The 576,716-nt window shown below is 44.6% G+C and overlaps 1 protein-coding gene across 4 annotated transcripts; it reads right to left on the minus strand.

Moving 5' to 3' along the window:
- Window positions 1–32,696: 32,696 nt before the first annotated feature.
- Window positions 32,697–342,621, minus strand: FHOD3 (formin homology 2 domain containing 3). 4 transcript variants are annotated; one of them, XM_066626842.1, is made up of 27 exons: window positions 341,921–342,621; window positions 288,633–288,739; window positions 285,263–285,324; window positions 205,722–205,789; window positions 203,355–203,460; window positions 192,900–192,994; window positions 187,400–187,511; window positions 173,359–173,453; window positions 170,893–171,036; window positions 168,774–169,012; window positions 161,841–161,942; window positions 159,280–159,636; window positions 143,649–143,783; window positions 141,404–141,454; window positions 135,111–135,322; window positions 124,976–125,281; window positions 114,235–115,127; window positions 92,229–92,387; window positions 90,203–90,385; window positions 87,623–87,742; window positions 84,795–84,956; window positions 69,340–69,530; window positions 65,548–65,740; window positions 60,061–60,084; window positions 58,156–58,327; window positions 40,746–40,907; window positions 32,697–35,823 (listed from the first exon to the last, which is right to left on the minus strand). In XM_066626842.1, the coding sequence occupies exons 1-27, from the start codon at window positions 342,089–342,091 to the stop codon at window positions 35,741–35,743; spliced, it is 4,704 nt and encodes a 1,567-aa protein (XP_066482939.1). In that variant the 5' UTR covers window positions 342,092–342,621; the 3' UTR covers window positions 32,697–35,740. The 4 variants fall into 4 exon arrangements, with proteins under 4 accessions (XP_066482939.1, XP_066482938.1, XP_066482940.1 ...); XM_066626841.1 differs by having other exon boundaries at window positions 285,263–285,327; window positions 341,921–342,620; XM_066626843.1 differs by lacking the exon at window positions 124,976–125,281 and having other exon boundaries at window positions 285,263–285,327; window positions 341,921–342,620.
- Window positions 342,622–576,716: the final 234,095 nt, after the last annotated feature.

Below are 576,716 nucleotides of genomic sequence, written 5' to 3' on the forward strand. Positions count from 1 at the left end.
GCCCTATGGGCAACTGCGCTGAGGCTCCCCGGTGCAGTGGGCTCCTGCCTCCCTGCGCCACCAGCCATCCCAGACTCTCGCCTGCCCATGGGGGCCCAGGACCCCTCCACCCGCCTACCGCGTCCTCCCAGGTGGCTCTTGCCGTGGGTTAAGTCCCTTGGCAACACCTTCCCTATCAACTGGTGGCTCTAGCAAGCTTCTCCTCTCTTTGGGAGGCAGTATATGTGTTTCCTACTAGTAGAGAGACAGAAGATAGATTTTGAAAAAAACCCAGTGTCTGGCAGTGGCTGGTTGATAATAATGGAGGATATAATAAATATTATAAACTAATTACAAGCATGCGCCTGTGCTTCTCTGCCCCCCCTCCCCCCCAGAAACAGAGAGCTTGTCTTGGCTGGTGGAGAGTGACTGTGCATTAGCCTCACCCACAATCAGAGAGAGATAGAGAAACCACCCCAACTTGAGACCAGTTGAGACTTGAGACCAACTTGAGACTTGAGATCTAAGATTATCTCTGCCAACTCAGAGTGATTTTGGAGCAGCTAGTCCTGGATGGGTATCCAGAAAGTTCCACTGAGGCCCACAACTTTGATTCTTTTCCTTCGCCTTTTGAACTAAGACAGAAATGTAGAAAGTGCTGATCTGCATGCTGTCATCATAGTGATGTACAGCAGAGGTCACTATTAGCATTGTGTAAATTTAACCACAGATATCAACATGAGAAGCCATGAAACTATGAGATGAGTGATAAGTAACACAGATTAGTTGCTTCTTAGTGTTCTGAGTTTCTAGTTTGGAAAATTTGATGAGTTGTACAATGTTTATGATGTTGTACAATGTACAATGTTGTACAATGTTTATTAAATAACAGTTGTACAATGTTATTTAATATGTATTAAATAAAGTTGTACAATGTTTATTAAATAACAATAACAACTTAGCTTTTGATAGTACTTTAGAGTACAGGCACCTATCAACAGTGGCGTAGCTAGGTCATTTGATATCCAGGGCCCATAAATTTTTACCACCCCATACAACATAACTGATTGATTGATTGATTGATTGATTCATTCATTCATTCATTCATTCATTCATTCATTCATTCACATTTTTATACCACCCTTCCTCTAAGCAGCTCAGGGTGGGGTACATAGTTCCTCCCCTTATTTTGTCCTCACAACAACCCTGTGAGGTACGTGAGATAGTAATAGTCATGACATGAAATGAATAATAATAATGGCCAGAAAATAAATGCAGTGAATATATCCCCACAAGCAATGGATGAAATTAATAATAATAATAATAATAATAATAATAATAATAATAATAATAATAATAATAATAATAATAATCCCCTGGGGGCTGGGGATAAGAATAGGCCCTCAGTTTGGCTGTACTTGTCGTAAGAGGCGACTAAACAGCCAATGGGTAGATGGGACTCGTCAGCCTGGGAAGGCAGCTCATCTGAGAGAAGGAAAACTCTGATCCCAAACCTCCACTGCCTTGTGGCTACATCCAGTTATGGAAAAGGCTTCAGGAGTCAACCTCGAGGCAAAATCCGGAGCCGGAGTCCCTGAGGCAGTTCATGGCTGAACACAGTCACGTTCTGGCAACTCCTGCGACGCCGCTGGAACCAACCGTATTGGCCTCTGCCTTTCCATTGGACCATTTCAGCGACGTGTAGAGGGGGGATTTGCTGCATGGGAAACAGTCTATCCTCCATATCTACTTTACCCAGGCTTCACACAGTGGAGAGGGCACTCTGTTCCAGAACCATCATTCAGAGCGTGACACCGTAGTCTTCCAAGACTGAAGGATGCCAACAACAACAACAACAACAACAATAATAATAATACAGGTATTTATATACCACCTTTCTTGGTCTTTATTCAAGACTTTATTCAAGGCGGTTTACATAGGCAGGCTATTTAAATCCCCGTAGGGATTTTTACAGTTGAAAGAAGGTTCTATCTTTCAAGAACCACAACAGTCCAGATGTTTCTTTCTGATCTGGTCACACATTCTGGCCTCCATCCTCCCACGCTCAGAGCAGATGGAATAACTCGGCTCAGCTTGTCAGCTGCTTCAAGGTCGCACGGTGCCGGTGCCCTCGAACTGGCGACCTTGTGGATGTTATCTTCAGGCAAATGGAGGCTCTACCCTCTAGACCAGACCTCCTGCCCTCCTGAAATTCTGCATCAAATGACATATAACATGATGGTTGTATTCCTAAAAGCCATGATTTCCAGAATTTTGAACACTAGGGTGTCAACCCCCCCCCCCAAGTTTGTCTCATTGGCCTGTTTTGAGTTAAAGCAGTGGTACTCAAACTTTTCACACTGTGTTCCACTTTTTAGAATGACAATCTGTCCAGGATCCACCGGAAGTGATGTCATGTCTGGAAATGACATCATGAAGCAAAATAAAATAAATAACTATAAATAATTAAATTAAAGAAAAACAAATAAGTTAAATAAGGGGAAGCCAGCCCTGTTTCACCAAGTGAATTTTCTCTGTAGCCTACTTGCAAGAATACCCCCCCACCCCACAAAAATATCAGTGAGATTTTCAGCCCCCTCAGTGCCCAGTTCAGTGTAAATTCTTATATTTAAAGCATAGCACTGTCAGGACCCACCTGGCTTTGCAAGTCTAAAAACAAATAAAAATTGACCTCGCCAGCTGAAGCCTCTGTTGGGGGGGGGTGCTACTTTCTGGAGCATTTGTTGAGCTCCCCTTTCATCAGATTGGGACCATACAGCTAGCCTTGCATTCCCCTTTGACTGACTTGAGCCAAGGCAAGTTTGCTTACTCATGAGTAAATGTGATCGTGTGGCTTACTTTCGCTTTCCATAGGGCTCAATACATTTGTCTGCTTGGAGGAAGGGACCTCCTTTTTGGGTGTTTTTGGGGGGCTGCTTTCATTGGATAGGAAACATTCTGGTGTTGTTGGATTCCTCTCAGCCTGCCCTTTCTGAAGGACTAAGGCAAGTTTGCCTACTCGTGGGTAAATGCGCAATATGGCTCGGTTTCACTTTCCATAAGGCTCCATGCATGTTTTGGTTTCTGGTTTTTCAGCCATAACTTTTGATGGAAAGGAGATATTTCACTCTGGTTTTCTTCACTGCATTCTGCTGGAAAGTCCACATCCAACAATCTATAGCGTGATGGGGTTATTTGTAACTTCCATGATGTTAGCGATGTTGGGACATTTGTGGTGTCACCCCCCCACCCCTCGTTAGCTACGCCACTGCCTCTCAATTAACACAGCCCGGATTTACATTTTCTCAAAATAGTGCAATTTAGTGTAATTAATACTGGAAGTCTAATTTACACTGGCAATTTTTGAGACAATGCTGTCAATTAGCATTACTAATTGGTTGCTAATGAGAAATTCCATTAGACACTTGCAGTTTAACTGGGGAGGGGGAATTTCCTCTAAAGCCAGAAGATTAAAAAATAGAGAAAGAAAATGTGTTCATAAAGCTGCCATTTAGTTTCTTTACTGGCATCCTTATTTAAGCATCGCTTTTTTCAGCTGTTGACATCATTAGCCACTCCAATTCCCTCCCCTCTCAATTTCCTTCACAACTAATGAAAATTCATATCCTGACCATTCTGTGTTGTTCATTTTTTGTTCAACAGGGATGAAAGTAATTTGCTGATGACGGCCACAAGATTTCTTTAGTCAGCAGCAGATCCTTCAACCTGCTTGGATCTTTGGAAAGGGGGAAGCTAAGCAGTTTTAGATTGGAACTGGGAGTCAGAGTAGGGACCTAAGGTATGCAAAGGCTAGAAGCCAATACTGATCTTCAAATGCTGGCTGGGATGTTGGCCCGGATGCTGGCTTAAGGCATGAATTGTAAAGTCCATCCTAATGCTTTTCAGCCTGGGGTGAGCTGAGTAATTTGGCTGCTTTGACCCCCTTTTCAGGGTTTGATGGAGAAAATTGGAGGCTGGCAAGAGCCAATATCTGGTTGGAGCCACTCCAATCTCTAATCCAGTGATTTTCAACCCTTTTCATCTCACTGCACACTAAATGGTCAAGGCACACCATCAGTTTTTTTTTGACAATTGACAAGGCATGCTATGCTGCCAGTAGGGACTCACATTCCCGGATGACCTGCTGGACCTCCACAATCGATTCCAGTGTCTTTCAGATGCTACCACTTTGGAAGACCCCCATTGTGGACATCAACAGCTTGCAGAATCAGAAAGGGTGGTGGAATCTCGACCCGAGAGGAGGAGGAGGAGGAGGAAGATGTTGGTTGTTGGGGATTCCCAGCTAAGGGGTGTCAAAGCTGCTGTTTGCCAATCTGACCCACTTGTTTGTGAAGTGTGCTGTCTCCCTGGTGCCAGGATCTGGAATGTGACAGAGAATTTGCCAAGTCTGATCAAACCCACATATCACTATCCCTTTTTGCTAATCCACGTAGGTATGAATGATACTGCTCGGCACAGCTATGAACAGACAATTTCAGACTATGAGGCTCTGGGCAGGAGGGTGAAAGACCTTGGAGGAGGGGGAAAAATGTTTTCAGTCGAAGCATGACGAACCTGATCAGGAGGGCTTTAAACTGAATTAAGAGGGGGTTGGAGATGTCAGCCAGAAGCTTACCACACAATTAAGTGCTCCAGATGGGAATCCTTGGGACACCTTCGTAACTAGGAAATATTTGGTGAGGCCCAGCCTATCTAAAGAAGGGGAAAGGACATCGAGTCGCAACCTGCAGGGTTTATGCTGCATATATAGGAATGCATGGAGCATGGGAAATAAAGAAGATGAGCAAGTGAAGTGAATTTGACTTGATATGAATAACCAAAACCTGGTGGGATGACTCCCATGATTGGAATGCAGAAATGGAAAGCTATCAGTTGTTCAGGAAGAACAGATGTGGTAAAAGGGGCAGTGGAGTGGCATTATATGTCAAAAATATATACACCTGCTCGGAAGTCCAACAAAATAGTCCGAGTACCCCTGTGGAGAGCATCTGAGTGAATGTTAGCGGGAAAAGCAACAAGCACAACATTGTGGTGGGTGTCTATTATAGACCACCAGGCCAAGGGAAGGAAGTGGATGATGTTTTCTTGAAACAACTGGCAGGCATTGCAAGGAAACATGAGGTCGTTGTAATGGGGGACTTTAACTTTCCGGACACGTGTTGGGAGACTAATTCAGCCAAGCATGTCAGCTCCAATAAATTCCTTTTGTGCCTGGAGGATAACTTCATCTTCCAGAAAGTGGAGGAAGGAACGAGGGGAGGGGCCATCCTCGACCTGATCTTAACCAATAAGGAAGAATTGGTTCAAGAGGTCAAAGTAGTAGGACCCTTAGGAGAAAGCGATCACGAACTGCTGGCATTCTCACTCTTATGGGAAACAAAAGGAACATGCATGAAACCTGTGCAATGAATTTCAGGAAGGCTGATTTCAACAAGCTCAGAGAATTGATAGGTGGAATCCCATGCATTGATCAACTAATGGGAAAAGGAGCTAAAGATTGGTGGGAGTTCTTTAAGATGCAGCTTCTACAGGCTCAGTCAGAAACAATTCCTATGAAAAAGAAAAGGGGAAGACACCACACCTGGGTGAGGCCACACCCTGGAGTATTGCATCTCGTTCTGATCACCACATCTCTAAAAGGACATAGCGGAAATGGAAAAGGCGCAAAAGAGAGCAACTACAGGCACAATCCTAACCGGCACATAGGCCGGCATAAGTCCCCCAGGAGGGTCGCAAACGTGCCGTAAAACACGTTTGCACCTCTGTGAGAGGAAGCCGCATCGGCAGAAGCCTCTGCGGCGGCTTCCCCACCACTGCTTGTGTCAGCACACCCTTGCCGACATGATCGGCAACAGTAGGTGTGGGAGGGCATGGAGGAGGCGAGAGGGGGGCGTTTCTGGGAGGGGGGGCGATGGGCAGCCCCAGGGGCAGGCGCTCAGGGAGCCAGGGACAGGGCTGGGACCCAGCAGTTATGCCGGATCCCAACCCCCGTCCCTCCAGAGAACAGAGCGGCTTCAAGTCGCTCCACTCTCCTCGGACTTGCACCACCTCCAGAGGTGGAGCAGGTCCAAGGAGACCCATTGGGGTGAGCGGACCCGCCTCTCCCCCTCCCCTGGGAACGCCCCCGGGAACACCTCCCCCCTCCCCAGAACGCCTCCCCCACGCCCTCGGGAACACCCCCATTCCCCCTTCCACAGCCCGGCAGTCACAGAGACAACCGAGCTGTGGAACCCAGGCACCCGCTGAGCAGTGGCTGAGCCACCTCCGGCGGGAGCCTGGCGGTAAGCCCTGCAAACGTGCCTACAGAGGCGCTGTGTGGACCATAGGATTGGGCTCTCCGTCAGTAGACTGACTCTTCTGACTCAGTTTTCTGTTAGGTGGGATTTTAGTCAATGCAAAACAACAAAAAGCAAGTCCACTGCAATTTTTTTAAAAGTAATGTTATATATTGACTGATTTAAATTAAGGACACCCCAGGGCACTTGCGTACAAAGATGTAGGCTGAGGAGGCCATCGGCCCCAGGTGCCACCATCGGGGGGGGCAACATGCTGCCCCCCAGGTCCCCCTCCCCCAATATGGTGGCATGGTGGACACCTGCTGCAGCTGCATAGCTTCTGGGCAGCACAGCAGTACCTGTCCTCACTCCATACATTTTCAGGAACAGCAAAAAAAAAAAAAATTATCAGGGAAGACCTCCTTCCAACTCTATGATTCTGTGAAGGAAGCTTACTATGATCTCAACTGACTTCTAACCGCAAAGGAGTGGTTGAGGTTGAATGTGTCAGATGACCCTTTCTTGGGATGTTCTGTGTACAGAAAGACTACAGAGAATGTTTCCTAGATGTTCTGAGGAGAGAGAGAGAGAGAGAGAGAGAGAGAGAGAGAGAGAGAGAGAGGTTGTGCCTGACAACCCTTTTATTTCTCTTATTGAATGAATGACATATGACACATCTCAATACATGTGTGCATGGCAGGGGTGCCTGCCAGGGGCACACAACCCAAGCCAGTAACATAACTTTGGAGCTGGTGCTGGCAAGAGGCTGTTATAATAATTAAAACATGTTCCTTCTCCTTGTGCACGCATAGATTACCCACTGCTATCTTGATTTCTAGAACTAGACGATAGCTATTATTCACTGGATTTATTTCAGGATGAACTACTCTAGACATTAAAAACTTTCTTGAATGACTAGACCAGAAAATTAATTCCAGACCCTTTGCTGGTTTTTAAAATTTTACTTTGGAAAGTTAACAGGAATGAGAGTAGATCAGATCTTGTATTTACTTTGTGTCAAGATAACTGTGCATGATTTCATTGTCACTCATGAATCCAATGTGTACTTGAATTCTGATTGGATCACTGGTGGAAACTAATTACTTCCTTTCATACCTGAGGTACCAGAGAAAGAAGCAATTCCACTGGAGTGACTCCAGAGATAGTAGGAAGATATTTATTGCACCAGTGGGGGTAATATAGTGCATAAAAGATTGAATTACTATTGAAGGCTCATATTTAACTGAGTCTGAGACTCACTGGACTATGAAGTACACAGGGTGGCTTTGGCCCATTGTCTCTTAGGGCACAATCCTATCCAACTTTCCTGCACCGGTGCAGCCACAACACAGTCCCAAGATAAGCAAACAAACATTCCCATACCTTGAGGAGGCCTCTATGACTGCCTCCCTACCACAGGATGCATGCCCCATTGGCACAGCTGCACTGGCACTGGAAAATTGGATAGATTTGGCCCTTAACCTCTTATGCATTTCAGCAACTATTGTGATGAAAGATACAATATAAGAATTATAAATCACTCTGTTCACTGAAAAGTAAAAATGATATGATAAGCAGTTACTTAGGTCATTGCAGGTTTAAATATGGCACAGTCACAAAAGCTACATGTGTTGCTTGATACATTTTTCTTTCAGTTGTTGCTTGACATATTTATATGCATGTGTTTGTGGTGCAGGGTGCATACCAGGTAAACATGACAAAGACCATTTTCATGGCATTTTTTTGATTAGGTCAATGACAAGGAAGCATCAGGTCCCAACAGGCCTTAGAAAAAAGGTCAAACCACTTCTGGAGCAACCTATTCTTCCCCCCATTGTTAGTGAAACAGAAGAGGTACCTTCAACCTTGGTTTCCCTACCAACTTCATTTTAAATTCAATCAAGTTTATGATGATTAAGGCATAGCCCTCCTGTGCAATCAAGGAATCCTGTGCCAAACCCTTTGTAGGGTGTAGAACAATAGAGGCAGTATCTCAAACCAAGAATGTGCCATCAAAGATAATTAAGACACAAATAAAAGGTCCTCAATGAGTTCACCTCATAATAACCTCTCAGCCCAATTCTACTTAACTCCCCATATGGCAATGGAGCCCTGCAAATGGGGCACACTGCATCTGGTGGGGGGGGGGGTTGGTTGGTTCACAAAGGCCCTTTCTCGGTAAGCCCTCATTTCCTTATGGAATCTATTTGGGCCTGTGCCAGCTATCAGTGGTGTAGCTAAGAGGGGTACAGGGGGTAGCAGTTTTGCTGGGCAACAAGCTTTAGGAGGGCAACAAGCTGAACTTGACACTAGTGGCCAAAATTGTGAAAATCTTGGTATGTACGAATAATACCATCATGTTATATATCATTGGAAAGGTAATTTAATGCAGAATGCAATGAAACAAACCACATTAGAATATCTCTATTCTATCAAAACTAATGGCCAATTAACCAGAAAATGAAAACACAATTCCCTTAAGGAACAAAAAGTGGATCTCTTTAAATCAAAACTGACCTAAGAGACTGATTGTTCTGACAGCCAATGAGATGTTATTATGATACAGCATGGAACCAATAAGGTGTTAATAAGAGTCAGCTCTCATTTCCATGTATCATAATACAGCTTGTCCTGCCAACTGGTAAAGAGGCACTTTTTCAGGTGGTGCTTCTCTTGTATTTAGCAGGGAGAGAATAACAGTCCCTCCTCACCCCAACACAGTGTCTCTAACCAATAAGGGGCAAACTTTTGTTTGTTTATTTATTTACTTAATTAAATTTGATTTTGTTGTGGGGGAGCTACAAAATCTTTTTTGATCCCAGGTAGCAGATACCTTAGCTATGCCACTGGCTGGGGGGAGGTAGCAGATCAAGTGAGTGGTGAAATGCAGGGAGGAGGAGGCAGGTTCCCCCCCCCATTTGCACTTTTTAAAAAGACTGGGTGTGATGTCACTTCCAGTTGTGACATCACTTCCGAGGCATCATTTTGAGCTCTGCGCCTGGCTACACATTCATTAGCTACGCCACTGCCAGCTATATAGCTGGGGCAAGTCCAAATGGATTCAGGAATGTGAATTGAGGCTGGGAAAGGGAATAGGATACTAGTGGCACTGCCACAGATACTACCCCCTTCCTGGGCTTGATCCACCTTTCTTCCCACCCCACTCTCTGCCTTGTTTCTTCCCTTCCCTGCCCCATTCCATCTACTTCCTCCCTCCCACCCTGAGGAGGTATTGAAGGGTTTTAATGATTTTGGACCAAGTCCTATCCAACTTTCCAACACTGATGCAGCCGTGCCAATGGGGCATGCACTGCATCCTGCAGTGTGGGGGGCAGTCAAGGAGTTCTCCTCAAGATAAAGGAAAGTTTATTCCCTTATCTCAGGACTGCACTGATGCTGGAAAATTGGATAGGATTGGGCCCTTTGTGAGCTCAGTATATGAGAAAAAAATCTTACTACTGTGATTGGGATTGTGCTATAAAAGTGATCTAGGAAAGAATGAGCAGTATCACTGGATTAAAGTCCAGCTCTCTTGTGTACTAGAATTACTCATGAATAAAACAGATTCCTGACACCAGTATGCTGGATATTAACTCACAGCTGCATAACATTTGCTTTTAATCCCTTTTATTCAGAAAGTACCTCTGGCATCTTACCCACTTGTGCCCTCTTAAGGACAAAAATCAAGTTGCTGACAGAGTCTGTTTCAGCATCACTTCCCACCATATTTGTTCCAAATAGTTCGTGAAGGTCATTAGAGTATTTATGATGAGTATGAGGTGACGTCAGTAGAACCTGGCAGGATAATGAAGTATTGATTGCCAGAACTGCCTATATTGCTCTTTTAACAAGTGATGGGCTCCAGACGCCTTGGGCTGTTTCTGTTCTGCTAGTCTCACAGACATCTGTCTCAGTGCCAGCACCTTTCTTTCTTTTGATATCATCAAGAAACTTGTTTTGTTCCAAATTATTATCAGCATTTTCTTTCCATTACTGAAGGGCTTTGCCCTGAAGCTGACCTGAAGTTTCCCCCAGCAGCTGCCATTTCTAAAACCCTTGAGCAGTGGGAAAAACACACATATACAGTTGTTCTCCATTAGTCTGTTCCCTGGTTACACTGGATGGGTCCATATGGGGAATGTCCCTTTTATAACATCATAACAGATGCAGATGTCTGGTTAAGAAATGCCCTCCTACTAACAAGTCACTTAAATTCCCCCTCCACCATGATAACAAAGCTAACCCACCACCAGTCAGTTTTCTGGAGTTGCTATTGATATGCAGTTCTAAAAGGCAGTTGTCTTCTCACATTACTCTGTTATGCCAAATCTGCATGACAAGTGCAGCAATCACTAAGAGTGATCAACCACTCAGTGTATACAGTTAACACCACTCATCACTATTTGCTACTGCTTACTGCTCTAGTACTAAGAACATAAGAACAGCCCCATTGGATCAGGCCATAGGCCCATCTAGTCCAGCTTCCTGTATCTCACAGCGGCCCCACCAAATGCCCCAGGGAGCACACCTGATTTGTTATCAGGTGCACCTGCATCCTGGTGCCCTCCCTTGCATCTGACATAGCCCATTTCTAAAATCAGGAAGTTGCACATACACATCATGGCTTGTAACCCGTAATGGATTTTTCCTCCAAAAACTTGTCCAATCCCCTTTTAAAGGCATCCAGGCCAGATGCCATCACCACATCTTGTGGCAAGGAGTTCCACAGACCAACCACACGCTGAGTAAAGAAATATTTTCTTTTGTTTGTCCTAACTCTCCCAACACTTAATTTGAGTGGGTGTCCCCTGGTTCTGGTGTTATGTGAGAGTGTAAAGAGCATCTCTCTAGCCACTTTATCCTTCCCATGCATAATTTTGTATGTCTCAATCATGTCTCTCCCCAGGTGTCTCTTTTCTAGGCTGAAGAGGCCCAAACGCCGTAGCCTTTCCTCATACCCCAGCCCAGCAATCATCTTAGTCGCCCTCTTTTGTACCTTTTCCATTTCCACTATGTCTTTTTTGAGATGTGGCGACCAGAACTGGACACAATACTCCAGGTGTGTCCTTACCATCGATTTGTACAACAGCATTACAATATTAGCTGTTTTGTTCTCAATACCTTTTCTAATGATCCCAAGCATAGAATTGGCCTTTGTTACTGCCGCCACACAGTGGGTCGACACTTTCATCGACTTGTCCACCACCACCCCAAGATCTCTCTCCTGATCTGTCACAGACAGCTCAGAACCCATCAGCCTATATGTGAAATTTTGATTTTTTGCCCCAATGTGCATGATTTTACACTTACTGACATTGAAACGCATCTGCCATTTTGCTGCCATTCTGCCAGTTTGGCGAGATCCTTCTGGAGCGCCTCACAATCACTTCTGGTCTTCACCACTCAGAAAAGTTTGGTGTCATCTGCAAACTTGTTTGCCTCTTCAGTGATGTGTTTGCCTCTTTAGTGCAACTCGGGCAAATAGCCAAGATATCTGTTTTTGATCAATACCTCCCCAGGCCATATTCAATGGCCATTGAACCATATTCAATGATTAGATGCAATGTATTTCCGTCAAACATCCTCAAAGCTAGATATGAAGATCTGGGAAATGAGGCTAAATGCTGTGCATGTAATGCAAAGGACCCGGAGACTGTGCCCCATATACTTTTGTATTGCCCTGGTACAATGCTCTGTGACAACTCTGTGCTTATGCCAGCTTTCTACAAATTCAGATACAGCTATTATTTATGCCTTGTTAGCAGCCAAGGGTGAGGCATTTGTGCATTCGATAGCAAACTATTTACAATTAGTTATTCAAAGGCAGACTAATTTTTTTAAAAACGGAGAGTGAAGTGTTTAATTATTTCAAATTCTTTTTTCTCCTACAGTAGACATTGCAGAAAAAGGCAATAGAAATGTCTATTTTTAGACATTTTTGGTTCCCTATGGGAAGTAGGACTAGCTAAAAATACTGTACATAAATAAAAATGTATATTTATCATTTGTTTTTTTTTTCCTTTTCTCTTTCAATCACTTTTTTTTAAAGGTGCTGATGGAATAACAATGTGACTACCATGTCTATCCCCAAAAATCTTGTCAAAGAATAATAATGATGATAATAACAACTGTTACTATAGAATTTAAATATGCTATTATATTAAACATACCGGCAAACATTTCTTTCCAAACATACAATGCCATGTGCTATAGATTCTATCATTCATCTGATCCCAATACCTGTTTCTCATTATGCATAGAATTGCCGCCTTAAAGCCCAATCCAGAGTTGCCCGGTGCCCAGAGGAGCAGGCGGCATCAAAATGGCTGCTGCTACATCCTATGCATGCGAGGCAGCCACTGGCATCTCCTTAGGGGAAGGTTGCAGGCCCTGCAATGGGGCTACTCAAGTTTGCGCCAGCTATTTTGCCAGTGCAGAGTTGAGAGTCTCCGTGTCAGGTCAGAAGGCCCGACATGGCTTCAGGATACAGAGGAGCAGGCATGCATTATGGCACATTTGTGACACTCGGGGATTGGGCTCTTAGTTGCCTGATCTCAGCTTGCTGCAGTGGAGACTTCATTCCTCAGAGTTTCCCTTTCATTCACATTATAACCATCACCTCTGAGCCTCTGTTGGGATCTGTACTGGAATCTGGTGTGCAGATAGTCTGTCTTGAAGTTTGGTACGCCCAATATTCCTAGTGTAATGTTGCTAGGGGTTTCCTAGTGTAATGTTGTAATGGGTTTGGAAGGTGATTTATTGTAAGTCAAAGCAAACTGACCATCCCGTCCTGAGGATTTTCTTAGATATCTTGCATAAGCTTGCTTGGGCTAAATCGGGGGAGGGTTTACCCTACCCAGAGGTGTTAAACCCAGAGCCAATTATAATAATAATTATGGAAAACATTTTTATTGCTCAGCTTGCTTCCTTGCTCTTCACACTTTTTTATTATCACCACATGCACAATGCAATAATTTTTAAATAATGATGGCCAAATGGTTTGTGTATTAATTTGGTCACATTGTTTTTCATGAATTGTTCTAGACCCATGAAACTTATACCGCAAATGAAGACAAGCCATGTTACCAAGAAGTTGCAATGCAGCTTGGCATATTTTGAGAGAGATCTTTTTCTGTAAGGTTAGTAATTTTCCACAATTTTATGTGGGGAAAAATCAGCCATTGAAGAGCCATTTAGGTCCTTTGCATACAGATATACAGGGCCACTTGCCAAGATCACAAGAATTCTTTCTTTATACTTTTGCAGGAGGAATCAGCAAGGCCTAAGGGATCATGGAGGAGGCTTGTGTTCTTCACAAATGGACCATTCCAGAATTTTGTTCAAAACCAGATTTTTTCATTTGATATTCTTTGGCATGGTTTGTATATTAAGTTATCAAAGCTTCACTTTAAGATGGTCAGTTCAATATCTGAGGCTAGTTCATAAGGCAGTTGTGGAATAGATTCTTCAAGGACATGGGATAAATCACTTTGACCTCACAGCTTTTTTTTAATTAACCCCCTGCTCATAGGGCACTCAGGCTTAGGGCACTTAGGGCACTCAGGCTTGCCACAACTGTGGCAAGTCCTACCATTCCAAAATTATGTATTGTTTGCAAAAACTAGACAGAAAATAAAATGAATGTAGCAAGAGCAATGTTGAATAGAGAGGGTTGACCTAGTGCGGTGTTTGCATTCGGAAATGCTAGAAAGTAGAAATGAGCTCTGAGATAACAAAAGAAGCATCCTTAGCTTCAAATCTCTCCACAGCCTCACATTCCCTCCTTTATTGTTCTGCTGTCACATGCCCATTGTTTCCAACTTTATCAGTCTAAGGGTGCAATCCAGAACACACCCTCAGCTGACACAAGTCCCTTGCACCAGCTGAGGAATGTTGCAAAACTGCCATAAAGCACTCTTGTGCCACCTTTGGGGAAAGGAGGCCGGTGCATGGAAGTGTGCCGGCCTCAGATGCAGGCTTAAGCCCCTTTGGACTGGCAGATCTGGTAAGCCTGTGCCGGCCAAGTTAGGAGGTTGTCTGGAGGGTGTGGGGAGGGTGGGGAGTAGGCGTTTCGGGGGGGGGGAGGTGGGCACATGGGCAGGCAGCAGGTGAGTGGGAGGCAGGGTCCGAATCTGGCACTTGTGTTGGATCTTATCCCAGGTCCTGGGCAGCCTGGAGCAGCTCCAGGCTGCTCAACTCTGCACCACCTCTTGATGGTGTAGCCAAGTAGAGATCCAAGTAGCCTCATTGGGGCTGCTGCAGCTTCACCCAGGGTCAGGGGAAGCCATTTTCCTTGCCCTGAGCTGAGCCGCTTTTGGCCCCAACCCTGCTCTGGATGAGGGCTAGGTCTGCTGGACTGCCTACTCCATCGTAGGTTAGGATTGAGCTGTGCGTTACCTGAGGACCTCCTGCTCTCTTACAAGAGACAGGGTTTCGCAATAGGTTGGTGGGTAGAGAAGCTGAAACTCACAGCTGAGAAGGAAAATGCATGGAGCCCTATGGAAAGTGAAACTGAGCCACATCGTGCATTTACTTGTGAATAGGCAAACATACCCTAGTCCATTGCAAAGGGCAAGCTGTGAGGAAGTTCCGATATGATGAACACAACCCCCCAAAAACACTTGAGAAGGAAGTCCCTCCCTCCAAGCGGACAAATGTATTGAGCCCTAAGGAAAGTGAAACTAAGCTACATGTTAAGATTTACTAACATGTTTGTGTGGAGGTTGTGGAAAAACTAGAGAAGGGGGGATGCGTAAGAGGTGGAAGAGGAAGGCAAGATGGAGGGAGTGTGGAAAGGACAAGGAAGAAAAACACATGCATTCTGTCTCTCTCCTTCTCTGTCTCCCTCTCTCATATCTGGAAGGCGAATCCATAAATGATGCAGTTCTCCAGCCCACATGTCACTCACCAGGCACAGAGCAGAATCACTGGGGGGCACTCTCTATGGTAATTATCTGACAGCCCTGCCAGCCACATGCATCAGCACCTGCAGGCTGGGCCGAACCATGCAGGTAAAGAACATAAGAACAGCCCCACTGGATCAGGCCATAGGCCCATCTAGTCCAGCTTCCTGTATCTCACAGCGGCCCACCAAATGCCCCAGGGAGCACACCAGATAACAAGAGACCTCATCCTGGTGCCCTCCCTTGCATCTGGCATTCTGACATAGCCCATTTCTAAAATCAGGAGGTTGCACATACACATCATGGCTTGTAACCTGTAATGGATTTTTCCTCCAAAAACTTGTCCAATCCCCTTTTAAAGGCATCCAGGCTAGGCGCCATCACCACATCCTGTGGCAAGGAGTTCCACAGACCAACCACACACTGAGTAAAGAAATATTTTCTTTTGTTTGTCCTAACTCTCGCAACACTCAATTTTAGTGGATGTCCCCTGGTTCTGGTGTTATGTGAGAGTGTAAGGAGCATCTCCCTATCCACTCTGTCCATCCCCTGCATAATTTTGTATGTCTCAATCATGTCCCCCCTCAGGTGTCTCTTTTCTAGGCTGAAGAGGCTCAAACGCCATAGCCTTTCCTCATAAGGAAGGTGCCTCAGCCCAGCAATCATCTTAGTCTCTCTCTTTTGCACCTTTTCCATTTCCACTATGTCTTTTTTGAGATGTGGTGACCAGAACTGGACACAATACTCCAGGTGTGGCCTTACCATCGATTTGTACAACGGTATTATAATATTAGCTATTCTCAATACCTTTTCTAATGATCCGAAGCATAGAATTGGCCTTCTTTACTGCCGCCACACATTGAGTCGACACTTTCATCGACCTGTCCACCACCACCCCAAGATCTCTCTCCTGATCTGTCACAGACAGCTCAGAACCCATCAGCCTATATCTAAAGTTTTGATTTTTTGCCCCAATGTGCATGACCTTACACTTACTGACATTGAAGCGCATCTGCCATTTTGCTGCCCTTCTGGAGCTCCTCACAATCACTTCTGGTCTTCACCACTCGGAAAAGTTTGGTGTTGTCTGCAAACTTTGCCACCTCACTGCTCATCCCTGTCTCCAGGTCATTTATGAAGAGGTTGAAAAGCACCGGTCCCAGGACAGATCCTTGGGGCACACCGCTTTTCACTTCTCTCCATTGTGAAAATTGCCCATTGACACCCACTCTCTGTTTCCTGATCTTCAACCTGTTCTCAATCCATGAGAGGACCTGTCCTCTAATTCCCTGACTGAGGAGTTTTTTTAGTAGCCTTTGGTGAGGGACCGTGTCGAACGCCTTCTGAAAGTCCAGATATATAATGTCTACGGGTTCTCCTGGATCCACTTGCCTGTTGACCTTTTCAAAGAATTCTATAAGGTTTGTGAGGCAAGACTTACCTTTACAGAAGCCATGCTGTAGAAGTGGAGAGGGCATGATTTCTCCCCTCCCAAGTGCAGCCCACTGATTCTTTTGATCAAGCCAGCCAGTCAGCTGCAGAGGAGGTAGAAGGCGAATGCTACAAGAGACCATGCTTCCACAGGTTCTTGTGGCTCCCCTGATCAGCCAATAGCTCCAGATGTTGCCAGTGGCTGCAGCTAGCAGTCAGGAAACAATGACTGAAGCCGGGTTGCCTCCACTGCTGCCATATTGAGGGCAGCCTCTGTCACCCCTCTACAGCTTGGTACCCAGGACCCCCCTATTTGTATGACACTGGCCACCAGAATGGTCCTGATCTGATGAAAGTAGAGCTCAACATGAGAGCTCAAGATGAAAGTGGAGGCCCCCCCCCCCCACACACACACACAATAAAAAGGATAAAAATGGAGGCTTGAGCTGGTAAGGTGATTTTTTTTTCTTTTTTAGACATGTAAAGCTTGGTGGGTCCTGAAAGTGTGTCATTTTAAACAGTGGGTTCCAGTGCTAATAGGTTTGAGGACCACTGCTTTATTGGAAATGGTTGTTGGCTCCTTGTCACATCCATCCCCTGGGCAGGGCCAAGGGGTGGAGATTCTTACAGGTGGTGGCTGACTTACCAGAAGGAGGGGAAGAGACAGTGAAAAGGGTCTATGAAAATGGTTTGATCGGGTTATGGATTTTACATTCATTGGGGTCTTGTTGCTTTTCAAGACCCCAGGTATTAGTCCTGAGCCTGATTCTGGGTCCTGCCAACTCTGCCCATGTCAAGCGTGTGTTCAACCAAGGTGGCCTGGTGAAGAGGCCTCTCCGCAACAGGCTTGTCTTCCTGAAGTGTAATGAGCTAACTTTGTCTGCTGACCAGGTAGTCTTTGTTTTCTCTGAACGCTGTTCAGTTTTCTGTGCTGGCAATACTCATGTGTGGTAGTGGGTGACTTGTGGGAGGGGGAGTGCCCCAGGCCCACTGCCCCTCTCCTCCATTGAGCTTTGCTGTGGTGGACAAGCTGGTGCCAGCCGCCACCACCTTTGTTCTCTCTGCTTCCCTCCCTGACCAGCCTGCTGTACTCTCTGCACTGTTTTGCTGTACCCTCTTACTGGCCTCCGCCCAACCTTGCTGTCATTGTTCACCATGCCCAGGTCTGCATGATCCAAAAGTGTAATTGCAAACTGGGCCCCGTCCAACACCGAGGGCACTGCTGTCTTCTGGGAGTACCTGACACTCCTCCTGCTTTCCAGAAAGGACAACCTGTTGCCTGTTGGACCAAGCTGAGCCCACCACCATTGCCTTGGTTGAACCCCTCCTTGGAGTTCTCTTGCTGGCAGTCAGCATCGCACTTCCCTCTCCTCTTGCCAGGGGTTTGTTGTTTGCTGCCCCTTCAAAGGTGGTTTTGGAGCACACTGCACACCCCTCCTCCATGTATTCCAGAAGTGACAGGCCTTGGGCCCTTGTCTGTGCTGTGGCGTCACAGGTTCTATCCGCCTCCTCCAGGTAGTTTTGGTGCACACTGCAAACCCCTCCTGTATGTATTCCATAAACGACTGGCCTTGGGACCTTGTCGTGGTCTGCCCACCTCATCAACCTTTCCCTTCTTATCGTATCGTATCGAATCATAGCACACCCCTCCTGTATTCCAGAAATGACAGGAGGACCATGCTTGCTATTCCTTGAGAACCAGAATGTGTGCACTTGGCAGCCCCCTGGTAGTCCATATTGTGCAACCGTCTCTGACCACTTTGTGCTGGTGGCAGAAAGAGGCCCAAAGGCCTTGGGCCCTCCTCATCAGTGTCATTGTCCCTTCCTATCATATCTTATCATATTGAATCATAATGTATTGTATCATATCAAATCATATTGTGTGCAGTCTGTTGTTTCTGGAAGACTGGAGGCATGTCAGAGCCTTGCTACTGGGGCATTGCGTTTCCCCTGCCTCCAGTCCACACTACAGGTTGCCCATCACTTCTGGAAGAACACACACTGTGTGTCTCAGTGGCACCACAACTGCTATCAGGTAATGGTGACCCTCTGATACCTCTGGTCCACACTACAGGTTGCCCGTCCTTTCTGGAACATCAGAAAGCGACCCTCTGATGCCTCCAGTACATACCGTGTTTCCCCGATAATAAGACCTATCCCGAAAATAAGCCCTCCCCTTACTGTGTAAGATTCCTCTAAAATAAGCCCTCCCCCGAAAATAAGCCCTATTGAGATTGCTACTGTAGTGAAGGTGATCCCCTGCACTACACGCTACATTACGGTACCCTCTGTATGCACCGTCCCCCCCCCCGGGTGAAACGCACGCCGCGCTCCGAGCTGCATCCAATCAGAGCTGCAGCAGTGAGCGCGTCATCCTGTTCTTCCCCAGTGATTTGCTTGCTGGCGCCATTGAGAGCAGTGCCGCGGAGGAGAGCTGAGGCAGGACAACATAAAAACCCGGTATGTAAGCGGGAGCGAGGGGGCATGATGGAGGATAAAAGAAGAACTCAGGAGGCATGATGGAGGATAAAAGGGGCATGATGGAGGATAAAAGAAGAACTCAGGAGGCATGATGGAGGATAAAATAAGCACTCAGGGGGCATGATGGAGGATAAAAGAAGAACTCAGGGGGCATGATGGAGGATAAAAGAAGAACTCAGGGGTCATGATGGAGGATAAAATAAGCACTCAGGGGGCATGATGGAGGATAAAAGAACTCAGGGGGCATGATGGAGGATAAAATAAAGCACTCAGGGGGCATGATGGAGGATAAAAGAAGAACTCAGGGGGCATGATGGAGGATAAAATAAGCACTCAGGGGGCATGATGGAGGATAAAAGAAGAACTCAGGGGGCATGATTTGTTCACATTTACCTGTTTATTAAAATTGCTGTCAATGTTCATTAAAATAAGCCCTCCCCTGAAAATAAGCCTTCTGGTGTTTTTCTGTCCAAAAAAAATAATAAGACAGTGTCTTATTATCGGGGAAACACGGTACCAGTTTGAGAACCACTGTAATAAAGTGTTAGTAAAGTGACACCTGGTGGATGACATCAAAATCTCAAAATATTCTAACAGGAATAATACCATCATGTTAAATACCAGTCGCTGCGTAATTTACAGCAGAAAGTAATGAAAAAAATGTTGAACTATCTGTGTTCTGTCAAAAGATATAACCATAAAAACAGTGGCGCGGTGCAATGGTGCATCACCATGCCCACCACCCAGGGCATTGGCCTGCCCACTGCATGGGAGGAGGTCCATCATGGGGGTGACATGCTGGCATTCTGCACTGGGTGACACAAACCTCATGATACCACTGCTGCCCCCACAGGGTTCGTGCCCTTTCTTCCTGTAAAGGAAGGAGGACACTTTCTCCTTCCTTCCTGTGAACACTTCCTATCTCTTTCTTCCAGAAATACCTCTAAGTGTGGTGCTGCATTGTTGAGAAGGTCTGGGGCGCCTGCTTGTGGGCAGTCTGCCTCAATTTACGAGTGATACACATAGTTTGTTTGATCTGGTGCATTGATAGCTTTTTGAAAACCTCGCACTCCCATCTGAGAGAACAGAACATCCCTCCTTTTGTTCAGAAACACCAAGCTTCCTGTAACTGGCAGGCACCGTGTGTCTGAGCAGCACGTTGTCTTCCAGCCTGCCTCCCTGCCTGATAGGGTTCACGGAGCTTCTCCTGGTGTTGCAAGCCGACCACCATCGCCTGCCAGTAGCAGTGTCACCACCACTGCCCTCTGGGAGTCTGGCCACACTGGCACTGGTGGGCAAGCAAGTGCCCTCCCTGCTGCTGCTGATTGTGGGAGGTGGAGGAGAGGGCTGGGGTGAGTCAAGGAAATCCTCTGACACCTCTGGTCCACGCTACAGGTGTGTCTCTGAGTGGTACAACACATACTTGGTCAGGTATCTTAGTGAAGCAGGTTGCAGACCTGAGGTGTGTGCTGCTTGCTGCTTGCTTGACATGCAGAGGTTCTCCCATGCCCAGGCTGTTAGTTAGGTTGTTGTTATTGGATGCCTGGATAGTGGGTTCTTTGGCCCCCCAGAGCACCCCTTCTTTCTTCCATGCCTGAGACTGTCAGTGTCTGAACAGCATGACTCTCTCCAGCCTCCCTTGATTCAGTCTGCTTGTGCTGTGACTAAGCTCACAGGGGCTTACCTGTGGGCTTCCTCCCATCCCATGCCTTGCTGAGCTGGGATGCGTCCTCCCTCCCTGCTGTTCCCGTGATGTGAAGAAGGTGTGTTTCATCATGGCTGGGGTGAGATTGTACAGGGGAAGGGAACACACAGAGCCTGACAGCAGCCCTATTTTAATCCACAGAGCTGACTTTTTAAAGGGAATGACTTGAGATTCAAGTCTTTTCAAGTCGCAAAACCAATCTGGGCAACTCAGGAAGTCTGCCTGTTAGGACTCGTTTTCGAGTTAAGTTGCCTCTGGAAGAAGGCCAATATCATCAAGAACAAAATTCTCCTCTTCCTAACACTGACCCTACAAATTCTCCTATATGGATCAGAAAAATGGACTTTGCTCATATCAGACATGCATAAGCTCAAGGTCTTCCAAATGTGATGCTTGAGACAGATCCTGGGTGTCTCTCTTCATGGTTGCCACTGTAACAAAATAATTTGGATACAATGAGATCATCAACCATCAGTTGAAGAACAAATCAAAAAATGCAGGCTGCAATGGTTTGGCCATGTCTACAGAATAAACACCAGCAGTCGGCTGCCACACAAACTCCTCTGGCCTGAACAGCCTCCCTACTGGAGGGCAGCAAACATGAATCAAACACATTGAGGAAGACCTAAGGGACCAGCAATTGACCATTGATGAGGCTAGGAGTCATTGCTAACAGAGTGGAAGTTAATGAGTGGAAAGAGTGGAAGTGTGTCACAAATGATACACAGATCCCAGCCATACCTACAGCAGTGTATTGGGTGACAGAACAACCCACTCCCCAAGCACCAGCTAAGGAATAAAGAAGAAGACGACTGTCTTAGCAGAGGCTTGGGAAAATGCTATAATTGGATAGGGAATCTCAATATAATCTCATTTTCAAGATTCATAGTTACAGAGGGGCTGTATCCTGGGGGGTTGGGGATAAGAAGAGGCCCTCGGTTTGGCAACTAAACAGCCACGGGGTAGATGGGACTCGTTAGCCTGGGAAGGCATCTCATCTGAGAGAAGGAAAACTCTGATCCCAAACCTCCACTGCCGTGTGGCTACATCCAGTCATGGAAAAGGCTTCAGGAGTCAACCTCGAGGCAAAATTCGGAGCCGGAGTCCCTGAGGCAGCTGATGGCTGAACAAAGTCACGTTCTGGCAACTCCTGCGACGCCGCTGGAACCAACCGTATTGGCCTCTGCCTTTCCATTGGACCATTTCAGCGACGTGGAGAGCGGGGATTTGCTGCATGGGAAACAGTCTATCCTCCATATCTACTTACCCAGGCTTTGCGCACTGGAGAGGACACTCTGTTCCAGAACCACCATTCAGAGCCTTCCATACCATAGTCTTCCGAGACTGAAGGATGCCAACATTCATTCAGTTACAGAGAGATCATCAGTTCTTATACACTGTTGCATAGTGCATTAATTTGTAAGTATAATTATTCTCTGGCTGTAGGTTTCCCTGTGACAAAAAAAGAGCTACGGGTTTTAGAGTTAGAAAAATCTGTGTATGTTGTCTGTGCACATCTGGAATTTAGAACTGCTAACAGATGTACTGTGAAAGAAGAGGAGGGAGAAGTGTCTAGCCAACCAACTCGTATGTTAAAAACATTACCACATTGCTGGCAGTCAGCCCTTTATTCTTTTAGCCTTGCACCAGTACAATCAGCTAGGAGTTTGGTTGATACCCCACTAGATTTTCTGGATGCAGATAATTATTATTTTAATTAAACATCAAGCTACAGTTTTTGTTGGACAATAAACCTACGATAGTTTTACTGTATCTCCTCTATGGTTAATGATGATGCATCTTGGGAGAACTCAGTAAATTAGAGTTAAATAACTAGCAGCTCATTAACTTATGCCCCAACACTCTCCGCCACCACCATCTGCCACCAATTAATGCTGTGCAGCTGTAGCATGTGCTGCATGCTGTGTGGGGGGGGGGGACGGCAACAAAATGGCTGAGGGAGTAGGTTAAAATATTTTTGACCTCTCTCTCCATAGGCTGCTTGGCCACCAATAATGTTCTATTTAGCTGGCATAAGCCGGGTGGGGGGGAGGATGGGGAGATGGGGTCTTGGCATGTGCTAGTGTTGCTGAGATCCACCACCCCCTGCCTGTCCCCTGAACCGCTTATGATCTGCCCTGACCAAAGGTAAATTTGTTACTGTACATGCTTCAGCTCTGCATCTGGCAGTCACTGGTGTACAAGCAGAACCTCCACCCATTTGTACCAGTGGTCCTGCCGTGTATGACAGTGGTGTGCCTTTTGCAATGCTGTAGGAGGATCTTGTAAGATCTGCTGCCATAGGCCTTCAATAGGATTGGGACATAAATTTGTTACTTTGAACCACCCAGTTGGTTCTTCAAGAAGCAAAAGAGGGAAATGTTGGTTGTTGTATTGGTACTTGTCCGCCCCTACTCTGAGAAATGGTAGAGGGGCCTCCACCTCTCAAAGTGACCTTTCAAGCAAATATGTACTAACCAGGCCACTACACTTTTGAAAAGTTGCTACTTTGGAGGTAGACTTCCAGCAGTGTATGAAAGGTGTCCATTGTTTCCTTGCAACCTCTTTGACAGGGTTTAGCCCCAAGCCCCAAGTTTAGGTAGTGGGTAACTGTAGACATAGAGTAATCCGCCATATTCCATCCCATTCTTTTTTGTGGCTTGTTCCTGTTAGGTCTTCTCCCATTTTCCTATAGCCGTCCCCAATCATTCCATGATGGTGATAACCTTCCTTTCAAGAGGCCAAGAGCTCATTCCTAACATTTGAACTGAATTGCCCACAAGGGGCAAGATAGGCCAAAATAATCATTGTTCAGTCATCTCTAGAGATGAAATTGGTATGAATGTATACCTCTGGATAACTTTTTTTTTTTTTTGGAATGAACATTCATGCCTTCCAAGATTTGACAGCAAATCCAATGCAATAACAACAAGGAAAAAGTGCATTAAAAAGCTTTATTATAAGATGTCTTTTACATAATGTGGTGGAAGTGAATTTTGGACACAGGTCAGTGAACAATATTATAACTGTGCATGACACAATTTTTTTAAATCTAAAAGGAAATAGGAGATTAGGAAAAGATAATTAATGCTTTATAAAGGAAACTCGGTTGTACCAAAATTGCATGAAGATGGCTGCAAATTGTCTGTATAGTACAGAAAAAAATAATTCAAGTTCTTCATGAAATAAAACTGTGAGGACAAAAGAAGGTCCTGAACAATTAAATTCAACATTTAATTGAATTTGTCTACATTCAAAAAACCACAAGACAAACACTAGTATGTGGGTATGTTTCCTGCAAAATATATAATGGTTTGTTCTTAAATTACAATTCACAGAATAACACTGCTGAAAAAGCTTATTTTACACTATGCTACACACAAAACAAAAAGAGTAGTGACATATGCACATTTTTACAATAATTGTCCTGTCTAAAATTGTGTCCTTTTCTACTTTACAACTATTTCTTTTTACAATTCCCAACTCACAGAAAAGACACAAGAAGCCCAAAGACAGTCCTTAAAAAGAAAAACAGAACCAAACGATACAACTAGATGTCATCCTTCACAAGTCTTAGCTGTCACAGCTGTTACAACTGACTGGCAGCCCAACCCTATGCATGTCTACTCAGAAGTAAGTCCCATTTGAGTCAATGGGGCTTACTCCCAGGAAAGTGTGGATAGGATTGGGCTCTGAGCCATCTGTACCTGTACCTGTGTTTTAAGTAACGAAGCAGAACATGTGAAGCATTTCCAAATAAATGTAAAGAAAGGGGTCTTTTGACATGTATATAAATTATAAAACATTGAGGATTCTTGGAATCTTTTATATAAGTAATGTCCTATTTAAGCCTGGAAGGGGTTTAATGTGGCAGGGAAAGAACAGGAAGGAGATGGGTCAGGGGTGAGAGGATCAGGCCCAGGAGAGGGGCGGATTCACTGGCAGCACACATCAAATCCTAACCCCCTTCCAGGGCCCAGGGGAGAGCGGTATCAGCAGCATTGGCACACGCCTTATCCTGTTATCCTTCCCAAGCCTGATTAGCGGACACAGATCTAACTGGACTTGTGCTGGTGAATTAGCAGATGCAGGTCCAAGTAGATCTGTTGCAGCAGCTAAGGCTGGGCCAAAGGGATGAATGTCCTCTTCCTTTAAGACCTCCCAATTCCTCCACAGAATACAATGCAAGCCACACTGGGGCTTCCACATTGGCACAGGAGAATGTCAACAGAATTGGGCAATAAATTTTCCTTCATTGTCTGGATGGAACATATTTTAGTATTCAGATACTAGGAATCCCAAACTATTTAAAAGTTTAAAGAACAGGGCTGGAATTCATTGATAAGTTCTTCTACACAAGCATAATTGAAATGAATGGAATGAAGCATTTAGGGTCTAATCCTAACCCCTTATGCCGGTGCTTTCCATCACCGACATAAGGCCAGTGCAGCTCTGAGGTAAGGGAACAAACATTCCCTTACTTTGAGGAGGCCTCCGTGAGTGACATACAACTGCAGGATGAAGCACATATCCCATTGGCACTGCTATGCCAGTGCTGGAAAGTACTGACATACAGGGTTAGGATTACGCCCTTAATAATAGAACTTTCTGCTACTAATAAAAAAAGCAAATGCAGTGTTGGGCTGAATTAATGACGGCGTATAGCCCATATCAAGAGAAGTACGGTAATAGTTCCACTGTGCACTAGAGTCAGACTTCACTTGAAATATGTATCTGGTTGAGGACACCCTTCCCAGTTCAAACATTTTATGATTCTATTACTAGCACAGCATATGTTATTGAGAAAGCTGAAATTGATTCACGAAGTGTTTCTTATCATGTTCTTATGGTCTAATCTAATGCCATGGTCTTGTGATCCATCAATGATATTAAGGCTGTAATCCAGTGGTGCTCAAAGTGCCAACCACTGCACACTGGGAATGTGTTCCCCAGTGTGGCCGGCAATTTTGGTCCCAGAGCACAGCACAACTGCCAGTCCTGAGATCGGGATGATGCAATGCTTTGGCCTGTTGCATATATGGTGCAATGCCCCAGCAGGCACTGCACCCAGACTTCCACGATGATGAAATGGGCCATAGCATCATGTCGTCCCAATCTCAGGACTGGCAGTCGTGTGGTGCTCTGGAACCAAAAGTTCCAGTCCCAGGAGAGAAGGATTCAGCTGAACGCCAGATCCAGCCTTTGGGCTAGGGTTCACCTAGCCCTGCTGTAATCTAATACCAGCGGTGGATCCAATAGGGGGCATGGGTTTGTGGCCCCTCCCCCAACTGACACCAGAGGAGAACAGCGCCTACTCAACACAGGAAACAGCTCAAGCATGGCCAGGAGCCATTTTTCAACCAGAAACCCAGGCTTACCCAGCATGTAGATCTGGGCTCCTAATCCAGGCAGGAACCCAAGTCTACCCACCCAGTGAACCTTGGCCACAGAGGCCAGAGGTTCAATCGGGAGCCCAGGTCTACCCACCTAGGGAACCTCAGCCATAGAGGACATGAAGTTCAACCCAAAGCCCAGGTCTACTCGCCTGGTTGACCTGGGCTCTGAAGTTGGTAGTGCTAATGGCCCCCCCCCCAAACACTGAATCTACCCGTCTAATACAAACTTACCCTGGAAGGACGTCCCATTGAATTTAATAGGGCTGGCTATATAGACATGCATAGATTGAGTTGTTTAAAACAAAAACTCTTTTGTACTCCTGGCCAATAATTTACTAGTTTTCCTGGAACCTTTGAGGTAAAGTTGTGAAAGAGAAAGCAGGGTGGCAGAGGTGTCAAGACATAAGGCCTGCGGGCCAGATACAGCCCACGGAGGCTCTTTATCTGGCCTGCATGATATTTGGGCTCTTCCAGCACCACCACCAGCTGCTCTCAGTTGCTGAGCTGTGAAATGACGTATTGGCAGAAGCAGCACTGTCAGAGCCCAATAATCATGTGCGCCAACCTTTCAGCAAGTGTCACTTGCTGAAAGGGCAGCCCACATGAAAACTGGGCCCTCCCAGCACTGTCCTTTTAACCGTGCGACTTCTGCTGAGGTACTGGGAGTGAGAGATGAAAGACGGTGAGGAACAGTATGGGGGAAGAGGCAGACCAAGAGGGATGAGAAAGGATGTGGGTGAGCTGGGCACGCCCAGGCTTCCCCCTTCCGCAGTGCTGCTTCTGCTGAGGCCTTACTTTGCAGAGCACCTCTCAGCTGCTGGGAGCTGAGGTGCAAAGGGACACCTCGGGAGAAGCAGCACTGCTGAAAGGGCAGCCCGCATGATAATTACTCCCATAACTTGAAAATACGATCAAGATTTGTGTCTCTCCTGTCATTTTCCACTAGTGAGTTCCTGAGAAAAAAGTAGCTTTTTCTGTTCATACACTGATCATTTATGATCATCACTTCTGACCCTCAGCATGCTTCATTAATGGTATTTGATCTACTGTATGAAATGAGTTTGACACCCTAGCAGGGTGGAGTGGGACGCAATACTGGTAGTATCTCTCAGTGTTACATAGACAGCAAACATACAACCTAAAACAATTCACTGCTAGACTATACTTGCCATTATGAATCAAATGGGGGGGGGGAGAGAGAGAGAGAGAGAGCGAGAGAGAGAGTTCACTGATGCAATTAAAGACATTTCAGAACATTTTTCAAGGACTGTAGTCTTTGAACCCTTTATTTGAACCCTTTGAACCCATTGCACATTTGTGCAATGAGCTGATTGGATCTTGGTGGTCAAGCTGCTTAGTAGATAGTATTTGCATCCACAGTGCAGCTATCTATAAATGTTCCAATTGTTAAATATTCTTTATTTAAAAATATACAGTAGATTGTCAGAATAAGAAGGGAGACTGGGCCACATACTTAGAAAAAAAATCTTATTATGTGTTTAATGTTTGCTCATGCCCAGACTAAGTCCATATGTTTAAGATATTAAAGTGAGGAGGAGAAAAAATTTATTGAGGCTACAGTCCTAGATTTACATACTTGGAGTAAGCCCCATTGACTATAGTGAGACTTACTTCAGAGTTGCTTCATGCATAGTTACTTACTTCATGCATAGAGTTGCACAGTTAGTACTTCTAAAGAAAACTTAAATTGCATTATTTTACCTTTGACACGTCTTTTAAATTCCCTTTTGTTGTGAGGTAACCACCACTCTTTACATTACCACTAATCACAGAATGTCCTTTACATTTTCTGTTTGGGAGGGCTCACTGATGATTGGAGAACAATGACATGCAGGGTTCAGTGGACATAGAGATTCCCTTGTTACACAACATCTGGAATCTATTATGTGACTGTTGAAACTTACAACACAGTGTTGAGTGAAAAAGGTATGTCTCTTTGTGCAATTATATTTTAAAACATGCTTCTTTCTGCTGTATATCCTGGTAACCACTGTGTTCGCTATTGCCACTGACCATTATCCTTCAGTTTGGAGAACAGGATTAACTTGGATGTTGCTCACTTTGAAAGCCTGGAAACAATCATATTCTTTTTGAAGCACCACTGGGTCGCAACCCAATTTTTGGTGGCTCGGAAAACTGCAGATTAGGCTATGTGCATCCAGGGTTAAACAACGTGCTACTTGGGTGGAGCACTGCTATTCAATCATCATCATAGCCACAGTGGCTTGAACGGCTGGTTAAGTGAACCTTTTTTAAGGTGGGCCCCGATGCTAAAAAGCTTGGGAACTACTGATATCAAAGTCATTATCAAAGAAATCAGTCATGCTAGTGTCCAGTTTTTATCAAAGGAATACTATAACATTGGGCAGATGTATGAGTACTCCAGTTGCAGAGTCCTATCAAAATATGCAGCATAGCAGAATCGGAGTTTGCAAGAGCACCCACCACAGACCACAAAAGACAAGATGTTGTTTGGTATCCACTGGGCACTTTATTGATTATATAGTACAAACCAAATTCTGCAGGAGATACTGAATTAGGGAGCTGTTCCCCCCATTACTTCGGGTACCTACCCTGAGGGAGACACACAAGGAGACAGATATGCCCATTGGGCATTTAGCATGCTGGCTCCAACCAGAAATTGGCTCATGCCAACCTCTGGTTTCCCCATCAACCCCATCAGTGGGTCACTGGCAAGTTGTCAAGTCAGCCAAATTACTCAGCTCATCCCAAGCCTGAAACCATTTAGGATGGATTTTGCAATTCAGTTCTTAAGGGTTGCCAACCAATATCCCCAAGTCAGACAGTATCTGAAGATTGGTACTGGCTCCTCCCTCTGGCCCTTGCATACCTTTGGATGCATACCAAATCCCTACTCTAAGTCCCAGCCCCACACAAAGCTTGCTAGAAGTGACCAACTGACTGGACCACCACTGGGGAGATAGTCTGGGGAAGGTGGGGAAAAAAACCATCACCAATGGCCAATCAGGTGAGGGGCAAAAAAATTCACAGCTGGCCCCAAAGCTACCAACTGATCTCAGACTAGTCCAAGAATGGGCAAAGTGGGTGCGGCATCACCGAGCCCAGATTGGCGAAGGCAAGTAAAGCTGAGGAGAATAAGTGCTAAGGTAAGCGCTTCTCCTCAAATGAGTCATGTACACCGCTATTCACCTTTGCCTTGTGTGTGTGTGTGGGGGGGGGGCAGAGCCTTGTAAGGGGGTTACTGCTTGAGATGCAGTGTGGCCACAACACTTGTAGCCATAACAGTATGTTAAAAACTCAAACAACACCATTGCATGGGCTCCCTTGTATTGGGTATTGGGGGGTGTAGCTGCCCTTCCTGGGTATAGACAAGAAGAGTCGTTATATGAAGAGCACACGAGGCAGCCTGCCAATCCCAGAGGACAAGGACTGTACCTTCTGGGCAAAACTAATTTCTTGTAATAAACTGCCAAGTTCTGAAGAACCATAAAAATGATGGCACAATCCTAAGGTCACCTTGTGCTAGTGAACCGTGTGCTCTGCCGGTGCAGGCTGTCACAAAAGTGCTATAAAGCACTTTGTGACAGTGTAGGAATTAAAAGTGCTGGAAGGAAGATCTACACCGGCCTGGCCGACCTGTAAGGAACACCACACACCAGAGCAAACAAGGCCTGCACCAGATAGCAGAGGAGCAGGGGGAGGATGGCAATGGGGAGAATTATCCCAGGATGCACCCTTTCCCCCTTCACAGGTGAGATTTGCCAATATGGGTTCATTCGGACTTGTACCAGTGAACTAGCAGGTGCAGATCTGAGTAGACAAATGTCCCTTAACCCCGAGGTGACCTCCAGACTGCAGGTGTTCCCCAGAAAATACAGCAAAAGTCTTACTAGTGGTCCTGTATCAGCACAAAGAAATTTTGTTAGGGTGTGACTCTATAATCCTGGGGCAAGGAGATGTGTCCTTTCCTCTGATCCCTGAAGACGATCCCCCAATGGAATTCCCAGAGGGGGGGTAAAGTCCTAAGTTTCTAAGGTTCCTCAACGTGCCCTGTAAGCTGCCCCTTCCCCTCACTGGTGGAAACATACCAAGCATTGAGACAATGCAGAGGTCTCCATGTTGTTGCTTGGGATGGCTCTGATGATGAGAAGGAGGGGCAGCTTACAGGGTGCATTGAAGTGCCTTGTGAAACTTAGCACTTTGCCCCCTTCTGGGAATGCCAATGGACCCTCCCAAAAAAGATTGTGCTTTGGGGCGGGGTAAAATACTCAAAGAAAATAAAAACAACCAATTCACCTCACTATGTTAGTGCAAGCATCATGCATGAGCTGAAGTAGCTGTTTGGGTCCCAGCCATGACTGCAAACTAGAAAACAATTTGTGGAGCAATTGCATTGATTTTTATAAAGGTATTTGATTGATTGATTGATTTTTATAAAGGAACTTATAAAGTCATAAAGGTATTTTAATGTGTTTTACTTGCTACTGGTAACTGAAACAGAGGAAGCTGACAACTTTTTTGAAGGAAGGAATTAACTGTAAATTCTTTTGTTACCATGTATAAAAGAGGCTTTCTTGAGGTCTTTTCTATAGGTTTTCTACAGGTCTTGAATGCAACAAATGTAAGGCTACGTGAATGCTACATTCAACAAAAAAATGAGAAAATGTTGTACATGCATGAAGTATCTCAATGTATTCTACATGTTTTAGCATATTTTACAAATATTCCACATGAATGAAGTCTCCACTGTCAAGTCTCTCTCAATTGTTGATGAAAAATAAAGTTTGTTAGTATTCATACCTACTATTCTGAACTGTGACACACTGTTTTCCAATCCTAATACACATTACCCTAGCAAGTCAGTTCTTAGGTTAAGATTCTTATAGAAATTGCAAAACTGAAGTTGCAGATGGATAAATGTGTGCAAGAGTTTAATATGTAGTGTTTTTTTTAAATAACACTATTAGTGCTTTATAACCAATATATAATCTAGTTTTATAAAATATTACCATGCGTTTTTCTTCTGCAAAAAGAAGTGTACTAAATGTAAACATCTGATTGTGTGCCCTAGTAACCAGGCATCAATTATGTTTTGGGCCTTTTTCCACATAATTTTGGAAACTTGTGATAATTTTGTGCTCTGTGCACAGGAGAAGTGGGAAAATGATGGCTAGGATTTAGAAATTCTAATGCCATAGACTAATTTTATTCTCTTGAAATAAATAAAAGGTTGATGAAACTAATTTCATTCCCTTCACTTTTCTAACCCTTATTTTTCTCTCTAGCCACTAGCCTGATTGGATTTATTTAAAAAAATTACTTCTCATGTCATTGCAGAGGCACTAACAGCACAAGCCTAGGCATGCCTACTCAGAAACAAGGACCACTGACTTCTCAATGGGATTTACTCCCACCTCAATCTGTATAGGATTTCAGTGCAACAAAACAATAAATCAAAAAGAGGGAAAACACATTGCCCAGGAGCCCTACAGTAGCTGACAGACTCATATGAAAAACGAACACCTCCAAAGAGGCATAAGTCCAAGTTAACAGCAACTTACAGGACAAAAGCCAACCTTTGAGCAAGAGAACTGATGGAATTCCTCACACTACTTTCTTACTGTTGCATGGTTTACTATTTAGCTTCCTAAAGAACATTTGTGACTGCAATCCTCCACAATACTTGCAATATTTTTATGGAATGAAAGATCTCAAGCAAAGTGCCTGACTAGTTCCAGGCAACTGGCTGACACAAAGCTCAATCCATCAGTTTATCACTATACCTTCTATAGTACCAATAGCTTAGAGGAATGTTTTAGTATGAAAAAACTTCCTTTCATACTGGTCCCCATGAAATGCTGTTGTAGCTGCCTGCACTAAGCAGGGTATTGGAGTAGATGACTTTCAATGCTAACATCCTATTATTCCATTCCATTAAATGGGAGACACTGAATGAGCATGATTCTTCAAATTTTCCATGATGGTCATGTTTCTCATGAAAGTAAAACATCTTGATGTAAATCATGGATACGTTTTCTTAAGAAAGTTTTCTCAAATGCATTCTTTAAGCTGCAAACCCTTGACTTGAGAAAGGAAGACAATGGGTATTTAAATAACTCTCAGCCCAATCCTGCGCTTCTGGCGCCCAGGACTGCAGTGACACTGAAAATGGCTGCCACTGCATCCTGCGCACTCCGCAAGTAGTGCCGGTGGCTCCTCGGGAGAAGGGGACTTTCCCCTGGGTAAGCCAAGTAGCCCTGCAATGGGGCTACTCAATTCTATGTTGACCCAAAGGTTGGTGAGGATTTTGAGCCTCCGTGTCGGGCTGGTGGCCCAAAATGGAGGCTCAGGATCGAGTGAAGCAAAGCTCCACTGGTCCTGCTTCCCTCTTGACACGCTTCCTTTCCCCTGCACACTTCCTCCCCACCCTCTCCCCGCTCTCCACCCACCTCCCGCCACCCCAGAACGGGTCCTCCCCACTCCCCCCAAGCCCCAACCCCTCTCTCCGCTGCTTGGTGGTCCACGTGACCGCCAAGCAGCAGAACTCCGGCACTAGCCCAGCGCTGGCCAGTGCTGGTCTAGCACCGATGCTCCACAAGCTCTAGGGCCTGCAAATGTGCCTTACAGCACATTTGCAACAGTGTGGGCACTGTATAGGATTGGGTCCTCCATCATGTGGGGGATAGGGGATGGTTTCCATGTTGTGCACAGTTTCCATGTCATGGATAGCCATTTGTGACAGCGGAAGCAAGTTCCATTATCATAAAATGACCACTGCGGTTGTGCAGCAATTGTGTCTTCATAGTTTGTGATTGTGGGAACTGAAAAGGACTTTTTGAGGAAGTCCCAAGTAATTAAGAGCACAATCCTAACCAACTTTCCAGCACCAAGGTAAAGGAAATGTAGGTCTGAGGTAAGGGAACAAATATTTCCTTAACTTGAGAAGGGCTCTGTGACTGCCACCTAATTGCAGGATGCTGTGTCAATGCAGTAATGTTTGTTAGGATTTGGGCCTAAGTAAGAGTAAGGAGCACTTAAGTGCGGTTGATACTATTAAGCTCTGTCACATAGGATTAGGAAAACAGTCTAATGGGGCCATACATGTGCACAAAAGTTCTTGATTTTGGCAGCAAAACATCTTTTGTCTCTGGCTAATTGTCATACTACTAGTATTTATACATACATTCATCTCTAGAGGTGAGTGATAGGAGGTACTCTGTGCTATCTATATGCATGCATGGTATTACATAAAACGTACAGGTACATTTTGTGAGATGCCCCCAGTACCAAAACAGCCTAGTGAAATTTCACAGGAAATCAACAAATTTCTGTAAAAAGAACTTCCCTTCTTGCAGGACAGGATTAAAGTTGAAGGCACCTGTGCTCTGAAGGCATATATGTATATGTGTGTGTGGACACACTGAGACATACTGCAGATACTCGCTTGTAAGTCAATCTCACAGATAAGTTGAGGGCATGGTTTTTTTGAGCCAAAATCATGGAATTTTCTATGATCCTCGGACAAGTCGGGTGTTAAACTTAGGGGGGGTGTCTGACTATAATTTTGTCTGATTTTACCTGAGGCTAGATCCTGAAAAATAATCTACCAGTAATTGTTACCTAAGAACTGTACAGTCTCTAATTTATTAAAAATACAGTAAAAGATCATAAGATACATTTTTATTCTTTAACTTTTTAAACTCTGATCTTCACAACCTTTTTGTAAACACTATCAGAGTACGTGCACTGTAAACAACATACCAGTAGAACAGTGGTTCCCAACCTGGGGCAAGTGTACCCACAGGGGCAATCGACAGACCCTTTAGCGGTGTTTGAAAAAGAATTGAATAATTGCATCAAAAGGCAAGCAGTGCTCCAGAGTGCCTTGCTGGGCCTGCAAGGCAGGAAGGGAGGTAGCTACCTGGCTGTGAAAGCCCCACCAATAGCTAATTGTTGGTGATCAATTCATGTATAAATCAGTGATTGAAAACCAGCACAGTAAAAAAGCTGAAACATAATAAGGAAAGTGATCAATCACCAAGAATTTCTCAGGGCACTTCTGGTGCAAAACAGTGCAAAGGCAGAGTCTTCCGTTCTTCAGACAAAAAGAGAACATACTGTGATGAATACACAAATTTAGGTTTTCATATGGAGGAGATGAGGGCTTATATTAATGTTAATTACAAACATTTAGCTAATATGAGGGGTACAATTTATGGAAATGGGCTGCCAAGGGGTATGCAAGTGAAAAAGGTTGGGAACCACTGCAGGAGAACCATGAATCAAATCCTTCTTTAAGGTGCCTGGTGTGTTAAGCAAGAGGCTCAACATACAACTTATAACACGTAACTGGGAGTGTGCAATTCAATTCACAGCAGAGAGAAAAGCAACCAGGAATTACTGGAAATGCAGCTGCACATAGTTGCAACCTTATTTACTCAGAAGTAGACCCATTGCTTTCCATGGGTGTTATTCTTAAGTAATGGTGTACAGAACTTTGGGACTTTGTTTCAAATGGAAACAAGGATTACATCCTGGTGTGTAAAAAAACAGACCTCTGCAAAATGCAAGCATTTGCAAAATGGAATGAGGCTGTAGCAGGTTCTGCTAAACTTAGAGAAGGAGGCTTGCTTCATTACAATGGAAGTCTCAATAGAAGTCTCAGGAGCAGTGAAAAGGTTTAACTTTGGCTGGAGCTTTCCAGGGGTTGCCTTGGGAATTAATGGTCCTCTATCTTTGCATTGCTCTCTGGTGCAGCTTGAAAAGCAATGTTGCTTTGAAAAGCAACTTCTCTGAAGTTGAAAAGCTCTGCTCTCTGAGCAAGCTCAGAGGTAAGGCAAGGTGATTATCTAAGCTCGATTCACTGGCAGAAATTTCTTGTCCTGTAGGCGAGTATCTACAGTGCTCAGATAGTATGCACACACAAATGGACATACATTTTTACATTCTTTGGTGCAACAAGCAAAATAATGGTGCATTTTTGTTTAACAGTGTTGTCTTTAGTTGTCCTTAGAAAAGTTAAAGTAACATACCTTTGCCTGTTTAAAAAATTGTCCCTTGAACTGATGAAACATAGTATTTTACAATTACTACAACAGGCCACAAGGAAAATGAACATAAACACCTCTTACACATCCAAGGTAACCTAGGTAAACTTTCTCTAAGACCACATTGATGCAGCATGAAAGAACAAGCATGTAATTTCCAAATCAATCATTCACCTTGTTTTGGTAGTAATCAGTTACATATTTTTTTTGTTTTAATCTTTTACATTATCTATTTTTTTTACTAGCTTCAATAATCTCAAAAGGAATTTGAATGGTGAGCAGCAGATGAAACACACAGTAAAACAGGAGATGAATCAAGAAGAAAAATGCTAAACTGAATGGCTATCAGCAGTGTCTGCATTTGACTGTTTGCGTGCGTGTGTGTGTGTGTGTGTGTGTGTGTGTGTGAGAGAGAGAGAGAGAGAGAGAGAGAGAGAGAGAGAGAGAGAGAGAGAGAGAGAGAGAGAGGTTCTTCTTGTAACAGACTTGGATGCTATCATCACACTTGCATCTCTGAAGTGCCAATTAGACCCAGTGCTTTGGCTTCTTCTGGTGTCAATCCACTCTTTAGTGTCCTCCTTACTGTGTAGTCAGAAAACAGAAAGAAAAGGATGACAAATTTATTTATTTTATTTTTCACATTTTTATACCGCCCTTCCTCCAAAGAGCTCAGGGCAGTTTACACAGCTGCTCCCCTCCTTGTCCTCACAACAACCCTGTGAGATAGGTGAGGCTGAGACAAAGTGATTAGCCGAAGGTCACCCAGGAAGCTTTGTGACTGCGGGGGGATTTAAACCTGGATCATCCAGATCTAAGTCTGCCTCCCAAACCACTCTGGCTCTCCAATTAAATGAAAACTGAATCCATACATTAAACCAGTGGTTTCCAAACTTTTTAGCACTTTTTAAAAATGGCACTGTATTGGGACTCACCTAGGTTTTTAAAAAAGGAGATCTAGAAAGAAATAATGTATTTTTTATTTATTAATAATAGCAAGAAAAAAGATTCTCAACATTCATCTTCCTGTATTTACACATGCTTGCAAACTGCAAGAGCTGAGCTGTCTGAAATAATTAGCAGCTACAGTATCTGATTTTTATCTGATCTTTCCATCACCCTCTGGCGACCCACCAAAAATCAGGTAATGGCCCACCAGTGGGTCCCGACCCACAGTTTGGGAACCACTACATTAAATATAACCTACTACAGACTATAAGCACAACTACGACAAATGTATCGTATTTTGTTTCCAAGTAAATATACTTAGGATTGAAATAAAAGTAATGAGTCTCCCCCCAAATGTCAGATTTCTAATAACTGGTGTGACATGGAGTGGAGTTGGACACCAAAGCCAGATTCTGTGGAGTTCATTGCCCCCAAGGTGATGGCCTAGCTTGGATGACTTTATTAGAGAATTCAAAGATGACATGTTTCAATGGTTACTCATCATGGTGGCTATGCACTACCTCCAGGTTCAGAGGTACTATGTCACTGGATACCAGATGCAATGGTACATGGGAGAGAAGTATGCCTTTCATTCTTACTTCCCAGAGACAGCTGGTAAGCCACTGTGAGAAACAGAATATAGGATTAGACGAATTTTGAATCCAGCAACCCTTTCCTTGTTCTTCAGGGGTTGTTTTGTTTTGAGTCACGGAGGGCACAATCCTAACCCCTTATGTCAGTGCTTTCCATCACTGACCTAAGGGCAATGCAGCTCTGAGGTAAGGAAACAAACATTGCCTTACTTTGAGGAGGACTCCATGAGTGACACCCAACTGCAGGATGCAGCACAGGTCCCATTGGCACTGCTATGCCAGTGCTGGAAAGCACTGACATAAGGGGTTAGGATTGCGTGCTCAGTGGCTATGTTTAGCTTTATGCTCAAGTGGAGATATCCAGAAAAAGATATGCGGCTAGTTACACATACATGCCACTATATGTAAACCACATTCAAAGTACCGCTGGCAAGCCCCTCTGTTTTCATTAACTGCTTTCATTCTGCCTGAACTAAGCAGTAAGTTGGACTAAATGACCTCCAGGGTAATTTTCAACCCTAACTTTGAAGCACTTTCCCTATAAAACAAACTGAAGTGCTTGGGACTTTTGGGCTTAGGGAAAAAAGTTACTGACAGCACAAATTTGCTTAGAAATATGTCCCATCGACTTTAGCAGTATGTTGAGGACTGCAATTTAAGGGGAGAGAAATTACTAATGGACCAACCATATTTGGATGCCACAATGACAGTACAGCAATGCCAGCATGACATCCATCACATCCTAAGCCCATCCAGGCCATGCCCTCCCAGTAATGCTGGTGCAGCCTTTCCCAGTCCATGCAAATGTCAATGGGAACATCCAAAGGATGTCCACGACAATGTTCATGGGAAGTCCAACACAGCCCATTCTCCATAGAGGGGTATTCTGATTTTTATGCATTATTAGTCAATCACCATATCCACCCAATGCCAGTGGCCAGCTTGGATGGTCAGGTAGCGTTTCATTCCAAAGAAGTGTAGGGTGTCATGGGAATGCTACTGTACAAAGTCAGGTCATCATTGTCTATGTCAACATTGACACTTGTCATTGTGGGCATGTTATGAATAAACATAATTTAATTACTTTTGATCAGAATTAAAGAAAGTATACCCTGCCTTTTATTATTACATCAGGTTTTGGTGAGTTTTAAGTTATAAATCTAGTCTTTTAAAGTTAAAAATTTAGTTTTTTCATTACATTTGTTTTTGTTCCAGACAAGTTACTGCAATATCGTTTAATACTTGTGGGTTTTCAATATTAGGTAGGCAAGAAAAGAGTATGTATTTGTGGCATAATATAACAAGTTGGTGTGTCACCAGTAGCTGATCTGGCAATTCTGCAGATTTAGTGAAAACCATGCCTCAGTTATTTGCTATACATGCAGATGGCTTAAGTTTATTAATTTCATTTTTGACCATTTGTTATTGCTTTCCATATAAATTACATCACATATGTAAAAAAGATGCTTGCTTTTTTTTTTTTAAAGGCCTAGTTTAAAATGGAAAATGTCAAAGTAGGACAAAGCTTAGGGTTAGGGTTAGGGTTTTACTTAGGGTTCTTTGGTTTTACTTTCATTGCCGAACGTGATGGGACACAAAAGGTGCAGTGCTTCTTGTGTGGGAAGGTTCTTGCCAATAGAAGCATGAAGCCAACAAAGCTGAAGAAGCACTTTATGTCTGCTAATCTAGAAAACAGATCAGACAGTGTGGATCTTTTTCATGAGAAAAAGCCAATGTTTGAAAAGACTGGAACTTCATCAAAATCTGGATTTGCCCCAACACAAAACCCTTGTCTAAATACCAAGCAAAAGAAGCCACACGTGATTGGAGAGTTCTTTGTGAAGCCATGTGCCCTGGAAATGATCTCTAGCTGGTTAGTGGCTTGCAGCAGAGGAACAAAATTGAAGCAGTTCAGATAGTGTCATCCACTCCAGAATCTCTGACGTTTCTTCTAATATTCTGAAGCAGATCATGCTGCACCATTTCACTTCAATATGCAACTGGACAAAATTATTGATGTTTCTCAGAGCAGCCAGTTCCTTTTTTTTGTCCACTATGTGTATGGTTATGCCATCAAGAAGAATTTCTATTTTGTAAGCCGCTTTTGGAAACTACAAGGGCTGTCAACATCGTCAAAGTGGCTAAAATTTTCTTTGCCAAGCAAAACTTTGACTGAAAGAAAAATCTTGCTATTCTGTGTACAGATAAAGCACCTGTGATGCTTGACAACACATCTGGTTTTGCTGCTTTGGTGAGGAAAGAAGATCCAAACATCATTGTGACCCATTGTTTTCTACATGGGTATATATTGGCATCAAAGACTCTGCTACCAATCCTGAGAGAAGTTTCGTCTACTACCATGAAAGCCATCAGCTTCATCAGACCCAGAGCCTAGAATCACTGCTTTTCCAAGAGATTTTGTCAAGAAAAAGGATCAGAATATGAAGTTCTTTACTGCACAGACATTTGCTGGCTTTCCAGAAGCATTTGAAGCATTTGATTGAAACTTAGGCAGAAGTTTCACTTTTTTTGAGAGCAAAAGGAAGTCCACCCACAGAATCATAGAGTTGGAAAGGATCTATAAGATCATCAAGTCCAACTGCTGCCAATGCAGACTACCCACAACTACAGTATCCTCAATAGATGGCTATTCATCCTCTGCTTAAAGACCTCCATTGATGGAGAGTGTGCTACCTTCCAAGGCAGACTGTCCCATTGCTGAACAATTCAGTGCTACCTAACATGTAAACAAAATCTCAAAATTAAATCCAGTTGATATAATTACAACAAAATTACAAAATCTTGTAATTTAAACTAATTTGTCCTAGTCTTACCTTCCAGAGTCCTGAAGAACAAATCTGCTCCCTCTCCCACATGACAGCACCTCAGATATTTATAGATAGTTATGTCACAACCATCTCTTCACCAAAATGAACATGCCCAACTCCTCTAAGTTAGAAAGAGGCTCCGAGATATGTAGCATCCATCAGTTCTCAAAACAGTTTTCAAGAGTACTACTCATGGCTTGGTTTGTTCATTCACAGCTTGGCTTACTTGGTGGATATTTCTGGTCACATGAAAATCTTTCAATTCATGGCTCTGCAGTCACCATTATAGAGACTGCTGAGAAATGATAAGCTCTTTTGGCCAAGCTGCCAAAAGGCAGGCGTTTGCAGGTGGACAACTACGCAAGCTTTCCAATGCTAGAAGCACTGGAAGCACTTCTATACGCTGGAGTGGAGAGTGACAAAGCCTTTTCAATTTCTATGCAGGTAGAAATCTGGTGACACTTGGAAACACTGCAGAACTCTTTTGAAAATTACTTTTGCTTGGAAAAGCTTAAAATTGAAATGTGGATTTGTAATCCTGTCCTTGCTGTCATAGACAGCTTCAATGAAGCAGATCTTACCAAAGATGACCTTACTGATTTGAGACAAAAGAAATGATACAACATGAATAAGAGCCTTGGATAGTTCTGGTGTTTCTTGACTTTACTCCATCTGGTAAAGTGAGCTATGAAAGCTATGTCTATTTGCTGCTATATACCCTTGTGCGTCAAGGTTTTCAGAACATGAAACGTCAAATGAATGTCAAAATTTGTCCATATAACTTAGGGCACAATCCTAACCAACTTTCCAGCACTGGCATAGCTGTGCCAGTGGGGCAGGTGCTGCATCCTGCAGTTGGGGGGCAGTCGTGGAGGCCTCCTCAAGGTAAGGCAATGTTTGTTTCCTTACCTCGGAGTTGCATTGCCCTTATGTCAGTGCTGGAAAGTTGGTTAGGATTGCGGCCTTATTCTCACTCCAAAACCTCCATAGAATCAGCTACCAAATTTAGCAAACATCAAAAATGAAAACATGGTGCTTAAGACCAAACTTGAACGTGTTTCTGATCTTTTGAAAGGGAATTATAAAAATCTTAGACATTTTTACCAGGTTTTCTTACTGGTTCATCAATTGAACTTACATGATTTCCTGTTTGCTCTTGATCGCTTCCTTTCTCTAGGCACTGCTCGCTGACTTCGTCCTTGTGTGGCAGATTTGACAATGCGTTCCATTATCTCATCTGCTGCGTCATCAGTGGCATTAGGTGAATCATCATTGCCAGTGTTCCATGAACCAGTGTGGCCTGGAAAATGGAAAGCACAATATTTCATGATTTTATATTGTAAATTGTGCTATTATTTCTAACCTAATATACAAAACATAGAACAGCACATAGATTCTATGACATTATGAATATTTTAGCAATTTATATTCCACCTTTCCCACTGAATAATTGGAGTGCTCAATCATCAACACACATAGTATCACAACATACAGAATATATATCATAAATTATATCAAATCAAGTCAAAGATCTTTATTGCCCTGAACAGTAAAACCAGAGTATTAATCAAAAAAATATCCATATCATACATTAATTAGACTCGACATCTTGAGACAATTATTGTATAAATACAATAAAGGTACTTTGCTATATTGATTGATAAAGTCTCATTCCTGCCAGTTAATAACTGTCTAATCGTGACAATTTCAGATCCATTAAAAAAGGAGTATAAATAATAGCTCCGTAAATCAGAGTAACAATCACAATTTAGTAAATATGAGGAAGTGTCTCAAAAGAACCTGAAATATAATGACGTACTTTAGATTGTTGAGCACTGAACCTGGCTTTCATCTCATTTGAGGGGAAAGCAATGAATCTGGCTAGGGAAAACGCTCTACATTCCTGGGGTTTCGTTAGAAAGTTTAAATAATTACTACCAAAATCAGCTGCCCAAGGCAGTCCAAAATACAGCGGGGAACAGATTTTCCCCAGGATTGAAAGTAGACTGATTGGCCGATAACAATTTGGGGAATTTTTGTCACTGTTTTTAAAGATAGGAATTATTATTATTATTATTATTATTATTATTATTATTATTATTATTATTATTAACAATATTTATATACTGCTTTTCAACAAAAAGTTCACAAAGTGGTTTACAGAGAAAAATCAAACAACTAATGGCTCCCTGTCCCAAAAGGGCTCACAATCTAAAAAGATGCAAAAAGAACACCAGCAGACAGCCACTAGAAAAGACACTGCTGGGGTGAGGCGGCCCAGTTACTCTTCCCCTGCTAAAAAAGAGGAGCACCCACTTGAAAAAGTGCCTCTTACTCAGTTAGCAGAGGTTATAATCAATTATTATTGATTTCTTCTAGATGTCAGGTATTTTGCCAGTAGTGTCAACTGTAGTGAAAAGAGTTGGCAAGAGTGGGAGCCCACTGTTCTGGGTCTGCCCTAAAAAATTCAGGAAAAATTGAATCAGGGCCTGCCACCTTCTTGGGCTTAAGTTGGGCTATTAACTCTAGGATTTCACTAGAAGAGACTGGAGGCCAATCCTGCCCATTATTTGAGGTGTTCTGAATTCTATACTGCAAACGATGTTGCTCCTCAGTGACCTATAAAAATTAGCCCATGTTAAGGGTGAAATAGGAGAAATGCTTGGGGCAAACTGATGAAAAATCCCCAACCAAGTCCCAAAATTTTTTGTTGTTATGATCGTTAATAGCTCTGCACATAGCTTCCCACCTAGCTAAATTTAACTTCTGTTGTGCTTGAGCCACCACTATACACAACTGTCGTTGTAGCTCAAGATACCTGACTAGTATATCCTTGCTCCCTGTTTCCCTAAGTTTCTGGTAAACTTTAAGGACCACCGCTGTCAGAAGGTAGGTTGAGTTATCTGAAGAATTCTATCCAGCCCAGGTTGATTTGGTGTTCTTGGGTAACATTATGCTCCATAGAGAAGTTAGCAGCTCATCTATTAAGACTTCATAATTATAAACCAAATCATTTGTGGATGAGAAAAACTGTAGTTCTGATCTTTTAAAAAGAAAATATTCTGATCGGAGAAGGGACAACAATTTACCTATAATGCCTTCATAATGTGCTAATAAAGGTTGACGAACCTCAAGGGTCTGAACAGAGTCTGAGGACTGACTCTGCTGGCCAAAGGGTAAAGAAAGGAGATGGCAAGATAGGGGTAAGTGATCACAAACCCGGTTGACCAACAGGAAATTTTTCAACTAACGGTAATAGTGGCCTGGGGACTAAGATACAATCAATCACACTGCATCCTTGGGAAGAAATGAAAGTAAAATCCCCTGAGCCTCTAAATTCTGACAGTCCATTTAGCCACGTCAGACCCCAGCGCGTACAAAATTGGACCAAGAGGAGGCCAGGCTTATTACATAACATGTCCCTGAAGCACCTACTACTTAAATGGAAGCAGCGAAAGTCAGAGTCAATAACAAAATCAAAAGCACTTTGAAAGTCTTGTCCAATCCTTGTATACATGTCACCTGTCACCAAAAGCCAGGCACGAGAAGATTGAAAGGTTAAAATTTCAGTGACCTGATTCAAAAAACCCCATCGCTCTTCCCTTACACACTTGGATTGGGAAGGAGAGACATAAACATTAATGAGAATAACATCTTGTTCCATGAAGGATAACTTGACTGCTAGTACATTACAAGGGCTCTTTGCTAAAAATACCAGTTGGGCTTGAAAAGCAGATCGAATTAAATAACAAGACCACCAAGTGGTCTTCCTTTAGTATGAAGTTTAGATTTTGTATGAGGTTTAGCTGGAAGTTCAAAGACTGAATAGCCCTCTAATGTAATAAGGGAGGACATCCACGTCTCCTGCAAACAAATTATGTCATTCTCCTTGAGTGTTTTGAGGAAATCGCCATCCCTTAACTTGGTCGTCCACCTTGCTACATTCCAAGAAAGTAACTTAACTGGCCTGTTGGTACACATGTGATCAATTGTAATTTGGCATCAATTTGAGCCAGTATCTAAAAGAGAAGTTTCTACCTCTGAACGCAAAAAATCCTGAAGGTTGTCATGGGGTGGAGTATTCAAAAAAAATTGCTTTAGCATCAGCTAAGCATCAATAATTTTTTTCGTCCTTCCTGGGGTAAATCCTTAATGGTTTGTATGGCATTTCGATTAATGACGAGCCCGTCAGACTCCAGTTGGTCCAGTAATGTGTTGATGGGTAATTCTACATTTGTTGTTTTCTTATCAGTAGAATTATTACTTGACTCAGTGATGATTGCTTCAGCATCTCTTTCCAACATAACAACAGGCATAGAGTGCAAAAATTGGTGTTGTTCTGGAGCTTCCTTCAAAGTGTAATCTGATTGCAAGGGATTAATAAGGGCTATAAAATCCATCATAAATGTTCGGGCATTTGTTAGGGGATCTTGCAGACGAGATATTTCTTTGGACCATCCTTCCTCTTCCAACCTCATCTCGTCAATGTTCTTGAGTAATTCTTCTCTGACCTTCTCCAACACATTTTACAACACTCTGTTGTTTAGGGTAAGGAAGTCTTTTTGTGGCTATCACTATTCCGTTGATTATTTCCTCCTTTTTCGGGTCAAGGTTTAACAAAAAGGCTTCAATAGTGTCTCTAGGAGCTGATCCATTAAAACAATCAGAGGCTGGATCATGAGAGTTAATTCTATTGGCTGTCCTGTCACCTATCAGCCTCAATGGAGGGTTGTTTTGTAATGACTCACAGCTTGCCAGAATGTTTGAAGAATCAGTTGTAGTGTATTTCCTGATCTCCTTATTAATAAGCCTATGGGCCATCAGATCTATGGAATTAATCCAGTTGTCCAAATTGTTTCATAAATGGTGAGTCAAGATCATAAGTTTGCCCAGATCTCCATTATTTAAATCTCCACTTAGTTCACTGCACTGATGATTTGTTTGCTCACTACTACAGGAATCTTGTGGTGCGCACTGTTGCAAATGTGCCATAAAGCACGTTTGTGAGGCTTACCGCTGGGCGAGCACTGGTGGTAGCCCAGTGCCTCCTGGTGCTGGACTAGCGTGAGGCGGGCACCCAAGCTCCGCTGCTCAGCAGATGCACGGACCACTGAGCCACGGTAACGTAAGCAGAAGTGTGGGGGGAGGCGGGGAGGAGGTGTTCCAGGGAGAGGGCAGGTGTGCAGAGGCGGGGAGAGGGCGGGGAGGAGGCATGACGGGGAGACAAGAGGCAGGGAGAGGGTGGAGGGAGGAGTGCCAGGGGGAGGGAGTGGGGAGGGAGGGAGGGAGGCAGGACTGGTGGAGCAATGCTCTACTGGATCCTGAGCCATCGTATGGGGCTTGCCACCCGACACGAAGGCTCTTCCTTTGTGAATTGAGTAGCCCCATTGTGGGGCTACTTCTCTTACCCAGGGAAGGGGACAAAAATCCCCCTCTCCCGAGGTGCTGCCCGCAGCTGCCTGAGGTATGCAGGATGCGGTGGCGGCCGTTTTTGGTGCCGCTGCAGCCGCGCACCCTGGGAGCTCAGGATTGGACTCTGTTTCTCCTTTGCAAACACCCTCCTTGGGCTTATTCTTAAGGAAGTCAAGAATTTCCTCATCCTTAATAAAGTCAGAGGGATTGTAAGAGATGCAAATGTTAAATGCACCCTTTTCTTATGAGGTACATCAGTAAACCAATAGACCTTATCTTGATCTACTTTTGGGGGTTGCATCCGAATTAATTTGCTCAGGGAAGTAATTACTGCACGACAAATATTCCATCTGTTCCTGTTAACTAGAGAGTTTCCAATTTCCATAATAACTTGATTAGGTTGGAAACAACATGAGTTTGAAGTAAAACTGCTAACTCGAGTGGTCTTTGTTACTTTTTCCACTTACAGAATAGGATCCTAAAGAGTTATTCTTAGTCCCTGACTGAGTTTGTTTTGAGGAGCATGAAATTTTCATAAAACAATCTATTGTATTAAAATGATCCTGCAGCAAGTCACGCTGGTAGGAGATTTGACGAAGTTTTTGAAACACAGCATTAATTAATTAACAAGCCAGAAGCTATGCAGTGCTCAACCAGCAATGATAGGAAGGAAGAATTACTAAAGTCATCATTCATTCCAGAGAATGGGTGTCTGTAGGCTATCATTATTTCATTCGTTCTCTCCTTTGGTAGTCCTGTCTTTGGGGAATTTATATGAGGCACCTAAGAAACATTATTGTTTTCAGAAGCCTTATCTATTGAGGGCCCAATCCTATCCAATTTTCCAGCACTGGTGCGGCCGTGCCAATGGGGTGTGTACTGCATCCTGTGGTGGGGAGGCAGTCCCACAGGCCTCCTCAAGGTATGGGAACATTTGTTGCCTTACCTTGGGGCTGCATTGCGGCTGCACCGGGGCTGGAAAGTTGGATAGGGTTGGGCCCTGACCTGTTATCTCTAACTCCCTCAGTCACAGGCTCAGAGCCCAAACAAGCATATCTATTGACTTGTTCCCAGCTAATACCTCCTCCGGGCAAAGTTGTTTTGGTGCCTTGCTGGAAGAACTTGGGGAGTCACTTGTTATTCGCTGTCTTTTCTTTCTTTTAGACATATTCCTTCCAGTTAAGGCTGAGTAACTAATTCTCTAAAATGCGTTATTACAAAGCTTATCTGAAGGCTAGGCTAAAAATTACTAAGCTGCAAATGTAAATTAATGAGAGGAGCTCAGAAGATGAGCTGCTGACTCACTGCCATCTTACCCCTTCCCTATAAATTATATAAGACGATCACAGTTAGACAGCAATCATAATTTAATTTCATAATAAAGTAACATTCCAGTAACATTGTTCTTGTTGCATGTGTTGTTCATGAAATCAACAAAAGGGGGGCATTTTTGACCAAATGTTTCTGTCCTTTTTCTATCTGATGAATGGGAATTCTTCACCCTAATGCAGTGGTTTTCAAACTTATCGCTGCCATGGCACCCATTGTCCATGGCAGGGGTCTCTAAACTTTTCGGCCAAAGGGCCACATCAAATATCTGTCACACTGTCGAGGGCCGGGGAAAAATATTAAATATAAAATTTAAATACATACATTAGAGATGGAACTTAGATGAATGAATGGGTTCAAATGTCCAGGATTTCTCCAAGCACCAACACAGCCCAAGAAATAAAGCACACACTTAAATGGACCCCCATTCCTCCACCCCACAAGCATAGCTCTGGTTGTGTTTGGTCAACATGGAAGTCAACTGGGCCAGAGGCTCTCAGGGGATTAGAGGCTGGCTGGACAGAGGCTCTCTGTGGGCCACATCTGGCCCCCGGGCCAGAGTTTGGAGACCCCTGGTCCATGGCATCCTGTTTTGGGGACACTATGATGTAAGCTGGGAAGAAGCTTGGCTATGTGAGCTGGGAAGAAGAAGCCACGCAGCGCTCTATGAGTGTGCCATGGCTTGGGAACCACTGCCCTAATTGCCTCTAGTTGTTTATAACGTAGAGCTGGCTTTGCTTAGTAAGCTTGGACAGTCCTGCTATCATTACTTTTGTAACTTGCACATCCATTGGAAAGGCTTAACCTGGGACTGACAGTACCAGTGTGGCTGGCACTTATCCCTGGCAGAACAAGGGGCCAAGAACACCCTGCTGGATTTTGCTCACAGGTGTCCATTGGTCCATTGGTTTATTATTAAATAATTAAGGGTGCCATCCAAAGCATCCACTTGGCCGGTGCAAGTCCCTTGCACTGGCCGATGAGTGTCGCAAAAGTGCTGTAAAGCACTTTCGCACCCTCTCAGGAGAGAAACATGAACCCTGCACTGACGTGGGTCTCAGTGCAGAGTGAATTTGCACTGGCCAAACCTGGCCAGCGCAGGGATCTGGGAGGCATGGGGATGGTGGGGAGGAAGCATGAGGGAGGCATTTTGGGGCAGGGAGAGGGCGGGCAGCAAATGGCTCCATGGGCAGGTATGGAGTGGGAGGTGGGCTCAGCATCCAGCACTTATGCTGGATCCTAGCCCCGTTCCCAGGCAGTTTGGGCCAGCACTGGGCTGCTTGGATTTGCACCACTGATTTATTTTTTTGCTCTTGCCCTGGGCTGGCCTGCAGTCAGCCCCAAACCTCTACTGGATACAACACAGGCCCACTGACCTGCCTGTTCCAGCGCAAGGTAGAATTGTGCTGCCCTTTAATTACTTATTAGGATATAATGCATGGTCTGGTGGTTGAGCTGAAGGATGCCTGAAGAATGCTAAGCAGGAGTGGTCCTGGTTGAATTTGAGATGGGAGACTGAAAAAAGCTAACAAAGCTGTTGTGAGATGACAGAGCCAGGAAGAGTCACTGTTACTGTGATCTCACTGTGAGAGGGTGATGGACTCACAAGCGATGCTGCAGGAATGCGGAGGAGTATGAAGAGTCAGCTTCCAAGAAAAATGGAATTCCTATTCTTGGAAGAAGAAGGGGGCAGTCTTAACAGAGTGGGTATGCCTCTCCCACTGCAGGAGGCAGAGCCGGACTTGCTTGGTGTCTCCTCCTCTGGTGGGGGGGCATCCCAGCCCAGTCTGGAACTGAGAAGCTGTGGTTGAGATCCTTCCCCCATTGACTTGCCAAATGCAGGCCCCATGCTGCTACAGCCTGCTGCTGCAAAGAGATGGGTAGCTAGGCGGCTCTGAACAAGCAGACAAAAGAGAGAAAAATAGATAACAGAGTTGCCCTGAGTGGGGCGAGTTGAGTGAGAGGCAGAGAAGGGGATCCTGGCCTCAGGAGACAATGGCAGCCTAGCCAGTAATGCAGAAACCAACCCCCAAGAACTGTGGAGGGACTGCCGTGGCCCATAGTGGTGGGCAGAATGCCCCCTTCCTCTTCCAAGGATAGGACATTCCCAGGTTAGGAATTCCATTTTTCTCTGGAAGAGAGAAGGGGGGCATTCTTAACAGAGTGGGATATACCAGAGTGACGTATTAGCCAGGTAGGGCTGGGCGATGGTGGTCTTCACTGAGGCACCACCCTCTGCAGGACCCTCCTGCCAAAAGCCGCCTCCACTAAGTCTGCTACATCAATCTTTTAATGCCTTGTGAAGGAGTTGGAAGAGGCCCAAGTGGTTGCCTTGCAAATCTTGTTCTAGGAGGCCACCCCCCTGATACAGTGAACTGAAATTACCTGTGGAGGGTCCTTCTAGGAAGCCTTGTAGGCCTCCTGAACTGCCACTTTCAACCACTTAGAGAAAGAGAGGCCACTGGTGCCCTCTTGCCAGGATTTGACCACACGAAAGACACAAAAAAGGAGTCTGTCCTCTTGTGATCCTTAGTTCTCTTGGTATAATAGTACAGAGCCCTGCACAAATCCAGGGAATGCCAGGCCTTCTCCTTGGGGTGGACTGGAATAATGCAGAAAGAGGGCAGTACTAGATCCTGTGAGCAATGGAACAAGGTGTTTACCTCCAGCAAGAAGGATGGATCTGGCCAAGGACAACTTTATCCCTGTGGAAAACATGTAAGTTGGGGTCGACTGACAGAGACCCTAACTTGGATACCTGCATGGTGGAGGTGATAGCCACCAGAAAAAGAGTCTTTAGAGTTAGCTCCTTCAGGGATGACCTTGCCAGGGGTTGGGGATTCAAGAGAGCTACCCCCCTGAGAAAACCTTTCACATGGGGATTAGTGGAAATGTGTCAGCTTCTCCCCACCCCCAAAATACTATTGAGAGCAGCCGTCTGCCTCTTCAAGGTACTGGTGCTGAGGCCTTTTCCCAACCCACTCTAGAGAAACGCCAGGATGTGTTTGGTTTGGTGGCCGCCACCCCTCTCTCTGTGTACCAGTGACAAAAGGTTCTCAAAGTAGAGCCGTAAACCCTGCTTGTAGAAGTTTTTCTGGATGCCAAGAAGGTATCCAGGACCTTCTCCATATATCCCTGCTTCATAAGTTCTTCCCGCTCAAATGCCAGGTGGAACGTCTGGTCTGGGATGTAGAAGAGGTCCCTGACTTAGAAGGTCCAGCCTAGAGGGGTCCACTCTTGTCCTGACACTAACATCATGATCCCCGGGATCCAGGGCCACCGTGGCCAGTTTGGGGCTACTAGGACAATCTTCACCCAGAATTGTCTGATCCTCCAAAGAGGGAGTGGGAGCAGAGGAAGAGGAGGAAAGGCATAGAGAAACCTGGGTCACCACTGGGTCTGAATGGCATCCACTCCCTCTGCCTCCGGGGAGAGGAACCATATGAAGAATCTCTTGGTTTGGGCATTTTACCTGGTTGCAAAGAGGTCTAGGACCGGCATGCTGAATTGCTTGGATATCTTTGCAAAGACCTCTGGGTGCAGAAGCCATTCCGCTTTGTTGAGAGATTGACAACTGAGCCAATCTGCCGCCAAGTTGGATGCTCCCACCAGGTATTCCGCTTATAAGGAGGCCAGATGAGCTTCATGCACTGAAACAGCAGAGAAGCTTCCTGCATCAGGCTTCTTGATCAGGTGCCTCTCTGCTGGTTTACATAAGCCTTTGCGGTCATGTTGTCTGTCCGCACCAGGACGTGGGACCAGGACATGGGCTCTGAACTTTGTCAGAGTCAGCCAAATGGCCCTGAGCTTGAGCCAGTTTATGCTGTATTCCTCTTGGTTCCATAGCCCTTGGAGTCAGGTTGTTCCTGGCATGGCCTCCCCAACTGATGAGGCTTGCATCTGTGGTGACAATGATTTGAGAGGGAAGCTCTAGGCTGATTCCCTGGAAAAGCTCTCAATAAGATGGAGGAAGGGGCCCAGCAAGAACTTAAGCAGGCACAGGTGAAAGAAGGACCATGCTACCACATCATGGCACAAGACCATCAGGCCCAATAGGGAGGCCAGCTCCATCAGTGCTTGTTTTCAGAAGGAGTGACTCCAGAGCCCTCTGCTGGTCCTGAGAGAGACAGATGTGAAAAGCTTTTGTGTCTACAAAGAGGCCAAGATGTTCCAGCTATTGCGGAACCATGGAGCTCTTCTTCTTAATGATGACAAAACCATGCCGATGCAGAGCCTGGATGAAGTTTGAAGGTCTCTTGTTGCTTAGGCCCTTCATGTTGACTTTATCAGAACATCATCCAAGTACGAGAACAGGGCTACTCCCTGTTGCCTCAGGGATGCTATGAGGGCCACCAGGATCTTGGTGAAGACCTAGGAGCACTGCCGTGAGTCCAAAGGGGAGGGCCCTGTACTGGAAGTGACTTTGCTCTTAGCAGAAACGGAGGTACTTGCAATATTGTGGCAAGATAGGCACATGCAAGTAGACTTCCGATACGTCTATGGCTGTCAAGAAGTCTCCCAGCTCCAGAACTGCCATGATGAATCTCTAGGTCTCCATTTTGACCAGGTCTCCAGGTCTTCTTCTTGGCCAGGAAGTGGTTCAGCCATTTTAAGTCTAGAACAGTTCTCATATCCTTGTTCTTCTTTGGAACAAGAAAGAATACTGAATAAACCCCCTTACCCCTTTGTCCCCAGGTAACTGGCTCTATAGCCCAGATGCCCAGGGGTGCTGCATTGCCTGGAGCTTTTGTTGGTGTTCGAGGGGATTCCTGGAGACAGGAACATGCCAAAAACTGTTGCAGAGAGGTTTGACGAATTCTAAGGCATAACCTTTGATACTGCCCTGATCACCCAGATGTCAGAGGTGGTAGCCCGCCAGTAATCTGTGAAGCCAAGGAGGTGCCCCCAATATGGCAAGGGGCAGCTCCTGAACTGGCGTCATGCCCCTCTAGACTCCTTGGGGGACTTGGCGGGCACTGCCCCTCTGTTGTTGGAGTTCCTATTTCTGGGGAACAGATGGGTGCTGGTACATCTGAATCTCATCCTCTGCTGGGCTTGCTTGTGTCTGGGGGTGCTAGGTTTGAAGAAATGAAAATTAGTAGATTTTCCCTTAGTCTGCTCTTTCTTCCTCAAGAGGAGAACCTTACGTTTGTCCTTGCTTTCTCTAAGTAAAGGTTCTAAGGCTGATCCGAACAACTTAATGCCCCCCAAAAGAACCCCCACAAGTCTAGTCTGGGACCCAGAGTCCCCACCTTAATTACGGAGCCAAAGGTTGCACCTGGCAGCTACATTTGCCCCCATCACCCTGGCACTGAGTTGCAAAGCATCCAGGGAGGAATTCGCCATGAAAGCCGCTGACTTCTCTGACTTGGCTCCTGTTGCTGGCTAGTCTTCCCTGGCAGTTGCATGTGAGGCATGGCAAGCCTCCGCCACAATGGGGCCTGCCGACTTGGCCGCTCTGAGTCAGTCTGGTCACATGGCGTTGCAGACTCCTGGTCCCACTGCCTTCCTACTCGCTATGAGCAGGGTCATGGAGGGAAGGGGAGGCAATCAAGGAAGGTCAGGAGGAGAGATAGATGAGGAGAGAGAAGGGAGGAGAAAAAGTTTTTTCTAAATACTGAGCTCCATGGAGCTCTGCAAGACCCAACCTATCCTTATGGGAGGCAGGATCGAATTGGGCTGGGATACTGCCCCCCTATCGAAGAGACACCAAGCAAGTACGGCCCTGCCTCCTGCAGTGGGTGGGGCTTACCCACTCTGTTAAGAATGTTAACATTCTTCCAGAGAAAGAATGATTAACAGCTTGGCCTACCTGAAGCTGCTTCTGCTAAAAGCTTGGAAGGCATAACTAGATGCCAGATATGATGACCACACCATGAAGGGTTCCATCTGGAAGTGAAGGGTCTACGAGTGCTCACAGAACAATTATTGCAAAATCTCAATTGAAATAAAGTGAACCAGCTTGAGTCTTTAAGACTCTCACAGTGTGTTGTGAGAGCCAGTGAGATAGGTGACATGCAAATGCAATAGTAGTAGTAGTAGTAGTAGTAGTAGTAGTAGTAGTAGTAGTAGTAGTAGTAGTAGTAATATGGCACATGGGGGCTGCCTTGTAGTGGTGTGCTGGCTTGTGTGCCCCGATGATGCTTCTGACTATGCTGGCGGTACTGTATTCTACCAACAGGGTCACCCAAACCAGAATGGTTGAAGCTGAGGGGCCAGAGAAAACACCCACACCCCACCATCTTATGATGGGTACAAAAAAGAAGACTCCCATACCGAGTCAGTCACAGCCCAGGTCAACAACGACTGTGTCAGGTGTTGGGCCACTTCGACACCTGGTGACAAGTGGGCAACAGGGGACAGTGGAGCCAGCCACTGATGATCAACTGGCCAATAATAAACTAAAAGAGTGGGCAGCCAACTGAAACTGTGAAATTATATTTTGCTATTACAAGACCGACCCCTCTGAGAGGGGCTTTCAAAAACTTATGATGGAATTTTGAATCCAAAGGAACCCAGAGAGTCAAAACTTTGAGCAGTGCATCATGGACCAACAACACTTTATCCTAAGGACCAAAATTTTCACTGAACTGAAATTGCAAGAAATTAAAGAAATGGTTGAAAAGCCTGACCGAACCACATGTTAAATTGTTAAGAGGAATCATTTTCTGAAAATAATAACTTAAATGTGGACATAAAACTTGACCAATCAATTGTTGAAGAAGTAAATGACCAGGATTTAACTGAACATCAACAAATGTTGACAGACAGAATCATGGGACACATGAATGATGGAAAGGCAAAGATTGCCAGATATATGCTAAATTTGTAATAGAGATGTAATTAGTCTGCAACGTGATGTAAATGCTGCCATTTCGATGATTCCAATCACTACACTGGGAAAAAACTAGGCTAATATAGAGCACAGCCTTCATTGTGATCACTGAACTTGGGTACAAACTGCCCAAGAGACCTAAACCATCCAATTCTCTAAGGTGGAAAACTCAGCTTGAAAATAAAATAAAGAAACTGAGAGCAGATCTCAGTAACTTGAAATTTCTGAAAGAAGGAAAATTAAAGAATGAGAAAGTCCAAAATAGCCTCTACAAAAGGCATGACCTTGAATGATAAATAATTAATGTAGTCATCCAAGAGCTCAAACAGTGAGGTATAGTGACTGCCAAAAAGATTGAAAGATATGATGCATTGATACAACAGTTCCAACAAAATACCCAGTTCCAGAAGAATCAGCAATTGTTCTACAAATTGCTCAAAAAGGAAGTGTAGTGCAGAATAATGAGGGCCCAAATAATGAGGATACTTTAAAATTCTGGAAAGACATCTGGGAGAACCCAGTTGAACATAATAAAGATGCTTCCTGGATTAAGGATGTTAACGAGAAGAACAGTGAGAAACAAATGGTAAACATTATAATGATAGAGCAAATGGTAAAACAATATGCAAAGACTGAAAAGCTGGAGCGCGCCTGGGCCAGATGAAGTACATGGGTTCTGGCTGAAATTTTTGAGTAGTCTCCATCACCAAATCACAGTGCAATTCAGTCACATGCTCCAAAATGCAACCACCAAACACTGGATGACAAAAGGGCAAATGTTTTTGACCATGAAAGATGTGGAAAAAAGCAGTGTGCTTAGCAACTATTGTTCCGTTATGTGCCTTCCAACTACCTTCAAGCTTCTCACAAAAATCACTGCAACTTCGGTATACAACTACTTGATGCTACATTCTCTCTAGTTAACCAAACAAAAAGGCAACTTTAAGAAATCCAGAGGCACAAAAGAACAATTGTCAATTGATAAAATGATCCTACAAAACTAAACAATGACAAAGAACCACAATATGGCCTGCATTGATTATAAGAAGGCCTTTGACACCTTGCCTCACAGATGGATCCACACCTGCCTGGAAAAATATGGAATCTGTGAAAACATCTAAAAGTTCATAAAACAAAGTATGAAAAAGTGAACCTCTGTGTTATTGGCTAATGGAGAAGAAATAGGCCAAGTCAACATTAAGAGGGGAAATTTTCAGGGCAATTCACTGTTACCCTTCTGGTTTAACATTGCTCGTATTCCTCTGACAGATATTTTGAATAAAAATGGAATGGGCCATAACATATCAGTGCAGGTAGGTAAAATAAGTCACCTTCTGGACATGGATGACTTGAAATTGTACACCAAAAGCCTTCTTGAACTCCTTGTTGAATACGGTGTGAATCTTCAGTACGGACATACAGATGAATTTTGGACTTGATAAATGTGCAATAATGCCATTGCAGCATGGGAAAGTACAACAATTAGAAGGTATTGAACTTGCTAATGGTGACATAATATAAGTGCTTGTATGTGATAGCCAGTACAAATATCTTGGCATACTTGAATGTGACAATATACTGCACTCAAGAGTAAAAAATGTGACCCAGAGAGAATACTTAAGAAGAGTACAAAAAGTGCTTAAATCAAAATTGAACACTGGGAACATCATAAAGGTGATAAATATGTGGGCCATTCCAACTTAGGTATCCAACTGGCATTGTTGAATGGACCCAAAATGAACTTGAGACTCTTGATCGAAAAACTCGTAAACTGATGAACATTCACCACTTGCTGCATCCTAGAAGTGATGTTGACCAACTGTACTTACCAAGGAAGATTGGAGGCCAGGGGCTTTTGCAAGTACAACAAACAGTACAAAAGTGACGACTGAATTACTATATAATGAAAAGCTCAGAAAAGCAGTTAAGTCAGAAAACTTGATGAAAGTTACAGAAAGCAAAAAGGAGTACAAAAAGCAAGAATATGAAAGACAGGTCAATAGCTGAAGAGAAAAGTCATTAAATGGACGATTTGTTAAAGGTATCGAAGGCAAGAACAATAACAACTTGAGTTAGGCATGGTTAAGAACAGGTACCATCCAGAAGGAGACTGAAGGATTGATTCTAGCCGCACTAGATCAGGCTCTGCAAATGAATGTAATGAAGACAAAAGTACAAGGCACCAGCAATGATAGTAAATATCGTTTATGCAAAAAATGGGATGAAACAATCAATCATCTCATTTGTGTATGTCCCAAAATAGCCACACAGACTACAAAGAACAGCACAATAATGGGGCCAAATTACTCCACTGGGTCGTATGTAAAAAGTACAACATACCCGCGGCAGAGAAGCTATGGCAACACTAGGTGGAAAGAGTAGTAGAAAATGAAAAAGTCAAAATTATGTCGGACTTTCGGATACAGACTGATAGATGTGTGGAGGCCAATACTCTGAATATTACCATCATAGAAGCCAGGCACATGTTAATTGTAGATGTTGCCATTCCCGGCGACTCGCAAATTTTGGAGAAAGAACAGGAGATAATATTCAAATACTGCGACCTGTGCATAGAATTGACACGAATTTGGATGAAGAATGTAAAAGTGCTGCTGATAGTAATCAGCGCGCTAGGAACAATATCAACGCAATTTAACAAGTACTTTGCACAACTGGATGTCCCAGCAATAAAACCTGCCATCTTGTAAAAGATGGCCATAATTGGCCAGCGTCTATCCTTCATCGGTACTTCATCTACACCAAGCAGATGTCCGTGTGGATGAGATTTACCAGCTAATAAATGTTGTGGTTTTTATGTGTGCGTATATGATCGTTATCAGTTGTGTTGCCATTTTGATGTAATAATAATAATAATAATATATTTATAATATAATAATTTTATAATATAATAATATAAAAATTATTATTATTAGATGAGATGGACCATCTCAGTCAGGCGCTGCATGGTGCACCACCATTTCAGCTCTTGGTGCAGGTTGGCTGGGACTCATAAAGTCATGCAGGCAGGCATGACTATCACTGTCAGCCAGGGAAGAACGAAAACCAGGAGGTGCCAGGAATAAAAACGGTACCAATGCATAATGTCCTGGCATTATATCATCATGCCAAGAAGCTAAATCAATTAACTCCACTCTGTCCCTCTCTAGTAGGTCCTGCAGAATTTCCAGCAATTTGTCCTGCCTCTCCTGGGACAAGACTGTTTGTGTTGCAGTGTTCAGGAGGAAGCCTAGATGTTCGGGTTCCTGTGTCAGGGAGGGGCAGCTCTTCCCTGTGTTTATCATGAACCCATGTTCCTGTAAGCAGCTGATGCCCTGCTGTGATTTTATTCCCTCTCAGTGACTCCTGCCAGCAACTTCTCAGTTGTGACTCTGCTCCTAATAGCCTTCTGTCTGACTTCTCTGCCATGTCTCAAGCAAACAAGAACTGATAATCAGAATATTTATTACCAAAAGCTACAGTTTGCAATGAAATGCTTAGGGTCAAACAAATGTTCACCTTAAATGTGTAAGTAAACCTTCCTTTTCTTTGTTTTTGTTTTTGATCAAACAGCTTGCAGTGACAGGAGACCAAAGCCACAGTGAGGGATAGGGGACTTTAGTACTCCACCCCTACAATGGTTTAGATCAGGGGTGCTCATTATGTCAATCGCGAGCTACCAGTCGATCTCCAGGCGAAATGAGTCGATCGCAGGCTTCTCTCCCGTCCACGCATCCCTAGGAGTGAGCCCCTGGCAGGCTTGTGAGCCCAGGGAGCGAGCCCAGGGAGCCTAGGGAGTGAGCCTTGGGAAGGAGCCCAGGGAGTCCAGGGAGTAAGCACCTGGCAGGCTCCTCCCTGGGAGAGGAGCCGCTGGCAGGCTTTTCTCCTGTCCACGCATCCCTGGGAGTGAGCCCCATTGACTCTACTGGGGCTGACTTACCTTTCCCCTGTTTTTGCACTGGTATGTATGGAGATCTGCCCCCCCCCAACTTCCATCTGTTGGTTCTGTGTGCAAGGGGTTTTGCACTGGTCTTGCTGTGATGCCTATACATAGATCTTCCCTCCCCCACACCTTTCCCCTGCTTTTGCACTGGTATGTATGGAGATCTGTCCCCCCCCCCACTTCCATCTGTTGGTTCTGTGTGCAAGGGGTTTTGCACTGGTCTTGCTGTGATGTCTATACAGAGATCTTCCCTCCCTCACACCTTTCCCCTGTTTTTGTACTGGTCTGTATAGAGATCTGCTCCCCCCCCCAACTTGTATTGGAATCGAGGAAGATCTGGTGAGGAGGTAGTTGTGGTGTCAGCAGTGGCTCCTTTAAGGGTAAGGCCTGGGCATCCAGCAGACTGTGCTGCACAGCTGCAGCAACTTGAAGGCAGTAGGGCCCTCAGGGATATAAGAACACCTGAGGCAGGAAGGGCTCTACTTATTTATGTGAGTCAGCCTTTTCCTACATGAAGATCATTAAGTTCCACCATGACTGATGAACATTTGGAAGTGTGCTTGAGGCTGGCTGTCAGCCGCTACTGTCCGGACTATGCATCCTTGGCTGATTCACTTCAGTGCAAGTCATCAAAGTAAACTCAAGTAATTACAAAAAATGTTTATAGTTAATTGTGTTGTGCAATATTGGCTCATGCAGTTATGCAAGGTACACCAACATACATTGTACACATAAATGTTATATGTTATGATGGCGCAAACATTGTAAAAAAACTCTGGTAGATCTCCAGGCTTTGCTGGGTTTCAAAGTAGCTCTCCAGCCAAAAAAGTTTGAGCACCCCTGGTTTAGATCATAATTGTAACACACACAACAACACTATTTTGAATGACAAAAACTGTTTCACTGAAAGTCAGTTGTTTCTGTTTGAAGGACAGGACAGATAGCTCATATCAATAGATATATGCAAACAACAATTAAACAATGAAGAAAAGCCTGCACCATCATCACTCCAAGTAAAATCAGAGCACTCACCTCGACTACTTCTACTTCGAGTGCGCACTCCGAGCACAGTGGTGTTCTCCCCTCCTGAAGAGGATGTCTTTAGGACAGCCTTCATGTTTTCATGTTCTACCACATCTTCAGCATACTGCAATCCTTGTGGCTGGCTCTGAGTTGTAGGTGAGCTGCTGGAGAATTTCCCAGACTATAAGAGGACAGATTATGTTTTCAGTTTTAATTGGCAAATTTAGGTGAGTTCTAGAACATGACAATAGTATAGAAGTCTAGTCTTTGTACTAGAGGTGAGTTCAGAGGTGAGTTCACGGCATAAGTATGCATTCATTTGTATAGTACCAGTGTGCACACATCTATAATGTTTGATAAATTGATTATATCTTTCAGGATAGGACTGACTCTGGTGCTATAATCCTATGCACAATTACCTGAGAACAGGGTTCAATGAACACAACAGGACTCACTTCTGAGAAAACATATATAAGATTGCACTGTAAATATAGTAGACATTCATTTACAAACAGTGAAAAATAATAGCTACTAACAGCCCAATCCTGATCTGCCCAGGGCGCCCAGCATCGGCGGCACTGAGAACGGCTGCTGCCACATCCTGCGCACCCCGGGCTACCGTGGGCGGCACCTCAGGAGAAGGGGACTTTCGTCCCCTTCTCCCAGGTAAGGTAAGTAGCCCTGCAATGGGGCTACTCACTTTACTGCCAACTAAAAGGTTGGCAGTAAAGTAAAGGCGCTTGTGTAGGGTGCCGAGCCCTCCACGAACGCCTTGGATCCAGTGGAGCAAAGCTACATGGACCCGTCTCCCTCCCTCCCCCTGGCATGCCTCCTGCTAGCCCCTGTCCCTGCTCCCTGCCTCCCTGTCTCGCCTCCCCCTTGCCCTCTCTCTGCCCCTACCAGACTTCCCCCTCCCCGGAACGCCTCCTCCCTGCTCCCCTCCCCACCCCACTTACCATGCAGCGGTTCAGCGGTCCATGAAACCACCAAACTGCGGAGGCTGGGGACCCGCCCTGTGCTAGCCCAGCACCAGCTTGTGTTGGGCTAGCACAAGTGGTAGCCTGGCAGTGAGGCTCGCAAACGTGCCTTATGGCATGTTTGCAACAGTGCGCAGTGGCACTGAGCCATGGCACTGAGCCTAGGATTGGTTCTAAATTATTTTAAGAGAAAAATTGTCAGGCTGCATGCAGAGAAAATTCAGGCACCTGAGGTATCTTCAGAATGAAAATAGATTAGTGTAAATATTTAGTAGAAGAAAATCTTGTAAGTCTTACAAGAAGTGTAAGCTTACTAGTGAGCCATTCTTGCTAGTGTGACATGAACATCTTCAGAAACAAAATTTAAATTTGTTCAATTGTTTATAAAGGAACTTGAACAATCTTTGTGATAAACACCAACAATGACATATATTTTAAATTAAGATTATATACATTGCTGATTCAAAATTAGTAATTTATTATGTAACTAACAAAGCATGACACAATCATTAGTTAGAAAACGCATGTTAATGCAAAGCTAATTCTTAAAACATGCATACAATGACCATATAAACCATGTAAGTGTTTGGATGCATTCCATGGAGATAAAGCTGCCAATGGACATTTCAGGAATCAAAGCTCAACTTTCCCTAAAAGACTGCAGAGCCCTTGGTCTGGCTCTGTTTGGGGAAATGCGTAGCTTAATTGCTTTGCTTCTTTGCTTAATTAATTCTGTTAGACAGCAATTCTAATAGATTCTGTCTCTTTGAACCTTTTGATTAAAAACCATTATGTTATAGAGAGAAATAGTTAATATGTAGCTGTTTTAGATTGTAAAAGCTCTTTTGTACTGTCTCTATTGAGCAGTCCCTGTTATAAGTAAGTTTCACAACACACAGAAAAACTGAACAGAGCATGCTGTTTCACAGAACTATACCTCAATGTCATCTTCTTCATCAGTCTACCAGAAGGGACATAGGACAGGGCAGAAAAGGACAGAATACACAGCACTTAGGAAATACAATACTGTATTGTCAAAACATGTACCAGCAAGAGTACCTGTTCTAAAGTAATGCAAAGGTGAACATGCAGTATGAAGGTCAATCCTACGCAACTCCCTATGTGGCAATGCAGCTGCAACAACATGGTGTACACTGTATCCTGCAGGGGAGTTTTGGGCCATGGAGGCCTCCTCAGGTAAGGGAGCCTTTGCTCCCAGGGTAGGCCCACACCAGTCTGCTGGGTCTGTGTGGACCTGCACTGGCGATTTCATTGGCACAAATGTGCATGGACCAATGTCAAGGGATCAAAGCCAAGAGGAGGATGGCAGTTCCACTGCCACTGATACTGCCCCCTTCCTGGCCTCCTCCCATCCCCCATTTCAGTCTCATTTCTCCCCCTCCCTGCCCCGTTCTTCCCCACCTCCCTTGCATGCCCTGCACTGACATTGGTTTTGGCAGGCACCCTTGAGTCAGCCACTCGCTTCTTATGGTGGTAGCTAGGCTGTGCTGAATGGCGTTTCATGTTTTGTAACAGCCATAAAGGGCCTTACCCCACTGAATTGGACAGAAGGAATTGTTTCCTATTCTTAAAACATGCATACAATTACCATATATTTTGAACAAAGTTTAAAAAGCCAGGAAAATTAGTGGTCTTTTTTCTATTGCTGTTATGTAACAAAACAAAAATCTGACGCTTAATTATCTGAGGCTAAAAAGAGCATGGGGGTTTCTCCAGGGACAGAACCAGGGCCAGTGTCAAATCTGAGAGGACCCTTGACCAAGTACCATTATGGGCTCCCTGGTGCTGTAGCAGGGCAGCTGCACTGCTATGGCTCTCCATCTTAATTTTCCTATAATATCATGCACCAATCACTACTATTGATACCACAATGATTTATCTGATTTGAATGCATCCATAAAGTTCCATTTTTCAAGTGAAAGCAGACACTTTAGAATTAGCTTGCAATTTTTTTTTTACATTGTTCAATTTGCCCACCCCTGCAATAGACTATTCAGTCTCTAGGAGTGGGGTCTCTCTCTCTCTTTCCTTTGAAAAGACCATAGCTTGGCTCCACTGGATCCTGAACTCCATGTCAGGTCAGAAGGCCTGACACGTAGTCTCTCAAGTCTGCGCCTTCAAAATAGCTGGTGCAGATTTCGGAAGTCCCATTGCAGGGCTTGGGGCTTTCCTTGGGGGAAGGATACAAAAGTCCTCTGCCCCCTGAGGAGATCTCCAACAACCTCAGCTGTGCCGCTGGATGCAGCTGTAGCCATTTTGGCGCTGCTGCACCCAGCAGAGCCACCAGCTTTAGGATTGGGTTGTAAGACAGGTAGCCTCTGCCTCCTCACTGCCTCCTAGTGTCTTGCAAGTGGCATTGTATCTACTCTCCAACATGTTCAACATTACAATTATTTTGGTACTTTCTTAACTATTAACAGTTGTTGTTATAAACAATGTTTATATACCACTTTTCAATGAAAAGTTCAAAGTGGTTTGCAGAGAAAAATCAAATAGCTAATGTCCCAAAAGGGTTCACAATCTAAAAAGATGGAAAAGAACACCAGCAGACAGCCACTAGAAAAGACACTGCTGGGGTGAGGAGGGCCAGTTACTCTCCCCCTGCTAAATAAAAGAGGAGCACCCACTTGAAAAAGTGCCTGTTACCTAATTGCATTGTTTGCATTACTTAAATAGTTGTTATCCTTATGGAAATTTTAGCTGCTTTCTTTAAAAAATTAAAATTAGATTTGCAACATCCAGGAATATATTTTGTTAATTTATCATCACAAGAAATGTTCCTATTCTGTAAAATTGAAGAGCCCTCTCCAGTAGACATTTGTTTCAACTTGGGATATTGGTTCTTTGAAGAAAGTGGAGGTGGCAAAGGAGGAGGAAGCTTGCTGGATCAGGCGAAAACAGCCCCATACTATTGCTACAAGAAAGCTCCAAATGCCTCAAGGCTTCAGTAAAGTAAAAAGTGCAAAGGCAGGAGACACTGCATGTGTCTATTGGCCATTACATGTGCCTAGGTTGTGTGGAACTGAGCCCAACTATTCTAACAAACAGTTCAGTTTTTTCTGAAATTAAATCATTTTTGTTCCAGAAGTATTCACATGAACAATGAAGACCTCATTTGTATCATGGCATTTCCCATACACTCAACATAAAAAAAGACGAGCTGTGAGAGAGATGAACTACAGCATGCTAACATTGCTTTTTAAGGGTATGTTTTGTGCTATGAGGGAGCTGTTTATTTTGCTTTGAACTTAGCAACACTGAAAGACAGCCAGTGGAAAAGACAGCCTTCTGCAGTGGAATTCTCATAGGTTTGCTCCATTTACTTATTCACATTATGATGTCTTTTCATTGACAGGAAGGATGAAAGGAAGAAAGAAAAGTTTTGCAGAACAGCATTATCTATTCAATCCCTAGCATTATTGATAGTCAGAAAACAAAAAGCTCAATCAGACAGATAAAATATTTTTGTTTCTAATAATCTATAAATAGTGTAGACCAGCAGTTCCCAAACTGGTGGGCTGTGAACCTCCAGCCTGGGAAGCAGTGGCCTATGCCCCTTTAAGGGGCAGGGAAGGGGGGAAGGCAGCAACGTGATCACCAGGACCACATGGCTGCCAGGACAGAAGAGGGGGTTTTATGTACCAGCGGGTAGCCCTGGCCTCTAGGGGGTGTGGGGAGCCCTCTGTAGCACTCCCCAAACCTCCAATTCACTAAATTAAGTGATCAGAAACCACTTTAGTGAATTGGAGGCCTGGGGAGCCCTGTAAAGGGCTCTACAGGGCTCCCCCCCAAAGGCCTGTGCTATCTGCTGGCAAGTAAAACTCCCCCTTCCTGGGGATTGCATCACTGCTGCAGCCCAATCATCGCAAAGACTTAAGTGGGTTCCTCCTCTCAGATAGGACTTTGGGAACTACTGGTGTAGTTGAATAAAAATGTCTATGTATTTGAATACATACAATCCTGTGCCGCTGAGCACAGGATTGGGTTCTGAGTCATTTCAAGTCTCATTACTGTCAGTAGATGGACAGCCTAAACCTAACCTGCGCTGGCACAGCGAAGCCCCGCCATATCCTGTGTTGGTTAGGAGCAGGCTGGAGGTCTACTTGGAGTTTGTCCCCTTACTCCATTTTAAGCCACAGCCTGCCAAATGGGGCTTCTCGGGTCTGCAATGGCTAAATAGCTGGCACAAGGTCTACAAGTCCATGGTGGGGTGAAAATGCTCAGGTATGGGACATAGGATATGACATAAGCCTGCTTTGCTGATCCTGCTCCCCTCCTGGGCCTGATCTACCCTCTCCCCACTCAAAACACCCCTTTCCACCTCTGTTCCACCCTGCCCCACCCCTGCGTCTCTTGATGCAGACCTTATCTGCTCTGGCAGCTGCAAGTCTGGATCTGGGGCAAACATTTAAGATAAAACTGTTAGTATTTAGCGAGCCACCTGTAGCCCTCTGAACCTTCCGGTTGGATCCAGAGGCTTGGACCCCCTAAATCTGTGGATTTGAACATATTGAGGGCCACCCTGGATACTGAGAGACACCATGGATACTGAGGGCCACCCTGTGTATTGACACATTGACACATGTGTCAAAGACACACACACTAGTATGTGCACACACACTTTAGAATGTGACATATATAATTTTGAAAAAGTACAGAATGTAGGATTTAAATTTTTCTCCTTGATTTAAGGGAAGAAAAAAAAAATCTTGCACAATAACAATAAAACTTGAAATCTCTTCCAACATAAGCCAAAGAGACCATTGCCAGGAAAGATCTACAAATAATGGTGAGACAGTGATTTAAATTCATGTTTATTTGGGTCCATTTATATAGGTATGGGATATGTTGTTCTGATTCAGCTTCCTCGCACCATTGGCCATGCCAAAATCAGTGCAGAACGATCCATGTGATAGAGCGCAGAAAGTTGAGCTTCATTCCAATGAGGCATTCACATCTAATCGAGATGCCAGAGTTAGATTTTTAAGAAAAATGGAAATTTTTCTTTTTTAAATTAATTTTATTAAACTAATTTATAAACTAATCTAAATTTTAAAAAGATAAAATAGAGAAAAATAAAATAAATTTCATTAAATTTTCATTATATAAATTGATGTAAATTGTACAGTATTTGGACTAAATAAAAATACAGTGGGTCCTCACATACCCTACCATGCCTTTGGCCCCTCAAGAACATCTCCAATTGGGGAGCAATTTGTATGCTCCTGGAAGGACAGTAAACCTATGATACATACCCAAACAGAAGCACCACATCTCCTTTGTCCACCCAGAAATGTTTTTCTTTTGTTTGTGCAAAGTCCTATAACTATTCCTTCTCTGGAAGCAGAACTTTGTCCTCTCTTTCCCCAACAGAGATATCCATGTTGTGCTTTAAGGTTTCGAACCCAGTAGAAACCTCCTCCATTTTAGGTCATTTTCCATTCCTTAGACTACATGTTTGGAGGTCTCTCAAAACTACACACTACATGTTTGGAGGTTTCTTTCCCAGTAGAAAGAAATTTTAGGTCACTTTTCTTGGCAGTACTCTCCTGCAGACAGGAAGCCTTTAGCTCAGGGTTTCTCAACATTTGTCCTCTGCTATACCACTCTGCATGGTCCACCTATTGGCAGTACCACCGGAAGTAACTGGTAATGATGTCATTGCCAGTTACTTCTGGGTTGGGAGACTAGATGTGAAGTGACTAACACAAGTACGAAGCTAATGGTGGACGGGAGGGCTTTTTCGAGTGTGGAAAAACATGCTTTGGAATCTCTTATGTTGTTTGTTGTGACGCATTCTTGGTCTCACTGCTGGGTGGCAGGTGTCCAGGGCTTCTGCAAGTACCACCAGACACCACCTCAAGTACCTGGGTGGTACCTGTACAACTGGTTGAGAAATACTGCTTTAGCTCAAAGCAGCACCTTTTTGCTGCATTTTTCTCCCCTGGAACATATAATTGTTCAGTCCTGCCCTTGCTGCTTAGACAGACTGCACTCAAAACCTGCCCAGCAGAACAAGATTGGCAATATCTCTCCCCTTCTTTGATCCTCATGCCAGTTCCTTCTCTTGCTCCCCCCTTACAAGTATTTCTTTCACTTGCAACCATTTAAATCTCTGTGACTGATCTCCTAGGCAAAGTAACTGAAAGTAAATTTACCTTTTTCTTGTTTGCCTATATTCTTTAATAAACTCTATCTTCTTTTGAAAAGCTCAGTTTCATGGGTACTGGTTATCTGAATTTGTGTGTGTGTGTGTGTGTGTGTGAGAGAGAGAGGGGGTATCCCTTTTTAACCCACCCACCCCAAAGAAGCGTTAGCAATTGTAATAAATTATCTAGAATATGTCACTTGCTGGCCACAAAACAACATGCTTTCATCAAATAAGATTCACTTTGTCACTTACATCTGTGATCATTTTTCCTCTGGTTTTGTTTCTTTCTCTGTGGTTGGCTCGTTTCTGTTTTTGTTGTAAAACCCGTTCCCTGGTGGTACGATACTCCAGAGCAAATTCACTAATAATTTTGCAGAACTTATTGATGTTCACTTCACGGATTGCATAAGGAGGATAGCCCATAAATAACAAGAAGGAATGGAACCTAGAATAACAGAAGGTATTAACTGTTTTCCCCCAATAAATAACAGAAATTCCTCCCCAGCTCCTCTGAAACCTTTGCAGTTTTAGTGCTTCTAGAGAATATGATAAAATGTATGCAAGGGTCTTTGCTTATTGGATCAGCCCTGGATCACAAGTAACAAGCTTAACAAAATTTTTCAGCAGTAGAGACTCACAGTCCAATCCTGAGCTGCCTGGGGTGTGCAGCTTAGGCAGCACTGAAGATCCTGCATGCCCCTGGCTACCGCGGGTGGCACCTCGGGAGAAGGGGACTTTTGTCCCCAAGCGGTCAGCGGTAAAGTAAAAGCATTCATGTAGGGCGCTGAGCCCTACACAAACAGACAGGATCCAGTGGAGCAGAGCTCCAATGGACCCACCTCTCTGCCTCCCCGCCCCCTCCCCCGGCACACCTCCCGCCCGTCCTTTCTCTGCCTCCCTGTCACTCCTCCTCCCTGCCCTCTCTCTGCCCTCCGCCTGCCTCCTCCCTCCCTGGAACGACTCCTCCCCGCCCCCGCTTACTGTTCCGTGGCTTGGCGGTCTGTGAGACCAACAAGCAGCAGAGGATGGGCACTTGCCCGGCGGTAGCCCAGCACCGGCCAGCACTGGGCTAGCATGTGCACTGGCCCAGCAGTAAGCTTTGCAGACGTGCCTTTTGGCATGTTTGCAACAGTGCGCATTGGTGGGAAGCTGGCGCACCAAGTTCAATTGGGCTCTCACAGCACAATCTTATGCACCTGTATTCAGAAGTAAGTCCCACTTCTGTGTTCAAAGGTGCTTACTCTCAGGTAAGTGTGTATAGGTTTGCAGCATTGGTCAGACAAGCATACCCAGCACAATCTCTTTCTGAACTCAAAATATTTGCTTCTTCTGTCTTTCTTTCATGGATTCCTTTGGCATAATTTCCAGATCTTATAATTAAAAACATAATGATAATAAAATGATCGTCGATGGCAGTAGTTCCAAACTTATCAGCACCCATTTTTTAGGAACCACTTTTTAAAATCACAGTCTATCAGGACACAATTAACTTTACAAAACAAAAAAAAAGTTTCACTGTACCAGTTGCTCAAAACTCTAGTAGAGTTGCTCAAATTTTAACCTTTCTACTATGGTGGGGGGGTTGGTGTTTCTTGAGCTCCACATTCATTGGATCAGAACCATTTGGTGGCCTTGCATTCCCCTTTGTCTAGCCTTGGATATGAGCTCAGGCACACTTGCCTACTTGTGAGTAAATGTGCATGTGTAGCTAAGTTTCACTTTCCATAGAGCTCAATACATTTTCCTTGTCAGCTGTCACCTTGTCAGTTTCATGACCCACCAACAATCAGGTTGTGATCCACTGGTGGGTACCCACAGTTTGAGAAATACTGGTCTAAGGCTTCCCAAACTACTTTCATATGGTGGGGCATAAGGGATAAAATCTTTCATGGAATGCTGTTCATATCCCTGCATTAATTTACAATTGAATGAAAAATGTAACTGAAGAGGTCAAGTTCAACATGTTTAATATATTTAAATTCCGTTTGCATTAGCCCAGCTTCAAAGAGGCTGTTAGGAAGTATGGAAAAGTCTCGACAAAAGAGATTCATATGCTAACCACATTAAAGAAAACTATTTCTAGTTCACAGCGGAAGTTGAAAAATCCAGTTCTGTCAGCTTGGGATGTTCACATTTTTAATGGTGCCACTGTATTATTTGAAATGCCTTATTATTCCCTACTTTTCTGATGTTTCTATACTGATATAAATTCACCATGAACACTGTATGTAAATTTAGATGAACCTAGATTACTTGCATTAATAAGAACTGTTATAACAACTGAAAAAGGGACTTCCATATTAAGTATTTTAAGAGGATTTTGAAAGTTTCTGTGACTGAAACTTTAGGACAGGGCCAAGCAGGGCAGGCCTTGCCATGAAACAACCTGAAATGTTTGCATGGAACAGCACGCCTAGAGGGGTAATGAATGGATGAGTCCCCAGCCCATCTGCCTGCCGCTCCCTCCAGGCTGGTGCTACACTGGGGTTCCAATGATCTTCCAGCTTGCTGAGAGCAAGCCATTTGTGAATGGTGGCAGCTCCTATCTTCAATGCTGCTAGAGGGTAATGAAAAAATGTGGTGGCAGCTCCAAACTGCTTCTCCCTGCCCAACTGGTGCATATGAGGGGAAAAGAAATCTGGAGACTACCTCCTTCTTTTCCTGAACCTTTGTGTGTAGAATCCCTCCCTCCTAACACATCCCAGCATGCTCTGCTCCTGTTCATTTCAAACAGAAACTGCAGAGGAGAGGCTGTGCATGAAGCTCTGGTAAGTAAAGAGAACGGGGGTCAGGACACCTCCTTTCCCCTCCTCCCCAGCCATGGGGGGTGTCTGCCTACCCAGCTACTTACCGAAGAGACACGCACAACCTCTCTCTCTCCTCTGTGCTGTGCACTTAGAACAGTGTGGCTTATCACTTATTTGCTTCACCCTTGCCTTTCAAGATCTATTAGAACATATATAGCCTTCATATGTAGCAGCCTTATACTGGAATTTTCCACCTAGGTCAGTATTGTCTGTAACCAGTGGTTCCTAAACCTTTTCAACTCCCTTGACCTATTGGCCACACCTCCCCATTAGGTGTGGGGTATACAGTAGTATAGTATACAATACTATACACGGTATGGGGCTGCGGCTTTTTGGCAAGGATTCTGCTGCTCCCTTGGCTGGTTTCCGTGGCTACCCAGGGAACAGTTTGGGAACCACTGATCTATATTGATTGGCAGTAGCTTTCTGGGGTTTCATGCAGGAGTTTCTCTAGCAATATCAGGAGATGTTGCTAGGGATCCTTCTACATATAAAGCATGTGTTGTAATATGGAACTATACTCTTTTTAGATTTTGGAAGTTATTAAGGCAAGAAGGAGAGGTTCTGGCTACCTTGAAGAAAATGGTTGCATGGTTGTACAAATACCCTTTCTAGACCCTGAAGATTAACAAAGATCAGCGGCGGGCGGACAGCACCTCGGGAGAAGGGGACTTTTGTTCCCTTCCCCCAGGTAAAGGGAGTAGCCCCGCAATGGGGCTGCTAGATTCACCTAGATACTAGGTAAGAGCCTTCATGTCAGGCTCTGAGCCTGATGCAGGGGCTTAGGATCCAGTGGAGCATCACTCCAGTGGTCCTGCCTCCTTCCCTGCTCCCTCCCCCGGCATGCATCCCCCCACCCTCTCCCCACCTCCCGCCTTCCCGTCATGCTTCCTCCCTGCCCTCTGCCCGCCTCCTGCCTCTCCCCTCCCTGGAACACCTCCTCCCCACCTTCCCCCCACCCCTGCTTTCCTCTCTGCTGCTTTGCAGTCCAGTGCTGGGCTACCATGGGCGCTTGCCCAGCATTAGGGCCCGCAAACGTGCCTTATGGCACGTTTGCAACAGTGTGCGCTGGCAGTGAGCTCTGGATTGGGCTCTGAGGGAATAGTCCCATTACTAGTTAAAAGCAAATAATGTGAACAAATGATGATACATTCCAATGAATTTGCCCCGGATGACGTGGAAATTTTTAGAAGACATTTTAATGGCATATTAGTCATAGTATGCCTTAATGTTCTACCTGTTAATTATTCTTCTGTGGACAATCTTCAGAATTATTATTCTTTCTGCACAGTCTTTAAGAAACTCAGACATCTTCTGTTTTAAGATTGGTTTCATTTCATACTTTGCTATGGCCTTCAGGTGATCCCATGAGGCTTTACACCTTTTCTCCATCTGACTTAAGTTGTCCTGAAGTTGTTCAAAGTCAACCTGAAAAGAAGTAAACATTTAGTAAAAACAAGAAATACCTCCTCGTGAATTGTCTGCCAAGGGAGGTTTTGTTTCCCCATCGCATTCAAATTTCTCATCCCTTGACACCCTGTGTGAACTACGAAGCCAAACTAGACTAGGACAAACAATCCCCTGGATTTTTGCAAGGAATTTTTTTTTGCAAGACTTACAAAATCCTCATGGTTTTTGCAAATCTCACAGGGATGCTTACAATCAAAACAAAATACACACTTGCAAGGAAAAACAACAGCTTCACATTGTGACATGTCACATGATGGGATGATAGTTTCCTTCGCTGCAAACAACAGGCAGCATCACACAGCCTGAGAAAAACTTCCCCTGGCTGCACAATGCTTTTTTTTTTTTTTTTTTTTGGGTAGTCTGGGATGGTAGACTGTCCCTAGGAAAACATCTACTGAGGGAATCCCCCCCCCCGCACACAAAAGGCACCCTTCGGGCAAAAGGGTCCCTTCTCTAGATGTAGCCTGTCAAAGCAACTCCCATAAAGAGCACTGGCGACCTCTGGTTGCGCTCTATTGGTTGCGACACTTTTCCCATCTTTCGTAGCCGCTGGTGGACTCAGGTTTTAAGCAAAATCCAGGAAGTGTTGGGCTGTGTTTGCATAGTCAGGTGCCTAAGTCAAGCATAGTTCACCAGATTTGTCAGTTTCAATGACTTTCGATACCTCTCCTGATTTTGCTGCGGGGGGGGGGGATGCAAGTTATATACCAATATGTGCAGCTACTACTAAGTGCTTGAGAGTTAAAAGCCCTATCCAGACTTCCCTCTGTAAGGCTTGAGTTCCTGGACTGGAGTTTTCAGGCCATGTTTGTTTTAGTGCCTCAGTCTTGTGACTATTTGCTATTTGTGACAAGCTGGATCGGACTATCTAAAGAAATGTGTTAGAAAACCAAGGTGCCAGTATAGTGGGGACGCTGACTTTGGTGTCCAAACCTTTTCTGTTTATCTGACTGCCTTTGAGCCATCTGATATGTTTCCAAGCCTGTTTTATTTCTTGGAGTGCTGATCTGTTTCTGTCACATTATTTGCCTGATGACACAGAGGGCTGACTCAGATATCTCTAACTTAGAACCCAGCACCATGCGTTAATTAATGTGCAGACTCACACATGGGCATGTCCTGTAGCCTCTCTTCACTCCTCCTACTTTGCTCTTAAATCTAAGTGTGTGTGTGGGGGGGGGGGAGTGTCATCTGAACAGTTTTTGTGTAATTAAGAAGATAAACAAACAAAGGGAAGGGTCAGTTATGCACACACCATTCATTCATTCATTCATTCATTCATTCACATTTTTATACCATCCATTCTCTGAGGAGCTCAGTGTGGTATACATAATTTCTCCTTTTATTCTCACAATAACCATGTGAGGTGTGTTAGACTGAGAGATAGTGATTGGCCCAAAGTCACCCTGGAAGCTTCATGGCTGAGTGGGAATTTGAACTTGGATCTTCTAGGTCTGACTCTCAAATCACTACAACATCCTGACTCTTTGAGCATAGATGCCAATTAATGAGGACAGTTTGGTCTGCAAAGTATCATTTTAACCAGCTGTGATGTGGCTTGTTTGCCTAGAATTTCTGGGATGTCAACCTGGAAAGACTTCAGATTGCTTTGGATTGTGTTCTTGCAAATAGCTTTGGCCTATACCCCATAACCAAATCCTGCCAGCAGACCCCAATTATCTTCCCTGTCAATCTCTATGATGAGCACCAAAATGAGTGGTGGCTTAATTTCCTTCAACTTGATTTGGAACTGGGTCAGCAAATTGAGATATTTTCCACTCAGAAAATAGCCATTTTTTTTGCCAAGCCCGATTTAAAAATTCAAATCCTATAGCCCTGCCAATGATATAATCAAGAATATAGTGGGGTCCAAACACTGCCATCCCTGCAAGATAGTGGTGGTGATGGAGAGATCTTGAGGGAGGTCTCTTTGAAACATCTGCCTGCCTTGTACCTGTAATACTGCAATGGCAGTGGCATCCCAGGTGCAAGGACATGTCATTTGCAGGATGTCTGCCATCTACAGTATAATAAGATTTCAGTAGCTTTGAGAAAACTACATCATCCAAGGGTCCTGGAACCAGAAATAGTGCTGATCTTCAGATTACAATCTGAACTGAATACTTTTTGGGTGAAATGGTGCTCAGACCCTAATACATGAGAGTTACAAGCCAGATGTGTAGCACTCTGTATGTGTGAACTTCGGCAACATCACTGACCAAAGTATAATAGTTATTTTTCTGAAGAACTTTTATCAACTCAATTCAATTGTTTTAGGTGTTCTTTATGAAAAACTGTCATTATATTTGTGTGAAACAAGATACCTTTAGAACAAAAATTATTTTGTGAACATAGTTTATTTTGCTGCAAGCAAAACAATGTAGATGAAGCCAATACATTCCTTAACAAACAAGAAGTTTTCTTGTGTTCATTAATTAAAAAAGGTGTTTAAGTGGCTGTGCTCCACAGGCTCAGTTTAGTTTATGTTGCTGAAAACAGGAAGGACTGTGTAATCTGATTAGACAAAGGCACACACCAATTGAAAGTAGAAATATGATGAAACAGCTAGTGTCTTAATTTTATCATTAAACTTCTAAATCATAGAACACAGGTCTGAATCTCATTAAGGCCACCTTTTCTGAAAAACTTGCAAATGAGTAAATCCCAGCGTTTTTCGCCTTGTAGAAATGCAGCTCCCTCCTGATGAATAAAGCAAGTCCTCACTTAATGTAGGTAGGTTCTTGGAAATGACTTAAAACAAAACCAATTTTATTAGAGAAAATATGTGGGGAGAACTAATTTCTCAGTTCATCTCTGGGGATCCCCCCCCCCAATGAACAACAGGGGTAGCTCCCTCAGTTCTTATCTGGACTTCCCTGTTCACTCTCAATGCCCCCCCCCTAAGATCACACCTCCGAGGAAAGAGAGAAAGAACTGGAAAGGAAGAGGGTGCCTCTCTCTCTTTGCCCGTCCCACAGCATGCCACTTTGAGCAAACACTTTGCTCTGATGGACGGTGAGGGATCCGACACCTGTTCAGGTAATCAGGGCCCTTCGAGGGGTGGCAGAAGTTGGAAGTGGAGCTTGGGAGTGATGTTTGCTCCCGCATAGCTTGCTGCATCATCCAGGGAAGAAAATATAAGACCTCCCCCACCACCCGTTGTTATGGCCAACTTTACCAACTAGATTGCAGTGTGGTGTCATCTGTGTGTGCCAGCTGCTGTGGGCTTTTGGCTCTGCCAGCCTCATTGTGTTTGCTCCTGCTGGAGCTGAGAGGGGAGCTTGGGGTTGAGTTTGGTGGTCTGGGCATGTGTGTGTGTGTATGGGGGGGAATCTGTTTTGTTGGTGCCTTTTAAGTGCTCCTTAGCGTGGCTGCTTTTAGGCTGCATGTCATTTGCAATGACTGGAGGAGCTGCTTAGCCTCAGGATGCTCTGTGCTCTGTAGCAGGAGTCTTGGTAATTTTTCCTGCTGCTGCTTTGCTTGGTACTCATTGCTTATTATTGGGGGGTGATGGGAATTGTTCCTGTGGTTGCTGAGCACTTACAGGGGCTGCTTTTAGGGTGGCTTGAGATGTGGTTTATTCAGAATTCCTTGCTGTAGTCCTGCTGTGGCTGAGTATTTGGAAGCTGCTTGCTAGAGGGCTTGTGGCCGTTTTCAGAGTCCTTACTTTAGCGCAGGGGTGTCAAACATAAGGCCCTTGGGTTGAATGGGGCCCCTGGAAGCAATTTCTCTGGCCCCTGTTATAATTGGGCTCTCCCAGAAGAATAATTGGAATATCTGATATCTTGAAACTATGAACAAGATTTGCACATTTTCTCTTCTGTCATTTGCAGCTAATGAATTTCTATGTGAGAACAAAGTGTTTATTTCTGACCATCATCTGCTTAATGATGTCACTTCTGAACCTCAGCAAATGCCTTGAATGCTATTTGGCCCACTGTATGAAACAGCGCTATGGCGCATGTGACTCAGTGTTAGAGTGTTGCCTTGGTGGAGATTTCCCTCTTTACTGTTGTTCCTGTGCTGCTGAGTGGCTCAAGGGTTGCTTTGATTGTGGTTTTCACCTTGGTGTGGCTGAAGTACTGGCTTGAGTGGGGCACGCAACAGGCTCCTCTGGCTAGGTGGCGCAGCAATCCCACTGCACAGCAGAACATCTGTCCCCTATGCAGCAGGCAGTTCAGGATGACGGTCAGAGCTCTAGGTGTCCCTGTCCACAGGCCAACACACATTTTGCTTCCTTAAACGCTACACCATTTCCTGAGTATATTTGGGGTGTTGATTCCAAAAATGGCATCCGTTTTGCCCTATCACGTCTAGTTTTGGAGATATAGTATAGAACGTTCAAGCAGCTTCCTCATGAGGAAGCCTACACCATGGCTTCCTCATGAGGAAGGTGCTTGAACTGTTCACTAATGAGGGCTATACTATATCTCCAAAACTAGACGTGATAGGGCAAAACGGATGCCATTTTTGGAATCAGCACCCCAAATTCATATCAAAACCACCATAAAGTTTGGGAAAAACTTTTCTGACTCTCAATTTTGTAGGTCTGTGTAATTGGTCCACCTTTTCGTCCAAAGTCCTGAAAGCTCAATGGTTTTTCATGACAAGATTTAGCTAGAAAATGGAGTTAAGATCATGGTGCTCAAGAGGTTGATAAACTTATGTGATAAAAAAAGTACTGGTCAAGTGCGTTTTCTTAAATGTGTATCACTCATAGCCCAAATTACAGCTTCTCAAAAGCACACTGAGTAAGAATGAGGCATTTGGCAAAGTTATCACCAGGTTCATTTTTAAAAGCTTATTGTACTTGCCAGCCTGGTGATGGAATTTTTCCTATTTAACTTTAATGTACAATTCATTCCTTGGCCCAGAAGGGAATAATAAACAATGTGAAAATATGAAGTCCTTTCAAAATCCTGACTTGCCTAGAAATGAGGACACATTCACTCAATTGTGTATGCTCTTAACAACAACATCTAGGTCAAACCACTGGCACAGACACTTTTCAAGCAGCAGTTAATTAGTTATCAGAATTAAGAAGTCTCTGCAGAAACTCGGAGCCAAGACAGACATAAGAGAAGCACATGGTTTTGCTGGTTTTTCTTTTCTAACTCACAGACAGCCTTGGATGCTGTGACCAGGAGTGGAAGAACAGGGACCAAAGGGGTTAGTGGCCCAACAAACCTGTCCTTTTCATTCATTTTTCTGCTCAAAATCACAGACTTCCAAGTTTACTTTCCCATACAGGAGTATGGGGTGAGGGTACTCCTCTCCTGTGAGAAGAAAAGCAGCTCGGATGAATTTTGAGTAAGCAAATCATGGGAAAGGATTTTACAGTCTTCCTACCACAGTTCTGTCACTCAAATCAGCAGCTTCCTGTTTCTTTTAACTCTGGACAGGTCTTTGGAGACTGTTTGCACTATGTAACATATTGCGGGGTCATAGTCTACAATCAGATCTGGGTTGCAGTTATGCAAGAAATGGTTCAAATTCTGTACAAAATAAAACCATTTCTGGACTCAGAATAAAAACATGCTCCTAGTGTGATTGTTTACAGAATAAAAGAATATTAGAGTTGGAAAAGACCATGGGTGTCATCTAGTCCAACTCCCTTCTCAGTGCAGGCAACTGCTATGACAATCCTGCCAGGTGGCCATCCAGCCTCTGCTTGAAACCTTGCAAGGAGGTTTTCAAGGAGAAAATGGATATGCTTATTTTGTATAGTAGTGTTTCTCAAACTGTGGGTCATGAGCCAATTTCAGGTGGGTCCCCATTCATTTAAATATTTTATTTTTAATATATTAGACTTGATGCTGCTATGGTATGTGACTGCGTTTGGGGAAATGTTACAGATCTGTACTTTTAACAAGCTACTATGTATATGCTTTTAACAATGACAGTCAGTGGGACTTACTCCTGGGTTAGGATTGCAGCCTAGGATTGTGAAAAATTTTCCTTCTTGATGACATCACTTCTTGCGGGTCCTGACAGAGTCTCATTCTAAAAAGTGGGTTGTGGTGCTAAAAATTTGAGAACCACTATTGTGGTTCTCAGTTTAGTATTTGAGTTTTCCAAAATTCAAACTATTATGCCAGAATAGGGGTGTTACAGAACAAGATGGATGGACTGGAGTGTCTCAAACAGAAAAGGAAGAGGGAGCTACACAAAAGGACTGGAAGTCAAGGAAGTGGGTGCAAAGCCTCAGGATGATGCTCAGAACATTTATTTAGTGATGGAATATACCTAATGCATTTTGGGGTGTTGCCTTCTTTAGGGATAGGAATGTGGCTCAGAATGTAAACTGTAAACAGGCAGTAGGAACTCATAAGAAGGGCTAAATAACTGGGAAGTTCTGGCTTTGATTGGTTTGGATATCATTCACAGCTTGCATTCACATAATGCAAAAAGAGTTACATTAGCATCTACTGTCAAGAAAAAAGAAACCTTAGTACTGTCAATCTTCACCACAAAGCATTGATACAGAGTCTATTCTGGATAGAATCCTTCTCCACATAATCCCTTTAGATATAGAAATGAGTTGTGGGGCTAGTCCCATGACTTACAAACAAACTGGGGGAAAAGGTGAGCAGATATTGCCTATGTTCTGCTTTTTTCCCTCCTACAACAACAAAGGCATAAAATCATTATCATTTTTTTCCAGGAAGAAAGTGGATGTTCTTAGGAAGCTAGAATTGGCATACAAATATGAGGAATACAGTACACATCTCACATATGCAAATTAGGGCACAATCCAGACCTGTACTTGGGTCAGCACAAGTCCCTTGCTCTTGGACTTGGAACAGAGTGAGGCTGGCACATGGACATGCAGCGGCCTCCCTGCGCTGCCATAGGCCCCAGAAGACGTGTGTCAGCTGAGCTTGTCCAATGTAGGGTTGGGGGAGGGCAGGGAAGAGGCAGGAGGGAGGTGTTTCAGGGTGGGGGAGGGTGGTCAGCAGGCGTTCCTGGGGGCAGGCAGGGAGTGGGAGGTGGGGCCACAATCCGTCCCTTATGCCAGATCCTAACCCTGTTCCTGGGCAGCCCGGGGCAGTCCTGGGCTACTTGGATTTGTGCTACTTCTTGAGGTGGCGCAGATCTGAGTAGCCCCATTGGGGCTGCTGTGGCTTTACCGGGGTAAGGGGAAGCAACTCCCCTTCCCCTGGGCTGAGTCGCTTTCAGCTTCTATCTTGGATGCAGCACAGGTCCACTGGCCTGCTGCGGCTGGTTAGGACTGGGCTGTTAGTACCTCTAATGGTACAATTCTCAGTCTAGGCAAAACTGACTGAGGGCACAAACCTAAGCAGGTCTACTCAGATGTAAGTCCCATTGTGTTCAATGGGAATTACTTCCAGGAAAGTGAGGCTAGGATTGCAGCCTGAGATCTCTACCCATGATTTATGTCATACTAGTTCCAGGTCTCTCCTCAAAAAAGAGGGGGGAAAAGGAAGTTTTCGAGTGGTCATGACACGAGCAATGATTTAGTAACTTTTTACTGAAGTGAAACATGCTCAGTGCCTCTCTTCCAGCTGGCAGATAGCAAAGTGGCTGTTTAGCTTGTTTTCAGAGACAAACTATGGCTCACTGACTTCAGAAGAGTGCCAGTGCCAGGTTGCTGGGAGCCTTGGGTCACTGTCTTGCACTGCGGCATCCCCAACCCACTCCCAATAGCACATTACAGCTATTACAGAGGTTTGGAGATTGACCAGGCCAAATTGGCTCTCTGACAGGCTTGGTCCTTGCCCAGTGTCCAAACCAACTGTCCTCTGATAGAAGATGTTTATAAGATGATATCTGGAAGCATCCTTTTTCTTATGCTATACAAATTAAGGGACAAGCCATCAATTTGGGTTCTGCAAGAAAATGTTTTCTATGTGTGTTCTGTGGGCTCACTGTTGGACCAGCAACCTTCAATGAATCTAGGGATAGCCAGCATGGAGAAGGAAGCATCAGATGTTGGAAATGTTGATGGGCCCTCGCTATTACGCAGTCCCATAGATTTCAAGGTAAAATTCATGCTCATAAATTTCATACAGTGTATGGTGCTGCTATAGGAAGAATTTATTTATAGAATTTATTGTTTTATTACTGTTATACATTATTGTATACTGCATATTTTAATTGGGAATTGTAAGCTGCCTTGGGCATGTGCTCTGGCATGGGAAAGGTGGTGTATGCATGTATGAATGAATGAATGAATGAATGAGTATGATCTAGTAGGCATTCTGTTGGATTGATCCATGGCTGGTTAACAGACTGTACTCAGGAATGCTTGTTAACAGTCACTGGAGGGTAGTGATATGTTATGTGCCTCAGGACTCTGTCTTGGGCCCAGTGTTGTTCAACAACTTTATAAATGACTTGGATGAATACTCAAGTAGAGGGGATGCTCATCAAATCTGGAGACAACACCAATCTGGGAGGAGTAGCTAATACCTTAGAGCACTGGTGCTCAAAGTGATGGGTTGTGACCCACCATAGGAGCAAAACACAGGCCATTCCCCCTGAAGGGGAGTGACCCAGGAATGGGTGCCTTGGCAGCGCTGCAGGCACCCAGAGTCTTGTCTCCCTACCTAGGGGGAGGGGGTCAGCAAGCCTTGGAGAGGGTCCAGGAGGCCAGTCTGCAAGTCATCCCAAGCAATTTGTTGCTCCGATCTGCAGGTTGGAGCAACTTCCGGTTCACCAGGAAATGCTTGGGGTAAACTGGAAGTCGCTCCAACCTGCAGATCTGAGTCATAAATTGCTTAGGAGAGACCAGCAGAGAGGGCTGAGGGCCTCCCAGACCCTCTCCAAGGCTTGCTGACCCCCCAGGGAGACAAGCCTCTGGGTACCCACAGTGCTGCAATTGCTGTCATGCTGCCGGGGAACATCTCCCTTCCTGGTTCCTACCCCCACAAGAACATACAATCAGTTCTCAAACTCCCAGTGAATTTGAGAACCGCTTCCCTAGAGGGGAGGAACAGGATCCAAGGTGATCTTGGGTCTATACCTCGATCATATAGAGTTCAAACTGTAATATAATTCTCATTGTAATATACATGCTTTACTCATGCTAATTTTCCTTAATAATAATAATAATAATAATAATAATAATAATAATAATAATAATAATAATAATAATAATAATAATAAACAACTTTATTTATATCCCACCCTTCTCCCTAAAGGGACCCAGGGCGGCTAACAACATGTAAAAAAAAAACAGATTTTAAAAAACATTAAACACATAGCAGATAAAAACATTTAAAAACACATTACAGAGGCCATAAAAACAGTAGTCAGATAAGACAGAATAAAAGAGCAAATCACAGAGGAATCAAGCCTGTAAAACGCTAAAAGATGTATAAAAATGAATAATAATAATAAACTTTATATATATAAAGTTTATTTATATAAACTTTATTTATATATGTTTTCTCATACTTTTGGAGTCTGTACCATTAAACAGCTTGGATAGCTTTCAGACTCAAATTTTTATTTGCTGAAGCCATGAGTAACTGTCAATGGGCAATTTTCACAATGGAGAGAGGTGAAAAGCGGTGTGCCCCAAGGATCTGTCCTGGGACCGGTGCTTTTTAACCTCTTCATAAATGAACTGGACAGGGGTGAGCAGTGAGGTGGCTAAGTTTGCAGACGACACCAAACTTTTCAGACCAGAAGTGATTGTGAGGAGCTCCAGAAGGATCTCTCCAGACTGGCAGAATGGGCAGCAAAATGGCAGATGCGTTTCAATGTAAGTAAGTGTAAAGTCATGCACATTGGGGCAAAAAATCAAAACTTCACATATAGGCTAATGGGTTCTGAGCTGTCTGTGACAGATCAGGAGAGAGATCTTGGTGACAGGTCAATGAAAGTGTCAACCCAATGTGCAGCGGCAGTAAAGAAGGCCAATTCTATGCTTGGGATCATTAGAAAAGGTATTGAGAACAAAACAGCTAATATTAAAATGCTGTTGTACAAATCGATGATAAGGCCACACCTGGAGCATTATGTCCAGTTCTGGTCACCACATCTCAAAAAGGACATAGTAGAAATGGAAAAGGTGCAAAAGAGAGCGACTAAGATGATTGCTGGGCTGGGGCACCTTCCTTATGAGGAAAGGCTATGGCGTTTGGGCCTCTTCAGCCGAGAAATGAGGCGCCTGAGGGGGGACATGATTGAGACATACAAAATTATGCATGGGAAGGATAAAGTGGATAGAGAGATGCTCTTTACACTCTCACATAACACCAGAACCAGGGGACATCCACTAAAATTGAGTGTTGGGCGGGTTAGGACAGACAAAAGAAAATATTTCTTTACTCAGCATGTCGTTGGTCTGTGGAACTCCTTGCCGCAGGATGTGGTGACTGCATCTGGCCTGGATGCCTTTAAAACGGGATTGGACAAGTTTCTGGAGGAAAAATCTATTATGGGTTACAAGCCATGATGCGTAGCCCAGCACAACTCCCCCATAGGGCTCCTCTTCTCCCCCCCACCCCATCCTTTCCCAAGCAGGCTTCCTCCTGCACCAGGCAACTCTGGCTGACAAGTGCGAGGGCGCAGTGAGCCCCGTTGACTCTAATGGAACTTACTTCTGAGGAGACAGGCAGAGGAGGGGCTCTGAGGCAGCAGTCCTCTCCACACCTTCCTGGGAGGAAGCCCCACTGCCTCTAATGGGACTGACTTCTGAGTAGACAGGCACAGGATTGGGCCCTGAGGCTGCCATCCTATCCACAGTAAGCCCCATTCACTAAAGTGGACTTCTGAGTAGACATGCATAGGATTGGGTTCTTAGGCTGCAATCCTAGGCACTTTCCTGGGAGTAAGCTCCATTGACTAGAATGAGACTTACTTCAGAGTAGACATACCTAGGATTGGGCTCTTAATCCTGGCAGAGATATATATCTGCACCCGTTTTCACCTGCTAAGGGCAGGTGAAAAGGGATTCTACGTGTGTACAACATGCTGTCCAGCCTTGCCAGAGATCCTCCTCATCCTTCCCCCACAAGCATGCCCTCCACCAGCCAGCATTTGCAGCTCCTCTCCAGCAATGCACAGCAGCTGCTCAGGGCAGCAGAGAACATACAATTGCATGCCAAGCGCCTTCCCAAAGACACAGAGTATTCTGATACCTGAATTAAACCATATTTAATCGCTTGTTTGCAAACTTAGCTGTTTCTGTGTGCACCTAAGGACCCCCTCTCATGTAAGAATTCCTTTTTTGTTCTTACTCCCACAGTTGCTTAGAGTAATTTTACTACATGGAACTCATATAAGCCGTTTTCTGGAATCCATTCACTGCTTCCTCTCCTCGAAGTAGTGCCACACTACATACTACATCTGTACAGTATTTTTCCCCATGTGTAGAAAAAGTAGCTAGGGGGAAGGGGATGTGGAGATTGACAGCCCAATCCTACGCATGTCTACTCAGAAGTAAGTTCATCTTTAGGGGGGAAGCACATAAAAATATTTCTCCAATAAAAAATGGTTTATAAAATAAATAAATAAATAAATAAATAAATAAATAAATAAATAAAAGATTAGCAAGTTGTGATTTCCTGCATCTTCCCCCCCCCCCAAAAAAAAACACTGTAGGGAAGTGTTAGTGAGGCCTGCTGACTTGAGCTGTATGTCATATTCTGAAATTATTATTATTATTATATTATAATTTTTATATACCACTTTTCAACCAAAAGTAGTTTTCAAAGCGGAATAGCAGCAGAACACAGCAGAATAAATCCAGAAATGGTTCCCTGTCCCAAAGGGCTTACATTCTAGACAGAGATACAGAAGAGACACCAGCAACAGCCACTGGAAAAGATGCCAGGCTGGGGTGAAGAGGGACAGTTTCTATACACACACACACACACACACACACACACCCCAAACAGAAGAGGACACCTCCTTCCAAGGTGCCTCTTTGTCCCCAGCTATGGCCTCCCTCAGCCACAAGCCTCTAGATCAGTGTTTTCCAAACTTTTTTGACCACAACCCTCAATAAAGGGTTTTTCTCTCAGTCCAGTGATCCTTAGAGCTGGTACACGTTATTGATTATGATGATGATTCAATAATACACGGTTTTGCTCAAAGCCTCTTGCATACAATATACCCTCCTTTGTTATAGTTTAGAGTTTGCCTCTAAATTGATAGTAAATCCTTTTTTGAGTAAACTTAGAAACACTCAGGGCTCAATCCTAACCAATTTTCCAGTGCCAGTGCAGCTGTGTCAATGGGGCATGTGCTGCATCCTGTGGTGGGGAGGAAGTCACAGAGGTCTCTTCAAGGTAAGGAAACATTTGTTCCCTTACCCTGGGGCTGCATTGCAGCTGCACCAGTGCTGGAAAGTTGGACAGGAGTGGGACCTCAATAAATTACCTTTCATCTCAGGTAAGTATAGCACGTCTTTGGTTTCTACAGCTCTGCCACCTGCTAATATATTGCAATATAGCACTTCATGGCCTCTGCTATCTTGCGGTGGTTCTCAAATTTTTCTGTCTCTGGACCCTTTACACTCCTAAACAGAATCTCAGGGAGCCTCTTAGCCCTGGCACATGCAGAGTTGTACAGTGCTGAGCAGATGGCGGCCACTTATGGTGTGCTTATGGAGCTCCTGAAGGCTCCTAAGAGCACACTTTGAAAAATGCTGCTCTATCGGATTGTCATCAGCAACACAAATGTTTCCATTTTCATTTATGAACAGTGGCTTAAAAAAAATCTTTATTATTTGTCTTGTGAGTAGAGACTCCTGAATCCATGCACAATGTAATGTTAAAACTTGTTCCCATACATTAAAATTTCTGTGCTTAGTACTGGAACTAGCATTTGGATCATTCCTAGTTTCCTTTCTGTTGAATTTCCTTGAATGAATTCCTTGTTGGTTGATAAATCATGGACATGGTTTCTTAAAGTGCTTTTCCCTTAAATTGATACACATAGACTTGGGAGCTAATGTGCATTTTGGTTTGGTTGTCATGGTAAGTGATTTGCATTTGTTTAGGGACACAGACCTCTAACTTCTGACTCTGGTGAAATTTGATCCTTAGTCCTGTAAGCTCTTTGTGTGTTCCCTTCTTTCTGCTGCTGCTGCTGTAAGAGATGCCATGACTTGTTTGAAACTTAAATCTTGCTTTGCCTCGATTCCAATTTGGTCTGCCTCCCTCTACCACTTGAAAGCCTCATGGCCTCTGCTTATTGTGAGGAAAAAAGCCCCCTCAAATTCACATATGAGCAATGCCTGAGCAGGGCCTGAGCAGGGCCTAGGAGAGGGGGGGTAAAGGGGATAATTTGTAACAGGGTCAAAAAGGAGGCCCAGGAGCCAAAGGTGGGGGCCCAAGAATTTCCTGGAATCTTACATTTTCCTATCTACTTGTTGCCTGCATGGGATGCTGGAGACACAACCATGAGTGTACGGCTGCAGCTACTGGCAAGCCATATATGCTGGGCCAACATGACACTCCTTAATACAGTGTCAAATCTGGGAGGAAACCGGCCTGCTACAGTAGCTCTTTGGATTGTGGATCTGCTTACTATGAAGTGTATAGGAACTCAGGGACACAGCTGCGGGGCTACAGCTGCTGCAGAAGCAAGTTTTGGTACACAGGACATTTTCCATTCTAATGTGAGGTTAAATATGATGATGTTAATTTTTGTCACGATTTCCTATGTTTAAAAGATTTTAGAGAGCCTTTTCTGTATAACTGTATCTTGCTGCTGATGCCACATGGGTGGGTAGACCTGGGCTCCAAAGACTTATCCAGCTGTCTCCACCCTCCCCCCATTTTGCCCCTCCCTGCTTTCATTCTGCTTGCCTGTCATCCCCATTCCCCATTCTGCTTGCCTGTCATCACCCTTACCCATCTGTTTCAGCCCTCCCCCTTAGCAAAGGGACCCAGAAGAAACTTTGTACCCCCTGGTAAAATTCCTCTCAGAGGCCCTGCCTGACAGGAATCCTTCAGTGGCAGATAAATTGGAAAGAGTATCTGAGAAGCAGAGTTCTCTAAGGATTAGCATCTGTGAAAAAAAAATCTAGACTGACCGTTGTGATCTGGAAGCCATTTGCCCAAGTCATCCTGACAGAAGATGTGAGACAGTGCCTGCCTTGTCTCATTTTTATTTGTTACTCCAAACCAGAAATGCTTCAGGAACAATGAATAGACTGAAAAAAGATTTTTAACATTGGTCCTAGTTGTGAAAGGTGAAGAAAGTGAAGAAGTCCTCCCATATTTCCTGCCAGAGTTTGACAGTGGCAGGATTGACTGGGCCGTAGGGCACGCATGGCTTGGTTCTGGCCTCTCTTCATATATGAATGTGCGAAGTGTGCATGCACCATCCCTTGGCCTGTTCCTGTTTTTCCTGTCTGTGGTGTACCTGGGGTGGGGAGCAAGGGGGACAAATGTCCCAAGTGGCAGGCTTGGGGGGCAGCACCCCACTGCCATCCTCCACCGTAGTGCCGCCCCCCGTGACACTCAGTTGGCTGGTGTGCTGATCTGAGGGCATTTTCCCTAGAAGTGTTGTGAAGGCTGGGGAATTGGCACACGGCTTCCCCAAACCCTGAAGGCCTTGCAAAGCCCTTAGAGGGCTGAGGAAACCAGTAGTGATGTTTTTATGCCCTTCTTCTGAGGCCCTCGGAAGGCCTTCACTTCCTGTTTCCTTGGTGAAATAGGGAGTGATTTTTTCAGCCCTCCAAGGGCTTTACAAAGCCTTCAGAGGGTTGGGGAGGCTTATTTCATAGTTTTTGGGATGCCAAGTGAAGACATTGCACAATTTCATGGAAACCAAGGCTTGACTTGTTTTCCTCTGCAGTGGAGATGGCAGAAGGGTCCCTACCGATCTACAAAACAGAAGACTTACAGCAGCAAACATGCGCAAGCTGTTCCAATTTGATTCTGAGATGGCATATCTCTAATAATAGTCAATTCTATTAATTGCTTTAGAATTTCATTAAACTCTATAAAATATTTAGCTTCAGATTGAAGGAATAGGCTGCCTGTTGAAAGACCGTGATGAGAAAACCATTTGAGAGAAAAATGAACAAAAAGATGCCAGAAAGAAATTTCCTAGACTAGATCCTGAAAATTCCAAGTTTATGACATAAAAAGAAATCTAGATTTTTTTTAAACTCACAGTGTGTATAAGGAAGAATAGGGAAAAGTGGTGTGGAAGCCAAACTTGAACATTTCATTTAAACATTTTAGTTCTTTACAGAGGCTGATAAAGAAAAGTTTTCTTTACACTTGGACATACCTTGGCTGACCTAGTGATGGCCCCAATCTCGGAATAAAGGTCTGTGCTGTCTGGAAATTTTTCCACGACTATTGTGCAGACGTGATGCAGAAGAGACTGCTTATGCACTGTGTCCTTGACTTCTGGAACTTTCTCGAGGTAGCTCAGTTCAAAGGCTTTGGCCTGTGCAAATGGAAGAAAACACAAATAACATGAGGCATGCCCTTTTCCTTGCCAATCTTCTAAAAAATTATTATAATGGAACATATTTGAGGAGAAGAGATTGCTTACAAGAGGCGGTTGATGGTGAAAAAAACAAACTGGCTATCAGAGTGTATTATTAAAATAGCTGCAAAATCAGGAGATTTGTATGTGTTTATAGTTAGAATAGTATAAGTTAGGAATAATTCACCTGAAGCCATCAGTCACACTAGTGGTAGTGGAATTAGAAATGGTCAGAACTACTTCAGTGGTATTCTAAGTGGATTAAAATACATTTCAAATGAGAAACTATTCATCCAAGATATAGGTATCTATTACATTTACATTAAGACATATATAGCACAATAAATAAAATTCATTTATTCTGCCCATATTTATTATGAGCAAACAAAAATGAATTTTGAATAAATATATCCAACGCAAGATGACAGCTCTCTATATCTATCCAAGCATAAGTAAAAAATAACACTGGACATGTATATGGGTAGAGTTTCTATGGAACCTATTTCTATTCTAAGGAGCAGAATTTCTACAAGGTGGGGTATGTAGATGAAGGGGTGGAACTATGCAGATAGGCTTGGTTCTCAATAGCTTCCACTGACTTCTACAAGGTCTAGTAAAAAGCTGCAGTCTGAAACAAAACATATTGTTTATCTAAGGGCACAATCCTACCCTGTGCTGGAACAGGCAAGCCAAGAGGCTTACACTGTATCCAGCGCAGGATAGGAGTCCAAGGTGGCTCAGCCAGAGGCAAGGGGAAACTTTTCCCCTTATCTCCAGGTAAGGCGCCTTTGCCCCAATGGGTCTCCTTGGACTTGTGTCACCTCCCCGGGAACAAGGCTGGATCTCACCCCCACCTCCCACTCCCCCCACCCGCCCAGGTATGCCTCCCTCCTGCCTCCTCCCTGTCCTCCCCAGAGCCTTGTGTCAGCCCACCCGAGGAAGCCAGTGTGGAAGCTTGTGTCAGCCTCCGCAGGCTGATGCACCTTTGAGTGCTGGCCCAGCTTCCTCCAGAGGAGGCGCAAATGTGTCTTACGGCACATGTGCGACCCTTCTGGGCCAGCACAAGGGACTTGCTGATGACCCATGGGTGCCAAAGGATTGTGCCCATAGATGTTGAAGTCATCAGTAACAGACCTAGGGTCCAATCCTCTCCAGTTTTCCAGTGCCGGTGCAACCATGCCAATGAGACGTGCACTATATTCTGTAGTGGGGAGGCACTCACAGAGACCTCCTCAAGGTATGGGAACATTTGTTCACTTACCTCGGGGCTGCATTGTGGCTGCACCGGTGCTGGAAAGTTGGATAGGATTGGGCCCCTAATGCCCAGCAAAATGTTTTATTTGAAGATACCTTCTACTTTTTTCATATAAGTGGATGATTACTGTTCACTTCTAGAGAGAAAAATAGAGAGTTGCACTTGGGGAACTGTATTATGGTATTGTGGTGACAGCAAGGCTGACCCAGAGTTTGACAAAGTGGCAGCTTTGAGCAACAGGCTGGAAGGGGATGATGATCTGTAGTCTGGGTCTGTCTGCAACCCACTTCTGACCCACCACTCACCCACTTCAGTTGGCACTCCTATCCTTTTCTCATTCACTAAGAGTAAGTAAGAGAAGGATCAGGGCAGGCACAATCCATCTCACCCCCTGTGCCACTGCTATAAGAAATCTCAGCAGCCGTGCTGCCAAAATAAGTAGCAGGGTGATTCTGTTCTGATCATTCGCTTCCACTAGAAATCCAAACAGGGTTGATCTGTCTCTGCTGCTTCCTTGCCTGCCCATCTACCAAGGAAGCCAGGTGGGTAAGGAGGATAGTCCCCTCCTCCTCCTCCTCCTTTACATCTGTCCATCACCTCCTACTGCTTATTCCTGCCCAAATAACCATGTTCAAACAAGATTGACAGAGTATGCTGAGAGCAGAATCCTTTTGCACTCCCAGAATTCTCCACCTAGTCTGCCTGGCAGGGAAGGAACAAGCTGGAGAAGGTGGTGGATGGACTTAAGTAAGAAGGAGGAAGAGTAGGTGGGAGAACTCGGGGATTGTTTTAGTGTGTTCCCCTCACCTCTTCTCTCCTTGTCTGCCTAGCTGCTTTCTTAAACAGGCAAGGAGGAAGAGGAGGCAGTGGCAGCAGCAGCAGTGATGGCAGGGCACACATGCATGTTAAAAAAAAAATAGGAAAACGGGATGCATGCAGGGATCTGCGCCTTGGGTCTAATTGAATCACCTTGGGTGGCAACAAGAAGTGCCTTGACACACTAAGGGCACAATCCTAACCCATTCTACTCAGAAGTAAGTCCTATTTTGTTCAATGGGGCTTACTCTCAGGAAAGTGTGGTTAGGATTAGCCTAAGTGGCACAGATCACCACGGCTGTGAGAACAGGCACTAGTTCTCAACTGGTTTGGGTTGAGAAGAAAAGCAAGCTGACTGCTGTGGTTTTAGAGCCAAAGAAAACAGGAAGCAAGCTCACTCCCTGATTTAGCCCTGCATCCACTGCAAGATTAGAACCCAAGACAGAAGCAGGATGGCAAAAGGAGAGCAAACGTGCATGTTCTCGCTTATTCTAGTTATAACCATGGTATGAAAGCATTGTTATTAATATTAAGTACTGGAGGCACAGCTTACATTGGTTCCATTTAGAAAATTTCCAATGGCTAAGAGAGTAGAAAGGATAAATCCCAAGGTTTTATTGTTCTCCAGCTGGTCCATTCCTTCCTTCAAGTCCAAAAGTGGTTCAGCAACCTCCTGTCATTAACAGAAAATAGCAGAAAATGCTACATGGATTTTTCTGTATCCTTTCTATGTTTTTAATTACCACAAAGATTCCCAAACTCTGCTCCACCAAATGTGAAATTGCTGGTATTTGCTGTTTTTCTCTCTCTAGTTACTGAAAGTCCAAAAGATACTGCCCCTCCATCTTTAATAGTCAACTATAATCCTTTTAAACTCTAAGACATCCCTGTTCAATTACTTTTTAATTTGAGCAAGATGCATGATTTTGAGGAAGATGAAGGCCGCTATAGGCTATAATTGAGTAAGATTTAGTTAGCCTGAGGCCAGATCTCTCCACTGTTCTTCAATTCATAAGATATCACTTGGAATGTTGAAACAGTGCAGTGTGGATCTGCACTATGGATTTTACTAGACTTCCACAAATACATGCCAGCTGAGAATTAGGCACATGGAATTTCTCAGAAAAGAAAAATTCTGCTGGTAATTTTTGTCTTTGGTATTTGAAAAGGAGGAACAACAATTTCCTAGAATGGAAAAGTTTTAAAATTACTTCTGATTTATCAAGCATTAAAAGCCTTTACTGAACTTAGAGCTCTGTGGCAGTATAAGCACCCTACTTCCACCCCCACCCAGAGCAGTAGTGCTGCAGAGTCCTTCTTGCCAATAAACAGATAATCGGTAGGAAGGAAAATGGGGTGAAGCAAAACCACATTGAATTAAATCCCAGTACAGGAGAGAAGAAAGAAATACAGCAGATTTACAGCCTGTTGCTACATAAACAGGGTCAAATATATATGGTGATACATATAAAGTGTACTACATATACAGTGCTATGTAAGCTCAGAGCCAGAACGATGGAGAGGATCCCCCCCACCCACAGAGGTGACCTCTTCTGGAAATAGTTGGGGTTATTCCTGTATAGAAGACTCAACCCACAGGGAAATACCAGGGAAAACATAGAGAAATTAATAGTTTGACACCACTGGTCTTAAACATTCAAGCTCAGACAAAACATTATGTGGAATTTCATTATTCTCTCCTTCATACTTTTTCATTTTCTTAATTCCAGTTCAGTCTGAGTAGGCTACAAGCTGGAGCAGAGATAGGCTGCTGAGTCTTTTCCACTATGGCATATATCACACTTGGGATTAGGAAGATATGGGGAAGCTACAAGGCCCACGTATTTCCTTGGGAAGGATGACTATGAGCTAGAAAAGTGTTCTTCGTGTACCATTTCTCCACTACAGTTCATAACGTGTTGAGGTTGCATTGGGTTTTCAGCAGAACCACTGAACTCTCCATGACATGACATTTAATCCTTAACCCACCATTCATGCAGATCAAGGTATAAGCACAGAAGACACTCGCCCACAAGTCAATCTCACAGATAAGCCGAAGGCAGGGTTGAGCAAAATAAAAAATTAAAAAATAATAATAAATGGAATTTTCTGTGACCCTTGGATAAGTCGGGAGTTAAACTTAGGAGGGTGTCTGTCTGACTAATTTTGTCTGATTTTACCTGAGTCCAGATTCTGAAAAATAACCTATCAATAATTACCTAAGAACTGTACAGTCTCCAATTTATTAAAAACATACTAAATATTAAAAGCATAGTATACCTACATAGTACATATACATACATAGCACATATATATAGCATAGCAAAAATAGTATTAAAAATAGTCTTTAATTTATTAAAAATTATTATCTATATCAGGGGTGCCCAAACCTCAGCCTGGGGGCCACTTGTGGTCCTTGGGGACTCCCAATCTGGCCCATAGGGAGCCCTCAGTCTCCAATGAGCTCTGGCCCTCTGGAGACTTGCTGGAGTCCGTGCTTGTCCAACACAACTGCTCTCAGCATGAGGGCGACTGTTCAGTGTCTTACATGAGCTGTGGGACAAGGGCTCCCTCCACTGCTTGCTGTTTCACAACTGTGATGCAGCAGTGGCAGTGAAGGAAAGACTGGCCTTGCTTTGTGCAAGGCCTTTTAGAGGCCCTGAGCTACTACAAAACCTTTATTCATTCAACTCTAAATTTCATCTCTAATAAATTCACTTATGTAAATTTATTCAAATTTGAAATGTAAATTAATTCTTTTTTCCCCCTAATGACTTGAGTGATTAGACACTATAAAGAAGACTAGGGCTGCAGTCCTTTAACACTTTCCTGGGAGTAAGTCCTATTGAACATAGTGAGACTTTCTTCTGAGCAAACATGGATAAGATTGTATTGTAGGCAGACTGAGGCCCAAATCCTAACCAACTTTCCAGCACTGTCATAGCTGAGCCAATGAGACATGTGCTGCATCCTGCAGTTGGATGGCACTTACGGAGGCCTCCTCAAAGAAATGGTATGTTTGTTCCCTTACCTCAGAGGTGCATTGCCCTTATGTCAGTGCTGGAAAATGGGTTAGGATTGCGCCCTGAATTAAATTTTTAAAATGGCTCCTCAGCAATCAAGAAGTGATTACCTTTTCCACAAGTTCATAATCCATTTTGAATGCCCAGAGCTGAAGTCTAGCAGAAAGTTCTGTGACAGAAGACAGAGTCAAAAGGAATTGCTCAGCACTTCCCAAAGGGATGTCAGGGTTGGCTAGCTGAGCCTCTTGAATTTTCTGCTTCTCCTCTTCTGTGGGAATCATTGTGAGAATTTTCTAGAAAGACAAAAAGTGCCATAAATGGCCAACTACATATTCAAAGTTGAACAGTAAAAGGCAGCTCATCTAATGACACAACCCTCCGTATTTCCCATGATAAATATTACGGATTATCCATTTCAAATTTGCTTAAAACTACTATTGTTTCTTGTCTTGGCTAAATGTATCCCAATCAAGCAATTATGTCCTAGAAGAAATAAGCATGTTCCCATGCATCCATTTTTGACTGAGCAGTAAAATACACACATGGAACCTATGTCCTGAACTGCCCCTCCCCTTCATCACTGATCTAAGGATTACATCTGGTTAATGATATCACTTCCAATCCTCAGCAGGTGCCAGGAATGCTATTTAGCCTGCAGTATGAAATGAGTTTGACACCCCGGTATGGAGGATGATATTTGATATACAAGAATAGGTGGAAAGATACAGTTGGCAATATAAAACTTTTAAGTAATTTTATTTTTCTCTTGAGTTTTGGAACCAGTGAAATATAATCCTAAAGGACTCACAAGATAATGTTTTAAATCAGGAATGTCAAACACGTTCCATAAAGTGGGTCGAATAGCATTCATTGTGCCTGCAGAAGGCCAGAAGGTCAGATGCCAGATGCAGAAGGCCAGATGTCATTAAGCAGGTGATGACCAGAAATAAGCACTTTTCTCACTTAGGAACTCATTTGCTGCAAATGACAGAAGAGAAAATATGAACATCTTGATCATATTTTCAAGATATGAGATCAATTACCATGTGGGCTGCCCTTTCAGCAGCGTCACTTCTGCTGAGTTTTCACTTTGCAGCTCAGCTGCTGAGAGGTGCTCTACAAAGGAATGCCTTGGCAGAAGTGGCACTGCTGAAAAGGCAACCCGTGTGATACTTGGGTTCTCCCAGTGACTCAGCAGCACCCCCCTCCCTCACTCCTCTTAGTCTGTCCTTTCCCTTGTAGAATTCCTTGCCTGCTGAGGCCTCCTTCTGTCTCTCTCACCCAGAGCCTCAGCAGAAGCAGAGCTGCTGAAAGTTTCCTTTATTTTTAGTAGTTATATAGAAGAGCAAGTTGTGGCAACTGCAGCATGTCATGTAGAGGTGCCCAAACCCTGGCCTGGGGGCCACTTGTGGCCCTCAGGGACTCCCAATCCGGCCTGCAGGGAGCTCCCAATCTCCAATGAACCTCGGGCCCCCCCAGAGACTTGCTGGAGTCTGTGCTGGCCCAACGCAACTGCTCTCAGCATGGGTGTGACTGTTAGACCTCTTGCATGAGCTGTGGGATGAGGGCTCCCTCCACTGCTTGCTGTTTCACGTGTGTGATGCAGCAGCAAAGAAAGACTGGCCATGCTTTGTGCAAGGCCTTTTATAGGCCTTGAGCTATTGCAAGACTTTCATTCATTCATATAATTTCCATCTCTAATATATTCATTTATGTAAATTTATTCAAATTTGAAATGTAAATTAATTCTTTTTTTCCCCGGCCCCCAACACAGTGTCAGAGAGATAATGTGGCCCTCCTGCCAAAAAGTTTGGACACTCCTGATGTAGAAGATGAAAAAGCTGCATCTATTGAAACTGCCTCTTCTTCACTACTATAATAATTTGAATTGTTGTTCTTCGCAATTGGTTACACTTGAATGGGGTTGAAGATGGACAAACAGGGTCAAGATTTAAAAGTGGATCCCATATTGCAGGTTGGGTTAAAGCAGGCCCCATGTGTGAAAAGTCTGCATATTTTGCATAACATTATCCAGACAGTTTTTGTTTAGGTTCTCCCAAGAAGATTTTCAACCCCCAAGACCTAGCAATATGCTCTTAAATTAAACCTCAGGACATTCCACTGTTTTCTCTGTACCTCTATTCCTTCCTTGTTTAAGGCATATTCATCAAAGTTCAAAATGGCAGTCTTGATCGTCCTTGGAGGGGGCAATACCGTGAGCCCAATATTAATAGCATTGCTCCGCTTGGAATCCAACACAATGATTTCCTGTCTCTTGCCATCTGCAGCAGTTTTCTGAGAAAAAGTAGGGGAGGAGAAAGTAAAAGAGTAACTATTTTTAAGTTGGATGCAGTACATACTTCGATATGTATAATGTTGACTTCTACAATATGCAATACATGGCAGCCTTCATCATCCTTGGACGGGTAATACTGTCAAGCCCGGGTCATGTGGTCATTGTTATATCATCAACAAGGGGTGTTAATGACACCAGGAGATATGTGGCATGTGTCTTTTGTTCGTACTGGCAACAAGAGAAACATGTAGAACAGGGCCTCTGAGAGGAATTTTATCAGGGGGTACAAAGTTTTTTTTGGGCCCCAAAGGGGGAAAGGGGCAATGGGAGCAGGCAGAATGGGAGACAAAATAAGGCAATCAGTACACGCCAACGCAGCTTCCTCCCACGGAGGCGCAAACGTGCTTTATGGCACGTTTGCAACCTTCCCGGGGCACCTATGCCGTCATAAGTGCCAGTTAGGATTGTGCCCTCAGTAGCTTAACCCATTTCTGCCCAGCCCACAGTTGTACACATTTGGTCCCTGTTGCATATATGCAACATTGGACAGAAATGGTTACTAACCTTTGGGGTATAGCACTCTCCCAGGAGGGATTTCTTCCTAGACAATCCTCCTCTGCCTGGTCTCCATAGACTGGGATGGTGGCAGCAGATACAAACTAGCAAGGTTCTTTCAAATGCTGATCCAATAAAGAGAAATCATGACAAAGGGTGCCTAGCCGCTAGGCACTACCCTCCTTGGTCAGCCTGCCTTCTCCCAAAACTCAGGGCTGAATTCTAAGCAACTTTCCAGTACTGATGCAGCCACAATGCAGCCATGAGGAAAGGGGAAAACGTTTCCTTACCTCGAGGAGTCCTCTGTAACTGTCCCGTCCCGTCCCCCCAGTGCAGGATGCAGCGCATGCCCCATTGACACAGCTGCATCAGTGCTGGAAAGTTAGATAGGATCCCAGATAGAGTTTTATCCTTGAAGATCGTTAATTCATGATAATCATGATGCCTACTGACTGGAAACCGGGGCAAGTATTTTTCAGTACTTAATAACAGCAGTATGAGCTGTGCAAAATGGGATCCAGAGTTGTCTACTCAAATGACATTGGATCTAATTTCAGGTCACAGCTCTGTCATGCAGCCAAAATTCGGTCACTGATTCCTTGTGTACTTTTGTTCAAGGCTCTCTCGACCTCAATAGGCTTGGCCGGATGCTCTGTTCTAGGCAACCTAAAAACTGGTCTATAGTTGTTAAATAAACCATTCTAGAATGATTCTGTTGAATCAGGAGGGCATCTCTGGATAAAACTGCTTGTTAATTTATGAATTTCCTTATTTTCCCCATTTCTCTTTGTGTTATTCTCTCTTTCCAGTCTTCTTCAACTTGCATTTTCCAACTCTCATTTTTCAAATACTTCCAAAGTTATTTCCTCATCGGTTTGACTTCCTATTGGTTGAGGCCAAATTTTATTTCAGGGAGGGTATGATCAAAAGTGACTGTTCGCAAGTCAGATAATACCATTCATTGCTAGCAAGCAGACATTCAAATCAAAGTGGTAGAACAAGTGATAATTTATACATGATCAATTTCTAATAATCTAATTGACATAAAAAGAGGATAGAATGTCATCTTGCAATACTTCTTTTGAAGTATTCCAAACCAGTGGCATAGCTAATGATCGTGTAGCCTGGTGCCAAGCTCAAAATGTTGCCCTGGAAGTGATGTCACAACTGGAAGTGACGTCACGCCTGGGCTTTTTAAAAAGTGAAAATTGGGAGGAGACCACTTCCTCCCTCCAGCAGCTTGCCACCCACTTGCTCTTCTGCCTGCCCCCAGTCAGTGGCATAGCTAAGGCATCTATCTGCTACCTGAGGCCAAAGAAAATTTGTAGCCCCCCCCAGACAAAATCAAATTAAGTAAATAAATAAAAAGTGTGCCCCTGATTGGTTCAAGACACTGTGCTGGGGTGAAGAGGAATGGTTTTTCTCCCCGTGTTAATTTTAACAGGAGCATCACTTGAAACAGTGCCTTTTACGCAGTTAGCAGGGGTAACTGTATTATGATACATGGAAATGTGAGCTGACTTATATTAACACCTTGTTGGTTTCATGCTGTATCATGATAACATGACATTGCAACACGTCAATAACATAATAACATTTCATTGGCTCTCAGAACAATCAGTCTCATAGGTCAGTTTTGAGTTAAGAAAATCCACTTTTTGTTCCATAAGGCAGTTGTGTTTCATTTTCTCGTTAATTGGCTATAACGTTTGATAAAATACAGATATTCCAAAGCAGTTTGATTAATTGCATTCAGCATTAAATTACCTTTCCTGTGATATATAACATGATGGTGTTATTCATACATACCAAGATTTTCACAACTTTGTTCTCTAGTGTCAGGCTCAGCTTGTTGCCTCCCTAAAGCTTGATGCCCGGTGTAACTGCTACCCCCTGCACCCCCTTAGCTACGCCACTGTTCCAAACAAGTAAATGTACAAAACAGTACAAAACAGAAAAAAAGAGTTGGCTTGGATTTAGCTGAAGGAGCTAGAGACAACAAAGTTCCCAGGACTGGGTTGAGTTTCAGTCCAGTTCTATGTAACACCCTGCATGGCAGTGCTGCTGAGCCAACGGGGCATGCACAGTATCCCGTGAGGGATTTTTGAGTCCTGGAAGCCTCACAGGGGTAAGGGAACATCCTTCCACCCTGTTCCCTTACCCCAGGGTAGGCTTATGCTGGCCTGCTGGGTCCACTTGGTCCAAAGTTGGAGGATCAAGACCAGGAAGGGGGATAGGCTATCAGTAGAAGAGCTGCCACCAATACCAACCCCTTCCTAGCCTTGATCTGCCCTCCTCTCTGGCCATACTTCTGCCCTGTTCCTCCCCCTCCCCAACTCCCTTCCACCCCCTGCGCTGACTTACCAGTGATGGAGAGCACTGACTTACCAGTGCAGTAAATGTGTCTTAGGGAGCCTGGACCAGTGGGTACAGGATGTTGGCATCACCACTGCTGCCGATATCTGTTCCCAGTCTGCACTCACCATGCCCCTGCTTGTTCCAATCCCCGGCTAGATCCTCTCCTGGAACTTCCCTAGAACGTCCTGTCTGCCAACTGTCCTACACTGATGGGTACTCTGCAGGTAGCTGGCATGCCGCTGAGGCTGTCAGTCCTTGCTCATGCACCACTGCAGCAGCTGCCACTAGTGGTCCAAGCCGTAAACTGATGGAGCAGGATTTCTGTCAGCATAGGGCCCAGATAGGATCCTTCTAAAAGAAGGCATTCTGGGGCTTATTGCTGATTCTTCTACTGCTAGTTTCCAAAATCACCAAAACCTCACCACTATAGCAAGCTCCCTTTTGAAGTCAAGTTTATTTTGTTGCAATTTTTTTTAAAGGCTTGAGAACCAACATGGGGAAGTGACTGCCATAGCTTTATGTTGTGGAAATCATGATTAAGGTTTAGAAACAGGACTAAAATTGGTTGCAGCTGTATCAAAGAACACATGCAATGAGATGGAGTAAAAAAAAATTCCAAACCTCAAGCTTGCTCTTCTGTTCTCAACTGCAGTCTCTTTTGTCTATCCCAGTTTGGGTAGACATGTCTTTGCCAAGCACCTGCCAACAGTCACTGATCCAAGAACTGATATAATTTGTTCACTGCCTTAAGAGTATTTCAAGTCATTGCTCCCTGCTCTGTTACTTATTAGAGCAACTCAATGCACCGTTTGCAGTTCCCTGTTTCATGTTTAGGAACATACGCACGCCCTTCATATGTAGCTTGTGTAATGAAGGGAAAATAATTGGTGGAAATTAGTGTGGCAGAGTCAAAGTACATTGATCAAGACAGTAAGAACGTAAGATGATATAGGTTGTTCCCTTCCTTCTCAATCATCCTATGAAAGTCAGACCGGTTGTGATGGAACCGGTGAGAAGACAGATTTAAACCAGGAAATTACAGACCTGACAGTCTGACTTCTGTACAGGGAAAGATATTACAACAAATTATTAAAAAAAAAATACAGTCTGCACACCTCTAGATAACTCAGTGATTAACAGAAGCCAACATGGATTTATGAAAATTAAATGTAGTGAGACAAATCTCATCTTTTTTTGATTGGGTCATTAGCTTGCTGGACAGTGGGAATGCTGTGGATGTAATTTATCTCAACATCAGAAAAAACATTTGGCAATGTTTCCTATGGCAGTGTGCAGTGCAATCCTATCTTGCGCTGGAACAGGCGCAGGAGATCTGCGCTGTATCCAGCACAAGATAGGGCCCAGAAGTGGCTCAGCCAGAGGTAAGGGTTCCCCTTACCCCCAGGTAAGCCACTTTAGCCCCAATGGGTCTCCTTGGACTTGCACCACCTCCTGAGGTGACATAAGTCTGAGGAGAGCAGAGTGGCTTGAAGCTGCACCGCTCAAGAACGAAGTTGGGTCCCAGCCTCACCTCCTGCTACCCTCCCACCAGCCCAGAACACTCTCCCACCTCCTCCCTGCCCACCCCAGAGCCTCACAGATGCAAGGCTCTCCAGCAGAGTTGGTGCAGAGCCTTGGATTCAGCCTGTGCCAGCCCAGCCAACTCACGAGGAGGCACAAACGTGCTTTGCAGCATGTTTGCAACCTTCCTGGGCCAGCTTGCGCCAGTCCAAGGGCACCTCAGGATCGTGCCCCTAATCAGGAAGTTGGTAAAATATGGGCTAGATCAGGGGTGCTCACACTTTTTTGACTCAAGAGTTACTTTGAAACCCAGCAAGGCCCGGAGATCTACCAGAGTTTTTTTTTTACAATGTTCGCGTCATCATAACATATAACATTTATGTGTACAATGTATGTTGGTGTACCTTGAGCCCCACTGAGTATAACAGGACTTACTCCTGAGTAGACATGCCTAGGATTAGGCTGTGAGGCTGCAATCCTAGCCACACTTACCTGGGAGTAAGCCCCATTGAGTACAATGGGCCTTACTCCCGGCGTTTCCTCCCAGAGGCACCTGAAGGGGGAGTCAGCACTCCGCGATCTACTCATTTTGCCTCGTGATCTACCGGTAGATCGCGATCCACCTATTGAGCAACTTTTCCAGCAACTCACAACACCAGATGAAGCAATGCAGAGATAATTAGAAGGTTGTTAATCTCCAAGGAAACTCCTGCAGGGCAAAGCTGCAGCCAAAGTTAACCTTTTATTCTCCTCCTGAGAAAAAAAGCAAGGCTTCCACTGAAATCAAGCAAACCTCATTCTCATTAGCAGACTCTGCTGCAGCCTCCTTCCATATTTCAAATGCTTGGCAGAGGTCTGTTTTTTAAACACCAGGATATAATCCTCATTTCCATTTGAAACAGTTCAAGGCTACAATTCAGTGCACCATTACTTAAGAACAGGGGTGGGCAAACTTTCAGTCTTAGGGCTCCTGGACCTTTAACAATTGTATAAGAGGGAATTTTAGCAGGCGCAGCTTGTCTTCTCACAGGTGTCAAACTGCACCTGCTGAAATTCCCTCCAATACACAACTGTTAAAAGGTCAAGAATCCCTAAAGCTGAAAGTTTGCCCACCCCTGCTTAAGAATAACACCCATGGAAAGCAATGGGTCTACTTCTGAGAAAATAGGGTTGCAACTATGTGCAGCTGCACCTGCTCACAGTCATTCTTTGTTGCTTATCTTTCCACTAATGAATTGATTTGCAAACTCCCAGTTATGTGTTATAAATTGTATGTTATAAGTAGAGCCTCTGGCTTAACATACCAGGCACCATAAAGCATTTGATTCATGGTTCTCCTGCAGTGGTCCCCAACCTTTTTCCTTTTTCACTTGGATACCCCTTGGCACCTATTTCCATAAATTGTACCCATCATATTAGCCATTTGATTTTTCTCTGTAAACCGCTTTGTGAACTTTTAGTTGAAAAGTGGTATATAAATACTGTTAATAATAATAATAATAATAATAATAATAATAATAATATGTTGTAATTAATATTAATATGTCCTCATCTCCTCTATATGAAAGCCCAGACTTCATGTATTCATCACAGTATTTTCTCTTTTTGTCTGTTTGAAGAACAGAAGACTATGCCTTTGCACTATTTTGCACCAGAAGTGTCCTGAGAAATTCTTGGTGATTGATCACTTTCCATATTATGTTTCAGGTTTTTTTTTACTGCGCTGGTTTTCAATCACTGGTTCATAGATGAATTGATGACCAAAAACTGATGACCAAAAACATAGATGAATTGATGACCAAAAACTAGCTATTGGTGGGGCTTTCATAGCCAACTACCTCCCTCCCTTCTTGCTTTGCTGGCTCTGCAGGGCATTCTGGAGCACTATCTGCCTTTTTAAAAATCATTATTCAATTCTTTTTTAAGCACCTCTAAAGATCCTGTCAAGTGCTCTGGGGGTCTATGTACCCCAGGTTGGAAACCACTTTTCTACTGGTATGTTGTTTAAGGTGCTCGTACTCAGAAAGTATTTACATAAAGGTTATGAAGACCAGAATTTAAAAAGTTAAAGAATAAAAATGTATCTTATGATCTTTTACTATATTTTTTAATAAATTAGAGACTATAAAGTTCTTAAGTAACAATTACTGGTAGGCTATTTTTCAGGATCTGGCCTCGGGTAAAATCAGACAAAACTATAGTCAGATACCCTCCCCCCCAATTTATTCCCCCCAACTTCTCCAATGGTCATAGAAAATTTCATGATTTTTGACTCAAAACCTGCTTATCTGTCAACTTATCTGTGAGACTGACTTATAGGCAAGTGTCTGCGGTTATTTTGACCTGCATTAGTAAAACTGCAGCTTCCAAGTTGAGAGAAATAGTGGTTTCGCTTTGTTCTGTGTTGGTTAGATCTCATCTGGAGTACTGTGTCCAATTCTGGGCACCTCACTTTAGGAAAGAGGCAGCCAAACTGGAGTGGGTTCAAAGAAGAGTAGCAAGGATAATCAGAGGCCTGGAGAATAAGCTCTACAAGGGAAGGTTGAAGAAACTTGGTATATTTAGTATGGAGAAGAGAAGGCTTAGAGGAGATATGATAGCATTCTTCAAATACCAGAAAGGCTGTTACATGGAAGAAGAAACAAATTTGTTTTCAACTGCCCCTGAGAGCAGAACTAGATCCCATGGATACAATGGGTGCAAAGATCCAATGGGAGCAGGAAAAGAGATAACAGTTGGATATCAAGAAGAATTTCTTAACAGTCAGAGTGATTCGTTGTAGAATAGATTGCTGAGGAAGATGGAAGATGCTCCCTCACTAGTGACCTTCAAGCAGAGGCTTAACAGGGCACCTGCTGGAGATGCTCTAACACGGTGGTTCCCAAACAATGTATGCACTATTTAAATGACATTCAATCAGGACCCACCTAGGTTTATGTGACTTTAAAAAAAAGGGGGGGCAGATCTCAAAAGCGATTATTTATTTATTTACAGCAGTGTTTCTCAAACTGTGGGTTGGGACCCACTAAGTGAGTCACAAGCCAATTTCAGGTGGGTCCCCATTCATTTCAGTGGTATTTTATTAGATTTGATGCTATCATGGTATGTGACTGATTTGGGGAAATGTTACAGATCTGTACTTTTAACAGGCTACCATACATATGCTTTTAACAATGTCAGTGGGGTTTATTCTCAGGTAAGTGTGGAAAGGATTGCAGCCTTTGGGGTGTTTGGGGAAACTTTTTTTTTTTAACAGAACAGCAACTGCTTGGGAGGGTTAGAAGGGTTCTTCTTCATTGTAAATAACTTACACTTCCTTTTAATTTACTTAGTAGGCTGCAATCCTAACCACACTTTCCTGAGAGTAAGCCCCATTGAACAAAATAAGACCTACTTCAGAGTAGACCTGCTTAGGATTGTGCCCATAATTTAATTTAGTCATGTGGGGGGGGGGTGTTAAAAATTTTCCTGCTTGAAGTCAGTTCTGGCCATGACCAGTGGTTGACCTAGAGGGGGGCAAATGCCCTTTGCACCCCCCCCAGTGCCACCACCAGCCTCACCCTCTGCTACCCATTTAGCTTTTTTTGTTTTGTTTTTAAAAACAAAAACCCTCTTCCCAATGAAGGAGTGGGCAGCCCAGGATCGTGACTGAAGTAGTGAGGTGCTACCTCTCTAGTAGCAATTCAGCACCTAACTGGGCCAACCCCTCCATTTTTATAGGAGGACAGGAAATGGGAGGCCTAGAGCAACAGTACTCTAGGCTGCCGCCTCCTCTGGTCCAGAGGAAAGGGGAGGCCTAGAGAGTCAGTGTGCTGGGAGTTGCTCACAACTCCTAGTGTTTTGCCTCTCTACGCCACTCCTTTCCTCTCCCTCTATAAAGAAGGGGGGCAGTCCAGTCTGGCGCTGAATCGCTTCTGGAGAGACAGCACCTCGCTTTGGGGCTGCAATTCTGTGTTGCCCCCTCCTTCATGGGAAGACAGTTTTACTGGAAGGGCTGCCTCTCAAAACTGTCCCCTTCTCTCTACTGGTCTCAGCCAATCCCAGGATGTGCAGGGCAAATGTCATGCTGGGAAATTTAGTGACTAGGAGAGGGGGATGCATGTGTGAAGACAGGAGGGGAAGAAGCGCAGGGACAGGTATGTGGAAAAGCAGGAGCTGGTTGTGTGAAGTGGATGAGGGAGGTAGTCTGCTTAGAACAGCCCATTGTTTTGGGGGGGAACTGTTTGACTGACATTCAGCAGCCAACAAGCTGACCTCCTTCTGCAGCCTCACCCCCCATTAGCCAATTTTTTTTAAAAGCAGCAGCATTAATTTGCAAGACCTCCCCAGTACTGAGCATGTCTACTCAGTAGTAAGTCCCATTGTGTTCAATGGGTCTTACTCCCAGGCAAGTACATATAGAATTGCAACCTAAAAGTCAACTCTCTGCGTTCTGTGCTCACACACCTTATACATATTAGAACCAATTAAAAAGTTAAAGCATGAATAAACATTCAGTTTCAGTTGTTCATCATCACATTGGATGTTAAGTGCCAAAAAAGGGGTGCTGGGTGGGGAAAAGTTAAAGATGTTTCATGGTGAAACAGCGGGGGAGGAAGGAGGGCAACTTTTGATGTTCTTCTCTGTTGCTTTTGACATGATAAGAGAATCCCAGCCCCTCCAACCTTGAACTTAATTAGATCACCATAGCTCTTCCTTGGTGCAAAAAGAACAGCTGAATTCTTGCCTGTCCTAGAATGTAACTGTTAAACGCATAGGAGAGTAGCAGGGATGAAACTGAAAGCAGGCTTCAACAGAAGTGTGGTATGGGTTTGTTAAAGAAGCAGAAATCTGGCTAAATGATCCTGCCTCCCAGCCTAGGCTAGCCTTGGAGCTTCCAGCCAATTTCATGAGTTCTATAAACATGTTAGGGAGCATGGTCACTCTGCCAATCAAAACTGTTTGAAAGTGTTTGTAACTGATTAGCTGCAGCTTTGTTTTGAGTCTAATTTAAATATGATATCAGGACAGGATCATTTTCTGGGCATGTTTGCATAGAAGAGATCTATGTTGATGTTAAATGCAAAACTAGAAACCTAGGGAGCTATATCTCAGAAAAGAAGGTGGTGCTTGCAGGATTGGATGCACTGATTATAATCCCTGAAAAATATCCTGTACAAATGTGCCATTCTGAGCATTACAGATTTCATATCATAATGATGATAAAAGGTTTGTCTCACTCTATGGACCCAAACACCTTTACCTTGTAAGTAAATTTAATTGATTTCAGTGGTGCTTCCAAATAAATGTGTTCAGGATTGTGATTTATGGACAACTTCTTACATTGCATTTTACAGAGACAGGACACTTTATAATGCAGTTGGCTCTGAGAGAATGCTCATGATCAGATATTTTCAGAGTTCATAACGCAACTTAAGACAAAACTGTATATGTGGGAGATGTGCCAAAATTGTGTTAAATATTCAAGACCCTGTTACAACGAACAAAGTAATATGGCACAAGTATTTGTAAGTTGAAGTTATTTCATCTACCAATTTTACATAGTTATCTTCTATAATAAAATAATAATAATAAATGTAGGGAGCAAACCTAACCCACTTTCCAGCACCTACATAAGGGCAATGCAGCTTCGAGGTAAGGGAATGAGCATTCCCTCCCATTTGAGGAGGCCTCCGTGAGTGCCACCCAACTGCAGGATGCAGCACACATCTCTATCTCACATCTCTATGTGACATCACATCTCACATTTCTATGCCAGTGTTGGAAAGTTGGTTAGAATTTGGGCCTTAATTAATTAAATAGTGGGAGGTTGCCAAAATGTTATGTTGCGAACAATGGCCCAGGTACGCCACTGGCTATGACATCACCTCCAGGTTAATGACATCACTTTCAGTGGGTCCCGACAGTTTGTTATTCTAAAAAGTGGGTCCTAGTGCTAAACGTTTGAGAACCACTGTTTTACAAGCAATAATATTTTTATTTCTTTATTTACTATATATATATTGTATGGAGGGGAATTCTTTATTAGAGGGTATCAACTAAGACACATTTATCTCCTTATTTTAAACATGCTTGCAAACTGCAGGAGCTGAGCTCTTTGCAGGGCAATTGGCAGCTAGCTGATTTTTTAATACCCTCAGGCTTTGAGGCAATTAGTTATCTGATCTTTCCATCACCCTTGCTTTCATTGGAGGCTCTGCTTGGCACTATGCAACCCACCAAAAATTGGGTCATAATCCACCAGTGGGTCATGACCCACAGTTTGGGAACCACTGCTGTAGGAGAATTTCCTGCTAAAGGTAAGGGGGTTGGACTAGATCAGGGTTTCTCAAACATTGCGGGAGCTTTACTTCATCAGTAAGTTCTTGTGGGGGAGGGGCTAGGGCAGCTAAGGGGGGGCGAGGGGGAGCTTTGCACTTTTTAAATGTAGGGCTGAAGGAGGTGCGGCAAGCCCTGCGCAGTGCTCTCCGAGGCTTGGAATCTACAATAGAAGCGGGCGCAAAGCTCCTCCTGCAAAACAAAAGTGCTTTGCGCCTGCTTTGATTGCAGATTCCAAGCCCTGGGGAGTGCTGCAGAGAGCTGTGCAGGGCTCCCTGCACCTCCTGCAGCCCTACATTTAAAAAATAAGTGCAAAGCACCCCCCTTCGCCACCTCTTAAAGGGGGTCCCACCAGTTTGAGAACCACTGGACTAGATGATTCTGTGGGTACCTTCCAACTCTGTGATTCTATGTATTCTGCTGTTGCCATGGTCTCCTCAGAGACTGGCTCTTGGGTAGGTGTGTCTAAGATGGAGGCTCATGGGGCCTACTCATAACGAATGTGGAATACTCTGAGTTGGTCTTGCTGTGCTGTGCTTGCTTGTACCCTTGCTTCCTTGGGGTGATGGGTATGGGCCTGGAAGTTTGGCCTGGATTTACAAGCCAATGGACAGATCTTGGGGACTTCTGTGTGATGTTGCTGTGTTGCCAGGCAATTGTTGCACATGATACTTAGGGCCAATCCTGAGCATCCCTTCAACTGGCACAAGTCCGTTACGCCAGCCAGAGTGTGTCATGAAAGTGCCATAAAGCACTTTCGCACCACTTTTTGGGGAGATAGGCTATATGGGGAGATAGACTGGCACAAGCCCCGGGCTGGGTGAGTTTGTGTCAGGCAAGCTTGGCCAGCTCAGGGGTCTAAGGGGGTTTGGAGAGGGCAGGGAGGAGGGAAGTGTTTCGGGGTGGGGGGAGGGTGGGCAGGCGTTCCTGGGGAGGTGATGAGCAGCAGGCAGGGCTAGGATCCATCACTTACGCCAGCGCAGGCCCGCCTGCCTGTTCCTGGGCCATTATTACCACTAGTTAAAAAATTTGCTGTTAGTCAACTGGGTCTAAGTGATCACTCACCTCTATCTTGCCATCTCTTTTTGTTACCCCTTAGCCAGCAGTCCTCAAACTCCATTCAGACCCATGAGGTTCGACAACTTTTATTAGCTCGTAATGAAGGTGTTATAGGTAAATTGTTGTCCCTTCTCAGATTGGAGTATTAAAAGATCTGAATTACAGTTTTCCTTATACACAAATGACTTTGTTTATAATTACGAACTTTTAACAGATGAGCTGCTAACTTCTATATGGAGTGTAACGTTAACCAAGAACACCAAATCAACCTGGGCTGGACAGAATTCATCAGATGACTCAACCTACCTTCTGAAAGCGGAGGTCCACAAAGTTTACCAGAAATTTAGGGAAACGAGGGCAAGGATTTACTAGTTAAGTATTTTGAGCTATGACAGTTGCATTTAGAGGTCACTCAAGCACAACAGAAATGAAATTTAGCTAGGTGGGATGCTATGCACAGAGCTATTAACATTCATAACAACAAAAATTTTTGGGATTCGGTTGGGGGCTTTTTCCATCAGTTTGCCCCAAGCACTTCCCCTATTTCACCCTTAACATGGGCTAATTATTATAGGTCATTATACTTCAAAGACCAACAAGGTTTGCAGTATAGAATTCAGAATACCTCAAATAATGGACAGGCCTGGACTCTGGTCTTTCCTAATGAAATCCTAGAGTTTCTAGCCAAAATTAAGCCTGGAAAGGCAGCAGGCCCTGATTCCATTTTTCCTGAATTTTTTTAGGGTGGACCCAGATTGGTGGGCCCCTGCTCTTGCCAACCTTTTTGCTGCAGTTGACAGTACTGGCAAAATACCTGATGCCTGGAAGAAATCAATAATCATTCCTATCTTCAAAAATGGTAATAAAAATACCCCAAATTGGTATTGGCTGATCAGTTTACATTCAATCCCATGAAAAATGTACACCATGCATCTCCACCAGAAATTGATTTCTTGACTAACTGATAATGTCATATTGGGCCCTGAACAATCTGGTTTTAGAACTGGGTGATCTACTCTTGATAATTGCACTGTCCTTTCACATTTAATAGTGAAATACACAGCCCAACGTAATTCTGCGCTATATGCTATCTTCTTGGACTTAAAGAGGGCATTTGACTCAATCAGTAGAGATATTCTGTGGTTCAGATTGGGAGTCTTGGGAATGGATACAAGACTATTCTTTCTAATTAGGAGCCTTTACTCAGATACCTCTTGCCAAATTAGGCTATCACCTAGTGGTGATTTGACGGACATAGTGATAGTAAATAAAGGTGTTAAACAAGGCTGCGTGTTGGCCCCTACCCTTTTTAATCTGTTTTTAAATTATTTGGCCCCTTATTACATTCAGGGGACACTCACCCCCCTAAAATTGGTTCTGCCTCTATGTCAGGTGTGTCCAAACCTTTTGGTGGGAGGGCTGCATCTTCTCTTTCACAGTGTGTTGGGGGCCAGGAAAAAAAAAGAATTAATTTACATTTCAAATTTGAATAGATTTACATAAATGAATATATTAGAGATGGGACTTATATGAATGAATGAAGGTCTTGCAATAGCTCAAGGCCTATAAAAGGCCTTGCACAAAGCAAGGCTGGCCTTTCCTTCATTGCCGCTGCTGCATCACATGTTAACAGAAAGCAGGAACTGTCCTCAGTTTCTGCAGGCTGCTCGCCTGCATGTTGTGTTCCTGTATTAAGCAAGAAACTGTTCCTCTATTAAAGAAAGAAAATTTGTGCTTCCACTGCTCCTAAAGAAAAATGGAAGTAATGGGCATATGGGGGGAGCGGGCATGAAGTATTGTTATTTATATAGAGTTCCCCTGTATCGGTGGTTTCCGTATCTGTGGGGATGGGTGAGCCTGGAATGGGATGTCTGTACTTCCACACTGCATATGTGCTCATCCACAGGGTGTGCTACCTCATTCCTAACAGGTTGATACACTGTGTCAAATCAGAGGGTCATCTGACCAGGAGAACCTCTGTCTTGTCCAGATGTAATATCAGCTTTTAGCCCACATTCTTTTTTCCCTGTAGCAATTGCATGTATGCAGCCAAAAGGAACAGAATGGAAATCTGAGATTCTTGCTGACTTAGACACTAAATGTAAACTATCCACATTTCGACAATAATTTATGGAAAATGTTGAAGGATAGTCAGCTCAATTAAAAACAACAACTTGGCACTGCAAAGTATAACACATGCCCTTTGAATTCAAGTAGGAAATATGTCACAATTCTGCTTTCAGGTCATGGAATGATTTGTTTTATGGACCCTAGTCAATATTCTCAATCCCTCCGCTCCAATTAACCCTTTAAACAGGCCTATACTGAAGGAAGAAATTAGCAAATTAATAGCATTCTATCAGCAGGTCAGAAAAGTAACAGAAAAATGATAGAAGATGGGATTAAAACCACTTGCCACACACTGACTGGTAGCATATACTTTGAGCGCAAATATGTACGCTATTTCTTATATCTAGAGGTGGGTGAAAACAGTTTTGTTTTGGTTTTTTTGCAGATTTCAGTGTTTTCCAGTTAGAAGTGCAAAAGCAGCGTTGTGTTTTTAATCAAAATTTACATTGTAATTATAAATTATAATAACTTTAAAAGTGTACTAGGGAGGTATATAATTGTTATACAGGCATTCCATAGGCCCACTATGAATATGGAAGTGTGTGTATCTTCCTTTAACAGGGCAACTATAAGCATTTAAGCTTACAAACAATGCAGCTCTGAGCAGCATGAGGGCCCAATCCTATCCAACTTTCCAGCTCTGGTGCAACCACAACGCAGCCCCAAGGTAAGGGAACAAATGTTCCCATACCTTGAGGAGGCCTCTGTGATTGCATCCCCCCCCCCCCACAGTATGTAATGTGCACCCCACTGGCACAGCACTGGAAAATTGGATAGGATTGAGCACTGAATCCTGTGTTTAAACAAACTCCAATGCTAAATAGGAAGCAGCAGTTAATCCCTTCCTGTCCAGCTTCAGAGCGAGTTTAATCAAGGGATTCTCTCTGCTTGGAGTGGGATTGTATTGAATGGCAAGCTTAACTGCTTAATTGCAATGCAATCAGGCTCCCTGGAAGTGGGGGGCGTATCTGCCCTGGGGCAAGAAGTGGTGCTTGCCCTGGGCAAAGTTTGTAGAGAGGCACAAAAAGCATCCAGATAAGCACTGTGAGGTGCATGCACGTTTGTGCAGCCTTTGTGGAGGGCCTCAGAGTTCACGCGCCACTGACTGGGAGCAGAGGGGCCGTACCACCTGCATTCTTCTATAGCAGGGGTGCCCAAATCGTAGCCCAGGGGCCACTTGCAGCCCTCGGGGGCTCCCAATCTGGTCCATGGGGAGCCCCCAGTCTCCAATGAGCCTCTGGCCCTCCAGAGACTTGTTGGAGCCCATGCTGGCCCGACCCAACTGCTCTCAGCGTGAGGACGGCTGTTCGACCTTGCACCTGAGCTGTGTGACAAAAGCTCCCTCTACTACTTGCTGTTTCACAACTGTGATGCAGCAGTGGCAGCGAAGGAAAGGCTGGCCTTGCTTTGTGCAAGGCCTTTTAGAGGCCCTGAGCTGCTACAAGACCTTCATTCATTCATCTCTAAGTTTCATCTATAATAAATTCATTTATGTAAATTTATTCAAATTTGACATGTAAATTCTTTTTTTTCCTGGCCCCTGACACAGTGTCAGAGATGATGTTGCACTCCTGCCAAAATGTTGGGACACCCCTGCTCTATAGCCATAAGGTGAGCCCTGGCCTCCTCTGCCCTCCTTGTTTCAGCTGCATGCACCCCGCTGCCCCTCGCATCCAGCATGCTGCACGAGTGGCCCCAGAACACAACCAGCCTGGCCCACTTCCCTCACTGAGAGCTAGAAGACTGCAGGGTGCCTTGACATACTGAGGCTGTGAGTAACTTTGCTGTGATCAGTAAAAAGAAACATATGAGCCAGTTCCTTAATAGTTGTAGGCTGTGTACATTTCATTGGGAAGCCAGTGGTGAATTACTACAGTGTGTGATATTTAGAAAACAGGGCAGGGGCATGCACCCTCCTCCCCACCCCACACCGCCATTTGCCCTTCAGGGCATGCTTACTAGCTCTCCTAGGAATAGGATGGAAAGAACTGGTGATACTTTGCTGTCCCACACTGCACCTTTAAAATTGACATGGTTTAATTGTAAGAATGGTTGTGCTTGCTCAGGCCAAATGTCCTCATTTCCTTGATCATGTCACAATCACTCCTTAAAAGTATCAAAATTTTCCCGTGCCAAAGTTGAGCCCTCAAACTTGTAGGAATACAATAGTAAAAGGCACCTTCAAGCATGCATAGAGTGCCTTCTCATCAGGAGCAGCTCTGCAGGCAGGCAGTTTCTCCACTTTTCTTCAGGGAATGTCCACACATTTCTTCAACCACATGCTTTATCCTCACAACCCTCTGCGGGAGAACAGACTGAGGCTGCAACTAAATCCACATCTAGCTGGGAGTACGCCCTATTGACTATAATAGGACTATAATAGCAGCAATGTAATACTGGGGGCGTGCTATCGTCCTCCAGACCAGAAATCTGATGGGGACCTTGAAATGAGGAAACAGATCAGGGAGGTGACAAGGAAGGACAGGGTTGTAATCATGGGGGACTTCAATTATCCTCATATTGACTGGGTCAATTTGTGTTCTGGTCACGATAAGGAAACCGGATTTCTTGACGTGCTGAATGACTGTGGCTTAGATCAGCTAGTCAAGGAGCCCACCAGAGGACAGGTGACTCTGGATTTAATTTTGTGCGGTACGCAGGACCTGGTTAGAGATGTAAACGTTACTGAGCCATTGGGGAACAGTGATCATGCTGCGATCCGTTTTGACGTGCACGTTGGGGGAAGAATACCAGGCAAATCTCTAACAAAAACCCTTGACTTCCGACGGGCGGACTTCCCTCAAATGAGGAGGCTGGTTAGAAGGAGGTTGAAAGGGAGGGTAAAAAGAGTCCAGTCTCTCCAGAGTGCATGGAGGCTGCTTAAAACAACAGTAATAGAGGCCCAGCAGAGGTGTATACCGCAAAGAAAGAAGGGTTCCACTAAATCCAGGAGAGTGCCCGCATGGCTAACCAGCCAAGTTAGAGAGGCTGTGAAGGGCAAGGAAGCTTCCTTCCGTAAATGGAAGTCTTGCCCTAATGAAGAGAATAAAAAGGAACATAAACTGTGGCAAAAGAAATGTAAGAAGGTGATAGGGGAGGCCAAGCGAGACTATGAGGAACGCATGGCCAGCAACATTAAGGGGAATAATAAAAGCTTCTTCAAATATGTTAGAAGCAGGAAACCCGCCAGAGAAGCGGTTGGCCCTCTGGATGGTGAGGGAGGGAAAGGGGAGATAAAAGGAGACTTAGAGATGGCAGAGAAATTAAATGAGTTCTTTGCATCTGTCTTCACGGCAGAAGACCTCGGGCAGATACCGCTGCCCGAACGGCCCCTCCTAACCGAGGAGTTAAGTCAGATAGAGGTTAAAAGAGAAGATGTTTCAGACCTCATTGATAAATTAAAGATCAATAAGTCACCGGGCCCTGATGGCATACACCCAAGGGTTATTAAGGAATTGAAGAATGAAGTTGCAGATCTCTTGACTAAGGTATGCAACTTGTCCCTCAAAACAGCCACGGTACCAGAAGATTGGAGGATAGCAAATGTCACGCCTATTTTTAAAAAGGGAAAGAGGGGGGACCCGGGAAACTATAGGCCGGTCAGCCTAACATCCATACCGGGTAAGATGGTGGAATGCCTCATCAAAGATAGGATCTCAAAACACATAGATGAACAGGCCTTGCTGAGGGAGAGTCAGCATGGCTTCTGTAAGGGTAAGTCTTGCCTCACGAACCTTATAGAATTCTTTGAAAAGGTCAACAGGCATGTGGATGCGGGAGAACCCGTGGACATTATATATCTGGACTTTCAGAAGGCATTTGACACGGTCCCTCACCAAAGGCTACTGAAAAAACTCCACAGTCAGGGAATTAGAGGACAGGTCCTCTCGTGGATTGAGAACTGGTTGGAGGCCAGGAAGCAGAGAGTGGGTGTCAATGGGCAATTTTCACAATGGAGAGAGGTGAAAAGCAGTGTGCCCCAAGGATCTGTCCTGGGACCGGTGCTTTTCAACCTCTTCATAAATGACCTGGAGACAGGGTTGAGCAGTGAAGTGGCTAAGTTTGCAGACGACACCAAACTTTTCCGAGTGGTAAAGACCAGAAGTGATTGTGAGGAGCTCCAGAAGGATCTCTCCAGACTGGCAGAATGGGCAGCAAAATGGCAGATGCGCTTCAATGTCAGTAAGTGTAAAGTCATGCACATTGGGGCAAAAAATCAAAACTTTAGATATAGGCTGATGGGTTCTGAGCTGTCTGTGACAGATCAGGAGAGAGATCTTGGGGTGGTGGTGGACAGGTCGATGAAAGTGTCGACCCAATGTGCGGCGGCAGTGAAGAAGGCCAATTCTATGCTTGGGATCATTAGGAAGGGTATTGAGAACAAAACGGCTAATATTATAATGCCGTTGTACAAATCGATGGTAAGGCCACACCTGGAGTATTGTGTCCAGTTCTGGTCGCCGCATCTCAAAAAAGACATAGTGGAAATGGAAAAGGTGCAAAAGAGAGCGACTAAGCTGATTACGGGGCTGGGGCACCTTCCTTATGAGGAAAGGCTACGGCGTTTGGGCCTCTTCAGCCTAGAAAAGAGACGCTTGAGGGGGGACATGATTGAGACATACAAAATTATGCAGGGGATGGACAGAGTGGATAGGGAGATGCTCTTTACACTCTCACATAATACCAGAACCAGGGGACATCCACTAAAATTGAGTGTTGGGCGGGTTAGGACAGACAAAAGAAAATACTTCTTTACTCAGCGCGTGGTCGGTCTGTGGAACTCCTTGCCACAGGATGTGGTGCTGGCGTCTAGCCTAGATGCCTTTAAAAGGGGATTGGACGAGTTTCTGGAGGAAAAATCCATTATGGGGTACAAGCCATGATGTGTATGCGCAACCTCCTGATTTTAGGAATGGGTTAAGTCAGAATGCCAGATGTAGGGGAGAGCACCAGGACGAGGTCTCTTGTTATCTGGTGTGCTCCCTGGGGCATTTGGTGGGCCGCTGTGAGATACAGGAAGCTGGACTAGATGGGCCTATGGCCTGATCCAGTGGGGCTGTTCTTATGTTCTTATGTTCTTATGACTTATTTCTGAGAAGATATGCATCAGGTTGTGCTCTCTGTCCAGTTTGAAATGGTACACTCCAAGCCAGATATTCCCTGGCTTTATATTCCAGATTTATATTCCCCCAGATTATATTAGGCATTTCACGTAATGTGTAATCTGGGCCATTACAGACACCTCACTTGCTAACAATACTTACAATACTGTCTTTACAAACTTGCTCTCTTCAGAGCAAACTTGCTCCCTTCAGCAGGGCTTTAAATCATTGGGAAATCTTGTTTACAATATTGGTTTTAAATAAGTTCCTTTCGATCTAGAAACAGCTTTAAATTGAATAAAGTGTATTCAAAGCTAGAATTGATCTCTTAATATATCACACCTCATTGTCCAAAGAAATGTTTTACGTTGAAATGTAAACCCAAGAATTCTTAACATTAGAAATTAAATGGTTAAAGTCCATGACATTTTTAATTTTGGCCCATTTTGACCTAGGGCATTTCAAATGATAAAGAAAAAAAAACAGTATTTAATTATTTAACACCTAAAATATTCATGCTCCCAAAGCATTCAACACTAAGTTATTTCAGCTTTATAGACAGACCACTTTCTTGTAAGGTTATCAGAATGAAGTGAGAAAATGCATTCATGTCTATCTGTAAAGTCAAAACCAGTCTTGAAAATCTGTTAGATCACTCACCATGACCATGACAAATGAATAGATACCAGATTGGTAAGACAGAACACATCATTTGGGAAAAAATACACACCACTGTATTTTACCAATTTCCCACCCGTACCCTGCCTCAGTTTTATGATCTCAGCAAAAGAAGAAAAAAATGACCATCACCTCTGTCATTATTGGCTGGAACAGCTTTGGTTTCAGTGTATTTAAATGAGATTCCCTAGTCTAGTGGTTCCCAAACTGTTTGTCATTTTTGAAAGTGGGTCCTGGTGCTAGTCTATTAGGACCCACCTAGCTTTACAAGACTTTAAAAAAGGTGATCTAGAAAGAACTGTTTTATTTATTTACAAGTAATAATAACCTTCAAACATTTATCTCCCTATATTTACACATGCTTGAAAACTGCAGGAACAGTAACTTCTTACAGGGCAGTTTAGAGCCTATCTGATTTTTGAATAGCTTCAGGGTTTGAGGCAATTAGTTATCAGATCTTTCCATCACCCTTACATGACCCACCAAAAATCAGGTTGCAACCCACAGTTTGGGTTGCACTGCCCTTGTCATTGGCTCAGCTGCAGATTTAGTATGGATGTTTACAAATATTCAGAGTTCTCATGAGTTTCAAAAAGCTGCCAGCACAACAGTCTTAGGGAACAGATAAAGCTGTTAGTTGCAAGGGGTACAGACAATGGAGCACTACAACAAGAATTATCATCAAGAGTTTGTGGGAATTGTGCATATGAGAGAAAATGGTATGTAATTGAGGTGTTTCAACATAAGCTGGCTCAAACCCTTCTGAAACCTTGAGGCAAAACCCTGAGGCAACAAGCCAACATGCTGCATCAATTTGCTCCTCCTGCTATCTGGAGTGAAAAAAAGAGCAGGACACATGGAGGAGAGTAGTCAGCTAGGCCTACCCAACTACTCTGCTTTCCTCTATACTTCCTCATCTGCTGCTGCAGTTCACTACTCTCCTCAACTATTCTGCTCCATCTTTTTTTCTAATACAGGGAATGGAAAGGAGAAGGCAAGTGGTGGTGGGTGCCTCCCATCAATCTGCTGTCTGAAGTGACCACTTCAGTTGGCACCTTGGATGAACTGACCCTGAGCATGTAAACAGGATTGTGTACATGCATGCACATAAATTGACAATGGACACTGAAAGCATTACAAAAATACATCAGTGATTTTTTTAGGTCTCCTTTTGCATATGCAAAAATTTATGTTAACTATAAGTATTCCACCTACTTAGTTAAACCAAAACAAAAAAGATGTACAGGTGTGCATAACTTAATGATGAGGATATGTTCTCCAATCCCTGTTGTTATGAGATTATTGTTAAGTAAACATTCAGCCCAATCTAGTGTCTTTGATGTGTACACATACTGATTGCCTCTTCTTTGCATTAAGAGCCTCTTTGTTATATAAACAGACATGCTGCTACAGGCTATGGGAGACCTGACTGCCTCATTAAGAGCGTCTTTGTTGTATTTTGCTCACCATCATATATGTAGCCCATTGTTAAGTGGATGGTTGTTAAATGACACCCCATAGTTGATTTGTGTTCATGCAGCAGTATACACAACAAGCTCCTCTATCTAAAGAGGACTGCTCTCAATGTATCATTTGCAATTAGTTGTTCATATAGTAAGGTCTCTAAAACTATAGATTAGATTCACTTTTTCATTACTAGATATATTTTCCTTCAATTAGGCTACAATCCTATCCACCCTTTCCTTGGAGTAAGCCCCACTAACTATAATGGGGGTTGCTTCAGAGTAGACATGCATAGGATTGGGCTCTTATTAACTTCAAATGCAGAGGTACCCTGATCCACACAAGTCTGAAACTGTATATCCCAAATACCGTAATTGATAAATAGCAAAGAACATGGGAAAGTTTAAACTTTCTATCAGTTTAAATAGAAAATGACTGCCGATTACTTACCAGCATTACATATATTAGATTTCATTTGAGGATTTAAGAATTTTGGGGGTATTTGGTAATACCCTCCATGGTCTACAAGTTGTAAGATTGCCTTACTCTATTTGGAAATTTTGCAACAATATTCTTGAAATTAGTTTAATCACAAAGAGCTAGTTAATTTGGCTTGGGCATACAAAATACAATCAAAATTAATACATATCAAGAGAAATACCTTTGCAACAGGAAGCTCCTTGGATTTTGACTCAAAGAGGTGCTCTAGCTTCGAAGTATCCACTTTAATAGGTTCCAGTTTTGACCATAGGAATCCTTTGCCGCGTTTGTTGTTCTTACAGTGCCACTCAAACGGCCTCACCTCATTCCAAAACAGGCGGATGGTTTTTTTCTTTTTTATAAAGGTTGGCTGACCCCTGGAAAGTGGAGGTGAGCCTAAACCCTGAGGAGTATTGAATAGGGGAGGGGGAGCCAATAAGTTACCAGTAGGTGGGAGAGGAGGTGGACATCTATAGAGCAAGGGAGGGGGTGGAGGAGGCAAACCTAAAAAGGATGGTGGAAGTGGAGGAGGGGGAGCCAGGGAGTCAACAGGACCCATTTCCATGTCCAATACATCAATATCATCCTCATCCCTCAAGTCCGTAAAATCCATGTCTTTGATTTTAAGTTCCCTTGGATTGGCCATGAGCTGATCCCAAATATAGTCAGACTCCTTTTTAGCCTGTACTGGTGTTTTTTCTGAGACTTTTTCACTGAAATCACTTTCAGGAAAGTTCAAGTTCTTGGCCAACTCACCACTGTTGAATCTTTCTGCAAAGGCCTTCACACTGCCTTGGTTATCCAAATTCCCAATCTCAATTTTTTTAATGTTTTCATCTTTGGCCTGCTGGGTGGCTTGCAGGACTGAAATCCTGCTGGCCAGGCTGTTGACAGTGTCTTCATTGGCCTCCACCATTTCCTTTTCCTCCGTCTTCTCCTCCAGCTCTTTATCCTCATCATCCTTGGGCTTCTTGTTATGAGCATACAACATGTCCAGCATGAACCGCTTGTTGTTAAGAATGTTGCTGCACTGGTCATTCACACCAACATCTTGAATGGCCTGTACCCATGGATCTGAAACCACACACACCAAACAATGAATGGAAATAGTTCATGATGTTGAGAATCCATATATGCACAGTAATGTTTACATCTGGTTCTCTGGGAGAGTCAGAAATAAAACATAGTCATGGAGCCTAATTCTTCAGATAGCAGGTGTTTTTTTTAATCAGGTAAGGCTTGGAAGTTCATTGATGGAAGGAGTTTGATACACCACAGATTTGATACTTTATTTTAAAAAAATCTGTATTCATTTATAATTTCAGGAATTTTGAACCATATGATTTTGAATTCATGAGATGCTTAATAGCCAGTCCACTGTTCTAAACTACTAGTTACTGCTAGGCCAACTATTCTAGGCTAGCAGTCTCCAACTTTTTAAAAGATAGAACCCAACTCTCAAACTCCAACATGAACCAATGAACAATTTCAAGAACGAATGTACTCATTGGCAAAGCCCAGCAATCAAAGTCATACACCCATGGATAGAACCACCTGAGATTGGGTAGTGACCCACTTCTGGCTCCTGACCCACCTGCTGAAGACCTAGATAATAAACCCCAGCTAAACTGAAGACTCTAATGAAACAAAATGATATGTGTATGTGTAGAAAGTGTGCGTAGGTTGGATGACTGCAAAATCTACTCTAGGTAACACATGATAATTATGGCTTCATAATTTGAAAATACACAGTCTCCTACCTAAAGAGAAATTTAGAATACCGATGACATATCTGTTCTCTTGAGAATGAAAGTGGCCATTGTCTATTGTTGACAATTTAAGGAGTCAGATTACATGGATGGGGGAAATGCACCATAGTGGGACTTTGTCTTCCTGCAGAATATGGCATTCATGTGAGAGAGGTGCGAGTTTGATAGTGTAGAGCAGTGTTTCTCAACCAGTGGTACAGGTATCACCTGTACTTGAGGCAGTGTCTGGTGATATTCACTGGGCACCTGCCAGCTAGCACCAAGACCAGGACTGTTGTTGGCATCCTGCAGTCTCGAAAGACTATGGTGTCACGCTCTGAATGGTGGTTCTGGAACAGAGTGTCCTCTCCAGAGCGTGAAGCCTGGGTAAAGTAGGTATGGAGGATAGGCTGTTACCCATGCAGCAAATCCCCCCTCTCCACGTCGCTGAAATGGTCCAATGGAAAGGCAGAGGCCAATACCATTAGACCAGGACTGTAACACAACAAAAGTGGTGGAGGTTCAGCTCAGTGGGCAGAGCTCTAAAGCATGCTTCTCCATGCTCAGAAACGCCCTCCCACCACTCTGAGCCTCTTACTGGTGTTTGTTGCATCGCATCTGGCCTCCCAACCAGTCATCATCACCAGTTACTTCTGGTGATACTTTGAATAGTGGACCTGTGAAATATAGCGGAGGACAAACGTTGAGAAACACTGGTGTAGAGCTCCCCCCACCCACTGACTCAGCTAACCATGAGATTCCGTACATTCCTACATAATTGTGATAAATTAAGTGCTGGTATCAGTTGTGATTCCAGCACAGCAGTAGGCAGAATACTTTGAGTGTGTGTGTGACGAAAGTTCTCTCCATAGTTTTTTTTCCTCAATCATCAACTGAGGCAATCAGAAAATTATGATATTTTCAATTAGAGAGGAGAACAGTGTTAATTCCAAGTCTTTGTTGTTCTTAGTGAACATTTTAGAAGTTATTTAAACTGTTCTACAAGTTATCATTTAAGTTTATAACTTGACTTAAGACCTACTGACAGTCCCAGAACAGATAATTGGCAAAACAAGACACAAATACACAAAAGGCGGAAATTGTTAGCAATTCTTGATATTGCCAACAATTTCATTCAGTTATGCATTGGCATCAGGAGCTATGACAGCGGTTTTCAACCACTGTGCCGTGGCACACTAGTGTGCCGCAAGGCAGCCTCAGGTGTGCCGTGGGGCCAAGTAGTCAGGCAGCAGCAGTAGCAGCTGCATGCGTGGAAGAAGCAGCTGCTTGGAGCCTCACCAGGCAGTAGGAGAAAAGGGGGCAACCCGCAAAGGGATTCAAAGTGCTATTGCTGGTGCCTGCCCCGTTTGCTGATTGGGCAGCCAGAAAAGCTGCCGGCAGTGGGAGCATGGAGGGAGTGAGAGCAAGCAGTGAGCCAGAAGGTGGAAGCAGGTACGGAGCCAGAAGCAGCTGGCTCGAAAAGGATCCTGGAGAGACCCTTTTCCTTACCTGCAATGGCCCATAGTGACCCTCCCTGTGTTGCCTCCACTGGCAAGGCTTTGGCAGTAAGGGCACTGTGCCACAATCCTATCCACACTTAGGAGTAAGCCCCATTGACTGTGATGGGGCTTACCTCTGAGAAGATGTACAGAGGCTTGGGCTCTTGGTTGCACTCTTTCTTGAATACATGAGCAGGCTCTATGAGTAAGAATACATGGGTTCTTACTGCCCCTCCCTCCCTCTTCCCTACCTTTCAAAGTCCAGAATCAGTTGCCCCATTTTCTCTCTCTATCTCTTCCCCCCACCCTAGTGAATCCTGCACTTACTTCAGCCACATCTCCTCACCCCACATTTCTCCAGTATGTGCTCAGTCTCACCCCTCTTTGCCAACACTTCCTGGCATATCAATTGATAATAATGTGATCACCTACTTCAAAACATTGATCCTCCTTTCCAGAAACTGAATACTGTATACTTCTCAGAGAGAGAAGCTTCTTGTGAATTTCTTTCATTGTCATGTAATGATCTAAGGCTGCAATCCTAACCACACTTTCCTGAGAGTAAGCCCCATTCAACAAAATAGAACTTACTTCTGAGTAGACCTAGTTAGGACTGTGCCCTTAGTTATATTAAATTAATTGTACCATAATAATGTAATTAAAAAGTAGTAGTATGCCTTGACAGCTTTAGTGCCTTGTCAGTATGCCATGAGCTGAAAAAGGTTGAAAATGGCTGAGCTATGATCTTCAGGCTGATATATTACAAGGAAGCACTTGGATCTGTGGCCATTAATCTGCATGAGTGGAAGGGGCCAAGTGCTCTCAAAGAACAATGGCTACAAGTAAGCACAATCTTATTTTCTGTTTGCTACCATTTCTTTTTAGAAGGAGATGATTACAAACTTTGGATGTGTGCAGATTATCTCCTGAATGATTTGCTCTTTGTGTTCATGAAGGCCCTCTTCACTATCTCTAGTTGAGGGAAACTTCTGCCTATATTACAACAGTGTTAAAAATATAATGGAACAGACCAACTTTCTGTTCACCAATATTAAGAAAGACCTTTGTGAAGATTATGAAATCAATTCTCTTTATAATTGCAGTAATTTACTATAGTACATAATTCAAGCACTAAACTACAACAGATGGGGGAACTGATGAATCAAGTAATTGAACTCAAACTGTAAAACTGTCAAATCAACTGTCAAATCCTGGGAGAACTGACAACACATGTCCTGAGCTCAGACAAGGCCACTGGGCTCAGACACAGCAAAATCAACCCAGAACGGAAGGAATCTTTGCCCTTGGAAGTGGGTGGGGCAATTTATAGAGTCTGATTAGGCCAGCTAGACAGCCTTGGCCAGGGCTTTTCAAACTGGGGCATCATGACACCCCAGCCTGAGGGCCCTGGCCTCTGCCCCCTTAAGGGGCAAGGAGGAGGCAGTGATGTGATCCCCAGGATCACATTGCTCAGGGGGCTGCAGTGGCTTGGCTGGACTTATCAGAGCCTCCAGCAGCCTCCTAGCCAGGGTGCGGGGAGCCCTGTGTGAGCATCTGCAGGGCTCCCTAAAGCTTAAGAAGTGAAAGTGGAGCGATTGCACTCCACTTCTGGCATGAGCTCAGGGGCATGAGTTGGCTGCAAAGGAGACCGCCCCAGATGAAGCCTAGGCAAGGAGGGAGGGTTGTCTGAGGAGGCTTTTGAGCGACAGAGGTCCCTGACACAGTGGAAATGGACACTTGACTGCAGCCTTTTATGGCCGAAACCAAGACCTGTCACTCTCTGGTATGGAGACACAAGCTGCCATCCTATCTCCACTTACCTGGGAGTAAGTCCCATTGACTATAATGGGACTTTCTTCTGAGTAGACATGCATAGGGTTGGGTTCTCAGGCTACAATCCTAGCCACACTTTCCTGAGAGTAAGCCCACTGACTGTAATGGGACTTACTTCTGAGTAGATATGTATAAGATTGGGCTCTCAGACAGCCCTCTGTTCTGCCTTCCATTGGCAAGAATTGCAATTAGCCAGCTGAAGCTGTTAGGGGACACACTTAGGGCCAAATCCTATCCAACACCAGTAAAACCACAATGCAGCCCCGAGGTAAGGGAACAAATGTTCCCATACCTTGAGGAGGCCTCTGTGACTGCATCTCCAACACAGGAAGCAGTGCATACCCCATAGGCACAGCAGCATCAACACTAGAAAATTGGATAGGATTGGGTCCTTAAACATATTAGAACCAACTAAAAAGTCAAAGCATGAGCAAACATTTCTTTTCAGTTCACTAACACACTGGATGTTAAGCATCCCGCAAAAAGGGGGTGGGTGATGAAAAAATAAAGGATATTTCATGGTGAAACTGTGGAGGGGGGGAGGAGAAAGGAGGGCAGCTCTTGAAATTCTCCTCTGTTCCTTTTGACATGATGAGAGAATGCCAGTCTTTCCTACCTTGAAGTTAGGGTTCAATCCTATCCAATTTTCTAGTGCTGGTGCAATTGTATCAATGGGGAGTGTGCTGCATCCTGTAGTGGGGGGGCTGTCACTGAGGCTTCCTCAAAGTTTGGGAACATGTGTTCCTTTACATTGCAGCTGCATCAGTGCTGGAAAGTTGGATAGGTCAGGCCCTTAATCACCACAGACACCCACCTATAAGTCGATCTTATAGAGAAGTCAGGGACAGGCTTTTGAGTCATATCATGGAATTTTTATGACCCTCTGATAAATCGGGGGTTAAACTTAGGGGTGTGTCTGACTATAATTTTGTCTGATTTTACCTGAGGTCAGATTCTAAAAAATAACCTATCAGTAATGGTTACCTGAGACCTGTACAGTCTCTAATTTATTAAAAATATAGTAAAAGATCATAAGATACATTTTGAGTCTTTAACTTTTTAAAATTCTGGTCCTCACAACCTTTTTGTAAACACTATTAGAGTCAGTGCATTGTAAACAACATACTGGTAGAACAGTGGTTCCCAGTCTGGGGTGCACGTACCCTCAGGGGCACTCGACAGGACCTTTAGGAGTGCTTGAAAAAGAATTGAATAATGGCAGAAAAAAGGCAAGCAGTGCTCCAAAATGCCTTGCAGTACCAGGCAAGGTACTGTGACAGCCCCACCAATAGTTAATTTTTGGTGATCAATTCATGTATGAATCAGTGATTGAAAACCAGCACAGTAAAAAAACATAATATGGAAAGTGATCAATCACCAAAAATTGCTCAGGACAGTTCTGGTGCAAAACTGTGCAAAGGCATAGTCTTCTGTTCTTCAAACAGACAAAAAGAGAACATACTGTGATGAATAAATGAAGTATGAATTTTCATATGGAAGAGATGAGGGCTTATATTAATGTTAATTACAAACATTTAGCTAATATGAGGGATACAATTTATGGAAATGGGGTGCCAAGGGGTAAGCAAGTGAAAAAGGTTGGCAACCACTTCAGGAGAATCATGAATCAAATCCTTCTTTAAGGTGCCTGGTGAGCCAGAGACTCAACATATAACATACATAACACATAACTGGAAGTGTGCAATTCAATTCACAGCAGAGACAAGCAACCAGTAATTACTGTAAGTGCAGCTGCACATAGTTGTAACCCTATTTACTCAGAAGCAGACCCATATTGTTATCCATGGGTATTATTCTTAAGTAATTGTGCACTGAATTGTAGCCTGGGACATTTGTTTCAAATGGAAATGTTTAAAAAACAAGACCTCTGCAAAATGCAAGCATTTGCTCCATAAACTTAGAGAAGGAGGCTTGTTTCAATTCAATGAAAGTCTCACAAGCACTGAAAAGGTTAACTTTGGCTGGAGCTTTCCAGGGGTTGCCTTGGAGATTAACAATCTCTAATTATCTCTGCATTGCTTCTCTGGTGCTGCTTGAAAAGCAATGCTGCTTGAAAGGCAACTTCTCTGGAGTTGAAAAGTTCTGCCCCCTGAGCAACCTCAGAGATAAGTTCAGGTGATTATCTAAGCTTGAGTTATTGGCAAAAATTTCTGTAGGCGAGTGTCTATGATAAATTAGCTGGTCCTTGGTGCAAAAAGAACAGCTGCTGAATTGTCTGTTATACAATGTCCCTGGTTAAGGCATAGGAGACCTGTGGCTTTCCACATTAAGTTTCCAAAGCAGACTTTCCACATGAAGTGTGGTATGGGCTTTTTGAAACAGAAATCTGGTTAAATGATCCTGTTTGGAAGTGTTTGTAACTGATTAGCCACACTTTTGTTTTGAGTCTGATTTGAATATGATATGAGGGCATTTTCTGAGCAAATTCACAAAGGAGAGATCTGTGTTGATATCAAATGCAAAACTAGAAACAGAGAGCTAAACCCCAGAAAAGAAGGTGGTGTTTTATGATTGGCTTGCAGGATTGAATGCAATGATTATAGTCCCTGAAAAATATCCTATGCAAATGTGCCATTCTGAGCATTATGGGTTTCATATTATAATGATGATAAATGGTATGTCTAACTGTATGGACCCAAACATTTTCGACTTGTGAGTAAATTTAACGGCACCCGCTGGAATGGGGAGCAAAGTCTGGAGAAATGGGAGTGCCTACAGGGCAGGGCATCCAATGGAGCAGTCAGACTGGGAGCCCAGGTCTACCCACACATCAAATCTCAGCCACGGAGACCACAAGTTCAACTGGGAGCCCTAGTGTACCTGGCAGGTAAGATCAGGGCTCCGAGTCCAGGCAGGAGCCATGACCTGGGTTCTGGAATTAATCTAGTGCTTATGCCCACCCAGCACAAACATTGGATATGCCCCTGGTTTACATTGTTTTTTCCCCTCATCTTTTAATAAAACCTTTTTGTTTAAAACCTCTGCTGTGTTCTGGGATCAATGGATATGCCAGTCTCTCTGCTCTGCAGGTGTTACTGTCAGAATGCGAGCATTTTAACAATCCTAAATAGTATTCTTGGGAAGGAATTTTGCCCAAGGAGCCTCTCTGGGAACCAGATCTCTTGGGCTGGTGGTAGAGCACAAGACTAGTGAGTCTTGTCCCACTAAGCTGTATGTCTGAACTGATTGGAAGAATGGGGGGGGGGGAGTGAGTGAGTGAGTGCTTGGCACTAGGCATCACTGCTCTGGATCAGTGGGTCTCCCCCCTTTCATGACATTTTGTCCTATCCCCCCCCCCATATAAGGAATCCCTAGAAAAGCCAAGAATACCTTAAACTTTAGAAGATAAGCCTGTGCTTAGTTAACCAAATCCTCAAACAGCTTTCTCACCCACCCAGCTCAGTATGTATATATGCATGCAGGGCTGGCCTAGCCATGAGGCTGCCTGAAGCCCTTTGCCCTGGTGACAAGAAAAGCTAACTTTCAACTCAATCCTATTCCCCTCCCCCACTGGTGTAACTATTGTTGTGGATACAGAGGCTGACTTAACAGCAGTTGCAATGCAGCCTCTACCAATGCCCAATGTTGGCTGAAGTGAGTAATCCATCACAGGGGGTTGGAAGGAAGCAGGGAGGGTGATGAACATGGTGAGAATGGGTGGGTGGTGATGAGAATTAGGCTCAGATTAGGCCCAGGAGAGAATTATCTTACAGAAGCTTTTTAAAAAACCAACCAATTCTCTCTGCTTCCTCTTCCCTATGACTACCTTGCCCTATTTTTCCTCAAATTTAGTTTTCTAGTGTAGATTTGAATGAATTACTGCCCATTTTTCCTTATGTTTTTATTCAACTATCACATCCTGTTTTTTTGATTTTCTAAATAATATCCAGCTTCACAAAGTCTGCTGTCAATTCCTGCAGTTACCCTTTCAGACTGGTGCACCATTTCCTCAAAGTCTTGCATCCACAAAAATGCATACACTCCCAGCCTACCATAAAGTTCTCAAGATGTTTTTCCCCATGGGAAAAAAGAAAGACAGACTTCGGCCCAGTGCTAAGCACATGTTATGGTGGTAGAATGCGCTTTCTAGCTGTTGCAAATGTGAATGCCAGAGAGCATAGCCTACCAACTTCCAGAAGTGGTGAACAGATAGGTCCATGTAGCAATAGGCACTGGACTCCTGCTATGTCAGGTAAGACAGTGCTGGGGCTGGGAGGGAAGTGGGGAGAGGCGGACAGGGGTGGGCAGAACAGAGGCAAAGGAAGGGAGGAGAGCAGATTGGGGGCAGGAAGGGGGTGGGTTTAGCGACAGAGGTCATTGAATCCTAACACCCTTCCTGGGCCTTCATAAGTCCATGTGGACTTGTGCTAGCTGTGGAGCTGGTGCTGGTCTAAGTTGACCTTCTGGGCTGGCTGGGCCCTGCCCTAGGGCAAGAAAATAAATTTCCCCAATTTGGTTCAATTTGAGTTATTGTGCATACGTACATCACATATAGGAACATACATGTCTGTGTGAATGAGCAGTCTTAGCAACAACACTCTGTTCTGCCCAGTCCTACCTCCTGATCAACACAGTGACCTGACTTACCAGCAGGTACTAGGAGTCATTGATAGGCAATTGGTGGCAGCAGCCCAGCCATGCTGAACGGCATATCACCTTTTGCAACAGCCATAAAGCATGCTGAGCCAGCAGTGGCCGAATAGAATTGGGCTATTAAGGAATTAAATCAAAATTCTAGGCCAGGGTTACCTCAATTTGTACTATGCAGAAAGTATGCATATACAAGGGGGGCCCTGTATCAGCAGATCCTGTATCAATGGACTCACTTATTCACAGATCAGGTTTGTGAGGCCTCTCACACATGTCCTCTCCAAGGCAAGCTCTCCCTCACCTCTGGAGGGTCCTCTGAGCCAAGGAGAGGCTGCACACATCTGTCCACAGCCTTTGCCGGGCTCAGATCAAGCCTTACACTTAAAAACCAATTTCTGGGTTTTTTGTAAAACTGGAAGTGATGTTCTTAATATCTTATAAGGCATTAAAAATATCACTTCCAGTTTTACAAAAAAAAACCCACAGAAATCACTTTTTTTACTGTAAGGCTCAGTCTGAGCCCAGCAGAGACTGCAGATGGACTTGTGCAACCTCTCCTGGACTCAGAGGACTTTCCAGAGACGAGTGGATCTGCCCTCACCTCCAGGCGGTGGAGGGGCATTCCCTGGTAGCTGCATTTTCAGATTACCATAGGGGATTCCAGGCTGGAACCGCCGCGGATACGGGGCACGCCTATATAATTGATTATTTCTGCCATCCATGGGGCTCAGAACTCTGAAGCCCTAGTTCCTACCCTCTGGGAATTGTCATCAGATAGTACAGATGAACATGTTCAATGCTATGGAGCTGAAGGAGGTATAATGGAAACTGACTTTGGCCTGAGGTTCCAAACAAAAAGAAGAAACACTACTACTTGGATCTTTTGTTTTCAAGACTTTCTGAGACACCATCAAGAGGCATTGCCAGCACACTTTCAAACCTATCTTTGCCAAAAAGTTTAAAAACATCTTTTTAATAATAAAAGCTGAGAACATATTTAATTCTGTGCTGATTATCAAATCCCACATTCGCAAGGCATGACTGCAAAATTTGAGACTCTGCACAGAAAGCCTCCACTGAACTTGATGTTCAGAATATCTATGCACTAGGCTCATCATGAAGACATATCAATGACCAAATCAACTCAGTTTTTTTAAAGTGTTTAAATGAAACTGACATTTTAAAATTATTAAATATATTAAGCTGTGAAGGGGAAAAAGCTTCACTTTACCAGTTTCATTGTCACTGGTTAACTTTTCCTCCCTTTCCTCCCTTTCTAGAGTGCTGCTTGTTGAGGATATGCTGGAAGCAGAGCAGTTGTCTTTTTCATTCACTTCTTCATTCTGCCTCTCTTTTTCACTGAGAATTGCACCTTCTTCTGCCTCTTGCTCTGGGCTTTGCTCCACTTCACTTTCAGGCTCCAACTCTGCCACCTCTACTTCTTGGGAATTTTCTGTTCCCTGCTTGAACTCTGCCTCATCTTCCTGTTCTGTTTTTGTTTCTGCCTCTGGCTCAGATTCTGGTTCACTGGAATTCACTGGTGAAAACAATGGAAAAATTTTCACTTAACAACAGTGTCTTGTGCTTTGAACAGGAAAGTGAGCTTCATCAATCTTCATTTCTCCAATTGAGGGAGAGGAAAAAGGCATAGATCAGTGGTTCTAAAGAAACAATTGAGGCTGGGATTTGGAGTGCAGAATTGTGCATATTGTTGGAAGGTGACTGCTAATGAGGGACACTTTGGAAATATGCCATTCTACGCTTGAATCAAGAAGTCTGGACAAATGTTGAAGCTTATATTAATATGCTTTTAGATTCCAACAACAGAGGTATTAAATATCTAATCATCCCACTCACAGTGGCAGCTGAAAGTTTAAGAACAACCTCCAAGCAAGAAATGGTCAGTTAGAAAGGGAGTGGAGGAAAACGGAAGAAGAATAAAAGCTTTTGTCTACTATTTGTTTTGCTCTTGAAAACAAATACTACTATGTCATAGCAGTGATTGATTTTTCACCTGATACACAAAAAGAGATGTGTTTTTGTTATTAGTGTGGAAAACTAACTTGAAGAAGGCAGAAGCTAACATGCAGTTAGCTTAGAGAAAGCATCTATTGCCTCATATCTAGTTGCTTCAGGATAGTGACATCAAGCACTCGCTTATTTATTTATGGCACAGATTTAGTTTCCAGTTGCTTGGCATTTGGCATGAATTTGCCTCAGAACTGGTTGGCTGTTGATGGTACAGTCAACTTTCTCCTCCTCATTTTATCACTGACGCAATTAAATTCAGTCAGTCACCTTCATCATCATTTTCAGCTTAGCCAGCAGATTTTCACATGCATTTTATGCTGTGAAGGAACTGGAAGGCATCCACAGCTACAGTCAAGCAGTCCACAGCTCTCCAAACACAGAAATGGCCATGCAAAAGTAATGGAAATAGGAACATGCATGTTAATGTTGTGTATTCCTGAAGTCACCTACTGGCTAACCTATGATACCCTTCCAACTTTCTCCTTGTGGTCAGTGAAGCAATGTGTATATACTGTTGAAATGGACACAGCAGTGGAGCCCTGCAGTGACTTGTAGACTGTGACTGGTATTATTTGAAGATAACTCATATATGTCATAAAGAAAGAAAACAAAGGGAGTATAGCTTAAACACAGAATTTTATAGAGGAATAAGGGAAGTCCATTTGAGAAATGGAAAGTTTAAAATCAGATTCCACAAGATTACTTCAAGGCTGCCATGCTGCATCAGTAGACATTTAGGGTAAACAGACCATTGTTAATTCTTCTGTACAATTCCTATAGGAATGAATTGTGCAACAGCACTGTTTGTAATGGGATTTACTTAGGAGAACATCCTAGTTGATTGTGCTCTTAAATTCTAGAAGCATCTCATAACAAATTTCTATGTAAGCAACAATGATCCAATCCTATTTTCAGTTTTTTCCAAAACAAATCTTAATATCAACTAGAAGAGGCATTACTTTAGTACAATAAAATGTCTTTTGGATTTTGTGATTCATCGCATCTCTGTAATTATTTACCACCCCCAATAAAATACACTTCTATATTGGGTGTTTCTGTGTGTACTTCAAAATTGCACTGAAGTGGCACTGTAGCTTTAACATTAATCTGACATACAGGTGATCATTTCAGAATGATTTATGGGCATAGAATATGGACAGTTTCTGACACTAGACAAATTCAAGAAAGTAGTTACTCGCCTTAAGAGGTTAATGAAACTTCCATGTTCAGAGGCTGCAAAAGTTTAATTACTAGTAATGGGCACATTCATAATTATCCCAATTCAAAAAGCTTCACTCAATTCAAACTGAGTCTGCAGGAAGCAGAGTGTGGGCTCCTAGAAATCAGTGCCTCTTGCGACAAAGTGACAAGGTAAGACAGAGCGAGGTAAGCATCTATGTAAGTTCAGCAGCAGGGCAAGGAAGCCAGGGCCCCAAACACTGTCCTTCACTTCCCTTGAGAAGAGGGGCAGCAAATCAGTTTAAGCTTTCCTCAGAATCCGAAAACAAAAGAGAAAAGAAAAAACTATGCAGTCAGACAGGCAGCAGCAGGGTGGAGGCTATCCAGTGTTTTGCACTGAGTGTCACATGCACAACTATATGCCTCTGTGGAAGTCATGGGGATGTCCTCAGTGCAAGGAGCTCAGGGGCCTGCTCCCTTGAAGCCTTTGTTGCCGACAGGCAGAGAGGGACCACCGTGAGACTTCTGGGGACGTGCAGGCGTCATCCCATCCTCAAGTGGGCAGCTCCCCAGCTGCTGGGGTAGGAAGTCTCAAGGCTAGAGGACGTCATTATGGAGCAGAGGGAAACGATCCCCTGGGGGGACACCTTCAGGGGATGGACCCGTATCCAGTCGCACTAAGAATACTCCTAGGCAAGCAGGGGGTTGGGGACTTCTTGTAGTGGGTGATTCAATTGTCAGAAATACGGGGGGGGGGTCTGTGACGAATGTGAGGACTGCATGGTGACTAGCCTGCCTGGTGCAAAGGTTGTGGACATCACATCTCATTTAGAGAGGCTGGTAGAGAGTGCAGGGAAGGAGATAGCTGTTGTGGTGCATGTCCGCACCATGATTAATAGTTTAATTAAACAATAAACTGATTAATAGTTTAATTAAACAATATTTTTCCTCTAACCTTATCTAACTCATCATAAAAAGGCTTCAAATTTTTACTTATACAAACTTACCACTGACCTAATCTCTAAAATAAAATCTTTCTTATCTAATTCTTAATATCTAATATCGCATCTAAAAGGAATACCTTCAATTACAATGGTATTACACACTTCAATGTCTCTTATAACATGTTATATATCATTTTCCATATCATTTTCCATATCTGTCCAATCATAAAAAGGCATCAAAATTTTACTTATAAACTCTTCTTACCACTAAACTAACATCTAAAATAAAATCTCTTATCTGATTCTTAGTTTCTAAAATCACATCTAAAAAAAATATCTCCAATTACGATTCTTCATAACCTCTTCAACGTCTTCATAAATGACCTGGAGACAGAGTTGAGCAGTGAGGTGGCTAAGTTTGTAGACGACACCAAACTTTTCCAAGTGGTGATGACTAGAAGAGATTGTGAGAAGCTCCAGAAGAATTTCTCCAAACTGGGACAATGGGCAGCAAAATGGCAGGTGTATTTCAATATATATAAGTGTTAAGTAATGCACATTGAGGCAAAAAATCAAAACTTCACATATAGACTAATGGGTTCTGAACTATCTGACGGATCAGAAGATGGATCTTGGGGTGCTGGTGGACAGCTCAATGAAAGTGTTGACCCAATGTGCTGAGGCGGTGAAGACGGCTAATTCATGCTTGGGATTATTAGAAAAGGTACTGAGAATAAAACAGCTAATATACAAATTGTATATATTGTACAAATGGTACACAGATGGTAAGGCTACACCTGCAGTATTGCAGACAGTTCTGGTTGCCACATCTCAAAAAGGATATAGTGGAAATAGAAAAAGTGCAGAAGAGAATGATCAAAATTATTACTGGGCTGGGACATGTCCCTTACGAGGAAAGGTTACAGTGCTTGGGACTCTTCAGTCTAGAAAAAAGGCACCTGAGGAGAAACATGATTGAGACATACAAAATCATGCAGGGGATGAATAAGGTGGATAGGGAGGTGTTCTTTTCCCTCTTACACAACATGGGAACCAGGAGACATCCACTAAAATTGAGTGTTGGGAGAGTTAGGACAGACAAAAGAAAATATTTACTCATTGTGTTGTTGGTCTGTGGAACTTCTTGCCACAGGATGTGGTCAAGGCATCCATTCTGGATGACTTTAAAAGGGAATTGGACAAGTTTCTGGAGGAAAAGGCCATGACAGGTTACAAGCCATGATGAGTATGAGCAACGTCTTGATTTTTGAAGTAGGCTACCTCAGAATGCCAGATGCAAGGGATGGAACCAGGATGCAGATCTCTGTGTCTGGTGGGCCACTGTGAGATACACTGGTTTTTTTGCCTGATTCAGCAGGGCTCTTCTTATGAGTCAAACTGAATTAGACCAGAACCCAGTTTGAAATGGGGGAAGTTTTTCAAATTTGGGGGGAGGGCAAACTTGCACTGCTCCCCTCCTCCATGCATATGGGTTTTTTGCCTGACTCAGATTGATCTCACTTGTGCAGGCAGATATGTCTTTAAGGGGCCAGCAAGAAGGTGATGACGTTGTAGTGGATGCAAAGGTAAACAGATGTGAAAATAGCCAGAGTGCAAGCTGCAGCACGAATGGAACACTCCAGTGAACTTCAAGACAATGTGCAGGCCTGTGGAGACAGGGCAGGGTAGTTTTGGGGTGGCAGCAGGGCCCCAGTTGGCACCAGCCCCGTCTGCATGGTTTTCATTGATTTGGCTTCCCCTGGTGCCCTTGCCGTGCAATGTAATTAACTGCTTCCACAAAGTCACAGTCATGCCTCTTCTGAGTTTTTGATTGGTTTGCTTGGCTGCCACTTCTGCATTTCCTAACTTTGATAAGTGTACAGTATATTAAATAGCCCCACCTATCCCCTATTTGGATGCTAAGCAATCCAGAGATTTACTCAGGCTTGAAAATAACATAGCAAGTCAGAGAAGCTACATGGGTCAAACTTGTACATATTCAAAGGTCACAGAATATCCCACATTGAAGACAAATAATATTTAAGCTTCCGGCAAATAGAAGTGGCTCACACTAGTAATCTGTGTAAAAGGGGAGCCTGGTGGCTGGTAATGATAGGTGGATTTCAGTTAGGTGGGACCCCAAACTTCCATGGCACACTTGTGGACAATTTGTGGCACACTAGCATGCTGCAGAACAGTGGTTGAAAATTGCTGCTCTAAAGGGATCATTCAAGAAGGGACTGAGGTGAAAGGGTAATGAAGTGGGTTATTGCTACCCACACCATATAAACAAACAAAAACCACCATGCGGACAGTGGTGAGCCATTTATCTCACCACACTTCTTCCTCACATGGGCCCTTTATACTTAAAGGGACCATAAAAGGGAGGAGCAGGGAAGCAGCTACTTACTTGGCTCCTTCCATACCATCCCTTTAAATAAAAAAGTCTGGGACATACTGGGAGTTCCCAGCATCACCTTCACTTCTCGTTTTGTCAAATGGATCACAAGGAAGGAATGAGGCAACTAGTTGCATTTTTTGTCCTTGATTGGAGGTGGCAACAAGTGGTGGTATTAGGCAGTGGCTCTGGTTCAGCCATCCCTGTATGTCACCTTGGGAAACACACTGCAAGCTCTTGATTTATCCTTTTAATCATCAATAAAACAAGGAAGCGGAAATTGGAAACAAAGTCTTATAATTACGGACAATTTCCCTGCTGTGAGAAAGTGTTGAAGATAAATGACACACACTAAGCCAGTGGTTCTCATACTTTTAGCACCGGGACCCACTTTTTAGAATGAGAATCTGTCAGGACCCACCAGAAGTGATGTCATGACCAGAAGTGACATCAAGAAGCCAGGAAATTATTAACAATCCTACCTACACCTACCCAGGAGTAAGTCCCATTTACTGTAATTGTTAAAGGCATATACTGTAGATACTCGCCTACAGGGCAACAAATTTTTGCCAAGTAATTTGCCATCTCAATTTTCACCTTGCCTTATCTCCGAGGTCAATCAGAGGGCAGTTTTTCAACTCTGTCCTGAGTTTCATTTCAAGCAGTTACATTTCAAGCACAAGCTTGATCATTAGAAGCAATTCAGAGATCATTCAATGGCTGTTAATTTCTATGGTAACCTCACTGGGAAATTTCAGCCAAAGTTAACCTTTTATTCTCCTCCCTTCCATTTTGCAAATGCTGCTGTAGCCTTTTTGCAGCAAACGCTTTTGCAAATACTTGCATTTGGCAGAGGTCTGTTTTTTTCAACACCAGGATGTCATCCTCCTTTCCATGTGAAACAAAGTTCCAGACTACAATTCAGTGCACCATTACTGAAGAATAGCACCCATGGAAAGCAGTGGGTCTACTTCTGAGTAAAAAGGGTTGCAATTATATGCAGCTGCACTTGCTCATCTCTCTGCTGTGAACTGAACTGCACACTCCCAGTTATGTTATAAGTTGTATGTTATATGTAGAGCTTCTGGCTTAACACACCAGGCACCTAAAAGGTGGATTTGATTAATGGTTCTCCTGCAGTGGTTCCCAACCCTTTTCACTTGCATATCCCTTGGCAACCCATTTCCATAAATTGTACCCCTTGTATTAGCTAAACGTTTGTCATTAATATTAATATAAGCCCTCAACTCCTTTATATGAAAACCCATACTTCATGTATTCATAGTATTTTCTATTTTATCTGAACAGAAGACTATGCCTTTGCACTGATTTGCACCAGAAGTGTCCTGAAAAATTCTGGGTGATTGATCACTTTCCCTGTTATGTTTCAGCTTTTCTACTGTGCTGATTTATAATCACTGGTTCATACATGTATTGATTACCAAAAATGAGCTATTGGTGGGGCTTTCACAGCCAACTAGGTCCTGGCCTAGTCCCTTCCTGGCCCTGCAAGGCATTCTAGACCACTACCTGCCTTTTTCTGCCATTATTCCATTCTTTTTCAAGTACAGTGGTGCCTCGCAAGACAAAATTAATTCGTTCCACAAGTCGTTTCGTATTGCAAAAATTTCATCTTGCAAAGCGCGGTTTCCCATAGGAATGCATTGAAATTTAATTAATGCGTTCCTATGGGCAAAAAAAGTCAGAACAAAGTCAAATTTTGTTTACAAAGTGTTTATTAAGTGCTCTTTAAAGGCATACATATTGTACAGAGGATTTCAAAAATTTCAAGCACAAAACTTCAACTTTTTAATTTTAAAAATTTGTCTTGCGAAGTACGGCCATAGAAAAATTCGTCTTGCGAAGCACGGCCATAGAAAATTCGTCTTGCGAGTCACCAGAAAAAATCGCAAAAACGCTTTCGTCTTGTGAGTTTTTCGGTGTGCGAGGCACTCGTCTTGCGAGGCACCACTGTACCCCTAAAGGTCCTGTTGAGTGCCCCTGGGGGTACATGAACCCCAGGTTGGGAAGTACTGTTTTACTGGTATGTTTACAATGCACTTACTCTGATAGTGTTTACAAAAAGGTGAAGACCAGAATTTAAAAGGAATAAAAATGTATCTTATGATCTTTTACTATGTTTTTAATGAATTAGAGACTGTACAGTTCTTAGGTAACCACTACTGGTAGATTTTTTTTCAGGATCTGGCCTTGGGTAAAAGCAGACAAAACTACAGTCAGACACCCCGTCAAGCTTAAGCCCCGACTTATCCGAGGGTCATAGAAAATTCTCAAAACCTGCCCTCGACTTATCTGTGAGGTTGACATATTAGCAAGTGTCTGCATAGTAGGCTGTTCAAAGTACATATCTGTAACATTTTCCCTAATGCAGTCATATACCATAGTAGGATCAAGTCCAATATATTAAAAATAAAATACTGTAATGATTGGGGACCCACCTGAAATTGCCCCACCTGGTGGGTCCCAGCCCACAGTTTGCACTAAGCGTTTGTGAGCAAGTACATGTTATCTGAGACACAAGATGATTTTGTGAATAAGGGACAGGAGTTGCATAAGAAATCTTGTGGTTTCTAGATCTGCTATGGCTCTTCAAGACAATAGAAAACCAACTGCAATTCCATCTCTTTCAAATGGGACTAGTAATCTATTCTGGTTAGAAAATATTTCCAGGAAGAAGCTATGCTCATTCCAGTGAGTATGTGGCTCATATGCCAAGTCTACAAATCAAACTAAAATGTTTTCAGACACAAAAACCACCTCTCCTAAGCTCCAGTTCTGAACTCTGCAGCACCCTAGTTTTATCAGATCATTTGCATGAAGTTATCGTTACCAGAGAAAAGTCTCAAATTTGAACTATAGAGCTTCTTAGTCTTCTTCAATAAAGCTGATCTCTGCTGGGCTTGCTGACATTTTCTCTCAAAAGTAAGATCAATTAAGTAAGACCTCACAATTCTGCTTCAGACTGCAATGTGATCCAACATCACACAGGTGTAGTACAAGGGCAAGAGGGAGGGGTAAATCAGGCACTTGGGCAGCCTTTAGTATTCAGCAATGGCCTGCTGCACTATACTGCATGTGTGCCAGGAGGGCAGAGGACAGGATAAGAGACTTAAAATATATATGCTGTGCTCTCTACCAATTTCTCCACTAAGAAAAATGGGGATCTGTGAGGGGGTATATCTTTTCCTTAGCATGTACAGCATTTTACTATCTTTATGTCATCCACCCTCAAGGTATTTGTAAATGTAAACATAGTATACTTACAAAGTTCTACAAAGTTGTTAATTTTTGTCAGGTGTTCCTTTGGCAAAGCCTTAAACACCTGCTGTCTGTTGAAAGCAACTGCATGCTTTAACTGCTGAGAGTTAACTTATGCACCTGTTATAAATCTATTCTCAACACATACCAAAGTGCTCCATTTTATATTGTAATGTTTGGAATAATTCCCAGACACATATGCTAAAATAATAATAATAAAAGAGATAGTTGCTCTCTACACAGATTTGAAAAATTCTAGTGGTAGGGGAAAATGTGTTTTGTAATGCCCAGCACTGAGTTTGACTAACTGACATTCTGAATACTTTGGAATAAAAGTGATTTCACAGACACACAGTCTTTGCGGGGATTCTAATTCTCAGAAGGAAAAAAAGTAATGCAGAGAAGAAACCATGCAAACTCAAATTAACTATGAGAGCAGCACACACAAAGTCAGCATTCAATATCTATACTTTGTCCAGAAGGTAATTCTTTTAACAGCATGCTTCAAGCAAGAACAGCCAACAGAGCCAAGGAATTCAAGTCACAGAGGCATCAATTACGAAACATACAATAAGGGAGATGAAATCAAATCACAATACATGGTAATGAATACTGGCCCTTACGCACTAATCTCAGAAACCTTCATTCATCACAATGTATAAAATACTTTGGAGGATTTTCTTTCCCTTGTGGGTAACTATCTTACCCTCAAGACCATAAGCTACACATATGCACAGTCTATTTACCAGCAGAGTTTTCAAGGAAACACCAAAAGGTATTAATTATGGGTATAATCCAGCCAAAACTAAGCACTAAGTCCCACGGATCTCAGTAGGTAAGAATAATGCATGTGCTTAACTCACCAACAAAATCAAGTGGTAAACTTAGGCTGCATCATGCTCTATATTTCTTCTCCTATTAATTTTCCAAGCAATTGTACAAGATATGTTAAAAGCACAGTACTAGTTTTTTGTTACATATCTAAAACTGCCTTTATATCTGTCCACCTTGCAACTTTTTCATTTCTTCTATTTTTCCCATTCAGCATTGCCTTCGCTGAAAAAAAATGATCTTGAAAAGTAGTCTCAAATTGTAGAGAATCCTGATAAAGCAAAATTTAAACCCCCATTGTTCTTTCTATTATCACATTTGCTCCCACTTTTCTCTTTAAAAAGCCACAAGGTAGCTAATATTGAAAACTAATAAGAAGAACAAACAAATTTAGGCTTGTATGTGTGTACAGGGGTTTCTTCCACATTCCCTTTATTTTGAGTTTGTAAGCATTGATATACAAAGTTCATGATTTCACATGCAAATGTTATAAGTTCCTTTAATGGAATCAGAAGAAAAATGTACTGCATTTTATCATTACTTCATAAGGAGAGAGAGAGAGAGAGAGAGAGAGAGAGAGAGAGAGAGAGAGAGAGAGAATACTGTCCTTTTAATGCCCAATCTCCTTTAATGAAAAATACCCATGCATCAGGTTAAGTTGCAAGAATTAAAAACTGCTCATTTCCCAGTTAGTGAAAACTTACCTTCCAGTGCCAGAGATGTCTCACAAGATGTCACAGGGGTCTCTGGTTCCTCCTGAGAATCTGATGAAGCTGGTTTAACACACTTTGAAATGGGAGAAGTAGAAACTGAAGTACCCACATTAAAGGACACGTCATTCCTGCCTCTACATAAACTCCGACTTCTCAGTTCCTTCTCATACTCTTCAGCTGCCAACTTCTCCAAGTATTTGTATCTGAAAGTTAAATTCCAAAGGGATTCCGTAAAGAGGAAGAAAGCTCTTCTTGATGCTTGTTTATGGATCAAACACCTGCAGGGAAAGACCTGACTTCCTGACACATGAGACATGCAGTGCAACTGACTGATGGGTCAATTTTCTGAAGAAAAAACAGATGCATCAGAACCAGACACACAGACAACCCAGAGAAGATTATGTTGCTCACGTCAAACTAAAAAATAATGTCAAGAAGTCCTTGGATATTGTACTTTTGAAGAAAACTGTCACTTTCTTGTTGGAATTTTATTAGCTCTTCCTTGATTCCCTTTCCCTCATTAAAAAGCCTTTCAGATCTCCAAGTGATGGAGGACCCAGACCATGTCTTGTTGAAGAGGGAGGGGGAAAGTTCACCACCACACAGGATAACAGATTTTGCAGTAAATACCACTTTTAAATGTTTGTATTAAGAACTATCTGAATCTCTGAACCTGCTTCTATTTGCTCTAAGTGCTCTGCACTGAAATTCACTTTGTTCTCTCCAGTATCCACAATGGAAAGTTTTTGTTTTTTTTAAATTCTAAAAGATTTCTCAGCTGGACCAAAGACATCCAATAGCTTGGATATGACGTCACGTTTAGTTTATTCATCAAAGTCAGTTGAAAAGAACAAAGATACATCTGTTTTGCATTTTGGACAGGCAGGACTTACTAACTGTTTATTAAGACCAGTTACCAATCATATTCTCCATACAGTGCTTTATACATTCAGACCAAAATAACTTTGAAATATGTGCCTCTTCCAGATGTCTGCTAATTTTATCCACCAGTATTTGCTCATGGAATTTATTTATGAATACAGATGTAAAAGCAGTCTCCTGGCTCAGGTCGTCTTACTTAAAAGTGAACTGCTTAAAAAGGTTAATCAAGACTAGCCTTCTGCATCCCTGATCATGTGTTCTGCTTCCAAATCCCACTGCTTTAAAAAATTTTCTATAAACATTTCTTAGCAATATGCAGCAAGCAAGATAGAAATCTTTCCTTCCTGTGCAATAATTTCCCTGCATTCTGATAGTGAGACACATCCCCCCCATTAAAACTGGAGACATACTTCACTCTTACACTTGAAAAAAGTTTAGTTTTAGAATGTGCAAATATAAAAATTACCTGGCTCAGATAAGTTTCACCCTCATATATTTAACAGTATCAGTGATTTCAAAGAGGCAAGTTCAGACAAAGACAAAGAGACAATGGGAAGCCTCTCCCAGGAGTGGGTACCTTGCTATGTCTTGCATTGTGTTGCCTGACACTTACTTGAATGCATATAACAGACCTGATTACATGTGTATGTGGCAGTGGGTGCCTGCCAGGAGAGCACAGAAAAGCACAATCAAAGTCAGATTTTGGATTTGGACTGACAAGAGGTCTCAAATTTGACAGTTTCAACACCCTTTGCTCAGTTAGAGCAATCACTCAACTCCACCTCATCTTCACTGGTTGGCTAAGGAGAAGCCTTGCCTTACTTTGGTTGCTTGAAAAATTCCATAAATGGCCACATCTTGCTTTCTCAGCACATTTGAAGCCATGGACAGAAGCCACATCCTGGGAGCTTTCTGATTTGTTAGTGACACAAACGAAGGGTTAGCTATCCTATCTGCCCTCAGGAACTCCATGGTTAAATTAAATCAAGGACTCTGTGTTAACTGACTGGCCTCCAGAGCTTGTTACAAGTTTGTTGCTGCACCCTTGGTAGGGTTCAAGACAATAGAACCCATTTAAGGTTAGGGATGAACCTAACCTAACCTAATTAAGCATCATTAGGACATAGGATACTTTGATGACCTCCCCCCTCAAATATCCTATAGGCTTCTATGGAAAAAGAAAGTATAAAAAACTGTCACAGGACCCTCATCTACTTTGCTCATCTGCCTATCTTGCTGTCACATTTGTGCATTTGACCTGCTGCTGCTTAGTGAAGCATTCCTATTCCTCCACTATCCAAGAGCCTCTGTGCCAAGCGCACACTCAGGATTTGTAACTGACCGCTCTCTTCAGCAGCTTCTCCCCCCCCCCCCCACAATACTCTTCCTATCTGCAAACGGATAAACCTCAAGCCAGTGCCTGATGAGCAGGTATCCTTCCTGAACATAAAGCTGCTGTGTCAGCATGCCCCCCTTCCTCAGGAAAGCAACCTCAATTCCCTTGCCATGCTTCCCTCCTTGGAATCAGTTCTAGCAACTGCCTAGTCTGTGAATTTGTTTTTTAAGACTTTTTCCACCATTGTCTGAGCACCACTTTTAAACCAGGCAGTGGCATAGCTAGCGAGGGGCGGGGGGAGTGGTTCACCCCAGGTACCCAACATCGCAAACATCACAAAGGTTATGAGTAACCCTGTCATGCTATACCCCTTTGGATGCGGAATTTCTAGCTGAATGCAGTGCAAAAGACCGGAGGAAATTATCTCCTTTCCATCAAAAGTTATAGTAAAAAAACCAGAAACCAAAAAATGCATGGAGCCCTATGGAAAGTGAAACAGCCATATCGCGCGTTTACTCACACGTAGGCAAACATGCCTTAGTTCATGGGAAAGGGCAGACTGAGAAGAATCCAACACCACCAGAATGGTTCTTATCCAATGAAAGATGCTCCCAAAAAACACCCAAGAAGGAAGACCCTCCCTCAAAGCAGGCAAATATATTGAGCCCTATGGAAAATGAAAGTAAGCCACATGGTAGCGTTTACTCGCGAGTTAGCAAACGTGCCTTGGCTGGTGGTCAAGTCAGGCAAAGGGGAATGCAAGGCTGGATGTATGGTCCCAATCTGATGAAAGTGGAACTCAACAACTGCTCTAGAAGGCAACACCCCCCCCCCCCCAGAACAAAACAGAGCCTTGAACTGGTAAGGTGGGCACTGAGGAGGGCTGAAAATCTCACTGATTTTTTGTAGGGGGGGTGTTATTGCAGGCAGGCTACAGAGAAAATTCACTTGGTGAAAACAGGGTTAGCTTCCCCTTATTTAATTATCTGTTTTTCTTTAATTTTTTTATAATTATTTTATTTTGCTTGATGATGTCACTTCCAGCCATGACATCACTTCTGGTGGGTCCTGGACAGATTCTTAAAAGTGGGTCCCAGTGTTAAAAGTTTGAGAACCACTGCCTTAACTCAAAACAGGCCAATGAGACATCCTGGGAGGGGGAGTGACACCCTAGTGACCAAAATTCTGGAAAACATGGCTTTTAGAATAATATCATCAGGATATATACCATTTGATGCAGAATTTCATCCATTGCTTGTGGTGAAATATTCACTGCATTTATTTTCTGGCCATCATTATTATTATTATTAATTTAATGTCATGACTATTACTATCTCTCAGTCTCACCTACCTCACAGGGTTGTTGTGAGGACAAAATAAGGGGAGGAACCATGTATACCACCCAGAGCTGCTTAGAGGAAGGATGGTATAAAAATGTGAATTAATTAATTATTAATTATATTATTAATGTCGTATGAGGTGACAAAAATTTATGGGCCCCGGGTGTCAAATGACCTAGCTACGCCTCTGAAACCAGGGGCAGTGGTGGATCTCCCCTCGAGGCGCCCTGGGGCAAAGCGCCATGAAGACGCCCCCCCCCCACTCACCTGGATCACCATGGAGTTTCGCACGACTCCAGGAGCGACAGGAGAAGCTATATGAGGCTTCCCCACTGTCTTAAACTGTGCTTCCGGAAATCCGGAAATCCGGAAGCACACAGTTTCCAACCGCATCAGGAGCCTCATTAGAGCTTCCCGCAGGGTCTTGGAGGCATACAAGCTATGCGCTGGAGCTTTTGCCCCATTCTCCCTATGGGAGGTCCACTGCTGACCAGGGGATCACTTGATCTTGGCAACCTAGTCCCTCGATTCCTACAATATTCTACACCCAAGTCAGTACAAGTGGATAGGTAACTGGTCTTTGGCAAACCCTAGTTATTGACTCACAAAGCTCTCTTATCTTGCATGCTGTCAATATGGTAATACGCTCATTGCCTCTAACTTTCCCTATCTTGGTGTGAGTATGTTTATGAGACTTAAGCTTCAATGCTTTTCCCTGCCATCAGCATCGATGCAGCCATGCATTTTATTTACCTCCACATAAACTGGAGAATAAACTGAGGAATAATTTCAGACTTTGCCCGGGTACCACAATAGCTAGAAATGCCACTGCCCTGACCCTCCCCCTCTCCTCATGATCTGCCCCCACAGACTTACTGGCTCCAGAGGCTCCAGGAAGGCTGCTGCCATTTCTGGCAGCAGCCCAGCAGGGCACATTGGGAGAGACCAGGCTTCTCAGTAAAAGTGAATGAAATGATTTCATTGCCCTACTCCCTTTAGCAATGCCACTGGGTCAGAGCATCCATGGGAAGAACAGGGGTGGAGGGGTGGGAAAGAGGTGACAGGTTGATGATCTGGTGGAAATGGAACACACTGGATCCTTTTAAAAAAATCCACCACGGGACTCTTTCCTTGCTTGTAGCCTTTGGTGACCATACAGAGAACTGCAACTCAGCCACACTCTTTTACCATGGCCAGAACACTGCACTCTGTCTCTGACTTCTCTTCCTTTCTTCCCCAGTGCTTCTCCCTATCCTTCCCACTACTGCAAAAACCCCAGTTTTTCAGCCCTATGGAAAACAATGTCTGTCACATACAATAACAATGCATGCAGTTTCATGCAAGCAACTGTTATCCATACAAATGCAGTTTTCAAAGGCGTCACAAGTTATCTCATGTGGTTAAGTTACAAGGATGCATAAACTCATTTTTGGTAACTTCTTTGGAATTATGCTTAGAAACAGGGCTCTGTGGGAAGGGGGGAACTGCACAACTATACAGCAAACAACTAGAAAATTCTGGTGAATGCCTGAAAGCACTGCGTGAAAGGCATCCAACTGAAGTAAATCTAAAAGAGCTTCCAGAATTGCAATTTGAAGTTGCAATCCTGATTCCACTTACAGACGTTATTACCTGGAGAAAAGAGGTTATGGATTTCATCCAGCTGTTTTGTACTGTTTCAAGACTAAGAGGTGGCCCTAGGTGTGAATATATTATATGGAATAGTTCTATATTGTACATTGTATATAATATATCTGTACAGAACAATAGTTCAATAAATGTTTAGGCAAATATCATGCACTTCTTTTTGTTTCCTATTAATGTCACAGTTCCACAGACTTTTAAAATTTGGCCCCACTTCAACAGTTACTCTATCAGGATCCCTCCAACCCCAAAGCAGCAATCTGCTTGGCAGATAAATGCATTGGGGGTTCTTAAGTGCAGCACTATACATCCAGCAATTCTATGTTAGAATCTGAAGATTAGGGTGAACAGAGACTAACAATTTTACCATGTTCTTCTGGGTCAGCTATTTTCAACTAATGTACCAGAGCACATTGGTGTGCCATGAATGGTCTGTAGGTGTGCTGTGGGAGTGGGAGAGAAGGTCATTTATTAGTAGGAGCACTGAAAGATGTGAGCCTCCGGACTGCAGTGTGCCTTCTCAATTGTCAAGAAACTAATGGTTTGCCTTGACAATTTTAGCACCTTGTCAGTGTGCTATGAGATGAAAAGGTTGAAAAATCACTGTTCTAGGCCCTGTTACCCTCCCCCCCGTCTTTTCTGTCCATATAACTACTGTAGGGAATCACCTGAAGGACAAGAATGGAGCAGCTCCTTCCAGCTGTCTTGCAAAGTTCTCACTCAGTGTTTTTTGAGTGGGGAAGCTTGGGGTGGAATTGCTGCTTGCCTTGCAGCAGTGGATTGCTCTTACAGACCCCGTGCTTATGACCCTTTCTTGTGCTTCTGTCTCATGACATAGTCAGGGGTCTGGTCCACAATTTCAGAACCTATGATTTATATATCAAAGCAATCTAAGTAATGGTTGAATTCCAAAGCTTCAGAAATGAATAGCTGTCTATAAATTGCTATAGTGCAATTGCACTTCTATGTGCATTTGTGAATTAAGTCATTCTTTGCATGCCCAGTTAAAAGTGTGTTTACAAAATCAGACACTTAAAAAAGACACAAAAAATGGAAAGCCCAAAGCAGTGGTAAGTACAAACCTTTCTTCTCTTGCTTGTCTTAGTTCCTCTCTTTTGTCTAGATAATTACGACTATAAAACAGAGGTATATATTATTGTAGGCAAAATAAAAACCAGGAAAAAAAGGAACAGCAGAAGAACTAAAGCCGAATAGCTAAAATTAATAGATAATCTCTGACAAAGGGCACGTATGATCATGTGCACAATTTTTTAAAGTCATACACTGGGAAATACAATTCACTGAAACTTTGTAGAGAACATATCAATGTTTTCACAGGATAATAGGGCATGATCTACCCAGAACTAAGCACCTCTAAGGCCCATTGAATTAAATGGGTATATTTGATTGTAGACAGGAAATCCTCCTAAAATGACTGTTAGGGAAACAAAGATCATCTTTGTCTTTCCTCACAGTGGGGCTGTCACCACCTTCTTGGTTGGTCCAGATCCACTTTTTTTCCCATTGTGGAGTGATTTTTGCAATTCTTTCTGATGGAGATCCATTTTGTGAAAAGTACCAATGCTCAGGTACTAGGTACTCAGTACTCAGGTCTAGAGCCATACACATGAAAGCCATGAATAATTAAACTGGCACAAAAGCCAAATGCATCTGGGTTCCTTTCAGAATATCACAAAAATTATGGGAGAGGACCAGTCACATGAATCTGCTCTTAGACAGGTGCCTGATATCTTGTTCTCCCTAAAATGATTCTGAACTGTACCACTTTGGATTGCAGATTGAGGCTTGCAGGATTGAGTGTTCTGCTATTGAAAAGATTTCTGCCACACATAAAATTTGGCAGAGGAAGAGAAGTTCTAGCTTAGCCTTCTTCCTGGCTGTCTGGTTTCTATGTGTGGGGAATGTTGACTATGGAAGAGCCTTCAGCGTATCAGCCCCAATTACAGCCTGATGTGGATTTATTTATTTAGCGTATGGCATATAATACATGGATTTATATGTTAGACTAGATCAAATAATGTCCCGTTCATGCAGCCATTCAAGGACAGAGTTACCGTCATAGAAAAAGTCAGACCATGGGCCAGTATACGCCCTCAGTTTGCAGCCAGACACATTGTGGTACATGGTTTGGTGGGAGAACCGGCAATCACACTGAGGGATAGATAGTAGCCCCCATTTAAACACTGAGTCCTGACAAACACCATGTAGGGTACGGATACTATTCAAAGTTTTCCAGTGCTAACGAACTGGAAAACTTTGGGGTGTGATGCTAGTTCGCCTCTTCGTGGTGCACCCTGGATAGCATGAAAGTGTGAACTAAATGAACTAGCAATCAGCATGCAGCCAGACCACATCGTAGATTTCCTGGCTTTCTAAATAGCAATAGAAAGCCAGGAAATAGATTTCCTGGCTTTCTGGCAATAGAAAACCCTGATGTGGAAAAGCCCAGACACAGGTTTTACCACAGTGATAATTAAACCAAAGTCTGGGGGCACCTTCTTGGAAAAAAGGCATATCAGACAAATTTATAAGTAGATCTCATACCAAAAAGGTGGTATGTCTACAGCTTTCAACTTAAGCAAAAATTGTCACTGCAAAAATTATTCATGTAAGACAGAAACTGGCCTTTCTGGAACTTCTTAGTTCTTTTCTGTGTGGGCATTTTTGCATTTTTAGTTTTTTCTCCCCAAGGTCTTTAAAAAATCCTTTTTAAAAGGATTTACATACATATGTAATCCAGAAGAGCTTTTCTAGTAATCTACATAGTTCAACAGGTCTAGCAGTGGATTGTAAACTGTAGAAAGCCTTCCACAGACAGACAGACATATCTGAGAAGCTGTGAAAACAGGGTGACCAGATCCAATGGACTACAGGGTCCTTATACCTTTAACCATTGAATAGAAGAGGGAATTTGGGCAGGTGTAGCTAGACATGGAAGGGTTTTAGAAGCTGCACCTGCCCAAATTCCTTCTTCTATACAGTGGTTAAAGGTACATGCACTCTGTCCTTCATTGGATCTGGTCACCCTATGTGAAAAGGTTGAAACAGTTTACATATATCACAACCATAAAGAGAGGCCTACTATTAAAAAAAACTTATATTGTACACTGCATGGTTTGTAGGGCGTGAAACTGGCAAATTACAGTGTTGGATTTAACAGATGCTACAATTCCCAGTTACTTTTTAAGTTCAAATACAAGTCTATGTCATACTTAGGCAGATCAAGAAAACTTAGATATACTGAATACAGCATATAACTTATCTACTCTGTCACATCAAGGATCGTTGAACATTTTTTCCTCTTACTTGAATTTGTTTCTCTCTTCCCGCTCAATCCTTTGCAATCTTTCCTCTCTCTCCTGTCTCCGCCTCTCTCTTTCTGCTGCCAAGGACTCTTGATGCTGCCGATATGACGATGTAAGGAGACCTCCAAGAGATGGCCTGCAGATCAAAGAAGAAATAATGTTGCTCAGTACTGCATTTATTGTGCTGACAGACGCAGTTATTCACAGATTTGTAAGATATCGAACAATATACTGTAGTCATATATCCACTTAGATTTGCAGGAGCATTCAGGGGGAATTTATTTGCCAGAAATGACTATTGGTCTAATACAGTGGTTCTCAAATTTTTCTGGCCCGCAACCCACCTTCAGTATGGATCTCAGCAACCCAGAAGTGTTTGCTATGACATGATTACCCAGCCATTGCTTACAAGGTTGCTGAGCATTTGCATTTTTTTAATGCAAAAAGTCCACCTCTGGAGCATGTTGTTGATGAATGTACTTTCATCAGTGAGAAGATAACATAGCCAAAGACCACTGAGCAGAACCTTGGCACTCTGCTTGGTGGTCTTTGGCCTGCTCCAGCCCAAGCTGCATCGTGTTCTTGCTGATGAAAACATGCTCATCAGCAAGAACACACTCCAGAGGCAGGTTTTTTGCATTAAAAATAAGAAAGCTTGGTAACCTGGAAGAGCTGGTGGTTCCAGGTGGCATTGCATGATCCACCAGAAATGGGGTCACAAACCACTTGTGGGTTGCAACCCACAGTTTGAGAAACACTGATGATTTAGTTCATTTATTATTCTTCTGATTTATAAATACGCACTTTAAAAAGTGTAAGAAGCTGAGAAATGCTGCTCTAGTAGCTGGAGCTTGAAAAAGCAAGCAATCTTTGCATTTACTTTTTTCTTTGCTTTGTTTGGCTGTCTGAATTAACTGAAAAAAGAAAGACTGGGAAAGATGGATACTTACTCTAGAACAGGGGTGCTCACACTTTTTTGGCTCGAGAGCTACTTTGAAACCCAGCAAGGCCCGGAGATTTACCAGAGTTTTTTTTACAATGTTTGCGCCATCATAACATATAACATTTATGTGTACAATGTATGTTGGTGTACCTTGAGCCCCACTGAGTATAACAGGACTTACTCCTGAGTAGACATGCCTAGGATTAGGCTGTGAGGCTGCAATCCTAGCCACACTTACGTGGGAGTAAGCCCCATTGAGTACAATGGGACTTACTCCTGGCGTTTCCTCCCAGAGGCACCTGAAGGGGGGGTCGGCACTCCGCGATCTACTCATTTTGCCTCGCGATCTACTGGTAGATCGCGATCTACCTATTGAGCACCCCTGCTCTAGAACCCCCTATCTCAGACCATATAACCTAGCATAACACTATGAAGGATAGTTAAGTACTGCATGTTATAATATTGCAGAGAGTGTTTTTCTTAAGTCTTCATCTACTTGGTATAGGACCACTTGGTATGTGCTAGCTGTAAACCCACAGAGAGGTGGAAAGATGGCATAAAACAGAACAAAATCAATACAGTCCAATATACAGTGCACTTTTCCCTCTTTTGCTATAAGGATTTTTCACTTATCCATACTGTGCATATTAAGATAATCCCTCTTTATCCATACCAATATTTTCAATATAAGGTTCAGGAACAGTGAGTCTCTCAGGGAGACAAGGTCTACATCTCATTTTGCCCAGTAGGTAGACCTTCCCTTGCTTTCTGGTGACAGAAAAGGGGACAAATTTACCATGCATGCCCAGGAAGGAATTCCAGGAAGTCAAATCCATTTTTGAACTTCTCCCCCTGGTAGGGCAGAGATCCAGAGAAGGTGTGCATTCCTGAATAAATGCTTCCATAGTTTCAAGTACTCACAGAAAATAAAGCAAACAACTACGCTATTGGTTTTTCATAATTTGATACTATTTATTGGTTTTTCATAATTTGATACTATTTACAGCTGGATGCTGTATCTTGTTTGCAGGCAAATAACTAATCCTCTCAAAATGACAGAGACAAAACATGCTAATTGATATTTCTTCAGTACAAAAAGGAGTTATTAGGGCTGAATCACCACTGTTCACAAGCATTTTCAAAAATGTTGAAAATTGCCTCTGTTTCAATGATAATTTTTGTCCTGTCCCCAACAGCCCACAAAAAATGTTTGCTTAGTTATTTGAACTGGCCTTACAATGTTACATCACCACACAGCAAAATCTGATTGGCTGCATGCCATCATTATATCTTCTTTTTCACTACTTAATCCCTTATTGGGTAGGATTCCTCATGTAACTAATCCAGAAAGGTGAAGAAGGTCTGGGTGGGATAGGGAAATGGCTAGATAAATGTGAACTTAAAGGTGAATAGTCACAGTTCAAGGCTGCAATCCTATACACACTTTCCTGGGAGTAAGTCCCTCTGAACACAATAGAACTTACTTCTGAGTAGGCATGCATAGGATGGTGCTGTAGATTTGGGAAAAAATTCCTGCCATACTAAAATCACTAGTTTCAATGTGAAAAACTGAAGTAGAGACCATTTAGCACAATCCTAGTGATTATCCTGTAATTTATGTGGCTGTCTCCAGAGACAACACGGGAAACGAAAGATTCAGGACTGATCATGTGATCTGAACCTTGGTGCATACATCTGTTAAAATACAATCAAATGACCTAAAGCCACACTATACCCTCTTAGACATTGAGGTGGTCTCCTTTCCTTCCTTAACAATATTACTTAGCAACCACTACACTATGGAAAGAAATCAAGACAATCACTTCAGAAAGGCTTATCAAATTCTTGCTTTGCAGTCTGAAGATGGCTGCTACTGTAATTAGTGGATGCATTTTCAGATAACTCTAATCAAAAACAGATGTGGCTTCTCCAGCTTTTATTCATCTAGGCATTAATAGTAATTTGTTTTGGAATAAATAGATTAACTGGGAGAATAGAATAACATGCAGCACTTTAAAAATAAAGCTAAGTAAACTGTCATTAGAAATAGAAGACAGATCACCACTTAGAAACAGACTTTTTTGAATGTCAACTTTATTTATTTATTTGCATAAAAAACAACCAACACTCATAAAACATTACAATAAGTACTATAATACATGGAAAAAGTGTGAGCCAATCTGCAGCCATCATACTCTAAGATCTTATAGTGTACCAAAAGCTTTTCAGAATAAAAAATGTCTTTAGTACTCTCTAGAAGGGTAGTAATAATGAGAAGAAATGAAAGTTATACCCTTACTGATAGCAAGTCAACATAAGTATGATTTCAGTAATGTCTGTGAATTGAATCTGAAACAGTACTTTCCCACTCCAATAAACATTACCTAAGCAAGCATAAAACTTGATAGCCTGGCACTATACACATATTGCAAATGCAATATCAGGGCTAGATTGTAATTGTCAAAACTAGGCAGAGTTAGAAGTGGTGAGGGTGAGTTTTGTGAGCAAATGTAAAAAACAACCCCCTTATTTCAGTGATTTTTCACTAGGCACTGTGGGAAGTAGCAAAAATATTTGCCTAGAAATAGAAAGAGCCGTTGAGCAGTGAGATAGCTCCTGCAGTGTGACCCTTCCTCTTGTCATTTTGCATGACTCTTGCCAAAGGAGGCTATCCTTTTCCCTCTCTTGTTAAGGCACTCACAATAATATAGTGGGGTAAAATTGCCCTATGGATTCCTTCCTTTAAAAAGTAAAGCTCATGCAAATTGACATTTTAAAACAGTCGATCTTTCACCCTCTCTTGGCAAAAACAACAAAACAACCCTGCAGACAAACAGGATGGGGTGGCAGACAAAAATTAACAGGTCAAAAGCATGCACTTGCATGCTCATCTACACTTTGACCCTTCCACAAGAGGCAATCCTGATTGGTTTAGGACCACCCACTTGCTCCAGGAAAAAGAACACTAATTCTAATTTGAAGGTATTTAACGTCAACAATGTAACTGTATTCATCACGTGCTGTCTGACTATTTTACATTTCTTCTGGAAGGAAAGTTCAAAGAAAAAATATTGTGCAAAGGAGCAGCTTCCTGAGAAAACAACTCCAAACAGTGCAGAAAAAGGAAAAACAATGTATTTTCAGGAACAATTTTGTCCCCTTTGAAATGCTGAATGATTGAATTAATAGCGCAATCCTAACTTTCACCGGAACACACACGCCTGTGCTGTATCCAACACAACTTTGGGGCCAACAGTGGTTCAGTCAGGGGAAAAGGGAAACTTTTTCCCTTACACCAGGGAGAGCCAAAGCAGCCCCAATGGATCGACTAGGATCTGCACCACCACAGGAGGTGGCGCAGATCTGAGAGGCCTACAACTGCTCCACGCTGCCCAGGAAATGGTGCTAGGATCCTGCATAACTGCCGGGTCCTGGCCCACCCACCCCTGGAAACACCTGCTGCCCACCCTCTCCCCACCATGGAACGCCTTCCTCCCACCTCCTCCCCACGTCCCCTCCCAGATGCAATCTTACCATGCCGGGCCTGGATCCAGCGCAGGGAAGCTAATGCAACTCCATGCGCTGGCCTCCCTGACTCTTAAGTTGACATAAATGTGCCTTATAGCACACTTGTGATACCTCCAGGTCAGTGCAAGTGACTTGCACCAGCCTAACCCAGGTGTTAGGATTGTGCCCTAAATTAAATGCCTCTCTTGGTTTGATTAGCTCTTCTGGGACTTGGTAGCAGCATTTAGCATGGCAAATAAAGCAGGTGGAACAGCAGTTATAGAAACAGGGTACCAGAGAGATCTTAATAAATGAACAGCCCAATCCTAACTCAATTGCCCCCATCATTACCAAAGGAGCATCCTATACTCCTATACAAAAGAGTATACAAAGTATATATATACTCCTATACAAAGGAGCATCCTATACATACGGCATCCTATGGAGGGGGGAGACATGGCAGACTATCATTCCCTTATCTTGGGGCAAACCTTTGCTGCCCAGATTGGTCTTCTTGGTTCTATGCCTACAATATTCTTGGTAGACTCAGAGTGTATGCTACAATCTGGTGATAGGACCAAAAGTGGCTTCTTTCTGATATAGGGAGCATCCTGGACATGGAGTATCTTTTTTGATGACATTCCTGCATTGTCCTTAACATATCTTTACATATCCATCTCTAGAAGTTGAGGAAAGAATTTACCTAAACAAGAATATCACACAACACTCTGGTTCCAAGTAGAAAGAAGAAACTGGACAAAAGTCTGAAATTCTTTATAGTGAACAAAAACTGAGTATGATATTCCTGGTCATAAGCCATGTTTCACTACTGAAGCAGACTGAAGAATATGTGGGATGTAAGAGCATGTTACTTGTCAGGGGAATAAAGATGGCAAAAGCATGTTGGCTATGTAGGTAGCTTGTGAAGAAGAGGAAAGAGTGTTTCCTTTTCTTCTGTCTTATTCTACATTAAACTTACAAAGGTGGAGCTATAAATGTGTCAGTGTCCCTTCACAATCAGCAACATGGATAGCACTCATCCAGTTGAATCTTCTGCAGCAAACATGCAATTAATACAGAGAGCTACAGGGGGTGCAGAGAAATTAGACCAGTTTGGAAAGAACTGTTGTTGAACTTGAACTGTTGTGGTTGAAAGAAAATATTTCAAGTCCTTTTTTCTATTACTGTATAATAACAAATGCGCCATTAAAAAAGACAGATACATACATGCACTGGGAGTTGTCTGATATTAAGCTTGAGCAAAAATAGGAATTTCTTACCACAAGTTCTTGTTTGGGGAAGAATTCTGACAACTACTTGAATTGTCCTGGGGCATTTGGTGGGCCACTGTGAGATACAGGAAGCTGGACTAGATGGGCCTTTGGCCTGATCCAGTGTGGCTCTTATGTTCTTATGTCTTCTCCTTTGTGGGAGAGACTCTGGGGCCCAATCCTATCCAATATTCCAGCGCCAATGTAGGTGTGCCAGCAGAGTGAGTGCTGCATCCTGTGGGGGGGGGGGGGAGGAGACAGTCATGGAGGCCTCCTCAAGGTAATAAAATGTTTCTTATCGGACGATAAGAAAATCTCCGGTCTGCATTGGCACTGGAAATTTGGCTAGGATTGGGCTCCCAGCTCTCAGACCATAATTGAAATGCTAAAAAAACAAACAAATAAACCCAGAACTACTCAGACTATAGCTTTTAAAATCACAGGGCTAAACTTCAAAAGAAATGAACAAACTACATCAACTAGAACAGAAAGACACATTGAGGCAACCTGAAAATATCATATTTGTTTTAAACAAATGTATTTGTATAAACAAACAAACAAATTTGTTTAAAACATTTGTTTTGAACCAATGTAGAACTTCACAATAAAACCTTAACCTCAGGAGGTCCTAGTGACCCATCTGGAACAAGCAGATCAATAGCCCCTCAGAGGAGCAGCTGGAATCACGGTGGTCACTGGTTGCCAAGCATGCTGTGGGCTGCCCTTGTGGTCTGCACAAGTGGCCATGTGGAGGGTCTTGTGTCCTCTTTCCCTGTTGTACAGCTGCCTGTGGAGAACAAAGAGAAATACAGAGAGCATAGCCAGGCAGGAACAGCACCATCAGCCACACCGGATTGTTCAATCAGAATACATACTCAGTGTTCACGAGGGAGAGCGGTGCTATGGTAGCTGCGTGTGCAGCAATGCCCCATTGGTGGTGGCAGCAGAGTGCCTGAGAGCATTACCTTTCCCTCACTTGACAGAAGCTGCAGCAGAACTCTGTAAGGAATATCTCTTTCTCCACATTGCAATGCTGCAATTCTGAAAAACAAAAGTGTTCCAGGTATTCCAGCAGCGGCAACGGATGGAATGCCTGACATTCCGTATGAAAGAGCAGACACTCACTACTATTAGCTACTGCTTTACAGTGAAGACACACCTGACAATACTGAACAACCAGTTTGTGGGGGAAGGGGCATAAGACAGATATACAGCATGAATACATTGCTGCAAGGGATTCCCTCCTTTCTCCACTGCTTACCTATGTGGTTGCATTGCCATTGCGTCCCCTGTTGAGTGGAAGTTTCACATGGGTGTTTGTGTACAACAACCTCATGGGGCAGAACACCTGCAATAAGAATTCTGAGAAGACAAGTATTAACAGTATATCACTGTGAGGAGCAGCAGGTTGTTCCTACAAAATGCTCTCTGTGTGCAAAATGCCCTATAAACTTTCTCCATACTTCCCATCACCATAATTCCTATCTGTCTGTGAGAGAGAAAGAGAGTGTGTGTGTGCGCTCTAAGTATGCACAACATGATGCCACAGAAATATACCTCCATGCTGTGTGCCTTATCTAACTCCTAATTTTTTAGAAATGTAGACATCTTTTTTGTAACGTTAATTGCTAGCTGTCTAACGTTTGAAAACACTGATTTGAGACATTATGGTTCAGATGCACTGAGACTTAGAATCACACACTGTCTGTTGTGGTTAATCAATATTGGCAGGACAACTAATACCTCTTAGGTTCATCTGGGTACCAAGAAAGAAAAAAAAGACAGCAGCACTAAAAATAAGCTCAGGTAATATTTTTACCCCCAATGGAGATTATCAGTTTCAAAGAAGGTTTTTTGGGGGTTAAAATTCTACCCCATGTATCTTTTATTAGCACATACAAAAACAGTAATGCCACATGTTATCTGGCTAAATTATATCCATTATATATCCAAATTTGTTGATGACAGTGCCCTAAAAGTTGCACCACCACTAAGGGCACAATCCTAACCAACTTTCCAGCACTGGCATAGCTGGGCCAGTGGGGCATATGCTGCATCCTGCATTTGGAGAGCAGTCATGGAGGTCTCCTCAAGGTAGAGCAATGTTTGATCCCTTACCTTGGAGTTGCATTGCCCTTATGTCAGTACTGGAAAATTGGTTAGGACTGTGGCCTAAGTTGCACATATTTACAATACATATGCCACTGGAGTAATGTAACTGAAGCAGTAAAACAACATCAGACAGAAGGTAAATACCTTTGCTTTGAAAGCACTTTTTTAAAATCCTGGGTGAGAATGTTAGGTTCTCCGCTGCTTTTCTTGTTTTGTTTATTTTTCTCTACTTCTGCTGAATGAGGGGCAGCTAAATCCTGAGCTTGTGTGGTGTGCAGCTTCAGCAGCACTGAAAACGGATGCTGCCGCATCCTGCGCTCCACAGGCTACTGTGGGCGGCACCTCAGGAGAAGGGGACGTTTGCCCCCTTCTCCCAGGTAAGGCAAGTAGCCCCATAATGGGGCTACTCAATTTACCATAAGGTAAAAGCATTTGTGTAGGGCACCAAGCACCATACGAATGGACAGGAGCCGGTGGAGCGGAGTGCCACTGGATCTGCCTCCCTCCTTCCCTCCCTCCCTGCAAGTTACTGGCACAATTCTAGTGTATCATCAGTGCAATACTGGCATGTCATTGGTGTGATGCCAGTGCAACATCAGAATGATGTCCCAGGAGCCAATCATTGCATCCACCCAGCCCTAATGCTGGTATTGCAAGAAGTATCACCAGAGTGCAGCAAGCAGGGGGCAGGTACAGAGCAATGAGCAGTCATTGCTAAAGGGACCAACCATTACAAATGAGCAGCACAGCAACAACCACCACTGTCAACCACAGGGAGATACCCCAAGGGATCACATGCGCGCACACAAACATGACGCAACACAAGAATGCCCCAGCATCCCCATCTCCTATAGGAGCTACTGTGGCATCAGCAGCAAAGGAGCAAACACAAAGAACTGCTAGGAATCCCTGCACCTATTCAAGTCCTATTACCCCACTCACAGAAGCACATGCATCCAGGGAGTATCTTTTTGAACAGAGCAGAGCAAGGGTAGAAAGACAGGTTCCTCAGAAGAGGCTAACCATGTCAAACAAACCTTGCCTCTCTGTGATAAGGGTTCATGACCTTGTGAGGAAATTCACCAGGTGAAAGGAACCCTTTGATTTGGAGGGACTGAGGACAGCCTCAAAAGCATCCAGGTAAAACTGGATGTTGATGACTCACTACACAAAAATATAGGCTGAGTGCCAGGTGAGACAGGTTGGAACTCAGCCAAAGGAGTTGCCCTCACTAGCAAGGCAATCAGCTTTTGTACAACTGGCCAGAAACGCTCATGGCAATGGCAAAGGAAGAGGGGGAATGTGACAAACAGGAAGCCCCCTGACAAACCAGGAAATTAGCAGGGATGTAAACCCATCAACCCTCTAATCAGCCCAACTGGCTTCTGTTTACTGCCAATTGCTCTCTCAGTACAAGAAACTTGTATTCTTGTATTGACCATATAAGCAGGTCAATTTGCAAATGCCCTCAAGCAACCTTGGCTTCCAGCCAGAATCCCCACTCAGCTTGAAACAGGGAGCAAGGCACACTTAATGGGGCATCAGAGACCAAGTCCAAGAGACTAGTAAGACCAAGTCACTGGATACCATTCACAGCCAGTTCCCCCTTTGGTGGTCCCAATAAGCCACATAGCTGTAAATAGACAGGATTTATTAAAGGATGGAAATAACAAAAGACAGGCACTTCACTAGGCATAGGCTTAGGAATTTAGAGAGCATACAATACACAACAAAAAATAATAAAAACTAACACTATCACTAACCAAAGTCTCACATCAATAAATATCAGTCCATCAGCCAACTCCACTGCAGTCAGGACCATGCATTCCAAAACAGAGTGGTCAAAGCTCAGGCCCCACAGGCTAGAGAAGAACTAAGACAAAGGAACTTTCCAAAAGGTTGTTGTTATAACAAACTAGGACCCAGCAGCCATTCAGAAATTGGAACCAGTCAACCTTTCTAAAAGGCTACGTGATTTCCAACTACTCCCTCATGGTGGTAGTTCCCACTCCCAAACTGAAAACCTGCAACCGGAATGAGTTTGTAATCAAAGTGTCCTTGGCAAATTAGCCATTCTGGGAGCTGCTATGTCCAGAGATGAGGGCAGGCCACTCCCATATATCTCCAAGTTCCTTCGTATGCTTTAATGAGCAACTTTCTCACAGCTGTGTCTAGCTAACATGGCTTCAGGCAGAGACCTATACTTTGCTTTTATCCAACTTTGGCTTTTCTGTCACAGGAGAGGCAAGTCTAGAATCCACGTTAGCTACTACTAACCATCCAGCCACTTGCTAACTATCCAGTTTCAGCAGGAGGTAGACAAAGAGCACCTCGTCTGGCGTTTAACACCTTGCCTCATCACAAACAAGCACACCTGTAAGGGAGGCTGTAACACAAAGGCCTATCAGAAGATGCAATAAACAGGCCAATTGTTGGACTAGCATGTGACACAGGGCAAGTACTGCAGCAGACTGCCCATCTAGTTACTCCCACACGTTTCATGCCTTTTCTTCATCACTGGCACCTGCTGGCATGGCCATCAATATGATGTCCTCCCTGTCTGCCTGCAACTGTCTGACATTCACCATGGAAGTAGAGAAGGGGGGGGGCTCATGATCGTAGAGATGCTTTCCCTCCTGGACCACAAGGAGTGAGGATGCTGAATGCCCTAAGAGAAAAGAGGCTGCTCCTCCTGACAAAGTCCTGTTCTGAGGGTAGCTGATGTAAGAAACAACTAGGGTGGAAAGAATGGATGCTAAGAAAAAGGCAAGACGCATGAGAAAGTGAATGTTTTTATGGAACAGTATCCATGATACAAAAGTGTCTGAAAGACAAACATACAATTGGGGTTGCCATTGCAAGTGATCCAACAGACAACTATGTAATATGAGCTAGTGAAGTCTGGTTTAACCTGTTGGTTCATTGTCTGTCATGGAGTTTGCAAAGCCACAGGGGCCCAACTGGAAGTAGGTCAGCAACCTCATTTAGCAGCAGCTGGGTGCTGCCATACTGGTCACTACAGGCAACCAGGCTATAGGCTTCCCTGGGATCTATATGGTGTCTTCATCTGAGGGGCAGCTGCCAGTCGGAAGAAAAGAGGAACACAGGGGGAGTAATTATTATTATTATATTGCTGGAGGTGTATACTTGGTGTCTGTGTGGAAAAGTGATGCCACCAGAGTGTACAGAGGGGCCCCGTATCCGCGGATCCTGTATGCTCGGTTTCACTTATCCGCAGTTCCGTGGGTGCGGGAGCCCCCTGTGATCCCCCTGAGCCCCCATTTATTAATGTAAAGATTTACCCCATGTGGTCGCAAATTCTTCCTTAAGCAAGATGCTATGAGCTTAGTAGTTAAGCTCTACTTCCTGTTAACTTCTGTCTATTTTTTTTAAGTGACCAGGCTGCCAGGAGGCAGCCTGAAGGTCGGTACAAGCTGCTAAGCTTATAGTGACCTTGTTTAAGGAAAAATCTGCAGTCAGGAGGGGTAAGTCTTTCCATTAACTAAAGGGGGCATGGGGGGCATCCCATGTATCCACGGTTTCTGGTATCTGTGGGTTCCAGAACGGAACTACTGCGGATACCGGGGCACCCCTGTACATGCAGTTGTGCCCTGCTTGAGGCAAGAGCACAGTGGCTTAGAACATTACCTTTCTCTCTTCTGGGGGTGGGTGCTGCAGTGAAACCCTAGAGAGGACCATTGTTCAGCCCCTGTGGGAATGGTGCAATCCTGAAAAACAAAAGGGACTCAGATGAGCATTTGGCCAGCAGCAGTAATCGTTGGAGTCCCTGGCATTCACCAAAAAGGAGCACACTTCCTGCTTTTAGTTGTTGCAAAAGGAAGGGATGATTAGGCAACACAGTTGATATTATCGGGGCACAAACCTATCCAGTTTTCCAGTGCTGGTGCAAGTATGCCAATGAGATATGTGCTGCATCCTGTGGTGGGGAGAGGCAGTTACAGAGGACTCCTCATTTGCAAAGGAACATTTGCTCTCTTTCTGCATTGTGCTGCATTGTGCATTGTGGCTGCACCAGTACTGGAAAGTTGGATTGGATTGGGCCCACATTTGATAATTCTGAAGGGGGGGGGAGGTAGAGACATGAGAGGAAGATGCAGCATCAGTGTATCATAGAATCCCCTCTCCTCCCTTTGCTTACCTGCATGAAGTGCATTGTCCTTGCTTCTCTTTAGTTAGTGAAGTAGAGGTTCCAAGTCCCCATCCCATCCAGCACTGATAGTGCTTTCCAGCACTGATGCAGCCTTGTCAATGGGGCATGCACTGCATCCTGCAGTGGGAAACAAGTCCTGGAGGGCTCCTAGTGGCAAGGGAACATTTGTTCTCTTACCTCCCGTTTGCACTGTGGCTGCATTGGCTCTGGAAAATTGGATAGGATTGGGTCCCAAACTGGGTGTTTGTGCATGGATTCTTCCCTAGGCAGAATACTTGCAGTAAGAATTCTGAGAAGACAAGTGTTAACCAAATATCTGGCCATACATGTTGTGAGGGATATAGTGATTATTTGTGCAAAGTGCTCCCTTTGTGTGTTGTGCCTTTCACCATGGTTCTCATCACCAAAGTTCCCTTTGAGGGGCAAAGAGGCACATCCCTATGCTACGCGTTTTCTCATCTGAGTTGTAGTCTCCCTGGTAGGGCCTTATACACTGGAGTTGATGTGCTATAACTAGCTCTCAAATGTAGTCTGCATTTGATGCTTCATTGTAGGAAAGTGGATAAAGTGCAGGGGAAGATTAGATTTTTTTTGGTGCTTTTCCTTTACCCATTTCTACCTAGAAGCTATTCCTTCCAATGCCAGCTCTGTTTTTCTGGTGTCAGAGGCATGTCTGTAATCTGAGGGATGCTTAGGATATAACTGACATCAATACCTCCTTGACCTGTGCACATCCCATGTTGCACTCCAATCTCCTCCCCATCTTGACCTCTCCTCCAGTGGCATGCTACATCAGCATGACTTTTTCTGCACCAGTGTTGGTGGCATGTCCATCAGACTGACACATTGGCAGGGGTGTCATTCTGCCATCATATGTGGAGATACATGGGCTTATCTAGAGTATAGGCTATAAGAATTCTGCCTGGGTGAAAGATGTGGAATTGAGATGGTTCCAAAAATAAATAAAATGTGGAATTGCGATGGTTCCAAAAATAAATAAAATGTTTCCACAAAAAACTGAATGAAATAGTGTTTTCAAAGATCTTTGGGTGGTCAGAGACAAAGTCATAGCATTCCGCTAACAAGATAAGTTCATAATTGTCACCCTTTTTGTTTAATGGGCATTCAATAAGCTACACCTTTATCATTCATGTATTTAATATACAACCCACTTTGTCTTAGTAGGAAAATTATAGCAATTTTTACACACACACACACTCACACGCACGTACGCACACATACACATGTGTGAGCACTCCCAACACAAGCCCCAATGTGGTCACGCAGTGTGTGCATTATGACTTCTGTAAACACCATGTTCTCTGGAGAGTGTAACCTGGAATGCATATTGCACAGTGCCAATATGGGTGACACTTGCTCCCTGTGAAATAATGGCCTACAGAAGACCCACTAGAAACTTGCTGAATTTTGCTCATACCTGTCTACAGTCCACAGAATAAGACTGAGGTATGTTTTCCCACCTTTGGACTAGACAATAAAAAAAGTAGAACTCCATTTCTCCAACATGCCATAAAAGGGAAAGATTGGGCTGAGAGATGATGTTTTTTGTTTCAGTAGTTGAAGGATTAACTTCTCACATCTACACATCCCTTTATTCAAGGAGGCAAACATGGGCCTTCAGCCTGTGTAATGGTCTTTTAGATAGAGACTTTTAGATAGTATCCAGCACAAGTTTGGGGCCAGAATCAGTGCAACCCGAGGTAATAGGAAAACTCTCCCCTTATCCCTTGTTGTGCTGCACTGGCCCCAATGGGTCTACTCGGATCAGAGCCACCTCCGGCATAACCAGCGGATCCTGGCCCCACCTCCTGCTCCCCGCCTGCCCCCAGAAGTCCCTTGTGCCAGCCAAACTACCTCCAGAGTGGCGCAAAAATGCTTGAAGGCACTTCTGCGACACTCCTGGGCCGGCACAAGCAACTTGTGCATTGTGCAGTTGGGACTGGCCCAACTGCATTCTAGGATTGCGCTCTTAGACAGTTTTGATTTGTTTTGCCTATAAACTCAAGTATCTAATTTTGCCTCATTGATATTTGCCTTTTTCACTTTTTAATAAACTTGTCTGACTTCCATCGCCACATAAAGATTGGTTCCAAAGGTGCTTTTCTGCATGCTGGAGATGTTTTCTGATCATGGAAAGACAGTTTTATAGCTCATCCTAGAGGTATGAAAAAAGTGGAACCAAATCCAAAGCTGTTGTTCTACTTGGGCAAACATAAGGGCTGTTATGAAATCATCAGAGCTCAGTCATACGCATGTCTACTTAGTAGTAAGTTCCATTATAGTCAATGGGAATTACTCTTAGGTAAGTGTGGATAGGATTACAGCCCTCGTCTGTCTGTCTGTCCCAGTGTTTCTCAAACTGTGGGTCGGGAGACAATTCATTTTAATGCATAATTTATTTTTAATATATTAGACTTGATGCTACCATGGCATGGCATTTGGGGAATGTTACATGAAACGTTTTAGCAGGCTACTATGTATACACTTTTAACAATGATAGTTAGTGGGCCTTACTCCTGAGCAAGTGTGGATCGGATTTCAGCCTTTGGGATGTTTGGGGAATTTCTTTTTAACAGATCAGCAATTGCTTGGGAGAGTTAAGAGAGTTCTTTATTTTAAATAATTTTTTAACTTACACTTATTGAAAACTTTTAATTTACTTACTAATTGATTGGATTTGATCCTATGGGGATGTTAAAAATTTTCCTGCTTGATGATGTTACTTCCCGCCATGACATCACTTCCAGGTTAATGACATCGCTTCTGGTGAGTTCCAACAGATTGTCATTCTAAAAAGTGGATCTTGGTGCTAAAAGGTTTGAGAACCACTGCATAGGTGTGTGTCACTTCGCAACGGGGATGCCGGATGTTAAACAATGTCACCTGTTTTAAACCTCCAAGGCTGAGGAAAGCTGTGCTTCTCTCACCTCTGGAGGCTTTTCTGAATCCTGCAGAGGCTGCACATGTGTGTATGTGGTGTGAGAAGCTCAGAATGGCCTTTTTCACCAAAAAATTGCAACTTCCGATCTCCTTAGGAAACAGGAAGTGCCTCTTTTGCCTTATAAGGCATTCTGAGGCCCAGGGAAGCAATGCAAAGTGGTATGGCAGGGAATAAATGCTGCTCAATGCTTTCTCAACACTGCTATATGAGAATATTACCACATCCAATACATGGTAATGGACCAGCATGGTGTTGACCTGCTCCAGGACACCTACCTGGTGAACTTGTACTGCATCCACTCTGATTCAGGCACTGGACTTCAGTTTTACATATGATCCACATACAGAGCTCAAACCTGTGCATTCTGTACACATAAACTGGGTTTTATACAAGTAGGTTCTTATGCCAATATGAAATCCAACATGGGGAGGATTGCACATATGTAGGCTTGGCAGGTGTGATCCCAATGCAGGGATCAGCATGGGATTTAAATATATGCATAGGACTGTAGTTTGGAGATAAATGAGACATAATGATAGAATAAGACCAACAATGGAACACCAAGAAGGGTGTTTGTGCATGATTATAACTATTGTATATGTGTTCTTAAACATTAAAATCTAGTTATCTTGCAGACAATAGTATGAAGCTCTTGAGAAGTGCTACCTGTGTTCCTTTATCCCTTCTGCTTCTTTTTCTTTCAAAGTTGTTGGATGTTCTTCAAGATCATAGGAGAAAAGGTGAAAGGGGCTATGTGGTACATAAGGCAATTTCTCAATAGCTGGAGATGCCTTTGGAGTAACAGTTGATGGATTTTGGGAAGAGATGATGGATACAGATGAGGAGGGTGATGAAAGGAGAGAACAGTGGAATGAAGCAAATGCATCAGGCACAAGGGAAGATGATCTCTTGGATGGACTCTCTGCCCTAAAATTCACTGGAGGTCTTTCATCGTGAGAAAGTACGCTTGTGCTTGCCAAACTTTCTGAACTTTCTGAACCATCCTGTACTTCCGGGAGCCCACTGGAAAGAAGAGGCAGATGGGAAAGCAAGTGAGGAAACAAAGAATGGGAAATGGGAGAAAATGATGCTACTGTAAGTGCCTTGATAGACAGATTATGATGAAAACAAAGTGGGGAAAAAATGTGCAGGAAGTTTATATGCCTCATACTCTGGTAAACTACTCTGAGAAAGCATGGAATGTGGGAAAGGTCTCTTGAAATTTCTTTCTAAGTGTCTTTCTTTGTGTTTGCTATTTTTTCTTTTCCTCCTCTGAAAAATAGATCATCAGTGAGGAAAAAGGGGGGGGGGAATTATTCCTGACCATTAGATCGTGCCATGCAATCTCTTCCAGTCTCTTATCACCTTTCCTGTTGGCTTGGATCAGGGGTGCCCAAACCCTGGCCCTGGGGCCACATGCTGCCCTTGAGGCCTCTCAATGCAACCCTCAGGGAGTCCCCAGTCTCCAATGAGCCTCTGGCCCTCCAGAGATTTGTTGGAGCCCACACTGGCCCAACGCAACTGCTCTCAGCATGAGGGCGACTGTTTGACCTCTCGCGTGAGCTGTGGCATGAGGGCTCCCTCCACTGCTTGTTGTTTCATGTCTGTGATGCAGTAGCAGCAACAAAGGAAAGGCCAGCCTTGCTTTGTGCAAGGCCTTTTACAGGCCTTGAGCTATTGCAAGACCTTCATTCATTCATATAAGTTCATCTTTAATATATTCATTTATGTAAAAGTATGTAAATTTATTCAAATTTAAAATGTAAATTAATTCTTCCCCCCCCCCCAGCCCCTGACAGTGTCAGAGAGAGGATGTGGCCCTCCTGCTAAAAACTTTGGACACCACTGGCTTAGATCAAATGAAGAGAGAGTTTCCAGATGAAGAGTGCATGCTATGGGCTTATTGCATAAGCGACCCCTCCCTTCACCCAGAGCACAGCACTGGGAAGGAATGTAGAGTGAATATCTTTCTTTCACATGCTCAGGGGGAAGGGAGGGGTCGCTTGCCTTGGAGTGAAGATTTTCTAAGTGCCTGGAGACTGAATGATTGATGGATTGTCAGCCAGCTTGCATTAACAAGGCTATTGTTAAACAACTTTTTATCTTTAATTTAAAAGGCCCTTCTCATCACGATGAGATAAAACCACAGGTGAAAAATCCATGGATAATTAGGATATACCTCTACAACCATTTTTTATATAAATATTTATCTCCCATTCTTTATGGTTTATAGAGAAATACAGGAATAAAACCTTTGAAAGGTTTTGAATAAAACCTTCAAAACAGGCCCTTCAATTAAACTATTTTTACTTCTAAATAATTTTAAATTGTCCTTACTTGAACCAGTTGCCAAATTTGCTGTCTGTGTTCATTTAAGAAAGCGCAATCCAAACCTGCACTGGAACTGGCAGGCCAGCTGGCCTGCGCTGTATCCAGCGCAATGTTGGAGATGACTGTGGCACAACTCAGGGCAAGGGCATATTTTTCCCCTTACCCTGAGCACTGCCCCAGCCACCACAATCGGACTGGGGACTAAATTGCTGGCACAGATTCAAGCAGCCCAAGTTAGGCCGGGCTGCTCAGGAGGATGATTAGGATCTGACTTTAAGTGCCGGATGTGCACCCCGATCGCACCCCTCTTCCAGGCCTGCCCACTGCCCACCTGCCCTCCCTCTCCCTGAGCCAGAATGCCTATGGAACACCCTCTCCCTGCCCCCTCCGAACCCCTGCACCAAACTCCCCAGGCCAGAGTGCCCTTGCACAGCACTGCGGAGGCCAGATCTGCTGACTCCTGCATCAGAGGTTGGGATGGCACCTAAGGCTTTTTGAAAGCAACAAGAAGGGGGGAACATAAAACATGATAAAACCATGGCAGGGGGTAAAAGGGTTTTAGTACTTTGCCCTGCATATGGTTTTGATCCTGATCATGACTCCCCCACCGCTATTTTTAGATAAAAATAATTACTTGAAAACCAATAGAAAGGTTTTTTTCACCTAAAAAATAGTGCATGAGGGTGCAATCAGGATCAAAATGTGGCAGAGGAAAAGTACTAAAGCCTCCCACCCTCCTGCTATGGTTTTGCCATGTTTTGTGCCCCCCTTTTTTGGTGTTTGTTAGGAAAAAAATAACCCTCAGGTCACACTGCAGGCATATCTAGTTTGTTCCTATATTACTGCGCTGTTCAGCTTTTACACTCTTACGGTTAGGGAGGGCACAGTCCTAGTACCTTGCTTTGACCTGCCTAGTAGCATCTTCCTCCCCCTCATCCTCTGTATTAGGCTCAGTGATCGGGTGTTCCTCTTCCTCCTCTTCATATTCCTCCTCCTCTCTAGGACCAAGCCAAGGGGAAGAGGCATACAGTTGGATAAAAAGATAGAAGACAGAAGAAAAGCAATGAAATGACAGGATATACTCAGCAGAACAAAATAAGGAACATGAGAACAGAAGAAAATGGACAGAAAAAGCATTAACATGTGGATTTTGTGTATTAAGTATGTAATATATTTAAGTTAGCATATTGATTTTAAATGCACTATTATAGAGGTGTTAGGCTTCAGATGAGTAAAATAATATTGAACATTTTACTACTTCTTACTGAACACTGAACACAATGGACTGATTTCTGAGTAAAACAAACAACATAGTTTAACCTCTACCTATAAACAGTAGCCATGGCTTCTAGCACACAATTCATTACAGTAAGTTCCTTCAAATCAAACAATACATGCCAAAGCAATTTTGTGCTTTACTGTATAAGAGAACATTCTATATAGATGTTCTATCAGCGCCTGCATCATGTTGCTGGTGTTTCCGCGGGCAAAGCCCTTCACTGAATCACCAATGGGGCATTTGATGCTACCACTGGTACAGAGGGCTCAGGATTCAGCCTGGTTCAGTCTCCTGATCGGCATGAGCCCTTGGCCAGTGCCTAACCTGGCCAACTCCTGATACCAGGTTTGCATCATCTTGTCCTCTTTAAGGCAACTGCAACTTTATGCTGCATGTCTCTTATGGGAAAAGCAGGATAGTGTTCTAGTAAATCTCCTTTGACCTACTGCTCCAGTGGAATGTTTCTCCAGGAGCAATGAATGATGCATTTTCTCTCTCTTTGCTTGGTTGTACAACACCAGCAGTTACAAATGCACAGAAAGACAGGGCCTCTGCACCTTTAACATCCAGGTGCATAAGGATTTTCTTCAGGACTTTTCCCCCCACAAGCAAGTCCAGGTTTCATCCCTGAGTGAAAAGTTACAACTTTCAGCTTCTTTCTTTCTCAAATATTAAAGGTACAAAAGAGCCCTGTGCTCTTTTGCAACTGAACACCTTTACAAAGATATTCAACTTTAAAACTAGAAAATGATATTGCATGTTTCCTAGCAAGTATAATTAACCCCAATGTGACAGAAAGTATAATATTTGAAATACTAAACACATTTTGATACAAAAGGTTCTAACAGCCCAATTCTATGGACTTTGGCCAGCAGTAGAATATGCAAATTAGAAGTCACTTCTGTAGTGCATTCTAAGGATCACAGAGGCTAAAGGGGTGGATTGCAAACCTGGTGCAACCCAAAAGTGGCCTTCAGGGGCTCCTAATAAGATACTACAGCACTACAGGAAGCATTGCAGTGTGACCCACCATGGAGAATGAAGTGGGCCATGGAACTAAAAAGTTCAAAAACTACTGACAGAAAGGATATATTAGTTCAATTTCAATTATGACCTTAGGGAACTTTAGGTCATAGTGACTACAAATACCCACAAGTCCTTGTCTGGGTTGCCTTGTGACTTTTTCTAAAAAGATGCTAGATTCTAAAAAGATGCTAGATAAAAGGCAGAACTATTGTAAGCACATGATTCAGAAACCTTTAGGATACTAACAGCCCAATCCTGAGCTGCTTGTGGCACCAGGACTGCCGCAGTGCTGAAAAGGCTGCCATGGCATCCTGTACTCAACAGGGCAGCCACCAGCGGCTCCTCAGGGGAAGGGGACTTTCGACCCTTTCTTCTGGGTAAGGCAAGTAGCCCTGCAATGGAGCTACTTGATTTTGGGGCAACCCTTATAGAATCAAGAGCCTACATGTCGGGCCCACGGCCCAACCAAAGGGCTCTGGATACAGAGGACCAGAGCTCCTTTGGTCCTGCCTCCCTCCTGCCCCACTCCCTCCCCCTGCACAGCTGCTCCCCGCCTCTCCCCACGCCCTACTTCTTCACTGCCCAGCAGTTTGGGTGGCAGTGGAGAAGTAGCAATCCACTGGCACTAGCCCAACTGAGCTAGCACCGACACTGAACTGGTGCTGAGGGCTGCAGACATGCCTTATGGCATGTTTGTCACACTCAGCGCTGCTGGAGGACCGACGGTAAGAGCTCAGGATTGGGCTCTAAGTTATCACAAGAGTGTCAGGGGTTAAAAGTAGCAGAGAGAGAGAGAGAGAGAGAGAGAGAGAGAGAGAGAGAGAGAGAGAGAGAGGCTTCCATGGCATCCTGCACACAACAGGGCAGCTGCCAGAGGCTCCTCAGGGGAAGGGGACTTTCAAACCTTTCTTCCGGTTAAGGCAAGTAGCTCTGCAATGGAGCGACTTGATTTTGTAAAGGCTATGCAAAGATTTTTGAAATATGCTGTCTCTGCTGCTCTCTCTTATTTTCTTCTTTCATCCTGGCAGTAGCATCACTAGGGTTCGTGTCACCCGGTGTGGGAGGCCAGTGTGTCACTCCCATTCAGTGGGCGGGGTAATACCCCAGGTGATGGGTATGAAAATGTACTATTGCCCCACCGCCACTGGTTTTTTGGCTGTACCTTTTGATAGAACATAGATATTTCAATGTGGTTTGCTTCACTGAACTCTGCATGAATTCAGTTTATATTGAATGATATGTAACATGATGGTATTATTCCTCCAAACTATTATTTTAGTTATTTTGGTCACTAGTGGTGTCACCCCCCCTCCAGGGTGTCACCCCCCTCCAACACCTTATTGTAGCAGTTCTCAAACTTTTAGCACCAGGACCCACGTTTTAGAATGACAATCTGTCCAGGACCCACCAAAAGTGATGTCACAGCCAGACGTGACATCATCAAGCAAATTAAAATAAATAAGTATAAATAATTAAAGTAAAACAAAGAAAAATAAGGGGAAGCCAGCCCTGTTCCACTAAGTGAATTTTCTCTGTAGCCTGCCTCAATACCCCCACCCCACCAAAAATCAGTAGGGTTTTCAGCCCTACCCAGTGCCCAATTCAATTTAACTACTGTTACAACCAGATCACTGTCAGGATTCACCTGGTTTTGCAAGTCTAGAAAAGAAAAGTCCACCTTAACTGCTGAAGCTTCTGTTTTTATCCTTTTTAGTGGGGGGGGGGGTGCGGGGGCTGCCTTCTGGAGCATTTATTGAGCTCCACATTCATCAGATTGGGACCTTTCTGGTGGCCTCATATTCCCCTTTGCCTGACCTCACCAGGAGCCAAGGCACGTTTGCTTACTCATGAGTAAACGCAGCCATGTGGCTTAGTTTCGCTTTCCATAAGGCTCAATACATTCATCTACTTGGAGGAAGGGACCTCCTTCTCAGGTGCTTTTCTTGGGGCTGCATTCATTGAGTCAGAACCATTCTGGTATCATTGGATTCCTCTCGGCCTGCCCTTTCCAAAGCAAGTTCACCTACTCGTGAGTAAATGCGCGATATGGCTCAGTTTCATTTTCCATAGGGCTCCATGCATTTTTTCTTATCTGGATTTTTGGCCATAACTTTTGATAGAAAGGAAATATTGCACTTCGGCTTTTTTTTCATTGCATTCCACTGTAGATTCCACATCCAACAGTATATAAAATGGCGCTATTGTTCTTAACCACAGCGATTTTAGAGCATCACCTCCCAGTCCATGTCACCCCCACTGTGCGCATCACCCAGTGTGGCCCGCACCACCCACACCCCCCTAGCAACGTCACTGCATCCTAGGAACAGCATTTGCCTTTTCAAAGACAGGGAAGCAGGACTGAGGAGAAAATGACTAGGAAGGAAGAGGAACTGGAATGTGGCCCTTGGTGACATCACTGCTCCTCCTCCTCCAAAATAATTGGGCAAGCAGTACTCGGCAGTGACTACAGTCCTGTTCCTAACACAATTTTATATGGTTTCAAGAGTAAATTGGAGGAATTACGTCTCATTTTAAAATAAATCTCATTTTTTTTTTTAAATTGTTCACTGGGTTTTTAAAATTGTACCATATTAACGCATTTATTAATTTGGTTGATTATTACACTTCAGCTTGGAATGATCTAATTCAGTTATTTTCAGTCTTTTTCAACTCACGGCACACTAACAAGGTGCTGAAATTTACAAGGCACACCATCTGTCTTTGACAAGTGGCAAGGCATACCATGCTATTGGTGGGGGCCCACATCCCCCAATGGCCCTACTAATAAATGACCTTTTCTCAAACTCCCGCAGCACACCTGCAGACCATTTGTGGCACACTGGTGTGCGATCCATTTTTCCTCTCCATGGCACTCCTTGCAGGAGACCAAACAGAAAACGAAAAATGCTCCATCAAACACAAGATTTTATAAGTCATGGTAGGTACCACTTCAATTTCTTTCCAAGGTTGCCTGCTTCTGTCATGAATTTATTACTGTAATTCCACTTTCTGTTTAATTACTGCAGTCCATAATTTACTGCCTAAACTTTAGAACACAGGCAAATTGACAATCTAATTTCAACACAATCTGCCTCCTCCTGAGGACACACGGTCTATGCACAGAGTGCTCTGAATGGGTGGGGCACTCTTGCACGTTTTTCTTGAAGTCTCTACTACTCACTGGGGCAGTAGTTCTCACACATTTAGCACTGGGATGCACTTTTTAGAATGAGAATGTGTCAGGACCCACCAGAAGTGATGTCATGACCAGAAGTGACATCATCAAGCAGGAAAATTTTTAACAATCCTAGGCTGCAATCCTACCAACGCTTACCCATGAGTAAGTCCCATTTACTATCATTGTTAAAAGAATATACATAGTAGCTTTTTAAAAGTACAGGTCTGTAACATTTCCCCAAATGCAGTCACTTACTATGGTAGCATCGCCTAATATATTAAAAATAAAACATTGAAATAAATGGGGACCCACCTGAAATTGGCTCGCAACCCACCTAGTGGGTTTCAACCCACAGTTTGAGAAACACTGCACTGGGAAATTGGATTGGAGCAGGATAACTGCATGTGAACTACCACATGATCTTATGTTAACAACTGAGGAGGTTGCAGAAAAGGGGGATAGGGTCTGGTAGGTGCCATTCCCCCAGATCCACCCCCTCCCACAGCCTCCCTCTCCCTTTCCTCCCCTCCCCACCCAGTTTTGCTTTTATTTCTCAAAGTGTCATGCAAAATACTTGTGCATTCTACAGGTACACCCATCAGACAGCAAGGTTTGGCGGAAGTTTGTTGATGAGTATATATGCACAAACCTAGTTGGAAAGGCCATGAATAAGATCCTGATGAACAATTGGAAGGCTGTGATTATTACAGAGCATTTCTGCTCTTGATTTAACAGCTCAAGGCACTACAATCTCCCAGGATTCTCTGTGGTGGTATTATGCCCACACAGAAGTGGTATGCTGCTTTTTAAGAAAATTACTAAGTGTCTTGTTTGGGAGAGATTTTTGTAGAGGTTTTACAAACAGTGCAAAGCTTTTTATTTTATTTTTAAATCAGCCTATTTAATAAGAGAAATAGCATACAAAGGATGGTTAGATTGAGAGCCATGCTTTCTCACTTGGGTTAGTCCTGTAAAATGTCTTCAGTTTAGATTCTGAAACCTGGAAGAGTTTCTGCCATAAATTTTGAAAGAAAAAATCCTAATGAGGGTTATGTTGGATGGATGCAAAATTTAAGGCATGACACTCAAGTAATGTGCAAGAATCAGTGGAGTTTCTTGTACATTCACTGGCAAAGACAGGGATTCCTTGGTATGTACGTAGGTATGAATGTGGTGAAGTTACTCATGTGGAACTGGAAAATAAATGGAAAGAAGATGAAAAGAACTATCCATTCCAGTGGATCCCAAAGTCTCGAGTACAGTTTTTGAACCACTAAGTCTTTGTGGGGGGGGGGGGAAGGCAACGGCACAATCCTCAGGCTCGTGCCACTGCCAGGGATTGAGGGAATTTTTCTTCAAATTACCACCCTTATGCTGGCCTCCTGGGCATGTGGGAGCCCAGTGGAACCTCTGCAGGTCTCCCCACGTCTCAGAAAGTTCAAAAATTGCTATCGTGACCCACTTCCAATTTCGCGATTGCAACTAGGAAGTGGGTCACGATTACATTTTTTTAACATTCCAAGATGCAGGGAGCCCTGCAGAGGGCTCCACGGGGCTCCCTACACCTCCAGGAGGCCAGTGCAGGGGGGATAAGTTAAAGAAAAAGCTTCTCATTCCCCGGTAGTGGTGTGATCCTGAGGATCACACCACAACATTCCCACTCACCTGCTCCTTAAGGGGAAAGGGGCAGTGATTCTTGGGCTGGTGAGCTGTGACCCATCAGTTTGCGAACTACTGATCTATTCAGTTTTGTGAGACATATAGCAACTAAGACCACACCTTTCATTGAGGCAACTTCATTGAGGCGACCTTGTAGAAGGTTGCTCTTCTGTGAGATTTTTTTGTTACTCTATCAGGCCACAAGACCTCCTCTGCCCTCATTTAATACTTATTTTACTTTTCCTCCAAGGAGCTTACAGAGGCATGCATTCTTTCTCTTCCCTCTTATTCTCACAACAACCCTGTGAAGTAGGTTAGGCTGAGAGATAGTAACTGGCTCACCAAGGAAATTCATTACTAAGCAGAAATTTGAAACAGGGACATTCTCCCTATAACAACCGAATGCAGGAAAGTTTCCCTAGCTTCTTATGACCAATTAGGTATACTAGTTGATTTCTTGCCACTTGCATGCACTTGAAAAAGGAATGAACAATATAGCAAATAAAACATAAAGTGTGAGAATCATTTCTGTTTATGTTAAAAGGTATAAATAAAATAATAGTGGAATTTCCATTAGAAGCAGTGGAAAGGATGAAGGAGGAATATTGCATGATCTCAATCAACCACAAGCAAGCAAAGAGAGAACACAATGGCAAACCAGGAATGTCTTCCATATCTTGCACTCACTTCTCACTGAGATCTTCAAAGCCCTTTCCATGGTCACAGATGAAGTTGGGGCTTGCCTGAGAGCAGGGGCTGGCAGGGGCTGATAAAGAGCTTTTGTGACACTGGATAGAATGCCTCCGGCTCCTCCTACGTTCCAACCCTCTTCGCTCACTGCAACCAAGACTGGCTCTTCTTCGGTCTTTGCAGCCAATAGGTGGGGGTTTGCTATTGTCATCTCTGTCCTCATGTCTCAATGTCATCTGAAACGAATGAATGAGAATGCTGTGAAGATTTTCAATAGATCCCAGTTCCTGTAAGTTCCAACCCTCTTCGCTCACTGCAGCCAAGACTGGTTCTTCTTTGGTCTTTGCAGCCAGTAGGTGGGGGTTTGCTGCTGTAAGGCAAGTTTGTGGGGTTTAGCTCAGCGCTGGAGCTAGCCCAGCGTGAGTCTGTGCTGGATCAGCACCACTGGGAGGCTGGTGGTTCGTCAAAAGTCAAAAATAAAAAGCAATGCAATGTTTCGTATGACTAAGCAGTTTCTTATATAAAAAGAAGAGAAAAAGAGGTGGGTGATGGTACAAGCAAAGAGGGGGAAAGGAACTTAGAGAAATCAGGAGGCTTACCCAGGCGGATCTGGGGCTGAAGAACTGAGGACTTTGTGATAATGGGAAGAGAAAGGAAGAAAAGGAGAGATATGGGAGAAAGGAAACAGAATTGATTCTGAAGGAAATAGGAAAGATTCTGGTGGCAGAGATCTATAATCGAGAACCCAATTCTAACCCCACCCCCACTTGTGCAGGAGTGCTCTGTATCCAGTCAGGGGTGGAATGATAGGGAGGTTTTGGAGAGGAAAGGAGATTTAAAGTCCTTTACCCCTCTGTAAGCTTTCTATTCCACAATGGGTCTCCTTGGACCTTCACAAGTCCAAGGAGAGAAAGGGAGCAGGGAGGCTAGGGCATAGGACCTGGTGTGTGCCATTGCTGCTGGATTTACCCCTTCCTACAGCCTCCCTGTCCCCATTCCTTCCCCTTTTGCACCCAGGTTCACCCCCCCTCCACTGGGTTCTGACCCTTACTGCTCCCGCTGCTGCTCTATGTGCTCTAGCAGCCTTATGGGCAAGAAGCACTGTTGCCTCTAAATCCCTCCCCTGACATACCAATCCAGAATTGAATTGGGATGTCAATTACAGTGCTTTGTAGCCTTAACCAAGGGTTACAGGTAAGTGGTGAGCTCTGCAGAGCACAGGAAGTGATTCAGACTAAACTCACGAAGGGGGACTCACTACTAGGTCATCAGTATGGAGAATAACATACCATACAGAGAGCATTTCTAAACTGAATCTTTACTGAGTACTGGATGATTTTTCATGTAGAAAGGACATTTATGCATTTTGGATATGAAACTATAAGTCTGAGAAGAGTTTTCATTGGAGACAAGAGTCATACAAAGGGCTCAATAAACATACAGCACAGTCCCCTGCATGTCTACTCAGAAATAAGTATCACTGAAACCAGAACTTACTCCCAGGAAAGTGTGCATAGGACAGCACCTTAGGTCAGTGCAGGTCTCCCTTGTGCTGGCTCTGTTGCAAATGTGCTGTAAGGAACTTTTGCACCACCTCAAGAGTTGGGAGGCTGGATCCAGCCCTGCTGCACCAGCAGACACGTGAGTTCACAGGGATCTGGGGGGAGAGGGTGGAATGGGAGTATTCTGGAATGGGGGAGGGTGGACCTGTGGGTGGGCCAGGCCCAGGAGGGGTGATGGTGCCAGGATCCAGCACTTAAGTTGGATCCTAACCCCCCTCCCAGGTGTCCCACCCTAGCACCAGGCCACTCGAATCTGTGCCAGGTGGCGCAGATCTAAGTAGTCCCATTTGGGACACTGCTGCGCGACACGAGGTAAGGGGAAGTGATAGCACAAGATAGAATTGGATTGCTCATTGTTTTAACTTGGAGCATTAACAACCATGTCTAGTACAATGTCCATCTTACTATTAACAAACATGAATATATGGAACACATAACCAAATACTTGACTTTTAAAATAAAAATAAAAAAGCCAATGTTACCAAGTTTCCCACACCCCTCCTCAACTTTGAAGTACAACCAAGCTGCAAGATGCATACAACATGTTCTGTTACCTCATAAATGTTGAATTGCTCTATTAAATCCAAGTCTGCTCCTTTTTTGTTCAAGTGTCTCTGGGAAATAGTTTCGATCCCCAGCTCTTCCAGACAGTCAACAACATCATAGAAGGAATCCTGGTCTGGCAAGCCTGACAATGTCTGGGGAGAAGAAAAGCAAAGCATTGCCATCTCTTATTAGGAAAGGAATTAAACTAAAGTTGATAGACATTTGTCAGTGGTGAGCTGTTTGATTCTAATTAAAAAGAAGAAATAATACAGTGTGACAGAGAATTCAACAAATTACTTGAGGTAAGGAGAAAATGGGGAGGAAAGAGCACCTGCTTTGCCAGCAGAAGATCTTGGTTCAGTCTCTGACATCTCCACGTAGAGCTGGGAAAGTCCCCAATCTGAAATCCTACAGAGCCACTGCCAGTCAGTGTAGACAGTATTGATAGTGGTCTGACTCAGTATGACAGCTTCCAATGATTTAAACCAGCAGTCTCCAAACCATGAACTTCTGTGTCATGAAAAATCCTTCCTCGTCATGTACAGCACTTACCATTCTACACTGCTGCCTGTTATCTTCCAAGCCAATCTCCTCAGAAGGTTGCTCTGTGCAGCTGCTTCTGCCTTGAAATAGGAGCACAGAGCCTGCTGGTGTGACGGGCAGCAGAAGCACCTGCCTGGCATGACTTTCTGAGAAGATCAGCTTGAAATACAAGAGGCAGAATAGTAAGCAGCAGGCAGAAAGGGGAAGACTTTTCCAGGCACCAGATCTGGTTCATGGGCCGGGGTTTGGCGTCTGCTGATTTAAATAAAGGAATGAACTTAAGGATCACTTACTTGAGAGAGAGTGTGAAGAACATACTCAACTGTCCACACTTGTTCCCTTGCCCGTGGGCAGGCCTCTGTGGTCTGATGGATCTACTCAGATTTGCACTAGTTATTTTGCTGGGACCTCGGTGGACCTCGGTGGGTGGACCAAGGTCAGGAAATGATGATAGGATATCGATGGAGCAATTGCCACTGATACTCCCTCCTTCCTAGCCTCAACACACACCCTCCAAGCTCTGATCTCTGCCCCATTCTGCCCACACTCAGAGATGACTTAGGGCCCAATTCTATCCAATTTTTCAGTGCTGGTGCAGCAGTGCCCATGGGGTGTGTACTGCATCCAGGGGTGGGGAGGCAGTCACAGAGGCCTCCTCAAGGTATGGAAACTTTTGTTCCCTTACCTTGAGGCTGCATTGCAGTTGCACCGGTGCTGGAGAGTTGGTTAGGATTGAGCCATCAACTGGTTCCAGGGCTTCTTTGGTGGCTGCTGGCATGTGGCTGCAGCCACTTGTGGCCCAGTTCACGCTTTGCAACCATAATAAAGCACAGTGCACCATCAGAATGTGCATTCCAAAGGTATAGCCCAGCAGGATTGGGCTGCAACATTTCAGTTTTAGGAACACTTAACTCCCTTTGAACATGTGTAAGTGACAGGGCTGTACGACTGCAATTCTACAAATTTAGGACGTATGTTCCACTGAATTCAAAGGGGTTTCCTTCTAGGTACGAGAATTATGGATTAGTTTGCATAAATTCCTGCGTCAAGATTATAAGGTTGTCAAAGAGATGTATTTGGATTTCTCCCTGGATATTTCGCAGAAGACCTGAAAGAGCTGAGAATAGAGTAGGGTTGGCCAACCTTTCAATGTTAGAACTCCTGGACCTTTAACAATTGTGTAGAGGAGGGAATTTCAGCAGGTAAAGACAACAAGCTGCACCTGCTGAAATTCTACTCAATTGTTAAAAGTCCAGGAGCCCTAACGTTGAAAGGTTGGCCACATCTGATATAGAATAATATTTATGACTCAGATTGTAAACAAGAGCTGTAGGCAATTTTTCTTCATATAGATTAGAGATAATCAACTAAAGGCTGAATCAGGCCTTGAGAAGTACCAGCTGACTTGTTCAACTGCTAATTCAGGGTCAAGTGTATGGAAGAAAGGATGGAAAATGGAATTTGTTGGTAGGCTCATTCTGGGCATGGCCTGGGTGAACCATTTTGCATCCTATCTTTGGGTCTTGACACACCTGTAAAATTAGCTGCTGATCAAGGAAATCTGATACTACCAGTTACCTCAGCCCCCAAGCCTTGCAACCTTACTACACGGTGCCTATAAACAGGGTAGAAACGAGTATGGGTGGTAGTGACTGCAAGTTACTTTCTTCAATCATTCTGAGTTTTGCATAAGCACCCAGATTACAGGAATGCTCACATACCTGTAAGCCAATAAACATCCTAGACTTGGGATGTGGAAGAGGGAAGTGAAATTGGAACATTCATGGAAAAGGAAGCTATTATGCATGTACCCTAGGGCTTTTAGAATTTGTTGTATTATTTCTAAAGCCTTTTAAGTTGGCTTTCAACTGCAACCTTAATGGCATGAGGGGTGTCCCATACATCTGAATAATAGATCAGTGAAAACAAACCTTGTTCACTAGGGTCATTGCATAAACAAGGAGTTCTGTGTCAATGCCATCCTTTTCCTCCAGGATCTCCATGACATTGGACCATGGCTTGAGGCCTAAAAAGAAAGCAAGAACTATTAGGAAGGTGGATCAAATAACATAACATCACAAAGAGCTTTTCAACATTGATGCAAAACATATTACTTGTTACCATTGTGGAGAAAAAAAACTTAGCAGAAAAATAACAAAAGCCACCTAGTTTCATAGAAAGAACTCTGGCTGAAGAAGCCCTGTCCTTCTACCGCAAGCACTGCTATTTATTCTGCTCCTGGATTTGACATATATCCAGGGTGGGCTTGCACTTATTCTACTCAGGCAGAGACAGTGTTACTGGTTCTGAGACAACCAAAACTGGTGTAGACATTGACAAGCAACCAAGGCAGTTTCATTGAAGCTTTCTGTGAGGATTCTCACTGCAACCAAGCTAGAATGGCTCACCTGAATAAACATGAGCTGTAAGATGGAAATCTGCTCATCCTTGTGGAAATTAACAATTTCATTCACATACTTCTGTAAACCACCCTAAAGATTTAAGGGCCCTTCCAATCAGCAAGCACCTGCGTATTGGCATCGCTGCCCCGAAGGGCTCCGATGGTGACAGGGAGGAGAAGCTTACACAGGAATTTGCAGAGCCTGCTGTACTTACTGTGCCGTCCTCTTCTGGTTACACATTTCTTCATCCTATCCAACTTTCCAGCACCAATGCACCGGCAATGCAGAACAAATGTTCCCTTACCCTGAGGAAGCCTTCCCACTGCAGGATACAGTGCACACCCTGTTGGCACAGGTGCATCAGTGCTGGAACATTGGATAAGACTGGGCCCTGAGGGCACAATTCTAATCCACTTTCTAGCACCGACATAAGGGCAATGCAGCTCTGAGGTAAGGAAACAAACATCCCCTTACTTTGAAGAGGCCTCCATGAGTGCCCCCCCAACTGCAGGATGCAGCACACGTCCCATTGGCACAGGTATGCCAGTGCTGGAAAGTGGGTTAGGATTTGGGCCTAAGTCATAGAAATGAAGGATATAAATTAGTTAAGTTGTGAGTGCCCTCTTGACTGGCCCCACCCCAGTGGTGGGGAAACAGGCTACAGGACTGGACCAGGCATGGCAAAGACACACGGAGGGATTGACTTGGTCTTTCCAAGGGCTGTTGGGATTGGAGCCCTGATATACCTTTCCTCCTCCTTTCGTGCTGGGCCTCAGAGTGACCTCCAGGGAGGGGTTAGGTCAGCACTCTTTTCCTCCTCTTCCTCAGGGAAGGTTGAGGAGTCTCTTCCTGGGGCCAGGATTGGCCACCTTCTCTCCAGGGCCTCCTCCTGTCTCTCAGCCTCCACTGTACTGCCATAATCTTTGACTTCTTTAGCTGTTTTTGAAAGCTGTTTGGGCTTCACTCATTACCCACTTCCACACATACACCCCTCTAATCCAGCCTTGCTGGGCCTTAAAGAATCTTTGCTTGGGTATCTGCAAGCTTCTATTGCTTCTTCAGATCCCTTCCCAATCCCCGTGTCAATCACAGGGCTGTCCTGTGACCCCCAGTAATAGTGGGACTACTTCCCCTGCTGGGGACTTAGCTGGTGCGAGAAGGTCCAGCAAGCAGAGAGGCCTGGCTCCTACTGGGCAATCAAATAAGTGTGCCAGTGCCACCAGGCTAGCCTGTAGTTCAGCAGCCACTGAAACTGCCAAGAGATCTTTGGCCCAAACTGTGCCACATCCTTCATGGCCTCCCCATCGCTGATCCACCTCAGCAAGTCCAGATCCAGACCTATGTTTTCAAATAACCCCCCCCCCCAAAGAAATAGTAGTTCAGTTTCTTCTTAAGTATGATCACTTCATGGTCTGATCCTATGCATATTTATTTGGAAATATATTTCAATAAGCAGCACTGGTGTTCAGAGTCCATATGGTGAGGAAACTCTTGAGATTCATATTTCTGAAAAAGGTTCAACCACTGACAATCCTCTGTCCTCTGCTACTGCTTTCCAGCATTGCTACCTATCTGGTCACCTCTCCTGTCCTCTTCCTTGGGTCTATATAATGCATGGGCAGGAACAAGAGAGAGGAACAATAGCAGCCACTGCCTGTCCTCTCCCTCCGGGTGACAGTAGAGATAAGGTCCATCCCAGCTGTCACCAAGAGGCAGTGTCAAAAACTTATGTTTGCCATCCCTCTATATCAGTGTTTCTCAACATTTGTCCCCCACTGAATCACTGCTTCCACCTACTGGAAGTTCCACCAGAAGTAACAGGCAATGATGTCACCAGGTACTTCCGGATAAAGAGGCCAGATGCAATGCAACAAACACAGATGAGAGGCTCAGGGTGGATGGGAGGGCTTTTTCAAGCAGACATAGTGTACCCTGGAGCTCTGCCTGCCTCCTACTGCTGCTTGTTGCATTGTGTTGCTGGTCTTGCTGCCAGGCAGTAGGGGTCTGGAGACCTATGAGTACCACTAGACAACACCTCAAGTACCACTGGTGCTATGAGTACTACTGGTTGAGAAACACTGCTAACTAGTCTATATCAATATTTCCCAAACTGTGGGTCAGGAACCACCAGTGGGTTGCGAGCCAATTTTTGGTGGGTCCTGGAGAATTTTTTTAACATAAAAATTTTTTTGCAAGCACCTTTGCCCAGTTTGCAGAAGAAAATTGTTAGCTGGAATGCTAATCTTCATACCCCAAAATTAAAATGTTACATTTTCCAATTTTCTCTAGTAATTGGCATGCCGTAGATCACGCGTGAACCCTGTTTCAGCATTACTGTCTGTCTAACAGTCCCTAATTGCACATCTTGCTCTCCAGTTCACCCTAATGTGTACCCTGGAATGACTGTAAAGAAACAGTCCTTGAACTCCATTTCTAGAAGACATTTCTAGCAACTGTCTACACACACATACTATATGTGAGGTCTCTAGCAGGTTCAGGTGCACAAGGCCCTGATTATTATTAATTACCATAGATACTTGCCTACAGGGTGAGAAATTTTTGCCAAGAAATCAAGCTTAGATAATCACCTCACCTATTTCTGAGGTTGCTCAGGGGATAGAGCTTTTCAACTCTGGAGAGGCTGTTTTTCAAGTGGCACTGGCAATGTAGAGATAATTAGAGGCCATTAATTTCCAAGGCAACTCCTGGAAAACTGCAGCCAAAGTTAACTTTTTCACTGCTCCTCAGACTTACACTGAATTCCACTGAATTGAAGCCAGCCTCCTTCTCTAAGTTTACAGAACTTGCTGCAGCTGTTTTGCAAATGCTTACATTTTGCAGGTCTGTTTTTTTAAACACCAGGATGTAATACTCGTTTCCATTTGAAACAGAGTCCCAGGCTACAGTTCAGTGCACCATTGAATTGCACACTCCCAGCTGCAGCTGTGGACCTCTGCAGCCCTGCTCCCAGGGCAAAGCTCCGCAATGGCGCCCCCCGCAGGTTATTGCCGCCCACCGGGCAGAAATCCACCCCCCCTACTCATGGAGCCTCATGCAAGCTCCACCCACGCTGGAGAAACCTCTAGGAGGTTCCCCAGCGCTATAAACTGTGCTTTCGGCAAAACGGAAGTACAGTTACCGCCCCTGGCGGGAGCCTCAGAGAAGCTTCTGCAGGATCCTAGTGGCTGGTGCCTGGGGCTTTTGCCCCATCTCACTCTATGGTAGGCATGCAACTGCCCAGCTATGTGTTATAAGTTGTATTTTATATGTTGAGCCTCTGGCTTAACACATCAAGCACCTTAAAGAAGGATTTGATTCATGGTTCTCTTGAAGTGGTTCCCAACCTTTTTCACTTGCATGCCCCTTGACAGCCCATTTCCATAAACTGTACCCCTCATATTAGTTAAATGTCTGTAATTAACATTATTATAAGCCCTCATCTCCTCCATATGAAAACCCAAACTTTATGTATTCATCACAGTATTTTCTCTTTTTTTCTGTTTGAAGAACAGAAGACTCTGGCTTTACACTGTTCTGCACCAGAAGTGTCCTGAGAAATTCTTGGTGACTGATCACTTTCCATGTTATGTTTCAGCTTTTTCGCTGTGCTAGTTTTCAATCACTGATTCAGATATGAATTGATCATCAAAATTAGCTACTGGTGGGGCTTTCACAGCTAACTAACTACCTCCCTTGCTGTTTTGGAGCACTACTTGCCTTTTTCTGCCATTATTCTGATTTCTGGCCTTCTTAACTTTTTTATACATCTTTTAGTTTTACAGGCTTGATTCCTCGGTGATCTGCTCTTTTACTCTTTTAATCTGACTACTGTTTTTATGGCCTCTGTAGTGTGTGTTTTTAAATGTTTTTATTTGCTTGTATTAATGTTTTTAAAAATCTGTTTTTTAATATGTTGTTAGCCGCCCTGGGTCCCGTTAGGGAGAAGGGTGGGATAAAAATAAAGTTTTATTATTATTTATTATTATTATTCAATTCTTTTCAAGCACCCCTAAAGGTCCTCTCAAGTGCCCTTAGGGGTACATGTACCCCAGGTTGGGAACCACTGTTCTACCGGTATGTTGTTTACAATGCACTTACTCTGATAGTGTTTACAAAAAGGTTGTGAAGATCAGAATTTAAAAAGTTAAAGAATAAAAATATGATCTTTTACTATTTTTTTTAATAGATTAGATCCTGTACAGTTCTTAGGTAACAATACTGGTAGGTTATTTTTCAGGATCTTGCCTTGGGTAATATTCAGACAAATCTATAGTCCGACACCCCCTTAAGTTTAACCCCTGATTTATTCAAGGGTCATAGAAAATTCCATGATTTTGGTACAAAAACCTGTCCTCGACTTAACTGTGAGACTGACTTATAGGTGAGTGTTTGCGGTGATCATTAATCATTATTAAATAAAATATTTATCTATATTTTTTTTAGTTTAGTGGGTTATGAAAGTGGATCCTGATTCTATAAAAGTCTGGGAAGCACTGCTGTATATACAGTAGGCCTGCAGTATCTACAGTATCCTTGGTTTCCAGAACCCCCGGGGATACCAAATTCTGCTGATAATTAAATCTGCAGAGGCAGCCATGCTGGCAACTGGAAGTGCCTCTCCAAAGTCTCCAGGAGGCCTTCTAAGGCACAAGAAGGCCACACATGACCTCCCAGTACCTCAGAATGCCTCCTGGACATGACAGGAAAGCATTTCTGGTTGTGTCCAAGAGGTCCTTGAGGCCCTCCAGATGCAGGCTCGACACCCACCTTGAGTCAAATCTGTGGGTGTTGAATCCAAGGTTAAGGACCGCCAACTGTAATGAGCAAGCAGAAGGTAGTGAAGGTGAGGGTCCACTGGAGAAGGGAGGTCTTGGATGATAAATTACTTGAGGGTTCCTCAAAATCTAGAGTCAGAGCACTGCCAATAGAAGTACAAATAGTTTTTTGGGCTGGGTGTCATAGTCTAGCTTTTTTTTTTTAACCTAATGAGCCTAAATCAAACCTGAAGGAGGGGCTAACTATCACCACACTAAAACTAAGTTAAAACTGAAAACTAAAAACAACAACTAAAAAACTGAAAATAAAAACTAAAACCAAGCTAAAAACTCTAAAAAACTGAAAACCAAAACCACACTTGAAGCTAAAATAACCAAGGATTAAAACAGAAAACTAAACATCAAATAAAAAGTAGAACTAGAACAAGAAGCTAAAAACTAAAACCTAAAAACTGAAACCTGACACTTCACCCACAGCTTTGGTGAGCTTCCTCAGAGGCCACAGTTTTCCTCAGGCACTGGAACTGCCAACAGACTTTAGCTTTAGCGGAGGAGGGGCACGATCGCTCCGCATTTACTTTCACTGCTGCGGGGAGCCCTGCTGCAGGTCGCACCGGACTCCCCACAGCCTGGGGTGGCTGCAGGAGGCTTGGGTAAGTGCACCCAAGCCCCTGCAGCCCCCCTGGGTGGCGCAATCCTGGGTTTAACATACCCTCATATCATTTGTAAAAACTTGCCAGTAACATGACTGTGAGGGCTTCCTGTGGGGGGAGGAGCCGGCCCGCATGGCCTTTCCGAGGGGGGCCCCCTCATGGAGGCCTCAGATGAGTTCACCAGAAGCAAAGGGGGGGGGTTGTGTTACCTGGCTCCCCCTTTCTGGGTTGGCAGCTTTTGCCTGGATCAGGAGCTGGGTCCTCCTGCCTACTCTCCCAACTGCCTGGTCTCCTGGTTTATGTAGGGCAGGCCCCTCCCCTTCCCTCAAAGGGGTGGCACAAAAAGGGTGTGTCTCTAGGACTGCCCTCCCCTGGGACTACCACAACTCCTCATCCTTCTCCCTCTGTCTCCCTCCCACCTTCTCTCACCTGGAACTGCCAGGGTTGATCCGGAGATGGCTGGGGAGGCTGCTGCCTCTGCCCTGGTCTCTACCTATGGGGGGTGGGCTGGTCCTGCCCACCTGGGTCCTGCAGCTCTGCAGCCGAAGTTGGGAGGTCCAGTTGCGGGCTCCTAATGTTATAGCCAGGTGTCCTGCCCGGCAAGGCAAGTCCCGGCTGGCTGGGCGGGGGAGCGCTCCCCTTCTCCCCTGAGATGGGGGAGGGGCAGCCAAACAGCCTGTGTTCTATCTCTCTCCTCCAGGGCGGAGGGGGGAGCGGGGGGGGGTTTGGTGCGCCGTGTTCCTCCGCTGCGCTTTGCCGCCCACAGGAGTGCCCAGGCAGCGTATGGGAGGTGGCCCCATGTTCCACCAGCTTCCTCCCTGATCCTCTGGCCCAGAAGTCTTCTCCCTGGGTAAGTTGGGGACCTGTGGGAGGAGGGGAACCCTGACAGTGACACCACGTCAAGTACCACTGGTGGTACTCATACCACTGGCTTAGAAACTGCTTTAACTCATGTCGTGTGACAGAAATATGTGTCAGCTAACAGAACTACCAGTCTTCTAAGAGAGGGCTTCTTCACATCTAAAGTTTTCCAGAAAAGGGGTGTCAAACATAAGGCCAGTGGGCCAGTTGTGGCCCCTGGAAGTACTTTATCAGGCCCTTGGGCTCTCCCAGCACCACCATAGCTGCTCTCAGCTGCTCAGTTGTGCTGAGGTGTCATTGCTGAAAGGGTGGCCTGCATGATAATTGGGCTCTCCCATATCTTGAAAATATGATCAAATATTTTATCTTCTGAAATTTGCAGCTAATGAATTCCTAAGTTAGAAAAGAGTGCTTATTTCTGGTCATGACCTGCTTATGACATCACTTTCTGCTTTATGGCATCCTTTCTGGCCTGCAGCAGGCATCATGAATGCTATTTAGCACGCTGTATGAAATGAGTTTGATACCCCTGTTCTACAACATTGAGTCTGTGGCCTGCAAAACAGTATGTGAGCCTGCAAAGTTACCATTAAAAATGTGGCCTGTAATGTATGGAAGTATATCCAGGTCTAGACTTAACCTGTTTCCACAGACCCAAACAGATGGCCATGCCCTGCTCTCTGAAGCATGGGCTACTTTAGTACTTCAACCTGGTTAAATCCACAGCAGCTACAGCACCACTTCCTGTGACATTGCCAAGTGTGGTTGAGGGGACAATGGGTTTGTGAGCAGCCAGAACAACAATCTCTTTAGCTGTGGAGATGCCCGCAAGGCCAAATGAGGACACAGAGATGGGTGGGGAAGTCTCACCAGCCATGAGGAGAGTGCCTCCACTGATCTAAAACCATGAACAGATGTTCTGTTCTCCACTGACCTAAAACCATGAACAGCCAAATTTTGGTAAGTTTAAGAAGCTTCTAGACTCCCAAGCAGTTTTTGAAGGGGGTAAGCAGATATTTCTTCAGGCATCTGGAGATAAATTCAGGAAAGGACTAGCTGGATACCTACTATCTCTACTGAAACCAGTATGAGCTATTCATTCTACTTTCAGCCTACACCAGTAAGCACCCACTTTGTCCCACTTTCTTCATTTTTGCTTTCACACTGAGCTTGTTTAAATGTGCCCTTGGATTCTGCAACACCATTTAGAAGGTGCTGATTTAAAATGGAGAAATGCTTCCACAACATTTTCCTCTCACTTCCATCAGAGCACTACCTCAAATTGTTTACCAAAACTCAAACTATATATGTTTGATGATATACAGTATATGACAATTTTGACATATAACCAACAATGGAGTGACAACTGCATAACTATTCCTCAGCAGGAGAAAATCAGAACTATTTACATATCTGTCTTTTTCTGCTTAAACCTTGCATCTTCCTTTTGTGTTCCCAAGTTACCCACTGAAAAAGAAATCAAAACTGTTGCTTGGTTTGTTTGTTCTTTTTATCTCACATAGCCAAGTTTCACTGAAACATATACATGAAACTGTTACAATGCAGGAAAGAATGTGCAACAAAAGTATCAAAAATATGAAGCACTCAGTTTTTGAAAACATTTCTCTTTATCAGAGTTATGCGTTTATATATAACGTGAGAAAGTACTGAACTATAATAGCAACACTCACCCCATGTCCTTCAAGCCCAGTCATTCTGGATTACTTTTTTTTTGGTAGAAGAAGCATGTCACAATGCTTAAATCACCAAGAAAATTTGAGGAAAAGAGGACATGCTTGAAATGATAAACTAAAGTTCAGCCAAGGAATCTTTTAGAGCAGAGTTTTCCAACCGGGGGTTGCAACCCCTCCAGCACAGGCATTCCCAACCAGGGCAGCTGGTGGGTCGTCCTGGGGGCAGGTGGACAGGGAGCGGAAGGTGGGGCTGGGACCTGGCAGTTATGCTGGATTCCAACCCCATTCCCTGAGCAGCATGGAGTGACTTCAAGCAGCTCCGCTCTCCTCCGACTTGTGCCACCTCAGGAGCCCTATCTCGCACTGGACCACAAGCCTCTGGTTTGCCTGTTCCAGCGCAAGACAGGATTGCACCCATAGTGAATGTAGGGACAACATCTGTGTTTATGGTAAAAACTATAATATAAATAAATGATCATGTCGGTCCAAGATGATGTTCAGCTGAGAGAGACAATGTTCAGATCTGAAGCAGTTGATTAGCGATAGCTCAGAAATCATTTCTTAGAAAGCTGCATTAAGGAAAGACTGTTGTCAAGGAGGTGGGATCAAGACAATAAAGTGCTGTTTTTTATTATTTACATGAAATCAACAATGTGTACAATGTTTTATGGAGTAACAAAGAGCCAAACCTGTACCTTGAGATACCATATATACTATTTCCCTTCAATTTTTTTTTGTATTGGCAACCTTCAGTCTCGAAAGACTATGGTATCGCGCTCTGAAAGGTGGTTCTGGCACAGTGTCTAGTGTGGCTGAAAAGGCCAATCCAGGAGTGACAATCCCTTCCACACCGGGAGCAAGTGCAGTCTGTCCCTGGTCTGTCTCCCTGGCTATGGGCCTTCCTTCTTTGCCTCTTTGCCTCAGACTGCTGGCAAAGTGTCTCTTCAAACTGGGAAAGGCCATGCTGCACAGCCTGCCTCCAAGCGGACTGCTCAGAGGCCAGGGTTTCCCACTTGTTGAGGTCCATCCCTAAGGCCTTCAGATCCCTCTTGCAGATGTCCTTGTATCGCAGCTGTGGTCTACCTGTAGGGCGCTTTCCTTGCATGAGTTCTCCATAGAGGAGATCCTTTGGGATCCGCCCATCATCCATTCTCACGACATGATTGAGCCAACGCAGGCGTCCCTTCAATTAGATGGATTACTTCCCACCACGGTATATCTGATGCCATGCCATACTTTTTCACTGTCTTGGATAGCATATTTGCATTCACTAGCCTTATCAGATCAGAATATGTTGCCTGAGTGAGGATTTGAACCTGAATCTTCCAAATCTAAGTTCAACTGTCAAACTACTACACCAGTGGTTCTCAAACTTTTAGCACCGGGACCCACTTTTTAGAATGAGAATCTGTCAGGACCCACTGGAAGGGATGTCATGACCAGAAGTGACATCATCAAGCAGGAAAATTTTTAACAATCCTAGGCTGCAATCCCACTCGCACTTGACCAGGAGTAAGTTCCATTCACTATCATTGTTAAAAGAATATTCTCGTAAATTTAGGGGGGTTTGGGGTGCTCAGAGTTCTTGGTTCTCGAGCCCTAAAGCCCTCAAGGTCCCTCTGCTCAGTAGTACTGCCACCACCCTGTATGTGCCAGTGCCTCAGTCCAGGGACACTGAGACCCTCTAGGCTTAATTCTATCCCTTGCAGGCACTGAGCGCTTTCTCCAATTAAAGCTTCAGTCCACAAGTTACTAGACCTCAATGAGCATTTGGTAGCTTGCTGAACGGCTAGGCAGGATTCTGAACCTTTGTCCCCAACAGACAATGAAACAACTTAGTAAAAGAGATTTTAGAGGCACAAACATCTAGGAAACATATCAGCAATAAAATAATAAAGCTAGCTGGCTATCTCTATTAATACCTAACTCTCACCTGGGTCAGCTTCTCTTGTAGATCTTATAGCTCCAGGCTACCTGTGAGGCCAGATGCCCATGGTGGACAACGGAGCTCCAGCGTGCAGGGTCTTGCACCCAAAAACTCTGCCCAAGAAGAACCGGCCACACACCCCTTGGGGCACTCAATATTATACTTCTTATGCTAATAGTGCTGAGGTGTCCAATCAGAAACTTTTGAGGACAGAACCTTCTCGGAATTGGCTTGGTTGCTAGCCCTCCTAGTTCTTACCCCTTCCAACTGGAGATCCATGGCTGCATTTCTTTCCAGCGCCCCTCAGTCTACTGAGGTGTTAAACATTCCAATGGGTTGTCTGTCCTTTCTGGCCAGCAAAGGAGAGACAACAATCTTTTTTGTTTGTTTACTCACATTCTTGCAGCTAGGAACTGCTAGCCACTTCTCCGTTACTGACTTCGTTTGGTTCAGGCTCCACTTGCTAACCAAGGCCTAACTTGTACATATCCATTGCAAATATACAGAATAGCCTGTTAAAAGTACAGATCTGCAACACTTCCCCAAATGCAGCCACATACCATGGTAGCATCAAATCTAATGTATTAAAAATAAAATACTGAAATGAATGGGGACTCATCTGAATGGCTCTTGACCCACCTAGTGGGTCCCGACTCACAGTTTGAGAAACACTGCACTACACCAGCTGTTCTCAAACTGGTGGGAAGCAACCCACCAGCTTGTGTAAAACTCCCCTGGTCCCTTTAAGAGCCGGGGGAGGGGCGAGGGCAGCAATGTGATCCCCAGGATCATGTCACTAACAGGGATGGAAGGGGGGTGCTTTTATCTACTGATGTGTGCAGGACCTTGCAGGAGAAGCAGGGTCCTGCACACATCATGCAGCCCTCCACAGGGCTCCCTGAATCTTAGAACCTTGGAAAAACATGAGCACAAAGCACTACCTCATTGTGAACACTCACATTTTTCCAAAGTTCTAAGACTCTCTGTGCAGAGCTCCCTGCTCCCCCTGCAATGTCCGGCACACATCAGTAGGTAAAAGCACCCCTTTCCACCCCATTAGCACCACGATCCTGCAGATCTTGTCGTTGCCCTTGACCCCTCCCCCGCAAAGACTTACCCTGGGAGTAAAGCTCCCCAGAAGTTTGAGAACCACTGCACTATACCATCCTGGCTCTTAGTTCTATAACATTTACTCAGAAGTAAGTTCCACTGTATTGAGAAAGTATATACAGAATTGCAGTCTAACATGTATTATGAATTATGCATAACTTTCCCTTAGTCGAAGAAATGCAGTCAATGTTAATAGATATACTTTTGTGGACTGCTAGTAGAACAATGGGGAAAGAGATGGGCACAGCAGCTTTTGTAATGGTCTTATATACTGTACAAAGGATTGTACAAGCTTTTTGAGAATAATCTGATTTGCCTTGGGTGCCCTTATAGGGAGAAAGGTGGATTGCAAATCCAATAAATAAATAAATAAATAAATAAATAAATAAATAATCTATAGTGGTCACATTATAGAAATACAGGTTGAGACTAATTATTCGTGAGGGTTCCATTCCAAGCACTCATGTGGATGGCAAAAAACACACTATAGCAAATCAATTTGAAAAACAAAGTTTCTTTGCTCCACTGATTTAAAAATAGCCTTGCTGACCTTTGTGATGTAAGATAAGAGTCATTAACAAGACAATCCATCAATCAGTCCTCCTCCAAGCGCTTACAAAGGCGCTTCACTCAGTCCCTCCCTTCACCAATGCAAAGGGATCACCTTTCTTTCACTTGCTTAGGGGGAAGGGAGGGGTCCACTGGGGAGAGAAGGATTGATGGATTGTCAGTCAGCTGCCCTCTCTTGCTCATTAAGGAGGCTATTGTTAAAGGACTATTCAGTGCATTTTCCCCTTCTCCAGGGATCAGCACATTCCTTCTCATTTGCAGGGGCCATTCGTGTTGAGTCAAATCTGTGTATAAAAAATCTGTGTATAAATAGGTTGGACTTGTACCTGCAATTAGTCAATAATAATACCTGTAAAAAACTAATTTTTCTGGGGCCTGTTTACTTTGCCATTTTCTCAATTTCCTCTTCATTTTTCTCTTCATTATTATCTAGTCACCTTTCACCCTGTTCTAAATTCAGATTGCAAGTTCCCCAGTTTGCTTTTGTTACTCTGTAAAGTACAATGTAGTCATGACATAATGGTAATACAATATTATTATACCGTGTGTGCTGTAATAGTTAATAGTCTGGAACATACTTTTGGGAGCTATGAAATAATTAAGACAGACAATATGGGAAGAAAGAATTGCTCCTATTCTCTAAAACAGTGATTTTCAACCTTTTTTGTCTCATGGCACACTGACAAGGTACTAAAATTGTCAAGGCACACCATCTGGTTTTTGACAACTGACAAGGAACACCATGCTATTGGTGGGGGGCTCACACCCCCCAATGGCCCTAATAATAAATGACCCTCCCCCAAACTCCTAAGGCACACCTGCAGACCATTCATGGCACACCAGTGTGGCATGGTCAAGCGGCTGAAAATGGCTGCTCTAAAAGGAAGGCATGTGACTACTCCAGCAAACAATTCTGAAAGAAAAGCACTCTTTCTTGTGACTAACAGTATTTGTTTCTTTTGTATACCATTTGATGGTTTAGGGATGTTTTAACTGAAATCCAGCTTAAAGGGACCGCATTTCTAACCCTTGCCTACTACTCTGCTATAGGAGACGTATAAGATTTTAAATATGTTTCTAGCATAGCCTTTTCATAGCTGAAACAAAAAGTATTACCTGCAACTGTTTGCTCTTTACAAATTCTTCTTTTACTTCGTCTGTTGAACCAGACTGAAGAAATTCAGCAAAAAAACCAAGTATTTCACAGGGAGCATTCTTTTCTTTTTCATTTTTAGGATGGCTGACAGCCCAATCCTGCGAGCCTCAGCCTGCCACGGGCAGCGCCTCAAGAGAAGGGGACTTTCATCCCTCTCTCCTGGGTAAGGGAAGCAGCACCGCAATGGGGCTACTCACTTTACTGCCAACCTTTTGGTAAACTAAAGGCGTTCGTGCTGGGCACTGAGCCCTGCATGAATGGACAAGCAGAGCTCCATGGGACCCACCTCCCTCCCTCCCCCAGCATGCCTCCCACCCGCCCTTTCTCCTTCTCCTGTCTCCCCGTCACGCCCCCTCCCCACCCTCTCTCCGCCTCCCTATCACGCCTCCTCCCCACCCCCCTCCCCACCTCCACTCACCGTGCCTTGGCTCGGTGGTCCATGAGACTGCTGAGCAGCGGAGGATGGGTGCCTGTGTGGCACTAGCCCAGCACCGGCTAGCACGGGCACTGGTCCGGTGGTAAGCTTCACAGATGTGCCTTATGGCATGTTTGCGACAGTGCACTCCGGCAGAAAGCTGAGCTCAGGATTGGGCTTTTAGATCACAAGGTTTGCAGCGTCTTTTGCATGCAAAAGAGTGAGGACAAGGCAGGGATATATGCAAACTTCAGACATGGTTTAGCATTATATGGTTGAAAAGGGCCAAAATGGATGAGGAGGACTTTAGACTGGTCTTTATAGCACATGTTTGTGATAGCAAACCTAACAACCCATGGCTTTTTCTTTCAAAACACAGGTATCAACAGATAACCATAATATTACTAACCTCTCTTTTCATCTACTGCGAGCACTGCTTGGATGAGAAGTGGTGCATTAGATTCAGTATATTCCACAAACACAAGGAGCAACTTCAATGCTGTTTTCACAACAAGACGAAACTGCAAGGGAGCAAAAGGCTGGTCATTCAGTAGGCTGTAGCATTTGCAGACATGTTATCACTATGGGAATATAGGCTAGCCCTATGTGGGAGTAAGTCAGTGGGCAGAGCCAATGTTATTGTCCTTCATACCTTGGCCAATCCAATATATAGTCCTTGCAATTACAATCTTAGTCCATGTGCTGCCCAGGGCCAGGATCACAGAGCAGAGAATGCTGTACCCCCACTTACTGGTCGCCTACAGAGCCCTATGTAGTGTCCTCAGGTTCTTTGAAAGCCATCTGAGGCTTCTGGAGGGCTTTTAAACATTACTTCTGGTTTTCATCAGAAAACCTCCAAAGACCTCAGAAGGCTTTCAAGAGGACACTGCGTAAGGTTTCGTAGGCGACCAGTAAGTGGGGGAATGGCATTCTCCACTCTGTGATCCTCTCCAGCACTCAGAAGGGCTCTGGAGGGCCAGCGGCAGCATGGCAGTGTGGGCGGTAGTGCTGCCCCCACAGGCCTCATAGGTGTGATGCCCTAGGGCATTTGCCCCCCTGACGTCCCCCAGGTCAGTGGGTCCAGTGTGAAAAATTTTGACCCCTCATTGTTCCAATTCAGTTTGACCCTCCCCTCTTGCTACTTTAATTAAGAGGGAAAAAATCTTTCCATTGGCTTTCAAAGAAAGGGTTCCTTCCCCCAATTAAAATAGTGTATTGTGAAGGGCATGAAGGCAAAGTGTAAGAGTCTCCACTACTTTTCTCGGTTTTTATCATTTTTGGCCCCCAGCACAAAATTTACAGAAAAACTCCTTAAAAACCCACAATATCATATTCTTATATTCATATACCAGGAAAAGGAGGGAGGTGAACCACACCTCCTATCCCTATCACCACATACGACCATTTATCAAGATAAAACTGAGTATAGAAAGAATACTGAACAGCTTGATGTGAATAAGGTCAAGTATAAAAGAGCTAGAGAAGAGCAGACATCCTTGCTTTATTCCCAAATGTTAAATTACTTCCTCACTTCTCGATTTGTTCTGCAAGGTGGCATTGTGAGACAAGTTTCAAAAACAGAAGAGAGGAATTTAGAGTGCCCAGGATTTTTTTTCTCCTACCCCTTGTGTAGTCTTCCAGGTACTACCGCAGTCACTCGCCTATAAGCTGAGGGCAGATTTTGAGTATTTTCTGTGACCCTCGGATAAGTCTGGGTTTAAACTTAGGGGGGTGTCTGACTATAGTTTTGACTGATTTTACCCGAGGCCAGATCCTGAATAATAACTTACCACTAATTGTTACCTAAGAACTGTACAGTCTCTAATTTATTTAAAACATAGTAAAAGATCATAAGCTACATTTTTATTATTTTTAAATTCTGGTCTTCACCACCTTTTTGTAAACACTATCCATGCATTGTAAACAACATACCAGTAGCACAGTGGTTCGCAACCTGGGGTTCATGTACCCCCAGGGGCACTCAACAGGACCTTTAGGGGTACTTGAAAAAGAATGGCATAATGGCAGAAAAAGGCAGGTCATGCTCCAGAATGCTTTGCAGGGCCAGCAAGGCAGGAAGGAAGGTGGCTAGTTGGCTGCGAAAGCCCAACCAATAGCTAGTTTTTAGTCATCAATTCATCTATGAACCAGTGATTGAAAACCAGCACAGAAAAAAGCTGAAACATAATATAGAAAGTGATCAATCACCCAGAATTTCTCAGTGCACTTCTGGTGCAAAACAGTGCAAAGGCAGAGTCTTCTGTTCTTCAAACAGATAAAAAGAGAAAACACTGTGATAAATACATGAAGTCTGGGCTTTCATATAGAGGAGATGAGGGCTTGTATTAGTAATTACAACATTTTGCTAATAGGAAGGGTACAATTTATGGAAATGGGCTGCCAAGGGATATGCAAGTGAAAAGGGTTGGGAACCACTGCAGGAGAAGCCTTGTATCCTTCTAGGTCTTTTGGAAGAGACCAAGGGCGCAATCCTAACCCCTGGGTTAGACCGGCACAAGTCACTTGTGCCAACAGGAGTTGGAGAGGCCAGCACAAAGAGTTGCAATGGCCTCCCCGCCAGATCCAGGCCTGGCAGAATAAGTTTGCATTGGCCGAGCTCAGCTGTCGCAGGGCTCCGGGGGTGTGTGTGTGAGGAGGCCAGGGAGAAGACGGGGAGAAGGCATTTCGGGGCAGAAGGAGGGTGGGTGCTGGGCATTCCTGGGGTGAGTGGGGTGTGGGAGGCAGGACCAGGATCCAGCAATTATGCCGGATCGGCCCATGGCCATTCCATTCTGCTCGTATCTACGCCACCTCGTCAGGTGGCACAGATCCAAGTAGACCCATTGGCGCCAGTGCAGCACGACATGGAGTAAGGGTTTTCCCCTTGCCTAGAGTTGCTCTGCTTCTGTGTCCAAACTTGCGCTGGATGCAGTGCATGGTATCTGGCCTACCTGCTCTAGTGCAAATTAGGATTGTGCTGTGATAGTGCCATTTTCTTCAGATTTCAGTGGCATCTGGGAGCATCCAAAATTCTTAGCAAGGGTTAAAGGCAATTAAATTCAGATATATTCAATATAAAAATTAAAAAAGCAGTGTGTTGTTCATTGTGCAGCATCATCCTGAGCTGCACTTGGAATGGTGCAAGTCCCTTGCCCTGGCTCAGGAGGGTTCCTCGTGAGTCGGCTAGGCTGGCACGCAGAGGCACACCAGCCTGCGGAAGCTGGAATAAGCCTCTGTGCTGACGGAGGCTCCAAGTCTTGCGTCGGCCAAGGGGTGTGTGGGGGTGTGTGGGGTGCGCAGGGAGGAGGTGGGAGGGAGGTGTTCCGGGGCAGGGCGGAGGGGAGGCCAGGTGGGGAGTGGAAGGTGCTCTCATAGAAGACTAAGGTGGCACAAGTCCAACAAGACCCATAGGTGCAAAGATGGCTTGCCCGGAGATGAGGAGAAAAGTTTCCCCTTACCTCTGGCTGTTCTACTTTGGGCACCTATCCTGCGCTGGATACAGCACAAGCCTCTTGGCTGGCTTGCTCCAGTGCAGGATAGGTTTGCACCCATAGTCACTTTTTAACTTCATAATAACGTTGCCAGTGTAGGTCAAATTGGCAACATTTTTTCAACACACGGAATTTGTGCCGATGGCATGAATCCCAAGTACTATCGTTAGTCAATATGTTGAACAGGGGGAATGTCACAACGCCCCAGCATAGGCTACTTCACAGGACCAGTGTGAAAGCAAATTGTATAACAGACCTTTAACGTTCTATGAATCCCACATATGCCAACTATATGTGTCAACTATATGTGTATACCTCACAGGGGTATACACACTTCAGATGAAAGCTAGAGACCAGGGGATGAGTGAATAGGAGCAATCCCACTCTCCCCCTCCATGTATTTTATCTATATAGAATTATTATGTGAACAGAACTACCACTGTACTACCGAGCTAGCTAGATTGTACAGGATAATTTTGGAGAAAGTATTAAAGCTCAGCCTTCTAGTGATGAATCCTACCCCATCTAGTATTACGCGGACAATCAAAGAAAAATATCAGAGGACTCATCTTGTCCACTGTTCTCAGAAGCCCTGAAGCAAGGCTTCAAAACCAATACCAGCAGATAATGAAATCTGAGGGTTGCCCCTCCCTCTACCTCCTGGACATGAAACCTTAAAATCCCCATAAAATCAAGTAAAAAGTAAATATCAATGTTATCCCTAAATGTTCAGTGTAATCCCTAAAATAAAGGATATTTTTCCTTCTACATAGAGGGGAAAAAAGTGATATCAAAATATGGCACAGATAACTTTAATCAACCTTGCTGAACCAACATCCCCAAATTCTTTCCAGTCTTCTATGAGTGCTCATTTAAACAGATTACTTTCTACATACAACAATGCCAAAGGGAGGGGAGATTGAATCTCTTGTGGAAATGATAACAGCCTTGTTCACCAAATAGGAAAACAGTATTTTCTTCAGTAGCAATAAGAGACGAAAGGTATAATTACAGTACAGATCTGGAACACTTAATAAAGTTGCAAGTATTGTATTCAAGTTTAAGGTCAGTTGGAAAGTAATTTGAGTCTTGTACAGCGAAATAGACTCTTGATGCAGCTTTTCATCTTGGTGAAATCCTCCAAAGATAGGCAAAAAGCGGGAGATAAGAGACAAGGTTGTTCAACTGTCTCTGTAAATACCATTATAAAATTATTTCACTAGTATTATATCAAGTATGCACAGTAGTATTCTACCAAGCTGGCTTTGTTTTTTAAGCTCAAAAAAATCATTGTTACTGTTATTAAAATTATATATTACTAATTTCTGCAAGAGCATTCATAAATGTAAGATCCCTTAACAAAAGTCATATCTAGGGAGAGTACTGTATTTGCCAAGAATTCTCTAATTAAGGGTGCAATCCTACCCTGCGCTGGAACAGGCAAGTCAAGAGGGGCCCAAAGCAGCTCAGACAGAGGTAAGAGGAAAATTTTCTTCTTACCTGTGGGTAAGGCACACTGGCCCCTATGGGTCTCCTCAGACTTGCGCCACCTCCTGAGGTTGAAGTCACTCTGAGGTTGAAGCCGCTCTGAGGTCCCCAGGAATGGGGGTTGGGATCCAGCATAAGTGCTGGATCCCAGCCCTGCCTCCTGCTCCCCAACTGCCCGCCCCCAGGGCTGCCCACTGCTTATCCTCCCTGGAATGCCTCCCTTCCACCTCCTCCCCGCCCACCCCAGCGCCTTGCCAACACCCCAGCTGAGCCAACACAAGGCTCACTGCCACTGTCAGCGCGGAAGCTGAAGTCAACCTCCAAAGGCCGGCGCACCTCTGCTGACTCCCAAGAAGGCAAGGGACTTGTGCTGGCCCAAAGGTGCCTCTTGATTGCGCCCTAAAACTGTCCTCTGTGAGTGCGATATGCAAAGGGCCCCGGGATGGTTTGTCTTCCTTTCTGCAAACCCAATCACTTACCAGGTTTGGCATCAGCACTGCCACCATAGATGGCAACAGTTCTTTACCCTCCCGTTCTCCAAGGGTGAAAGAGGAAGACCTGCTGCTACTGCTTGCTGGCTGTGCTGGCTTGCTGCCGGGGCCATTGTGAGCTCTGTGTCATACCTCTTCCTCTTCTATCCTCTCTAACCAATCAGATTTGTCAAACCAAGCTCACAGAAACTCTAATCATGTTCTGACTCGAGATTTTCTTACTACTATGTGTGACTTATACATAGTTAAGAAAACAGAGAGTCACAGCACAACTCTAGATTTTCAGATCATATTTGCAGGGCCCTTTAGGGGCCATAGACTCCCAGCACATGCCCCAGGAGCTCTGCCTGCTACTGCCACCACTGCATACAGTTTTTAGAACAGACAGAATGTGATAGAATCTTCACAAAATGTAAAAGAGATTAGATTTTTTTCTTACCTTTGATCCAATGAGGGTGTACAGCCACTGGACTGTTTCATTATGATTTATTACTCCATTCATCCCATCTACATACAGCATTATTTGTCCAAGAGCTAAGGCAATAAAGAAGATAAGAAAAGTTAATTAAATTTGATTGTTTGCTATGTTGTCATTATATTATAAATACCAGGTCTTGGGCATGAGTGAGGTCACAGTACAGCTGGACTTCGGTATCTGCAGGGGATTCGTTTATAGACCCCCTGTGGATACCAATACCTGCGGATAATGAAATCTGAGGGTTGGCCCTCCCTGTATGTCCTGGACATGACCAGGGTTCACGGATGCAGGACTGCATCCAAGAGGTACCAGAAGGCCTTCCAGATCTGCACTGAGTCAAACCTACGGGTCCTAAACTCACGAATAAAGAGCACTGGCCTGTAGTGTGTTTTGCTGTAGTCTAAATTACAACCCATGGTCATCCTGAATATAACTCTTCTGGATAGAATAGAGTTTTTGATGAGGTCACTCAGCACTATCTGCTCCAACTCTATCTATATCTCTGAAGGCAGTCCAGAGGAGAAAAAAAGCCAAAATAATATCCTATCTTGCTCCTGCTACCAGAGCAACCACTAGTTGGAATAAGCCTCTGTATTTCACCTTGTAGGATATCATAGTCCTTTTTAAGCAACTGTGAATCCATATCAGAATTCTTATCAAAGGTGTACAGATGCCAGAGTCCATCATAGCAAAATTCTTCAACCACTAGTGAAGCCAGAGAGCTAATGTGGTGTGCTCTAGCTGAAGAGGACTCACCTCTGTGCACTTGCATACTGCCAACAAGCAGAGCAGCACAAGGCACACAGAACTGAAGATGCGGCAAAAAAACATTTCTGCTGGATGGGACAGAGTGGGACATGCCACTGGAGAAGTGAATTGGGTGTAATCAGGTGCCCTAGCCCATCAGAGCTGACAGGTCAGGTGTCCCCCTGCCAAAAGTAGAAGCAGATGTCCTTATTTACCCATTGCCCTGCTCCTGCAAGTATCAGATGCAGATTCTGAAGCCACCCTCCTAAGCCAGGCACCCTACCCAAATGACTGCCCTAAGCCTAGAAAGCCTAAATCAATTTTTCTCTTTTGGCGGGGGGGGGGGGGGAATTAGGTGATTAGGGGTGCAATCCTAACCGACACTTAGGCCGGAATATGTGCCCTAGGAGGGTCGCAAACGTACTGTAAAGCACGTTTGCGCCACCGTGGGAGGAAGCTGCGTAGACGCATCTAGATGCACCAATGCACGGAGGCCAGCAAAAGCCTCCGTGGTGGCTTTTTCGCCGCCACTTGTGCCAGCGCACCCGTTTCTGGGTGGGGGGATGGTGGGCAATGGATGGCCCCGGGGGCGGGCGTGTGGGAGCCGGGGGCGGGGCTGGGGCCCAGCGGTTATGCCAGATCCCCTGTCCCCGGGGAGTGCATATCACACTCACAGAGGCTTCAAGCCGCTCCATTTTCCTTGGACTTGCGCTGCCTCCAGAGGTGGCGCAAGTCCGAGGAGGCCCATTGGGGCCAGCAGCCCTTACCCAGGGGTAAGGGGAAGAGCTTCCCCTTGCCTCTGGCTGAGCCGCTGCAGCCAACGAACCTGCGTTGGATGCAGTGCAAGCCTCCTGGCTTGCCTGCTCCAGTGCAGGTTTGCATTGCACCCTTGGTTATTTTTTTATTATGTGATTTTGGAAGGTAAAATGAAATACACATGGTGATCCCCCCCCAAAAGGATGGAAAATCTAACTTTGTTTCTCATTTTCTTTTCTGTTTTGAGAGGGATTGATTTGCAGAATTAAAATAATATGCATATGGTGCTCTCTCTGCCATTCATGCATGCAGAGCCTGGTAAACCTGCAAACCTGCATTATTATTATTTTTTTAATTTGAGAAAATTTTAGGGGATTATGCCCCCGTGTGTGAGTGCGTGCATTATATTAGTGGGGCATGACTGTGGCCATGTTAAGAAGAATTCCGACAAAATTCACCATTACACAATTGGTTCCTCAAACTCGAAATTTTGGTTTGATGTATTACATTTTAAAGCTTTACATAACCACAGATATGCCTTACTTGTATCATGTTGCTACAAGCTAATCTTTTATTAGAGATCAGGCTTAGCCAAGGTTAACAAAAGGGAAGAAGTACTTTTTAATCTCTCTCTCTTGCACGCATGCACGCACAGCATCAAGCATGAGGATATAGTGGAAATGGAAAAGAGAGCAACTAAGATGATTACTGGGTTGGGGCACCTTCCTTATGAGGAAAGGCTATGGCGTTTGGGCCTCTTCAGCCTAGAAAAGAAAGGGGGCATGATTGAGACATACAAAATTATGCATGGGAAGGATAGAGTGGATTGAGAGATGCTCTTTACACTCTCACATAACACCAGAACCAGAGTACAGCCACTAAAATTGAGTGTTGGGAGAGTTAGGACAGACAACAGAAAATATTTCTTTACTCGGTGTGTGGTTGGTCTGTGGAACAGGATGTGGTGATGGCATCTGGCTATGTCAGAATGCCAGTTGCAAGGGAGGGCACTAGGATGCAGGTCTCTTGTTATCTGGTGTGCTCCCTGGGGCATTTGGTGGGCCGCTGTGAGATACAGGAAGCTGGACTAGATGGGTCTATGGCCTGATCCAGTGGGGCTGTTCTTATGTTCTTATGAGTTGGTTTGTTTTATAAGCTGATAACTAAATTTCCAGCAGTGAAAACCAACAAGATCCAGAATGTCTTTAAATATATCAAGAGGCCAGGATTAAGCAGTAGTTGTTGCTTCCTAGTTAATGATGTACATTTTTTTCATGCTTCACTTCCTCATTTTTTACATGGTTTGCTAGCCCTGAGTGTCATGTTTCATGGGAATTTCACCAGCATAAAATTACAAAGATTAATTTTCATGGAGACAGAAAGCAATCTGAAACCACCCTGTGCCCTTCAGATTTCAAAACTAAGAAAACCCATAATTTAATAGCACTATTTTTTCTAATCAGTGGTTCCCAAACTGTGGGACAGACAGGACCTGATTTTGGGTGGGTCGCCAAAGGGTAATGGAAAGATCAGGATAACTAATTGCCTCAAGGCCTCAGGCTATTGAAAAATCAGATACTGTAGCTGCTAATTACCTTGCAGAGAGCTCAGCTCCTGCAGTTTGTGAGATATTTGCTAACTGCCCTGCAAGAAACTGAGATCTTGCTGTTCGGAAGCATGTGTAAATATAGAGAGATAAAGTCTGAGGGTCTTTTTTCTGGTTATTATTAATTATAAATAAATAAATTAAAGTTCCCCCCCACCCATATCTCCTTCTGGTAAACCTATGTGGATCCAGATGTGTGTGTTGGCATCCTTCAGTCTTGGAAGACTATGGTGTCACGCTCTGAATGGTGGTTCTGGAACAGAGTGTCCTCCCCAGTGCGCGAAGCCTGGGTAAAGTAGGTATGGAGGATAGGCTGTTACCCATGCAGCAAATCCCCCCTCTCCACGTCGCTGAAATGGTCCAATGGAAAGGCAGAGGCCAATACGGTTGGTTCCAGTGACGTCGCAGGAGTTGCCAGAACGTGACTGTGTTCAGCCAGATAGAGTGATGTTATAAAAAGTGGGTCCTGGTGCTAATTGGTTTGGGAACCACTGTTCTAAATTGTATGTAGAAATCTGAAGACAACAGTAGCCACATAACATGAAAGAAAGTTCCCTTGCACTGGCCTGGGAGCTTTGCAAACATGCCTTAAAGCATGTTTGTGCCTCCTCAAGTGTCGGCCAGCCAGCGCAGGGATGCTCACCAACCTGCAGAGGCTGTAACCAGCCTCCACACCGATGAAATAAGGTAGGTCCACAACTGCCTAGCTCAGCTGGTGTAGGGGTCTGGGGGGGTGGCGGGTGAGCCTGTGGGTGATCTGTGGGAGAGCGGGGCTGGGGTCAGGACCCAGCACTTGTGCCACATGGCTCTGGACTGCTCAAATCTGCACAATCTCTTTAGGTGGTGCAGAACTGAGTAGACCCAATGGGGCTGCAGTGGCTTTCCCTGGGGTAAAGGGATTTCACTTGCAATCCAAAACTGGATATGGCCTCCCTGTTCCAGTGCAAGTTAGGATTGTGTTGAAAATGTCCTGTTACACAGATGCTCTAAAAAATGTTGTAGATTCATCCCTATAAATCCCTATATATTTATATAAGTATAAATATATAGCCTATAAGTCGATCCCACAGAAAAGCCAAGGACAGGTTTTGAGCAAAAAAATCATTGAATTTTCTATTACCCTCGGATAAGTTGGGGGTTATAAGTTGGGGGTTATAGGAAGGGTACAATTTATGGAAAAGACTGCCAAGGGATATGCAAGTGAAAAGGGTTGGGAACCACTGCAGGAGAACCATGAATCAAATCCACCTTTAAGGTGTCTGGTGTGTTAAGCCAGAAGCTCCACATATAACACACAACGTATAACACATAATTGGGAGTGTGCCATTCAATTCACAGCAGAGAGATGCAGCTGCATATATTTGCAACCCTTTTTACTCAGAAGTAGACCCACTGCTTTCCATGGGAGTTATTCTTAAATAATGGTGCACTGAATTGTAGTCTGGAACTTTATTTCAAATGGAAAGGAGGATCCCATCCTGGTGTTGAAAAAAAAAGACCTCTGCTAAACACATGCATTTGCAAAAAGGAACCAGGTTGCAGCAGCATTTGCAAAAGGGAAGGGAGGAGAATGAAAGGTCAACTTTGGCTGGAATTTCCCAGGAAAGTTACTATAGAAACAAATGATCTCTGCATTGCTTCTAATGACCTGCTTGAGCAAGAAACAAAACTTTTCAGAGTTGAAAGGCTCTTCCCTCTGACTTACCCAGAGATAAGGTAAAGTGATAATTTGAGCTTGATTACTTGGCAAAAATTTTACTATAGTCAAGTATCTACTATTTTATGTACCATAGGCGAGTACATCCATAGCATTCCCACAGTCCAGTAAGCTAGTAACCCAATTGAAAAAGGAGATGAGATTTGTCTGGCTAGATTATGTTTGACTACGTTTACATGCTAGGTTCTATTGATCACTGAGTTGTCATCTAGATGTGTACAAACTGTAGGTTTTATGATTTGTTCTAATATCTTTCCCAGTATTGAAGTCAGAGGGATAGGTCTATAATTTCCCAGGTCTTTTTTCCCCTTTTTAAAGATTGGGCCCACATTAGCCCGCTTCCAGACTAGCGGCACCTCCCCTGTCCTGCAGGATTTCCCAAAGATAATTGACACAGGCTCTACAAGTACATCTGCCATTTCCTTTAGTACTCTAGGATGCAGTTCATCTGGTCCAAATGACTTGAATTCATTTAGGCCAGTTAAGCAGTTTCTAACTAGTTCCCTGTTAGAAATATCAAGACCTGCGAGTAGAATCTGGGTGTCTCTGGGAGAAGGTCACTGTCACTGGAGTCTTTGGAACAATGCCTAAGTCTGGAGAAACAACGATTTACACTAGTTCATCTCCAGAAAACAGCATTGTTTGGAACAGCAAAAATCCTACAACAATATCTCTGAGGTTAGTGTTGCTTCTAATTCCCTCTCCCCCTACTTTGTAGAACAGTTAACAACCTGAGCAGTCTATAACCACTGTAATCTTAAAATGGACAATGGCCAGTTTAACCCCTAGGCAGTAAGAGAGATACTGCTCATGCATCACAACTAAGGTGAGCAGGTGCCATATATGAAGAATACATTCACTAGAAACAATGATTATTTCTAATAAGACCTGCAATGTGCAGGCATTATGAAACACAGAGCAATAGTACAGCCCATATCCCTGCAGTTTTTAAACTCTCACAGAGAGTTTGCACCACTGTAAGTTCTTGCAGGGGTGGGAGGAAGCAGCAATCCCCAGGATCACATCGCTAACGGGGCTGTAGGGACTGGTGTCATGGAAAGGTAGAAATTGGGGTCATTTTACTTTAAATACCAACTGAGATTTATTTATTTTTTTGCTGTGCTTACAGTATTCTGACCACCTTCATATACCCATACCCATACATGAACCTTAGGTTCATCCAGATATCACACATGCCGCCTGCCTCCTTCTACTACAGCAGGCAACCATGTGATCATAAGGGTTCTCAGCTTCCAACTACTAATCTGGATGAACCCAGAAGTCCACCCAAATAATAAGAAAAGGGTAATTTATTTACAAATACTTAAAATACATAGTACTACAAAGATACAGAATACTGTCAAGCCATTCAGTATTAACACACAGACTCTTAATAAAACTAAAAAAACATTAATCTTTTACTAAGAAGTCTTCCCCCACAATACATTCTAAATAGCATTAACCTCAACAAACCCCAAGAAAGCTCAGTCTTTCCCCACCAGCTGGAGGAGGTCTTATCAGTAACACAGCTCACCCCCTTCCTTCCTGTTCAGCCTCACAGATGCCTTCAACTCCCAAGCACAAGCCCAATCATCCCAGGTCAAGAGGGGAAAAAAATCTCAGTTGGTATTTAAAGTAAAATGACCCCAATTTCTACCTTTCCAAGACAACTGGGTTGTCAGAAGTGAAAGTGGAGTGATCGCGCTCCCCCTCTGCAAAACCAGAAGTGGAGTGCGATCGCTCCACTTTCACTTTCTGCAGGCTGGGGAGCCCTGCAGATGCTCGCACAGGGCTCCCTGCACCCCAAGACGGCTGCTGCAGGGACTGGTGAGTGCATCCCAGTCCCTGCAGCCCCATTAGCAACGCGATCCTGGGAATCGCGTCACTGCCTCCTCCCTGCCCCCACCCCTTAAGGGGGCAGAGGCCAGGGCCTTCAGGCTGGGGGGTCGCGATGCCCCAGTTTGAAAACCACTGCCAAATCCTGATTAGCTCATGTTTGGAGGAATTCAGATAGAAACCTCCAAGCATACCATGTAATAGAGGTTTACAAAAAAAAATCCTTTTTGTGTCATACTCCTAGCCCTGTCATATTACAGGGTAAATAAAATTTAGCAACTCCAGAAAGATTCTGTTACCAGCAATTACTGCTGTTATGACATGGCACAGTGCTTAATTCTTTTACATTTCAACCATCCAATATTTCATGACCATTTGGCTTCACTATGTACATTCTTTTAAACTGCACTTGAGGGAGTGACACAAACTGACTAAATACATCCTCCACCTAAATACCACCTAGGTATTCTGCTAAAATAGTAACAGACCAAAGATTTACATCACAATCCTATAAATGTCTACTTATAAGTAAAACACATTGTGTTCAATGAGACTTAGGGCACAGTCCTATCCTGTGCTGGAACAGGCAAGCTAAGAGGTTTGTGTTGTATCCAGTGCAGGATTGTGGCCATAAGCGGCTTAGCCAGAGGCAAGGGGAAACAAGGCCACTGGCACCTATGGGTCTCCTTGGACTTGTGCCACCTCTTGAGGTGGCACAAGTCTGAGGAAAGAGAAGTGGCTTGAAGCTGCCAGATCCCATAACTGCAGAATCCCAGCCCCGCCTCCCGTTCCTTGCCTGCCCACCCGTGGGGCTACCCACCACCCGCCCTCCCCCCGCCCAGGAATGCCTCCTCCACCCCTCCCCCCTGCCTACCTTTCTTCTTTGGGCCAACGCAACTCACAAGGAGGAAGTCGGCACAGAGGCTTGCGTTGGCCTCCACAGACCAGCGCTTCTTTGAGCACCGGCCCGGTTTCCTTCTGAGAAGGTGCAAACTTGTGTCAGCCCATGGGCACCTTTGGATTGTGCCCTTACTCCCAGGAAAGTGTGTATAGGATTGTAGCCTTATGGCCCAATTCTATTCATGAGAAATGCTGGCACAAAGAGAGCTCCATGAGAGCAATGATAGCTCTGCTGGTGGAAGATGGCTTCTAAACACTGCACTGCCCCAAGCTGGGCACAGCCTAGGCTCCAGGGAAAGCAGTGTGGGAGCAGTGTAGGCTCCCTAGCAGTGTGGAAGGTGAAATTAGGGTGTGTCATGGGAGTATCATAGGAGGGGCAGCGCAGGCAAGCAAATCCTAAACCCTATCCTCTCTTAGCATGGAAGACACACCACCCAAAAATCACTATACCAGCAAAGGACCAGGTGAAGACTAGAGATATCCCAAAGGGAAGCATTCAAATTTATCACACACCAAAAAATCACACTTCTCAGGCCTTTCAAATCTCCATCCCCACATCACAGAGCACAGGTTACAGAGCATCTCTGGTGACAATCCCTGCACACCCACCCCACCAATTTCTGAATTATGCCTTCATATGAATAGCTAGCCTCCCCATGAGGTGAACAGGGACTGTTGCCCCAGGCAGTGAGTTATCAGCAGATGCAGGACAGCACTGCATGCATCCTTACTGTTGAATCTACCTGGGGAAAGTGGACATCCAATTCTTTACACTGTAGTGTTGCAAACAACAGATGTGAAGAGTCTTTCCTCCTTCACAAGCTAGTTTTGGGAAAGGAGGAAGAGGGAGGAGGAAGAAAGTACTTGGGAGTCAAACCAAGTATCTTTGAGCATGTGATTGAAACTGCAAATAAAAATGATTTAAAGGAGAAATTTTTTACCCTTTTAGATATATGCCTTTCAGTAAGTTTTGTACATGCCCAATCTCTGGTCCTTGTGAGCATATTAAATCCATTTAATTCAGATAATACAATTCTGTATTAATAGCTACACTGTAGGTCTCTTCTAACTAAACCAAGAAAACAGCAATGATTTTACTGGATTGTAACCAGTATCTTTGCTTAGCCAGTTTCTTTGTTAAGATAAATACTGATGCTGTTGCTGCACTCATGCTATTTATAAGATGATATCCCCCCCCCTTTTTTTTTAACAATTCATAGGAAGTTACAGAAAAGTTCCTTATCTGTAACTGAAGCTCCTCAAGTGGTCATTTGGGCAGTCACACTACTGAGATTCAGTCCTATGCAGAACTACCTTCAAAACATTCTGGAGTATGGTCTGTAATCACCTCAGAATGTGAGATAGTTGTCCAAAGGCTGAGAATTGCATGCCAGTTGGAAAAGAACTAAGGGGGATGGGGCTGATCATGCTGTAAAGATGCACACTGGCATGTCTCCATCAGGCGTGGGACACAGCTACCACTAAAAATCACTACTAGACGCTAGAATTTTTGAAAGTGAAACACAGGAACAGATCCCATTAACAGAAAGGCACACAGTTTATAAGGTAGAAACTGGAAAATCCAATTACCAAAGTTATAGGGTCTCCATAGTGATTGCAGTGGTCTCCAAATCCCAGCCAGGGGTCAGATGTGGCCCGTGGAGAGCCTCTATCCAGTCCGCGGCCAGCCTCTGATCCCCTGAGAGCCTCTGGCCCACTTAACCAAACACAACCAGAATTCTGATTTTGGGGTGGGGAAATGGGGGCCTATTTAAGTGTGTGCTTTTTTGCTTGGGCTGTGTTGGTGCTTGGAGAAATCCTGGACATCTGAGCTCATTCATTCATTCCATCTATCTCTAATGCATTTAAATTTTATATTTTTTTTCTGGCCCAAGACACTGTGTCAGATATTTGATGCAGCCCTTTGGCCGAAAAGTTTAGAGACCCCTGTTATAGACTGCAAATAAGGAGACTTATTAAAATGTAATAGGCTGCTAGGCCATTTTTACACCCGGGGCCCATAAATTTTTGTCACCCCATTTGATGTAATTAATTAATTATTTTATTATTATTATTATTATTTAATTAATTATTCATTCAGTCACATTTTTATACCACCCTTCCTGTAAGCAGCTCAGGGTGGTATACATAGTTCCTCCCTTTATTTTGTCCTCACAAAAAACCTGTGGGGTAGGTGAGACCCCTCTCAGATAGCAATAGACATGATTTGAAATGAATAACAATAATGGCCAGAAAATGAATGCAGTGAATACTTCCCCACAAGCAGTGGATGAAATTCTGCATCAAATGGTATATAACATGATGGTATTATTCCTCAAAGCCATGATTTACAGAATTTTGGTCACTAGGGTGTCACCCCCCCCGGCACCCAGTATGTCTCACTGACCTGTTTTGAGTTAAGGCAGTGGTTCTCAAACTTTAAACGCTGGGACCCACTTTAGGAGCCAAGGCACGTTTGCTTACTTGAGAGTAAATGTGACATGTGGCTTAAATGCACAATATGGCTCGGTTTCACTTTCCATAGGGCTCCATGCATTTTTTTGTTTCTGGTTTTCTGGCCATAACTTTTGATGGAAAGGAGATACTTTATCCGTTTTTTTCCATTGCATTCAGCTGACAATTCCACATCCAACAGCTGGCAATTCCGCATCTGCATGATGGGGTTATTCCTAACTGCAGCGATGTTAGTGATGTTGGGTCATTTGTGGTGTCACCCCCCCCGGCTGGTACCTGGGGAGGACCACCCCCCCGCCCCTCACTAGCTACGCCACTGATAGGCTGGAGCAGAAGGAGTTATGCTGCCCACAAAAGCTTGTGAATTAAGTTTCTGTACCTCTTAAGATGTAATTCTGGTAATTCTGGTCCGCCTCAGCTCCCACTTTTATTAAACAAGTCAAGCCCTCAGCCACAACAAATTCATGAACCAAATCCTTGTCATCCTGACAGGAAATAACAAAAAGAAAAGAGATGTTAGTTAACATTTTTTCAAATAAAAGAAGTCTATGTAATAACACAAAGTTATAATTACTTCACTGATTTTCCTACTGATCTAGATGAAACCAGCAGCAGACCTCTCCTGCCCTGCGCCTGGGGCAAAGGTCTGTGATGGTGCCCCCTGCAGGCTACTGCTGCCCCCATGCAGAAATCCGCCCCCCCTACTCACCTGAGGCTCAGCGCGACCTCCGCCAACATTGGAGAAACCTCAGAGAGGCTTCTGCGGGGGTCCTAGCACCTCGCGCCTGGGGCTTTTGCCCCATCAGCCCTTATGGTAGGTCTGCAACTGGATGAGACCTTGTGTTATGACACAGCTGGCAAGTCTGGTAATTGGAATTAAAGGATTTGCTTTTATCAGATTCATTTGAGATCTCAGATGAAATGCGAAGCTTTCAAAATAGGTCTAAATGGCTCCCCCTTCTGTCATCTAAACTCCTTTGTGTATCCATGATAACTCTTTGAGGATGGCAGGAACAACTGGGAGGACCTAATTCAAGTTTGAAGGGCTGGAATTCTAGACCCCGCCACACCACTGGCCTCCATGAGTCCTTAATTCAACTGAAAAACTGCATCCCCATTGTGGCCACCTTATATGTGCTAGATATCCTTAGGTTAGGGGTTCTCAAACCTCTCGGAAGTAAAACTCCTGAGGTAAGTCTTTGCAGTGGAGAGGGCAAAAGCAGTAACATGATCCCCAAGATCGCATTGCTAACAGAGGCGAAGGGGTGTTTTTACTTATTGAGGATTGCTGCAAGCTGCAGGAGTTGCAGGGAGCCCCAAATGGAATTTTATATTATTGGTTCACAACCTAAAGCATTGTAGTAGGGATGAATGCAGGAGTCCATCACAGAGATGAGGAATCAGAGAAATGCATGCATTAAAAAGAAAAGCCTACAGCCTGAATATCAGCAGGAAAAGGTTCTCTCTCACTGAATGCTTTGCAAGCTAAAACAGAAATCCCTAAATCAACTGTCACCTACTACTCCAGTCCCTGGGGAGTCATCCATCACTCCTTTTATGAACAGGGGTGTTCTGTGTGCCACACCTCTTCCTTCAGATCAATGAAGCAATTGGAGAACACTTCTCTTTTCCTAAGGATGATTGATGACACTTCAGAGAATAAAGTGTGTAACATTTGATTTCTATAACTGATAAGATCCTGTGACTCTGAACACCTTCAAACTAATCTTTTCAACAGACTGAGAAAGAGCTGCTTTAAGAACTTTGAAAAGGGCAATTGCTAGGAATGATTAATGGAATCATGATGCAAGGCAAAAGTACACACATGCACATGCACACACACAAATTTTGTAATGAATTTCATTGATAATCTGTAGTCTAACACTTAGACTATATATATTATAATAATATATATACCATATAATAATTGAACATGGTTGATATAACTTTGTGGAAAAATTGCTTCCAGCTGGAGGAAAAAAACTCCAGTTGAGACCCCAATCCTACTAGGGTATTAAGCTGCTGTTAAAGGAGATGCCGCAGCATATCTACTCCCAGCTTCCGCAACAAAACACATACACACTCACTGCCAAAGGTGCCTCCTCCTCCACCACTCTCTCTCATTTCCTGCCCACTGCAGGAAAGCCAGATAGAGCCCCAGTAGGCCTTGTCTGCAGTCAGCCAAAGTCCAGTTGTCATGGCCTTGATCCGGCTCAGCAGTCTTTTTTGCGCAGCACTTGATGCTCCAGAAGGCCTTGTGCATGGTTGGCCAAAGGCCAGCTGCCACAGCCTCGAAACCCAGCAAAAATCGGCTCACAACATACAGGTGGGCCCTTCCCCACCCTTCTTAAAGGGCACTCTTTTTAGTCCTCCCTCCTGCTGGTGTTTCTTTTGGCTACAGCTGTTCCCATGAATTGATGACAGAGACATTATATTTTCACACCTTTCAGCACTTCTTATTAAAGAACATTATAAAGTTATTTTCCTTTACAATCAGAAAGCAAGGAGCACTGTTTTCTCAACTTAAATGATTACGTTCTGTCCTTGAGCATTCTTCTCACTTGGTTTGAGAAGCGTTGGTTAAATTCATGGTGGAGATTATGAAAGAAATTTACTTATTTAGGAAAATAAATAAATGGACAGTATTTTGCTTAGAATACTTAAGAATGAGATAAAAAACTCTTTTAGTCAAACCAGAAACAATAATTGCACAGTAAAGAGCAACTTCAGAAAAATAACCACTTACTTGAAATATTTGTTTCAAGGAGAAGAGAGCTCGCCTCAGCTCTCGTCCACTGGAATTGTAGAGTTTTTCTGAAATAAAGAACCAAATCACTATCATCATCTAGTTTGTTTCATGATAAATTGATTATACTATCAGGCTCCAGGGGGCTCCAGAGAGCTAACATGAAATAAAATGAGAAAGAACCAGTCATTTTCTGCAGTGGCAAAATCTTCAAATTATTCACTAAGTATCATTCTGTTCAGATATGTGAAAACACAGTCCAATCAACAACATTATCAGCGCCATAAGAAAAGCCCTGCAGGATCAGGCCAAAAGTCCATCCAGACCAGCTTCCTGTTTCCACAGCTGCACCTGAAAGACCAGAAGCAGGAGAGAAATGCATCCTTCTCTTCCACCACTGCTCCCCTGCAACTGCACAGGCTGCTGAATAGGGCCTCTGAGAGGAATTTTATCAGGGGGTACAAAGTTTCTTTTCTGTCCCTTCCCTTTTCCATTAGTCATTCTGGTTTTATGTCATAAGCTGTAGCCTGTGAGGTCAAAGAGGGTCTGGAAGATGAGAGAGGGGTGGACTGCAGCACTCTGTTAATTTTCTGCATTTCAGGCCTTATGCTCTTACACTCCCTCCAAGATAAATAAAAGAGGATCAGAGATAAGAAACCGCATTTGAACATCTTTGTTTATGCTACAACATAGACAAGGATAAAGAATTCACATTGAAACATCCTTTTATATTGCAATGCAGATCGGATAATCACAACACATGAGTATTTGTTTAAATAAAAACATACTACTTATAGGAGGGCCCCCATATCAGTGGATATCGTATCCATAGATTCACGTATCTGTGGATTGGGTCTGCCCCCCCCAGCACGAACAGCCCAACATGCACCCCATCTGGAGGGTGGGAGGGGCTTCTGAGTTCAGCAGAGGCCAGGGAAGTTTGTCCCTGGCCTCTGCTGAGCTCAGAGCTTTGTCTGAGCTCAGCAGAGGCCAGGGAAAAACTTCCTCAGGATTAAAAAAAATGCAACTTCCAGTTTCACAGAGAAACTGGAAGTGATGTTTTTAATGCCTTATAAGGCATTGGGTGGCCTGGGGAAGACTTATAAGGCATTAAAATTAAAATGCCTTATAAGGCATTAAGGCATTAAAAACATCACTTCTGGCCTCTGGAGTGGGGGATGGCCCCCTAAGACTACAGGGACGGGCGTTCATCTGTATCCATGGTTTCAGAATCATGGGGGGGGGGGTTTCCTAAATGGAACCTCCGTAGATAAGAGCTTTCTGTGCATTTGCTCCATAGAGTGAATGGGAGGTCCACCACTGTTTTTGACCATAACTTTTGATAAAGAAAAGATATTTCATTCTGGTTTTTTCATTGCGTTCTGCTGTCAATTCCACATTAAATGGTATATAACATGATGGTATGCCTAACGATCACGATGTTAGTGATTTTGGTCACTTGTGGTATCACCCTCCCAAGGCTGGTACCTAGGGTATTCTGCCCCCCCCCCCACTAGCTAGCTATGACACTTGCTTCTGCCCCCAAAATTGGGATGCAGATCCTGCTGGAATGACAGGCAGCTGAAGGTAGCTACCTGGTGTGACTTTCGGAAGTTCGGAAGATAAGATGGAACAGCATAGAACTGTAAACGTTGCTCACAACAGGGAAGGCTTTTTGCAGGGTTGAGATCCAGCCCATGGGCCAGGGTTTGCTACCTGCTGATCTTAGTGGATGTGCAGGATTATATGGGGGGAGGGGGAGCTGGACCTTAAAGTATCCCAGTCCTATGCTGTATAGAGGTTTAAAGGTCATCACCAACACCTTGAATTGGGCTTGGAATGGAATTGGCAACCAGTGTAGCCTTTGGTGCAGCAGCATGACAGATTCTGCATGTTGAGCCCCAAAGACCAACTGAGCTGCTGCATTCTGCACCAACTGCAGCTTCTGAACCAGACAATCATCTAAACAAGATGTCACTAGGGCTTGGACCACACCCTGGATCTGACTGATTCAGGTATGGCCTCAGCCACCACACCAGTCAAAGCCCCCCCCCCCCCGCCACAGATACCGCCTCAGCATCCAAGGACACCTGAGGACCCAGAACTCCCAGGCTGCAACTTGCTCTTTCAGAGAGAATGCTACCACATCCAGAGTAAGGTGTGGATCTAGCACATGCATAGCAGCCTTCTAGATCAGTAGGACCTCTGTCTTATCTGGATTAAATTTCAGTTTATCAGCCCTCAACCAGACCCCAACAGCACCCTAGAACTTTGATGCCCCCCTTGGAAACTGGTGGAAAAGAGAGATAGAATTGGGTGTCATCTGCGTATTGTTAATCTCCAGATAACCTTCCCCAGCGGTTTCATGTAGGTGTTAAACAACATGGGGAACAAGACAGATCCCTGAGGCACCCCACAAGTCAAGAGCCAGAGGGCCAAACAGGTGTCCCCCAAACTCACCATTTAGGTATGATCTGCCAGGAAGGAGAGGAACCACTGCAAAACAGTACCTCCAAGCCCCAACCCAGTCAGTTGGTCCAAAAGGACACAATGGTCAATGATATCTGAGCGATGCAGCAGGACGAACAGGAACACACTTCCCCTGCCTAGACCCTGGTGCAGGTCTTCAATTAAAGTTACCAAGGCTGCCTCTGTCCCATAGCCCTGCCTGAAATCAGATTTTAAAAAACTTTGGAAACAATAGGTGTTTTCTGCTTCATTAGAAACTAGTCGTGTATATTTTGTGCATGCTTATGTCGATTAATTTAAAAGCACTTAGATTTAATGGCCTTTCTGAATTAACGGTGACATCTTTCCTCTATTAGTCCATTAAATCAAGAGTTCACTGTATTGTGGAAGATCCCATCCAACTGACATTCCTTTCAACAAAGTACAGTCACCTCTAGAAGTAAGACCATACCAAGTTTCATTTTTAATGGAAAAATGTCTGCTAATGTTGGAGAAAAGTTAGAAGGTAGGAGAAGGAGGAGCTAGGGAATCTAACTGCATCCTTAGTTGTGGGCGGCCTGTCTAAGAGCCTTGGGTCCTAGAATTTTTGCTTGCCAAAAACCCCATGACAAATTTAGGAAGAATGTTTTAGTTAAATCCTTTGTTGATTGTGTCAACTAATAAGTTAATCCAACCCTACCTGCAAGAAAGGTGTGCTAAATTTCTAGACTGTCCATAATTCAATTTATTAGCTATTAAATATATCCTTCTCTTTGCATGTTCTTCCCAAGGCACAGCAAATTATGCATTAGAAAGTTATATCACAAAGAAGATAAATTTTACAGAAATATTATTCTCAGTAATGACATGATCACCTAAATTCAAACAAGGCAAAAGACAAAGGGCTGCATGAAACAATGTGAGCCAAAGTTGCCTTCTAGTTGGCTGCTCTCTTAGTCACTGGCGTACTGGACAGAGCCCCATATGTTCTACATGGAGAGAACATTTTGGCAGTAAATAGTTTAGGGTTGTCTTTCTGTAGAAAAATCAAAACACACTGGATGCTTGTTGCATTCCCAATAGGTTCAGTCAATGTGAAAGAGACACCTCAAAAGTTATTTGTAAACATTCAGAGCAATTTTCTGTTCTTGGCTCAGGCCAGATATCTCTCTTGCAGTTCTCACAACTACTCCTTCCTGGTGGAGTAGACAAACTCCCTATACAAAACACTGCAAAAAGGAATTTATCTTGGAAACTGGGACTCAAATGCATGCTTTAATTATCCTAGCTCAAGAATTAATTCACTGGCATGTACAAGTACACAATGATTCTTGGCTGGATCAACTAAAGTCTTGTCAAGAAAGCTGAAAGAATAACAGTTTTACTTTTGCTGAATTTTATTTTTAAAAGTCTGCTTTGTTGTCTTCATATGCCAAATAAGAACAAAATTATTCTTTGGAAAGATACCACCATCTGGCCTGTTAGAAGTAAAATTCCCTTCCTTCTCACACAAGTCATGAATACTATCCAATCTGGCTTCAGGCCAGGGTTTGGGACGGAGATTGCCTAGGTCAGGGGTGCTCACACTTTTTTGGCTCGAGAGCTACTTTGAAACCCAGCAAGGACCGGAGATCTACCAGAGCTTTTTTTACAATGTTTGCACCATCATAACATATAACATTTATGTGTACAATGTATGTTGGTGTACCTTGAGCCCCACTGAGTATAACAGGACTTACTCCTGAGTAGACATGCCTAGGATTAGGCTGTGAGGCTGCAATCCTAGCCACACTTACCTGGGAGTAAGCCCCATTGAGTACAATGGCCCTTGCTCCCGGCGTTTCCTCCCAGAGGCACCTGAAGGGGGGGTCAGCACTCCGCAATCTACTCATTTTGCCTCGCGATCTACCGGTAGATCGTGATCCACCTATTGAGCACCCCTGGCCTAGGTAGATGACCTGTGCTAAGGAATGGGAAGGGGGCATGCGTCTGATAATTTCTGCTAGAGCTTTCAGAGGCCTTTGACACCATCAACCATGGTGTCCTTCTGGGTTGGTTGGCTGAGTTGGGGATTGGAGGAGCCATTTTGCGGTTGTTCTGCTCCTTCTTGGCTGACAGATCCCAGAAGATGGTGCTGGGGGATGCTTGTTCGACATCCTTGCCTCTTCAGTGTAGGGAGCCACAAGGTTCCATTCTATCTCTCATGCTGTTTAAGCCATTTCTGTCCAACACTGCATATAAACAATAGGGACCAAATATGTTCACCTGTGGGCTGGGCAAAAATGGATTAATGTCTACATGAAGCCACTGCAAGAGGTCATTCAGAGGTTTGAAGTAGGGTCCCATTAGTGTTTTGCTAACACCCAGGTCATTCTCTCCTTTCCTCCTGAATCAGAAGGGGCAGTTGAAGTCCTAGATCATTGTCTGGAGGCAATTGGGAACAGAATGTGGGTGAACAAGGTGAAATTAAATCCTGATAAAAGAGGTTTTTCTGGTCCAGAGGTTCTTCTGGTCAGATATGGGACTATTGGCCTGCTCTGAACAAGGTTGCACTCCCTCTGAAGGAGCAGCTCTTCGGCTTGGAGGTTCTCCTGGGTCTGCAGTTGCTCCTGGATTCCCAGATGGTGGCTATGGCTAGGGGAGCCTTTGCTCAGCTTCAACCGATTTGCTAGCTGCAACCATAGCTGGGTCACTCAGACCTGGCCATAGTGACCCATGCCCTAGTGACATCTAGATTAGATTACTATAGCACACTCTACATGGGGCTGCCTCTGAAGATGATTCAGAAACTGCAGCTAGCGCAGAACGCAGTTGCATGTGTGGTTGCTGGGGCTCGTCAGTTTGACTCAAGTCAGGTTGCTGCTTTGGTGGCTACACTGGCTACTGGTTCATTTCCGGGTTGAATTCAAAGTGCTAGTTTTGATTTTTAAAGCCCTATATGGTTCGGGACCAGGGTATTTAAGGGACTGCCTTCATGCATATAATCCTACCTGTCCTTTCAGATCATCTGAGGGGACCCTTCTGACTGTGTCACCACAAGTAGAGGTGAAGGCAGTGGCGGCTAGGAATAGGGCCTTCTTGGTGGTGGCACCTTATTTATGGAATTCCCTTCCCCTGGAATTAAGAACAGCTCCCTCTTTGGAGACCTTTTGATGGGGACTTAAGACTTTCTTATTCAGGAAGGCATTAAATTGATACTGGGGGATGGGGTTTTTTTAATGATACATATTTTAATAGCTGTGATCCTGGATTTTACTGTTTTAATTGTTTTAATGTATATTGAATTGCATTGGTTTTATGTTTTTATATTGTTAGCCATCTTGAGTTCCCTTTGGCTTGGGAGAAAGACAGGATATAAACAAACAAACAAACAAACAAACAAACAAAACACACACATAGTGGCTTGTGTGTGTTTGTGTGCCACTATGTGTGTGTTTGTGTGTGTGTATCCCACCACTGTATCCTACGCTCAAAGCAGCCTCCACGGGCCTCAGAAGGCCTTAGAAGGTCACTTCCAGTTTATTGTAAAAACTAGAAGCGATGTTTAAAGTCCTTTGGAGGCCTTTTAAACATCACTTCCAGTTTTTATGATACACTGGGAGTGACCTTCTAGGGCCTCCTGGAACCCACAGAGGATTTTCTGAGGTTGCTTTGGGATTACTTAGCTGTCCCCCACTTCTGTGTGCAGTATTGTGTGTATGTATTTTCAGAGTTATTTCTCCAATAAAAAATGGTTTATAAATAAATAAATAAATAAATAAATAAATAAATAAATAAATAAATAAAGATTAGCAAGTTGTGAGTTCCTGCACCTTTTTACAAAAAAAGCACTGTATATACACATATATATCATCCATATGACAGTGATTACACTGGATAAAAATGTTTTAAAATTGATTAAAATATTGATTTTGAATAAAAACTGCATAACACTTCTATAACACTGCTTTCAGTCCTTATTTTTAGATTAACGCCGCCATCCATGAAAAAGTAAAACCATTTCAGACTGCCGCTATGTAGAAGATACAATTTATAATACATAACTGGGAGTGTGCAATTCAATTCACAGTGAAGAGACAAGCAACAAGGACTGAGTGTGAGTAAGTACAGCTACACATAGTTGCAACCCAATTTAATAGGTCCCTTGCTTTCCATGGGTGCTATTCTTACTTAATGGTGCCCTGAATTGTAGCCTCAAACTTTGTTTCATATGGAAATGAGGATTGCATTCTGGTGTTTTAAAAACCAAACTCTGCCAAACATTTGCAAAATGGAACAAGGGTCTGGTGTGATCCTGCCAAAGAGAATGAGGCTGGCTTGATTTCAATGGAAGTGTTGAGCCCTGGCTTACTTTTCTCTCAAGAGGAGTGAAAAAGTTAATTTTGAATGCAGCTTGCAGCTTGCCCTGGAGACTAACTGGCCTGTAAATATCTCAGCATTGTCCTATTGCTCTCCTCTGGGTTTCTCCTGGCTGCCAGGATGTTCCTGAACAGCCCTGACACCTGAGTGACGCATGGATAAGGCGAGGAGATGATTTACACTTGATTTATTCACAGGAATTATCTTGCATTATAGGCGAGTATCTACAGTAGCTAAAAATACGTATATATAACATGCACTACAAATAAGCAAGGAATATAAAACCAACTAACACCAGATAAACAGCCCAAGACGAACTAAATCTGTGTGATGCAGCAGCACCAGTGTGGTTTCTGCTGCATCCTGCAGGGGAATTTTGGCTTCTGCAGGTCTCCTAATGGTAAGGGGACATTTATCCCCTTGTCCCAGGGTAAGCCCCAGGTGCCGCTATGGGTCAACTGCTGGTTCAAGTCCGCATTGACCCAGGATGGCAGATCAGGCCCAGCATGTTTTTCACCAGCGCAAAGGACCATTAGGATTGGGTCATAAAACTCCTAAAGGCAGCAAGATAAAAACCACAAAGCAGCGCCAAATAACACAAATTCAGTAAACAATAACTGAAAAAGGGCAAACGGGACCATCTCTTCACAAAGGTAAAGCAAAATAGATGTGGCTTTAACTCCTGCTGGGAACCATATAAAGGGAAGGCTGTCCTCAGATGATTTCGAAGTTCATTCCATAGACACTGTCACTCAGTAGAGAAGGCTGTAAACTGTGCTGCCATCCCTTTAACCTCAGATGGCAGCAGTATCCTAAGCAGAACCCTACCTATGATCTAAGGAAGGGGTAGACAAGCCCTGGCCTGGGGGCCATTTGCAGCCCTTAGGGACCCCCAATTTGGCCTACAGAGAGCCCCCAGACTCCAATGAGCCTCTGACCTGTCAGAGACTGTTGGAGTCCGTGCTGGCCCGCCCACAACTGTGCTTTGTGTTGGAGGTGTGTGCTCAGACTGTAAGTGTGTGATCAGGAGTTATTTGTACATCCCCCTCACTTTTCTGGCTTAGTCTGCAGTTCTGGCAAAAGCACATCCATAATTGTCCCAAGTGCATCAATTCATGTCACCGCGTGTTTTCTGCTTTACCCTGAACATTATTTGAACTCCTCTCCCCAACTGCCTGGCAAACAGTTCACAGTTATCATGTGGTTCTACATGCTTGTATTATAGTTCTCATGTGTATTATAAATAAGCTCAGTAAAATTCATTCATTCATTCATATAAATTCCGTCTCTAATGTATTCATTTATGCGAATTTATGCAAATTTGAAATGTAAATTAATTATTTTTTTCCCTGGCCCCTGACACAGTGTCAGAGAGATGATGTGGCCCTACTGCCAAAATGTTTGCCCACCCCTGATCTAAGGGGCAGGCAGGATTATGTAGGAGAAAGCAGTCCTTAAGTATCCCAGTTCTGTGCTATGATAGAACCAGATAGCAAGAAGGAATCTTAACTTGACAAGGGACAGAGGAAAAAGATGGTGGCTGTTGTGTGCTGGCCTGATCCACCTGCTCATGAAGTGTGATGTTTCTCTGGTGTGAAGATCCAGGATGGGACAGAGAGACTGCTGAAGCTGGTCAACCCAATGATTGCTATCCCTTCCTGCTCATTCATGTAGGAGCAAATTACACTGTTGGGCACAGCTATGACTGGGTCATTTCAGACTAAGAGGCTCTGGGTAGGAGGGAGAAAGACTGGGGACCCAGGAGGTATTCTCATCTATTCTCCCAGTAACAGGCAAAGGACTTCAGAGGGAGAGAAGACTATTCCAGGTGAACGACTGGCTGCATTGATGTTGTCAGGAGAGATTTGGTTTATGAAACCACTGATCATGCTTTCAGGATGAAGGGCTGCTGGCAGGAGAAGGAATACACCTCACAAGGATGGGGAAAGAATGTTTTTGGCAGAAGCATGGTAAACCTTATCAGAGGCCTTCAAAGTGAAGGCTGAGGAGGTTGGATATGTAAGGCCAAAGCTTAATTCACAGGCAAGTGAATTAAGAAGAATTCACTTTCTTGTGTGAATTCTTGGGACCCTGTTTTAATTAATATCTACAGGCCCTTATTGCTGCTATGGTGCTTTTATATTCTTAATGGTCCCTGTATCATTGTAATTGTTTTTGGATGTTTTTGTTAATTGCTTTTAACTGCTTTTAATGTTTTATTATTGTACAGGCTTAACAACCTTCTGCCTAATGACAGACCACATATGCAGTGGTGATCAAAGCACAGTAAATGAGGCAATCAGGTCTCCCATAGTCTGTAGCAGAGTGTCTGTTTACACACAAAGAAGAGGTTTTCAATGCAAAGAAGAGGCTCTTTGTGTCCAGTAGCCAGTAGCACCATGAACGTCTGGCAGGAAGTGTCTGTTTACACCAAAAAAAGGCACTAGATAGTTCGCATAACAACAGGGATCAGAGAACGTATCTCCATTGTTAAGTGACACACGTCTGTATTTTTGTTGTTGTTGTGAACCACTTTGAGCACTGGAAAAGTAGTATAAAAATCATCCAAATAAATGCTCCAGACTGGAACCTGTAGAATACAGCTGTAACTAGGAAGCATTTGAAGAGGCCCATCCTAAATAAAGATGTTATAAGTCCAGTGATTTACACCTTCTAGAGGGATTTCCTCTTCCTCAGCCAACACCAGCTCCTTCTGTCCCCCTTCCTCCAGAGCTTCTTTTGTCTTGTTCAGGAACTCTTTGTCCTCCCTAGTGAGTTGTAGCATAGAAAGGGTATGTCTCATACTCTTTCACCTTCTTATTCAGCAAGTATAGTTTATATACTCCTCCAGTAGGAGGAAAGAAAAAAAAACCTTGCAGGGCATCACAACACTTCTCTTTGTGTCCATGTGGTTTGGAACTACAGACATACTAGGAGCAAAGTCTGAATCTCCCTCCCCCACTCCCTTACCAAACTCCCTTGATCTTGCTGAATCTCCCTGTTCACAAGCTCACAGGTACACAAGCTCTGTTAGCGACTTGATCCTGGGGATCATGTCACTACTTCCCCCGTTCCTTAAAGAACGGGGGAAGCTTTACACAAGCTGGTGGGTCGTGACCCACCAGTTTGAGAATCACTGATATAGTTCATAAAATCATATATACACCATTGACAGTAAAATATATCACGAGCTCATAAAAGTTCTCTTTCATTCTTTCTCTGTAATTTATTGCTGGAATGAAGTAATTTCTTTTGTTCAGACTGTCTGGGTTTCCAAAAATCTGAAACATGATAATAAGAGCTGACTGTGAAGTGAGCCATGCTAGTTCCCAGGATTTGCACACAGACACTTATGCAAAAGAGTTTGTTTTTTCCATCAATCAATATTTTTCTCATTTGTTCACACAAAGTGCAGACAGTGTATTATTATCCTTATTGGAAAGTGCTACAGTGGATCACTCATTCAACTGATTGGCCATTATCCAGTGTGTGATGCTTGCTCCCTTCAGATATCTGACAATGTACAATTATGCTCTAGAAAGCAAACAGAAATAGAACTTGACAACCAGCCAACTGTCAGTTACCTCTCTTAGTCCATCCTTGGTCTGTTGATGCGAAATAATTTCAGTATGCTTGTTTTAGTAGAGCAGACATGGAATTCTATATATGGCAGAATATTCCACTAAAATTTAGAAACTGGATAGGTTGGATGAGTGTTTGAAACAGCTAGCTCACTAGGGCTGCAATCCAATGCACACTTACCTGGGAGTAGGCCCCACTGAACTCATGCATAGGATTGGGCTGTGAATCTCACATATCTCTGGTTATTGTGAAATATAAAAACTACAACTAGTGCTCTTAAAGTACACAGTGCCTCCCCACTCTGCAATTTCATCTTAAATATGTCCTGAAGCACCCTTTGAACTCAGAAAATCTTGCCCTCTGCACTCCTGGTGCTCACCACATTCTGACATACTGAAAAACAAAATTATGCCCTGTAACCATAGTGGTGTCCACCTCTTCTTCCTAAGGAAGCTGCTCTCCAATCCCTAAGGGTTGCTACAGCCCATACCCCTTGCAGACAGAAGTTAGAGGCAAGTGTTTATGTTCCTTTCTGTCTTGTTTTATGCAGAGCTTGGAGTGGAGCCAGGAAGGATGAATATAACCAAGGAAAGTGTGCATAGGATTGGAGACTCAGTACACACTGAAAGTAGTAACAGCACTGTGAAAAAAATAAAAATTTTGAGTACAACATTTTAAAACAAGGTTTCAAACTAAGCATTTGCACATTTCAGTAACTGGGTTGTCATTTTGTATACAAGCATGTCATGAAGGCAGTATCCTCCCTTCTCTGGAAGTCATTGCTTCAAGGTGACTGCATCTCACATTTGTTCCAAATATAACAAATGTACTTATGTAGTTCTGTTTTGAATGAGCCAAATTGACTGGGACAGGGAATAAGATCTACCTCTATTTTATTCCACAGAATCTCAATTTTTTTCCTTTGTCATTTGTCTCCAAAAGAAGGCTCAGAAAAATAAAATAAAATGGATTTACATTCCATCAATGCATTTTAGAAATAGTTCATTGCTCTTACATGCAAGTAAATTTTGTATAAGGCAGGTGGATGGAGTTTGTTGCAAGATTCTGTTGCGGCTGAAAGCACATCTACCTGTAGAATAATAAACCAGACTGTACAGGTCCAGCCTATTTATACATGGATTTGACTCAACACGAATGGCCACTGCAAATGAGAAGGAATGTGCTGATCCCTGGAGAAGGGGGAAAATGCATCCCTTTAAAATCAGTTTAAAAAACTGAACAGTCCTTTAACAATAGCCACCTTAATGAGGGGGGGGGGCAGCTGGCTGACAATCCATCAATCTCCAGGCGACCCCTCCCTTCCCCCTGAGCAGGTGATCACTTTGCATTGGTGAAGGGAGGGGCTGAATGAAGCTTTCTAAGCTTGTAGGAGGACTGATTGATGGATTGTCTTCTTAATGACTCTTATCTTCCATCACAAAGGTCAGCAAGGCTGTTTTTAAAACACCGGAGCAAAGAAACTTTGTTTTTTAAATTGATTTGCCATAGTGTGTTTTTTGCCATCCATGTGAGTGCTTGGAAAGTATGAATAATGAGGATCAACCTGTAGTTTATTTGAGTTTATTATTAACACCTTATTGGTTCCATGCTGTATCATAATAACATCTCATTGGCTGTCAGAACAATCAGTCTCTTAGATCAGTTTTGAGTTAAAGAAATCCACTTTTTGATCCTTAAGGGAACTGTGTTTTCATTTTCTGGTTAATTGGCCATAACTTTTGATATAATAGAGATATTCTAATGTGGTTTGTTTCATTGCATTCTGCATTAAATTACCTTTCCAATGATATATAACATGATGGTATTTGTACATACCAAGATTTTCATAATTTTGGCCACTAGTGTCAAGCTCAGCTTGTTGCCCCCCTAAAGCTTGTTGCCCAGTACAACTGCTACCCCCTGCACCCCTTTAGCTATGCCACTGCATACCACACTTAAAGTGGAAAGCCTGCTTTGGAAACTTAATGTAGAAAGCCACCCTCATATGATCAGGCAGATGCAGCAGCTGAGGCCCAACTTCTCATGGGAATTCTCAGTGAGAAAGTAGACAGTTCCCAAGGCTGGAAGACACACAGAAGATGGCTGGACAAGATGGTTGCTGGGCCTTGCACCGACTGTTACACTTATTCTCAAGAGGAAAGAAGTGGGGAACAGAGAGGGGGCAGCCTGCTATCCATGGTGAAGAGATCCTAACCTTTCAAAACCAGGTATCCACAAATTCACTTGCTATGCTGACAGAGCAATCCAAACTTGCTGCTGAGCCAGCACAGGTCTCTTGCACCTGCTCCCAAGTGTTGTGAATGCTGTAAAGCACTTTATGCAACTTGAGAGTCAGCTGCGCTGGTGCTGAGGCCCATGCTGGCTCCCAGAGGCCAGATCCACACCAGGGTAAGGGGACAAATATTCCCTTACCCAAGTTGACCAGCCATTTCCTAACCTGCACTGGATACAGTGCAGGCCAGTCAGCCTGCTTGTTCCAGCACAAGTTAGGCTAGGCTGTGAGGGAGGTCTTCAGGAAACTTACAACATGGAATCTACAGGCAAGTGTAGTATTTTCCCTGTGGGAAATCACTCTCTCAGTTTTAGTCCTACCAGCAGCTGCTAACAGAGCAAAAATAAACCTTGTGCTTCACAGAGCTTGAAACAGAAGCAGTGTTATCATGTTACACAGTATTATAAATGCCACTAGATTAAAAAAAAACCAAAACACTAATAGAAAACGCTGTCCTATCAACTTAGGTAAATCATATATTCAGTCACATATCCACTTAATTATGTAAATCTCTTCTCTGCCCTTCCTGCTACCTTATTTGTTTTGTGTAGCCATCTTTCTTAACCAATTTCTGCTCAGCCCATAGGTGTACATATTTGATCCCTGTTGTGTATATGCAATGTTGGGAACCAATGGCTTAAAAACGCCCTTTCCTTAATCTGAACCAAGAGCCTGTGTGGTGCAAGAGACAGATTACAAAATGTAGTAAGGGAGACCTGGACCCAAATTCCAGCTTAGCTATAAAAATAACTTGGTGCTCTTGGTCCAACCTGCTTTACAGGGTAGTTGTGAAGTGCAACAGACACATATGCTAGCCATGGCTTCTTAAAGCATGATTTTTCAAAATGGTAAGAATAAATATTCCTTTGCCTCCCCCCCCCCCTTAGGCCTCTTTGTACTGTTCTTCAAGATTCTGTTTGTCATTCCATACCCTGCTGCCTTCCTTAAACAATCTCAGCTCTGGGCTCCCTGCTCTAACTCTCCTCTACTACCCAAATCTTGTTCAGTTACTTATGTTGGTGTGGACAGCATTCACAGGATGAGAGGAAGCAAGATCACATCAGCAAAACCTGTCCCTGCATGGATGTGCTCCTGCAGTTTCACTCCTCCCATTTGTCACTACAAGAAACACTCTCAACACAGACAGCAGGGGGCAGGGTTTCAAGAGCACTTCAGCATGTGTTGCTGCTATAGTCTTGCTCTCTTTCCCTATCATATGGACACACCGGCAAAATAACTGAGCAGGGCTCCTGTCACTCTGTGACATTATCAGTAGTCAGTCTTGCTAATATTATCTAGCTGAGAGCCTTGATGCTTCATCACCACAAAATTCCACAGTGTATTATAACATACAACATCTCAGTGTCCTTCATGTTTATATTGCTCTTCAATCTGGTGGTCACAGTATACAGATTCAAACTGTGCAATCATTTTGTAATCATTTTTACCCAGACATATTAGAATTTGAATTAGGCTTTTCCCTCAAAGTCCTTTGTTTTACACAAACAACAAGGGAGGACAGCTGATCAGCGATCAGAGGCAGGCAACTGAATGCTGGCGTACACACTTTGAGCGATTCTCCACAGAGGATTTCCCACACCCGCCGATCCCGCAAATGGCTGCCACTCATGGGCCTATGCAGCCAATCGGGCCTGAAGAAGTCACAGAGGTATTGAAACAAATGAAGCCTGGCAAGGCAACGGGTCCTGATGACGTTGCCGCTCTCTGGAAATCATGCTGCTAGAACCTGGTTGATTGGCTCACATGCTTCTTCAACCAGATCGTCACTGAGCAAAAGACGTCTGCCGACTGGCAATGTAGTACGACTGTCCTGACCTGGAAGAAGAAAGGCAGCCCTGTTGACTGTGCAAACTACCAGCCGATTCTCCTCCTCTCTCACACAATGAAAATCTTCAAGAGGGTTGTCAACCGCCGCATCTGTGATATCGTCCAGCTCATGACAAACCAAGCAGGCTTTGTCAGTGGCTGTGGAAAGACTGATGCAGTGCACACCACCCTTCTCCTGCTTGAGAAGCACTGAGAAAAGCAAAAGCTACTGCATGTTGCCATTATTAACCTTGAAAAGGCGTTTGATCGTGTGTCACACAATGTCATCTGGTACGTACTGCGCAGCCAAGGAGTGCCAGAAGAACTTGGTTCGATGGGTGAAGCTTTTGTACAAGGACCCAAAGAGTCGTGTGCAGGCTGTTGCTGGAACGTCAAAAGACTTCCGTGTTACTGTCAGTGTCCACCAAGGCTCGGCACTTTCTCCACTGCTGTTCATCACGGTGATGGATGTTATCACCTGTGATCTGCAAAAGCCAGCGCTGTGAACACTTTTCTATGCAGATGTCTTGCATTCAACAACCAGGTGGACCTTAGCAGCAAGTACAAGCTTGGAGCGACTGTCTTGCATTGTTTGGCGTCCACCTCAATGTCAAGAAGACAGAGTACATGACAGACCCCAATGAGCTCAGGAAAATCTGCATAAATGGCATCAACCTGTCACATGCTGAGACATTCCAATACCTCAGCTCGATGATCGTGGCTGACGGCAGCTTGAGTTACGAGACAACTGTGCAAGTAAACGCAGCCTGGACAAAGTGGCACACGATGATCAGCGTGGGGACAAGAAGATCAGCGACCATCTCAAGTCGAAGATCTACCGAATGGTCATCCAACCAGTCACACTCTATGGAGCTGAATGCTGGCTGGAGACAAGGGAAGTCAAACGTCGCCTTGGTGTCATGGAGACAAAGATGCTGCGTTGGATCAGTGGTATCACTCATTTTGACCACATCTGCAATGACGACATCCGGCAGTGGTCCGGCGTCACTCCAATCGCCAACAAGTTGAGACAAACTTGGCTTCAATGAGACAGCCACATTCTGAGCGCCAACAGCGATATGCTGGCACAGAAGGGCCTTCAGCTGGAGGTCAATGGCAAACGACCAAAGGGCTGGCCGAAGCAGCACTTACTAGACACGCTGTACGGCAACATGAAAATCACTCGCCTACACCCAGACCAAGCCTACAATCGAGAGAAATTGTGACTCTGATCCAAAATAGTGGACACCGCCACCACACGGGACAAACACTAAAGAAGAAGATTAGGCAAATATACCCGTTTATAACAATATGAATACAAGAGAATTGCTTTATACGCAATCTTTCTGAAGATACAGGTTGAGTCTCATTATTCGTGAGGGTTCCATTCCAAGAACTCACACGGATGGCAAAAAACGCACTATAGCAAATCAATTAAAAAAAACAAGTCTCTTTATTCTGGTGATTTAAAAACAGCCTTGGCGACCTTTGTAATGCACACAGAGGCAATCAGTCTCTCTCCAGGCACTTAGGAGAGGCAGCAATCTGTCCCTTCACCAGGAGCCCCAGCAAGGGGGAAAGAATGGAGAAGGTGATAATTGCTGCCATTTAGCCTTCTTTCATGTGCTCAGGGGGAAGGGAGGAGTGAAGTCTGCAGAGAGAATGATTGATGGATTGTCAGCCAGCTGCCCTCTCTGGCATTATTAAGCGACTGCTTTCCTTTAATTTAAAGGGCCCTTCTCATCAGATTTGAAATAGAAAAATCTGTGGATATTTAGGTTATACCTGTAATCACTTGTATGACTGCCTCTCTGCAACAGTAAAGAGCAGTTTTTTAAACTGTGATTTTAAAGGGATGCATTTTTTCCCCTTCTCCAGGGATGAGCACATTCCTTCTCATTTGCAGTGGCCATTCGTGCTGAGTCAAATTCGTGTATAAAAAATCCGTGTATAACAAGGCTGAACCTGTATACTAAAAACTTAATTTTTAAAAATCCTGGACATGAATCAAACTTAGAATCACATACTTGGAAGGAACCTAAAAGATAATTGAGTCCAACCACTTGCCAATGCAGACAGTCCAGTACTACAACATCCCCAAAAGATAGCTGCCCAGCCTCTGCTTAAAGATCTCCAATGTTTAAATGTCTACCATCTTCCAAAGCAAACTGTTCCACTACTGAATGGTTCTTATGTTCTTCCCAATGGTTAATCAGTCTTCTTTGCTGTAATTTAAACCCACTTGTCCCAGTCCTATCCTCTAGAGCAGGGGTCTCCAAACCCCAGTCCAGGGGCCAGATGCGGCCCGCAGCAAGCCTGTTTCTGGCCCGCGGCCAACCTCTTGTACCCTGAAAGCCTCTGGCCCGCTCAACTGAACATGACCAGAATTATGCTCTGATTGTGTCTGGAGGGTGTTCTGAGGGCCAGAGAGGTTGAATGAATGAGCCCATTCATTCATTTATTCACTCATCTAAGTTCCATCTCTAATTTATTTATTTAAATTTTATATTTAAATTTTTTCCCCGGCCCTCCACACCACACCAGATATTTGATCCAGCCCTCTGGCCAAAAAGTTTAAGAACATAAGAACAGCCCCACTGGATCAGGCCATAGGCCCATCTAGTCCAGCTTCCTGTATCTCACAGCGGCCCACCAAATGCCCCAGGGAGCACACCAGATAACAAGAGACCTCATCCTGGTGCCCTCCCTTGCATCTGGCATTCTGACATAACCCATTTCTAAAATCAGGAGGTTGCGCATACACATCATGGCTTGTACCCCATAATGGATTTTTCCTCCAGAAACTTGTCCAATCCCCTTTTAAAGGCGTCCAGGCTAGACGCCATCACCACATCCTGTGGCAAGGAGTTCCACAGACCGACCACACGCTGAGTAAAGAAATATTTTCTTTTGTCTGTCCTAACCCGCCCAACACTCAATTTTAGTGGATGTCCCCTGGTTCTGGTATTATGTGAGAGTGTAAAGAGCATCTCCCTATCCACTCTGTCTATCCCCTGCATAATTTTGTATGTCTCAATCATGTCCCCGACTGTGCCCGAACCCAGGCCCGGGGGCCACTTGCGGCCCTTGGGGACTCCCAATCTGGCCCACGGGGAGCCCCCAATCTCCAATGAGAGACTGGCCCTCCAGAGATTTGCTGGAGCCCATACTTGCCCAATGAGAGTGTTCTTGGCATGAGGGTGATTGATTAACCTCTCCTGTGATGTGTGGGATGGGGTCTCCCTCCACTGCTTGCTGTTTCACATTTGTGATGCAGCAGCAGCAGCAAAGGAAAGGCTGGCCTTGCTTTGCACAAGGCCTTTTATAGGCCTTGAGCTATTGCAAGACCTTCATTCATTCATACAAGTTCCATCTCTAATATCTATATTCATTTATATAAACTTATGTAAATTTATTCAAATTTGAAATGTAAATTAATTCTTTTTTTTCCTGGCCCCCCCACACATTGTCAGAGAGATGATGTGGCCCTCCTGCCAAAAAGTTTGGACACCCCTGCTCTAGAGCAGGGGGTCTCCAAACTTTTTGGCCAGAGGGCCGCATCAAATATCTGGCACCATGTTGAGGACCGGAAAAAAAAAATTTAAATATAAAATTTATTTAAATAAATTTAAATAAATTAGAGATAGAACTTAGATGAGTGAATAAATGAATGAATGGGCTCAATGAATGGACCCCTTGAACACCCTCCACATGCAACCAGAGCATAGTTCCAGTCATGTTTGGCAAAGTGAGCCAGAGACTTTCAGGGGACAAGAGGCTGGCCACGGGCTGGATAGAGACTTGCTGCAGGCCACATCTGGCCCCCGGGCCGGGGTTTGGAGACCCTTGCTCTAGAGCTAATGAGAACAAATCTGCCCCATTTTCCAAATCTGCCTGCCACATCTATGACTTCTTGTGCCCCAAGGTTGGGAGACAGGAGGGATCTTGAGGGGATTGCTGTGACATGGCAAGTTCCCTTGTCTGCCCAGCCCTCCTCTGGCATGAACAGATTCATTCGGTGAGGCTTTTGGGCAGTTTATTATTATTGTAAGATTTTTGCACAGTCAAGTAGGTGTTATTGACTGGTTTGTTTTATCCAGACATCAAGTCGTTCCCAAGGACCTGGGATGTCTGGTTTTTATCCTATAAATATCGTCGCAAAATGGAAGCTGTTCCCACTAATGCTGCTTTTTGCAATTGAATGATGGTAATTTATGTGGCCCCAATACTGTTCAGGTGCTCTTCAAGGTGTTTTGGAATAGTACCAAGGGTTGCCAATCACCACTGCGATCACTTTGGTCTTCTTCTGCCACAGCCTTTCCATTTCTATTTGTAAATCTTTGTATTTTGTTATTTTTTCCAGCACTTTTTCTTCCACTCTGCTATCCCCTGGTATTGCTATATCAATTATTTTGATTTGTTTTTCTTTCTTCTCCACTACAGTGATATCTAGTGTATTGTGTGATAGATGTTTGTCTGTCTGTAGTCAGAAAACCCATAATATTTTGGCTTAGCTTTCAACGTTTCATAGTTTTCAACCAATTTTGTGGTCCCACCAGTTTCTGGCTGCAGGTAGCTTGCATTTTTTATAGATGTTCCAGTGTATCATTGTTGCTACCTTGTCATGCCTTTGTTTGTAGTCTGTCGGTGCGATCTTTTTACAGCAATTAATTAGGTGGCCCACTGTTTCATCTGTTTCTTTACAGGTATTTGCTGCTTGTTATTTTTCTACTTTTGCTTTTATTTTTCATGCCTGTTCTTGTTTATGACAATTTTCTTGAGTTGGAACAAATTTAAAAAAATAATATTCAGAGTTGGTCAATATGTAGAATTCTGATTTGACATCCAGCTGAAAAACATAAAATGCTGGAGGGCCTACTAAATTCATGTGTATCACAACCATGACTTTAGTTTTCTATGTGTATAAATAGAGGTATCCAGTTCTGGACAGGAGGCCCAATACAGCTAACTGAATTGTATTCTATTTATTTGGAACTTTTTAAAAGAAAAAAACACTCCATATCTTTCCGAATGTTCTGAAAATTGTTCTGGGACATGTCCTAAGAGGGAAGCCATATAAAGTACAAGAGGATGATTGATAGCTAACAAGCTGCCAGTACCACTGGAAATTACCCAACCCACAAACGTTAGTGAAGGGGAAACCAATCCCACCCTGAAGGCCTGATCTGTTTCTCTAGTGCTCAGTTACACACTATTTTTGTCCTCTCCACAATTCACAGAACAAAGCATCACACACATGTTCAACACCATTCCATAAAAGGAAGGCTGGGAAACACTGGTGTTGTCATCTTCCTCCTTTTCAGCTTCTTATTTTAGCAGCAAATGATTAAGGGCCCAGTCCTATCCAACTTTCCAGCACCGGTACAGCCGCAATGCAGCCCCAAGGTAAGGGAACAAATGTTCCCATACCCTGAGAAGGCATCTGTGACTGCCTCCCTACCACAGGAGGACACACTTCATTGGCACAACTGCACTGGCCCTGAAAAATTGGATAGGATTGGGCCCTTAGTTTGCAATCCTAACCACACTTTCCTGAGTAAGCCTCATTAAACAAAATAGGACTTACTTCTGAGGAGACCTGGTTAGGATTGTGCCCTAAGAATCTAAAATGTCCATCAAGTGAAGCAACACACAAAATGTACTTGCTGGGGGGGAGGGGGGAGTTGTTCCAAAAACTAGCATTAGTTAAATGATTCTAAAAGATTATTCTACTTAAAAAAGTCAGTCTAGAAAAACTGCAATATGACATACATTAATACCCTCAAAACCAATTCACAACATTCCATCCCACAATAGGGTGACCAAGAAGAAGATCATGAGCAGGAGAGAGCCTTGACTATTTAAAATTTAGTTCAGTTCAGTTCTGATTCAGGTCACTAATACTTTTACACTTTCCAGATCAGGCAGTAACTTTTAAAAAAGATGTTCAGCAGCTTTGAACAAATTTTGTACAGAGAGATAAATGTTAAGGTGTTCATATTTACAGAATCACCCCAATTAAATTAATACATGATGAATAATTTATAACATTCATTTTGCAGGCACTAAAAAACTACATCCTCTGTAGTTCTAAGTTATCATATGTGATAATTTAGTGGACAAAATTAATTTCACTCCTCAACTATTCTTTCCACATCAAACCTTCTGGTGAGGTGGCCTGTAAAAGACCCTCACAGTTATCTCACCATCTTCTCCTTTCATTTTTACCCAAATGCTCTCATCTGGCCTTTCCATCTCACCTTCATGAATTTCCTTACAAATGTAAACTTCACCCCACACTCAAGGCCCCAGCAACATGGTGAGGTCAAGTTGCAGCCCCAGCAGCTGACAGGCAGCACAGATGAGTTGGTTCAAACCTTTGCAAAGTGCAGCTACAAGGTTGGAAGGGGTGAACAAAACTAAATGGATGAGCCACCATGCGTAGACTACTCAATCTGACTCCAAAGTCAGATACCACAGTTTCATAGACAAACACTTGGCCCTTAAATAAACATGTAGTTTTAATTGTCAGAAAACAAACCTTGGCTACTATCACATATCATCAAAGCTCAAGATCTGCTAAAAATAACAATAAAAAGGTTTCCATTTATGTCCAGCAACTGCACCAGCAACAGACCAAGATTCAAGCAATGGCACTATTTGCTGATCAAATGGCACTATTTGCTGATTTTCCTATCAGGCTGCACTTTACATTCTCTTCCACTTAGCTGGAAGCCTCCATTTTGAGGAGGGCCAGATCAGGAAAATAAACAGTAACCATCCAGGATGTCCCAGGCCAAGGTTGATGAAAACCCTGCAATGAAAATTCTGTGGATTATCTTTTAGGAATAAACCAACCTTATTGACCTCAGAGAGAATGAGATTAAGGCATATGACAACTCTGGAATGCAGCACAGTTATCACAGACTGCCAATCAAGCGAAGCCATGGCAAAGAGCTTAAAGACATACAGAACCCAGATGACACACAGGCAGAAACTTAAAGACCTACACGGAGTGAGAGAGACAGTCAGGGCACAATCCTAAACAACTTTCCAGCACTGGCATAACTGTGCCAGTGGGACATGTGCTGCATCTTGCAGTTGGGGGACAGTCTCAGAGGCCTCCTCAAGGTAAGGCAAAGTTCATTCCCTTACCTTGGAGTTGCATTGCCCTTATGTCAGTGCTGGAAAACTGGTTAGGATTGTGGCCTCAGTCGAACACACACAGAAATAGCTATAGGTATAGCAGTGCACAAAATATAAATGCAGAGAGAGACCCACAGCCACTAAGAGCTGTCCTGCATTTACCAGCTTGCACTGGTTCACTCTGCTCAGTCTGGTAACAGTCTAATTTATTTTTGGAAGCAGAATTCACTCTAGATAATCAGTCTGCCAGACATGTTTTACATTTGCCAGCACCTCTGACTTCCCTCAAAACCCATTTGATGGGTGCTGCAATTCTTGCCAGCAGATACCCCCCCCCCCAAAAGATTAGGACTTTGAAACTTCATAATTATAGGGAATACACTATAGATTTTTATCAATCAAAATGGAAACCCCAGTCAGTGGTGTACCTTGCATATTTGACACTCAGGGTGCACTGCTTGAAGCCCGCAAGCAAACCTGGCCTCCACCTAGACACTCCCCCCCCCCACAAGAGGCCAGGGCTGCTGGCAGCTCTAAACACAGGGTAGACCCGACCTACACCTGGAGATCCCAGAGGGGGCAGACCTACTGGTTGCTCAATGGCATACTGAGTGCCAGCTGAGGATAGAAATCTTAAGATGCTGGTGGACAGCTCGATGAAAGTGTTGACCCAATGTGATCCAGTGGTAAAGAAAGCTAATTCCATGCTCAGGATGATTAAAAAAGGGGATTGAGAATAAAATGGCCAATATTCTAATGTCATTGTACAAATCAATGGTAAGGCCACATCTGGAGTATTGTGTTCAGTTCTGGTCATTACATCTCAAAAAGGACACAGTGGAACTAGAAAAGATGCAGAAGAGAGCAACCAAAATGATTACTGGGTTGGGGCTCATCCCTTATGAGGAAAGGCTACAGTGTTTGGGGCTCTTCAGTCTAGAAAAGAGGAGCCTGGGGGGAGACATGATTGAGACATATAAAATTATGCAGGGGATAGATAGAATGGATAGAGAGATGCTCTATTTCCTCTCACACAACACCAGAACCAGAGGACAGCCACTAAAATTGAGTGTCAGGAGAATTAGAACAGACAAAAGAGAATATTTCTTTACCTAGTGTGTAATTAATTTGTGGAACTCCTTGCCACAGGATGTGGTGATGGCATCTGGCCTGGATGCCTTTGAAAGGGGATTGGACAAATTCTGGAAGCAAACTCCATCACAGGTTACAAGCAATGATGGGTAAAAGATTAGCTGGTTGTTCATCATTAATGTAACCCATTACATTAATGGAATACATTACATTACAGGTTACAAACCATGATGTGCATGTACAACCTCTTGATTTTAGAAATGGGCTATGTCAGAATGCCAGATGCAAGGGAGGGCGCCAGAATGAGGTCTTTGTTATCCGGTGTGCTCCCTGGGGCATTTGGTGGGCCACTGTGAGATACAGGAAGCTGGACTAGATGGCCTATGGCCTGATCCAGTGGGGCTGTTCTTATGTTCTTATCATAGGAACATAATGGGTAGGAATTTTTTTCTGTCATCTGAACTGGCCGTGGATAGCAGTTTTTTCGCCTACTCCAGACTTGCAAGGGAGGGATGGTGTGTTCAGTAGGTTTCATGTTTTAAAAATTGGTCACTTGTGTTTAATATGGTGGTCCAAGTTAAACCTAAACTGCTGGCTGGTGTCTTCATTGGGGAGGTGCAAGGGTAAACAGAATGCCAGATGCAGGGGAGTGGCAGTGAGATGCAAGTATGTTGTTGTTTGTATGCTCCCAGAGGCATCTAGTGTGCTGCTATGAGATACAGGGAGCTGGACTAGATGGACCCTAGGCCTGATCCAGCAGGGCTCTTCTTATGTTCTTATGTTTGATAACTTGAGTGCTCTACCCCCTGTCCCACCTCTGTCTCACGAACCTTGGCAATAACCTAAAATTTTGAACATAATCTAGATTGGCAAAAGCAAAAGTAAACATATTTTGGGGTGAATGGTAACGTAGATGGAAACAAATAAAACTTGCCCTTCAATGAAAAAACTTTTTAATATTTGTCATTTTCCCCCCTGAAAACTGGATAAGATAGATTCTTTATGCCAAGTTCAAAGTGACGGACAAAGTGTCTTGATTGTATAGCATATACATTTCACAGGCATTCTAATGACAGAATGTAGAAAAACATGAACATCTTAACTATACAACTACTCTTTACAGTAGGGGTGGGCAAACTTTCAACTTTAGGGATCCTGAACCTTTAACAATTGTATAGAAGAGAGAATTTCAACAGGTGCAGCTTATCATCTCACAGATGACAGGGGTAGGGGGAAGGCAGGCAGGGGGCATTCCAGGGGGTGAGCGGGTGGGAAGCAGGGGGCGGGGCTGGGACCCAGCAGTTATGCTGGATCCCAACTCCGTTCCCTGGGCACCATGGAGCAGCTCCAAGTTGCATCCATTCTCCTCTGACTTGTGTCACTTTCTGAGGTGACGCAGGTCCAAGAAGACCCATTGGGGCTGTAGTGGCTTACCCGTGGGCAAGGGGAAGAGCTTCCCCTTGCTTCTGGCTGAGCTGATTCTGGCCCCAATTTTGCACTGGATACAGCGCAGGCCTCCTGGCCTACCTGTTCCAGTGCAAGATTGGATTGCGTTGTAAATTTTACTGTGAAAACTGCAGACACAACACGATGGAAGTTTTTTTTTCCTGCTAAATAATGAACTACAGGTGAGCGTCACTTAACATTGGGGATGCATTCTCTGATCCCAGTTGTTAAATGTCACCTGTGAAGCCCCTGTAGCTGAGGTGAGCTGTACTCCCCTCACTTCCAGAGGTTTTTCTGAGTCCCACAAAGGCCGCCCACATCTGCCTGTTTTGTTCAAAGGGACTGCGCAAAGAAGGAGAAAAGTAGCAGGGCTTGCTGCCTTCTCAGAGGGAAACCGGAAGTTGAGTTTTTTTGGTCAAAATAGTCATTCTGAGCTCCACAGAGGCCATGGGCAGATACTCACAGTCTCTGCGGGGCTCAGAAAAACCTCCAGAGGTGAGAGAAGCACAGCCCCCCTCACTCCAGAGCCTTTGGGTTGGGGAAACCGGGATCAATGACAGACCATCATATATGCAATCCAATGTGGATCTGAACAACATTAAGAGAAATTCACCTGTTCTGAAATCACTCTAGGTGTGCCATTCAGTTCTAATTACCATAGATCAGGGGTGCTCAATAGGTGGATCGCGATCTACCGGTAGATCGCGAGGCAAAATGAGTAGATCGCGGAGCCCTGTCTCCCCAAACTGTTAATATGTCAGTTTCGTCTAGTGACTAGACGAAACTGACATATTTAGCTGACACTAAACCGAAACTGACACTTTAGCTGCTCTTCAGGCATGCAGCAACAAAACTGAGGAGACTGACTAGACTCCAGCAGGGGCTCCATACATTAAAGGGGGTGTCTGTCAAACGCTTCCTTCCCCCCTGGTAGTTCTCCGGGCCTTGCTGGGTTTCAAAGTAGCTCTCGAGCCAAAAAAGTGTGAGCACCCCTGCCATAGATACTTGCCTATAGTAGTAAAATTTCTGCCAAGTAATCAAGCTCCAATTATCACTTTACCTTATCTCCGGGTCCATCAAAATGCAGAGCTTTTCAACTCTGAAAAGTTTGGTTTCTTGGGTAATTAGAAGCGATGCAGAGATTAGTTTCTATAGTAACTTTGCTGGGAAATTCCAGCCAAAGTTAACCTTTTATGCTCTTCTGTTCCATTTTGCAAATTTTGTTGCAGCCTGGTTCTGTTTTGCGTTTAGCAGAGATCTTTTTTTTTTTCCTACACCAGGATGGGATCCTCCTTTCCATTTGAAGCAAAGTCCCAGGCTACAATTCAATGCACTATTACTTAAGAATAATAGTAATGGAAAGCAGTGGGTCTACTTCTGAGTAAAAAGGGTTGCAAATATATGCAGCTGCATCTCTCTGCTGTAAATTGAATTGCACAAGTTCAGTTATGTGTTATAGGTTGTATGTAGAGCTTCTGGCTTAACACACCAAACACCTTAAAGGTGGATTTGATTCATGGTTCTCCTGCAGTGGTTCCCAACCTTTTTCACTTGCATATCCCTTAGCAGCCCATTTCCATAAATTGTACCCTTCCTATTAGCAAAATGTTTGTAATTAATATTACAAGCCCTCATCTCCTCTATATGAAAGCCCAGACTTCATGTATTTATCACAGTGTTTTCTCTTTTTATCTGTTTGAAGAACAGAAGACTCTGCCTTTGCACTGTTTTGCACCAGAAGTGCACTGAGAAATTCTGGGTGATTGATCACTTTCTATATTATGTTTCAGCTTTTTTCTGTGCTGGTTTTCAATCACTGGTTCATAGATGAATTGATGACTAAAAACTAGCTATTGGTTGGGCTTTCGCAGCCAACTAGCCACCTTCCTTCTTGCCTTGCTGGCCCTGCAAAGCATTCTGGAGCATGATATGCCTTTTTCTGCCATTATGCCATTCTTTTTCAAGTACCCCTAAAGGTCCTGTTGAGTGCCCCTGGGAGTACATGAATCCCAGGTTGGGAACAACTGTTCTACTGGTATGTTGTTTACAGTGCATGGATAGTGTTTACAAAAAGGTGGTGAAGACCAAAATTTAAAAAGAATAAAAATGTAGCTTATGATCTTTTACTATGTTTTAAATAAATTAGACCCTGTACAGTTCTTAGGTAACAATTAATGGTAAGTTATTTTTTAAGATCTGTCCTCAGGTAAAATCAGTCAAAACTATAGTCAGACACCCCCTAAGTTTAACCCCCAACTTATCTGAGGGTCACAGAAAATACCATGATTTTTTGCTCAAAAACCTACCCTCGACTTATCTGTGAGATCAACTTATAGGCGGGTGTTTGCTGTACTTTGCTCATTGTTCTTCTTGCAACCTGACCAATCTAACAGCCCAATCCTATGGGCTTCAGCCACCAATAGAATGTGTGTTCTACTGGCAGTGGTGGCTGAAAAGCAGCTGTAAAGAGCTTTCTGGCAGTACATTGGCAGGAAGACCTGGGTCTTTCCACACAAGTCACTGGACCTGGGGGGAGGGTGATACATGAGACTGTGCCATCCTGTGACAAGGCAAACCTGTCCTGCCTATCACCTGTCAGGGCTGCTGAAGGTGATCCAGCCCAATCCTAAGCTTCCTAGCGCCCAAAGGAACAGCAATGCCAAAATGGTGAATGCTGTATCCTGTGGGTGCTGGGAAGCTGCTGGACGTCTCCTTGTTTGCCCCCTTCCCTTGAGTAAGGGCGCAGGCCCAGCAATGGGCTTCCTCAAGTCTGCACCAGCTATTTTGCCAGCACAGTCCGGGAAAGCTCCATGTTGGGTTTTTCAGCTCAACAGGAAGGATAGGATCTGGCAGAGGAGGCCTCCACTGGTCCCACCCGCCTCCCAGGTCAGTTCCTGCCCCCACCCCTGCCATCCCTTCGTTCCAGAAGGCCTCCCCCCACATCACTGCCTGGTGATCTCACTCACCACCAAGGATGTTCAAGTCAAGTCAACCTTTATTAGGCATAAACATTAGGTAGGTGAAGACTCTGTACGGAAACCGTAGAGAGAATATAAACCTAAGTAATACACAAGTATATGTATATGTGCACACCTACGTGTACACACAGATACAAACGTACAATACATTTTACATACAAACATGTATTATTAAAAAAAAACAACAACAATCAGTTACTCTGCAGATATTGCCAAAGATGTAATGTGCTCAGTGGTTACTTGCTACAGAAAGCTTGGCTCGATTCAAATTACTCAAATTTAGGAACTGTGCGACTGAGAGGGTTGTATGCTCTACATCACCTGCTAGAAGGAATTGAATTATAGCTTTTTCAGAATGCCCTGTTTTAACATGGAGCAAGGGAGAGAGAAATTGCTGTCTTAATGCTTGACATCTGGGACAGTGCAACATAATGTGGGTGGATGATTCTACTTCACCTAAATTGCAGCTACATAAACGATCTTCCCAGGAGGCGTTTCTAAATCTGCCATGTAAGTCATTAGAGGGGATCACGTTACAACGTGCCAAGGTAAAGGCCCTTCTCTCCAGGGGGTGCACTAGGAGGGACAGATATTTTGGTTGTTGACCACTTGTAATTTTAAGATGAAAATTCAGAGGGGAACATTTTTTCTGTGCTGCACTTAGAATCTCTTGCCTTTCTATATCATATAGTCTGGTTTTCACAAGTCTGGTGATAACCTCTGGCACCAAGGATGTTGTTCCAGTGCTGGGTCCAATGCTGGCTTAGTGCCAGTGCTCTCTCCTCCCACAGTGCCATAAATGTGATTTACAGCACTTTTATGACACCTAGGCAGGTGCTATGTCTGTTTGCCATTCCATACAACTCACTGCAAACCACAGGGCTCCATCAGACATTCATGTCTTGGACCAATAGGCCTACACTGCATCCAGCAAAGTTCGGGACCAACTGTGGCGTATCCCGAGGCAAGGGGAAGCATTTCCCCTTACCTCAGGGAGCCAAAGTGGCCCCAATGGTTCTATTCCGGAGGTGGCACAGATTCATGGAGCTGCTCCATGCTGCCCAGGGAAGAGAACTAGGATCCGGCTTAACTTCCAGGTCCTGGTCTTGCCTCCTGCTCCCCACCTGCACGTCTCCAGGAATGCCCACCCTCCCCTCATCCTGGAATGCCCTCTTCCCCATCTCCTTTTTGCCATCCCCACACACCCCCAGATGCCTGCGTCAGCCAATTCAATTTTACTGTGCCAGGTCTGGATCAGGCACAGGGAGGCCAGCGCAATGCCTTGCATTGGCCTCCCCAACTTTTAAGTTGACACAAACATGCCTTACAGCACATTTGCAACACCCCTGGGTTGGCGCAAGTGACTTGCGCCAGCCTAACTTGGGGGCTGGGATTGCTCTCTTTATTGTATAAAATCACTATTTAACAAGCATGTTTTTAACATTGCCTTCAAGCAACGTACTCTGGTTTATTCAAACTTCCCCCAAAGATTAACCAAAGGCATGACTCAGAGAATACACAGTGCCAAAAGTGAAGAAATCATTCTTATAAAGGCTCTCCTGGCTGTAACGCTGTCTGAAAGACAAGTATAAATCTGGCAGAGAATTCATTTGAACAGGCACCTCTTGATTTACGCAATCTTAAATTACACATTTTGAACATTAATACAAGAAGTCTTTTATGCTGGCAATTTTTAAAATAATGCAAACGATTTGCTAACAAACAAGTAACACCATTTAGGGTGCAATCCAAACCTGCGCTGGAGCAGGCAAGCCAGGAGGCTTGTGCTGCATCCAACGCAGGTTCGTTGGCTGCAGCAGGTTCGTTGGCTGCAGCAACTCAGCCAGAGGCAAGGGGAAGCTCTTTCCCTTACCCCTGGGTAAGGGCTGCTGGCCCCAAGGGGTGTCCTTGGACCTGCGCCACCTCTGGAGGTGGTGCAAGCCTGAGGAGAGCAGAGCAGCTTGAAGCTTCTCCGTTCTCTGCGGGGACGGGGGTCGGGATCTGGCGTAACTGCTGGGTCCCAGACCCACCCCTGGCTCTCCGCGCGCCCGCCCCCAGGGCCACCCATCACCCGCCCCCCACCCATAAACACCCCCTCCTGCCTCATCCCGACCCCCACACCTACCATTGCCGCTTGTGTTGGCGTGGCGGTGAGGAAACCGCTGCGGAGGCGCATGTAGATGTGCCGACTTGGCTTCCTCCCATGGAGGCACAAACGTGCTTTACAGCAACAAATTCCTGATGCGCCTGGATAAGTTCCTCTTTCAGAAAGTGGAAGGAACAATGAGAGGGAGTTACCCTCAACTTGTTCTTAACCAAAAGGAAATATTTGGTCAACAAAGTTAAAATAGTAGGAACTTGCAGGGAAAGTGACTATAGAATGCTGGAATTCTCAAAACATATGGGAAGCTAAGGGTGTGTGTAGTAAAACCTAACTTTTATGCTTATTTTTGTTTAATAAATTCATGCTTAATTTCAAGCTTTAAGGAAGCCTGATTCTAACATGCTCAAATAAATGTTAAGTAGGATTCCACGGTTTAATGAACTAATGAGAAAAGGAGCCCAAGATTCCCAAGAAGCAGGCACTACAGATGTATTTGAAAGTAATTCCTATGAAAAAGAAAAACGGGAGACTTCTCAAAAAGCCAGTATGACTGTACAAAAAGCTTAATGTTGACTTAAAATTAAAAAGACATGCCTACGATTTCTGTAGAGTCTTCACCTATCAAATGTTTATGCCTAATAAAGGTTTTTGTTGTTGTTGTTGTTAAAAAGACATGCATAGAAATTGAAAGATAAGAGAGATCACCGAAGTTGCATGTAGATAAACAGCCCAGATTCATAAGAGGATTGTCAGAAATGCTCAAGCTCAGTACAATATGAGGACAGCCACAGATGGTCATGAACAATTTAAATCTAGGCCCAGTCTGAACCTATTTTGAGAGTTGTAACTGCTTCTTTGCAGCTGGTAGAAAAGAGGTAATTATCTTGAGAAAGGAATGTTATCTGCTTCTCAGTGGGGGGGGGGGGCAGGTAGCTATTCAGAGTGGAGCACTTCTTGCTGGCAAGGATGTGCTTGTAAAAGAAGGCTCACCACAGTTGTGTGATCCTGGTGGTGGGGGGTAAGAGTAGTGAATGACAGTAGCCAGACCTTCTGGAAGTTTCAAACTATCTTGCATCCTGATTGGCTCATGCAGGTATAATTAACATAAGGCAGTGGTTCTTGAACTTTTCTGGCTTGCGCCTCCCCTGACCCTTGCAGCCATTGGCCACGGCAGCCAATTACAACACCTCACCTCAGTTACCCCCAAAATGGGGATGAAGATATTATAACAATTTGAGTCAATGGGGCTTACTCCCAGGAAAGTGTGGAAAGGATTGCAGCCACACCCAGCAAGACTACAATTCACCCCAAAGAAGATGGGGGCTGCTCACACACATACGCCCAACATGCAGATGCCACCCCTGTTTCCCCCAGGCAAGACGGAGGGATGCAGGCTGGGGCATTTGGACACTAAGAGCAGGCTGGGCTCCCCAAGTGGAAGACTTACTCCTCCCTCCCACTTTGAAGCCTGCCAAGAGTGCCCCATGCTGACGAGATGCAGCACCTCCAAACTCTTTTCTTCTCCAGCTTTGACCAATCCCAGAATGCCCAGGGTGAGGGGCACACTGGGAAATGTAGTCCTTGGGGCAAGGTTGCACATGGAGAGAGCTCCATGAGATGCTGCACCTCTGCCTGCCCAGCCAGCCTTCCCTCCCACCTTCCCCCAGCAAGTTTCACAGCCCTCCCAGCCTCATGCCGCCCCACCCACCTCGTTCACAGCTGCAGAAAAGCAGCAAGTCAGCAGGCAGCCCAGCCCAGCCTCTCTCCCTGAGATGCCTGGTGGCGCCCCTGGAGGCTAGCCACAGCTCCCTAAGGAGGTGGGATGCACAGATTGAATACCGAAGACCTAAGGGGATAAAAAGGGACCCTCAGAGGGTGTGAGGTACTTCCCTTGGGCAGTGAGGCTTGGGCATGGCCCTGCCTGTGGCTTGTTTTCTTCAGCTCTATTGTCTATTATGGGTGCCTGGCCCAACAGGTAGCCTGGGAGCCGTTTGTTCTCTAGTGGTCAGAGTACCTAGGTGCGAGATAGATATGTAGACAAGTATAGTCAGAAAGCTAGCTTTAATATTTTAGAACTGATATGTTTCTGGAAGTCTGTATCTCTTGCAACTGCTACCTTGATTTATATATGTGTAACCTTAACCACATACACGGTGGCTCAGTGGATTAAACTGCTATTGACGAGCCTGTTGACCGTTCAAATCCACAATGTGGGGTGAACTCCTGTTACTTGTCCCAGCTCCTGCCAACCTAGCAGTTTGAAAGCATGTAAAAATGCAAGTAAATAAATAGGTACCACCTCAGTGGGGAGGTAATGGCATGCTTAGGCATTTAGTCATGCCGGCCACATGACCACAGAAACTGTCTACAGCTCTTTGCCGGCTCTTCGGCTTAGAAACGGAGATGAGCACCGCCCCTAGAGTTGGAAATGACTAGGCTTAACATCGGGGCAACCTTTACCTTTTACCTTTAACCAAAATAAACCAAAATATATTTTACAGGTCTGAGTTGTTCTTGAGTACTGGGAACAGGAGTCAGCTATCCAGCCTAGTTGCTTGTCTAAGCTACCAAAAAACAGTTAAATTACAGTTCAGAGAGCCTTGAGGTTTTGGTTCCTGAGTTGGACAAAGCCCAAGACCTGACAGGGCTGGTGCAAACCTGTAGGACCTCAAAGTCCCTGAGCTGAGGCACTTGCATAATCAGGGTGATGGCAGTCCCACCAAGATTTGATACTCTGTAATTTGGTTTAATTGGCAGAAAACTGTCTTGCTGTCCTAAGGTAAATTGCGCCCCCTTGAGATTGCAAGGAACAGAATAAGCACAACCAAGAACTGTAGGCTTGACACTTGAGCTGAGATTTAGGCCCCTTAAGTGCCTGGCCTACCTAAGAACCTAAATTGGGCATGGAGACCCCTGGACTTCTAGGAGTTGGAATAGCAGGGCAAGGGGAAGTAAAAACGAAGTAACGACCAGGTGCCTGGGGTGGGGGCACAATCCTTACCTTTCACATGGACACAAAAAGCAATAAAAAAGGTTGCTTTTAGAAATGTTTAAAGAAAGAGAAATGAAATAGTTGGATCACTGCTTAATAATGATGAATTGTTGATGAGTGACTCATGCTGCTGTCCTATATAGGGGGACTGCCGTATCTGCGGCTCCCATATTTGTGGTTTCAGTTAACCATGGATTGGGTGTGCAGTCCTCCCACACAGCCCCTCTGGAGGTGAGCAGAGCAGGTGGTGTCCCCAGTTATCCATGGTTTCCATTAACCACCGGGGGGACGGGACGTGTTCCAGAATGGAACCCCCATGGATACCAGGGCATGCCTGTACACATATACACAATGGGGAATAAGACCCCATCAAACACAATGGAACAATGGGTCTTTCTTTTCCAATTTAGGGAATGGGGAAAGGAGCAGGAGAGGCAAGTGGGTAAATGGGGATAGGTACCTCCTGCCAATCTGCTGCTGGTAACCACTTCTGTCGACTGCATGGATGGACCATATCTGTGGGTGACCATGGGCCAGTCAATATTTATCAGCCTAATCTACTTAACAGGGTTGATGTTAGAAAGAGGAGAAGACATGTACACCGCCCTTAGCTCCTTAAAGGAAGGATGGGATATAATATGAAAAATAAAGACAAGAAAAATATATTGGAAAGACAGAATTGAAATAATGAGTTCACAATTCACAGAAGTGTAATGGGATGGAGGGATGAATTACAGTTCATGCTTATTTTTAAGATCCCTTCTAAAGGGAAAAAAACTAGTTATTTCCCAAGTTCCTAACTCCCCGTTTCAAACAATGCTCACAATTTAATTTACAATGCCAGAGAAAAGAATTATGAATAATCTGCTGAAAACATCCCCACATGGATATTGTAAGAATAAAATAGTTATCCCACTGAGATACAGTTGGACAAAGGAACCATAAAAGCAAAAAGAAAAGACTAAAAGCACCCAAGTTATCAAGAGAAAAGAAACCAGTCCAAGACTGAGCCCACTAACCCAGTCTGCACTGAACTGAAAATTACAGACCAGGCTAAAACTACTTCACAAAAATAGAGCAGTCAGGTTTCTTGTTAAAAGAAGAAGCAGAAATGACAACCAAGCTGTCCCCAAAACCAGTAATTCCAAGAGGCTTCCATAAAGCTATAATTACTGCATTGCAAAACAAGTTTCTTAGGTTTTCAGTTGAGCCTACATTATGATTATTGCAAAACAAAAATGGAAGAAAAGGCATTACCAGAGGGAAGATGACAAAAAACAATTGTGGAAAGAGAGGTCGTGGTTTGTAGAATACAAAACATCTTTCATGGAAAGTTTCATATTAGTAGCCTCAAACTTTTGCAGTTTCAGAGACTAATTAACTATTCAGAAGTGCATTTATTTATTATTCCATTTACAACTGAAACAGCATGAGCACACAAAGTCACAAAGCTTTAAACCAGAACTGTAATGATAATCAATAGAAGTGTTCTTAAACGTTTTTATTTTTTCACAAATTTTGTTTTCTTCCCCAGGAGGAAAAGTGCAGAAAACAATGTTATGCGTTTTTATTTTGTTATTATTGAAAAATCACACCTCTACTAATCAGGTTCAACAAATGAAAATGTTTTTCAATTCTGAATGAGGGAAGATCTTTATGAACAAGGATATGCTAAGTAAAAATATGTACAAAGGAGGCACCATATAAGTTGATCTCACACATATGTTGAGGGCAGGTTTTAAGCAAAAAATCATGGAATTTTCTATGACCCTTTGAAAAGTTGGGGGGATTAAATTTAGGGGGGAGAGGTGTTTGACTATAGTTTTGTCTGATTTTACCAAAGACCAGATCCTGAAAAATAACCTACCAATAATTGTTACCTAAGAACTGTACAGTCTTTATTAAAAATAGGGTAAAAGATCATAAGATACATTTTTATTCATTAACTTTTCAAATTCTGTTCTTCACAACTTTTTGTAAACACTATCAGAGTAAATGCACTGTAAACAACATACCAGTAGAACCATTAATCAAATCCTTCTTTAAGGTGCCTGGTGAGTTAAGTCAGAGGCTCTACATATAACATACAAAACATAACTCGAGTCCGGGGTATTTGAGGGGACCGCCTCCTTCCCTACAATCCTGCCCATGCTCTTAGATCATCTGGGGGGGGCCCTTTTGACTGTGCCGCCACTAAGAGATGTCAGAGGGGCGGCGGCCAGGAAGAGGGCCTTCTCGGTGGTGGCTCCCAAACTGTGGAATACCCTCCCCTTAGAATTGAGAACTGCTCCCTTGTTGCTAACATTTCGGCATGGACTGAAGACCTTTTTATTTCAAAAAGCTTTTAATTGTTGACAGGCTGGCTGGCGTTCTTGCTTCTTGCTTTTTTATATGGGAATCCATGGGGTTTTGTTTGTTTTTTAGATTTTTAATTATTGCCAATTGTTTTAATGATTGTTTTTATTGTTGTATTTTAAATTGTTTGTAAGCCACCTTGTGTGCCCTTTGGGCAAAAAGGCGGGGTATAAATTAATAAAATAATAATAATAATAAATAATAACTGGGCGTGTGCAATTCAATTCACACCAGAAAGACAAGCAGCAAGGAATTACTGTAAGTGCAGCTGCACATAGTTGCAACCCTACTTACTCAGAAACAGTCTCATTGCTTTCCATGGGTGTTATTCTTAAGTGCACTGAGTTGTAGCCTCAGACTTTGTTTCAAATGGAAATGAAGATTACATCCTGGTGTTTTAAAAACTAGAGTTCTGCCAAACATTTGCAAAATGGAACGAGGGTGCAGAATGCTGGGATCCTGCCAGAGAGAACAAGGTTTGCTCGATTTAAATGGAAGTGTTGAACCCCAGCTTACTTTTGTCTCAGGAGCAGAGAAAAGGTTAACTTTGACTGCCACTTGCCCTGAATCTGGTTGCCTGGAAACTAATTGCCATCATTATCTCTGCTGCCCCAATGAGCTTGAACAGTCCTGAGTGACCTCAAAGAAAAGGCGATGAGATGATCCAAGTCTGATTTATTGGCAGAAATTTATTGTCTTATAGGTGAGTATCTACGGTATGTAGTGCACAGTGATAGTGTATGACTTTTATACCTCTTACCATCAAACTATGTGGCTCTGGTTACAAAAGAGCAGTTTAAATAGATAGATTAGGGCAGTAGTTCCCAAACTGTGCATTGTGAAGCACTTGCTGGAGCATCACAGACTGCACACTGCCCCAGCAAGGATATCATGCTGTGCCACTCCAAAAGTCCTAAGTGCTAAAGTGAAGTCCTAAAGTGCTGCAAAGAGATCGTCACTGAGCTGCATGAAATCCTGTCTCTGCTGGAGAGAAGGCAGAGTACCCCAGGACATGAGGGATGCAAACATCGTCACGCTGTACAAGAACAAAGGCGACAGGGGTGACTGCAGTAACTACCGTGGCATCTCTCTCCTTAGCATCCTCTCTCCTTAGGAAAGCTGTTTGCCCGAGTTGCACTAAAGAGGCTCCAGGTACTTGCAGAGAGCGTCTATCCAGAATCGCAGTGCGGATTCTGAGCCAACAGGTCCACCATTAATATGGTATTCTCCCTTAGACAGCTGCAGGAGAAATGCAGTCAAATGAAACAATGACAGCCACTCTTTATAGCCTTCATAGATCTCACAAAGCCTTTCGACCTGGTCAGCAGGGACGGCCTCTTCAAGATTCTCCCCAAGATCGGATGTCCACCCAGGCTCCTCAGCATCATCAGGTCTTTCCACGAGGACATGAAGGGCACTGTAGTCTTTGATGGCTCCACATCAGACCCCTTTGACATCCGAAGCGGAGTGAAGCAGGGCTGTGTTCTTGCGCCAAACTTGTTCAGGATTTTCTTCACAGTCCCGCTGAAGCATGCCTTTGGAACTGCAACAGAAGGCATCTATCTCTGGACCAGATCAGACGAAAAGCTCTTCAACCTCTCCAGACTGAGAGCAAAGTCCAAAGTCCAGCTGAAATGTCTGCGTGACTTCCTCTTTGCTGACGATGCAGCTGTCACTGCCCACTCTGCCAAAGATCTTCAGCAGCTCATGAATCATTTTAGCAAGGCCTGCCAAGACTTTGGACTGACAATCAGTCTGAAGAAAACACAGGTCATGGTTCCAGATGTGGACTCACCTCCCTGCAACACAATCTCTGCGCATGAAATGGAGGTTGTCCATGACTTTGTGTACCTTGGCTCAACAATCTCTGACACTCTTTCTCTTGATACTGAGCTAAACAAACAAGCAGCTATCACATTTTCCAGGCTCACAAAGAGAGTATGGTCCAACAAGAAGCTGACGGAACATACCAAGACCCAGGTCTACAGAGCTTGCGTCTTGAGTACACTTCTGTACTGCAGTGAGTCATGGACTCTTCGCTCACAACTGGAGAGGAAACTGAACGCTTTCCACATGTGCTGCCTCCGATGCAGCCTTGGTATCACCTGGCAGGACAAAGTTCCAAACAACACAGTCCTGGAGCGAGCTGGAATCCCTAGCATGTATGCACTGCTGAAACAGAGACACCTGCGTTGGCTTGGTCATGTCGTGAGAATTGGCCCAAAGATCTCCTCTATGGAGAACTCATGCAGGGAAAGTGCCCTACAGGTAGACCACAGCTGCGATACAAGGATATATGCAAGAGGGATCTGAAGGCCTTAGGAATGGACCTCAACAGGTGGGAAACCTTGGCCTCTGAGCATTCTGCTTGGAGGCAGTCTGTGCAGCATGGCCTCTCCCAGTTTGAAGAGACACTTGCCCAACAGCCTGAGGCAAAGAGGCAAAGCCCATAGCCAGGGAGACACACCAGGGACAGACTGCACTTGCTCCCAGTGTGGAAGGTATTGTTGCTCCCAAATTGGCCTTTTCAGCCACACTAGATGCTGTTCCAGAACCACTTTTCAGAGCATGATACCATAGCCTTCCGAGACTGAAGGATGCCAATGACTCCAAAAAGTGGTTGGAGCTTTGGTGCACTGGGAAGAACTCCAGTGCTTGAAAACAATGCAAATGGGGCCACAAAACAAAGCAGAACTGTAGCAGGAACTGTAGCAGGAAGTTGGGGGGGATGGTGGTTTTGCTTTCAGTCACATTCCTGCACCCTATACCCTGCAGGGTATCTTCACACGTCAATTGTCTCAAGAGTTCACAATTCTCAGAAAAGTCCTTGAAGAACTTAGCAGAGTAGTTAACCATCCACAGAAACCTCTGGACTCCTTTAATAACCCAGGGTGTTGGCATCTCTCAAACAGCTCTTACTTCCTATGAATCTACATTCAAGCACTTTGAAGTCAATAATTATCCAAAACAGGGTACCTCTGTGATCTTCAATTTCAATTTATTCCAGTTCAAGTTCTTATTCTCCTCTCTACATCCCTTCAGAAATGCTATTCATTTTTTGTCATGATCTCTTGCTTTTGGTCAATTATCCCATTCTCCCACAATAGTACATCATCAACTATTGATTGAACTCCTTTCAAAGTTTCTAGGGCCTGCATCAATCTATTTTGAAAGACTTGCAGTATAGGACCGATACTCATTGATACCCATCCAGCAAAATCTTTTAAATGGTGTGTCAAATATTGTCCAATAATTGGATTCTTCATCTATTTAGGATTCTGTCAATTCCTACACCATGTTCCCCATAGCAACCATGATTAGCATGAACCCTAGTTAACATCAATATAAATGATTCCTTTATAATTGGGTAAGATAGGAAAGGAGAATTCACTCTTGAGGGGAGAGGAGGGGAAACCCATTTCCAAGGATGATTCCCAAATTCTTAACCACAGCTCTTCAACTGGATCATACTAGTTATTTGTAAAATGCTACAATTTATGTTTCACAAAACTGAACTTAGGATGTTAGAAAAATTGTGATATTTTGCATTTCTCATTCCCTGACATGAACACACAACAAACCCTCTGCCTTTGTCACTCAAATATCCTACCCAAGATGCAAGGTAAAGTTCGTTGCCCTAAGTATTTTCTAATATCCTATTATCCAGAAGGAAATAAATTTTTTCCCCAAAATGAGACATAAATCCAAATATATTACGCACTGAGCACTTGCTAAGAGAGAAAGGGATTCAAATGTTGGACATCTGACTAACAAATATGGAATTCTGTTTGTCTCCATTAATTACTCAACTTTTTAAATTCTGTTATTAATTTTTATTGTTGCCAATTAGATGAAAATAATCTTACACATTTTAGTGTAATTGTCCCTGGTTTAATACATTTTCATTTCTTGTACAGTGAGTTTTTCACTGATGTTACTCAGCATCTGAACAAAGGCAACAACACAAAGACAACCCCAGCTTTTGCTGTTTTCCCACAACCCCTTTTGACAGGGATGGCAAAGGCCATTCACACCACAGCTTCTCAACTGAGCCCTTATTTGACATGTAAATGACATCAAAGATCTTTCAATCCCACCTCAAGGAGGGAGAATAAAGAGCTTGGCTCATTCAGCTGGTACTGGGTTTCTGCTCAGAGGAAAGAAAGAAGAGGGAAATCTTCTCCAAGCTCTTTAGGATGTTTAGAATCCTAGTCACATAAAATGGTCCTGGAGATTATTACAAAGACTTTTCAAGAAAATATACTGGCAGTGGGAGGGGAAGAGCAGGAGGACTATTCAAAGCACCAGAAGTACCCTAAAACAATATGACGCTCTGCTATAATAAAGTTAAAAATCAGTGTTTAAAAAACTTCAGGAAGTGCTGTGCCTCATGTATACGAACAACAACAAGAAATAAGGTACAATTATAATGGGGATAATGTTTTATGTGAATGACAGATTAGCAAAACAACAACATTTAGCGCCTCTTCAAAGTTGAAACTTTCCCATCAACTCCTAAAAAAATGGAGAGGGCTGTGTTGATTCAAAGAAAAATTCCAAAAGCCTAGTAATATATTTATTAGGATTCACAGGATCCATGCAACAAGCACAGCAGGATCAAGCACTTCTCCCCTTCCCCTGCCTTAAATAATTTTTAATTATTTGTTAATGTTTTAATAAATTAATGCCAGAGAGCTCTGAATAGTCCAAATGCAAATTTCAACATTCATTCAAAACTGCCTGTTTACTTTTGTACCTGGAGCGCCTGCTGCAGATTTTTAAAATTATACAGGATTTAAAGTTTGAAAGGCTGGAAGAATACCATTAGAAGGCCACCATTTTTTCCTTACAATGCCCTGGACGTTGCTTGGCATTACAACATTGTGTTGCATGGCATGCATCATTGTAAATGATGCAACTTCCAAGGCATTCTGGGGAAAAATAGCAGCCACCAGCTGTGAAGAATCCATAATTTTTTTTTTTAGGTCAGCTGTCATTTTTTTTCCCCCCCCCAGAAAGCACTGGGATCACAGCTGGTGCAAGACCTTCTGGTACCTGAGGTGGTGAATCAAATGCTCACCTCCCAACCCAGTGGCATGCTAGACCTACGTTCACTGTTCCTCTTCCTCACACTCCCTGGATTCAAAAAGTAAAAAGGGGAACAGAGTGGAAGGAAAAGTGCAGAGAGAAGGGAGTAGTGGACTAGCACATTTAGCTTATTCATAGCTAAATTTAGTACTTAACATTAATTTAGACACAAATGAATTAATTTAGACACAAATGAAAAATAAACCAAATTACAAATGATCTGAATATTTGGACTCACTTTCTCTTTTTCTTTTCTTTGTGAAAACTGCTGCTGTAAAAATGATTGCATTGCCAAAAGTTAATTTGGCTGGCCTTGAGGTACAGTAGGTAAAGAAACACCAGGCCAGCACTCAGCCCAGCACTGAGCCCAACACTCAGGCTCCTTCAACCTTCCACTGCTGCCAAACCAGCCATGCCCCGCCAAGCCTGCCTGCTTGAAGGAGCCCAGTGTAGGCAGTCTTGTGGCAGCCCAGAACAAGGGACTGCAGCCTTGGGGGAAACCCAGGAGAAGAAGCACTGCGCACAGAATGGCAAACTGAACCCCACCTCACCCTTAAGCAAACTGAAGGAGAAGGAAAAGGAATACCTCCACTAGTTCCCCACCACCCCTCCAAATAACCCCCCCCTTGCATTTACCTGAATGCAGGGAAAGAGCAGTCTCAGAAGAAGGTGCTTTAGTAGTAAACCCCAAATCAAGGAAGGTGAGTAAAGAGGATTCACCTGCTCACAACCCTCTGGAAGACTGGATTACTTTTGTACGATCAAGCCGTGCTTCAGCTGTGAACACTCAGCAATAGCAAAGTCTCTGGATAGGGTTTTGTGATAGGCAGGTTTCAATTCTCTTCTGCAGCTCTAGGAAGAAGAAGTGAATGCCTGTGGCTCTTCTCATACTGTGAGTTGCTGCAAGCAATATGATTCCACTGGTGATGCAACCTCAGGGTTGAAAATCACTGCTATACACACTTTAAAAGGACTATGTTTCATTGAACAAAATCGGACTTAATTTTGAGGAGATGTGCTTAAGTTTGTGCAGTAAATCTGTGTTTTCAAAGGATTTGTTATTTTACCAGAATACCTAGCACTCAATAGATGGAGGATACTTTTTGTTAGTTAATATGTATACATGCCACCTGACCACTGCAATTGAGATGCATGAGCAGCAGGGATGGGCAAATTCAGCACAACTTGACTTGGGTTGAGTCACAAGTCTCCACCTCCTGCAACTTGACTTGAAAATGAGTCCTAACTGGGACACTTTCCGAGTTGCCTAGAGTGTTCTTGCAACTCAAAAAGACTCAAGTCACAAGTCTTTTTGACATATATATCAGGCATAGAAAAAACAGAGCTGCTGCTGGGCTGTGTGAGTGTATCAGAGTTCTCTTTAAACACTCCCCTGCTGTCCCATCTCATCTGTAAAGCAAGGCAGGAGGGAGTGGGACAGACTGCAAGAGAGTAGTCAGACAGAAGCAGCAAGTGGGAGGGGCATCATGCGCAGCAGCTGCAAGGCTTACCAGTACAACCCAATCCTTTGCAACTCTACTCAGAAGCAGTCCCATTTGTGCCAGTTGTTCAGTGAGGCTCCCTTCTCCTAAGTAACTACAGAGCCATGTGGTTGGCAAGCATGATCACTACGAACCACCTCCCTCCCCTCCATGGGCTTCTCCAGCCAATCCCAAGCAAGAACCCCCTTGGGCTTCTTCCTTATCTCAGGTCAAAGAAAATATCAACCACCCATCCTTCATCCAATGATCATCGGCTCTTTCAGAGATGGGTAAGAGAGCCTTCTCCCAACTCCTTCCCCCTCCAAGGGCTTCTCCAGCCAATAACAAAGCAAGAACCCCCTTGGTCTTCTCTTTCTGCCCTATCTCAGCTAAAGAAAATATCAGACCACCCATCCCTCATTCAATTAACATTGGTTCTTTCAGAGATGGACAAGAGAGCCTGCTCCCACCTCCTATTCACTGCAAAAGCAAAACTTTAACCCTTCCCTTCCTCCTGGCTGGAACTTCCCTGATGCTTGCCCAGTCCTGAATGATGACGAGGTCATCATTCACACTGCGAGGCCTTTCACACTGCGTAAATAGTAAGCAAGCACACCCAGACGCCCAGGGAGATTCCAGTCTGCATGCATGAGAACAAGTGCCAAGTCAAGGGGCCCTTGACTTCAGTGCTTTGTCAAGTCTTCCACGTGCTTGACTTGAGTTAGCGAAAAACACTGCCACGTGGGTGAGAAGTTAGTGAAAAACACTGATTTCTGCGACTTGGACTTGAGTCACCTGACTCGAGTTCCCATCCCTGATGATAAGGTGCGAAAGTATTGTCAATCTTCCCATTAGGTTTTTGAATGGTTCCAAAGGAGGTTCATTAGGAGGTAGCAGCAAACATCACTTCACTAGAATAACATGGCAAAGAATAAACATGACCCCCTCTTTTTTCAGTTTTCCTTCAAAGCTGAAAGAGATACAGTAGTTTCTGTCTTTTCCCATTAAGGATTTTGAAGGAGGTAACAGCAAGAGAAGAGATTGGGAAGAATCTGCCTCACTGCAGGAGAGAAATCACATCTCTTTTGATACTTTCCCACTTATTCAGAGAAAAAATGTAGTTTCTGTTTGTTCCCTTTGAGTTTTGTGGGAAGTTGCAACAGTGAAGTACAGCTTGTGCCTTCTGAAATGCTAAGCATATGAACAAATACTTCATCTGTTGAATGATCTACACATGCTGCAAAGCTCAGGGAAGCAAGCAGTCAGTACAAGTCACAGGTATGGCTAGTAAGCAATGGGTTCTGGCTAATAACTAGAGCCAAATGTTGTGGACCCCCAGAAAATTTAGTGAGCTATTCCCACTCCCAAGCGGTATGTGGTGGCAGTGAGCACAATACTGGCAGCAGTTTCAGCAAGAAAATGGAGGGAAGGGTCCCATTTTTGGTCACTGGTCTACATCAGCAATCTACCTGCCAAATCTAACAGCAAGAAAAATGACATGATTAAAAAAAAAAAAAAAAACCTTTCAAGAGGTATGAGGTGCACTGTCAGGAGGGGGGAGGATAGGTGAGATCTATAGGTGAGAGCACTTATTTTGAACCAGGGATTCCTGTTGGGGTTTACTAGAAACTGGCGCCAACATCCTTGGTTTGCCAAGCTAAGCCGTCTTTTAATGAAACACAGTCCTGCTTAGGAAAGTCACTCTCATACTCTAAGGCTGCCATCTTTTCACCTGAAGCTGTGGTAAAGCTGTAAGTCACAAGGATTGTTTCCTATTATGTCAACTATTCGAATTACCCATTCAGAAAACTGTCTAAACCAGGGGTTCTCAGGCTTTTTAGCATGGGACCCACTTTTTAAAATGACAGTCTGCCTGGGACCCGCAGGAAGTGATGTCACTAACTTGGAAGTGATGTCATGGCCGGAAGTGACATCAAGCAGGAAGTGACATCACTGTTCTCACCTAGGAACTCAGAAACTGCAGGTGACAAGAGAAAATATTCAAACTAAGAGAACCAGGGTGGTTAATTCAATTCAAACTTGAGAGAGAGCACCATGAGTCCTAAAAAAAAAAGTGCACACAGAGAATAACAGCAGTTCTCCCATGTACCCTTGTGCGGCTGCCTAAGCATGTGCTCAGAATCTATGGAGGAGAGCAACGTGTGCAGCGAACTCTTCCAGAGACCACAGTGCCTCTGACATGACAGGCAGGGGGCACGGAGGGAGGAAGAGGTGTTGCTGAAAGAAAATGTAATTCAGGGTGTGGGGACAGGGGGATGGAAACGGCTGGAGCCTCCAACCCCTCCTCCTATTCCAAGTCCCTATTCCCTCTGCTAACTGGGTAATTTCCAAGTCCCTATTCACCCCTACTGTTTTTGGTTTTTTTTAATTTTTAAGAGGTGCTTTTTCAAGTGGGCGCTCCTCTTTTATTTAGCAGGGGAAGAGTAATTGGCCCTTTTCAGCAGTTTCTAGTGGCTGTCTGCTGGTGTTCTTTTGCAATTTTTTAGATTGTAAGTCCTTTTGGGACAGGGAGTCATTAGTTATTTGATTTTCTCTGTAAACCGCTTTGTAAACTTTTTGTTGAAAAGTGGCATATAAATACTGTTAACCACCATTCACTTAATAACCCTCCAATAGCACCCCCGATACTAATCCTTCCAATCATTTGGAGTAAGTAGTATAACCTGATGAACTGCTTGTGCCTTCCATTTATGGTCCCTTATGGATAAGGTAAGATTTACACTTGAAAACTGAAATAACTTCTGTTTAAGTAGTTTGTAAAGCTTGTAAGATGTCATTGATCTCAAAAGGACAGTTACAAAAAGGGGAGAGTGGCAGGACAGAGAAGAGAATAAACCTTCCAAGCAAATCCTGCCAGGGCGTTTATTTCTCCTCCTATTTTTTTTTATATCTCTGTTAGATAATATTTATTAATGCCATTTTAATTGCAGGATTCCCATACTATCCTGCACATCCCTCTCAGCCACTGAAAAACACTGCTCTATGCAACATGGAAAACCACCTCGTAGGATCTAGTACAAAGCCTTCGAAAGTTCTGGTCAATTAATAAATACCTATACAAGACACCCTGCATCTGTCAACTTCAAATGCAGGGATGACAAGCTTTCATTGCTCAGCTTGAATTGGTTAGACAGCAATCCTTTCTCAGAAAACTGCAGGGAGGGGGTGTCCAAAAATTACATCACTAGCCAGTTTAAGACTTCAAAAATGACTCTCCCTTCTTCCTAATCTGAAAGTTGAGTAGTTCAAATTCAAACATTTGATGAACTTGTTCATCAGTAGTCCTAATTCAAAAATTGAGTAGATTAAGTCTCAAGCACACAAAGGAAAAGGAAAACACACCCAAGGTGCCTCTTAAGCCTTGAGGAAAAACGTTTGTGTAATCCCAGAGCTTGTCTGACCAAGCTCTACGAAAGTTCCTGAACTCAGTCAGCTCATTTTTTGTTCTGCAAGAACTTCAGAAAAACTTCTGCAGGCAAGACCCGTATCCCTTTATGGAATTACTGTGATTCAGACTTGCTCAGTTGCCTTTCTCCTACAGCAGTGCTAATGGAGAGCGAACATAATTCAAGGAGCCAGTGGGGTCTCATCTGCACATATAATTGATTGGGGGCTTAAGGAGTCTTAGGGGTTAGGAGTCTTAAGGGTTAGGATTCACTTTGGGAGACAGCATTAACACCTAAACTCCCCAAGTGAGCAATTCCCTAACACAGATGTTCTACATCATCTGCCTTACTGAGACATCTGTGAAAACACCAACACACAGAGTGCAGAATGGGCTGCAAGTCCATTTGACAACAGGTAGGTTTTCTCTATGAGCCTGCTGTTATGTAGTCAAATTCATGAAAGCTGTACTTACCAAAATCGTAGTTCACTGTTTCTCAAACTGTGGGTTCGTGACCCACTTTGGTGGGTCACAATAGACTGGTGGCCACTGAGGTGGAAAGTGCTATCTTGGAAACTGGCAGACCTGGATGCCACCACTTTGAAAGATTCCAGTCAGCCTGGAGAAGCTTCAGGACTGCTGATGGGGTGAGTGAGTTAAGCAAGTTGGTGACCTGTAGGAGTGTGTGAAATGGAGTGGGGGAATTGGGGGGAATGAATTAAGCATCCTGGTGATCTGGAGGGGTATATGAAATGGGCTGAAAGTTTCAATGATGGCAATAGAAATGGTTGTCCTGGCAATTAATCTTTAAAAACAACCCAGAATGCCTTTTGGGACAGTGAGGATGTTACACTATTCTCAGATAGCATTTTGAGGAAAAATACTTTCACTTCTTCCCCCAGTTCTTCTCCTCTCCCTCTCCTTTCCTACTTCTGCCAAATCCCCAGTTTTCCAACCCCAAGTCCTCCTGGGTAACCTTCTGATTTCCTAGGCTGCTCCCCTCCTTGCTTACACAATTACACCTTTCCCTTGAAAAGTGGAGGAGTAAATCCTTAATTGTACCTAGAAACCATTTGAAATTGTTTAGAGCTGGAGGTGGGAAGGTGTTCTTATACAAGGAGTGGTCTCTAAACTGCAAGGCAGAAATCTGTCCTTGGGCTCTCTTTTGCAGCCTTGCTGGTGTGCGCGCAAGACAGTTTTGTAAGCCTGACTCACCCAATGAAAGCTAATAAAATGCCATAAGATGCTCTCCCTTTAATACAGTCAACACTAGTTCCTCCACCACATGGTGTTGACTGTTTTAAAGGGAGATTTCACTTCCTGCTTGATGACATCACAATGAGGGCACTTCCTGTTTGATGATGTCACTTCTGGCCATGACATCACTCCCAGATTGATGACATCACTTCCAGTGGGTCCCAGATAGATTGTCATTCTCAAAAGTAGAACCCATGCTAAAAGGTTTGTGAACCACTACTGTAGTCTATTGAAACTCATTTATTTATTGCTGCGCTGTTTGTCACCCTTCTTGTCCCCAATCCCACACATTTCCCACTGCATTCATAAATGAAGGGTATCAGTGATGTCTTCATTGCCCTTTAGTTAAAATTCAATGTCATGCTAAAGCAAGTAGCAACAAAGCATGAAACTGAATGGACAGCTGTAGGTTATAGACCTTCTCTGCAAAAGTATTCAGCTGTCACATTCTTAATTCAGCCTTGTTCAGACACAGACAAGTAGCATGACCAATGAGTTTAAAGGGTAATTGCTCAAGGGCACAACATAAGCATCCATGAAATCAAAAACTGAAAACTGATTCCTTCTTTCAGCAAAACAGGTACATCAATTCAAAATGGATTTAGTTTTGACATAATACTGCTTATACTCTTTCATTGCTTATTTAAAGCTGCACACAGAATGGTGAACAGCAAAGACAGAAGCCAATCATCCTTGTTGGCAACCTTCAGACTCAAAAGACTATGGTATCGCGCTCTGAATGGTGGTTCTGGCACAGCGTCTAGTGTGGCTGAAAAGGCCAATCCAGGAGTGACAATCCCTTCCACAACGGGAGCAAGTGCAGTCTGACCCTGCTGTCTCCCTGGCTATGGGCCTTCCTTCTTTGCCTCTTTGCCTCAGACTGTTGGACAAGTGTCTCTTCAAACTGGGAAAGGCCATGCTGCACAGCCTGCCTCCAAGCGGGCCGCTCAGAGGCCAGGGTTTCCCACCTGTTGAGGTCCACTCCTAAGGCCTTCAGATCCCTCTTGCAGATGTCCTTGTATCGCAGCTGTGGTCTACCTGTAGGGCGCTTTCCTTGCACGAGTTCTCCATAGAGGAGATCCTTTGGGATCCGGCTATCATCCATTCTCACAACATGACCGAGCCAATGCAGGCGTCTCTGTTTCAGCAGTGCATACCTGCTAGGGATTCCAGCACGTTCCAGGACTATGTTGTTTGGAACTTTGTCCTGCCAGGTGATGCCGAGGATGCATCGGAGGCAGCGCATGTGGAAAGCATTCAGTTTCCTCTCCTGTTGTGAGTGAAGAGTCCATGACTCGCTGCAGTACAGAAGTGTACTCAGGACGCAAGTTCTGTAGACCTGGATCTTGGTATGTTCCGTCAGCTTCTTGTTGGACCAGACTCTCTTTGTGAGTCTGGAAAATGTGCTAGCTGCTTTACCGATGCGCTTGTTTAGCTCGGTATCGAGAGAAAGAGTGTCGGAGATCGTTGAGCCAAGGTACACAAAGTCATGGACAACCTCCAGTTCATGCGCAGAGATTGTAATGCAGGGGGGTGAGTCCACATCCTGAACCATGACCTGTGTTTTCTTCAGGCTGACTGTCAGTCCAAAATCTTGGCAGGCCTTGCTAAAACGATTCATGAGCTGCTGGAGATCTTTGGCAGAGTGGGTAGTGACAGCTGCATCATCGGCAAAGAGGAAGTCACGCAGACATTTCAGCTGGACTTTGGACTTTGCTCTCAGTCTGGAGAGGTTGAAGAGCTTTCTGTCTGATCTGGTCCAGAGATAGATGCCTTCTGTTGCAGTTCCGAAGGCCTGCTTCAGCAGGACAGCAAAGAAAATCCCAAACAAGGTTGGTGCAAGAACACAGCCCTGCTTCACTCCGCTTCGGATGTCAAAGGGGTCTGATGTGGAGCCATCAAAGACTACAGTGCCTTTCATGTCCTCGTGGAAAAATCTGATGATGCTGAGGAGCCTGGGTGGACATCCGATCTTGGGGAGAATGGTCGAAAGCCTTTGTGAGATCTATGAAGGCTATAAAGAGTGGCTGTCGTTGTTCCCTGCATTTCTCCTGCAGTTGTCTAAGGGAGAATACCATATCGGTGGACCTGTTGGCTCGGAATCCACACTGCGATTCTGGATAGACGCTCTCTGCAAGTACCTGGAGCCTCTTTAGTGCAACTCGGGCAAACAACTTTCCTACAATGCTAAGGAGAGAGATGCCGCGGTAGTTGTTGCAGTCACCCCTTTCACCTTTGTTCTTGTACAGCGAGATGATGTTTGCATCCCTCATGTCTTGAGGTACTCCACCTTCTCTCCAGCAGAGACAGAGGATTTCATGCAGCTCAGTGACGATGATCTCTTTGCAGCACTTTAGGACTTCAGCAGGGATGCTGTCTTTTCCAGGTGTCTTGCCAAAGGCAAGGGAGTCCAGGGCCACATGAAGTTCTTCTAGGGTTAGTTCACTATCAAGCTCTTCCAGCACAGGCAGGCACTCAATGTTGTTCAGTGCTTCTTCGGTGACTACAGTTTCTCTGGAATATAGCTCAGAGTAGTGCTGCACCCAGCGTTCCATCTGCTGCACCCGATCCTGGATGACCTCGCCTGCGGCAGACTTCAGAGGGGCAATTTTCTTCTGTGTTGGACCTAGGGCCTGCTTGATACCATCATACATCCCCTTGATGTTGTCCGTGTCAGCTGCTATCTGTATCTCGGAACAGAGTTGGAGCCAGTAGTCATTAGCACATCTCCTGGCAGTCTGTTGGACTTTGCTGCAAGCAGCTCGGAGGACCTGCAGGTTGCACTCACTGGGACAAGCCTTGTATGCTGCTTGAGCTCTCCTCTTTTCCTCAATGACTGGTGTCAACTCCTCAGAGTGGGCTTCAAACCAGTCTGCTGCCTTGTTGGTCTTCTTGCCGAATATGGACAAGGCAGTGTTGTAAACAGTATTCTTGAAATGTTCCCATCTGTTGGATGCATTTGCGTCGGCCGGGCCTGGAAGAGATTCCTCAAGCGCTCATGCAAATTCCTCCACTTTTCTCTGATCCCGGGTCTTGCCTGGTATCAATGCGAGGTCTTCCTTTTTCGTGTGATACAGTCGCTTTGTTTGCAGTTTCACTCTGCTGCACATTAGGGAGTGGTCAGTGTCGCAGGCAGCACCCTGATAACTGCGTGTGATCTTGATGCTGGGAAGGCTGGAGCGTCTGGTGAGGATCAGGTCGAGTTGGTGCCAGTGCTTTGATCTTGGGTGTCTCCAAGAGACTCTATCAACAATCAACAGTGCCTTTTCCCCCATTGCCTGACTATGGTACTAAACACTTATGCACTCTAATGCCTCTATGTCAAATTCTGATTCACTCAACATAGAACATCATCAACCGAAGAGATATATATTACAAAAATAGTCAATTACCACCTATCCAAATTCTTCTTCTATGGGGCTGTGAGGTTTGTGTCCAGCAGATTAAACACTGACTATACTAATTACAACAGATTTTATTATCATCGTTATTATCATTATTACCATTATTGCTAGAGATAGTTCAGAGTATAATATTTCAGATTATATTTTCAGAGTATAACATTTCAGATTATATAGGTTGAGCCTTCTCATCTGAGGATTTTCTAACCATGGATTTGGTTCAATGCAGGTCCCCTAACCCGCACTGACCCAGACATGGCTCACCTGAACCATGGCTCAACCTGCGCCAGAGCTCTGCTCCAGTTGCCTCTGGAGGTTGATCTGAGAATGTCTCATCTGGGAGACTTTAGAAGGTCACTTCCAGTTATATGGGAAATCCAGAAGTGACATTTAAAGCCCTTATAAGGCCGTCAGAGCCCTCCCTGGCCCTCCAAAGGCCTTATAAGGTATTTAAATGTCACTTCTGATTTTCCTATAAAACAGAAAGTGACCTTCTAAGTAAGGCCTCCCAGAGGCCTTAGAAGTCATCCTGAGGTCCGGGGAGACCACAAGCAGCCTCCCTGGCCCTCGGATCAGACTCCAGAGATGTGAGACTCCAGAGCTGTGCTCCGGTCACCTTCAGAGGGGTAAACATGCCTTGACTCACGGATTTTGTTATCTCCAGTTTTCAGCATCCGCGGGGATTCTGGAAATGGGACCCCTGCAGATAACAAGGCACTACCTGTATTTTCAAAGAGAAAGTGGCCATTGCTTTCTCATCTTTGCTTTGGTGCAAACTGAGATTACCATAAATACTTGCCTATAAGGTGAGAAGTTTCTGCCAATAAATCAAACTTGGATCATCTCCTCACCTTACCCATGAAGTCATTGAGGGATCAGGGCTGTTTGAGGCAAGTTGATTGGCTAGGAGAAGCCACAGGACAATACAGAGATAATTAGAACGTTATTAATCTCCATGGTAACTTCCCTGGCAAGCTGCAGCCAAAGTTAACCTCTTATTCTCCTCATGAGAAAAAACATAAACCAGGGCTCAAGGCTTTCATTTAAATCAAGCAAGCCTCATTCTCTTTAGCAGACCCTTCTGCAGCCTTGCTACATTTTGCAAATGTTTGGCAGAGCTCTGGTTTTTTAAACACCAGGATGTAATCCTCGTTTCCATCTTAAACAAAGTCTGAAACTACAATTCAGTGCACCATTACTTAAGAATAACACCCATGGAAAGCAATGGGTATACTTCTGAATAAATCAGGTTGCAACTATGTGCAGCTGCACTTTCTCATGCTCATTCCTTGTCTCTCTGCTGTGAATTGAACTGCACACTCCCTATTATGTGACTTAAGTTGTATATGCTGAGCCTCTGGCTTAGCACACCAGGCACTTTAAAAAAGGATTTGATTAATGGTTCTACTGGTTTGCGGTTTACATAACCAGGAGATCCAAACAGAATTACTTTCTATTCGTTTTTTAAAATAGCACACACGCCATTAGTCAGGGTGATCACAAGTAATATAAGAAGGGACAATTTAAAGCAAAGAACCTGAAATGCTGAACCCTTTTTCTACCTGTATCCCTCCCCCAGTTGTTCCCAACAGATGTTTTTCTTCCAAAAGGTCTTAACTGGCATCTCAGAACCCAGCCAACAGAAAAAAAAACTGGGGAGAGGGGACTTCAGATGCAGGAACTAGCAGCGAAATAATTCAACATCCCTGTATGCCTGTTCCTTTTCTGTATGCATTGGAGTATATGTCCTCCCCCTTTAATATCTATTTGGCAGCAACTTGTGTTCTAAAGTGCAGATCTGCTGCTGTTGCATCTACCTGGACCCTAATGAATGGACCTTGCCATAAGAACATGCAGAATCAGAAATGCATTAACATAGCAAGCCCTATTTCCAGTTAAGAACATAACATAAGAACATAAGAACAGCCCCACTGGATCAGGCCATAGGCCCATCTAGTCCAGCTTCCTGTATCTTACAGCGGCCCACCAAATGCCCCAGGGAGCACACCAGATAACAAGAGACCTCATTCTGGTGTCCTCCCTTGCATCTGGCATTCTGACATAGCCCATTTCTAATATCAGGAGGTTGCAAATACACATCATGGCTTGTAACCCATAATGGATTTTTCCTCCAGAAACTTGTCCAATCCCCTTTTAAAGGCATCCAGGCCAGATGCTGTCACCACATCCTACGGCAAGGAGTTCCACAGACTGACCACACGCTGAGTAAAGAAATATTTTCTCTTGTCTGTCCTAACCCTCCCAACACTCCATTTTAGTGGATGTCCCCTGGTTCTGGTGTTATGTGAGAGTGTAAAGAGCATCTTTCTATCCACTCTATCCTTCCTGTGCATAATTTTGTATGTCTTAATCATGTCCGCCTCATTTCTAGGCTGAAGAGGCCCAAACGCCATAGCCTTTCCTCATAAGGAAGGTGCCCCAGCCCAGTAGTCATCTTAGTTGCTCTCTTTTGCACCTTTTCCATTTCCACTATGTCCTTTTTGAGATGTGGCAACCAGAACTGGACACAATACTCCAGCTGTGGCCTTACCATAGATTTGTACAACAGCATTATAATATTAGCTGTTTTGTTCTCAATACCTTTTCTAATGATCCCAAGCATAGAATTGGCCTTCTTTACTGCCGCCGCACATTGGGTTGACACTCATTCTTTAGCCATTCATTCTTTAGCTCCATTTTTAAAAAATGACAATGTGTTCTAAATAAAGGACAATGTTAGCATGGATAACAGAGAAAATATTTCATTTTGATAGTATGAGTTAATAGATCATTGTGCAAAGAACATACTAACACTTTCTATCTTATAAAGAAGTACAAACCGAGCCACAGAAATGCAGAGGTGGCTCAGTGGCTGATACTGTTTACAAAGAGGTTGTGAGGACCAGAATTAAAAAAGTTAATGAATAACAATGTATCTTATGATCTTTTACTACATTTTTAATCAATCAGAGACTGTATAGTTCTTAGGTAATAATTACTGGTAGGTTATTTTTTAGGATATGGCCTTGGGCAAAATCAGACAAAACTATAGTCAGACACCCTCCTAAGTTTAACACACACACACACACACACACACACACACACACACACACACACACACACACCTTATCTGAGAGTCATAGAAATTTCAATGATTTTTAGCTCAAACTGCCCTTGATTATCTGTGAGACTTATGCTTGAGTTTCTGTGGAGGTCTGTGAAGGACTTCCTGAACTACTACTTTAAAACTATCACATATTACATGTCCTTGATGAGAAACATCTTTTTCTTTTCTTCTCCCTCCCTGTTTCCCTAGCTAGAATTTTGTGAAGCTCAAAAACTAGGTCACTTCACAATGTTCAATTGGTCCTAATGGGAGTGATGCTAGTGCAAACTACTGAGATTACATATTACTGTAGATTCTCGCCTGGGGTACATGTACCCCCCCCCTCGGGGCACTCGACAGGATTTTTAGGAATACTTGAAAAAGAATTGAATAATGGCAGGAAAAGGCAAGTAGTGCTCCAAAATGCCTTGAAAGGCCAGAGAGGCAAGAAGGGAGGTAACTAGTCGACTGTGAAAGCCCCACCAATAGCTAGTTTTTGGTCATCAATTCATGTATGAATCAGTGATTGAAAACCAGCACAGAAAAAAAAAAAAGCTGAAACCTAATGTGGAAAGTGATCAAACACCAAGAATTTCTCAGGACACTGCTGGTGCAAAACAGTGAAAAAGCACAGTCCTCAGTTCTTCAAATCAATAAAAAGAAAAAATACTGTGATGAATACATAAAAGTACAGGTCCATAGTATGTAATTGAGTGCTATGCAAAAGGAGAAAGTGTTTTGAAAATGTGCCCCCCATTTTAGTTCAAATTTGAGAGAGAGAATGAGAGCCCAATCCTGAGCTTGGCGCTCCGGCTTTTTGCCAGAGCTCACTGTCGCAAATGTGCCATAAGGCATGTCTGCAAGGCTTACTGCCGGGCAGTGCCCATGCTAGCCAAGCACTGGCTGGCACTGGGCCAGCACCGGGTGGGTACCTGTCCTCTGCTGCTCGGCGGTGTCATGGACTGCCGAGCTGCAGCACGGTAAGGGGGGCAGGGAGGGGGCATTCCAGGGAGGGGGGCAGGCAGAGGGCGGAGAGAGGGCGGGGAGGAGGCATGACGGAGAGATGGGAGGCAGAGAGAGGGCGGGCAGGAGGCATGCTGGCGGGGAGGGAGGTGGGTCCCGTGGAGCTCTGCTCCACAGGATCCAAGGCATTCGTGTGGGGCTCGGCGCCCTACACGAATGCCTTTACCTTACCGCCAACCTTTTGGTCGGTGGTTAAGTGAGTAGCCCATTGCGGGGCTGCTTCCCTTACCTGGGAGAAGGGGACAAATGTTCCCTTCTCCTGAGGCGCCACCCATGGCAGGCTGATGCACACAGGATGCAGCGGGAGCCATTCTCGGCGCCACTACAGCCGCATGCCCCAGGCAGCTCAGGATTGGGCTGTGAGACAGCAGGAAAGAACCTTTAGAAGAAAATTATGGCATCCCACAAAACACTTCAGATGACTCATATCCCTCCTCCATAGCTAGCATTCAGGAGGTGGCAGCAGCACTCTACTATCAGCCTCTTCAGTTGCAGTGTCAGCGTTATTCTCTCTTAATTATAGATTAATTCACAACATTTTGCACTACCTTGAGAAGGCTGCACTGCAAGTAATGGTTTAGGAAAGGAAATAATTTTTTGTTTCTTTTTTTAAAAATAACCAATACCTGACATTCAATTTTTTACCCCTGCTAACTGGGTAAGTGGCACTTTTTCTAATGGGTGTTCCTCTTTTTAGCAGGGGAAGAATAACTGGCCCTACCGTTTCAAGTGCACTCAGGGAAGGGTGATAAAAAAAATGAGCCAGTTACGCTGACTATTTCAGATAATTACTATCCAGTTTCCTTCAGACAATTATTCCAAAAAAAAAACAAAAAAACCCCAACTCAACTTATGAGGGAACAAAGGCAACAATAAGCTGTTGTAAACTATGCAGTTTCTTGCAACTTGCAACAGTGAGGTCACTGAAAACTGAAAAACAATAGCAAAGCTCACATGTACTAATCGGACTGAAAATGCTCTCCATAGTCTCCTTAGAAAATGAAGTTTTCTTTGGTTTGACATCTTAAATAATTGTACACCGCTATAGACAGCAATATACATAACAAGCCATTCAAGCAGCACCCCCAAATAGTCTGTGAGACCTACAGACCCCTGCTATGAAAAGATCAGGTACAGCCAAAATGATAGTTTTAAGGAGACCCTACCTTAACATTAAGAGGTGCATCCACTTTACCGTTGAAATTTAAAATTACTTTTGATGTTGGATTGGCTTTTGCAAATTACTGTCACTTTTCTTTTAAATATGTAATTTAAGATTAGGAGACATTTCATATTTCAAAGCTCTGATACACACACAAATAACATTATGACATAATTTCAATGGCTAATTATTCTTCAGTTGCGATACAGATGAGCTGGCTAACATTGCACAATTCTAACCGAATCAATATAGTATGAAATTATAATAGAAGAACTTCAAAGGTCTAATGAACCGACATAAAAATTAACCAGAAGGAAAAAACCTTACTTCCAAACAAGGCAGTTTTCTCTTTCAGAAGCTGAAATGTATGTTTTGGCTTCCAAAATTTGCCATTTACTTGATATCATGACAAAAAACAGATTTAAACTCCAATAGTACTACAGGTGTCCTGCATTATCTGTGGGCAGTTCTGTTTCACAGATGTTGGGCACCTGTAACCCTCTGAATTTGACGGGAACTTTCAGGGGGTAAACCAGGTGTTTTAGGTTCTTGTAAGGTTCTTATAAGACGACCTTATAAGGCAGTGTTTCTCACACTGTGGGTCGGGACCCACTAGGTGGGTCGCAAGTCAATTTCAGGTGGGTCCCCATTCATTTCAATATTTTATTTTTAATATATTAGACTCGATGCTACCATGGTACGAGACTGCATTTGGGGACATGTTACAGACCTGTACTTTGAACAAGCTACTCTGTATATTCTTTTTACAATGACAGCAAATGGGACTTACTCCTGGGTAAGTGTGGGTAGGATTGCTACCTAGGATTGTTAAAAATTTCTCTGCTTGATGATGTCACTTCCAGACATGACATCACATCCAGTGAGTCCTGACAGATTCTCATTCTAAAAAGTGGGTCCCAGTGCTAAATGTGTGAGAACCACTGTTATAAGGTCTTCTGAGGCCTAAAACGTTACTTCTGGTTTCTCCCGAAAACCAGAAGTGACCATCTAAGGTCTCCTAAAGGCACTAGAAGGCATTTGGAGGAACGGTGAGGCTAAGTGTTGCCTCCAAGGTCTTCCAGAGGATCCATGTCGGGCCAACGCCATGTTCAGGACCAGCAGATAATCAAAACCACTGGTCCCAAATCTGTAATGAGGGCCCAATTGAATTGAGAACTGGTTCTTCTATTACCATTTAAAGACTGAGAAATACTCTTGAACATCAATATTTAAAAACATATGCCATGGTAATGTAAGTACAGCAGTGGCTTTCTTGCATTAAGCATTAAGTACAGTATTAAGTCTTGGTGGGGGCGAGGGGAGGCAGTGACACAATCCCCAGGATCGCGTTGCCTTGCTAATGGGGCTGCAGGGACTTGGATGCACTCACCAGTCCCTGCAGCAGCTGTCCTGGGGTGCGGGGAGTCCTGTGCAAGCGTCCACAGGGATCCCCAGGTCTTCAAAAGTGAAAGTGGAGCAAACGCGCTCTATCTCTGCAAAACTGGAAGTGGAGTGCGATCACTCCACTTTCACTTTTAGAAGCCTGGGGAGCCCTGCAGACACTTGCACAGGGCTCCCCGCACCCCAGGACGGCTGCTGAAGGAACTGGTGAGTGCATCTAAGTTCTTGCAGCCCCGTTAGCTGCCTCCTCCCTGCCTCCTTGCTGACCCCACCCCTTAAGGGGGAAGAGGCCAGAGACTTCAGGCTGGGGCGTCGTGATGCCCCAGTTTGAAAACCACTGAAGTACAGGATTAAAATGCATGCATTCATTCCTTACTAAAGACCTCCAAATAGTGAGACCATAAATAGCAATGGCAGCCAGACTCTCCACATCCAGGTTTGGATATGAAACTCAAAGAACAGTAATGTGTATCTCAAAGAAGAATTGAGCTGACAAGGCCCCCAAAATTTTCTTTAGCTTAGATTAAAACTTCAGGGAATTCCAAACTTATCACCCAGACTCTCAATCACTGTTTCCCTTCTCTTTAAGTTTATGAGTCCAAGTTTATGAGTTTCAAGCAGAGATTTTCAACCTACAGGTCGTGCCTCGTTATCCACTGGTCCAGAACCTCTAGTGCAGGGGTGTCAAACATAAGGCCCAGGGGCCGGAAGAGGCCCATGGAAGCTTATTATCCGGCCCTCAGGCTCTCAGCTGCTGAGCAGTGCTGAGGTGTTACTGCTAAAAGGGCAGCCCCCACGAAAATTGAGCTCTCCCATATCTAGAAATATGATAAAGATTTGCATGTTTTCTCTTCTGTCATTTGTAGTTAATGAATTTCTAAGTGAGAAAAAGTGCTTATTTTTGGTTGTTTAATGACATCACTTCCTGCCCAACGACATTGCTTCCGGCCCTCAGCAGGCATCATGAATGTCATTTGGCCCTCGGATTGAAATGAGTTTGACACCCCTAGTGGATAAAAATACTTAGTAGAAAAATAGCTTTAAAAACCCACTTCCAGGTTTCTTGCTCCTCTGTTGTTGCCACAGAAGGCATTGGTATAGATGAGGGGTCTCCAAACCTTTTGGCCAGAGGGCTGCATCAAATATCTGGCGTGGTGTGGAGGGCCGGAAAAAAAAATTTAAATAAATAAATTAGAGATGGAACTTAAATGAGTGAATAAATGAATGAATGGGCTCATTCATTCAACCTCTCTGGCCCTAAGAACACCCTCCAGACACAATCAGAGCACAGTTCTGGTCATGTTCAGTTGAGTGGGCCAGAGGCTTTCAGGAGACAAGAAGTTGGCTGTGGGCCGGAAAGAGGCTTGCTGCAGGCTGCATCTGGACCCCGGGCCAGGGTTTGGAGACCCCTGGTATAGACACTATGCTGCATTTAGCTGCTAGATGGGGTGAATAATGGAATCTAATGGAATAAAATTATAATTATTTAACAGTGCGAAGGTAGGAAACTGGATTTTCATGCTTTTTTTCCTTGTTACAAGGGATTTAAAGGTGGCCCTCAGTATCAGTGGTAAGTCAAATCAGTGAATATCAAATCAGTGGATACTTATGTTTCACCTGTATTTCATTTCTTGGCACATTGACAAAGCACAAAAATTGTCAAGATATGCCATTCTTTTTTTTACAATTGACAAGACACTGCATTGCCAAGCAGGGGGCTCACATCTCCCAATGGCCCTAAATGACCTTTCCCCAAACTCCCACGGCACACCTACAGACCATTCACAGCATACTGGTGTGCCATGACACAGTGGTTGATAATTGCTGCCCTAGAGCATGCCAGGAACAATAGCTTTCCCACAAGCTACTGAGATGTTGGTACCATCTCAGATGCCACCATGGCCTTGGGTCCTGCTGTACTCTAGGCACTGGGGAGGAAGAGGAGGAGAAGCTTCCTTTCCCTCTTCCCTCGGCCAGAGCTATACATTTAAACCAAGAGTGAAAGGAAAGGGGTAAGGGAAAAAATGAGGGGAGGGGAGAGGAGAGAATTCCCAAAAAAGGTTCAAAGATATAAGAAAAAAAATCTGTTGATCGATGGACACAGAGTATAAAAATATTCCAAGGAAGAGTAAGGCCAGAGAGGGAAAAGAAGTACTGTATGGAGATTAGCATCTCTCCACTTTCCTCTTTACTTGCTCTTCTGCTTCAGCCCCCACCCCATCGTTTTTAAATACACAGTGACTTGTTGAGGATGACTTGAAATGGCTCTGTGCACTGCTGCTGAGTGGCAGCAGGTAGGCGGTGGCAGCTGCCTCCTGCCTGGCCCCCTGCTAATCCATCATCTGCGGCAACCATTTCAGGTCACTTCGTTATAAGATCAGTGCTCACAGGCTGTGAATGCAGTGGAAGTTCCTGCATACTATGATCATGCAAACGAACCTTTTGGTTGTGCCTGGTTTTTAGTAACATAAATTTATATTAAAAAGAGCAAATTATGTAGCAAATTATCTTAAATTATGTAAGGATGGACAACACATGCAGCATATAGAGACTACTGTTATGAGATTATGGTCCCATTTAAATCTATAAGATTTAAGTGTAATTCAGAATTTTGTTTAGTTGATTGCTAGTTTTAGGAACCTAGAAGATGCCAAACTACAACTAGATGATAGTTGTACTTATTTAACCATATCTAGTCAAGACATTATTTTCAAATAGGAAAAAATGGCCTTAACACATCCAAGAAGATACTTTAACTGCTTTTTTGTTTGCAAAACGATGAGAACTAGAACATGAATTCAAAGCAGGAATCAGTAAATCATGAAAATAAGAAACAATTGGAGGTATTATATATAAGCTCTTCCCTATATTAGATTTAAATTTCTCAAATTAAATTTTTATTTGTTAACTATTTGGAAAATGGCTGATATTTATATACGGGTGGTCCCCTGCATTTGCAGATCCCGTATCCATGGTTCCAGTATTCACGGCATGCCCTCTCTGGAGGAAAGGGGAGCTGGGCTCCCAGGGGGCTTCCCCAGGCCTCCTTATAAGGCATTAAAAATATCACTTCCTGTTTTGACAAGAAACCAGAAGTAGCATTTTTTCATTCTGAGCTCAGTAGAGGCTATGGGCAGATGCGCATGGCCTCTGCCGGGCTCAGAAAACCAGAGGCAAGGGGAGACCAGCTCCCCTCACCTCTGGAGGATTGGAGGCATCCCCTTGTATCTTGGGGGGGGGGGGTTTCCAGAACTGAATCCCTGCAGATATGGGGGCACAACTATAACTATAAAATTAAATAATGTAGCAAGTTGTATAGCAGCAGGGCAGTCTATATGGTCAGTTAATCATAGTTACAGGATAAGAATGAAGCAGAAGACCTATGCAGGGCCATATCAGGGCACTTTGTTTTATATGAATGCATATTGTCTTTTTCTTGATATGCAGGGATACAAAGTCTGCCTGGAGACTCTGCTAGAAGTCCACATGATCAAGGGAAAATAGCTAGGGACTGGTTTTATATATGTATTCGACAATGGAGATTTGCATATAGTGATGATGATGTACGTCACAATCCTATGCATTTATACTCAGAAGTAAGCTTCATTGTGTTTAATGGGGCTTACTCCCACAAAAGCAGATATAGGTTTATAGCTCTAGTGTTAACAATATAACCGTTTCCAATGTAAACATAAGCATTAGCATCTTTCTGTGCAAATAAAACAGACATACAGAAATACTAAGGTAGGAGAAGCTATTGAAGAAAGAAGAGTTAATTATCATGCATTCCCTTAAGTTTACATACTTAGATTATTTTTACACATCTCTTTTCTTACAGCTGGTTTCTGTCATTCTTCTGGCATATTTTCTGCAGCTGTCTTCGCCTTTGGCTCATCCACAGGTTACTGCAGAGAAGTACTAAAGTGCTCACCATCAATGGCAGAAACAAATTTTCTCTTTAGAGAGGAAGTGAGCTATACTCTGGGTTGTGTGTGTGTGTGTAATTATACATAGACTTTTTCTGGTCTGCTATGGCAGTTGACCTTTCTTGTTGATAGGTCACTTTCTCTCTGAGGCATGAATAACAGCCTTCAAATGCAGCCCCAAAGACTGCAGCTCTCTAGAGCTTTCTGGAAAATTGCCTCTGCCAAACTTAAAATCGTATTATCTGGAATCTGTCTCCTTCCCCACTTTCCAAATCAACAAAGTTACAATTAACTACCAAGTTTGGAAGAGAGTGGGGAATAGGGTGATAGCAGACGTTCTGACATTTTCTTTATTAAAGTTTCTATTTTAGTTTGTGGGCAGATGGATTTTACACTCTTCTTCAGTGTTCTCCAGTCATTTATTGCGATTCTTACATATACATAGTTCATTTTCTTTTGTAAATGCAAGCTGACAAAGCAGGAGAAGTAAAGGGGACTAGGAACTTCTCTTTCACGAACTTCATTGAAACAAATCGGAAACAAGTATGGCCAGGGTAATACTCCATTCACCTCAATATGATTTGAACAGGAGAACTTACTGGAAGATTGTGACCTTATGATTGCTATTCTTACTTTTAAATCTTGTAATCAGAGGTGTATCTAGGGCGGAGCACGTGCCCCAGGCACTATGCCATGGGGCACATGAGTGCCTCCAGGCGCCACTCAGTCATCTCAGGGCGCTGCAGGTTTTGCAGTGCCTCCTACAGGTATCAGCGAAGGCTCAGAACCTTTTGCAAAGCTGGAAGGAGGCGCACGAACCCCTGCCCCAGAGAGAAGCCGAGGTATTGACATCACTACGTTGCGTGACATTGTGACATCACTGTCCCAGGCACTGGGGAGAGGCGTTATGCCTATCCTGGTGATAATTAGGATTTATAACAACATATCCATGTTTTGACAAAAAAATAACACAACTGAAATCATAAGTAACCAAGTGCAAGAAATTAGGATTCAGATTACTTCTGTCCTTCCAACAGAATGTAACTATAAAAGGAATCTACCATCTATTCCAGTGTTTCCTAAACTGTGAGCTGGGACCCACCAGTGGGTTGTGAGCCAATTTTTGGTGGACTGAGAAAATTTTCTGAAATATTAAAAAAAAAAAAATTGCAAGCACCCTAGTCTGATTTGCAGAAGAAAATTGTTAGCTGGTATGAGGTAATCTTCATACCCCAAATTAAAATGTCACATTTTCCAATTTTCTCTAGTAATTGGCATGCTATAGATCACATGTTAACTCAGTTTCAGTCTTTCGTCTGACCTGGAAGTCCCTGCAGTATTTGTATTTTTGTTATTTTAATATTTATCGATTTTCATCACCTTGAATAGTTGATAGAAGGGAACTGACAAAATAATAATAGCAATAGTAGCCAGATACCAGTCTCAACTTAGAACCTTTCCACAAATTACATGACACCGACCTGTATTGGCACCAAATGTGTACTTGCAAGCCGGCTCTCCAACCAATTTTGACTCTCCCATTAATGTACCTGTATGAGATGCATTTTTCCAACACTTATTTACCTCACTGATAAAGCTTATGAGTGAGTCTTAATAAATTTTGTGATGTGCAAAATGGCCCTTCTCACCTGTAAAGTAGTCTGTTCTTGCAAGGAAATGGAAACTGAACTTTTCACAGTGAAATGTTACTGTTACTTACTGTTGCTACCTTAAAAAAAATACTCTTACAAGTAGAAATTAAAGGTTAAAGTAGAACTGAAGACTATTATTAAGGGTGTTTTAAAGTTATTTTTTCCCCAAAATTTCTTAATTAAAATAGCAAATTGTGGTGGTATGTGTTTTTATCCAAATTCTTTTTCAAAATTGTAAAAACAAAGCAATAAAGCACAATAAGCATTTCAACTCTGAACTCTGTATCACTTTAGACCGTTACCAAACATATATATTCATTGGTTTTCCAAGCTTCGCAAAAGTGCAGCACCACACAGACAAGCAGACTTTTCAAAAAAAAATCACAGTATCCCCCCCTTTGCATACTAGAATGGCATAAAATGTTCAGAAAAGCCACTGAAAGCAATCAGATCAAGGTGCAGTATAATACAGAAAAAATAAAATTACAGAAAGCCTTCACTGAGCCTTGTTTTGTTTTCTAAGCTTCTCAGAAGTCCAGCACACCGACAAAGGCATTTACAGAGAGTGGCTTCAGGCAGAGGGGAGAACTACATCTGAGCACATTTACCTGATCACATACAGATGAGAAGTCAATTGCCTCACCTCCAGATTACAGTACAATGCTGGTACCCTACCTGAGCATGACATAAAATTGGTCAAAAAAAACCCCAAAGAAAATTATCAGATCAAGATGCATCAAAGTGCAGAAAAAACATCAGCGAAAACATTGATTGGTTTTCCAAGGTCCTCCAAAATGCAGCACAACACTGATGAGTAGTCATAATGACATAAAATTGGCTCTCACCTGAAACTGCACAGATCTACTTTGCTGGAATCATTTATTTTTTAACTGCCTCATTTTATTTTACTGGTATTGTCTGCATTCATTATGTTACTAACTAATTTGTTGAAACAATGCATGCTTAAAAATGAAAAGTTTTCCACGTCATTCTTTTTTTTCTTGTCCACATCATGGCATGTATTATTAGAAAACAGTGCATGTATATTACCTTATCTAACTAACCTTGCTTGACAAAGAAGAGGCTTCCCTTAAATTAAAGAGTAGTCTTGTAGAGTTAAGGCCCTGCACTTCTCAGTCTATAAACAGGGTTATTCTGTTGCCTTGTGTATAAACCCAGAACACTTCATTTGCATTAGTGCTATTTGACTATAAAGGGGACAAAAAAATGATGATGTTGGATGCATGGACATATGACAAGTCATTTTGCAGTAATGAACAGGGTTCATGCTGATTATAAGACATTTGGCATTGGTTCTAAGATTTCCTCTGTGTGTAATCTTCACTCATCTCCATTCCTAGCTATAACTGCCACTGTCATGCCATCCCTTCACTAGTTCCATGAGCATACTTGCTGCAAAGCAAACAGCAGAATTTAAAACTGCTGCTCTCTAAGCTTCTCCAGCTATTTCTGGGCTTCCCTGGTGTGAGATGGAAACTTACTGCAGTGAGCAGCTGTTCCCTGTCTTCTTTCCATCTCTAACACATTTGCTGTAAGACAAGGGGGAGAACCATACAGCCACGTGCAAAGTTAAATTGGACAGCTCACTTTCCTCTGTTCTTTTATTAGCTTTCTTTCTACAGACTGCTTCATCACTAAACCTATTATAAACCAGTACAAGTTAAGAAATTCATTTCAGAATCTCATCATGGTTTATTTCACTCTTGTCTGAGAAAGTTACACTTATATGAGATATTGTCTCCAAATCACCACTGATTAATGCTTAGAATGTATAATTGAAACCATGCTGTTGGAATAAATAAACTGCAAAACAAAACCTAAATTTAGAGATGCAAAATTTGGTCAAATCATCTTAAACCAGGACAGCAGAATCCAGTATCCTTCAGGATGTTCCTGGATTCTGCTGTACTGGTTTAAGATGATTTTGTGCTTTGTTTAAGCACAAACAAAGCAAAATCTGATATTTTACCTATATGGCCATACAATCAGATAATATGATCATGTTGCATCAGTTGCAGTGTATACCACTGCAGGCCAGGGTGCTGGTGATTACCTTTAAAGCCCTAGACTTAGGACCAAGAAACCTGAAGGACCACTTTCTTCCATTAGCAATCTACTGATCTGTTAAGATCTGGGAGGGAGGATGCCTTTGCTGCATTTTGAAACTTGATTGGTGACAATATACCAGAAGGCGTACTCAGAAGTGGCCACCATGTGTATGCCTTCTTGTATGTGACCATCTCCCTTCCTGCCAATTTTTTTATTTTAATTTTAATTTTTACTTCTATTTTTGCAAGTTAAAGAACTGCTCCTCTTACAGGCATTTTCTGAATTTTTATAATCTGTTCCGTTCTCCTATGCCCTGTGGTTGTTTTAATTGTTCCTGTTGATTTTTATCTTGGTATTGTCTTGTATCATGTTATAAGCTTTCTCAAATCCTTAAAGAGAAGAAGGTGGGATAGATATAAAATAAGGATAGCGGAATCTTATAATACCCTATTCCAAAAAAGCTCAAGAATAGGAGCTACTAGAAAGAGATGCATATGTTCTCACCACACCTACTTTTATTCTTTATAAATCCACAGGATATTTCAATATGCATATTGCAATATTCTGGATTGTCTCATATAGTACCACTATTAAAGAATACTTGAACAAGATCAATTAATTTTTATTATATATTTTAAAATGTATTATCCTGCCCAATCCTTTCCCAAATGAGAGGTGCTCAAGGCAGCTATCAAATAAGAAATGAAAGAACTACTGTTAAAATGGAATTTACTGGCTTTTCAGACCCTAATACTAGTTCCCTGACCCTGTTCTACCAGACATTGAAATACTGGCTAAGTGCTGCATGTGCCATTTTACCATGCCTGCATTCAAAACCATTCCAGAAATACATGAAATGGTAAAACTATGCAAGAACATGACAAAACTTATACATCAAATGGGCCTGGAGGCACTGACATGACAGGTTTATTTACTTGCTTATATACTAGATTCTTTCTTTTAGAAAGTGAAGAGTAGCATTACATAAGGTTCAAAGCCCTCACCCCGTTCAGGCACTGACCAGTTCCGTGCCCCTTACATTCAACAGTAGTGTCAGGTGCTTTTAGGCCTCACTAGACCCATAAAATCTGCCATCTCATGAAACTTCCATATATTACCATAAGCAATGTAGGATGGGTCTACTACACTCATGGGTCTATTACACTACTACTACACTACTACACTCAAGAATGGCACTCATTCTGCTCAGATAAAGTATGAAAGTGGCCTTATTCTGTATTCTATGGGTTGATTACTGAGAGTGAGATGCTGATCTATATATTATAATCTAGGGCAAGATGTCTTGAAAAAAATTAAATAATGATGCTATCCAAAACCCTCTGTTTTTGATCACCACTAGGATTTTAAAAGCTTCCTCCCCCCCTACACCCGCAAATCTAGCATAACCTTGGATCAAGAGATTTAAAGTGTTGCTTACCTTCAGCAGTATCATTAGAAATTGCATACTAGCACCTACACCTGCAAACTTCAAATTGCCGGTTGGTTTTAATATGCTTTCAATTTCCTATCTCTTCTTAGAATATCCTTAATGAACAGTACTAACAGCCCAATCCTGAGTTGCCTGGTGTGCGGGGCTGCAGAGGCACCAAAAATGACTGCCACTGTATCCAGCATGCCCTAAGCAGCCACCACTGCCTCCTCGGGAGAAGGGGACTTTCGCCTCCTTCCCCTGGGTAAGGCAAGTAGTCCCACAATGGGGCTACTCGATTCTATGGTGACCCAAGGGTCAGCGTAGAATTAAGAGTCTCCATGTTGGGCGGGAGGCCAGACACGGAGGCTCAGGATTCAGTGGAGCAAAGCTCCACCGGTCTCACCTCCCTCCCGCCCCATTCCCTTCCCCCAGCACACCTCCTCCCCGCCCTCTCTCTGCCCTCCCTACATCTCCCCCCACCCCAGAAAGCCTCCTCCCCACCTCCTCCCACACCCCCACCTACCTCTCCGCTGCCCGGCACTCCACCACTGCTGTGGGCCGCAAACATGCCATATGGCACATCTGCAACAGTGCACACTGGCAGTGAGCCGGCGCACACTGCATAGGATTGGGCCCTAAGTACTTTGGAATCATAGCGAAAAGATTAAAAGGTTCCCTCTTGTGTATGTGAAATAGTTACAAGCAAACAGATTCAGCTACTTCAAGTTACTTCAGTTACTGGCAAGTTGGATATAGAAAAGCAATGACAGCTGGCTGTCATCTTACTGGGATCGTTCTCAGTTTCATCTGCTTAGAGCAGCATGAAGTCCGCGGAATAAGCTAGCCTGTCAGAGGTGGACTGAGGTAAGCCAAGGCCCAGGGCTGTGTTCATATGGCTGATCTCCTCCCATGTCCAGTTGAATCAAGAAGTCTTCCACTCTCAAAACTGAGAGGATTCAATCAACATCAAGTTATGATGGAACAAATATCTCTCTATGTCCTTCTGCTCTACCCAGTTACTGAGATTTGGGGCCAAGCTATTAAGGAATTACCCCAATATTATTTTTATTTTTTTACCTACTATTAATATAAATTTGAAGGTTTCCTTCTGTATACCAAAACTTCAACATAATTTTATTTCTCTTGCTAGGTAAACTGTTTGGATAACATTTTGTTAAGAAGCCATATTTAAACATTCTGATCAGCATCATCCTGTCTTTTCAGACAAGATAGTAACACTCAAAAGGAAATTCAGCTGAAACAATTCTATAAGTCTGCAAGCACATGTAATTGTTCTGCAGGCTGTAACCTCATGTACTCTGGAGAAATTAAACTGATGACTATGGATTAGCTTTTAAAAGGGCCATGTCATGACTCCACCCTGTTCAGCCTTGCCTCCCCAGTTGGACAGCCAGGCCTCTCGCAAACCCCATGGGGTTGTCCCCCCCATGGCCCCCAGGAGGGGATGACAAGAAGGTGGCAGAAGCTAGACACACACCCCCGGTATATGCCCACAGGAACCCTTCACCCACCGTGGGTAAACCAGCTTCCCTGTCATTGGCTGCTACCACTTCCCTTTTTATCCCCAGAAGAGATTTCACTGCAGACATCTCACTCAGCTGCTCTCGACAGCTCAGGTGCCAGTCAGCCGGCCTCACTTGGCCCTGATTCCTCCCTTCTCCCTGGCGGGGCACCACTGACCATAAAGATGAAAATAACAACCATGTTTTCCTTCCCAAATATGTGTTGAATACATATTAGATCAGTGGTTCTCGCCCTTTTCAGTCTGGGACCCACCGGAAGTGATTTCATCAACCTAGAAGTGATGTCATGGCCGGAAGTGACATCATCAAAGAGGATGTGACATCACCATGGTGGCACAGCCAGAAGTGACATCACTGTTCTTACCTAGGAACTCAAACTGTAAATTACAAGAGAAAATATTCCAGCTCAAAAGCTTCTTCCAATTCTCCCCCCCCCACTACCATTGCTATCAAGCAAAAAGAATAAAAATAAAACATCTGTAAAACCACCACCAAGAAGTAGGAAGTTTTAAACATATGCCAGAACTGTTAGCTGGCAATAGTAAAGCAAAATTACTGGTAAGACAACAGCCCATCACGCACAGATTTCCCATTCAGATATTTTGATTCCCTTTTCTGTACATTTGCCCTGCTGACAAACTACAGCAGAAAACAACCAGCTTTGGCTGGTTTGGGTGTGCTTTCTTTCGTATGTCATTTTACACAAGAAAGGAAATACAGTATTTGTTTTACATCTTTCCCTGACAAAAGTACAGCAGAAAATTTTTTGAATTAAATACCTATGAAGCTGCTTTATACCCAGGGAGACTTGGGATTGGAAAACTGGAGATGTGGCAGTAGTGTGAAGGGAAAGGAACTGGGGGAAAGAGAGAAAGAAGTGGAAGGTTCAGCCATGGTGAAAAATCATGGAAGAGCTGTAGTTCTCTGAAAATTGAACCAGAGATACAAGCAAGGAGTGAGCCCTGTGGGCTTCAAAACCAGCTGCCAGGACAACGATCACCATCATCAGTAATGCACCCCATTTCACAATTACCCTAAAGATTTCAAATGCTTCTCTACCACAGACTCTGACTTTACTTTCAGTCAATTTCACATACAACCCGAAAGATCACCAAAATCATGGAACTGGAAGGGACATAAGAGGTCATCTAGTCCAACCCCTTGTTTGTAGCTTCTCAGACATATGCTCAGTGCTTACTTTCAGCCCATTTGACATACAACCCTGCAGATCACCAAAAGCATGGAATGGCCTAAAAGGTCATCTAGTTCAACTCCCTTTCTGTAGTTTCTCAGACATATGCTCAGTGCAGAAGAAACAGCCAAGGCACTTGGAGACATGTATCATATCTGTTTGACTTAATGGCGTGCATCAGAGAAGTGTGGGGGGGGGGCGTGGTGCATCCCCCTCACAGCTGAAGAAGGAAGATAGGGATGCCCTACTATTCTCCTCCCAGCTGCTTAAAAGGAGCCAAACAGTGGGGTAGCTACATTGGAAGGGAACACTTGCTTGTCATGGCACAACAATTGAGGGGGTCTCCATGATTGCTTGGCTGGCAAAATGCAAGCACATAGGGGACCTGGCTCCATGCTTAGGAGAGGGAGGAGGGGGCAAGCCTGCCAGGTGGGAGGAGTCCGTGCTGCAGCGGGGGCAGCAGGGTCAGCTTTGCAGAGGGAGGGAGAGGGGTGGGTTGGGGGTGCAAGGACCAGCAGCAGCAGCAGCAGCAGCAGCAGCAGGCAAGGGGAACTCCGGCACACCTGGTGATGAAGGAAAAGGGGAGATAAAAGGAGACTTAGAGATGGCAGAAAAATTAAATTAGTTCTTTGCATCTGTTTTCACGGCAGAAGACCTCGGGCAGATACTGCTGCCTGAACGGCCCCTCCTGACCAAGGAATTTAGTTAGATAGAGATTAAAAGAGAAGATGTTTCAGAACTAACTGATAAATTAAAGATCAATAAGTCACCGGGCCCTGATGGCATCCACCCAAGAGTTATTAAGGAAATGAGGAATGAAGTTGCTGATCTCTTGACTAAAATATGCAACTTGTCCCTCAAAATGGACAGGGTACCAGAGGATTGGAGGATAGCAAATGTCACACCGATTTTTTAAAAAGGAAGGGGGGGACCCAGCAAACTATAGGCCGGTCAGCCTAAAATCTATACCAGGTAAGATGGTGAAATGCCTCGTCAAAGATAGAATCTCAAAACACATAGGCGAACAAGCCTTGCTGAGAGATAATCAGCATGGCTTCTGTAAGGGTAAGCCTTGCCTTACAAACCTTATAGAATTCTTTGAAAAGGTCAACAGGCATGAGGATGTGGGAGAACCCGTGGACATTATATATCTGGACTTTCAGAAGGTGTTTGACACTATCCCTCACCAAAGGCTACTGAAAAAGCTCCACAGTCAGGGAATCAGAGGGCAGGTCCTCTCCTGGATTGAGAACTGGTTGAAGACAAGGAAACAGAGAGTGGGTGTCAATGAGCAATTTTCACAAAGGAGAGAGGTGAAAAGCAGTGTACCCTAAGGATCTGTCCTGGGACCGGTGCTCTTCAACCTCTTCATAAATGACCTGGAGACGGGGTTGAGCAGTGAGGTGGCTAAGTTTGCAGATGACACCAAACTTTTTCAAGTGGTGAAGACCAGAAGTGATTGTGCGGAGCTCCAGAAGGATCTGGATTGAAAGTGTCGACCCAATGTGTGGTGGCAATGAAGAAGGCCAATTCTACGCTTGGGATCATTAGAAAAGGTATTGAGAACAAAACTGCTAATATTATAATGCCGTTGTACAAATCTATGGTAAGGCCAAACCTGGAGTATTGTGTCCAGTTCTGGTCACCACATCTCAAAAAGGACATAGTGGAAATGGAAAAGGTGCAAAAGAGAGCGACTAAGATGATTTCTGGGCTGGGGTACCTTCCTTATGAGGAAAGGCTATGGCATTTGGGCCTCTTCAGCCTAGAGGCGCCTGAGGGGGGACATGATTGAGACATACAAAATTATGCATGGGAAGGATAGAGTGGATTATGGCCTGATCCAGCAGGGATGTTCTTATGTTCATATGTTCTTAAGGGTGTACAAGAGCCTTCAAACAAAGGCCATCACAAACGCCTGGCAAAATTAAAAAGAAGAATTTAAACAAATTTTTAAAGGGTATTAAATGTAGCAGCTTGGGAAGCAGATTCTCAGAACTACAGTGCCATCACCAAGCACTCTGGAGCTGCCCCTGTAAGAAGTACTGCAAACATTGCTAGGCAGGGTTCTCATGGGAAGGGTAATAGTTTGCATAACCCAGGATCCAACACACTCCTAAAATAGTGTAAAGTTATCTCCTCCTGAATGTGGAAAGTTCAGGTCCCAGGGGCACTCTTGCCCTTCTCCAAGGGCCAGACTCTTGATTTCCCAGAACCTGTAATGGCCATCTCTGTCCGTTGGCTGGGGCTGCCACCTTCCCCTGGGATGCCCAGATTTCCCTGTTTCTGCACCCTTTTGGCCTCAAATACAGGCAAAAAGAAGCTACTGCCTCTACGCTATTCGCTTTCTCTGAGTATCTCCTCAGCCACAGCCTGAATGTTCTCTCAGACAGTGGCGGACTGACCCAGCCTTGTGCCTGGGGCAAAAGTCTGTGATGCAGCTCCTCCCTGCGAGACGCCAGCAGCCCCCCCCCCCCACTCACTGCAGCGAAACGGAGCCTCGGGTGACTCTAGGACTGACCGCGGAACCAGCTTCCCTGCAATTAAGAGTTTAATGTTTTTATCTGCTATTTGTTTTAATTTATGTTTTAAATGTGTTTTTATATGTTGTTAGCCACCCTGGGTCCCTTTTAGGGAGAAGGGTGGGATATAAATAAAGTTTATTATTATTATTATTATTAAGATCTATACTTCCAGAAGAACAGTTTCCAACCGCATTGGAAGCCTCAGTGAGGCTTCCCGCACAGTCCTAGAGGTGCGCAGACTCACACCTGGGGCATTTGACCCATTTGCAAAGTGCTAGGTCTGCTGCTGCTCTCAGATACCACTGCATATTGTGCAATGACAAAATGTGTCACAAGAGAAGCCTACGAGACATCCAGAGGACCGTGCGCAACTCCCTGTGCCTCAGAATACCTCCCAGATGCATTCAGAAGTTGCTGACACAAACCGGAAATGGCTTCCGGCTGCATCCAGGAGGCCTCAGTTCCGGGCTCAGCATTCACAGATGCTCAAATTCACAAATGCTGAGCCTGTAGATAAGGCCCACTTTATAACATTTCAGCAAACTAATCTGAACCCAACATATTTACTGCCCAGTCCTATTCAGATGTTGTGCTAATATCACACAGATGCTGACGTGACATCCATCCTACCTGAAGCCCATCTAGGCAACACTACACCAGCACAGCTCTCCTAGTAACACTAGTACAACACTTCCTAATAAGGCTGACAACATCCATGAAAACGAGCACAGCACACAGAGGGAGCCTTCTGTACAGTTGTGAGAGACAAATCAACCTCTTGTCTCTCACAGTATGTATGGCAAGAGTTTTCTTGTTAACACTTGAATTCTTATTGCAGGTATTCTGCCCTAGGAGGACTCCACATACAAACACCAAACTGCAATCTCTACCTCACAGGGTAGCAAGGGCAGGGGAAGCACCCCTCACTCAGAGGGAAAGAACCTCATGCCACCACACATTGATGCTGCATCCCTGCCTCATGTCTCTGCCCTCACCCCCCCCAATTCAGAAATTCAGAATTTCCAAAGTGTCTTTGCTATAACCCACATTGCCTAACCATCCTTTCCTTTTGCTACAGCTAAGAACAAGAAGTGGCTGCTCCCTTTTGATGAATTCCAGGGACTTTGACCATTGCTGGCCAAACACTCTTTTGTTTTGAGAATCCCTTTTGTTTTCCAGAACTGCACCATTGCTGCAGGGGTGTGAGCAGTGGTCCTCCGCAGAGTATAACTGCCCCCCCCCCAAGAGGGAAAGGCAATGCTCCAAGCCACCATGCTCTCACCCCCAGTAGGGAACAACTGCACGTATACTCTGACAGCAATACATTCCCTCACAAACATCAAATATGCAGGGAACAATTCTTCATTACTTTCTCATTGCTCCCCACAGGCACCTGACCATCAGACAAAGACACTATGCAGACACCAAGGGAAGCCTACAACCTGGCTACCTGCAATATAAGCCCAGCTGCTGCTAGATGAGGTTGCTGACCTGTTCATTCCATTCAGGCCACTGTGGCTCTGCAAACTCCACAGCAGAGAGTGAACCAGCTGATGCAGCCAGACTTCACTGACACCTGTCTGTGAAGTTGCACAACAGCCCTTTTGGGAGTAGACAGCTGACAACTCCACATGTGCATTTCCCTTTCAGATGCTGTCCTTTTACCAACATCACCAATACTGTCAGCATACTGACAGCCCAAACAGCAAGTGGAACAAAGGACATGGGGTGCTTGTGTGTGAGAGAGATAGACAGAATACCTGAGTGGGTCACTGCAGTAGGCACCCTGTATCATATGCCAGCTCAACATTTGGCCCATGTAGTGCTCCCTCTGATAGATCCTGGCTACTATCTTCCAGCCAGGTATGCCTGTTTGCAGTGATGCAAGGTTTAAAATATCAAATTAGATGCCCTTTACATGCTTCCTGCTATACCTGGGTGGAGTAGCTAGTGGGGTTTCTAGACCTCCCTCCCTCTCTTCTTTTGTTCTTGCCATGAGTATTTCTCATGAAACACTAATGTAAAAAGGTGAGTGCCTTGCTGGTTAGGGCACATCCCTTGGCTGGAATCAAATTGGTCTTGCCTTGCTCCCAGTCTATATTTTTGCGTGCAGTGAGCTACGAGTACTCTACCTTTCTCAATGCTACTGAGATGTTCCTTATGACTTGTCCAAGTTCCTCCCTGGCAACAGGGTTCCTTCCCACCTTGTGAAAGCCCCTACAGGGACTCACACCCTTACCATGGAGAAACTTTTGTCTTGGTTTTACAAGGCTGCCCTATTCCTAGGGAGATATCTTTCTGTCCTTCTTCTGCTGTGGACAAAAAAAGTTTTTCTTAGATGTGTGTGTTTGTGAGTTGGATAAGGGGATTTAAACCCTGAGTGCAGGAATTCCTAGCAAGGTCTTTGCTTTTACCCCTTTTCTGCTAATGCTACTGTAGCTCCTGTAGGGCTCGAGGGTACTGTGGCATCTTTGTGTTAGGTGTGCATGTATAGTGTCCTGGGGCATCTCCCCATAGTTGGCAGTACCTGCTGCTGGGTTGCTCATTCCTAGTAGCTAAGGGGTAACCCCCCAGCAATGGCTATTCACTGACCCAGCATCTGCCCTGCTTGGTTCACACTGGCACTGCCTTTTTTGGCCACCAGTGTAAGAGCTAGGTGGATGCAGTAATTGGCTTTGTAGACATCACACCACGTTTTCCAGACTCACAAAGAGAGTCTGGTCCAACAAGAAGCTGACAGAACATACCAAGATCCAGGTCTACAGAGCTTGCGTCCTGAGTACACTTCTGTACTGCAACGAGTCATGGACTCTTAGCTCACAACAGGAGAGGAAACTGAACGCTTTCCACATGCGCTGCCTCCGATGCATCCTCGGCATCACCTGGCAGGACAAAGTTCCAAACAACACAGTCCTGGAACGAGCTGGAATCCCTAGCATGTATGCACTGCTGAAACAGAGACGCCTGCGTTGGCTTGGTCATGTGAGAATGGATGATGGCCGGATCCCAAAGGATCTCCTCTATGGTGAACTCGTGCAAGGAAAGCGCCCTACAGGTAGACCACAGCTGCGATACAAGGACATCTGCAAGAGGGATCTGAAGGCCTTAGGAGTGGACCTCAACAGGTGGGAAACCCTGGCCTCTGAGCGGCCCGCTTGGAGGCAGGCTTTGCAGCATGGCCTTTCCTAGTTTGAAGAGACACTTGGCCAACAGACTGAGGCAAAGAAGGAAGGCCCATAGCCAGGGAGACAGGCCAGGGACAGCCACTGCACTTGCTCCCGGTGTGGAAGGGACTGTCACTCCTGAATCGGCTTCTTCAGCCACACTAGACGCTGTTCCAGAACTACCTTTCAGAGCGCGATACCATAGTCTTTCGAGACTGAAGGTTGCCAACAACAAGACATCACACCAGTGCTGGACTGATGGCAGGCTACCAATCCATGGATGACAGGTTGTGTTGGGGTTTCCATGGACACTGACAGAATTAATGGAAAGAGGTGCACCAGCATTACAGGGAGAGCTGCACTGGCGTGACACTTCCTGAATGAGTTTGGGATATAGCAGTCATTGTGTTGGTGTCTGTATGACATCCAAATAGGACTGTGTATACCAATGTGTTAGCTAGCCATTGTTTCTGTAAATTGAGATTAGAAAAGGTGAGTTTAATATAATAAATGAAATGCACGCCTTCAAAATAAACTCCACTGCTGCACAACACAGAACTATACATTTAGAAATGCATGTTAATGAATTAACAAATTATAGGAAGTCTTTTATATGTTTCTCAGAGCTAAAACTAACACTCAATTATATTTATTCCCTTTCCATTCTGACTGTTGCAAAGAATGCATTTCTTTGCATGTTCAAAGAATGCATGTTTTCATGCAAATGAAAACATTTTTCAAAGACTGCAGAGTTTTCACCTGTTACAAAAACAATTTCTCCATAACTGCAATGACCAAGGTGCTGGTTATGACCACATGGATCGCCCAAAACATACTCAGTGTTTCTCAATCAGTGGTACTCGTATCACCGGTGGTACTTGAGATGGTGTCTGGTAGTACGCGCAGGATCCCCAAATCCCCACTGCCTGGCAAGCAAGACCAGCAATGCTAAATGACAAGAAGCAGTCGGAGGCTTGGCTCAGTGGGTTGAGCTCCAGCGTGCACTTTCCATGCACTTAAAAAAGCCCTCCTGTCCATCTTGAGCCTCTTACTGGTGTTTGCTGCATCGTGTCTGCCTTCCAATTCTAAAGTAACTGGCGATGACATCACAGTACCAGTGTTCACAGTATTTCCCCATTTGTAAAATGGGAATGTTCCTCCAAAGGCTGTAAAACACTGTGCTTTTAGAGGATAAACACTGTGCTTTTAGAGCAGGGGTGCTCACACTTTTTTGGCTCAAGAGCTACTTTGAAACCCAGCAAGGCCCGGAGATCTACCAGAGTTTTTTTACAATGTTCACGCCATCATAACATATAACATTTATATGGGGGCTAACAAGCTGAAATTAAATCCGGATAAGACAGAGGCTCTCCTGGTTCGGAAATCCTCGATGCAGGTGCTGGATTATCGACTTGCTCTGAATGGGGTTGCACTCCCTCTGAAGGAGCAGATTCGCAGCTTGGGGGTCCTCCTGGACTCGCAGCTGCTCCTGGATTCCCAGGTGGCGGCTGTGGCTAGGGGGGCCTTTGCTCAGCTTCGGCTGGTGCGCCAGCTGCGACCGTACTTGGATTGTGCAGACCTGGCCACGGTGATCCATGCCACGGTGACATCAAGGTTAGATTACTGTAACGCGCTCTATGTGGGGCTGCCCCTGAAGACGGTTCAGAAACTACAATTAGTACAGAATGCGGCGGCCCGTGTGGTCACTGGAGCTAGGCGGTTTGACTCTGTCAGCCCGCTTCTCTGGGGGCTACATTGGCTGCCAATTCGTTTCCGGGCCCAATTCAAGGTGCTGGTTTTGACCTTTAAAGCCCTATACTGCTCTGGGCCAGGATATCTTAGAGACCGCCTACTCCCGTACAATCCGGCTCGCCCTCTCAGGTCATCAGAGAAGGCCTTTTTGCAAGTGCCGCCACCCAAGGAGGTCCAGGGGGCAGCTGCAAGAAATAGGGCCTTCTCGGTAGTGGCACCAACATTATGGAACTCCCTTCCCCTTGACTTGAGAATGGCTCCCTCTCTTGAGAGTTTTCGGCGAGGCCTGAAAACACTGTTGTTTAAACAAGCCTTCTGATTTCTGGCCTTTTTAACATTTTTTTACATCTTTTAGTTTTTTTTTACAGGCTTGATTCCTCGGTGACTTGCTCTTTTATGCTGTCTTTTATCTGACTACTGTTTTTATGGCCCTGTAATGTGTTTTTAAATGTTTTTATCTGTTATGGATTAATGTTTTTAAAATTTGTTTTTTTTAATATGTTGTTAGCCGCCCTGGGTCCCGTTAGGGAGAAGGGCAGGATAAAAATAAAGTTTTATTATTATTATTTTATTATTGCATAACCGCATGAGCCAATATTGCACAACACAACATAATTAACTATAAACATTTTTGTAATTACTTGAGTTTACTTTGATGACTTGCACTGAAGTGAATCAGCCAAGGATGCATAGTCCGGGCAGTAGCTGCTGACAGCCAGCCTCAAGCACACTTCCAAATGTTCATCAGTCATGGTGGAACTTAATGATCTTCATGTAGGAAAAGGCTGACTCACATAAATAAGTGGAGCCCTTCCTGCCTCAGGTGCTCTTATATCCCTGAGGGCCCTATTGCCTTCAAGTGGCTGCAGTTGTGCAGCACACTCTGCTGGATGCCCAGGCCTTACCCTTAAAGGGGCCACTGCTGACACCACATCTACCTCCTCACCAGATCTTCCTCGATTCCAATACAAGTGGGGGGGGGAGCAGATCTCTATACAGACCAGTGCAAAAACAGGGGAAAGGTGTGAGGGAGGGAAGATCTCTATATAGACATCACAGCAAGACCAGTGCAAAACCCCTTGCACACAAAACCAACAGATGGAAGTTGGGGGTGGGGCAGATCTCCATACATACCAGTGCAAAATCAGGGGAAAGGTGTGGGGGAGGGAAGATCTCTATAAAGACATCACAGCAAGATCAGTGCAAAACCCCTTGCAAACAGAACCAACAGATGGAAGTTGGGGGGGGGGCAGATCTCTATACAGACTAGTGCAAAAACAGGGGAAAGGTGTGGGGGAGGGAAGATCTCTATATAGACATCACAGCAAGACCAGTGCAAAACCCCTTGCACACAAAACCAACAGATGGAAGTTGGGGGTGGGGCAGATCTCCATACATACCAGTGCAAAATCAGGGGAAAGGTGTGGGGGAGGGAAGATCTCTATAAAGACATCACAGCAAGATCAGTGCAAAACCCCTTGCAAACAGAACCAACAGATGGAAGTTGGGGGGGGGGCAGATCTCTATACAGACTAGTGCAAAAACAGGGGAAAGGTGTGGGGGAGGGAAGATCTCTATATAGACATCACAGCAAGACCAGTGCAAAACCCCCTGCACACAGAACCAACAGATGGAAATTGGGGGGGGGGGCAGATCTCCATACATACCAGTGCAAGAACAGGGGAAAGGTAAGTCAGCCCCAGTAGAGTCAACGGGGCTCCATCCCAGGGATGCGTGGACGGGAGAGAAGCCTGCCAGTGGCTCCTCTCCCAGGGAGGAGCCTGCCAGGGGCTCACTCCCTGGACTCTCTCCCTGGGCTCACAAGTCTGCCAGGGGCTCACTCCCAGGAATGCATGGACGGGACAGAAGCCTGCCAGCGGCTCCTCTCCAGGTCTACTCACGAGTCAGCCCCAGTAGAGTCAAAGGGGCTCACTCCCAGTAATGCGTGGATGGGAGAGAAGCCTGCGATCGACTCATTTTGCCTGGCGATTGACCAGTCGATCGCGATCGACGTATTGAGCACCCCTGTTTTAGAGGATAATTTTAATGAGAGAATTAATTTTAGGTGATATTGTTTTAGATGTTTACGTATATGTTTATGTATTTAGTCATGAGGATATATTAATTTTGGATGTTATAGATAAATGATATATGTAATTATTAGGATATTAAAAGTTGTTAGAATTTAGTATGTTAGATATCAGATTATGATATTAATTGTTGTGAGGATTTTAAATGCTAGATACTGGAAAGTCATGAAGATCCCAATGAAAGATGAATTAATAAATAATGACTGTGGTGGAAATGGACAGATTTTTAGAGAGCTTGGATCAACATGTATAGACTGAGTAATGAAAATTATTTTATGCTTGGTTGAAAATAATGTTGTAGAAGTATAAGATAGGGTATTTAGATGAATGTACTATATATATATGATATGATATGATAGATAAATGATATTAAGAGGCTAACGTAGAAGAGGAATTGGATTAGGAAATATGTAATGATTTATTAGTTATAGTGAGGTATGATGTCCTGCACCATCTAATACTGTGTTTATGTGTGCTTGTTATTTGTTTTTGGAAAAATTAAAAAAAACAAAAAACAGAAATTTGAACTAGAAAGATCCAGCACAGCAGCAAAGAGGTGTAACTTGTAACAATTAATAAGCTTCTTTGCTTATAACATTGCCCTTTTTTTTCTGACCTAACTAAAATTATCCCCAAGATTATACTGGCTATGTCAGAGCATGATGATGCAGCAGGATTCAAAATCAAGCTTACTTTGATAGTCCAGAAACTGTTCTAGACTGGGGGCCTATTTCAAAACAATGAAGTAACATCAGCTGCTCAAATGAGAGACAGTCTGGGTGAAGAAGGATGAAATAGTTTCACATTCTCCAGGTGTCTCATTTTGTATCTACTCTTAGAGCCCGATCCTATTCAGCTTATCACTGGCACTCCATCCCCACTGCCAGTGCTGGATGTCACAACGAAGGCACTTTTCCACTGGTGGCCGACACCCAGTGCCGGTGGAGAAGCCAGCACTAGTCGGTGCTGGGCCTCAGTGCTGGGAAGATGCTCAGGAAGATAAATAACCCCACCAAGCGCTGGAGAGACTTTTTGGGGGAAGGGAAAGGTGGAGGGAAGGTGGGGAGGGGGCAGAACTGGGCAGAGGAAAGGAGGGCCAGAGGATGGATTGGGCCTCGGAGGGGGGCAAGGAACAGTAGCAGAACTGCCTCTGAATCCTATGCCTGCTTCTAGCTGAGCTGCCTAAATAGCAGGTGCAAATCTGAGGAGACCCACTGCGGCCAGCAGAGTTCTACCCAGGTAAGAAAACCAATGTTCCCTTACTTTAAGGAGATTCCACCAGCTGTTCAGGTCCTACAGGATTCAGCAGCAGACATTTTGGCACCATTGGACCTCGCGGTGCCAGGGCAGTTTAGGATTGGGCTGTCCATCTGAGAATGGTGGCACCTTGGCACACACAAACTGAGCTATATCTGATTTGTCTCTTTTGTTGCTGGAGGGATTACCCCACCCAAAATTACTACTTTTACACCTAACAGAGGTGTCTGAAAATTGAATTATTTAATTTACTCAGAAGTAAGTGTTCAGTAAGACTGTAATCCTATCCTATTCACCGGAAACAAACACCTATGTTTAGAAGAACGGCAAATTTCTGGGCAGATTTGCTGATATGTATATGATGGCTAGAATGGCTATGCTACCTGATCCCAAGTTATCCCTTCTCTTACTATTTTGTGATACCAACAGTGACCTTTTACAAAAAGATTTTATAATGCTTCTTATAGTGGTGGTTAGGCTAGAGAGAGCTGTCCTCTGGAGGGATAAATAGTTCCTTTCTAAGAACAAATGTTTTAACAGAATTTGACATGTTGCACTTGCTGAAAAATTTCCTACGAAACTAATCTTTCCAGAGATCTTGCTATACTTTTTTTTCTTATACTAACAAGGATTGGACAACAACATTTTTTTCTGAACATATATGCTTGGTTAATTATTTTCTTCACAGTTTACTTGCTGCTGCCTGATCATAACTTTTCCTACTTCCCTGTGAACATTTATTGTGTTTGTTTTTGAATGTATAACTTTGAAAAACCCAACAAACAAAACAGGTAAGTATTTCTAATCCCTTGCTACCTGATGATTTCTGGCTGTGTGGACCCTATGAACGGCAGATCAGATCTCTGTAGTAACCTCAGGATGACAAAATGTAGGATAAGTATACTCAACACACTCTTGCTCTTCAAAAGTTTTCACTGTAATTACTTATTCAAACATTTTTTTCATTTAAATACTTGGAAATTCACTTACCAATGCAGGCGTGTACTCTGACTGAAAGCTGGGTCCTCAGAATTATACTGTGTTTTTTGCCTCTGCTGAGAGGAGAAAACAAAAAGAGAAGAAAAAGTTTGATATGAGCATAACAAATGCCAATTGCAGCAAAAGCACAGGACTGTATCTTAATGTACATAGGCATCCTGCATATTAAGGCTATTCACAGCAATGACATAAGAGTCTTCTCTTTAAAAGGAAAAGTGTGTGAATTATTCAAAATCTATAATAAATTTTGCATGGTGGTCTGTTGTACATTAAATAAGAACAAAGGAAGCCTATTTTTCACTCAGATTTTACTGTGGGCAGAGAAGAATTTGGGGGCTTGTCAAGGTCACTAACAAGCCCCTGGCAGCACACTTTAACAAGTGCCTGAAATTAATTGGGAGAATTTCATCAGCATACCTAGGAGCCAGCTAATGAGGAAAGGGAGTAAATTAAATTAATTTATGCTCTTTGCCAAAAACAAAAAAGGAGATAATAATGGAGAACCCTCTATGCTCAATTCAGAAATAACTGAGCTGTTTTTCAGCCTTTAAGGATAAGAGCGCAATAAGCAAATTTTCCTAAAACATCAGAAGATAGCTCAATTATCTGAGTCCATTTATGAGAGTAATGAGATCTTTCAGCACTCCTGATGGCATCATTGTGGACCTAATGGAGTCTAACCCCTCCCCCCATTACATGGCAGGAGATGCTAACTACTGCTTCAATTATGAAGGGAAGTGCCTGTCCCAGAATCTGTGAGATATCCTGAGAAAGTTATATTTATCAGGATCCTGTACCCTTGTTATAAAAGCATTCAAGAAATGAAGAGGAGGAAGAGACACCACACTCCCTGCATGTTGCTGCAGCCTCAACCACCACTACTACTACCACCAGAGCAGAAGCCAGTTGCAGACCTGCCATAGACTTCTATGGGACAAAAGCCCCAGGTGCGAGTTGTAGGACCCCATGGAGGCCTCTCTGAGGCTCCCAATGGGGGCGGAAACTGTGCTTCCAGTTTCCCGGAAGCAGTTTATAGCGTTGGGGAACCTCAGAGAGGCTTCCCCGACACAGTCCTGGGTCACACAAGGCTCAGTGAGCCTCAGGTGAGTAGGGGGGATTTTTGAACAGGGGGAGTGGTGAAAGCCCACAGGGGGGTGCCATCGCAGACCTTTGCCCCAGGTGCGGGGCTGGGGAGGTCTCTTGCTAGCAGAAGTCACATAAGTGGTGTGTGACGGATACAGTTCTTCCCTGGCTTGGATTAACATGTGACTCAGGAAATCATCAAGTTGTTTATGAGAGTATTATGACTCAACTGACATTCATATTCTGATCCACGAATTACAAATGTGGCAATATCTCTAAATACTGTAAAATAATACTTAGCATTTGTAGCAGTATGGATTGTGCAAATGTATGTGACATATGTATTACCTTTATACTACAGTCAATTCTTGCTATCCACACACTCCAGTCCCATAGATTTGCTTATCTGCAGGAATGTGTAACTCACCTCATGCCATCTGCTGCCATTTGCGACTATTCTAACGTTCTCCACACCCAGCCTGAAGCTATTTGAGGCAGCCACTTTGAAGCTATCTGCAGCCATTCTAAAGATATTTGCTGAATCCATGACCATTCTAAAGCTCTCCACACCCATCCTGAAGCTATCTGGTCATTTTTAAACATTTGCAGTCGCTCTGAAGGTATCAAGGACCATTCCACTGGCAGTATTCCTGACCAGGTTAGCTATCCCTCCCCCAACCCCAGTGATCCCATAGGATCAATGATTCAATATTTGCTGATTTAGTATTTTCTGGGGCTTCCAGGAACCTAACCCCAGCTGATAATGAGAATTGACTATATCACTTTGGATTCATTTTGAAAAGGAATGCTTTAAAAAAAACGATGGAGAGGAGGACTTTTTCATTAATCCTTTGACACAGCTCTTAGCTGATTTACAGCTCAATCCTGAGCTGCCTGGTGCACAAGGCTGTTGTGGCGCCAAAATGGCTACTGCAGAATCCAACACATGCCAGGCAGCCCATGGCAACTCCTCGGGGGAAGGGAATTAGCCCTGCAATTGATCGACTCGATTCTGTGGTGGCTCTTGGTAGGGCTCCAGATCCGGCACAGCTGAGTCCCACCTTCTCCCACCCTGCTCCCTCCCCCATCCTTTCCCAACTACCCCAATCTAGAACACCTCTCCCCCACCTCCCCCCACACACCCACTCATCTCTCCGCCACTCGGTGATTCGGGTGAGCTGCCAGGCATCAGAATGTGGGCCCAAAGCTGGAGCTGGACCAGCATAGGCCCGCACTGAGCTAACTTCAGTGCAGTAAGGCTCACAAACGTACCTTACAGCATGTTTGTAACAATGTGCACTGGCAGTAAGCTGGCATACAAAGCGCTGGATCAGGCCCTGAAAAAGCATTACTTACAAGCTAATATGGAAGGCACAGTTTCAACTGTCCAAATATATTACAATACACAATCCTCAGTTCAACCTTGCATGGTATACCAAATGCTTGAAGAATCAAAGCAGTCAGAAAAGAAAAAAGCTTTTCCAAGTGCAAAAAGCTACAGCGTATTCCTGGTTAGACTGATACTGAAGCCACTCAGCCCTTCCCATACTAACAAAACGCATTGTTTTGGATTCAACTTCCTTAACATAACAGCACCCGCAAATATCTCTAGAGTTGCCTGCTTTCAGGAAAGTACTTCAGTTAGAACAGAGTTACATGTTCAACAAATTCATACAGTACTAACCTTCCTGAATTATATCACTTCATATTGCAAGTGAATGCATTATGAATTATTTCCTAGCTAAGAAAACACACCCTGCATTTATAAAAGTTAGTAAATAATGGAGAAAGAATTTAGCTAAACCATCTCCATGATCTCTCCACATGTGGAGAAGGTTACATAGATTAGTTCCACTTTCACTTTTTAAGCTGTGGGGAGCCCTGCGGAGGGTCGTGCAGGGCTCCCTGCACCCCTGGCTGGCTGCTGCAGGGATTGATGACTGCATCCCAGTCCCAGCAGCCCCCTTAGTGACACAAGCCTGGGGATCACGTTGCTGCCTCCCCTCCGCCCCCGCAAGAACTTACTGCAGTTCAAACTCTCCCTGAGAGTTTGAAAACCGTTGCTTTAGGTGCCTGAATCATGTAAGACCCGCTCTTTGTAAGTGCAAAGAGTAGACCTGTCTGCCTTCTCTGCGTGGCAAGGTCAGGCTGGGGACCACAGGGAGCCCCTCCCCCCGGAAGACTCAGATAATCTGACCCTGCCTGCCCAGAGAAGGAGGGACTTCAGATGCCAAGAATCAGCAGTCTTGGAACTAATGAAGAAAGTTAATTTACTCACCCAGAATCTTCCTGAAAACCTTCTAATTCATCTTTTTGCTCTACCAAGCTGGACTCTAAATCCAAGTAGGTACCATTGTGAGACAGCTGCAATGTACAGTCATCAAGCTGAAAAAGAAAGAACGCAAAACACTATAGTTCACTGATGTCATAGCAAGACCTTCATCTTGAAAATGGAAAAAGGAAAAATTGGATTGTTAGTTTTCACACTTGGTTTTAGCAAGTACTAGTACTTCAAATTTCCCTATAGGGACTAAACTAAATTACACCTACTCCTCCAAAGATGGCAATCCTTAAGGTTGGTCAATATACTTTATGGTTCCAAGTGCAGATTGCTTGACTCAGTTAAAATTCAAACTCAAACCTGGTTTCCTAAGATAACCACTCCTTTTTGCACAAAAAGGGTCTGTTTTTCAGTCATTCAAACCTGCTTGCTGCCTTTTGGTCATTTCACATATTAGCATGGCTAAACTGTGAGTTTCATTCAGTAGAGAGAACCACTCCACTATTGCTTTTCACAATAATTTATCTTGGGATAAGAGACACGCAAGTCAAGTCTGAAGGGAAAAGCAGGATATAAATCTTTTAAATGATTTACCCACATGATCTTGACAATTCTGACCCTTTGAAAACAGGTGAAGTTTGTTTTTCTTAATCAGGTTTTTGTGTTATGTCTGAATATATATGCCATGGTTGAGGATTGGCCTGAAAGTATAAAGATATGAAACCACATTTTGAGGTGGATTTACAAACAACGGTTTGTGGTACCTACAACTAAAATGTTAGATCTGCACCAAGCAAACTGTGGTTAAATTATTTTTAACTCCTCTTCCTACCTCGCACTGGCATCTCCCTACAGGCGCTTCTCCAGGGTAACATGTGGTTTAAGCTAAACAATGGTTTTAACATACATTTGAGAGCTTAACCAGGATCAAGGCTACTACCCACAGCTAGAACTAATAACACTTTTGCACTACAGTTGTACTAGTTCTCAATCTCAATTCACTTTACAGCTTAAGTGTAGCATGGGAACCCTTATGCTTGTTCAACACTTTCAAATAAGTTGTTGAGATACAGTTTCCTCTACAAAAGGAATCCCTTGAATGCGTCAATGTCTAAACAAATCAAACTTCAAAACAAGGTCAGGGGTTGTTTGCCAAGGATAAAATATTGTCCATCGTTGTATCTTTCTGTCTTAACCAATTGTATCACGTGTCACCCTACTCCTCCAGAGATCAAACGTCTATTTCTATGTTCTCAAAGAATGACCAAATATTGCTACAACAATATTAACATTGTTAGCAACAGTTCCCAGTCTTTCCAGCGTCACATCCCACCTAATCCTCAACAATGGGTTGCAATGCTGCTGGCCTGTGGCATTCCTGGGAGTTCCCGTGCCCAGAGCAACCCCCAATATTCCACCCTCCAAATCCCGTTTCACCCCCCTTCTCTGCCTCCCCACGAACCTGACCTGAAAGTAATTGCGGTGACGTCATCATCACCGCAGTTACTTCCGCGCAGCTGCCTCCTCCGTTTCCCCTTTGAAAACAAGGGGAAACGGAGGAGGCAGCCGAGGCCCCTACGGAGACTTCCGAAGCGGCACGCGTCTCCTCCGAAGTCAGAAGGGGCGTGTGCCGCTTCCCCTGTGCCTTGGAGGGACACCCACCAAGGTGGAGGAGGGGTGACCCGGGCCAGGAAGCTTCCCCTGTGCCTCAGAGGGACACCCTCCAAGGCAGAGGAGGGGCGACCCGGGCTGGGAAGCAGCACGCGTCCCCTCCAACTTCAGAGGAGACGCGTGCCGCTTCGCTGCCCCCATGGAGCATTCCGCGGCTCCCTCAGAGGCGGAGCAGGGGCACCCAGGAGCGCACCTGGAGGCAGTAGGAAGCTGCCTCCCAGGCAGCGTCACAGCGCCGACTGGGCCACTCCCCCTCCCCCCTCCTTTATTGGAGGAGACAAGATGGGCACCCTAGAGCGTCAGTGCCTCTCTAGGGCGCCTGTCTCCGATCCTCCTATAAAGGAGAAAGGGAGGGGAGGGGCGGCTCAATTGGCGCCCAGGCACTGACGAAGAGGCAGCAAGTTGCCTCTCTGCAGCGCTCCTGGGCACTCCTCTTGGGGGGGCGGGGGCGAGGCTCCGAGGTGCCCCTGGAGAGTCAGCACTTGGGGCATTTGCCCCATCTGACCCGCCCTAGGTACGCTAGTGCTTCTGGTCAGAGTAACTTACCAGGCGCCTCTGGAGGCCTCTTCCAGGTTGTGCCGGGCAAACCCACTATTAGTCTCTGCAGGCCTCAGAACAGCCTGCCAAAGTGCCCAAAAGCTACTTCTAATTTTCAGACGTAACTTCCCATTTGACCAGAAGTAGCTTTTCAAAGCTTCTGCAGGCCATTCTGAGGGTTGCAGAGGCCAACAGAGTAGGTTACTGGTGTGGCGAAACCTGGAAGAGGCCTCCAGAGGTGTCTGGTAAGTCATTCCAACCCGCAGCATTGCTGGGCCAGCATCCACGCTTCCAGAATGGCTCTAATTTGAAGCTAAACACTCCTGGGGCAGGGGGGAAGCACCCAGCTTGTAACCTACCTCACATGAGCTTGCAACTCACTCATCCACATGACCTTCCAGACACAACCGGAAGCACCTTCCAGTCGTGTCCAGGAGGCTTTCTGAGGTCCGGGGAGGTTTCATTTGGCCTCTGCAGGCTTCAGAACACATCTGAAGTGTAATAACAGCACTTCCAGTTTTCTCAAAAACCAGAAGAGCCTTTCTGACACCTTCAGACACGACCAGAAGGCACTTTCAGTTGTGTCTAGAGATCCTCTAATGGTCCACCCATGGATTCCATTATCAGCAGTTTTCAGTATCTGTGGCGGGTAGAGGAATTGATCCCTTGTGGATTCTAAGGACCTACAGGTCCAACCTTGTTGAACACTGACTTTTTTCACGGATTTGACTCAACACGAATGGCCACTGCAAATGAGAAGGAATGTGCTGATCCCTGGAGAAGGGGAAAGTGCATCTGTTTAAAATCACTGATTAAAAAAACTGCTTTTCTTACTGTTGTAGAGAGACAGTCATGCAAGTGATCATTCCATTCTTCAGCTGAGCCAGGCAAAGGCAAGGGGTCCTTTGCATTTCTAATTGCTGACTGCCTCTCTCTACAACAGTAAGAAAAGCTGTTTTTAAACCACAATTGTAAAGGGACACACTTTTTAATTTTTAAAAAATTGCTTTTATTTAACACATTTTATGGTATCAGCAGGGAGTCCTAGAATCAAATCCTTGTGAATGTCGAGACATGACCTTATTAGGAGCAATGTAGGGACAAGAAACCTGGAAGTGGGTCTTTAAACCTATGTTTCCACTGTTTTTTTTAATCCACTAGGGGTTCTAGAACGGAACCCTAGTGGATAACGAGACATGACCTGTATCTATATTTCCAAACTCCATCAGAACTCATGGAGTAGTCTTCTACTAGAGGTGCCACCAGCTGCAGAACAAATGGATGGTGCCGAACATAATTTTAGAGGAACAAAATTATGATGTAATATGAACCTAAAGAGCAGATTGTTTAGACAATTCCTCATTAGCTATTAGTAACAACTGAAATGCTGACACCAGAGGGGCAACACTAATTAGATAAAAATCACCATCATTAAGGTGACTGAAAAATCTGCTCATACATTCAAATGCATAATTAGAAGGAACTTTGCTTTTTAAATGATTCTACATTTAACATTCTACATTTATGTTTATATCATCTACATAAATGATTCTACATTTAACAGCATTTCCCAAACTGTGGGTCCCTACCCACTAGTGGGTTGCCACCTGATTTTTGGTGGGTCGTGAGCAGCCCGCCATCCTAGCCTCAATGCCTGGGTTTTCTCAACAGCAATCATCATGTAAATAAATGGAGCGCCAGGTCAGAATCCAGATTGTGGCTGCAAGGCCTGAGCTGGCTAGCAGGTGGAGCTCTGACCCCTGGACCCTTATTTGCTCTGGCATAGGGAGAGAGCATCAGCGAAGAAGGAAAGGGTTAAGGAGCTGATAATGGTGGAGGAGCATGGATGTCAGGGAGACCCACATATCCTTCATTCCCCCTTGCAGCCCATTGAGATACACTAGAAAAAAGTACACTGGATGCTGCCAGGGTGCAATGCAGGGGCAAGGATGCTGCAGCAGGAGCAGTAAGCGGAGAGGGTCAGGGAGAAAATGAGAGGCAGGGTGGAGGGAGGTGCAGTGCGGGCCAGTCTCTGATGCCACTCTTCCTCCACCTCCTCTGCTTGTGTAGCGGTTCCCGTGATTCCCTTCCTTCCTCCACCTCCTCTGTTCCTAGCAGTTATTGGCTATGATGGCACAGCGAGGGAAAACAAGCAGGTCTGTGGTGGCAGCACGCCTGCTCTGTTTGCTGGGCTGTATCATGTGGAAGGCAGTGATCAAAACAATCAGAGTGCCCAAGGCAGCTCAAGATAGATGCAGGGGAGGATGGCTGCCAGGGCACTTGCTGCAGCAGCACAAATGTGTCACATCTTTCCCCCCCCCCCATGAGCCTGCCCAAGACTCTCATCCCAGCCTCTCAGACGTAGTTTCCTTCCAAGGGCGTGCTCTTTCAAGGCGTGCTTGTGTGTAGTTGCCTGAAGTTTGTCAACAGGGGGAGGGGGGAGGGGAAGAGTAAAGTGTGGCTAGCTGCATGAAGTTGGGAGACTCCTTCAGAATTATTTTATTTGTAATTTTGTATTAGTTTGATAAAGAGAGCGAGAGGAGGGAGTGGGGGATATAGGAGCATCAGGAGAGGAAAGGGCAGGGGAGAGAAAAGGGAAGGGGGTTGAGGAGTAGCACCTCTTGCAAGGGTTGCCTTGAATCAACCCCACCCTCTCATCTGTGTTTGGGGGGGATTAGGGTGGGAGATTCACTGGGTAGCAAAGCCCTGATTCTGTGTGTGGGTGTGTTAGCAACTTTGCTAAGTTTAAAAAACAGAGAGTCTTCTTGTGGTCTTTCTGTTTTAACCCTTTACTTTTTCTGGTAACTCAACCAGTTGTACCTATCTTCTCTCTCGCTTTTGGCTACTCTCCTTTTGATAGTAAGCAGGCCTTGGAGGAAGGGAGAAGTACAGGTGGGATTGAATGCAGCAGACTTCAGAGTCAGGTGTGGGGAAAAATAACTGAGTATAAGTTGATCTCTCAGATAAGTTGAGGGCAGATTATGAGCCAAAAATCATGGAATTGCCCTTGGATGGGGTTAAAACTTAGGGAGGGGGGTGCCTAACTATAATTTTGTCTGATTTTACCTGAAGCCAGATTCTGAAAAATAACCTACTAGCAATTGTTACCTAAGAATGTACAGTCTCTAATTTATTAAGAATATAGTAAAAGATCATAAGATACATTTTTGTTCATTAACTTTTTAAAATCTGCTCTTCACAACCTTCATGCAAAAACACTATCAGAGTAAGTACACTTTAAAAAACATACCAGTAGAACCATTAATCAAATACTACCTTAAGGTGCCTGATGTATTGAGCCAGAGGCTTCACATGTAACATACAGCACATAACAAATAACTGGGAGTGTGCAATTCAATTCACAGTGAGGAGACAAGCAACAAGGAATAAACAACAGCAAGGGCAACTACGTATACATATTGCAAACCTATTTACTCGGTAGTAGACAAGCAAAAGGTTTAACCACAGTCCTCTTCTTCCTGTGCCATTTCCCACTTGCAAAGAAGGTAAGTTTTGTTTTTCCTTCCTGTGGTCAGGCCACAGAAGAGTTCAAAACAAGTATGGGAGAATATGAGGTACAGTCGTCCCCCCTTATCTGTGAGGGTTCCTACTGTTGCCACCGATACCCGAAGCCACAGAACCCCATGCTTTCTGTTGTTCCATGCAAGCCCACCAACTTCCTGAGTACAGCAGGTAGGGGCCACATAAACTCAGTGTGAAAAGAAAAAAAATAGCTAAAATGGTGCATTTGTTCAAATGTTTAGAATCTTCATGTGTTAAGGGCACAGTCTGGCACATAGATTACAGTACACTCTGGACTGCAGATGAAAAATCACAGTAACACCCAGACAACACACTGTTTTACTGTTTTCTTTAGACTATGGGGATGTGAAGAATGAAAAAGATATTAGGGAGGAAGAAATTTCGATTTACTCTTTCTGTTCTGTCACTTTTAATCATTTATATTGAATAATTCCTTATTCATTGTTCAAGGTTTGTTTGTTTCTAACTGAAACAGAAACTTTAGCAAGAACTCAGCTGTCTTAAACACTACAAACAATGTGAATATCTAACAGCCCAATCCTATCCAAACTTTCCTGGGAGTAAGCCCCACTGACTCTAATGGGACTTACTTCTAAGTAGACATGCATAGGATTGGGCTCTAAGTTGGTCAGTTACCCACCCCCAAAAAGGAAAAACCAAAAAGCTATGCTCCATTTTCACTCACAAATGTAGTTTTATTGCTGCTAGGCAACAGAAAAGCTTTCACTTTCTGTTAACTCTGCAACTCACGTTAAAGGAACCAACTGCAGACAGAACAAAAGCAAGGAAAAGCTGGCTTCTAACCAGCTACCAGAAGAGAAGTAAATCTTTAATGCGTCTTTCAGAAATAGCAATAGAAATTCCTCTTTGACTTTGAATAAAACACATTAACCTGAACTTTGTTCTGGAGTGCATGCTTTTACAGTTTCTCAGTTAGACTAACATACAACCCCTTGGGAAAGGAAGTAAGGAGGGGGCCATTTGCCTCAGACACATGGTAGCCACATGTATTTAAGTACCATGAAGCCTTCAGGCATCTCTCCTCGGTTCATTCACCACCCACCCCCATCCAAGCTGAAAAAACTAAAAGGGTAAATAAATCAAAGGAAAGGCAACACACTTGTTGCCATGCCAACAGAACTTCAGGGAACTCATTTTGTTTTCCTCACAAGGCTTGACTGAGTACCAAGTCTGTGTCCAAAGAAGTCTCTCCTCACCCTTTCTTTAAATTCCATGCACAAATGGTATCAAGTAACTTGGCTGGATAAAAACTTATTTGCTAATCATACCTTATTTGTTTACAGTTTTCTCGACTATTAACAAAGGCTTGTACCTTCTTTTTGGGGGGTGGTAGTGGCTGTTTTGTCTATCTAGAAAAAATACATGAGCGGATTTTTTTTCCTGGCACAGTGCTCCATCATGCATTTTAAAAATATTATACTGTAGCATTTTTCAAGCAATTACAAAAGCAAATAGGGGGGAGGGAGCAGCTGCACGAGTGTGTCCCAGTTTGTAGAGAAACTCTTGCCAAAGGGTCACCTCTATTTATAAACTAGAAATAAATTCAAATTCCAAGTATACAGTTCTGTTAATTCCAAATGTCTCCAAAGTAGTTCTAAAACTACTTAAAAAACAAGACAATTGGTTTTGTGCCACTTCCATCTAAAACTAATCATTTTCACATTATGAAATGTGGGAGCCTTTTCCACATTGATTCAGGGACAGCCCTTGCACCATATGAATCCCTCCTCAAATGCTTCTTCTATCTGCCTGCAAGGGTAAGGTAAATGAGTAGCCTCATTCCCTTTACCCACAGCTACTACTCACTGCAAACAGTGTGGAGGAGGGAGGCTGCATGCCACACTCTTTCTAAGTAAGATAAAAGAGGAGCAGGGGTGGCCTTCAGACCACTCTTGCCCACCTACATGGAAGGTTTTGTTAGCACCAAGGAGGCAAACAGAAGCTATTCGGAGCCATGGCAGTATTTTTTCCCCTCCCTCCTCCAGCAAGATGGTCAGACCTGCCAGTGGAGCAGTAGGCTGCATATGTCTGCAGAGAGATGGGCTGGGTGCTTATCCATTTGCCACCTCTCTAGATGACCTTTTCAGGTCACTGCATGGCAAGGCTGAACCTGCATTAACTTATTTACAAGTAAACACTGCATGTCAGAAAGACTTTTGTGGTATGTTCTCTGCTAGCCAGGCCTGTTAGATCTCTGCATAAACTAACTGATTGTGGCAGGTTAGTTGCCCTTTTGCAAAGCTTGTCTACCATTACCAAGCTTCTCGTTGGAGCCCCAATCAGTTTCCAAGGAATCCTGGGTGTTCTGACAGTATACATTTTGAAAATACCTACTATATCTAAATTATATGAACCTGTACTTTGATTAAGTAGGATTCGAGTATTTTTTTTTAAACAGGTATTTATATACCACCTTTCTTGGTCGTCAGATTTCTCCTCAGACTTTATTCAAGGCGGTTTACATAGGCAGCCTATTTAAATCCCCGTAGGGATTTTTACAATTGAAAGAAGGTTCTATCTTTCAAGAACCACAACAATTCAGATGTTTCTTTCTGATCTGGCTTCACATTCTGGCCTCCATCCTCCCACGCTCAGAGCAGATGGAATAACTCGGCTCAGCTTGTCAGCTGCTTCAAGGTGGCCTTGAACCGGCGACCTGCAGGATGTTATCTTCAGGCAAACTGAGGCTCTACCCTCTAGACCAGACCTCCTGCTATTTCCAATTAGCTTTAGCAGGGTATAGTCTTGATTACTGTCTTGCTGAATTGATCCTTTTCTAAATTCCATATGAAACCAGAATGTTTAGTATTGGGTGTGGTAAAGGAAGAACATTTTTAAGGAACTAAAAACCATTTAGTTGTTTACACTACACTATTTGAATCCATAATTTGTTTTTAAAAGTATTCACTATCATTTTAGCATTTTTAAATTTAAAATTTAAATTAAAAAAATCAGTTTCCTGGAATGGGAAAGCTACTGACTACATCAGTTTAAACCAGTGGTTCCCAAACTCCTACAGGGAAGTTGGAAACCGGGTGTTTGTGTGGCGGGGAGGGTTCCAATGACAGTGCTGCAGAGATTGCGGCGCTGCCACTGCCAAGTGCTGTTTTACTTACTTGAGGGGCAGCACTGACCTCCTGCAGTCTCCTGGAAGCTGACAGCCCCCTCTGATCGCCTCCGCAGCTTGTTTACAAAGCCCTTATCTTTGATCTAAAGCTACTTCCTGTTTTGGGGAAAAACAGGAAGTAGTTTTAGATAGGAGATAAGGGCTTTGTAAACAAGCTGCAGAGAAGATCAGAGGGGTCTATGAGCCTCCAGGACCCTGCAGGAGGTAAGTAAACTGCCCTTTGGAGGCAGCAATGCTACAATCACTGCAGCACTGTCACTTGCCACCAGAGCAGGGTCACTCCTCTTAAGGGGGAATGCCCTATTTATGGTTCCCCAGGTGGGTTGCACTTGATTAAACAAAAACATACTCCTATTTCTTTCTTTTGTTGCCTTGTGTGCTCACCTAGAAAAGTCATTGTATGCTAGTAAGTCTGGATTCTGCTCAACCCATTTTCTTTAACTATTTTATTCTCCAGTGGAAGTGTAGATAAAACCACAATAATTTCCTTTGCAACTGACAGCAAGAACACACACATGATTTTAGAAGCATGACCCCCCCCCCATGACTTAAAAAGGGGAGATTTGAGTTTACCTGTGAATTCCACTTCTCCATGAACTCCATGCCAAGTCAGTCCTCCACAGGTAGGTAGCTCCTCCCTCTCAGGAAGGCAGGTCAGGCAGAAGTCTTCCTGTGGGGAGGGACTCCCCCCTGCTTCCCAAACTGAGAAAGCATGAAGGAAAACCCCACCTTGTCTCTGTAATGTCCAACTGAGTTCCCAAATTCTTCCACTGGTGCAAGTGTGCAGATGTCTAGAGGAGGTACAGGGGCTGTTAATGAAGAACTCTGGAGAACAATGGGGGGGAACAGAGCACTCTAACCCCCCCCCCAATTTCTCTGACCCTCTGAGGGGCACTCTACATCTCACTCTTTCTACAGACTCTTTCTGCCTGATGAGTGGGAAACCATGTACTGCAGCACGTGCCTGGTGAAGGCTACGCCCACAGCTAAAAAGGTGCTGGGCTAGCGCCAGGCGGGTGCCCGTCCTCCACCGCTCAGTGGCCGCATGGACCACTGAGCTGCAGCATGGTAAGCGAGGGCAGGGAGGGGGCGGGGAGGAGGCGTTCCAGAGGGGAGGCAAGACGGAGAACGGAGAAAGGGCAGGGAGGAGGGAGGAGGCATGACGGGGAGGTGGGAGGCAGAGAGAGGGCAGGCAGGAGGCATGCCTGGGGGAGGTAGGAAGGTGCGTCCGGTGGAGCAGAGCACATTTGTGTGGGGCTCAGCACCTTACACGGACGCCTTTACCTTACCGCCAACTTTTTGGTCAGTGGTAACAGGAGTAGCCCACTGTGGGGCTACTTCCCTTACCTGGGAGAAGGGGACAAGAGTCCCCTTCTCCCAAGGTGCTGCCTGCGGTAGCCCGAGGCGCACAGGATCCAGTGGCAGCCATTTTTGGTGCTGCCGAAGCTGCGTGCCCCAGGCAGCTCAGGATTGGGCTAGTTCTGAAACTGAATGAAATACCATTGCAAACTACAGTACTGATTTCAATGATACAGGTGGAACCTGTTTATTTGCAGATTATACATCAGCAGATCTGGCTCAACATGGGTCCCCTGGAACGGCACTGAGCCAGACTCGGCTCCACCTGAGCCCTCTGAGGGGACCAAAGCTGTGCTCCAGTCCCCTCCAGAGGGCTTTCTGAAGCTCAGAGAGGCAGCACACATCCACGCACTGCCTCTCCGGGTTTCAGAATAGTCTAGAGAGGCAAAAAACAAAAACAAAAACTACTTCCGGTTTCCCTATGGAAATCACCAGTGGCGTTATTCGCCTTTTAAGGCATTCTAAGTCCCAGGGAAACCTTCCGGGGAGCCTGGGGAAGCCTGCCAGCACAGCTCCAGTCCCCTTTGGAGGGGTAAATGGGGTGAAGATCGTGGATTTGAGTATCTGCAAAATTCTATATTAGCGGCGGGTCCAAGAACAGATCCCCCGCAGATACCAAGATCTGTACTGAAATATGATTAACTTTTTCTGGCTTGGAGCCACAAGATATGCCAATGTAATTATTGAAACACAGCCCTGCATTCTTCAATCATAGATGCATATTCCTAGTTGACAGGGCCCAAGCATTCTAGAGGAGGTACACGGGTACACTCCAAGTCCACTACTAAAAAGATAAAACTGATTAACTTGTGGGCTGTCTTTGAAGATGTTTAAACAAACATGTTTCCCTATGTATTACGTCTCACACTAACCTCTTGGTCAGGACTTTTCCACAATGCCGATTAACCCTAAAAATTCTTGGCTTAGCCTGCTATGTAGACTCCAAATGCCATCCCAGTTCATTACCTTTGCTCCCAGGCACTGTAGCCTCTCTAGCCACTGAGCCTTGATACTCTCAGTAGTCAAAACTGAGCTCTTGACCCAAGGAAACAAAAGACAGACATTTCTTTCCCAAAACATACCCAAGAACTATACTCTCACAAATTGAAATCATACGTATCATTTACAAAAGTTTCAATTCTAGGTTTTTCAAACTCTTGATGACTGCAAATTTAAAATTGTCAAAACTTGGAATAGGCCAGCTAAATATCATAGTATTGTCCCTTTCGTGAAAACATTCTGAAATCTGACACCATTTCAGCAAATCCATATGAATCACAGCAATGAGTGTGTCATTATATATTCTCATAATATCTACACTCTGCAATATATCTACTTTTTCATTTAACTCCCTTGCATAATCTAGTAATGTTTTAACATTTTCACACAGACCGCTTTTATCCTCAAATATTTTAATCATTGCTAGAATGTGAATGAATAGAACATACGTGGATAAAGAATATATGTAACATATTACATATGTTCCCTTCCCCAGGGGAAGGGGACAAATCTTCCCTTCCCTCTAGGAGCCACCAGCGGCTACTTAGGATACCGTAGTAGCCATTTTCAGCATTGTGGCAGCCTTGCACTCCAGGCAGCTCAGGATTGGCCTGTCAGCCAGCCCTGCTTTTAATGGAGATGGGGCCACGTACCACCTGTAATGCTATGAAGTACAACCAGTCAGGGCCTCTGAGAAGAATTTTGTCAGGGGGTACAAAGTTTCTTCTGGGCCTCTTCACAAAAAAGGAAAGAGTGAAACACAGCGGGGAAAGGGGACAAAACATCCCTTCCCCCTAGGAACTGCTAGTGATGGTGAAGGGGATTGACAGAACAGGGGCAGGGAGAGGGCAAAACAGTGTAGAGGGAGGGTGGCAACAACCAGAATAGTCTTTGGAGACCTGCAATCCTGCAGCTGCAATCCTGCAGCTATGTCACTGAGCCCCTATACACTCCTTCATGGTAAGTGGATCTACAAGCCAAAGAGCTACTGTAGCAGCCGTAGCATCGCTAGGGAGGTGTGGGGGGTGCGAGCCGCACTGGGTGATGCGTCAGGTGGGTGATGTGCCCTGGGGGGTGACCTGCTAAAATTGCGGCATTAGGAGCTACCCCGTCATGCCATACACCGCTGGATGCGGAATGTCCAGCAGAATGCAATGCAAAATACGGACTTGAAATCACCCCTTTCCTTCAAAAGTTATGGCCAAAAAACGGAAAGAAAAAATGCATGGAGTCCTATGGAAAGTGAAAGTGAGCCGTATAGTTCGTTTACTCGCAAGTAGGCATACTTGCCATAGTCCATCAGAAAGGGCAGGCTGAGAGGAATCCAATGACACCTGAATGGTCCCAATTCAATGAATGCAGCCCAAAAGAAAACACCTAAGAAGGAGGTTTTGCAACCCTCCCAGCTGCAATGTATTGAGCCCGAAAGAAGCCACGTGGCCGTGTTTACTTGCAAGTCAGAGAACTTGCCTTAGTTCGTCAAACGGGCAGGCAAAGAGGACTCCAAGGACATCAGAATGGTCCTGATCCAATGAATGCAGCCCCCTAAAACACCTGAGAAGGACATCCTTCCCTCCCATTCTATGGAGCCCTATGGAAAGCAAAGCAGCCTCACGGTCATGTTTACTCACAAGTAGGCAGACGTGCCTTGGCTGGTGGTCAGGCCAGGCAAAGGGGAATGTGAGGACACCAGAATGGTCCCAATCCGATGGAGCTGGAGTGCAACAAATGCTCCAGAAGGCAGCCTCCCTCCCCACTAAAAAGGACAAAAAAGAGGCTTGAGCTGGTAAGGGGAATGTTTTCTATTTTGCACTTGCAAAGCCAGGTGGGTCTTTATCTTGATATGCCTGAAACAGAAGAACTTTAAACTGGGCACTGGGGAGGACTGGAAATCTCACTGATTCTTTTGGGAGGTTGTTATTGCAGGCAGACTACAGAGTAAGCCCCATTGACCACTATGGGACTTACTTCAGAGTAGACATGCATAGGCTTGGGCTCACAGGCTGGAATCCTACCCACCCTTTCCTGAGAGTAAGCCCCATTTACCACAATAGCACTTCAGAGTAGATTCATTTGGTGGAACAGGACTGGCTCCCCCTTATTTAATCATTTTTTATTTTAATTTAATTATTCATAATTATTTATTTTAATTTGCTTGATAATGTCACTTCTGGCCATGACATCACTTCCAATGGGTCCTGGACAGATTGTCATTCTAAAAAGTGGGTCCCAGTACTAAAAGTTTGAGAACTGCTGCAATAAGGTGTTAGTAAGTTGACATGGGGTGTGTGTGTTAGAGAGAGAGAGAGAGAGACACACTCTACAAGTTTTCAAAATCACTAAAATCAGAATTTGGAGGAATAAGACCATCATGCTATATATCAATCAATGCGTAATTTCATGCAGAATGCAATGAAACAAACCGCATTGAAATATCTGGGTTCTAACAAAAGGCACTGCCAAAAAACCAGTGGGGGTGGGGCAATGGTACATCACCACACCCACCACCTGGGGCATTGCCACGCCCACTGCATGGGGTGATGCGCAGGCCTCCCGCACCGGGTGACTCGAATCCTAGTGACGCCACTGTGTAGCAGGTCAGTTTACTCCCAGATGTGACACTGTTAATGTATGCATTCCTGGGCCTTGTGTCTTTGGTTTGTGGCAGTAGTCACCGCCACATGCTCATGGTAATGTACGCAGCATCCCATGCGGGCAGTGAGTCTAGTGAGATTGGAAAATGAAAGATCCCAGAAAATTTCTGGGCCCCCTCCTTTGGCTCCTGGGCCCCCTTTCTGATCCTGGGCTCGGGTGCAAATTACTCCTTTTACCCCCCTCTCCTAGGCCTGTGGTTGAAAAGTTTTCTAGGTAGTCAGCTGGAGATATTATACTTTTCTGATTCATACTTCTGATCAGTGGGTATCCATAGAAAATGTTGCTTTTTCATTCCACTCAGTTCTGGCTGTGAATCAGTTTGCAGCTTTAAAACTACAAAACAGTACAACTATAGCTGAAATAGACATTCATGAAAACGTCCATGGCAACCCACTCCTGTACACAGATGCTGTCTCTGGTTGTGGAGGTGGTACTTGTACTTGCAAAAAAAATAAAGGGCTGAAAAGTCCTGGTCTAGTGCAAACCCTTGTAAGTTCAGGCGATTTAAAACAAAATTATAACTATTTGTTAGATATTACCCACTATGTTGACAGGTCATTTTATTGAGACCTTTCCACCACCTTTGTCACTTCAAGTGCTTCCTTTTGTAAAACACAGAGAAAAAAATCAATGACCTTTTTTCAGAAGGACAGTATAAAACTTATTAAAATAAAAACAAACCACTCAAACCTTTAGAAAGGAGCACAAAAATATTTGAGCAGTGTATATACACTAGTTCCCTTAAAGGTCATTTTCTTTAGCTTATGCTGCAGCTAAGCAAAAGAATGATAATCACATCTTTTGTTCCCTTTAGGAAGCTCAATTCCTTCATTTTATCAGAGTTCAAACCACTGTGAAGAGAAACAAGTCTCCTTTCTTATTTGAAAAGGCAAGCAGACTGACTACTGAAGTGCCCTCAAAAGAAAAGAAAAGAAAAGGCTTTGAAATTATCAAGTTTCTTCCTTTTTCACCAGGAGAAAATACAAGTACTGTATGGAGATGGGGTGCAACAAGAAAAACTTTAGTAACCATGGAAACAAGGGTTTAAGTCAAACTTACACTTGAGGATTTTTTTAAATTATATGTATACACTTAACTACGAGTTGAAGGAATATAGAGGTCAACATTTCTGAAGCCACAAAACGACAAAATCCACAACAAGCAGGGGAATTCCTATTTGAACTAGAACGTCTTGGTCAGAAGGAGTTGAATCTGAAGGAAAGGGTTTCATAGCCTAGGCATCACCACAAAAAGACTCTGTGCATTCCTAATGCTAAATGTGCCTCCCAAAGGAGAGATAGCTCTAAAGATCTTAACATCTGAAAAGATTCATATGTGAGGAAATGGTCTTCAAGACAACTTTAAAGCTATAAATGGCCTGGGACCAGGGAAACCACCAAGATATGCAATTAAATGGTAAAAATGAGGAAAAATAGAGTTAAAGGTAACACGAAGACAGGATGATGGAAGGAGAGCAGTGTGCCAACTGTGTTCAAATACATACGTAAGAGCCCAGATGATTCTTGACACCTCTGAGAAATAACTTCAAAAGATAGGGAGGAGGTGGTTGAAACATGCGCACAGTTACAGCCCAATTCCATCTGCCCCCGGTGCCCAGAGGAACGGTGGCGCTGAAATGGGCATCAAGGTAGCTGCCAGAGTCTCCTTGGGGTAAGGGAGCATTTGCTCCCTTTCTCCAGGTAGAATGCAGTCAGTGATGTATATGCTTGTGACTCTGTTTTGTATGTATGTATGTTGCTTGCTTATTTTTGCTTCCGCAGCTCAACTCCTTTCTTGAAAAGACTTGGACTCGAGTCAAAGTGACTGGAAAAATTATTGAGTGGGTGCAGAATCAATGAGGCCTGTACCAAGCTTTCTGGGCAAGGAGGAAGCACAGGATACAGCAGCAGGAGTCTCCACCCCTATCCCAGGCCCAATCCTCCACTTCCCCCACTGAATTCTGCTGCCCCCCCGCCCCAAGAAACCTCCTCTCGCCAGCGGTAACATTTACCGCTGACCACTGCATGCTGTCATCCTCCTGGTGCTGAGGCCCAGTGCTGACGCTCCTTGCTCCTCCTTTACCTTGCATGGGTGGGCAAACTTTCAACTTTAGGGATCCTGGACCTTTAACAATTGTGTAAGAGAGAGAATTTCAGCAAGTATAGCTTGTCATCTGTGAGATGACAAGCTGCACCTGCTGAAATTCCCTCTTCTATACAATTGACTATAATGGGGCTTACTTCTGAGTAGACATGCCTAGGATTGGGCTTTTGGTCTTACTTTTTTTTCTTAAATACAGTAGCAGGCAATTGGCACTTCTCTTCTCCCCACCCCTCTTCCTCCCACAGGAACATTCCCCCCATTAGAATTAGCATCCCCCCATTGGAATTAGCACCAATCTTCCTGTCCCTCCCTTCACTCATCCCCACCTTCCAAAGGTTCAGAACGGGGTGCCCAAACCCCGGCCCTGGGGCCACTTGCGGCCCTCAGGGCCTTTCAATGCGGCCCTCAGGGAGTCCCCAGTCTCCAATGAACCTCTGACCCTCTGGAGATTTGTTGGAGCCCGCTCTGGTCCAACACAACTGATCTCACCGTGAGGGCGACTGTTTCACCTCTCGTGTGAGCTGTGGGATGAGGGCTCCCTCCACTGCTTGCTGTTTCACATCTGTGATGCAGTAGCGGCAGCAAACAAAAGACCAGCCTTGCTTTGTGCAAGGCCTTTTATAGGCCTTGAGCTATCAAAAGACCTTCATTAATTCATATAAGTTCATCTTTTAGATATTCACTTATGTAAACTTATTCAAATTTTAAATGTAAATTCTTTTTTTTCCCTGGCCCCTGACAGTGTCAGAGAGCTGATGTGGCCCTCCTGCCAAAAACTTTGGACACCCCTGGTTCAGAATCACTTGCCTCATATTCTCTCTCTTCCCCCCCCCCCATTCCATCTGAATCCTGCAGTTGTTTCACTCATGTCTTTTCATTGCTCCTCACGCCACATCTCTCCACTATATGTCTCAATCTGACCTCTCTTTGCCAACACTTTCTGGCATAATACTTCAATAACATCTGATCACCCTACTTCAAAACATTTTTCCTCCTTTCCAGAATCACATATACTTTCCTCTCCAAACTTCTTGTGAGTTTCTTTGTCATGTAATGATTTAATTGTATTATATTAAAAATTATTATTATTATTATTATTAAAATTAATTGTGACATAGTTGTTTAATGTAAGGAAAAAACTGGTAGTGTGCCTTGACAATTTTAGTGTCTTGTCGGTGTGCCGTGAGCTGAAAAAGGTTGAAAATGGCTGGTCCAGACCCTTCACTTTCCACTGCTCCAGATTCTCTGGCATCTACAGAGGATTTGAGGGAAAGGGGCAGTGACTTGCAAGTCAAGCCAGGATGGGAAGATTCTTGTCTATACCTGTGTTAAATTGGTTTGATTACAAAAAAAAAAAGATTGCAAGCCTATGCACAGTAAGATTACTTTAACATCACTGCAGGCAATAGGAGTTAATTAAGGAAGCTTTGTGCAGGACTGTAACCGCTGCTTAACAACTGTAACCCCCATGAAGAGCTTGAAATCTCAGGTATTTCAGAACTTGTTCAAGAAAGGGGCTGGAAAACCGAGTACAAGTTGGACCTCAGTATCTGCAGGGGATCCGTTCCCAGACACCCCCCTCCCATGGACACTGAAACCCGCAGATAATGAAATCAATGGGTCGACCCTCCCTGTACCTCTGAGACACTACTAGAAGAGTCTTCTGGTTTCATCCAGGAGGCCTTCTGAGGCCTGGAGAAGCTGCACAAGGTCTTCCTACACCTTAAAGGGCCTCTGGAAGGCCTCCAAAAAGCACTTGGTTTCAGACAGAAACCAAAAGTGCTTTTTGAATGCCTCCGGCAGGCCTTGCATAATCTCCCCAGGCTTCAGAAGGCCTCCATCCCAGATGCAACCAGACGATTCTTCTGATCACATCCAGGAGGTACACAGAGACCTGCTGATAAGGAGGGCCAACCTATACAGACTGCTATCATATACGAAAGAAAAATAGAATTCCTCTGGAGAACCAGAAGTCCTAAATAAGTAGGGTCATCACCAGAGGATGTCAGACGTGGCCTGGATTGCATTACTGATATTGCAGGAGCGCACATCTTAACACCATTCATCTAAAATCTATAGGATAACTGTGAGACAATTATATATAAATAAAATCATGTGGATTTTGGGGTCCCCTGAGCTCTGAATGCGACCGGAGACTTGCTTGCATCCGGAGCTGTTCTGAGGCCTCAGAAAGGGGTGAAAACCGGAAGTGCCCTTCTTGGACCTCCAAAGGCCTTTCTGAGGTCCCCGAAAGCATTGGAAGATGACTTCCAGTTTTGCCTTCTTACTCTTTCAGGGGCCTTCCGAGGCCTTTGGAGGGCCTTACTCAGGCCCATGGAGGCCACACACAGCCTCCACAAATTTCAGAATGGCCTCCAGAGGTCCTATAAGGGCACTTCTGGTTTTCAAGCAAAAACCAGAAGTGTTCTTCTAGGACCTCTGCAGGTCATTCTGAGGCTTGTAGAGGCTGTGTGCAGCCCTCCACGAGTTTCAGAAGAGCCTCTGTAGGTGGCTGGAGCACAGCTATGGTCGCCTATGGAGGGATCATGTGGCTCAATGCAAGTCTCAATGCAAATTTGGCTCAATGCAAGTCCAGGGGACCTGATCCATGAATGGAAATTCCGCAGATAAACAGGCTTCACCTATGTGTGTGTGTGTGTGTTTATATGTATGTATGTATGTGTATATAAATACACACAATCTCTCTCTCTCTCTCTCTCTCTCTCTCTCTCTCTCTCTCACACACACACACACACACAGTCTTTCATTATTGTCCTCATTTACTGTGTAGGAAACCATAAAGTGGAAATACACTGCCATTGCCCTCAAACGCATTCCTCTCATTAAAATATGGTTTATGGGAATCTTCTGTGACCACAATTTGTGCCAGGAATTACAAAATCAAAGACATTTGAGCTATTTAAATATAGCAAATAGCTGGTTGTAAAAGCAAACATTGTGTGTCTTATTGAATACGAACAGACAGCATCAGACAGTCCACCTTAGATCTCAATATAGAAGTTTAGAAACTCTGTGAGGAACCTAATATTTAGAAACAATCATAGGTAGGGACCATTATTTACTTAGCTACGTAAACCACTTTGGACCTTTTTGTTGAAAAGTGGTATATAAATACAGGTCCAACCTTGTTATACATGGATTTTTTATACACGGATTTGACTCAACACGAATGGCCACTGCAAATGAGAAGGAATCTGCTGATCCCTGGAGAAGGGGAAAAATGCACCCCTTTAAAATGCTTTTCTTACTGGTGTAGAGATTTTCATCTCAACATGATGAGAAGGGCTCTTTAAATTAAAGGAAAACAGTCCTTTATAATAGTTAGAGGATAGCCAGCTGACAATCCATCAATCATTCTCTCTCCAAGCAACCCCCTCCCTTCCCCTGAAAGAAAGATAATACTTTCTAAGCACTTGGAGAGAGACTCATTGTTGGATTGTTGTCTTAATGACTCTCTCTTAACACAAAGATCAGCAAGGCTGTTTTTAAATCACCAGAGCAAAGGGATTTTTGTTTTTTAAATTGATTTGCTATACTTTGATTTTCACCATACACGTGAGTTCTGGGAACAGAACCCAAGCGAATAATGAGACTCAACCTGTACTACTACTAATGATAATTTTTGTAACAGAACATGAAATACATTTTGCAGTTCTAAAACCTGCCTGTTTCTACATAATAAAATGACTATGAACTAGCTATAGTCACCAGTTTTTGTTACTGGTCTTGATTTGTCACTGCTTTTAATAGAAATCTTTGATGGCACAAAGCTGAAGCAAGATGAAAAACTTCACCAGCTTTATTTTCTTGTCCCTGGCTACTGTAACCCACAGGGTACAAATCACAAACCAACAGTCAAGTCAAGTCAAGTCAACCTTTATTAGGCATAAACATTTGGTAGGTGAAGACTCTGTACGGAAACCGTAGAGAGAATATAAACCTAAATAGTACACAAATATATGTATATGTGCACACCTACGTGTACACACAGATACAAACGTACAATACATTTTACATACAAACATGTATTATTTAAAAAACAAAACAATCAGTTACTCTGCAGATATTGCCAAAGATGTAATGTACTCAGTGATTGCTTGCTACCGAAAGCTTGGCTCGATTCAAATTACTCAAGTTTAGGAACTGTGCGACTGAGAGGGTTGTATGCTCTACATCACCTGCTAGAAGGAATTGAATTATAGCTTTCTCAGAATGCCCTGTTTTAGCATGGAGCAAGGGAGAGAGAAATTGCTGTCTTAGTGCTTGACATCTGGGACAGTGCAACATAATGTGTGTGGATGATTCTACTTCACCTAAATTGCAGCTACATAAACGATCTTCCCAGGAGGCGTTTCTAAATCTGCCATGTAAGTCATTAGAGGGAGTCACGTTATAACGTGCCAAGGTAAAGGCCCTTCTCTCCAGGGGGTGCACTAGGAGGGGGTTGTTGACCACTTGTAATTTTAAGATGAAAATTCAGAGGGGAACATTTTTTCTGTGCTGCACTTAGAATCTCTTGCCTTTCTATATCATATAGTCTGGTTTTCACAAGTCTGGTTATAACCTCTGGAGAGGGAGCCACAAACCAACAGGTTAAGTATGGTGCAAAGACATAATTTCCTATACTTTTTAACAGTTGTGTAGATATTTCTGAAATAAGCATTGCCTGTCTGAATAAGCTTACTCTGCTGCTAACATCAAAGGCTAGTTTTCCTCAACAGCAAAGGTGGCAAACTTATGCTAGGGCTGTATTTTGTCAGGCTGCAGATGGAGCTCAATTCATATAACTGAATCATCCTTCACATGTTAAACCACTCTGAGGCTAGAACCCCTCTTCCCAACAACTAGTTTTCAATGAGGAGGAAGTATTTGTGTATACAGGAACATTATCACAAACCCCCCCCCCCCCCAATCTACATTCCAGGGTTGTTAGAACTAGGCCCAAATACTTTAACTAGGAGTTGCTAAAGTTCTTTGTTAGATTAACAAACAGTCTGCGTCTTGAGATTTCATTATCCCTAGTGCTTTCTGAAAGGACAAACAACAAAAACATCCATTAACTAATTAGTTTTAATGGTGTTTGAACAACAACAACAAAACTTTCCTAAGGCACTTTGAAGAAATCTGTCTCTTGCTAGAATCCATGTGCTTTATCACTGACAGTACACCAATACCCACTAAATCCAGACTATGTAACTAGTTATATTATTTGGTTCTCACAGCAACTGTAGCCCTTTTCATATATTCTCTCTCTGTGGAGCAGGAACACATAGCAGGCCACAGAATAAGCATATCTACTCACCCACCAGTGTGGCCTGCCCCATCCTATGGACAACATTTGTTTGTACAAATAAATGATGCCCTTGAGGAGAGTTTCTCCTCTGCAGGAGGACTTGCTGGCATGCCCATGCTGCCTCTCTATAGGAGCCATAGAGGAAGGACATATGAAAAGGGTTTAAGTCCTTTCTTCTATTAATCTCTCCAGGGAAATCACAATCACATTAAACATAAATGTTTACAAATATAATAGAGATTTGACTTGCAGCAACCTACCTGTCCCAACAGAGCAGAACTCCAACTGACATATTTTCATTATTTTAGGATCAAAAAAACTTCAGTTTAAGAGACATGTTAAGGTGCTTACAAATTCATTCATGCTCCAAAATGAATGGAAATTGTAAATTAGCACCCACCTTCACTTCTACATTATGTAAACTGTAAATACATTATATAGTCTCATGCTTGCTTACAACTTGGCCTCCGTGCACTTGCTCCGTGCACCCTTGATCTTTCAGCCTCTGTCCTCTTCTTCTGCAGTTTGGGGCCAACACAAACACAAACACAACACAAACACTTCTACAGGTTGGGGCCAACTGCTCCCAACCTGAGCAATTTAGGTAGAAAGACCAAAAGGCACAACAGATGCTTTCCCTATATTTTCATTTAGATTAGAGAAAATGGCATATGTTAATACCAATGGAATGTATATGGGTGGAACAAACCAGACAGAGGAATGGTATAGGTAGGGGTGTTTTTTCTATGACTAGCACAGAATGTGAAATAATGAGAATTTCTGCTCAAACTGCAATTTAAAAGCATATTAAGATCAAAATACAAAAAACCACTCATTTCACAAAATAACACCACTTTTGCTTACTTTTGAGGAATCTACAAGTAATTTTCACAAAGGCAGTATTTCTGATGGTGGAGTAACTGAGTAAAAGTATCTGCTAGAAAGTGGTTCCCAAGCGTTTTAGCACCGGGACCCACTTTTTCAAATGACTATCTGGACCCACCAAGGTTTACCAGACTAAAAAAAGGAGATCTAGAAAGAAATCATATTTTTTTATTTGTTTCTAAGTAAAAATAACCAAAAAAAGACCCTCAAACATTTAACTCCCTTTGTTTATACATGCTTGCAAACTGTACAACCTGAACTCTTAAAAGGATAATTACCGGCTACACTATCTGATTTTTGAATAGCCTCAAGGCAATTAGTTATCTGATCTTTCAATCACCCTTTGGTGACCCACCAAAAATCAGGTCGCAATCCACCAGCGGGTGCCAACCCTCAGTTTGGGTACCACTGTGCTAGAGGGTGTGCACATGTGAGGCAGTTGGGGGAGGAAGAAACGTGAGTGGGTGGGGAGAAAGCAAATGGCTAAGTACAGTGGGGTCATTAGGGTTTGCATCACCTGGTGTGGGAAGCCAGTGCGTCACCCCCATGATTTCCCATGCAGTAGGTGGGGCAACAACCTGCTGGATTTTTGGCAGTACCTTTTGATATAACACAGATATTTCAACATGGTTTGTTTCATTGCATTCTGCATGAAATTACACATCGATTGATATATAATATTATTATTAATGTGTATGTATATCTATATCTATAAAACATGACGGTACTATTCCTAAAACTATGATTTTAGTGATTTTGGTCACTAGTGGTGTCACCCCCCCCCCCAGAGAAATTAAAGTAAAACAAATAAATAAGGGGAAGCCTGCCCTATTCAACCAAATAATTTTCTCTGTAGCCTGTCTGCAATAATACCCCCCCCCCCCAAATCAGTAAGGTTTTCAGCGCTACTCACTGTCCCTTTCAGTTTAAGTTCTTATGTTTAAACCATGTCACTGTCAGGATCCACCTGGCTTTGCAAGTCTAAAAAATAAAAATAAAAATCACCTTACCAGTTGAAGGCTCTGTTTTAATTCTTTTTAGTGGCGGGGGGGGCTGCCTTCTGGAGCATTTGTTGAGCTCCAGTTCCATGAGATTGGGACCATTCTGGTGGCCTCACATTCTCCTGACCAGAACCAAAGCAAGTTTGCTTACTTGCAAGTAAACACATACTCACGAGTAAACACTTAGTTTCACTTTCCACAGGGCTCAATACATTTGTCTGCTTGGAGGGAAGGACTTCCTTCTCAGGTGTTTTTGGAGGGTTGCATTCATTGGATCAGGACCATTCTGGTGTCGTTGGATTCCTCTCAGCCTGCCCTTTCTAAGGCAAGTTTGCCTACTCATGGGTAAATGCGCAATAGGGCTCCGTTTCACTTTCCATAGGGCGACATGCATTTTCATTTTTTGGTTTTTGGCCATAACTTTTGATAGAAAGGAGATATTTCATTCTGTTTTTTTCATTGCATTCTGCTGTAAATTCTGTATCCAACAGTATATGACATGATGGTATTATTCCTAAAACCCGCTATTTTACTGTGGGACCCCCCCAGTGCGCATCACCCCCCGTGCATGTCACCTGGAATGGCCCCCCCACACACACACCCCCCGCACTCTCCTAGCAACACCACTGGCTAAGCAGAGGTGGCATGTGGATGTTTTTAGCAGCAAAAATCTTCTTTAAAAATCCCTCTTCAGTTCAAAAAGGTTTGCCATGAGGCATGGTGGGGTCTGCTCTTTGAGACACATAACATTCCCTTGGTTATATGTACAAAAGAGATTAAGCTGCTCTCTGAACCTCAACCACAGCATAAATACCATGATTGATTAGTAAGAACATTCTGTGTAAGGCTGCAGTTTTCAAACTCTCTGGGAGTTTGAAAGCCACAGTAAGCACTTGCAGGGGAGGGGAGGGAGGCAATGGGAGTGGGGGGAAGGCAGCAATCCCCAGGATTGTGTTGCTGGGGGGGGGGGGGGCTTGCAGGGACTGATGCACTCACTGATACACTCACCGCAAAACCAGAAGTGGAGCACAATCACTCCACTTTCACTTTCTGCAGGTTGGGGAGCCCTGCAGATGCTTGCGCAGGGCTCCCCACACCTCGGGAAGGCTGCTGCAAAGACTGATGAGTACATCCCAGTCCATGCAGCCCTGTTAGCAATGCAATCCTGGGGATCACGTCGCTGCCTTCGTCCTTGCCCCTTAAGGGGGTACAGGCCAGGGCCTCAGGCCAGGGTGTTGCAACGCCCCAGTTTGAATACCGCTGTGTTAATGCAAAGATTCCCAAACTGGGGTAATCACAAAAACTGGTAGCAGTGCAATCATGGGGATCATGCTACTGCCGTCACCATCACCCTGCTCCTTAAGGGCTGTTTTTCCATTTATCCCTGGAAGCGCTCGCATTCTGGAGGGTGTGGGGAGCCATGGCACTCTCTGCAGGGGACTCCAAGCCTCAGAACAGCTAAAAATATTATCACAACCCACTTCCAGTTTCACAGTCTCTCAAAGTGAAAGCGAGTCACAATTGCATTTTTTAGTTGTTCTGAGGCTTGGGGATCCCTGCACAAGGGGCCATGGGTTCCCCACACCTTCCAGAGAGCCAATGCTGCCAGTAGTAAATGGAAAAACAGTGCTTTTGTCCCTGGCAGTGGTGCAATAGGGATCACATTGCTGCTGTCACCCCTCTCCTGCAAGCACTTACAGTGGCCCAAACTCTCCCTGAAAGTCTGGGAACACTATGTTAAGGTGATTCATTATAGTTTGTATATTATGATGATTAGTTAATATTTTATTATATTTTGTTTTATTGGCTTTAACATTTTGTACACTGCCCTAAAATCTGTTTTAAATAAATTTGTACAATAAAGCCATATTAAAAAGAAGAACTGTTGAAATACCTCTCTCTCTCTGAACTGTATGAATCACTTACAGAAAGATTTCTTTTCCTTACAGTATGGAATGCAAGACCGCAGCATATAATCACATTTGCTGAACATGTTACAACATGTAATTGCATTGGCCTATATTCAGTAACCCAGCTGCCTGGTAACTGTAATCCCAACCGCTATAAGAATGCTGACTGAATCATGGGGTAAAAATAGCCTTTTACTCAGACACAGCGCATGTTACTACTTCTACTCTGTTTTGGCTAATTGTTGATATGTTTTGCATAATTAGAAGCTGACAAGGATAACAGATGGGATACTTTCCTTTGATTGCATTGGTCCGCATGGAAAGTGTGTGAAGTCTGGGTTGCTCCAAGTGTGTCATGCTAGCTAAAATGGTGAATTTAATCTCTGGTCTCATCAAGCATGAACCAAAGGCAATAGATGTCTCTGCAACCCATTAGAATTTAAATATGCAGTGAAGTCTTTAATTCCATTTATCCCTAGCCACTGTTATATTAGGGCAGTGGAAGCCCTGTGGGAGGGTGGAGGAGTTGTTGAAGGAGAGAAGAAATCAGAAAGACACTCAGAAAGGCTGATGCTGAGAGCTGCAATTCGGTTTGGGTCTGCAGAGGGCTGGTGATAGCCCAACAAGAGCCTAGGTGAAGAAGCTTTTAGAAAAGGAGCAGAGATACACTTGGAACTGCTGTGACACATGCCAAGCTATGAGACACATTACTGCTTAAGGAGCACAGAGATCTAGTTAAAGACTGTTTATCTCCTCTTTTTTATTAAAAAAGTCTCCTTTTTTTGGCCCCAACTCTAGAAGATTGCAAACATTACCTCACACCTACCCCATTAAACTCCCTGTTTCTACTAGCCAAGAGTCAGTGTGCTTTCTACATTTGATTTTCTCCTAAAGGCAGAAGCGGAGCTGGGGGGCAGCGCAGTAAGTATCGCATGCTCTGCAACATGCTGTGTAAGCAGCCCTTCTCCCCCAGCATCGGAGCCATTCAGAGCAATGATGGTATGTTGCCGCTGCTGCCCCAAATGGTTCCAACACCGAAAGCGAGGGGCCACTTACACGGCACGTTGTGGTGCGTCCCATACTTACTGTACCGCTTCTGCCCAAAGGGCACCCAAAGAAGCTTACAATAGCTATTAAAAATACATACACCTAAAACCAAACTATAAAGCAAAGTAAATATTGATTATACAGGTGTGCCCTAGTTCTGTTTTGGAACCCCCTGCAGATACCTGAATCCAAGGATACCGGAGATACCCCTCTGGGCTGAACATCATTCATTGTGACTGTTGAGGGCCATAAGTGAAAGTGATGTCACTAAGCAGTTGATGTTCAGCAAAGGGGAGATTTGGACTTACATGTGAATTATCCTTCTTGGTGGACTCCATGGCAGGGTCAATACTCCACAGGTGGGTAGTTCCTCCCTCACAGGAAGGCCGGTCAGTTTCCCTAGACTGAGACAACAGAAGGACTCCTCTCCTCATCTTTGGTCGACTGAGCTCCAAACTCTTCCATTTGTGAGAGCTTGGAGACTTCCAAAACAGGTGTGGCTGTGAACAAAGCACTCTGGGAGAATGGTGAGGGGAGGAATGGAGCACCATACCTTTCCCATTTCCCTGCGACCCTCTATTGGGGCACCGTATACCTCGGACCCGACCTAGACGATCCCATCCTTTTTTGTTTCCCCTTTTTTATTGTTATTAATCCCAGACAGCAGGCTGTAAGGGTGGGCGAACTGATAGTCTTCCACAGGTGGGAACTACTCAAGCCATGCTCCTGAAGCGTGAGAGCTGCTTGACAAATGGGAGACCATGCTCTGCAGTACGCACCTGCTGAAGGTTATGTCATGAAAGTGTCAATCTTGTAGTGTTTGATAAAGGTGTGAGGGGAGCTCCAGGTCGCTGCCCTGCACACCTGCTTTAGGGATGGGTAGGCCTTGAAGGCCGCAGTGGTGGTCACTCCCCTAAGGGTGTGGGCCAGAATACCAGGAGGGAGCTCCAGACCACGGGCCTTGCGTGCCTCACTTATAGCCTCTCTGACCCACTGGGAGATGGTAGAGGATAAAATCTTGAGGTCTTATTTACTGGGCTTGTAAGAAACGAACAAGCCTCCATCTTCCTGAAAGGGGCTGTTTTACCCAGGAAAAAGCTAAGGGCCCAGCACACATCTAGTGTGTGCCACTCCCACTCCCTGCGGTGCTGAGACAGAAGGAGGGAAGTACCCTCCTAGAGGACCTTGCGTGCATGTCCTGGGATCTGTGAAAGGTAGAGTTGACCTTCGGAAGGAAGGACAGGTCTGGTTCGATGACTACCCGGTCGTCCTGAAAATGGCAAAGGTCCTTGGTGCTGGAGAAGGTCGCTATCTCAGAAATCCTCCAGACAAAGGAAATGCCCACCAGGAAGGTTGTCTTTAGGGTGATGTCTCTAAGGAGGTAAGTGGCCATGGGCTCAAAGGGAGGCCTGGTCAGGGCCTTGAGGACAAGAGGAAGGTCCCAAGTGGGGGCCCTAACGACCAGAGGGAGGCTGAGGAGGGCCACCCCCCTGATGAACTTCCTAATGTGGGGGTGGGAAACTAGTCAACTGACTCTGGAAACCCAAGGATGGAGGCGATGGCTGATGACTGCTTCCAAAGGGTGGTGGTGCTAAGGCACCTGTCCAGACACAACTGGAGAAAGTCCAAGAACTTCCTAACCTTGACCTTCACCAGATGGACCCTCCACTGGAAGCACCAGCCCGCGAATACCTTCCAGGTATAGCCATAGACGCAGTTGGTGGAAGCTCTTCTGTCGGCCAGGAGGGTACTGAGTACCGGCTCAGAGTAACCTAGGGTGGCGAGTCTGCGGCGCTCAACCTCCAAGCAGCTAAATGGAGCATCTGGAGTTGAGGATGCAGGAGCGAACTCTGAAGGAGAAGGACGGGTCTCAGGTGAAGCAGAGGGAGATGGACAGTTCCTGGAGTTCTTCGAACCAGAGGTATCAGAAGAACCTCTGTCTGCTTGGCCCTGATCTTACTGAACAATCGGGGGAAAAGCTTGATGGGAGGAAAGGTGTAGAGTAGCCATTTTCAACCACTGTGCCATGGCATACTGGTGGGCTGCAAATGGTAAGCAGGTGTGCCAAGGGAGTTTGGAGGAGGATCATTTATTAATAGGGCCATTGGGGGATGTGAAACCCCCACCAACAGCATGGTGTGCCTTGTCCATTATCAAAAAACTGATGGTGTGCCTTGGCAATTTTAGTACCTTGTCAGTGTGCCACGTGATAAAAAAGTTTGAAAATCGCCAGTGTAGAGGATGACCCAGGTCAATGGTGGGCATCCACTCCTTCCGCTTGCAGGCAACATGCCCTAGCAAAGAATCAGGGTAACTGGCTATTGTGATGGCAGGTGAACAGGTCCAGGGTCAGGAGACCAAACTGACTAGAAAGCCAACAGAATACCTGCAGGTGCAACTGCCACTCCAACTGATTGAGGTCCTTTCAACTCAGCCAATCTGCCATGGTGTTGTTGATGTGTTTTGCTCCAAGGGAGCTGAGATTCTGCTCTGCCTGCAGAAACATTGAGCACGTTGGAGTCTGCAGAGAGGCAGACCAGGTCCCTCCCTGACAGCTGACGTACACCCTGGCTGAGATGTTGTCCATGTACACCAGGATGTCCCTTGACCTGAGGTGGGGCACAAAAGTCCTCAGAGCCAGGAAGATAATCCTAGAAGTTGATGCTCCTTCTTGCTTCACTTGTTGGCCTTGGGCTGTGCGGCTGTCCAGATAGGCCCCCCCATCGCAGTAGGCTCACATCGGTATGGAGGACTATTGTGTCAACTACCAGAATGGGGAACTCCTGATAAAGTCTGCATGGCTGCACCCACCATTAAAGGTCTGTCCTAGCATGCATGCCCAGGGAAATCCATGAGCTCCTCTAGAGTGCTAGGTAGATCTGGTGGGAAAGCAAAAGGTGCTGGAGAGCTCTGGTCTGGAATCTGGACCAAGGGATGATGCCCTGGCACAAGGGTAGAATGCCTAGGAGGTGAACCAGAATGAGGATATCTGGCCTGGGAGTCGAGAGAACTGCCATAGCCAGCTCCTTGATCCGGTGCTCTGGTGACAGGAACACTGTGTGGTAAGAGTATCTGTGTTGGCCCCCAGATGAAGAATGGATTGCAAAGGAGTCAGATGGCTCTTGTCCAGGTTCACCATGAAGCTGTGATGTCTGAGGCACTGGATAGTCCATTGTATTGCTGTTGCCCCAGAGTTGGGGAACTTGCTCTCATGAGGATGTCGTCGAGATAGGGGAAGCCTGCAATTCCCTGAGTGCATGGTGGGCTATGAAGGCAATTAGAACCTTGGGGAACACTCTTGGTGCTAAGGAGAGTTCAAATGGAATGTCTCTGTACTAGCAATGGACCCATCACAGCAGAAGCGCAGGAACCTTCTGTGGGCTGGAAAAACTGGCAAGTGAAGATAAACTTCCTACAAATCCAGTGAAACCAAGAAGTCACTCCTTTGGATGGCCAAAAGGATGGATCTTAGGGTCTCCATTTTGAACTTCTGCTGCTGTATCCATTGGTTGAGCATCTAGAGCAAGTGGAGGATGGCTTGGAGGGTCTTGGCATGCTTCTGATGGCATGTGGGTATGCGAGTCTGGATGTGGTGGCATGTGGGTCTGCTCTGGATGGTGGCCGTGAGATCATCCCAATTGATGATAGCTACAATGGCTGGAGGAATTCCCAGGGGCCATGGAAGGGGCAAGAGAGCCCTCTTTAGGCGGGCTAGCCATTAATTCCCCTTTTTGGTTCTCTATTTTTTGGGGGTGGGTGGGGTCTTTTGTGATCAGGGTGACTCACCAAAGGCCAGAAGAGGAAGACTGGAGTCCCTCAGATACTGTTCCTCCTATCTGGCAAGGTTTCTCCACGGGTTCTCCAGGGAACCTCGATGCTGCCGCTCCGGATGGAGGGGAAGGCAGAGGCACTACAGCCACAGCAAACCACCAGGTGTGCACCACATGGTCAGAGTGATGGCATGAGTTCGGAGGGGCCCATGACTGGTACTCTGCAGTCACTGGAGCCCAGCACTGGCCAAGCCCCCCATTGCTGCTCAATCCCAGCAGGGAGAGCGGCAGTCCTAGAATTGTCCAGCTGGCATGGCCCTCATCTGTCCCACCATGGGCGACAATCAGAGGAGCCTGGGCGCGCATGCGCTGCTCAGGCAGCCAAAATGGCTGCCACAAGTGCCTCCACAGGAAGACAGCCCCAGAGAGGAGGAGGGCCGCTGTAGGCAGCAGCGTGGGAACAGTGGGACCCCTCCTGCGCTCACGGCATTCAACTGCAAAAAAAAAAAAGGACAAAGCAAAAAACGTCGCTAGTCAGCCTAGCTCGCCAGCAGAGCTGAGAAGCCCAACCTGCTCGTCCGAAGGCGAGGTCAGTCTGGGGACGCAGGGGGAGCCCCTCCCACAGGAAGAACTTTGCTTGACCTGCCTTTCTGTGAGGGAGCTACCCACCTGTGTCTGACCCTGTCATGGAGAGCCCAACAGAGAATAAGCACTTTTTTCACTCAGTTGCTAATGACAGAAAAGAAAATATACAAACCTTGATTTTCAAGATATGGGAAAGCTCTAATATCATATGGGCCGTCCTTTCAGCAACACCCCTCAGCAGCTGAATGGTGCTCTGCAAAGTGCTACCTCAGCAGAAGCAGTGCTGCTAAAAGGGCAACCCACATGATAATTGGGCTCTCTCAGTGACTCTGCGACCACACAAGCAGTCATGTTCTGCACTACTGGCAACTTCCAAACTGTCTTCAAGGACAACCCCAATAGTCTAACTTTATGTCATCATGGCATGAACTAGTGTGGCCAGATCCAACTGCTGTAAGTACGGCTACAGCTAGTGCACTGGCCAAAGCTGGGAAAAGGCCCCCCCCCCCCGCCACAGCCAACATCTGTGAGCAATCCAGGAGCAACTGTGAGTTCAGGAGATCCTACAGGCTGCAGACCTGTTTTTTCACAAGGAGTGTTACCCCTTTCAGAGCAGGATGTAATCCAAGAGGACCAAGGCTGTCTCCAGCCCAAAGACTGAAAGGGATCGAGATAAGGGATCCACTACCACGTGCTCAGCCACCTTGCGCAGAAATGGGAGGTTCGAACCTAACTACTAATTATCCAGCACAGTGGAATCCAAGGAGAGTTTTTCTCAGAAAGGAGTGAACACCATCCTTTTTAATGACTACCGTAGCCATCGCACTCCACTTCCGGTTTTGCAGAGGTGGAACGCGATTGTTCAGCTTTCACTTTTTAAGCTACAGGGAGCCCTGCAGAGGGTCGCACAGGGCTCCCCACACCTCCGGGAAGCTGCTGCAGGAACTAGTAAGTACATGTCGGTCCCTGCACCTCCCTTAGTGACGCAATCCTGGGGATCGCATCACTGCCTCCCCCTGCCCCATAAGGGAGCAGAGGTCAGGGCCCTCAGACTGGAGCATCAAGACGCCCTAGTTTGAGAAGCCCCAGTCCTAGGCTGTAATCCTACCCACATTTACTCAGGAGTAAGTCCCACTGACTATCATTGTTAAAAGCATATACATAGTAGCCTGTTCAAAGTACAGATCTGTAACATTTCCCCAAATGCAGTCACATACCATGACAGCATTAAGTCTAATATATTAAAAATAAAATATTGAAATGAATGGGGACCCACCTGAAATTGGCTCATGACCCACCTAGTGGGTTCTGACCCACAGTTTGAGAAACACTGATCTAAAATAATCTAACGCTTTTTTTAATTGTTCAGAGATTGAATCCCATACCCCATCATTTGGTTCCCATACCCCCAAGGAGTATGGATAGCCCCAGTTATGAATCCCTGCATTAGAGAGTACACGATGGTAACCATTTACAGTGTTTACTTGGCCAGATAATTCAGTCAAGGGATGTACAGCTGACCCTCAACATCCATGGGGGTTCAATTCCTGGAACTCCTGTGGGTGCCAAAACCCATGGATAACCGAATCCACAAGTCAGGGCCATTGCCTGACCTCAGGACATGACAGGAAGCACCTTCTGGTCGAATTCAGAGGTGTTCCGAGACCTGGAGTGGCTGTTCATGGCCTCTCCAGGTCTCAGAAAGCTCCCTGGAGGAGTCAGAAAGGTACTTACTCTTTTTCCAAAAAACTGAAGTGCCTTTCCAACACCTCTGGGAGGTTTCTGGGACATAGAGAAGCCTCCTTGGGTCTTCAAAAACCTCCCAAATGCAACCGGAAGGTAGTTCTGGTCACATCCTGGAAGTCAGACAGGCCCTCTAGAGATGGTTTAGAACCTGTGCCAAGCCAAGGACCTGGTTAGAGATGTAAACGTTACTGAGCCATTGGGGAACAGTGATCATGCTGCGATCCGTTTTGACGTGCACGTTGGGGGAAGAATACCAGGCAAATCTCTAACAAAAACCCTTGACTTCCGACGGGCGGACTTCCCTCAAATGAGGAGGCTGGTTAGAAGGAGGTTGAAAGGGAGGGTAAAAAGAGTCCAGTCTCTCCAGAGTGCATGGAGGCTGCTTAAAACAACAGTAATAGAGGCCCAGCAGAGGTGTATACCGCAAAGAAAGAAGGGTTCCACTAAATCCAGGAGAGTGCCCGCATGGCTAACCAGCCAAGTTAGAGAGGCTGTGAAGGGCAAGGAAGCTTCCTTCCATAAATGGAAGTCTTGCCCTAATGAAGAGAATAAAAAGGAACATAAACTGTGGCAAAAGAAATGTAAGAAGGTGATAGGGGAGGCCAAGCGAGACTATGAGGAACGCATGGCCAGCAACATTAAGGGGAATAATAAAAGCTTCTTCAAATATGTTAGAAGCAGGAAACCCGCCAGAGAAGCGGTTCGCCCTCTGGATGGTGAGGGAGGGAAAGGGGAGATAAAAGGAGACTTAGAGATGGCAGAGAAATTAAATGAGTTCTTTGCTTCTGTCTTCACGGCAGAAGACCTTGGGCAGATACCGCTGCCCGAACGGCCCCTCCTAACCGAGGAGTTAAGTCAGATAGAGGTTAAAAGAGAAGATGTTTCAGACCTCATTGATAAATTAAAGATCAATAAGTCACCGGGCCCTGATGGCATACACCCAAGGGTTATTAAGGAATTGAAGAATGAAGTTGCAGATCTTTTGACTAAGGTATGCAACTTGTCCCTCAAAACAGCCACGGTACCAGAAGATTGGAGGATAGCAAATGTCACGCCTATTTTTAAAAAGGGAAAGAGGGGGGACCCGGGAAACTATAGGCCGGTCAGCCTAACAGCCATACCGGGTAAGATGGTGGAATGCCTCATCAAAGATAGGATCTCAAAACACATAGACGAACAGGCCTTGCTGAGGGAGAGTCAGCATGGCTTCTGTAAGGGTAAGTCTTGCCTCACAAACCTTATAGAATTCTTTGAAAAGGTCAACAGGCATGTGGATGCGGGAGAACCCGTGGACATTATATATCTGGACTTTCAGAAGGCGTTTGACACGGTCCCTCACCAAAGGCTACTGAAAAAACTCCACAGTCAGGGAATTAGAGGACAGGTCCTCTCGTGGATTGAGAACTGGTTGGAGGCCAGGAAGCAGAGAGTGGGTGTCAATGGGCAATTTTCACAATGGAGAGAGGTGAAAAGCGGTGTGCCCCAAGGATCTGTCCTGGAACCAGTGCTTTTCAACCTCTTCATAAATGACCTGGAGACAGGGTTGAGCAGTGAAGTGGCTAAGTTTGCAGACGACACCAAACTTTTCCGAGTGGTAAAGACCAGAAGTGATTGTGAGGAGCTCTAGAAGGATCTCTCCAGACTGGCAGAATGGGCAGCAAAATGGCAGATGCGCTTCAATGTCAGTAAGTGTAAAGTCATGCACATTGGGGCAAAAAATCAAAACTTTAGATATAGGCTGATGGGTTCTGAGCTGTCTGTGACAGATCAGGAGAGAGATCTTGGGGTGGTGGTGGACAGGTCGATGAAAGTGTCGACCCAATGTGCGGCGGCAGTGAAGAAGGCCAATTCTATGCTTGGGATCATTAGGAAGGGTATTGAGAACAAAACGGCTAATATTATAATGCCGTTGTACAAATCGATGGTAAGGCCACACCTGGAGTATTGTGTCCAGTTCTGGTCGCCGCATCTCAAAAAAGACATAGTGGAAATGGAAAAGGTGCAAAAGAGAGCGACTAAGCTGATTACGGGGCTGGGGCACCTTCCTTATGAGGAAAGGCTACGGCGTTTGGGCCTCTTCAGCCTAGAAAAGAGACGCTTGAGGGGGGACATGATTGAGACATACAAAATTATGCAGGGGATGGACAGAGTGGATAGGGAGATGCTCTTTACACTCTCACATAATACCAGAACCAGGGGACATCCACTAAAATTGAGTATTGGGCGGGTTAGGACAGACAAAAGAAAATATTTCTTTACTCAGCGCGTGGTCGGTCTGTGGAACTCCTTGCCACAGGATGTGGTGCTGGCGTCTAGCCTAGACGCCTTTAAAAGGGGATTGGACGAGTTTCTGGAGGAAAAATCCATTATGGGGTACAAGCCATGATGTGTATGCGCAACCTCCTGATTTTAGGAATGGGTTAAGTCAGAATGCCAGATGTAGGGGAGAGCACCAGGACGAGGTCTCTTGTTATCTGGTGTGCTCCCTGGGGCATTTGGTGGGCCGCTGTGAGATACAGGAAGCTGGACTAGATGGGCCTATGGCCTGATCCAGTGGGGCTGTTCTTATGTTCTTATAAATCCATGAGTTCTGAACCAGCGCATAAAAAAGGTTCACCTGTATAGTCAGAACTCTTCATTCTACAGTGAAGATACCCAGATACTTCAAAAGGGAAGGAGGGAGAAGGAACAATTTGTGAAAAAAATAATAATGGTTTTAAAAGACTTTTTAATCTTCCTCTCATTTGATGAATTGCCCCTTGTCTTAAGCCAATGTCTCTTTCATCACAGCTTTAGTAAATTCCTTCACACATACATGGCATAATTTACAGGCAGTCCTAAGAAAGCCCTTGCTAGCTGTTTACACCAGGGGCATTCCTGTAGAATTCAAAGGGAATGACAAGCTTCTCAGAAAGTCTGAAGGACTCATTCTTGAATACATTCAAGATCCATCTGACTTGCTGGACTCTGGCTACCAGAAAGAGATGTAAAATTTAATGTGAAAAATGAAAAACATATAGATTAGAACATCAAAGTGGGAAGGGGCAGAGCACTTCTCTTTCTTGTGCCTTTCTTTGTACTTGACAGCATCTTTCAAAAGTGCAATGGTGCAAGCTGAAAAATACTTTTGAAAAGCTCAAAAACAAAGACAAAAGGAATGTATCTGATGTGGTTCTTCTTTTATACCTCAGAATAAAAATAGCAGAGTTAGCAAATCCAGTTTGTACAGCTTTACCAAGTTTGGAAAAATTTCTTTCCTTTTCCAAGATTTGTGCATTTTGCCTGAAAAGCCAATGTGCAGGTTCATATAAAATTTAAAACAGGGGTTTCAAACATAAGGCCTGTGGGCTAGATGTGGCCCTTGAAAGCAGTTTATCTGCCTCCCCCCATTATAATTGGGCTCTCCCAACATGATAAGTGACCTCTTGTACCTTGAAATTATGAACAAGATTTGCACATTTTTTCTTCTGGCATTTACAGCTAATTCATGCGTATTTCTGGTCATCATCTGATTAATGATGTCACTTCCTGCTTAATGATGTAATTTCTGGCCCTATGCAGGCACCATTAATGCTGTTTGGCCCACTACATGAAACAGGTTTGACACCCCTGCTTTACTCTGTGTCAGGCCCTGGCAGTCCTTATGCGTTTACATGAATCTGCGCCAGTTCAATCACTGGCATAGAACCAAGGATACCCATTTCAGGCTACAAGACCCAGAAGGGAGGCACAGAATTTGGTGGCAGCTGAAGCTGTTTTCCCTGTCCTCATCCCCGCCTTCTACCTGGGTGGTCCCCACCCTTCTCCCGGACCTGAACAATGCCAGCTCTCCACGGCAGTGGTGTGCCTGGGGATGGGTGAGAGGGGCAAATGCCCGGGACACCGACCTTCCAGGAGTGCCTTCTCAAGTCTGCCCCCCCCCGCCGCCCATTTGCCTTTTTTCTTTATAGGGAGAGAAGCCTGTAGCTCCTTTAAGAGCTTCTGAGAACAAAACAGCTGATATTATAATGCCGTTGTACAAATCGATGGTAAGGCCACACCTGGAGTATTGTGTCCAGTTCTTGTCGCCGCATCTCAAAAAAGACATAGTGGAAATGGAAAAGGTGCAAAAGAGAGCGACTAAGATGATTACGGGGCTGGGGCACCTTCCTTATGAGGAAAGGCTACGGCGTTTGGGTCTCTTCAGCCTAGAAAAGAGGCGTAGTGGAAATGGAAAAGGTGCAAAAGACAGCGTCTAAGATGATTACGGGGCTGGGGCACCTTCATTATGAGGAAGGCTACGGCGTTTGGGTCTCTTCAGCCTAGAAAAGAGGCGTAGTGGAAATGGAAAAGGTGCAAAGGAGAGCGACTAAGATGATTACGGGGCTGGGGCACCTTCATTATGAGGAAGGCTACGGCGTTTGGGTCTCTTCAGCCTAGAAAAGAGGCGTAGTGGAAATGGAAAAGGTGCAAAGGAGAGCGACTAAGATGATTACTGGGCTGAGGCACCTTCCTTATGAGGAAAGGCTACAGCGTTTGGGCTGAGGGGGGACATGATTGACACATACAAAATTATGCAGAGGATGGACAGAGTGGATAGAGAGATGTTCTTTACCCTCTCACACAACACCAGAACCAGGGGACATCCACTAAAATTGAGTGTTGGGAGAGTAAGGACAAACAAAACAAAGTATTTCTTTACTCAACGTGTGGTTGGTCTGTGGAACTCCTTGACAAAGGATGTGGTGACAGCATCTGGCCTAGATGCCTTTAAAAGGGGATTGGACAAGTTTCTGGAGGAAAAATCCATTACGGGGTACAAGCCATGATGCGTATGTGCAACCTCCTGATTTTAGAAATGGGCTATGTCAGAATGCCAGATGCAAGGGAGGGCACCAGGATGCAGGTCTCTTGTTGCCTTGTATGCTCCCTGGGGCATTTGGTGGGCCGCTGTGAGATACAGGAAGCTGGACTAGTTGGGCCTATGCCCTGATCCAGCAGGGCTCTTATGTTCTTAAGAAAAAAGTTTCCTCCCGAAGGAGGAGGGGCGCTCAGGATCGCTGCCCCTCTGGCAGCAACTCAGCACCAGACTGGGCCATCATGCTCCCCTCCTCCTTTATAAAAGAAGAGGAAAGGGGAGCCCTAGAAAGGTAGAGCGCCAAGAGTTGTAACTCCCACCATGCTTCGGAAGGGAGAGGGCGCCCTAGAGAGGCAGCATCGCAACTCCTATCACACTGCCTCTCTACGGCGCAGTCTCGTCTCCTCCATAGGATAGGAAATGGGTGCCCTAGAGTGTCAGCGCGTTGGGAGTCGCAACTCCTGGCACACTGCATCTCTAGGGTGCTACTTCTTATAAAGGAGGAAGGGAGAGCGGGCAGCCCCAGTCCAGCATTCAATAGGTGCCGGAGAGGCAGCTTCTCGCTGCCTTTCCAGCAGTGATCCTGGGCACCCCTCCTCTACCTCTGAGGGCATCCCTCAGAGGCGGAGTGGCATGCATCTCCTCCAATTTCTGAGGAGACACGTGCCACTTCTCAGGCCCCGACAGAGACTTCCGCGTCGCTTGTAAGCAGTGCAGAGGTCTCCACTGGAGTGGTCTGGGGCCGCTGGAAGTGGTGCCCAGCAGGCGAGCGCCACCCGCCTCCTGGAAGCAGCGCTCGCCTGTCTTGGGCGCTGTTTTCAGCAGTCCCAAACAGCTCTGATAGAGCCCTCCGCACCGCTTACAAGCAGCGCAGAAGGCGCCATTGGGGCCTCGGCTGCGTCCTCTGTTCCCCCTTTTTTAAAGGGGGAATGGAGGAGGTAGCCACATGGAAGTAATTATGGCATCACCACAATTACTTCCGGGTCAGGGGCAGGGGATGAAAAAGGGGGTGTGGGGAGCAGAAAATGGGGGGGGGGTTTGCCCAGGGCGCCAGAACCCCCAGGTACACCACTGCTCCGCAGCAGCTGCTGGAGTCTCCTCAGGGGAAGGGAACATTTGCAGGCCCCACAATAGGTCTCCTCCAGTCTGCGCCAGCTATTTTTAGCCCAACATGGAGCACGGAACATTGGAGCACGGAGCACTGGAGCACGGAGCACCCCCCCCGTCCAGGAACGCTCCCCCCCCCGCCTGAAAAAACTTACTGCTGCCTGGCACTCTTCCCTTGCTCTGGATGGCATCCATCCAGCACTGGACTCCGTGCTGACTGGCACTTGACTGAAAGTCTCTACACAGAGGGTAACGTAAATGTGCTTTATGGCACATTTACAACAGCCAGCATCACTCATACTGCTGGAGCTAAATAGCTCAGGATTAGGCTGTCACCCTCTCTATTCACAGGTTCAAGGAAGGTACTGCAGATTAGCTCTGGACCAGATCAGCAAAGGTCCAGCTCAGTTCTACCATTCTGTGAAACCATGATGCCTTCCAACAAACATCTAAGAAAAGAGCTGCCACCCAGAACTTTCACTGTTGCTTCCTCACTTCAACAGAAACAGAACTCTCTCACGCCTCTTTCATTGTTGTCCTCTTGGATGTTATGCAGCTTCTTCATCTCTTGTTGTCATATACATTTATGCTCACACTTCTGATTTCTCTCCATGGGTTTTGGACAATGTGAAAGCCGACGCTGTAGTCAAATACCCTGCCCTCCATGTCCCCCATCCACTTTCACTCGTCTTTATATGTGTGCGGACAGGAATAAAATGTCCCTCAGAAATACTGCTAACAGACAAATGGCCTTACTCCTTTTGAGATTTGAGATTAGCAGGCTTATGCCAGTGGCCCGGCACCATCTAAACTGAGGGTATCAAATAAATGAAACAACAGATGAACAAAACCAGTTCAGGAAGGACATCACCATTCAAGATGAAGGAAAGCCATTATGGATTTATGCCTTCCGTGCCAAGACAACCAAGCCAGGCCCACAACATCAGCTGGCCCAGGCCCAGGACCTTCCAGGCCCAAGGCCCCAGGAACTTCTGCAATCCATTCTCAAGCAACGCAGGACCAGGAGAGGGAGAAGGGTCCTAGGCACTACCAGGAAATTGCTTCAGGTAATCCATAGTTCTGCAGCCCTCCAGTTTGCCATGCTAACGTGGGAGCTTTCCCCCCACCTGTTCCAATGTTTTTAAAGGGACCGGTTTTGTTTTTTAGTGACTTGACGAGGATGGCCATGGTGGTTGGCCAATGAGTCAAATTCACAGCTTCTGAACCGACAGATAAAAAGGGAGGACCTGTATTTTTAAAACTTCACACCAGCAGGCAACCTAAGAACACTGCAAGTCCTATAGCCTTATGGAAGCTGACTGAATTACATTCTTTTCAACTTAGGATGCAATCCGAACCCACTTTCCAGCACTGACATAAGGGTAATGCAGCTCCAAGGTAAGGAACAAACATTCTCTTATTTTGAGGAGGACTCTGTGACTGCCACCCAACTGCAAGATGCAGCACACTACCATTGGCACAGCTATGGCAATGCTGAAAAGTTGGTTAGGACTTGGGCCTTAGCCATTTTGTTGTTGTTGTTTTTGTAACATGGCAATTCATGGTAATATTTTTATCATGATGTGCTTGCTGAAATTTTGTTGTACTGATAAATGCCTTACTGTTTTCATATGCTTTATGTGCTGCTAAAATGCTGTTGAACCCAAGCACCCTATCAGGTGAGTGTCCCACAAGTCATCATATGGGTCATATGGCCCAAGAAAATTATATTCAGACTGTCTTTAGGGCCAAAAAGGAAATTAATGACCATCAGCCTATGAAGAAGGCCAGGGCAAAGTTAAGTTTGGAATGAATGAACAAGCAGAATGCGCTAAGAGAATGGAAGGACAGGCGCTGGACAGGAACAGGGTGAAACAAACTTTCTTGCCGATAATGAACTGTCTTGCTACTAATACTAATGCTATTGAATGAAGTAGTCTTGCTTGCTGATTTTTGCTGAATCATCTTTGCCTGAGCTGAAAAGTATATATTTTGCTGTAAGGAATATGGGGGGGGAGGGGGGGGAGAGAGAGAGAACTGGTTGACTGGTTCCTGCAAGGATTCAGGATGCTGCTGTCGCTGTCTTGCTGGTGCACAACTTCAATAAAGAGTTAATAATGACACTGTTGCTTACTGGTCTTGGCCATTTTCTTACACACAAATGAACTTTTTTGTGTGCTTTTTGTCCACAACAAAGACAACACAAAGTACTCAACTCCTGGCTCTTTAGAAGCAGCATCTGGGAAGGATTACTTAAGCTAGGGGTGCCCAAACTATGCATCACGATGCCTTGCACAGTTGGGAACCACTGGCTTAAGGATCCTTTCCAGGTGCCCTGGGGCATTGCGAGGTACCCCATGGGGTGTTGTGGGCCACCTCCATGGAGATACAGCCCACCCACTCCAACATTTTCATCCAGGTGCGCCAGGGCTGGTTTTGCAGATGGACAAATACATTTCTGCATTTTGGAAATACAGAAGTGGTGGTTAAAGGAAAGCAAATACAGGACATAATATAACTGTATATTTTATATTAACTGTATATAACTGTATGTGTGTTCCTTTCCAACTACTACAAAAGCAATTTTTGTTATAAAATGTAAAATGCAGGTTGTACAGTGTAATAAAAATACAGCCCCCAACTAAGCTGTTCTAAGACCCATTTTATACATTACCCAACAAAAAGGCACAGTTATTACATACCCTAGGGAGTGAATTATTGTCTATTTTATAGAGATATTTGTTTCTATACTCTTCTTCAAAGACTACAGAAAGTTGTTCACAATTTTGTTTCCATCACATAAATCAATAAATGTTTCAAGTACAGACATCGGGAACCTAACCTGTACTTAAGTAGGGGACTACCAGTATTTACAATGAGGGCCTAAGTCAGGAAAGAGCACTATTAAACATGCCACTCCATCTGGCAATAAACGTGATGTGGATGCACACCAAGAAACTGGATCACTACCACATTCTGTCAAGGCCAAGACAGGAATATCAGATTGCAAGGGAGGACTGAGAAGCAGAAAGGAAGTGGCAATGGACTGCAAATTTGAGATTTAAATATAGATTCAAATGTAGGCCTGCAGTCTATAGCATCTCAAGTTTTAAGCTTTGATCTTCCTACTCATCAGTAAGTGGCACTGACTGCAACCAACAAAAAAATAATACATTGTAAAAAACAAACCAGAGACACTACATATATGAAGCTGCAGTTCTAACCACACTTTCCTGAGAGGAAGCCCCATTGAACAAAATGGGACTTACTTCTGAGTAGACCTGGTTAGGCTTGTGCCCTAAGTGTTCCAGTATTTCTAACTGCAAGCTCACATGGTAGAAATGCTCCTCCATACAAAAATTCCCAACACATTACAACTAGATGTCAAGGGGAAGGACTGCAGCCTAGCCTTTCCCTTGACATGCTGATTTTCTGCATAGAGTGCATCTTTTTGTAAGGAGTCACATGGATCCCATCTCCAGTGGTATTGCTCAGATACAGACTTGCAATTAGGAATGTAAAATTGATTTTTTTTTTAAGGAACTAGATCTAAAACAATTGTATTTTACAGAACAGATTAATTAATACAACCTTCTTTGAAACAGGGCATGAAATTACTGGCTGGCTCAAAGTCCACTGGCTGTTAGCAAGAAAGATGAGGTTTGCTGAGCAGGATCAAGCCCAAGTCAATGTCTTTTAAAGATGTTTTTATTTTCATTAAAAGTATGTTTAACATTTTCCTTCAAAGCAAATAGAGGTTAAAACTTTTTAACCTTAGCTAGAGTGTGACCATAATGAATGTTTGTTTGCTTTTATTTAAAAAAAATAATCTTATTTCATCCTACAGGACTTTACTCAACATTTTGAGCTGTATTCCTATGCGTAACTAACCTTCAGTCTCACAAATGCAAATCACAGTATGAACTACTTTGCAAAACAATTGCAAAAATAAAATACCACACCAAGTTACTTGAAGGAAAGGTGGGACTCAAATGTCATAAATTAGCAACATGTATTTACGCAATTTGGGTGCTGGGACTCCATTTTGGAATGGCTTCTGAAGATTCTGTGTATGAAATTCCATCATTAGTGAATTTGTGCCTCCCCCAAGCACCAACCAACAGGGTCAATGATCTTTAGGTCTCTTCCAACTCTATGATTTTATGAACTCTAGTTAACTTTGGTGTAGTGGTTTGGGAGGTGTACTTAGACCTGGAAGATCCAGGTTCAAATCCCCCCTCAGCCATGAAGCTTCTTGGGTGACCTTGGGCCAGTCACTTTCGCTTAGCCTCACCTACCTCACAGGGTTGTTGTGAGGACAAAAGGAGGGGAGCAGCTGTGTACACCCCCCTGAGCTCTTTGGAGGAAGGGGGGTATAAAAATGCAAAATTAAAATAAAATAAAATAAATTTCAGCCTGGATTTTTCATCATTGTCTCAAGTTCAACATGACCAAGGTTCAGTTTATCTTTTCTCCCAATCATCCTCTCCTCATATTCTCTTGACAATCAGAATTGGAAGGGACCTCCATGATCATCAAATCCAACCCCCTGCCAATACAGGCTGTCCACAAGTGCATCAACAACACCTCTGATAGACAGCTGTACAGCCTCTACTTAAGGGTTACAATGATAGAGGGTGTAAGCAACCACTTTCCCAAGGCAGACTGCTCCACTGCCAAACAGTTTGTATTGACAGGAAGTTCTTCATAATGTTTAACAAAAATCTCCCTTGTAATTTTAACTCGTTTGTCCTATTCTTTCCCTCTAGGGCAGCGGTTCTCACACATTTAGCACCAGGACCCACCTTTTTAGAATGAGAATCTGTCAGGACCCACCAGAAGTGATGTCATGACCAGAAGTGACATCATCAAGCAGGAAACTTTTTAACAATCCTAGGCTGCAATCCTACCCACACATACACAGGAGTAAGTCCCATTGACTATCACGTTTAAAAGCATATACAGAGTAGCTTGTTAAAAGTACAGGTCTGTAACATTTCCCCAAATGCAGTCACATACCATGGTATCATCAGGTCTAATATATTAAAAAGAAAATATTGAAATGAATGGGGATCCACCTGAAATTGGCTCACGACCCACCTAGTGGGTCCCGACCCATAGTTTGAGAAACACTGCTCTAGGGGACTTGAGAGCAAATCCACTCCATCTTCCATGTGATTGCCTCTCAGATATTTATGGATATGAATATAAATATTTATTGTCATTTATTCCCGTGTCAATAAGTGTCAACACTGACATTGCCATCCTCCACCCACTAGAACAGGTACAAAGTCTTGGCATCCACTCTTCTACACGTTACTTCTCCTTTTAAAACATGGTAAGAATCCTGCCCTTCCTTTCTGCTCCCTCAGCAAAATCTCTAGTCCACATCCTGATCATCTCTCATCCTGACAAGTGCAAACTCCTCCTTGATAAAGTCTTCTTTTGGCTCATTTAGGGCTCAATCCTGTGCTTCGCACGCCAGCTTACTGCCAACACGCACTGTCACAAACATGCCCTAAAGACAGGGCAGGGGGAAGCGGGGAGGTGGCGTTCCAGGGCGGGCGGCAAGTGGGGAAGGCATGGCAGGTGAGGGAGCAGGGCAAGAGGGAGTGCGACCAGCAGAGCTCAGTTCCACCAGATCCAGAGCCCCATGTCGGGCCACATGGCCCAACACAGGACTCCTTGATTCTACGGCAGCTAAACAGCCACCACAGAATTGAGTAGCCCTATTACGGGGCTACTTCCCTTACCCGAAAGGAGCTGGTGGTGGCTGCCCAGTGTGCATAGGATACCGCGGCAGTTGGCAGCCCCGTGCCCTGGGCAGCTCAGGATTAGGCTGTTAGCCCCCTCACTTTCAGCCAGCACTGTTCTACTAAAATAGTTCATCTTGCTTTCACAATGGTGCTCCTTAAATCCCTTCACTGGTTTCCTATCTGCTCCTAGTCAGGAAGGTCTCCTCAGGAAACATTTGTTCCCTTACCATGGGGATGCATTGCAGCTGCATTGGGGTTGGAAAGTTGGATAGGACCCCAGTCAAAGTTTGGCATCTGTAAAAGAAGGGAAATTGATCACTTTCCTTATGCTGGAAATTTTTTTGAGGATCAACAAGACAGAGACTTGTAAATTCTGTGTACGTTAAGCATGATCTATGTATTGCTAACATTCAAACATTGAGCAAACACTGCACAGCCTTCTTCACCACCATTACAACAGCAACTTTGGGGAAACTATATCTTGCTTTTCTCCAGGCTCTGTAAGCACATGGCTTGGCATACCTGCATCTGGACTGCTTCATTCACCGTGTCATTAGTGTTGTGCTCATGTTTTCTACCTGCACATACCCTCGCTGGCATAACTACTCTACACCATCTTCCCACTGAACCCTCAGAACCGTTATTCTGTAAGGGAGAAGAAACAAGAATCTCTAATGACCAACACTTAGCACCTTCACCACCCTATAATCCTCATCACTTTCCTCCTCTCTTCCGAGAAAAGTCTTTAGAGGTTAAATTGATATAGGGGTTCAATCCTAAGTGCACCCTGGGCTAGTGTAAGTCTCTTGCACCAGCCCAGGAGGGTCACAAACATGCTGTAAAGCATGTCTGTACCTCCCTTGAAGTAAGCTGTGGAGGTGCACCAGACCACGGAGGCCAGATCCAGCCTCTGCAGCGACAGCAGGTGAGTTTGTACTGGCTGAGCTTAACTGGCATGGGAATCTGAGGGGCATGGGGGGTGGGTAGGAGGCAGGGGGAGGCATTTTGGGGCAGAGGGAGGGAAGGCGTGACCATGAGCAGACAGGTAGCAAGTGGGGGCAGGGCCAGGACCTGGTAGTTATGCCTGATCTTAGCCCCGTTCCCGGGCAAAGCAGAGCAGCTTCAGGTTGCTCCATTCTGCTCGAATCTGAGCCACCTATTTAGGTGGCACAGATCCAAGTGGACCCATTGGGACCTCTGCAGCTCTCCCCAGGGTTAGGGGAATTTTTTCCCCTTGCCCCAGGCCGAGCCTCAGCCAGCCCCAAACTTGCGCTGGATACAGCTGGCCTGCCTGTTCCAGTGCAAGTTAGGACTGCACTGTAAACTGATAGCGTATATATACTTACAATATACTTATATACTTGTATATACTATACAAACCGATAGTGTATATATACAACTTACAATGAAGGTTTTTTCTTAGAACATTAGAACATTGCTTTTTCAGAAGTACTGTTACTTAGTGGTATAAAGCTACATTCATTGTGTAATTATAACTTGTGTCCCAATTTACTCCCATCTGTTTTGGTAAATCACCGCCTCAATCTTATTCCACTTTTGCAGAAATTTGAGGAATGCCTCTGAAAACATTTATTAGCATGCAGAGACAAACAGGACTTATTTAGGCTTCCTCATGTCCAAGAAAAAGAAATGCCAGGTAGAGTGGAGGTGAAAGCACGTTCACTGGCGTACTAAGGGGGACTGAGGGGGGCCACTGGCTCCGGGTGCCACCCTCACCAATAGTGAGCAAAATCACTAAAATCGTGGTGGTTAGAAATAACCCCATCATGCTATATGCCGTTGGATGTGTAATTTATAGTAGAATTCAATAAAAAAAATAGTGAAATATCTCCAATCAAAAGTTATGACCAAAAAACCAAAAGAAAATGCAACTGTAACAAAAGGCAAATGCATGGAGCCCTATGAAAAGTGAAACTGAGCCATATCGCATGTTTACTCATGAGTAGGCAAACTTGCCTTGGTCCATTGGAAAGAGCAGGCATAAAGGAATCCAATCACACCAGAATGGCCCTTATCCGATAAACGCAGCCCCCAAAAATACCCAAGGAGGAAGTCCCAGTCTCCAAGCTGACAAATGTATTGAGCCCTATGGAAACCAAAAACTAAGCTACATGCTGGCATTTACGTGTGAATAAACAAAGGTGCCTTGACTTGTGGTCAAGTCAGGCAAAGAGGAATGCAAGGCCACCAGAATGGTCCCGATCTGGTGACAGTGAAGTTCAACAAATGCTCCAGAAGGCATTCCCCACCCCATAAAAGGAATAAAACAGAGCCTTCAGCTGGTAAGGTTAATTTCTTCTTCTTTTTTAGACTTATAATTCTAGGGGTGTCTTGATGGCGATATGGTTTAAATAGAACAACTTAAATTGAAGCGGGCCCTGGGTAGGGCTGAAAATCTTAACTAATTTTTTTTGGGGTGGAGGGGGTTGTGTTTGCAGGCAGGCTACAGAGAAAATTCACTTGGTGGAACTGGGTTGGCTTCACCTTATTTTATTATTTTGTTTTACTTTATTCATATTTATTTTAATTTCTTTAATGATGTTACATCTGGCCAAGACATCACTTCTGGTGGGTCCCCGACAGATTGCCATTCTAAAAAATGGGTCCCAGTGCTAACAGTTTGAGAACCAATGCAACAGTGTGCTAGTAAGGTGACACCCGGGGGGGGGGGGGGCTGACACCACTAGTAACCCAAACTGTGGAAATTGTGGTTTTTAGAAATAATATCAACATGTTATATACCATTCGATATGTAATTTACAGCAGAATGCAATAAAGAAACTGGAGCAAAATATCTTCATTTTTCAAAAGTTATGGCCAAAAAACCCAGAAAACAAAAATGCAACTATCTTATGTAACAAAAAGTTACATTAACTCAGAAAATGGATCAATGAGAGTGAGTGTTCAAAGACCTAATGAGACGCTACTATGACACAGCATGGTGTTAGTGGGTAAGGTGTTAGTAAGGTGACACTTTCGGGGGGGTGACATCAGTAGTGACCAAAATTGTGGAAATCGTGGTTTTTAGGAATAACACCATCAAGTTATACACCATTCGATGTGTGATTTACAGCAGAATGCAATGAAACAAACTGCATGGAAATATCTGTGTTCTATCAAAAGCTATAACCAAATAACCAGAAAAGAAAAACACAACTGCCTTATGCCACAAAAAGTGGATTTCCATAACTCTAAATTGACCCGAGTCTGAAGGCGCAATCCTAACCCACTTTCCAGTAGCGACATAAGGGCAATGCAGCTCCAAGTTAAGGGAGCAAACAATCCCTTACTTTAAGGAGGCCTCTGTGAGTTCCACCCACCTGCAGGATGCAGCACACACATCACACTGGCACCACTATGCCAGTGCTGGAAAGTTGGTTAGGATTTGGGCCTAAGTGCTTTGAGAGTTAATGATAACACAGCATGGAACCAAGATGTTGTTATGAGTCAGTTGTGTGAGTGTCATCAAGTTGGCCACTTTTTTTTGTTGGTTACTAATTGGTTGGGTAATCTGTACTGTAAAATAAATAAAGTTAATGAGGGTGACACCATGAGTTATCACACCAGGTGACATCAACCCTAGTGATGCCGTTGGTGGGAAGGTTTGGTTATTGTTGTACACTGGCTTAGGTGACTTTTAAAGTAGATTCTAAACATTGATGGTAGACTATCAGTGGTTATTAACCATGACAGCTACATTGAACCTCCAGGTGCAGGGGCAGTATGTTACTGAGCCAAGGACAGATACAGTGCCTGTACTGGGGACGGGCATGAGAAGTATCAACTTCAGAGCCCAGGTCAACCAGGCAAGTAACTCCCGGTTGAACCTGGGCCTCTGTGGCTGGGTGTGTAGACCTGGGCTCCCTTCTGAACGGAGCACAGAGCTACCTGCTGGGTAGACCTGGGCTCCCATTCTGACTGCCCTCTGGAGTCTGGGTAGACCTGGACTCCGGGTTTAACTTTGACATCCATGGCCAAGGTTTGCTGGGCAGGTAGATCTGGGCTCCCACCTGGACTTGCAGCCCAGATTAATCGATTTTGTCATATTTGAGGGAGTGTCAAAAATTTATGGGCCCTGGGTATGACCAAAATGACCTCAGTGGGTATGCCACTGAGCACGTTGATCAAGCACGTAAACGCACAAACATGAGCATAAAATGCCAGCAAATTGTTTCCCTTACCATCTCCCATTCCAAATCAATGGTGTAAAGGGCAAACGTTGAATAGAATCTGTTTGAACTGCATTTATTTTATAATAAGTACAACCAGATCCACTGAGAGATCAGATATTCTGGGAAATATTTTAAGTTCTGGGAAAGAAATGTATAGTCAGTTTACTAGCACATCACTACAAAAGCAGGTGCAGAACAGGCTATTTCAGAATAAATGAATGCAATGTAGAACAGGTAGAAAGAGACTTTGGCAATACATAAGCAGAAGCAGGAGGTGTGGTGGAAGAAAGTAGCAATCTTGAGTGTTAGAAAAGAAGTAAATAAGAGAAGGAGTTATGGTCGTCTGTGAAATGTTAAGAGTGTGTACTTATGCTATATTACAAACTGAATGATACAGCATCTCTAGTTACATGCTTTACCTCCTTTGCTTCATCAGCATCTTATTTTCCTTATTTTAAGACAAAATCATAAAATGACAGTATTTCACACAGTACTGTGATGATGGGCAGCCCAATTCTGAGCAGCCCAATCCTGAGCTCCCGTGGCATGCAGCTTCGGTGGTACCGAAAAGGCTGCTGCCGGATCCTACATGCCACGGGCTACTGCGGGCGGCACCTCCTCTCGGGTAAGAGAAGTAGCCCTGCAATGGGTAGGGTAAAGGCGTTTGTGTAGAGCGCCAAGCCCCACATGAATGGACAGGATTAGGTGGAGAGGAGTTCCAACGGACCCACCTCCCTCCCTCCGCCATCATACCTCCCACCCACCCTCTCCCTGCCTCTCGCTTCCCTGTCATGCCTCCTCCCCGCCCTTTCTCCACCCCCGCTTACTGTGCCGCAGGTCGGCAGTCCATGCAACTGCTGAGCAGCGGAGGCCGGGCACCAACCCGGCACTAGCCCAGCGCCGGCCAGCGCTGAGCTAGCACGGGCACTGGCCCAGTGGTAAGGCTTGCAAACGTGCTGTAATAGTCTCAGGGTGCAACAACTGCTTTAGAGCCCAACACAACTGCTTACGACACATTTGCAACAGTATAAACTGGCGTATAAGCCGGCGTATAACAGTATAAGCTGGTAAGCCGGAGCGCACTATTCAGGATTGGGCTCTAAAGCAGTTGTTTTCAATCAGTGTTCTGGAGACTGTGGATTCCCTTGGGAATGTATTAGGAGATCCTTAATGGGAAGATGAGTAGGGATGGGCAAACTGTCTTGAAAGGAAGTTTAACACTATCTATTTTTTCATTAACTTCTCAGCTGCGTGAGAGTTTTGGGCATACTTCAGTCTGCACTCTCAGTTCATACACAGCAACAGAAACACCCAAGAGGCCTGGCCTGTCCCCCACATTATGTGACGTGGGCATCTAAATATGACCCAGAATAGTCAGCAGGGCAATGGATGTTCTTTGGCAGACAAACCGTTATGGAAAGGGTTATGGAACGTATAAAGTTTGAAAAATCACTAGTCAAACTCTATTCCAAGCTCTCAGTCACCCCCAAAGTCTCTTTCTCTTTTAAAAAAAGTATCTCTTCTCCTTCACTGCTCCTTATGTCTCAAAACTTCCTCTTTCAATTCCTCGTGTGTTCCTGCTTTTTTCTCTTTCTTTAAATCCCTCAAACACATTCTATCTGGAAGCCTTTAACATAACACAAATTAAATTAAGTCTAAGTACACATAACTGAACTTGTTCATATGTCATCCCTTAAAACGATTTTAGAGTAAAAGTGCCTCAGAGCAGGGATCTTTTTCTTATGTCACTTTGTAAAGCATAGTGTACATTGATGATACAGTACCATATAAGCAATTGGTTTAAGGAATATCATACCTGGAATTCTACAAGCATAGAGAGCTATATTTACCAAAAGATGGTCAATGCATACACAGAAAGTCAGTTTTCAAAACAATTATGGCTTGTCTCATTGCCATACTGCATGCTTAAACTCTTTGCAAGGGTATCAGTTGTTCCAAGGACAGCAGGACTTAGCTGCTATTTTTACCAAAGACTCAGCACAACTGTCTGCTCATAAGACCACATAACAGCAACAGATTAAAACATGCCTTTCTTTGCTTCTACTATACATAATCCCTGACCCTCCCAAGACAGTGTGACATTCCACACAGGTTGCTAGTATGAACAAGAGTATCTGACTGAGGGCACAATCCTAACCAGGTCTACTCAGAAGTAAGTCCTATTTTGTTCAATGGGGCTGACTCTCAGGAAAGTGTGGTTAGGATTGCAGCCTGAGACTATTAAAGAAAACACACAACAGAGACAAAAATCTTCTATTATGATAGCTAACATGTGGGAAGTGAAACTTTCCTGCAAAACTACTGTGGAAATTAAAAATACTCTCTCTGGGAGCTGAGAAAATGACATACATTAATTATTCACAGAGATACCAACATACTTGTGCACAGATGCCAAACACACACCGTCCCAAACAGTTTCTTGTTGCACTTCAGAGGCACCTATTACATACAGGCCTTGCGTCTCTTACAAGATTACTTATTAAGAAGGAACTTGCATACCGCAGTGAGCTAGGATAATGAAGTCCACAGGTTCCCCAACATCTTTGGCTTAATTGCAGCTTTGTGTTTCCAATGTAAAAAGCATTAGAAACATTTGCATTTTTATTCAAAGGCAAACTGTGCACACAGACACAAATTTCTTAGATACTTGACAGATATGGGATGCGTTTTCTGTATATTTTTGATAACCAGCTATACCCTCTTGCTACAAACAAGCATATTTGGTAATGGCACTCAATAACAGCCACTTCATATTCCCTCTACAAAGATCTCCAGCAGCAGTCACTCACTGGCTTACCAGTGACCACCACAGCAACTACAGAGCTACCACAGTACCCCAGGGTTTGTATCAGCACACAGTTGAGCTATTTTTACACCAAAGTTTTAGTAAAAGCTTCTTCCTGAATCCTGAAGAACAATCCTCTCCCCAACTAAACATTTATTGCCAAACACAAACCAGAGAGCTACAAGCATTCTTTACTAGCATCTTATAAGTGCTCTCCTCTTTACACAGGAAGAATGAAAATTAGTATAACTTTACTGATTCCTTCCTTCCACAGGCCAATGAAAAATACAATATTAATTGAAATCCCACAATGTTCAACCAATGTGCCACAGCACATTGGTGCGCCAGGAATGGTCCTCAGGCGTGCCATGGAGTTTGGGGGAAGGTCATTTTCAGTAGGGCCAAAGGGAGATGTGATCAGCAGTGTGTGATCAGCACACCATCAGCAGTGTGGTTTGCCTTGTCAATTGTAAAAACCTGATAGTGTGCCTTGACAATTTTAGTCCCTTGTCAGTGTGCGGTGAGGTGAAAAAGGCAGGAAATTGCTGATCTAATTATTAAAACTTGAATTCCATGCACACTTATTTAGGTACAAAGTTCTAATGAATCTATAAAGGAAGATTCAAGTTCAAACTCCCACTCAGCTATGCAGCATGCTAGGTGACCTTGAGGCAGTCACTCTCCATCAGCCTAACCTACTTCAAAGTGTTGTTGCAAGAATAAAATAGGAGGAGGGAACTATGTGCATCACCCTGAGATCTCTGGAGGAGGAAAATGTGGTTGGTTGTCTAAAACACATTCAAGAGAACTCATTTCTGAGTAAACATGCATAGGTGCAGATTGTCCGATTCGCAATCAGCCCCATCCCATCAAAAGCGTGTCTCAACAATGTTATATTGAACAATAGTGCTGAATACAGATAACTATGTATATTTTCCTTCTGCCTTTATACTATTACAGTAGTAACAATCCCCAGTAATTTTTCTTTTTGATGGAATATGCTTGTAATTCCATCATCTGGCAGAGAAAAATAGATTTATGAGCTTTGTGCAAAGTGAACAAGGTAATTTCAGCAGATGGAGGGTCATGACACTATTACGACACAGAAAAGCATTAGTGAGATGCATACATAAAATCTGTGCATAATTGCACAAAAGCATGTTTTGTACAATACACACAATGATATACACTGCATATTCTGTCTAAGAATGTTTTGGAATACTATCAAAAATTGTCCTGCAACGTTACATTTTGGAACTTTGTTGGTTTTCTTGCTCATCATACTTTCCATCTAGAGCAACAGTTCCCACACTTTTTATCATCAGTCCCATCTAAAAAAAAGATTCACTTTGTGGTAAAGTGGCCACATTCAGACCATTCTCAGCTCATATAGCCTCTATGGCTATAATGCTGATTGGGCAGCAGTAATCCCACAAGTAGCAGGTTGTTTAACCCTTGATGCACGTAGCCTAATGTGCTTTGTCAGTTTCGGGATCCACTAAAAATTGGGTTGTGACCCACTGGTGGGATACAGACCCACTATTTGGGAACCACCAATCTAGAGATTATTAGAATTTCCAGAATTTAAAATTTTAAACAACTTAAGACAATTCAAAATATTTATAGAACCACAAGAATGCAAGATCCAGTTCTCAGGTCAGACAACATGTAACCAAAACAGATGACAGCTAGCAGGTGGCAAACTCCAACCAGGAGCACAAAAACAGTCCTGCTCAAGCAGACCAAAAATCTATCCAGTCCAATATCCCGTTTTCAACAATGTACAAGCAGATATTTGCTACAAGGGCAACACCCCCCCCCCCATTGTTTGATCTCTACCAACTGGGCTTCAGTAGTACACTGCCTTTAAGCAAGGAAGTTCCATTAAACTAGCTTGGCTAACAGATGTACATGACTCCCACGTACTTAATGAATTCCTTTTCAAAACAATCTAAGTTAGTGCTTGGAGCAAACAGTAAATTCCAAATTAATTTTTTCATCTTGCCAAATTCATTTGGCATCAAAGAAACGACGTGTGAATAAGCACTTTGTCCAGCGTGAATCTCCTGCCAGTTGGGAGGCTCTGAATTCTAGCACTGATGAGCAAAAAGAAAAAAGTTCTAGCCGCTTCGCGGGCCCCTCGAGGTCCTCACTAACAACATGGCAAGCAAGTGCTTGGGAGCGGGGAGCTCCTAGCTTCGCTTCCACGACTCTGTAAGGAACAAGAGGACTGCGGCGGGGGGTGCACGTCTCTAGCCCACTCCCGCCTGCTCGCAGACTTCCCGGGAGCCCTCCCCCTTCCCCGGCACGTACCTTCTGCGGGGCTTTGAGCAAGCGGTGCACCCCGGCTAGCTGCGTGCCCAGGGGGATGTCCTCCCTGAAGGTGTAGACGGGCGGCCGGGTGGGCTCGGGGAAGTTGGTGCTGTTGAAGGGGTCGGTGTCATCGAGAAACTGCACCCTGCAAACCAGTGTGGCGGTAGCCATGGCGCAGCCATGCAAAGCTGGCGAGGAGCTGCGAGGCGCGCAGGCACCGGAGCGCAGGCGGGGGCAGGACCAGCGGAAACGAGCGCCGGCTTCTCCTCCGAGCGCAGACACTGCCCTCTCCCGCCCGCACAGACCCGCAGAAGCGGCTCGCGAGGCTGGGTCGGAAGGCGGCTCGAGGAGGGAGAGTCCTCTCCTTGCCCCGCTGCGAAGATCCCACTGGGCGGGGAAGGAAGACCTCGGTCCCGAGAGCCTCGCACAGCGAAAGCAGAGCCGAAGAAGACCCGGTGGAGGCGGCTGGCGGCGAGCCGCAGGACGAGCGGAGCAGGAGAGCGCCCGCCTCTCCCCGGAGGAAAGATGCTGGCGGCCGAGGCTGCCTTTCAGGCGCACCACATCGCCCTGCGGAGAAGGGGGCTTCCGCACGGACCGCGACGCAGGGACGCGGCGGCGAGGGCGAGTGCTGGCGGCGGCTCTCCCATCCTCGGCCGTCCGCTCGCCGCAGAGAACGGAGCGGAAAGGCAGGAGAGAGGCGGCTGCTGGGAAAGCCTCCCTCTCCCCGGACACGCTGGCCGCGCGCGCTCAGCTGTGCGGGCGTCAATGGCTGGCGCCCCCCGGCGGGCAAGAAGGGAGGCCCTGCAGAGATGCCGGTGGATGGTGGGCGCCCAAAGGCGCTCCCTCAAACACGCCCGCTCGCTTCGGAATCTGTTCCGTGTGCGGGTCACGGCTCCGAAAGAGCCCGCAGCTCGACTGAAAAAGTTTTCCCCCGTTCAACAAAACCTCGGAAGTCAGGAAAGGGCTTGCAACTCCCCCCCCCCCATTATTTCTATAGCTGCCCTGTGAGCAGGAGGAAACGCCAGTAAGTTGGGGAGCCCCCCACGTCCACCTGCTGGTGCCCTTCAAGGTGACCTCACCTGTTACAACGCTGCAGAAACACCAAATGCGGGAGGAGCAGAAGCCTTCTGTTCGACCCCACCCGCCTTTCCACGTCTCTTTTCATGGAAGATTTCCCAAGGTCATAAGAACATAACAGCCCCACTGGATCAGGCCATAGGCCCATCTAGTCCAGCTTCCTGTATCTCACAGCGGCCCACCAAATGCCCCAGGGAGCACACCAGATAACAAGAGACCTCATCCTGGTGCCCTCCCTTGCATCTGGCATTCTGACATAACCCATTTCTAAAATCAGGAGGTCGCGCATACACATCATGGCTTGAACCCCATAATGGATTTTTCCTCCAGAAACTTGTCCAATCCCCTTTTAAAGGCGTCCAGGCTAGACGCCAGCACCACATCCTGTGGCAAGGAGTTCCACAGACCGACCACACGCTGAGTAAAGAAATATTTTCTTTTGTCTGTCCTAACCCTCCCAACACTCAATTTTAGCGGATGTCCCCTGGTTCTAGTGTTATGTGAGAGTGTAAAGAGCATCTCTCTATCCGCTCTGTCCATCCCCTGCATAATTTTGTATGTCTCAATCATGTCCCCCCTCAGGCGTCTCTTTTCTAGGCTGAAGAGGCCCAAACGCCGTAGCCTTTCCTCATAAGGAAGGTGCCCCAGCCCCATAATCATCTTAGTCGCTCTCTTTTGCACCTTTTCCATTTCCACTATGTCTTTTTTAAGATGCGGCGACCAGAACTGGACACAATACTCCAGGTGTGACCTTACCATAGATTTGTACAACGGCAATATAATTGTGAGGGACCGTGTCGAACGCCTTCTGAAAGGCGTCTTCTGAAAGGTCTGATTTTAGAGAAGTTGCTCGAACTTCTCTGACTTTAAAGTGGGTTGCAATTATGGTATTTAAATACACAGTAAATAAATATGCGCACAATCTTAGAAGCCAAAACGGATGTTACATTTATAACGTGGTTTTTGATGATTTCATGCATCTGATTACACTTCTATGGGGATACTTTAATCCATGGTTCGTTTTCCATGCAGTTGTGAGAACTATTCCCTGACCCTCACAATAATTGAACGCTTGTTCTGGCTCTCAGATCCGCACAATTCAGTGGGGCATGTACTGCAGGATTTTGAGTACGATTCCTTACTTGGAAGATGCAACACCAAACCAAATGAAAGCACACCATCAGTCATGTACCCCAGGACAATAAACCCTTGCTCGTCACCTGCTTGAGACTGCCCTCCCAATCAAGAGGATTCCACATTGCTGAACTTTCAGTTGTAGTCTCTTGATTTAGGGCACAACTCCCTTTGAGGGGAAAAAGGAGGCTGCAGAAACGGGCAAATGAGCAGCCTGTTCAAAGGTTTCCAGATCGTTGACTTTTCTCTTCCACACAAGCTTTTGCTTGCACAAAAAGCTCTTTTTGTTGTGGTTGTTTTTGCCCCAGGGTTGATCTTTTTGACAGCCAGAGTGGGCAGAGGAAGGGCAGAAATGGCTGTGGGAGAGACTAAGCATGATCCTGCCAGCTCTTTTTGTACAGAACATCTTTAACAGTATGCAATATTGCAGTGTTTCTCAAACTGGGTGAGGACCCCCTAGGTGGGTCATAAGCCAATTTCATGTGGGTCCCCATTCATTTCAAGATTTTATTTTTAATACATTAGACTTGATGCTACCATGGCATATGACTGCATTTGGGGAAATGTTAAAGACCTGTACTTTTAACAAACTACTACGTATGTCCTTTTAACAATGATAGTGATTGGTAGTAAATAGTAGACAGTAAACGATAGTATTTGGTGTCCTGACTTCAGGATAGGAATTGTTGTTAGAGGATACATGGTAGAACCAGGGATCCAGCTTGGTGAGACACCTGAGATTTTGTAGGATCAAGACTGAATCCCTTCCTTCACAAGGGGCAGGAAGATCCCCACTGGTCTTTAAAAAATATTCACTCAGGTAGTTATAAGTGTGGAAGCATAATGTTGCCTGTGGGACCACTTTCTGCATGTCAGAAAAAGGCTCTTACACATTTGAAGAATGCTGTTCTTCCCCAGCAGGCCTTTTCCACCTTTTGTTCCTATTGATTTATGCTCTCAAATAGCAGCCCCCTTTTTGGCAACCTCCAAGCGCAGAAGTCATTATGGAGTTTGAAGAGCTCTGCACAGCAGAAGTTTCTCATAAACGCGGGAAGAAGTTGGGGGGTGGCTGACTGTTGTCCTGTGTGGCCCTGAGCCAATTCGAGCGTCTGGGGGTGGTGGTGGTGGTGGTTCTGCACCATACAGCTGCGGGGGGGGGGGTGACAGACCCCCTGCTGCCTCCCTGCAGCCACTTGATAGCGAACAGCAAGGCAGCAGCCTCCCCCCACAGCGAGACCTACAGCTTCACCTGCTTCCAGGTGGGGTGAGGGGGGCACCAGGGCCAGCTGGGGTTGCAGTCACTGCAGCTACCCCCTTGGAAACACTGTGCAAGTCACCCAACACGGATCCGCACGCGCACTCCCTCCTCCAGCCGGGGCTGGGGGGCAAAGCAGGGAGACTGGTCCAGAAACGCCCCTGTCCCAGGCAGGAGCTCGTCTCCCAAGAGGAGCTCGAGGCCAGAGGCGCCTCTTTGCCCCGACAGCAGGCAGAGGAGGGCAGGTCCCTGCCCAGAGCCTGCAGTCTCCGGAGAGAAAGCGACAGGGAGGCCCTCCCTGGTCCAGCGGGCGGGGGAGTCCTGGGGGCTGAATGCGGGGGAGGCAGGAAAACCCCCTCAGTGAAGCGCTCCTCCCTCCACTCCCAGCCAGACCCTGGGCAGCCCCACCCCAAGAGGGGCGTCTCTGCCTGCCGGCTGACGGGGAGGGCGAGCAGAGGCTGGTGCGGGGGGCCAGGAGGCGGCCACGAGGCCGCAACAGCGCCCGGGCGCCTGTTCCGCTCTTCGCGCCTCTCTGAAAATAGCGCCCCGCAAGGGGAAACGCGCCGTGGCCAGGCTGCGCTGTTTTCCCTGGCGCGGAAGGGCCGCGGAGCGAACCGGCTCAGTCCTCCATCTTCCGCCCGTTCCTCTGTCTACAACACCCCACCCTGCCCCGCCTTTCTCCACCTGGGCCAATCCCCAGTCGCCTCTCCGCAAAGAGAGCCCGTGCACGTGACTAGGACATCCGGGTCACCTGTGGGTGGGGAAGCCCCGCCCAACCGGAGGGGCGGAGTCAGGTGTTGCCGGGGGGCTGGGCCGTCCAGGGCGAGCTTGTTGCACGCGCTGACTGAGGCGGTGTGGTTGGTGAGGTGGGACCGTTACCAGTTCCTCGCCCGCCCGCCCGCCCGCCCGCCGCGACAGGAGGGAGTCGCCCTGGGGCTGAAGACGCGAGGAAGCGGCGGCTGGGCCCTGGCGGGGATGCCGGGCAGGGTCTGTGGCCGCGACGTGCGGCCGCGTCCTCTGAGGCGACCATAAGGAAGGCGAGCGACCTGCCGGCGGCCTCCGTCTCCGCCTGTGACCGCGGCGCAGCCTCCGAGCGCAGCGTGAGCCTCCCGCTTCCAGGGTGGCGGCGAGCGAGCCCGGGCCTCGGCCGCAGTGGGGAGGCTTCGCTTTCTCCGGCTACCGGGGGCGGGTGGGCGGTCTTGTTCCGATCTGACAGCGGCGCCTCCCCTTTCTTGAGCAGGCTGCGCGCTAGGACAGCTCCTGCGATGGGGCTGCCTCCTCTCCGCCGCGTGGAAGGGGCGGTGTCGCGCGCGTGTCTGCATCGGTCACTTCACAAGACTTTGGCGCCAACTTCTGATCTCGCTGGAGTCGCTCCACACCGGCTGCCTCGGCGAGGAGTTCCGAGGCTGGCGCGAAGGTACATTCAGCATTCCGTTCTGGACCTGTCCCCCTCCGGCCTTCGCAGCCTCGCTGTAGAGGGTGGGCTGAAGGACGGCGACCCCGTCCGGGGTCTTTGGGACTTGATCCTTGCCGAGGAAGTGCTGAATTTACAGTGGTAACACAGGGGATCTCGTGGAGCACATTGAGAGGTAACCATCCCCAGTGACCAGACTGGAAACAAGTCCCACAGAGTTAACAGTATTTACTATCAAGTCAGGGCCCAAAGGAATTGCAGGGCTGCTGTGCAGTTGCACACTTACGTGGGAGTAAGCCCTGTGGAGTATGGTGAGATTGACTTCTGAGTAAACATGCGTTGGATTGTACTGAGTCTCCTTGAGCACCTGCTGTATGCAGTTTCACTGCAAATGGAAGGACCCCTCAGTGCAGCAGGGCTTCTGGTTGTTTTACCCAGTACTGAATTTCTCATGTGTTCACTTAGCATTTATTAAAATCTCTGTAAAACTTTCATCATTTTACCAAGTAGGGGCAAATTGGTCGAGAGTCCATGTTTTCTGCCATGCACGTTTCTGATCTTTTTTATTTTAAGGGCATAATTTATATATGCTGTGATGCTCTCTGCAGCTTCTTAACATGTATTGAGAGGAGATGGAAGCAAGTGCCTTCCAATGAACAGTTTGATACAGAGTGGCATGGCAGCCTTCAGGAGCATGCATCCCATAATTGTACTGGCTGGTATCCCTGTCACCTTAAGTTTGATGCTTTATGTAAGCATCATGAATATGTGCCCAGGATGATACTTTCTCTTTGTCTGGAGAAAGTCTTTCAGTTAAGAACACTGAAACAACTTTAGCTTTTGTTTCTAACACCCTGTTTAAGAAGCTGTTGTCACTGGAATCTACAGGCAACCTTTAAAACATGGTGTTGCTGTTTTTCATAAAAACAGAGGTTCTTCTTTCCCCAGAAGAATGATTGCTAAATGGGGCCCAGTCTTGCAGCTTGCAAGCTTTTAATTACTTTTCCAGGAGTGTTTGATACTGGAAGGCATGGGAGCACAAGGGCACAGGAGTATTTTTGAGTCAGTGAAAAGGAGGTGCCAAGTTTTCTTGTGTCCCAACTAAATAAATTACAAGCATACACTTATACAGTACATAAAACACAGTGTTGTGGTTAACTGTGTTCTATTTCATTTAATAGGCATTAAGAATGTAATGCCCCATTTTTATGGCAGGAAGTTGAAGAAACCAAATTTCTTGGTTGTGGAATGTGGGAGCAGTTCACACAGAGGAATCAGTTTTATCATGGTGATAAATGCATTGTTTCTGTTATTTTATATTCTCTTGTTAATATGGGAGATTGCAGCTGATTTGAAAAGAGAATTTTGTACATGTTTGCAGTCCTAGTAACAGAAATTAACCATCTTAAACTCTTCCAATCTTGGTTATAATATCCTTAAAAAGTCTTTGTTCTAGTTCTAAAACACTTTTTTTTTTTTTTTTTGAAATATGACTTATTCACAGGGGAGAGTTCAAGTTTGGCATTTTATTCAGTGTGTTTTAGTGCTACTGTATTGGAGCAGCTTGGTGGAATAGCATGTGCTTCCTAGTTTCAGTTGCCAATTAAAGGATCAGGTGGCTTGTGATGGGAGAGACCTCTACTAGTGACAGAGATTCCAAACAGACTGGAACCAATTCCAGTCAGTGGACAGTACAAGGCTGATGGAGAAGTGCTTTAATTTTGCATTAGAATAGCTCCATATAGTCATATGTGACTCTAATGATTGAAAAATGGAGAAGGCATGTCTGTGATTAACTATAATATGAACAAGTAAGTAAATAAAATGTATTGAGTGTAATAGAATCCACATATGTGGCTGAACCCTGTACAGTGGTTCCCAAATTTACCTGGATAACGGCGCCCTTCGCAGCAGCCTATTTCTGATTCTCCTGGGCACTGCCGTTGTGGGTCATGTGAGATTTCATGAAAATCTCATGATAGTGATGCCAGGAGAGCCAGAAGAAGAGGTGACTGGGGACAGCTCACAGCACCCCTGTGAGTTTGTCACAACACCCTCAGGTGCTGCAGTGCACACTTTGGGAACTATTGCTGTACATCCTTCCCTGGCTGTCCTTCCCTGGTTTTAAAGATTTCCAATTATATGGATTGCAAGTATTAGATGGTACTTCCTTATGCATTTGGAGATTTTCACCGCAAGCCCTGAAATGCGTTAGGGCACAATCCTAACCAGGTCCACTCAGAAGTAAGTCCTATTTTGTTCAGTGGGGCTTACTCTCAGGAAAGTGTGGTTAGGATTGCAGCCTTAGATAAATAGTGTCACCTAAGAAGGTGGAGTGCTCCAGCTGTATGGGTCAGAAAGAAAAGATGAAGAGTGAGAGAATGGGAAAAGTGGAAAAACCAGAATCATAAGAATTTAGTTTGGAACTAAAGCTGAAGGTGCTGAAGGGCAGTGACCATGGTGAAAGAAAAAGTCATGTTTCTTGCCTTAAGTCTATTGAAAACTATAGTGATTCCTTATGGCATGAGTATTTTGAGTGAACTTGGAATGGCTTTGGAATGAGTTAGAATGTTTCCCATTGAAATTAATGTAAAATGCACTTGTCCATATTTTCACTGTAAGGGCTGTTTTTAGGAACTGATTAGGTGCTTACTTGTGTCAAGTAAAGCAAGTTAAATGCCACTAATGAAGAAGTTTTATGGGCAACTGCTCTTGAAGAGTGGGAGCTGTAGCTTGTGCAGAAGGTGGCTGCTGGGCTACTACAGGGAATGTATTTTGGAGGATATTTCTCCAAAGTTGTGCAATCTACAGTTGTTTCTCATTCAGTTCTGGACCTATAACATTGTTGCCCCAAGGGGCCATAGGCATCAGGAACTGTTTACACAGTTCTCAAGCTCATGTGTCCACATCCCACTTCCCCTTACAGCATTGTCCATCTGGCAAGCTGGCAACCCTTCCTCTTTCCTCTGCCCATCTGTGCTTCTCTGCCCCAATGCTCCAGTTAACAGACAGAAGGAGGGGAATCATCAAGTTATCAGGTTACTTACCCAAACCTTCCAATGGTTCCTTGGGGTGGTCCCATTTCCTCTGGTCAGAGAGGTAAGCATGCACTCCAACAATATAAAGGTTTATTAAAACTTTTCCATGTTAGTAAGTAAGAGGAAATCTTTCCACCCTGAATGCAGGTGCTCTAAATATACTGTTCCTAACAGTGAGTGAGATGCATACATTTTAAAAGCAGCAGAAAACTACTTACAACATGACTAAATTTTCAGAGTCCGTGCAAGGGTCTGTACTCAGTTTCCTGCTGCATTCTAGCCATTATAGCTGCCGTTTTCAAACTCTCCAGGAGTTTGAAACCTGCAGTAAATCTTGGCGGGGGGAGGCAGCAGGGGGAAGGCAGCAATGCGATCCCCAGGATCGCGTAGCTCAGGGGTCTGCAGGGACTGGGATGCACTCACCAGTCCCTGCAGCAGCCATCCCTGTGTGCGGGGAGCCCTGCGCAAGCGCTTGCAGGGCACCCCAGGTCAGGGAAAGGGAGAGTGGAGCTATCTGCTCTGCCTCCGCAAAAGTGGAAGCAGAGTGCAATCGCCCCACTCTCCCATTCCCTGACCTGTGGTGCCCTGCAGATGCTTGCTCAGGGCTCTCCGCACACAGGGACAGCTGCTGCAGGAACTGGAGGGTGCACCCCAGTCCCTGCAGCGCCATCAGGAGGGAAAGCGGAGCGCTTCCGGTTTTGCGAAGCGAGGCACAATCGCTCCGGTTTCACATTTCCTGACCTGGGGAGCCCTTACTGGGAGGTTGCAGGAGGCTTGGTCAAGTGCACCCAAGCCCCTGCAGCCCCCCCAGCCTTCCCCCTGTCTCCTGGCTGACCCCGCCCTGAATACCATTGCATTGCAGGTTCACTTCTCCTACTTACATAGCTAATGCCCTTTTTGGTCCAGTCCAGTCAAATAGCCTTAATTCTGTTGAGATATGGTCTGCCTGCCCCTGTTGCTTGCCCCATCAGGTAATAGGGCCATCTATGCTAATGTCTAAATTGTCAACTTTATTCCTCTGGCTGTGACTTCTCCATCTACTTCAAAAAAATTTCACACTTTCCTCCAATCTGAAATCTTAATTCACTCCAATCTGGATCAATACGGAAGGACATTTCCATTTCATGACAACTCAGACCTTACAGAAAGAGCATCTCATTTCAAAGCACAGCATCCCTAGCATTCTTCTTCCGGAAAGTACAGACATCAGGAACCTAACCTGTACTTAAGTAGGGGATTACCAGTATTTACAATGAGGGCCTATTAGTGCTCAGGAAAGAGCACTATTAAACATGCCACTCCATCTGGCAATAAACGTGATGTGGATGCACACCAAGAAACTGGATCACTACCACATTCTGTCAAGGCCAAGACAGGAATATCAGATTGCAAGGAAGGACTGAGAAGCAGAAAGGAAGTGGCAATGGACTGCAAATTTGAGATTTAAATATAGATTCAAATGTAGGCCTGCAGTCTATAGCATCTCAAGTTTTAAGCTTTGATCTTCCTACCCATCAGCAAGTGGCACTGACTGCAACCAACAAAAATAATACATTGTAAAAAACAAACCAGAGACACTACATATATGAAGCTGCAGTTCTAGCCACACTTTCCTGAGAGGAAGCCCCATTGAACAAAATAGGACTTACTTCTGAGTAGACCTGGTTAGGATTGTGCCCTAAGTGTTCCAGTATTTCTAACTGCAAGCTCCCATGGTAGAAATGCTCCTCCATACAAAAATTCCCAACACATTACAACTAGATGTCAAGGGGAAGGACTGCAGCCTAGCCTTTCCCTTGACATGCTGATTTTCTGCATGGAGTGCATCTTTTTGTAAGGAGTCACATGGATCCCATCTCCAGTGGTATTGCCCAGATACAGACTTGCAATTAGGAATGTAAAATTGATTTATTTTTTTTAAGGAACTAGATCTAAAACAATTGTATTTTACAGAACAGATTAATTAATACAACCTTCTTTGAAACAGGGCATGAAATTACTGGCTGGCTCAAAGTCCACTGGCTGTTAGCAAGAAAGATTAGGTTTGCTGAGCAGGATCAAGCCCAAGTCAATGTCTTTTAAAGATGTTTTTATTTTCATTAAAAGTATGTTTAACATTTTCCTAGAAAGCAAATAGAGGTTAAAACTTTTTAACCTTAGCTAGAGTGTGACCATAATGAATGTTTGTTTGCTTTTATTTAAAAAAATAATCTTATTTCATCCTACAGGACTTTACTCAACATTTTGAGCTGTATTCCTATTCGTAACTAGCCTTCAGTCTCACAAATGCAAATCACAGTATGAACTACTTTGCAAAAAAATTGCAAAAATAAAATACCACACCAAGTTACTTGAAGGAAAGGTGGGACTCAAATGTCATAAATTAGCAACATGTATTTACACAATTTGGGTGCTGGGACTCCATTTTGGAATGGCTTCTGAAGATTCTGTGTATGAAATTCCATCATTAGTGAATTTGTGCCTCCCCCAAGCACCAACCAACAGGGTCAATGATCTTTAGGTCTCTTCCAACTCTATGATTTTATGAACTCTAGTTATCTTTCCAACATTTCAGCCTGGATTTTTCATTATTGTCTCAAGTTCAACATGACCAGTTTATCTTTTCTCCTAACCATCCTCTCCTCATATTCTCTTGACAATCAGAGTTGGAAGGGACCTCCATGGTCATCGAATTCAACCCCCTGCCAATACAGGCTGTCCACAAGTGCATCAACAACATCTCTGATAGACAGCTGTACAGCCTCTACTTAAGGGTTACAATGATAGAGGGTGTAAGCAACCACTTTCCCAAGGCAGACTGCTCCACTGCCAAACAGTTTGTATTGACAGGAAGTTCTTCATAATGCTTAACAAAAATCTCCCTTGTAATTTTAACTCGTTTGTCCTGTTCCTTTCCTCTAGGGCAGCGGTTCTCACACATTTAGCACCAGGACCCACCTTTTTAGAATGAGAATCTGTCAGGACCCACCAGAAGTGATGTCATGACCAGAAGTCATGACATCAAGCAGGAAACTTTTTAACAATCCTAGGCTGCAATCCTACCCACACATACACAGGAGTAAGTCCCATTGACTATCACGTTTAAAAGCATCTACAGAGTAGCTTGTTAAAAGTACAGGTCTGTAACATTTCCCCAAATGCAGTCACATGCCATGGTATCATCAGGTCTAATATATTAAAAAGAAAATACTGAAATGAATGGGGACTCACCTGAAACTGGCTTGCAACCCACCTAGTGGGTCCCGACCCACAGTTTGAGAAACACTGCTCTAGGGGACTTGAGAGCAAATCCACTCCATCTTCCATGTGATTACCTCTCAGATATTTATGGATGTGAATATAAATATTTATTGTCATTTAGTCCCGTGTCAACACTGACATTGCCATCATCCACCCAGTAGAACAGGTACAAAGTCTTGGCATCCACTCTTCTACACCTTACTTCTTTTAAAACATGGCAAGAATCCTACCCTTCCTTTCTGCTCCCTCAGCAAAATCTCTAGTCCACATCCTGATCATCTCTCATCCTGACAAGTGCAAACTCCTCCTTGATAAAGTCTTCTTTTGGCTCATTTAGGGCTCAATCCTGTGCTTCGCATGCCAGCTTACTGCCAACATGTACTGTCACAGACATGCTGTAAAGCAGGGGTGCTCACACTTTTTTGGCCCGAGAGCTACTTTGAAACCCAGCAGGGCCCGGAGATCTACCAGAGTTTTTTTTTAATCCCATTATAGTCAGTGGGGCTTACTCCTGTGTAAATGTGGACAGAATTGCAACCTCAACCCTATGGTGTCTACTCAGAAGTAAGTCCCATGCTAGTCAATGGGGACTACTCTCCGGTAAGTGTGGATAGGAGCTTTAGAGCAGGGGTGCTCAGACTTTCAACTTTAGGGATCCTGGACCTTTAAAATTGTGTAGGAGAGAATTTCAGCAGGTGCAGCTTGTCATCTGTGGGATGACAAGTTGCACCTGCTGAAATTCTCTCTTCTATACACTTGTTAAAGGTCCAGCATCCCTAAAGGTGAAAGTTTGAGCACCCCTGCTTTAGAGCCCAATCTTTTGCATGTCCCCTCAGAAGCAAGCTCCATGCTAGTCAATGGGGCTTACTCCCGGGTAAGTGTGGAGAGGATTGTAGCTTGTGTGCCCAAGCCTAAGCCTGTCTCCTCAGAAGTAAGTCCCATGCTAGTCAATGGGGCTTACTCCCGGGTAAGTGAGGAGGACCGCAGCATTGGGCACCTGCATCTCTCAATTGCTGCTGAACTTCCCCATCTGGAGGCTGCCACCACCCTGCATCAGCGGCACTTCTGAGTGGCCCCAAGCAACTCCTCCAGACAGTCCCGGGCTGCTCCCGAGCCCTGCTGGAGACGCTCCTCAGGTTCTCCAAGGCACAACCGAAGTTCTGCTCCGAGCCTTCCCTGCAAAGTCAAGCCCAACCCTTGTTTAGCTCCACTACAGTTACCTGGGTGTAAGAACCATGGACTATAATGGGACTTACTTCTGAGTAGACAGGCATAGGATTGATCCTATGCACATTTACCTGGGAGTAAGCACCACTGCCTATAATGGAATTTAATTCAGGGTAGAACAAGCATAGGACTGTGTTGTAGGGCTGCAATCCTATCCATACTTTCCTGGGAGAAAGTCCCATTGATCATAATGAGATGTACTTCTGAGTAGACATGCATGGGATTGGGCTCCAAAGCCCATTTTATCAGATGCATAAAGTGTCTGCATTTAGCAAACAGATGCACAGGGGGATACAAAGAAAAAGTTATAGGGGGGGAAAAAGCTATTAACAGTACAGTTTTCTGCATGTTTACTCAGAAGTAAATCTGTGTTCAAAGGATTCACCTCCAGGGAAGTGTGAAGTGATGGTAAAAACAACCTTGCAGTTCCATTGGGACTGAATTGAATATGTGGCTCAGTTTTAGTTCCATGAAGCCAGAGCCCCATCCTATGCATGTCTACTCAGAATTAAGCCCCGTTAGAGCCAGTGGGGCTTCCTCCCAGGAAAGTGTGGACAAGCTTGCAGCCTCAGAGCCCCATCCTAGGCATGTCTACTCAGAAGAAAGCCCCATTAGAGCCAACAGGGCTTACTCCCATGTAAGTGGCTAGCACTGCAGCCCCAACCAGGCTCCTTCCCACACGTACCTCGGGGCAGAAATCCGCAGCCTGCCTGCTGCCCCCTAAGCAACCTCTCCGCTCCCACGTGGCCCAGTTGGGAGAGGTCTAGCTAGAGCTCCGCAATCAATTAGTGAGGGCTGTCCTGCAAAGTCAAGCCCAACCCTTTAGCAGCTAAAGGCAAAATGAGTCAATCGCGGAGCCCTTAGTCTATAGACTAGAGTAGACTAAGGGCTCTGCGATCGACTCATTTTTCCTCGCGATGGACCGGTAGCTCGGGATCGACGTGTTGAGCACCCCTGCTGTAAAGCACGTTCATGAGGGTTAGCACCACTGGAGCTGGCCCAGCGCGTGGCCACACTGAGACAGCACCGGTGGGAGACCAGTAATGCACCACCTGGCGCTCCTTACAAAGTGCCTGGCAGCAGAGAGGTAAGACAGGGCAGGGGGAAGCAGGGAGGAGGCGTTCCAGGGTGGGCGGCAAGTGGGGAAGGTGTGGCAGGGGAGGGAGCAGGGCAAGAGGGAGTGCGACCAGCAGAGCTCAGTTCCACCAGATCCAGAGCCCCATGTCAGGCCACATGGCCTGACACAGGACTCCTTGATTCTACGCCAGCTAAACAGCCACCACAGAATCGAGTAGCCCTATTACGGTGCTACTTCCCTTACCCGAAAGGAGCTGGTGGTGGCTGCCCAGTGTGCATAGGATACCGCAGCAGTTGGCAGCCCTGTGCCCTGGGCAGCTCAGGATTGGGCTGTTAGCCTCCTCATTTTCAGCCAGCACTGTTCTACTAAAATAGTTCATCTTGCTTTCACAATGGTGCTCCTTAAATCCCTTCACTGGTTTCCTATCTGCTCCTAGTCAGGAAGGTCTCCTCAGGGTAAGGAAACATTTGTTCCCTTACCATGGGGATGCATTGCAGCTGCATTGGGGTTGGAAAGTTGGATAGGACCCCAGTCAAAGTTTGGCATCTGTAAAAGAAGGGAAATTGATCACTTTCCTTACGCTGGAAATTTTTTTTGAGGACCAACAAGACAGAGACTTGTAAATACTGCGTATGTTAAGCATGAACTATTTATTGCTAACAAAACGCTTCCCATTTTGCGGGGGCAGAGCACGATTGCCCCACTCTCACTTTCCCTGACTCGGGGAGCCCTGCAGGCGCTCACGCCTGGTCCCAGTAGTCAGGGTCAGCTGCTGCAGGAACTGGAGGGTACACCCCAATCCCTGCAGCCTGGTCAAAAGGGGAAGTGGGGCGATCGCACACCGCTTCCAGTTTAGCGGAGCAGGTCGTGATCACTCCGCTGTCACCTTCCCTGACCCGGGGAGCCCTGCCGAAGGTTGCGCAGGGCTCCCCGCACCACTGGGGGGCTGCAGGGGGCTTGGGCAAGTGTGGCAAGCCCCTGCAGCCCCCCTGAGTGGCACGATCCTGGGGATCGCGCCGCTGCCTCCCCTGCCCCCGTGAAGACTTACTGTGGGATTCAAACTCCCTGCGAGTTTGAAAACCGCAGGCCTTTGGCCTTATCCAGCAGGGCTTTTCTTATGTTCTTATCAACTGAGGGGACCTTGAGACCCTGCATAGTCTTATCAGGCAGGGTGTATAACCTGTCAAAGATACTGGAGGTGTACTTGGGGTGTATGGGATAGGCCCACTCATTATCCAAACACTCTGGAAGGCCTCAGGGAAGGGTACTGTCTCTGACTTGGCTGGCCCCTGAGGGAGAAAACAAAAACAGGTATGCCCAGTATGCAGTTCCAGAAGCAGAGGCTTGCTGAGCTGAGCTTGCTTGGAGGGCTTAAGATCAAGTGCCTGTTAGGCTTTGACCACACCCTGGGAAAGAACTCTGAGGAACAGTTTGTCCAACTATGAGACTTAGATTCCTTTTCATCTGCCCCTTCCTCAGACCACTTCCTCCAGTTCGAGGGTGAAGTCCAGAGGCAATTCCTTCTTTTTGGACTTTGTATTTGAAGCCTTAGGTTTAGGTTTGACTTTCCTCATTCACCCCTTGGGGAGTTAAGGGTGGAGGAGATGAATCTGCTTCATCAGCCTCTGTGTCTGTCTTGGGGCTGGGCGACCTCTTGCTTTTTGCCTTGCAGTGGGCAGGGGGGGGGGAGGTGCTGCCTGGCATGCTGTAGTAATGTCCTGTAAGTGCAATTCTAAAGCTCCCTCCAGCGCCTCTTTGACCAATTTTGCTAGCTTAGAAAGCTTGCCCTTACTGCTTCTGGGTCTCAGCCCAGGTGCCCCGCTCCCTCTGCTGATGACCCGCTCTGTACATGTGTCCATTGTGAGTGGAAGACACTACAAAGGAACTTTGCTGGGCAGGAACTCTTCCTCAGTGCTGCACCTGTTGTGCCAAAATGGTGGATCACTCCACTGCCACAGGAGGCGCGGTCGCAACCAGGTCTGGGGCTGACCGCTGCTCCGGACCCTCAGGAGGCTCTGAGCAGCAGTGGTGTGCTCTTGGGGGAAATGCTCATCCGCACTCTCCTGGTAAGGCCTCACTCTGTGGAGAACTGCTGCTGCTGGTTCGTGGAACTGTACTGGAGTGTCTGCAGGATCCCTTAGGCCTCCTGTTTTAGTTGAGAAGCTATTGAGGCATGTAGGCTTTATTGAAGCCTGCAGGCCTAAACCAAGGCCTGTAGTCCCCAAGCCCTCCTTGCCAAGCCTGTTCCTAGCTAAGGAGGGAGAAGAACGGTCGAGGCAAGAGGGAAGGCGAAAATACTGAAGAATTCCAGAGGAGACCGCTGAGCTGGAGAGAGCTCAGCTTCCACACAACCTGCTCTATGCAAGGCAGAGCGGGGACTGGGAAGTCCTCCACCTGGGAAGAGACCAAATCCATTTCGGCTCTGCCTCTTGCAGTGGGAGGGACTACCCATTCGTGATGAATGCCCCCTTCCTCTTGCAGAGAAGAGGGAATTTTTAGCAGGTGCAGCTCAATATGGAAGGGTTTAAAAAGCTACACCTCCTCCATCCAGAACACCTATACCTTTAACCCTTGTACAAAAAAGGGATTTTGGCAGGTGTACCTTTTTAAATGTTACATTTCCACCTCGTGCATATTTTACATGTGTTTTAAAAAACAGCTGGAGACATTTTGTAGTACTCGGTGCATTATTTCAGAATAATAAATAGCACTTTTGTGCATCTGTATAAAGAGATATTGCATGGTTTGAATCCTATTTTACCTTTCATATTTTATTTTTAAAATTGTATTAGGAGACTGCTGGTGAGGAAACTATTAGAATCTCATGCCACTGAATCCTTTCTTACACAAACAGTGTCATCTTCTGTACAAACTTCATGGCTGGAACTGAAAATGATTAAAAAAATAAAATTGGTGTACATCAAAAATAAAAAATACTTTCCATTCCAAATATAGCAAAACCAGCATTTTAAACACTTGTCACCAGGGCCCAGCTCTGACACCACAGGTGCCCATGGGGACGAGGGACTCCCCAGGAGGGAAGGACTCTCCAGGAGGGAAGGACTGCTCAGCAGTCAGGGAAGAGGATAAGTAACTTCAGGATCCAGCCCCCGAGCCAGGGGTCACCCTGGGAGTAGAATCAGATAATCCTCAAGATCTGAGGAGGATCACATGGCTGGAAGGGATGGGGCCTTTGAGTCTGGCTTCTGGGTTCATAAGGAGCCCAGCAACCAAAGGGAGGCTCTCCCTGGGGCTCTAGTTACTGGCAAGGAGACACCACAGTACCCAGCTCCTCAGAGGCTTGAGGCACAGGCTGAGGAAGAGGAGCCCTGGGAGCCTTGGAGAGGGGGCACCCTCTTGCTGAAGGGAGATTAGCCTCAGTGGGGGAGACCCAAAGAGCACCCCAGGAATCCCCTTCCCAAGCGGCCAGTGAAGGACAACCAGGTACCGGGGTCTCCTGAACCCCATCCCCCAACAGCTGGCTCCCCTCACAGATTGTGAAAGATCACCCCCATCCTGGATGGCAGTGCTGGAGCTTATGCTAATAGAGACTCTTGGAACATGGGGTATGCTGCCTTGCAGCTAGAGGATCCCAGCAAGGACCGGGACTCTTAGAAAGACAAGGGCACTGACTCTGGAGAGAGGGAATAACCCTTACCTATCTGGCTCTGTGGTGTAATGAGAGCCAGATGAATGTTAAACATCTAATAAGAATAAACAGCATATTTCAAAGTAATCGGCACTCATTGTGGTCCATACCAAGAAGAGGTAAGCCTACCACCACTTGGGTCCTGTCCAGATCGCCTGTAGATCCCCAGGGGGGAGGGCGGATCCTAGGTTGGATGTACATATGGTGGAGAATGTGGGCACTGGCCCTGCGGGTACTGCAGAGGGCACAGGATCCAACCCCCCCAGAGTGGATGAAATGGTGGCTTAGTCCACAGCAAGCACAGGCCAAAGGGCAACAACGCCTGCTGAATGTGTTATGAACAGCAAGCTGCTCTTTTGTAGAGGATGGCAGTTTGGGACCCAAATCCCATTGCTGCCACACCGGTAACCCCTCTGGGACCCACTTCTGCTCCCCAGATGGGACTAAACTTTAGTGAATGGCTGCCACCCATCTGGATGACCAAGATGGGGCCAGAAGATGACCCAGAGCCTACCTCAACATGTTCGACAGAATTATGGTAGCTGCATCTTGGCCCTAGTCCCCGTGGGCGACCATCCTTACCCCCTGTCCAACGGACCTGGCACGGTTGATACCCTCATGCCAGCAGAGGCTGCATCCTGTGGGACAGTAAAGGCTGCCATTTTGGGTATGTTAAATGTCTTGGAAGAAACATATTGGCGGAGGATGCAAGAAATAGAATATGCTGGAGGGACCAGTATCTGTCTAATCCAAGAGTCTCCAAACCCTGGCCCTGGGCCAGATGCAGCAAGTCTCTGTCTGGCCCGCGGCCAGCCTCTTGTCCCCTGAAAGCCTCTGGACCACTTTGCCAAACATGACTGGAAATATGCTCTGGTTGCATCTGGAGGGTGTTCTAAGGGTCAGAGAGGTTGAATGAATGAGCCCATTCATTCATTTATTCACACATCTAAGTTCCATCTCTAATTTTTAAATATACATTTTATAGATACTTTTTCCGGCCCTCTAAACCGTGCCAGACGTTTGATGCGTTCCTCTGGCCAAAAAGTTTGGAGACCCCTGGTCTAATCGGAAACCAGATACGAACCAATGGGCTCTGGTGGCTCAAACCGGCTGTGCAATCTGCTCAGGAGGTGGCAGAATTGGTCCTCCTGGAGCACTTTGTGTCCATACTTCCACAGGCAGCCAGGAACTGGGTCCTCTGCAACAAACCTACCACCCTGGACACAGCCGTAACGGTAATGGAGACATTCGAAATGGCCACTAGCACCACCTACGCTGCAGGGGTCCAGGGACTAACTCAGAACACTGTCCCCCAGCCCCCGGCCCCCGCCCCCAGCCGCCAGCCCCTGGTTCATGGGGCATAGGAGTCAGCCACAATCCTACAACCCGCGGTAGTGGATGTGAGGAGCAGCCAGCCAATCAGGATGAATCCCCATACCACGGATGGTGTGACCAACCAACCCGGGAGTGCAAAATGACTGGCCGTCGACAGGAGGACAACGACATGGAACACACCACCCATTTGCTTCACCTGTGGCCAACCAGGACATATCCGTGGGGACTGTTCTGTGATGGACTGCTTGCACGCCGAGGCCTGGACAGCTGTGCAGGTATGGGGGCCCGGGAGCACTCACGCTCAATGGTTAGGGCTGTGGTGGACGGGCAAGTGGTGTGGGCACTCCTGGATTCTGGATGCACCCAGACTCTAGTTGAACTAGCCTGGGGAACGCCCATAGAGGCCACGCTGATGGTGCGTTGCATCTATGGGGACCTCAAGCCCTACCATTTGCACTGGGCCAAGATTGTGATTGGGGGGAGCCACCAGTTCCTGCAGGTAGGGGTAGTATCACAGTTACAGTATGGGGCTGTAATAGGAAAGAACTAACCACACTTTGACCAACTATTGAAGCAGGTAGACAAACAGGAAACCACCCTAGGGGAAGAAATGGGGGATGAACAGGAGGTGACATTCACCTTCCCCCGAGGATATTCAGACCCAACAAAGGAATGATCCAACCCTGCATACAGCCTTAGGGCAGGCTGCCAACCCAGACCCAGGGGCCAGAAATGGACCCCAGTTCATCTTTAGGCAGGGTGTTCTATACCGAACAGGGAGGGACCCACGCTCAGGGCAAGAGGTAGACCAGCTGGTCCTCGCCCAGGCTCTTTGCCGGGAAGCTCTACACATTGCCCATAGCATACTGACCACTGCCCACCTGGCCACGGATAACACCCATCAACAGCTGACCCGTCGGTTCTACTGGCCAGGCATATATGAGCACATACAAAGGTTCTGCCAATCATGTCCAGAATGCCAGTGGACCCAGCCCCAGGGTCCCCCCGGAGAAGAGCTAATACCCCTGCCAATCATCAAGGTGCCATTTGAACCAGTAGGGATAGACCTCGTGGGGCCCTTGCCTGCAGCACCAGGAGGATACACCCATATTCTGGTACTGATAGACTATGCCACCAGGTACCCAGAGCCTGTACCCCTGAGGAAAACCGGGGCAAAGGTGTTAGCCCGTGAATTACTGAAGATCTTCTCGAGGGTAGGATTTCCATGGGAGGTGGTGACTGAGTAGGGCACCAATTTTATGGGGAGGGCATTATAAGAAATGTGGGCCGTACTACAAGTCAGGCCCCTGCAAACATCAGTCTACAACCCACAACCAATGGATTGGTTGAAAGGTTCAGCCAGACCTTAAAGACCATGCTCCGGAGGTTTGTGGGGGAACAGCCTGGTCAGTGGGCTCAACTGCTTGACCCCCTCTTATTGGCAGTCAGGAAAATTCCACAAGCCTCCACGGGATTCTTCCCTTTTGAACTTTTGGATGTGTTACAAGAGGAATGGGTAAGACCAATGGGCAATCCCTGATCGCAATACAATATGTGGCTGAACTAAGAGAACAATATTGTTCTCTTAGGTGGCAGTGGCAGCGCAGCAGACACACTGGTGCCACCCCCACTGGCAGTGGCATCACTAGGGGCCATAGGGGGTGCAGGCCTCATCAGGTGATATGCACAGGTGGGTGACAGCAGTGGCGCAGCTAGGTCATTTGACACCCAGGGCCCATAAATTTTTGTCACCCCATACAACTTAGTTAGTTATCCTTCTTCTAAGCAGCTCAGGGTGGGGTGCATGGTTCCTCCCCTTATTTTCTCCTCACAACAACCCAGTGAGGTAGGTGAGATAGTAATAGTCATGACATGAAATGGATAATAATAATGACCAGAAGATCAATGCAGTGAATATTTCTCCACAAGCAATGGATGAAATTCTGCATCAAATGGCATATAACATGATGGTATTACTCCTAAAAGCCATGATTTCCAGAATTTCTGTCACTAGGGTGTCACCCCCCCCCCCCCGAGGATATCTCATTGGATGTTTTGAGTTAAAGCAGTGGTTTTCAAACTTTTATCACCGGGACCCACTTTTTAGAATGACAATCCTTAAAGTGACATCATCAAGCAAAATAAAATAAATAATTATAAACAATTAATTTAAAGAAAAACAAATAAGGGGGAGCCAGCCGTGTTTCACCAAGTGAAGTCTCTCTGTAGTCTGCCTGCAATAACACCCCCTCACACACAGAAAAATATCAGTGAGGTTTTCAGCCCTCCCCAGTGCCCAGTTCACTGTAAGATATTTCAAGCATATCACTATCAGGTCCCACCTGGCTCTACAAGTCTAAAAGCAATAAAAATTGACCTTATCAGCTCAAACCTCTGCTTTATTCTTTGGGGGGGGGGGGTGTGTGCTGCCTTCTGGAGCATTTGTTAAGCTCCACTTTCATCAGATTGGGACCATGCAGCTAGCCTTGCATTCCCCTTTGCCTGACTTAACCAGGAGCGAAGGCATGTTTGCTTAGTCGTGAGTAAATGTGACGTGTGGCTGCTTTCCATAGGGCTCAATACATTTGTCTGCTTGGAGGGAGGGACTTCCTTCCTGGGTCTTTTGGGGGGGGCTGCTTTCATTGGATATGAACAATTCTAGTGTCATTGGATTCCTCTCAGCCTGCCCTTTCTGAAGGACTAAGGCAGGTTTGCCTACTCACGAGTGAATGCGTGATATGACTCGGTTTCACTTTTCATAGGGCTCCATGCATTTTTTGGTTTCCAGTTTTTTGGCCATAACTTTTGATGGAAAGGAGTTATTTTACTCCAATTTTTTTCATTGCATTCTGCTGGAAATTCCACATTCAACAGTATATAGCATGATGGGGTTATTCCTAACCTCCACTATGTTAGTAATGTTGGGTCATTTGTGGTGTCGCCCCCCCCAAGGCGAACCACCTGAAGTGAACCACCCGCCCCGCCCCTCACTAGCTACGCCACTGGGTGACACCACTACTGGCCAAAAAATTTTAAATCTTGATATTTTTGAATAATTATCAATCGATGCATAATTTCATGCAGAATGCAATGAAACAAACCATGTTGAAATGTCTTTATTCTATCAAAAATTATAGGCAAAACACCAGTGGAGCAGGGCAATGGTAAATCACCACATCCACTGCCCGGGTTTTGCCCCAACCGCTGCATGGGAAGACATCCATCATAGGGGATGATGTATTGGCCTCCCTCTCTGGGTGACACAAACCATAGCGACGCCACTGCCCACAGCACCCTGGCCCTCCCAGGGCCGCCACTGCGGATACTACACCTGGAATACAGTGCATATTGCTACTGTGTGCAGTGGTCACATATGGGATGTAAAACATGGAGTGTTAAACCCCTGCAAAAATATAAGTATAATCCTGTTTTTAGAAGATTATGATTATATAAGAAATAATCCCTACTGATTCTTCCAAAATTCTGATAACTAGATGGACACATGCACACTCAGGAACCAGACTGTTGAACTCCATCCCAAACATCTTCTATGGTGGGACTGGGTCAAATAAAAGGTGGATGGGTCAAATAAAAGGTGACTGATGGTAATTCAAGTTGAATAACTTGACAGTGGCAACTTCAGAAACTGTTCTTACACTCAATGGTGTAGCTAGCGGGAGGCAGGGGGGCAGTCCACCCCAGGAACCAGCTGGGGGGGGGTGACATCACAAATGACCCAACATTGCTAACATTGCGGAGGTTACAAATAACACTATCATGCTATATACCGTTGGGTGAGGAATTTCCAGCTGAATGCAATGCAAAAAACCAGAGTGAAATATCTCCTTTCTATCAAATGGTAAGGCCGGAAAAACCAGAAACGCAAAAATGTATGGGGCCCTATGGAAAGTGAAACTGAGCCACTTCCCTGCCAGCAGCAACCACAGGGTGCTAAGTGGTCCATTAGGGGTATTAAAGAGACCCTAAAGGGTAGTAAAGTGTCTGTAGGGTGTATTAAGGGGTCCATATGGGGTATTAAGTATTCCTTAGGGGGTTCCTTAGCAGGGAGTATTAAGAGGTCCTTGGGGGGTTCTTAGGCAGTTTTAGGGGGTACTCAGGGGTATTATTGGGTCCTTAGGATGTGTTAAGAGGTCTTCGGTAGATTAATGGATTAAGGGAGTATTAAATAATCCAAATGCAGTGTTAAGGGTTACTTAGAGGGCATTAAGGTGACTTTAGGGGATATTAAGGCATCCATAAGAGGAAGTCCTTAACAGTTCCTTAGGGGTTATTAAGGTGTCCATAGTAAAAGGGTTCTAAGGGATCTGTATGTGTTATTAATGGTTCTTTAGGGAGTTCTCAGGGTTTTTTTTAGTGGACCTTATGAGGTATTAAGGGATTGTTAAGGGGTATTAAGGGAATATTAAGGTGTGCATTAAGGGTTCCTTATGGAGGGACTTTAGGTGGTTTAAAAGTGGTCCTTACAGAGCTCTTGGGGGAATTAAGGGGTATTTAAGGCATATTAAGGGAGTATTAAGGAGTACTTGGGGGTATTAAGTGGTAATAAGGGCATACTTCAGTGGTTTTCAGGGGTCCTTCTGGGGTAAAGAGCTCCTTGGGGGTACTTAAGGTTTTAAGGGGTTTTAAGGAGTTATTGGGGGTTTAAAGGGCTTCTTTGGGTATTAATTACTTTGGGTATTACAGGGGTATTAATGGGAACTTAAGTATTAAGCAGTCCTTAGGCATCCTTGTGAGGTTTTAAGGAGTCCTTAGCATGTATTAAGAGGTTCTTAATGGCTATTAAGAGGGTTTTAAAGGGTTCATATGTGGTATTAAGGGTTACTTAGGGGTTATAAAGGGGTACTCTAATGGCAGAAAGTGAGGAGGATCTAAAGAACCTCTTGATGAGAGTGATTTGATTTTTCTCTGTAAACCGCTTTGTGAACTTTTAGTTGAAAAGCGGTATATAAATACTGTTAATAATTAATAATAAAGAGGAAAGCGCAAAATGTGACTTGAAACTTAACATTAAAAAAAAAGCTAAGATCATGGCATCCAGACCCATCACCTCATGCCAAATAGAAGGGAAAAAAATAAAAGCCATTTATCTTCTTGGGCAGGTGGAGATTGCAGCCATGAAATTAAAAGACATTTGCTTCCTGGGAGGAAAGCTATGGTAAGCCTAAACAATGGAAAGCTGAGACATCACCATGTCAATAAAGATCCCTATAGTAAAAGCTATGGTTTTCCCAGTTGTAATGTATGGCTGTGAGAGTTGGACCATAAGGAGGGCTGAGGCACTTTTGAGGTGTTGGGGAAGACTTTTGTGAGTCCCCTGGACTGCAAGGAGATCAAATTAGTGAATCCTACAGGAAATCAACCCTGAGGGTTCATTGGGAAGGACAGATACTGAAGCTGAAGCTTAAATACTTTGGTCATCTCATGAGATGGCAGAACTCTTTAGAAAAGACTGATGCTAGGAAAAATTGAAGGCAAAAGGAGAAGGAGATGGCAGAGGATGAGATGATTAGATAGTGTCATGGGCAATGAACACTAATTTGGACAAACTCCAGAAGTTAGTGGTAGACTGGGGTGGCTGGCATGCTGTTGTCCATGTGGGGTCACGAAGGGTCAGACATGACTTAACTGAACAACAACAACAAAGGGGTACTTTGGCAGTATTATGGGGGTATTAAGCATTCCGTATGGGATATTGAAGGTAACTTAAGGAGTATTAAGAGCTCCTTAGCGGGTCTTAGTGGGTCCTTAGGGGGTTTTAAGGGGTCCTTGGGGGGACTGGGTGTTCTTGGGGGGTTTTAAGGGATCCTTAGGGGGGTCCATAAGGGGTGTCAACTGGTCCTTGGGGGATTCAAGGGGGAATTAAGGGGTCCATAAAGAGTATTGTCAATACTAAAAGGTTCACAGTGTGTATTAAGGGTGGATTAAGGGAACCTTAGGGGGGGAAATAGGGGCCTTAATACTGCCTAAAGACCCATTAAAACCCCCTAAAGACCACTTAATATCCCCTTAATATGCCTTAATACACCCTAAAGACCCTTCAGGGAAATCTTGACCCCCCCCTCCAACGACCCATTTAGACCACCTAAAGATTTCTTAAGACCCATTCAAGACCCATTCACACATTTTATCCAGCTAAAGCCCCCTTAATACCACCTACGGAGGCATGGCTAACCCCCAGGGGCACCTTGGGGAGGGAGGTGAGGCATCTTGGGGAGAGAGGTGGCCACAGCTGCTCAGCTCAGCTGCACTCCCTATTTGCTGCTTTTCTGAGGCTGTGGGTGGGGCAGTGTGAGGTGGGGAGGGCATGTGAAACATGGTGGGGGAGGTGGGAGAGAAGGCTGGCTGGGCTGCATTGGATGGCGGTGCTGCATCTCATCAGCATGGGGTGCGCTCCTAGCAGGCTTCAAACTGGGAGGGTAGCCTGACCTAGAGAGAGCAGCACAGCACTTTCCTTTGCTTGGGAAGGAGGGAGCCCAGCCTGCTGGGGGGGTGTCCAAATGCCACAGCCTGCATGCCTCCGTCTTGCCTGGGGGGGTGGCATCTGCATGTTGGGGTGTATGTGTGTGAGCAGCCCCCTCTACTTTGGGGGTGAGTTGTAATCTTGCTCTGTGTGGCTGCAATCCTTTCCACATTTTCCTGGGAGTGAGCCCCATTGACTCAAATGGGACTTACATCTGAGTAGACCTGCATAGGCTTGGGGGTCTTTGTCAGCTTAACCAAGGATCTTCACCTTTCTCCTTTTCCTCCCCCTTCAAAAAAGGAAAAAAAGCCACTCTTGATCAGTCAGGCTTTGTCTCCAAAAATTGATTAAAAAATAAAAATATCCATTCCTTTTCAGCCATCCCCTTTTTCCTTCCTGCCTCCTTTGAGGGTGGGGGTGGGGTGGGGTACTTCCCATGTTGGCTGCTATTATAAGACAAAAGGCAAAATCCTAGCCAGGTCTACTCAGAAGTAAGTCCTATTGTGTTTAATGGGACTAACTCCCAGGAAAGTGAGGTTAGAATTGCAGCCAAACAGTCTCTGGGTCTCAGTTTCACATCAGTTTGCAATTAGCAGATACACACAACAAAGTCTTCCCCTCCCCCAGCAAATTCATCACTTCTCCCCCTCTCCCTTCCCAGAACCCTCCAGGTGTGCTGCTAACAAACTCGGGGCACAATCCTAACCATGTCCACTCAGACGTAAGTCCAATTTTGTTCAATAGGGCTTACTCTCAGGTAAGTTAGGATTGCAGCCTCAGAGTGCTGGCAGCTGCTTTTTTTGTTTCTAGTGTATAATTATAGCACCTGCATCCCCATTTTGGGGGTAGGTGAGGTGAGGTGATGTAATGGGGAGTTGTGGCCAATGCCACAAGGATCAGGGGAGCTGTGGGCCAGAAAAGTTTGAGAACCACTGCTTTAAGGCACCTATTTTGACCCCTTAAAAACCCCTTAAGGTTCAATAAGATCCCATTAAGAATACTACCATAAGATTCTTAAAGATCTTTTAAGGTGCAGAGGGCTGCACGGGATTCCCCACTCCCCTAAGTGGCTGCTGTGGACAGGGGAAATTTTAGAAAAGGCCCATTTGTCACTGCCTTCCCCCCTTCCCCACCCTTAAAGTGCCAGGGGCACTCATTCTCAAAGCTGGTGGGTTGTGACCCACCAGTTTGAGAACCACTGCACTAAGAAACTCATAGTACTTCATATGGACCCTTAAAGACTCCTTAAAGACAACTTCATACCCCCTAAGGACCCCTTAAAACCCCCTAAGGCCACCTTAATACACCTATAGTACCCTTTAATACTCCATTAATGCTCCAATGGAACCCTCAGGACCCCTTAAAGAACCCCCCAATAACCCCCAATGCCCCTTAATATTCTTTAAGGACCCCTTAATTCCCCCTGAGGACCCCCTATGGACTCCTTAATATCCCTTAAGGACCCATTAATACTCTTTATGGACCCCTTAAAATCCCCTCAGGACCCATTAATACCCACATGGACCAGTTCATACCCCTTATGGAGCCCTTCGTACCTCCTATGGAACCATTAAAAAGCACCAAATACTGTTCACAATAATATTGAGGTTCTTTTGCAAACGCTGGAGAAAAGAGTTTCTGTAAATCTTAAATATCTCTTGACAGCCAAGGTAAGATTAAACTAATTAGAGGAGAGGCTAAAATGATTTAAAAGGGACAGAATTTGAGGAAGAAGATAAGGAAAAGTAGAACAAACTAAATGTACAGAGTGAAAGTAGTAGATCAACGTGAGATGTTCTGAAGAAAGTTTTTTATGGAAGAGTGATTCCAAGTTTTATGGATTTTATTTACTAGTATTTTTTCTCTAGTATTCTGGAAGGTAAGTTATGTATCATTTTTGTGGATTTATGGAATTAAAGTATTTGAGAAATTACTGCCAGTACAAGAGTTCAGACAGAATATCTTTATTGTTCCAAGGCCCAGCAGCACCAAAATTGAGTTCATGAGCTAATACTGACATCTTGTGACCATACAGAAGAATGACACTTCTAAGAGCCCAATTCTGGGCTCGGTGCTGTGGCTTCATGCCCCTGCACGCTGGTGCAAACCCGCCTCCCTCCCTCCCCTGGCATGCCTGCTGCCCGCCCCCTCCCTGCCCCCGCCTCCCTGTCACGCCTCTCTCTGCCCCCCACCTGCCTCTTCCCTGCTGGAGGGAGGGAAGTCCGTGGAGCTCCACTCCACTGGATCCAAGACGTTCATGTGGGGCTCAGTGCCCTACATGAATGTCTTTACCTTATAGTCGGCGGTAAAGTGAATAGCCCCATTGTGGGGATGCTTCCCTTACCCGGGAGAAGGGGCTCAAAGTTCCCTTCTCCTGAGGTGCCACCTGCGGTAGCCCGAGACACGCAGGATCCGATGCAGCCGTTCTCTGGGCTGGGCACCCTGGGCAGCACAGGACCGACCTGTATCAGGCTAGAAATATATTGGAATTTCTGACTTTGTAGTCAGATTAATAAATTAACCACCAAGCAGTTTTAGCTAATATACTATTACAGCATTAATACTTTAAATGATACAGGTTCAAGACGACTATGAAGAAATGAAGTAACATTTTGGGGGAAAAAATACAGAGGTTGCCTACCAAAATGGCCAATGAGCTGCCGATAGAATTTATACAGGACCTAGTGGAGAAGGTGGAAACTAATACTGGAAATCGGATAAGCCAAATTTGGGTTATTTCAACAAGAATTTCAGAAGATAAAATTAGATCTAAAACAAGAGTTAGGTCAAGTGGAAACAGTTTTGAAAGAAGCAAGAGAAGAAACTAAGGTGGAAATTATGTGTATGCAAATGAAAATACTACAGGCTCAGAAATGTTAAGTTCTAAAATGTGCTTTACAAATTGAGAAAATTGAGGGTATTTGGCCTTCCTTAAAGAAATGCACCTTACCAAGTCTGATAAGAAAAATTTATATAAACAATGGGTGGGAGAGGTCTGTGTAACAGATGTAGATACTAGAGCAGCTAGGGGTGTTATGATTTTGATATGTAATCAACTTTCTTTCCAGGAGCTTCAACTTATCTCAGATGCAAATGGTTGTTTTATTATACTAGTGGTTAACTATTTACTACCACCTATAAAATGGTTAATTATTATGGTCCGAGCGTAGACTCTCCATCTATATTACATCAGTGTTTAAACTGTTGGTTGAATATATGATTTTCTGATTGTTGCAAGACATTTTAATCAAATTTTTGATTTGAAAATGGATAGAACCCCCAACACAACACAAACTGTAGTTAGAGAAACAATTACAACATATTTGGCAGAGTTTGATCTAGTAGATCCATGGCATTTATTGCATCCAAATGAAAGGGAATTTATCTTTGTCTCTGCAGCTCACCATAATTGTTTCCAATTGGACTGTTTTCTTATATCAGCCCCCCTTGTGTCTAAGGTATCTATTTGTGAAATTGATTTGATCTCTATCTCTGACCATGCACCTGTTTTACTGAGTCTTCAGTTATTAGAAGAGGTTAAACCTCGGCAATTGAACGTGTCACTTCTGAATATTTTAAAAAACAAATGAACAAGGAATTAACAGAATACATTGTTATCAATGAAGGCTCTACAACTTCCAGAGTTATTGAATGGGAAGCTGCTAACAGCCCAATCCTGAGCTGCACTGCATCCTGTGTGGTTCGGGCAGCCGCCAGCAGCTCCTCAGAGGAAGGAGACTTTCGACCCCTTCCCCCAGGTAAACAGAGTAGCCCCACAATGGGGCTACTCAATTCAATGCCAACAAAAAGATAAGTGGTGAATCAAGTGCCTCCGTGTTGGGCAATGAGCCCAACACAGAGACTTTAGATCCAGTGGAATGTTGTTCCACCGGTCCCACCTCCCTGCTCCCTTCCCCCACCCTCTCCCTGCCTCCCCATAACACCTCCTCCCCGCCCTTTCCCTGCCCACCTCCCCCTCCCCAGAACACCTCCTCCCCCTGCGACCGCCTAGTGGCAGGGGTTGGGTGTCCACCTGGAAATAGCCTGGCACCTGCCAGTGTTGGGCTACCTCCAGCACTCGCCCAGCAGTAGGGCCTGCAAATGTGTCCTAATGGCATGTTTGTGATAGTGCATACCGGTAGTGAGCTGGCGCACCGAGCCCAGGATTGGGTTCTAAATCAGAAACAAAGGGAAAGATTATAGCATACACAGTATATAAGAAAAAGCAGAGAAAAGCAAGGGAGGAAAGAATGAGTTTAAGTACTTAGAAAGTTGGCAGTACTCCCTACTGCATCAACATCTTGTGAGATGCAAAAAAAGAAATATGAATTAGAAGACTTGCTCTCAGTAAAATTAGAATGTACTTTAATGTACACTAAATAAAGGTATTGAGAAATGGGAGAAAGAACTGGTAGGATACGTGCACATTGTCTCAGGAATAAAGAGCATAATTACATTTCTATTAAAGATGAAGAGAACATATCAAACAATAAATCTAGTGATATTAATACACAATTTTATAGATTCTATTCTAGATTGTATAGTAAAAACTGAAGACTTACCAGATACAGAACTGGAAACTTTTTTCTCAAAACTTGACCTTTCTATATTGGTTATTTCTCAACAACAAATTTTGTCAGGCCCTGTGGAAATGGAGGAAATTAACAGCCCAATCCTGAGGTCCTGTGGCACGTGGCTGCAGGAGCACCAAAAACAGCTGCCGCTGCATCCTGCATGCCAACATCAGCTGTGGGTGGCACCTGAGAGAAGGGAACTTCTGTCCCCTTCTCCCGGGTAAGGGAAGTAGCCCCGCAATGGAGCTACTCGATTCACTGCCAACCAAAAGGTTGGCGGTGAAGTAACAGTGTTTGTGTCGGGCAGACTCGAGGCAGCCACGTTACAAGAATGAGCCACCATGATCTCCCCTTTTCAGATTGAGGACCACTATGACAAGCAGAGGGATCCCGGGATGGTGACTGGGGCCCCGATCCACCTGAATCCGCAAACCCAAGTCCTTCTGGATCCCTATGTTTCAAGTGTGCACAGCGGGGGCCATCTCTGCCAGAACTGCCCCCTTTTGGAGTGTTTGTCTGCTGACACCTGGCGTGCTGCCCAGATAGGACCTTACCCCCGGAGCCCCCGCCTGCTCCTGCCAGTACAGGTGGAGGGGCGCTGCCACCTGGCCAGGAACTTAGACTCTGAGGTGAGAAGGAGGAGGAAGACTCTGACTTTGGGTTTAAACTCTTGGGGACAAATCTGCCTGTCAAATGCCTCTTTCTGGGTGGCCTGTGCCTTCTGGAGTTCGCCCAGGGCGCACACTCCCTTCTCAGGTATACCATGCAAATTTGTTGAAGGCTTGGCAGGATAGAGAGTGTCTAGCAGCAGAGGAGGTCCCACCAGAGGAGGGCGACCTTTTAGGACCATCAGGAGCTGGCAAACCAGACCCCATGCCATACCCACGCCCCACTCATGGACCCCCATCTGACTAAGTTCTCCAGGTAAGAGAGCTAGAACGAAGTTTCCCCGACGTAATTTTCATGACCCAGGGCTATACCTCCCTTATCAGCCACAACATCTGGGTCAAGCCTGGTGCAGTGGTATGTCTCTTGCCCCCATGGTGGCCTCACCTTCTAGAGGCAGCCCTGGTTCAAGAAGTACAGGCCATGCAGGAGATGGTGGTCATCAACCCCTCCCATAGTCCACCCTGACCACCCTGTGGTATTATTCTCTGGTAATCTCTCTCGCTCTCCCTTTATTTTGAACATTGAACCAGATGAGGGGGGCATGATCAATCTCATGAAAGATGCCAATCCCAGGCTGACCCATGGTACCTTGCCTTTACAGCCCTTTTCGTCCATGGTGTAGTATTGGAAACTCATGCTAATGTGAATTTTCTTTCTCAACAGGTCATGGCAACGACACAAAGCAGGACAGGACCCGCCTCAGGGATCCAGGGGGTCAGTGATCCTTGGGGCTCTTAAACCCCAAGAGCCAACCAAGGGGGGAAAGGGATGACTTGAGGAGCAGGAGGGGCAGAAAGCGGACACCCAGAGGAGTATGTAAAGAATGCAGGTGTGCCTAGAAGGAGGGAGGAGGGCACAGGCTGCCTGAATCCTCACTGTGGGCCAGATTCCACTGTCTTGTCCCAATTTGTCCTATCCTGTCGACTACGCCAATTTGTCCCGTCCAAATATCCCAACTCCCTTCTAATGCCCGCTTTTTGGTTAATTAACACCCTCTTTATCTCTAGGAACAACAGCTGTGGTGCGCAAAGGAATGAACACAGAACTCCTTATCTATAGCAACTAAGGAAATTACTATAAATACAGACACTCCCTGCAAGTCCTCTTGTCCAGAGGCTTTCCCTCCCCAAAACTCCACTTAACTCCATGGGTGAAGGTCTGACGCCTCCAGTCCAAGTCCAATCTGGTCTCCAAAGCACAGTCCAGTCTTCTGCAGTAGAGTTCCTCCTCTCCAGCAGAGTGTCTCCTCCAGCAGGGTCCTGGCAGTCCTCTCTTCCTGTAGGTCTGGGTCAGGTAGCCCTCTTGGTCAGCATCCTGCTTGGCCAGCCCTTTGCTCCTTCTGAAGCTGCCTTTATCCTGCAGCCCCTTGTTAAGTCCAATTTCAGCTCAGCTGTGAGCTACCTTGTTAAGTCCAAGTTAGGCTCAGCTGAGCCATCTCTTCAGTCCATGAGTCCACGTCCATTCAAAGTCTCATCAAGGTCAAATGAAGCTCAGGTGTCCATCAGAGTCTCCATTGGCCTTGATTGATTACAGCTGTGGAGCCAGCCCTGCCCTTCCCAGAGCTGTCAACCAGCTGTCAAAACATGGAATCACTGGCAACACCACATCATCCACCTGATGATCTTCTGATCTTCCATTACATCCACCCACCTCTGGCGTGCCTTGATTGTGGCTGATTTCACCCCGTTTCCTCTGCCATACAGAACAGCCCAGCTCAAACACCAGGCAGAATCTTTCCCAGCCCCTTCCTCTTTTGAAACCTAATACCGGGAGGCCTACCTGGGCATTGGAGTCTTGCCCAGACAATTCAAGAGGACTAGGACTGGAAGGAGGCATCAGTGCCCTTCTTCCCTTCCTTTTTCACCTACTTCCCGGTCGGTGTACAGTGGCATCAGCACCTGCTGCCGAGTCTGGCAAAACCCAGGACCCCTTTGTGTTGTTCCTGCCAATAAAGCTGTTTGTTGGCATGGCCACGTGGGCCTCATTCATGGTAATACTGTCTCCTCCTTCCCTAGGCCTATCACCATGTCTGAGCAGATCCCCTACGACACCCCCTTCCCCCTTGGGGAACCCCTACTGTGCCTCAGGACACAACAAACCCATGAGCCACTCAGCCAGTGTCCCAACTAAGGAGACAGACCCACATCAATAGATTTGAAGGTGCAGGTGGTACAATGTTAGCCCCTTGTGTCACCTGATCCCTGCTGAATTGCTAGTTGCAATGCCACTTTCTGGCCATCTGCAGAGATGGTGCTGCACAGCAGAGTTGTGTAGGTCAGTAGCTCTATTCTTCCAATAGAATGCCATAGTGATGCAAAGTAACATGCCTGGATTCTAGCATTTGAGTCCCTTGCTTGGACCCTGTTGTGCATTATAGTGACTAACTGTTCATGCCTGGTGACTAATAGCTCTTTTTCTCACAAGAATCCAGTAAGGTACATTAGACTGAAACATAGTGGCTTTTATTATAACCTCTGTCCTTCAGAGGTGAGACAGTTGATGACTGAAGACTGGACCATCTGGTTGCCATCTTTAGAGTGCATTACTCAGGAAGGCTCACCTGGTGCCTACTCTGTTGTCGTTTTGGGACCAGGCAAAAACTTCTTTTTAAAAAAATTGTCTCAGGCCTTTTAAACAGTTTTAGATCCTGGTCTACCCATTGCATTGCTTCTGTTTTTAAAGTGTGTTTATTGATTGTTCTTTGGTTGTTTTATATTTGTTAGTCACTTTGGAGACCTGTGGGTAAGAAAGTGAGATATAAGTTTACGGTTGCCCTCTGCATGAATTGCCCCATGATATTGGCTGGGGCCCCTTGAATTGTATTATGATTTGATTTTTCTCTTGGGTGGGGATTTTTTCCCAGATGGCCAGAGGGGGTCATGGGATGGTGACAGTTGATAGAACTCCCAGTTTTTCCCCATTCAGCTGCTGACCCAGCAAAAAGAGCAGGAAGGTGTGCACGAGTGCTAACCACTAGGTGCTGTCTCTTCAACTGCTCCCTTCACCGGCAACCTGACACTCCCCCAACAATGATAAATGTTGATACCCTGTTTGTGACTTGTATAATTTTCTTTCATCCGTTATTAGATGAACATAATTTATGAGCCACCAAGCCAAATGTATCATCCACTGGCCCACTGTATTGGAATTGCGGAAGATATTACCGAGGAGATAGGGTGTGGTGTCCACAGTGCCCCTTGCTCTGAGTAAATGCAGGATTAAGGTGGTAGCTGGAGGTGTGCTGCACAGCTGCAACCACTAGAGCATAAGGAGATCCCTCAGGTATAGAGGGAGCACCTGAGGCAGAAAAGGTTTTGAAGGAGTGCAGGTTGGAGGTAGGAGAGGAGTCTGACTGGGTTTATGGAATTGGGAATCGGATTGTGACTGGACTTTGGCTTTGAACTTTGATTTGGATACCCTGATTGATTGGACTGACCTACCTGGAACCTGACTTTGGACTGGAACTTGACTTATTGGCAACTCTGATTGGACTGGCTTGCAAGGCCCAGTGGATTGGGATTTGGCAAAACACCCACCACAGCCAGGCTCTTGACAGAGCTATTTTTATTGCGAAACTGGAACTGCAAAATGTGGAAGAGTGTGCATACCAGTTGGCAGCAATACATGAGTGGGGAGATTGCATCTGGCTGTTGTGTGAACCGTTCTAGAACGTACATTTTTTAATGTGTGTGATTGCTCCATTCTGCACACTACGAAATTACGGTGTGTCTCTCCCAGAGTGCAGAAGGCTGTGTATCTCCTGCATTAAAAGGCTGTAGAATCTGTTTTTGATTAGTCATCTTGCATTACACTGTGAATGAAAACAAATATTTTAGCTTCACCCAGTTCTTGTACTTCAGTTAAACTGTAGATGGCAGTGCTGATTCAGAGAAAATACCTCATCCATGAGAAATTCATTAAGTGAAGTGGAATAAAGAAAACCCTCTCCTTTGTTTTTGAAACAGAAGCCAGAGGTCAAGGCTGTTATAGGCTTTTACTGAAGGTTATTCTTTTTCCTTATTGTCATATGAACTTGTCTGCAGCATTTATGGTTTTACATTTGAAGTTGACCTTAGTTATCTGCATTTGTTAGAAACTGAGCAGTAATCAAGAAAGAAAAATCTATTTAATAGTATAAGAAGTTCTTCAACAACTGCATAGATCAGTGTTTGTTAAACTGTGGGTGAGGACCCATTAGGTGGGTCACAAGCCAATTTCAGGTCATAAGAATATAAGAACATAAGAACAGCCCCACTGGATCAGGCCATAGGCCCATCTAGTCCAGCTTCCTGTATCCTACAGCGGCCCACCAAATGCCCCAGGGAGCACACCAGATAACAAGAGACCTCATCCTGGTGCCCTCCCTTGCATCTGGCATTCTGACATAACCCATTTCTAAAATCAGGAGGTTGCGCATACACATCATGGCTTGTACCCCATAATAGATTTTTCCTCCAGAAACTTGTCCAATCCCCTTTTAAAGGCGTCTAGGCTAGACGCCAGCACCACATCCTGTGGCAAGGAGTTCCACAGACCGACCACACGCTGAGTAAAGAAATATTTTCTTTTGTCTGTCCTAACCCACCCAACACTCAATTTTAGTGGATGTCCCCTGGTTCTGGTATTATGTGAGAGTGTAAAGAGCATCTCCCTATCCACTCTGTCCATCTCCTGCATAATTTTGTATGTCTCAATCATGTCCCCCCTCAGGCGTCTCTTTTCTAGGCATGAATAGGTCCCTATTCATTTCAATATTTTATTTTTAATATATTATACTTGATGCTACCATGGTATGTGACTGCGTATGTTATGAAATGTTACAGATCTGTTCTTTTAACCTGCTATTGTGTAAATGATAGTAAATGGAACTTATTCCTGGATAAGTGTAGTTAGGATTGCAGCCTAGGATTGCTAAAACTGCTTGATGATGTCATTTCTGGTAATGACATCATTTCTGGTGGGTCCTGACATATTCTCGTTCTAAAAAGTGGGTTCCGGTGCTAAAAGTGTGAGAACCACTGGCATAGAGAAAGAATCTAATCTTAATTTCATTTAATTTTAAATTGTTTAGAAGTGTTGTAGTTCTTAAATATTGCATTTCCTCTGCAAGCTTCCTCTTCCTATTGTGTACTTCCACTACATTGTATAAATACCTATACCAGGGGTCGGCAACCTTAAACACTCAAAGAGCCATTTGGACCCGTTTTCTGGAGGAAAAAAAACCTCAGGAGCCACAAAACCCTTTTGACATCTAAAATGAAGATAACACTGCATATATAGTTTTTTTTTACCTTTATGCTCTTATAGGTCCCATTTTTATAGTGTAGCCCCCTCTTGTAGCTTTTAGTTAGCTTTGTCATACATTCTTGTCCTGTGTTTTCAAACGCCTGGTCCTCTATGGTATTTTGCCTGATTCCAAGGCCATTCTCTGCCTGGAGAATTATGCCCACTTTAAGCAAATTAGCTCCCCTTCTTTCCCCCAACAAATGACCCTGGTTCTGCCCTGCACTCCTGCTGGACCCCACCTCCAGGGTAGCTCGCCTGTTCAACCTGCAGAGGTCCTCTCTCCTGCCAGCAGCCTCCCACCACTACAGCAGACCCTTGGTCCTCAGCAGGTCTTGGGCACAGCAGCCACACACCAAACTTCAGGGTCTCCAGCAGTCCATTAGTCAGTCAGAGTATCTAAGGCAGAGTCCAAAGTCAATAAGCCAAATCACAGTCCAAAGTCAGATTCCAAAGTAAGTCAGTCAAATCAGTCAGAGTATCCAAGTCAATAAGGCAAGTCAGTCTCCCCTCCAACCTGCACTCCTTCTCCAACCCACACCCCCCTTCCTGCCTCAGGTGCTCCTTATATCCCTGAGGGCCCTATTGCCTTCAAGTGGCTGCAGCTGTGCAGCACACTCTGCTGGATGCCCAGGCCTTACCCTTAAAGGGGCCACTGCTGACCCCACATCTACCTCCTCACCAGATCTTCCAGGATTCCAATACATATGGCGGTTATGACATCTGCTTATCTTACATGGATACTAAAGAACTCCCCCCACCTTCCAGAGGCACCCTGCTGGAAGGAAGAAAGGACACAGACTCCAGAGGTGGGGAAGAGAAGAAGCCAGAGCTGGGGGGACAAGGTGGGGGGGCAGCCACAGGCCAGCTTCTGCCCTGCCTGCCTGCCCTCCCTCCCTCACTCAGGCTGCAACCCTCTCCACACTATCCTGGGAGTAAGCCCCATTGACTACAATGGGACTTCTGAGCAGACAAGTTGGTTGGAGCTCTCAGGTTGCAGTCCTTTCCACACTTTCCTGGGAGGAAGCCTCACTGACTACTTGTGAGTAGACCTGCACAGGAGGGGGCTGAGGCTACAGCCCTCCACACCTTCCTGGGAGTAGCCCAGGGACTACATCGGGGCTTGCTCTCGAACAGACCTGTGCAGGCTCCCACTCACCCGTCCTTGTGCTTGGCCTCGAGCAGGCTCCAAGGCTGCCATCCCAGGCACCCTTTCCTGGGAGTAAGCTTCATCCACTGTAATGGGGCTTACTACTGAGTAGACACACAGGCTGTCTCCTCTGCTGTGGAAGAAAAGCCTCTCCTTGCACTGAGTGGGGACCTGCTCAGGGAGAGGCGGGCTGCAAGGGCTCACAATGGCTGAGGAGGAGGGCGTCCTGCTGGGGAGTTGGGGAAGGGAAAAACAGGGAGCTTAAGCCTGCAGAGCGGGCAAAATTGAAAAGGGAAACCAATGCGGGGCAGGTGGGGGTGAAGGGAGAGGAGGGCAGTGAGCTCAGGGGGCTGAGGGAAGCAGCCTGCCCTCCCAACACAGCTGCCTCCTGTTACCCCCTTTGCCACTTTCACTGGGAGGAGCCGCAGCAGACAGCTGAAAGAGTCACATGTGGCTCTAGAGCCGCAGGTTGCCGACCCTTGACCTATACCATAGATAGGGCGAGAAATTTCTTCCCATAAATCAAGCTTGATCCTTGCCTTACCTGCACATCATTCAGGGCAGAGCTATTCAAGCAGGGGAGAGCAAGAGGACAATGCAGGAACTCACTGCTAAGCTGCTGCTGGGTCCTTGAGTGCCCAGGCCTCCCTCCTCCAGCAACCAGCAGCAACAGTAGCAGGGACATCCCTGCAGCTCTTACAGCTCTTCTGCTGAGTTGCCACATGTTCTGCTGATGTAATACCCCTGGAGTAGTGAATCAATTTTGTACAGAAAAAAAAAACAGGAAGGTAACTACTTTTTAATCCCTAATGCATAATCCCTCCCAGTTTAATCCCTCCCAGTTTTAGAAAAGTGGGAGATTCTTCATGCATCTCCCATGACATGCATACAAACTAATTTGATTGTGTGTCTGCCTCAATGCAGAGTATAAGCAGGTTTATAAATACAAAATTTTTAGCATTAGTTGACAATATTAGTTGCAGAAGCAACATTTAAAAGAGAAGACAAAACAACATTTAAGATGGAGAGTTTTGGTAGCAATAACATGAAATCTCTTGATTTCTGCATTAGGAGACATAAAGCATAAAGCTAAATTACAGAAATACGGTATTTGTATTGTAAGGCTGTTGTAACCTCTGGAGCCTAATGTTTCATTGTCACACCTTTGCGAGTTTAAAATTGGAATGCCCACAGTTGTGTTCGTGCAACATTAGCATGTGAAGAGAGGTATTTGTGTGTCACTGAAATGATTCAGAAAGACCTGAAAAAAATGCCATTCCAATGACTATGGTCTGGGACGCTAGTAAAGCTATGTTTAGGGGATGAGCAATAAGAAAAGGTGCATGAAAAAGAAAAGGAGAAAAAAATATGTAGAATTAGAGAGAATTGAATGGACAAGATAGAGATAGAACTGAAGAGACTGAATATTTTATTGACTGAAGAATTAGCAAAGAAACTTGTGTTTGCTTGACAAAAACTTTTTTGAAAATGCCAATAAAACTGGAAAGTGGCTGGCCTATAAATTAAAGAGAGAGAATGAAATTGTATATATGCATTAAAGAATGGATGCAAATAAGATTATGAATGTAAAAGATATGACTGATATTGTCAAAAGATTTTATGAAAAAATTATGTATGGAAAAAGGGATCCCAAGTAATATTCAAAGAGACTATTTTCAAAAAAATAATGAATTGAAGATGTCACAGCAACAAAAAGAAATTATAAATCAATCCATATCTGTTTGTGAGATCTCAGAAGCAATTACGGAACAAAAAAGTTTTGAAGAAGAAGAAAAAATACTTAGGGATTTAATTAACAAAGAAAACAAGTACATTAGTGAAAGATAATGATTTGAAATTAATTGAAGAAATAAAATGATCTGATAAAATGGAAAGAATTACAACTTTCATTGATGGGAAGAGTTACTGCTGTGAAAATAAATGTCTTGCCTAAAATTTTTCTTCTTCAAACAATCTGTGTAATTTTGAAGCAAGATATATTTAAATAAATTAATCAAATTATCTCAAAATTTATATGGCAGGGAAAGAAGCCAAGAATTAAAATGAAGGGCTTGCAAGATGTGAAATCAAAAGGAGGTATGGGGCTTCCTGATTGGTTTTTATATTACGCAGCGGTGGTGGCACTATTATGGATTGAAGGGTAGACTACATTACAGAATCAAAGAATACTCAAATTGGAGGGACATGATCTTGAATGGGGATGGCATGCATTTGTCTGGTATGGAAAAGCGAATGAATACAAGCGATTTAATACCCACATACTAAGGAAATCTTTATTGTGGATCTGGGTTAAAATGCAAAGACAGATGTATGGTAAAATTCCCCAATGAGTGGCGCCATTGGAAGCATGTACCCGACCAAGTTTATTAGAGACAACAAAAATGATTAGATATGAAAATGTATTGAAGAAATATGGGAAATTAAAGACAATTTTCAAGGCAAGGCATGGAGATGGACTGGTGGATTAGACTCAAGATTTGGGAAAGATAAACAAGGTTTTTATCTGGATCAGATGTCATTTGACAGGTTATTTTTTATAAACAAAAGAAAAATATATCAGAAGAATGTGTATGTTTTTATTGGATTTTGAGAGGCAAGAAGAAACAATAAAAGAATGTATGATAAAATGGGCACAAAATATAGGCCATAATATCACGTTAGATCAATGGGAACAGATTTGGAAGCATAATATAAAATTTGCCAGAGCAACACATTTTAAAGGTAATGTATATAAAATGTTTTATAGATGGTACATGACATAAAAAAAAACTGGTAAAAATGAAACAGGATGTATAAAAGTTGTTGGAAGTGTAAATGTGAGGAAGGAACGTTTTATCATAAGTAGTGGACATGTAAAAAATCGCAAGTATATTGGAAAGAGGTAAGAAATTTAATACAAGAGATTGTTGGATTTACTATACAGTTGAAACCTGAATTATTTTTGCTTTATATTACTTCAGATATTATAGATAAAGAAAATAATGTGTATTTAGTTATTATGATATTAACTGCAGTGAGGATTTTATATGCCAGATACTGGAAGGATTCTAAAATTCCAATGAAAGATGAATAGAGAAAATAATGAACATGGCGGAAATGGACAGACTTTCAGAGATTTTGGATCAACAGCGAAAACCAACACAGACTGAGAAAATGGAAATCTTTTTATGCTTGGTTGAAAATGAAGTTGTAGAAATAAAAGATAGGGCACATAGATGAATGTATTATATATATTGATATACTTTATATCAGGGGTGCTCACACATTTTTTGGCTCGAGAGCTACTTTGAAACCCAGCAAGGCCCAGAGATCTACCAGAGTTTTTTTAAATCCCATTATAGTCAGTGGGGCTTACTCCTGTGTAAATGTGGACAGAATTGCAACCTCAACCCTATGGTGTCTACTCAGAAGTAAGTCCCATGCTAGTCAATGGGGACTACTCTCTGGTAAGTGTGGATAGGAGCTTTAGAGCAAGGGTGCTCAAACTTTCAACTTTAGGGATCCTGGACCTTTAAAATTGTGTAGGAGAGAATTTCAGCAGGTGCAGCTTGTCATCTGTGGGATGACAAGTTGCACCTGCTGAAATTCTCTCTTCTATACACTTGTTAAAGGTCCAGCATCCCTAAAGCTGAAAGTTTGAGCACCCCTGCTTTAGAGCCCAATCTTTTGCATGTCCGCTCAGAAGCAAGCTCCATGCTAGTCAATGGGGCTTACTCCCAGGTAAGTGAGGAGAGAACTGCAGCTTGTGTGCCCAAGCTTAAGTCTGTCTCCTCAGAAGTAAGTCCCATGCTAGTCAATGGGGCTTACTCCCAGGTAAGTGAGGAGAGGACCGCAGCCTTGGGCACCTGCATCTCTCAATTGCTGCTGAACTTCCTCATCCGGAGGCTGCCACCACCCTGCATCAGCGGCACTTCTGAGTGGCCCCAAGCAGCTCCTCCAGACAGTCCCGGGCTGCTCCTGAGCCCTTCTGGAGACGCTCCTCAGGTTCTCCAAGGCACAACTGAAGTTCTGCTCCGAGCCTTCCCTGCAAAGTCAAGCCCAACCCTTGTTTAGCTCCACTACAGTTACCTGGGTGTAAGAACCATGGACTATAATGGGACTTACTTCTGAGTAGACAGGCATAGGATTGATCCTATGCACATTTACCTGGGAGTAAGCACCACTGCCTATAATGGAATTTAATTCAGGGTAGAACAAGCATAGGACTGTGTTGTAGGGCTGCAATCCTATCCATACTTTCCTGGGAGCAAGTCCCATTGATTATTATGAGATGTACTTCTGAGTAGACTTGCATGGGATTGGGCTCCAAAGCCCATTTTATCAGATGCATAAAGTGTCTGCATTTAGCAAACAGATGCACAGGGGGATACAAAGAAAAAGTTATAGGGGGGAAAAAGCTATTAACAGTACAGTTTTCTGCATGTTTACTCAGAAGTAAATCTGTGTTCAAAGGATTCACCTCCAGGGAAGTGTGAAGTGATGGTACAAAACAACCTCGCAGTTCCATTGGGACTGAATTGAATATGTGGCTCAGTTTTAGTTCCACGAAGCCAGAGCCCCATCCTATGCATGTCTACTTAGAATTAAGCCCCGTTAGAACCAGTGGGGCTTCCTCCCAGGAAAGTGTGGACAAGCTTGCAGCCTCAGAGCCCCATCCTAGGCATGTCTACTCAGAAGAAAGCCCCATTAGAGCCAACAGGGCTTACTCCTGTGTAAGTGGCTAGCACTGCAGCCCCAGCCAGGCTCCTTCCCACACGTACCTCATGTCATCGGTGAAGAAGCGCGCCTGAAGCTGAGCCATCACAAGAGCCCGAGCTGGTGATGCGAAGGGCAGAAATCAGCAGCCTGCCTGCTGCCCCCAAAGCAACCTCTCCGCTCCCACGTGGCCCAGTTGGGAGAGGTCTAGCTAGAGCTCAGCAATTGATTAGTGAGGGCTGTCCTGCAAAATCAAGCCCAACCCTTTAGCAGCTAAAGGCAAAATGAGTCAATCGCGGAGCCCTTAGTCTATAGACTTGAGTAGACTAAGGGCTCTGCAATCGACTCATTTTGCCTTGCAATCGACTGGTAGATCGGGATCGACGTGTTGAGCACCCCTGCTTTATATGATTTGATATGATAGATGAATGATAAATGATATTAAGAGGTGAATCTAGAAGAGGAAATTGATTAGGAGATATGTAATTATTTATTTGTTATAGTGATGGAAGAGAGTGATATATTTCCTGCACCCTCCAATAGTGTTTGTGTAGTGTAGTGTGATATGTGTTTTGTGTTATGTGTTTTAGTTTTTGGAAAAATAATTTTTTTTAAAATAAATTTTTATTGACATGCTTAATGCCTCAGTCTTTTCCTCCTTGGTATGTGTGCTGTGGATGCATTTCCCTGTTTCTTTTCTTTTCCCCTTCCTATTACTGCAAAATAACTGGTTTTTCCTTGTGCCCACCAGCAATTTTAGATGTTCTGGTTATACCCCACAGTTAAAAGCTGTTCTGACAAATATCCCAACTCCCTTCTAATGCCCACTTTTTGGCTAATTAACACCCTCCTTTTCCAGGAACAACAGCTGCAGTGTGCAGTGGAATGAACACAGAACTCCTTATCTGTAGCAAATAACAAGAATTTATTGCTACAAACACAGACACTCCCTGCAAGTCCTCTTGTCCAGAGGCTTTCCCTCCCCAAAACTCCACTTAACTCCAGGGGTAACGTCTGAAGCCTCCAGTCCAAGTCCAATCTGGTCTCCAAAACACAGTCCAGTCTTCTGCAGTAGAGTTTCTCCTCTCCAGCAGTGTGTCTCCTCCAGCAGGGTCCTGGCAGTCCACTCTTCCTGTAGGTCGGGGTCAGGTAGCCCTCTTGGTCAGTGTCCAGCTTCCGGCTGGGTCAGCGTCCTGCTTGGCCAGCCCTTGGCTCCTTCTGAAGCTGCCTTTTATCCTGCAGCCCCTTGTTAAGTCCAAATTCAGCTCAGCTGTGAGCTACCTTGTTAAGTCCAAGTTAGGCTCAGCTGAGCTATCTCTTCAGTCCATGAGTCCATGCAAAATCCCATCAAGGTCCAATGAAGCTCCGGTGTCCATCCAGGTCTCCATTGGCCTTGATTGATTACAGCTGTGGAGCCAGCCCTGCCCTTCCCAGAGCTGTCAAACAGCTGTCAAAACAGGGAATCGCTGTCAACTCCACATCATCCACCTGATGATCTTCTGATCTTCCATTACAAAAGCTTTTTTGAATTTTGATGGATGATGAAATTCTGATAAGATTGTGACATTTCAAAAACGTAGAGTCATGCCTCTTCCAATCAATGGGCTAAGAAACCATAACTATTCCAATTATGTCATTTTTCTGCTTATTTCATAAATCATATAGGTGAATTAAAAAAACAGAATAAAAATCTCAGTTTAAAAAGTGATCACCTTCAGATCCTTGCTAGAGTCTCACCACTGTGAGACATGCCAGGGTGGTACTTCACCAATATTTCAATAATACAGCATTTTGAAATACACTGTCAGTTTCTGGGATATCTGAAACAGCAATTCAATTGACAGAGGAAGCCTACTCAGGTGAAAACTGAATTTGTTGTATTCCTTAACTGTAAAAGCATTTATTTGCAACATGAGTATTGATCTAGGAAATCAATATTACTTCAACCAAATTTGTTACTGACTTTTTTTAGATAGGGTACCTTTTTGATATAAAATGTGATAAAGATTAGTGAATTCTAGAAGTTTCTATAAAGTCAGAGACCCAATTCTCTTCAGGGAAGTGCTAAACATAAAGAGAACAGAGAATTTGTTGTTATTGACTTTTGGAGTGCTCTCACTGTTCACTGATTGAAGGCTTATTTTATAACTGCAATGTTAATAATTTCAAATTTAAAAGTTTACAACTTTTAAAAAATATTTAGAACTATGCCAGATGCAAGGGAGGGCAGCAGGATACTGGTCTCTTGTTGTCTTGTGTGCTTCCTGGTGAACCACTGTGAGATACAGGAAGCTGGACTAGATATGCCTATGGCCTGATCCAGTGGGGCTCATCTTATGTTCTTAAGTATCCCCAAGATGCTTCTCATTTTCCAATATCCATATACTTCTCATATCCATATCCAATACTTCTCATAGCCAAAATACTCTCATATCCAAATGCATAATTTCACATTTATACCTCGTGTTCAGTTTTTTTTTGTTTTTTTGTTTTGCATTTGCCAGGTTTTCATCCTGGCAGGATCTTCTTGAATCTTGTTCCTGTCCTCTGAGATACCCCTCCTAATTTGGTGACATCTGCAAAATTGGTGAGCATCCTCTCATTCAAATAATTTATAAAGATATTGAACAACATAAGGCACAAGACAAAGTTAACCCATTTCTCACTTCAGGTCAGCAAGGAGCTATTGACAAGAACTCTCTAAGATACTGTCTGCCAAACAGCTATGGAGTCACCTGACAGTGGCATCATCTAACCCACCTCCCATCAGTTTGTCCATGTCATGGATAATTTGTCAAAAAGCTTACTGAAATCCAGATATACTGGGGGCACCACCACTCCCAAAAGTACCAAGTTAGTCAAGAAGGAAGGAATCATAGAAGGAATTTTATCTGGCAAGATTTTTTTCTTAGCAGTTACAGCCAGTGGTGGGATTCAAATAAATTAACAACAGGTTCTATGTCCTAATGAGCAACTCAGCTTCAATTGTCTGCCGCAAAGGAAGTTGAAAGACTACGGCTGCACTCCTATACTGTACAGTACACACTTTCCTGGGAGTAAGTCCCATTGAACATAATGGGACTTACTTCTGAGTAGACAGTCATAGGATTGCACTGTAACTTTAACACGCACCCAATGTCTAAATCCAAATTGCAAGGCTGCAATTCTGTCCTCTATAGTCATACTTACAGGCCTCTGGCCACTAGTTTCCAAGGAGGATAAACATGTGGCTGAAATGCACACTTCAAATGGACATTTTTTCTTGAATTCTCAAGGCAGTTGTATAATGAAATCAAGAAGGCACCAAGAAGAGGAGGTAGGAACTGCCAGGGCTCCAGGTTACCAACCTCTGGAGACACCACAGCAGCATAGCACCTTCACATCTACACAAAACAACTTGCTGCACTGGGCTTTGAGCTGGGCCACCTTCCTTCTCAGTGGGAACTTGGTGATTTTTACCAGAGCAGTCAATCCTGTCAAGGATCTGGTTCACTCTTAATGGTGAATATCTGGTCAGCAAAAGAGCACTGAGCACATAGTCTGACACCTCATCATCAAACTAAAGTAACAACAGCATAGTAACATCTTTACATCTCCCCTTCTTTTTGTTCTATTACAGCATTCCTCAGCATCTGCCTCTCGCCCGCTGTACCATTTTGCATGGCCCACCTCTGGGAAGTACAACTGGAAGTAACTGGAATGACTTTATCACCAGTTATTTCCAAACTAAGAGGTCAGACATGATGCAACAAACAACTGTAAGAGGCTCAGGCTACAATCCTATCCACTTTTTCCTGGTATTAAGTCCCATTGACTATAATGGAACTTACTTCTGAGTAGACATGCATAGGATTGGGCTCCCAGGGTAGATGGGAGAGCTTTTTTGAGTGCAAGAAAAGCAGAACTGAGCCTCCTACCACTGTTCGTTGCATCGTATTGCTGGTCTCACTGCCAGGCAGTGGAGGTTGGGGGGGGGGTCCTGCCATGAGTACCACCGGGCTTGCTTGTTGGCAACCTTCAGTCTCAGAAGACTATAGTATCGCGCTCTGGATGGTGGTTCTGGCACAGCGTCTAGTGTGGCTGAAAAGGCCGAATCGGGAGTGACAATCCCTTCCACACTGGGAGCAAGTGTAGTGTTTCCCTGGTCTGTCTCCCTGGCTATGGGCCTTCCTTCTTTGCCTCTTTGCCTCAGACTGTTGGCCAAGTGTCTCTTCAAACTGGGAAAGGCCATGCTGCACAGCCTGCCTCCAAGCAGGCCGCTCAGAGGCCAGGGTTTCCCACCTGTTGAGGTCCACTCCTAAGGCCTTCAGATCCCTCTTGTAGATGTCCTTGTATCACAGCTGTGGTCTACCTGTAGGGCACTTTCCTTGCACGAGTTCTCCATAGAGGAGATCCTTTGGGATCCGGCCATCATCCATTCTCACAACATGACCAAGCCAACGCAGGCGTCTCTGTTTCAGCAGTGCATACGTGCTAGGGATTCCAGCTTGTTCTAGGACTGTGGGACTTTGTCCTGCCAGGTGATGCCAGGTGATGTACCACTGGGCAACACCTCAATTACCACTGGTGGTATAAGTACTACTGGTTGAGAAATGCTGCTCTATTACTTTTACCACCCAGCCCAAAAAAGAATTCCAGTGAACTCTAAAGCTTCCCCCTCCAACTTCCAACTCTGCAATCCAATGCACGTCTACTCAGAAGCCCAACGAGTTCAAGGAGAGTTGTTGACTTCCAGGGTTTGAGAGAGAATGGCAGCCTTGAAGGACAGTTTCACTAATGAGCAAAAAAGTACTATGAGGGGACTGTTCTTCTAGGTTGCTTTCTGACAGGCAACAGCAGATACCCATCACTTTGGTCTACTCTAGTGTTGAGTCTCCCACAAGTTTGAGGGCTGCTACTGACCAGGGAGTGCAAAGCAGGCTGCAACCCTACTTCCACTTTCCTGGGAATAAGCCCCATTGGCTATAATGAGATTTACTTCTGAGTAGATATGTATAGGATTCTGCTCAAAGGCTGCAATCCTATCCACACTTTCCTGGGAGTAAGACCCATTGAACACAATAGGACTTACTTCTGAGAAGACCTGCATAGGATTGTGCCCTTAATGAAGTAATGTTTTGTGCCACATTCCTGCCTTTTTTTAACCTGAGGAATTTCAGCTGTGGTGTGGGAGCATCGCCTCTTTGTGCCTGATAGCATATTATACAATCATTGTGTAACAACACTTTGTATTGCAATGAAAAGATCCCAGGCACAAAACTGCATTCCCAAACCCCAAGGATGAAAACCAATCCCATGGTGCAGTCCTGTGCTTGTGGGAAGTAAGGGCACAATCCCTATGCCCGTCTACTCAGAAGTAAGTCCCATTATAGTTAACCAGGTCTACTCAGAAGTAACTCCTATTTTGTTCAATGGGGCTTACTCTCAGGAAAGTGTGGTTAGGATTGCAGCCACTGTCAATCACTGTCAATCATCTTCCTCACTGAGGCTGCGATCCTATCCACACTTTCCTGAGAGTAAGCCCCATTGAACACAATGGGGCTTACTTCTGAGTAGACATGCCTAGCATTGCGTTGTCAGTCCGGAGGAGAATGAAACGCAGCCCCGGGACCTCCAAGGGACACCTCCTTCCAGCTCCAAACTGCAGAAGTTTTTAGAGCTCCTCCTCCACCTTTGATCAGGCAATAGGGTCAGTCTCCCAGGCAGGCAGGCAGGCTCGGGCGGGAGGGGCGGCGGGATCCTATCCACACTTTCCTGGGAGTAAGCCCCATTGAACACAATGGGGCTTACTTCTGAGTAGACATGCCTAGCATTGCGTTGTCAGTCCGGAGGAGAATGAAACACAGCCCCGGCGCCTCCTTCTTCCAGCTCCAGACTGCAGAAGTTTTTAGAGCTCCCCCTCCACCTTTGATCCAGGCAAGTGGACCAGTCTCCCAGGCAGACAGGCAGGCAGGCTCAGGCAGGAGGGGACGCAGGGCGGTGCAGGAACAGCTCCATCGCCCTCCTCTTCCTCCCACCCGCACCCCAGACCCACCAGGAGAGCTTGGCTGGGGAGGAGAGGCGTGGGGCAGGCAGCTCCTCTTACCCTCGTCAGGGAGGCTGCATGCGTAGGAGGGAGGTTTGCACCCTCTCCTACGTTCTGAGCACAGTCGCAGCAGGCGTCAGAGCTGCACGTGCGCTCCCCGCCAACAAATGGTTCTCAGAACCAAGAACTTGATTGGGTAGGTGTTCTATAGAACCGGCTGGAACCGGTTGAATCCCATCACTGATTACAGCCCTAGTTTCTAAGAGACAGGCTGCTTATTGATTTGTTCCAGCACCTTCTTCAGGCTGACCAGAATACTTGCCCAGATACTTTTTCCCTTTGTAAGATAAGTACCCCATTAATTCACCTCTAGACTTACAGTAGTTTCCCAGTTTTATGAGTAAATCTAATAGCTTTAATGTTTACTAATTCCTTTGATACTGACCAGTTCTGAGTTTAACCATGTGCAAACCAGGGTCACCCTAGTTCTGTAGGCTGGCAAATTGTAGGCTGTAAAAGCCCTTGACTGGGATCTGGGATCAAGTTTTACTTGATCTGACTTGGGAGTTTTACTTGACTGGGATCAAGGGGACTGGAATCAAGTTTTAGACCCAATAATTATGTCAAAACCACCTAGATACTCCTGAAAACACAATCCTTGCTCCACTATCCAGCAATGTTCTGTGAGAAGTTTTAGAGATGGTGAAGAAACAGACTCGTATAGTAGCTGGTTGGAAGTGAAAATGTAATGACAATTAATTGTTAAACATTTTTTTGGTTTTGATACCTCCTATTGCAGGAAACGTGGGTGCCAGGGTGAAATTGAGTGAATTTATGGCCTATAACCTCTCAGCAACCAAAACTATTACGAAAGGTCACCCATCAGCTGGCCTAGCCATTTTAGTCAAAACTTATTTAAAATCAACGCAACTAAATTTTTTGACTACCCATTGTCATATACTAGCAATTAAAGTTTCCAAGTAATAATTCTGATTAATATATACAGTCCCCCTGGTACGAATAAGCAGTGGACTCTGACGCAAAGTGAAGAAAATTTAGAGAGGCGCTACCCCACTTCCCAATATCACCTATGTGGAGATGCCAATGCAAAGTAGATCTACAAAAATCCACAAAAGATTTGATTCTACGAAAATCTACAAAAGATATTGGAGGAGAAGAAGCAAGAAGACAGAAGCAAGGACACAAGTAAGAGTGTAACAAGATATGAGAACAGAGAGGTAGGTTGGAGCTTGAGCTGTTGGGGGAAAATTTCACCCCCAGTCTCCACCCCTTCCTTACCGCATTCTGCCCATCCCCAGCCTGCATCCCCCCCCAAACATACTGACTGGCACAAGGGCTTTTCCTAGGACTGCTGGCATGTCACTGTTGTAACTGCTGTAAAAACATATTGCTCTGCTGAGACACAAGTTCTGGCAGCACAGTGTGCCCGTAAGATTGGAGCCTATGATTCAGAAGGTTCTACTATAAATAGTATTTATTCCTAAGTAAGAGTATATAGAACTAAAATTTTACATTTAAAGAGCAGATTTAAATTCCCATTGTTTTTTTCTGGTAGAGATTTGAAATAGAGATTTGGTAGAGATTTGGTAGAGATCTGGTAGTATCTGGCAGATACTTTTTATTTGAAAATCATGGGATTTAACTACTTTTGCTATGACAATTTTAGGCACTGTATGCATTCATAAATAACTACCATGTATACCAGGGGTGCCCAAACCCTGGCCCTGGGGCCACTTGCGGCCCTTGAGGACTCCCAATGCAGCCCTCAGGGAGTCCCCAGTCTCCAATGAACCTCTGGCCCTCCGGAAGCTTGCTGGAGCCCACAATGGCCCGACACAACTGCTCTCAGCGTGAGGGCAACTCTTTGACCTCTTGCGTTAGCTGTGGGATGAGGGCTCCCTCCACTGCTTGCTGTTTCATGTGTGTGTTGCTGCAGCAGCAGCGAAGGAAAGGCCAGGCTTGCTTTGTGCAAGGCCTTTTATAGACCTTGAGCTATTGCAAGACCTTCATTCATTCATATAAGTTCCACTTCTAGTATATTAATTTATATAAACTTATGTAAATTTATTCAAATTTCAAATGTAAATTAATTCCTTTTTCCCCCGGCCCCCTGCACAGTGTCAGAGAGATGATGCGGCCCTCCTGCTGAAAATTTTGGACACCCCGATGTATACAATACATTCATAAATAATATTCACCTTATACAGGCAAGTTGCCATTATTAACATAATATCTACACTGATGACATCCTTCACAGCCTGGTTTTGGCACTGATACATCCGTTTATATAGTGCTTTGCATTGACTGGATCATACTATAGATACTGGGTAGTAAACAGATGTTGAGCTCAGTATTAATTGCAAAATCTTTTGGAAATTCATTTCAGGATAAATACGTGGCATTTTGATTTCCAGCTATAGCTGGCTAGAAGTTCTTCAACATTGGTAATAAAACATAATACTCTTTTTTGAGTTTTTCAAGCTGGAAATGTCAATTTCTTCTACTTGATGCGTATGCTTTTGTAATTTTATGTTCTGCTACCAAGGCAGGATTTACACTCAGTGACAAGTAATTACTAAAGCATGGCAAAGCACCTTTACATAAATTGGGCACTTTTTTCCATGTAAGGTGAGGCATCATCTGCTCTCTTACCCCAGTTAATGCTACTGAGGCGCATTTCAGCTGGCAAGGAGCCAAGGAGACCCATGTCAGGTCACTAGCATCACAAGCTCTAAAGTGTCATAAATGTGCAGTAATCCACATGTGCAGTAAGCGTGTATTAGAGCCAGCAGTACACCAGCAATAGTCCTCAAGATCAGGATATTAGTTGGAATGGACTGTGAGAGAAGGAGATTACAGCAAGCAGTGGGCTAGCTAACTATAACTTTTCTCCCAAGTGCAAACTGGCCTTCATGTCCTCTTGTGCCTACATGGGATTCTTGAGGGGCTGAAACTGAAAATTGAGATTCTTTGAAAGCTGCAGGATAGCTGGGGACCATGCTGCCTGGAAGAGGCAAGTAATGAAATTTTTTTTACCTCCTCTGCTGGTTTCTGGTCCCTGATGGGTCTAAACTTATGCCAGCAATTTTCCTGGCATAAATCTGGTAAAAGGCCTGGACCAGGAGCATCAGATCCAGTGGGCATCACTGCCTCCATCCTGATCAGGCCCACATTTTGACACACCTCCGATGCTAGCATATTTGTCTCAATGACCAGTTTATGGGACACCACTACTGGTCCATGGCCTCCCAGTCTTTGCACCAAATGGTGCACAGAACAGCCCAGAGGCCTATTCAGCTAGCTTCATAAGGTCTACACTGAACTTTTGAAAACAAAGAGATCTAGTAACTCTGATCACTGCCAAATAATGGTTTGGGATTGATATCTATTCTGAACTGGGCTGGAGGTTCGTTAAAGTGAGTAGACAAGAAGGGTCCTGTATCCCATTTATACCCCAACATTCTCTTAACTGGATTCTAAAACAAGAGTAGATATTTATTTATTTATTTAGATATTGCTATCTAAAGCTCAATAACTGTTGTTAAAAATCAGGAAGGGACAGGGTAAACTCCCATTTGCACCCCACACCAGCTGTAAAAAGAACACGCACTCTTCTGCAGCTGATCCAAAAGACAAATTGTCTTGCCAAACTCTAAAGCATTATTTGCAGATTAATTGCTTCTAAATACATCCTTCTTTTGGATGGACTAAACAATTGCTGTTGGCAGTATAATGATGATTGCAACAAAGCTTGTGAATAGCAATTTCATTAAAGATGTCAAGCCAATGATGCTAATCACTGCCTTTACATCACAGCTCCTTCACAATCGTGATCATTGCAGCAGCACACATCATGGAATTTGCAGTGAGCTCTCCAAATAAAGTCCATTTGAAGTCAATATGCTTCAATATGCTGGGTAATAATAATAATTAATAATAATGATGATGCATAATCATTTCAGGATGCGTGAAAATGGGAATCAAATTGAACTCATCTGATTCTATTTCATTCCCATTCATTTCAATTTTAATGTCTCCTGAAATGTATGCCTATTGTGGCTGAATGAACTAAATGGTGTTCCTGAATCCCGCTCCGTTGAATAACTCTGAGGCATTTCTTTTCTTTATTCTGTTTTGTTTCTATCCTGCCTCTGAAGCAACCTATAGTGGCTTCCAGAAAAAAATTAACCAAATTAAAGAATCATGCCCCACCACCTCTAAAATCATGCTTGATAGCAAACTCATTCACCTTGCTTAGCATTACATTACCAGGGATGGGCAAGCACAGCTTGACTCTAGTTGCGACAAATAAAAAATGAATCTAGGAAAAATGGAAAAAGTGTTTGCCCACTCCTGGAACAGGAGCATCAGATCCAGTGGACATCACTGCCTCCATGAACTTCCCCAGACAGAATGAACATACTGTTCAAAACCAAATTGTCGAATTTGCCTCTATGTCATTGCTCAGCATGAGCTCACTGACCTGCTAAACCCATCCACGTTTGTCCCAGTTTATTGCTTCCCTGGCTAATCATAAAGATTTGGATTGTACAACACTTTCCAAGATGCTACCCACAGTCATAATTCACAATCTCCTATGGACATCAGCCATCTGAGATTTGTGGAAGCGGTTTCTCGTGTTAACTAGTAATATTCTTAAGTACTAAAACAGGGCATGTGAAAGGAAAAATTGATTAATTCACTACAGTTTTTAGAAAGAAAATGATGGAGTGTTGCAGAAACTCAAACTGACAACCCAGCTACACTGTAGAAGTATAGTGTAAGCTCTCTTGTATTGCACTATCAATATTCATCCATCTTAGTGTACCAGGATCTGCAGAAACTAATTTCCACTGGGATAAAACAGGGTTGTTTTTCTCATGCCAAGCAGAGAATTCATTTTCAAGCATACCTAACAAGAATATCAATGTGGAGCTTCTGCTAGAATGTTGCTAAATTGTCCTAATTGCTCAAGAAAAGCAGGAAAACTGTATTTGATTTATTTGTTCACAGTGTTTTATACAATGGCCAAATGACAAGGAATGCAGTAGGGGAACTACAGGGAAATACACTAGATGCTCCAGGAGGACTATCGGTTGAAAGATTGGAGAAGAAGAACATAGTGTGAACACTGAAAGTCAGCCTAATACACATTGCCTGTGCCACTGATTTTTCTTCAGTAAAAGCCATTATTAGCACTTAGTGTGCTAGCAGCAGCTTGCCCTGCTTCATGCAGCCAGATTGGGGAACAGTCGAGGAGCTGTTCAAGCCCTGAGTGTTTGATTATTAAGTATTAACAATGCTTTTTGTAAAACATGTTAATGTCATACATAAACAATTACTATAAGAAAAAAATGTACAATTTAAGAAGTGCCCAAGCGCTCCCCCTTCTTATGAGTAGTTTTTGGGCTCTTTCAAAATAGTGACAGTTTTCATGGACCCAGGATAGAGTGTTTGGTTAAAGTCAAAGCAAAGCCCCACGGCACTGACAAGCCTTGGATAGTTATTAGAGAAAATGTGTCTGATATCAGCCTCCCAATAGAGTCCTTGAACAAGGAACAACATATTATACTAAACTACAAGGTGAGTGGCCACTAGGATTAATTCTGAGTCGATAGTTGAGGGGGTCATATAGTTGCCCAATTGGTTCAGGCAAATTGTTAATTGTCCCAATAGTGATATCTCTATAGCTGTACCAGTCCTCCATAAAGGTGATTGATTTCCACCACCACCCTCATGTACATCCTTTATTTGGAAATTAAGATCACAGTACAAGACTCAGCAATTACCTTCAGTTCATGTTTCCCTTCACCACCCTGTGAGAATATTATAATGGAATATAGCTGACTGATGCAGAAAGAATCATAAGGAATTTTTAGACTATCTTGTGTTCATAGTGCTGCAGGAAACTTGGATGAATGACACAGTATATTTTGCTGGTTAGACTACCTATTCTTGCATTTCATATCTTGCTAGCCTCATATCAGGGGAACGTCCATCAGCGGGCCTAGCCATGCCAGCCATTTAGAACCAGGACTCACTTTTTAGAATTTGGTTGAGAATCTCTCAAGACCCACCAGAAGTGATGTCATGACTGGAAGTGACATCATCAAGCAGGAACATTTTTAACAATCCTAGGCTGCAATTCTACCCACATTTACCAAGGAGTGTCCCATTGACTATCATTGTTAACAGTACATAGTAGCTAGTTAAAACTACAGCCCTGGATTGTGAACAAAATAATCAATCAATAGACAGAAGGCAAAGCATATTGACTCAGTCTCTTAAAGGAACTTTAATTATATAAGATGAATATCTTAAAACATGTTCATGGTCTGGTAGATTTACTTAAAGAGTTTAATGAATTTCGTACTTCAAACTCACATAATACATTGCAGCTAGATTGTCGATGTATCTAGGGCTTTGCACACAATATGTTGTTTTTAAAACCAGAAAGATAAAATGGCTAATAGAGCACTACAACACCAATGTAACCTCTTTATTATTCATGTAATCCAGGTAAACAGACAATAGTGAAAATATTCCTCAGGAAGATTGTAGGTTGGTGCTTAGCGTTGAAAAACTGTTAAAGATTAAATTTCACTGGGAAAAATCAGAGCATGAGTGACTGCTATAATGAAGCACTTTTGTTACAACTATTTAAGAACTATATGTCTCACCTTTCCTTTGCCAAGGTAAATGACCAACGCAGATTACAATTAACAATGAAGATGAATAATTAAATAATTAAATAATCATAAAAAAATATGAGGTCCACCATTCGGAAGAAAGATCATCATTGTGAATCAAAAGCATTTCTCAGCCTACTCTTTCTTAACCAAAGAAGAAAGAGAAAAAAATGTATCCCAAGCCACGCTTATGCAAGGGTAGCCATCCTGCCTGTGTAAGAATTATGCCACCCACAAACCGATTCTAGACAGCAGTAGTACCACGGTGATTCTGTGACCATGGCATGCATGCATGGTGATCATTCAGCTTTAGCCAATGCAACTGCTGCATGTACATGTCATGCTTGCAGAAGCTGCCCAGCAACTGGCTGACACTGGACAGATAGCCCTGAGACCTCCTGGTAGACTGTACAATACCTGCTTCAAGTTGCAGAAGGCATTTAGTGATCTTTACCAAGAACAAAGATAAGTAGAAAGCTATGTTCCCCCCTTGCCGTACTTAGCTTTCCAGCACTGGTACAGTTGCAACTCTCAGGTAAGAGAGCATGTTCTGAGACCTTGAGAAAGCCTCCATGACAGCTCCACCTCAGGATGCAGTGCATGCAGTGCAACCACAGCTGCACAAGCACAGTAAAATTTGATAGGATTGTGCCCTAAACAGACAACTATCCCAACCCTTTCACTCTTTTCATCCCAAAAAAGATTTGGTGTGAATGGAGCAGCGACAGTCACCAGTCCAGCAGGTCAAATGCTTAGACATGCCATCCTAATTCCCCATGTTTTGGGGGGATGAGTGAAAACCTCAAATATATTAAATTAATGGTTGTCTGATGAACATTATATTACATTAAAATTACATTTTAAAATATTGTATTTTAAAAATATATTGAATGTCTCACACCCTTCACAAGGTTCTCCAGTGCTACTCCGTTGGCTGTAATATGACTTGGCAATTGCTAGGTTGGGCTCTAATGTCTCACCAATTGATCTGACAGTTCTGCTCTGGAGCCATGTGATCTCCCTCTCCTAAAGTGCTATGAACAATTTAAAGTACTGTACAATACTGATGCAACATCATCAATTCCAACAAAATTTTATGTAAATTTTTCAGTCCTATATTATACAAATAAATGACTGTCATTATATTAGGATTGCAAAATGTCCAGAAGAGGGTTTTACATTTATTAAAACATTATGTTTTTCTCACAGGGCCAAAATAGGGACATCTAAGTACATTACAATTTTCATCTCTCTGGGTCAGTGTTAAATCTTGTAGAGGCGAGCAGCTTGTAAAAAAATATGTGCCCTCCAAATTTTACAGCTGTGGACTTACTGCTATTGCAGAGTCATTGGCTGGAGGTAACTGCACAAAGTTACACTCAAAATTACATCAGCACTATACAACAAAGCATAAACTGAGAAGCCTGGGTCTATTGTTATGTACATTCTGCTACAAAGATAAACAGAACCAACCCTGATCAACATGCCTCTCCAGCGCCTCTACAAAGCACAGCTCCAGATCTCTGCATAGGGGAATTTATGCTGTACAAATCTCACTCTTAAAGAAAGTGAATCTAAACTCCTGTGTACTTCTTGCAAATTGTTCCCAATGTTTGTTATCTTAGTGCAGACAGAAGATTCCATAAATGCTTTCAAATGTTTAATGTCTCTCATAGAGCTGCAAACTTAGATTTAAGGAGTTCCCCATCTTTAAAATAAAGTTGCGTGCAACAGGTTCTTTCCTGGTGACATGCCTTCTTTAAAAATCCAAGACGAAGAGTGTGTGGTGGCACTCTTGACACAAGACTCCACCAATGGAGTAAGAAAAACAGACAGAGCGTATGCTTGGAGCAGGTCACACAACCCCAGCCAAACCATGATGTATGTCATGAACCTTCCTTGGCCACATAGCCTCTAGTTATTAAGCAACTCACCACTGGAGATCCTGCCCCATTTACTGCTCTGGGCCAAGGATCACAGGGTGTCACCCCCCCCTTCTGAGTGCCATTCCCCTAACATTTGGGGACCTTTCCTGTAAACCCAGTTTCTGCTATTGGCCAAAATCTCTGAAGGATGGGGGTGGGTGGGAGAGCAAGATGATCTCCATGCGCAGGCCTCCCAAAACTTGAGGTGGTGAGAGCAGAACTGTTGGTAGTGCCAAAAGAACACTGAATGCACATAGCCCTTAATTAAAATAACATTGGAAGTACCTAAAGAGAAATATCAGGAACATGAAGAAGAAGACTTGAAAAAGAAATAAATTACTTATAAGGAATTACACAGGAAACAAGCTGGTTTCTTGAAGGCAACTAATTTCATTGCTCAAGGCAAAGGTGAAAAATCACTGTGACTATACTGAACATTAAAATGTTTCAGTAGCAAGCATATATAGTGTAACTCAATTGATGAGTAGCACATTTGTGCAGTGCTGACAGCTTATTAAATGCTTTTTTGAAAATTAAAACTTTGCTGCGTTAATTTAGCTGCAAATCATCCAGCACTCCTTCCAAAATACTAATTCAGTATTAGCCTTTTGATGCCTATAGCTAAACTGCATCAACCATATAAGGACTCCATCCTTACTCACACTGAAGTACAATTTACAACCTTTCTGCCTCTGATACCCAGTCACCTTTTGTCTCAGTTAGTGAGGTTGAAGTTAGGGTACATTCTCAGGGAAGCAGTGGAAGACATAGATAAATATAATGGCCAACCAATGTGGTCCTTGCAGAGGTGAAGATTATGCAGAGCTTGCACATTCAAGCTTTGAGTGTGGACATGTGTTCTGCATAAAAAAATGTTGTGTTTTCTCTATTGCTTTCACTCAGTCATCATTATCCTAGAAAGAAATTAGGTACAGGAGAAAACCATAAACTTGGTAAGGTTTGACTGAGGAGATTCAAGGTTCAATGTTGAGAATACTGTTAAACTCTGCAGCTATGTCTGGATAACAGGAAGACCTATAGATGGAAAAAACCACACGGGTCTGGTGTCTGTGCCAGATTGCTATGCTGGGTCAGGGGTCGGCAACCTTAAACACTCAGAGAGCCATTTGGACCCGTTTTCCGGAGGAAAAAAAACCTCAGGAGCCACAAAACCCTTTTGACATCTAAAATGAAGATAACACTGCATATATAGTTTTTTTTACCTTTATGCTCTTATAGGTCCCATTTTTATAATGTAGCCCCCTCTTGTAGCTTTTAGTTAGTTTTGTCATACATTCTTGTCCTGTGTTTTCAAACGCCTGGTCCTCTATGGTGTTTTGCCTGATTCCAAGGCCATTCTCTGCCTGGTGAATTATGCCCACTTTTAGCAAATTAGCCCCCCTTCTTTCCCCCAACAAATGACCCTGGTTCTGCCCTGCACTCCTGCTGGACCCCACCTCCAGGGTAGCTCGCCTGTTCAACCTGCAGAGGTTCTCTCTCCTGCCAGCAGCCTCCCACCACTACAGCAGACCCTGGGTCATCAGCAGGTCTTGGGCACAGCAGCCACACACCAAACTCCAGTGTCTCCAACAGTCCATTAGTCACAAAGTCAGTCAGAGTATCCAGGGCAGAGTCCAAGGTCAGATTCCAAAGTAAGTCAGTCAAATCAGTCAGAGTATCCAAGTCAAAGCCAATAAGCCAAGTCAGTCTCCTCTCCTACCTCCAACCTGCACTCCTTCTACAACCCACACCCCCTTCCTCAGGTGCTCCTTATATCCCTGAGGGCCCTATTGCCTTCAAGTGGCTGCAGCTCTGCAGCACACTCTGCTGGATGCCCAGGCCTTACCCTTAAAGGGGCCACTGCTGACTCCTCACCAGATCTTCCAGGATTCCAATACATATGGTGGTTATGACATCTGCTTATCTTACATGGATACTAAAGAACTCCCCCCACCTTCCAGAGGCACCCTGCTGGAAGGAAGAAAGGACACAGACTCCAGAGGTGGGGAAAAGAAGAAGCCAGAGCTGGGGGAGGGAAGGTGGGGGGGGGCAACCACAGGCCAGCTTCTGCCCTGCCTGCCTGACCTCCCTCATTTAGGCTGCAACCCTCTCCACACCACCCTGGGAGTAAGCCCCATTGACTACAATGGGACTTCTGAGCAGACAAGTTGGTTGGAGCTCTCAGGTTGCAGTCCTCTCCACACTTTCCTAGGAGGAAGCCTCACTGACTACTTGTGAGTAGACCTGCATAGGAAGGGGCTGAGGCTGCAGCCCTCCACACCTTCCTGGGAGTAGCCCAGGGACTACAGCGGGGCTTGCTCGAGAACAGACCTGCCGGGCCTGGGCTCCCACTCACCTGTCCATACCCTTGGCCTTGAGCAGGCTCCAAGGCTGCCATCCTAGGCACCCTTTCCTGGGAGTAAGCTTCATCTGCTGTAATGGTGCTTACAACTGAGTAGACACAAAAAGGAGCAGGCTCCAAGGCTGCCATCCCAGGCACCCTTTCCTGGGATTAAGCTTCATCTGCTGTAATGGGGCTTACTACTGAGTAGACACACAGGATGTCTCCTCTGCTGTGGAGGAAAAGCCTCTCCTTGCACTGAGTGGGGACCTGCAAGGGCTCGCAATGGCTGTGGAGGAGGGCGTCCTGCTGGAGAGTTGGGGAAGGGAAAAACAGAGAGCTTAAGCCTGCAGAGCGGGCAAAATTGAAAAGGGAAACTAATGCGGGGCAGGTGGGGGTGAAGGGAGAGGAGGGCAGTGAGCTCAGGGGGAGGAGGGAAGCAGCCTGCCCTCCCAACACAGGTGCCTCCTATCACCCCCTTTGCCACTTTCACTGGGAGGAGCCATAGCAGACAGCTGAAAGAGCCGAATGCGGCTCTAGAGCCGCAGGTTGCCAACCCCTGTGCTGGGTTATTCACTCACACTATGTAGGTCAATTTTATGTTGCTGTACATGCAGTGTGATGTCATCAAAGGGCAAAATTGCAGCAACCCCACTTTTTATTTTAATGTTCAAATAGTTCAAATAGTTGCTTGATACAGGATACATGCTAAAGCAGTATGGTCCAGGCCAGTAATGTAACTTCTGGGGAGGGTGGAATGAGGCACGGAGGGGGTGGAGAGAGGGAGAGAAGTTGTGGGAAGGGGTGAATCCAGTGGTGATGGGGTGCTCCAATCGTATCTTTCATTCAGACTTGTGTCAACTTCCCTTTCCTCAGACTTGTGTCAACTAAAGAACTGATTCGGGTCTTAGAATGCATGAGGTTTTCCCAAAGTACTTCAGTCCTTGCCAACAGGCCAGTAATGTAACTCTCCACCCCCTCCGTGCCTCATTCCACCCTCCGCCACCGCCTTCTGCCTCCCATGATGGCTAACCTGCTCTAGCAGGCAGTGGGACAATATGCAGAGGAAGGATCTGGTTTTCCTGCCAGCACCACACACTGCTGAAGTGAGCTTTATGGCAACTAATGCTAATGGAACTAGTTCCACCAGTGGGGTTGCACTTTGGGCTTCCCAAGGAAGGAGTTTGCTAGAAGATATGACAATGGATTCAAGTTCTGGTTCTATAATTGGATCTCCACCTTTCTACTTGATTTGGCAGTTTCATGTTTGAATTGAAGAATTGCCCTATATGGCAATCCTATTTGGAAATGATGTGGGGTCTCTGCAACAGTTGTGATATGGGCAGGGGGAGTCTGTTATTCAAAGCAAAACAGCCAAAATTCCTCACCTCAAATCCTAAAGCTACCTGTTGGACTTCCAACCCCATGCTGATTTGTATCAGTACAGTTCCTAAAATAACTAGCAATCACACATCTTTCAATTTATACAGAGATACCCAGAACACACATAAATCCCCAATATACAGTTTCTCAACGTTCATAGCGCATATATATTATATATTCATAGCGCATATATATTTAAAAAATCATGCAAATAATATCTAAAAATAATGCAAAAATCACACAGTGTATTTGTAGTTTGTTCGTGATAATGGTCACTTTACTGTTGTGCATTTTATATTTGTACCTCTGAATTGCAGAACTCTTTGTATTTTGCTTATTTTATGGAAGTAACACTGGAGAAGGCCCAAATACCTGAGTGAGAGGGCTTTTCCTCTCTGGGATACTCATCCTGATTGCAGGCCCCATGCTATTGCTAGATTTTATTGGAATTGAAAGGTTTTTCCCCAATTATAAGAACTCGGGGGTTGATATTAGGATAGGAAGCATTGCAAAGACCTGCACTTGACTCACTCACCCTAGTTTCATAATCAGTTACTCTACAGACATTTCCAAGATGTAATCTACTCAGTGGTTGCTTGGCACAGAAAACTTGACTCGATTCAAATTACTCAGATTTAAGAACTGTGCAACTGAGAGGGTTGTATGCTCCAAAAGGGCATTTTCTGTTTGCCAGTAGAGCCTGTGGATTTGATTATCTGTGATATCTGTTGAAGGGTCCTACAATGAATACCAAGGGCCACTGATTTTACTTGTCTTGTTTTTAATACTGTGCCATGGGTTGGGAGGGATACTTACAACGCATTATGTGGCAACTTTAGTTCCAGATGTATCCAGTCTAGAAGCTCCATAGCAATGCTACTGCAGGATTTGTTTTTCAACAAAGCAGAATTTAGATTATCATCACCATTTTCAACTTTTCATGAATGATTTCAATGGGATTTTCAAGGATAATTAAAGAATGAGGATTCTTCAGGATTCTTGGTGTAAAGACTGTAGAGCTTCAAATTGAACAAACATTAATTTTCATTAATGTTGTCACTCAAAATAGAAACTAAACAGTTTTGGAAATGGCAACAATTTTTGGAAAAGTCCAGTCCATTAAGTTTTATGCCATCACTATGCCAAGGAAACCTTGCTACTAAGCACTAGAAAGTTGGGTGGAAGCCCTGTCTAATTTGCTTTTCCAGTCAAGCAAAATAATTTGCTTGATTTTTCCAGTCAAGATAATCTCAACACATTAATCACTCAGTTACATTAAAGATTTATTACAAATGCTCATGAGATGAATTTAGACCCTATTCCCACAAGAACAGTACTAGGGCCATGCTGTTGTAGCATCTGAAATAGTTTGGTTCAAGCTTGGATCAGTGCCAGACCAATTTGTCATACTTTTATTCCACAGCACATTTTCCCCCACACTGAATAGTTCAGCTCAAGTTATGCACCAAGAGTAAAAATTAGCTCTGCGGTCATTAAAAATAATTAAATTCTTTATAGTAACGTTTTAAAATTTCAAAATATTTTCCCAGATTGCAAATCTGTGGCAGGCGTTGTGTCTGGTGGATTAGCTGAACATTACCAAGGAACGGTCTTGGATGGAAGATGGAGAAAAAAATGCTGTGAAGCTGAGAAAACAATGCTGTGAAAAGATGCTGTGAAGTGTACAGAGTCAGGAGTAGTAACTTTTGTGACCTGTGACAGTGAGAGGGAGATAGACACACAAGTGATGCTGCAGGAATGTGTCTTCCAAGAAAAATAGAATGATTAACAGCTTGGCTGACCTGAAACAGCTTCTGCTGGAAGCTTGGAAGGCATTCCCAGATGCCTTGCCATGAAGGACTCCCACCTGAAAATGGAGGGTTCTATGAGTTTTCGTAGAAAAGTTATTGTAATAATTCACTTGAAATAAAGATGAGTTTAGTATAGGCTGCCAATTTATCGTGACATTCAGTGAGAAAGGCAGTATACAAATGCTGTGATTTTTATTAATTATCAGTCTCTTCAAGATTTTAAGGCTCATGTGCAAGCTAACAGCATTCCCTTCTCTCACAGAAACCGAACTGCAAACCAGCTGGAATGTTTGTGACATCACTGTGGTTCCAGTGGCTCCATTATAAAACCTGCAGCTAATATGGTACAGATTATATTTCTTAATGTTTTAGTTGCGGTCAAAATTCATCATTTCCATTTCCATCTACCACTGCTTCTGAAGCTGGGACTTCTTCTCCCATCACAGAAATCTAGTACCATAGATTATGGTCCTGGGGCAGAGAGAGGAAGTTAAAAGTGAACATGGAAAAGAAAAAAATTAAGTGGGCTTGGATGAAAAATCCTGGTAGAAAATTGTCACATCTTCAGCTTCAGTCTCATTTTCAGGTAAAATTTTCATTTTTCAGGAAAAAATTTTCACTTATGACAGTCCAATACTGAGCTTCCCGGCATGCTGGGTAACAAAAGTAGCTCCGCAATGTGGCTATTTAGTCAGTGCCAAGTAAAGGAGTTGTGTATCCGACCATGAAACAAGGCTTCAGATCCAGATCCACCCCATCTCTCTTCTGTCTGGAGCTTGCCCAGAGCTCCAGGGAGCAGACACTTGTCCTCTGCCTGGCGCAGCACTGCCCACCACCAAGCCAAGCGCGCCAAGTTTAGGACTTAGCCCTGAGTCCAAGTCTTTCTGCATTTTCATGTTAAAACATTTCTTTGATCATAAACTTTGATCAAAAAGCATGGCTGTCTGAAGGAATATTGGAGGTGCTAATGAGTCAGAAATAGACTATCATATTGAAATTGAAAGAGAAGGAACTACTTCCAAGGTGGGCAAATGACGGTCGACAGACCAGATTTTTCCACATGAATCAGGGTTTGATCTGCAGTTTTTACCAGATTCATAGTCCAATCTTGTGCATTGTTGTTGCCAGAACTAGTAGTCTACTCATGAAATATGCTTTATGTCTTTGCAAAGAGTGATCTAGAAGTGCATGTTGCTGCAAGCTACAGTCATATATCCTGCAGAGGCCTCACAGGCCGGGGGGGGGGACTTTTTAAAAAGTCTTTTACAAGGACTTCTATAAAAAAACAAGGAAAGGAAAAGGGGAGTGGATGGGAGACGGTCCACTAACTTTTGTAAGTTGGTGGGATGGGGCAGGGCCAGGGGCTTGTTGCAAGTAGGAGGGGGGTGATGTGGGTGGCACCTGACATGGGTGACCTCTGAAGCAAGACAATATGTCCCGTGTTGTTTCCCATGTTTGGACCCATGGCATGAGCTGCCTTGCACTGCAGGGGTGATATGCCTATGCACAAAGGGTTGTTGTGAGGACAAAGGGGGGGTGGAACTATGCATACCATCCTGAGTTATTTAAAGGAAGGGTGGTATAAATATATGCCAAGGATGAGTGGTGGAAAGGAGAAATGTAAGAAAAAAGGTGTGCATGAAAGCCTATGGGGGGGGGGGGAGAGAGAGAGAGAGAAATTCTTCCAAAGTTTTGGGAAGCAGTAGTGCTGAGATTGAAGCGACTCAAATTATAGGCCACATATACAATGGGTTGAAAAAGGTCAGTTCTTCACCAGTGTTGCTGGAACCCTGAAGTAAAATCCTTCTCTTGGCTGCTCATTCCATCTCTTCATGGGGCCTTCGAAACTGACACTGGTACTAATGGTTTTGGGAGACTGGCACAGGCAGATCTCAGCCATTTCTGGCCAACACAGTGCTCTTCCCCAAAACACCTCCAGATATACTAAATGATAATTTCACAATGACATTTGCATGCCAAAAATCAGCAAAGATGAAATTATTCTGTTCAGCTTCCTATCCTCCTTCATGTGAATGTTAACAGATACATTATCTTAATGGCTCGCCTAATCAGCATAACCTGAAATTCCAATTTTGTCTGATGACATTGAATTCAGCTCTTCTGTAAAACAATTATGGAGATGTCAGGGCAACAATATCTTTTATCTGAATTTCAAATAGGTGGCTTTCAAACATAACATTGTGTTACAGTGCAATAAAAGCTGCAAAAATATGGCCACTTTAGTAGACTATCTCTATTGTGGAAAAAAAGGTTTAAAATAAATCTTTAGACTTTATACTGATGTGATTACAGCTGGAAACTAATCACGTCTACTTGGAAGTGTGTCCCACTGACTTCAGTGAAAGAGCCCTTGTTTGGAAGCATGTTTAACGGTGTAGGCAGCTTGAAGCAAAAAGCTTTGTGAACACTACCTTCTAGAACAGGTAGTGAACAAATCCAGTTTGCAAATTTTAAACTCTACAACTGTTTAAAAATAGTGTCCAGTATAAATGAGTGGTTCCCAAATTCTCAGGTAAGTGCTTTCCCTGTCACTTTTTTGAACTGTTTTGTTTTCTCCCCTTTCTATTGCACCTCCCTTCTCGTCTCCTTTCCTGCACTGTTCCTCTTTGTCTTCACCACTATTATTTACATGCAGCACAATCAGGAAATCTAATCAATAACCAAAGTTTTAATATGTGCATTCTTCCAAAACAGGGAGAGCTGAACTGTCTCCACAGAAACATTCCACCTCTTTTAACAATGAATCCCTGCCTGACAGCTTTGATGCTGCTATAAATCAAGAGGAATAGGGTAAAGAAACAGCCCTCAGACCAGATTAATGTGGATTTATTCCAGCTGCATGATGAACCTAAAGGCCTCCATAAAGGCATAAAAGTGGAAATACTCCCATCAAATGTTTCAGAATCATTTCATTTCAAGACACAACCAGCTCCTCAATTCTCTGAGTTTTAGTAAGTTCCAGGGCAGCATTGCCCTCTCATGCTGTCTCGGTGCAACACACAAGCGCATAGGTAATGAGAGAGCATGTCCTTGCTCCTACAGAGCATCTTCCTGTTTTGTGGGCTCTTCCCCCAGTTCGTATCCTGTGCACTGAAGAGGAGGAAAAAACTTCCCCTTTCCAACTTCTAGACTGCAAAATTCTGTCATGCACAAGCTGCACTGACCCTGCTGTATCGATTGACATGGGGAAATTTCAGGATTGGGCTGTCTATTTGTAGTGCCATGAACCAATCTCAAACTGGCTCACTTCCATGGCTGCCACCATACAGAATCACTTAAAATGAACTAGTGTAGACAATGCTTTTCATCAGAGCATTAGAAATGCTCTGACGAGCATTAGAAATTATTTGGTATCTGTGTAGAAGGTCTCAAATTCAGTCCCTGATAGGTCAGAGAAAGATTCCTGTCTGAGAACCAATGTCTATACTGAGCTAATCTGACAAAGCAGCTTCCTATGATTCTAAAGTTTCCTCAAGGTGAAATTAATAGGTTGGATGCCCCTGGCACCACATAAGGATTTGCCACAGCTCAGTGGGAAGAGCACTTGGTTTATAAATTTGGTGCCTAATGTCTCCATTTAATGGACCTCAGGCACAAAGGGTTGGTTAGTGTCGTAGCTAACCCACTTGCTGCCCAGTGCAAAGAACATTTTGTAGCCCCCCTGCATCGAAATCAAATTTAATTAATGAAATTGGATCTTTTTTATTTGTTAAAGTAAGTGAGAAATGTTAGTTAATATTTTGAAAAAGCAAGGACTTTGAAAGTTAGGATTGGGCCATAAATTGTATGAATTAAAACTGTGTCATTTATTTATTTGCCTATTTAATTTTTTTATCCCACTTTTCTTCTGAGGGGCATCCAAAGTGGCTTACAACAATTTAAATATGCATACATGTAAAATAAAACTGTAAAATGCAATGTAAAAAAGCAGCAAATAATCACAAGCATAATGGATGAACATACAAGCACGTAACATACAATAATCAATAAATCATAAAAGCATCAATAAAAGCAGCAGGTATCAGGTGCTTCAGAAGACTAAAATCAGAAGGCTTGCTGAAATAGAAATGTTCATAGAGATCACTGGAGGCTTCTAAAAAGGGAGGAAACCAAAGGGGGCCCTCTTTCAAACCACCACCCCTCTTGCTTCTGTAAGTGACCACAAATCTAAAAGGCATATCTAATTTAGAGCCCAATCCTGTGCCTCTCTACTCAGAAGTAAGTCCCACTATAGTCAGGAAAATGTTTGGAGGGGAAGATCATGGTGCCCAAACCCACCATGACTGGCGGGCACCCCCTTAGCTATGCTACTGGTTGGGTACCCTGGCACCTGAAATGGCTTGCCAAATGCTGCCCTCCTTACAGGGCCTCTGGCACTGGCCTCTGCCTCTTGCACTTCCTGCACTGGTAAAGTCTAGGGAGTGGAAGGAAGGTGTGTCATTGGACAGAGATTGGCACCCAGTCAAACTGGGAACCTTATGTAGCTTGTTTGACTTAGCCCCACTAGATGGGGTGTATATTGGACTAATTGAATGATGTCATTCCATTAGATTCTATTATTCATCTAGTGGCTGAATGCATGTACATGGTTCCTTCTCTTCTTTTGGCCTCACAACAAACCTGTGTGGTAGGTTGGGGTGAGAGATAGTGACCTGGTCCAGGGTCACCCTGGAAGATTCATGGATGAATGAGAGATTTGAATCGGAATCTTCCAGGTCTAATTCCAAACCCAGAACTACTACAACGTCCTGGCTCTCAATATGGAACTACAGTCCAGAGTTATCCAATGTTTACATCTTATACATTTTTTTAAACAAAGCTTTGGAAGGCTGCCATCATAAGCAAATGATGACCATCATCATTTTTAAACAAAGCTTTGGAAGGCTGCCATTGCTTCAATTAATTTTCAGTTCAAAAATTTCCCAGAAAAGTTTTGGGGGGAGGGGCCAGCCAGCAGCCAAGCAGACGTGTCTTTCTTGCGCTCTTGAAAGGCACTCTGTTTTCCCCCAAAAACTGTGGATCTGAGGAGACCCGGGGATTGTCTGTCAGGAGAGACAAATTCCTCCATGTGATGGCATGATTCCTGAGGAGATAAGGCCTGGCTGGGGAGATTCCCAGGAGATTCCGTCATTTTGGCAGGGATGGTGAAGAATTCATGCTGAATCAAGCTGAAGGCCCCAGCAGGGAAAGATGTTGGAAGATTTAAGTAAGTGTTATTCTGTTTGTGTGCCTGGTGTGGACCGAGTAATTGATTGCCTGATCTGTTTTATTGCCATGAGAAGGGGGGGGGAAGGTTTCCCCCCAGCTGTCTTTTGGTGTGAGGAGAAATCGTAGAAGAGATTTACCAAGCTTGTTATGGATATATGAAAATATAACTACAACTTTGAATTTTGGTGAATTACAAATTAACTGTCTTTGGAAACTTTGTGTATTGGAGTGTTTATTGCCTTGGTTTGATGCTGCTGTTTGGGATTGCCTGAAAGAGCTGACATTCCTGGGATTGAGAAATGGCATTGCCAAGGCTACAACTATAAACAAGAGAAATATAAACAAAACAAGAACAGTGCACCAGTGACATCTAGTGGATTTAAAAAGACATTGCAAGAATTGGATTTGGGTTTATAATTGAAGCAAGGAAGATAATACACTGAGGACATCTAGTGGTCTTAAAGAACATTGCAAGCAGAAGGTTTTATTTGACTTTATAATTTTTTCTGTTGTTATTGATGAGTGACTAGAGCAGTGTTTCTCAAACTGTGGGTCGGGACCCACTAGATGGGTCGCGAGCCAATTTCAGGTGGGTCCCCATTCATTTTAATATTTTATTTGTAATCTATTAGACTTGATGCTACCATGGTATGTGACTGCATTTGGGGAAATGTTACAGACCTGTACTTTTAACAAGTTACAATGTATATTCTTTTAACAATGACAGTCAATGGGATTTACTCCTGGGTAAGTGTGGGTAGGATTGCAGCCTAGGATTGCTAAAAATTTCCCTGCTTGATGACATCACTTCCGGTTATGACATCACTTCCAGTGGGTCCTGATAGATTCTCATTCTTAAAAAGTGGGTCCCAGTGCAAAATGTGTGAGAACCACTGGACTAGAGGATTGATTGTTGATGTGATGCGATGTGATGTATAGATAATTGAAAGAGAAAGTGAAAGTGATTTGTTTAATAACAGATAGTTGAGCTTTACAGGAAGGAAGAACAAAGATGGCTGGCAAAACAGTGAAAGTCCGAGGCTCACCAGCGTCTGAGATGGGCCTTGGAAAATTAGCACAAGAGGAACCGAAAGGGAAAGACTGGAAACAGACTGTGCATGGCAGCATAGAAAAACTGTTGGCAATGGTACAGCAACTAACAAACCAATCTGTACAAACTTAAGTTAGTGTGGATGCTTTAACTAAATGATTAGATGAACTTAATGGACAACTGATGGAGGTGAAAATTACACCAGAAGAAAATAAACAAAAGATTGAGAGATTGGAAAAGAGATAAAAAAAGATCAAGCTAAAATATCGGAGATAAAAGAAAATCAGCATGATGCAGAGACAACGTAAATGGAAATTCAAATGGATAGTGCAGCTCGAGTGGTGAAGATACAAAATATACCAGAAGAGAAAGGAGAAGATACGTCACGACGGATTGTCAGATTAATATCAGAATGGATTGATACACCAATGGAGGAGATATCTCAAGAATTGGACTCAGTGAGAAGAGTGAGCACTTTTTATCTGAGAAAACACAAATTACCAAGAGAAATTTATGTGAAATTCATCAGAACCTTTTACAGAGATAAATTACTGAAGGCCTCACAGGAAAAGGAATGGACAGTGTATGATAACAAAGTCAACATTTTGAGACATGTTCCATGGAAAGTGAGGAAAAAGAGAAAAGAATATGAAAACCTGACAAAATTTTTAAGAGAAAAGCAAATACCATACAGATGGCTTTCTCTGGAAGGTATGTTTTTTCAATATCAGACACAGAGATATAAATTCAACAATGAAAGCAGAAAACATCTTGAGTACAGTGATGAAAGACGAGATAAGAAAGGAAGAAAAGGAGGAAGAGAAATCGAGAAGAAAAGAATTAGAAGAATACAGACTAGAAATGGAGTCAGATGAAAAGAAATCAGATGACTTAGAAACAACAGATGAATCAGAGAGGGAAGAGCCTAGAGGAGCGAGTTAAGAGGCACTCACCAATAGCAACAAGAAAAAGACAAAAAGAGAGGAAGACTAATAAAAAGGAACGTGATATCTATTGAATATGGCAATGTTGGTGAATAAAAAATTCAGTTTTTGTGGCTTCAGATGAAAAAAAAGAGGTGTTGCTATTTATGTTAAAGAAAGATTGAGATCAAAATAAATATATGCATTACAAGATGGATTATTGGATTTTGAGATGCAAGAAGAAACAGTAAAACAATGCATGATAAAATGGGCACAAAATATAGGCCAAAAGCTTTGGACACCGCTGTTATAGATAAAGAAAACGATGTATACTTGGTTATTATGATTTTAATTGTAGTTAGGATTATGATAGATATTGGAAGGATTTTAAAATACCAATGAAAAATGAATGTAATACCGTAATAGAGAATTACCATAATAGAGAAAGTGATGAATGTGGTGGAGATGGACAGACTTCCGGAAATTTTGGATTGATAATGAAGGCCAATACAAATTGAGTAATGGAAAAAACCCTTTTATGCTTGGTTGAAAATGAAGTTTTAGAAATATATGAGAAGGCATTTAGATGATTGCATTACATATATACTATATGTATATATGAGAGGGCATTTAGATTATTTAGATGATTACATTATATATACTATATTTGATATGATATGATACATGAATTATGGATGAAAAATGATATTGAGAGGTAAATTTAGAAGAAGAAATTGATTAAGATATGTAATGATTTATTAGTTTTAGTGATATATGATGGTGATGTATGATTTCCTGCACCCTTTGTTTGTTTTTGTGTAGTGATTTTTTTTTGTGTTGTGTGCTATGTGTTTTTGTTTGCAGTTGTTTTTCGAAAAAAAAAAATTCCCAGAAAAGTTGTTTTTCTGCCCAATGAAAAGCATGTTTGGAGTGCCTTTTATTGTCCCACAGGTTGGATTTTCAAAGGTTTGGCATTTAACACCAGGGTAATTCAGTTTTGAGTGGACAGATGTATGGAAGGACAAAGGTTAAGCAGTCAATGGGAAGCTAATGCAAGAAGAGCAGTCGCATCGGGTCAGTATGGGCTCCAGCAAGTCTTCAGATAGCTCATTGGAGGCTGGGGGCTCCCCACTGGCCAGATTGGGGGTCCTGAGGGCCACAAATGACCCCTGAGTTGTGGTTGGGACATCCTTGTTTTAGCTCAATAGTAGATTGGTAGCATTGGTTGCAGGCTACAAGTTGTCATATTAAATGGAAAACCAATGAATTCATATCTCCACCATAATTGTACTTGTCATGCATGTATATACTGTGGCAGTTTACATAAATGATGCACCATAGTTTCATTCCTAAATGAAAGAAAAAGAAAGAAGGGAGAAAAAAACGATAATTACTTTCCAAAAGTAAAGCTGACACCAAGAGATGATAACAAGCTCTTACAAAGCCAGGGAATTTGCATCAGTTATTCAAGAAAACTGCACAACTTAGGCATTTATATCATTCAAGTGCAAATTACAAAATCACTCCAGCATGCAGCAGGATCAGCCACTCCAATTGCATTTTGGCAATTTGGCACCTCTAGCCTTCTTGGTCTTAGAAAAACAGCACGCTATTTCATCCTTCTACTTATTTGTAAGCCTGGCTGGAGTGGTATTAAAGTCACGTATCTCTCTGGAATTGTTAGTCTAGCGCAGTTGGGGGGGGGGCGGTCTCCAAACTTCACACCACATCTCACTTGTGGCCTGCTTATGGCCTGCAGTGAAGGAGGCACATCTCTCCTACCAAGAAATGCACCCTGGTAGAAAACAAACCCCAATAAGTTCACAAGCAACCCATTCCTACTGAAATCCCTCCCTGCTGATGCAGCCTCACTGACTGCACACACACTGTATCCTTTGAAGGGGGAGAATTGGAAAAGTCTACTCAGATAAATGAATGCTTGTTCACTTACCTCAGAGGAAGCCTCCATCGCTGCCATGGACCTCCTTAAGCAGGTGTTTAGCAGTTGTAAATCCAAGGCATGTACTGGCAGCGGTGAGACAGTGCACACAAGTGTTACTGATATCTCTCCCAGTCTGCCCCCTCCCCATCGATCCCCTCCACTCTCTCATTTCATGCCCTTCCGACTTGGTCTGCTCTCATTGCCATCATACCTGCCCAAAGGCATCCTAGAGGGTGTGTGTGTGTGTGTGTGTGTGTGGGGGGGGTTATGTGGGCCACACTGGATATGTAAGTGAAGGGGCGGGTGAAAGCTCTACTGGCCAAAATTGTGAAAATCTTGATATTGTTGAATAATTCTATGTTTTATATATATATATATAGCATTTGATGTGGAATTCCATGAAGAATGGAATGAAACCCCATTTAGATAACTGTATTCTATCAAAGGTTAAGGTCAAATTACTAAAAAGGAAAACAATTGCCTTATGTAACAAAAAGTAGATTTTTCTTAACTTAAAACTGACCAATGACACTGATTGTTCCAAGAGCTAATGAGGTGTTAGAGAACCAATAAAGTGTTAGGATGAGTCAACTCTCTTTTTCAAGTGAGGTTTCCCTGCACACCTCCCCTCCCCTGATTCACCCAGCCCTAGTCATTTCTTCCAATGGCTCCCAGCTCCAGCCAATGGGGAGAAGACAGGAAGGAAGCCTGAACAAATGAGTGCTGCAGCAGAGAGAGAGAACTATGCTGCACCGGTGAAATGAAAGGAAAAAAATTATTTTCAAATATTTTTGAACAGCAGTGGGTCAAGAATCTGCTGATGCCAAGTCTGCAGATCTAAAGGGCCTACTGTAGTCACCACCTTGGAAAATGATGGCCTCAGAATTAATGCCCAATACTGAGCAATATCTACCTTATCTACCTTTGCACTTAGATGTCCATGTACATATTCAAAGATGAACATGTACATATTCAAAGATCCTCTGCATGCCAATAGATTCCATTGTCTTCCAGGTAGTGATGTACAGAAACCCACTCAGAAATTTCAATTGTCTTTCAGAAACTCATATAGCTTCCCTTAAAAATTCTCAGACATTTTTCCTTTGACTACATCCTGAAATTCACTTCAAAATGTCAGTGCCAATCCGCCTTGTTAGCAGTTGTGACTTGCTATTTGCTTTCGCAGTAGAACCCTAAAGTTCAAACCACATGCATGAAAAACAGGTACTTTTTCTTTATGAAATGTAGTACATTTAATTCCTTGGAGAGGTGTTCCTGACAATTGCATGGAAATTAGATGAAAAACATAGAGAAGCAGAAGAGCAACCAGTAATCCAATCCTAACTAAACCCCCCCAACCAATGCAGCCGCTGCAGTGGAGCATGTGTTGCATCCTGCGAGGGGGGAGCAGTCCAAGATGCCTCCTCAAGGGAACATTTGTTCAGCTAAGTAAGTTTCTCTGGATCTGTGCCACCATTTTTCTGGTGTAACACTGAGAAGAGTAAGGGAGAGGGAAGGATAGGATCCTGGTGCATGACCTGTGCTACCATATGGCCATTTACAACAGTGGCATTGCTGTTTTGTTGTCATAAAGCCTAGTTAAGATTGGCAGGTCTTCCGTTCAAATAAATAAATAACACAAAGCAGCAGAGAAGGTGTGAAAAAGAGAGGAGATGAGGCAGGGTGGATCACACCCAGAATCAACTGTGCCAGTGTGTGCCCTTCCCAGGCCTTATCCTCCTGCATGCATCAATCTGGATTTGTGCTAGCGCAGGTCTGAATTTGCCCATACCAGCTGCTGGGGCTTACCCCAGAGCAAGGAGAAAAATATCTTCCATGAGTGGAACTCTCATTATGCTGGTGGATTGTGTATTGTACCAGTATTTCCCATAGATAGGCTTGGGCATAAGTTCCCACTGTTGTCATCTCAGTGTGATTCTGTACTGTTGCCCCAAGAAAAGTTCTCTGCCTTGCTACTCCAGTTCTACTATGCACTGGATTGTATGCATGAACTGACAGCTCTCTCTGAAATCATGGCTGCTGGAAATGTTGCATTTAAAATGATGGAAATGGTTGACCATACTGGCTCCTTGTGTGAAGAGTCGATCTCACCTTGATTGTGTATCCATGCTGAAAGGTTGGTAGTGCACTTAGTTCCCACAGTGTGCACTTTCTATATATTTTGAGCATAAAATCAATTTTCTGGCTCTTTAGGAAGATTCCAACACATATGCAAACATATGTCAATTTTTCATGTTGCCTCATCATAGGAGGATAACTGTCATACATAGGCATTGCATATTTTTTACTCCCCCCCCCCCAGCTCTACTTTGTCTCTCAATCCTGTTTCCTAATCCTTTGAAACAAACAGAGCTGTTCTCAGGGGATGTTGTGGCAATTATTTCTCTTCTATTTAAAGCATCTAAATGATGCTGTAATTGAAAAGCACTTTTCCATATTGCTTTTGCTCACTATAATTTCAATCTCAGAGTTGGCTAATAAAGGATAAAAATCTTCTATTAAAGAGGAGCTGCCTATATGAGCAACATGAACCTAAACATGCAGCTGCAGCTAATAGAATATGTTGAAGAACCACGTAGGACATGATCCAATTAGATTCAAGCACTTTCCTGTTCCATTGATTTGAGTTATGCAGAATTTCCTTGAGACGTTTGTAGGGGGCAGTCTTAATGGTATTTGCAAATTAAAGCAAAGCGAGTTTTAAAAAAACACAAATCCACAAAAATAAAACAAAACTTTCTTTGCTCTGGAGAGGGAGAGCCTGTTCAACACTGTTTAAAATACAGGTACAGCCTATGGATAAATAGGCTCCACCTGTAATGTTATCCTGGGCAGAGGGGGCCTGGGCTTGGGCCCACTTGCAAGGTTAGCCTTGGGCAGCAGCCATTTTGTGCAAGTGACATGGAAGTCACCTGCTCTCCTGACTCTCTGGTAACGTTGCCTGTTATGGTACTGGGGTTAGATGCAAACTTTTTGTCTGGTACACTTGCCTGTGGGTTTAAGGGGCTTACAACACAATCCTATGCATGCCTACTCAGAGATAAGCCCCAGAGAGTTCGGTGGGACTTACTCCCATGTAAGTGGGTTTAGGGGCTACCTTCAGGGTCAGAAATGTTTCTCATATCCCTGCTGCTTCCCTCCCTCTGGACCTTGTCAGAGGACCGGCTTCCAGTACGGCAAAGCTTTGGGGGCATGCTGCTTGCAGCTCTTTCATCACTGCTTCTTGCCCTCCAGACCTTGTTGGTGGGCTGAGGTCCCAGGGGGCGTGATCTTAGGGGGGAGAAGTGCTGCCCATGCACCCACCACTTCCTGGCCTCCATGCAGTGTGGGAAAAAGCAAGGGGGTGAGAAATTTGGCCTGGGGGAGTGAGATTTTCTGTATGAAATGTCTGGTGCAAAGAGAGCTGCAGTACAGTAAGCTCCTTCTGCTTGCTGAGAAGGCATAGGAGCTCAGAGACCCAGCTGTGGGGCTACAGTTGGTGCAGGATCAAGAATCAGTATGCATAACACTTTCTATGCTACTGACGCATCCCCTTCCCCTCTCTGTTTCACCCTTCCCCTTTGAAAAGGATCCTTGTACCCCTTTGATCAAATTCTTCCTAGAGGCCCTGGTTTCAGGATTCCACAAACGACATTGTTGAAACTGTAGGGGTCCTGTTTGATCCAAGACATGCTCCAAAAACACAATGAACAAAAAAATCCCAAAATCTTCTGAGCTTTCAATCAGCTGTTCCAGAGCAACATTTTATTGAGTGCCAACAATAGTCTTGGATGCAGTTAAGGAATTCCTCCAAAGACTACCAATGGCTATTCAAGGCTATGGACATCCAAAAGAATGGACTCAAACTATCAGTATATGGACTATGGACTCAAACACCATTATCATTTTCATACATTTATAATAAAATCTAATATATATTCAATATATTTTTCTAAAAGCAGGTGGGTTTCAGCTGAAATTATTAAAGAAATGCCACAATGGAAATGTGAGGTTCAGTGGACATCTATTAAAGAAAGAAAGAAATAGAATATTTGATACATTTTTTTTCTTTGAAACAATCATGGATAACAATCAGTATTATTTTCTTACATTTAAAATCTAATATATTATAAATATTTTTCCCCTTCAAAAAATAGTTTTCCCCCTTCAAATAGAGAGCTCAGCTTGATTGAATCTTCAGATGCTTGCTTGCCAAATTTATATCCTTATCTACTCTCTAACTCAGAGTAACTTGCATTGCATAACACAACTGACAAAAGAATATAACCTGATTATAATAAAGATTACAGCGCAATCCTACTGGGCCTCTACAACAGTGGAATGTGCATCCTGGATGAGGCAGCATGCTTTCCAGCCATCACTAACAGCATGGTGTCATAGAGCGCTGACTGGCTGCTGTCACCGGATGGCAGCAACCTTTGGGAGCCCAGGCACCAGTAAGTCAGCATGGGGGGTTGTGAGGGACCAGGAAGGAGCATGGATCAAGGCCAGGAAGGGTGATCAGATAGGTTCTGCAAAGATAGTTTTATTGGCAAAAAACTCAGTCTTGGATCCCAATGTCCCTAAAGGCCTGTTGCAGGGTCATATTATGGCAAAAGATGGGCTGTCAGCTATTGGACATTCTGCAAGGGCTGGTGCTGGCAGCTGCAAAGTAACTGTAAAGTGTGCTTGAGCATCCCTGGCTGCTGGAGTACTGATGGGAAGGCCAGAGCCTTCCCTCGTGTGCCAGCAATCCCAGAGGACCCATAGCCCTGCCATCCTAACCGCCTTCCTGGGCCTGATCCTCTTTTACAGATCAATGCAGGCTTGTGCTAGCAATATCACAAGAGAGAGACCTTCAGCAGCCAAAATCCCCCACAGAATACAGTGAAGGCTTCCACCACCATATAGGATTTGGGCCATTCGTGCATGCAGAGTCGCAGGCAGTCATTGAGTTCTGTCCCATTTCTGTATATGTGTGTGTATATGTTTAAGATTGCCGTAGTGACATGAGATGTGGGGTGGAAGGTGACACAGCGACACCCTCCCAGGATTCTTCAAAAAGGGCCATTGCTGCTGCATAACACTCAGAACACATGCACTCGGTCTGGAACATGTGGGCTGTATGCATCATCACAGTGGTGGTGGAACTTTTCAAAGATCTCCAGTGGTGCAGTTCTGCCTCACCTTCGACCACACACCATTCAGCCCTGGATTGCTGCTATGAACTGGAGCCCCAGAGAACTTTGGACAACGTGGCAGTCTTGTTGTTTGTTTTTTGGTTTGAGAAGTGAATTTCAGTTTTTAAACCTCTATGTCTGAGGCACAAGCTCTATTCAGGTATTTGCAGGAGAGCAAATGCGTGAGAACTCCTACAGAATGTACTATGCTAAGACCTGCCCCTTCAGATGACATGATTAGTCCAGTCTTTTCCCTCTCATTTATCAGTATTTCTCTGATACTGATAAATGCAGATGATGGGGAGAAAGCCTCCCAGACTGGAACCAGGAAAAAGAGGAAAGGCATGCAGATAATCAGAGGGAATGGGACTAGAATGGCCCATTTTGGAGGAGCAAGCACCTATACTAGGCTGAAGTTATATGCATTCAAAAAAATTTAATAGCACTGTTTCTAAAGTCAACATGTGTCTTGGTTCAATATTTTTATTGTTATGTTGGCATCTGCTTTCATGTTCTCAAACTGAATTTATAATCTTTTTTCGTATTTTACAGTTTTTATCAATAAAAAAAATAAACAGTGTCATTCAATGATGGAGAAACTGTCTGATTTATTGTTCCTCGACACTGTAACATAAATCTCAACATTATGCTCATTACAAGCTGTTAGAAAGTTTATTCTTTTTTTAATGGTAATTTCTTCATGTGGAGTGTTACTATTTTAAAAAATGATGAGTGTGTGAATACTCTCATTTTACAGAATTAAACTTAGGGCACAGTGCTAATCAACTTCCCAGTATAGCTGTGCCTCTGGGGCATGTGCTACATCCTGCATTTGGGGGGCGGGGCAAACATGGAGGCCTCCACAAGGTAAGGCAATGTTTGTTCCCCTACCTTGCCATTGAATTTTCCTTATGTTGGTGCTGGAAAGTTGGTTAGGATTGCACCCTTAATTGTACAAAAATTATTTTCCCCCAATGGACCCACATCAATAATGTGAAGTACTTCTCATTTGATATCTACTTTATTTCAGAGCAAAACACTGTCTTGTTTATGTCAGAGCAATAGCCAGCAATGAAGAGAACCTATAATAATAGGATAAACTAGGATAAATATAAAATCCTAATAAACCCTGTCATTGACCAAGAAAATCCTGCATGCTGCTTTGTGTGTTGTGGAAGATTGTGAGGCATGTCCCAGGTTGGACAATCAGTTCTCACAGACCAGTGGTGGGCCTCTTGGACCTCACTGTATATGAACGGTAGAGCACACCCATTTAGAACGCACTTTATGATTGCACATTGCAAGGGAAAATTAGCAATGGTGGACATAATCTTTGTATTAACGATGAAGTTTTAGTACCACAGAAGAGCCTGCACTGCCTTGAGTCCCCTAAGTTTTACCTCCCCACAGGTGCTCACTACCCTCTCAATCTGCTGCTCCTCCCCACCCCAAACCCTCTCCAGTTCAACCCTTGCCAATAGCCCCCCCCCCGGATCAAGAGAAACAAGCGGGCAAAGGCTGCATTCACACCACCTCTGCTTGCAAAAGGTTTTGGGGGGGGGGCTATTGGAAAAGACCCCCCCCAAACCTTTTGTAAGCAGAGGCAAAAATGTCACCTCTGCCCACTCAATTCCTGCCTACCACCAGCAACATCCCTCCTGCCCTCCCGCTCACCTGCCCGCCAAGCCCCCTGGTCACCCCCCGAAGCCTTGACCTACCTGCTGCTGCAGCCGTATCCTCCTCCATGCTGGCTGACCCTACTGTGATGAGAGCACAGTAACATCCAGAGGCTGTTCTGAGTACTGTTCTGAGTACTGTTACTGAGTACAGTAACATCCAGAGGCTGTTCTGAGAGCACAGTAACATCCAGAGGCTCCAGTAACATCCGGAAGCTGTTCTGAGGGCCAGAGATGCCATGCTGTTCCGTCCTATCCTGCCAACTACGCCAATTTGTTTTGCCCCAAAAATGTTCCATCTCCCAATGCCCACCTTTTTTAGCTAATTAACATCCTTCTCACTAGAAACAACAGCTGTGGTGTACAAAGGAATGAACACATAACTCCTTATCTATAGTAATTTACCAAATTTTATTGCTACAAACACATTCCCTGCAAGTCCTCTTGTCCAGAGGCTTTCCCTCCCCAAAACTCCACTTAACTCAGTGGGTAAAGGTTCAAAGCCTCCAGTCCAAGTCCAATCCAATCTCCCAAAGCACAGTCCAGTCTTCTGCAGCAGAGTCCCTCCTCTGTGTCCTCTCCAGCAGAGTGTCTCCTTCAGTAGGATCCTGGCAGTCTTCTCTTCTGTGTCCTCCAGCAGAGGCCTGGCAGTCCCCTTCTCCTGTAGGTCCTGGTCCATCCGTGTCCCATAGGTCTTGGGGTCCTGTTGGTCTGGGTCAGGGTACATCTGGGTTTTCTGGGGCTGCCTTTTATTCCTGCAGCCCCTTGTTTAGTCCAAATTAGGCTCAGGTGAGCCATCCAGTTCCATGTCCATTCAAAGTCCCATCAAGGTCAAATGAAGCTCAGGTGTCCATCAGAGTCTCCATTGGCCTTGATTGATTACAGCTGTGGAGCTAGCCTGAGCTGTCAACCAGCTATCAAAACATAGGACTAGCTGTCAACACCACATCATCCACCTGATGATCTTCCATTACACATCTTCTGATGATCTTCCATTACACATCTTCTGATGATCTGAGGATCTTCTGATGATCTCCCAATATGGCTCCATGTTTGTAGATGTTTATATGTATATGTTATATGTTTCACACCCGTGGTCTAGAGCTCATTTTAGAGCCTACTCTGTGGTGGTAATGACAGCAAAGAAGGCTTACTTCTCTGCCACCATCTCATCTGCAGAATGTAACCCAGCACTGTTCCTATAGCAATGGGTTTGTTACATCTACCTTTTCAATGATTGCTCTGTTGCTTGCTGTGATTATTTTATGAGACAATTTGCAGATAAAATCACTTTTATGATAACATTACTCTGGCATAGCACTAACTTTGCTGTTAGGACTGTCCTGCTTATCTAGCGGATCATACCTTAATTTCAGGCTCAGCTCATAATATTGTGGCATATTCCAAGTAAGTTTTCTGAACTCTCATGTTCTAAATTTCAGGATCAACACTATTACCATATTATGAGCTTGGAGAACTCTTTCAAACAACAGATAAACTTTCTCTGATCACTCAGGGCCAAGTTACATCATATGATGCAGTGGCGGACTTCCCCCTCCCCGCTCCCAACTCAAAGGTCCATGATGTCACCCCTCCCCCATGAGATGCCACCCTCCCCCCCGCATGCAAAGCCACCCCCTACCTCTGGAGCGCAGTGGAGCCTCACGCAACAGTAAGACCTCGTGAGGCTTCCCCCGCGGTCTTCAACTGCACTTCCAGAAAACTGGATGTGCAGTTTCTGAGTGTATCGGGAGCCTCTGAGGCTTCCCGCACAGTCCTAGAGGTGCATAGAATTGGGACATTTGCTAGGTCGGCTGCTGGTATGATGTATGTCTGTGTGCAGTTGCAGGTTACTCTACTGGTGTGTAGCAACCACATGGTGGCATTTGAATTCGATGAGGTAGCATCTGATGTGACTCTAGTGGAATGTGGCTCTAGTGGCTACATTAATTTTGGGGCCTGATTCAAGGTGCTGGTTTTGATCTATAAAGTATCTGAAGGCCTGCCTTCTTCCACATAGACAAAGTTTGACTTAGGTGCCCTAGCATACCACAAGTTTCTAGGAAACCTTAGCAAGCTGCATCTCAATATGGCTGCAGTTATGGAGGAGTTAAACACCATCCTATCTGTTTCAGTGTACATGTACACTTGATTATGGCTGCCACTCATCCTTCTGTGAATCACTCTGGAACTGGATGGTTCTGCCCACCCCTACAGTGGAGACATGCTGCCAGTGCAAACAGATAACATTGGGTTACATTTAACTTAATTTCAATATATATGTTCATCATATACGGGGGAGTCTAACCTCAGAGAATCTGGTTTTCAGTGGTTTAAAATCTAAGAGCAAAACATCAAGAGAGCAGAAACACATGTATGCCTATTACAATATGCTATAAGCAGCAATATGCTACCTTTTAGAAACCTAAAACTACTTGCAAAATGAAATCCTTACCACCACCACCACCTCCTGACAAAATTCATTTAAGCTCTCCTTTGGTTACTCTTACATACTAGAATTTAAATAATTTAGCTGTTCATTACTAAAACATGTTGAAGTAATTTGCAGATGTTTACATTCCATATAATTCACCTTTTAAATTATGTATAACCTCATATCATTTCAATAAACATTTGTTTTCTTTTTCTTTTGCTCAGTGTACATGGTGCATTTCAACACAGCATGAATTCCCCAAAATTTGCTTTAATAAACACAAAGTTCACTGCTTTTAAACACAAAGAACTGCTTAAAGATGCTGGATAGCTCCTTGTACCACTGCTTGTCCTTTCTGCTTCCTTCTCTACACATTACCTGTTTATAATTCAGAGTGTGACTTTGTGCTGCATTTACTATTGAGAATGATTAGTGATGTGGAAACAGAGAATCAAATTTATAATCCTTCTGGCAGCAGGGATTTATAGAGGCTATTTAATCTTGTTTCTAGCTTAAGAAAGTGTGTTACTAGCAAAGAGCTTGGTGAATCAGTTCACAGGTGAAACTCAGTTTAATGAACTCATGAACAAGAAGAAAGCCTGATTCATGTAAGTTGAGACTAGGTCAAAAGAACAATGGGAAATTCTTTCTCCCACTGAAAAAGCAGCTTCACAAACAGGTGCACATTATAACATGCATGCAAATGCACATTGGAATGGGCATGCCATTAAAAATAATGCAAAGTAACAATCCATCGTGTTGTCTGACAGTTTTTAAAGATTTATTTTATTTGGATGCACGACATGTAACACACTTGATTTTAATTATGTGCTGGGTGCCTGCCAGGAGACCACAGTGCAGTCCAATGGCAAGAAGCTGATTGGAGACACTTGGCTCAGGAGCAGACTGACGGGTGCCTGCTTTCTTTCACCAGGTACATACATACCTCTGGCAATGGGGAAGTGGCAAAGGGCTCTTGGCTCATGCCTGGAAGGTTGCTGACATTGACAGAAGTTTGAGGGAAGACCTAGAAACACCAGAAAGAGACATCAGAAGGACTGATGAGAGTCTTTGAGGAGAGCCAAGATGGCTACTATTCAGCAACACCTACTATAAGTTCTTTGTTTTTAAGTTTGCATGTATTTCATTTTGGCAAGCAGGATTGGCTTGCCCATCTCATTCGAAACTATGAACAAAAGCCACATCCTGGTGCTTCCTTACCTAGAGTGAACAAAGTTGTTCACGATACAAAAGGAAGGTCCTCCTTCCTAGCTGCCCTCACCAACTCTATGGCTTAATCAAATAGCCCATCACTTTCTGTTTCTTTTGCTCCTATGAGCAGGAAAGATATAAAAGGTTCAGCTACAGAATCCTCCTACAGAATCCGATCTTCATTCATTCCCTGTCTGTCTTGCATCACTGTCACAGTAATCATTCACTAACTCACCAGTGCTACCATGAACATCCCATTCCAGCCATTACCCAAGAATCACTGTGCCAGGCCAGCACACAAAACTAGTCAACTACTATTTTTGCCATCAATTCCCATCCTGGAGCACAACCGAAAAAGCTATAACTTCACAGCTGTGAAGCGTGCACCCTCCCTGAGTGCGAAACGACTGCACCAGTGAAGGCTGGGTTGGCCGTCTTTTGTGGGCTGCCTCAACAATGCATTCCAAGGAAAGCAGCTTCAACTCCCTTCCCTCCCTACAACTACCTATGGCTGCTGCCTAAGCCTTTGGGTTTCTTTTGAAATCCTTCTGCCTTTTGCACCCCACTTTCTACTCAGCTCACCAGCAGGAGATCTTTACACAAATCCTGCAACGCTTCATACCTAAATCAGTAGAAATTGATGAATAAGCTTGGTCCTTGCCAAAACCCACATGGCATCAACCCAGAAAGCCCTCCTCTATTTTCCTGCCTTATATGCACTCAGATTGATGACTCACTCTGCCTAACTGGGCCCTGCTGGAGCCTAACATGTGACTAACACATGTTATTATTGAGAAAGGATGCATTAAATGAATGAAGCCGAAAAGTGTGTTTTATGAAACTCCAATCAGCTCTCTGAATCTAAAAATAGCAGACAGCTAATTACACCAAGAAATTAGCCATAGATTCAGTTGCATTTCATTGCAAGACGTTAATTAAACTAATCAAAATCTTAGTTGTTGATTGATTTCTAAGCAATACTAATCAGCAAAGCATTGGTTAATATTTTTAGATGAAACACAGATCTCTTACTTTGACATTCTTGTAGGAGCTCAGTACTTTCTTTATGGCCCAGTCCTAGGATGCCAGTAGTGATGATTGCGCAGTGTCATATCCTAAACCTGTCCTAGCAATGCCACACCAATGGCACACTGATGCTGGCACCACAATGGCCATATGCCAACTCTAGTAAAGAGATGATGATGCAGCCCTTCCTATGGAAACACTAACAGAGCATGTTATCCATGAAGCAGTTATAGGCATTCCTCTCTCTCCATTCCTCTTTCCCTCAATAGCTAACTGTATATAAGATACATTTTATATGTAAACACACAGGTGTGAAAAATAAACTTCCTCAACCACAAATACCAACTATACATACATGCAAGTCATGCACTGTAGCCACTGACCAGTGCATGTTACTATTTCTGGATGTGACTCTATCTCCTGGCTTTCATGTTTCATTTATTCAAACAAGTGATTATTGCCTTTTCATTGCCAACTCTGCTTACTCACACACATGTGTTTCTACATGTGTCACGAACACAAACACAAGAATTCAAATTGAGGGTGGGGGAGGGGCCAGCCAGCAGCTGAGCAGATGTGCCTTTCTCAAGCTCTTGAAAGGCACTTTGTTTTCCCCCAAAAACTGCAGATCTGAGGAGACCCGAGGATTGTTTGTCATGAGAGACAAACTCCTCCATGTGATGGTTGATCCCTGAGGAGATAAGCCCAGCCAGGGGGACTTTCCCAGAAGATTCCACTGTCTTGGCAGCGATGGTGTAGAACTCATGCTGGATCAAGCTGGAGGCCCCAGCAGGGAAAGACGTTGAAAAAGTAAGTGTCAATCCATTTGTGTATGCCTGCCATGGACTGAGTAATTGACTGACTGATTTGGTTTTTTTTCTGCCATGAGAAGAGGAAGGGGGAGGTTCCCCCCAGCTGTTTATCAGTGTGAGGAGAAATCATAGAAGAGATTTACCAAACTTGTTATGTATATATGAAAATATACTTACAACTTTACAACTTTGAATTTTGGTGGATTACAAATTAACTGTCCTTGGACAAAGTTTGTGTATTGGAGCATTTATTGCCTTGGTTTGATACTATTGTCTATTGTTTGGGAATGCCTGAAAGGGTGGCTGGATGTGTTGACATTCTTGCAGATGGAGGAATTCGGTTGTCAAGGTTACAAGTATAAATAACAAATAAGAAAAACAGAAACAAGAAATAACAAGAACAGTGCACCAGCGACATCTAGTGGATTTAAAAAGACATTGCAAGTACTGGATTTGTGTTTATATGTGGAGCAAGGAAGATAATACGTTGAGGACATCTAGTGGTCTTAAAGAACATTGCGAGCAAAAGGATTTACTTGACTTTATAATTGTCTTTTGTTATTATTGATGTGTGATTAGAGGATTGATTGTTGATGTGATGTGATGTATAGATAACTGAAAGTGAAAGTGATTTGTTTGATAACAGATATTTGAGCTTTACAGGAAGGAAGAACGAAGATGGTGGGTAAAACAGTGAAAGTCCGAAGCTGGCCAGTGTTGAAGATGGGGTTTGGAAAATCAATACAAGAGGAATTGAAAGAGAAAGACTGGAAACAGACTATACAAGATAATATGGAAAAACTTGGCAATGGTACAGCAACAAATAAACCAATCTGTACAGACCCAAGCCAGACTAACTAACTAAACAATTAGATGAACTTATAAGAAAAGATCAAGCTAAAATATTGGAGATAGAAGAAAATCAGCACGATGCAGAGACAACGTGAATGGAAATTCAGATGGATAGTGCAGCTCGAGTGGTGAGGATACAAAATATACCAGAAGAGAAAGGAGAAGATACGTTGTGACGGATTGTCAGATTAATATCAGAATGGATTGATACACCGGTGGAGGAGATATCTCAAGAATTGGACTCAGTAAGAAGAGTGAGCACTTTTTATCATGACAACTGGCACCCCGGATGCTAACACACTGCAACCCCTTACCTTTCCAGCTTCTCTCTTTCTTTTTCCTTTCTCCCTTCTCCTTGGCTTCGCTCTCTGACTTACCGAAACCAGCATGAGCTGGTCAGCCAACATCCCTGGACCGCTTTGTTCTCCGTGTACCATTACCTCTCCTCTCCCTCCTGTTCTTTCTGTACAACATGAGATTAAGAGTAAGGAGCATTATTTTTTCCTGTTGTACTAAATTAGATACCATTTTTGCCTGCAATCTAACAAGCTTTTACTTTATTGTGCCTGACTAAAACACCACTAGCTGAAAGAAGGCAAATGCTATAAACCAGGCATGTCCAACAGGTAGATCGCGATCTACCTGTAGATCACGGAGGGGTCAGAGGTAGATCACCAGCTCTACTTGGCTCCATCTCTCCAGCAGCTCGCCCTGTTGCTAGGAGAGAGCTCATGCCGGCAGGTCATCTGGTTTCTTTCCAACAAGTACCAACCTTTAAATAACTAGAGATCATTTTCCATTTCCATCACAGTTGGTTCCCTCACAGGAAATCCGCTATCTCCTCATCCTTACTTCATCCTTACTTCATTTAAAAGCATTTGCCCGTTTTCATTATTCCAGTGGTAGCCAGTATATCCCTGCTGCTCTCCATATCTTTAAAACCAAAATCCTTTCCCAATTATTATATGGTGCCCCCATTTGGATAGAGGCTGCGAACCAAGACCTGGATCAAGTTGCAACCTCTTTCCTTAGATGAATTCTGGGGGTCCCTAACCTAATTAGATTCTCTACTCTCATCCTTGAACTAGGGATCCACCTCCTTTCTACTATTGCGTGGTCCCTTACATTCAAGTTTTGGCTTCGTTTGCATTTAAGTATTCACTCTGAGTCTCTCCTAAATGACCTCTTAAAGGATTCCTATTTTTCTAAGTGGTTTCAACTCGTTGATCCAAACTTCTATCTCTAAACCTGTCCCCCAAATCCCTTGCTGATATTAACCTTCATAGAGCCCATTCAATTATGAAGTCTAAACTTTGGGAACTTGAATTCAATCAACTCTCTCCTAATCTTAACCCCACTTGTTCTCCCCCTTTTTTTGGCCTCTCTCCTTCACTTGGCCGTTCTTTTAATTATTTTAGTATGTTGATTGACCCTATCAAGAGGAGAGCGTTTATGCTTGCGAGACTCAATATCTTTCCTTCAGCCATCCACTCTGGCAGATTCTCCCATAAACCCCAGGAACATAGATTGTGTCCTTTTTGCTCGTTAGAACCGGACACAGTGGCCCATATACTACTTTGCTGTCCAGCCCACCAATCACTCCGAGAAATATACCTGCGCCCTGTATCTCCTTCCCCTTTTGGTACTTTTCCTGATACTTTATCTGCCCTTTTGAGCGACTCTTCTGTAGCCACTACCAATGCTGTAGCAGAATTTCTCTCTGCAGTTTCTAAGTTAAAATCTTCACCTTGACCTTATCCTTGCTCTTTTTCCTTTCCATTCCTTATCCTCTTGCTGTGACTTTCTTTTCTGGCAACACAGCCATTGTGTTGGTTATTATTATTATTGTACTGTAATTTATTCATTGTTTTAATGCCAATAAAGGTTATGAACATGAAATCTGTTTTGTTATCCAGGAATTTGAAAATAGATTCTGTGACTTCCAAAAAATTGGAACAGTTGTGGAGTACTTTTCATACCCATTCAAAGTAGAAGTGGACATTAAAGAAACTGCAGCTGCTATCAAGTAAAAATTACTCATTGAACAAGCCATCTCTTGAAAATGACATTTTTCTCAAGACCCATGCTGAGCAAGAATCGTTTTGGAAGCTAGTGCATAGAGACAAATTTCCCAACTTGAGAAGATGCAGTGAAGCTGTACACTCCTGTTTCGGTTCAACTTATTTGTGTGAATCTGCATTTTTGACAAAGAGTACACAACGTTCTAACATGACAGATGAACATCTCCAGGATTCCCTGACTGGCCCTCATGCAGTATTCACCCAACTTCAAAAAGCTGGTGGATGAAATGCAGGCTCAGACGTCTCACTAATGAGCAAGAGTGAAATATTAAAGATTGTGCAAGATCAGCCTGGATCAATACTCAACCTAAATTTAACACAAATTACTCAATAAAAGTTAAAGAAAGTTATTAAGACAGTTAAAGAAAGTTATTACTCAATAAAACTTTAAGAAAAAATGTACTTTCCATTTCCCCTCGCAGTTCTTCCTGGATCTTCGTCTCTCTGTTTTGTTTTTGTTTAATTTGCTTAACAGCTGATCACATCCAAGTAAATGCCAGAAGGTTCATTAAAAATGGGGGGGGGGGATCCTCCAACTTTATTGGGTTAAAATTTAATTTGAAACTAATTTGAAACTTAATTTTCATGGTGGTAGATCACTGGAACTTTTGGCCGGAAAAAGTAGATCACGACCTGTTTGAAGTTGAACATGCCTGATATAAACTAAAAGCTTGCTTGACTGCAGATGAACATTATTATGGCCATGAGTAAACTGAGTAGCCTACTTAAGATATGATCTTGTAGGCTAACACTGTAACCATGTGCACACTTTCCTGGGAGTAAGCTCCATGGAACATAATGGAACTTACTTCTGACTAGGTGTGCATAGGATTGTGCTGTAATAGAGCAATGCAATGATGCAGTTACACCAAAGTTGTTGCTACACTAACTGTAAATTCTCCTCCGGCTGGGATTTTAATCTGAGCCAGAGTAGAATTCCAGGGTTCAAGATGGTCACCTCTTCTATGGTTTGAAAATCATGCTCTGTTCATTCAAAATGCTCACTTCTATATTCCTTTTTTTCCCCTTCAGGCTTTTAAATCAAAACATTTTTCTCAGTCAGCCAGAGATACTTTATAGTCAGTAACACAGCCAGAAAGGCACAAAGAAATTTGTAGCAGTCAGCCACCACTGACCGGCCTCAGCAGGCACTGAGAAGCAATGAAGATGAGAAGCAAAGGAAGACTGGTGCAAATGTGCCAACTGCAGAAATTCTACCCCTCACTCTCATGCAGATTGCTTCACTTCTTTCCATTTTCTTCTTTTGTCTTTGAGGAATATGTGCACTAGTGCTCAAGCTGACCTGTTTGCAACCAGCAGCCCACTTTCTTAGCAGTTACCAGGTTACGCAAAGCCACTTTCACTATCTTCTGCCTCTTGTAGATTCTTCAGGCAATATTTTTCTCTTTGCTTTCTTTTTGCCTATTTTCCAGGTTTCAGCTGCTGTCAGACTCTCAAAGCCTCAGCCTCTCCTTGAGCACTCTCCTGAGATCTCAGGCAGCAAACCTACTTACTTTTCAGTTTTCAGACTAGACACTTCTCAGCATTGCATCTCAAGCAATATCATAGATTGAGCCCTTCTGAGATGTGCAGGTCTTGTGGAAGATACTTGTGGAAGCTGCTGTTATTTAAAACTTGTTTACTTGAAGAGGTCTAAGGAGCTGTAAATAAAATTGAAACAATGGACTACTGGATTGTGACTAAAGTGTCATGGATAACACTGGAGGAGGATAGAAATTCAAATATTAATAGAGGTGTTGGACAATTTTGAGGATCATCAGGGGAAGCTAGGGGTTATCCACAAAAGGCTTTGGAAATAAGTTATTCTTGTGGAAAACTCTCTTATTGGTCCATTTTGAGTTAAGGAAATCTACTTTTTGTTACAGAAGACAGTTGTATTTTTACAAGGCTTTACAAACATACAAAGGCTTTTGTGACTGGATGAGTTTAAAACATAATTTAAATTGTTTCTTGAGTCACGGATTAAAATACATTGTAGGATCTAGTCCCAACGTTTCACTTTGTGGAAAGCATCTTCAGGGGGTTACAAAGAATTTGTATCCTCTCATCTGTTAGCTGTCCACTGGCTTAATTGCCAGCTCCTGCTTGAATTTTTAAAGACATATTTTGATTTTTTTGTCCGGTTTCACAGAGAAACTGAAAGTGATTTTAAAAAATGCCTTATAAGGCATTAGGAGGTCTGGGGAAGCTCCCCCAATCCCTTATAAGGCATGAAAAAGTCACTTCTGGTTTCTTCCTGAATCTGGAAGTCGTGTGTTTTGACTGAGCGCAGACTGAGCCTGGCAGTGGACAGACATTTGTGGCCTCTGCTAAGTTCAGAGGACCCTCTGGAGATAATGGGAGTGGAGATCTCCATGCCTCCAGAGGAGGTGTGTGCAGGTGGGGGCCGTGGACTTGATCTGTGGATACGGAATCTGGTGATAAGGGCCCCTCCTGTACTAATACAGGTGGGACCAAAAACCACATAGAAGCAAATCTGTGGTTTTGGCCTTTGGCTCTCTCAGGCCTGTTAGGTCCCAAAGGTTGCTAGGCCCTTAAGCCATGCAAATGCTCAAAAGCTGCTAGGCTTGAAGTCAATGGCAGTGGCGGACTTCCCCAGCCCTATGTCCAGAGCAAAGGTCTGCAATGCTGCCCCCTGTGACATGCCACCCCCCCCATGCATGAAGCTGCTCCCCCACTAACCGCAGCAATACGGGGCCTCACACAGCTCCAGAACCAACTGGAGAAGCATTCTCAGGCTTCCCTGGAGTCTTAAACTACACTTCTGGAAAACTGGATGTGCAGTTGCCAACCATATCTGGAGCCTCAGAGAAGCTTCCCATGCGGCCCTAAAGGTGCAGTCCTAGAGGCGCGCAGACCTAGTGCCTAGGGCATTTGCCCCGTTCACAAAGCGGTAGGTCCGCTGCTAGTCAGAGGGATGAAATGTGAATAAAAACAAACTGCCCCTGCAGTTAAGTAGCTCAAGGCCTCATTCTTACCCAGCTGGGAAAACCTATGTAAGGAAGCATAACACAGGCATACTACAATTGTGCACATTCTAGTTAAAATTACAATGCTGTTTGGCTGATAAGACAGTTGGGGAGGCAAGATTCACACACCTCCTACATAAGCAGTGCTGTAGAGAGAGAGAGAGAGAGAGAGCAAGATGGAAAAGTACTAAATTAAGGGGTGTTGCATTTGTGGGTGGTGTAGTTCAGGGTTTATATTTTGTGCTGCTTTGTGCAAACAGTATAAAATGTCTGCTGCCCCTACTGACAGGGCTCCTGTCTGATCTTTGTCTCCAGATCTGGAGAACTTCGTCTTCAGGAAGTCCTATGAGGCCTCAATAAACTTGTGCTTTGCTTTCCCACCTCAGTGTCTGTCATTTGGTTCTGCATTTTACCAGGCAACTAAACCACTGTGTGGCCTTATCTTGGCCTACCTTAAAGATAGCAAGCAACTCTCTGAAGGTGACTGCGTGCTGTCCCCAGATGGCTTTCTGAAGAGCCTCTGCAGGCTTCGGAATGGCCCCATTGTTAGAAAAACATTCCTTCTGGTTTCTCTAGGGCAGTGGTTTTCAGATTGGGACGTTGCGACACCCCAGCTTGAAGCCCCTGGGCTTTTTCCTCTTAAGGGGCAGGGGGAGGCAGGGAGGAGGCAGCAATGCAATTCCCAGGATCGCACTGCTTAGGAGGGTTGCAGGGACTGGGATGCACTCACCAGTCCCTGCAGCAGCCTGTCAGGGGTGCGGGGAGCCTTGCGCAAGCATCTGTAGGGCTTCCCAGCTCTTTGGAAGTGAAAGTGGAGTGATCATGCTACACTTCCACAGATTGCTCCACATCGCTCCTGCAGATGCTCGCGCAGGGCTCCCCGCACCCCTGACAGGCTGCTGCAGGGACTGGTGAGTGCATCCCAGTCCCTGCAACCCTCCTGACCAGCGCGATCCTGGGACCGCGTTGCTGCATTCGCTCCATCCCTGTTACCTCCCGCCCTGCAAAGACTTACAGAGGTGCAAACTCTCAGAGAGTTTGAAAACTGCTGCCCTAGGGAAACTGGAAGTGACGTTTTTATGCCTATTAAGTCATTCTAAGGCCCAGAGAGGGCTTCCCTGGATATCAGAATGCTTAAAAGACATAAAAACATAACTTCCGGAAGTAGCATTTTTTTGTTGCTATGGGGTCATTCTGAAGTCTGCAGAGGGTTTGGGAAGACGTGCACAGCCTCTGTAGGCTTCTGAACAGTGGTGATCCTGGCCTCGGTACTGTTCAGACCGAAGATCACAGGCTACCATCCCCTGCCTTCATTTCCAGAGGCCTAGGGAGGCAGTGCACACCCTCTCTAACCCTCTGAAGGCCTTGTAAAGACCTCAGAGGGTGAAAAAAAATCACTTCTGGTTTCATGGAGCAAACAGGAAGTGACATTTTAATGCCCTTAAAAGGCACTCTGAGGCCTGGGGAAGCGTGCTGCTTCCCTGGCCCTCAGAATGCCTCTGGGTTAAAGGCCCTTTCTTTTGGTTTTTTTCTTCTATTAGTAGTTTACTCTTTGGACAGATTTCATTTGGTGACAGAACAGGCACTGATAAGGATGACTTCTTCACACCCACTTGAATCACATACTGAAAGCTTGTCATAAGGCTCTTGCATGAATCTGGCTGAGAAAGCGCCACTTCAGCAGCTCCTTGAAACAGATAGAACAATGCCTACGACTGCATGATTCCATTATTATGCATAATGGAGAAGGCTCTGGGAAAAGTAGCAGGAGCTGCATTACACCAGCAGCTGTGGCACCTCTCATTTCACCAGCAGGATTAGCAAGCCCTCAACTCTGGCCAGGACTGCGGACAGACATTTTGCAGACATTAGAGAAGACTGCATCTCAACTATTTCAACAAATAAAGAACTGACATGAGTGAGAGTCACAAATGAGTTTTGGGTAGCATGGATTCATTCCTAATTCACTGGGAGTCATTCATTTCTCCCTAGCAGTCACAATAGGTTAGAGCAAGATGGCAAGGGTGGAAAAGAGACAGCAGAGAAAGAGTGACCGATACTGTAAACTGTCCTATCTTTGACTCAAACACATTTTAGCAAAAGTATCCAACATTTGTATAGGTCTCTTTTCTGCCCAGAACAGTGTCCAAGGAAGGTCTTGTGGAAGTGTGTAAGATAAAGAAGGGGCTGAAGGTATTTTTTTCTTTGCTTTCTTGGGGTGGGGGTGGGGAGAGCTGTGTGAGCTTTTGGAGATTAACCATTTAAACAGGTTCCTCAGCTGGTGTGTTCTTTGTCCAAAGTAATTTTCAGTCACTTTCCTCTTGAAGGTGATTCATGCCATCAATTCATTAATTCAGCTTTTTTCAAACGGCCATTTGCAAGTTTGTGTAAATGTAGGGAGATGGATGTTTAAGCTTCTTTTTTTCTGGTATTTTTTTTCCAAATCCATCAATGACAGGTAATGAGAGCAGGTGAAGGCTGGATCACAGAACTAAGCCCCTCAAGCCAATAGGCTGCCTCATCATGAGAAATGGATTGAATTATTTTTGCAGACAGACAGACGGACAGACAAAATCACTCGTAATTGAATGAATAAGGGTGCAATCCTAACCCCTTATGTCAGTGCTTTCCAGCACTGACATAAGGGCAATGCAGTTCTGAGGTAAGGAAATAAACTTTCCCTTACTTTGAGGATGCCTCCATGAGTGACACCCAACTGCAGGATGCAGCACATGTCCCATTGGCACCATCAGTGCTGGAAAGCACTGACATAAGGGGTTAGGATTGTGCCCTAAATGAATAATTTCTTTCTAGATCATGCTTTTTACAAGTTTCATAAAGCTTAGTGGGTCCTGGTAGAGTATCCTTTTAAAAAGTGGGTCCTGGTGCTAAAAAGTTTACCACTCCTTTTAGACCAGTGTTTCTCAAACTGTGGATCAGGAGCCAATTTCATATGGGTCCCCTTTCATTTCAATATTTTATTTTTAATGTATCATACTACCATGGTATGTGGTTGCATTTGGGGAAATGTTACAGACCTGAACTTTTTACAAGCTACTATGTATATTCTTTTAACAATGATAGTAAATGGGACTTACCCCGGGTAAGTGTGGGTAGGATTGCAGCCTAGGATTATTAAAAATGGCCCCACTTGGTGATGTCGCTTCTGGTCATGCCATGACTTCCAATGGATCCTGACAGATTCTCATTCTAAAAAGTGGGTCCCAGTGCTAAATGTGTGAGATCCACTGCTGTAATGATCTGGTTGCCTCTAGTGGCTGCAGATGGGCAGCACACCCACTCAACACACCCACCCCGCTAAGGGGTGTGGGGGGGTGCAGGTCGCACCGGGTGACATGCTGGGGGGATGACGCGCCCTGGGGGGGTGATGTGCTAAAATCACAGCATTAGGAGCTACCCCATCATACCATACACCGTTGGATGCGGAATGTTCAGTGGAGTGCAATGCAAAAAGCAGAATTGAAATAGCTCCTTTCGTTCAAACGTTATGGCCAAAAAACCGGAAAGAAAAAATGCATGGAGCCCTAAGGAAAGTGAAAGTGAGCCGTATTCGGAAAGGGCAGACAGAGAGGACTCCAAACAACATCAGAATGGTTCTGATCCAATGAATACAGCCCCCTAAAACACCCGAGAAGGAAGTTCCTCTCTTCCAGCTACAAGTCTATTGAGCCCTATGGAAAGCTAAGCAGCCTCACAGTCACATTTACTCGCAAGTAGGCAGACGTGCCTTGGCTGGTGGTCAGGCCAGGCAAAGGGGAATGTGAGGACACCAGAATGGTCCTGATTCGATGGAGCTGGAGTGCAACAAATGCTCCAGAAGGCAGCCTCCCCCCAAAAAAAGGACAAAAAGGAGGCTTGAACTGGTAAGGGGAAAGTTTTCTATTCTGCACTTGCAAAGCCAGGTGGGTCCTTATCTTGATATGCCCGAAATAGAAGAACTTTAAACTGGGCACTGGGGAGAGCTGGAAATCTCACTGATTCTTTTTTGGGGGTGTTATTGCAGGCAGGCTACAGAGTAAGCCCCATTGGCCACTATGGGACTTACTTCAGAGTAGATTCACTTGGTGGAACAGGACTGGTTCCCCCTTATTTAATTATTTCTTTTATTTTAATTTAATTATTTATAATTATTTATTTAATTTGCTTGATGATGTCACTTCTGGCTATAACATCACTTCCAATGGGTCCTGGACAGATTGACAGTCTAAAAAGTGGGTCCCGGTGCTAAAAGTTTGAGAACTGCTGCAATAAGGTGTTAGTAAATTGACACGGGGTGTGTGTGTGAGACTCTACAAGTTTTCAAAATCACTAAAATCAGAATTTGGAGGAATAATCCCATCATGTTATCTATCAATCAATGCGTAATTTCATGCAGAATGCAATGAAACAAACCACATTGAAATATCTGTGTTCTAACAAAAGGTACAGCCAAAAAAACCAGTGGGGGTGGGGCAATGGTACATCACCATGCCCACTACCAGGGGTATTGCCCCGCCCACTGCATGGGGTGACGCACAGGTCTCCCACACCAGGTGATGCAAATCCTAGTGACAACACTGCACCCACTGCTAATTATAGCCCTGGGGTTAACCCTAGGTTTTTCTGGTTGATCAAGAGGCTTGAGCAAGGGGCTACTGCTAGTGCCACACCCTGTCTCCTTGGGGGGGAGCCTCTCTCGTATTTTCCCCCACAGGGTGGGACTGGCAGAGCCCTACTCTGCCACATCCTTCTCTGTGTCAGGATTCAGAGCCCGAAATGGAGGTTCTCAAGTCTTGGCCTGCAAAATAGCCAGTGCAAACTTGAGAAGCCCCATTGCGGAGTCTGGGGCTTTCCCTGGGGGAAGGAGAAAAAGTCCCTTCCTGGAGGAGACCTCTGGCAGCCCCAGCAGTGCCACAGGATGCAGCGGTAGCCATTTTGGTGCCTCTGCACCCGGCGGCGCCATCTGGAATAGGACTGAGCTGCCCAACTCTCTCTTGTAATATGGGAGTTCTTAGAGTCAGAAACTGGTTGCATTTTGGTGCACCAGAAACCATTCAGATTTTTCTTATTGTATATACACTTTAAGTGTTATGGGCACAATCCAGTGGGAAGTTCTCCTGCAAAATCCCCATTGCCCATATACCAATAACCATGTTCTGAATGTATAATTCCCTTCAATAGGGCTTATGCATGACAATTTCTCACAGGAATGTACCTCTCCCTGCAGTACACAATCCTATACAAGTATATTAACATAACATACTAAACTAAGCAGCCATTTTCAACCACTGTGCCATTGCACACTGGTGTGCTGCTAATGGTTTGTAGGTGTGCTGTGGGAGTTTGGGGGAGGGTCATTTATTAGTAGGGCCATTGGGGGTGTGTGCCCCCCCCACCAACATCATGGTGCGTCTTGTCAATTGTCAAAAAATGAAAACAAAAAAAGTGCCTTGACAATTTTAGTACCTTGCCAATGTACCATAAAACAGAAAAGATTGAAAATCTCTCTGCTAAAGGAACAGTCACTTAAAAACATTCCTTAAAACATAGCTATTTGACTTATTTTACCTCACCAATCTTAGAATCTAAATGCAATGCAAAATAAGTTTATAAATCTTAGGACAGATTATTACTCAGTATCGATCACTAGTTATAAAACTGCTATATTACACATTGTAAATTTTTTTTCATACTTTTCCAGGAAAATATAGCATTAAAACTCTAATAAATTGCAATAGTTTAATCACGCCAAATTATTTTACTTTTTTAGTTCAAATTATACCCTTTCTTACATAGCACTTGCAACATAAAATTTCTGACCATCTGGTTTTTAGTGGGGTTGATATGGGAATAGGATAATTTATACTATTGATCCTTTTATTTAATAATTCTAATTTTTTACTTCCTTCCATTTCTTAATCTCTCATGGTATTTTAGGATATCACTTACTGCTCTGACCCACTGCTGCCAGTTAATGAATTAAAATAAGTACATCATTTTCAGATAACATTATATTTCATAACACCCAACTTTATTACAGTTTCCTTTATTTAATTATAAATCATTTCAATACCCATATAGAAAATATGAGCTTCCTTGAGATTGCATTTCTGTATAGCACTGCATTCATTATTTTTAATTAAATATTTATTGAATTTTCCATGTGAGAGTGTAACAAACAAATATGCACATAACAACTGGGATCTGTACATGAGTTGAGAAATGCCACATCATTCAAAAGATAAGAAGACCAATTTTTTTTTTTAAGGTAAAGCAGGAGGTAGCTGCAGGCAGAAAGACATCCCTCGTGCAGCAAGACCTATGCTGTAGGGTGCTATGCATGCGGATCCTTCAGCAGAAGATCCATATTCAGCAGTGAGCATGAATCCTGATGCTAGATTGAAATGTGCTCCTCTATCACTCGTTGACTACAGATGTGATAAAGATGAGCACTGATCTAATTATCTTGATCAGTTTTTGTACAGTATGCATTTTTCCAGCCTTAAATCATTAGTCAGAGACTGTAGAAAAGTGAACGAAGACCTAAGATCCAGTGGCATCGCCGCACTGGGTGATGCCCATGAAGGGGAGGGACGCACACCAGTGACCAAAATCGCTAAAATCACAATTTGTAGGAATAATACCATCATGTTATAAACCATTCGATACATCATTTACAACAGAATACAGTAAAGAAAACTGGAGTGAAATATCTCCATTCTATCAAAAGTTATGGCCAAAAAACAGAAAACAAGAGATTCGCAGCTAACATAAGAACAGCCCCACTGGATCAGGCCATAGGCCCATCTAGTCCAGCTTCCTGTATCTCACAGCAGCCCACCAAATGCCCCAGGGAGCACACCAGATAACAAGAGACCTGCATCCTGGTGCCCTCCCTTGCATCTGACATAGCCCATTTCTAAAATCAAGAGGTTGCACATACACATCATGGCCTGTAACCCGTAATGGATTTTTCCTCCAGAAACTTGTCCAATCCCCTTTTAAAGGCATCCAGGCCAGATGCTGTCACCACATCCTGTGGCAAGGAGTTCCACAGTCCAACCACATGCTGAGTAAAGAAATATTTTCTTTTGTCTGTCCTAACTCTCCCAACACTCAATTTTAGTGGATGTCCCCTGGTTCTGGTGTTATGTGAGAGTGTAAAGAGCATCTCTCTATCCACTTTATCCTTCCCATGCATAATTTTGTATGTCTCAATCATGCCCCCCCCTCAGGCGTCTCTTTTCTAGGCTGAAGAGACCCAAACGCCGTAGCCTTTCCTCATAAGGAAGGTGCCCCAGTCCAGTAATCATCTTAGTTGCCCTCTTTTGCACCTTTTCCATTTCCACTATATCCTTTTTGAGATCTTCTTTTGAGCAAGATGGCCACCAGCTATCAGCTCTGTAGCAGGAGTGCTCCTAACATCTCAACCAGGCCTGCCAGACTCTGGGATTCTTTTTCCTGCCATACTAAACTCTTTTTATCTGACAAGGACTCCTCTTCAAGGATCTGACTTTTTTTACTTGTTTTTATGACTGATTTGCTGAGGTTTGCTTTGGATACAAACTGATATGCAATAACGGGGAGGAAAAAGAAACGGCCTTTCTGGCCGGGGCTCACCCATTATAGCAGCAAAGCAACTCCGTTTGGACGATCTATCCTGCTGGGCTGAGATTGCAGTGGAAATTTCTAACTGTGTTAGAACTGGTCTCCCCTGCAACTGTGGAGGAAAATGGTGAGGTGTGCAAGAACGCCTCTACTCCAGTCCTCAGAAGCCCTTGGATGGCCAGGGGACATGACACAGTTGCTTTACCTTCTCACCCAGTCAAGGAAAAGGAAAACAATTCCAAATGTCTGCCTTCAAGAAGATACAGACTCCTTATTCGTGAGGATTCCTTTCCAAGAACTCACATGAATGGCAAAAAATGCACTATAGCAAATCAATTTAAAAAAACAAAGTCTCTTTCCTCCGGTGATTTAAAAACAGCCTTGCTGACCTTTTGAAATGCACACAGAGGCAATCAGTCTCTTTCCAGGAGCTTAGGCTTCACTAGGAGGTAGCAATCCCTCCCTTCACCAGGATCCCCAGCAAGGGGCAAAGAATGGAGAAGGTGATCATCGCTGCCATTTAGCCTTCTTTCACATGCTCAGGGGGAAAGGAGGAGTGAAGCCTGCAGAGAGAATGACTGATGGATTGTCAGCTGGCTGCCCTCTCTGGCTGCAGTTTTCAAACTCTCCGGGAGTTTGAAACCCACAGTAAGTCTTTGCAGGGGGTGAAGCAGCGGGGACAGGGGGAAGGCAGCGACACGATCCCCAGGATCGCATTGCTCAGGGGTCTGCAGGGACTGGGATGCACTCACCAGTCCCTGCAGCAGCCATCCCTGTGTGCGGTGCGCCCTGCGCAAGTGCCTGCAGGGCAACTCAGGTCAGGGAAAGGGAGAGCGGAGTGATCTGCTCTGCCTCCGCAAAAGCGGAAGCGGAGCACAATCACCCCACTCTCCCTTTCCCTGACCTGGGGAGCCCTGCAGGTGCTGCAGGTGCCTGGGGCTTTTGCCCCATCTGGCCCATGCCCAGGCCCGCCAGTGCCTAGAGCTGATCTCTTTGTGTGAAAATATGTGTGGAAATATGATGATGATGGAGGGAACAGGCTTGCAGGGCTCCAGGCAAGGAGGAGACTGGCTCCAAGGCCAGCTGCAAGAGTACTAGCCTGGAGACCCAGGAGAGGGAGGAGGAACACCAGGCTCCAGCCTTTTAGCTATCGAAAGCAAGGAAAGGCGGGGCTGGGAGAGGCCAGTCAGCCTTTTAACCCTCCCATGGAGGAAGGGGTAGGGCCTGGAGGAGCAGGGCCTGGAGGGGCTGGCCATGAGCATAAAGCCCAGCTGGGCCAAGAATGAAGGCAGTCTGGGTCAGGCAGCTGGAGGGAGCAGAACCCAGCATGCCCATGAACCAAGACTGGCTGGGAGCCAAAAAGCCTTAGCAGCTGGGGGAGAAGGGCCCAGGTGATGCAACCCCCTTTCCCCCACACTCTCTGCTGAGGCACCAGTGGCTGGGTCGTTGCTCTGGGACATGAAACCTCCAGTGCCCTGCTACTGCCTCTCACAATTACGAGGGTCCCCCTCAAGCCAGGACCCCACATGAGACTTTGGGTGCTCTTCTAAAGCATCTCCTGAAACATCACAGTTCCATCAATAGTATTAGAGAAATGGATTGGAGCACACAAGACAACAGCACAACCTGCGTCCTGGTGCCCTCCCCTACATCTGGCAATCAGAGGCAGCCTGCCTCTAAAACCAAGAGCTTGCACATACCTGCCCCATCTTTTGCCCCATCTGCCCCATGCCCAGGACCGCCAGTGCCTAGAGCTGATCTCTTTGTGTGGAAATATGATGATGATGATGTCCCAGCGGGCACAGAGCCCAGACAGAGCACACTCTTCTCCTGTGAGGATCTGGGAGGAAGAGAGATTGTGTGGAGAAAGGGAGGAAGGAAATAGAATTGTGGACTCCTGTAAGGCTCATCCGGGGGGGGGGGGAGGCGGGGGGCGGGGATGGGACAGGACAGGTGAAGCAATCTCAGGTGCCTGGACAGCCCTCCAGAGTCCTGCAAGCAGCACTGCATCCAAAATCCAACAAATAAACCAATGGCACTGAATTGGATTTAAAAGGTGCATATCTATAGGATCTTTTCAGGAGAAATTTACACCAAAACCAGTATTCTCAACATGAAAAATCAAAACTGGAGAAAATTCTACAGAGTCTTAACTCAGACCTAAAAGTCTGACACGTGAATTAGGGCTTCCATGGTTTGAATTTCAACTACCATGAACTCACTAGTTAGTTCTGGGCAAGCTACTCCAATTCAGCCCCAGCTCTCCAGCTATAATATGTTGATAATAATAATTTATGTTGAGAATAATATTTATCTTTCCAGGTTGCTTTAATGATTCTATCACAATAATAATACTTGGTAAGATAAGACATGTGAAGGACTTTGCACAGTCAGAGAGACATGATTGATCAACATCGTGTTTTTTCCCCAGGGGATATAGTAATACTAGTACTATTCTGATGAAACATCTATTTATACATTTTAAGCATTGACCCTGAATCCTAATCATGATCAATCAATGTAGTTGGCAACCTTCAGTCTTGAAAGACTATGGTATTGCTCTCTGAATGGTGGTTCTGGAACAGCGTCTAGTGTGGTTGAAAAGGCCGATTTGGGAGTGACAATCCCTTCCACACGGGGAGCAAGTGCAGCCTGTCCTTGGTCTGTCTCTCTGGCTATGGGCCTTCCTTCTTTGCCTCTTTGCCTCAGTCTGTTGGCCAAGTGTCTCTTCAAACTAGGAAAGGCCATGCTGCACTGCCTGCCTCCAAGCAGGCCGCTCAGAGGCCAGGGTTTCCCACCTGTTCAGGTCCACTCCTCAGGCCTTCAGATCCCTCTTGCAGTTATCCTTGTATCACAGCTGTGGTCTACCTGTAGGGTGCTTTCCTTGCACGAGTTCTCCACAGAGGAGATCCTTTGGGATCCGGCCATCATCCATTCTCACGACATGACTGAGCCAACGCAGGCGTCAATCAATCAATCAGTATATCAATCAATATAACAATAAGGTTTAATCTCAAAGGATCTGACTTTCTTTCACACTTAAAAATGCATTAAATGCACACTTATTAAACGCATTAAAATAAGGGTTCCCGGGGGGGCGGAGCTAACTTTCAGCGAAGTTGCAGTGAACTTTGGGGGTTCCCGAAGAGACTGCGAAATAGATATGTTTTCATGTGCCTAAACAACTAAGGCACGCTTCGGTGCCAGGAAGACGGTACGAAGAGCTGAGAGCTTGAACGGGGGGTCCTTAGAAACAGGCAATTTCATGGATTTCTCTCTGTTTTGCTCTGTGCTGAAGCATATCTATCCCGGGCGACATCTTTGAGAAGCTCGGAGAGCTGAAAACCCGTCCTCCCACGGCCTAGATACAACAACATTGCAGCAAAAAAAGCTATTAAGAGTGAGTGAACTTGGCTCGTTAAAAAGTTTTACTGAGAACTGTAAGTAAGAAGTCTGGAGGAGGAGGAGATAATTCAAGATTATTCACGCTGGCCATTAGCCACCCAGGGGGGGAATAGGTGAATTGGTATTTCCCCTGCTGGAGTAAGTACAAGATTATATATATTTTTAATGGTATGTACCGAAGAGAAATAAATAAGTAATCTTCAACGAAGGAAATAAAGTCTACCTTCATTTTCCCAGCAAAAAGCCTTTATTTAAGCCTGGACACTGCTGGTTTCGGTTTCGGTTTCTCAGCAAGAGGCTTGAATTTTTTTTTTCCTTTTGGTCATTTAAAGGCATACTAACCTAATTTGACTGTGGATTTGATTGACTTTTTTTGGATATAAAAATTTGGAAAGTAGCCCTAGATACAAAATTAGAAAATAGCCTTGCAGGAAGTGGCTAGAGTTGGTGTTGATAAAAATGGCTTTTGAAAATCTAAAAGATGATCATGAAAGCCAGGCCTTGTTGGTGGACTTTCTGATGGATTTTAGAAGAGAAATGGAGCAACAAGTCAGAGAACTCTCTGAACAAATTGGGCAAATAAGCTCCTCCCTTGTAAACTCACAGGAACAGATTATAAACAATAGAGAAGAAAAAAGAATGGATCAGATGTCAGGTGAAGTTAAAGAAGTTAAAGTATTTTGAAATGGGACACGAGATGGAAGAAGCAATTGTTATAATAACTGGGAACCTTAAGGAAGAAAAAAGAGGAAATGTTCAGAGAGCAAGCTGTCTCAAGAAGAGGAAGAATTTATGGATTGAATTCAAGAATAACAGAATGAAAAAGAAGAAAGAAAAACAGAGGGGGGGACTTAAGAAGAAAAAGAAGAAAAAGAAGAAGTGGAAGAACCAGTAGGAGGACTAAGAGGGAACACCAATAAGATAGAGTACAAAGTAAACAATAAGAAGAAGGGCGAAATGGTTGAATAATAAATAGAATTTTTTTTAAAACATATTAAATTAAAATAGATGTAAATGAAAATTTGAAATATAAATATTGTGGAAATTAAGTGGTATTAAGATAAATATTTTATTAATTAGATTAAACTAAAGTGGATGAAAAGGGAATTTGGAATATAAGTATTGTGAAAATTAAAGTGGTAAATATATGAAATAAATTAGATGGAACTGCAATTTTGGAATATAAATATTGTGTAAAATATAGTGGTATTAAGACAAATAAAAGGGTTATTTTATAAAAAAGAAGGTAAATAAAATAAATTATAGATGTCAATTTATTTTGGAGAAAATATTAAACCTGTATTTTGGGTTAATAAATATGTGGTGGATAAGCGAAGTATAATATTATTGTAATTGGAGATATTTGTTTTTAGATGTGATATTAGAAATTAAGAATCAGATAAGAGATTGTATTTTAGAGGTTAGTTTAGTGGTAAGAAGAGTCTATAAGTAAAAATTTGAAGCCTTTTTTGATTGGATAGTTATGGAAAATGATGTATAACATGTTATAAGAGATATTGAAGGAGGTAATACCATGGTAATCGGAGACTTCTTTTTTAGATTTAGAGGACAGGAATTAGAGAATTAGGAATTAGGGAATTAGAGGACAGGTCCTCTCGTGGATTGAGAACTGGTTGGAGGCCAGGAAGCAGAGAGTGGGTGTCAATGGGCAATTTTCACAATGGAGAGAGGTGAAAAGCGGTGTGCCCCAAGGATCTGTCCTGAGACCGGTGCTTTTCAACCTCTTCATAAATGACCTGGAGACAGGGTTGAGCAGTGAAGTGGCTAAGTTTGCAGATGACACCAAACTTTTCCGAGTGGTAAAGACCAGAAGTGATTGTGAGGAGCTCCAGAAGGATCTCTCCAGACTGGCAGAATGGGCAGCAAAATGGCAGATGCGCTTGAATGTCAGTAAGTGTAAAGTCATGCACATTGGGGCAAAAAATCAAAACTTTAGATATAGGCTGATGGGTTCTGAGCTGTCTGTGACAGATCAGGAGAGAGATCTTGGGGTGGTGGTGGACAGGTCGATGAAAGTGTCGACCCAATGTGCGGTGGCAGTGAAGAAGGCCAATTCTATGCTTGGGATCATTAGGAAGGGTATTGAGAACAAAACGGTTAGTATTATAATGCCGTTGTACAAATCTATGGTAAGGCCACACCTGGAGTATTGTGTCCAGTTCTGGTCGCCGCATCTCAAAAAAGACATAGTGGAAATGGAAAAGGTGCAAAAGAGAACGACTAAGATGATTACGGGGCTGGGGCACCTTCCTTATGAGGAAAGGCTACGGCGTTTGGGCCTCTTCAGCCTAGAAAAGAGACGCTTGAGGGGGGACATGATTGAGACATACAAAATTATGCAGGGGATGGACAGAGTGGATAGGGAGATGCTCTTTACACTCTCACATAATACCAGAACCAGGGGACATCCACTAAAATTGAGTGTTGGGCGGGTTAGAACAGACAAAAGAAAATATTTCTTTACTCAGCGCGTGGTCGGTCTGTGGAACTCCTTGCCACAGGATGTGGTGCTGGCGTCTAGCCTAGACGCCTTTAAAAGGGGATTGGACGAGTTTCTGGAGGAAAAATCCATTATGGGGTACAAGCCATGATGTGTATGCGCAACCTCCTGATTTTAGGAATGGGTTAAGTCAGAATGCCAGATGTAGGGGAGAACACCAGGATGAGGTCTCTTGTTATCTGGTGTGCTCCCTGGGGCATTTGGTGGGCCGCTGTGAGATACAGGAAGCTGGACTAGATGGGCCTATGGCCTGATCCAGTGGGGCTGTTCTTATGTTCTTATGTAGATGTCATATTAGAAATTAAGAATCAGATAAGAAAGATTTTATTTTAGAGACTAGTTTAGTGGTAAGAAGAGTGTATAAGTAAAAGTTTGAAGGTGTTTTTTTTATGATGGGATAGATAAGGTTAGAGGAAAAATATGGAATGTTAAAGTATTAACCAGTTGGGTTAAAGAATATGATAATTTTTGTATTGATTATTAATTTCGTTTGGATTAATGTTTGTTGTAATCGATGGCCACCACCCTCGTGTGTACCCTATGTAGTCCTAGCCCTAAGTCTATCCAATTTTCCTTACCTGTATCTGTAATAAATAAATAAAGCATTATATAAAAATAAAAATAAAATAAGGGTTCCCAAACTTTTCAGCACTGTGACCAATCTTTTATTCTGTGGTGGGTCATGATGCTCCTAGTGGTTCTGAAGGCCCCTCCTGGCCTGGCAACGCACTCAGAAAGGCCATCAGAAGCCTCCATAAGTCAATTCCAATTTTTGGAAGCAAACTAGAAGTGGTGTTTGAGGGTCATTCTGAGGCCCACAGAGACCTGTAGAATGGGTTGCCAGGCCGGGAGAGGCCTCCAGTGGTTCCAGTAGGTAATGAGGCATCTGAAATGGTTTCTATTTGGAGCCAAACCAATACAAGGGTGGGCAGGAGAGTCCAGATTGCAACTACTGTGCTTGGGCTCACAACCCACCAGTGGGTCATGACCCCTCACTCTAGGAAACACTGCATTAAAAGACATGTTCCTATTGGCAATGCTACACTATGTAAATTTGTAATCCCACATTCTTTACAAAACTAGTAGATAGTATTGGAGGCCACATTCACACTTCCACTACTGTACTTCTTTTGAAATTAATGTGTAGGTTGTTGCTGAACAAGACCATGACTTCTAGGCACTTGTGAAAACTGTTAGGGAACTGCTGTTTGCTTACCTGATCTTGATCTGTGGAAAATTTGGTGACAGAAAAAAATGGGCAACCTATTTGAATTTGGTAGACTGAATTTGGATGATTCTGCATCTGTTTCTATAATTGAGTACACACTGTGAGAGATCAGTCAACCAGTCAATCCTACAGGAAATCAACCCTGAGTGTTCATTGGAAGGTTAGATGCTGAAGCTGAAGCGTATTTAAGATGACTTTGGTCATCTCTTGAGAAGGGAGAATACTTTAGAAAAGATGCTGGGAAAAACTGAAGACAAAGGAGAAGGGGATGGCAGAGGATGAGATGGTTAGCATCTATACTAGATTAGATATTGTCATGGAGTGTCACTGTCCACTTTCATTTCCTGGTGTAATCTTACAATTCCTAGATATTAAAGCTGTCAACAGAACATCAGAGAACAGGACATCCTGGAATTGGAAAATTACACACAAAATTGGAAAAAAGCAGTCTGCTGTTGCTACTGTTCCCCACAATCACCCAAGAAGCGCCTCCATGAGACCTGATTTTCAGTGCAAATTAGAAATAGGCACTTTTGCGCTAATTAAAAAGGTGCTCCTTCATGCCTCTTGGGCTGCTGCCCTCCCCACCTCCACTGTCAATCACCTGGTGGCTGCCCAGGACACGCACACTTGGAACTTGATGTGTGCTGATGCTGTTCTCTGGACTACATATTAAATAACGGAGTCAGCCCATCAACAGCCAGCAAGAGCCCTGGCTTGCTCACTTGCTGTCCTGCTCTGGGAGCTGGTAAGAGAGAGCGAGGGACAGAGCAAGGGGAGGATGGAGCCGCTTTCCTCTCCAGCCCTGCTGCACAGCCAATATATAGACAAACTTTCCCTGCTCTCATCCCAGTCACTCTACTTCCCCTCCCATAGATGCTAAGGAGAGACCAGCCCAGTCCCCAGCCTCTTAAAGGCATCATCTTTCTTCTAGGTGCCGCCTTAGATTTGGTGCCCTTGTACAATGCACAAATGGCACATCCATACAAGAAAATGTGGACAAGAGTATGAAATTTTTCACAGGGGATGGGTGCCAAAGGGAAGACATCACTGTTGCTGAGGCAACTAATCCTATGCTTCCTCATCCCAATCCAGATGCACATTTGGCTATTTGGGCCAGAATGTGGATGGGAATGCACATTCAGATGCACATTCAAATGCAGATCCCTACTGAAAATTATGCAGTACAGATATATAACATGCACACATTTGCACAATCAGTGAAATTGCCAGCACAGTATGACAAGGAAGGAAATGTGTCAACCCAGTTGGCCTAGGCAATGGGGGCATTTCCTCCCTCCCCAAACAGTAGGAGATTTAGAAGACAACAACTACAAGCAGGCACAAAAAATATGATAGAGTGGAAGGCAGTTTTGTGAACATCTTCATGCCCCCCCTTAATGTCAACACTCACAGCAACAATCAAACCTCATAACATTTAGCACAGCAGTAATATAGACTATATAATCAGCTTTATGCCAATTCCGGGTTGCCCTCTGTTTGGAAGTATGAAATTATATGTCAGTCTAAATTGCTATTCATTTGCCAGTCACTGTACATAGCATAGGCCTAGAGTTCTCATTTACTGTTTTCAGCTATAAGCCTTTTATTTGAACTGTAGAAGAAGAGACTGAAAGGAGATTTTGATGGATGACATCAATTCATGTCCAAATCCCATGTAGTGTAACACCGTGTGCTACTATGGCTGTTTCATTTCACTCTGCTTCTAATCCTTTTATAAAAGTCCTGCCTGATATTCACTGACTTTACTTTGTATCAGGAAGCTCTAGATTGCAGAGAGAAGGTCAAGGAGCTCTTGCTGAACACTGTAAAGCTCTTTATAGAGACCTGCAAAGGCCAAAGTAATGTTGCTGGTTGTTTTGAATTGTGAAAAAAGTTGCTGTTTGCTCAGGAGGACTATTGCATCTATAGTCAAGGCATGAGAGGTTGCTTCAAGTACAACATTTTCCACTGTCCATATTACAGCAGGACAATATCAAAACATGGTGTATTCAGGCCATTTTGTGTTGAAATGAATCTCTGCCAACCTGGCCTTGAAGGGGCTGATTGGGCACACCTGGGCCCAAGCAATCACATGGGAGCCTCCAGACGTGGACCTAACAGGGGATGTGTGAGGCCAGTGGGCCTGTGGACTGCCCCAGTAGTGGAGGGGTGGACCCCCATGCCTACCTGGATGGCTGACCACCCAGGCAGAGGGGCACCCTGCCCATTCCAATCCATCACCCTGGTCTCCAGAAGCCTCCGACACTCACCTGCCTCACCTGGGCAGGTGCTCAATTGGGCCACAAAGTTGGCTTTGGCCAGGAGAGATTGTGCCCATCTACTGGACTGGCTGGCAGGACCTGGAGAAACTCTTATTAATGGACTCAGGCTGGGCTTGTGAGGCAACAAGACCCAGTTGCCTGGTGACAATTGGCCTTCTGGGGTAACAAGGTCCAGTGGACATTGCTGAGATTCCTGTGAGGGAACAGGGTCCTGATGTGCTTACCAAATTAAATCAGCTCCGTAAGCCAGGATGACTCCCCAGACTCCAAGAGTGTTTGCGAGAAGGGAACCGCCAGCTGTACCTCAAGGTAACTCCAACAGCATTCTGTTCCCTGGGGGACATAGCCAAGGCTCTGCTATGGCGATTATACATGGGTCGCCACTTATCAGGCTTCCTGAGTGGTTCTCTGGTTGACAACCCAAGGTGTCACAACCAAAGGATCTGGACTGTGGAGTTCCATAGGAGCCAATGTCCATACCATATTCCCATTTAATTGCTATTAAAGAACTTCTCTCCAGCCCTTTGGGGAAGATAGTAGATCATGTGAAAACCACTCCACAGTAAACAAAAGGAAGTTTATCTATCTCTAGTAGAGCAGTAAGATTTAATGGTTCTTTGTATATTAGTTTGTATGTCATAATCTCATTTATGGTTCACCCATACCATGAAAGGGGAGGGAAAGAGGAAATACTTCCTTTTTCCTTGCTCTTTGCTCTTAGCTTTCAAAAGATGTTCCTGCCTGCTAGCTAAGATACTTCATGCGCAGCAAACTGCAGGTTGATATGCTATTTCACTAAACTGCTGAATGATTGGCTGATTGATGGCTGGAGCACTCAGTTCAGATGAGAACAGCTTGAAAAGAGGATGACTTGAGACAGATAATACATTTGTGAAAGCCAGATGAGGAGATACCAGAAGAACTGTGTTTAAAATTCTGCCTCTGGAGGGTAGCTACAAGACACCAGCTTCAACTTGAGATTCTCTCTCTCCCAGACACACACATCTCTACAAATGATGCTGATACCTTTTATTCCATTTTTTAAAGAATGTTAATCCAAAAATCCATCTGTGCATATTTCTTCCTTTATTTCAAAACCTCAAAGTCTTCACTAAGTGTTTACTTTCTTCTTAATCTGAAGTCAGCAGTTCAGGTTTTAGTTCATAAATTTTAATGAGTGAATATACAAATGAATTACAGTTATCTCCCATAGGTATCACAATCTGGGCAAGCTGAAATGAATAACATTTTGCCAATAGGCAAAAAAATTACTTTAGAAGCTCGTAGGACCAAAGACAAAAATAGGATAAGCAGCTTGTATGAATTTGCAGGACTGCACCAATAAGGTTAAGCACAAACACTTTCCTTTAATATTGTTTCTGGGCAATGCAAGCGCAGAGAGTGTTTCACCAGAGGTCTACCAATGTCCATTGCTGAGTTCTGCTGCAGGGGAGAGACCCAATGCTCTTATCAGAGCATTCTAACTCTTTAATGCACTGGGGTTGCTGTTCTAGCTCTTCGCAGGGCAGCATCTAGCTGGTGAGTGGGTTTAACACTCACCATGGGCCACTGGCATCATTACTTTTAGCAGACACACTCCTGCACAGGGCTGAATTAGCAGAACCCTGCCTCCACCACCACCTCACAATGATACCTGACTCAGCAGCAGACCTCCCCATCCCCACACCTGGGGCAAAAGTCTGCAATGGCACCCCCATGGGCTATCTCCACCCCCGCACAGAAATCTGCCCCCCCCCACTCACCTGAGGTTCACAAAGCTTCACGAACCCAGGAACGTGTCAGGGAAACCTTTGTGAGTTTCCCCAACAATATAAACTGTGCTTCCGGTTTCCCGGAAGCACAGTTTCCGCCCCCCGTCGGGAGCCTCAGAGAGGCTTCCGCAAGGACCTGGTACCTTGTGCCTGGGGCTTTTGCTCCATTGAACCTTATGGTAGGTCCACAACTGACCTGACTTGAATGTTGAGTCTTGCCTGAAAACTACTTTATAAACTGCAGGTGATGGTGGGTTCACCCTGAGAGCCTGAAACCACTGAAGACCAAAGTAGACCAACCATTTAGTTGGAACTTTCTGGGTTTAGGAATTAATTCTGTAGACACTAGGGGAAGTGCAATGCTTTCTTGATAAGCCTGGCAAAATCAAGCTGACAACCGTATTCTAATGCAAGTGTGATGCCAGAGTGTGTCTCAGTTATTAGTTAGTTGGGATGAGTTTGAGGCTGGAACAAGAAGTTAGCAGCCCCACAACTTGTTCTTCCTAACCCATAATGACTATTTTTTTCATTCATTTCATCTCACCTTTATTGGCGTAAATAATCCATCAAGTAAACAAAATTAAAACATTCCAGGTTGCAACCAGTCCTTGATCAGGATCACTGTGTGGGGGCATAGAAATACAGAGGAATTTATGCCTTGACAGCACTGCAAATAAATATTTTGCAACGTTTAATGAGAGGCACTCATTTCTCCCATCCAGCAAGAACCGAACGAAGTCCATATTTGAATCATGAAAGTTTACCAGAAATGGGAATAGAAATTGATAGCGTAAATCAATCTAGTGGGGACAATACAATAATACATGGGTCAAGGACTCTTCTGAGATCAGATCGCAAGAAACATGACTGGGGACTCTCCAATGGCCTATTAAATCTTGCTCTCAGCATGTTCGTAGGTAAGATATTAAACCTACCCAGCGTAAAGGCTCTATGAAACTGAGGTGAACACATGAACGATAGATAGCTTGAACCCAAATCAGAGGGCCATGAAAGACCAAAATACAGAGGTGAACAAGACTTACGGGCTGCAGCCTGTAAATCCTGTTTCTCTATATCGAATAGTCAGGTTCGAATAAGATTGTAAGCAGCGGACATGGATAATCCTCCTATCAGATCAGGTGATAAACCTAGCAACTGGAGACTTTTATGAAATAAAGTTAGACTGGGGAAAAAGAACATCAGCAAGAATATTGGTAAGCATGATGTTCTGATTTGCTTCAAAGCCGACCCTTAGCCAAAATCTCAAGAATCTTAGCCAGGCCAGTGTTTCAATTTATGCAGACCAGCTTCGAGGCACAATGCTGCATAAGGGATGCAATGCGGTACCGCAAAATCTTATAGAGAAATCTGGATTGAACATGTTCTACTAGGATGGAAATGGTTGGAATCCAGATAGGTGTACCAAACAGCAATTGTGCCAGAACCTTGGACTTAAAGATCTGTGTTTTTTGTGTGTTGTGTATTGAGTTTGTGTTTGTTTATATTTGTTGTTTGTTTTTATTTTGGAAAATAATAAAAAATTTTAAAAAAAATACAACTGTTATTTTTGAACCAGTGTCATGTGGCTGCAGTAGACAAACTTTCAAGTATCTGTTATATACCTAAGTGGTGGGAAGTAAGAGGGCATGTTTCCCCAGAGGCCAATTATACAACTGTAGGCCTCTTCCAAAGCCAACAGTGTCAGGTAGTTCTGCCTATTGTCTTTCATAGGCATTGTATTAGACCCTAAGGGATTTTTACTGTGCTGTTCTCTTAGGTTTCACTGGATTATTAGAGAGACTCCTTGGGTAGATTTATAGCGCACAACATTGAGAGATGCTTTCAGTATCCAACATGTCAAAGCAGACTTCAGAACTCACCTTTGCTATAGCCCATGTTGTATAGAAGGTGTCCAAGTTGTTTCCTTGAAGGTGAAACGGCGTAAATTAGCATCTTTAGCAACAGGGCTCAAGTGCTTTACTCCCTGCTCCACCCACATCAACTCACAGGCAGAGAGGACTATCATTCTGCTGTAGTACAGTACTACCCATAAAATGGCTGAGATTAACTCTGCAGTTCTTCATCCCAGGTCAGCTGAGAAACCAATAGGGGCCTGGTCATCTCATATAACAGCTTTGTTTCTCAGTCTGTCACTTGACAGAGTAACAGCATAGATTTGTCTTGCTTTGCCTCACCTACTCTCTACCTTGTCTCAATGCATAAACTTAGCCCTGATTATTTTCTGCTGCAGAAATAAAGATACAGGTTTCATACTTTCCTAATCAAGACTATCAAGGCTTGCAGAAAGATATACTTGTGTGTCCACCAGAATGATAATTTCCATTTAGGGCTAATCCTATCTCTGCAATTTAAAAATACAGTGGACCCTGGGTATCCACAGGGGATCTGTTCCAGAATCTCCTGTAGATAATGAAATCCATGGACAATTAAATTAACTAGTGGCACGGTGCTGCAATAACTTACCTGGGGACTGCGCCTGGCCCTCCAGAGGTCACATGCAGCCACACAGTCTTCACAGAAGCCTCCTAGATGTGATTGGAAGCCTGTTCATGCTGATAACTTTCAGCTGCACTCAGGAGAGCCTCTGAAGCACTCCAGCTGTGGTCTCAGCATCCACGGATACCAACTCTGTGGATAAGGACAGCCCACTGTAGAAAGATTTACTCCAAAATAATTTAGAAAAGGTTTTTAAAAAGACATTTCACTGTAGTTATTCAAATGGTTTAGCAGAAATGAATTAAAATAATAAAAGATCACCCATCATCCATTTTGTCCAACTCTGATTTCATTCCTGTCTAGAATATAATGCCAAATTACCCCAGCGTGTGATCCTGCTTTTCAGTGCTTAAAAATAGAATATACAATTAATAGATCTCCCTGAGAAATTGTATATAAGATGACATCTGCTGAGATGCACTGAGAGGGCTGTTTAAGATGCATATGCTCAAAAACATAAGCAATGCAAGAAAAAGATCATGAAACTAATTGCTGACCTACTAAAACAACAGTATCAGGTTACAATATTTGAGAGTGTAATGAGATGTTCAGCCACAGACAAGGGTCTGGAAACTCTAACTTGAAGTAAAGTTACTTTGAAGTGGATGATCTGTAGAATAAAATCAAAAGGATTTTAAATCTGTGATGGTTCAGTTCCCCCATGCAAATCATCACTTGATGATTTTCGAGAGAAGAGGAGAGAACTTTTGAGAGAAGAACATGCAAGTTAGAATCAGTTCGATCTTAAAGAACCAAAACAATACTAGAAGTATTTTGGTTAACTAGGAGGTATTTTGGAAATAGGAGGTTCTATTTCCATTAATTGTTTGTTGTGGGCCAAGGCATTTGAGGAACCCACCAAATTGCATCTGATCTCAAGCCAACCCATCTTGTGGTTATTGTTGCTCTAGCAGATGGGTAAGTCCAGTGTGGCTTGACTTGATTCAAGTCATTGAGTCACTGGCCCCCCCCTCCCCGTGCAGGGTGAGCAGATACAATGGAGGACAAAGTGTCTATACAGTTAACCATTGCAGAGAAGAGGGAGTTTTGGCGCATGCTGCTCAATATGGAAGGGTTTGAATAGCTGCACCTGCCAAAATTTCCTCCTCTACAAAAGTTAAAGGTATAGGCACTCTGTCCTCCAATGCATCTGGTCACCTTGCCTCCGCTACTTGACTTAAAATGAGTCATAATGGGGTCATTTTCTGAGTCGCCGAGTCACCCTTTAGTGACTCTAAAAGACTTGTCGAGTCACCCCCCCCCTTTAAAAAGCCTGTCATGGAAAAAAACAGGGCTACTGCTGGGCTTTGTGTGTGTGTTGGAGTTCTCTTTACTCACTCCCTTGATGTCCCTGCCCATCTGTAAACAGAGTGGGAGAGGTGGGAAGGACTGCGAGTCAGTGGGGACAGAAGCAGCAAGAGGGAGGAGGGTCACATGCAGCAGCTGGGAGGCTTACCAGGATGATCCAATCCTTTGCAGCCCTACTCAGAAATAATCCCACTGTAGCCGGTCATTCAGTGAGGGTTCCCTCTCCCCACCAGCCATGGTGGAAAGCGTGATCGCTATGAAATGCCTTCCGCTTTCTCTGCCTCATCCCCCTCCCTGGGCATCTCCAGCCAATCGTAAGGCAAGAACCCCCTTGGGCTTCTTCTCCTGCCCTCCCTCAGCCAATGAAAATACCAGACTGCCCATACTGCATTCAATGATCATCCGTTCCTTCCTTCCTTCCTATCACAAATGAACAAAAGAGCTTTCTCCCACCTCCCCCCTCCTGCTCAGATTCATTAACCTTTCCCTGCCTCCTTTCTGACACTCCCTGCTGCTTGCCTGGTTGAAATGCTGGCTCCACGAGGCTTTTCACACTGCAAAAACAGTAAGCAAGCATACCCTGACACAGGCAGACTTGAGTCAGCATGCGCAGTGATGAGTGCCAAGTCAGGGGGGGGGGGCTGACTCAAATCTTTTTCAGTGTCCTCCACGCACATGACTCACGAGTTGCCGAGTCACCGAAAAAAGTGCATTTTTGCAACTCGAGTCCAAGTTATCCAAATCAAGTTCCAAACCCTGCAGCTTTGGCATTGGTGGAAGAGAGGTCTCTTTTTCCCCCTTCCCACAGCACTGAGTCAGGTACATGTAGCACACATACACTTTCTGGGACAACGTTCTCAATACTTCCTAATGAGGGATCTTGGAGATCCAAAAGGGAGGAGCAGATTGGTGGGTTCATCAGTGGCTGGAAGAGAGGAGTTGGCTTCTCCTCTACCTCATATTAAAATCAAAGTTGGAGAGGAATTCAGGATATTACTGTATAATGTTCATATTTATGACAAATGTTACAAATCACTACAAATCTTCACGGAATTATGAAGCTCAGTGTCATTTTTGCTCTTTCTAGGTAAACGACAACAGGATATCCAGACACAGTATAATGAATATATGGACACACAAATGGCGCAATCCTACCCAACTTTCTAGTGCCACAGCGTTCCCTTACATTGAGAAGGCACCTGTGATTGCTGGCACACAGCAGGATGCAGTGTGCACCCCATTGGCACAGCTGCATCAGTATTGGAAACTTGGATAGGATTGGGCCCCAAAACATAAAACTGTCAGGTTCTTGATCTAGTTTAGTCTTCCTAGACAAGCAGATACAGAGGTGTCACTACAGAATCTGACACCTGAATTGGGGCAGGGAGGGGATTATGTACACTAGAGCAGTGATCTTTAACCTTTTTTCGTGCCATGACCCCAATTAATAAATAAAGTGTGAGACTGGGAAATCATCTCCAATCCTGCTGCCTCCCATGACCCAATCTACCCACACCCATCTCCTATCTGCCCCTTTCCTCCTCCCTCCTGTGTCTTCACAACAACTCTGTTAGGTAGCAGTCTGAGCAAGGCTGGTCTTAGGAGCTGTGGTGCAAGTCAGCGAGAAGAGGCTATGCAGGATTATATGAAGAACTAAGGGTCTGATCCTGACCTTTGTGCGCCAGATCAGCACCAGCGCACAGTGTTGCAAATGTACCGTAAGACACACCTGTGTCACATTCTGCCCAGCCAACATGGGCACTGGCTCAATGCAAGCCCACACTGAGTCAGCACTGGGCAGAGAACACTGGTGTAGGAGTGCCAGGTGGCAGAGAGATAAGTGGGGGCATGGGGGTAGGCAGGGAGGTGTTTTGGGGTTGGGAAAGGCAAGGGGTGGTGTGGTGGGGGAGGAAGTGAGGTGGGAAGACAGCGGGACTGGTGGACATCAGCCCTCCTAGATCTGAAATCCTGTGTCAAGCCCAACACGGAATTTAATTACTCTGTGCTGGCTAAATAGTCATTGCTGGGCTACTTTCCTTATGCAGGGGGACAAATGTCTCCTTCCCCCGAGGGGTCATTCGCAACCATTTTGATGCTGTGGCAGCCCAGCCCAAAAACAGGCAGCCATTTTGGTATCTCAGCAGCCTAGCAAGCCAGGCAGCTCAGGATTGGGCTGCCCGTTTTGATAAGGCAGAACCATTATTGGATTGGACCCAAGCTCTCTCTTGCACAGGCTTTGAAAGGTTGCTGTGGCCCCCTCAAATGAGGCTTTGCCACCCCATTGGGGTCATGACCCACAGGTTGAAGAACACTGGTGTACAGATCCCAACAATAAAACAGTGGGGAGGGAGAATTATAGAAGTCATTATTCTGGTGATGGACACAAGCAAAACATAGAAAAAACATAGTGGATACAAGGTTCTTCAATAAAGCAAAGGAACAAAGTTCTCTCTTCCATGTTGTTTACCCAGAATGATCACTTAAGCATAAAATTAGAGAAAAGGGGAAGAAAATCAGAGGTGCTGTCAACTGCTAAGCACTATGCTAATAGATTCACCATCTCCTGCATATGCTCTTTACATAAACTTGTCTCAAGGTCTTAAAATAGTTCTCCCCAACACAGTTCCTATGACATTATTTTTCATTAAATTGTTGCCTGGTTAATTGTGTCCCATTGACGATAGCAATCTTAGTGATGCTCCATTTTCTTTGTGATCAAGCAAAAGGTCACATCAACTGAAGCCTACTATTAAGTAAATAACAAGAAAAATAATAAGAAGCCATAATAATAGTCTTTGGCACAATTCTCAGGATTGGTGATGCAATGAGGGTGCAAATACACACTGCAAGTGAAACCTATGTAAAAAAATCTTGTGCCATTATGGGGGAAAAAAGCCCAATTGTACAACTGATCAGTGTTGTCATCTTCCATAGATTTGAGAGCTGGCAGCATGTCTATAATGCTGTTGCCCAGTACTGCACAATATTGTGCCTAATCTAGGCAACAGCGACTTCCACTTCATACCAACATATCCATCTCCTTCTCTAAATGCTCTCATTTCCTCTCCAGCAGTTCTTCTACCAGATTATGATCACATGACCTGATTTCTCTACACCTGATGATTGGATGCGACTCTACTGAAAAGCATTTCTTTGAGGGAATATGAGGTGAACCCTTTATCTGAACTCTTTATCTGTGGTGTAATACCTGTAACTCATGTATACAGGTCATCAGTTGATTTTGTAGTCATCAGGTGAAGAATATGCACGTAGTCATCAGGTGAAGACATCAGGTATAGTCATCAGGTGAAGAATATGCACGTGTGTACTAGTCACAAGGGATGTGGGGGACCCAGTGGCATACCGTCCATGGGACAAAACAGGGTGTGTGCCCTGGGTGCCAACAGGGGGTGGGCACCAGAGCATGCACTCCAATTACTTACGCAGTCAAGAAGCAAGCACTCTCACAGCAGCCAGTGAAATTGCCCAGCCAGCTGCTGCAAGTGCACTTAGGCTCCAACTTCTTCACCAGTTGAGAAGCAGTTGGAGCACATGAGGCCTCACGGCAGCCAATGAGGCAGCCAAATGCTTCCCCAGTGGGGAAGTAGTTGGAGCACTTGCATGATAATGATGTCATGACACTGCATGGCAACATCACGGAGTTGCTCTAGGCACCAAAAGCCCTGCATACACCTCTGGGGGGAACCTCTCCCTTGCCAAATTCCACTGGTCTTAATAGGGTTTTTGTTTTGTTTGCTTCTTTTGAAATTCCTGTTTTGGCCAGCAAGAACATCCAACCTCATCTTGACGTTTTGCTTTAGGTCAAACACGCTGACAATTTGGGTGCGGTTAAGGCTAAGCCAAAATGCCTCCCGTTTTCCTCATTCCATTAGCAAGCAATTAAAATTGGAAAGAGGTATTTTGGCAATGTGATAGTGTATGCAGGGAAATGGGGTAAAAGAGAAACTTGTGGCAGCTGTCAGTGACAGGCCTGGGGGGGGGCAGAGGGTATAAAAGCCCCAGGCACCACATCAGCACCCCCACAGCAGCTGTGGTGCTGCCCCCACCCGTGCACCGCTGCCTCCACCTAAGTTGTTCCGGGGGGGGGCAGGCAAAGCCCAGCACAACCTTCCCCCTGGCTCTCCAAAAGCCATCTGAGGCTTCTGAAGTGCCCTTAACAGTGCTTCCTGTTTTCTGTCAGAAAACCGAGGGCTTCTAGTACCCAGGGCAATGCTGTGATGTAATGATGCCCTGTAGCATCATGACGTCATTAGGGCGCATGCGTGTTGGAGTGCTCACGCTCGCTCAATAGCCGGCCGGGCGATTTCACCTGACTGGTTGCTGAGAACGTGCATGCCCTTCAATTGCTTCTCAAGTGGGGAAGCAATTGGAGCGCATCCTCTTCCACCCATCCTCCAGTTTGCACCCACGGTACAAGCTACCTTGCGCTGCAGGGGTGGTATACCTTTGCTCAGATGGCTTATGGAGTGCCAGGGGGAAGTTTGCACGAGGCTCCATGCAACCAGGTAAGTATGGGAGGGAGTGTGTTGTGTTGTGGGGGAGGCGGCATATTGTGGGCTTGGCCCCGGGTGCAACAGCAGCCAGGCCTGTAACTGGTAGCTCTACCCTTCCTTCCTGCCCCCCCCTCCCGAAAATGCCTGTGAATGATGTTATGTCAACTATGCATCTTTCACAGAAGCAAAAAAATGGTGGCTGCAAGTCCCTGGGAGAACTGTCACAAAATATGGCAGTGGTGAGAGGGTAGATCAGGTGAAAAAAGAAAGCTGGTTTCAGCACCCTTTTTGCCCATATCTACTTCCCAAATTCAAGTCCAAAGTTCTCTGTTGAGAAATTTCAGCTTGGCCCTGGAGGATATACAATATAGACAATCCTTGAGAATCTACCTTGAGAATGTTTTCTTTTACAAAAATTCTGTTAGCTGCCCACAAAACTCCTGCACCATTTTAGTTGTGGGAACATTAAAATTTACCTCAAATGCCCTGCATTTCTAGGCTATTCTTTTAAATGTTTGTTCCAAAACTTCACTTCTGTAACAAATTATTCTTCTGCTTAGGTAGGGAGGACTGTTTCTGTAACCTTGATATTTGGCATACCAAGCCCAGAAGTCCAAACTCTACTTATGACCCAATCCTATGGGCCTTTTACATTGTACCACTACTTGGCCATTTGGAGTGATTGATGCGAAGTATCAACAACTTTGTGCATCCGCCATTGAAGAGCCCAGCCTGTGCTGACCTTGATATACCAGCAGCTCCAAGGGCATGTCATGAGTGGGGAGGGGGAACCTGGCCAGCAAGGTGGGAGACAGCAGACTGTGAATAACAGACCACTGGCACAACCAGTTCAGCAATTAAGTTGGTGTCTGTGGCAGCCATACTGCTTCTTGGCCACTGTCCCTGACTGTGGCACCAGTGCCACAGTGGACCTGCACATGTGCAGCTGCTGATTGAGCTACACATGTGCAGTGGTTGCCCAACAACTGGCTGGTGCATATGCAGCCAACAGCTGGCAACCAAGCTGAGCATGCGTGGTACTTGCCTGGTGACCAAGCTGCAGCTGTAAAACCAGACATCCAAGCAACTGACAACAAATGATAATGCAAAGGCCTCCTGGCATTGCCTGTAAACAATAGTAACATGCCCTGTAACAGCCATCCCTGGGTATTGTCACAGGGTGGAGCTAGAACCTGGCTGGGGCATATGGCCTGGGCCCAACTATGATGTGGAAGAAGATGAGTGGCTGCAAAAAGTGGTTTGCACGTCCAGTTTAATCATGTTAATGGTTTTATATTCATGGGGAAGTCCTGCTAATTTCACAGGAACCGCCCCCCGAATCCTTAAGTATGAGGCGTGATGCAGTCTTCGGGCCCAGTCCTGGGGCTGCGGGTACCTTCTAAGTGTGGATCAGGAGCCAAGGAGGGTCTGGTGGTTGCTGCTTGCCTGGCTGCCTGGTGCGGGTCTCAGTCACAGTTCTGGCTCTCTCAGTGGTTGCTGGGGGGTGCGGGTGCTAGCTGAGGCTGCCCAACTGGCCCTGGGCTCTAGGTTGCAGCTGACTGCTGCTGAGAGGTCAGGCTCAGAAACCCCCTGCTGGGGTGTAGTGGAGCCCTTTGGTGTTTTTCCAGCTGGCTTGGGATCAGTCTAGGTGGCCTCCAGAGGTACCCTTGAACTGGAGGGCCTGAGTCTAGGCTTCTGTATAGGGTTGCTCCCTGGTGGGTAGCCCCAGAGTAGAGCTTTTCTGGGGTTGCTGAGGAAGGAGATGCTGCTGAGGCTGCTCCTTTGGTCTGCCTCTCCCTCCCCCTCCCCCTTGGGAGGGCTTACTCCTCTGGGCAGCGCCAGGGAGCTTGCCCCTGTTGGATCTCGAGGAGGTATGACCTCCTGCCTCAGCAGCCAGGTTCCTAATGAGCCCAACTGCCAGCCTGCCTGGTTCCACCCCTTCCAAGATCTTGCCAGGTCTCAGGTCTTGGCCTTAGCCACCTGAGCCTCCCTGTGGCTGCACCCGGCCGTGGCTTGGCTATGGTGCCGTTCCCGTGGCTGCTACTACGCCTGATGGATGAATAGACAGGGCTAGCCTGCCTTGCTGGTGCCCCAGTTGGATTGGGGCTGCTGCCTTCCTACAGCAGTACCCAGCTGGGGTCCTGCCCGTTCTGCAGGCCCCCCACCTCACTCTTCCTGCTCCCTCTCCTCCCTCCGGCATTCTTGCCCTGGGGTAAGTGCCCGGGGACATGCCCCCTCAGTCACTCCCCCCCCCCACACATATGAGTACAGACCCAGAGGTGGCACTTGGGGAAATTCAGGAGGCACAGAGGCACATGCCACCAAACTTAAATGTTTTACTGCACAAGCCTATGCACGTATTACTCAGAAGTCTACGTTCAATGGAACCTACGCACAGGTAAGTATGCTTAGGATTGCAGCCCAAATGTTCATGTGTACACTGGTGGAAGCAGCTCTGGCTTTTAAATGACAGAAGGTTGGCGAAAACATAGAGTGGAAAAAATTAACAAATTGCTGTTTGACAGTCCTACTTGCAATAGCATACAAATCTCTGACACATAAAACCCCATAACTTTAGCTGAATATTTTGATCAGTATAGCCAGTTTTTTTTCTTCTTTCATGGAATGGTGAACATATTCATGAAGAGAGGCTTCTCCTTTGATTAGGAAATATATAACTCATTGACTGACATAGATACAGCAAAGCATCTCTCAACACCTGTGCCTTCGCTAAGTTAATAGAGATATATTTCTGTCTTGTCATATTTTGTGCTAAAGGTTATAAAATCTAACAGTGCATTGGTATCTCCAATGTAATTACATAAAGCTTGGCAGTGAAAAGGAGGAAAAGGAACAAAGTCAAATAGAGGAGAGATTGCCTGATGCAAGTCAATAAAATTTCAGCTGGCAAGAAATTATTTCCACTGGGAAATTAATCTTGTCACCTCGCAGGTAGCATTGTCATTTCTATCAATTGGACACATGGAATATTAAGTCAGAAAAGAGAAAACATTCTGGCATTACATAACAATCTTTTTCACAATTGCTGCAACAAGAATTTGAAAAGCCCTGTGGAGCAGGCATAAAAAGAGCTGACATTTTTTTCTGAATTCTGAGTGCTGTAGAAAGATGCTCCTCATGTGATAATAATGGAATTTGCAGTCAAATACCAGCATCGGGCAATGAGTGGCATTTGCAGTCAACAATGACATTCTGTCAAAGCTTTAGTATGTCAGTCAAGGTGAAGTGATGAATTGCCACTTAAAACTGATCATCAGTCATTTTTATGAGGATCAGAATGTTGGTCTTTCACCAAGGTGTTTCTCTCTTTTTAAACTAGTTTTCTCTTCTGTTTATATGAACTGCACTGTGGATATATATATTTTTTCCAAATGGCTGTTTCTGAGATTCTAAGGGTGCAATCCTAATATCAAGTTAGGCCGACCAAGTCCCATAAGGCACGTTTGCACCTCCTTGGGAGGAAGCCAGGACGGTGCTCCCAGAAGCTCTGGCCTGTGGAGGCTGATGAAACTTGTCCAAGCCATTAACATAATTTAATTCAGGGATATGCAGAGCTATCTGACTCCTTGAGAAATCTCATTAGCCAAAATATTTTTACTTCCTTTGAGATTTGTCAGATGCTTCTCCTAAGTGGAATCCACCACATTCAACTAAACATTTCCTTCAGTTGCAATTTGGTGTCAGCTCTGGTCCCAAGTATTATTAGATTTTCCCCATTTGGTGGAGAATTTCTTCACTGCTTATTTGTTCTCAGAGATCCAGTGTTGGATATAATCAAAACACCCACAGTATTTTATTAATGCATTCAGTGAGAAGGAACTTGTGGAACCTGAACCCTGCTAGTCTTATTTTATAAAGTTATTCTGTATAAAACATTCTTCATATGTTTCACTCCAGTAGGAACTTCTAAATTAATCTTGAAGTGAAATGACTTTTACTAGAGGCAAAACTTGCTGGTAATGCTTGCCTGAGTTCAGAATCGGTTTCAAAACCAAACACAGCTTTCAAACAAGAGAAGAGAAAGAAAGTTTTTGTGAAGAGAAAGTTTAACCCAAGCATCCCTAGTTTCCATACAAAGTGCTAACCTAATTTTTCTTCAACTTTACAACCCAAAGAACAATGCCTTACTTGAACTTATAGATGGGTTCACTTTCTTTATTTGGACAGTAATAAATTAAAAAGCAATTTATCTGCCCATTTATATAAATTAAGGTAAATGTACTTAAAAATGACATCTTAATACTTTGTGATGCTTTCTTAACTCCATTACATGGGCATGAACATCTTCTTCTTTTTTAATTAAATGCACTAATTCTTTTATAAAAACCAATTTCTTTTTACTCCTACCTAATCAAACAGTCTGACTTTTTTTGCCCCTGCTATGTGCTTGTCTTTTAGGGATGCTAGATGTTGCTTGGCCCAGCAGAACAGGCAAGTTGCCTCCATCATTAATCTTCTGGAATGGGATCGCACCCGTCGATTGACATATGCCTTGGCTGTCATGTTGTCTGCATGTATCAGGACATGGTTGACCTGTACCTCTGCTTGGAAGCTCTGGAGCACCAGCTGAATAGCCTGGAGCTCTAGCCGGTTTATGCCTCCTGCATTAACTACTGTTCTGCCAAGCTCCTTGTTCTGAGCTTTGCCTAGAGATCCAATGCCCACTTTACAGCTAATTAGTTCCCCCAGCTTGACTATAGCTAGATCTGCCAGTACCAGCAGGAAGGAGACCAGTAGGTGGCTTGCCTGTAAGTCTGCAGGGTCTCAGCTCTCCAAGCAGCAGTTCTTCCAGGTACAGCAGCTGCACCTCAGCTCTCCTCCACTCAGCAGTCTGTTTGAGTAGTCCGTTAGTTAGTGAGCCAGATAATCAGTCCGAAAATCCAATATGTCGTTAGCCAGTCCATTGGTTCATTAGCAGAGTCATGGGTCAGTCCGTAAGTCAATAGCTAGTAAGTCAGTTAGCTGGAAGGTCAGTCCAAAATGCAAAGCCATAAGTCAGTCCATGAGTTAGTCGTCCAGTAGGTCAGTTAGCCAGCCTCCTTTTCCCTCCTCCACTCTCTCTCCACTACAACCCACAAACCCTTCCTGCATCAGGTGCTCCTTTTATGCCTGAGGGACCTCATTGCCTCTAGTGGAGACATGGAGAGAGGTGAAAAGTGGTGTGCCCCAAGGATCTGTCCTGGGACCGGTGCTTTTCAACCTCTTCATAAATGACCTGGAGACAGGGTTGAGCAGTGAAGTGGCTAAGTTTGCAGACGACACCAAACTTTTCCGAGTGGTGAAGACCAGAAGTGATTGTGAGGAGCTCCAGAAGGATCTCTCCAGACTGGCAGAATGGGCAGCAAAATGGCAGATGCGCTTCAATGTCAGTAAGTGTAAAGTCATGCACATTGGGGCAAAAAATCAAAACTTTAGATATAGGCTGATGGGTTCTGAGCTGTCTGTGACAGATCAGGAGAGAGATCTTGGGGTGGTGGTGGACAGGTCAATGAAAGTGTCGACCCAATGTGCGGCGGCAGTGAAGAAGGCCAATTCTATGCTTGGGATCATTAGGAAGGGTATTGAGAACAAAACAGCTAGTATTATAATGCCGTTGTACAAATATATGGTAAGGCCACACCTGGAGTATTGTGTCCAGTTCTGGTTGCCGCATCTCAAAAAAGACATAGTGGAAATGGAAAAGGTGCAAAAGAGAGCGACTAAGATGATTACGGGGCTGGGGCACCTTCATTATGAGGAAAGGCTATGGCGTTTGGGCCTCTTCAGCCTAGAAAAGAGACGCTTGAGGGGGGACATGATTGAGACATACAAAATTATGCAGGGAATGGACAGAGTGGATAGGGAGATGCTCTTTACATTCTCACATAATACCAGAACCAGGGGACATCCACTAAAATTGAGTGTTGGGCGGGTTAGGACAGACAAAAGAAAATATTTCTTTACTCAGCGTGTGGTCGGTCTGTGGAACTCCTTGCCACAGGATGTGGTGCTGGCTTCTAGCCTAGACGCCTTTAAAAGGGGATTGGACAAGTTTCTGGAGGAGAAATCCATTATGGGGTACAAGCCATGATGTGTATGCGCAACCTCCTGATTTTAGAAATGGGTTATGTCAGAATGCCAGATGTAGGGGAGGGCACCAGGATGAGGTCTCTTGTTATCTGGTGTGCTCCCTGGGGCATTTGGTGGGCCACTGTGAGATACAGGAAGCTGGGCCTAGATGGGCCTATGGCCTGATCCAGTGGGGCTGTTCTTATGTTCTTAGTGGTTGCAGCTGTGCAGCACACCCTCTGTTCAAAGCCCAGGCCCTTAAAGGGGCCACTGTTCAAAGCCCCCCCTTAAAGGGACCACTGCTGACACCACATGCTATCTCCTCGCCCAATCTTCGGTGATTCCAATACAACTATTTGCCCTGTGCCAGGGAGTCCCTTGTGCTCCCCATCCTAACAGGCTCTCATCCATTGTGACTAAAACCCTGGATGGGAACTCTAGGCTGATCCCCTGGCCCAGACACCCTGTTGCTAACCTCCATCTGAGGCTTTCCTTCACCTGGGTTGGAACAACTATAGGTGTGTGGATCCTCCACTGAATCTTGTGGGTGTGGAGTCTCAGGTGACCCTGTAGGAGGTGTAAGTGAAAATTGGACCAGGCTACTATGTCCAGGCAGGAGACCATAAGTTCCTGCAATCTAGCCAGAAATGACAGGTTCATCTGACTGGCCCTCAGGGTCTGCTGGAGCAACTGCGTTAGAGCTCTATCTTTCTTCCAACAGAGACACCTTGAAGTCTCTGATATTTAGTTGCAGCCCCAGGTGCTCTATCTCCTGGTTTGGAATAAGAGAACTCTTCCCCTCATTTACCACAAAGCTGTGGCTCCTCAGGCAATTCAGAGTTAAGTGGACATCCTTCAGTGCCTGTTCCTTGAAAGGGGATTTGATTAGGATGTCATCCAGGTATAGAAAGAGGGAAACTCCCCTCAGGTGGAAGTGAGCTACCAAGGCCTCCAATATCTTGTTGAAGACATGGAAGGTAGCAGTGAGCTCACTCTGTACTGAAAATGAAGTTTCCCTTAATAGAAGCAGAGGAACTGGGGATGTCATTCCAGGATGTGCATGTGGAGGTAGGCCTTGGGTAGATCTATAGATGTCAGGAAGTCATTTTGTTCCAAAGTTGACACTATGAACCTCCATGATTCCATCTTGAATTTCCTCCTCTTGAGCCATTTCAAATCCTGAATGGCCTTCATGCCCCTGTTCTTTTTAGGAACAAGGAAAAGAATAGAGTAAACCCCTTTCCTCCTCTGGTTGGCTGGCATATGCTCTATAGCTTGAATTTGGAGCAGGTGTTGTATAGCAAGTATTTTCTATTTGTGTTTGATCTGATTCCTTGAGAAAGGAACCCTCCAGAACAGGTTTCTGGGGAGCTTGAAGAATTCCAGGTCATAGCCCCATGCTATGAATTCATTTGCAGAATTCATGTGTTGGAGGTAGTGGACCTCCAATGTTCTGCAAAAGCAAGGAGATGACCTCCAATAGGAGCAGAGGCATCTCCAGGCTAGGCATCATGTGTTTTCCTGTTCTCTATTTGTTCTGGGTTCGCTAGAAGTGGTTGGTTCAGGGGTTCTGTTTCTGGGGAACATTCTAGATCTGTTCCACCTACTTTTGCTATGATGAGGCAGATCCTTGGGTCATGGTGTGGAATTGTACCTAGCTGGTTGTCCATACTGCATGGGTGATGGCCACTTCTGGGGTGTGGAATGGAGGCGCTCCCTGCTGCACGCACTGTTGCACTGCTTTTTTCCTGCCTACTCCACTGCTCTGCTCCAGGTTGAGAGATGTTTACCAGGGGCAATACTGCTGCTCCAGGCCCGGTGAGCATGCTGTGGCAGCAGCGGTATGCCTCAGAGGGGCTTGTCTGCCCGACAAGCTCACTGTCCCTCATGCTTTGTGCTGCTGGCTGTGGGGACCTCCAATTGTGCTGTGGCACTATTGAGTCTCCTGGTTTTGGTGAGGCCTCCGTACCCCCTTCCTCTGTGAAGGACTCAAGCCTGTCTCAGGGAGGAGGGAAGGAAAACAAGGAATGCAAAGGAGCAGCAGAGAAGAGTGTAGGAGAAAAGGAAGAGAAGATCTATGTAAAATGCTGAGTTCTCTGGGCTCAACAAGAAGTTTGACCTTGCTCTCTAAGAGTAGAGCCAGAATGAGGATGGATGCCCTCCCTGAGGAGGAGGAGGAGGAGATAGCTCTGAAGTCTGGCTCTACCTTATGGAGATGGTACCTTGTGGAGATGGAGGGGCATAACCATATGGTGATGAATACCCCCCCCTTCTTACAGAGTATAGCACACCTCAAGGTCTGTGTGGAAACTAAAGACAATTTAATATTGATTTTTCTTACATTATGTATCCCCAGTTCAGCTATCATATAAACACACTTGCATTTTCTAGTTTACAGATGAAAATAGACAACCGTCCCCTAATGCTCTAGAAAATGTATAAATGGATTCTGTAATCCTTACTGACAAGTCATTTATGATTGGAGCAGATAATGTACGTATTAGCAGAATTTAGAAGCTGTACAGAATAGTCCTACGAGGGGGAAGTGGTACACGTTGGTTTTCTCTTATACTATGCTAGTCTTGTAAGTATGCCAGAAAGAGCATAAATTGCACAATGTCTTTAGCGATTGAAAGAAAAATGTTGTTATTGGATTCATAACCTGCATTTCATAAAATAACCAAAGTTTCTCATTTATTCTTATTCATCACAGCCTATGCTGCACTCCTTATAATTTTCAATTCAGGATCTAGCTAAGATCCTAGGAATCACAATGATGTAGTAGTTGTTGTAGGATTATTATTATTAATAATAAATAATAATAAACAAAACAGATTTGGGTTATCAAACATCCAAAACATCTCTCTAGCTTTTGCACCTTCTTTACATGGATGATCAAAAGTTGTATGGAAAATCACCATCTGAAATAAAATTGCTGTTAAACACAGAGTATATAGCTGAGCTATAGCAATGAAGTTTGGTTTAGACCAGGGGTCTTTAAACTTTCCAGCCGAAGGGTCACATCCAATATCTTGGCACAGTGTTGAGGGCCGGAAAAAAACATTAAATGTAAAATTTAAATAAATGCATTAGAGATAGAACTTAGATGAATGAATGGGCTCAGATGTCCAAGATTTCTCCAAGCACCAATACAGTCCAAGAAATAAAGCACACACTTAAATGGACCCCTATTCCTCCACCTCACAAGCACAATTCTGGTGCTTGTGCTGTGCCGTGTGTGCATTTCCAATTTGCAAGCCTGCTTCTCTTCTCTCCCCCAGTTTTGCTAGAGGAGGATGGACATATTATTGATAGGAGGAGAAGGTAGAGAAAGTTTGACCATTGGTTTGCACTTTCTCTCTCTCTTCTTTGCCACCCCTACTCCTTCCAGGCTAGCTATCACATAGCACTTGGCTCTAGGACACTAGGAGGAAAGAAGGGGAGGGGGGCTGCCTGGTTGGTGGACATTGTGCAGCCTTGCTGACAACCATGACTTGTTCAGATTCTCTTGGAGACAAAAGTGTGAAAGTTGTAGTAGCTTGCAAAAGCCCAACACTTTGCTGTATGCCCTGTGGTGAGGACAAGCAGAAAAATTTCTTTTGGGAGGGTTGTCTTTTTTTTTTTTTTTTTTTGAAAACACATGGACACCTCAGCCATATAGCAAGAATGTGTTTCCACATTCTTAGCAGGAAGGGCAAGGGGGTACATTCATAGTCATTACTCTGGAACTAACCTTGCTACTCTGCATCAGAAAAGTTTGGGAACCACTGTACTGTATATCCATTTGTAGTTATCACCTGTAAGCCATTTGCTCAGAAGTTGATAAACACAAGAGTCTCTAAACTTATGCTTCCAATTTTTCAATATCTGTCTTAGCTATTGTTAGGGCACAGAGAGTCCATTTCCGCTCTCCCAATGTTGTCTTCCGTGATGGAGAGTTCAGAAGGACATAGATATCTGCAAATGTTTGTGATTGCACAGGACAACCGTTAATAACTTCATAAAACAGTGGTAAGGAGGCCAGGTTGGGTGGGAGGGCGTTTTCAAGTGCATGGTTTTGCATGGAGCAGCTCTACCCACCACACCAAGCCTCCTTTTTACGCTTGCACCGAAGTCTCACTGCTCAGTGAGGGTTGCCTTGCAACATCCCAGGATGTTGCAATGCACAGATCTGGAGCCTCTGATCTAAGGTGTTCTGGATCTCGCTAAATGGCAGAATCCTGTTCTTTCATTGTGCTGGTGCAGCGACAACTGTGAAGCATGTTTCAACAGCATGGAAAAGAGGGACACTGGCAGAAAGGCCTGCACCATCCTGCCAGAGCAAGTGCAAGAAGGAATGTGTGTTGAATCAGGTAAAATCTGCTCTGCAGGGGCAGGAGAAAGATGGGGGAGGGGAGGGAGGGAGTAGAAGATGAGCAGATTGGGTACAGGGAGAGGAGATGGACCAGAGGCAGCTGCACAGGCTGTATCCCAGTTTCCTCACCAGGCCAGAAACCCTGATACAGCTAAACCTGGACTTGTGCCAGTGAATTAGCAGGTAGTAGACTTGTTCTGGCTTTCCCTGTAACAAGGGGATCTCCAGCCTGCTCAATTCCAGCACAGGATGCAGCCCTGCTGCATCAGCTGTGGTTAGGACTGGGTTGTCAGTCTGTTTAATGATGTGTGTCTTTGTAGGTATTTTAAAATTAAATTGAAGTATTAAATTGAAATTTTTTAATTTATATTTATGTTGCTTTTTGTTGAATAGACCACAAAATAATGACTAGTTATGCTGGGCCTGCTCTTTAAAATAAATAGGTAGGTCAGACCAATCCTGAATTCTGCCTCTGAAAGTGAAAGCAAAAACCACACTGAAGGAGTTCAAACGCTTTGACAAAGTTTTGTCAGTCAGTCACATCAGAATTTCATCAAATTGTCTTCCACCTGAACGTTTTCTACAATCACTAGTCAAAAGCCAAAATATAAATACTTTAAAAAAAAAAATGCATGCATGCATACATTTCTGAGATGCTGACTATGATTTTTCTTGAACTAATGCTAGGTTACAGGAGAATTTGCAACAAAGTTAAATTGCAACTGAAGAATAACCCATGGACATAAATTAAGTCATTGGAAGGACAAAATTTACACAGGATAGCTTGATAACACATTGAACCCACATCTTGTTTCTCTAAATTTATCCTTGTAAGTGAGCCCCACTACATGGCTTCTGCTGGCAACCCTGCACAGTGGTGATGAGAAGCTGAACATCCCATGCTGCTAATCTCTCACCATTGCTCATCCACCTACCTACCACTGCTCTCTGCAGCCTTCCACACATCCACTTGTGATGCCAATGACAAAGGCCAGTCACGCTGTGTCCTGAGCACTTCCCTAGTACTTCCTGTGGCTCATGCTTTTTTCAGCAAAAGGGGAGGTGTAAAAAAATCCCTTACCCCCAAAACAGGCTGGGAGAGAATGGCAACAGTGGTGGTGTTGGAGGAAATTAAAAATAGTCTCCTTTTTGGGGGGAAGCAGAGTAGCTTCCTCCCCTTTGGGTATCACCCAAGGGAACCTCCCTCACCCGGCTGACTGCTATTCAATAAAAAGACAAAGAGGCAATGGCTTGTTAAAGTTGCAGAAGAAGAAATTTACTTACAGTTCCATTGAGTGTATATTTACAGCATCTGATTAGGATCAGAGGTTCAGCTATTACTTAAGAGATAGCAAGGCCCTGGAGTTACCTTGCCCTGCATGCCTTGTGCTCAGGATGGCCTGGGCATCAGAGCCCTGGTGTGCGCACCTTAACAGGTCTGTGGTCAGAGGACAAGAGCAAGTGCTCAGTGGAAAAGGGTTAGGGTCACACCCCACAAGGATCACAGAGAGAACAGGTAGAAAGGTCAGAGTCACTAGGCCATAGCTTGACCCCTTTTGGACAGCATCCTGCCCCCTCTGGACAGCAGGCAGAGTTGCAACAACTCCAACAGGTGACACTTTCGTGTCTAACAATTACTGTATAACTATTTGGTGTTGTACTTAGTTTTATAAGGCAAGAAATTCACTTTATGGTAGCCCCAAAAGTTCATCAAAACATGATATTCTTTCTTGCCTTTCCAAATCTTTTTAAGCTCATTTGCCCTTCAGTTGGTTAAAGAATTTCATAGATTCCCATCTGGCCAATTAGATTCCTCAAGCACTGAAACTTGCTGTCTGCAAAACACATATAAATGAAAAAGTCTCCTCAGGGGAAATATTGGATACTATGCATAAGATTACTAATGGAACCACATTGACCTGTGAACTTTGCAGCTGCTGAGAATTTAATATATATCTCCTTTTGTGACTCCCATTTAATTCTGAATATCTTACGATTTAGATTGTGCTGCTTATCAATCTCTGTCATTGAGATGTGCATGAACTTGGAGTTTTTAAGAAGGAGCTAAAAAGTTTTAATCTGCAAAACTTTCCTGACTCTTTGAACTGACTTTGTTATTTATTGTTTTTAATGTTAGCTGATTTTAGATATCGTTGTTTTCTGCTTCTATTGCATTTTATCTTACTTTAACATATCCTGATTGGTATTTCTAGCTGAAATGCACAAGATCCCTTGAGGAGATAAGGTGTGGTGTTAACAGTGGCTCCTTGCTCTGACAGGTATGGGAAGCATGGGGTTAACACCAGGGCTTTAGAACACAGTGGTGTGTTGCACAGCTGCAGCCACTTGAAGGCAACGGGGCCTCAGGGATAAAAGCAACACCTGGAGAAAGAAGAATTTATGGGTTGTTGGAGAAGAAAAGATTGGAAGAAGGAAGAACTAACTGATTGACTAGCTGACAGATGGACTAACAGACTGACTAGTGAACTGGTAGACTGACTAACAGACAGGTGGACGGACTAAATAACTGGTAGACTGACTCATAGACTGGCTAACAGACTAACCGATTGGCAAACTGATTAACTGGACAGAGACTGCTGAGTGGTGGAGAGCTGAGGGGGCGCAACTGTACCTAGAAGAGCTGTTGCTTGGAGAACTGGGAGGAGAGACCCTGCAACCCCACAGGCAAATTATCTACTGGTTACCTTCCTGCTGGTGCTGGAGTTCAGCAGTAGTTTTGTATGCTGCTAGAGCTAGCCATATTTGAGTCAGGAGGACTAACTAGCTTAAAGTGTTCTATAGACCAAGTTTGGAAAGGGAGTTTGGCAAAACGGTATTCTGTTGCATTTTTATTTATATGGTGCTCTTTTTAAATTTCTTATGAAAAGAGAAATATTTTGGCAAATATTTCTCATCTGGCAAATAAAATAATAAATAGGCGATTTTATGAAATCTTGGAATTGCAGACGTTCATGTCGTGATTGCTGTGTGGTACATTCCATGCTTATATCATAGCTAGCAAGAGATCCATCCACTGACAGAAGTTCTCCAATATGCCATCTTTCTTAGACATTTATGCTTAGATATGAGATATGTATGCTCAGACATTTCTAAACATGACCAGGGGAGGTGGCAGAAGGAAAGGATTGGTCTATGTACTGCTGTTGACACATCAACTGTTAACTCTGCATTGAAAGAGAATTGTCTCATGGAGCATTTGTGGGGCTCTGGTGAAAGGCCAACTTGTTAATAACCTCACCTTCCTTGCAGATTTCCAAAGGTTCATCTCCTGCCCATGTTAGGAGAAGGTTGAGAGAATAACTTGCTCTTATACATACCTTTGGAAAATTGTTACAAATCTGCAAATCTGCACAACCCTTCTATCCTTGAACTGCTTTGCTGGAGCTACAAGAGATGCCATTTGAAAGCTGAGACAGTGAAGAAGGTATTCAGATTGTTTGGTGAACCTGAGATCTTTTACCTCAGAAAGAAAACTTCAAATATCCCTTTCCCCTAGAACGGCAGTTCTTGAACTCTCAGAGAGATTGAGAACCAAGTTAAGTTGTGAGGAAGGAAGTTGTTAGGAAGGCAGCCAGGATTGCACTGTTGCAAGTAAAAAAAACAAAACCCACTTACTTGTGAAACCAAGTGTTCATTTAACTTTTTAAGATTTTTTGAGGCTTGAGAAGCCCTGCAGACAGTCCCCAGGCTCCCTGAACCACCCAGGAAGTTGTTGCTGCCTGTAGGTAAGTGCAACCCCCCCCCCCCATCTCTGGCAGCAGAGCAATCCTGGGGATCACGTTGCTGCCTTCCCTTCCTTCCCTGCCCCATAAGGGACCAGGATTTCTTAGGTTGGTGTGTTGCGATCCACCAGACTGAGAACCCCTGCCCTGGAAAATGCATTGGAGAAAGCATACTGTTCCCCCATTCAATATATACATCAGTGTCTTCTTGACATCGGAGCTTTTATTCCAGTCCTGGAGAGATGAAGGAAACAGAGGCCAAAGGCGAGCAAGCCAGTTCAGTTTATTTGCCCACCTGCAATTCATGTTTATTGCTGTACTGTTATACATAGTGGGCATCTCACTAGAACATGATGCTTAACATGTATACTATTTCTGTTCCAAAGTGCTCATTACACTTCATAAATCTATAATCTTAACAAGAGCAGTGTGAGATGGGTTAATATTATTGTAAAGGAGATGCTGGGGTCAAGTCTTACAGTGCAGTCCTATGTATATCTACTCCAAAATAAGCCTCATTGGGTTTAATGGACCTTACTCCCAGATGAGGTATACAATAGTAGCCTAAAAGCACTCAGTGAGTACATGGCTCTGTTAAGACTTAAGGTAAGAATTTCTGGCTCACAGATCATTCGCTTCACTTACTAGGCAATCCTTACAAATTTGCCTTTACTACCCAGATTATGAAGTATCACAGAGAAGCAAAGCAAGCTGTATGCAGAAGTATGTTAGAAGTAAGCCATGTGAGGCAGTGCCATTTCCATTTGAGCTTAATTATGAACAGTTATGACTTAAAGCTTTCTGGAGTCACCATTTATAGTCCATCTGGAATACCTGTTGCAGTGCTTAAAGCCAGGGATGGGAATTCAAGGCGTGATTTTTGCTGACTTGTTGACTTGTGAGTTGCATGCATGGAAGACTCTGAAAAACACTTGAGTCAGGCCCCCCTGACATGTGACTCACATTCTACTCTTTTTTAATTTTTTAAAATATTTTTCAAAGACAAATATAAACACATAATACAAACATAACACACTTCACTACACAAACAAAGGGTGCAAGAATTTACATTTAAAATTTGAATACATTTACATAACTGAATTTATTAGAGATGGCGCTTATATGAATGAAGGTCTTGCAGTAGCTCAGGACTTATAAAAGGCCTTGCACAAAGCAAGGCCAGCCTTTCATTTGCTGCTACTGTTGCATCACAGATGTGAAACAGCAAGTAGCAGAGGGAGCCCTCGTCCCACAGCTCGGGTGAGAGATCGAACAGTCATGCTGAGAGCAGTAGCATAGGGGCAGCATGGGCTTCAGCAAGTGTCTGGAGGGCCAGAGGCTCATTGGAGACTGGGGGCTCCCCGAGGGCTGCGTGGGGAGCCCCTGAGGGCTGCAATGGCCCTTGGGCCGGGGTTTGGGCATCCCTGAGCTAGATGATACAAACATTAGATTCACAATTGGTTGGGCAACCATACCCAAGGAGTGATAATCAATGGCTCTTCATTGTACTGTACTCCAGGTTAGTTTCTAGTGGAGTACACCAGGGCTCTCTCTTGGGCCCAGTTCTCTTCAACATCTCTATCAATGACTTAGATCAGTGTTTTTCACCCTGTTTCTCCTGTACCACTTCTCATGCTGTAATTATCTCAAGTACCATCAATACTTAAAGTATCTGGGGCTGCAATGTCGCTTCAGCACTTGCAAAGCTAGGAGTGACCATTTCTTTCTTCTGAGATACAGTTGCTGCACACTGTTCTCATGAGTGCTCGCAGAAACGGGGTACAGTGACTCAGCAAAGCTTGGAGCAGCTGCAAAACAGGGTGCAGTGACCACTTACCAGCTTTGCTCAGAGTGGACCTTCTTCATGGATCCTGGAAATATCCGAGTCCCAGATGCCAGCACCCCTTTTGTGAACATCTCATGTACCACCAGTTGAGAAACAGTGACTGAGATGACATATAAAAGGAATCCTTTTAAAATTTGCAGGTGGAGACTAAACTTGGAGAGAGAGCTAACAGAAGTATTCCAGAGGACCTTGATAACATAAAGAAATACTATGCTGAAAATAACATGAAGTTCAGCAGAGACATATGCAGGATTCTGCACTTAAGCAACAACAAAAAATCAATGTCAAGAATTATAGAATGGCTGATACCTGGCTTGGCAGTACAATGTGTGAAAAGGATCTTGGTGCTGCAATGGGTCAAAAGCTGAACATGAGTCAGCTGCAAAGAAGGTTAATGCAATGTTAGGTTACATTAGTAGAATCCTAGCTTCCAAGTCACAAGAAGTAGTGGTTCTGCTGTACTCCACAGTGGTTAGACTTCATCAGAGCTGCTAATAATCACAAACAATTGCTGCTTATATGGGTGAACATGATTATACAAAAATCATTGAAATATATAAAGCTATTATTGCCTATATGAAATACAACCACCCAACACACACACACAGAAGAACATAAAAACAAAGGGTTAACTTAACTGGAGTTGCTATGGAAACATGGAGGGAAGAGAAAGAGGGCTGGTAAACTGCAAGTTAAAACAGCAGAGCTAGAGTGCAGAGGAATTCGGATATGTGAAAGAGGAGGTGTGATTTTTAGAAACACAGCATAAAATCCTAGGAAGAAGAGGAAAGAAAGGCAAGGTAGCCAAGAGCAGGAGTTGTTACCTGGGTCCTGGAGGAAACGTTTTAGGCATCCATTACCATCAGCAATGGAAGATGGAGTTCTCTGGGACAGACAACTACCGTGTTTCCCCGATAATAAGACACTGTCTTATTTTTTTTGGACAGAAAAACACCAGAAGGCTTATTTTCAGGGGAGGGCTTATTTTAATGAACATTGACAGCAATTTTAATAAACAGGTAAATGTGAACAAATCATGCCCCCTGAGTTCTTCTTTTATCCTCCATCATGCCCCCTGAGTGCTTATTTTATCCTCCATCATGCCCCCTGAGTGCTTATTTTATCCTCCATCATGCCTCCTGAGTTCTTCTTTTATCCTCCATCATGCCCCCTCACTCCCGCTTACATACCGGGTTTTTATGTTGTCCTGCCTCAGCTCTCCTCCGCGGCACTGCTCTCAATGGCGCCAGCAAGCAAATCACTGGGGAAGAACAGGATGACGCGCTCACTGCTGCAGCTCTGATTGGATGCAGCTCGGAGCGCGGCGTGCGTTTCACCCGGGGGGGGACACGGTGCATACAGAGGGTACCGTAATGTAGCGTGTAGCGCAGGGGATCACCTTCACTACAGTAGCAATCTCAATAGGGCTTATTTTCGGGGGAGGGCTTATTTTAGAGGAATCTTACAAAGTAAGGGGAGGGCTTATTTTCGGGATAGGTCTTATTATCGGGGAAACACGGTATCACTGAGGGACTTCTTTGCTGTGATTCAGCACCCCAATCCACCCAGCACAGGCCATAAAGTGCTAAGCAAAATCATTTAACGAGTTAGGTCCAAAGGGAGTTTGGAGGGTCTTTCCAAACCTTACCAGACTATTCCGACTGTTGTCATTTTCCCCCTGCCTATTTGGCCCCCATTCTGCTCACTCCATTGCCACTCCCCCCCCACTCCCTCACCCCTTCCCTCTTTGGTAAGGGGCCCAAAAGAAACTTTGTACCCTTGCTGAGGCTCCAAGATAACACAGGCCAACACACATTTTGCTTCCTTAAACGTTACACCAATTCCTGGGTATATTTGGGGTGCTGATTCCAAAAATGGCATCCGTTTTGCCCTATCACTAGTTTTGGAGACACGGCATAGCATCTTTAGTGAATGGTTCAAGCAGCTTCCTCAGCTGCTTGAACCATTCACTAATGAAGCTATACTATATCTCAAAACTAGACATGATAGGGCAAAACGGATGCCATTTTTGAAATCAGCACCCCAACTTCATTTGGGAAAAAACTTTTCTGACCCTCAATTTTGTAGGCCTGTGTAATTTTTAGCTGTTTTGCCAGTTCCCTGTTATGAGTTTTGCCTGAAGGACTTATGCCCCAAACTAATAAGTTCCCCCAGCTTGACCACAGCTAGATCTAGCAGACTGCAAGAAACTACCACTGTACCCCAGCACCAGCAGTAAGGAGTCTGGCTTGCCTGTAGGTCTGCAGAGTCCCTCCTTCAAGCAGCAGTCCTTTTTGGGATACAGCAGCACCACCACCTCAGTTCTCCACCACTCAGCAATCTCCTTGAAAGTAGATGACACAGGCGAAAGTAGTTGAAGTCTCCTTGAAAGTAGATGACACAAGGCGAAATCCTAACCCCTTATGTCAGTGCTTTCCAGCACTGACAAAAGGGCAATGCAGCTCTGAGGTAAGGGAACAAACATTACCTTACTTTGAGGAGGCCTCTGTGAGTGACACCCAACTGCAGGATGCAGCACATGTCCCATTGGCACAGTGCTGGAAAGCACTGACATAAGGGGTTAGGATTGCACCCACAGAGAGATAAAGTAGGATGTTATTTGCATATTGGTGACACCCAGTTCCAAAAACCTGCATGATTTCCCCCCAGGGGTTTCATGTGGATCCCACAAATCTAGCAGATCCCTCACCAAAACTGGTGGAGGTATCTTCACCTGCATTTTCCACCTTCTTCCTTTCCCCTAGAAGGTTATTAGGCTGTAAGTTCCTCAGGACAGGGCACTCTTTCCACAGTTACTTCATAAAATGCTATGCGCATAATGATATACATATGAAGAATGAATAATCATAACAGGACTCAGAGTTTTAAGGTTTAACAATTAACTTGTAATTGGATACTCTTTTTAAAAAAAGCCAATCCCCTTTTTAGCTTTGTTTATAATTTCCACCATCATTCATTTCAGACTAGATGGTGACACTTCCTTGTTCCTTGCTCTTTTAGAGCTATTCAAATAATGGAAAATAGATTTGTGAATAAACTTGCCAGCTTCTCTGTGCAATGCTTCAGGGGAAAAAGAAAAAAAGAAAAGATTATGAGTACTGAAATGAATGCTGGACTTTAATAAGCATGTCCTTGAATTCTGAAAGTTTCATGGGTATTCTCACTGAATTATTATTCACTTGAAAGCGCATTTTCTCCAATGAATATTTAGTATTTATTCCTTCCTCTTTTACTGTGTTAAAGCTTCATTCATTCATGAGGAGGACTGTGAAAAGCCTACATGGAACTGTGTCATGCAGTCAGTCAGGTTATAGGAACGGGGACATATGGAGGCTTGGCTTCTTAGACCAGATCCTTTCACTAAATCTAAGTTCCCTGAGGTTGCAATCCTAACCAACTTTCAAGCACCGATAACGCATCTCTGAGGTAAGGGAACCAACATTCCCTTACCTTGAGGAGGTCTTTGTTGACTGCCACCCAGTCAGTCAGTCAATTTGTTAATACGGTCAAAGACCAGCATAAACAAAATGTAACAACATTGCCTGTATAACAAAATTTAAAAATTTTTAACAGTTAAATGCACACCATACTAAAAACAGGAAAACAGAGAAGATAACCATTAGAATTTTTTCTCATAACTAAAGATACCTGTGCGGGTTTTGCAGGCGGCTGCCAAGAAACTAGCACTCCCTCTTGTGTAGTGTGGGTTAGCTCCCTTAAGAAGTTCCTTGGCTTTTTCCTCATCGGGTAGGCCTGAAAATTTCCTAGTCAGGGGAGTAATAAACATAGCACGTATCCCATGATAAAATGAGCAGTGGAACAAAATGTGTTCAATTGTTTCTACTTCGCCTGAGCCACAGGGGCAAATCCTTTCAGGGATAGGGATCTTTCTATAGCAACCCTCAACATATGCTGAGGGGAGAGCTCTCCATCTAACTAAAAAGAAAGCTCTCCTATGCCCTGGAAGCTCAAGAAGCGAGAGATAGGTGGCTGGTGCAGGTATGTACCTGATGACCTCTGCGGCTAAGAAATTTGGAGTTCTATTAATATCCTCTTGCCACTCGATGTCCAAAAACCTCTGCTTTATGGTTGCTCTTGCTTGATTCAAATCTATAGCCAGTACAACCTCTGGAGAAAATCCTAGGTGTCTCAGCTTTGTGTAAACTGCCTTGAGCCAGGTCGACTGAAAGTTGTCACATAGAATTAAAGATGTTAAACCCTGGGCATTAAAGTTTAAGCTGAGCCAGAGGTAGACAGAAGTTAAAGAAACCCTGGCCTCAACCTTTAGCAGGCCTGACTCCAAATGCAAGCTTGCATTGGAAACATAGCTAGACACTTGAAATATTGATCTTAGAAATTTGGATTGGACATGCTCCAGGGGGGCAAAGCTAGAGGACGGAGGGCCTACAATTGTCCCATATAAAAGTTGGGACAAAGTTTTTGCTTAGTATAGTTTGATTGCTGCTGGTATATAATGGCCACCTTTAATGCATAGAAACTTAACTATTGCTCGTGCAGACTTCTAGCCTGCCTCAGCCACATGCTCACGATGAGCAGTTCTGATTCCAGTAGAGTACAGCATTACCCCCAGGTATTTGTAAGTAGTTGCCTGGTCTATTCTCCGGTTATTAATACTCCAAATCCTACTCCTATTGGGCAGGAGGTCTGGTCTAGAGGGTAGAGCCTCCGTCTGCCTGAAGATAACATCCACAAGGTCGCCAGTTCGAGGCCACTGCCACCATGCGACCTTGGAGCAGCTGACAAGCTGAAGCCGAACAATTCCATCTGCTCTGAGCGTGGGAGGATGGAGGCCAGAATGTGAAGCCAGATCGGAATGAAACACTTTGAATGTAGTTGTTCTTGAAAGAAAGAACCTTCTTTGAAATTGTAAAAATCCCTATTTAATAAGGGATTTAATAAAGCCTGCCTATGTAAACCGCCTTGAATAAAGTCTTGAATAAAGACCAAGAAAGGCGGTATATAAATACCTGTTATTATTATTATTATTATTATTATTATTATTATTATTATTATTATTATTATTATTATTACTCTTAGGTCTCTTGGCAAAGGATAGAACTTTGGTTTTCCGATAATCAAGTGCCAGCTGATTTTCATCACAGAAATGGCTAAATTTGTTTAAGGCCCTTCTGAGTCCCACTGGAGTTCTTGATAGGATGACCGTGTCATCAGCATATAATAAGACAGATATCTTATGATTAGCTAATAATGGAGGATTGAAGTCGAGATTGTTCATATGGTCTGCCAGACTATTTATATAGTCTGTTATATGAACTATATAACAGACTATATAGATTATATAACTATAATCTATATATGAACTATATATGAACTATATAATCTATATATGAACTATAGATTGTTCATATGGTCTGCCAGACTATTTATATAGATGTTGAACAAAAGGGGTGCAAGTACGCAGCCCTGTTTCACTCCCTTGCAAGTTGGGGTGCAAGTTGGGATCCCTTGCAAGTTGGGATGTTCCTGGCACGGATCAAGAATAGTAATCTGCGATCGATAGACAGACCCTCTAGTTTCTCCCACAATTTTACCCTAGAAATAAAAATCAAAGACAGACTTTAAATCGATAAATACTGCATACAGGGAACCAGAATATTTTTCTATCAGATGTTGCATGATCAAAGTATGACCAATTGTTGACCTACTTTTCCTGAAGCCAGCTTGCTCCTCTACAATTATATTTTCTTGTTTGGCCCAGCATTTTAGCTTGTCTAGAAGTTGACCTGCATATAATTTGCTAACAGTACTCAGCAGGCTTATTGGCCGATAACTAGCTGGGTCCTCCTTCCTGCCTTTCTTGTAGAACGGAACTATAATCGCCTGCCTCCAGTCCTCGGGTATATGCCCTGTGGAATCAATACTGGTAAAAAGGGAGGAGTGGAACTAAAAGTGGAGCCCACCAATCCATGTGATTTTTAATCAGCTCAGGAGGGATACTGTCAATACCAGGGGCGTTGCCTTTTTTAAGTTGGTTAATTAATGAAATCACTTCGTCTGTTGAAATGGGAGACTATTAAGGTAAGTCATCTAACTTTTGCAAGGGATCTTTACAAGATGAATCAGCATATAGCTTATGAAAATAAAGTTCCCAAGCACTGGCTGGTATAAGGGAATCTAAAGGGGAGGAATCTTTAAAGGCATGTGGATGCGGGAGGCATGTGGATGCGGGAGGCATGTGGATGCGGGAGAACCCGTGGACATTATATATCTGGACTTTCAGAAGGCGTTTGACACGGTCCCTCACCAAAGGCTACTGAAAAAACTCCACAGTCAGGGAATTAGAAGACAGGTCCTCTCCTGGATTGAGAACTGGTTGGAGGCCAGGAAGCAGAGAGTGGGTGTCAATGGGCAATTTTCACAATGGAGAGAGGTGAAAAGCGGTGTGCCCCAAGGATCTGTCCTGGGACCGGTGCTTTTCAACCTCTTCATAAATGACCTGGAGACAGGATTGAGCAGTGAAGTGGCTAAGTTTGCAGATGACACCAAACTTTTCCGAGTGGTAAAGACCAGAAGTGCTTGTGAGGAGCTCCAGAAGGATCTCTCCAGACTGGCAGAATGGGCAGCAAAATGGCAGATGCGCTTCAATGTCAGTAAGTGTAAAGTCATGCACATTGGGGCAAAAAATCAAAACTTTAGATATAGGCTGATGGGTTCTGAGCTGTCTGTGACAGATCAGGAGAGAGATCTTGGGGTGGTGGTGGACAGGTCGATGAAAGTGTCGACCCAATGTGCGGCGGCAGTGAAGAAGGCCAATTCTATGCTTGGGATCATTAGGAAGGGTATTGAGAACAAAACGGTTAGTATTATAATGCCGTTGTACAAATCTATGGTAAGGCCACACCTGGAGTATTGTGTCCAGTTCTGGTCGCCGCATCTCAAAAAAGACATAGTGGAAATTGAAAAGGTGCAAAAGAGAGCAACTAAGATGATTACGGGGCTGGGGCACCTTCCTTATGAGGAAAGGCTACGGCGTTTGGGCCTCTTCAGCCTAGAAAAGAGACGCTTGAGGGGGGACATGATTGAGACATACAAAATTATGCAGGGGATGGACAGAGTGGATAGGGAGATGCTCTTTACACTCTCACATAATACCAGAACCAGGGGACATCCACTAAAATTGAGTGTTGGGCGGGTTAGGACAGACAAAAGAAAATATTTCTTTACTCAGCGCGTGGTCGGTCTGTGGAACTCCTTGCCACAGGATGTGGTGCTGGCGTCTAGCCTAGACGCCTTTAAAAGGGGATTGGATGAGTTTCTGGAGGAAAAATCCATTATGGGGTACAAGCCATGATGTGTATGCGCAACCTCCTGATTTTAGGAATGGGTTAAGTCAGAATGCCAGATGTAGGGGAGAGCACCAGGATGAGGTCTCTTGTTATCTGGTGTGCTCCCTGGGGCATTTGGTGGGCCGCTGTGAGATACAGGAAGCTGGACTAGATGGGCCTATGGCCTGATCCAGTGGGGCTGTTCTTATGTTCTTATGTTCTTAAAGGAGTGATTAGATATTAGTCTCCAAAAATACGCTGAATTTTTCTCCTTAGCTGTTTGAATAAGTTGCTCCCATGTTACCAGTACATCTACCTTCCTCTTCCTAATCACAATGTTCTTATAAAATTTTTTAAATGCTAAGATGCGTTGGCGAAAAGATGGAGTGTCAAGGCCAGGGACAGAACGATATGCCAAACAGGCAGAAGTAAGTGCCCGCTTGGCTTTGAGACATTCCTTGTTGAACTACCTTTTGGAGTACCTTCGCACTTGGTTAACTTGTGTACTGGTCTCCAGTGCCAGTAAAGATTTCAATCTCTGGTAATTTGCTCATATGGGGATAAAAAATTATTTCCCCCAGAATTATTCATGATGGCACTTCAAGTTGCTACCATACTGTCATCCTCCAGAAAAGCCTTTGCCTTTTGATCGAGCCGGGAGGTCCACTTAACACGGCATCCATCACGTTTTGAGGCTTAATAGATGGTATGGACAGATCTTTGATTGGGATGGCAAAGCCAGCCTCAGTAAAAGGGGTAGATGGTCACTGTCTAAATCTGGGAGTACCTGAAGGCTTTCCACCCAGGGAAGTAAATTATTGCAGGCCAATATATAATCAATAGTGCTACACCTTGCTCCTGCCATAAAAGTAAACTCCCTTAGGTGATCCCCAGGCATAACTTCATTCAGAATATTGAGGTTGAGTCTTTTAGCCATAGCTAGCAGTCGAGAACTGGCAAGATTTGAAATTTTATGTTCAATAATAATAAGTGCGGCTAGAATACTTTATGCACAATATTAAAAAACTACAGACTTTCCGTTGATAGAAGAATGGAGGACAAAAGTTATGGACTTTGCAGAAATGGACAAACTTACAATCTTACTTAAAATCAACAAAAAATTTTTTTATGAAGAACTGGAAATAATTTTTGACTTTCTGCATGAGAGAGAAAATAATGAGTTAAAGAGTTGTGGATTTGAAGATTAGATTGAAAGGACTAAAGAACATTAATCTGAAATAATAATCTGAAATTATTCTCTGCAGAAGTGCGCGTGGCCTCTGGGAACCAAGTGCCTCGGGAACAAAGTGCCAGGTAAGGCACAGCGAGTTTAGCATCTGTGCGAGGATAAAGAGAAGGCAAGTGGACCTCTGAGTTTTGGAGAAGGAGAGGGAGGACTCTCTGAGTTGTGAAGCGGAGGAGGAGGAGAAGGTAAGTGTACTCTTTCTAACTCTTTGTCTTCTAACCTTAAATCAACCTTAAATCAACATTGAAATTTAGCTTTAGCTTAGCTTTACCTAAGCTTTACCTAATTAGTACCTAGTCTAACCTGAGGGAGGGATTCTAAGGTCCAGCAAGTTGGGTCACAGGAGCTAGGTGAGGGCAATAAAAATAAATATGTAAGTGTGTATATAGGTCTTCTCTGAGCAGGAGCAGAGTCCTACTTGTGAGTAAGAGCCCAAGGTACAGGCACTTGAAAAAATAAATAAAACAGAGGATAAAGTGGAAAGCAAGTTTTTCTACTTTGTTTAAGTTAACCCTATACTTAACCCAAGTTAAACTTAATCTAAGTTAGAACATAATCTAAAGCAGTGGCATAGCTAAGGGGTGCAGGTGGTAGCAGTTGCACCAGGCAACAAGCTTTAGGAGGGCAACAAGCTAAGCTTGATACCAGTGGCCAAAATTGCAAAAAAATTTGGTATGTACGAATAATACCATCATGTTATATATCATTGGAAAAGTAATTTAAAGCAGAATGCAATGAAACAAACCCCATTTGAATATCTGTATTCTATCAAAAGTTATGGGCAATTAACCAGAAAACAAAAACACAACTGCCTTATGGAACAAAAAGTGGATTTTTTAGAACTGACGCATGAGACTGATTGTTCTGAGAGCCAATGACATGTTGTTATGATACAGCATGGAACCACTAAGGTGTTAATATGAGTTAGCTCTCATTTCTATATGTCATAACACAGCTATTCCTGCTAACTGGTAAAGAGGCACTTTTTCAAGTGGTGTTCCTCTTATATTTAGCAGGGGGAGAATAACCATCCCTCTTTACCCCAACACAGTGTCTCTAACCAATAAGGGGCACACCTTTTATTTATTTACTTAATTAAATTTGATTTTGTCATGGAGGGGACCACAAAATCTTCTTTGATCCCAGGTAGCATATAGATGTTTTAGCTATGCCACTGGCTGGGGAGAGGTGGCAGATAAAGTGTATGGTGAACTGTTGGGGGGAGGAGGCAGGTTTCTCCCCAATTTGCACTTTTTAAAAAGCCTGAGTGTGATGTCACTTCCGGTTGTGACATCACTTCCAGGGCATCATTTCGAGCTCTGCAACGGACTACATGTTCATTAGCTACGCCACTGCACATTGGGGCAAAAAATCAAAACTTCACTTATAGGCTAATGGGTTCTGAGCTATCTGGGACAGATCAGGAGATAGATCTTGGGGTGGTGGTGGACAGCTCGACGAAAGTGTCGACCCAATGTGCAGTGGCAGTGAAGAAGGTCAATTCTCTGCTTGGGATCATTAGAAAAGGTATTTTCTAGCCTCTTGGCTTGCCTGTTCCAGCACAGGGTAGGATATACACAGCACATTCCTCCCAATGGGTTTTAAAATGTTATCTTTGATGAAGCATTTCACCATCTTACCTGGAACAAATGTTAGGCTGATTGGCCTATAGCTTCCCAGGTCCCTTCCCCTCCCCTTTTTAAAAAATCAGTGTGACATTTGCAATCCTCCAATCCTCTTGCACTGTAGCCATTTTAAGGGATAGGTTTAGGGTGCAATCCTACCCTGCACTAGAACAGGCAAGCCAGGAAGCTTGCACTGTATCCAGTGCAGGATAGGGGCCAAAAGTGGCTCAGCCAGAGTCAAGGGGAAACTTTTCTCCTTACGACACCTCCTGAGGTGGCACAAGTCCAAGGAGAGTGGAGTGGCTTGAAGTTGCTCCAAACACCCCAGGAATGGTGGTTGGGACCCAGCATAAGCTGGACTAGATCTGTGATCCTTCTGTGAAGGCTGGGAAACTTCACCAAAGTTGGGATGAGGCGCCACAAAGTCTTCCTCAGGGAGAACGTCACAAAGCTCTTCCTGAGGGTAGGGCTTCATACACCTCCTCCCAGTTTCAGTGAACAGCCTTCACAGAAGCCGGGAGGAGGCACAGAGAAGCCTGCACTACCCTGCCCTCAGGGGAAACATCCTGAAGGGCAGAGCTTTGCATGTCTCATTCCAGATTCTTTGAAGGCCTTCACAGAAGCTGAGATGAGGTGTGGTAAAGCCACCAGTGCCCCATATTCATGGAGGTGATTGTGCAGAGCCTGGGGGCAGTCACGCACTCCCCTGGTGTGGTGTCTGGGGCACATGTTCCTCAGGCTGCATCCAAGTTCTGCCTCTCGCATACGCACATGGGGCAAAACAATTGTATTTTCTGGGATCCAGTGAATTGGGAATGAAGAAGGTGGGGTGAAAGTCATGAGGCTTAGTAGGGTGGAAAGGAGTAGGGAATGGGTGTTTCAGACCCTGGCAGAAGGCTGTAGCAGGCAGGGCCTCCGAGAGGAATTTTATCAGGGGATACAAAGCTTTGTTTGGGCCCTTCCCAAAGGGGGAAGGGATAAAATAGAAGGGGTGAGGGTGGTGTCAAGGGTGGGCATAACACAGGTGGAAAGGGGGCAAAACAGGGCAGGGGGATGATGGCAACAACTGGAAAAGTCTTTGGAGCCCAAGTCTACTGGGCTTCCCAATGCAGAGTCCAGGTCTACCTTCCCGTGCAGTCTTGGCAGCCGGAAACAGTAATATGGAAGATCAAACACACTCCTAAGTCTCTCTAAAATCTTTTAAATATAGAAAATCTCTGTATAAAATTAGCATCATTGTATTTAGGCTCACACTACACTGGGAAGTGTCCTGTTTGCACCAAAATGTCCTTCTGCAGCAGCTGTAAGCCTGCAGCTGTCTCCCTGAGCTCCTGACCTATACACTCCTTATGGTCAGTGGATCCACAAACCAAAGAGCTATTGTAGCAGGCCAGTTTCCTCCCAGATTTGAAACCATGTTAAGGATTGTCATGGATGCATTCCTTGGCTCAGCACATATGACTTTTGGTAGCAGCAGCAGCCATATACCCAGCATCCCATGTGGGCAGCAAGTCCAGGTGGGATAAGAAAATATAAGATCCCAGGAAATTTCTGGGCCCCCTTCTTTGACTCCTGGGTCCCCTTTTTGACCCTGGGCCCGGGTACAAATTACCCCCCTCTCCTAGGCCCTGCATCATGGGGGTGACAAACTGGCCTCCTGCACTGGGCGACCTGAACTCTAGTGATGCCACTAGTTAAGGCAGCTTCTGGCTCTTTTTGTAGTTACTTTCACATTACCCCCCTCTCCTAGGCCCTGGTGACAGGGAATGGCTCTCTGTAGCCTGAACCAAGGGCTATAAGCAAGAGGTGAGCCTAAGAACAGGACATGAAACATGAACAAACTTTCTTTGGCCATTGTGGGCCAAGCCTCCCAAGGAGTTCACCACTAGAAAGGGTTTCTTGCCTTCTTGTTCTGATTACTTGCTGGATCAGTCAAGGGAGTTTCTTTGGGAAAGGAGGGTGGAGGCTGATCTTGGGTCTCCAACAAAAAGCTAAAAAGAATAAAAAGCTTTTACACTTACATACAATTGTCTTTCCCAAATAAGCTCCATTCAAAAACTAGAGTGTGAATTATAGCCCAATCCTGAGCTGCCCTGTGCCCAGAGGAGCAGTGACACTGAATTGGCTGTCACTGCATCCAATGGCCACCAGCCAATCGCTGCCACCTCCTTGGGGGAAGGGCCCCGCAATGGGACTACTTGACTCTACACTGGCTATTTAGCTGGTGCAGTGTAAAGCAGGTCTGTGCTGGACTGGGAGGCCTGATGCGGGGCTCTGTATCCAGCGAAGCAGAGCTCAGCTGGTCCTGCCCCCTCTTGTCCCACACCCCTGCCCCATCTTCCCCCACCCTCCCTCCCTCCACCCTAGAATGCCTCCCCCTGCCCCCACTCGCAGCTCTACTGCCCAGCACTCACCTTTGGCTAGAGGTGGTATGCAACAGGCCTCCAGCCAGTGCTAGCCCAGTAGTAAGTGTTGCGGGTGTACCTTACAGCAAATTTCCAACACTCCGTGCTGGCAGAGGGCTGGTGCTGGCAGCATAGGATTGGACCCTTAATCATGCAGGCTGTAATTACATGTTTCGAAAAAGAGATCAGAAATGTGGCCTTCCTGGTCTGTGATTCTGTGGCCTCTTGTTAGCAGTTTTTCTGGTCCTTTGTTCTCCAGGCAGGTGTCCAGCACCAAGTACACATGTTTAAATGCATCTCTCTGCATGCTTTGAATTAAGCAGAAATAAACAGAGATAAAATATTGACCAAGTAACAAATCGGGCAGTTTGGAGTTGGACAGGGCTAGGAACATGCTGCAAAGGTAAATGACCATTCAAGAAGGATGGGGGGTCATCGTAGGAGGGCCTGGGAGGGTCAACACTATGCCCAGTGGCTGCATTATGTATATACTGTGGTCCCTTGCCATCTGCAGTCCTTGGATTAGACCAAGGGTGTCCAAACTTTTTGGCAGGAGGGCCACATCATCTCTCTGATGCTGTGTTGGGGGCCAGGAAAAAAAGAATTACTTACATTTCAAATTTGAATAAATTTACATAAATGAATATATTAGAGATGGAACATATAAATGAATGAAGATCTTGCAATAACTCAAGGCTGACAAAAGGCCTTGTACAAAGCAAGGCCAGCCTTTCCTTTGCTGCCGCTACTGCATCACAGACATGAAATAGCAAGCAGTGGAGGGAGCCCTCATTCCACAGTTCACATGAGAGGTTGGCCGTCATGCTGAGAGCAGTTGCGTTGGGCTAGCATGGGCTCCAGCAAGTCTCTGGAGGGCCAGAGGCTCATTGGAGACTGAGGGCTCCCTGCGGGCTGGATTGGGAGTCCTTGAGGGCTGCAAGTGGCCACAGGACTGGGGTTTGGGCACCCCTGGATTAGACCATCCATGGATGGTGGAGTCTCTGGTGCTCCTGGGAGCCCCTTGGCTCTGACTTGCCCCAGAATGCATCACAGTAGCATTTGGGAAACATGCTTTCAGATGTTAATATAACCTTTGCAACCAAACATCACAAAGCAGTTTACATAAGATTAAGGGACCAATCCTATCCAATTTTCCAGTGCTGGTGCAGCAGTGCCAATGAGGAACGCGCTGCATCCTACAGTGGGAGAGCAACCAGGGAGGCCTCCTCCTGGAAAGGGAACTTTTGTTCTCTTTCCTTAGGGCTGCCTTGTGGCTGCACTAGAACTGGAAAGTTGGATAGGATTGGGCCCTAATTAAACATACTGAGGGTTGAACTGGAAATTTTTATTTTATGTAGAATAAATAGTAAACATGTCCCTATGTGAAATGCCAAAGACAGAGTCTGAGATTAGCAAAATACCGTTTTGTTCAAAATGAATTCTAGTATTCATGCGAAAAGTGAATGAAACTAGCCATGGAAAGGTGAATGATTTGTGCGAGAAAAAAGAGGCTGTTGGGGTAGCAAGTCTGAAGAGGAGAAAACACTTGAGGGTTAAAAAGGTGAAGCAGAATTGGGAGCAATTCATTAAAATGGCTGCTGTGGAGGTAATTGAGGGCACCATTAAAATCACCCTATCATACTAACAAGATGTGAAGTACCAGTTTAACTGTCTGTGATTCAAGGGCTTCCCTGATATTTTGTTTTGGGCTATTAATTATAACTTTGCTTCACAGTCGAGGGGCTCACCATACTTATCAAGTTTGCTTTATAAAAGTACATTACAGAGCATTTTAAATCCACTTTATAAATTCAAGTAGTTGCTGCGAAATGAGGAGGGAACAGATGTTTGTATGCTATTGCTGAAATCATAAGTGGAAACAGAGGCATAGCTAGGTCATTTGACACCCGGGGCCCATAAATTTTTGTCACCCCATATGACTTAATTAATTAATTTAATTATATTACAGTATTTATTTATTATTTATTAATTAATTCACATTTTTTACTACCCTTCCTCTAAGCAGCTCAGGGTGGTGTACATGGTTCCTCCCCTTATTTTGTCCTCACAGCAACCCTGTGAGGTAGGTGAGACTGAGAGATAGTAATAGTCATGACATGAAATTAATAATAATGATGGCCAAAAATTAAATGCAGTGAATATTTCCCCACAAGCAATGGATGAAATTCTGCATCTAATGGTATATAAAATGATGGTATTATTGCTAAAAGCCACGATTTCCAGAATTTTGATCAGTAGGGTGTCACCCCCCCCCCCCAGAATGTGTCATTGGTTTGTTTTGAGTTAAGGCAGTAGTTCTCAAATTTTTAACACTGGGACCCACTTTTTAGAATGACAGTCTGCCCAGGACCCACCAGAAGTGATGTCATGGCTGGAAGTGACATCATCAAGCAAAATCAAATACTGTAATTATAAATAATTAAATTAAACAAAAACAGATAATTAAATAAGGGGAAGATAACTCTGTTTCACCAAGTGAATTTTCTCTGTAGCCTGCCTGCAATAACACCCCCCCTCCACAAAAAATAAGTGAGATTTTCAGCCCTCCCGAGACCTACCTTACTAGCTGAAGCCTCTGTTTTATTCTTGGGGGGGGGGGGGGTGCTGCCTTCTGGAGCAGTTGTTAAGTTTCACTTTCATCAGATTGGGACCATGCAGCTTGCCTTGCATTCCCCTTTGCCTGATTTGACCAGAAGCCAAGGCACGTTTGCTTACTCGTGAGTAAATGCGACCTTGTGGTTTACTTTTGCTTTCCATAGGGCTCAATATATTTGCCTGCTTGGAGGGAGGGACTTCCTTCTTGGGTGTTTTTTGGGAGCAGCTTTCATTGGATAGGAACCATTCTGGTGTTGTTGCATTCCTCTCAGCCTGCCCTTTCCGATGGACTAAGGCATGTTTGCCTACTCATGAGTAAATGCGCAATGTGGCTTGGTTTCACTTTCCATAGGGCTCCATGCATTTTTTTGTTTCTGGTTTCTTGCCATTAACCTTTCATGGAAACGAGATATTTCAATTCACTTTTTTGCATTGCATTCCGCTGGAAATTCCGCATCCAATGGTATATAGCAGGTGTGTCCAAAGTTCTTGGCTGGAGGGCCACATCATCTCTCTGACACTGTGTCATAGTGTCATCTCTCTGACACGGGGGAAAAAAAAGAATTAATTTACATTTAAAATTTGAATAAATTTGCATAAGTTTACATAAATGAATATATTTAAGATGAACTTATATGAATGAATGAAGGTCTTGCCATAGCTTAAGGCCTATAAAAGGCCTTGCACAAAGCAAGGCTGACCTTTCCTTTGCTGCCTCTGATGCATCACAGACATGAAACAGCAAGCAGTGGAGGGAGCCCTCATCCCACAGCTCATGCGAGAGGTCAAACAGTCACCCTCACACTGAGAGCAGTTGCGTTGGGCCATTGCAGGCTCTAGCAAATCTCCAGAGGGCCAGAGGCTCATTGGAGACTGGGGGCTCCCTGAGGACCACATTGAGAAGCCTCGAGGGCCGCATGTGGCCCCAGGGCCGGGTTTGGGCACCCCTGGTATATAGCATGATGGGGGTTACTCCTAACCTTTGCGATGTTAGCAATGTTGGGCATTTGTGGTGTCACCCCCCAAGGGTGGTACCTGGGGCGGACTGCCTCCCACTCCCCACTAGCTATGCCACTGGGTGGAAATGTTTACAATAGCATAGGGGTTTTTCAAATATTCATTATATGTTTGTCTTTTTTATTTTAATAGTAGTAAAATGAAGTAGAGCTGCAGCCAAATTTCAGCTAAACTGAAATTCAAAACAAATTTGCAGAATACTTTAAGGTTACAGGAATTCTGAGGAGATCAAATAATTTTGATGAGCAGAATTTCTCAATGACATCTCACAGAACTCACATGTGTTGTCACTGGCTCTTGTTGAAAATGTTCAAGGTGAATTTAAGGGACCTGTTCAGATTAAACATGAGGCATAATTTTGCAAATTGGAACTTTTACCCCTTCTTTACTTCCCCAGTGTAACAGAATACCACAAATTCTTTTCTAAGATGAGGAACACAGAGCAGTCTTAACAAAAGGCAAGGATTAAACATGAGGTTCTTTCCCTATATATAAACACAAATTCCATTCTTTTGAAATGCTCCTTGGCCTTTACATAAGCCCTAAAATGGATAGCTAGTCCTAACTTGCTAACCCAAGTCCTAAATCAGCGATTTTCAACCTTTTTCAGCTCACAGAACACTGACAAGATGCTAAAATTGTTAAGACACACCACCATTTTTTGAATTACATTAAACTACTACATTAGAATTAATAGGTACAATTAATTAAATCAATACATGACAATTAAAGAAATTCATCACATGCTGAAATCAAACTTCTCCAGACCTGAATAGATCTTTCTCATAAAGTTACCTTGGACCAAACATCCCTTGGAAAGGGAAGAAGGAATTGTATGTTGTTTCTGGAAAGATGGAAACATGTTTGGAAGTAAGGTGGTCAAATTTTTATCAGAAGTGTCAGAACATGTTGGCAAAGAGGTCAGTGCATATGGTGTACTGGAGAAATGTGGAGTGAGAGGCAATGAGGTGGCATGATCAAAACAAGGTCTGGGATCCAACTGGAGTTGGGGGACAAGAGAGAGAAAATGCAAGACAAATATTCCAAGACCTTGGAAAAGTGGGGACAAGCTAGGAAGGGAGGTGTTAACTGCATATGTAAGATTTTAGGATGGGGGAGAGAATGAGTTTTGTGTGCGGGAGGGAGTGAGGTGGGGGGGAAGAGCGAGATGTGCCAATTACCTGCTCATGTATACAAGACAAAAAGTGCCCTGTCAGTGGAGGCAATGCAGGGAGGGTCACTTTTGGGGCAGACAATAGTTGGCAAAGAGTTGGGACTCTCCAGGACCCTTTTCCAACCAGCCAGTCCTTCAGTAGGTGGCCCCTGGAGGACTCCTGCTGCTTGCTTGCTTCTTACCTGGCTGGCATACTCACTCACTCACTCTCACCCACAGAGCAGTTCCTACCCAGATCACCTCTGATTTTCTCCAGCTGCTCAGTCAGTGTGTTGCAGTGGAGTGGTGCCTCCCCCCCCCCCTTGGATATGGACTGGGAGGTGAGCCCTGGCCTTTCTGTTGCAGCAGCCGCAGCTGCCCCACATTAGCAGCCAGAGCTGCCGGCTCCACCCGCAGTTGAATCTGCAAGGGAAGGGCTCCGGAGTGGATGGTGTGGGACTAATGGGCTTCCATTGGCAGCAGCTGCCAGAGGTGGGCAACACTTGGTGAGCTGCAGACGGAGACCTGAGGACTGGGAAGGCAGGACAGGGGGCACAGGCTAGAGACAGCGGCTGGCTAGGGGATTGAAAGGGGAGAAGGCTCTCTAATGAGCCAGGGATGTTGCTCTTGAAACAGCAGGGTCGTGGCCAGTCACAGAGACCCATGTGGAGAGCAGAGGAAGGGAGGAAGAACTTGGGTGTTGTGAAACCTCTACCTTCCCCATCTGAAGCCCGTTGGAGGGGGCTATCCTTCTGACCTACACAGGATCTTCAAAGCAGCAGCTTCCTGCAGAAGCATGTGGCCACTCTTTAAGCATGAGGTTTAAAGCAGCCACTCTCCTGCACAGCTGCTCCCTATCTCCTCTGGCTCCACAGCACACCTGAGGCCCATTCGTGACACACTAGTGTGCTGTGGCACAGCAGTTGAAAACCACTGTCCTAAATTAAGGCCTGGGCCTGGATCAAGGAATAACTTAATTACAAACATGACATCCAGGTTTCTTGTCAGGTGCTGATGTATGATCAAATCTTCCTTGTTACTTTGCAGGACAATACACATTATCAATTTGCCAAGTAGTCACATGAACACTGTGTTAACTTCGTCACTTGTATCCATCCATTTATACCTATGTATACAATTTTTTTTTAAAAAAATGTTTATCTACCTTCTTTGCTTTATAACTGCCTCTTGCAATTAAAGAGATAAAGAATTAAATAGTAATAAACATCTACAAACATTCAGAACCTCCCTTTTAAGAACTAGAATGATTAAATTGCAGCTCTTGGCTCAAGCAGCAAATCAGATGGATACACACATTACAATCTCTTTGAAACCATTTAGAAGACTTCCAATTGATAGTCCAGAAACACAATGTCCAATATTTAGCCAAGAGCAGCCTCCCCCCCCCCCCCAGACCAGATCTTGGGTTTTAAGGCTTTGGGTAATTCAAAATGCCCAAGTCATCCTTGCTGAGAGTAAATCCGTCAATTTCATTAGAATTATAATGTGAAAGATTTTCTTCCAAATTGCCTTGATCCCTCTTCAAAACTCACAACAGCTTCCTTGCTAATCAGACAAAACCACTTTTAGGTCTGTGATGAAAAGAGCACCATTTGGAGCAGGAAAAGGTTGGATTATAAATATGTTTAGATCTGATATGAAGAGAGGTGAACAAAATTTTTCCCTGAAAACACCACCAAGCATGCACTCCTGACCCATCTCATAATTTCATTCATTATTGTTCCCAATTTTTTTTCACTGCAGTTTGGGCATCCTTCATCTGTAATTCCAAAATATAGAACTAACATGTCGGAGCGCATAGTGCAGCCCTGCAGCCCACTGATGCACCTGATGAGGAGGAGGGGGTGTGTGGCAGCTGTGCCCATGCCACTAAGGCCTGCCAGGGGGTGGCCGCATGCCCCAATAGCCCTGGTGGTGAGGCAGGCCAGTCCAACAATGGTGGCTACTGAAGCTGGCCTGTGGAAGTAAGACAGACAGGGAACAGACGGGGGGCTGGAGGCAGCCAGGCCCCCCTAGGTGACCCCCTCCCACCCAAGGATGCACCTGCAGCAGTGTCGATGCCATGTCCCTTCAACAGGTCCTGGGACAGGAGGGGTCAGAGGATCTGGAGAGCAGGGTCATCTCTCAGGGCTACTGTCACTGCTGCCTCCACATCTGCACCTGTGCCAATTGCCTTCCTGCCAGCTGTTCAGGGGCCGCAGAGGAACTGGTTCAGGCCCAGCCAGTGCATGGGTACACTCCCAGGGCATGGATGGCCTTGGCCGCTTCTGCAAAGAATGACTCCTGCCATTTGGAGGCTTGCCCCAGCCCATTGCCATAGCTGCATTCCCTTCTGCCAGCTTGTACACCAGGTGGAGCTTGGCATCTGTTCAGTTAGCAGCATGACGGCTCTCCTCATCTCCCTCCATGGAGCTCCCCTGGCTGCCCTGGGAGACCATGTGGACCAGGTGGGGGAAAGCACCTGTGCAGTTGAGCTGGGCCAACCAGCAAGGGGGGTAGGCAGCCAGATACACCGTCCACACAGAGGTGAGGGGAGGCAGCCCCCTGGAATGCCAGCGATGCGTCCCCTGCAATCACCACAGGGCTGGCACTGCTGTCATGCCTGCTGCAAGCAGAAATGGTGTGATGGGCATGACAGCTTCCGGCGTTGGGTGCATGCTGCCACTGGCATGCGGTGGGTGTCAGCACATGCGTTGGGCATGTGCTTCAGCAGCGTGGCCCCCCGCTCATTCCTGGGCAGTGATTGGCACACAGGGAGACCATGGAGCAGTGTGGGGATTAGCAGGGAGGGCTGCACATGCACCCTGGGCACTCCACAGGTGCCCCCCAGGCAGGCCTTGCAGCAGGTGCCCCATGGAGGGGTCAGTGGATGTTGCACCCTGGGGGCGCCCGTGGGTGATCCCTGAGTAGGTGCGGGGGCACTGCCTTAGGAGGGGTGACTGGGCATTGGGTGTGAATGCCTGTGGGGGGGGTTATGCAGTCTGGGTACCATGGACCGGCCACTCCAGCTGGCTAACTTCTCACCCCCCCAGGTGCATGGTGTGGCCCTCCCTCTGGCACAGCCATCCTCCCATGGACACCCCTGCTCCCGTTTCTGCATGTTCTCCTCCTGTACCTGCCCCTCCTGGCCATGATGTGATGGATCAGGAGGAGCAGTAGCAACTCCCCCCCCCCGCCCAGATCAGCCAACCCCGGATTCATGAGGTGCTATCGAGACCTACTGCCTGAACAGGGGAGCAATGGAAGAGTTGTGCCAGCTCCTGGGGCCCCAGTTGCAGTCCTGTGTCATCTCCCGGAGAAGCATCCCTGTCCTCCAGAAGGTCCTGATGGCCTTGCACTATCTGGCATGGGGGGCTTCCAGGGGGTCGTTGCACACCGACATAGCACATCACAGTCCTCCACCAGCCAGTGCATGGATGCCTTCCTGGACACCCTGCTCCCCCACCTCCCCAGATTCATCACCCTCCCCAGCACCAAGGTGGAGCTGCACTGGCTGCGGGAGGGCTTCGTGCAGTGGCTGGGTTCCCCAGTGTCATCTCCATAGTGGATGCCATGCACATTGGGATCCTCATTCCATCAGAGATACCTGACATGTACAGGAGCAGCCACCACCGTCACTCCCTGAATCACGTGACCTGCAGTGCACATGGCCTCATCACCAGCATGACAGCAAAGTACCCTGGCAGCATCCATGATGCGCTGGTCTTTGAGGGCTCTACTGTGTGGGCCTCATGGCCCGAGGGAATTAGGCTGCTAGGTAGGGAGGGGCATGGTGATGGGGATGCTCACATCCCCCCACTTACCCCAGATGACTGTGGCTACCCCCTGTGGCTGTACCTCTTCATGCCCTATGCAGTGGACACCCCAGGGCCCATCGGCCAGTACAAAGCATGGCCCACCAGAAGACCCATATAGTCGTGGAGCGGGTGTTCGGCATGCTGAAAATGCACTTCTGATGCCTGCAGCTCTCAAGGGGCCACCTGCTAAGAACTCCCAAACAGAACTCAAGGATAATTGTGGCATGTGTGTTACTGCACATGTGCCTGTGATTGAGGATCCCACTGCTGGGGGACATGGGGGGGCTAGGACCCCTTGGTGATCCCACTGGCTGATGAAGGGCTGCACCATGGGCCAGGGTAGGACCCACGAAGTGCGATGATATGGGAAGTGCATCACAGTTCAGTTCGGTTCAGCCAGGAGGCCCAGTTAGCAGCTGGCCTGGGGTGTGTGTCTGTGTGCTGCCTCCCTAACTCCCCTCCCTTCTACACCTACAGGGCTGAGGGACAATGGCATGAGCAGGGCCCCCTACTGGGGCAGGCCCAGGTGACCTGATGTGGCTCCGCTGCTGCCATGGGGACGGCACACCCAGGAAGAGACACACACACCATGGATGCTGTTAAAAATCTTTCTTTGAATAAAACCAGATTTGCTACAAACAAATGCCAACATGGCATAATTAACTGGGGGGAGGGGGCATGGGAGGAGCATGAACAGACAGGGCCAGATGGAAGGGGTGAGGCACGGATGGGGACAGGGGGCTCAGAGGTCCCAGTGTTCCAGGCCCATCCCCATGCTGTCCAAAAGGCCCAGCACTGCTGCCTCCACAGTGGTAATCTGGCCCTGCAGTCTTGCTTGTGCAGCCAGTACTGCCACCTTCTTAGCTGAGGTAATGTGCTGGGTCAGGACACTGATTGCCAGCCCATACCCCTGCAGGCCCCACAGCATGACCTGGGTGCACCCAAGGTAGAGAAGCCAGTCTTGACAGAGTCCCCAGAGTCTGGAATACACCCAGAGGCCCAAGCCGCTACCTGTGGGACAGAGAGGGGACACATGTCACTCAGGGGTTCCGTCTCCATGTCCGTCCACCCACCCACCACAGGGCACCAACATGGCACAGGCCCTGCTGCACCACTGCCCAGAGCAGGACCAAGCCCCGGCAGAGATGGTGGGTGGCCTGCCACCACATCCTCTGGGTGACCACTCCCTGCTGCCTCTGTGCCCGGAACCATCTGGCTGCTGCTGCTGGTGGGGCCCTCCCTGTTCCCTTTTCTCCTTTGTTTGGACATCAAGCTTATTGGGGAAGCTAATCTACGAGCTAATCTCGTAATCTAATCTAATCACCAGCAGATGGTGCTGAAACTCTGTGGAATCTCATTAATGGGTTTAACTGAGACCTAACTTGCCAGGAGTTTTGAATGAACTTGTAAGACACAGAGAAGACAAAGGAAAATCAACATAAAATCCTTATGGTTTCTCTGACTAAATACTGTTCCATATCGGATTGTATCTGAAGGATGGAATCACCAACTCTTTACCCTCACAGTCACAGTAAGTCTGGTGGGCTCTCCCCTGAATGGCTGGAGGACGAAGAGCACGAGCTTCCATCCAGGAACTGTTTTTGTTCCTTAGCTGAAATGATGTCTTCTGTCGCTCTGATTGAAGGCATGCCAGCTGCCTGGTCACTCACCCTATCTCCTTGAAACTGGTTGAACCAGCTTGGCTGGTTGTACTTTGCATCTCAGCTCTGAATCCCAGAGGCAGTGGCGTCACTAGGGTTTGCATCATCTGCTGCAGGAGGCCAGTATGTCACCCCTGTGATGGACCTCCTCCTATGCAGTGGGCAGGGCAATGGCCTGGACAGTGGGCGTGGTGACCTGCCCTGCCCCTGCTAGTTTATTTTGGTTATAACTTCTGATAGAATATAGATAGTTCAACATAGTTTGTTTCATTGCATTCTGCAAGAAATTATACATCAATTCATATATAACTTGATGGTATTATTTGAAAATACCAAGATTTTAAAAATTTGGGTGAGTAGTGGAGTCACCCCTCCTGTGTATGTCACCTGGTGCAGCCTGCACTCCCCTAGCAGCACCACTGCCCAGAGAGTAGGGCTATTGAGATTAAGCTTGTTCCCACATTAGAAAATAGACAAAAATACACATAAACTATAGACTTTTGTATGACAGACTTGTTTTGCTTTTTCCCCGCAGTGCCTTCCCCAGAATTTATAATGGCCAAGCAAGTGCAAGTGCAAAGCTCCCTCTGCTTTCATGCACACCAAAATAGAATGTATTCCTGCACAATTAGTAATCATTCAAAGCCTCAAGTCTCCTTGCTGCTGTATGAAATGAGGCTAAGAAAATGTTTGAAATGCATGGCAATACCTACTAGTAAATTATCTAAAAGCCATAATAGCAAGATAGTAAGCATGTAGCGTGTGCATTGAGTATTTGTTACCAAAATTTACTGCATATAAATTAAGAGAAACTGCCAGATGTGTTCTAATAAATATGAATGAGGAAACATCTCCATACCCCAGAGCAGTATATTCCTGCAGTAACATAGTTTTGTGGGTAAAAAGCCTGGGTGAAAATTGCTTCACCTCCTTTAATTATATTAAATCTTCTGCTCCTTTAAATCTTCTGCACCTTTGTTAATCAGCTAACCCCAACTTACTGATTTAAATTATTTAAAGCTCCTAGCAGCAAAGTGCATAGTTAATATGTAGCCAAGAATTAGGCAAAGGGTAGGGGTGAAAAATAAGTCAGCACCCACAAGCCAAGACAAGTCTTGTCCTCAGTTACACATAAAGCAATGAATATTGTATCATGCAAGTCTTCTACCTTCCTTACTAATCATATTCCTGTGAAAATAAGACAATTTGTTTTGCTCCCTCTTACAAACTGGACAGAGAAACTTTTGGTGGCAGGAAATCTCTCTATGAAATGGAAAGATTGTTTCTCAATGTTTCTCATTCCCTCACACATGAATATAACCATGAAGCAGTCAATGGCTCCTTATCCTTGCCAGTCAACGACTGGGTATTTTCCAGTCTGTTAGCTGAGATCCTTTTAGAAGGGAAGCCAAAGACTTGAACATAGTACCTTTTGCATTCAGAGCATCACCTGTATCAGAGCCCAATCCTGGGCACGACGTGCCGCTTACTGCCAGTGCGCACTGTTGCAAAGCTGCCATAAGGCACATTTGCAAGGCCTAATGCTGGGCGAGTGCCCGTGGCTGGCTGGTGCTGGGCTAGCGCGGGGTGAGTATTCAGCCTCCGCTACTTGGCGGTCACATGGACAGTGGAGCCGTGGAGAGGAAAGCGGGGGTGGGGGGAGGCAGGGAGGAGGCATTCTGGGGGGGAGGTGGGTGGAGGACAGGGAGAGGGTGGGGAGGAGGCATGATGGGGAGGTGGGAGGCGGGGAGAGGGCGGGGAGGAGGCTCCACTCCACCGGATCCTGCATGTTCTTGTGGGGCTCAGCGCCAGACATGAACACTCTTACCATTGCGTAGCCATTGTGGGGCTACTTTCCTTACCAGGGAGAAGGGGATGTAAGTCCTAACCACAGGTGAAGACTGTGGCTGCCTTGACGCGTAGGATGCAGTGGTAGCTGTTTTTGGTGCCGCCGCAGCTGCGTGCCATGAGAATTCAGGATTGGGCTGCCAGTGAGCTACAATCCTCTGTTAGGAAAAGGCACAACTAAATAGTATCAGAAACACTGGTAATTATGATAGCAAATGTACTTGATTTGTGCAGTGATTAGCAGTTTAGATGAGAAAGGCCTGATCTCAAATCCTTACTTAGCCGTAAAGGTCACTGGATGATGTGATGTCCATCAGCAGCCCTGTGGGATAATGGGATAAAATTACTGTTGGATAATGCCTATGTCTGTTACCCTTCACTTAGGGGTGGGATACAAATAGAATAATTTTGGGAGCAATCCTAACTCACTTTCCAGCACCAACGTAAGGGCAATGCAACCCCTAAGTAAGGAAACAAGCATTCCCTTACTTTGAGGAAGCCTCTGTGAGTGCCCCCAACTGCAGGCTGCAGCACACGTTCCATTGGCACAGCTATCCCAGTGCTGGAAAGTGGGTTAGGATTTGGGTCTGAATCAGTTCATCTATCACTGATGCCAGGGCACCTTATTTCAGCTTGATTGTGTTGCAGTTACAAACAAGTAGAAATAAGGTGCCCTTGTATCAGTGATAGATGGGTTTATTAAGTTATTAATAACTTAAACCCCATGTCCTACTTTCTCCGTGAAGAGCATTTGTCTGCAACTTTGTGACAGCTCCATCAGGCACCATGAACATTTCACCTTGGTCTTTCAGCTGAACATTGGGCTGGGAAGAGAAGCCTTGTGCCTTATAGGGATCAGGCAGATACAGAGCAAGTGATTACAGAAGCATCAGTAGTTGACTTTTTTGGTCACATCCCTCCCCAGTTCAATGTTCAGCTGAAGGACTTGGCCAAGCTGAAGGACTTGGCCAGGGAGTCTAATTTGTACTTGTAACATGGCACAGAAACTGAAATGACTACCGTCATGCTTGCCCTGTTTTATGAAGATGGGGCAGTGCACTCTTATGGTGTTCAGATGCATAATCTCCACAATAAGCCAATAATGCCGCTATCTCCCACTTGCCAATCCTCCCCGCCTCAATAGACACACGTGCTCTGTCTGATACATAAATCCAATGTGCATCCTTACCTCAAAAGAGTACTATATGAATGCCATTCACCTTTATACTTTTCACAATACTGAACAGTAGCAAAATTGGGGGAATCTTCACCAGTTGCCAATTTGTTTTACTGACAGAGCTACTATGCCAGTGTTTCTCAAACTATGGGTCATGACCCACTTGGTGGGTCATGGTCTGATTTATGGTGGGTCTTAGAAAGCCTCCAATGAAAACAAGGGTGGTGGAAAGATCAGAAAACTAATTGCCTAAAGCCCTATTCAAAGATCAGATAGCTGCTAACTGCCCTGCAAAGAGCTAAGGGCCCAATCCTAGACCGCTGGGCAGCGAAGAGGTAGGTGGGGACATGGGGGAGGCAGGGAGGAGGCATTTTGGAGTGGGGGGAGGTAGAGGGATGGTGGGGAGAGGGCAGGGAGGCAGCTTGCTGGAGAGATGAAGGGGGGCAGAAGGGAGGCACCTGACATGGAGGCTCTTAATTCTATGCCAACCCTTGGGTTGCCATAGAATGGAGTAGCCCCATTGTGGGGCTACTTGCCTTACCCAGGGGAAGGGGATGAAAGTCAGTGGCAGCTGCCTGGGGCATGCTGGATGCAGCAGTAGTCATTTTTGGCATTGCTGCTGCCCTGCACACCGGGCAGCTCAGGATTGGGCTGTGAGCTTCTGTGGTTTGCAGACTTGAGTAACTGAAGTTAAATGTTTGAGGATCTTTTTTCTGGTGTTTTTTTTTCCAAATCCATCAAGGACAGATAGCAGGGGCAAATGAAGACTATGTCACATAACTAAACCCCTTGAAGCTTCATTACCAGGCTGCCTTATTACAAAAAATGAAGTTTTTTTTCCAAATGATTGAACGAATGAGTGAAATATTACTTATAGATAGATAGATAGATAGATAGATAGATAGATAGATAGATAGATAACATGATGGTATTATTCAAAAATACCAAGATGTTAACAATTTTGGCCAGTAGAGGTGTCACCCTCCCCGAGTGTGTCACCCAGTGCAGCCCGCCACCCCCCACACCTCTGCAGCAACACTGTCAGGATGATTGGACAAATAGTGCTGAATAATTTTAAACTCAAGCTTTTCTTTACTCATAAGATAGTAGACATATTTTTTGAGGGTAAAGAATCACCACCTACCTGCCCCTAAATGTCCATGCAGAGTGTTTTTTCCCTTTCAACCTACCTTTTAAAATAATGTGATTAAAAGGGCAATAATTCAAAAACAGAAGGCAACAGAAGGCATCTATCTCCGGACCAGATCAGACGGAAAGCTCTTCAACCTCTCCAGACTGAGAGCAAAATCCAAAGTCCAGCTGAAATGTCTGCGTGACTTCCTCTTTGCCGACGATGCAGCTGTCACTACCCACTCTGCCAAAGATCTCCAGCAGCTCATGGATCATTTTAGCAAGGCCTGCCAAGATTTTGGACTGACAATCAGCCTGAAGAAAACACAGGTCATGGTTCAGGATGTGGACTCACCTCCCTGCATTACAATCTCTGAGCATGAACTGGAGGTTGTCCATGACTTTGTGTACCTTGGCTCAACGATCTCCGACACTCATTCTCTCGATGCCGAGCTAAACAGGCGCATCGGTAAAGCAGCTACCACGTTTTCCAGACTCACAAAGAGAGTCTGGTCCAACAAGAAGCTGACGGAACATACCAAGATCCAGGTCTACAGAGCTTGCGTCCTGAGTACACTTCTGTACTGCAGCGAGTCATGGACTCTTCGCCCACAACAGGAGAGGAAACTGAGCGCTTTCCACATGCGCTGCCTCCGACGCATCCTCGGCATCACCTGGCAGGACAAAGTTCCAAACAACACAGTCCTGGAACGTGCTGGAATCCCTAGCATGTATTCACTGCTGAAACAGAGACGCCTGCGTTGGCTTGGTCATGTCGTGAGAATGGATGATGGCCGGATCCCAAAGGATCTCCTCTATGGAGAACTCGTGCAAGGAAAGCGCCCTACAGGTAGACCACAGCTGCGATACAAGGACATCTGCAAGAGGGATCTGAAGGCCTTAGGGATGGACCTCAACAAGTGGGAAACCCTGGCCTCTGAGCGGCCCGCTTGGAGACAGGCTGTGCAGCATGGCCTTTCCCAGTTTGAAGAGACACTTTGCCAACAGTCTGAGGCTAAGAGGCAAAGAAGGAAGGCCCATAGCCAGGGAGACAGACCAGGGACAGACTGCACTTGCTCCCGGTGTGGAAGGGATTGTCACTCCCGGATTGGCCTTTTCAGCCACACTAGACGCTGTGCCAGAACCACCTTTCAGAGCGCGATACCATAGTCTTTCGAGACTGAAGGTTGCCAATACAAATTCAAAAAGAACATGACAAATTTTCTTCACAACAATAGCATATGCTCCTAAACCAGAGGTGTCCAAAGTTTTTGGCAGGAGGGCCACATCGTCTCTCTGACACTGTGTCAGGGGCCAGGGAAAAAAAAGAATTAATTTACATTTAAAATTTGAATAAATTTACATAAGTTTACATAAATGAATATATTAAATATGAACTTATATGAATGAATGAAGGTCTTGCAATAGCTCAAGGGCTATAAAAGGCCTTGCACAAAGCAAGGCTGGCCTTTCCTTTGCTGCTGCTACTGCATCACAGACGTGAAACAACAAGCAGTGGAGGGAGGCCTCATCCCACAGCTCACGCGAGAGGTCAAACAGTTGCCCTCATGCTGAGAGCAGTTGTGTCGGGCCAGTGTGGGCTCCAACAAATCTCCGGAGGGCCAGAGGCTCATTGGAGACTGGGGGGTCCCTGAGGGCCGCATTGAGACACATTTTGAACACATTTTAAAGGCACATGCAGTGACATAGCTAGGTCATTTGATACCTGGGACCCATAAATTTTTTATACCACCCTTCCTCTAAGGAGCACAGGGTGGTGTGCATGGTTCCTCCCCTTATTTTGACCTCCCAACAACCCTGTGAGGTAGGTAACACTGAGAGATGGTAATAGTCATGACATGAAATGAATAATAATAATGGCCAGAAAATAAATGCAGTGAATATTTCCCCACAAGCAATGGATAAAATTCTGCATCAAATGGTATATAACATGATGGTTTTATTGTGAAAGCCACATTTTCCACAAATTTGTTCACTAGTGTGTCACCCAAGGATGTCTCATTGGTTTATTTTGAGCTAAGGCAGTGGTTTTCAAACTTATAGCACCAGGACCCACTTTTTAGAAAGACAATCTGTCCAGGACCCACCAGAAGTGATGTCATGGCTGAAAGTGACATCATCAAGCAAATTAAAATAATTATAAATAATTAAATTAAAGAAAAAAAATAATTAAATAATGGGACACCATCCCTGTTCCACCAAGTGAATAGTCTCTGTAGACTACTGGCAATAATATCCCCCCCCACACACACACAAATTAAACATTGAGATTTTCAGCCCTCCCCAGAGCCCACCTTACCAGCTGAAGCCTCTGTTTTATTTGGGGGATAGTTGATATCTTCTTGATATCTTCTTAATAGTGAGTAGCAGTGTTTTTATTATTTCTCAAATTGTTTGTGATGACAAGAAGTGTCTCTTGATTGAACTCATTGTGCAATTGATATGATTTGCATTGAACTCATTGTGCAATTGATATGATTGATGTTGAAATGTTCTTAGCAGGTTTTTCCCCTTTCCTGGGTTTGATTCTGGTCTCAGTAATTTTTAATGCAAAAACACAGAAATTTTTAAAACCTGATATTTGAAGAGTCTGAGACAGAAATCCAAATTGTTTCAGTACAATAAAATAATGTACTAAGAACTGGCTATTGGATGTTCTTAATGGTGCCCAAAATGTGTCTATGAGGTGGCTGCCTCATAATAGCCTAGGGGTGCAATCCTAACTGGCACTTATGTCAGCATAGGAGCCCCCGGAGGATCGCAAATGTGCCGTAAACTACGTTTGCGCCTCCGTGGGAGGAAGCTGCATCGGTGCATCTAGATGCCAACGCACGGAGACCAACAGAAGCCTCCGCAGCGGCTACCTCCCCACCACTTGTGCCAGTGCACCCGTGCCAACACAAGCGGCGAAGGAAGGCATGGGGGCATGGAGGAGGCGGGAGGGGAGTGTTTCTGGGCAGGGGGAGGGTGGGCGATGGGCAGCCCCAGGGGTGGGTGCACGGGGAGCCAAGGGTGGGGCTGGAACCTGACGGTTATGCCAGATCCCAACCCCTATCCCCACGGAGAACGGAGCGGCTTCAAGTTGCTCCACTCTCCTCGGACTTGCGCCACCTCCAGAGGTGGTGCAGGTTCGAGGAGACCCATTGAGGCGAGCAGCCCTTACCCAGGGGTAAGGGGAAGAGCTTCCTCTTGCCTCTGGCTGAGCTGCTGCAGCCAACGAACTTGCGTTGGATGCAGCGCAAGCCTCCTGGCTTGCCTGCTCCAGCACAGGTTTGGATTGTGCTCTAGGTCACACAGAAATCTTTAATCTTTAATTGTCTAATTTAATGCAATTAAGGTTGCAATCCTATGCACACTTCCCTGAGAATAAGCCCAATTGAAGACAATGGGACTTTCTCTTGAATAGAAAAGCACAGGATTGGGCCCCAACTCTTTAACTGCACTTTCCCCCTTTCTTTTCTTTTTCTTGGAGGGGTCCCTATGGAGAAACAGCCTCCACTGCCACAATCATTACTACTGTGACTAAAATGCCATTTGTCAGCTCTCTTGAGAAAGCTTGACATTCACACTTTTATGAGCAAAATGTTTTTATAGGGAGGAGAGAAAGGCAAGCAGACAGAGGATGAGTAATACACACAAAATGCAGCCTCTTTTTCTAAGGTCAGTGCAGCTTTTTGCTTAAACTGCTTGTTAAAAATGCTCAATTCTATGAATTTACCTTGCTGTAGTTTTAGGTGTATCAGCCTTATGGAGATAAACACTGAAACCTTATTCATGAGGTGATTAAAATTGTTGTGATTTGCTTAAGTTTTGACTTGTATTTGTTAAGGATGACCTTGAGTGAACTTCCTGGTGAGGAAATTTCTTGATATGTTCATTTACCTTGAAAGAACAAGTATCAGCACATGCATGTACCTAGCAGAATTTCTTTACCTGTCTCATTTTTTAAAATGCATTGCATTAGAGGTAGAGCAGGGATTTCAGATTCTTTTCTTACAGCAGGCTGAATAGCATTCATGATGCCTGCTGAGGGCCGGATGTGATGTCATATAGCATTAAGCAGGTCATGACTGGAAATAAGCATTTTTTTTCTCACTGAGGAACTCATTAGCTGCTTATGAGAGAAGAGAAAATAAACCAACCTTGATCATATTTTCAAGATATGGGTCCAAGTATCATGTGAGCAGCCCTTTCAGCAGTGATACCTCAGCACAACTCAGCAGCTGAGAGCATATGGTGGTGCTGAAAGAGCCCAATAATAATTATATTAAGAACTTCTGAGGGTTGCATCTGGCCTGAAAACCTTGTTTGACACCCCTGAGTTAGAGTGTAGGGTTAGAGCAGGGGTGCCCAAACACCAGGCCAGAGGCCATTTGCAGCCCTCGAGGTCTCCAAATCTAGCCTGCGGGGAGCCTCCAGTTTACAAGGAGCCTCTGGCCCTCCGAAGACTAAATGGAGCCCACACTGGCCTGACGCAACTGCTCCCAGCATGAGGGCAACTGTTTGTCCTCTCGTGTGAGCTGTGAGATGAGGGCTCCCTCCACTACTTGCTGTTTCATGTTTGTGATGCAGCAACAGCAGTGAAGGAAAGGCTGGTCTTGCTTTGTGCAGGGCTTTGAGCTATTGGAAGACTATCATTCATTCATATAAGTTAACATAAGAACAGCCCCACTGGTTCAGGCCATAGGCCCATCTAGTCCAGTTTCCTGTATCTCACAGCAGCCCCACCAAATGCCCCAGGGAGCACAACAAGAGACCTGCATCCTGGTGCCTTCCCCTGCATCTGACATAGCCCATTTCTAAAATCAGGAGGTTGCACATCCACATCATGGCTTGTAACCCGTAAAGGATTTTTCCTCCAGAAACCTGTCCAATCCCCTTTTAAAGGCATCCAGGCCAGATGCCGTCACCACATCCTGTGGCAAGAAGTTCCAGAGACCAACCACACGCTGAGTAAAGAAATATTTTCTTTTGTCTGTCCTAACTCTCCCAACACTCAATTTTAGTGGATGTCCCCTGGTTCTGGTGTTATGTGAGAGTGTAAAGAGCATCTCTCTATCCACTTTATCCTTCCCATGCATAATTTTGTATGTCTCAATCATGTCCCCCCTCAGGGGTCTCTTTTCTAGGCTGAAGAGGCCCAGTCTCAATATATTCACATCTAAGTATGAATATAAGATTCAATCTTATGAATATAATCAGTGAATATAATCTAAGAGTGAATATAAATTCAATCTCTAATATTTTCATTTATGTAAATTTATTCAAATTTGAAATGTAAATTAATTTTTTCCCCAGCCCCCTACACAGTGGCAGGACGTGGCCCTCCGGCCAAAATGTTTTGGACACTCCTTTGTTAAAGTATAGGGTTACCACTTTTCTGTCCTGCTAACTGTTTTTAACAGCAGCTCAACCCATGGAAATTTAGTAGGTAAAGTTTTGTCTCTTATTGTAGAAAAAGCTTCACCTGGTACGTTTCTGTCTATCAAATTGTATACAGAATATACTCTGTGTTTTGTATGCAAAGGCACTGGAACAGAGCCAAAGAAGAATTTAGTCAGGCTAAATTATTCCATTGTGTCATATTCATCGACTTGGAGTGCTTCCGGATCCAGACTTGCTCACTGATGAGCAGGTGGCAGCTTCGACTGCACTGCTTTTGCCTTGCTGTGGCTGGGATGCCTGCTGCTTTACCTAGGAAAGCAGATCTGGCTATTGTGATCCATGCTCAACAGCGCATGTCTACTTCAAAGAAAGTCATATTGTGTTCAGTGGGACTTTCAGAAAATTGTATATTGTATTGAAGCTGGGCAATCCAATCTTATGCTGGGCAAGTATCGGAGCTGTGGCTGCAGCACCAGCATTGGGTGTTGTAAAAATGCTGTAAAGCACAATTAGGTGGTGCTGGCAGGAGGTCCTGCACTGTCCTGTGGGCACTGCATCCCACCCAACAGCTGCCAGGGCAGATTAGTACTGTGCCAGGCGGTAGGGAAGCGGAGGAGGGCAGAATGGAGGCAAGGAGGGGGTGTTTCAGGATGGAGTAGGTCTGGGGGAGGGGCGGGGATGGCAGAGGAGACCTCTGTCATATCCTAACCCCCAGTGATGTACCTATGGAGGGTCAGGAGGCAAATGTACTGGTGTGCCACCCAGCAGGGGACACCGCTGCAACTCCCTCCCTTACCACCTTTTTGAAAAATTTAAGGCATCTTTAAAGGGTGCATCTTTAAACACCTTAGAAGGTGTTCCTAGTGCTGTGGAGGCCGTGCGCAGCCTCCCTGACCTCCCCCCCCCACTAGGCCTTCTGGAGGCCTCAGAAGGCTTACTGGGGGCTGGGGAGGCAGTGCATGGCCTCTCTGGCTCTCATAAGACCTAAAAACATCATTTTTGGTTTTCCAAAACTGAAAATTTCTCTGAAAACCGGAAGTTACATTTTCTGGTATGGTGTGGCTGCATTTTGTGGTCCTAGCCCTGAGCAGCATAAGGGCCAGGATTGTAATTGCTAACCCCCAGCCTGGTCCTGAAAGTTCAATATGGGACTACTACAGTGGTTCTCAAAGTCCTACTTGGACTTTGGGACCACAGGTGAGGATTTGCAGGGGGCAGGGCCTGGGCGGGGATGTGTCCTAATGGTGTAGCAGTGATCATAGTGCCATGAGACCTCAGGGATTTTTTCCCCTTACGTGGGGGATCTGACCTTGGGGAGGGACCAGGAGGCCCGCAGTCTCCCTGATGCTAAAAATTTGGGGATTGGAGTGCACTTCTGGTTTTCATGTGAAAACCAGAAGTGGGCTCCAATCCCCAAACGGTGTGATTTTTATCATCAGGGAGGCCTGCTGAGGGGGCTGCAGGCCCCTGCACCAGTGTTGGATAGGATTGGGCCATTAGTCTCATTTAGACTGCTGTAACACACTCCACTTGGGCCTACCTTTGAAGGCACTCCTATCTTTGGAGCACTCATCAATTGGAACACATTACACGGGTACCCTGTGTGCTGCTTTCACTTCTAGTATGTGTCTGAGCACTGTTAACCGTGCTGGTTATTACCCACAAAGCCCTACATGGCTTGGGACCTGGGAACCAGAAGGACCACATCTAAGGCTCTGCCCTACATCCCACCACCAAGGTGAGGATGGAGGCAGGATCAGTGGAGCACAGTTCCACCAGATCCAAAGCCTCTGCACTGGGCTCACTGCCCGACACAGAGGCACTTGATTTACTGCTGATCTTTTGGTCGGTGGTGAATTGAGTAAAGAATCCGTTTACCCGGGGGAAGGGGACAAAAGTACTCTTTTCCCAAGGAGCCGCTGTCGGCTGCCTGGGGTGCACAGGGTGCGGCGGCAGCCATTTTCGGCACCACCACAGCTCCGTACCCTGGGCAGCTCAGGATTGGGCTGTGAGATCATTAGTCCTCAGTACTCAGATCATTAATACTCAGTACTATCGACAAAGACTGGTAGCACCTCTCCAATGTTTCAGAGAGGAATTTCTCTCTGTCCTATCTGCAGATGCGAGGGACTGAGACTTTCTGTATGCAAAGTAAGTGCTCTTCCACTTAGCTTCTTTGGCAGTCATAATTTTGGATCAGTTATGAGTGAAACAGAAGAGTTAATGATTAAGGCAAGACAAGACACCCATCCAAGCTTATAATGAGCCATTCCTTGGAATCTTTCAAATACCAGGGATTATGTGTACAACACCCACACAGGGGCACAAGATCATGCAACCAGAGCTTTTATGCAAATCCCACTGGGTTATGAATCTGACAGTGTCCTTGCATACTCCCACATGTGACTGCATGAACCTCATCAAGATTGAGAGCTGAATATGTAAAAGTGATTCAATAGAAAAGCATAGTGTGTTTGAGCAGATGTGAGCTGCAATGAAAGTACTCTCTGTTGTAATGAGTGATTTGACATAGCCCATTCACAGATGCAAGTGATCATTTGATGTCACAGTTGTTTATAAGCCTGTAAGAAGCATATTGAAAAAAGAAGTTTACACTGAATGAAAAAAGTATTTGATGTTAATTCACTTTCAGATCTCTCTTTGCTTGACTTTGCTTGATGAACTAGTTTATTATTGAAATGCCTTCATGTCTTGCAATTGATAGCTTTGATCTTAACAGAATCCATAAAAATGTAAGGGTAATTACACCTTAAGGTATTGTTCTCACACTATCAAAAACACCGTGACATGATGCTTACCAGAGCAGTTTTTAATTGCTTTGCCACTATGCTGTTAACTAAATATCTCTGTGTGAAGGGCTTCTCAGTAAATGTTACAGATGCTGCTCATGGGTGTGATAACAATATGCTGAGCTCACAATATAGAAATATCCCAAGATGCCCAGTTCACCCATAAGGCTCTTCTCTGACCAAAAGCCAGCATCTAGAAATCCCTCTTAGAGAACAGGCTAACTGTGGTATGTTCACAAGGGTAAACAGAAAGTCATAAATAAGAGCCATAAACAAATAAAAGGGATGCATAGAGGACCAGATCCTTTGTAATGGATATATCTGTAAACAAATTGCCGATGCGTATCGAATTGCCCTCCTGAACATCCTGAGGATCAAGATGTTGATCTGATAACCAAGCCAAATGTTTGTGGGACTGTTGGTCTGTTATTTTTCCCATGCTTGCCATGGATGTGTTTTGCTCTCTTTGTGTGCTCTTTTGTCCCCCCTCCCCTACTTAGTCTATCCTATAAAACCAGCATCATTGTAATTGTTCAGGGTCTCTCCACGTGTGTGTGTGTTTGTGGAAGGCCCCGTTTGCAAACGAGTAAAACGTTAGAAGTCCTTTGAATTCTCCTGTCGCCTGTTTGTTTGCCTCTCCAAAAATCCAAAGAACCGTGTGTGTGTGTTCATTCGGGAACAGTTTTTGGTGCCTCGACTCGGATTGGAAGGCAAGGCTCTGCAGGGATCGAGACGAAGTCACTGCAGGGGACAGCGCACCGCCAGAAGGTAAAGTGAGTCGGCTCCCGCACCCCTTGTGTGCGTCCTGGCGCTGGGTTGTCTCTGAATCTGACCGTCTCCTTCTCCGCAAGAAAGAGCCCAGGAGAACGGAACTTCGCCCGCGGTAAGGTACAGCGCGCTTAGGTGAGAATTCTCTGTGGGAACCCGGGGGGGGGGGGACCCTGAAGTTTGAAGGGAAGTTCTGGTGTGGAGCTTCAGTGGGGAGGGTGATTGTGTTTGTATTACTGTACATACATATTGCTGATTGTGTTTGAATTACTGTACATATTTGTATATTATTGTACATTTTGCTGTGTGTGTGCGCCCATCTCCGTGGCTTCAGAGCAAGGCCATGTGGTTCTCTGCCTGACTGAGTGTTGTGTGACTGAGATACGAATGAGAATATGAGTGTGTGTGTGTGTCAAGGCAGCAAACCCCCAGGTTTTGAAGGATTGGCCATGAGTGAGTCATTGTTTTGGGCAGCCCGTCCAGCTGAGACCTGGCTCCCAGCTCCCAGCCGGACCCAGCTGAGACACAGGAGGCCAGCCTGTGTGACAATTAAGATGAGGCACTCAGAGCCTGGGCCTGAAGGAAGAAACCCTTTGAAATGCATATTGGATAACTTTGAGTCTCTGGGAAGGGGAAACCCCACCCTTCTGAATGGGCGCATTACTGGCCAACTCAGAATTTCAAAGACCAGCAGTTGGTATTGTTGGCAACCTTCAGTCTCTGACTATGGTATGACTATGACTATGGTATGACTATGGAAGACTATGGTATCACGCTCTGGATGGTGGTTCTGGCATATGTTGTTAACCAGGTCTCACTAGTTTCAGGAAGGCATTAGACACTGGATCTTTCCTGAGTTTCAACAAGGCCCCCTCCCTTCTCTCCTCCAAAGTACTCAGTGTTCTGCTTGCCTGCCCCTTCCCCTCAGTGTTCATGACATCCCTCTCTTCTGTCTGCTTGGCAATTTCATATGATGTGTTCTGTCTTCCCTTGTCTGAGAGACAAGATACAATTCGCTGTCTTGTTCATGGGTGCTCAGGATCAGGCTCATTTGAACTTAGTGTTTTTTTTAAGGCACTTACTACTAAGTGCATTGAAAAAGCAAACTTCTAAGCAAACTACACTGCGTGTTTGCTTAGAAACACAGCCTGCAAAACAATACATGTGCCCATTACATAGATCAGCAAAACTGAGTCAGTGAGATCCTAGGGGCCAGAATACAAGCTAAAAATGCTCAGATTGATTTAGAGAGGCCCCAAAGTATAGTTTCCAGCTACAATAATAACCATGATTTGCTTCCTGCCTATTCAGGTAACTAAAAAAGACTAATTGCAGCTGCAACCAACCTAGACAATTGTCAAAAGTGTGTTTCTCTTTAAATACAACCTTTAATCATTCTTAATAACTTTTGGATTTCACAAGTGTGCAATGCAGGAAGTCTGTGTGTTCCCCCTCCCCAAAAGAAGGGAAAGCTGGAGAACCCCTCCTAGCCTTTGTGCCTCAAGGCATGCACAGAGTGCAAAATAGTAGCCCCCCCCCCAAAAAGGAAAGCCTCTAATGCCTAACTTTGCGATGCTATCTTTTGTTTTAACCCTTTTTGTTTCAGCAACAAGAAAAAGAAGACAGCATTTGCCCTCCAGAGGACAAATTTACTTAATCTCATTTCCTTTACAGGATCTAAGCCCTGACGCCTATATCTGTATATATTTTAGTTTGGTTTAATACTAATCAAGTATTTCTTTTTCTAATGGAAAGATTGTCATGACAAATTCTTTTAATTCTACTTATGTTCTCTGCTTATATACATATAAATACTAAAATGTTCTATATGTTTGTTGGATGTGTGTGTGTGGTATGAAAGAAGCGCTTTGTCTGTCTTTGTTCTTGTTTGTTTTTGACTTATAGTGAAGTCTATCTGAAGCCCACATGACTTCCTTTCTGTAATAGGCCTGATATTCGTTGCAACAATTTTTATTATTTTTGTATATTGAGCTCATTACCATTTTTGGTACCATGGTTCCTTTTTTTCTGTTTTTAAACATGTAAGAGTACTCTTATCAAATGTACTTTATTTTCACACAAATCCCCCCTTATCCAAGAGGAAGGGAACATGAAGAATAACCCTAAGGTAATTGGACAAAACGTTTTGTTCCATCAATGATGAATATGTTCAAGGGTTACAGTCCCTCAGCAAATAATCTCTTAATGTTAAGATTTCACTCCATTGTAAAAACTATTGTGGTACAATTAATATTTTGCATTCTCTTAATTCTACGTATATGTTAAGAAAAAAAAAAAAAGAGGGAGAAAGAGAGAAAAGCGAAGAGGAATGAGCTGTGCAAGTGTTTGAAGGAAAAACCCAGGTTCTCTCCAGCTCCCAGGGAATCAAAACAGTTGTGAATAAGAAAAGAAACAAAAGCAAAAGTTGGGAAAAAACCAGATTTGGCTGACTGTAGTGTGTAAAGCTCATGATGTGTTCCAGTTTTCCTCTGTCTTAATGGTAAGAAATTGCACTCAATCAGAGGTAGCCCTGGACAACTGGTTTACTTTCTCTGTGGAGAATGTGTTAAAACACCTAACCTTTTGTGCTCAACAAGAATGTAAGCAAAGTCAACACAGTGTCTTTCTGCTACTGTATTTGTACTGTATTTGTATTTTTGTACTGTTATTACCTCTTCTCTAGTTCCTACAGCAAACCAACCAACAAGCAGGCCATGTACAGAGTTCTGTAACAACACCAGCCCTTTAAGGTTGAACAGTCCAAGAAAAAGAGAGAGAGAGAGAGAAAATGGAATCAAGAGCCACATGGCCTGACCAACGGAACTTTGAGCTAAGAGAAACTGACTGAAGTAAAAGTACCAGACATAGCCAATAGTGGGAGGGGCCAAATCACGCAATTGTATTTCGAGGAGGTTAGATAAAAATACAGGAAGCCCCCTTCCCCAAAAATATGTATTGTTGTTTATTGTCTGTTGTAAATCAATGTCTGTGTGCAGGTTTAAAGCTAGCAAATTGCCTCTATTCCAATACTGCACTCCCTGAACTGCTATTCTCACAATGTTTTAAGTTTCCTATGTTTAGTAAATTGTTACATCTTATCTTTGTTTGAGACCAAAGCAACTAAAAGAGTCTGAAGTAGGTGCAGTATCTGAATGTCTGATATCAACAGGAGTGTCTAGATAAAGGAGGGTGAGAAAACAAAGAAAGGACCTAAACATCTAAGATCAAGTTAACTAAAAAGTTGTGGTAACAAGTATCAAAAATAACTTTAATTTATTCCAAGTGCTAATAGCCATGCTGGTTGTGTTTAACTGTTTGAATGTAGGGACACAATTAAATAAGCCTCTGTCACTAACCTGTATTATGTTCCAACAAAATGTCCAGCATTGTGTCTGTGACCACATGAGAAACAGCCCCCCTGGATCAGGCCACAGGCCCATCTAGTCCAGCTTCTTGTATCTCACAGCGGCTCTGCCGGATGCCCCAGGGAGCACACCTAGTGGCAAGAGACTTGCAACCTGGTGCCCTCCCTTGCATCTGACATAGCCCATTTCTAAAATCAGGAGGGTGCACATACACATGATGGCTTGTGGCCCGTGATGGATTTTCCTCCAGAAACTTGTCCGGTCCCCTCTTGAAGGCATCCAGGCCAGATGCCGTCACCACATCCTGTGGCGGGGAGTTCCACAGACCTACCACACATGGAGTGAACAAATATTTTCTTTTGTCTATCCTATCTCTCCCCACACTCAATTTTGAGTGGATGTCCCCTGGTTCTGGTGTTATGTGAGAGTGCACGGAGAGCATCTCTCTGTCCACTTTGTCCTCCCCATGCATGATTTTGTATGTCTCAATCATGTTCCCCCTCAGGTGTCTCTTTGCTGGGCTAAGGGAGCTCAGGCGCTGTGGCCATTCCTCATAGGGGAGGTGCCCCAGCCCAGCAATCACCTTAGTGATCTTTTATACCTTTTCCATTTCCAATATCTCCTTTTGAGATGTCTCAAATGTGTTCCAACGCAGAGAAAGTGTACCCTGAAATGCACTGCTTAAGAAACCACATTGACCCCTTGAGTATGTGTTTTGCTTTGCTAACTTTTCTTTTCTGCTTTATACTCAGAAATCATGAGGGCTTTACCATTATCATCTGCAGTGAGCTCCCAAAGCAGGGTCAGTGCAGCTAACTCCAACCAACACATCCACTGGACAAGCTCACACAATTCCAGCGCTACATGGACCTAACTTCCAATCAATGTTGGTTCAGACCTGAAGATGGTTCCTGCCTGTGCTCCTCTGAACTGAGACAAATGGTGGAGGCAACTTGGCTGTGAAAGAGACCAGACCTCTTTTCCTCAGCCTGTGTGCACCCACTGAAAGAAGCGAGGGCAAGATCGAAGATACACCGGTCCCTCGCCATACACCCCCAGATGGACATTCAACACGGGAGGTACCAACTTGTCAGGTCCCTGACTACACACAACATCGCCTAGAAGACAGCTGCTGGAAGATGAAGAACACCTTGCTCACCTGATGCTGAAAGATATGTTGGAGATGGACCTGCTGAAGGGACTCACGGCAGATAAATAATGAGCTGTTATGAGCATGTATGATTTCTTTGGATGAAGTTGTTTTAATGTAGCATTTTTATTTTCTATTCATTCTATTATTTTCCATTCTATCTTCAGTTTGTGTTTGCTTTCCTGAATGTAATTCCAGTAACTTCTGTATTTTGTACCAAAACTTTGGATTATGCCTGTATTTCGCATTAATTTAGGTAAACCTCACTTAAAAGTTGCTAGACAGGCTCTGGCACCAAAGAGCTAATATGCATTTTAGCTGACACTGCTGGCCCAGTTTACCTGCATCCTGGGTGATTAAGGGAATTCCCTCCATTCATACCCTGACTTTCACATTTATCTCCAAACATTCTGCCTACATGTAAGCAACCTTTCAATATCCTTAAAAACTAAGAGAGTTTGGCTAGCAAATAGTTACTCTCCTGAGCACCCAAACATAGAGTCACTCTCCAGGGTGTACAGGCTGCTCACAGACCAGACACCCAGACAAGTAGCTATGTTTGCACTTTAAATTCACTCTTTGCCCTTTTGTATTCAGAATGCTCTGTAGAAAGTGAACTAAAACTACACCACCCTGGTATACCTAAAAGTGGTCTGGATTTATGATTCCTATCAAAGTAAAATGTGTGTTGATGTACTTTTTGTTTTGTTCAGCCCAAGTTTACCAAGCTAATTTGACTTTCTGTTTACCTTGTTGTTTATCAGGAGGGAAACTGATAACAATATGCTGAGCTCACAATATAGAAATATCCCAAGATGCCCAGTTCACCCATAAGGCTCTTCTCTGACCAAAAGCCAGCATCTAGAAATCCCTCTTAGAGAACAGGCTAACTGTGGTATGTTCACAAGGGTAAACAGAAAGTCATAAATAAGAGCCATAAACAAATAAAAGGGATGCATAGAGGACCAGATCCTTTGTAATGGATATATCTGTAAACAAATTGCCGATGCGTATCGAATTGCCCTCCTGAACATCCTGAGGATCAAGATGTTGATCTGATAACCAAGCCAAATGTTTGTGGGACTGTTGGTCTGTTATTTTTCCCATGCTTGCCATGGATGTGTTTTGCTCTCTTTGTGTGCTCTTTTGTCCCCCCTCCCCTACTTAGTCTATCCTATAAAACCAGCATCATTGTAATTGTTCAGGGTCTCTCCACGTGTGTGTGTGTTTGTGGAAGGCCCCGTTTGCAAACGAGTAAAACGTTAGAAGTCCTTTGAATTCTCCTGTCGCCTGTTTGTTTGCCTCTCCAAAAATCCAAAGAACCGTGTGTGTGTGTTCATTCGGGAACAGGTGTGCTGAACAATTTTACAGAGAATGCACCCTAAACATAATTTGCTATGCTATGTGTATACAGATAACACTGTTCAGAAGTCCAAACTGAAAGGTTTGCTGTTGTCACCTGGAATGGCGCTGACAGTGAGGGGGAGGGGCAGTGTGTTGGGCAATGTGCCCTGCAAAACTTAGTGCTATGACCTCCTGTAGCTATGCTAATAAGCCACGCTGACAATGGAAATGGCTGAAGGTGTGTTTTTACACCATGACCTTCACCATGTGATTAGAGGTGTTAATGTTTCACTGAAAGGTTTCAATTACTCTGACTTACAAAGGCACGTTCCTGGTCTTAAAAAAATGACAAAGGTCCAACTCTTGTTTCAGTTGAGGGGAGGGTTTATAAATGGGCCAAATTACAGTGACTTTGACCTTAAAACTCTTAACTTCTCCCCCCTGGCAATATGATGCCCTGGCAATACACCAATAAAACTCCAGTTTTGAAAAAAATCCATCTTTTTTTACAGTTAACAGTTTTTAAAAAATCAGATCAATCTACTTAGGAACATTTTTGGTCCATTTTTTAATTATCGGGAGCACCCTACTCCAATGGGTAAAAAAGGAAGCATGTGGGCTCAGGTCAGCAAACTGAAGCACACTGAAGTGGATCAGTGCAGATGCCAGCAGGCAAACAATTGCCACTCCCAGAAAAGTGAGCACCCAACAGGGTGCCATAATAGTCCTGCCCTTGACTCGTGTGATGGTGGGGCTGGACAAGGTACTCACAATGGTGGTAGTGGGGCTCCGGTTCTTGTCCTGCTGGGATGGTTGCATTGCTGCCATGCAGCACAGAATGTCAGACTATTTGTTGAGGCAGCATGAGGCACATTACCCAGTATTCCCCAAATAATGACAGCAGGCAGCAGTTATGGAATTAAATGGGCCACTTTACTGAATACAAAAAATTCTGCAACAGGGCAGATGGTGCCAAGTTAAAACCTTTCCCAAGTGCGGGGTCCTAAATGGGGGAAATGGCCCTAGCTGTCTTCGTGCCCTAGTCTCATAGGGCGTCCACCCGACTCCAGGCGTAACTGAAATATTATTAAGCCCACCTCTCAACGTTGCCCAAAGAGGGTAAGTCAACAGAACTGCCATGCCATGCCATGCCTGTATGGCCCAACAGTTCGGGCAAGGGGCTTGCCAGCCAGCCTCTTTGAGCTGGTCAGGCATCATGGGAGCGGTTCTGGTTCACCCCCTGTCCTTGCTGACTTAGATTGGACACCGAGAAGGTCTTCTGCCTACCCACCCTGCACTTCTAATGCCACAAGGGGAGGTCAACCTAGCGCTTGGCCTTCCCTGCTCCCAAAAGGGTTTTCAAGCCCTGTTGCAGGTCAAACAAAAACAGACCATAATCTTTGGGGTACAGATGCACTCCATCACCACAGTATAGGGCAGGCTGATGAAAACAAATTCCTGGATGATGAACCACTGCCCCTCCTAGCTCCATGACAACCCTGCCCAGGTAAGTGTTAATTCGGTTCTGTGTAATGTCTATCCGCCTGATACTTCCGGCCCATCTCCAAACCCTTCTACGTAAGAGGTCAGACCACAGGATGATAATCCTGGGAAACCAATTCAAAAGTGTTGCAAAAGTCCTCTGGCCCAGGTCGTTCTCACCTAAGTGAATAATGATTACCTGGGATGAGGATTGAGTGCAATGAACTCCAAAATTGCTGGGATGAATTGACCCCAGCACATGCCCCTCATAGCTAACCAATCAATGTGAGCAACATCACCCAGCCCCAGCTGGGAGCTGAAACTGGATGACAAGGCATGCTTCCAAGTCCAAAAAACTATGGAATGCCTGCAGATCAGGACCCTGGTTGGGAACCTCCCTCATGGACCTGTTAAAACAAGAGGAACACTGTGAGAAAACTCACCCATTCCAAAGAAAACAATCACTGTTAACTGTTAAACTGAGGCATAACTATATGCCTACAGCTTGGCAGAAAAACACATTGCCCCTTCTTTAAATGGAACAGGGGCACACACAGACATGGCCAAAGCCGAATCGCCCCTTACTTGATTGGACCAGGGGCACATACAGACACATCGCACCAACAGGGTGCAGCCCGGCGGGGCTTAAACAGATAGATTGCAGACTAACTGCCACTTCACACCCACTTCGGGTGCAGCCTTCAGTAACCAGGTATCAAACTATCGAACATAATATTTGAAAGCGCCTGAGCACCATCTCCCAATCCGCTTGATGTCGTGGACTGAGAATCCAATGCGAGCCACAGCTGAGGCTGCACCAATCCTAAAGGAATGCAGCCCATATAGATCTGGGCTCAATCCCAGAGCAGCTAAGGCCCTTTTAAAGATGGCCTGAAACTGATGAACAGTAAGGGGGGAGCGATCCATGTGAAGAAAAAGCGGGCCAGCTCCTGAAAGAGCTAACTGGAAATACTGATCCATGGCAGCCACTGGGCACATAGGGGCTCATTTAAGCTGGACCCACAAATTTGCACCCACAAAGGTGCAAATTTGGATTTGGACAACACCGCACCCGGACAAAAAGCCCCATAAAACATTACAAGAGTCACTGTTCTGAACAACAGCGACTCAAAGACTGAGGAACACATAGCATGACATTCCATACTCAGGCCATGCAAGATAGTAGGAGTAATCGGCCTGTGCTTATTAGGCACCACTGGGAGTCTACAACCATTTTTTGAAAACGAAATTCCTTGGTAAAATCTTGAATTCCCCAGGCCCTTGATTGAAAGGATATGGCCACAAGTTAAATGGACATTGACCTACAGGAGAGGCCCCCACCACGCACTCCTAATAGAACTGCATATGCAGTGTGAATGGTCCCTATTCTGGGAGAGATGCTGAGAGGCAAAATGCACAGAACTCATGAATCTTATGTAGCTGGCTTTGGTAGATGAAGCCAGTGATGCCCAGATGGCTTCCTGGGCCTCATCAAACCAAGGTCCCAGAACCACTGAGTCATGGGCTTAGGATCAGGACTGGCCTCAGGTGCCAGGACTCGGCCTTGGTTTTGGGTAGCCAGAAACGCTACTCCTGAAAGCGAGAGAGAGCGTCGGCTATGCTGTTCTCAACCACCGGAACATGCCTTGCTGAAAATATTGCATTGCTAGGCACTGCTTTACAAAAACCCTAACAAAATTCATAACCCAAGGGGATTTGGAGGTCTGTTGGTTAACCATGTGGACAACAGCCTGGTTGTCACACCAAAAGTGGACAGAAGAGTTGGGAAACTCCTCTGCCCACAAGTGGACCACAACGGCAATTGGAAAGAGCTCTGAAAATGTTAAGTCTTTGGTGATCCCCTCCTGAGCCCACACCAGTGGCCAAGGAGCCGAGCACCAACGCCCCCTAAAAAACACTCTAAGGCCACAATCCTAACCTATTATGCTTTCCAGCACTGGCATAGGGGTGCCAATGGGACATGGGTTGCATCCTGCAGTTGGGTGTCACTCACAGAGGCCTTATCAAAGTAAGGGAATGTTTGTTCCCTTACCTCAGAGCTGCATTGCCCTTATGACAGTGCTGGAAAGCACTGACATAAGGGGTTAGGATTGCCCCCTAAATCCCATACCACCAGCAGCATCTGAATGTACCTACAGCTCAGCTTCGATCATCTGGGAAGCTCTCCAAAATGCAATCCCATTAAAATTTAGCAGGAAATTCAACCACATATTTAAATCTTCCCTCATTTTAAATATTCTGTGGGAAGGGCGCCTATGTCCTGCCACTGCATCACAAAGTTGGGGTTGCACTCCACTGGTTGGGCATCTTAATTTTGCCTGTAGGGTCATTGCCCCTACCAGGGGCAATGACCCTACAGGCGAAATTAAGATGCCCAACCAGCTTTCGCAGGTCCCGTAGTGTTAACTTATGGGCTGTCAGGGTTCTTTTTAACATATCAGTCAAATTGCCCAATTTATCCCTTGGTAGGCGAATGTTCTGGGCTACTAAGTCCAACTCTATGCCCCAAAAGGTGAGCTTATTGGATGGGCCCTCTGTCTTATCATGTGCCAGGGCAAACCCCAACATAAAATAAAATAAAATCACCCCGAAGCCTAGCACAGTCCTTAGTAAGCGCAGGCCCCATAAATAGAAAATCATCAAAGTAATGGGCGGTTGAGTGCAACCCCATTCTAAACCGAACTGCCCATTCCAAGAATGTACTGAAGGCCTCAAAAGCCACACAGGAAATAGAACATCCCGTGGGCAGTGCTCGGTCAAAATAATAGCCCCCCTCAAAGTGAAAACCTAACTGACAAAAATCCTGTGGGTGCACCGGCAGCAGTCTGAAGGCCGAGTCAATTTCGGCCTTAGCCATCAATGCTCCCGGGCAACACTTCAGAAGGTGGCCAATAGCCACATCTAGTGATGTGTATCAGAACACAGATGGGCCGGAATCCTGTCATTGACAGACGTACCTTCTGGAAAAGACAAGCGGTGGATAAGTCTGAATTGACCTGGGGCTTTTCTGGGCACAACCCCTAAAGGTGAAACTTGCAGATTGTGCAACGGGGGGACTCTGATTGGTCCAGCCACCCTGCCGCCAGCCACCTCCTTTGCTATTTTGTTCCTAACAGCATCCTCTATGGATGGGGCTGGGGGTGGGGCTGGAATTCTAAAACCAAACTTGAAACCTCTCAATAAAAACTGCGCTGCAGAACAGTCTGTGTAGAATTGCAGCCAATAATGCAAAGCCAAAATCCTAATCGGCGTTGGGCCCCCTTATTAATAGAACCTGCGGGCCTTCCATTGGCTTTCTGGCCATCTGGAGCAAAGGCTCTCTGGCTGGGCTAGGGACCACTAACTCTGGGACATTTTGCCACTGGGTGCTTGGCTCCACACAGGCCACAGCTGTGGGAATAGGTGCATCTTGACCTGTTGCACTTTCTGACCACAATGAATTCAAAGCAAGCACGTGGGTTTTGAACCCACTGTGCACCACCAGGTGCCTTAGTTTGCTCCCCTTCATTGCGGGCAATCAGGTGACCGCTGTCTGATTGGTTGCCCATTGCTGCTCTGGACAGTAAAACCAGCTTCACCCACTGCTCCCACTGTGGCACTTTCCAATCCAGGGCTGGATCATGGGATGCCCTGATTAAAAAATGGTGGTCATAAGTCATCCAGGCAGCACCTGCAAGGTCCTAGAAGGCGCAGTGAATGATGCCCAAATACTTGAACAATTGACCTGCCTTTTTGGGATACATTTGCACTGTGATCCTGGCATAGTTAACGCAACAACTGAGCTAATTTGCCCAATTTTTATCTATTTTGTTCTGTCTAACAGTGATTTTCAACCTTTTTCATCTGGTGGCACACTGGCAAGGCACTAAAATGGTCAAGGCACACCATCAGCTTTTTGACAATTGACAAGGCACACTGTGCTGTCAATGGGGGCTCACATCCCCCAATGGTCCTACTGATAAATGACCCTCTCCCAAATTATGTGTATTTTACTTTGTTTTGTATTTTAATTTTGATTGTCAGCCGCCTTGGGTGCCCTTTGGGGAGAAAGATGGAATACAAATTTAATAAAATAAATAAACAAACAAACAATCAGCCACTTTGGGTCCCTTTGGGGAGAAAAGTGGAATACAAATATTGTAAATATATATGTATGTCTCCTCAGAAGTAAATCCCATTGCGTTCAATGGGGCTTACTCCCAGGAAAGAGTGTTTAGGATTGCAGCCCAAGTCATGGGGCAGGAAGCTTGCAATTTGTCTCCCAAACTATTGTTTTTCCACTTGCATTGTTTTTTTTTGTTTAAAGTGCCTGCATTAAATACATGGTCCCCTTCCATCCAGCATGTCTTCTTTCTTCCTCCTCCCCCTCCCCACAGGGTTCCCTTTACAAAGAGACCGTCATCCAAAACATGGTTAATGGCACAGATGTGTGGGTTGGTACACCTGTGTAAGTATATGTTGGTCATGTTCTTGGGAGCAACTGCCTATAATTGGGGTAGGGGGTTGTCTGCCAGGCTTCTTTGCTTGTGTGTGCACAAAGTACTAAAGCTTCATTAGACAAAATGGTTCTGTCTGACCCCCCCCCCCCAACCAGAGAAAAGGTAATTTCCACCTTCTACTCCTAACATAAAAATAAAAGGGTAGAAAGAGAGAGGTGGAGAGGTGGGGAGGCAGACACAGAGGAAAAACTTGCACCTCTGACACAATATTATCCATGCCTTCTGCATTCAATGGGGCTTACTGGTAGGAAAGGCCCACAGCTCAGGCAGAGTGAAGAGATGATGAAAGAAGCTTTCCTGCTCTCTCCATGTGCTCTTAGCAGTCCGTCCCCCATTCCAACAAGGGAGGATTGCTCCCAACAGTGAAACAATCCTATCACAATCATCCAGTGCATCCCTACTCAGAAGTAAGTCCCATTGAGTTCAATGAGACTTACTCCCATGAAAGTGTGTATAGAATTGCAATCCATGTTGCACAGTGGTGGGCTACAAATGCAAATGAGGCAGAGGAGTATAAAATTCAAACAGGTTTGTCCACTTGTCTGTGCATGAATGTGTGTGGAGGGTGGGAAAGTCCTTGCTTTGGAGCATGATCCTTTGCCCACTTGCTTAGAAGCCCCAAGGACTGGCCAGCAGCTTGCTCCAGGCAGTTGGGTCAGCCCTGTGCATCCTAGTACAGAAAAAAAGAAAGCATATGAATTCTGCCATCATTGGCAAGGGCAGGACATTTACTCCACTCAGAAGGTGAAACCCTCAGGGGGATACTACCACCCTTTTCAGCTGGCAGGTGCTGCTGGGATATATGCAGACAGTGGTGTACGAAGGCCATTTGACACCCTGGGACCATAAAATTTTGGCACTCCCAATAATAATAATAATAATAATAATAATAATGAGACACTACCTTGTAGTTTCCCCTGGGGGCTGGGGATAAGAATAGGCCCTCAGTTTGGCTGTACTTGTCGTAAGAGGCGACTAAACAGCCACCGGGTAGATGGGACTCGTCAGCCTGGGAAGGCAGCTCATCTGAGAGAAGGAAAACTCTGATCCCAAACCTCCACTGCCTTGTGGCTACATCCAGTTATGGAAAAGGCTTCAGGAGTCAACCTCGAGGCAAAATCTGGAGCCGGAGTCCCTGAGGCAGTTCATGAACACAGTCACGTTCTGGCAACTCCTGTGACGCCGCTGGAACCAACCGTATTGGCCTCTGCCTTTCCATTGGACCATTTCAGCGACGTGGAGAGGGGGGATTTGCTGCATGGGTAACAGCCTATCCTCCATACCTACTTTACCCAGGCTTCGCGCACTGGAGAGGACACTCTGTTCCAGAACCACCATTCAGAGCATGACACCATAGTCTTCCGAGACTGAAGGATGCCAACAAGAAGAAGACCTTGTAGTGGTGGTGGGGCTTGTGTGCTTCAGTGAGGCAGGGGGCAAAACTGGACAGGGCCACCCAAACCAGACAGGGCTCTACTGAGAAGTCAGACTAAATGTGTCCCAAACCCAGTATGGTGAAAAATAAACTGTAGCAGCGCAAGATGCTGCTTTGGGAGGCACACAAGGCTTGGACCTTGTTGCCTGAGGGAGTGCAAAGAGCACTGAAGGAGTTAAAAGTAGGAACTGGAGCGGCAAGGAGCAGAGCAAGGAAAGAGACCACAGACACTCATTCAGAGGGTTGATGCAGGGAGCTGAGCCAGAAGCAGGACGGAGTGAGGTCTAGAGAAAGTGTTCCCTCCCGGCCAGCTTTCTCCAAGCTTTATTGAGTCTCAAAACACATGAGGCAATACAGTGCAATACGGAAAGTTACTGAAGGTTTCTAAGATTACACTAGTTACAACTGGCTGGGACTGACTGACCCTAGCTAACCGCAATGCATTCCTAAATATGATAACTTCTTCATAACATCCTGTTATCTACAACGCTGGGCTTCAGAGACTCAGCATAATTCTAAGGCTAGCAAAGTGTGCTTTGCATACATAGCGGATGTGTCTGCTATATTGCCAAATATGCCAAAGCATCCCAAAGCCCAGCGCCTGTGCATAATTACCACAATAAACAGAAATTCCTACCAGATCAGTCGTCGCCTGGGTCAACAAGAAATGCGACAGATACTATGGCTCCTGGGCATCTGTCGATAAATGGGCCACAGGGCTCAGCAGGACAGGCTGCTGCAATGCTACTGGAACACCCCAAACGCAAAATGTGGACAACCATCAAAAATTGAGAAATCATGAATGCTGTTACAAGGCAAATCCATCAGTCCATGGTTTTCAAAAAAGAATGATGGAAATTTGGAAAGCAAAACATCCAGACATTGGTATAACAGGCCAATGAATAATGGCTCAAAGAAGATTTATCATCTGGAACAAAGTATTCACCAAACTAGAATTGCAAGAAATACAAAAGTAGTTAATAGAAGAACCAGCAGCCAGCAGTGGTTGGAAGCTGCAGCTGTGGCTGCAGCCAGGGTCACCCGCTGACCCTGGCATGTCACCCCCTCAGTTGTGGTTGCCTAATTGGGAGCAGGGAACAGACTGTCACCCCCTCTGCTGCCCTGAAGCATGGCACCTGTTGCCAGGGGCCTCTTTGGCCCCACTTTCATATACCAGTGTATGTAGGCACAGGACATTTTCTGGAGGCTGACTAGCAGCTCTAGAGAAAGGACTAGCCCCATTTTTGCCTCAAAAAAAGCCCTAGATGGGAGTGAACATGTGGTTATAAATCTTATATAAGCTGAAACTCAAGGATGTGTTTTTCCACAGAATAAGGACATATTAGGTTTGGGTCTTAAAACACAACTTTAAAACACAAGTTTGTGCAATGTCCGTATTGTCAAACTTTTATTATTGATTTGCTCGTTGATGAAGTCTCACAGAGCAAGATAAGTTAGCTGGAATTCAGGAGAAACAGAACTGAATGCTTGCCCCACTGACTCAGGGTGGAGTCAAAACTGTGGTGTGGAGCCAGAAGAATGCACACGTGGCAGGGAAAGAGCTGGGAGGAAGGCAGTGCATCTGCCCTCTCAGACTGCTGCTCACCACAGCATCCAGCTGGATAGCAAACCAGCCCTGAGCCAACCATATGGCTGGCTGAGAGACTGGAACAGACGGGACTGCCTGGATCAGTTGCCAGGCTCAAATGGAGCTAACGCACTGAAGGAGGAGGTGGTGCCTCTCTGAATGGCCCCACACAGGGAGAAGATGGCAAAAGGGGGTCTCAACCTGCACCTCATCTTACCCCAGGCCTTCCCTGGTCATGAAGGGGGTGAAGAAGTCCCTGTCCTGGGTGACTGAACCTGGCCCCAGGAGCCTGGCAGTGACCCCCAACATAGTCCTAGAAGGGGACTACTAGAAGCCTAGCAGATACTGGGTAACCTGTCAGCCCATGGGACAGGCCCCCCAGGGAGGGATCCCTAAGGATGTACCTGACCTACCTGGGAGCAACAATCCACAGGCCTGGCAGATGAGAGCAAGGGGGACAGCCAAGGGGTCTACAACTCGCACCGCTGATCCTGTAATGAGACAAAGGAGGAACTAGTGTTAAAGACTCTAACTGGGGCCCTTGTGAATGTTAAGACAATTACCAGAATAAACCACATTTGCAAAACAGTACAAAGAACTTGGTGTGTGTCTGCACAATGGGGTAAGTCCATCGCAACTCAGGTCATTACTGCCAGAGCCCTGTCTCCCTAGGGAGTGAGTCAGGGCCCCAAGACGGACATAAAACACATCTTATAAGAAGTTTTTCCTCTAACATCCACCTAGTATTATCACAAAACCTCCACTGCAGATGTTGAAAACTGAAAACTGAGCGATTGCGCTCCAATTTTGGTTGTGCGGAGGTGGAGCATGATCGCTCCACTTTCACTTTTGGAACATCGGGTTGCACAGGGTTCCCCACACCCCGGACAGGCTGCTGCAGGGACTGGTGAGTCCCAGTCCCTGCAGCTGCCCTTAATGATGCGATCCTGGGGATCCCATCACTGCCTTCCCCCTGCCCCTGCCCCGCCCCTTAAGGAGGCAGAGGCCAGGGCTGTCAAGCAGTTTGAATAGCTCTGCACTAAGCTAGAGCTCCTCTGCCCGTTTCAAATGAGAGAATGTGTTAATAATTTGATAATAAGCCAAGTTGTGCAAGGCACACAGCAGGAACCCAGACAGCCTCATACTTTACAATAACCTGTCAACATCCTCAGGCTGTACGAGCTGGAAAATATCCAAAGTAACAGTTCCAGCAGGTATGTGAAGTCCAAATTGGACAGATGCAAGCAATTTTATCTGTGTCTAGCAAAGTGTTTAGCAAATTCATCACAGCTGAGTTGTCCTCCTCTCTTCCCTGGGGCTAGATGGAGCAAACCCCAAACCATTTGAAATAGCTTAGCTGCATATAGACTCTTCGCAGTCACAATGGGGGCAGAGAAAAAAGCACTGTTTGCTGCCATCACTGTCACAGAGTAGGCTTATTAAACAATGTTTGGTCAGAATCTGGACCTCGGAGGCAGCCTCCAATGACCTTGCAATGGGCCTGCTTGCCGAATGGACAGGGTTACTACGAGACCTGCTGAGTTCTGCAGAACTCTTGCATGAGAGCTGTCAGGCTCTGCAGGTCTGTTGCGAGAGCACTGTAGAGCTCTGCAAGCCTTGATTATCTCAAGATTGAGCTTCCAGGCTTGTGCCAGAACCTGCAACATCAGGCTAAAGTCCACCATAGGCCACAGAGTCTCTGTGCGCCACTGGATAGCTGTGGGCCAGTTGTAGGGTCTCTGTGGGCTGGTTCTGGCCTGAAGGCTGTACTTTGGGCACCCATGAACTAGGGCCTTGGATTAGTTGCCAGCCCTGGCAGCAGGAAAATCACCCAGAGCTCTCAGGGGAATCCATCAGCCTCTGGTGAAAAACATACAATTCAGATATCTATCTCTGTGAAGGTAGGGGGCCACAATTAGAGTAAACCCAACCAGAAAGCAATTCATCCATGACAAAAAAGTGTTCTTAATCCTATATCTAGAGGAAATTTCATCCATCTGCCCAGCAATAAACACTGCTGTCCACATAAATCAGGGCAGTACTCAGCACAGAAAAGCCTATGGTTGCCATGGTAGCCATGAAATCCTGAAATACCAGGGTCCCAGAGTGAATGTTGATGTTTCCCAAAACTGACAACCAAGGGCATTTCAAAGCCATGTCAGATCAGCCCATCAGCTCAGGCACTGAGCTCAGGCAGGGAGACACAGCTGGGAGAGACCAACTTTTCCCACCACCCAAGAGGCCAGACACGTTTCTGTGATGAGTATTAGTGAGTATTCCTTTTCCAAGGAATCTATGCTTGCTTGACCCAGAAAGATATTCCTTGGATGCATGTGTTTGTGTGAGTGGGATAAGGGGACTTGGTGTGGGGATTCACAGCAGTTATATGCTTTTGCTCCTTTGCTGCTGATACCACAGTAGCTCCTGTAGAGGGTGGGGGTGATGTGGCATTCTTGTGTTATGGCATGGTGTGCATGTGTGCAGTGCCCTTGAGACCTCTGCCCATGGATGGTGGTGGTGCCTGTTGCTGCCTTGCTTATTCCTGGGGGCTGATGGGCAACCCTGGATTAACTGCTTAGCAAAATAAGCATGTGCTTAAGGGGCATCAAGGGAAGGGGGCAGCACAGTTTTTTCCCCAGTGTTGGATTTACTATGGAGCATGAGACAAAAAAACTCAGTTAACCTGAAAGATGTCTGGAAAAAGAAAGGAGAATCACTGAATTCAAAATATACTTGTTGGCAACCTTCAGTCTCGAGAGACTATGGTATCGCGCTCTGAAAGGTGGTTTTGGCACAGCGTGTAGTGTGGCTGTAAAGGCCAATCCGGGAGTGACAATCCCTTTTCACTGGGAGCAAGTGCAGTCTGTCCCTGGTCTGTCTCCCTGGCTATGGGCCTTCCTTCTTTGCCTCTTAGCCTCAGACTGTTGGCCAAGTGTCTCTTCAAACTGGGAAAGGCCATGCTGCACAGCCTGCCTCCGAGCGGGCCGCTCAGAGGCCAGGGTTTCCCACCTGTTGAGGTCCACTCCTAAGGCCTTCAGATCCCTCTTGCAGATGTCCTTGTATCGCAGCTGTGGTCTACCTGTAGGGCGCTTTCCTTGCACGAATTCTCCATAGAGGAGATCCTTTGGGATCCGCCCATCATCCATTCTCACGACATGACCGAGCCAACGCAGGCGTCTCTGTTTCAGCAGTGAATACATGCTAGGGATTCCAGCATGTTCCAGGACTGTGTTGTTTGGAACTTTGTCCTGCCAGGTGATGCCGAGAATGCGCCAGAGGCAGCGCATGTGGAAAGCGTTCAGTTTCCTCTCCTGTTGTGAGCGAAGAGTCCATGACTCGCTGCAGTACAGAAGTGTACTCAGGACACAAGCTCTGTAGACCTGGATCTTGGTATGTTCCGTCAGCTGCTTGTTGGACCAGACTCTCTTTGTGAGTCTGGAAAACGTGGTAGCTGCTTTACCGATGCGTAAATTCAATTCAATTCAATTTGTACCATGAATTCAAAATATATTAATTCAAAATATAGTTTATCAACATTTTTTGAGTTTTTTAAAACTAAATTCTGTTTTAAAGCAGCAAATGGTTTAAGAAATTCAAGAATTTAAATTAAAATTTAAATATTTTAAACAATTTGTATGGTATTGTTCAGGTCAGGGTTGGGAACTTGAGTCGTGAAAATGCATGATTTTGGGTGAGTCGGCAATTCATGAGTTGCGCGCGTGGAAGACTTCGAAAAAGACTCAAGTCAGGGTCCCCCTGACTCGGCACGTGTCCCCATGCATGCTGACTCGAGTCTACTTGTGTCTGGGTGTGCTTGCTTACTATTTTTGCGGTATGAAAAACTTTGTGGGGTCATCCTTCTGATTGGGCAAGCAGCAGGGAGTGCCAGCCAGAAAGCAAGGAAGGGTTAATGCATCCAAGCAGGAGGTGGGAGAAAGCTCTTTTGCTCATCTGTGATAGGAAGGAATGAATGTTCATTGGATGGCAGTCTGGGCAGTCTGGTATTTTCATTGGCTGAGGGAGAGCAGGAGGAGGATCCCAATGGGGTTCTTGCCTAACAATTGGCTTGAGGGGGGAAAAGAGGGTGGGGAAGTGGGGGGTGAGGTACTCATAGAGATCACACTTTCCACCATAGCTGGTGGGGAGGGGGAAGCCTAACTGAACGACTGGCTACAGTGGGACTACTTCTGAGTAGGGTTGCAAAGAATTGGGTTATCCTAGCAAGCCTCCTAGTTGCTATGCTTGGCCCTTGTCCCTCTTGTCACTTCTGCCCCTGCTCTCTCCTAACCCCTTCCACCCTGATGGGTGGGGACAGCAGAGGAGTGTTACAGATGGGTGGGGACAGCAGAGGAGTGTTTAAAGAGAACTCCGACACACACACCCCTTGGCAGCTGCCCCATTTTTTCCACGGCGGTCTTTTTAAAGGGGATGACGACTCGATTTGAGTCTTTTAGAGTCACTAAAGTGACCCTGTTATGACTCATTTTCAAATTGAATTTCGGGGTGTGGTGACTTGGTGACTTGATTTGAGTCAAGCCATGCTGTACTTGCCTATCCCTGGTTTAGGTCCTTCTAAATTTAAACACTTTACTATTTTATTTTATTTTTTTGAGGCACTGCGCATACACATGATACATATACAAGAATATTAATAAAAATATTACTATTATTATTATTGTTTTGAAGAGGTTAATATACGTATTTTAACCCTATGAGTAATCTTATTTGATATATGATATATATCTTAATTTGCTCTACTATTTTTAAACAACACTTTACTAATTTTGAATGACAGTGTATCAAATCTTTCAGTCAATCAGAATGGAGAAAAATTTCACATGATTGGCTACTTGCAAAGGTCCGCCTACATTTTCAGTTTGAAAATAGCTGGTGTATTTAGAAGTTGATGTAAGGTGAGTTGCTCTCATTATTGTTCATTTTTTTTGTAAATAAACCAATTTATTGGTAACTGTAAATAAACTAATTGATTGGTAATTGTTTGTACAGAGATCCCCCTGACCATATCCACAGATCTGGCAGCTGCTGTTTCAGTTATGCATGGTTCCTGTGGATAGAGGGGATCACTTTAAAAATGTTGGGGGGGGGAAGCTCCAAATAGCACAGTGAAACCACCAGGGATGGGTGAGTCCAGTGTGACTTGACTCGAGTTGAGTCACAAGTCACACCCCTGTGATTTGTCAAAGATGAGTCCTAACAGGTGGACTTTCCAAAACACCCAGAGCGTTTTCGCAACTTGAAAAGACTTGAGCCATGAGTCTTTCCCTTTAAAAAGCCAGATGTGGCTCAGCAGAAAAAAAAAACTGCTGCTGCCGGTGTGTGTGTGTGTGTCTGAGTTCTCTTGAACTACTACCCTGATGTCCCCTCCCATCTGTAGACAAGGCAAGATGGGGTGGAACAAACTGCATGAGAGCAGGGATAGAAGCGGCAAGAAGGAGGAGGGTCGTGCGCAGCAGCTGAAAGTCTCAGCAGTATGATCCAATCCTTTGCATCTCTACTCAGTAGTCCCATTTGAGTTGATCATTCAATGAGGATTCCTCCTCCCAAGTAACAATGGAGCCCAAAGAAGGCATGCTGTTGGAAAGTGTGATCAATATTAACCTCCTCCCCCCAGCTTCCCCACCTCCTTTCTCCCCCCTCCTTGGGCTTCTCCAGTCAATTCGAAGACAAGAACCCCTTTGTGTTCCTCCTTCTGCTCTACCTTGCAAAAACATTTTGTGAAGGGGAAATTATTTGGAGGGATTGAGGAGGGAATTATTGTGTTGGAGGGATAAAGAGTTGGGGAACAACTGAGTAATTTTAGGAAAAATCTGTATAGAGGAATATATTAATCTGTAAAGAGAAAACATGCTTTCAGTATGTGTTGGATAGATGAGACTTTTGACCTGCAGTCTGACCAGGGTATTAAATGTATCTGGAACTCCTCTCAAGTTTCCAAAGAAAGCGTTATAATTTGGGGAGTTGAGAATCAGGTAGAAGTTACTCTTGCAGGTTGCCTCCCTCTGTCTCTCTCACTCCCCCCCTCCCCCCCAAGACTTGGGGTTCCCAGCCCATCTGCATGTTGTGGATCACATTCGCCACCACGTTCCACAGGCAGGATCAAATCATCCAGCTAGTTGAATGTGGCTCCCAGCTGGGGTTTAGAAATCCCTGAATTAGACAATTGGTCCCTTTATCCCAGTGTGGTCACTGTGACTGGCAGAAGCTCCTTGAAATTTTAGCTGGGGGTTTGTTCCCCCTATGCCAACTAGTATCCCTTAAAAAAAAAATCAGAAGTGCTGGGATTTGAACCTGGGACATAGATGCAAAGCATGTGTTCTATAATTGAACTATGGTCCTAAGAGAGTTCTGTTTTTAGATTTCTTATTGATGTACTGGTATTATCTGAAAAAGGGGGTGCATTGCATTCTTCACTGTAATGCAGATTTTTCTGCTTATCAGAGAAAAGCCCCTGTAACTGCATTTTTAACTTGTATCATAAACAACTTTTAAAACTACGTGTCCTCTCTTTTATGGCTTTCATTATTTACCATTTCTCTCCCCTCAAGCAATAGAAAGCTTTCAAAATAATTTTCAAAGAACTTTTGCAATGAACTACCCAAGATCTAGAATGTATTTCAAGGGACAAAGTCACTTGCTCATGTAGATTGTGTCATGGTGGAGAAGAGGTTCTTTATCACCCCTAGAAGACCAACAGCCCAGTCCTGAGCTGCCCGGGACGCGCAGCCCTGGTGGCACTGAGAATGGCTGCTGCCGGATCCTGCACGCCCCGGGCTACCGCAGAAGGTACCTCGGGAGTAGGGGATTGTCATCCCCCTCTTCCAGGTAAGGTAAGCAGCCCTGCAGTGGAGCTACTCACTTTACCGCTGACCAAAAGGTCGGCAGTAAAGTAAAGGCACTCGTGTAGGGTGCCGAGCCCTCCACGAGCACCTTGGATCCAGTGGAGCGGAGCTCCATGGACCCGCCTCCCTCCCTCCCCCCGCACACCTCCCGCCTGCCTCCTCCCCGCATCACACCTCCGTGTCACGCCTCCCCTGCCCTCTCTCCACCCCCTGCCAGCCTCTCCTCTCCCCGGAACGCCTCCTCCCCGCCCCCTCGCTGCCCTGCTTACCATGCCATGGCTCCGTGGTCTGTGAGACCGCCGAGCTGTGGAGGTTGGGTGCCCGCCCTGCGCTAGCCCAGCACTAGCCCAGCACCGGCCAGCGCTGGGCTAGCACAGACGGGAGCCTGGCAGTGAGGCTTGCAGACATGCCTTATAGCGTGTTTGTGACAATGTGCTGTGGCACGGAGCCACAGCACTGAGCCCAGGATTGGGCTCCAAGTTGAGAATCTAATACTTAATTTTTATCTACAAAAGAACATTCATCTAATCCACTCCAAACACTGGCGGGCCTGGGCATGGGGCAGATGGGACAAAAGGCAGCCTGGAGAGAGGGGCGCTGAAGCTCTGCCCCCCCCCCGTGTGTTTCACTTTAAAAGAAAATGTCCCTCGGCAGTTCCTTGGAGGCTTTCCGAGCCTCCCTGTGTGGGGAGGGCGGGCTGGCTTCCTTCCGCCCCCTAAGCTCAGTGCCCGCCCTCCCCAGCCACTGCCCTCCTATTCCATTGCTCTGTTGCTGCCCCACCTGCTCCGTTGAATTGTTTCCGTTGAATTTCGCGGGCTGTGCTGAGGTCTGTGTTTTTTTTCCCTTCCCCAAGTCTCCAGCTGGCTCAGCCAATCACCATCCAGAAAGCTCCTGGTCTTTTCCTTTAGAATGGCTCAGGGCGCTTCACTGGCTCATCATCAGCCAATTGTGAGCTGCCCTCCTTCTGCAGCCTCCCCCCTCACCCATTCATTCTCTATTCTCAGCATAGTGGCTGCCTGCCTGCTCCTGACTTTAGCCAGGTCTATTCAGAAGTAAGTCCTATTTTGTTCAATGGGGCTTACTCTCAGGAAAGTGTGATAGGATTGCAGCCTTTGTTGGCACCAACTGGAGGGTGGTTTAAAAGAAAACCTGTTGTAAGTACTGCTTTGCTCAATTACAATGGGTGGAGCAAGAGAATTGTGCTGAGCATTTATAATTTGGGGAGGAAGGATGCACAACTGGATTATTTAGCTTTTTAAAAAAATATATATTTTCTTGTTTGAGAAAATGAGCAGTGGCAAGGTCTTGCAGCCACCCCCTCCCTGCCATATTTCTTTACCCAGTGTGTAATTAGTCTGTGGAACTCCTTGCCACAGGATGTAGTGTTGGCATCTTTCCCAGATGCCTTTAAGAGGGGATTGGACACATTTCTGGAAGCAAAGTTCATTATGGGTTACAAGTTATAGTAGGTATGTGCAAGCTCTTGGTTTTAGAGGCAGGCTGCCTCTGATTGCCAGATGCAGGGGAGGGCACCAGGACACAGGTTGTGCTGTTGTCTTGTGCACGCCCTGAAGCATTTGGTGGGCCACTTAGAGATACAGGAAGCTGAACTAGATGGGCCTTTGGCCTGATCCAGATCTTGGGGCTCTTCTTATGTTCTTAATAATAGAAACCACTAAACATTTATAATCTGCTAGAGCAAGGGTGCCCAAAGTTTTTGGCAGGAGGGCCACATCATCTCTCTGACACTGTGTCAGGGGCCCGGGGGGGGGGGGGGAAGAATTACTTTACATTTAAAATTTGAATAAATTTACATAAGTTTACATAAATGAAAATATTAAAGATGAACTTATATGAATGAATGAAAGTCTTGCAATAGCTCAAGGCCTATAAAAGGCCTTGCACAAAGCAAGGCTGGCCTTTCCTTTGCTGCTGCTACTGCATCACAGATGTGAAATAGCAAGCAGCAAGCAGTGGAGGAAGCCCTCATCCCACAGCTCACATGAGAGGTCAAACAGTCGCCCTCACACTGAGAGCAGTTGCGTCAGTGCGGGCTCCAACAAATCTCCGGAGGGCCAGAGGCTCATTGGAGACTGGGGGCTCCCTGAGGGCCGCATTGAGAGGCCTTGAGGGCTGCATGTGGCCCAAGGGCCAGGATTTGGGCGCCCCTGTGCTTGGCATGCTGTCAAGGTACTAAAATTGTCAAGGCACACCATCAGGTTTTTGATAGTTGCCAAGGCACACTATGCTGCCAATGGGGGGCTCACATCCCCATTGGCCCTACTAATAAATGACTTTCCCCCAAATTCCTGTGGCACACCTGTGAACCACTTGCGGCACACCAATGTGCCATGGCACAGTGGTTGACAATGGCTGGTATAGGGGTTCAGGGACACAGTTGCGGGCTACAGCTGCTGCAGAAGTTCATTTTGGGGCACACAGTCCACTCTAGTGCAAGCCTAACTATGATGATGCTAATTTTCTGCAGTGGATTTTCTATATTTCAAAGATTTTAGAGAGACTTAGAAGTGTGTTTGGGTTTCCATATTACTTTATCTAGCTGCCAATGCCGCATGGTTGGGTAGACCTGGGCTCCGCATCAGGAAGGCTGGTAGACCTGGGCTCCAAAGACTGTTCTGGCTGTCAGCACCTTCTCCCTGGTTTATTTGGCCCCCTGTTCTGCATGCCCCCATTGCCCTCCTCCTCCTTTGGGAAGGGTCCCAAAAGAAACTTTGTACCTCCTGATAAAATTATTCTCAGAGGCCCTGCTGCTGATGCTTTATTCTAATGCTCTAACTCCAAAGCTCCTTACTATTGTTTCACATAAACAAATCATGCATTTGCTTGCTACAGTGCTGTGTTCAGTAATACGCTATTGTGCTATTCTGGCCTTCACTGTTATTTAGTCTACCACTTAGGCAACTATCTGTGGGAAACAGAGATAAAGAAAGCAGGACTAAATTGGCCTTGCCTTAGGTTGACTCACATATGTCTGTTTTGCTGGCCTTGTGGTTTTCACCACGCCCAGAAGTATGGGTTTGCTTGCTCCAGTGGTGTAGCCCTGAAATCATTTATCAGACATGAGATGGCTAATGCTGCTGTGTTGTGCTGCTTCTCCAATGTAGTGGTGTCTACCTTACGCTACTTTCTGTGGGAAACAGAGATGCTAGATTGGCCTTGTCCTGGCCTGTTTCCAGTATGGCTTGTTTCCATGCTCTCTTGTGAACCATTCACACAAGTCCCTTTTGCTTTCAGTGAACTCACATGCACATGTCTATTTTGCTGTCAGTGTCTCACTGACACTGCAAATCTGGTCTTGTGGTTTTATGCAATAAATATCTATGTGGTTCTCAGTGTGTTCAGCAGGCAGGGTTCTTCCCTATGCTCTCAAGCAGTCCAGTGCTGCAAATCGAGCCTTCTGTGTGACATTAATATGCTACTGTGCTGCTTCTCCAATGTGGTGCTGCCTATCTTAAGGCAGCAGTGTGTCAAGCAGCTTTTAAAAATCACATAGTTTTGCAAATAATAAATAAATAAATAAAAAATGGGGTGTGTGCCAAAATTTTAGTTTGCCCCGGGTGACAGATGGCCTAGGTATGCCACTGACGCCTAATGCACGTTGAATGACTCAAAAATAAAAATGCTCTGAAGATCTGGAGCTTTAAGGACTGATTTATTATGCTTTAAGGACTCATTTAAAATAGAAGAATCATTTTTTTAATCCTTTCAGGAAAATGTATATTTTTTAAGGACAGCACAGATAATTCCCTTCTTCTGAAGTAGCTACTTTTCACAAGGCTGTCTCAAAACTCCTTTTGATTAAAAGGCATGTCATGAAAGAGGGGTTCTCCCAACAACCATGTGCGGATCTAGGACAGTGCTGCCTAGTACCAAACGCTCACTCCCATCCCATCCCCTACTCTTCCTCTTGATTTGGATGTGCAGCATACTGGGTAGTTCTAATCTGCTGCCACCAGCCCAGGGTGCCAGGTTTGCCAGAAGGGTTCCCTGAGCAGAACCCTTCTCCTAGAACAACTTGGGACTTCAATGGATCTCTATTGCACTCACTCTTACAGTAGTGCTTGCAGAACAGAGACTGACAATTCAACTGTTATCCCAAAACAAGGCAGATTGATTTATATGCAAAAAGGTTTTATTAAGATATTGATAAAGAAAAAAGGAACAACACGGTCCAATTGAGCAGAAGAAACAATATAAAAAGGGCTTGGTTAATACAGGAGCATTTACTATAGGTGCCAGTAGATGGAGCAGTAATCAGACAGTAGATGGTGCTGGTGCTATGCAAGTCTTGCCGATCTCATGCATACAAATCTAGCTCCAGGTTGCCAGGAGACTTAGAGCCCAATCCTACAGGCTCTGAGCGCTGGTGCTGAGCTCCAGTGCTGGGTGTCATAAACGTGCCGTAAAGCACATTTATGGCACCTGGAGTGTAAGGAGTGCTGGCACCAGCTCCAGTCATTGCTGAGCCCAGTGCTGGATGGATGCTGCCTGGAGCAAGGGAAGAGCTCCGGGTGGTGGGAAGGTCTTTTGGGGTGGGGAGAGGTATTCCAGGGTGGGGGGAGAGTGGGACAGGGGAGAAACTTGGATGGGAGGGGGATGGGACCAGAAGAGCGCTGCTCAGCACAACTTATCCTCTGTGTCAGGATGCAAAATAGTTGGTGCAGACTTGAGAAGCCCCATTGCAGGGCCTGGGGCTTCCCCTGAGGAGACTCTGGCAGCTTCGGCAGTGCCACTAGATACAATGGTAGCCATTTTGGTGTTGCTGCACCTGGTGACACTGCTGGGGATAGAACTGGGCTGCCCAAGTATTTTCCAAAATACGTGAGTCAAGGACTTATAAAAACACAACATGGGAATAGACAACCATATAAAACACAATCTGATGTCTTCTGTCTAGCAATGATTTTTCTATTTACATACCTGCATTGGGCTTCCCCAAGCAGTGTTCCACCCTAGTCCCAAGAGTGGGCTCTCCCCTAACCCATCTGGTAAAAAGCACACAGAAAAGAGGGTGGGCTCCTCTCAGCTTATTGCTTAGCTGGAAGGATGATTCTTTTCCTTCTGATTGGCTAATGTTTGATTAGTAAACTTGATACCTGAACTGTCCCTTCCCCCAATTCAGGCATCCTTGAGAGTGATTGATAACTGGGTCTTTAAGCATACCAGCTCCTCTGAAATGCTCTGTAGCCAGAGGCAAGAGGCAATCCCCCCCAATGAAACATATTCAGGACTCTATAGCAGGGAAGTTGGTAAAGCTTACAGAAGGAGATAATGCATATGAAAGGTAGCTGTTTCATCACAGGACATCATTGTGGTTCTTAAATAAATGTTATATGAACAAGAATGATTTTCTAAACTTTGCTGTAAAATAACAAGTTGTTTGTTCCCTTACCTTAGGAACACATTGTGGCTGCATCAGCGCTGGAAAGTTGGATAGGGCGCAATCCTAACCCACTTTCCAGCATCAACATAACTACAGTGCAGCTCCAAGGTAAGGGAACAAGCATTCCCTTACTTTGAGGAGGCCTCTGTGAGTGATACCCAACTGCAGGATGCAGCACAGGTCCCATTGGCGTGCTGGGCACTATGCTAGTGCTGGAAAGTTGGTTAGGTTTTGGGCCTTAGGGAGCAATCCTAACTAGTAGTTAGGCCTGCCCAAGTCCCTTGGGCCTGCCTGGGAGGCTCGCAACCATGCTGTAAAACATGTTTGCACCTCCTCGAGGGGAAGCCGGGCCGGCACTCCAGGAAGTGCCAGCCTGTGGAGACTGACCTAAGCCTCCTTGCTGGCTTCTCCACAGACGCTTGCATTGGCCCCACTGGACCAACGCAAGTGGAAAAGGTAGGTGGGGGGAGACGGGGAGGAGGAGGAGGGAGGGAGGCGTTTCTGGGCTGGGGAGGGCGGGTGATTGGGGGTGATTGGTGCCCTAGGGGCGGGTAGGCAGGGAGTGGGAGGTGGGGCTGGGATCCTGCAGTTATGCCGGCTCCCAACCCCCCATTCCTGGGGAGGACAGAGCGGCTTCAAGCTGCTCCGCTCTCCTTGGATTTGTGCCACCTCCAGAGGTGGTGCAAGTCTGAGGAGATCCATTGGGGCCAGCAGCCCTTACCCAGGGGTAAGAGGAAAAGTTTCCCCTTGCCTCTGGCTAAGCCATTTATGGCCACTATCCTGCGCTGGATACAGTGCAAGCCTCCTGGCTTGCCTGTTCCAGCGCAGAATAGGATTGCACCCTTAGTGTCTTACAGCTCAATCCACAGTAATTACCTATGCAGCAGTGCCAATATGGCATATGTTGTATCTTGTGGGAGAGTTTTGTGTTACTGAGCCATTGGGGAACATTGACCATGCTGCAATTAGTTTCACCATGCATGTTGGGGGAAGAGTGTCAAACAAATCTAACACAAAAGTCCTTGACTTCCCAAGGGCGAACGTCCCTCAAATGAGAAGGCTAGTTAGGAAGAAGTTGAAAGGGAAGGTAAAGAGGGTCCAACCTCTCCAGAGTGCATGGGAGCTGTTTAAAACAACAGTAATAAAAACCCAGCAGAAGTGTATACCGCAAAGGAAGAAGGGCTCCACTAAGTCCAGGAGGGTACCAGCATGGCTAAAAGCTAAGTTAGAGAGGCCGTAAAGGGCAAGGAAGCTTCCTTCCGTAAATGGAAGTCTTGCCCTAATGAGGAGAATAAAAAGGAACATAAACAGTAGCAAAAGAAATGTAAGAAGGTGATATGGGAGGCCAAGAGAGACTATGAGGAACACATGGTCAGCAACATTAAGGGGAATAATAAAAGCTTCTTCAAATATGTTCGAAGCAGGAAACCCGCCAGAGAAGCGGTTGGCCCTCTGGATGGTGAGGGCGGGAAAGGGGAGATAAAAGGAGACTTAGAGATGGCAGAGAAATTAAATGAGTTCTTTGCATCTGTTTTCACAGCAGAAGACCTCGGGCAGATACTGCTGCCCGAATGCCCCCCCCTCCCCGACCAAGGAATTAAGTTGGATAGAGGTTAAGAGAGAAGATGATTCAGACCTATTTGACAAATTAGAAATCAACAAGTCACAGGGCCCTGATGGCACCCACCCAAGAGTTATTAAGGAACTGAAGAATGAAGTTGCTGATCTCTTGACTAAAATATGCAACTTGTCCCTTGAAACGGCCATGATGCCAGAAGACTGGAGGATAGTAAATGTCACACCGATCTTTAAAAAGGGAAGGAAAGGGGACCTCTCCAAGACAAACAAGTCTTGCTGAGGGAGAATCAGCATGGCTTCTGTAAGGGTAAGTCTTGCCTCATGAACCTTTTAGAATTCTTTGAAAAGGTCAACAGGCATGTGGATGGGGGAGAACCCATGGATATTATATATCTGACCTTCAGATGGCGTTTGACATGGTCCCTCACCAAAGGCTACTGAGAAAACGCCACAGTTGGAATTAGAGGGCAGGTCCTCTCCTGGATTAGGAACTGGTTGAGGTCCAGGAAGCAGAGAGTGGGTATCAATGGGCAATTTTCACAATGGCGAGAGGTGGAAAGTGGAGTGCCCCAAGGATCTATCCTGGGACCTGTACTTTTCAACCTGTTCATAAATGACCTGGAGACAGGGTTGAGCAGCAAGGTGTCCAAGTTTGCAGATGACACCAAACTTTTCCGAGTGGTGAAGATCAGAAGAGATTGCGAAGAGCTCCAGAAGGATCTTTCCAAACTGGGAGATTGGGCAGCAAAATGGCAGATGTATTTCAATCATTAGGAAACACACTGAGAATAAAACAGCTAATATTGTAATGCCGTTGTATAAATCGATGATAAAGCCGCATCTGGAGTATTGTGTCCAGTTCTGGTTGCAGCATCTCAAAAAGGATATAGTGGAGATGGAAAAGGTGCAAAAGAGAGTAACCAAAATGATTACTGGGTTGGGGCACCTTCTCTAGGAGGAAAGGCTACAACGTTTGGACCTCTTCAGTCTAGAAAAGAGGCACCTGAGGGGGGACATGATACATGACATACAAAATCATGACATGACATGACATACAAAATCATGCAGGGGATGGACAGAGTGGATAGAGAGACACTCCTTTCCCTCTCACGTAACACCAGAACCAGGGGACATCCACGAAAGTTGAGTGCTGGGAGAGTTAGGACAGACAAAAGAAAATATTTCTTTACCCAGCATGTAATTAGTTTGTGGAACTCCTTGCCACAGGATGTAGTGATGGCATCTTGCCTGGATGCGTTTAAGAGGGGATTGGACAAATTTCTGGAGGAAAAGTTCATTACAGGTTACAAGTCATACTAGGTATGTGTAAGCTCTTGGTTTTAGAGGCAAGCAGCCTCTGATTGCCAGATGCAGGGGAGGGCACCAGGACACAGGTTGTTTCTGTTGTCTTGTGTGCTCCCTGGGGCATTTGGTGGGCCACTGTGAGATACAGGAAGCTGGACTAGATGGGCCCTTGACCTGATCCAGCTCGTCTTATGTTTTTAACCCTGAAAAGTGCAAAATGATAATTTAGGTTAAAGGATGTTGCTGGGATTGTTGTGATATACACTTCACAGAAAGACGAGCTCAATTATGTGAAGTAAATTCACAATGCAGGAATTATATCGAGCTTTACTGTGACAACTGAGTTGAATGAACACCTATACAAAAGCAGATCATCCAGTGATATTTCTTCCAGCACATTTCTAAAATAAACCATGTAGGTCCACCACTGATATGAATTTCTCCCTTAGACAGCTGCAGGAGAAATGCAGGGAACAATGAAAGCCACTTTTTATAGCCTTCGTAGCTCTCACGAAGGCTTTTGACATGGTCAGCAGGGACGGCCTCTTCAAGATTCTCCAAACTGAGAGCAAAGTCCAAAGTCCAGCTGAAATGCCTGCGTGACTTCCTCTTTGCCAACGATGCAGCTGTCACCGCCCACTCTGCCAAAGATCTTCAGCAGCTCATGGATCATTTTAGCAAGGCCTGCCAAGACTTTGGTCTGACAATCAGGCTCAAGAAAACACAGGACATGGTGCAGGATGTGGACTTACCTCTCTGCATTACAATCTCTGCGCATGAACTGGAGGTTTTCCATGACTTTGTGTACCTTGGCTCAATGATCTCCGACACTCTTTCTCTCGATAGTGAGCTACACACACATCAGTAAAGCAGCTACCACGTTTTCCAGACTCACAAAGAGAGACTGGTCCAACAAGAAGCTGACAGAACATACCAAGATCCAGGTCTACAGAGCTTGCATCTTGAGTACACTTCTGTACTGCAGCGAGTCATTAACTCTTTGCTCACAACAGGAGAGGAAACTGAACACTTTCCACATGTGCTGCCTCCGACGCATCCTTGGTATCACCTGGCAGGACAAAGTTCCAAACAACACAGTCCTGGAACGAGCTGGAATCCCTAGCATGTATGAATCCCTAGCATGTATGCACTGCTGAAACAGAGACCAGTCATGTTGGCTTGGTCATGTCGTGAGAATGGGTGATGGCCAGATCCCAAAGGATCTCCTCTATGGAGAACTCGTGCAGGGAAAGTGCCCTACAGGTAGACCACAGCTGCGATACAAGGACATCTGCAAGAGGGATCTGAAGGCCTTAGGAATGGACCTCAACAAGTGGGAAACCCTGGCCTCTGAGCGGCCCGCTTGGAGGCAGGCTGTGCAGCATGGCCTCTCCCAGTTTGAAGAGACACTTGCCCAACAGACTGAGGCAAAGAGGCAAAGAAGGAAGGCCCACAGGCAGGGAGACACACCAGGGACAGATTACATTTGCTCCCAGTGTGGAAGGGATTGTCACTCCTGAATTGGCCTCTTCAGCCAATTCTAGAACACTAGATGCTGTTCCAGAACCACTTTTCGGAGCGTGATACCATAGTCTCCTGAGACTGAAGGATGCCAATGATGATGATGAATGATGATGATGATGAGCACCTCAAAGGATACACTACATTTCAGCCTCCTTGAAAGAGCAGAATGGAAAGACCTCTTTCTTTCATAGGAAATGCCCTCATCATATATTATACAACACTGCTAAAGGTAACATGAGCTGTTCTATATTGGGAGGCCTTTTAGCATCAAACATACATCAATTTTTCAACACTGCTCAAGCTCTGTAGATATCCCAAGGAGCTGATTGACCCTGCTGAAAAGAAATATTGCAAGTAGAAGTGCAATCATGTATAAACACTTGTCACTGTTTCTGTTCTGCGCATTGCAGAATTGATTATCAAAGTTGTAATAAAAACATACCAGTCATTGCAGTCTACTAAATATAGAGAAAAGGGGAACAACAACATTAATGTAAAGGTCAGTTTAGATGTAGCTTTGGGTCATATTTTTTCACTCTGTGAGAAATATAATGTGTGAGATGGGATTAAAGATGGACGGATTCCTTCCTTATTCACTTAAGAAATTATTTGGATTAATTTCCTGGATGACTTGAAACCAATCTGTATTCTGTATTCTTGAAACCAATCTGTATCCCTCACTGTAGTCATGGGACACCAATTACCTTGAAGGAAGGGAGGGGTAGAAAAGAGGCTAGCAAACAAAGAACCATCATTGCTTCCTCCACCTGCTACTGCCTCTTTACAAGACTGCACTCATTCCCCCCTAACAGTGGCTGTGTGCACCATCTGCTTTTTGGGGAAAAGAAAAGAGTGTGTGATTTTATTTTATTTTTTATCACTGTATCATGTGAGCCACCCTGAAGGCTAAAGGTCAATCAGCGGGATAAAAATCTCCAAAATAAATTGACTGGTGAACTGTGTTCAGCTTGGAGAATTACAGGTTGTGCAGGTCTACTAAAAGTAACAAATAATTAGGGAGGGATCAGGAAACTTTCCCTATTTTATATAGACACAGTAAAACATCACTGCAAGGTTGGCTTTTTATTCTTGTTCAAAGCTTATATTTTATTAGTTTCTCACCAGTCAAGCACAAAGCTGAATTAAAGGAGTTTGTCCTTGTCACGAATAAATGGATAAGTAGGCCCAACAAAGAAAGGCCTACCATCTTTCTAGTCACTGATTGTATGACATTGCTCCTATGTTTGGAAATCATATTACACATGTCAAGATGAGAACATGAAGAAAAAGAAGAAAATAGAAAGAAAATAATGGACTGTTGAAGTTTCCATTAAGTACTTGCTCTTTGGTGAATTGCTACTGCAGTGCTATGCCAACGCTGTATATTTCTTATCTAATTGTATCCTTACAATGATAAATGGCTACTGTCATCTATATAATTCTCTATTTACTTTAAGGAAACAAGTGATTTAAAGAGAAGGTGATTTGCCCTTTGAAAGTTATATCCAAGCATTTGAAAAGCCAGTCACATTGTGCTATTAAAGGAAACAGAAAAGTTGAGACCATTTATCTTAATATTTCCAAGTTCAAAAAGCTTAGTTTAAAGCCCACTGCCTGCAGTGGCAGAGTCACCGCAGTGATGGCCACACCTACCTTGAATTAATATGAGACAAATAGTATGAGAAAGAGCCTTTGTTTCCCCAGGCACAATTAATTGACTGCCATGGAATTTGTTAGGAAGCTAAAATCATAATAGCTGGGGGCAAACTAAACCCCCCCAGCAATGATGCTCTTCCCTGTATTTTGGAAAATGCATGCACACACTAGCTAGCCCCCATGCTGCCCAGGAACCAGGCACCTCTTTTTAAAAAAAGTGCCTATAAAATATGTTTCTAGTATCCAGCATCTCTGAAATAGTAACACAATTTGGATGGAAACCACCAAAGTTATATGCATCCAAAGTTTGTGTGGGTCTCAGTGCAAATGAGCAGATTTTCCTTTGGTCCTCACCAGTGGCATCACTAGGGTTTGTGTCACCTGGTGCAAGAGGCCAGTACATCACTCCTATGATGGACCTCATCCCATGCAGTGGGGGGGACGGGGACAATGTCCCAGGCAGTAGGCATGTTGATGTAACATCACCCTGCCCCTGGTGGTTTTTCGGCTATAACGTTTGATAGAATAAATATATTTCAACATGGTGTGTTACATTCTGCATGAAATTATGCATTGATTGATGATCATATTGTTCAAAAATACCAAGATCTTAAAATTTTTAGCGTGTTGTCACCCCCCCCTGCGCATGTCATCTGGTGTGGCCCAAAGCCCCCATAACAGGGACCCTAGCAACACCACTGGTCCTCACATAAACCATGGGACTGCTGCAGTTCTACCATATATTATCCCTCGGTTGCAAATAGGCACTATCAGCCTTAATTGTTGCGGAAGGTGACAAATTTGATCATGGCTCCTGTCCTATAAGGAAATTAGTTCATAGTAGAGGCAAGTCAAACTTGAAGTTCTGACTCACAGTTTAAACTGCAACCCTATGCACACTTATCTAGGTTCCACTGAACTCAACAGGACTCACTTCTGAGTAGACATGCATAGAGTTGGGTTGTTAGTCTCATACCCATTAAACTATACAAGCGTCACATGGACATGGTCTTCTCAAGATTACATTTTCCTTGGAATTTAAAGGCTGGCCAATTGCAGAGGTGATGAAGCAACATGTGATCAGCCAAAACACAAAGTCTGAAACAAGCATAACAGAGCAGAGTTCAGGTTCATGAGATTCATCCATGGAAGATTCCATGGAGCTTGTTAGTGGAAGGACCTAATTTATCCAGGTTGTTGAAGGCCGAGGTTGATGCCAAGAACAGAAATGCAAAGCTGAAATGAAGGGCCAGCAGTCAGAAGGGCAGACTGCTGGGCAGACAGAAGGGCAGTCATACCCTAGCAATCTTACATTTGAAGCCTTAATTCTTGGTCAGTCTAAATACTAATAAGGTACAAAACAGGCTCAAGTGGGCCTAAACAAGGATGCTGGCCATGTCATAGAACTGTGGTTCTCATTCCTTTAGCACTAGGATCCACTTTTTAGAATGAGAATCTGTCAGGACCCACCGGAAGTGACATCATGACTAGAAGTGACATCATCAAGCAGAAAAATTTTTAACAGTCCTAGGCTGCAATTCTACCCACACTTACCCAGGAGAAAGTTTCATTTACTAACATTGTTAAAAGCATCTTCATAGTAGCCTGTTAAAAGTACAGATCTGTGACATTTCCCCTCATGCAGTTACATACCATGGTAGCATCAAGTCTAATATATTAAGAATAAAATATTGAAATGAATGGGGACCCACGTGAAATTGGCTCATAACCCATCTAGTGGGTCCTGACCCACAGTTTGAGAAACACTGTAGCAGAACATACCAATATCTAAAGGTTGTTTTCTCCAGATTAGCCTGCTGAGATATGTTCCTAGAGGTTGGAGACTGAAGGACAGCAAGTAACAGTACAATCTTAGGTGTGTCTAGAATTAAGTTTCATTAAAAGTAAGTTCCATTAAGTTTAATATGATGTAAGGTCTGATCCTAAATTCACCCACCAGCTGAGCCGGTGCTGAGTGCTGTAAATGTGCTGTAAAGCATGTTTGTGGCACTCAGTGAGTATGGAGTACTGGCAGTTCTTTAGTTTGGGGACTGCTTGGGGACTAATTTTGGGGACTGCTCTCTTAATGTTTCCTAGTTATATTAGTGTCCCTAGGGTTTCCATTTGGAGCACTTACCTGTGGATTAAGCTTTGGGGTTATGTCTCCAACCCCCTCAGCCTTCATGCCATCCTGATCGCCATGCTTCACCATGCTTAAGCCAAAAGCATTCTTTCCTGACCTCATGAGGTGCAGCCTGTCATTTCTTGGAGTCTGCATGTTCTCTGGAGTTGCAGCTAGTTGCATTTAGCTCCCATGTGCACCTCTCTGGCTCAACTCCCACATAAAACTCTGCAGCTTTTGAGTTTTCACATGCTCAGGTTGCAAGTGCTCTGATCCTGGCTGCTGCTTAGAAACCAAACTGAAATGGAAGTGAGGCTGTGAGCCCCTCCCCCAGTTGGTCCCACATCTCTGCAACTCAAGTCCCACCCACAAAGACCATGTGCTCTTGGCCAGATACTTGCTGCAAACACATCCTTGCAGCAGGAACTCACCTCTGCACCTCAAGCTATTTCTGTCATTAAAAAAAAGCAAACATGAACAATAATCTTTTGTTCAGGTCACCTCTAACAGTTATAGTCCTACCTGAAACATGAAATGACTTGAAACCTGAAACAGAGCAATTAGCTAGCAGAGATTAATCGTGGCTTGCAATAAAAGTCAACTTTGGCACTAAATTGACCATCTCATAATGACCTCTCCAAGCAAATTGCTCTTCCGTACTCACTCTGTCTCCTGCATCACTGCAGGTCTTTCCACCTGCCACAGCAATAAAAATTCCAAGGCGCAGTTGGTGCCTTCAGACATGTCTCAGTTATTGAGATGGATGAGCCACCTGTGGCTCAACATTGGACTGACCAAGTGGAAATGGTTTGCTCCTTTCTGAGATGGGAACTTTTGATCCTCCTGTCTGCCATTCAGTGATTACTTGCAAGCCTCTCCAATCCCCGGCTGTCAAGTGACAGATTCATGCAATGAGGAGAGCTCTCATGGCCATGCAGTTTACATTTGACGTGAACTGGCTGTGTGGGAAAAGAAACCTGGGAAAAGAAGCTCAACCCCCACTTACCACAAAGGCCCTTATAGCTACGCTGCAGTAGACAGGCTTTTGGCTATGCAACCTGTTTAAATCTCTCCCTATTCACTGTAATAGTGCAAAACCATAATGTTAGTTTGAATAGGGGGAGATTTAACATGTTGTAGGGGCAAAATCTAAAGGTAAGGGAAGCCCACCCTCCAGAGGACCCTTTAAGAAATCAGGTTTTCTGTGGTCTCTCCCCATCAGACCCTGGATTTTGCCTCTGCAGCCTCTTAAATATCTTCCTATTCAATCTCATGCAGTGGCTTTGCTTCTCATGGAATAGTGAGACATTTAAGCAGGCTGCATGGACAAAAAGATAAAGATTCACCCACCTCAAAGGACCACCTTTCCCTATGGCAGAGCACCCCCCCCCCCAACTCAGATTTGTCATTGCAACCTTTCGGACCTCCCCTGTTCTGTTTAATGGAGCAGTTTAAATTTGGGTGGTGATGGGGGCAGGGAGGAGGGTGGTGGATCAGACCCAAGAGGGGGGTGGGATTGAGAATAGTGGTGCACACCAAATCCCAAATCCCCTTCCCAAGCCTAGTCTGTCTTCCTGCATCAGCGTGGATTGAGTTGACCCATAGCAACTGCTGGGGATTACCCTAAATAGACCTCCAGCAGCCAAAACTCCCTGTGGGATGTAGCAGAATGCTTTAGCATCACCATGTGTGGAGTTAGATAGGACTGGACCATTAATCTTAAAACTATCTGATGCTATATTGTGAGTTATAATGGGACAAGAGAAAAGTGGGAGATGCTGGGGTGATGTGGCAATTCTGAAACAAATTTAAAGTCTACCCAAATTTAAGGTCTACCGAACTAAAACAAAATAAATGAGAATAAAAGGGTGTATTCAGAGATCCTATTAGACTGGGGGATAAGTCTGCTCCTGATGACCCCAAGCCTGTGGCGATAGCCACACTTAGCTCCCTATCAGCTGCCCCAAATTGTAATCTATTTACTTTCTCCCAGTGAAATTCAGTGGACACAAGTAAGTACTTGTGTTTGCATAACATTACATAAACCAATGGCAGCCAGAGATTCTTCTGCCTGCTCTGCCTGGATATGAAACCAGGAGAACTTGGCCAATCACTGCCAGAGTGATTCATCAGCAGCATGAATTTGATCACACCCTACAATATACTTTCTGCCCATGTTCAAATCAATTAACTTCAGTAACAGCCCAACCCTAATTAAAAAATCCCCTTGCTGATGCAGCCATGCCAATAGAGCACATGCTACAGGAGTCTTGGAAGTCTTTTCAAGGTAAGAAAGCATTTGTTTGCTTTCCCTGGGGCAAGTCTCTGCTGCACCAATGGGTCTCTTTGGAGCTGGCCTTGCCAGCAGTTGCAGAACCAAGGAGAGTAAGGGAGAGGGAATGGGGAAATGGGGATCCTGCCACCGGGATCCAACTCATCCCTCCCTGTTGCTCCTTCCACCAGGGCCTCTGAGAGGAATTTTGGCAGGGGGTACAAAGTTTCTTTTGGGCCCCTTCCCAAAGGGGGAGGGGTCAATGAGGGGGGAGTGCAGTGACAGGGGTCGATGAGTATAATAAATATAAATAAATAAAAGATGATGACAAAGCATATTTGATTTGAACATATTTGTTTACGCTATAATGCAGATGAGAAAGAACAATACAGATAAAGAGACAGAATTCACATTGAAACATCATTTTATATTAATATGCAGATATGATCATCAGAAGACATAACTATTACTAAGAAACTTACAGTGCAATCCTATTCATGTCTACTCATAAGTAAGCCTTATTGTGTTCAATAAGGCTTACTCCCAGGAACGTGTGTATAGAATTGTAACTTTAGTATTTACTTTGCAAAAAGAGCTTTCCTGGCCTTTTTCTGTGAAATGTTTTGAATCACAACATGGAAATTAATTGTTCTGGCAATGCTTGATTCAATACTTAGCCTGGCCAAATCCACAAGACGTCCTTGAGACACTGTAGATCTTAAATAATTCTTAATTAGCTTTAGTTTGCTAAATGACTGCTCTGCAGAAGCTACTGTTGCTGGAATTCTGAACAATATTCTTAAACTAACATTTGGAAACAGGTCACCTAGTCTGTACTCTGTTAACAAGTTCAACAGATCTAATGGTTTTAACTGTTCAGTTCCAAAATTTGCTTTATGCACTCATGGTAAATGTTCCATTCCTTTTCCAAAGTCATCACTATTAAGGTCAGCAGGATATTATCAGCAGGATATTGTTCTGACAAAGATAAAACTTTTCTCTCCACATCACATGCAGACATGGAGAGATACTGCCACAAGAAATCAAATTTGCCCATCATCACCCTCCCCCACTCTTTCACCCCTTCCCCTTTGCAAAGGGGCCCAAAAGAAACTTTGTACCCCCTGATAAAATTCCTCTCAGAGGCCCTGCCTCAGCCAATAAAAATACCAGACTGCCCATACTGCTTCCAATGATCCTTCCTTCCTGTCACAGATGAGCAAAAGAGCTTTCTCCTCTCTCCTCCCTCCAGCTCAGATGCATTAACTCTTCCCTGCCTCCCAGCTGGCACTCTGTACAGTGGTTTACTTAGGCCATCTGTCACTCGGGGCAAACTAAAATTTTGATGCCCCCCACAATTAATTAATTAAGCTGAGCTGCAAGAGGCTGTGGTGGCTGAGCCGCCGAAGTGCATGTACATGCACACTTGACCTCAGAATTGGCAGGCAAGGCATCCTCCAAGTTTGGAGGGCCTCTGTTGTCCTGCCACACCTGGGTGCAAACTGCAGCCTCTGCCACAGAGCCCTGAACCCCCTCACTCTGTGGCAATATAAGCCCAGGTTGTGTGATGGCCACTGTGGTGGTAGCTAGTCCCTCATGCCCTCCCACCCCTTGGGACGTGAGTGCGGTAATATCCTGGCCCAAGGTCACCTGAGCTTGCTTCCTGAGCTTTGTGGCTGAGGGGGGATTTGAACCGGGATCCTCCAGGTCTGAGTCCAACTCCCAAACCACTACACCAGCCTGGCTCTGGTGCTGAAAGAAACACCATGTGGATGGGAACCCTGCCCATGGAAAGCTCCTGGATGGCTACTCAGCCCAGGGAAACCGGGAAGGAGGAGAAGGGGGGGCTGCCCAGCCCGGGATAGAAAATGCAGAGGAGGAAGCTGAATAGAAAGGCCATGTGGGTGCCGCCCGGCACTGGTGAGGAATCTGCAGCAAAGCTCTGCAGCAGCTTCCAGAGGAAAGCTGCAACCCACCCCTGGTACCAGATTCCTGCCCCAGCCCCTCTGGCCTGGCAGGCTAGTCCCTCGTCGCTTCAATGCTGTAGCACCTGCTGCTCCTTCCACTGCTGACGAGGAACAAAGAGGCTGGGCAAGCATGGGCGCCAGCCTTTAAACTACATGCCTCAGCTTGCCCCCTCCCCCGACCAATAGCTGCTCACCACATCATGCAGGTGGGGAACTGGACAAGTTTCCCACCACCTGCATTAACAGCTGGAGGGCTTAACTCAACAGTGGCCTCAGGATTGGAAAAGATCAGTTTATGTTCTAATTCGAAAGAAACTACCATTCCTGGATACTTTGATCAACTTAAAAGCAGACTTCACTCTAGGTTACCAAGTTTACAGAAAAGCTACCTATACAGATCGTTATTCAATCACCACCCTAAACAAAAACAAGGGACCATCAACACTTTAATAAATATGGCAGAATTACTCTCAGGACCACAATATCTGAAGAAGGAATTACAACATGTCCAACAAGTTCTGCAATGCAATGGGTATACCAGAAATGATTACAAACAACATAAGAGACAATGTAGATGACATAAAAATGCTAAGGTGCCACCTGCACATAAAGGCAGGCAGTGTTTTACTTCCTTACATCAAAGGCTTAACAGACAAGATAACCATTACAATGAATTTTGCTTAGAAAAATAATGCATATCCCTGAATGGCAGTCTAAATGTAATACTATTAGTGATGGGATCGAAAACCACAAACAGATCCAGCAGAATTAATAGAACCAACAGAACCACAAAAAGAACCAGAATTTGGCTTCCAGTATAGGTTAACAGCTAGGACAGGGTGTCCAAACTTTTTGGCAGGAGGGCTACATCATCTCTCTGACACTGTGTTGGGGGCCAGGAAAAAAAAGAATTTACATTTAAAATTTTAATAAATTTACCTAAATTTACATAAATGACTATATTAGAGATGGTACTTATATGAATGAATGAAGGTCTTGCAATAGTTCAAAGCCTATAAAATGTTTTGTATAGAGCAAGGCTGGCCTTTCCTTCACTGCCACTGCTGCATCACAGACATGAAACAGAAAGCAGTGGAGGGAGCCCTCATCCCACAGCTCATGTGAGAGGTCAAACAGTTGCCCTCACACTGAGAGCAATTGCATCAGGCCAGCACAGGCTCCAGCAAGTCTCCGGAGGGCCAGAGGCTCATTGGAGACTGGGGGCTCCCTGAGGGCCAGATTGGGAGTCCCTGAGGGCTGAAAGTGGCCCCCGGGCCGGGGTTTGGGCATCCCTGAGCTCGGACAACCAAGGCAGTTTCAGTCTCATAAGCAGGGCTAAAGCCAGATGGAAAAGGATCAAGATAATCACTATTACCAAAAAGAAGCAGGTGCCGTTTTTAAAACAATGGCACTCAGATGTGGAAAAGGTAAGCAATTTAACACATATACACACATTGCAGAGATACCACAAATTTGCCCCTCTTGAACAAAAACAAAAAGTATTCACATATGAACATTCGTTGCAGCCCCAAATTACTTTTAAAAACCTTAATGAGTTGGTTTCCACAATAATTCCTCATGATTATATTGTCTGTGTCTATGTTTCTGGTATCAATAACTTGTTTTTGAATCTGGAGGGGGAATTTTTATATGAATTTCCAAGGTCATGGACCAAAACACATTTCTCCCTGCAGACCATATTCACAAAGGGTGCTTACATATGTGATCAATTGTACTTCTACTGAGTGTACACGATGATCAAGAAGTAGTTAAAGCATGTATCAGATTGTTGCTAGGCAACTACAAAAGCAAGTCACTTGAAATATGTTTGTAATCTATCCTAGCCCAAACCTGATTGCTTTGCTGAATTCTACTGGAGATGGATTGTACAGCTCTAAGACTGTAATTGCTGGCAGTTTATATGATTTGTTTTATGAACCTGGATAAGATGTAACCATAAGGTCTGTAACAAACTAGGTTCCAGGTCTACTTTAGCCTTTCAGTGTTATACCAACCATATTGTGCTTGTGATTTTTTTTCCACCAGCCACCAATTTTTCAGAAAGTATCCAGAGAGGTGAAAAAGGTCATGAGGTATACCCAAAAAATAAAGCATACTGCTTCTGCACTGCTGTTGTGTAGGCAGTGGTATCTTTTGCTCGTCCCTTCCTCATATGAGGCAAGGCTGGAGAATTATGGTACCCAATTGAGTGTTACTGTGATAGGTACAGCAGGTAGCCTGTTGAGCCCCTTTTGCTAGCTTACCAGTGAACTCACCCGCCCACCCTCTGGCTCATCTGAGAATAGCTGGTTATTTTCTAGAGCCAGGAAGGAATTTTTTTTGCCTCTTACCTGATTGGCTGTTGGTGAAGGTTTTTTTCACCTACCCCAGAATATTCTAAGGGTGTCATGTCATTAGTCAAGTTGGTCACAACTGGCAGGTAAAGTGCAGTAGAGGGAGTAACAATAGGGATTTGCTATGCACTCGGAGGTAAGCAAAAGTCATAGGGAGTACCAGCACAGATCTCAAAAGGCTATCTGGCTTCGGGATACTGGCTGACACTGAACTTGGGTGCAAAGTCGACTTCACAGACTTTCCAGCTTGGGGTAGGCAACACAATTCAGCTTCCTTGATCTCCTTTGGGGGTAGTTGTAGAGAAGTTGTAATCATCAGCAGACAGATCGTCAGATGCAACAGCCAGGAGGAGTTGCCGTTTTGCAGCTTGGCTAACTTGAAACTGCTCCTGCTGGAAGCTCGGAAGATGCTCCCAGATGCCAGATGTGATGACAGTGCTCTGAAGGATTCCATCTGGAAGAAAAGGGTTCTATGCGCTGCCTGTATAAAAATGATTGTAATAAACTGATTTGTGCTCCACTATGGAGCTGTGTAAGCCGCCTAGGGCATTTGCTTCGGCATTGGAATGGTGGGATGTAAAATAAAATAAATAAATTAAATCAACCTGCAGCTTTGAGTCCAAGTGGGAATGTCCAAAGTGGGAATAGACAGTAGTGTGTTCTCTCTTCTGAGGTAGATGCCCACACTAAAGGGGGAAGAACATAGCTAATTTGCAGTGTCTTACTGATTAGCATTAATTTAATACTTAACTTTCTTCTATTTGTATTGCTTTTCATGGACCAATTCTAAGGATACACAATGAGACATATTGGATAGAAGTTCTCTTTGGATGTTACTGTGACTGTGGACATTGTGCATGGTTATAGTTGTCCTGGAGTGCCAGCAACCACCATACGCATTCAGACACATTCTACAGCTCTGCCCCTTCCTTTCCATCTAGTTGGATTGACTGGAATGAATTGATCACCCCACTGGGTCTTGTCCGTTTCTTCTGGTTCAATCAACTTTTAATCTTCACTCCTAACCTTTAATACTAGGCATATCATTCCAGCTGAAGTCAGAGCACAAGTGCGCACAAGTCTGCAACATTTTGGATCCCAGTGTTCCAAATCATGTGGCTGGGCATTCTCTGCATGGAGAGAATGTTTGTCTCTTCAGACAAATGCTCTCCCCTTGGAAGATGGGCACACTGAGCATGCTGTTATGGGGGCATGCTATTGCTAGCATGTTCTGGGATGTTTACAATCATGAATGGTGTCTACAATAACATCTGCAGAGGGAAAGGGAAAAGGAAAACCTATCAAAGATGCTTGCAAATGAGCCTATGAAGAGCCTATGAAGAGGTTGGGAACATGCAATTATTCAGTAAAATAACATTTAATAACCTGAGCGGTTTAGCTAGACAAGCCTTGAAGCTTATTAAAAAAAATATTTTAAAATTATTTTTTGAAAGATAATGTATGTATTAGTAATCCAGCCGTTCACATCTAAGGCTATGAATTATGGCCCCCAAGACTCATTTGGCTGACTCTATGGTTAAAAAAGAAAATCCCAAAAGCTACAGTTTTGTGATCAGTTATGCATTGACTTCATTGGGAACTGCATACCTCATACTAGAGGTAGGAGTGAAGATTAAAAGACAACTGAGCAATAAGAAATGGGTGGTGTGCAGTGGGCTCAATGGCTCCACAGCATGCATTCATTCTAGCCAGCCCAACTAGATGAACCCTTAACCAAGCCAGAAGTGTTGGGTACACACTGGTCCCAGCCTCCACATGCACTCCCAGTCTAGGGATGCTCCCAGATTTCTCCTTCACTTACTGCAGAATCCTATCCCCCACAATTGGCACCAATGCAGCTGTGCTGACTGAACTCATGCTGCACCAGACAGGTTGGTATCCACTGCAGAGTGAGCAGGAGGTATCCCTTTAGTAGGCTGCCCAATTGCCTATGAGTCTCCTTAAAGAGGACCATAAAGGACCTTGCACCACCATAAAGGGCTTTGGGCTATTACAATGCTTGTCTGGCAGCAAAAATCCATGATAGGGCTGGAACCTTAATTTCTCCAGAGAATCTGTTCAGTGTCATTTTACGTAATGAATGGAGCTGCAAATAGCAGCATTTCACTCTTTTTCTGTTGACATTCTCCAGAGTTCTTGATGAGATTTTTTTTCTTTGTTAGGGAAATGCTGCTTAATGACCTGAAATAGCCTGCTGATAGAAACTAAATTAGGGGCTTTCACTGTTATGAAATAGATATTCAAAATGCATACTTACTTCCAACAGAGAAGAAACACACACACAGAGTACTTCCCTAAAGTTAAATGAGTGCAGGAGGGTAATTCCTAACTATGGTTATTGTAGAACTGGAAATTGGGTAGAAAAGGGACAGGCAATCACCAAGGGGCTGGAGCATTTGAGGCTTTTTAGTGTAGAAAAAAATATGACTAAATAACTGATAGAGAATTATAAAATTATGAGTGGTGTGGAGAAAGTGGAAATGTTCTCTCTCTTCTATAGTACTAGAATTCAGTATCATCCAATGAAATTGAATGACTGTAGATTCAAGAAGGACAAAGCACTTCTTCACACAATGCATGGATTGTGAATTCAAGGAATTCACAAGGTGTGATCATGGCCACTGGTTCAGATTACTTTCAAGGGGGATTAGACAAATTCATGGAGAATAAGGGCCCTATCCTATCCCTCTCTGGAGCCCAGTGGTACATCAGTGCCAATGGCCACTGCAGTATGCCGTGGGGTCAGGGAGGGTGCTGAATGTCTCCTTGGCATAAGGGAACCTTGGTTCGCTTATCACGTTTTGAGCGCATCTGACCCCAATGGGTCTACTCAGATCTGTGCCAGCCCTTGAGCTGGCACTGAACCAAGGAGACCTGTGTCAGGTGCCTCAGCTTGGGAGGGGGCATAGGATCTGGTGGCAGTCTTTGCCACCACCCCTGACCCCCTCCCAGGCCTGATTTGCCTGCTGGGTTGCATTCCACCACCCAGTTTTGCCCCCTCCTCATCCTTTCCCCACCTTGAAAGAGCTCCCTGATGAGCAGTGGGAAAACTTACTGCCTGGCGCTCCAGCCATGCATCCTCCCAGCACTGAGGCCCAGTGCCTACTGGTGCTGGCCTCTTAGCCAGCACAGTGGGCTCACCACCATTGCTGGAGTGCCTTACAGTGCCAGTGGTGAAGCTGGAGCACTGGGTAGCACAGGATCAGACTGCCTATATATCAGTAGCTGCTGCTGCTGCTGCTAGCTAAATGCAGTCCCCAGGTTCTGAGGTTAGTATGACTCTTGTTATCAGTTTCTGAGGAGTGTCAGTGGGAAGGGCCTTCATGGGCCTGTGGACTTTCCAAAAGCTTTTGGCCTGACACTGGGAAACAGGAGGTTAACATTTGAATTGATCCAGCAGACCTTTTCCTCTGTGAATGACTGTCATTCACTCTTTTAAGAAAGGTTTAGTGCTGCACTTGGGGGACAGTCTTGTGTATGAATCTGATTCACCAGTCCTGATGGGGACCTCACCTGTTTGTGGAATAGACAAAGTGGTTTTTCTCTCTTCCTCATCAGTCCTTCCAATATACAACCAGGCCTTCTTCGGATAAATAATAAATGGATACTATTACATATATACTACTATGAACTTACAGTTTCAATTATCTCTGCTTTTCTTGTACTATTTCTGGTAATTGTATTGTGACAAATGTGACTCAAGATTTCAGTTATACAGTATTTGGGTTGTTTAGTGGAGAGTTTTAACCTACTGTTTTCTCATGTGAGTTTGAGAATGTTCTAACACAGAGGTTCCGACCGAAACTGGAAATGGCCTTTTTTAAAAACAAAAAACAAAAACAAAACAAAACTATTTTTAGCTGTTTGGAGGCATGGAGAGCCCTGCAGGGGGATCTTCAGGTTTCCTGGACACTCCCCCCCCCCCCGGGTAAGTTAAAAAAAGGAGAAAAAAAATGGTTTTACCCCTAGCAGTGGCATGATTGTGTTACTGTCTTCACCTCTCCCCCTCAGGAACTTAAGCTGTAAGTTCCCAGAGAGTTTGGGAACCACTGTTCTAATGGATGAAGAGTGATTACCTATTTTACAGAATACGTTATATTAGACTATGGTTCACAGGCTGTTTTTTCCAATGTGTTGCATCTCATTTTAATGATAGCAATGTAGTCTAATAAAACAAGTTGCCAGTGTAAAGCTGTTAGCTCATGCTCCCTAAAAGCTCCAAAACAATGAACAGGTAGCCGTCTCTCAAATTTGTCTGTCACATTAATTCATGACCATTTTCAATAGTTCTCTGCAAGAAACAAGTGTCAGTAAATGACTTGCATGTTCATATATTGACTTAGCCAGGTTTGAGGGGTTTCCAGTACCTATGTGAAAACATTTAAATAGGAGTCTAACCAAACCTTGTCTGAAACTTTGTTCCAAGTTCCTGCCCCCCCCCCACCCCTGTGAATCAGAACTAATAAAATGTAGAATCTTTTGGTTGTTTTGAACCTGAAATGGAACTGAACCCCTAAACACAGTAAGTGGTAATCAATTCAAAGTAATGAATCCCATAATCAGGCACTCAGTTTTCAACTATATGAATGATGCATGCTGGATCAAGTTCCCTATCTCTTTCTTTTCCTCAGACTTGCACCAGTTACAGAGCTGGCACAGGTCTGAGGAGACCCATTGGTGAATTGCAGAGGGGTCAGGGGAAATAATTCCTCTCTCCCCTTACAAGCCTCCCAATATGTGCCATCACAAGCCTTCTGATCTGAGCCCCCACCCTGCTGGATATAGCTTGTGGTTTTTTGGCATGGCTGCATTGGCAAGGGGAAGGATAGGATTGGGCTCTAATCAAGCTCTAATCAGTGTTCTGCCCACTAAAAGCAAGTGGAAAGTGGAGAGCTTGCCTACCTACTATGGTCCTTGCATGGTTTCTTCAAACATGGATGTGCAGAGGAGCTGCACCAGTGGCATACCTGGGGGTGTAAGGGGTGCAAATGCCCCAGACGCCAGGAAATTGGGCACTTGGGAGGGCCCCACAACCCTGCCACTGGTTTTTTGAGCATCAGGAACCGCAGACAGTGGCTGCAGGAGTGTAGTCACTGTCAGTGAGGTTCCGCGCCATATGAGGGCCACCCTCCTCTCCTCTCTTTTCTTTAAAGGGGAGAAGAGGAAGGTGGCCCTCAGATCAGTGGGGAATCATGTCTAGAGTGACTGCGCTCCTGCAGCCACTCCTGACTGCTTCTGAGGGCTGCCCTCCTCTCCTCCTCTTTAAAAAATGGAACTGTGTCTCTGGGAGCAGCATGTGCTCCTCTGATTTCAGAGGAAGTGAGCATTGCTTCCAGCTCTAATGGAGCCTTTCGCAATACTCCTAAGTGGTGCAAAAGGCTTCATCTGAACTTTTTTGCATTGCTGGAAGCGGTGCCCAGGAGGCAAGCACCAGGAAGTGGGTGGCGCTCGCCTCCTTAGTTGCAGCTTCCAACAGCACAAAACAGCTTTGATGGAGCCTTTTGCGCTGCTTAGCAGTGACATGGAAAACTCCATCTGGAGCCTGGGCTGCCTCCTCCCTCCCCCCTTTTTCTTGAAAAGGGAAAAAGGAGGAGATGGTGTAGAAGCAATTGCGGGGACAGTGACATCACCACAGTGACTTCTGGATTGGGGGGGTGGCAAGCAAGGAGGTGGCCCCAGGTGAGAAAACTTCCAGGACTGCCACTGAGCTGCACATGGAGGAGCTCTTCCATTTGTGCGACCCCTTAACATTGAAGGTGGAAGCCCTGCACTTCTGCAACAGAAGAAACCATGCAAGGAGTGTTGTAAGTGGCTATTTTTTTAATTACAGAGAAGAAGCCAGAGAGTTGTTGCCTTGAAGAGTCCCTGAGATTCCCTAAGATTGTATATATATACATATATGTATGTGTGTGTGTGTGTGTGTATATATATATATATATATATATATATATATATATATATATATATATATATATATATAAAATAAGGGCATATGTCCTTATGTCATGCATATATTTCTATAATTAAATATATATTATGCATATATTTCTATATACAACCTTTTTTATTTTAAAAAGAGTAGTCCTCTTCCCACTGCAAGGAACAGTTAATATGCATTAGAAGCCAATCATTCTAACAGATGCCCATCATGATCTTCCTATGGTGGCAATTATACTTTAATGTCCAAGAAGGGAAAAAAGTGCTCACAAATTTATATTATCCCATAAATGTGACAAACACATACAGGGCACAATCCTAACCAGGTCTACTCAGAAGTAAGTCCTATTTTGTTCAATGGGGCTTACTCTCAGGAAAGTGTGGTTAGGATTGCAGCCACAGTTTATCTGTGAACTTGCAGCTCAGGTTAATCCAGCCATTTTCAACCTTTTTCAGGTCATGGCACACTGACAAGGCACTAAAGTTGTCAAGGCACACTACTAGTTTTTAATTACATTTTTATGTTACAATTAATTTAATTAATATAACTAAGGGCACAATCCTAACCAGTTCTACTGAGAAGTAAGTCCTATTTTGTTCAATGGGGAACACTCTCAGGAAAGTGTGGTTAGGATTACAGCCTTAGATCATTACATGATAATTAAAGAAATTCCCAAGAAGCTTGGAGAGGGAAGTATATTTGGTTTCTGGAAAGGAGGAACAATGTTTTGAAATAGGTGATCAAACTGTTGTCAGTTGATATGCTTTGATATGCCAGGAAGTGTTGGCAAAGAGAGGTGAGACTGAGCACATACTGAAGAAATGTGGGGTGAGGGGCAGTGAGGAGATGTGACAGAAAAAGTGCAGGATTCACTGGGGTGTGGGGGAGAGAGAGAGAGAGAGAGAGAGAGAGAGAGAGAGAGAGAATGCAGGCACCTAATTCTGGACTTTGGAAGGTGGGGAAGAAGGAGGGGAGGGGCAGAAAGAGAGGGGCTAACTGCAATTATGATGGGGGAATATGTGTGCAGGAGGGGAGGAGGTGGGGTGGGGGAGAAGAGAAAAGCATCACTTGCCTGCTCATGCATTCAAGAAAGAGTGCGACCAAGCCTTTGTATGTCTACTCAGAAGTAAGCCCCATTATAGTAAATGGGGCTTACTCTTAGGTAAGTGTGGATACCTCTGCAGAAGCACACATGGGCACCGAGAGTTTAGCATCTGTGCGAGGAGAAGGGGAAGGCAAGTGGACCTCTGAGTTTTGGAGAAGGAGAGGGAAGACTCCCTGAGTTGTGAAGAGGAGAGGAGGAAGAGGAGAAGGTGAGTGTACTCTTTCTAACTCTTTGTCTTCTAACCTTAAATCAACCTTAGATCAACATCGAAATTTAGCTTTACCTTTAGCTTAGCTTTACCTAAGCTTTACCTAAGTTAGCACCTAATCTAACCTGAGGTAGGGATTCTAAGGTCCAGCAAGTTGGGGCACGGGAGCTAGGTGAGGGCAATAAAAATAAATACGTAAGTGCATACAGAGGTCTACTCTGAGCAGGAGCAGAGTCCTACGTGTGAGTAAGAGCCCAAGGTACAGGCACTTGGAAAAACAAATAAAACAGAAGAGGATAAAGTGGAAAGCAAGTTGGTTTAAATTAACCCTATACTTAACCCAAGTTAAACTTAATCTAAATTAGAACATAATCTAAAGTTTCAGTAAAGTAGAACACAGGATCTAGGTGAAATAAATAAATAAATAAATGTGCACACTTAATAAAGGCAAGATTTTAGCAGGGCTAAACAGGATTTAAATCTTAGTGTGTAAGTTCTGCCAAGCCAAAAAATTCTTAAACCAGTGCAGTTTAAACTCAAATAAAAAAACCAGCTTGAGGTTAAAAAACAGTCCAGCCTCAGAGAACTGAAGTAGGAGGGTAAGAACCTAGGAAGGGCCAGTTCCCACACAGCCAGGGCAATTTAGCATAGTCACTGTCCTTTAGGTCATAGCAGTTGACCTTAGGCAAATCCAAGCACCCCATTCAGAGAAATCTTACCTGGGAAGACCAGCCCCTTTTCATTCAGCAAGGAGGGAGGGAGGACAAGCTAGCTAGGAGTATAAAGCTAGTGCCTGCCACTGTGTGAGCCTCTGCCAAAGTGCTCGTGGCCTCTGGGACACCCAGTGCCTCGGGAACAAAGTACCAGGTAAGGCACTGCGAGTTTAGCATCTGTGCGAGTTCAGTAGCAGGGTGAGGAAGCCAGGGCTCCTTTCTCTTCCCTTGAGAAGAGGGCTGCTAACCAGTGTAGGGTTTTTAAGTATTCCTAAACAAACAAACAAACAATAAAAAAAGCTATGCAGTCAGACAGACAGCAGCAGGGTGGGGGCTATCCAGTGTTTTGCATTGAGTGTCACATGTATGACTATATGCCTCTGGGTCATAAGTCTTGGGTGTGTCCTTGGTGCAAGGAGCTCCAGGGACTCAGGGAACGCGTCCACTCCCTTGAAGCCTTGGAGCCTTGGAGAAGCAGAGGCAGGCAGAGAAGGACCATGGGGAGACTTCCGGGGATGATCAGGCTTCGTCCCAACCTCAGGCGTGCAGCTTCTCAGTTGCCCAGGTGGGAAGTCTCAGGGCTGGAGGATGTCATCCTGGAGAGGAGGGAAACCATCCCCTGGGGGCACCCCTTCTCCAGGGGACAGGCCCGTATCTGAACGCACTCAGGATACGCCTCAGTGGGAGGGGGGTTGGGGACTTCTTGTAGTGGAGGATTCAATTATTAGAAACACAGAGAGGGGGGGTTTGCGACAGATGTGAGGACTGCATGGCGACTTGCCTGCCTGGTGCAAAGGTTGCGGACATCACTTCTCGTTTAGACAGACTGGTTGATAGTGCTGGGGAGGAGGCAGCGGTTGTGGTGCATGTCGGCACCAACAACATGGGCAAGTGTAGCCGGGAGGTCCTGGAGGCCAAATTTAGGCTATTAGGTAGGAAGCTGAAAGCCAGGACCTCAAAGGTAGTGTTCTACCTGTTCTATGTACAGGGCCAGCTAGGCAGGTGGAGAATAGGGGTCTCAATGCGTGGATGAGACAGTGGTGTAGAGAGGAGGGGTTTAGATTCGTTAGGCACTGGGGAACGTTTTGGGACAAGCGCGGCCTGTACAAGAGGGACGGGCCCCACTTGAACCAGAATGGAACCAGACTGCTGACGCATAACATTAAAAAGGTGGCAGAGCAGCTTTTAAACTGATCCCTGGGGGAACGCCGACAGGAGCTGAGGGGCGTCCGATTCGGGAATCCTCATCCCTATGGGATGAGGATGGGGAGGTTAGAGAACAACAAGGTAAAGGCAGAATAGGAGAAGAAATTGGGAATGGTAGCGTAATGGGAAGTGATAGACGGTTTGGCACTGTCGGGGTTCCCCTCCTCCCACAACTCCCCAGCTTACCCAGGGAGAAGGCTTCTGGGCCAGAGGATCAGGGAGGAAGCTGGTGGAAAATGGGGCCACCTCCCCATAGGCTGGCTGGGCACTCCTGTGGGCAGCAAGGCACAGCAAAGGAATACAGCGTGCCCCCCGCTTCGCCCCCTGCCTTGGAAGAGGGAGGGGGGAGATAGGGCGCAGGCCATTCGGCTGCTGGGCAACTGCCCCTCCCCGGCTTTGGGGGGGAAGGGGAGCACTCCCTCGCCCAACCAGCTGGGGACTGCCTTGCCCCAGGCAGGGTCACTTTGGGGCATAGCAGGCAAGGAAAAGGGTCTCTCCAGGATCCTTTTCCAGCCAGCTGCTTCTGGCTCTGTACCTGCTTCCACCTTCTGGCTCGCTCTCACTCCCTCCACGCTCCTGCCCACCAGGACCTCTTCTAGGCTTCTCTTGCTGCTTGGCTGGCTGCCCAATCACCAGGCACCAGCAATAGCAGGAGCTTTGAAGCCCCTTCATGGGCTGCCCCTTTTTCTCCTGCTGCCATGCGAGGCTCCAAGTGGCTGCTTCTCCTGCGTGGGCAGCAGCAGCAGCAGCAGCAGCAGCTGCCTAACTCCTTGACCCCAAGGCACACCTGAGGCAGCCTCATAGCACACCAGTGTGTCACGGCACAGTGGTTGAAAACCACTGGGTTAATCACTTCTTCATCAATCATGAGGTTCAGTGAAAATGCTTAGAATTAGTAAAGCAGTCTTCATTTGATATTTACAGGTGTACAATTTATTTGACCAGTCAAGGAAATGTAATAGTTTATCATTACTTCAAAGAAATATCACAGCATAGTATTTTTTTTAAGTACTCTGGCCTCTAGGTGACACTGTGTACTGCATGCTGTATCCAGTCACCGAACAAGAAACAGAATTCCATCTCTTTTTCATTAAAAGAATTAGTTTTCTGTTCATAGGCATTGGAGTAGAATAAACATTAACAGTCATAGTTGAAGTCACCGGATATCCTTTCGCATTTGTGAAAAATAATTAAAAAGCACTTTGAGGAAAGTTGAAATTGGAGAGTGTGGCCGACTATAAAACATGAGTGATTCTTGTGAGCATGTAGCACTTATATATAGGTATAACAAGAATGTAAGTGCAGTTTCTTCCTTGGCATGTGTGGCTCACATTTCACCATGATGTCAGAGGCTAGAACCATGGGTTTTACTATATGCTAAAAAACTGATGGCCACCCTCTTCACCCTGGCCAAGCTTTTCAGGAACTGAAGCCCTTTTCTGAGCTGTAACATCAATTTCTTCTCTCTAAGTAGCTTGAATAAGGTGAATCTGAATGCCAGGGCTGGAGAATCTAAAATGTTGCTTCAAATGCTTGATCACCATCACAGAGGCACCTAGTGCTGCCTCGCATCTGTAATGAAAGATGCACCTTCCAGGTGAGAAGCAGTGTTCTGTACTCCCAGTGTCATAGGTTAGAGAGCATGGGTGTCAAACATAAGGTTTGGGGGCTGGATGTGGCCCACAAAAGCCTTCTATCTGGCCCTTGGGTTCTCAGTTGCTGAGCAGTGTCACTGCTGAAAGGGCGGCCTGCATGATAATGCAGGCCAACACACATTTTGCTTCCTTAAACGTTACACCAATTCCTTGGTATATTTGGGGTGCCGATTCCAAAAAAGGCATCTGTTTTTCCCTATCACGTCTAGTTTTGGAGACACGGCGTAGCCTCTTTAGTGAATGGTTCAAGCAGCTTCCTCATGAGGAAGATGCTTGTGTTGGAAGGTATCAAGGACTGTTAGTTATGGTATAGAATGCTTATCTGAAATGTAAACAGCATGGTTTTTGATCTCTCTCTTTGAATGTCCAAGCAAGTTCAACTTGAGTCTCTCAAGCATTTGGCTGGGATTGGGCAGCCTGCCACAAGATGTTCTCTTAGAACAATGTTGATACATTTGAATGAAGTCTTTGTCTACAGAGCACAGAAAAAAAAAATTTAGCAGTTTGAATTCGGCTTGAAGTTTTAACATTGCTTTAACGTCCAGTTTGAAGACTTTTAGAGCACTAAGCTGTGCACACCCATGCTAGAAAGCAAATATTCACACCAGCTCTCATAGAAGAACACTAGTAAGCTTAGCTTTCTTATATTTCCTTGTTTTTCATTTTGAAATCAGTTTTGGGGTACACATAAGTGTGACTAACAAATAGTAATATTTGAACTGAGTTTTAGTGGACTAACTGCATTTTAGAGTTTAAAGAGACATGATATCAAAGCACTTCCAGATTAACACATTGCAAAGGTCAACTTCCCACAGAAAATGCAGAAGATAGCAGTTTTGTTGTTTTAGCAGAGTTCGCAACCTTTTAGCAACAATTTTGTTGCATTTCACGGGCTGCACATGAAGGCCACAGTGGATCATGCGATGAGGTTATGGATGAGGTCAGGTTTGTGTGCAGTGCCATTGGCTAACTGCTGGGGGTATATTGTATATGATGGGTGTATAAGATGGCCTATTATAAAACAACAGATGTTTTGAACCCGCCAATGGATTGTCTCCAAATGTGTTTCAAGGAGAAAACCCCAGATTGTAATAAAAGTCAGCCAAAGGAGGCGTTACACGCTTCTCTTCTTCCCACTTCTGGTGCAAGCAGTCTCCTTTGGGGTTTCTCTTCTCCCCATTTCTGATGCACACAGTCTCCTTTGGAGACGTGGATGGATTCACTACCTTTTGCTGATGGATTTACAATAAAAGCCTGGATTTAATCACTGTTGTCTACTGAGTTTGTTTTGGTACCTGGGATTACAGTGCAACATCTGAGATCTCTTGTAACATCTTGGTTTTTGTACCTTGCAACACTTGAACCATTCACTAAAGAGGCTATACTATAGCTCCAAAACTAGATGCGATAGGGCAGAATGGATGCCATTTTTGGAATTGGCATGCCAAATTCATATCAAACCACCATAAAGTTTGGGAAACACTTTTCTGACCCTCAATTTGTAGGCCTGTGTAATTGGGCTCTCCCATTTTTTGACATATGATCAAGATTTGCTTATTTTCTCTTCTGTCATTTGCCACTAATGAGTTACTAAGGGCAGAATCCTAACTTGAGCTGGAACAGGCAAGCCAGGAGGCTTGTGCTGTATCCAGTGCAGGATTGTGGCCAGCAGCGGCTTAGCCAGAGGCAAGGGGAAACTTTTCCCCTTATCCCTGGGTAAGGGTTGCTGGCCACAATGGGTCTCGTGAGGTGGCGCAAGTCCAAAGAGCAGAGCGACTTGAAGCTGCTCCGTTCTCCCTGGGGACAGGGGTTGGGATCTGGCATAACTGCCGGATTCCAGCCCCACCTCTGGCTCCCCGCGTGCCTGCCCCCCGGGCCACCCATTGCTCTCCCTCCCCCCACCCAGGAAGGCCTCCCTCCCTCCCCCTCCCCACCTCCCCCACGTCTACCTGTCACCCTTGCGTCAGCTCATCTGACGCCATCAGCCGGGAAGAAGCCAGTGCGGAGGCCTCTGACGGCCTCCACTTCTGGGAGCGCCGGCCTGGCTTCCTCCCATGGAGGCGCAAACGTGCTTTATGGCACATTTGTGATCCTCCCAGGCTGGCCCAAGGAACTTTGAATTACACCCTAAGTGAGAAAAAGTGCTTATTTCTGGTTATGACCTATTTAATGTCATCACTTCCTGCTTAATGACATCACTTCTGGCTCTCAGCAGGCATCAGGAATGCTATTCAGACTACTGTATGAAATGAATTTGACATTCCTGGGTTAGAGGATGTCTTACACATTAGAAGATGGCCTTAGACCATAGATGGCCTCTGAGCCATTAATTGGTCATCTTCATCATCTCAGGACATTCTGCATGCAACACAAAAACCTCAAATGTAAGATTGAATATTGATGGAAAGGGTGGGAACCCAAGTAAATTTGCTTACATGAATTTGCTTCAGGATATTTTTTTTAAGTTATCATAACTTTAGTTCTGAAAGCAGAGTATGCTATGCATATGCACTACTGCCTCTTTAAGAGAGATGCCCAGAAGGACTTAGTATGAGAAGTATAAAAAAAAAGACACGTGTTAGCAACCAGGAGTATGATTGCACTACTGGCAGGACCACAAAACAGAACAACAAAAAAGTGGGGGAGGAGAGATGGTTTCATCTACCCTTCTACCCCAATGTACCACTTTTGAGGGGGAAAAAATGTTTCAGAAAGAACTTTAGTCTCAGCTGTAGTTGTTATGCTTGCAACGTTGGCTAGGGAAACAATGAATGCGAAGAGCTGCAGAGAAGGCTGAGAAAGACAGAAATAACTGTTTTGGGAGGAACATTCCTTTCCCATCCCCAACTGCTTTCACAACGAACATTAAAATCAGAGAATGTTCAGCACAGTCGTAATTAAATCTGTCACTGTATTCAAAGACACAAGTCAAACTGAGGCTGCCATGGCACAGGGCTTGTAATGGACTGTTATTCAGCAAGCGTTTAGAGGCTGACTCAGACAATTATCCTGACCCCAAAATGCCTAACTTGCTGAATGTCTTCCAAAAAGAAGAAACAAAAGATGTAGTATTGGAAAGCTCAAAAGCCCTTTTGAATCATCTTAAAATATTTATAGTTAAAAGCAGGTAAGTGAGGGCACGCTCAGAAAAATGTAAACATATACAAGCAGCAACTTTCAAGAATTTTTTCCACAAAGATTAGTTAAGAAATATGCTCCCTCACAGTCAAGATTCCCTGGAAGACTAGGAAAGATGCCTCTCAAAATTCAAAAAATGGGAACATGACCCTGATACTGACTTTCCCAAGATGTCCCTGATAGTGACTGAGTGGCAGCAAATTCACTATTGGGTCCAGGAATGGTACTACCAGGGATGGGAACTGAAGCCAGGTGACTTGAGTCAGAGTAGTGAAAAATGTTTTTCTCAGACTCGTGTACACTCGAAACATGTGCATGGAAGATTTGGCAAAACACTCACGCCAAGGGCCCCTGACTTGGCACTCCGTCCCCACGCATGCAGACATGAGTCTGCCTGAGTCTGGGTGGGCTTTCTTACTGTTTTCATGGCATGAAAAGCCTTGTGGGGCCATCACTCAGACCCGATGAGCAGCAGGGAAGTTCCAGCCAGGAGGCAGGGAAGGGTTAATGTTTTCTATTTGCATTAGATAGGAACATGGGAGTCGGAAATGGGCTCTCTTGCCCATCTCTAAAGGAATGGATGGTCATTAGATGAAGGATGGGTGGTCTAGTTTTTTTCTTTGGATAAGAGAGGGCCAGAGGAGGAGCCCAAGGAGGTTGTTGCCTTAGAATTGGCTGGATAAACCCAGGGAAAAAGGAGGCATAGAACTGGGGGGGAGGTTTGTAGAAATCATGCTTTCCAATCGCATGGCTGCTGTGAGCTCCATTGTTACTTGGGGGCAGGAAGCCCCACTGAATGGGACTACTTCTGAGTACAATTGCAAAGTATTGCGTCATCCTGGTAAGCCGCTCAGCTGCTGCACACGACCCTTCTGCTCCCTCTTGCTACTTCTGTCCCTGCTCTCCCTCAGTTCGTCCCACCCCTCCTGCCCTGTTTACAGATGGGATGGGCCAGCAGGGGAATGTTTAAAGAGAACTCTGAATGCCCCCCAGCAGCAGCTCTGTTTTTCCCCCACGCCTGATATGTGTATAAAAAAGACTTGTGACTTGAATCTTCTTGAGTCGTGAAAACATGCCGGATGAATCGGAAAGTGCCCTGTTAAGACTTGTTTTCTAATTGAGTCGTGAGGGGTAGAAACTCGTGATTCGACTTGAATGAAGCAGTGCTGGATTTGCCCCAGGTACTACCATCACCACCACCACAAAAACCAACCCAAAATACCTGGAGTATTGCATCCAGTTTTGGTCGCCACATCTCAAAAAGGTCATAGTGGAAATGGAAAAGGTGCAAAAGAGAGCGACTAAGGGCGCAATCCTAGCTCGTGCTGGAACAGGCAAGCCAGGAGGCTTGTGCTGTATCCAGCACAAGATAGGGCTGCAAAGTGGCTCAGCCGAAGGTAAAGGGAAACTCTTCCCCTTACCCCTGGGTCTTCTTACCACTCCCCCTTACCACTGCAGCCCCCAGGGGTCTTCTTGAACTTGTGCAACCTCAGGAGGTTGCACAAGTCCGAAGAGAGTGTGTGCTGCTCAGGAATGGGAGTTGGAATCTGGCATAACTACCAGATCCCAGTCCCGCCTCTCACTCCCCACCTGCCCACCCAGGTACTGCCCAACACCCACCCTCCTCCTGCCCCAGAACACCTCCCTCCCACCTCCTCCCCAACCACCCCAGAGCCTTGCATTGGCTGAGTTTGGCCGACACACCCTGCAAGCTGCCACGGAGGCTGGGTTCAGCCTCTGTGTGCCAGTGCACCTCAATGCGCTGGCATGGCTTGCTCCCAAGGAGGCACAAATGTGCTTTATGGCACATTTGCAACCCTGCTAGGCACAATGCATTGATAAGATTGTGCTGTATAATGATTACTTGGCTGGGGCACCTTCCTTATGAGGAAAGGCTACAGCAGTCTGGAAAAAAGGCACCTCAGGGGGGGACATGATTGAGACATGCAAAATTATGCATGGGAAGGATAGATTGGATAGAGAGATGCTCTTTTCTCTCTCACACAACACCAAAACAAGGGGACATCCACTAAAATTGAGTGTTGGGAGAGTTAGAACAGACAAAAGAAAATATTTCTTTACTAAGCATGTGGATAGTCTGTGGAACCCTTGCCACAGGATGTGGTGATGGCATCTAGCCTAGATGCCTTTAAAAGGGGATTGGAAACATTTCTGGAGGAAAAGTCCATCATGGGTTGCAAGCCATGATGTGTATGTGCAACCTCCTGGTTTTAGAAATGGGCTCTGTCAGAATGCCAGATGCAAGGGATGGCACCAGGATGCAGTTTTCTTCTTGTCTTGTGTGCTCCCTGCAGCATTTGGTGGGCCACTGTGAAATACAGGAAGTGGACCAGATGGACCTATGGCCTGATCCAGCGGGGCTGTTCTTATTTTCTTAATACAAGAATAGTTATTAGAATCAATCTGCTGCATTGTTTCAAACACAGAGGATGCTGTAGAAACATACCTGGAATATTCTGACAAGGGGCATCTGTCTTATAGGGATCTGTCATGTCAGTAAGCACATGTATTTGGCATTGCTATGTTAACTACCACGTGAGAATGTGTTGCTGTGCTTTCTTGCTATGCAAAATGACCTGCCCCACCCCACAATCTTTTTGAAATAAGCCCATATTTCACAGCAGCTAAGCTTGGATGTGAACCCAGATCTTTTGCATTTGAAGTTTAATGCTCTAGCTGCAGGACCTAAATGGAGTAGAAACCGGAGATTGATCAGAAACAAACTCCTTCTCATAATAAATTTGGTTTGCCTAGCTTTCATTGATAATCTTTGGAAACCACATAGGTCTTTCTAACCCTTTTTCAGGAAAGTTTGGAAATGCTAAATAAAGGAGAGATCACTCATTGCTCACTTTGCCAATTTTCTTTCTTCTGATGATGATGAGGGAACCAATAGGAGGAAGGTCTTTGTGGCAACAGGAGATTGTTTAGGCAATATTCGGACAGAAATATTGGAGGGATCAATGTTCCATTCCCCATGTATCTGTGTCAATGGCAAATAGCACTTCTAAATTCTGCTAGAAAATTTATTATGAAGTGATGAGGAACTCAGCTGTCAGATAGCATAATGTTGTCTGAGCAACACAAGAGAAAAATAGTAGCAATGGTGACAATAAGAGGAGGAGATGTTCTCTGATTTAATATAGGCTCAGTGATTTGAAAAAGCAAACAAAAAACAGGAAAAGTACTTCCATAGAATGCACAATTATTATCATATGGAAAGGGACCTCAAGCTTTGTGTATAACAGGAACAGAATAGGACAGGGCAGAGGTCAAGATTAAGAATATGGGGAGGACATAAAATTCACTGTTGACAAATGCACGTTGTGCATGAGGGGATGGGGAAGTCACTGGATGTGGAAGATACTCCACTCAGAGTGAGAAATGTGGGCATTGATGGCGACTAAAAAAAACAACTTGCTGAAGCCATTAGGGAAGGTGCAAGACACTTTCACAGTTTTGCAGTTTTGTATTTCTTGTTCAAAGGACTTGCCCAGCCAATCAATTTATTGTTCATTTGTATGTCCAGTAGTAGAAGGAAGAGGAGCAATAGTTGTACAAGGAAATACCATTTTCCCTGGGAATGTGGCATAATGCACAGAAATCGGAAATGAATGCCCATATTGACTTTTCTCCAAGGGTCTCCTGTTGTCTAGAAACAAAACTTTTCCTTTTCTCTTTATCGATTTGTATTTTCTCTGCTGAAAAATAAGCTTGGCTGTTCGGTGAGCCCTTCCCATTCCCCAAAATGTGTTTTCCAGTGGCAGCAACATTTTTGGGAAAGGGAAAGGAAAGTGAATGGAAGATTCTTTGGGACACAAGTTCAGCTCATTGAGCTCATTTCCAAACTGAGAAAGTTGATTTTTGTTCTTATCTCTCCCATTTTTCCTTCTATCACAAAATTGCTCTTAAACACACTTCACTTTTACAATTTAACTTTGAATTATTGAAATAGAGGGCCTTTGATTACATACTGAATCTTGGCTATCTAAAGTGAAAATCTGCAAATGGTTCTTCACGTTTAAAATAACATAGGCCAACACACATTTTGCTTCCTTAAACGTTACACCAATTCCTGGTATATTTGGGGTGCCGATTCCAAAAATGGCATCCATTTTGCCCTATCACATCTAGTTTTGGAGATATAGTATAGCCTCTTTAGTGAATGGTTCAAACAGCTTCCTCATGAGGAAGCCTACACCATAGGTTCCTCATGAGGAAGCTGCTTGAACCCTTCGCTAATGAGGCTATTTTATGAGGCTATTGTACAAATCGATGGTAAGGTCACACCTGGAGTATTGCGTCCAGTTCTGGTTGCTACATCTCAAAAAGGACATAGTGGAAATGGAAAAGGTGCAAAAGAGAGTGACTAAGATGATTACTGGGCTGGGGCACCTTCCTTATGAGGAAAGGCTATGGCGTTTGGGCCTCTTCAGCCTAGAAAAGAGACACCTGAGGGGGACACATGATTGAGACATATAAAATTATGCATGGGAAGGAGAAAGTGGATAGAGAGATGCTCTTTACGATCTCACATAACACCAGAACCAGGGGAGATCCACTAAAATTGAGTGTTGGGAGAGTTAGGACAGACAAAAGAAAATATTTCTTTACTGAGTGTGTGGTTGGACTGTGGAACTCCTTGCCACAGGATGTGGTGACAGCATCTGGCCTGGATGCCTTTAAAAGGGGATTGGACAAGTTTCTGGAGGAAAAATCCATTACGTGTTACAAGACATATGTTCTTATGTTCTATACTATATCTCCAAAACTAGACATGATAGGGCAAAATAGATGCAATGTTTGGAATCGACAGCCCAAATTCATATCAAACCACCATAAAGTTTGGGAAAAACTTTTCTGACCCTCAATTTTTTAGGCCTGTGTAATTAGTCAGTGTGACTAATTTAAAGGCAGAGCCAACTGGTTTTATTTAACAGCCAGTGGGAATATGATGATGACTGTACATCAATACCTAAAGTAGGTCTTCGAAAGTAAAGACTATGCAAAACAGCACTATAGGATACATGTTCAACTAACAGGCTTCAGGAAATGGATACTGATTGGCCCAGAATGCACTGCTCCTATTGGGTAGAATGGCTGTTAGAAAGCTGTTTTATTGGCAGTATGCCTGAATTATAAATGCAATGGTTCAGTGATGGATTGAGCTGATTCTGGAAGCCGCTTTTAAATATGTCATTAAAGTCAGGAGGGAAACAATCAAGCGACAAACTTGTCAATGTCACTTAAACTTCCAAGTTTAGAAGTAAGAGCAATTGAAGAGGGTCATCTATAATTAACAAGATACAGCGCAAATTGCAATCAAGCATCTTGTTCAATCAAGATGTAATTATGATATTCTGGGCTGATTGAAGGCAGCACTTTTTGTATCCATTTAATATGATAAGCACATTTCAAATGCCAATAATATAAAAGCTGTCAGAAAGCATTTTCACTTCCTGCAGATAAGTTGATCTGCCTAAGTGAATCTAGTTTGCTGTCAAGTCTAATCAATTCTGTGGTTCACATGTAGTATTCTTTATAGGCAGCAATCATAAGTTCAACCAGTGGATTGACTCCTTTTACTAGTGCATAAGAGGATACAGCCCCTTTCTGGCCCTTGGACCCTAATTGCTTCCCTTGCATTCCTATTGAGGAATGAAGGTTGAAGACTCAACTCATCACTCCACAGAGTTGCTCAATCTGTGATTTCTCTTTGTTTTTCCTTCCAGATGTTTGCTTGAAAGCTGGACCTGTTACACAGAACTTCTTGCAGGCCAAATCTCAGGCCTTGAAGGGGGGGCTGCCGACCTTGGGCCCAGTCCTAAACTGGTCCAGTGCCAATGCTGAGCCCTAACGCTGGCACTGGGTGCTATAAACGTGCTGTAAAGCTTGTTTATGCCACCCAGTGAGTAGGGAGTGCTGGTGCTGGGAGCCCAATGCTGGCAGGAAGAAGATGTGCCACCAGCAGGGGTAGGTGCAATTGCTGGACTGGGGTGTGGCCTCTGGGGGCAGGGGGAGTGTGGAACAAGGGCAGGGGAGGGTGGGGTGTGGCCTCTGGGGGCACAGGGAGGTTGGAACAAGGGCAGGGGAGGGTGGAGTGGGGGAATTGGAAGGGGGTGGGATCGGCAGAGCTCTGCTCCACCATATCCTGAACTCTGTGTCAGGCTGGAAGGCCAGACACTGAGGGTGCAATCCTAACCTCTTATTTCCAGCACTGACATAAGGGCAATGCAGCTCAGAGGTAAGGGAACAAATGTTCTCTGGCCTCTGTGAGTGACACCCAACTGCAGGATGCAGCACATGTTCCACTGGAAAGCACTGACATAAGGGGTTAGAATTGTACCCTGAGTCTCTCAATTCTGTGTCAGCAAAATAGCAGGTGCAGGCTTGAAAAGCCCCATTGTGGGGCTTGGCGTTTCCCACAAGGAGACGTCTGGCTGCTTCCTGGCACCTGCTGGATACAGCAGTAGCCACTTTGGCACCCCTGCTCCAGCAGGCACCGGGAAGCTTAGGATTAGGCTGGTCTGCTCCAGCAACCATGCATCTTCACAAATTCTGACTGCCTCCTACACCAGTTTTTTGTGGGAGAGGTTGTGTGTGTGCGGTAGAATTGGGGTGCCTATACATAGACGAACATAGTTCTACATCACTTCTGGCTTGGCCATGTTTCTTTCCAGCCCTGCCAGAACACAACACAGAGCCGCTGGAGCATCTCTTCAGCATACAGGCAAGTGTGCTAGTCAGGAAATACTGACAGACCAAGGAATTTATGTTTCCATCATCATCACCACCACCATTATCATTGCTTTGCTTAAGCAAAAGAAGATCCCTGCTTCAAGGAGCTCAAGATCTAAATTGTTATCTGAATTTCAATTCATTGTTACCAGATTCAGGCCCTCTCACCTTAATTATGCCCTCCCAACATAAGTTTAAGTATACTTTGCCAGCTCACTCTTATCATACAAGAAGATGACCAGAAACCTATTTTGGAAAGGTATTTGCAATTTTGACAGACATGAACACTAATTTTGTTAACTGTTTTTATGTGATTAGAATTAAGTGGCTAGTGACCCAATTCTAAAGAAGGAAAACCAATCCATTGCCACAAGTCTTCTTATAGCATTGTAAATGTTGTGTCACTGATGTGCAAATGGCTGGAGACTCAGAGCCCAATCCTGAGGTGCCTGGTGCTCAATCCTGAGCGCACTGGGCAGTCAGCAGTAGCTCCTTGGGAGTCATTCGTCCCCTTCCCCTGAATAAGGGAAACAGCTCCTGAATGGGGCTACTCAAGTCTGCGTCAGCTATTTAGCTGTTGCAGAGTAAGGATGCCTCATGTCAGCCTGTGAGGTCCGACACAGGGCTCCGGATCCGGTGGAGCTCAGCTCTGCCAGTCACCCCCCCGTCCCACTCCCTTCCCCTGCCATGCCTTTCCCCACCCTCTGCCCTCCCTAGAATGCCTCCTCCCTGCCCCAACTTACCTCTCAGCCACCTGGCGCTCTTAGTGAATGCCGGGTAGAGAACCACGGGTCTCTGACTGGTGCTGTCCCAGCGCTGGCTCTTGCTGGGCGAGTTCTGGTGCTGGACTGTGGTAATGCCCACAAACGTGCCTTATGGCACATTTGCAACACTATGCACCTGCGCTGAGCTAGCTCACATGGTTCTGGATTGGGCCTACTGTGTACCTGCCAAAGATGGACTTCATCCATGTCAGAGCAGGTAAGGTGCCAGTACAGGCAGCTCATGGATAGTTCAGAGGAGGTCAGGGAAAGGGGAAGGCAGAGGGTAGGAAGGAGTGGAACTTGGTGGCAGCAGCACACATTGGGATCCTATCCTCATTTTCTTGGCCTGACATGCCCCATGCCTCTACTTGGACTTGTAAGGAGCTCCTTGGAGCTGACTGTGATGCATCATGAGTGAAATCCTGGGTTGGTAGCAGTCAGTGGCATAGCCAAGGGGGTGCAGGGGGTAGCAGTTGTACCGGGCAACAAGCTTTAGGGGGGCAACAAGCTGAGCTTGACACTAGTGACCAATATTGTGAAAAATTGGCATGTACGAATAATACCATCATGTTATATATCATTGGAAAGGTAATTTAATGAATGCAATGAAATAAACCTCACTGGAATATCTGTATTCTATCAAATGTTATGGTCAATAAACCAGAAAATGAAAACACAACTACTTTATGGAACTAAAAGTGGATTTCTTTAACTCAAAACTGACTTATGAGACTGATTGTTCCAAGAGCCAATGAGATGTTATTATGAATACAGCATGGAACCAATAAGGTGTTAATATGTGTCAACTCTCATTTCCATGTTTTTGAGACATACAAAATTATGCAGGGGGTGGACAGAGTGGATAGGGAGATGCTCTTTACACTCTCACATAATACCAGAACCAGGGGACATCCACTAAAATTGAGTGTTGGGCGGGTTAGGACAGACAAAAGAAAATATTTCTTTACTCAGCGCGTGGTCGGTCTGTGGAACTCCTTGCCACAGGATGTGGTGCTGGCGTCTAGCCTAGACGCCTTTAAAAGGGGATTGGACGAGTTTCTGGAGGAAAAATCCATTATGGGGTACAAGCCATGATGTGTATGCGCAACCTCCTGATTTTAGGAATGGGTTAAGTCAGAATGCCAGATGTAGGGGAGAGCACCAGGATGAGGTCTCTTGTTATCTGGTGTGCTCCCTGGGGCATTTGGTGGGCCGCTGTGAGATACAGGAAGCTGGACTAGATGGGCCTATGGCCTGATCCAGTGGGGCTGTTCTTATGTTCTTATGTATCATAATACCGTTACCCCTGCTAACTGGATAAAGAGGCACTTTCAAGTGGTGCTCCTCTTATATTTAGCAGGGGAGAATAACTGTCCCTCTCCACCCCAGCACAGTGTCTCTAACCTGTGGCACACTTTTTATTTATTTACTTAATTAAATTTGATTTTGTTGTGGGGGGGGGCCTACGAAATCGTCTTTGACCCCAGGTATAGAAAAGTTATGGCTGGAGGGAAACGGCAGAGCAAGTGGGTGGTGAGCTTCTGGGGGGAGGAGGCAGGGTTTTCCCCAATTTTCTCTTTTTAAAAGCTCGGGTGTGACATCACTTTCAGTTGTGACATCACTTCCAAGACATCATTAGCTACGCCACTCAATGGACAGCTCAATGACCCCAAGTGTGTCAGGTGTAAAGAAGTCCAATTTCATACTTGGGATAATTTTAAAAAGGGCTTGATGGTAAGACCACATCTGGAGTATTTTTCCCCATTTTAGTCACCATATCTTAAGAAGGATATTGTGGAAGAGGAAAAGCTACAGAAGAGAGGGACCAAAGTGATTAGTAAGCTGAGGCACCTCCTTTACAAGGAAAGGTTACAATATTTGGGTTCTTCGGTGTAGAAAGAAGGTACATCAGTTTCACTTTCCATAGGGCTCCATGCAGTAGCATCACTAGGGCTTGCATCACCTGTCACCTCCATGATGGACCTCCTCCCATACAGTGTGCGGGGCAACAACCCAGGTGGTGGGTGTGGTGATGGAATTCCTGTTGGAGGAATCTTAAAAAATTGGTTTCCTCTTTAAGGGGGGAAGCAGAGTAGCTTCAGCAGCAGACCCTCCCTCTTGCTTGGAATCAACCCCAGGGAAGCTCCCATACCCAGCTGACTGCTAATTAATAAAAGACAAATGACAATGGCTGGTTGAAGTTGCAAAAGAAATCATTTACTCACGGTTCCATAGAAGCATATGTTACAGCATCTGAATATGATCAGAGGTTACACTAAACTTGAGATAACAAGGCCCTAAAGCTGCCTCGTCCTGCGTGTGCCATGTGGTCAAGATGGCGTCACCAGCAGAGCCCTGCTGTGACCCATCTTGTCAGGTCAGTGTTCAGTGAGGAAGAGAGGAAGAGGGGGCGTGCTTGGAGGGAAGGGAAGGATATAATGTCTGGGCCACACCCCCACATAGGTCATCCAAAGGGGACAGGTAAAGTGTAGGGTCACTGGGCCATGCCTTAACCCTTTCAGGACAGTATCCTGCCACCTCTGGACAGCAGACGGAGTTGCACCAAACTTCAACAACCCCCACTGTTTTTTGGCTATACCTTTTGAAATTTCACAGATATTTCAAAGATATTTCACACAGATATTTCAATGTGGATTGTTTCATTGCATTCTGCATGAAATTACACATCGATTGATAAGTTGAGCCTACTTATCCATGGATTTTGGATCCGCAGATTAGGCTCAACGCAGGTGCTCCAGATTTCCATTTACCCTGTTTCGACCCAATCTGAAGCCTCCAAAGGTGACCAGAGCTCTGCTCCAATCACCTCCAGAGGCTCTTCTGAGGCCCATGTTGCCTGCATGCAACCTCCATGGGCCTCAGAATGGCCACTGGAGGTCCTAGAACGGTATTTCCCGCTTCTGGCCAAAACATGGAAGTGCCCTTCTAGGATCTCCGGAGGCCTTTCTGAGGCCTGTGGAAGCTGTGTGTGGCCTCCAAGGGCCTCAGAGAGGCCCTAGAAAGTGTAGGGAGGCCACTTTCGGTTTCACCAAAAACTGGAAATGGCCTTCTGATGCCTCTGGAGGCTCTTCTGAGGTCAAAAACTGGAAATGCCCTTCTAGAGCCTCCGGAGACCATTCCGAGGCCCATAGAGCCTGTGTGCTTGGTGGTGCCCGAAATTTGCGTGACTTGGTTTCATGTGAAATTCGGTTTCCACATTGGTCCAGGAATGGAACTCTT

Source organism: Tiliqua scincoides, chromosome 5 (assembly GCF_035046505.1).
Source record: "Tiliqua scincoides isolate rTilSci1 chromosome 5, rTilSci1.hap2, whole genome shotgun sequence".
Lineage (NCBI taxonomy): Eukaryota > Metazoa > Chordata > Lepidosauria > Squamata > Scincidae > Tiliqua > Tiliqua scincoides.

What these genes read in the sequence shown, in the direction of transcription:
- FHOD3 (XM_066626841.1), bottom strand. Translation starts at nt 342,091, where the DNA reads ATGGCTACCGCCACACTGGTTTGCAGGGTGCAGTTTCTCGATGACACC. An exon ending in GAAGAGAGAAACAAATTCAA is followed by an intron (nt 141,455 to 143,648) that starts GTAAGAGGAAAA and finishes TCTGTTTTATAG; the next exon opens with TCGTAATTATCTAGACAAAA. An exon ending in GACATCTCTGGCACTGGAAG is followed by an intron (nt 125,282 to 135,110) that starts GTAAGTTTTCAC and finishes TGTTTTCACCAG; the next exon opens with TGAATTCCAGTGAACCAGAA.